At 44.6% G+C, this 576716-nt stretch overlaps 6 protein-coding genes and 5 long non-coding RNA genes across 45 annotated transcripts; 4 read left to right on the plus strand and 7 right to left on the minus strand.

Moving 5' to 3' along the window:
- The first annotated feature begins 19502 nt into the window (after positions 1-19502).
- Positions 19503-115040, plus strand: SHISAL1 (shisa like 1). Of its 13 annotated transcripts, none has more exons than XM_038173345.2 (8): positions 19503-20042; positions 23315-23386; positions 40373-40460; positions 40582-40668; positions 64404-64502; positions 71793-72006; positions 79091-79378; positions 103985-106219. In XM_038173345.2, exons 5-8 carry the CDS (start codon positions 64436-64438, stop codon positions 104190-104192), a joined length of 777 nt encoding a protein of 258 aa, XP_038029273.1. In that variant the 5' UTR covers positions 19503-20042; positions 23315-23386; positions 40373-40460; positions 40582-40668; positions 64404-64435; the 3' UTR covers positions 104193-106219. The 13 variants fall into 13 exon arrangements, 12 of the variants coding, with proteins under 12 accessions (XP_038029273.1, XP_038029275.1, XP_038029272.1 ...); XR_011810886.1 differs by lacking the exon at positions 103985-106219 and adding exons at positions 110515-110568; positions 111045-115040 and having other exon boundaries at positions 19565-20042; positions 40373-40668; XM_038173347.2 differs by lacking the exon at positions 23315-23386.
- LOC119715614 (uncharacterized) lies at positions 38774-199354 on the minus strand. Of its 10 annotated transcripts, none has more exons than XR_011810901.1 (9): positions 199071-199354; positions 186852-186933; positions 175249-183243; positions 174612-174681; positions 171310-171400; positions 171044-171096; positions 156558-156627; positions 86505-86629; positions 38774-39030 (listed from the first exon to the last, which is right to left on the minus strand). It is a non-coding gene; the product is annotated as an uncharacterized lncRNA (long non-coding RNA). The 10 variants fall into 10 exon arrangements; XR_011810899.1 differs by lacking the exon at positions 38774-39030 and adding an exon at positions 85414-85593; XR_011810896.1 differs by lacking the exons at positions 38774-39030; positions 171044-171096 and adding an exon at positions 170906-171006.
- On the minus strand, positions 188641-195285 carry LOC140003010 (uncharacterized). The gene is made up of 2 exons (XR_011810908.1): positions 194906-195285; positions 188641-192680 (listed from the first exon to the last, which is right to left on the minus strand). It is a non-coding gene; the product is annotated as an uncharacterized lncRNA (long non-coding RNA).
- A 6509-nt stretch (positions 199355-205863) lies between the features above and the next one.
- On the minus strand, positions 205864-239095 carry PARVG (parvin gamma). Of its 3 annotated transcripts, none has more exons than XM_005030078.6 (13): positions 238904-239095; positions 227651-227753; positions 227063-227127; positions 224334-224436; positions 223144-223284; positions 222622-222737; positions 220396-220451; positions 219470-219492; positions 217944-218005; positions 217761-217829; positions 216590-216691; positions 208232-208304; positions 205864-207046 (listed from the first exon to the last, which is right to left on the minus strand). In XM_005030078.6, exons 2-13 carry the CDS (start codon positions 227727-227729, stop codon positions 206967-206969), a joined length of 969 nt encoding a protein of 322 aa, XP_005030135.1. In that variant the 5' UTR covers positions 227730-227753; positions 238904-239095; the 3' UTR covers positions 205864-206966. The 3 variants fall into 3 exon arrangements, with proteins under 3 accessions (XP_005030135.1, XP_038029283.1, XP_038029284.1); XM_038173355.2 differs by lacking the exon at positions 238904-239095 and adding an exon at positions 230694-230808; XM_038173356.2 differs by lacking the exon at positions 238904-239095 and adding an exon at positions 228190-228208.
- LOC113841118 (uncharacterized) lies at positions 231030-236815 on the plus strand. The gene is made up of 2 exons (XR_011810887.1): positions 231030-231171; positions 234479-236815. It is a non-coding gene; the product is annotated as an uncharacterized lncRNA (long non-coding RNA).
- Positions 239096-240999: 1904 nt separating the features above from the next.
- PARVB (parvin beta) lies at positions 241000-323781 on the minus strand. 6 transcript variants are annotated; one of them, XR_011810871.1, is made up of 15 exons: positions 323312-323781; positions 304822-304880; positions 292583-292672; positions 289804-289874; positions 278150-278252; positions 272007-272097; positions 271561-271701; positions 270589-270704; positions 264135-264193; positions 261065-261084; positions 256455-256516; positions 254391-254459; positions 251964-252065; positions 248649-248721; positions 241000-244687 (listed from the first exon to the last, which is right to left on the minus strand). XR_011810871.1 is itself a non-coding variant. In XM_027450076.3 (14 exons), exons 1-14 carry the CDS (start codon positions 323779-323781, stop codon positions 244611-244613), a joined length of 1512 nt encoding a protein of 503 aa, XP_027305877.2. In that variant the 3' UTR covers positions 241000-244610. The 6 variants fall into 6 exon arrangements, 5 of the variants coding, with proteins under 5 accessions (XP_027305877.2, XP_005030136.1, XP_005030137.1 ...); XM_027450076.3 differs by lacking the exon at positions 272007-272097; XM_005030079.6 differs by lacking the exons at positions 272007-272097; positions 304822-304880 and having other exon boundaries at positions 323312-323446.
- On the plus strand, positions 322702-324488 carry LOC119715616 (uncharacterized). The gene is made up of 2 exons (XR_011810907.1): positions 322702-323066; positions 323340-324488. It is a non-coding gene; the product is annotated as an uncharacterized lncRNA (long non-coding RNA).
- Positions 324489-332708: 8220 nt separating this feature from the next.
- SAMM50 (SAMM50 sorting and assembly machinery component) lies at positions 332709-350353 on the minus strand. 2 transcript variants are annotated; one of them, XM_027450082.3, is made up of 15 exons: positions 350205-350353; positions 348490-348600; positions 346890-346991; positions 344617-344704; positions 343180-343286; positions 340864-340994; positions 340554-340641; positions 339940-340068; positions 339166-339237; positions 337912-337998; positions 336551-336621; positions 335698-335765; positions 335059-335205; positions 333743-333884; positions 332709-332917 (listed from the first exon to the last, which is right to left on the minus strand). In XM_027450082.3, the coding sequence occupies exons 1-15, from the start codon at positions 350223-350225 to the stop codon at positions 332872-332874; spliced, it is 1410 nt and encodes a 469-aa protein (XP_027305883.1). In that variant the 5' UTR covers positions 350226-350353; the 3' UTR covers positions 332709-332871. The 2 variants fall into 2 exon arrangements, with proteins under 2 accessions (XP_027305883.1, XP_027305884.1); XM_027450083.3 differs by lacking the exon at positions 350205-350353 and adding an exon at positions 349028-349237.
- A 1324-nt stretch (positions 350354-351677) lies between these two features.
- Positions 351678-397364, minus strand: LOC101802708 (patatin-like phospholipase domain-containing protein 2). Of its 4 annotated transcripts, XM_027450081.3 has the most exons (12): positions 397183-397364; positions 389680-389815; positions 376207-376286; positions 374023-374115; positions 366132-366364; positions 365119-365184; positions 362309-362518; positions 361091-361151; positions 358602-358817; positions 357490-357622; positions 356511-356627; positions 351678-353813 (listed from the first exon to the last, which is right to left on the minus strand). In XM_027450081.3, the coding sequence occupies exons 4-12, from the start codon at positions 374111-374113 to the stop codon at positions 353516-353518; spliced, it is 1425 nt and encodes a 474-aa protein (XP_027305882.1). In that variant the 5' UTR covers positions 374114-374115; positions 376207-376286; positions 389680-389815; positions 397183-397364; the 3' UTR covers positions 351678-353515. The 4 variants fall into 4 exon arrangements, with proteins under 4 accessions (XP_027305882.1, XP_027305881.1, XP_038029289.1 ...); XM_027450080.3 differs by lacking the exons at positions 374023-374115; positions 376207-376286; positions 389680-389815; positions 397183-397364 and adding an exon at positions 369746-370044; XM_038173361.2 differs by lacking the exons at positions 374023-374115; positions 376207-376286; positions 389680-389815; positions 397183-397364 and adding an exon at positions 366886-369731.
- A 54-nt stretch (positions 397365-397418) lies between these two features.
- On the plus strand, positions 397419-433582 carry SULT4A1 (sulfotransferase family 4A member 1). Of its 3 annotated transcripts, none has more exons than XR_003494991.3 (8): positions 397420-397742; positions 421250-421380; positions 422820-422900; positions 423010-423136; positions 425638-425732; positions 426763-426901; positions 430204-430333; positions 431912-433582. XR_003494991.3 is itself a non-coding variant. In XM_021278971.4 (8 exons), the coding sequence occupies exons 2-8, from the start codon at positions 397908-397910 to the stop codon at positions 432022-432024; spliced, it is 774 nt and encodes a 257-aa protein (XP_021134646.1). In that variant the 5' UTR covers positions 397612-397742; positions 397834-397907; the 3' UTR covers positions 432025-433582. The 3 variants fall into 3 exon arrangements, 2 of the variants coding, with proteins under 2 accessions (XP_021134648.2, XP_021134646.1); XM_021278971.4 differs by lacking the exon at positions 430204-430333 and adding an exon at positions 397834-397995 and having other exon boundaries at positions 397612-397742; XM_021278973.4 differs by lacking the exon at positions 430204-430333 and having other exon boundaries at positions 397419-397742.
- A 1742-nt stretch (positions 433583-435324) lies between these two features.
- LOC119715619 (uncharacterized) lies at positions 435325-454303 on the minus strand. Its single transcript, XR_005262877.2, has 4 exons — positions 454143-454303; positions 441326-441408; positions 439307-439370; positions 435325-437812 (listed from the first exon to the last, which is right to left on the minus strand). It is a non-coding gene; the product is annotated as an uncharacterized lncRNA (long non-coding RNA).
- Positions 454304-576716: the final 122413 nt, after the last annotated feature.

Raw genomic sequence — 576716 nt, forward strand, 5'->3', positions numbered from 1 at the left:
CCCGCGGGAATGGTGTCAAGCTGAGGCAGGGGAGGTTTAGGCTAGACATCTGGAAGAGGTTCTTCACTGAGAGGGTTGTTGCACACTGGAACAGGCTCCCCAGGGAAGTAGTCACTGCACCAAGCCTGTTGGAGTTTAAGAAGCATTTGGACTGTGCACTTAGTCACATGGTCTAAAATTTTGGGTAGACCTGTGTGGTGCCAGGAGTTGGACTTGATGATCCTTATGGGTCCCTTCCAACTCGGGATACTCTATGATTCTATGAAAAGTTCTTGAAAAAAACATGGACTCCCCTGCTTAGCATATAGATGAAAAGTCTCATCTCTCTTCCTTGTCTTTTGCCTAAATATTGAAAAATAGTTATCATATTACACACTTCCTTAACACAGTTTATGTTTTGTTTCCATTTGTTTTTGTTTTAATCACAGGCTCATAGGCTAGCTGCATTCTTTTTTTATTTTTTTTTTTCGTTAAGGAGAATTTGAAAAGTGTTCCAGTTGGTTCCTGAGGTTTAGTGTTCTATGTTGGTTTAGAAGCCTGTAAACTATCAAAATTAAACTTAATTTCATCCCTCTGGGTAAAAATCTCTTAAAGGGTTGGAGGGTGTAGTTTCAGAAACTGATATTCTCTGTCCCATCAGGAACTCCTATTGCAGAATAAACTCCTGTGAAGTTCTCCCATTTAGACTTGACATATCTTTGAATGTTTCTCTTCAGCTGACTTCAAAGATCTTGAACATAAATACAAGTGGCCATGCAATAATATTTATTTGGGAAGGCTGTGTTAGAGTCCACTCCAGTCCCTTCAAAATAAACTTTTCTAATGTATAGTAGAGACTTTTCATCCCAGAAGTAATTTCAGTCATGAAACGGGGTACAACTTCAGTTTAACAGTGGGCTCCAACGCAAGACTAATAAATCTCAACATTGACTGTTCATCACATAAGTTAATATACATATATACAGTAGTATAAAAAGATACCTGAATTAGATAGCTGTTTCTGTGCTACAAGCAATGCAGATTATTTAGCCTGGTACTTCACTTGGATGTTTTACCAGTTAATTTGGAGAGAACTGAGGCACATCTATATCGTGTTGTGTGGTACAGCTCCAACCTGTCAACAGAAACGTCCTCTCCTGGTAAGCCATAAAAAACAGGAACAGCTCTGATTCCCCCAGAGTTTCTTGTGGACTTTCCTTCCTGGCCGTCAGGGATCATGTATTTAGCATAGAGCTGGGACAGAAAGAGTGAACAGCCTTATTATTTATTAAACCACAAAGGGAGCTTAGGGAACAAGAAATGTTTGGCCAACTGTGAGTATGGCCAGGATATTCACATACCATCAAGCCACTATGGTGATATACTGAACAATAGTTGGAAGATACTGCAACTGTGATGCTCTGTCTCGTGCAAAAGACATCAGTTCTGTCATTTTCCAACTTTTCTACTGTTTCTCAGGAACTTGGTGTTCTCCAAAGGTCTTCTTTTTCAGCCTTACTGAGCTTTAATTGAAAGGCCTGACAACAGTTCATCCATGGCCTGGGAATAATGGTGATTGCTCTTAGCATGATATGGAATCTTGTGTGAACACCAAGAGAAACACACATTCTTATTCCCGGAAGGGAAAGACTGAAACAACAAAAATGGAACCTGCAAAAGACCTCAGGATATCATTTAGTTTATCACACTCTCCCAAGGAAAAATTAATTGTATCCACATAATTCAAAACAAATGGTAGTGCAACCTATTCTGAAAAAAATATATATAATAATAATCAGTGATGATTTTCAAACATTCAGCTTGTCTTCCTACATGAAAGAAACTTTCTTTGAAATCTCTTACCATTGCAAATATAGATTCAAACCTGGTGATTTTTGCAAGGTGGTAAATCAAGCAAGTTGCTGGTTCTCCTTTAAAAATCCTTAAAAAACTTTTTCTATAAAGTCAGACCACTGTCCTTTCAGACCACTGGGCTGAAAACTGCATTTTTCTTGGTAAGTATTTTTTATGTTTTACAATGATGAAAATCAGGGATTTTAACAGAAGCTGAAGAAGTTATTAAAAACTCTTCCAGTCCCTGGTTATTCCGATGCTCCTGTTTCACCCACTTTCCTCTCTTGAGAAACTTAACTGTTCTTTTGCAATCACACAGACACCTACCATGCAAAAGTAACCACTCTTTGCTAGACTAATGAGAAATGAAAGGTTTATTCCAGTCCATTTGCTTAAGATGATGTCAGCTTTTTAATAGTCTGTAAGAAACTTTCCACAGAGAATGTAAGAAAATTTTAAACAAAGTTGATCTATGATGTCAAACATTATTGACCATTAAAGGGATGTCTCCTGCTTCTTCCTGGAAAAAGACCCTTGTTCTACTGAGTCTTGTTTTGCCACTGAGGTACAATTGTTGCATAAGGAAGTTTTTGCATAAAGAGTGAAAAGCTATAACATAACAATATCTGCTTTCTTGAAACAGCTTTTCAACTTGAGTGGAACTCTTGCTGGGTGATTCTCTGTGATATGGTTCAGCTCATTATCATTATCTAATAATAATAACAAATAAGGATTTTAAAAGTTAGTTTGCTCAAGAAAGAGGTAAACATTCTAATTTAAATGTATTTATACCCAATCCATGCTACCAGCAACAATTTCAGAATTTCATCTTTTTGGTGTCCTTGGATTCAAAATCTAAAAAGCATTATCTTACCGGATTATTTCCTTCTTAATTAAAATGTAAGAATTTAGCTAGAATTAGGAAGGGTAAAAAAATAAAATAAAATAAAATAAAATAAAATAAAATAAAATAAAATAAAATAAAATAAAATAAAATAAAATAATAATAAAAAATCTTTCTTTCCTTTGTTTGATTTTTCTCATCTTTTTTTTTTTCTTTTCTTATAAATAGCTACACTACTTTTAGCAAATAAGCTTTCTTAAAGACAACTATATCTATTTCATTTGCATGCCAGTTAGAAGAAAAATAGCTATCTTTCCTCCTTTTCATATTTACTTGTAATTTCTCTATTAAAAAATCATCTTTTCTCCTTTTGTCTTTTTCTTCTGGAAATTTTATTTCAAATCAAGACTTGAAGTCTCCCAAAGAATAAAATGTTCCAACCAAGATAAAAGAAGAACTTTCTGTTATGATAAATGTCTTCCAAAGATACTTCATTTTATGAGAATATGAACACAGAACCTTTCACTGCATATTAAAACTCAGATCCTCATATGCCTCTCAGTCTGTCATTATTTATAAAAATAGTGAAGTCTTATATATGTCATGACTATACACTCCTAATTTCATTTGTGATCATAAGCACCTTGTGTACTGTAAGTACCAGCAGTGCTTAAACTATGAAATCTTTGAGAAAAGTGCTTTTTTGTTTGGTCCTTGACTGTACAGTACCTACCGCAATCTGATCTGGATCAATGGCTTAGAGTCAAAGACAATATACCAGTACACATAATGAATAATTATGAGAAAACCACTCAGTTCATGTGGGACTGAAGACTCTCACCCTACTCTGCTCCAGATCTGAGCAGTTAATGCCACGGTCATAGAGACATAGGTCTTGGCCTAGCAGCTTCACATTTGGGGTTCAGCAAATAAAGAACTAAAAAATGTGGTTTGTCTTTTCACTCCAAGAAGGATTGTCTTCTAGTAATGCACCATTGTATGGCTCAAGAAATGGTGGTTCCGTTTCTGATTTCTCTTACAGATCTTTTGCAAAACAATAAAATTTGTTTCTCTCTCTTTATCTCAGCACTAAACCAAAAATTTAGATTATGGAGCTTTCTTCTACCATGATCTTTTTTAAGCACTTTTATTATGAATGCTCTTAACAGAGGGATCACCCTTGTTTTCTCTGAGTTTAAGCCAATGGGAGTCCAATATCAGTGAGGCTGTGCTGTAGTAAAAATTTTGACAGTGTTAGTGATCATTCATCAGTAAGTTGCATGATTCAAGGTTAAATATACACTCAGTGCTTTACAAATGGATCACACTGAGACATATTTCTAAGCAAGGAATGATCTTAGAAAATTATGACACAGTGTCTAGAGTGGAGTGACTCAGACTCATAAATTTTACTAATGATTTATTTACCAAAAATGCATATGTTCAATAGTCACAATTCTTCACCGATTTGGCTGATAGCTTAAAAATGAAAAAAAAAATAAAAAATTGGAAGTATAAAAATGCTGCAGTTCAATATTTTCGAACAAGATGTTTCCATTTTTGCCTTCAAAATTAGTTTAAAGTTGCCAACGTGAAAATAAAAAGGGGGGGGGATTAAAAATGAAGGGTTACACTTCTGTTCTGGTCAGCCAAAATATTTAGTAATTTCAAATGACTTCTTTTATGATCTGTTACTGAAAAAAAAAATGGATTTAGCCCACTGAAAATGTAAGGTAGCAGACACTCAGCTGGTCTGGCTTAAAACAGGCAATTAGCAGTGAAGCTGGCATATGTTGTTGGTTGGACTATGTAGCTGGCTGGATATTCTTGGATTTTTTATAAACTAATCTATTAAGAAACTGCCTATACAGATTTCTAGAGCTTTATTATGAATATAAGAGCAACAGTATGCCTCAAAATCTATAAGGAGCTGTGCTATTGTCCATATTTATAATTCACCTTTATTATTATTATTATTATTATTATTGGTATTCATCTATTTGATAGGATATGACTAGAATCAAAAGTGAATTAGATTCTTATATAGTCCCTATAATGTCACGGTCCCTAAAAAGACAAGCTGGTAAAAATGTGATATCACAGGTTGTTTTAGTATTCCACTCTAGAGTATCAGTATTTCTCTTTCTGACTCTCTAATTATGTTTGACAGTGCCTAGTGTATCAAGTTGTACTGCCATTCAGTCAGAATTGAAAGGCTTGGTACACTTCAACCAAATAACAAGCTCCTTCTATTGCCAAAACATGGCCCCATTCATTTTAATAGGCTTTTATTGATCTTAATGGCAGAAGACATGGAATGCAAGTCAGCAGAAATTAGATAAATGTTACCTAAATGTCATGGCAGCATGGTCAGAGAGATGATTCTTCCAGTACATCTTTTTAGTGTCTTATTTCCTGGGCAAGCATGAAGGCTACATTGGTAGTGTCTTACAGTAACGTCCACCTCTGTGCTCTGTCAACAGCATAAGCAAAAACATCAAGGATACTCTCACACATATAATCCAGTTTCTGCCAGAGGTTGAGGTAATGTGCACATGCCCCTTACAGAAGTGAAAATGACTGAAATAAATTGCATTATTTTGTCTCTGTAAGTGAAAGAAAGCTTCAGTTCATTCAGACAAGCATCACCAACCTAGCCGAACTTCTTCTGTCTTCTCTCTAACTGGGCATACATGGCAGAATGAAAATGGAAAGTTGTTTCAAATACCACATGTTCTTCTTGTGGCCTCAACAAAAACTGCCTCTCTGCCTTCTGTCCTCTCTCTGCCTTCTGTCCTCTATGACTGACACTGAGGTTTATGTTCATCCACCAGTGCATAGCGATCATTCTTCTAGACTATAGTAAGCTGACATTTTGGCAAAGCAATTGTTTTCTTATGAAGGAAGGAATAAAGCATCTTAGCAATTTTTTGTCATAAATGAGGTGAGCTTGAATTTATAATGAACAATGTGTATGTTCTTCAGGGGAAGAAAGACCCAACACAAACCATAGTTGAATTTACTGCCCTTTATTCATTGAGATCCCAGCTGAAGCTGCCGCAGACGCTAGAAGAATGAAATCAGCAACTAGATTTACCTGTACAAGAAGTATATGGTCTAAATTGCTAAACCATTAGACTCACTGAGTTATGAGTATGACTTACTAAAAAAGATTTTGTATAGTCTGTCTCCCCACTGATTCTACATTAGCAATTATATTGTTCCAATCTCAAATCATATTTCAGTTGATAATGCTCTGAAACAACTTTATACATGTTCCTACTATGAAAAAGAAAGAAATTAACTTTAAAAATACATTTCTTAATAAACAATAGAAATTTATTTCTATCTGGTAGTGTTGAAAAGGTAGTCAAGAGACTATCTTGGAAGGGAAAATAGGGACATTATTTAGAGGAGGTAGAGAGGGAAAAAATCCACTAATGACACTGTACAATGCAGCTACCCTCAAATTAAAACATTTATCATCATTTAGACTGCAAATATCACTGAAAATATTGATTTGAGTTTATGAATGCAGTAAGACAGTAGGACAATAGGACATCATGCTGGTAAAATAACACTTGTCAGGAAACTGAAGACACTGGAATTTTATTTGCCCTCATGATCCAGGCACTGTCATGTCATTGTGCCAAGAACGGCCAAAGTTAATTATAAGTTGCAATGTGGCAATGTGCTTCATACATTGACTTTGTTGAAAGTAGCATATTCTGTTCACTTGAATCTCTAGCTTGTCTTTTGTGTATCACTGTGAACAATTTCAAAGATTTTTTTAACATAACTTGCTATTTAGTATATTTTTATTTATACTATTTTTTATAGTATTTTATACTATAATAGTGTTAATATAACTTGCTATTTAGCTTTCTGCTGTATTACACAGCAGTACCCTGCTATTTAATATATGGGACAGCCTACCATATGATGTAAAATATTGCACACTCTGAAAGACAGTACACATGAGCTGGATTGACAGCAACATGAATATTTCCTGTAGAACATAAGCTTGATGTTTTCACTCTTGTAGCCAGTTTGGGATAGCCATGAATGAGTGGAAACCTCTTTTCCACCACTGTGAATGACCCATGCAAAGCATTGGTGACCTGTTATTTTGGGACCAGCATTTTATTGTTTATCTTCCTCCATTTCAGCTGAGATCAATGGGAAAAGCTGGAGCCCAGAATTTTTGAAAATCAGATTATTCAAGGCCTATATCCTGCATTTATTCAAACCAGTGTCAGTGTTCTCATGAATTTCAGTGCAAGAAGCACATTCCTTTAGATCTGAAGCAGAAAGTCTTTCCTCAAAGACACTGTCTGAGAACAATGGATCTGTGCTGAGTTATATCAGTTGGAGATATGGCTCTAGACACATTAAAACAAAAATATGGATTCTTGATTCTCTTCCCTTTTAGGTGATTGTTTATGACTGATCAAGCATTAAGTGCCTAAGTTGACAACATTCTACCAACTTATTTAAGAAAAAAGATGGAAACTCATGGTTGCCAGTGGAAGTAGACAGAAAATACAGGAACGCAGAGAAATCAAGGGGCCTTCTTCTAATCTTATTTATGTTTATGAATGTCATGAGTCACTGAAACCAGAGAGATATATTGGCTATATCACAGGCAATGCCACTATAATCACCAGTCTTACAAAAATAGGAAAGGTCCTGACTTTATACCAGCTGTTATGTATCTACAACTGCTTTCCATGAAAGATAAGCCAGACCTTATGAACAGAGAAAAATTGCTAATGTATTGCTGTATTACCTTAATAACTGTTTCTGCTACCAAAGTCTAAAAAGTATAAACAGTTTCCCAAAAGAATTGGTATCCACTGAGCAGCAAATATAAGTTGTTTTGAAATGCTGGTTGTAATGCTGAGCAGAAAGCTAAGACTGTTAGAATCTTATTTTTATAACATCAGTGTTTAATTTCAGGGGACCATATTTCCCTCTCCCCCCCCCTTTTTCTTTTCTTTTTTCTTTTCTTTTCTTTTTTTTTCTTTTATTTTCTTTTATATCGTAACTGCAGAGCCACACAGAATTCTGAAACTTCAGCTCAAGGAAATTAAAATCCAGTGTGGCCTTTGATCCTTTTCAGAAAAAGTTAAAAGTCTCCCCACTAATGGGAAAATACTTCAAGTTCTCCCTGAAAGAAGCACTTGGGAAGAAGTTTTTGTCCTTCAGGGGACTTACCGGTTTTCTTTTATCAATGGCCTATGCTAATTTGTTCTGCATGTTAGGGAGTTTTTTTCAGGCCTCTCATACTGTTTCTAGGAGAGCAGTTGGCATATTGTAGGTGTTAGAAATGGCTCAATCTTCAAATAGGATTAAATAAAAAAATAGGATTTATTAAAGGAATAGAGGTAAGCAAACAGCTCTGGGTGCACCGGGAGTCTCTGCTCCACCAGGACACACACCAGCCACATCAAGTAGCTGATTTTTATGCTCCTAGACTAATACATATTCATTACTACTTCTAAAAAAAATAGGTTATTATAATTAGCTTCCAGGGTCCAGTCCCTCCTACTGGAGCATGCGCATCTGTCTCCAGTGGTCCCTCTGGGGGTCTCTAGGGGTCTTTCATGCTGAAGGCTCGTAGTCTTCCTCTCCAAGTTTTTTTGTCGTCCTTCCCCTTTGTACTCCTTGGCACCGTGTCAAGTTTATACAGCATCCTCTGCAGGTCTTGTCTCCTAGCCATCTTTCAGCTTCTTTTTTTTTCTTCTTCTTAATCTCTTGGCCACCTGGCCAGATATCAGAGGCCTGCATAGTATCCCATAACAGTCACTAGTTGTTATCAGTTGTTCTGAAACCCTCAGACATCAAAGACTTCTTACAAACACAAAAAGCTTTCTTATTGACACTTCACCAGTAATTTAAACATTCTTCACCAGCCATTCACAGGGACAGTCACACCTATAGCAGTGTTAAGTTAATCTCAAATAAGACAAAAAAAAAGACTGTAACTGTTAGAAATAGAAGTCCAGAATAACAAAAGCAAACAGGTTCATAAATTTGAGGAGTATTTTCTGAAGACTTGATAAATTGACTAGAATGAGGGGGAGACTGGGACACACTGCATCTGTGGTTCAAGAATTAAATTGCCAGTGCAGGGCCCAGAGGCAGACAGGACTGTTCTTTATGGACACGAATTGTTAAAACATTCCTAACATAGGAAATACATTGAATTCAGGGGTTCAGAGATTTGGATGACACCAGCACGGTGTTTGTGGACATGTGTTGACATGTTTTATATTTATGGTTCAGACACTTTCTACTTCTTTTTGGAGTACAACAGACCACAGCAAGCAAGCTCCTCATTTTAAGTAAAGCAAGTTGTGAGAGGGGGAAGCAGCTGGAAAAATAGATGAGGATGCAATTTAGGATCTTATTCTTGAATTCCTTTGATCATTTAAATTGCATGGGTGTCAGACAACGTGGTACTGAGTGTCTAGTCAAGGAGGCTTTTCTCTGAGTGTTTAAGTTCCTGCACTATACTCAAATGTTTCTTGCAAAAACTGTGATTGAATAGTTTTCTGAGAAAGTGCATTAAATGAACTGAAAACAATAAGAAGATATATATGCATACATACATAAAATTTGAAAGGAAATTACTGTCTTTAATAAATCTTTCAGTATTTGCAATTCAAATGTTATATTGATGTGTGGGTGCTAGAGAGATCTCAAATGAAAATGACTGGATAGTAACTATTTTTACTGCAAACAGAAATGTACAAGGTAATCAAGTAGCATAAACAAGGAAAGTAAACTAGATTTCTGAAACTCTCCCTGTTTTTAGTCACTCCCTTGTAGCATTTGAAACACAAGCAAGGAAACTTGTTTATTTATAAGTAGCACACCAAACCCCTACATCTTCCCCATTCCCCTCATGCAGTCTAATACCACAGGTGACGTTAAATTGATGTCTTCCCAGCTAGCTTATCAAAGGACATCATCACCCTTCAGCTGTGTCCAGTGTATAGAGTCAGCTAGAGGAAGAAAGAGAGTTGGTCATGGACATTACATTTTAATATATTGAGATAGGCAAGGGGCAAAATCAGGCACAGACAGCTACATTTGAAAGAGCATCATCTCCAGGCTGCTCTGAAATCTCAAGTGGAAGCTGAAATGATGTAAATTAAGAGAGTAGGGATCTAGTTTACCTGACAAGTTAAGACAATTCTCACATTTTAATCAAAATACCTGATAACATGTGAGAAATATTGTCAGAAAGTAGCACTTTTTACCTCAGTAGTGATACATAAGCAAACTGATTACACCAGACAGATTGCCTGGGAGCCACTCTAACTAATGGGTAGCATTTCTCAGTATTCTTCAGCATTTCTATGTGTTTTTGACTTCGTAACATCAAGAAAACTTGTCAGTGACTCATGTAATCTGAGTTCCCCTCCTCTTCCCTCTCCAAACATTTCACTGAGTGATCCTGAACAAGTTACTTCATTAATTTTAATTGGATGCTGTCATGAGAAAAGGCCTGTCAGGCTGGGTTGCAAGTCTGTGGTCATTCAAACCTGGTTCATACAAATTTCTATTAATTCTAGTGGGACTTTCCTCTTTGTCAGGACTGCAAGATTTACCACAACTACATGTGCTTAAAAGGCTGCAACAGTAGGATGTTGATTCTTGTCCCATGAAGATTTATTAGAATCTGCTATTAATATGTATCTTCTTGTCTGCCACTTGAACACCTTCAAAAAGGCCCTTCTTCAGTCCCTACTGGCTGATCCCAAGTTACAGCAGGCATTGTCAGCTGAATCTGTATTTCTTCTAGCAGCTCTTCCTAATCCACCCAGACTCTGGGCAAGTCTTGGCAATGAAGGAAAAAGCACAGAATATCGTGTGACTTTTTTTTCCTGCTGATGTGCAGCAAAAGTGAACAGGTAGACACGTTTTCCAGAAAATCTTATGTTCTTGTCCGCATCTCAAACTGAGTGGTGAATAGCCCAAGAGAAGAATGCCAAACTGGCTTCAATTCTCCTTCAGCAAAGGAGACCAGAGACAGTTTAGATAATTCCCACAAGATTCTTAAGAATATTGCAAATAAATGAAATATGGAAATATTACATTGAACTGTGAGACTGCTGGATTTACATAGCTTTGTAGAAAAAATATTGCTATTATAGCTAAAGCAGAAGCAGTTCATGATTAAACCATATCCTTTTAGATGCATACAAGAATACAAAATGAATATATGAAAATTCAGAAATAAATATTGGAATTATGTAAAATAAAGAAAAAAAAAAAGATATTATTTTGCTCTGGACTCTGCAGTTCCTCTAATACTCCGTTCTGGTCCTCAGTAGACTGGGACGAGCACTGGATACGTGGGAGGGATGAGGGGGATGTATTTGTGAATGTTTGCCTTCACAACTGAGAAATAGTTCTGAAAATATTTGTGACTTCTTTTAATTTACTTTGCGTACATTTTCCTTTTCAAGTGTATTTTGCCTCAAGAAAGTGTCAGGAATTTCAGTGGGCATGACCAGTCATGCTGGTAGCATTCCCTGGCTACCTTGAAAAGGCTTTAGTGTGAGAGTCAACACAACAGGATTCAGAAACCCTGACATGTAAATATCACCATGCATTTGCATAAGAAACAACCATGGTCACTTTCACCATGGTCGGTATTAAAGAACTCCAGCCCTCTAATTCTGCACATTTCATACAGGAGCCCTTTGGCCTCTATAGTGAGCTGGTTTTAGTTTTAGCCCTTATAGTTCCTTATATGTTTTCTCGAGTCACTTCTCTTCTGCCTTCTTGGATTCTCCCTATTATTTCTACATTTCTTCCCTTTTTCACCAGCAACCCCTTATCCACTTCTCTTTTGACACTCTGATACACCTTATCTTTCCAACCTCTGTTCTCCAATAGCTTCTGTTCTCCAGAAGCCTGACATTTCTCTCTTTCCTCAAGCCCCTCCTCTACCATGGACTGACCCAAAGTCTAGATTGCTCTCTCTGTTCATGCACAGTGGGCAGCTCAGTGCAGTGGACATTTCTTGGTGGGTTAGGCAACCTGAGTATGACTGAATACAAAGTGATATGCTTTCTGGCAACCTACAGAGTTTTTTCTATGAGAAGCAAAAACTATTTTAGCCAACATAAAGCAAAATTTCCCCAATAAAGCAGCAGGCAAAACAGTCCTCTATTTATATGACAATAATGGAAGAATAATCTTAATATTATGACATCAAGCGCCTAGTAGTTACTACTTCCAGACACTGATATTGCTTAATATATTTCATCCTGAAAATATTCCATCAGTCATGCAGAACACCATAGCTATGCAGCCATTGTTTAGAAAAGAACAGCAAAATCGCAACATCTTATTAAGGCTGTGTTGAACAGAAAATGACCTTAGTTTTTTGAAGTCTCACTCATAACCCCTTGATGCAAGAAGACGTACAGAGCAGCATTTATTTAGCTCAGACAGCTTTGAAGAATCAAAATACCAAGTAAACTATTTCAGTTTATTTTCACTAACAAAAAAAAAAGGTTTCTGTTATGAATAAGCAAGAAGGGAAGGAGCAGCATGAAGCAAGCAAATTTGTATTAAGTTGCGCTTCAAAGTGAAGATAACATTTTCTAATTAATCTGTGATGCAGATCATCTAGAATATGTAGTTTTACTCCGATGCCTAAATAATTTTAAGGATATGGGCAGAGATGACTTAGAAGAACACCTAAAAGTCTGTCCTCCAAACTGCCTGTGGTCAGTGTGTTCATTTTTGCAAAGAAGAAAGTACTGAAGAGAGCACAATACAGCAAATAACAGAAAAATTAAAGCATGGTACAAACTCTCGAGAATTTCCAGGAAATACCCAGGCACTGGTGAAAGTACTGGTGCAGTCTGCTTTACTGTCTCTTCACACCTATTTCTGTGAATGTAGGTTAACTGTAGAAGAGAGGATTCACCTTGAGGGAGAAGCAAGCCATTACAGGGAAGGTAATCATCCCAGTTTCCATTTCAGGCAGGAGAGAAATTGTTCTGTGGAGTTAAATGAACTTCTGAATCTTTTTCTAGTCCATCAGTAACAAATCCGAAACATGAGAATGGAATACTTTTCTGGATGTAATCACTTATTAATCCACAGGGGATTTAGCTTACAAACCACTCCCATTAACAGTAAAGACATATCTATTGTATGCAAATCCTAGACCAAGGCTGGCAACCAAAAACCTGTGACCATGGAGCATTGTGCAGGAGAACTCTATATACATGATGGTTTTATAATTTATTTTTTCTGAGTGTTTGCTCTGCACTGATAGATTCCATGGAAATTGAATATTAAACATAAGCAACTTTGCAAAGCTTACTTCAGTCTCTGCATTTGACTTACCCCTTAAAAGCCCCTTGAACCAGCTTTTGCAGTTGATTACCTTACAGCAGAAAAATCCCTTTGTTGTCATTGCTTTATTTTATACTACATGTATAGCATTTATTTATTTATTTATTTATTTTCACAGAGAATACCAACTTCAGGGAATACCTCCAGTGATATGCTAGCATATGAACAATGTAAATTTTTATTACAGAAGAAAGAGCAGGGAGATTCATCATCTTGGTCTATCTGTTAAGCAGTATATTTTGATGCTTTAAATGTTTTAGGTTCTCTGTGTAATAACAGGGATTAATATGATGTGCCTACAAAGAGATTACATGAATGAATTACACAGGAGATTAGGAAGAAATCTCATTTTGTGCACCCATCAAAATAAAACCTTTTCTGACTCAAAGAAAAGCCGTCCTTTTCTCCTTCTTTGGACCAGATTATTAAATGTACTACAGCTGTAGCAGGACTGAAGAAGACTGGTGAACACAAAACCAACCTATACTCCCAGCAAAAATCCTAAGCAATCCACCCTGGAAAGGTCATGTATGTCAGCTGAGAAATCGGGACATGCAGTCAGCGCCACGGGCTGCAGCCCCTCTCACTGGTGCCACCCATTTCCACCACCCTCCAAACCTCATAAAGCAAGCATGCAGGCCGGCGGTTAGCTGCAAGAGAACTCCTGGGGGCTTATAGTAAGCAAATTGCAACAAAGCCAATTCCTTCTCCTTTGGAGAATCTTAAAATACCTTACAAACAATGTGTCCCCCAACATATCTGAGACACCACATATTTTTATGTTATGTTAAGGATAGCTAGACTAAAATGGTGCTCAATTGTCAAGGGTAGCCACAGAATCAGGGGAAAAAAAATGATTCCCAAGATTGTGCTGTAACCACAAGAAAACCTATTCTATTTGCTGTTCTCCCTGCTTGGTTTAGTATTTCCCAGTAAAATTTAGTCATCACATATCTGTGTGGCTCTTCCATGTCACGGATTTCAGACTCCTTTAAAAATTGTAAAAGATACTGCTCAGCATTAACAATCCCACCCCTTAAGTGTAATCTTATTGGGAATTAAATGTAGCCACTGTTTAGCAATCCAGCTCTGTATGATCACTGACAGGAAGTGAACAGTGACTAGAAAACTATTAGGCACTGAACAGTAATTTAAACTGTCAATTGTGGAAAATACAATATTCATCGCAGCATTTACTGACTTTTCACACTTCCCCATTTGTTTTGCGTAACTCTACTTACAAGTGTTCTCCATCACTTTTTTTTTTTTCCCCTTATTAAGGATTCCACATCCAAGTCCTAATACTGCATCTAGCTTCATCTCTTTTTTTCAGAACTGGAATGTTTGGCTGGACCCTGTGGCCACAAATACCTACTGGGATTTTGTAGAGCCAAATCCTCTTTGTTTCTTTCCACTTTTTCCCTCCATTCTCCATCAACACAAAGATATATGATCCAATCCAGTTCTGACTCTTCTGGAAATAGTACCTTCTCTGCCATGTGCAGAATAATTCAGAAGGGTAGGTTATCTCTGGGGAAAGAAAAAAAAAAAAAAAAAGAGAGAGAGAGAGAGAAAAAAAATAAATAAAGAAAGAAAAAAAGTGTCCTTTCAGAAAACTAGAGAGACCCCTTTCTTTTTGCTTTGAATGTCGGACAGGAACACTGCTCCAGCTCTCCTCCTTCTGCTCTACAGTCAAAAAGCACAGATCTATTAACCTTTTGGGAACAATAGAAATTGCACATTTTCTCCTAGGCAATCAGTAGAAAGAGAAAGAGAGAAAAGTATCTAAGGGAAAAAAGAGATACAGCTAGGCTAGTGATGGCCTCACATGGCTACTGTGGGATAACCAACCCATTGCATATTTCTATGACAGTGCTAATAGGCTTTAAGCATCAGGTGTTGTAGCATAACCCACTGTGTACACAAAGGAATAGCCAATATTTTTTATTTTGTTCCACAAAAATAGTTATCCTCCTGTCTTTGCCTCCTGAACAGCAGCTGGCAGGGGTGCATGCGAGTGGGAGAGAGGTGCTGCAGTCTGACTTGCTTAGCAATCAAATGGAGAACGCATCCCGAATTCACAGTCGACTGCTCTGTGGGAGGAGGAGTGAATGTCCTTCCATCCTTGATAATAGGATTAATGCCAATTCCACACACTGGTATGTATTCTGAGGTGAGTTCTGAGGTGAATCAGTACAAGTCCTTACCACAAGCTAGCACAGCAGGGCCATTAGTGCTCCATGATGTTGCAAACCATTCTGCTTCCCTGGATAAGGGCTTGAAAGTACACATATATTTGTGTGAATGTGCACATAATGTGTCTGTGTGGTGTATGTTATTATCACTAAGTATTGTTTTACCTTTTTTTTTTTTTTTTTTTTTTAGCTCCTGGAAACCCGAGCAAATTAAAACAATAGCAAAATGTTCCTGCTGTAGCTAGGTCTTCCAAACTCTTGGCTCCAGTAAACCTACGGTATATGCCAGCGTTTTTGATTCTCATCCACTTTTTAAGTATCAGTTTTAAGTATCAGTTTCTTCCTGCAAATAACACATACATATATATATGTACATACACAGTTTGGACATCTAGCAAGGTCTCTCCCTGAGTCATTTCCTTGACGTTTGGTTTTGAAAAACATCTTTGTCAATCTTTCAGAACCATGTGGTAGTCAGAGCCACGTCCAAACCACCTGAGTTTGGACTTCCTTGCTGGCAGTCAGCACTCTGACTATTAATTCTCTACAGATGTCAACACTTCTCATCTGGTAGCACCTAGTGCCATGGGTGTACCTGGTTAGCATGCAAGTGCATCACAAAAAAATTCATGGAAACTCCCCCTAGATAATACTTAAAGATGAGTTATGAAAGATGGCTGAAGGAATACTTGACGACTCTCTCTTTTCCAAATACTACATGGAAACACTGTGTGTTCCGTGTCCTGACAGTCCAGTTAAAGCTATTTAAAGTACTAGGAAAAGTGAATCAGCCACTTCAAGAATGAGTCTGATACTGACATGTGCTATACCTCTGAACTCATAATGCATTATTAAGACTCCCTTGCGTGGCACAGGAAAAAAGCTGTGTCTATGTTAGCAGTTACACAGAGGGTGAAAATGTGTGGAATTCCAAGGATGGAACTATACATCCTTGTTGGATTTGACAAAGCATGATCTTCACTGATGAAACCCTGCGAAATCTGGGGTCAGTCCCACTAGAGCTTACATATAAGATTATCTTTATGCATAACTCATGCATGCAGATTGTTACATTTGGCCTCTGCCCTGTCTGCTTCTGTGCAAGGTTCTGTAATGTAAAGCCTTGGGTGCAAGCTTGCCATTCCCGGAGTCAATGGCACCTTCCCATATCTGGTCCGTAAGTGGCTAAAATAATAAAATAGCTGCTCAGATGTGGTGAGCTTTAACATAGTGCTTTCCTCTGATTTTTTTTGTTTTTTTTGGGGGGGGGAGGTGAGCCTGAGGAGAAAGGAGGAGGAATATATGAATAGTGGTGCTATGCTTTTTTGTGATTATACTATTTATGGTGACATCATCTCAAGGCCCAAATGAGGTTCCCATTCAAGGCTTCTTTAGACCACAAATACACAAGCAATTGCTGCCTGGATTGCAGCCATCTTTTGTATTTTCTTACAGAACTTCATATTTGAAAACTTAAAGTAGTACAAGCTTAAATGGGAGCTCTGTCACCAGACTTAGGAGCACTGATCCTAACATCAGTTCCAGCACTGGTTTAGGCAGGGTTGATAGATAAATCGCTCACTTCTCCTCTTTTCTATTTAGTGTCACTCTCCATACCAAAGCATGAACTTTAAGTCTACACAGCAGTAGAACCTGTGATTTTAAACAGTAAAAGTTGAGATTTTAAACAGATTTTATTGTATGAGAGTGCTAGAGCAGGAAGACCTGGGGCTATGTAAGGAAAAACAAACAAACAAAAAAGAAAGTCTCCTCCAGGTACCTAAAATGTAAGATTTGTTTTATTTTATACTTACTGCAAGAGAGCCATACAGCATGAAGCAGATGATGATGAGGCTATCAGGACACAAGCATTTGGTTGCTACATCTGGCATTAGCATGGGATGGCAGAACAACTGATCAGGATTTAATTTTCATTTCTTGTCCTAATTTGCATTTTCTACTACTGTTTGCTGCATTTCAGCTCTGTGGGTTTGAGATCTGACCAAAAAGCCAGCTGAAGGCTCATACCAGTAAAAGTCCAGAATTTCTTTCCTCAACAAAGTCACACAAAAATACACACCTTGCCTCCTGCTCTTTCCCCTCCTACTTGTACATGCTCTACCATGTCTGCTCCTCAGGAAATAGGCTTGAACAATACAAAACCATTTGTGTCTTATTTAAAGAGGACTCCAGCTTTTCCTTTGGTCACTTACAACAATGAAATGGATGAGAGTGAAAGAGCGTCACTCTAATAGAAAGAGAAGCCCAGAAAAAAATAAGAGTGTCTGAAGCCCAAGTCCCTCTCAAGCTTGGCTTCAAATTTCTGTGTCCATGCAGGGAGAGCTTCCTTCTTACGGAAGGGAAGGGAAGGGAAGGGAAGGGAAGGGAAGGGAAGGGAAGGGAAGGGAAGGGAAGGGAAGGGAAGGGAAGGGAAGGGAAGGGAAGGGAAGGGAAGGGAAGGGAAGGGAAGGGAAGGGAAGGGAAGGGAAGGGAAGGGAAGGGAAGGGAAGGGGAGGGGAGGGGAGGGGAGGGGAGGGGAGGGGAGGGGAGGGGAGGGGAGGGGAGGGGAGGGGAGGGGAGGGGAGGGGAGGGGAGGGGAGGGGAGGGGAGGGGAGGGGAGGGGAGGGGAGGGGAGGGGAGGGGAGGGGAGGGGAGGGGAGGGGAGGGGAGGGGAGGGGAGGGGAGGGGAGGGGAGGGGAGGGGAGGGGAGGGGAGGGGAGGGGAGGGGAGGGGAGGGGAGGGGAGGGGAGGGGAGGGGAGGGGAGGGGAGGGGAGGGGAGGGGAGGGGAGGGGAGGGGAGGGGAGGGGAGGGGAGGGGAGGGGAGGGGAGGGGAGGGGAGGGGAGGGGAGGGGAGGGAAAGGGAGGGGAGGGGAGGGGAGGGGAGGGGAGGGGAGGGGAGGGGAGGGGAGGGGAGGGGAGGGGAGGGGAGGGGAGGGGAGGGGAGGGGAGGGGAGGGGAGGGGAGGGGAGGGAAAGGGAGGGGAGGGGAGGGAAAGGGAAAGGGAGGGGAGGGGAGGGGAGGGAAAGGGAGGGAAAGGGAGGGGAGGGGAGGGGAGGGAAAGGGAGGGGAGGGGAGGGAAAGGGAGGGGAGGGGAGGGGAGGGGAGGGGAGGGGAGGGAAAGGGAGGGGAGGGGAGGGGAGGGAAAGGGAGGGGAGGGGAGGGAAAGGAAAGGAAAGGAAAGGAAAGGAAAGGAAAGGAAAGGAAAGGAAAGGAAAGGAAAGGAAAGGAAAGGAAAGGAAAGGAAAGGAAAGGAAAGGAAAGGAAAGGAAAGGAAAGGAAAGGAAAGGAAAGGAAAGGAAAGGAAAGGAAAGGAAAGGAAAGGAAAGGAAAGGAAAGGAAAGGAAAATTGAATGGCTTGTTGCTCTTGTCTTTTCAGGGTTGAGTTAAATTGAGGAATCAGCAATACTACAGAATATAGGGGGTAAAAAGAAAACAAATGGATTAACTGGTGGTCCACAATTCCTGTGCTCTAATTATTTTATGAAAAAATAACAGCAGCCCACCTAGTCATGAGTTTTATTTGGTGTCTGTAAAAGAATTAGTCCCAATGGGACAGTATAGCCTAGTTTTACGTGGCTGTGTAATGAGAGATACTACCATAAGAAACTAGCACAAGCTGACAGGGGACCTTGAGTTATGTTTGAAATCATTTAACTCAGATTTTAAACAAGTGGCTAAATTTGGTAAAGTTATATTCTCTCTTGATTTCAGAAGTACATCCATGATTGCTCCTTTCCATGTGCACCACCTGTGCAAAAAGTGTTGCTTGAATATTCAAAGCATACCTTCATGCTAGACCATTGCTTAAGACATGTCAAGGAGCAAGATCCCAGTGATGGGAGACAGTTTACAACATCCCCGTTGATTTACCGATTAGCTATTTAAATATATTAAATATATATTAATATATTATATTAAATGCATATTAATATATTAAAATATATTAAATATATATTTTACCGATTTTTTACCGATTAGCTATTTAAATATAGCTGCGTCCCCAGACAGTAAATAACATACATGCGGTGGGCATGAGTCATCACTCCTGCAACAGTGTCTGCGGAGCGCCCTGCTTTGCACGGCTTATGCATTAAAGTGTAAATGAAAAATAGTTTTTATTACAAATTCGCACGAGGGAGATCATTTATGGTCGCCGGCTTAAGGCAGCCTGCTTCTCCGCGACTGTAGGCAGAAGAGTGCGGGGGCGGGGGAGGATAAAGTTTTGACATTTTTAGGCAATTGAGCCTCAAAATCGGCGCACGTCTTCCTTCACTTCCTCGCTTGGAGCCGCGTTTACCTAGAGATCCCGGAGCAAAGGGCCGGCCGTTTAACCCCCAGGGCTGGCCGTTACCTGGGGCTCTGAGGGGAGCGGTCCTGCCCCGCAGCCCCCTCACGGCTCCCGTGAGGCGATGGTGGCAGCCCCGCGGGAGAGGAGGAGAAGGAGGGAGGAGGGCGGGGAAGTTTCCGTGCGGGACAGCGGGGCGGGCTGACGCGGGACAGCCGCTGCTGGGCTCCGGAGAGAGCCAGGAGGCACCTGAGAGCCATCGGCAGGTGGCGGGGGAGCGGTTGGCCGGGGCCGGGGCGGGGAGAGGAGAGAGGGAGGGAGGGGACACGGGCGGGGAGAGGAGGAGACGCGGCAGCCGCGGAGCAGTGAGATGGCGACGGAGGTGGCGGCTCCTCAGCGCCGGCGCCTCGTCCTCTGCCTCGAGCACTGACGCACCCGCCCGGCTCGACCCACAGCTGAGGGAAGCAGCTGTGCCCGGCAGCGACTTGGCGAGAGGTCAGCGGGCTGGGGTGGGTTTGGGGAGGGGAAGGGGCTGGAGGAACCGTGCCGAGCCGTGCCAGGTCGCCTGTGGGAAACTTGGCGTGCCTCCTGCCAGCCCGGCCGCGCGGCACCGGGACGGCTGCCTTGCTCGTCCAGGCTGCTGGGGTCGTGCCGTGTGTATGTGTTTGGGTTCTGAATCGATGGTTCGAATCGAAGCAGGGCTCGGGTATTAATCACGCCTGTCTTAGAAAGCTCGTTGGTGACTCGTTTCCATGACAACGAGACACCTCCGAGCCTTCGGCGTTATCTCTTTGCCCGCTTTTTATTATTTTTTTTTTTTTTTCCATTTCGTGAAATGTGTTCGTGCTAACGCCGTGTTTTGTCACCGAGGAGAAAAGCTAGCAAATAAAACCTGATCGATCCTGCATTCCTGGTGCAGCGGTCCGCTGCCACTCGGCTGCTTGCCTGCGCTCCTTAACGATGCGCGGATGGGACTTGTGTGGAGAGTTGGACGAGACTCCTCACCTTTTCCTTTACTGGTTTATCTCCTCTGGCCATAAAGCTGGGACCAAAATACAGTTTGAACTGTCTCTTACTCAAGCAAGAGCTCCTTAGCCATGTTAGTACTGCAAGTGTGATGCTTGTTATCTTTGCGTATCGTTTCTGAGCACAGAACCCTCTGGGAGGCTGGGTGTCGCCTTCTCTGTAGTTGTGGTAGAGCACAGGTAGAGCACTGTTTTACTTTGTCACCTTCTTGTGGTGTGACCTTGACAGGCCTCATAACTTCTTTATATCCTACTGTGTCTCAAAAAGGAAACGTTGCCCACTCATACCTGCAAAGTGTTCCGAGCTAATCAAGCAATTCTTCTGAGATGAAGTACTGTTAAATTTCAATGTGTTGTTTTCTGTTATGAGTAGTAAATGTGTGTTTTATGTTCCTCTTCTGTCATGATCCAAGTGAAAATTTCCTTCTTTAGCTTCAGTCTTAATCAACCTAGCACAGTCCTGCTTGGTCTTTGGGTAATGTGTAGTGTTATCCATCTGAAATCGATAATTCTAATCCTATTTATGCTAACAACCAGTCACTACTGTCTCAGGTTAACTCCATCAGATTCAGGTAAAAATGTGACTCTTTGGCAGATTTAAATTTGTAGGAATGCCTACTATGACAAAGAGTATACATCTGGCAAGGTTATACAATAGTAAAGAAAGAAAAGATTAAAATTGAATGACAGTCTTTATCACTTGCCTTAGTATTGCAACCAGAGACGGAATTAAAAGCTTTTTTGAGAGGGAGGCAGGGAGGGAGAGAGACAAAGAGAGAAAATGAGCAACACACTTTTAACTGTATGTCAAGTTAAACATCTGAAACAGTTCTACTAATTTTCATAGTTTTCCAAGAAACGTTTTAATATGTAGTGTTCTGTACAGAAGCGTTGGAAGAGAGCGTGTAAGAAATGTTTTAGAATATGCAGTTCAAAACACAAATACTGTCTAATTGATGTTCAATTATAAACACTTTGAGTAGAAAGTTATAGCAATAGGGGAACTTTAGTAAGAAGTGTACATTTTTATTCTTTGTTTAAACGCTCCTTTTAAGCAAACTGTATCTATTTTAAATTAAGTATCTCTTTCCTACTCTGAGGAAGAGTCTATCCCAAGCTGAGCTGAGCAAAGTGCTAAAACATATATGCCTCATTCCAAATGCATTAGTGTTCTCTCATATCCGTAGACAAATTGTGCTTCAAGCATTTATTTAAACATTCTAAGGAATCAAAACCTGTGACCTTGCCTTTTGTATTCTGGTCTTTTTAGCAGCTCAGTAGTGAAACATCTGCCTGACAACATTTCTTGGGAATTGAGGACCTTCTGACCATTACCAGCACTAGTGAAGCAAATATATGACAACCCTACGCAAAGAAAGAAAAAGAAATGATACTTTAATATCTTATCTCCTTTGGATGTCATTGAATTATGTTCTTATACTGAATTACTAAATTTGTAATACTTAGTGCTGCACAGTCAATATAGATAGACTGAAAGTGAACTGGGCTTTATTCTGTGCTTTATGTCCTCTGCAAAGTTCAGTCTGTTATTACTTGTGGTAGTAAGGACAACAGATACTCCAATTCAGTTCTCAGACCCTAGTTGCCGGGGGTGGGGGGATGGGGAGGAGGAGGGTGGTCTTCATTTCATTTTTTTAATATTGATAGCAGGGCTCTCTTATGAAAGATATTTCATAAAAAGTCTGTATTTAGAGTTGTTTTTCAGAACACTATTTGCTTAGGTTTGTAAACAGATTTTTATGTGTATGAGCTGCTACTGATAAAGATGTTATATTTGAGGGAGTGGAGAAAAAAGCAAACGTGAAGGCTAAATCCATAGGTACAGATGATATGGGTTTATGTTATATTTTACTCAGTAGTATACCAACATAACTTTGATATAATGTACACTTTTTTTCTAAAACAAAAATGCTTCTGGCAGTGTTTATATTCAAGAAGCTATGTGTTGCTGAAGCCACGTATTGCTTAAACTTTGGTGGCGTGTAGAAGTAGACTTAAGTGCTGTTTGTTTCTGTGGTGTTGGAAGTCCCTCGGGTGGTTTGGTGAATAATGTGCAAGACCAGTATTTAGTGGAGATGGCTGAGCTCCTTTCTCTAACAGATCTACTTTGGACAAGTTGCTTTACCTCTATATTTCATCATTCCCCCATTTGTCATCCTCCTATTATCTATCATTCAGTCTTGTTTTTTTGGAGTGTAGGATCTTCAGTGTAAAATCTGTTGTGCCCAGAGAGATCTCTGCTGTAGCAGCAAAACGCTACTGCGGTACAATAACAAGAAATGATAGGCAGCATTTTTTTCTGTATCAGTCACTGTGGTCTTAGCATGATCTCTAGCCACTTTCTGAGAGGCAGTAAGATTGTTACAGATCAGTGTGAAGAGGTACTGAAGGAGTTGCTTCTAATGCTAGTACCTTAAAATTTCTTTTGCTAAATATATTTATAGAAGACTCTCAGAGAAAGAGTTCACATATCTATCCTTCAAGGGCTAGAAAATAAATTATGTCTCATTCTTGCTTTTCTTGAACATGTATGTTTGCTGTCAGGGTGAATGTACTAATTTTCTGTATGTAAAAATAGAGTAATCATGAATTTAAAATGTGCATATTAGTGGGAAGGAGCTTGTCAGTGGCACAAACCAGCACTAAAGAAATGAAGTGGAATCTTTTTTTTTTTTTTTTTTAAATACTTATTTGTTCTTTCTCCTTTTCTTGTGTTTGTAGGTAGGAGAAAGGCAGAGGAGTTTCCAAGTACCGTTTTTGATCTTATAAAGCACACAGCTACATTTGACAGCAGTAAGTAATGACATTAGGAAGGTATGAGAGCTGTTTCTGTATTGTTCTAGCTGGGAGCTTAATTATGCTCTTGATAAACTACTATAAAGATGTTTACACTTCAAAATATGATGTACTTGGTGGTAAGTCCAGCTATGTTTTTTTGTTTGTCTTACTTTTCAAAGTCACCCTATAAATGGATAGTGGTGATTTCTGATAAACTAGGCTTTTAGATCGAGGTAAGGTTCTTTCCTAGGAAAGGTTACAGATGAAAAACAGACTTTTATTAAACTGCCCGCTTTTCTGCTTTATATGGTAGATTTGCATTTTTTGCTTTATCTGACTTTGACAGCTAAATTCTGATGAAAAAAGTATTTTTGCATATTATTGGAAGGTGAAATAAAGCTCTTGTGTTTGAGACATTTTATTCCTCTTAAAGATGAGATCTCTTACATGAGAAGATCTAGAAATCTCTTTTCGATCCTTTCATTTACTTGCCTTATTTTTAATCAACTCTGTACAATGATTTCAAAGTGACTTAGAATTTTAGGGCCCGAAATTGACACAACTCAAAGATTTATTTTTTTAAAATGTACCTGGAGGGGGAAAAGCCCAGGTCTCTAAAATGCCTGATGTTGTGCACCTGCAAGTTGACATGCACAAATTCACTGGTGAGTTTGGAAATTTTGGACCTGGATCTGTTTCCTACTTACAAAATAGAGAGATGAAAGGAGACACCAGCTCAAATTTGTTACTTTCAAATCATCTTACTGCTCAAACGAATAGTGGAGTCCTTACTGCTCGAACTAATAGTGGAGTCAGTAGTTGTAGGGCCCAGCTAGTGATCAGTTTGTGCATCTCTGCGATACAGACTATAGGAAGTCTGAAGAGCAAAGCAAATCTTTCTTCTCACAAAGTCCTGCTGAACATGGTATGGCCTCCTGAATGTGTGGAGGCTTATAAGGACTTAAAAATTTGGGAAGAAATATGGCACTCTGTGAAGACTGACATTTCAAAAGATTGATCTAGATAGTGGCAACTTGGGTAGAAACAATGGTGTTAATAGTCACCAGAAGCCCAGTAAAGGCAGAAGCTAAATCACAGAAGTTTGAATCAAATCTGAGAGGGAGCAGACCAGACTGCTTTACTGCTTCAGAAATATCGAACAAAAGGATTCCTTTCAAAGGCTCTGAAAACAAAGACAAAGCTATTTGCTGGCCTCTATGGGTTACCCAGTATGAAGTCTTCTGTGCCTTACTTAGCTTCAATTATAAAGAGTTCATCCTCTGGTGACTGGAAATGTCTGTGGTGTAATTTTAATTCAGAGGGACTGACTTCTCTAGACAGAGAGGCAAAAGACAAGAAAGAGACAAACTGTTTATCCTTGCCATATCATGTCTTTGCTTTGCCATCCAGGTAATATCCAACAGACTTCAAAAGCCTTTGCCATCTTGAAAATCTAATGGCAGCGTAGTGCTACCTTTGGAGCAGTTGATTTTTAATTCCAGTGCTTTAACTCTGATTTTTTTTCTTTTTCTTGGTTATGGTGGGGAAAAATATAGGCAAATTTCTATGTTAGCAGTTCCTGTGATAGAGGATTTCTGCTTTTATTGGTACTCTAGGTGCATATAACACTCCTCACCAAAATAGAAGCAAGGAAGATGAACTCCACACACCCCCACGAAACTGATACACAGCAAGCAAAACAGAGATCATTCCCTATTTTACGGTTCAATATCCCTTGCCTATATATAAAGCCTACAGAGAGGAGCCGTTAAGTACTTACATGAGTTCAGATAGCATCTAAACCTTTTGATGCTGATGCTACATCTAAACTGCCTTATCTTCACCTGACTAGTATTACACTGATTTGCTTTTTCACTAGCAAGCGATACAGCCTGGCAGACCCACCAAGTGGTGTGCTCAGAGTGTAAGCTAAGGTACTGTTCTGTGATGTTCTCTTGGGATAAGGCAGGGAGGGACTTAGCCTCTGCACGCGTAGCAGCCCCAGCAAGAATCTGCACGCTTCTCCCTTTGAGGCTCTTGATTTGTGGACTGACCTTTTCACACTAGTGAAGCTTAGCAGGCCCACACAATTTTGTCAGTTAATGCTGGGGTGCCTGATGTTGCAGACAGGGAGTCTGTTCCTGCTCTATTTGGAGAACAGCAAAATTCTTGCTGATTGCCACAGGAACAAATTGTGTTCCTAAACATACTTCAGTAGCTAGAAAGAAACTTCCTAAAAAAGAACTGGACTATAACACTACATCAAAGAATTGGGCATTGTTTTATGCCTCAAACCTCTCAACAGTAACATGCTTGCAGACAAAGGACTGCAAACAACAAACCTCAGGACATTCCTGGAAGGACTGTGGAGGATTGCCAGTTCTGCCTGCTCTGAGAAGCAATTGAGGCTTGATCATGTCACTGATTAAAATCTTACTTATTCTAATGGGCACTATTCAGTCCCTTAGAATTCCAGTCCTACTATGGTCTGGAAGTAGTGAAGTGTGACTTAGTAACTATTACAAAAAGGATTCACTGCCTCAAGCAGAAAAGGCAGAGGGATTTCAGTTCACCTGGAGAAACAAAAGGCCCTTTCCCACACTGATGAGGATACATTTGGAAGTTATCATGGAAAACTAAAGATTGCGTCCTGTTGCTGGGAATTGTGATAGTTTAGAAAGACTGATTCCTAACTAGAACAATTTGATTTTTCTATATATCCTGTGTATTATTTTTAGCTTTGCACTTTTTTCCCCCGCTTTGGTCTTAACCCTTTGTGATTACCGTGTAGATGTTCCTGTGGTTCCCTTAACAGAGGAACTTTTTCAATTACAGGCATTTTCTCTAAAAGGAGTTCAAGTGAAGTACCTAGAGCCTGTTGGAAGTAGGCTGTTCCAGGAATGTATTTTGTAGATCTCTGCAGCTCTGTGCTTGCTTTCCAAAATCCCTATATTTCACTATTTTTGCCCATAGAGAGCCACTGTTACATAGCTGTCGAGGTGCAAGGAGGGGGCAGGGAGGTAGTCACTTGAGCCATATACGTTGTGCATTTGTCATCTGTGTAGCATTCCCATATATGAGAGTGCCAGGGCTGATTTTCCACATGATTTTCAGCCTGTGGTAATTAGAACACCACTTCCTTTGATAACCATGCTTCACCTGGTAATCTCTCATCTTGTACTGTATTGCTTTTTGTGGTGAGAGTTTGGGAGATTGCATCCCTTTTTCTCTTTTTTTTTTTTTTTTCCTGTGGAATCCTAAAAGCATCTACCATCAACATGCTCCTCTGCCCAACAATTCTTGAACATAAAAAAAGAAAAGAAAAGAAAAAAAACTCTGTCTTGGAAAGTGTGTGGCTGACATTTTTTCCTATTATGTCACTTCCCAGGTAGGTCATCTTGCCATTCAAAAACATAGGAAAAATTCTACAGTGGTAAACTTTTCCAGGGAAATTTTGTTCTCTTCAGATGCTTTATTGTAAATAGCAAATATGAATCTTCAAAAAACATTAAAATCCAAAATACTGTCATTTTCTTACACAGTTGAGATTATTTTTTTTTGTTCCTGTCTTGTCTTTTCAGTATAACCATGGCATATAATGTGGACAGAAAGCTTCCAAAGTTGACCAAATGAGAAGTTACTCACATGAAATATCCCCAAATGCAGAAATTCAATACAAAGCTGTGTGATTTACTCAAAAGCCATAGAAGACAACATAAAACTAAAGGCAGAAGTATTGTCAGTGGAAGCAATGAAGCTTCATGAAGAACTTAAGCTATTCAAAATGATGAAAAAGTCAAGCATGTGTGAATGGAAGCAGAACAATGACATCTTTACAGGACAGTTTTCATTGCTGTTTTGTGAAAAATGTTAAGGCTCATTTTTCTGAGCCTTAACATCTGAGCCTCTGAAAATGCAATGTTTTCAGTTGCACCTGAAATAAATTCCCTTTATACAGATGGAGGTATAGAAGTTTTGACATGCATGTGTGGCTTTTTGCTCACTGACAGATTGGGCTAGAATTGAGAAGTCATGAGAGGAATTAGTCCATGGCTGTTCTCAATATTGTAAACGTGTTTGTGAAGTAAGTTCAGTATAATCATGCTTGTTATCTTTTTTGATTGTGTACAGTTTAAGAGTAATTCATTGCAATCGTGTTGTAAAGTATGGTGACACGGCAGCATTTCCCTGATCAACATACTGCTGAATTTTCATATTTAGAAATACTATTGTCAGGGATTTAGGAAGCTGGATTCTAGCCAGAGAACAAAGAATCACTGAATCCAACTATGCAAGGAGATTCTACACACGCAAGTCAGAGACTGTTAATTATCACTTTTAATTGCAGGCTTTCATCTCTGTTTGGGTAAATCTGTGAATTCCCATATGAAGCAACTCAGTAGCCATGTAAGCAGTGCAGGGGCATTTGCCAGTGCAATGGTTACTGGGTCACATCCTGTCCTGTCACCCTTCCAGGACTCATGGCAAATGGAGAGGTTCCTTTGGGCTTGGTGCTATTCTGTTTCTAATCTGTGATTTGTGACAGATTTCAAGTTGTTCTATCAATAGAAAAGTGGCAAAGTGTACAAATTGCTGTATAGTCAGCATCTTTAAAGAAGAAACCAAATGAAGTTCAGGAAGAAAACATATGAAATTTAACAAGAGCAAGTGCAGAGTCCTGCACCTGGGAAGGAACAACCAGATGTATCAGTACAGGCTGGGGGACGACCTGCTGGAGAGGAACTCTGAGGAGAAGGACCTAGGGGTCCTGGTGGACGACAGGTTGGCCATGAGCCAGCAGTGTACCCTGGTGGCCAAGAAGGCCAATGGAATCCTGGTGTGCATTAAAAGGAGCGTGGCCAGCAGGTCAAGGGAGGTGATCCTCCCCCTCTACTCTGCCTTGGTCAGGCCTCAACTGGAGTACTGTGTCCAGTTCTGGGCTCCCCAATACAAAAAAGACGGGGATCTCCTGGAAAGAGTCCAGCAGAGGGCCACAAAGCTGATATGGGGCCTGGAGCGTCTCCCCTACGAGGAAAGGCTGAGGAGACCTGGGTCTGTTCATCCTTGAGAAAAGGCTGAGACTGGATCTTATTAATGTTTACAAATATCTTAAGTGTGGGAGACAGAGGGATTTGGCCAACCTCTTTTCAGTGGTTTGTGGGAATAGGACAAGGGGCAATGGCCACAAAGTGGAACACAGGAAGTTCTGCACCAACATGCAAAAGAACTTCTTCACGGTGAGGGTGACTGGAACAGGCTGCTCCGGGAGGTTGTGGAGTCTCCTTTTCTGGAGATACTCAAGACCCATCTGAACACATACCTGGGCAACCAGCTCTAGGGAAACTGCTTTGGCAGGGCGGTTGGACCTGATGATCTCTTGAGGTCCCTTCCAACCCCTACAATTCTGTGATCTTTGCTGCACAAATCAGGTTCAGTCACTCTTCACTATTTCCCATTCCTGTTCCCTTCTTTTTTTGCTCTGGGTGGACTTTACCATTTGTCTCTTGACTCTAGAGGTGTATACTTTATGTTAGAAACCAGCCTACATCATGCGTTGCTAGTATTTACTTTTTAGGAGCTTCACAAATCATAGAATCATAGAATCATAGAATATCCTGAGTTGGAAGGGACCCTTAAGGATCATCAAGTCCAACTCTTGACACCGCACAGGTCTACCCAAAAGTTCAGACCATGTGACTAAGCGCACAGTCCAATCTCTTCTTAAATTCAGTCAGGCTCGGTGCAGTGACCACTTCCCTGGGGAGCCTGTTCCAGTGTGCAACCACTCTCTCTGTGAAGAACTTCCTCCTGATGTCAAGCCTAAACTTCCCCTGTCTCAGCTTAACCCCGTTCCCGCGGGTCCTGTCGCTAGTGTTAATGGAGAAAAGGTCTCCTGCCTCTCGACACCCCCTTACGAGGAAGTTGTAGACTGCGATGAGGTCTCCCCTCAGCCTCCTCTTCTCCAGGCTGAACAGGCCCAGTACCCTCAGCCGTTCCTCGTACGTCTTCCCCTCCAGGCCTTTCACCATCTTCGTAGCCCTCCTCTGGACACTCTCCAACAGTTTCATGTCCTTTTTATACTGTGGTGCCCAGAACTGCACACAGTACTCGAGGCGAGGCCGCACCAGCGCAGAGTAGAGCGGGACAATCACCTCCCTCGACCTACTAGCGATGCCGTGCTTGATGCACCCCAGGACACGGTTGGCCCTCCTGGCTGCCAGGGCACACTGCTGGCTCATATTGAACTTGCTGTCTACCACGACCCCCAGATCCCTCTCTTCTAGGCTGCTCTCCAGCGTCTCATCGCCCAGTCTGTATGTGCAGCCAGGGTTTCCCCGTCCCAGGTGCAGGACCCGGCACCTGACACAATACAAATAGAAATGTATTTAAAAATTAGAAGCCCATCTTGCAATTAAGAAACAATTCACCTTTTTTCAGGGTAGAAGAGCACACAAGGGGCTCAAACTTTTATTTAATTTGAAGTAACTGTTTCAAGACTTGTATTATAATTTTATAAGTCCATGGACACATTCCTATTTATTTGAATGGAAGCAGGGTCAAGCCCCATATCTGTGAGGGATGCAATTGTGAACACAAAGCAAACCCTTGTGAGTCCCCTATGCAGGAATCAGGATGCACTCCTGGCCAGTAATCTAAATATAACAATGTAAAATTTATGAGGAAGGGAACTGACAGTAATAATGCTTCTTTGCCTTTCTACTCTTTATCACTACACTCCCACGCTTTTGGGTCATTCTTGGCAGAGAGCTGTGCAGTTTATTAATTGTCTTTGTTAGAGAGTCTCTATCTTCTGTCTTCTTTCTCCGTGACACATTCATAGCAGGGAAAGTTCTATCCGTCATTAGTCACTTTAAGCCCTAAGGTTGTAGTTCGAAGCCTCCTTCCTTTTTTTTTCCTAGAATCTGTTACACATAAGAGAAATTAATATATATCCACATGGACACATATAGGCATACATGCATAGCTTTCATTAAAATGAATTTGCATAACATATTTTCATTTTGTAATTTTCTAATTGCTCTAACATCTCAGTGATAATATGAGGGGTACAACAAGGTTACTGCTTATGGCAAATTTTGATCCAGACTTTGTAACCCTTATAATAACTATTTATCAACTCCACCTACCCTCTCCCTACATCTTCTGACATCAGACTTCAGTGGAAGATTGGCAGTGTCATGAATGTGAATCCAAATGATTGAGATTGGTAGGAACAAAATGTATCGCTTTACCTATCAAACACAGGTAACAGCCTCCTAAACCTCCTGCAGTGATGGAATTGAAATACAGAGTAAACATATTCACAAGAGTTTAGTTTTAACATTTAACAGATTATTTTTCTCTTTCATTCTTCTCTGAAGTATGAAATTTAATCCAGTAGTCTTAAATCACTGATATTTATAGTCCGCCCTGAAAACATCAAGCAAGAACTACAAAAATACAGGCATGCTTTTCAGATGTGTTCTGTATTGCACCTGTCTCACATCTTAATGAAGACTCTTGGTGGTAGGTGCTTCTTAAGGAGAGATAAGAGGAGCAATATTCTCAGTGAAGTCGGCACCTTTCTTAAGCAGGCTGTGTTTATATCAGTGTCTCTTTTTTGATAATTAGGCATTAAAAGCAAGAGTTGTTTTTGCAACTTTATGCGTAATATATTTATCTACAACAAACAATTAAAAGCAGTGTATAACATTTAAATAATGTAAATGAAACTGTTGTGTTGTCACTTCTCACAATCAAAGCTGAGCTTTCTCTTTCTTTTCTGTTCCTTCTGCCTTCTAAGTTATCTCACCTATCCCTCTTTAGGTGGGTTTAGGCAGCCACATGGTGGAGAGTAATAGGAATCTTGCCATTTGTTTTAATGTCCAAAGTCAGTCATGACTGTTTTGCAGCAAACTGATGGCATGGGCTGGGCAAATGAAAGTTTTGGTGTCTCGCAGCTGCCTACAAGCTTCCAAAATTCACTCAACTTCTGTCTCAAAAATCATTCATTGTGCCTTCTTCCTCTTTGTATCTATCTCAGGTAATTGTATTAGGAACAGTGGCAGTGGTTTTGGTTTTATGCAACACTGGTTAGAACAAGGAAAATCCTTTCCCTGTTTTGTGAGCCAGATTTCTATTTCCTTTGCTTTTCCTTTCTGTCTGGTATGAAGTAAATGTTCTGGGTGTTTTAGTTTCAAGCACCAAAACTAAACAAATGTTTATCCCGTATCACCATGAATGTCTTCTCTAATTTTTTCCAACTTAGCTGCCAAAACAAACAAACAAACAAACAAACAAAAAAACCATAGTCGGTTGCATAGCCTTATATTGGAGAATTTATATGTGGCGCAGAATGCCTTCCTTCCCCCCTGCCCCCCCCCCCCAAAAAAAAAAAAAAAAAAAAAGTGTTTTCTTGTGAATTGAGATCCTGAGCACATGATACAATCAGATGGGTAAAAACATTTTTGATAGATACTAATTGGGTGCTATGGTGGCATTATCTCACATGTAGTTTATATATCCAATCTGAATGCAATCCGTAAGTATGAAGGTTTTTTTCCTTTTGAGGGGTAGTGGGCCTGGAATAGGATGTCACCTAAATTAATTTGCTAGTTATTAGTAACAAAGCAGACCCAATAAAGGAAGCCATCTGTTGCACAGCTCATTACTGCTAACAAATGTAGTGATAAAATAAATGCAGAGCCTGGATTTTGAAGGACTTATTGGTGATTCACCTCTGAAAGGAATCCAGACTTTGCAGCAAGACTGTCAGTGCATTAAAAGACATCAGTAAATAAGCAGCTAAGCAATGCTGAAGTTTGTTCTATGACAAGAGTGAAGGATCTCTGAAACTGTAATGGTATGAATAATTAGCTGTGGATCTTTCCCATTAGAAGGCTGAAATAATGTCTGAAGAATATGTTTCTTTAAGCTAGAAGTGAAGTCCCACTGTCATTAAATAAATAATGAAATAGAAAGTAGAACCCCCAAAACACACAGCTGATCAGTAAGATATATACATACATACATACATATATATATATATAAGGTTTACATTGGGAACAACAAAAGACCACGGAAAGATTCTCATTCCTGTCTCCTTATGATAACAAAAGGGATCAGCTGCTTTTTTAGAAGCAAGTTAAGGACTGAAGGACTGAACAAGTCCTTTTTTTTTTTTTTTTTCCTGCAGTGTCTAACAACTAAGCAATGTACAAGATGACCACTTCACAGGAGTCTTCTGAAGTTTTTGCCTGATGTGTACCCTGTGTAGGGTATAGGGCAATTTTAAGTTGATTATCTAGATAGTAGTTGCCTATACACACAGTAATAACTGCATCAGTGTAGGGACTTGTCCTTTAACAGGAATCTACTTTCTAGATGTAAAAGTCTGTTTGAAGAGTTCTCTTGCATGCTCTGACCTTGGGTTGCAACTTCATTGATACCAAGAGGTTACCAATTGGTATCAATAGGTTTCAGAAAACCAGCATTTTTGGGACCATTAAGGTGACTTTGAACTTTTATTCTATTCTTTTAGAGTTATTATTATTATTATTATTATTATTTTTTAGGCATTTTGTAAGGATGGCAAACAGGGTGAGGGGGACTGTACTTTTATGTATTTATTTATTTATTTTTGGATAGGGTAGATGACACAGAAAAGAAATGTAAGAACAGACGTTTTGGGTCAGATTAAACATCCATCTAGCCTGTTGTCATAGCTCTGATGCTGGCTGGAGTAGATATCATATGGTGTAAAGCAGACATTTCCACAAATAGATATGCTCTCCCAGCTTCTGGCCATCTGCATCACAGGTACCTTTTGCATCAGAGATCATAGCTTAGAGTTTAATAGCTATTGGTGGATGCTTTACCGATGACATTTGTTTAATAGTTTTTAGAATATAAGCTGTTGTCATCTACAAAATCCAGTTAAACTGCATTTTATGTGGGGGAAAAAAAGCAAACACCTCTTTTTGTTTATTTTAGAACTGCTTTCTGACAATGCTATTTGGCTTACATTTCTTGTATTATGAGAAGCAGTGCATGACTACTGCCTGTTCAGCTTGCCCATGGCAGTTGTAGGTTTTACGGACTTTTATGAGTTCCCTTCACAGCTGAATCTTCCTAGTCCATTTAATTACATGCGTACAGAAAGTCTTTTACACCTTTTACTGGCCTCATTCTCTCCTGTTCCCCTTCCAGCTCTACATACGTAGATGAGCTCTAAATTTATACTATGACATAATGAGCTTCTCTTTTTTTCATTTCCCAGCAGCTTCTAAAATTCTGTCTGCTGACTGCTATTGAGAACAGAATCACCATTTGTGTAGAATTATTTGACTTGCATAAGATTATTTATTTCTGATTTCATATTTCCCTTCTAAGATTCAGTAGCTATGCTGGAGGCCACCACTGTGTAAAGCTAGTGGTGGGAGGAGGTTTCAACCCTGCATTGCTTCGCATTTACTGACATGAAATTCATTTGCTATTTTATCCCTCAGTGACTTGGTATCTTGAATGGTGGACTCTATGTGAATGATTTCTGGGTGAAGGCAGGGAAGTGTTCTGCCAAGCCATGCATACTTAGAAGAAGCAATCAGCTCAGTATAAGGGAGTGTATGTCTAAGGGCTTGATACCATTTCATGGAGTTGGAACTCCTAAGTTCTATAAAACAAATCTGGTCAAGAAATTCTCATATTAAGCCTACATATTTGGTGCCCTTCTGCAACAGTCTTTGGAGGAGTTAATGGGCAAGACTTGACAGCCAAATGAAGTTGTGAAGGAGGAGTGACAACAGGATTGTGGAAAGCCTGCCTTACTAGTTTTGGGATCAAGGGCAACAGCTGGAGAACATGCAATTGCAAGAGATAAGTATGTGGTTGAAAGGGAGAAGAAAAAAGACCTGGAGTCACAAATAAAGGGACTAAGGGTGGTCTCTGTTATAAGTTGCCCCCTTAATTAATTTTCAGAGAGCATTGCATTAATAAGAGAAAGGAATTTATTGAGTAAGCAACAGCAAGCAAAACAGCGCTGGGCGGCCGGGGAGTCTCGGCTCTGCCAACGGCGCGCGCCTCACCCCCCCCAGGGTCCCTTTTTATACTTTTTATTCCCTTTAAATAAAGGGAACAAACCCACCTAGTGTTGTTGGCTGGGATTAACCACTCGGCTGATTGTTTTCCATTCTCCGTGATATTGCATAGGTGACACTTCCCACTAGGAACTGTGCCCACACACCTACCACCTCCAGTGACTTCTGTTAGTGTTACCCTTATGTCTTTTCCCAACTGTAATGTAGAGGGCTGTTCTCGTTTGTGCGGGAGGGCTCCCCAGGATTCCCGATAGCATCATAATATGAAGGCCTTATACTAAAGCATAATCAACAATGTTTTGTTACATTTGGGTTTGTTTTGTTTAATAATTGGTAGCTGGCATTCATGACCCCCCCATATGTTATTCTCAGCTATGTTATCATTCTCGGCTTTACCTGAGCTCGTAGGGCTGCCGAGGGTTGGCACTGTAGTATTTTCTGCAGGCTGGATTCCCTGGACATTTTCTGACAATACCTCATTTGGTCCTACTGCCTGGGGCCTATCAGCATCCTCCTTTTTATTAGTACGAGTCCTTCCCTATCTGTTCTGTGTTTGTAAAATCTGACGCCTCACATTTTTCCTAGTACCCAGCTAGTATCGTCCAAGTTTGTTATATTTATATATAGAACCTTGCAAATTTCTTTATTTCCATGGAAGGTTCCTGTATACCCTATACCATGCCCTCACCACCTGTAATGGGGACCTGCTTGTTGATTACAACCTTGCGGCCCATATCCCACTTGTAAGAATTTATTCCGACCAGCCCCGAGTGTCCAGTCCATAGCAATGGTTTCACACCCCCAGTATGCACAATAATACATGTTCGGGTAATTACAGTACCCCTTTCCTGTGTTAGAACTTGGGCAGAAATAAAATCCTGATCGGTTGAAGTATGGCTGCACTGACACCAGGTCACATAATGTGATGTAGAAACTGGGGGCACCTGCTGTCGTTGTTTGCTGGATGACGAATTGATCCTTCCATCTGATCAAGCTCCATTTAAAAGGCTGATGGGGATGCGCAGACCCATAGCTGACCAAAACGATGATACTGACTCCCATGTATCGTAGGAGGTGGTCAGAGCCCATCTAAATTGTCGGCCTCTCAGTCCCCCACCATTTCACTTCTCTGCCTCGCTTGTCAGTTCGGTTGCAGCGAACTACAAGATATCGGTTCTTCTTGGCAGCAGCAGTGTTCTTCAGGGGAACATACTAGGGAGCCTTTGAAACAGGGCCTCCTCCCCTTCCCACAATACACAGATAATACACAATACTTATCGAGTCCATCTTAGTGTCAGCTTCAAGTCGTCAGGGCCTGGAGCTGCCTCCCATTTACCTTCCCGGATTGGTCCTTTCACACGGCTGGCATGCGTCCATCCTTTCTCCGCAGTTCGAATAGCCGTTTCTGTGGTAAGCAAAACAACATAGGGGCCTTCCCCATCGTGGTGTTAAAGCAGTCTCTTTCCAAGTCTTAATTAGAATTGAGGGTGATCAAGTGGCAATTCCAAGTCATAGGGTATACCATATAGCATTTCAAAAGGAGAAATTCCTACATCAGTTCTGGGCTGTGTCCATATGTTTAACAGTGCAAGGGGTAAGCATTTTACCCAAGAAGCCTTAGTTTCCAGCACAAGTTTTGTTAGTTGTTTCTTAATTTCACCATTCATTCACTCTTCCTTTCCAGAAGAGGAGGGGTGCCAGGGGCTGTGAAAATCCCACTCAATCTCTAAGGCCTGCTTTGATCCTTGCAGTAAAGCTTTACACCCATTCAGTCACGTGGTCAATTAGGACAAACAAGTAACTCAGTAAAGTCTACCTGGATACTTTGGGAAGGTCAAAGCCCTGGCTCCCGTCCCCCTCTAGATAGGTTACAGAAGGCCTTTTTATTTACCTTTTGACATATAGTAGTACATCCTCTACATGTGTGCTTCCCTAAAGTATATATTCCTACATAGACATGCTTTCTTAGGACAACATCACACATTGCTTGCACCTCCCAATGACTCTTCTGATGTAAAACAGTTAATATTTGCCTCATTATCACTTTATTCAGCATTTCTCTCCCATCAGGGAGTATCGATTTTCCTTAAAATGATCCACATATTTGTAACATTAATACCTCCTTGGGAGGTTGTAATTGCTCCAAAATCTTTTTTAGAATTTACCCAAATAGATAGGTGGCCCTGTAAACCCCTGAGGTAAAATTGTCCACCTATATTGTTGCTTCCGCCCCCATTTCAGGGTCTTTCCAGTCAGAGGTGAATATCCATGTATGTTTGCTCTCAGGGCCAGAGAGCACTGCATTAATAACACTGTTATTCCAGTCTAACAATTTACTAATTGAATGCCCAATTTAATCATCAAATCCCTTCCCAACAAGTTAGTCTCTGCCTTGGATACATACAATAATTGCCCAGTGATCATTTTATCCCCTGGTCTCAGCTTGGTATCCCCCAAAAGTGGCACTGTTATCCCAGTCCCTTCTACCCCCATCACATTTAGGGCTTCATTAGTTAATTTAATCCCTGATACTTTACAAGTAACAGCAGTTGGGAGAGCGAGAAACCCCCCCGCAGACACCAAAGTCAGTGCAGAAGGAGGGGGAGGAGGCACTCCAGGCGCTGGAGCCGAAGCCCCCCTGCTGCCGCTGGAGAGGCCCCTGGTGGAGCAGGCTGTTCCCCCCTCCCCGATGCTTGGGAAACTGAACAAACACCACAGCAAATATGCAAATATACCAAAACTTCTAGACTGTTACTTAGATAATGCCTACATCCCCTTTCCCTGCTCATTCAACTTCGAATACCTTTAACACTTTCAACAAACCTTTTAACACGTCCTTTATCTTTCTCTAGCCTTTACTTTTCTAATGCCGACATCAAAGGCTCAGTCAGGGGCCAACTTAATTCCATACCTTTTCCCTCCAAGATGCTGAAACAACATCAATATACAACATTTCATCCTGTTTTCCTTCTTTCCACAAAAACAACATTGACTGTAATATGGTGTTATAATTAATACTTCCATTTAGGAGCCACTCCGCTCCATCCTCTAGTTTATAAAGTGGCCACCACTGATTACAATATTTAATAAGGGTTCTTTTACTCTCTGTACCCTCTTACCCCACTATATCCCTTCAATGTGTTAGTATACATCCTAGGGGGCTTTTCCTTGGGATTTCTTTGCTTTGAACTTTTCCTATTGTAATCTGCAGTGGTTAATATTCCACCGTTTTCCTAGAAGCTCTTTACTAGTCAATCCCAATCCCTCCAAAATCCACAATATATAGATACACAAGTAAAATCAGACCACTGTAAATTAACTGCCTCTTGACAATTACACTGGGAACATTTAAACCTGATGAGCCAATAATATGCCTGGGCAAATTTTGTTCCCTTAGACATACACCTCAATGGCAGTTCTTATATTTACATATTTACATATTAACATATGTATAAAAGAACACTTTAACAAAAATGCCCGGGCTTTTACATATACAATATGCAATGTACAGTTATTATTCCAGTTAGAATTATTCCTCAGCAGCTGGAAACATTATGCCAGTTGCCATTAAAGCTCGCTTACCCTCCTCCTGTCTTTCTTAAAATCTCGGATGTCCCCGGAGTTAATGGGGACGGCCACATATTCCTAGTCACTGGTCCCTGAGTGCTAGAGTCAGAGTCGCTATCAGAGTCTCCCTGGGGTTGCGGATTAGGAAGCCCAGGAGTCGGAGGGGCTGCAGGTGGTGGTGGTGAAATATAGGGAGACAGTGGGGCTGGGATCTCTAATTCTCGGTTTTTCTTCTGCCTCCCATCCCCTCCTTTTTCTTTTAGAGGATATAAATTGGCTCGAGTTTCCAAGCTGATCCACAAATGTGCATATTCACTTTCTTCCAAACTAAAAGGTTCCTTTGAGTTTACATAAATATTTAGGGCCTGGCAAACCCAATCTTCAAAGGACCCAAATACGGGCCAGTAAAGGTGGTCTCCTCGAATCTGTTTACCACCCCAAACTTCAACACAATAATGTATCATTTTTACTTTATTCCCTTTAAAAAGGGAATATTTTTTACTTTACTTTATTTATTCGTGCACAAAGATTACTAGGGGTTGCCGGCTTTATTTGCTTGCTGCCGAATTTAGGGTTCGTCGGTGAAGGATTTGAATGAAAGTAGTACTAGCGAAGGCCGCTGAAATCAGCGGGGCGCCCCCTCCGAAGGTCTTTCAATCAGATTGCCTTCATCCGAGTCACGGCACCAAATTTGTTATAAGTTGCCCCCTTAATTAATTTTCAGAGAGCATTGCATTAATAAGAGAAAGGAATTTATTGAGTAAGCAACAGCAAGCAAAACAGCGCTGGGCGGCCGGGGAGTCTCGGCTCCGCCAACGGCGCGCGCCTCACCCCCCCCAGGGTCCCTTTTTATATCTTGGTGATTTCAGGATTACGCAGCACATCTTGGTGTACTCTGCGACTGCGCGCACTGTTGCTAGGGGGTCGTCTCTGTCCCTCTGGTGGTCGTGAAGATGAAGGCTGTAGTCTTCCTCGGCGTTGTGGTTCAACTTCTTTCTTTATTTGGTCATGTTGGCCCAGCGTGAGACAGGAAGGCAAGATGTTGATACACTAGTTTAACAACTTATCAGGAGATGGTTACATGAACTTTGCAGCAGTGTTATTTTGAACAAAAGAGGCTACTGAGATGCAGAAGGAGAGAAGGGGAGAGGGTTCTCTTTTTTGTTACATTAAGCAAAGGAATTTTCATAGTGTCTAGCTAAGCATTATACAGCTCCTTACTTCAGCAGGGAGTTTTCACAACTCCCGTTCCTCAAACAGAACTCCTTGTTTTTACAAAAGACAATGAACAAACATTTATTGTGTATTACAGTCTCTACCAGAAATCTATTATATCAGAAAAACAGCATATCAACAGTCAGATGCTTGATTGGTTAGCAGCAGAAATATTCAAGCGGTCTTTGTGCTGTGGTCATGGTGGTGTGTTTTGTTTTTTTTCTCTGATCTAGCAACACAAAACATTCTCTCATGATGGTACCAAGAAGGCATAAAGGTTCTGTTTTTCTAAGAGCTTTAAGAAGAAGGCAGCTTGGACTGCTTAAGGCATAGGAAATACTTGAAATCATTTGTCTCCCCAGATCTCTCTCCTCTTTATTTTTTTATGTATTTGATTGGTTCTTCTGTATCAGAATTCTTATGCTTGTAGTAGCCTGAGTTCTTTGCAAATTGTATGTGGCTGTCCACCATGTGTTTAGATTTGCTTCACTTTATTTTCACTTGAAAATAAATCCTCATTTATTTTCAAATGGTCAAGCCTTCATCTTCCTGTGGTCTTTCTTGGTTTCCTGTTGTATATTGTAGTTACAGCCTGGTGTCAGTGCAGTATTCCTTACTTACCTGTTAGGATGTTCTATAGTTGGTCCCATCTGCTGGATTGAATTAAAAATACTTAGAAGACAATCAACTGCTTTCAGAAATGAGGTTTTCTAAACCCGTCATACACTTGTTGGTTCTTGGTGCTAGTAGGTAGGATGTGATTCATTAAACTGAATGTATTCATGCACAATGGAATTCTCTCCATCCACCATATGTTCCATATATTCCAAATAGAGATGTTCATATTGATTTGCATGCTGAAAGTGCTTTCTTCTTCAATAATTGAATATAGATCTAGATCTGCAGAACATTTTATAAAGACAGGTGAGATGCATCCCAGCAGTATAAACATCTACCAACGGATTTCTGCTTAGGAATCCCTAACTTACCTTTCTTCTACTAGAGGCATCAAATATACGGTAGAACAGATTTCTTGTCCTAGAGTCATTTTTTTGTTGCATATGTGTTTTTTGTTTTTATTTTTGTTTTCCTTCTCAGAATACTATTATGTACTTGATTTTAGAATTGAAGCATGGAGCACAGCAGTTCTTCCCACAAGAGCACCAGAAACAACTGGATCTAGAGATGGAGAGCAAGAGCAATGGTCACAGGTAGTCAGTCCATCATGATGAGACAGTAGATGGTCCCTACTTTAGATAATGGAAGCTTATCCAGAGGACTTACTCCCAGTATCCCTTTCTTCTTAATATCTAATACTGGATAAATACTCAGTCCATCTTTTGGAAGAAGTTGATCTTGACAAGCAAAGCAAGCTGAGACAACAGAGCTCTAGTGTGTAGAAAATCCAAGACTTCACAGGTATGTGCAGCATTGTGTAGTTAGTTAATTAATAAGTAAATAAGTATTTTGTTTATTCCTTTTAAGTGTCTTACATTCTGTGTCTTGTTCTATTTGGTTGGTCGTAGTTGTTAACAGTATTCTTTGCAGATGGGAGATTGGGGAAATGAGAGATGAGTCAGTGAAAATCACACAGGTGCCGGTTGCATGGTACTGATTAAAAAGATGTGTGCCAAAATGAAGCACATGTTAGCAGAGTCACTTGGATCTGAAGTATTGGATAACAAAACTCTGAAAGTGTTTCCAGTGCTATAGGAATGGTTCTGCTTAGATAGTCTGTAAAGTGACAATTTAAAACATGGCTAAATGTTGAAGTATATTATGGTGATGACTATGGAAATACAAAATACTATTGTTGATATTTTAAGTCTTTCAGATGCATTGATTTTTACAAGAATTGGAACAGGCTTTGAATTTTCATCCTGCACAACTGGTCCTGGTTTCAAAGTGTATTTAGGGCAGAAAATTATTTGAACCATTACAGTGTTCAAAAACAGTTTCCCTGTACCTCATAGTTCACTTATCAATAGTGAATAAGTGCTAACACTTTTAACTATACATTTTCCTAAACATCTTAAAGAAATGTGCTTTTATCACCTGAAGATGGATACTTGTTCAGTTGGAAACTAGCCTATGTTTTGTGTAAACTTGGTTTATATGTGCAGCATCATTTTCATTATGCATCATATTGCTAAGAGGCTTCCTTACTCATTGGTCCATCTTCTCACTACTCATTTTTATTGATAACCTATCTCATATTACTGTTTTGTTTTCTGTTATGTAGTGCACTATATTTCGACATAATTATTAGGTGATACTATTGAAAGATAGTAAAAAGGTTTTTGGAGTAAATTTTAAAATATTTTCAGTGGGTTTGAAAACTTGGCTTGTCATATCAAGCAGCTTGTGACAATGTACCATGATTTCAGCTTAGTTCATGCAGATTCCAAGTGATCAAGCTGGTAAGTGGACACATCTTCATAAACTCAGCAAAATTAAAAGTTTTTATTACACCAAATATCTAATATGCATTACAGTGATGTAATTCATTGCTTTGCTGATCAGTCAAGGTTCAGGACTACCCAGTATTCTGACTGCCTCCTGTTTTCTGAGCCTGTCTGGTGCTCTTCTCAGACTTCAGAAAAAGTCTGGGTAACAGAAGTTACTCTAGTGGAACATGACAAATCTTATGAGAATCTGCCGAAAAACAAGGCCCCATTGTATCAAATCATACAGGGTAGTATGTCTCCTACTTTGCATATTACAGGGAACAGCTGCAGTAGAGTGGGCACCTGTATGGCCTTTTTGGTACAGGTGTAGCACTGCTCAAAGGGGGAGTAGGAGTTCCTAGCATTATGGCTTGCTCCTAGCCATAATCATTTATGAAAATTAGGTAACTGATTTTGAATCACTTTAGTACAAACAACTAAGGATAAATGTTGAGGCAGAAAAGCCTGAAATGTAATTTCCATTGTGCTGTGAAGTACAAGTAACATTAAACTTCCAGTGACAAGTTTTTTTGTAATTTAATTAAAAACAAGAATGTTGCCAAGTCTTTGCAACCGATTTCTGCCCATGTGTTGCTTGTATTGAGCATTCTGACTTTCTCCAACACAAAATCCTTCTCTGTGACCAAAAGGTCTAGTGTAACAATAACTTTTCAAAATCCAGTGGGTGAAAATTGATCTACTACATGCAAATGGGGGCTTGCTTGCTAAGTCAGTATGAATATATACAGATTTTAAAAACCCAGAAATACTTCAGAAATACTTTGGTGGGAAAAAAAAAACAAAACACATTAATATCCAAGACCATTCCCTGTCACTTAAGATGAATTCTTGAAAATACATTGTCCCAAAATGGTAGAGGAATCTTTCAAAAGGGGAATGATGGGAAATCACTTTAACATAATGCACTCATTCTTCAGATGCAAAATCTTCTAGCATTTGAATAGAAGTTACACTGTTTTTAGTTAATAGAATAAACATTTTTTATCTTTAAAATAGCTGATTTTTGAAAGGTGACACGTCAAAGAGGTCCATGTCCATTGAGAAAAGTAGGATCTTTGATTTTTTTTTTCGAATATAGCTCTCACTTAGCAAACCCTGAATTAATCAGACTGAAATGGTACTTGATTACTGCAGTATTGTGGCAGAATTGTATTTACATAGGGGAAAGAAGGTGTTCTTACACTGACCTGTCAATACTGCTGTAATTATCATGTATTTCTGTAGTACTTGATTGTCAAGCTTGAGACCTAAGTTATCAATTGGTCATGGAGTGCTGAAGCAACTGGATAGATTTTTAGCCTGTGTGTAGCTGAAAAGGTAAAAAAGGGAGTACCACTTGAGGCTGTTAAGCAGTCTGTAGTCAGCACCTAAATATTTGGAAATAATCTTGATGCACACTTTCAGATTGAATCAGGTTTGCAACCGTGGAGAAAATATTAACGTATTTGCACCAGTACACATTTTGTATGGCAACACTGATGATTTTCCTGATGAAAAACAGCTTTTCTTAATTATCCAATTGCCTTTTTCCAGTAAGAAAGTTCTGAAGCATTGACTATTCACTTTTTTACTTATATTTTAGGTAGGTTTAGGTTGCATTAATTTCCTTTTAGCATTGAGTCAATGGAAGAATAAACATGTTTATTTTCATATGAATGAACAACATGAATTATGGATTTGCATAACAGAACAATATGAATTATACATAATATATGAAGAGTTTTTGTTTTCAAGAATAAATTTTATTGAAAGCCAAAAAGCCTGCAGTCTGGCTTTTTGTGGTAAGAATGTGTGACCTCAGTATGTTGTATGATATAAATACTTAAGGTTCATTATTTGTATTTTTTCTTTAGAGTACAGCAAACCATTCCGGAATGGTTTTCATGCTCCAACTACAGAGGCAAATTGAAATAGCATGGATGGTGGATAGAAAGTAGCAGGCTATTCTGGTGCCCTGGTGTAGTGTTGACAGGTTGATACATCCATTTTGGTGGAAATGCTTTTGTTGTAATGCCCACTATGAAACTTTCTGTAATAAAACCAAGTGGCTTTTAGACTTCTCACATTGCATTTTATTTCTTAAATACAAAGACATGCACATACATTTTCCTTTGTCTACCTCTTTGCAAGAAACTTCCTCCCATGCTGAAAGACCAGCCTATGTAGCCAGGAGATGTGCTGTAGGAGGCATACACATCTCATCTGGCTCCCCATTATGGTTTTATCTCTTCTTTTTGGAAATACTGGTTTCTTGTGAGCTAATAGCTTAATTGTGCAATAAGAGGCCTGACTCTGGAGAAAACATAGATAACTGGGATGCTATTCCCTTGTATTGAGACAAAGATGGAAGTTTTCATTTATGTTCCTGGTGGTACTGATGTTTGTGATCTGTAGTAGTTTCAGATACCCACTAACATGCTGGTAAGCTGTGTAAGGCCGAATTTAGTTGGCTGTTGCTTTCTGGCAACACCTTTGGTCCCTTATTGGCTTTGAAATCTTGCATACATACTTCTGTGGCAGAGCTGCCTTTTTAATTGCAATACCAGCTTTCAAAAAAAAAAAAGTCTGTTGGGTAGTCATACCATTCAACTATCAAAATTTTAAATGTATGACTTTAATTGCAAATGCTTTGTTAGCCATTCACATGGCTATTTTTCTGAACCGATGGTGTTATACGGCTGCAATTGAGACAGCACTTTATTATTAACTTGTTTCAAGTTCGTTGAGCTGATATCCCCACAGGTCTCCTCTTAAGTGCACCAGTTTGTTTTGTGTTGCAGACATTTAGCAGTTGGTCAGAGATCTTTAGAAATCTGTGTGTTGCCATCACATAAGCTGCTGTTTTGATTCTTCTCATAGCTTGTTGGGTTATAAACACTAACAGTCATATTTGTCTTCATTCCTATACAGTTTTCCTTTCTGCTTACTTAATAAACAATGCTCTCTGGATTTCTTTATGGCTTGCTTCATCCAATTGAAGATCACAGATATTTTTCTAGTAGATAAACAGATCCATTTACACTTTGATATATTGATTCAAAGATCGAAGCCGAAATTCCTTTAAGTGGTATATTCTTTATTGCAGCGCTGGATGCACGGGGGATCTCTCCACCTATCGTGCATACCCAAAGCGGAAAGCAGTCTTGAATTTATACAATCAATCTATCAATATTCTACAAGCGCCTATACATATGCATTACCTATCCCTGCCTTCCCTCGCTTCTCATGCTAATTAGCCTTTTGGCACCTTGCGCCTGCGTAGAGCCTCCCAAGAATTGTGGGCAGGGGTCTTTGGGACGTGGGCAGGGGTCTTTGGGAAGAAGACCCCGAGTCTTCCTCACAGTGTACTTTTCACCTTTGGTCAGGAATCTGCTGAATTGGCACGTTTCTTAATTGCGAGAGCTGGTTGTTGCCAATTCTTCCGTTTGTTGTATCTTTATAATGAATTCCAATGTCCAATTTTCAGATTTATAGTCCTTACATTTGTTTCTCTGTCCGTCTGCCGCTTCCTTATCATGAGTTCCAGTGTCTTGTTTCGAGATATACAGTCCATGTCTGGGGATTGTCCTTGCCTCCCCAATACCTCCCCAATACCTCCTTAATCAATCCCCCCTTTTCTTTTCCCATGCAAATTCTTTTCCATCAGATGCTTTCATTATTTACAGTAACACAACAAAGCAGGCATCTAAACAACATGCACACAAATATTCCTAACACTACTAATGTGATTAGAGCAATGAACACTTGTTCCAACCATTGGAAGTTGGGCAACCAGGCGGTTAACTTATTCCATATTTCACTAAAACTCCATGAAAGATCATCTTTACTGATCTCATGTAGGACCCTTGTCTGCTTCCATATTTCTTCCAGGTCGGTAGAGATCCTTCCACTCTGATCTACATACATACAACAACTTGTATTTATTACTGTACAGACTCCCCCTTGAGCGGCCAGTAACAAGTCTAGGGCCATCCGATTTTGTAATACTACCTGTGATAAACTAGATATCTCTTCTTGTTGAGCCTTTATAGCATCCAGAGTTTTGTTTTCTAACTTCTCTATAATTGCAGAAATATTAACTATCGCCTTTTCCAATTCATTCACTCCTAACCATGTGATAAACCATCGAACAAAACTATGAAAAGCGGTGTGTCTCTCTATCAATGGATTGTTAATTTTTCGTCTAATTCTCCGGATATGATTTCTCAAGTAACCTCGAGGCGCTACATCATGTACTGTCATACTGGGGACTACTGCTCCAAGAGTGCAAGTTCCCTTCCAGTTCTCGGGCAAGACCTTACGGGCTGTATCATTGCATAGCCAATACCACCCTTTTCCTTCTGGAACTGGCCAGCTGGTTGAATTTGCCCAACTGCTAGTTGTACTAATATCAATTGTTTGATTACAAGATGTCTGATTTCCCACATAAGTAGTACCCGTATTTATACAATCCTGTTTTCCCATACCCTTAGGCGGGTTACACCTTTGTACACATACATAGTAAGATTCCAATGGCACGAAGCTACCAACTTCTAGTTCCAAAACTTCTTCATATTTTTGACCCCAAGATGTGTTTTCCCACAAATTCATCCAAGGTAAGTTTGCAGGCAAGGGAATCCTGATTAACGATACACCCTTATTCCCATGCTGTGGCAGATGGGTGCATACTCAACAGTTTGTCTTATTAATTACTTGAGAAATTGTTTGTATCAGGGACAGGTGTAAGTTCTCATCCCAAACTGCCCACCCCGAATCTGACAACCACACCCCTGCAATCATTAGGATCTGGAAAACCATAATTTTGTTGGTCCAATTGGAGTGGTGGTCCATATCCTCGCCAGGGCCTTCTTCACCCTTGAATCGTGGATCCAAGCTGCTTGCTCCTTAATCTTAATGGCGGTGTGTGTTGTCAGTAATACCTGGTATGGTCCCGTCCACTTTACTTCCGTTTTTCCTCTAGGGGTTGTCCTGAAAAAGTCTTTATATATATAATCCCTGAGCTTAAAAGGGTGGATTGGTTGATCCAACCGTCTAGCCCAGGTCCTGAGAACAAATTTATGTACTTTATTTAATTATTTCTGAAGTTCAGTTATATATGCATATAAATATTCTAATCCTAGCTGCATTAGATCCTCTCCACTAAATAGAAATGGATACGACCTTCCATATAAGATTTCAAAGGGACTCAAATTCCCTTTTATTCTAGGTTTAACTCAAATTCTAAGTAATGCTAAAGGGAGGGATTGAGGTCATGACAAATTAGATTCTTGTCCGATTTTAGCTATTTGTTGTTTAATTAAATGTTTCATTTTTTCTACCTGTCCACTTGCCCGCGGTCTATAAAGAGTATGCAGTTGTCTTTAGAATATCTTTAGAATCTTACTTATCTGTTGTACCACTTGCACACAAAAATGTGAAACTCTATCAGAAGACATTGCTACTAGAATCCCAAAGCATGGTACTATTTCATTTAACAAGACTTTAACCACTTCTTCTTGCTTTGTTTGTTCGACAGGGAAAGGCTTCAGGCCTTCCTGAAATCATGTCAGCCAGAACCAGTAAATAACAATACCCCCCTTTTCTAGGGAGTTCTGAAAAATCAATTTGCCACAGTTGCCCCGAATAATTCCCTTTATCAATGACACCAAATGTCACCCTATTTCCTGTATTGGGATTATGACGCATACAGGTGTCACATTGTTGGGTTACCTGCCTTATTGTGGTATACAGATTTCTTGCTACCAAGACTCGATTTAATAGTTTATACAGGGCATCGGCTCCCCAGTGGGTTTTGTTGTGTTCCCCCAAAACCATAGGCCACACCAAATTAGAGGGCATAACAACCCTGTTGTCCTTCAAATGAGCCCACCCATCAACATTCAGCTTCCCTTTTAGATCCTCGATCAACTTTAAATCTTCTTTTGAATATTTAGGAGCCTGTCCTTTCTCTAATGTCTGAATTTTACCGTCTGGTATTAAAGCAAGCACTTCCACTTGACCTCTTTCCGGCTCCCTTCTTGCCTCTTTATCAGCCAATCTGTTCCCAATCTCGAAGTCGGTGGATCCTCTTTGATGCCCTCGGCAATGCATAATAGCCACTTTTTCTGGTTGTTTTACAGCCTCTAACAATTTTAAAATTTCTTCAGCATGTTTTATCTGTTTTCCCTGAGCAGTCAGTAATCCACGTTCTTTCCAAATCGCTCCATGAGCATGTACCACGCCGAATGCATATTTAGAATCTGTCCAAATATTTACCCTTTTTCCAGCTGCCAGTTCCAATGCTCTCGTGAGAGCAACTATCTCCGCCTTTTGAGCTGATGTTCCAGGGGGTAAAGGCTTAGACTCAATTACCTGCTGAGTAGTTGTTATAGCATATCCAGCTTTACGTTGTCCTTGTGTAACAAAACTGCTCCCATCCGTGAACCAAGTTTCTTCTGCATCTTCCATGGGCTCCTCCTTAAGGTCTGGTCGGCTGGAATACACAGTCTCCATAGTTTCTAAACAATCATGAATCACAGGTTCCGCCGGAGCATCACTAAGAAAAGAGGCTGGATTCACAATATTAGTTATCACAATTTCCACATCGTCCTGTTCTACCAATATTGCTTGATATTTCAAAAATCTCTGAGGAGATAACCAATGAGCCCCCTTTTGTTCTAAAACTGCTGACACAGTGTGTGAGACAAACACTGTTATCTTCTGCCCCATTGTAAATTTCCGGGCTTCTTGTATATTCATAATTACGGCTGCCACTGCTCGCAGGCAGCCTGGCCATCCTTTACTTACTTCATCCAATTGTTTAGAGAAATAAGCCACTGCCCTTTTGTAAGGTCCCAACTTTTGTGCTAGTACCCCTAAGGCCATACCCTGTCTTTCATAGGAGTATAACCAAAAGGGTTTAGACAAATCTGGTAAACCAAGAGCTGGGGCTCGCATCAACTCCATCTTAAGCTTCTTAAAGGCTGCTCGGGCTTCTCCTGTCCATATTAGTCTTATGCAGTTATCTTTAATTAAATCATACAAAGGCCTTACAATTAATCCATAATTGTTGATCCATAATCTGCACCAACCTGTCATTCTTAGGAAAGTTCGTAATTCTTTAACAGTCTGTGGTTCTGGGGTACGACAGATTGCTTCCTTGCGTTCCGTCCCCAGTTCACGTTGTCCTCCTGAGATCTCAAATCCTAGGTACGTCACGTGGGTTTGAACCAATTGTGCCTTCTGTTGTGAAACCCGGTATCCATTCATTCCTAGGAAATTAAGGAGGCTCACCGTCCACTGTATGCAGCTTCCCCTGTCTTCGGTAGCAATCAAGAGATCATCAACATATTGCAGCAGGACCCCTGCAGAATTGGGGGCTTCCCAGGATTCAAGTTCCTTTGCAAGTTGATTACCAAAAATCGTAGGGCTATTTTTAAACCCCTGAGGAAGCACTGTCCATGTCAACTGGACTTTTCGTCCTGAGTCAGGATTTTCCCATTCAAAGGCAAAGAGGTTTCGGCTTTCTGGGGCCAAGGTTAAACAAAAGAAGGCATCCTTTAAATCCAGTACGGTAAACCAAACCAACTTGTCCCTTAACTTGGTCAATAGCGTATAAGGGTTTGCTACCACAGGATGTATGTCTTCAGTGATTTTACTTATGGCCCTCAAATCCTGAACTAACCTATAGCTTTTTTCATCTGCCTTTTTAATTGGCAATATGGGTGTATTGTATTCTGATTCACATTCAATCAATAATCCATACTGTAAAAATTTATCAATTATCTCTTTAATTCCTTTCCTATCTTCTATCCTCAAAGGATATTACTTAACCTTAACGGGTTTCTCTCCTGGCTTTAATTTAGTAATTATTAAGGTCACATTTTTGCTCTTCCAGGGACTTCGGTAGCCCAAACTCCTGGACATATTGATCTGTGATCTCTAAAGGTATTTCACTTTTAGGGTCAGTTTGTATTAGTGCCAAGCTTAACACATTTATTAGTTGTTCTTCTCCTATTCTTAATTTCATTTTCCCTTTTTCAACGACAATTTCTGCTCCTAATTGCTCTAATAAATCTCTACCTAAGAGTGCCCATGAGGAGTTAGGCGTATATAAAAGTCTGTGTATGCCCCATTGTTTCCCTAACTTGTACTTCAAAGGTTCACAAAAATAAGCCTTTTCGGTTACACCTTGTCCTGGTTTCAGTTAGAATAGAGTTAATTTTCTTCCTAGTAGCTGGTATTATTATTATGTCTTATTAAACTGTCTTTATCTCAACTCACGGGCTTCACTTTCCATTTCTCTCCCCCGTCTCAGAGAGGGAGGGGGAGGGTGAGCGAACGGCTGCGTGGTGTTTAGCTGCCAGCCGGGTTAAACCACAACACACCTTTTACCCTAACATAATAATTCTGTGAAGGCATTAATGCTTGATTTAGAACTGAATACGTTGCCCCATATCAATAAGAAATTTCACTTCCATTCCTCCCCTAGCTTCATTATAATCAGTGGAGGATCCGCTAGGGTAGATTCCCCAGGTCCCCGTTATTCCTGTTGAAATCAGGGACCGATGATTACCCTAGAAAAAGGCTAGTCAATTTGTCCTCCGAAGCCAGGTCCAAACCGTTTTGTTTTATTTATTTATTTATTTATTTTCATTACATTTCAGAGTTGGTCCAAAAATTCCATAGGGGTTTCTTTTAGACCTTGTTGGAAGCATATTCTCAATTCCCAATTCATCCAGATTTTAGTATTTCCTTAGCCGTTCATAATTTTAGGGATGATTAGGGTCTCAGTGGGGTCGGTCAGGGGAATGCAGTTGTCCACAGTTCCCTGAGCGGTCCCATCGGTAATCTGAGCTCGCACATGAACTCAGGTTGTTTTAAGAGTTAACTGTTTTTCTGTTTCCATAACAACTCTCTCTCGGACCCATCATGATCCATTTGCCCCAAAGGGCTAACACCCATGATTTTAAGATCTCTGCCTAGAGCAGAGGCAGAACTATTAACATTCCTACATCCTCTTTCCCTGCTCATTCAACTTCAAACACCTTTAACACTTTCAACAACCCTTTTAACACTTCCTTTATCTTTCTCCAGCCTGTACTTCTCTAATGCCAACATCAAAGGCTCAGTCAGGGGCCAACTTAATTCCGTACCTTTTCCCACCAAGATGCTGAAACAACATCAGTATACAACATTTCATCCTATTCTCCTTCTCAAAACCAACATTAACTGTAGCAAAACATTAGAGTTTAAAGTTCCATTTAGGGGCCACTTTTCTCCACATTCCAGCTTATAAAGCGGCCACCATTGATTACAATATTTTATCAATGTTTTCCTGTTCACACTTTCACCGGCAGATCCTCCAATATCCTTCCAGTGATTCAAAACACATCCTAACGCACTTTTCTTAGGAATTTCACTGCTTACTCGCCCCCCCATTTTCCAGTTTACACTTTCAGAATACACGTGTTACTTACAAAAGCGTATCACAAAAATGTATCACTCACAAAATTACAGGCACGCAATATCTTTCAGTAGCGATGTCACAAAGCTACTATTACCAGCAATATTGCTAAAATCACAATAACAATAGTCAGAGTCAAATTCTACATGCGATAAGTCAGAAAACCGAACTGTGTAACACCATAACGATATCTTTCTTATAACAATGCCACGAACCTACTATTACCACCAGAAAAATAGCCAAAATCACAGTAACAATAACCAGAGTTAAATACCATACTCCATGAGTCAGAAAACCGAAATAAACAACACAATTCCAGATGGACCTTAAAGCGAGCTCTTTCCTTAAGGCCCCCAGATATACTTATGGTGCTTACCACAAAGTATATACCAAACACTGCCTCGCAGAAGATCACCTTCTGACTTACAGACAGTTCCAGATACAGATGGACCTCAAGGTCCCCAGATATACTTGTGGTACTAACCACAAAGTATATACCAAATACTGTCCTGCAGAAGTCACCTTCCGACTTACGGGACAGTCCCAGATGACCGGTCTACCAGAAAACCAAACCAGAATAAAGAATATACTCACTTACAATGATGGGGTCCTTGTCTGCCTCCGCAGTGATCCGGTGAGTCGAGGAGTCCCTCCGGAAAATCCCGGGGGTACCCTAGGGAGTCCTGTCCCCAGCGGGTCCTGCGGACCGGCAGAGAGGTAGTCCCATCTGGGGTGCCAGATTGATTCAAAGATCGAAGCCGAAATTCCTTTAAGTGGTATATTCTTTATTGCAGCGCTGGATGCACGGGGGATCTCTCCACCTATCGTGCATACCCAAAGCGGAAAGCAGTCTTGAATTTATACAATCAATCTATCAATATTCTACAAGCGCCTATACATATGCATTACCTATCCCTGCCTTCCCTCGCTTCTCATGCTAATTAGCCTTTTGGCACCTTGCGCCTGCGTAGAGCCTCCCAAGAATTGTGGGCAGGGGTCTTTGGGACGTGGGCAGGGGTCTTTGGGAGGAAGACCCCGAGTCTTCCTCACAGTGTACTTTTCACCTTTGGTCAGGAATCTGCTGAATTGGCACGTTTCTTAATTGCGAGAGCTGGTTGTTGCCAATTCTTCCGTTTGTTGTATCTTTATAATGAATTCCAATGTCCAATTTTGAGATGTATAGTCCTTACATTTGTTTCTCTGTCTGTCTGCCGCTTCCTTATCATGAGTTCCAGTGTCTTGTTTCGAGATATACAGTCCATGTCTGGGGATTGTCCTTGCCTCCCCAATACCTCCCCAATACCTCCTTAATCAATATATCAGTGATTCTTAGATGTGTGCTTTTTGCAACTTTTACCTTTATAAATTATCAAGTGACTGCCCTACAAAGAAGCAAACTGTGATGTTTAAATTCTGATTGCTGCCTCCTGACTTCCCTGAAAAAATTACTACTTCTTCAGGTGAACTTTGGTCTCATCTCTGTGCACAGTTGGATGTAGTTTTCATTTGAAGAGTTCCTTTGTGACAAGGTTTATGACATTAGAATGCAGTTCCAGTGCAGATGCTTAACTTGGTTATGTGAACCTTTCCACGAAGGATTAAGTAGAACTTGGTCATGGTGCAATATCAAGCTGGAAGCCTGATTAACTGGGAAATGTTTTCCAAAATGTTATTTTCTTAAGGCAAATTCTTCCTTAATCAGTGCTATACTATAAGATGAGTTTTCTTTTTAGACTGATAGAGATTTGTGATTCGTATAGGTTGGAATGGGCTTCCCAATTATTTTTAATTACCTTATGAGGAAGATAATGAATTGCATGACTGGCTTTGGAAATTCATCTGTTTAAAATCACCTTCAGAAGCTGCTATTCCTAGAGATTGTGTGAGAAACACTCCGTAGCCAATAACTTAGGCTCAGGCGAGGATCTCAATGGAGTAGTAATTTATTCGCGATTGCAATGGCGGGCACCCCACAAGCAGGAGAGAGCGCATCTACTAGTTCCAAAACACAGTTTATGTACCTTTTGATGGCAGGACCCTCCCCTGTTTCCCCACTGAGTGGGTAATCCAGGTTCACAATCCATCTGATGCTTCACAAACAATGCATAGTCTTCAGTTGCCGGCCTGCTAAATTTCAAATTTATTTTGACATTTTTACTGCTTGAAGTGGTAATGTTTCTTCATTTATCTGACTTGACTTGACACCGTGATTTTCACCTAATTGTCCTAAGGAGTCTGGTTGTCTGCATTTTACTAGGTCGCGTGCTAAACTTTCTTATCACTGTAAGCATATCTCAGTACCACATTCCCTCCTTCTAAACAATGTAACTCTGCAAAAACAACATTTCTATTCCCACAATTAGAAGCAAGGTGAAATTGCATTTAAACCATGCTAGTTTGGTATTTTCAGTATACAACTGGTATAAAGATAGGGGTGGGTTTTGGGATGGGAATACAGATCAAAAGTATCCAGAGAAAACAAATAGCTCCTAGCTAGGAATATATTAAGTTAAGAACAAGGCCTCCTTTTAACTGACTTTTTGATATTCCCTGGATGGTATTTCTAATTGATAGGGTTTCTGAACTGCTTATGATGTAACTTCTTGAAGAAAACAATTTTTAACCTATGTAAACATCAATCTAATTAAAAGATTTCAAAATCATTTCCTACTTCTTCAAATTAATTGATGTTTCAATACACTTTCATTTTCTAAGCATGTATTTGTAATAAGCATTATGATGCAAGTTTTATTAAAACAGTCCTAGTTTCATAATCAAGGACTCTTGAATTTCTCCCATATTCCTCACATGACACGTGACACTGAACTTGCTCCAGAAAGAATATGGAAAAGATTGAAACCGTTTATTGGGAAGTGGGATTCAAAAGGACATACAAAATTAGAGGTGATATAACAAATAGAATGTTAAACCAGTCAAACAGCATTTACTATTTATTTACAACTAATCAATAGAAGTCATTGAGCTAAAAGGTATCTGTGCCAACAAGAGCTCCAGAGAAGAGTAGGCACTTAACAGACACAATGAGATAACTGTAATAATTCACTGTTCTAGTAACTAAAGAATTTTCAGGTTTTTTTTGTTTTGTTTTATTTTTAATTCCAGACATTCCAGAGCCCTTAATCATAGGGATATAGAAGTTTACCACTAAGATAAACTTTTGATCATGTCCATTTTCAAATATCTAGCAGTCTGTTCTGGAAATGGAAAAATGAATTTGACCTGTGACTGGTATGACAGACAAGTTTTTAATAGGAATTTAACTGTAGCCTCTTTCTAACCTACAGGAATACTACTAAAAATCTATTGTTAAGAAACAAAACTTCCAGGCTTTGTTCTTTTATTGAAAATTCTGTCATTGATTTCAATGTAATGAAGTTGTCATTTAATTTAGGTTTCTGAGTGGCCATATGGAAAAAATAAAGTATACTGTGTGGGTAACAGAGTGACATTAAATAGGGTTAAACAGAAATGTTTTTGCTTTTTCAAGGAAGGAAGAAGAAACTGTCAAGTCACCAAAGAATGTTTCACTTGACCCAGGACAACGTATATTTCTCTTGCTCTACAAATTAAAGAGAAATTAAAAAAGCACTTAGACATTTCTAGAACAACATTTGTTGTTTTTTTTTTCCTGTTTTTATTCTTCAGTGTCTGCATTTAGAATGTGAAACATTTCACATTTTTAAAAAACAACCTTTTTACCTGACTTTGTGGATGCTTTGGTGCATGCCCTGCGTGGTGCCAGGAGTTGGACTTGATGATACTTATGGGTCCCTTCCAACTCAGGATATTCTATGATTCTATGATTCTACGCAGTGTAGACAAAATGACCTATTCTGGTTTATGCTACAGTCAAGTAGGAAACCAGGAAATAGGCTCTTTTGCTCAAAGAAGACTTCTTAAGAACAAGAACTTGTATAAACTTTTATGAGTTAAATTACACAGGAAAGAAATATAGAGAACTGGATTGAAAGGATAGAGGTGACCTTAACTAACTAGAATATAACCCTCTTATGGTGCTACCAGCCTGGCCAGTAAACAGAAAATTAGAATGTTATGTATAGTTATGACAGTCGTAGCAAGGTATAATACTGCCTGGAAGGAAGGAAGGCGGGGACAGGCTTCAACAGTTTGAAGTTCCAGTGATTAGGCTAATCTTTCACTTCTGCTATGTTTAAATGTGTCACAAATACACATAATTTTCAGAAAATGTGTTTATATCACATTTTTGGATGAGGCAACAAGATGGACAGTGTCTCAATGCAATAGAGAAGCATAAAAAAAAATTGTTGTGGGAAGGTTGGAATTCAGATTTGGAACTTCTAGCTGAAGTGAGTTAAGCCTAAACAAAAAGCTTCTCTGCACTTCAGAGACCTCATTAGGTTCAGTTCAACTATACTTGAGTTTTAAGGATTTCATAATTCAGCATATTTTGGATGTCATTTACTGTCCCAAGACACAATTGATTGTCTAGGGTATATGACTTCATCCATACTGACAAATACATTACACAGTGGGCATGAAAAGTCTTATGGTTAGTGAAAAGAAACTCACTCCATAATGAGTGTTTGTGGTAACTGCCAAAAGATTATATTTTTATTAGACAAGAGAGTCCAAAAAACTGTGACAATAGATAGGGCGTTTGCAAATAGACCTTGAAAGCCCATAGAGATATTAAGATTAAAGTAATATTCTGCTTATAAAATTTGCGTGCATAGTGTGCCCCCTTAGAAGCTGTAGCACCAGCTTTTTTTTGGTCATATGCTAAGTTTTACAACCAGTTTTCTCTGTTGCTCATTCAAATAAAACAGGTAACACTATCGGTATTACAGGACACTAAAATTATGACAATAAATTAACCAATTTCATTTTTCTTTAACACCCAAAAGAATGCATCATTGGGATTAGGCTATAAGAAACAGTTCCCTGTGCTGATAAGGGATTCTTCACTTAGACCGTGATGAAGTAATGTATATAATGTGGTGTTGCTGCAGATAGGAAACGTAGTTAATCAGCCACAATTTCCAGGAAAAAAAAAAAAATCAAATCATTCCAGTGATTTAAAACTCTACATTCTTATTTGGCTTCTTTAGCACATCTAAGTTGTGTCCTGTTCCTCACTGTCTCTAAATTTGAAGGTTGGTATGGCTATTCTAAGATATTTAACAGTGATTAAAAAAAAAATAATCTGCAAGGATCATTTAAAACATTATTGGTGTCCTTCATCAGAATCTTTCCATAAATTAAGGTGTATATTTAATTACACACTGGTTAAGTAATTCTCCTTTGAGTTCCTTGGGTTAGAGATTTTGCAGGAGTATCTCAGAGACAATGGCAGCCATCTAGTTCCTGTCCTAAGTTGGACTTCTGACTCTGCTTTCCAGCGTTACTAGGACCAAAGGCATCACTGAGGCTTATAATGACTTCAAATTTGATTATTAAGTAGGGTAAGCAAAATTACCTAGCCAGGCAGTCTTTCATATGTAAACTGAATGAAAATTACTTAAACATCAAATGAGTTTATATTCTCATAGAGAATGAGTCTGTTTTTTTCAGTTTTCCCTAACCTGGTCAGTTTTCACAGGAGCATGGCATTTTTAATCAGTGTTTCCTGTTTAAGTCATCATATCTAGAAACCTCATGTGCAGTTCCCAAATCTGGTATGTTCTTCGTTTATGACTGTAACTTCTCCATGCATCATTTTCTCTCTGGAAAATAGAAATACTACCCAATCTCCACTATTATTCTTTTCATTTGTTTGGACTCTGAAGTATCTAGGAGACTGCATGACTGCAGTACTGCTTGACTGCATGACTGCAGTACTGCTTGCTAGTAATCTTTGCTGTGTAACATGCATGATGAATGTTATACTTTGTGTGTGTTATTTACAGCTGGTATGTTCTGTCAATGATTTTCTGTATGATGGTATATAAGGTGAAGAGGAAGCAATTGTCACTATCGTTATAAATGAGGTCTCAACTCAATCTGAATTTTGTAATATTTATAAAACAAATATTTCTAAAAGGTACAAAAGGCAAGTAAACAGCGCTGGGTGTGCAGGGAGTCTACGCTCCACCAACATGCACACACAAACATCAAACATTCTAAATATACAGAACATTGCTTTACATACTAAACCCGAGTATGCCTATACATACGTACAATCAGTAAAGGTAACAAACAATCCTTTCAGTTCCATGACTTAACAGTCTCCATTTTCCATTCCTTTTGAACAATATGTCTCGCCTTAAGTTGTCAAGCAACTCGGTCTTCGGGCCTTATGTATCCCGTTCTTCCCAGATTGAAGAAAAGCATATCCATCTCGTTTTCAACGCCAATAGGCCTGGGTCAAAAGGCACGTTCAGGTCAACAGGGGGCGTAACAGCAAAGGCCTTCGATGGCTGTAGCAGCAGAGAGACCGATGGCATAGCAGTCGGATCAGTAAAGGAGCCCGCAGCTCCCTCACTATCTGGAAAACCACACGTTTCTGACTGTGGGTCCACATGGCTCTTTAAGGCCTCAGAGACTGCTCGCCAGGTGCCGAGCAATCCCACTGCAACCTTGTCGTTTTTAGTTGCAGAGTTCCACATCTTGACCTCAGTTTGGTCCCGTATTTCAGGATCATAAACTGTCTGATTGTTAATAAGGATAATTAGCTGTAAGGTTACCAGGACAGTCTTTGTTCCTAAGGACGTATGATTCCCCATAATGCGCAGCTGCTTACCAGCGAGAGGCAGTTGTGTGCGCAGGTCCGCTTGTCTCAGCTCGAGCTTCTATCCAGCTCCAGTGCGCCTATTTCCAGCGACTTTCTGTACAAGCTTCTCTGAGCAGTTTGCTGAGTTTGGCCGAACCTATCTTCATGAGGCAATCAAAGTGCCTGTTCCCATCCTGGTCTCCATTCTGCCAGCCTGTTCCCCCTCACTTCTTTTTCCTGCTTCTTTATTGATGACGTAACTTCATCGTGTTGCCCAGTTCTTTTCAAAACAGCTTTTCATTGGTCAAACAACTTTGAATGTAACAACAACAGCAAACATCCGGAAACATCCATGCCTTAACGGCTGGAGAACAAGAAACCATCTGGAGAACAAGAAACCTGAGACTGCATGGAGTCTCCTGAATCACCCTTCTTTGTTCCCTCTAAACTCTTTTATATTCCTGATGGCCTCGTCGTTAAGAGTCTAATGTTATCTCAGTCACGGGGTTTTCCAACCCCCATGGCCACATTCCCAAATCTCCCCCTTCTTTATTAATATCAACCATTTTCAGGCTGATCCAGCATGGGCTTCCCACAGGCAGCAGCTCTTCCAGAACTGCTCCAGATATGGGTCCGTACCACGGGGTCCATCCCTCAGGAGAAATCTGCTCCAACCTGGCTCCCCTACGGGCAGCAGCTCCTGCTAGGTCACCTGCTCCTGCGTGGTCTCCCCTCTCCACAGGCTACAGGTCCGGCCCGGAATCTACTCCGGCAGGGGTCTTCCACAGGCGGCAGCCTCTGTCGGTGCAGGGCCACCTGCTCCACCGTGGTCTCCATGGGCTGCAGCATGGAACCCTGCTCCACCGTGGTATTCCATGGGCTGCAGGGGGACATCCTGCTTCACCGTGGTCCTCACCACAGGCTGCAGGGGACTTCTGCTCCGGCACCTGGAGCACCTCTCCCCCTCCTTCTTCACTGACCTTGGCACCTGCAAGGCTGTCTCTTACTCCTCTCACACTCCCAGTGTGGCACAGCGTTTTTTTTTCCCTGTCTTAAATATGCTCTCACAGAGGCGCAAAACAACATCGCTTATTGGCTCGGCTCTGGTCAGCAGTGGGGCCCTTACCAAACATGGGGCAGCTTCTAGATCCTTCCCACAGAAACCACCCCTTTGGCCCCCTGCTACCAAAAACTTGCCATGTAAACCCACTACATCACTAAAATTGGAAGACCTGCTGGAGATTGGTGTGGAAAGGAGTCCTTCATTATGTCACATGTGGTGGCATGTTTTTATGTCTGTATGGCATATTGTTATGTCTGTATGTAGATGTTCCTATCTGATTATAACATATGGTCTCCATTAACACCAGCGACAGGACCCGCGGGAACAGGGTTAAGCTGAGGCAGGGGAAGTTTAGGCTTGACATCAGGAGGGGATTCTTCACAGAGAGAGTGGCTGCACACTGGAACAGGCTCCCCAGGGAAGTGGTCACTGCACCGAGCCTGACTGAATTTAAGAAGAGATTGGACTGTGCACTTAGTCACATGGTCTGAACTTTTGGGTAGACCTGTGCGGTGTCAAGAGTTGGACTTGATGATCCTTAAGGGTCCCTTCCAACTCAGGATATTCTTTGATTCTATGATTCTATGATTCTACATATCTTTTGACAAACTGTGAGATTTAGCAGAAGCCCTGTGGCTCTCCGCACATTTGCGATGTCCTAATTTTATCTAACTTGGAAGAGTTGGCAAGCACAGGGGTATTTAATAGGACCTTCTGAGCACTAACAAAGTATGAATTAAAGAACTGAAGCTGAAACAGTACTACAGGTACACCACAGAAGTGTGTGATATCCTTACCATAAACTGTAGAGCAAGATTTATGAAGAGGTGTAGAGAATGTGTTCTTAAAGGTAAGATTGCAAGAAGTAGAAGTTGTGAACCTAAGAGAAGACTGAGTAGGGGTATGATGGCTCTTTTTGTATACATTAATTGAAGGCTGACACAGAGAGAGGTGTAACTAATATATCTCTGAGCAAATTGTTCTCCAGGTCCATTGGACTCAAGAGGATGGGCTTGAATAAAAGCAAAGGAGCTGCAAGTTAGGTAGAGGAAAACTTTCTAGCCATGAGATTGGACAAACACTGGAAGGGAATCTCCCTCAGAGGCTGGAAAATGCCTCTGGTGGTGAAGATTCTGTGAACTTCTGCTAAGAATGTACTTGGTGTACTTAATCCTGTGACAGAAAGATGGGTTAGATGATCTCTTGGATTGCTACTAGCCTTATTTTCTGTTGTTCTGTGCACAGAGCTAACTTGTGAGACTGTGCTGATGTATTTAATAATCCTCTTGCTAGCACCTTTTGTTCTTTCTAATAACAACAAAAAAGGACAATATATCTCAAGCATCTCACCTAAACATAGCTTTACCCTTCCTTCAGAGTGAAGGGGAAAAAATATTTCTGCATAAAATCTTGCCATGTGAAATGGTTATTTTTCTTGGAAGCTTTTCTTTCCAATGATTCACTGATTCCTTTCAAGAAAACACTGCAAGATAAAAACATATGGATAACCAAAGCAGTGTACATAGCAGCAAAGAATGAGCTAGAATGTCACAGTGTGTGGCTGAAGAGTAGTCTGGTATAATGATCTGATAACATATCTAATCGCTTCATCAGGTGATCATATGGTGAGGGCGGCGGTTAAAAGCAAATGAGTTTGCTTTCTGTAGTGGTGGTGAGATTAGAAGGTGCAGTGCAACCACAGGCTCTGTCAGCTGGAACAAAAAGCTACCCACCCATTGTCTAATACTAATGTCTATTCTCCTTGATCATAACATCACAGCACCTTTCTTTTGAATTTGGTTCTCTTTGAATCATTCGTTGTTGCATATTCTGCAAGCAAAAGCAATATTCCTAACATAATCCTTGTTCTGTGAAAAGACAGTAAATCACTTATAAAAAAAAAAGAAAAAAAAAAGTAAGGACCATTACTTCTATCTCATAGTAGAAATGTTGAAATGCCGGGGGAGGATGGAGGGGAGAAAGGGAAACCACCACCCTCTAAAACTGTGATTCCCAAACTATTTCTTCAGCCTAATTTATGATGTAGTTGCAGTGACACTTGCAATTGCTTGCAGAAAAGAGGAGCTGGTGTGAGGCTAGGAATAGGTTGTTAAGGGAAAGGGAAAAGAATGGGTGTTCTCCTTTCCATCACACTGACCACAAATAAGCTTGAAATGGTGCATTGAAAATTAAAATTGATGCATTAGACCACACAGCTAATCACCAATGTACAGAAGAAGGAAGAAAACCTAATCTCTTAACTTCCAGGCCCTTTGCCTTTCCCACTGGGTTTGTTACATGCTGTTCAAATTTTATAAAAAGAAAACAACAACAACAACAAAATTTGTCTTTCTTCAAATGTTGTCTTTTAAAAAATAGAAATTAAAAAATTAAAATGGTGGAACAGGCTGCCCAAAGAAGTTGTGGAAGCCCCATCCCTGGAGGTGTTCAAGGTTGGATGGTGCTTTGGGCAACATGGTCTGATGGTAGGTATCCCTGCCCATGGCAGGGAGGTTGGAATTAGGTGGTCCTAAAGGTCCCTTTCAACTCAAACCATTCTGTGATTCTATATGTACATTTATATGTGTATGTGTATATACATATATATATATACATCCACTGACTGGTGTCATGATATGCCATATCACTGTAGGTGATATGATAATCCACACTGATTGGTGGACCAGATACCTCTCTCTCTCTTTCTCTCTCTCTCTGTCATTTTCCTGGCCTCTTTTATATATCTCTACCATTCAAGTCTCCTCACTCTGATCTTCTGAGCTGGCAAGCATAACAAGACTTGGATTAAAATGCCGTAATCATTGTTGCCACTTTTATTGATTGGATGTAATTGGGTAAATTTTCCCCTCCCTGAAAACCTTCTAGATTTCTGTAGATTTATTTCTTCTAGTAAAGTTGCACTCCATTGCCAGTAAGACTATACTTTTTAAAAAATGTGCATCTTATTTGCAGTCTGAGTTAGTCTTCCATAGCTGACAAACTATATTGTTATTTTGTATCGTTCTCATTTCCTGATCGAATTACATACTACTTCATAAACTATTTTACAGAAATCTATGATGTTATTACTCTCTTTATTAGGCAACCTTCATCAACATCAATACTGAAACATACAATTTACTTTCCATAAGCCTACTGTGATATGCATATATTCCTCTCTTTAACTAGTTATTAATTGGGATATTCTATATTAACCATTCTATTAACTTTCTCCTTATCATTCTCACAAGCTTAAAATTACCTGGATTATCCAATTTACTGCTTAAAATGTCATTAGGTTTCTTTATCTCCTCTGAAAGCCACCATAGTTTACCAACAAAAGTAACAAGAAAAGGATATATATGCTCCCCAGCCATCTCTTCTGAAATAACTGGATACAGATTACACAGAATTGCAGATTTAAAATTATGAACTTTGGTAATAACTCATTAATGTCATCCTAAATTATTCTTTGTATGGAATTATCTAGTAGTCTCAGCTATACCAAACATCTGTGTCTCCCCAGATACACAACATAAGTGCTTATTGATCTCTTTTTAATTAACTGTTACTAAAGCCAAGATTTTCTTCTTGTAATGAATCACTACTGGAATTCCTGCAGCTTTGGTTTACACAGGAAAAAAAATCTTATTCTCTTTATTCCTTACAATATAGGTAATAACTTGTTCTTTTAATCTGTTTTGCTTGATTAAACTTCCAGATTCTTAACCTTTGACTTATACTCTGTGTTACTCTTTTTTAATGAAATTCTACCTTTAAATCTGCTTGATATTTTAATTGATGTGATATTCCTTTGGAAAAAGGTGATGGCTTTTTCAAACAGAGTTGATGTATATAGAAGTATTCTTAATATGCTCCTAATTAGCATTCATAATTTTCTGTCCCATTTTTTCCCTTCATAGTGTTATGACCTCCAATAGTTTTCCCCTTTGACAAATTGATTTATTTTAAAGCTACAAGCATTATAGTGGTTTGGACTTTAGTCACACTTGCAGATTACAGTGTAATCTATCATGACTTCTTGAACAGAAGTTAGCACTGATTTTTAGATTTGTAATTTGTTCTCTTCATCTGCTTTTTTACAGAATTTACTTGTGCTTAACATGTATTTTTTTATTACTGAGAAATCTATTGTCCCTAAACACTTTGCAAATAGCACTGTCTCCCTCCCCGTGCCAAAAAATATTACTCAGAATGCAGTTATTTATGATAATAGTGCTAATATTTTCTCCCTTTTTTAAAATGTGGGTGCAGTTGCCTCAGTATTTAATTTGCTACCATAGCCTATAGTAGGCATCAATTAGTAAACTACATTGTATTTATCTGTTATACAGTACTGATTTCGTAAGCATTTGGTGTCATATTTCTCTTGAGATGTCAAAAACAATTTAATTTTTGACAGAAATTGCCATTTTCCTCTAATTTTTCCAAGCTGTGCCTTTATAAACACCTTAATTTTTTTTTATTTTTTTTTTTTGGGGGGGGGGGAGTACAAACACCCAAGTATTTGATGTGTCCCACCAACCTTCATAAGTATTACCTCATCTCTCTGGTTTATAGCCTGAGCTCCTAGTGTTGTACAGATCAACAAATTATTTCTTCATTATTCTCCAATGTCCATGTGAGTTCAGGATGCTGAAGACCAGCGTTAGTCTGCATTAGCAGTGATAAGAGGATAGGGTACCAGATGTTCCTACTGGTGTTGATGATGATGTTTGCACTGGGACACAACCTCCACCATAGCTACATGATCTGGAGCTGGTGATGTTTAATCAAGGTGGATGTAAGATGTGTGGATTCCACCAGTTGTGGGGCTGTTTTACAAAAGGACTAGGAGAGCCTTTTTATGAACAACTGCCAGCCAAATTGCATCACATCTCGCTCTCATTTCCAGGAAAACAAGAAATAAGAATAATCCCATGAAATGCTTTGATTTTAATGAAAAGACATTTTTTGAAATGTTTCCAACCATCTTAGTTGCTTAACCCACTTTCTGAATGACTGCACCCTCTAATGGGGTAAAACAGATTGACTTTCAAAGCAGACAATTTACTTTTATACTGTTCATATCCTTCTAGTTCTTATAGGCAAAATACAACAGCCCATTCATGAAACAATAAAATAAGCACAATCGTGCTGAACTTAGATTACAAGGGAAGTGTGAATATCCAATAAAGAATTAATTTAAATTAAATTTATCTTTACTCTGGGTTAATGAAAAGTATATAAATAGCTGTATACATTCAGGGTGAAATGAGAAAGGAATCATAGTAACAATAATTTATTTCTCTTCTAAAACCCGGTCCAGAAAGACATATGATTTTTTTTTTCTTATTGTATGAAACAATCTCAGTTAACCAAAGCTTTGTGGGGAAGCACATGTTTGAACAAATGAAAATGAGATGAAACAGACATTTAACCATATTGTTGCATCTTGTCAAACAGGTGATTCTGTAATGGACCAATGAAAGCCAACGATGACAAGTTGTGGCCAACAGTCCTTGAATGTGCTAATGGTTCTGCTTTCATTGCTCTTGTCAGCAGGTAACCTTTGAACCTTGAATTTTTCTTTCACTGATATATGTCAAAGGGAAAAATTAATTTCAGTTTAATACTGAATTCCTACAAAAAAAAAAAAAGATCAAATGAATTGTTAATTGAATAGCATAAAGCCATCTTTGCATTTAATAACTAAAGCTGAAATTTGAAATGTAACTGAAAATTTAGTTCAAGAAATCAAAGGTGGTGGGCACAGACATGGTAAAGCAGACTGGACTGAAAATTTAAAAGAAACAAAACTACTGTTTAGATATGCTAGTTTTTCAGCTCATCTAAAAGAAAAAAAGCAAGCTCTGCACCAGGATAATATCCAACCATTTTGCTAAATGACCATTTCTTAGAAAAAGAGTAAGTTGGGTTACAGATTTTTATAAGTGTACACAAAACTATATGAGCATGTGAAGCATCGAATATGGAATGTAAGCTATTTTTGAGATCAGTGTAAATTAGATATGATGTTATTTATTTTAAATACATACATTCTTAAATAAAAGTGCATGGCATTGCAGTATGCAAGTATTGTGTTATTTTTCTGAATCTGAAGAATTGACTGTTCCAGGGAGTATGCATGTGTTTTTTTCTCTAGGTGTTTGTTAGATCTGCCCTAGGTGTTTGCTACTAGCACACAGAGATGTTTTGTGCAGAAATCTGTCAACTGTTAGACTGAGAATTAGAGTGCTATGATTACTAGTTGTATTTGTTCTTCAGGAGTTATCTATAGCATTAAAGCTTTTTGTAGTGAAGGATGATTTACAAAAAAGAGGGGGAAGGGGGGAGAAGGATATTTACAGTCCAAATATATTTGATTCTAGGTATTTCAAACTCTGAGTACATACAACCTCTTTTACCCTCCATTCTTGAACTGCTTTTTAATTCAAAAGGAGATTTTCATCATAATTGATTCATACTCCCTTGTAGTACACATCCATAATCACCATACTTAAAACTTCACCGGGTATTATATATCTTAAAGTATCTTTGTGCTCCAGTAAGAGTTGTTACAGTACTGTATCTGTGTAATGCCTATAATATCCAGTGTAATGTCCTCATCAATAAGTTGAATCATGCATTTTCTTTCCTACAGTCTCAATGCTTGTTTGCAAGTGTTCAAGCTGATTCTTACTAATGAGAGTTTATTCTCTAGCCATTTCCTGCAAAGTCCTCTCACTGATATCCCTATGTATGGCACTGCATCTCTAGTTATTTAAGTAACCTATTCCTATGTGCTAGAATCAGGCATAGGGGGTTATAGCAACCTCTTAGTCATTTTCTAGTTTAAAGTCATTTCAGAAAGCTATTTCGCTGATATATAAAGGAAGCCAGTTATTCAAGAAGACTTCAGTGATTGTATACCACTGATCAAACATCACAAAACTGTTCTAGGTGCTCCAGTCTCTTCTGCTGCTTTTTATTATGTTTCCATACTTTTACCACTCATTTTAGGGAACTTCTACTGGGACCTCCTCAAATCCCACTTCTCCAATCATTTTCCTCAATATTATATAAATGGCTGTGTTCCAGCTGACTGGGAATCACATTAAGAGTGCAAATAGTACCAGTCAGCCACTGATGTATGTACACTTACTCCCTCAAACCCAAACATAAAGCCAGGGTTTTGACATGTTTTTCTTTTAGGAAAAGAAATGTACTGCCTCTGAAGTAAAACGTTTTATTTGAAACTAATTGTGAATAGCTTTTACTTCTTATGTAATTTATCTACTAACATCATAAACTATTGTATTTGTAAATGTACCTTATCTTTTTGCTTCTTGGTTATTAGTATTTTATTACCTAACACTGATTATTAGCAAGTAGAGTACAGGCTTCATTTGGAATCATCATAAGCCTTTGGTGCCAGCCTAACTTTACTTCTTGTGGAGTTTTGCTACTGAAATCTGTAGGAGTGCACTTAGGCTGTTGCTAACTGGCATTTTACAGGGCATAGATGAAATTTATTATTTATTGAATGTACATTTTTGTCCATAATAGATCAGCTTCCACAAAGGACAACTATTGGCTTCATGCAGTGACAATGACAGGAAAAATAGGCTACTACTCTCACTGGAATGTTATGTACATCATTCTTAAACTGAGCTGAAATCAAAATCTAAATGCAAAAGCCCTTTGAAGTTCCCTAGATTTACAAACTTCTGTCTGTAAGATCATTCTTTACTTCCAAGTCTGATATACTAAGTTGTGCAATCTTAATACTGAAGTTCTCTGCATGGCTAAAAACTGCAGTTAAGAATTGGAAATGTAACTGTCAATGGAAGGAAAATATAGGCACAAGTGACAGGCAAGCTCTCAGACGAGCTGTTCTCAGCACCCAGTCTTTTTGTCAGAAAAGGAGAGAAGCAATGGCAGTGGAACAAACTTAGGTTAGGTATTAAGGTGGTGACTCAGAATGAGGATAAAGTTTGGCAGCTTTAGCTATGTGGCTAGGAAGGAGATGCAGTTGCCCAATGTGGGCAAAAAGCTCTCAGAGCAAGGAGAAATAACTCTGAAAAGGAAGGGTTTAGTTTGGAGTAGGCAGGCTGCGGCTTTGTGCAGGGAGGAAGGGAGTATAAAATCAAATTGGGAATACCGAAACTTCAGACTAATGTTTTTTCAATGTTATCAAGATCACAATGCACACAATTTTAGGATTTGTGGACACATTAATTGTACTAACCTGATAGGGACTGCGTAATAAAGCGAGGACTGGCATGCAGTCATACCATAAGAATATTCTTTCAGGCTACTTTAACTCCTAGATTTATTTTGCAGGAATGTTGATGCTTAAACTCATGTAATAGATTGAAACACATTTATAAAATCAGGGATGGCAGCAAAGCAAAAGGTGAGGGATTATTTGCACATTACAGTAATTATCCTTTCAAGTAAAAAATTAACGTCTGTATATCAAAATTGTCCGAGGCTTTCAAATGATTGTCATTGTGCTAAATAATATATATATATATATGAATATTTGTATAGATTCATACAGAAAGCTTATAAAGATCAACCATTCTCAAAACCTGATACTTTACAAATCTGGTAGATAAATTAAAAAATTAATCAACATTACACAGATTAACTGTTAACAAGTAGTGAAGTAGTAACTTGATGTACACTGGTTGTTTACTTTTTATGGTAGATACATTTTAAGATGAGCTCAAATCAGTCGTTTGAAGCGTGACCATTATCCATAAATTAGTAGGAACAGAGATAAGAGCATCTATATCACTAACCTGTTCAATAATACATTTCAGAAATAGGACGAGAATTTGCACAAGCAATTCCACTTCAGTAACAGCTGCAATCTTTGCAACAGACAGCTTAAAACCTTTCAGTTGTCCCAGTTTTATCCTAATTTCAGCAGAGTTAAGGCTCTTTCTTGCTCAGGATTTAAATTACATGTATTTTCCAGAAGAATACTTTGTAAAACATTGTACTTTGTTTTCTCAGGAAATCGGAGATCCAATAAAGACAGCAACTGAAATTATACAGATAGTAATAAATTGATAAAGGTTTTTCACTGTGTACTGGATTTGGCTGGCATGGGATTAATTTTCTTCACAACAGCCCTGTGATGACCTGCAAAAGACTGGTGACCAAATAGCATCAGTAACACACCAGCGTCATAGCTGTTTCTGGGCGCCATCAAGGCCTTCTCTGATTCTCACTGCTCCCATCCCTCTCACCAGCAAGGAGGCTGCAGGGGCACATGGCTGATGCCCCTGAACCCAAGTGACCAAAGTGATACTCCAGAGCAGATAATGTTGTGCCCAGCCATAAAACTGGGACGAGAGTTTTTTTGAAAATTACCATTGCCTGGGGACTGCTTAGGCATCGGTCTGCTAGTGGTTAGTGATTGCTTTCACGTCACCTATTTTTTTCTTCCTTCTTCACTTATTAAACTTCCTTTATCTTGAACTACAAGTTGTTTTGCTTTGCCCTTCAGATCCTCTCCAGCATTTCCCTGGGGGAAGGAGTGACTGAGTGGCTTTGTGGTGATTAGCTACATACTGGGTTTAACACAGTGACTGAATTAATACATAACTTTATGCTTTTTCTTGTCTATTTATTTTAATCGTTGATACACATTTTACTATTAGGGGTTTGTTTTGGAATACATTTTATTAGAGGCATAACTCATGATCTGACTTGATGTTATTTTCCATTCTCCTCCCTTTCTATAGTCACCCTTCCCCAAGTTTTGATCCCCAAAGAAGTTTGGGTTTAATTTTCCTTTTAAAATGTACTAAAAACCTCTCTAGGGATCAGGGAATATTTCACATATGTGGATAAATAAACTACTTTTCAGTGAGGAGTAATTTAAGCCTCTCAAAGTTCTATAGTCTTCTAATGCATTGTCACTATTCAGTTTCTGTCACAGCACTGAATAATTTCAGAAGCATGGAAGTATTCAATTGCTTGTGAAACATAAAGAACAAGTTTCAATTCTAACAACATAAAACATATGAAAAATTGTATTTTTAATATCCTTTTATTTTCAAAGCCAGTTCTGGCATTTTTCTTTAAAATGTCCAAAACTTGAAACAACGATCTATACTAAACACTTCAAAAATTACTAACATGTAATTAGTTGTAACAATACAACATTTTAAAAAGAGAAATAAGTTAATATATCTTAAGCCTTAAAAGGCATTATACCAAAAATAATTATACCTGCATTTTTTATTATATATATATATTACAATTTAGATATCTATAAATAAAATATACAAGTGAAAAGCAAGTATAATGAGATAAGTGTATGTGTCTTACTACATTTTTTTTGCATAGCTTTTTAAATAAGGCACATGTATCTTCCTTTGAAGCATCTGAAGCTAGCCATTTATCAGAGAAGGATTAGATAGGTGCTGTCCTGTTCAATACTGAAAATAAAAATGCTGTGAGTAAAGGTCACTTCTGAAGTGTAATGCTACGTTACGAAGGCTACCACTTCACTCAAATTTATTAGGCACAATAATAATGATTAGAACCTGATTTTGAAGAGACTTACAGTAAAACACTAGTCAGGCATTACCTTGACATGCCACTTTGTATGACTACTAGAAATGGGTCAACTTCCTTTCTTTTTTTTTTTTTTTTTTTTACTAGGAATAATGACTAATATTACTATACGCAATGTATATATGCAATGTGCATGTAATGCACCCTTGCAAGCTGGTACCAAACACCTAGGGCCCTTTACAAATGCTTAACCATGTGCATTTAATACCATTTGGCCTGCCCTAAGTCATCCATGTGTGCACTGGACCTATGAGAGACATCTACCTCCTCCACTGAAAGCTGGAGACAGGCTAGGGAAATTTTAGCTGGCACTGGAGTCCTATATTTAAGGAATTGTATCAAGCTCCCATTCTTTTTAGGAAACAAATAATTAGCTAAAAGCTCTGTTTGGTTTATGGATTTCTTTCCTGCCACGTCTCATGTTTTCAAATAAATAAATAAATAGATAAAACTAATGTGATGATGGAACAGAGTGCACCCTTACCAAGTTCATTGATAATATAGATGTGGAAGGAGTGGCTGATAGGCCAGAGATCATGTTGCTGCCATCCAGAGGGACCTGGACAGGCTGGAGAAATGGGCTGACAGGAACCTCATACAGTTTGCAAAGTCTTGTCCCTAAGGAGGGACAACCCCATGTACATGTACATGCTGGGGCTGCCCAGCTGGAGAGCATCTTGGCAGAAAAGGACCTGGGTGTCCTGGTAGATACCAAGTTGGATGTGAGCCAGCAGTGTGCATTTGCCACAAAGAAGGTAATGGTATCTGGCATTAGGTAAAGTATTGCCAGTGGGTCAAGGGAGGAGATCCTTCCCCTCTCCTCAGCACTGGTGAGACCACACTGTGTCCAGCTCTGGCCTCCCCGGTAGAAGAGAATTAGACATGCTGGAAAGAATCCAACAAAAGATCATTAAGATGAAATGACTGGAGCCTCTCTTACATGAGGAAAGGATGCGAAAGCTGGGGTTGTTTAGTACAGAGAACTGAAGGCTCAGATGGGAATTTTAATGTCTGTAAATACCTGAATGGGAAATGCAAAGAAGACAAAGCATATATATATATACTGTGCTTACCTTATATTAGAGCTTAGGTTCATCTCAACTAATTTTAGGAATGAAGCTGAGGTATGAGAAAGGAGGATAGCTTCTGCAGGGTCTACAATCCATAGAGATAGAGGCAAGTAGAGAGAGGAACTTACAGAGGGTGATTCATATGCCACAGGGCCTACCACAACAAAAAAACTATAAATCAGTTAAAATATTGGCAGTGTGTGGAGCCATGTGGCCATGGGCTTTTCTTCTGCAAGCCTTTACAGATGAACAGGAAGTCACGTGCAGGTGGTTAAGGCCCATGCTGGAAGGGATTGCTGTGCTGCTCCTCTGCATGCTTGATTAGCTCTGGCAAACTGAGATGCTTGCAAAGCTTCTAGTTCAGAGCTGTTTATAACCATTAGGTCTCCAGCAATCTTACCACAAAGATGTAACTGTGCTGTGCCAGGCACCACGCAGCAAGCAGCCTTGAATCTGCATTCTAAGGATATGTATGGGAGAGCATTTCTATTTATTTGTTTATTTATTTTCAGGGAAAATGATGGTGAAATCATTGTGACATTCTTCAGAAAAAAATGTTCTCAGAGATGTAATAAACACTTCACATGAAAATTTAATAAAGAAGACCTGTAAGAACTTCCAGGAGTAGCAATATTTCTATTAGTTCTATATCATTGCAAATTCAGAGTTGTTCAGATCTGTTATACTGTTTTGTACTTACTATTTATGGCAAAATAATCCTTATCAAAGAATTACCTTTACAGTGGAAAAGCAATTTTTTGTCAGTAACTGTGACTGTAAATCAAGTGTCATCAAACTTTTATTGCAGTTTTTATATAGGCTTTTTGTTTTTATGAAGTCATCACAGGAAAATCAAACATGAACATTGTTAAGTCTTTGTGGTTATCTGTATATTTAGTGTGTGCAGTATGAAAATGTTTCCCTGAATAATTTTGGGTTTCTTGCATGAAGGGTATTTCTTCTCATCACTTAAAAGAAATAATAATCAGAACCACAGCAATAATAACAGTCAAAAACCATGCTAAATGTTTTAGTATTAAATGTTACGAAATTGAAAGTTCTGAAATGTTAACATTTTTCAGAAATCAAAGAAAAATATTTAAGCTTAACCAATGAAAAATTACAGTTTATTGCATACATAAAACACAAGTAACTTACAAAGCCAATATTTTTCTTTGTTTTACAGTATTGTCTGCACATTTTCGGGTCTGCGAGCCATATACAGACTACAAAGGTCGCTACCACTTCGGTTTTCACTGCCCCCGTCTTTCTGACAATAAATCTTACATCTTTTGCTGTCACCATAACAACACAGTATTTAAATACTGCTGCAATGAGACAGAATTTCAGACTGTTATGCAGATGAACTTAACAGGGAATGCAGATGGATATATGCATAAGTAAGTATGAGTACATGAGTTTTTAAAGTGCTCTTCACTAAACTGTTCATGGTCTAGTAACATAGTCTGAGGTGTACTTAATGATGGAAGCAATTAGAATAATTACATACACACAGAAACTTGCTTACAGAACGCCTAAAAGAAAAGGATATTTAGCTTTGCTATTGTTGTTTTGACACTTCCCATAAACATTGCTAGGACAGTATGTATGTAAAAGTTGCATTTAAATGTAAGAAATAGAGAGTTACATATAAAAGTTACAAATGAAGTGTCTCTCCCCAACCTCAGTCTTATCCAAACTGTATTTAAAGGAATATCAGTAAAAGAAAAAAAAAACAAAAACTCAAAACTAAATGCAGAAAAGTATTTGCTTATATGCCAACACCATGTGGTCTTCCTGCCTGTTACCTGAGATACTTCCATGTTGTTCTGAGACCTATCCTCCAAGTTAAGTATCACCGATTTTTGTCCTAAGGAACTAATATGTAGCAAGCAGATGTTTGTTACTGATTACCTATTTATAATGGCTAAATATTCACTTGTGATCTGTATCCTATTTCTTATTTGATATTCAGGCCACACTAATCCACTGTTATTTCTTTTGATTCAGAGGGCAAATTCCAGCTGATGGAATTCCCTGTAAAACCCCAGGGTCAAGTTCTGATCTTTCTGCCTTCCCCTGCCAGTTTATTCTTGTATCCAGCCCCCCCAGGGCAAGAAAGGGGTGGATTAAAAACAACTGGAATTCCAGTCTATTGATTTTTTGATTACTACAGGGATTTCAGTGTTTTCTTCTGTGGAGCCAAACTTGGTCAGTGTGTTTCATTCATATGAAACAAGGTGCAAGTCTGCTAGGAGATTATGGTGCTGGAATACTGATGTTGGCTCTTCAGCTCACTGTGTACAACTGCAGCCAGCAGCAGCCAGCTCAGTGTCAGCAAACTGTTGTCTTCCTTAACAACCACCTCTCATACAGTTCTGCCTAGCAAAGTTTGAATCTTGTATAGATGTAAAAATCGCATACTCTAATTTCACAGGTGTTAGTGGCAATCACGTAGTATAAAGAAACCTGTATCATGTGTAGTATAAAAGAGTTAGGACTGCAAAATATCCCCTGGCATGTACTACCTTTCTCTGCTACCTGCCTTCTCTGTTTGTGTGCCTACTCACTTGTGTACATGTACAGACATGCACCTGCACCCACAAAAGTAAACAAGTAGAGCTGTTCATATTATAGGGCTATTGTGTGTGAGCAGTTCATCAATGGGAAAGAAGGCTATTTGGTATTCTATGGATTACAGTATCTAATTTTAATTTAAGTACTTAGAGCCTAATGTGTGTGTTATTTTAGTTATAATCAAGCTATCATTTTTTGTAAGTCATCTCAAGTGAAAGAGAAAACTACCTATGTATATGTCTTTATTGTCAAAAGTCATTGTTGTGAGCCACCTTCAGATTTATTCCCACATATGTCTTCAGTCCAGAATTTCCTGTGGACGTTAGCTACATGCTGATCTTTTGTGAAGATAGGTGAAAACATGTTAAATACAATAAAAAGCTTTTGGAGATGTAATTTAGAGAAGTGCCAGAGTGGAACCAGTATTCCCCTTGTGTAAGTTCCTGAAATATTACCTCTGATAATTCCATCAGGGCCAGGAAAATGAAGGGAAGCTAACTTTCTATTTAAAACTCCTCCAGTGTAGTGAGAGGGAGAGAGAGATCATCATCCTGAGCTCACTGAGATTGGTAGAAGACTTCCTAATAATGTTAACATGCTGTGGAGGGGCCAAAAAATGTGAAGCCTAGATGCCTACATTAAGACCATTGTAATGAGCATCTTAATACACTCTGACTTTATTTAACATGTAAAATAATTTAACTTCATCTGGATTCTAATACATCTAGGATTCACTTTACTGTTAGAAAGTCAGCTATTTATTTAGATCTAATTTCACACACCACTGAAAAAAGCTTCTAGTGGAACTGTGGCTGTGGTTGCACTGTGGCTGGGGAGAATAATTTAGGATATGGGAATAGCAATGAACTGAAAAAATGTATATAGTTGTAAGGGAAGAGTGATTCGATATCATTATTTGATTTATTTTTCTCCATAGCCAGTCTTGTGATCATCAAGACATACCTCTTGTTTTATCATACATTTGATGGGGGGAAAAAAATGAAGTCACAGGTAACTTCTTTGTCACAGTGCAGATGAAAAAACACATTCGTCTTCTACAGTCATACAGTGTAACTGTAGCCAGATTTATTTACATTATTTCCATTACCATAACTAAAGATTCCCCTGTTTTGGTAACTGCAGAATACTGGGCTATTATATCTTTGCAATCATGCAAACTAATCAGTTTATAATATTTTTGAATGTGAACAATTCATTTAGTATTAAATACAGAAATACCAATGATGTCTAACAGACTAAAAAAAAAGTTCTGCCATCGAAAGTATTTTTCCATAAAACTATCTAATAAATTACTTAATCGGTCTTAAAAATAGTATTTACTTAAATCTTGTATTCATATTCTCTCTGTTTTTCTATTATGCAAGTTCTGATGGGTATCAGCAGATACGATGGGTATTAGCAGGGATCCTTAATCTGATCCTTAATCTGATACATTATGGCAGTCTGTAATACATCCATGTTTTTCCTTATCTCTCATTCCTGTTTTCACAGAATCACAGAATCATTTAGGTTGGAAGAGACCTCCAAGATCACCTAGTCCAATGTCTGACCTAACACTAACAAGTCCTCCACTAAACCATATCACTGAGCTATCACTAAGTTTTCCAGGGTTGACTGTCTTTTGCACATCACATTACAACATTGCACCAAAACCAATGTAAGGACGATCTTTCTCCGTATACAGCATGTCCTCTGCAGAGCCTATGTTTGCTTAAGTATCGCCCAGAAAATCATCTTTACAAGAAAGCAAAGCTAAATAAATAAATGTATATTTTTTTTTCGATTCCACTACCAATTGTTCCAAAAAGATATAATTTAGTTGGGAAGACTTCTTAGGTGCTACAGTAGTGGATTATACAGGAAAATGTAAGATGGAACAAAGATCTTTAGGTATTTTCTTTTTTAATAAAAATAAAAGAGAGAAAAATTCTAATTAAAGTGTACATGTAAAAAATATAAAGGTTTCCTCAGTGATAGAAGTACCAATGCATTTCCAAGGATGTAAGCTCATATTTGCTTGGGGCAACACTTAAAATGTATTACTACATTTTAACTATGTATTACTACATAGTAACAGCCCCATTTGAGAATAGGGAAAGAAGCAGTTTCCATGGCCATCTGCCCACATTTAAACTGCAGCTGTAAGAATGCTACTCACAATTGTTTTGACTTGTTGTTGTTTCTTTGTGTTTTGTTTTGTGTTGTTTTTTTTTAAGCCTGAATTCCCAAATGAATTATTTTCTGTTCATATACAGCATATAAAAAACTAGCAAACTCTTCCAAAACAAAGCTTAGTCCTAACCAGCTTGTCATCTCTATCAAAAAGTCAATGAATTAGATGGAAGGAGTCATATAGGTAAAAATAATAATAAAATAATCTATCCATTTTCATTTGTCTGTAGAGGTGTCAGAGAAATCTGAGTAGGATTCTATATATGGAATAGGATGAGATGGGTAGAAAATGTATTTATTTTTCTCCAAGAGCCCAATTCAAGGTTTCCTAAAGTCAGAGCAAATCTTGATGTTTACACAAGTAGGCTCTGTATCAAGTGTCTACCATACACACATTGTATTTTTGTAAAAGCTGAAGTATCTTGAAATAATGAGCCACTAAGCTTTTCTGACATACCTATGAATTATCCTCTCTCACTAAGCTAGAAAAAAATTATCATGCAACTCTACTCCAGATATTGCTTTTGTATTGTTGGTCATGCAACAGCAGAGGACTGGGCAACATGGCTGTGGAAGTAGTTTTCAGTGTTACATTGCAAAGCATTGTGTTGAACCTAAAGAGAAGCTCCAAAGTGACTGACTGAGAGGGCAGGAGAACTGGGAGGCAAGGCCAACCAAACTTTTCAGCTGGGGAAGGGGAGGAGGATACACAACCACACCAAAAAAATCTTACTATATTTGATTGTCCGAGCAAAGGAGCAAACCCCAGTAATTTGAATCCCGACAGATTTGGAATCCACTCACACTTCATTTTTTAATTGAAATGAAACTTCTGCACAGATGTACAGAAAAAATCGTCTGTAAGATGAAATTTTTACTGTTAAATTATTCAGTTCAATGAAATCACAGAATCACAGAATTTCTAGGTTGGAAGAGACCTCAAGATCATCGAGTCCAACCTCTGACCTAATGCTAACAGTCCCCACTAAACCATATCCCTAAGCTCTACATCTAAACATCTTTTAAAGACTTCCAGGGATGGTGACTCCACCACTTCCCTAGGCAGCCTGTTCCAATGTCTAACAAGAGATGAGAGCATGTCTAGGTGCTTTGATTCCCAGTTCTTTGCTGTGTCTCTGGCCCTACTTTTATTCAGTGATACAGAAGAAAGGTTGTTTATTTTCTAATTAAGGCATCTTCATAATTTGTAGGGAAGTTTTAATTTTTAATGTGATTAGTAAGTATCAGCAAAATTAGTACTTTCTACCATGTTAATACTTTGAGAAACAAAATATATCAAAGTATGGCATTTCCCTTTGTATACAAAACATACTACTTATTAATTTTGCTTGTGATTTTTCACAAGGCACCTTTGACAGTGCTGTAGTGCCACTGTCTGTTATTTTCAATAAAGAAGTCTTTCATTTTTGTACTTGTGAGAAACAGATGTTATTTAGAAGGAACAGATTTAAATTGGAACTCTCAAAATAGCTTAAATTTTCACTAGCCAATGTTTGTTGGGTAAAAGTAGATGCCTAAAATACAAAAGAATTCTTCTGAGGTAACTGAAAGAAATGTTTCTGCCTCTCAAATTGCTGCCAAAACAAAAAATAACGTTTTTTCCAATATTTACTATGGATCAAATACAGCACACCTATTCCTAACATGCATTGGTATTAGTAATGAATAGGAACAGGATTTGTCACAGCAGATTTCTTCCTGACTTCTCTGGCTTTCACTTTTATTTATATTAGCAGAAGATAGAGAATTTTACTCCAGTAGGAGTAAACCCACTGAAAATGAAGAGTACCACTATTGAGAAGCCTAGCTTAACCAAACCCACTTACAGTTCCAAGTGCTTTGGACTGAAAGGATTTCAATGCATGTCAAAAGCCTACCCACTGTTGTTTGAATTTAGGCATGCAGGTACAGGTCTTTAGCAGAGGCAAAGACTCTTGAATTAAGAGTTTTCAGAATCACTACATTTTGTCTACTTCTAATCCTCCTAGAAACTTACTGAAAAGTTTGAAAATCCTAGGCTAGAATGAATGATCATAAAGTGAGACAGAAAGGGCCCATTAACAGCTCTCATTACTCACAGTTGTTTGCTATGGAACCACATTTAATCTAAGCATTTTATATCAGTGTAGTGGAAGAATCATTCACTGGAGAGGAAAATCAGTTTCATTAATTGCTGACAGGCAGCAACACAAATTAAAATTCTGTTTTCTTATCTGATCTCTTGCTTCAAATGCTGATTATATTTATAAAATGGAAGATCTGTATAAAAGTTTAAATGGAAGTGAAAGTTCGAAGCAGAGACTTGAAAAGTTTTAGGTTTTAAAAGGTTTGGAACATATTTTGAAATCGTCAATATATCTTTCTGGCTTATATCTATAATGTGTGTTCTCAGGCTTTTTTCCTCTTGGAGCACTTTAGTTTTCATCAATGTTCTGATAAAACAGTTCCCTCAAAGTCTGTGAAAGAGCAGTGTTGAACATGTGTTCAGTCGTATTCAGGTTCAAATAGATGGGGGCTGCCTGTTGATATGCTTAGATGTCATTTTCCCCCAAGATTGTCTTCCTAATGATACTTTTTATTAGTATCCCTTCTGCTTGCTCTTGTTTTTATAGTCTCTACTACACATTATTTCCACATAAGCTCTTAGGTCTAGATCGGCCTTCTTTCTCTGCACACGTAACAATTTCATTCTTACTTGTTTCTTCGCATCTCTGTTCTGGTCTCCTCTTCCCCACTCACAGAATTTCCAATTCAAACTACGTTTATAACTAGTAATCTTTTTTTTTTTCTTTTAAGAATATTGCATCAGTAGCTTTAGCGTTTTTCCCTTTTTTGATCTCTGTACTGTTGATCCCTTATACCTTTTCTTCTTTTCTTTACCCTCTAGTAACTTTACTCACCTGTCTTAGCTACAAAGCTCTATGCACCATGCCGGCAGCTGATAATTTTCACTGCCTTTACCCATATGTACCTTATAGCTACACCAACATGAATGTACAAACATAGTACGCATTTTCTTTCTTATTGAATGCATTATATAATACAGTTTTGTCCATATTCTTCCTTCCTAAACTGAGCATGAGCTAACCAATGGATCTTTAGCAGTTGCTCTTGAAAGTCTCTTCTGCAACCAGCAATTATTAGTCATAAAATTCAGAGCAAATCCAAACATGGTAAACAGCTTTTAAGACAAGGGGTTTATAATGCTTGTCAGCAGTGAATGTTTCAATAGTAGAAGCACCCTTAGGTTCAATGATTACAGCATATTTTCATATTGTTAATCCTCACTCATATAAATGCCCTGTTGCTTCAAGAAGGGTGGCTCTCTGAGAGAGAATTTGCAGAATAAAACATAGAATAAGACCCATCAAACATTTGTTTATCAATGGGCTCACTTAAAGCATCAAAGTTAATCACATACCACGTTTATATATATGTACACAGATGAGAGAGAAATAAAAATGTTTGCAGGGTGGGGGCCTTCATTTTTAAAAGCCTCCCATATCATGCATACAGCAGTATTTAGACAGATTAAAATAATAGATAATATTTTACGACATTCGTTAAAACAAAATTTTGGTATCATTCATCTGTATATTATTTTTACATAATTAGTGGAACAAAGAACCTTTACTATAATGACCACTATACATATTACATTACTTTTTTGTTTTGCCTTTGTTATTTTCACAGCAACTACAGTGCACTGTTAGGGGTGTGGATCTATGGCTTTTTTGTGGTGATATTGCTGGTACTGGACCTTTTATATTACTCTTCAATGAACTATGATATTTGCAAACTTTACCTGGCACGGTGGGGAATCCAGGGAAAGTGGATGACACAAGGACAGAGCCAATGGATTAACCCTGCTCAGGATCCAAGCCAAGTACAGACACAGCCTCAAACGTCACAGACAGTACATACTTTAAAAGGAGATGCTTTAAGCCCACCTCTGGTATCTTTTCAGAGTACATCTGCCTGGTAAGTATGTTAAGCCATTCTGTGATGTATTTTTTGACTCTCTTGTTTTGTAGTTTAACCAATCATCTCCATTTGGAAGTTTCTACAAATTCAGGCTGAGTTACACCATTTGAGAACCTAGCAGATAGTTCTTTATATTGTGAATTGTCTTACATAATTACTGCTTAGGAGTGATTTCTTATTCTGGGGTATTTTAAATTATCTTTTAATGTTGTTGTCTCAGAGAAATAGGTGCTGCCATTTTTCAGTGGTAAAGAGTTTTACTACACTTAGACAACATCCTTGTCTCCAAATTGAAGAGAAGTGATTTGAAGGGTGGACAGTTCAGTGGATAAGAATTGGCTGGATAGCCACACCCAGAGAGTGGTGGTGAAGGTCTCTTTGTCCAGGTGGATGCCGGTGACAACTGGTGTCCCTCAGGAGTCCATCTTGGGACTGGTAGTGTTTGACATCTTCGTAAATGACGTAGACAATGGAACTGAGCACACTCCTAGCACATTCGCAGATGACACCAAGCTGAGTGGTGCAGTTGGCACTATATGGGTAAGGGATGCCATCTAGGACCTGGATAGACTTGAGAAGTGAGCACACATGAACCTCATGAAGTTCATCAAGGCCAATTGGAAGGTGCTGCATCTGGGTTGGAACAATCCCTAAGTACAGACTGAGGGATGAATTAATTGAGAGCAGCCCTATGGAGAGGGACCTGGGGGTACTGTTGGATGAAACACTGGACATAAGCTGGCAATGTGCACTTGTAGTCCTGAAGGCCAACTGTATCCTGGGCTGCAACAGCAGAGGAGTGGCCAGCAGGTGAAGGGAGGTGATTCTGCCCTTCTACTCTGCCTTCATGAGGTCCCATCTAGAAATACTGCATCCAGCTTTGTGGCCCCCAGCACAAGAAGGACATAGACCCATTAGAGGAGGTCCAGAGGAGGGCAACAAGGATCACCAGAGGACTAGATCACCACTCCTATGAAGAAGGCTGAGAGAGTTGGGGATGTTCAGCCTGGAGAAAAGAAGGTTCTTGCCCCATTAAAGGGAGCTTATAAGACAGACTATTTACAAGGGCATGTACTGATAGGACAAGGGGTATTGGTTTTAAACTAAAAGACGGGAGGTTTAATGTTGTGGTTTAACCCAGCTGGCAGCTAAGCACCACACAGCCATTCGCTCACCCTCCCCACTCCCTCTCTGGGATGGGGGACAGAATCAGGAAAATGAAGCCTGTGGGTTGAGATAGAGACAGTTTATTAGGACAGAAAATAAAGGAAAATAATAATAATAGTGATAATAGTAATACTACTAATAATGAGTACAAAGAAGTGATGCACAGTGCAATTGCTCACCACCCACTGACCGATGCCCAGCATATTCCCAAGCAGCTGGTCCCCCCACCCCAGCTAGCCATCCCTATATATTGTTCAGCATGATACCAGATGGTATGGAATACCCCTTTGGCCAGTTTGGGTCAGCTCTCCTGGGTCTGTCCCCTCCCAGCTCCCGCTGCACTCCCAGCCTGCCCGCTGGCAGGACAGTGTGAGAAGCTGAAGTCCTTGGCTTAGTGTAAGCACTGCTCTGCAACAATTAAAGCATCAGTGTGTTATCAACATTATTCTCATCCTAAATCTAAAACACAGCACCATGCCAGCTACCAGCAGGAAAAATAACTCTATCCTACCTGAAACCAGGACATTTAGTTTAAGGAAGAAATTCTCCACTCAGAGAGTGGCAAGGCACCGGCAGAGACTTCCCAGAGAATCTGTGGATGCCCCATTCCTGGTGGTGTTGAAGGCAAGGTTGGATGGGGCTTTGGGCAACCTAGTCTGGTGGGAGGTGTCCCTGCCCATGGCAGGGAGGTTGGAATTAAGTGGTTCTAAAGGTCCCTTTCAACTCAAGCCATTCTGTGATTCTGCTCTATGGTAAAAATAAATTACAAATCTTTGTTTCTGCATCAACCATCATAAAGTTAATTTTCATTTGGTACCAAAGACAATTTGCTGTGTGTATCTACGTGTCTGTTGGTCTGGTTTTAAAAGACTGTATAAATATCAACAGTGCAATAACTTCAATGTGAGAAGTCACCAATACACACCATTTGTGGCATGAGTCACAGAAGCAATATGAAAACCAGGTTAGTTTTTTATATGCATAGCTGAAAAAGCATACCTGAATCTCAATTGACAGAATGACACAAGTAAGCTACTGTAAAGTTAAATGCAACCAAAACAAAACAAAAGAAAAAAAAAAAAAAACATGCCTAATGGGAGACAGATTCAGGAGTAGCAAGAACATAAATAGAAGAAATTGAGGACTGATAACCATGGGACAAAATGTCATTGAATGATTTTTGCCTGTTTTTTACCAAAGAAAACAGAATCAAAGGAAGACAGACAAATAAACCAATATTCTGAATGAGGCGTCAAAAGAGGCAGGTGATTTTTTTCATGGTAAGAAGAGTTTTCTAGACTTGTCCTGAAGGGAAAGGGTGAAAAGTCACCAGTGCAATTTAGAAGTGTTCCAGAGGGCTAGACACCGAGATTTGGCAAAATTAAGTGATCCAAGAATGAGCAGAGTGAAAAAGATGACAGCAGTTCCTGAAGCTATAGAGCATATAAAGACAGTGTTGGTCTTGATCTGAAACCTTTGGATAGCACTCTTTTGTAAAAAAGGATATTAGCAGTAGTCCTTTTATTTCATAACTTGCTCTTTAGTTTTAACAGAAAATCTAGAGCAAAAAAGTTTTTTTGTGATAGAAAAGGTAATGATAGTATGACCAAGGAAAAGGATCAGTGAGAGAGGAACTCATTTGATGTAGCAGTCAGTACTGACTGAATATATTCAGTGCAGCTCAGACTTAAAGGACCATTATATTACAGCAGATGGTGTCCAAATGGAAGAGTCCCAATAACGCTCCATAAGGTAGATACTTGCTTGTACTTAGTTATAAGCATTCTTCTTTTCCTCTTCTTCCTCTTCCCTTCTTTTTTCCTTCTTCCAGTCCCTGCAGCTTTTTGCACATGGAATTCCCAGTCTTTAGTTGGAATTGCCGTATAGCTTAAAACCAACATTTGTAATACAGTATTGGTGGTTTAGCTTCATACTTATGTGTGTATACAAAAATGTGATACCTTTATTTTATATTTGTGTTTATATATTTAAAATATTAGGCATGGCTATATGGCTTGTTCTGCCATACTATTACAAATCAAAGGAAACTCTCCAGTAATTTTTGAAGGATTCTTAATCAATTTCCATTCCTGACTTTTGCTGTTCTTTTTCTGTGCTTCTTTTTGAAACATTAAGTGGGGATTGTATGTTAGGATCAGGTGAGCATGCTCCTTTTCCTGTGTTTGCAGGAGATGAGCATTGATAAATCGCTGTTATAACTTTCACCACTTCCCCACCGCACTGTGTGCCTATGTTCCCAACAGCTCCCATAATATTATTTTTTTTTCTTAATTCCTTTCATTGCTCAATGAAAGAAATAAGTAGATGTCTCCTTAGCAAATCCATGTTTACCCCTTGTATTCTGGCACATAAGATACTACAGGAAATGCCATATTTTGAAGTTTATAACCTGCTACTTTTGAAACTTACAACCTTTCAACTAAGTGCATAGATGTTGTGGTGGCTTTATGCTGCTGGGCAGCTGAGCTCCACCACAAGTGCCCTCTCACTCCCCCTTCTCAGGAGAAGAAAGGAAGAAAAAAACATGTGGGACAGAAAAAAAATAAAAGGCTTATGGATTGAGATAAGGGTAATTTAATTAAAGGGAAAAGAAAGAGGGGGAAAAAAAGCCACACGGAAGCACAGAGAAGAAAAAAAAAACACTTCCTATCAACAAGCAACATTCGGCTATGTCCCAGGAAGCAGGGCCTCTATACACGTAGTGGTTGTTTGGGAGGAGAGACATCTTCATAACAAGAGCACCCCCTCTCCTTCCCCTTCCCCAGCTTTTATTGCTGTGTGGCACCACTTGGTATGGCATATCCCTTTGGTTGGTTTAGGTGAGCTGCCCTGGTATGTCCCCTCCCCACCCCTTGCCCATCCCCAGCCTGCTGGCTTTGGGGGCTGGAGGGAGTCTTGGTGCTGTAGGGCACAGCACAGCACAGCAATAGACAAAACACTGGTGCAATATCAGGGTTGTTTGTGGTTTGATACCAATGCTGTTCTACCTACAGGTGCAGAACACTGCACTTGTATATGGGCTGCTGTGGGGGAAATTAATTCCATCCCAGCCAGACCCAGCACAGGTGTCTCAAAAACGCAGTAGGCAGTGGTGATCGTAGGCAAGGTGATTAGCATGTGGAAGAGGCTTTTGAGTAAAGAGGTCTTTCAGAAAAATAGACTTGTGTACTACAGCAAGTGCTAAGACAGTAGGGAGTAAGAGTAGGTTCCCTGGCTATTTATTTCTCCATTAGATAATCTGCAGGTTATATACATGGAAAATATGGTAATTTTGCAATATACATGTATATATATAAATTAAGTTTAACTTTCATTTAGAGTCTGTTTCTGCTGCAGTCTATATTTGATGAATGACCTTAGTAGCGTCTTCTCAAAATTCAATCATGCTGTTAGTGAAGAAGTGCAGTGGAGTTAAAGGATTTATCATTTTCACCACTGTCTTTAAGATTGCTCAATTATTCGCATTTTGTTGTTTTCCATTTTATACTTGAACTTCCATTATTGCAGATAATGCAATAATGGAAGCCTCTTGAACTGCTTTGGTAACAGCAAGACTCCAGTTATAAAATCAACTTTTCAGTTTGTGTTCACATTTTTGAAGTGTCTTAAACCTATCCCTGCTTTTCCAGTCACAGAGAAAATGTGTGTTTTTCTTTAGCATCTCACAAACACGCTTACATATATATGGGTGGTGTCATGCCATAAGAGCAGCTCCAGATTACAGATGGGCTTTCTTTCAATTCAAAAAAAACAGGAAAATAGAAAATAGATTTTTTAATCCTGTGAGATATGAATATATCCCAGGGCATAAAAACTTAAATACTGTTTAAAACATTTTGCAAAAAAGTTCACAAGTTTTCATGATAACAAAAGTTGTCAGTTACTAGCTTCCTGTACTACATTTATCATAATACAGTTAGAAAAAAAAATCTAGAAGACAGTACATTGTGATAATGGGGAAGTGATTCTTGTATATCAAGAATCAAAGCAGCACTCTATTGCAGTCTCCTATTGCAGAGGACTGAAAGTGTAAGAAAGCATCTCAGAACAAAGTCAGGATTAACCTATGATTTGTAAAGTAGTTTGGGATCTTCCTGGATTAAAAAAACGATGTAAGTGCTTAATATTTCATCATTTTCTTTCTTGTTCTAGTTTAAATGCTGTGGCGGCTAGCAAATGTGACGTCCATCTACAAGAAGGGCTGGAAGGTAGACCCGGGAAACTATAGGCCTGTTAGTTTGACCTCAGTGCCAGGGAAGCTCATGGAGCAGATTATCTTGAGTGTCATCATGTGGCACTTGCAGGGCAACCAGGCGATCAGGCCCAGTCAGCATGGGTTTATGAAAGGCAGGTCCTGCTTGATGAACCTGATCTCCTTCTATGACAAAGTGACGTGCTTAGTGGATGAGGGAAAGGCTGTGGATGTAGTCTACCTTGACTTTAGTAAGGCTTTGGACACCGTTTCCCTTAACATTCTCCTCAAGAAACTGGCTCTTGGCTTGGACTGGTGTACGCTTCGTTGGGTTTCAAACTGGCTGGATAGCTGGGCCCAAAGAGTTTTGGTGAATGGAGCTAAATCCAGTTGAAGGCTAGGACCAACATAACTGTAAAAACATAAGAAGCTTAAAAACTAAAACAAAACTAGGGAAATCGCTTTCTGCTCCTGGAAGAGCCAGATCATGAAACTGGCTTTGCACTGTGTATCCCTTTTCCTGCCTGGACTCTTACGTGATGTCGGGGCAGGAGACCAGCAAAACGGATGGGAGACTTGGAAGCAAGCACCTCAAATTCCTTAATGCTCCAATTTTTGTTTACTTGCCACTACACTATAATTATGGAAATAAATGGAAAGGTTTAATTTTGAATTTCACAATTTTAATTTAAACAATTCAAGATACATAAATAAGTGCTTTCTTTGTTGTTTTTAGAAATTCACTACTGATGTGAAGACAATATGCAAAGCTTCTGCCCACTTCAGTCTGAATCCCAGCAAACCTTCTAAATGTTGATAGGCACTGCTTCTTCTGTTGATACATAAATAACATATGTGGTTCATTTCATGCCTATTCTCTTTTTCCTTTTGTTCTGTAATAGACCCAATAATGCAACATTTATTTCTTCACATTCATGTAAACTGCAGATTCATTGGATATGAGATGATCGATATTCCCTATGTAGTTATTTCTCAGCCTGTCCATCAACCTGGGACTGTCATATTCATCAACTTTATGAAAGTCTTTCCTTTAAATGAACTGTACAGTTAAAGTGATTTAACTATCTTAAATGTGGTAATGAATTGTCAGAAAACATCAATTAGTAGAAAAGTGAGTAGTTAAATGGAAAGCTGAAAGTTATTGATAAATGAACTCTTCGTGCTGAGAAATGAAAGCTAGTCAAAATACTGGAAACCAATTCTGAACAACTTCCATATTTAAATTTTCTCTTATATTTTGAGTAGATTTTCTTGCAGCCAGATCCTTAGCTTATCTAGATAATAACAGATCGGGAGTGTAGCACTGCTGAAGTAGCAGATAGCATTTAATTCATGTGAAATTAGAAGAAATCAGTTAAGACTGCAATTTTACTGTATAATGTAACAACACTATAGTGTCATATACAGGAATGAGTATGACATCGCAAGTTTTATCAACAAAACCCATCATTTCTCTCGCAGCAAACGCCACTTAATTTTAAAGACGGTTAGAGCTATTTGGATAGTTCTTTCGCCTACCCCTTACCTTCACCTTGGAGTCAGATGCGCAACAGCACATACACTTTTCATACATTTTATATATGCACTGAGAAATAAAATGACAAGGTTATTCTGAAGCTTCTTGCATAGATTCTGAAGTATCACAGAGAAACTTTAAAGCATCCCCAAGCACTTTTCAAATAAGCTGAGTACAACTTCTGAGCTTCAAGGAAAAGTACTCACATATATATATTCATGCCTCAGTCTGTCCGTTTCACACTTCAAAGGTGTCCAGGCTGGGTGATTTGAACTTCATATCTGCATTCAAAAATCCAGTTCAGGTGCTCAGAGTCACCCTTGATTTAGATCTGTAAATACAAATGTAGCTGAAAATCAGCTTAGCTGCATTTGACATATTGTTAAGAGCAGCTGTATCTGGGAAATGCAAGAAGGAGAGAGTTGCTCCCATACTTGTATTGAATTATGCAACCTCAGCTGAGTTAAACTTTGACTGGCAGAGAGCAAAACTTATTGCTAATAAAATGCAATTAATTGCTTTTAGTTTTCTAGAGTCTAAATAAGGCAGATGGACAAGAAAGTGAGAGGGATAATCAACAGCTTCAGCTAATGACTTTGCAGGTGGCAGAAGAGATGAAAGGGAAAGTGGCAAGGACCTGGCGTTACTGATCCAGACAGGAAAGCCTTCCTGCATTCATAGAAAGTTGCAGCAGGATTTCTGAGTAGGAAATTTGGCATAACTTACCAGATTTCAGAAATGAAAGAAAATATATCTTGAAAAATTAAAGGAGGGGGGAGGTGGAAGGAAATGATGGACAGAATATTATCAATCTTAAATAGGCTACACCCCAGAAAACTACTAAAAACCTGCAAAATTACTATATATGTACACTATGTGTTTTTAACAGAAGTGAGAATGAAGAAGAAGAAAGCAAAAATCCAGTGGAAATAAGAGCCTATGAATTAAAATCCCATTGCTGTTAGTGTCTGGGAAAGTCAACTCCAGCATATATTTTAGTTATGAAGAAACAGATAACTTACCTCCTAACTCAATGAGGAACAAGCAAGTAGTACAGCTGAAGGTCATGTACTGACCAGTTCATATCTCAGAATTATTACTAAACAACACCTGTATGTAATAATTCTTTTATAGAGTTGCAGAAGATCTGTTCTAGTATGCTAACATGTCTGCATGAAATAATGGCACACTGTAGAATTCCAAACAATAATCATAAAAAGCTGATGTGATGATGCTGAATCTATGACCGTACATGGTAACAATGTCAGACAATTATTTGCAGTGACAGCTGAGTTCACAGATCTCCCACATCATTACTTTAATTGCTACTGTTCCCCGATTAGATCATGATGCAGCAAGCAATTAGGCATTTCATCAGAAAAGCGATAAAGCATGTTTATATGACCTTGGTTTTATAATGATCTTTCACTGCACAGTTTAAGAAAAGGCCAGCAATTAGACACAGTCAGTTTGTTCATCATTAGGAAAGTATCAGATAAATGGTTGTTTAAGTCTCAAAAGCAAAATAGATCAAAAAGCATTGAAATTTGGGGAACATTAGAGTCATTTTACTGTCCATTAGGTCAGGAGAGAACACACCAATCAGGAAACCATTTTCAAGAACTGAAAATGTTATGGAGAAGTTACATGACCAACATTGTCATAAATATATGTACACAGGTATCTGTAACCATAATTGTAAAGAAAATCTATTCACTGAAAAAAAAAAAAAAAGAAAGAAAGAAAAAAAAAAAGCCTCTGAAAAGACTTTGAAGTCAACTGTAAAATGTTTCTTGGAAATCCCAAATGCTAGGGAGGTGAACACAAATTTAAGACATTAAACAGAAGGATGACAAATGCAGCTCAAACAATTAAAAATGCCACTAATGGCAATGTCCAATGGCAGGCGTTGACATGGTCCCAAAACAGAACAAGTAGGCAAGCCTGAGACGTAGTACTTTAAACATCAGAGAAGACAGGCTAGTCAGCACAATTACATAGCCTACACAGAGCAGCAACACAGGAATAATTGGTTGAAAGTGGGCACACAGCTTAAACTACAGGAACCTATGTAAAAAGTAGCTATGTGTGAAATAAATAGACCAGCTCACTTTACATCCTGGTAGGGTAATCTGTTTCCTGCTGTTTGTGAGTGCTGGTAACCTGTACTTACGCTCCAAAGAGCCTGAAAGATGGAATAGTGGTGGAGACATGGCCATTTACAGCAAATGTTAAAAGCAGCGATGGAAAGGTGTTTGCTCAGAGGTTCATGCAATCACTTTGCAGAACAGTGATTGATGGGCTTAAATCTAAAATGGTGCAAGGTCTGCCTGCAGTTTTCCTGAAGGATGGATGCTCTAGCACATAGCTGAGTAGTTTATGCACAAAGGAGTCTTCATAGTTAAGGGAGCTTTGTCTGTGATAATAGTGGTGAGTCATACCACTGAGGTGGATTTGCATTAGAGCAATTCTTTGCAGTCATTAAAGTGATGCTGCTCTGAGAGCTGAAACACAGTGAACAGCCTGCCTCCTTCCTGTTGAAAAACATTACTAGCACATAGCAGCATGTGGAAAAGTAGTTGCAGTGAGTTTCATCAGAAATTATAGTAAATTAGTTAAAGTCATTAAGTATATTCTAGGATGATTAGTGATACAGATTTTAATCAGTCATGCAGACAAGGGCGGCAAGATATTTTCCATTGCATTCCCAACTTCTCAGCTCTTAGAAGTGATACATCATTGGGAGCTGATGATCACAGTACCTTTCATCAGTATTATACTAGCAGGTCATCACAATCACAGTTCCACCTAAAATATTCTAAAGAAATTCTGATTGGAAAGCAGCCAGAATTCACCCTTTCTGATCACCAAAAAACTCTCACTGACTGAAGCTAATATAACTGATACCATCTACAAAAAATGCTTGCTTAATTTAATTTTTTAGACATTTTGAAGAAAATTGTATGGGGGGCTGTGGGTTGACTTTTTCTTTTTTACTATTCAGTGAAGCCTCTCAAAGCTCAGAGTAAGAATGGTGTTCCAGCTAAAAAGAGCCCCACTGTTTGCTTGCACTACTAAAAGAAGATAAAAATGTGGATGAATTTTTGTAAATGTTTTAAGAATACAAACAAATTGTGATGCTATTGAAACCAAAAATAAATTTGGTTCATCATTTGCCAGCTGTCGCTCAGGTTGACTCTTCTCTTTTCCTTGGAAATACGTAAAGTAAAAGGAACTCACAGTGAAAATACCTGAAGCAGTCCAACAACTATTCCAAATACTTAACTTGAGTATATCCACAAGATGATGCTAGCAGAAATGGGGCAGGTTTTGGAGGGGTTACAGACAAGTAAAGTAACAGAAAAAGGGCTTGCACAGCATTAGGATAGTGACAAAAGTAATCCACATCTTCCCATTTTAAGTCCCAATCTTCCAGTGCTTGTTGCATGGGAAATCTCTGTCTCATTTTCTTAGTTCCTTTATTCCATTTAGATTAGTGCAAACATGGTCTGGAAAGCTTTAGAAAACAAAAATAATGAAAAACTAAGGAACTGTCTGGCATTTATCCTATCTTTCTTAAAGTCAGTTCTCATGACTACTGGCTATAGCTGGAGTTACATTCTGCTCCTATATGTTAGAGAAGTAAATAAATACTTGATAGTCTGAGATGTATTTATCTTCATAGTGCTTATGTACATTTTGTTATTTCAGTTTGAGAGATGAGGCAGAAAAGCTTACCTGTTGCAGAGGGCCCTGCTGGAAGTATTTGACAAGAGCAGGAAACTGGCCCAGCCCTCTCCCCCCAGGCTGCAGTTTCCAGGGGATCAGACCTCCTTGAAAACTGGGAGGCAGTAAGCCTGGGATAGTGGAGGTGAGCAGAAGGCTTTAGATTAGGGCTCCAACAGTCCAAGTGCAATGTGCTCTACACACAAACATAAGCGAACACTGATTTCTCCAACTGGGCTTTGTTCCTCACCTGACATGATGTGAGGAAATGCCATGGCAGCACACTGAGTAGGTTTGCTTGCGCAGTGCAGTACATGATCTAGTGCTTTGGCAAGGTTCTAAGAGACTGCCAGAGAGGAGACAAAGGGGTCATGAAAGGATTTACAAACTGCTGCCACTCCATGCAGTTTCTACATGTCACTCCCTTAGTTCCATAAAGTGTTACAAAGATTAGCCATATGACAAACTATAATATGGCTCTTAAAGACAGAGCATACTGCTCTTTGCTTTGGTGTCTGAAATTTAGAACACCTTACCTGGGCAGCAATGCTCCTGCCTCACAGCTCCGAGGTCACACATTTTGTATTATGTAGTAGAAACAGCGGAGATAAGGTACACGGTAAAAGCACATCACCTGCCTGACTGTTCAGTTGTAGGTACTGCTGGTAGAGTATCCTGGAACCATCTAAGATACTGGAATACATTAGGCAACTACACACCATGTATTTCCTATGCTGTGTGATAGCTAAGCAAGCTAATTATATTATTGAGTATATAAAGATGGAGATGCTAATTATAAGAGATGCTAATTAGTGAGTTGTTATCTCACTAGCAGTGGTGAGAATGCTGGAGGGAAACATCAGCTTCACTAGTGCCCATGGCAGAAAACACTGTAATGGCAGATGCAAAGGCATTCAGAAAAGAGCTGCAGAGCTTGTTTGACTTTTGGAAAGTCTGATAAACTGTGAGAAGTTTAAACTCAAGGATAAAAGAACATTAAAAAGCAAATTGATCCCAGTCTCTAAATTCTCTGTGAGGAGATTTCAGATAATGGAGGGCTGTAGCAAACAAAGAAAAGAAAAAAAAACCAATACCTGGTACATCAATTTATACATGTACAAATCTAGACTGGCGATAAAGAGCAGGATTAACCTCCGTCAATTTAGCCATCTGAAATTCGGGCATCTACTCCAAGCAAGTTATTTAGGCGTCCCCACTAACACACTGAGAGAGGTGTTTCCACAGGGCTATTCAAACCACCTCTGTTAGGATGGATTGAATCACTTGGATGCCTCGCTGTCTTGGTTTTGTTGTTGGTCAGTATGTTGAAGATGACCTTATACACATCACTGACATTGAACCAGCTGAAGTTTGCATGTGTGTGTGTTCATTGCACTGAAGATTTTTTTCAAGGTTGGTCATAGTCCAAGGAAATGTCTTGAGATGCACCAGAATACTCTTTATGTGTCATTGTAAAGCTAGGCCTGATGGCTTCTGGAATATAAGCAAGAACCACAGCCTAGGAATGTAGGACTGCACAGGAGGCTAAGCAGAGGACCCTAAGCTGAACTGTTCTTTGAAATCTGGGTTAGCTGGGGAATATGTGAGGCTGGGTTCCCAGAAGACTCGTACCAACATCAGTTTTTCTAGCATTGCATTTTCATCAGACTTACAGAGTAGTCAGAAAACAGGGGGCCACAGCTGCACATCAAAATCACACAATGTTTTTTCCAATGGTTCCCTCCACTATTTGGGAACATGGGGGACAAACATGTCCTTCCTTCTCTCCGCCTCTTCCAATAAATGCTTGATAATGCAGCTGCCGCATAATAGCTGCTGATGCCAGTGGGACTACATGGTGGTTGCATAATCAGACCAAAGAATGGAAATCTCTGGGCAAATTCTCATCTCACCTGCGAAATCCTCATCTCTACTGCTCTGTGGGAACAGAAAGCTGATGGTCATAGGAGGGCTGAGAAGGTGAGGATTATTTTTGTGTGTAGCTGGCTTCTGATTTTTTATTTACAAGTGTTGTAAGATTGTAGTGGACACAAGAACATTGACACAGTGCATCAGGATTCTCCGTTGCAGTGTGTGCATATGATACTTGTTGAATTATTCATTGTGAATTATTACTTCCTTTCCGCCTATAATATTAGAGTGCACAGCTGAAAACCACAGTCATCACTGGTCAACTGCAAAACATAAATATCTGTCATGAAAAAATGAGCATGCATTGGATCCACAATACAAACATGTGCATCCACAAACAAGTGAATAAATAATGAATAACATGGAACTAACAGAGAATAACCACCAGCTGGCCTTAATAAATGCTCAAAACAAAAATCTCCATGATTCATAAATTATCATTCAAACCAAACGATACCAAGTAGAATACCTCCTCCAGATGACGCCAAGCACACACTGTTCTTTTTTCTCTGCACTCAAGAAATGCTCTTCAGTAGGGCTCACACACTGCCACTAACCCATGCACAAGGCGCCTGTTGCAGCTAAAGGAAATTTTGCAGCCCAGTGTCTAGATGCAGCCCTGGGACAACACAAAAATAATAAACCAGTCACAGTTCTAGCACTGAAGCTGAAGCATGTTTCTTTGTGAAGCTGGCAGTACATCTCAGGTAACCAGAAAAGAGAAATTGCTTTCTTCCCTCCTTCACTCTGCTAAAATTAGCCAGGGTCCTTGGCTTCTTCTCCTTCCAAACCTCCACTTCTCCCATGGCTTTTTATGTAGGAAGAGACATTCTGCACAGAACTCTCTAACATTCCTTCCAGCATGTGGTACTGCTCAGGTGTGGGCCTTGCAGGTGTTACTAACTGCTCCTAACTACAAATAAAGATAAAAATTATTTATTGCTAAGGTCATTATGTGCAGAGAAATATGAACTGCAACAGGAGGCCAAACACATAACCATGTTACACTGCAACAGCTTTGCTTTTTTTTTTTTTTTTTTAATTGTTGCCACAATTGTTCCATTAATGTTAAAAAGCTGTTCTGTGTTCTTAGTTTGAAGCGTCTTCAGACATTTATTAAAACAAAATAGTTTTAGGTTTCATACTGCTGGAAAAGCCACACAAATGGCTGAAGAAAAGAAAAATCCTACAGAAAAAGAACAGTTACAGGCAACATGATGACACCATATTTCATCCTACATTGAAATCCGTCTCTCAACACAGAAATTACTATGTATTTTTTCTTGAGCTCTGAATCAGAAAGCTAGCCTTCTTGGTACTGAAAAGTGAAAGCAGAAAACAAGGCTTTTGGGTAAAAGAAATAACTATTTCAAGAAATACAATTTTTCCATATGCCATTAATAAGCCTTTTTTTTCAAGAAATGAAAGAATATCCTGCATGGTGCTGAGAGAATTAAAAAATCTGATTTAACTGAGAGTAAATGTAAGACCCTGGGTTAAACCACAGGTTTGGGGATTGAAATTCAAGTGCAGAAATAGACTTTTCCCCCTAAATCGACTATTCGGCAGCTGGAACAAGTTCAGCCTCTGGCAAGCCTACAGGAAGTAGCATAGGCGTATTGTTTCAGCTCTGCTGGAGGAAGAAGCAGCTATTCTAGAATGCCTTTAATATAGAGGAGAAAAAAAAAAAAAAAAAGGAAAGGAAAGTGGAAAGGGAAAGGGAAGAGGAAAGGGAAGGGAAAGGGGGAGGGGAAGAGGAAGGGAAAGGGGGAGGGGAAGGGGAAGGGGAAGGGGAAGGAGAAGAGGGAGGGGGAAGAGGGAGGGGGAAGGAGAGGAATGTAGGTGGCGTTATCCTCTGTTGGCCTTCAGGACGTGCTAGGCGGCAATTTTAAAAGGAGAGATTTGCCTGATGTCAAGGTGGCAAAGAGCACTGAGGCAAAAAGAGCTGTAATATAAGGAGCAGGCTATTCACCTGACAAAGGTTAGCTCACTTTGGTATAGCTCAGTCCATCTTTCTTGAATTTTAGAAAAAAAAATAAGCTACATCTATCTTGCCTGTGTACAGTTATGTGTAGAATCTGGTAGAGTACATGTATATACAGAAACCGAGGGCCCAACAAATATGAATTATAAATAATAGGTAAAAATATTACGTGATACACAGCTGTATATACAAATACATGCGTGCACTTGCACCCCTATGCACATACCTACACTCTTCCACATGACCACATTTTTCCTTCACATGGTATGTTTTCTGCACAGCTCAATTTACTTCAAGTTGAAAACCATACACTTCGTCCTGTATTTTAAAGCTAGCATTTGGCTTCAGCTCTAAGTGGCAAAGACCAATTATAACACTTAGTATTGACCATCCACCTGAGTAAAGATACACTGAGTATAGCCTTCATAAATCACAGAATCACAGAATCACAGAATTTCTAGGTTGGAAGAGACCTCAAGATCATCGAGTCCAACCTCTGACCTAACGCTAATAGTCCCCACTAAACCATATCCCTAAGCTCTACATCTAAACATCTTTTAAAGACTTCCAGGGATGGTGACTCCACCACTTCCCTGGGCAGCCTGTTCCAGTGTCTAACAACCCTTTCAGTAAAGAAGTTCTTCCTAACATCTAACCGAAAACTCCCCTGGCACAACTTAAGCCCATTCCCCCTCGTCCTGTCACAAGGCACGTGGGAGAACAGGCCAACCCCCACCTCACTACAGCCTCCTTTAAGGAGAGCAATAAGGTCTCCCCTGAGCCTCCTCTTCTCCAGGCTGAACAAGCCCAGCTCCTTCAGCCGCTCCTCGTAGGACTTGTTCTCCAGGCCCTTCACCAGCTTCGTCGCCCTTCTCTAGACCCGCTCAAGCACCTCGATGTCCTTCTTGTAGCGAGGGGCCCAAAACTGAACACAGTACTCAAGGTGCAGTCTCACCAGAGCCAGGTACAGGGGGACAATCACCTCCCTAGCCCTGCTGGTCACACTGGTTCTGATACAAGCCAGGATGCCTTTGGCCTTCTTGGCCACCTGAGCACACTGCTGGCTCATATTCAGCTGACTGTCCACCATCACTCCCAGGTCCTTCTCTGCCTGGCAGCTTTACAACCATTCATCTCCCAGCCTGTAGCTCTGCTTGGGGTTATTGCACCCCAGGTGCAGGACCCGGCACTTGGCCTTGTTGAACTTCATGCAGTTGACCTCAGCCCATCGGTGCAGCCTATCCAGATCCTCCTGCAGAGCTTTCCTACCCTCGAGCAGATCGACACACGCGCATAGCTTGGTGTCATCTGCGAACTTACTGAGGGTGCACTCAATGCCCTCGTCCAGATCATTGATGAAGATATTAATGTCTTTTTAAAGATTGTTTTTTAAAAATTTAAAAATTGTCTTTTTTTAAAAATGTCTTTTTAAATTTTGTCCTTCATTTATAAATAAATTATTGGCCACTGTGTGGCAAAAGAATTACAGAAAAGAAAAAAAAAGTTACTATACTTAATGAAATAACACACTCCATAACTGCTCATCTTTCTAAATCAAACACTAATGTCATAAGCAAGTTTGATTTGTTTTTTTCTTCTGTGACCTTTTTGTTTTTAAAGTATCCATCATATTGTTCTGGGGTATGTTAAAAGGTTGTACAAGCAGAGAATGGCTGTGTAGTAGCAAGCAACATCATATATCACACAGCGAGTTCTACTGTCTGCTTTTTCAACCTGGCTTTGCATTTACAGCAAGTAGTATCTTATAAATAATGTGGATCTGTAAATTCAAATTGTCAGCCAGCAAGGAAGGAGCCTTTTCCTCATATCATGCACTTGAATTTTACATAGAAGGGCATGCTCTTGTAAAGACTCTTGTACTTTTATTTGTGCTCTTGGATTTTAGATGTATGGGTTGACACTGCTGTGAGCTCAGCAAATGTGAAGGATACTTGAATATCTTAGGTACGTCAGAGTCCCTTTGTGGAAACAGATCTTGAAAGCCTGCAACATCAGCTTCTGGGAAACTGGGATGAGCTGAAATTGGAGACATTCAGATAATCAGTCCTTACCATTAATGTAGAAATATTCAAAGGTTTACAGATTTTTTATTTTTAAAGGTTTGACAGCAATATCACAGAATCACAGAATTTCTAGGTTGGAAGAGACCTCAAGATCATCGAGTCCAACCTCTGACCTAACGCTAACAGTCCCCACTAAACCGTATCCCTAAGCTCTACATCTAAACGTCTTTTGAAGACTTCCAGGGATGGTGACTCCACCACCTCCCTGGGCAGCCTGTTCCAATGCCTCACAACCCTTTCAGTAAAGAAGCTCTTCCTAACATCTAACCTAAAACTCCCCTGGCGCAACTTTAGCCCGTTCCCCCTCGTCCTGTCACCAGGCGCATGGGAGAACAGGCCAACCCCCACCTCTCTACAGCCTCCTTTAAGGTATCTGTAGAGAGCGATAAGGTCTCCCCTGAGCCTCCTCTTCTCCAGGCTGAACAAGCCCAGCTCCCTCAGCCGCTCCTCGTAGGACTTGTTCTCCAGGCCCCTCACCAGTTTCGTCGCCCTTCTTTGGACCCGCTCAAGCACCTCGATGTCCTTCTTGTAGCGAGGGGCCCAAAACTGAACACAGTACTCGAGGTGCGGCCTCACCAGAGCCGAGTACAGGGGGCCAATCACCTCCCTAGCCCTGCTGGTCACGCTGTTTCTGATACAAGCCAGGATGCCATTGGCCTTCTTGGCCACCTGAGCACACTGCTGGCTCATATTCAGCCGACTGTCCACCATCACTCCCAGGTCCTTCTCTGCCTGGCAGCTCTCCAACCACTCATCTCCCAGCCTGTAGCTCTGCTTGGGGTTATTGCGCCCCAGGTGCAGGACCCGGCACTTGGCCTTGTTAAACTTCATGCAGTTGACCTCAGCCCATCGGTGCAGCCTATTCAGATCCTCCTGCAGAGCCTTCCTACCCTCGAGCAGATCGACACACGCACCTAACTTGGTGTCATCTGCAAACTTACTGAGGGTGCACTCAATGCCCTCGTCCAGATCATTGATGAAGATGTTGAAGAGGACCGATTTCAAGAGCATAGGCTGCAAAGCCACACATACACACACACACACACAAAATACATGTTGATCCCTGCCCCAGAGAATGCCCATCTATTGCCCCATCCACAGGAGCATGCAGGACTGCAGCATGACTGTCACCAGGCTGCTAGTCACAAGCCTCAGGGCTGCACTTGAACCACTGGAAGTTCAAGAGGGAGGGGGGAAAATGTTTGGGGCTGCACATGCACATCTGGTGTAAGAAGCTGCTTTTCTTTACCAGGTGCAGCTATACGTGAGGAAATAGCCACATGGCCTGGCTTTTCCATCAGAATCTTTTAGTATGTTGTAGCTCTTAAACACATGCATCAGATCTGCTTGTGAATAAACCTGAGGCAAAAACGTTTCTAACCAGAACATGGAGACTACAGAACAGCTTCCAATACTGGATTGTAAATAGCACAGTTGGGTATATTTACTTAGAAAATTCTATATTTGCCTGTAAGAATAAGAGATTGAACATGATGGTAACAGAAATCCACCCTGGCATTATAAATTTTAATAATTCAGTTTTCAGCAGAGTGGGGCTTCTAATGCCCTAGGTTAGACATCCTGCTTCTGGATACCTGCACCTGAACTAATCACCCAGCAATTTACTGTAGAGCTGGTGGGGACAAAGGGAATCTCCACAGCACCACTTGCCCAACTTGATGCCCTTCACAGGAGGAGAACCGCTCTGCAGAGGTGCCTGTTGATTTCCAATAATAGTAAAGGGGCCCAAGGTGACTCCCTCGAAATGAAGGCATCTAGCCATTTTCTGAAGCAGTATGCCCACCCCGGAGCTCAAAGAAGCAGGAAAAAAAAAAAAAAAAAAAAAAAAGGGAAAAAAAAAAAAAAGGAAGAAGAAGGTTCATTATATGATACCCATACTGAGTTTATCATCAGAATTCCTAGAAGTCTTAAAAAAAATTGACAGTAGTTCAAACTATATATAATAAAACCAGTTCTTCTTAATGAATCATGAAAATTAATCGGCTTTCAAGTGTATCAGTAACTTAACAGCTGCCACACAATAGCCTGCAGGAAAATTTGGCAGCAATCAGCCAGATGAATTTCAACCTCAATTCATGCAGCTGATTCGGACACTGTGGGAAAGACCTGAGTGTTTCATAGATGTCTGGCAAATTAGAGAGTCCAGCCCACTTTCAGTTTTACTTATAGTTGGCTAGCCACTTTTTTAAGATGGTTTGGGAGTCCCAGGGTGTTTTGACTATTTATTTTAAATAACCTTAGCAGAAAGAAGAAAACATATTAAGTTACTAAAAAATCAGCCTCAGTGAGGGAAGACACATACAGCTTTTCAGTGATCATCTTCCAATTTATGTCCTCAAACCTTAATCTGTTTCTCTGTTCAACGAATAAATCAGAAGTTTGAATGTTTCATATTTCCTTTAAAAATACTCAACATTTCTCCAAGAGAACCAGATGGTTTCAGTCTCAAGAACTGTGTTCAGGAGTATCTATCATTTCAGGAGCTATCAAATGAAAAACATTGCTACTAATTGAAAAATACTTGCCTTTAGAAACGTAGGATTACTTCCGAGACATTACTCACAATTAGTTATTTATGTTAGCCACCCTATTGATTTCAGTAGTGCACTGTGCTTTGTGAGAATCGTAAAATATGGCTTTCAGTAAAATATAGAGAAGATTGTATCCTGTGTGGTTTCACTCCTCTACCACCCAACCCAGATGATGGGACAAAAGATGTATTTAATTTGTACAATTACAGATAACACAGAACCTCTGCAGGAAACCCATCTTCTCCTTTAGTTTTGGTGTGTTAGCCAGGCACCACATTAATAACAGAAGCAAAGCCAGCTGCTGTTCCAGCACCTGCCATGCTGGGGGAGGCAGCAGGGGAGGCAGGTCTCTGCCCCTGCAGCTCCAGCTGTGCCCCAAAAGCCTCATCTCTGTCCCAAGCAGATCCTGAGCTCCACATACCAAGGATACCAAGGAAGCAACCAGGTTGTCTGCAGCCCCACTCCTCCCCTGACCCCAAGGCCTTTCCTCTGCAGGGCGGGAGCACAGCCAAGGCTTGGCTGGCAGGGTTGGCTGTCCACCAATAGCTCCTTCTCCCATGCAAGGGCCCAAGCCCCAGGAGCACATCTTCCCTAAAATGCCTTTAAAGGCAAGGAACAGCTCCCAGCTGTTTACAGCTTGTAAACTCTCAATCTAGGCTAAAACAGACAAGATTCTTAAGAAGTGGAAAGAGCAATTTATAATCCAGGTTTACCAACACGTATAACCTAAATTACTAAAAAGGAAATTTCTTTAAAATTGCACTTTCATAACTCATGCACTTGAATTTTTTGAGTAACCTTTTCTCAAGTATTGTAAATGGTCATTGCTGCTCTTGAATGTATTGTTACAATGCTCCAATCTCTAAGACAGCTGACACAGCATTCACTTTTACAACATATTAAGCCTATATATGAGAATTATCTTACATAATACAGACAGGCAATTCTGCCCTGAAAGTGCATAGCTAACTTATATGTAAAATAAAGATATTTAAAGCCAAATAACAAGTACATTCTAAACATTCCTCCTGCTTGATCAGTTTAATTTATGAAAATATCTGTTAAGTGATTATCACAGAATCACAGAATTTCTAGGTTGGAAGAGACCTCAAGATCATCGAGTCCAACCTCTAACCTAACACTAACAGTCCCCACTAAACCATATCCCTAAGCTCTACATCTAAACGTCTTTTGAAGACTTCCGGGGATGGTGACTCCACCACCTCCCTGGGCAGCCCGTTCCAGTGCCTAACAACCCTTTCAGTAAAGAAATTCTTCCTAACATCTAACCTAAAGCTCCCCTGGCGTAACTTTAGCCCATTCCCCCTCGTCCTGTCACCAGGCACATGGGAGAACAGGCCAACCCCCACCTCTCTACAGCCTCCTTTAAGGTACTTATACAGAGCAATAAGGTCACCCCTGAGCCTCCTCTTCTCTAGGCTGAACAAGCCCAGCTCCTTCAGCCGCTCCTCATAGGACTTGCTCTCCAGGCCCCTCACCAGCTTCGTCACCCTTCTTTGGACCCGCTCAAGCACCTCGATGTCCTTCTTGTAGCGAGGGGCCCAAAACTGAACACAGTACTCGAGGTGCGGCCTCACCAGAGCCGAGTACAGGGGGACGATCACCTCCCTAGCCCTGCTGGTCACAGTGTTTCTGATACAAGCCAGGATGCCGTTGGCCTTCTTGGCCACCTGAGCACACTGCTGGCTCATATTCAGCCAACTGTCCACCATCACTCCCAGGTCCTTCTCTGCCTGGCAGCTCTCCAACCATTCCTCTCCCAGCCTGTAGTTCTGCTTGGGGTTATTGCGCCCCAGGTGCAGGACCCGGCACTTGGCCTTGTTAAACTTCATACAGTTGACCTCAGCCCATCGGTGCAGCCTATTCAGATCCTCCTGCAGAGCCTTCCTACCCTCGAGCAGATCGACACACGCACCTAGCTTGGTGTCATCTGCAAACTTACTGAGGGTGCACTCAATGCCCTCGTCCAGATCATTGATGAAGATGTTAAAGAGGACCGGCCCCAGCACCGAGCCCTGGGGGACGCCACTAGTGACTGGCCTCCAACTGGACTTGGCTCCATTCACCACAACTCTTTGGGCCCGGCTATCCAGCCAGTTTCTAACCCAACGAAGCGTGCGCCAGTCCAAGCCAAGAGCAGCCAGTTTCTTGAGGAGAATGCTGTGGGAGACGGTGTCAAAAGCCTTGCTGAAGTCAAGGTAGACCACATCCACAGCCTTTCCCTCATCCACCCAGCGCGTCACTTTGTCGTAGAAGGAGATCAGGTTCGTCAAGCAGGACCTGCCTTCCATAAACCCATGCTGGCTGGGCCTGATCGCCTGCTTGCCCTTCAAGTGCCGCATGATGACTCCCAAGAGGATCTGCTCCATGAGCTTCCCTGGTACTGAGGTCAAACTGACCGGCCTGTAGTTCCCCGGGTCTGCCCTCCGGCCCTTCTTGTAGATGGGCGTCACATTCGCTAGCCACCAGTCAGCTGGGACCTCCCCCGATAGCCAGGACTGCTGATAAATGATGGATAGGGGCTTGGCCAGCTCCTCTGCCCGTTCTCTCAGTACCCTTGGGTGGATCCCATCCGGCCCCATCGATTTGTGCACATCCAAGTGCCGTAGCAGGTCACCAACCAGTTCTTCGTGGATGGTGAGGGCCACATCCTGCTCCCCGTCCCCTTCCACCAGTTCTGGGTACTGGGTATCCAGAGAGCAACCGGTTTTGCCACTAAAGACTGAGGCAAAGAAGGCATTAAGCACCTCTGCCTTTTCCTCATCTCTTGTAACTAAGTTTCCCCCTGCATCCAGTAAAGGATGGAGATTCTCCCTAGTCCTCCTTTTTGTGTTGATGTATTTATAAAAGCGTTTTTTGTTATCTTTAACAGCAGTAGCCAGATTGAGCTCCAGATGAGCTTTGGCCTTCCTAATCTTGTCCCTGCACAGCCTCGCTACATCCTTATAGTCCTCCTTAGTGGCCTGCCCAATTTTCCAAAGATTATAAACCCTCTTTTTCCTCCTAAGCTCAAGCCACAATTCTCTGTTGAGCCAGGCTGGTCTTCTTCCCCGCTGGCTCATCTTTGGGCACATGGGGACAGACCGCTCCTGCGCCATTAGGATTTCCCTCTTAAAGAGTGCCCAGGCTTTCTGGACCCCTCTGCCCTTCAGAACCGCCTCCCATGGGACTCCACCAACTAGCGTCCTGAGCAGCCCAAAGTCAGCCCTCCGAAAGTCCAATACAGTGGTTTTACTGGTTCCCTTCCTGGCCCCGCCAAGAATAGTGAACTTCACCATTTCGTGGTCACTCTGCCCAAGACAGCTCCCGACAATCACATCCTCCACCAGTCCTTCTCTGTTTGTGAAGAGAAGGTCTAGCAGGGCACCACCCCTGGTAGGTTCACTAATCAGCTGCGTCAGGAAGCTATCTTCCACACTCTCCAGAAACCTCCTAGACTGCTTCCTCTGGGCTGTGTTGTGCTTCCAGGATATGTCAGGGAAGTTGAAGTCCCCCACGAGTACAAGCGCTGAAGATTTTGCAACTTCTGTCAGCTGCCTGTAGAACTCCTCATCCGTCTCCTCATCCTGTTTCGGCGGTCTATAGCAGACCCCGACCAGGACACTAGCCTTGTTGTCCCTGCCGATCCTAACCCAAAGGGACTCGATCTTGTCATTCCTAGCCTCGAGTTCTACAACATCGAAAGACTCTCTAATATAGAGAGCCACACCGCCACCCCTTCTGTGCTGCCTGTCCCTTCTGAAGAGCCTATAGCCAGGCATCGCAGCACTCCAGTCATGAGACTGGTCCCACTACGTTTCCGTGATGGCAACCAATTATCTTATTTAATGTTTCCCATAGCTACAGATAATGAAAAACTCCAAGCTCTAACACTTTCCTGAGTAGAAACTGAGAATTTCTTGTAGCTATATTTAAATATATATATACACATACATAAAGTATCATCAATTCAGCTCAATATATTTTCTCTTCCCAGTACTCAGCAAAAAAGTCTTGAATTTTAAGCCACCATCTCTTAGGAAATATTCTGTGCAAATATAATAAAATAAAATTTCATGAGACCAGTATTCCCAGGATATAAAAGAATACTGTTCTTAAATACTCTAAATAAATTGGTGAGTTTATGTTAGATACAAAAAGAAATCTTGTTACCAGATTTGAGTTTTTACATACTGATATTCTACAGTTCCTTTGTACTAATCCTCCTTATTTTATCTGTGGAGCCTCTGAAAACAACATCATTATTTCTTAAATCCTGCCTATGACAACATTGTGGCACTTGAAAATCAGATTGACCCAATGGCTGGATCTGCTTTCAAAAGGTAGATACTCTACCACCACCACCTTCTCCCCACAGGAGAATATCACAGGCACATACATGTATATGCTTTCCACACAACATCAAATTCTGCTTCTTTATGTGCTGTCTCTCACTTCTTTTGCACGTTAGAGAAGATCCAGTTCTGATTGAAGGTGCTGAGTACCTTTCAGTGTCTGTGTCCATCTGCTTTTCCAGCTGTTTCCTCTGTCCATACAGGGACCAGTGTGTACACTCAAATTCACACACATGATTGTGCAAAACCAGCATTTCCCATGAGCGGCGCCTAGCACTTGGGGTAGTGCTTCAACAGATTTCAGCCAACACCTCATCAGCTCCTTGCTCTCGCATCTCAACCAAACTTCTGCCCTGCAATTTGATTTCAGAGCATAGGGTTGTGCTGGGTAAATTTCTGAAATCAGGTGGGCTTATGTTTGGGACAAGGCCATAGGGAGCACCAGACTGGGAAAAAACTCCAGTGTCCAGGATCAACAGAAGAATATGCGCCTTGAGCAAAAGTGGTGGACAGCCTCAATGCTCAGTTCAGTGACTGGTTCAAAAGAGGGTCTTGAGGGGCAAAGGAGCCTCAGAGCTGCTGCTGGTGAAGGATTCCTGCCATCTCTATTATCAGGTCATGAAACAGTTTAACCAATTACTGATCTATCCATTTATTATCATGGCTTATATTTTAGAGATGAATGGCTTCAACTGAGGGTGAAAATTTTGCCTTTTCCTTGACTATTTCCATGCTAGCTCCAGATCAAAGTCACCAAAATGGATTCATGCACAGGGAAAAGATGGCTATCAGTGATTTGCTTAGGTGTGCATAGTTTGCACTTTCATATTACAGCATGAAGTTATCAAAATGTGAAATGAGAATTTGTGTATGCATTTTAAGTTGATGCACAGCAGTGTTTCTCTTCACACGAGCGTTTTAATTCAAATACTGCTCAGTGCTGATTATCATATTCCATTGTATTAGTTGAAAAGTATTTCATAAAGATTGTTAGGTTAGCAGCTCAGTCTCTCAGAAGATGGCACTAAATGAAGGTTTGCTGCTGTATCTCAGGTCACCATCCCTTTTGTCTCTACACCTTGGTGATGGAAACACCCCATTCAAGAGAAACTCAAGGTACTTCCTCAGATTTAAAGTCAATTTCCTGTGCACCTTAATCCCAAACATATTATTTGCCTTCCCCACATGTAGATTTAATGCTAATTATTGGCAAATAAATAATTGCTTGACATGTATAGATATTTTTCTAGCTGAGGTTTGAACGATTATTCCTTGCACTCTCAATTCTTTGAGACCAATATTTTCCAAAAAAATTGCACCTAAACTGTCACTTGCTTCCATTCTTCTACCTTTTTCCCTTACACAGACCATTACCTCTGATGAATTTTTAAAATAAATTATATGTTGTGGTCTCAAAAGGTGCAATTTGAACTCAAAATGACCTGGGGGGTAAGTAAAGTGAAATGGTATGAAAGCAGTCATACAAGAAATAAAGTTGCAGCTTGTGGTAGTACTCTGACCCAAAACATAAGGAGAAGAAATCTTCCTTTCCTACCTCTGAATGAAGAAAGAAAAAAAAAAAAAAAGTAAAAAAAAAAAAAGTGTACTTTTAAATAGTCTTTGCCAAACAATTCCAGTTTGAACCTCTGTGAAGAGGATTCTGAAAAATAAGCTAAGCAACAGAAGAATTGGGCATAATTGGCTGCAGAACATGTACCGGAGCAGTCTAGAGTAAAGTGCTACAGAGTATGGTGGCAGAGTCCCTCAAGTAGAACAAGACACTGACCATAAATGAGCTCTCCGCATGGAGCTCTCCGCATTTTTACCATCTCCTGCATCAGACACTGGACAATTCAGGGCTGAGAAATAAGCCCAGCATCATGACCCATGATTGAAGTAAGCACAGGCCTATTTCCCCACCTACCTGCTTTCCAGGTAGAAGGGAGGAGAAGAGATTGTCAGAGGTGACATGCAGCCCCATTTCCAGTGAGTGATACGTGTAGGTACGGCCTATTCCACCTGCACTCTTGAGTTAGTCCCATTCATGCCCTCTGTCTGACTTGTTCATTATCAAGTACTTCACTGTATTGATGGTAGGGCACTGCAGCATGAGTAAATAAATACACACAGCTGCACGAACAATTGAAAGGATTTTTTTTTCCCCACCAGCAAAGAAACGTTATGAGCAGAAAGCCTCTATCATATGATCATGATTCATGAGCTATTGTGATTTCCTGACCACTTTGATGCTACGCCTCAGAACTGTGGCACACAAGCTGGAGATCACATTTCTCCATTGGTGCTTAATTCAGAGCATGCAATAATATTTCTAGTTGCCATTCACACATGCATTGAGTAACCAATAGGCCACTAGCTTAATACATTTGGTAGCTGCCCACAAATAGGACCACCCCCCCCAAAATACTCCTGCAGAATATGAGCAAAATTCAACATATCCATTAGTCCCATGCCTGCCCTGGGCATAAGACCCTTGGTGTTTCTTAAGAACTGATAGAAATGTCTCAGACATTTCTGACTACCTAGCAAAGGGGTCTCTCAGTTGGCCCCATTTATGTGTCCCCCCACGTGCCAAGAACACACCTATCAGAACAGAAACTCCTGGGTTTGTTCTTCATATACCCTGATATTTCTGCCTCCTTTTCTTAGGTCTGCAGCTAAGGAATAAACTTAAATCTGATCAATCTGACATGCACTACACATTCATTCAGTTTAATCCCTAACACCTTCTTGAGGTATTTGCTTTCAAACACATTTAGACATTTCTCTCCACCTTTGCAGAATTGTCAGCTAAAGTGGAAATTAAATGAGTTGAAAATTCAGAGTCTGTTTATCAGGTTGAAAATTTCCAGAGCCTGTTTTTTGTTTAAACTCTTAAGCACCAGACATCTATCTTCCCCAAGCCAATGAATATATTAGAAACATTAGCAATGGCTACCAGTGATGATGGTAATTTTACACGACGATTGCAACAAAACTGATTTGCCACAAGTTAAGGCAGTCCTTTCATCTGACCTCCTGCATGTGTCATGACCCATTTCACTAGAACAGAGGGGAAATTGCGTGGCACCAGAGGAGAACGATCACTCAGCCTAGGGGCCATGCTGCTGCTTCTTTTTGGCAAGATAGCAACATCCCACACCACTGCTTAGTGTTGAAATGTTCATAATCAATTCAAAAGAACAAGATTTGCAACCTCTTCAAGTTACTGAGCCAAACTGAAGCAAATTTTAGTTGTGTCTGAAGTGTTTCCCTTGCATTGGAAAAACCTGAGTCATTCAGCTATTCTGATGTTCTCTCAATGAAAGAAAAGTTTTCTCGAGAAGCGAAGCGAAGAGAAGCGAAGAGAAGAGGAAAAGAAAAGAAAAGAAAAGAAAAGAAAAGAAAAGAAAAGAAAAGAAAAGAAAAGAAAAGAAAAGAAAAGAAAAGAAAAGAAAAGAAAAGAAAAGAAAAGAAAAGAAAAGAAAAGAAAAGAAAAGAAAAGAAAAGAAAAGAAAAGAAAAGAAAAGAAAAGAAAAGAGAAGAGAAGAAAAGAAAAGAGAAGAAAAGAAAAGAAGAAAAGAAAAGAAAAGAAAAGAAAAGAAAAGAAAAGAAAAGAAAAGAAAAGAAAAGAAAAGAAAAGAAAAGAAAAGAAAAGAAAAGAAAAGAAAAGAAAAGAAAAGAAAAGAAAAGAAAAGAAAAGAAAAGAAAAAAGAAAAAAACTGTCTAAAGACTAAAACTTTCTGCTTTCTTTCACACAAACTAGATGGACAAATTAAGATCACACAGGCAGCATTCATTCCTGTATTTCATAGTTTTTACGATTTAGTAACCTGAGCAGTCTTTCAGCATACATTTTAGATACAATCTTATATGCTATATATAATACTACTATTGCACTGTACAGATGCCAAGCTATGCAAATTATTTCCCTGCTCTTTGTCTGCCTCCACAGAGGCAGAGGTGTTAGATTATGTTCTATTTCTTTCTGGTTGCAATATATTTAGACAACTGAATGGCTTTTCATTTGGTACTTGTCCTGCAATTCATTTCTCGCATCCTTTCCTTTTAAACTCATGAACTTGTGAGGCTTTTTTTTTTTTTTTTTTTTTTTTTAAAATCTAGTGCATTGTGCATTGTCCTCCCTTGTCCTTCCATGTATGAGAAAGGAGGACTTTTCCTATTGCCTATAGTAATCAGCGTGTCTGCCAAGGGCTACTTGCTGCAGAAAGCTGCCTATTAGGCTGGTAGCTGAGCTCTTCCTGTGACAAGAGAGAGCAAAAGCCTTTCTTCCACTCCCAGTATGAACAGAGTTGAAGGCATTGCAGACTCTCAGCAGTCATAGATTAGGGTTGGTCTGTTAGATCAGCGTAATACAATTTTATACCAGAGAGAGTATCTGGACATTTTCAGAGACCACTTACTTTGTTATCTCATGTCTGAAGGGGCTTTGGTGATTGATAGCGCTTTTATGTGAACATTAACTTAGCAAGATTCCCTGGAACTGTGAGTGTGGCAACAGTTTACTTCATTTGTCAGAAAATGATTAAAGTTCCTGAAAAAAATAATAAATAAATGTCTGCAGAGGCTTTGAATCATTCTTTTTTTATTAATGGATGTCATTTTTTTTTTCAGTGGAACTAAGGCACCTAGCAGTCATTGATGTGATAAAAGAGGCAATCTTTTAGTTAGCTACTTCCTCGCCAGACAATGAAAATCGATGCAGTCTGAGGTGCCACATTGGTGGTAACCCTTGCCAGTGAGTAGGAGCAAGCTGAGCCATCTCCATCTTGATACGTAAAAGAGCACTCTCTTGATATATAAAAGTCCAGAAGTGACCAAAAGTGACAAAAGTTTCAGTACTCTGGCTGACCACATGTGGAAATCAGCATTTCTTTTTCTTAGGAAATGCAAGTATTTTCAATGATCCACTGTTGCAGAGCAATCAATCTAAAGCAGAATCTCCCAGTTTTACTGATCCATCATCAGTCAATCTGTTGTTCACCACCCATGCTTACTCCTCACTATAAGAAGTGGATCACGCTGAGAGGAAGGAGAACACCTGAAGAAAGCGGGCTCTGTTGGGCCATTTTTTTATTCAACAGCTTGTCATCCATTTAGTGAGCACTGCTTGGCAGCTTTTACCTGGCACCTGTGCTGCCAAGGTTTGGTTTCAGCCCGAAGAAACTGATTTGGCACCAGCCTTAGACAAGAGCTGAGAGAATAGAGGGTGAATACTTTGAGAAAGGAAAAAGGAAAAAGAAAAAGGAAAGGGGAAGGGGAAGGGGAAGGGGAAGGGGAAGGGGAAGGGGAAGGGGAAGGGGAAGGGGAAGGGGAAGGGGAAGGGAAAGGGAAAGGGAAAGAAGGGAAAGGGAAAGGGAAAGGGAAAGGGAAAGGGAAAGGGAAAGGGAAAGGGAAAGGGAAAGGGAAAGGGAAAGGGAAAGGGAAAGGGAAAGGGAAAGGGAAAGGGGAAAGGGAAAGGGAAAGGGAAAGGGAAAGGGAAAGGGAAAGGGAAAGGGAAAGGGAAAGGGAAAGGGAAAGGGAAAGAGAAAGGGAAAGGGAAAGGGAAAGGGAAAGAAGGGAAAGGGAAAGAAGGGAAAGGGGAAAGAAGGGAAAGGGAAAGGGAAAGGGAAAGGGAAAGGGAAAGGGAAAGGAAAAGGGAAAGGGAAAGGGAAAGGGAAAGGGAAAGGGAAAGGGAAAGGGAAAGGGAAAGGGAAAGGGGAAAGGGAAAGGGAAAGGGAAAGGGAAAGGGAAAGGGAAAGAAGGGAAAGGGAAAGAAGGGAAAGGGAAAGGGAAAGGGAAAGAAGGGAAAGGGAAAGGGAAAGAAGGGAAAGGGAAAGGGAAAGGGAAAGGGAAAGGGAAAGGGAAAGGGAAAGGGAAAGGGAAAGGGAAAGGGAAAGGGAAAGGGAAAGGGAAAGGGAAAGGGAAAGGGAAAGGGAAAGGGAAAGGGAAAGGGAAAGGGGAAAACAAAGAGGAAGTGGTTGGGAGGGGAGGGGAGGGGAGGGAAGGGGAGGGGAGGGGAGGGGAGGGGAGGAAAGAGAAAGGACTTTAAGTTAAGTAGACTACAGATTTGTAAAACACTTCATCTGAGCTAGAGCTAGAGTGAAAAGAAACAACTGAAGGTGCTGCAAAGAACATGTGTGTCTCCAAGCCATGACGTGCTATTGCTCTTCTGTTTCCCCTCTCTCAAGGTTTTTTTGTTATTGTTTGTTTTGTTTGTTTTGGTTTGGTTTGGTTTTGTTATTGATATTTAATTACTTATAGCAAGGTATCAGGAGGTTCTCTTCTAGATACAAACAAACTTCTGTTAAACTCATTCTGTCTGCAGACCTTACAAGAGGCACATCTGCATGTTTCTTCAGTGCCCATTTCTACCAAGGTCAAAAAAGGACAGTGAAAGAACAAAATCCAAAGTAATTTTGCCGTATTTCTGAGGCAAACAAGGCTGACTAGGATATTTAATTATTAGAAAGCAATTATTAATAAAACCTTGACATAAGTTCGCTTTGAGTATTGGATAAAGGTTTAGATCCTCAGCATGATCTAGAGGGAGGACTGCGTATTTCTGCAGCAGTTCTTCCTGACAAGCAGCACTGCAAGGAAGACATGAACCTGGACAAAGGCAGCATACTTCAGCTGCATCAGAGGCAGTTGCCCGGTGGACTTGCACATCCCAGCAAGCCCACCCCTGCCATTTCAGTGGTGTGACACTGAGGCAAAGGTTAGAGGTCGAGGCTCATGTACTCAACAGGTTTGATGGGAAACGCTAGATAACCTCAGACACGCTGATTCCCACAGATATCCTGGTGTTTGAACCAGGTGTTTCTTTATATTTTATACATTAGTGAAATGCAATATGTATAATGTAGTGCACAGACTTGGGAATACCCAACATATAAAGAACGCTGCTTGGAAAAGTTAATTAAAGTTAATTAAATGTCGCTGCTACTAGGATACCAAATTGTGCCTCCAGCAGCTTGTGTTTATACCACTATGCTTTCCTACTCCAGGAAACAGATGAATCACTTTAATTTATTATTATGATTAATAATCATGGTCTACCTCAAAAACAAAAGGATCAACATAGCCAGGTACACACGCCCTCTCTGCACAAGGTGAAGATGGGCAGATTTAACACATTTGTTATGTTCCAGACGAGTTGCAATAAATAAATAAATAAATAAAACACTTCTGTGAGGAAAGCACATGAATATAATTACTCATTGACATACGTGCAAACAGAAATGCATTTTCTCATCATGTGAAAGGAATCAGGGTTAGAGTAAGCAGTCCATGTTTGGTCCGATGCACACCTTAGTAACCAGTACAACAGGAAGACTCCATGACATTTGATAAAGGCTTTACCATATGGCCATGAGAATACACTTCACTCAGGAAAACCAGCCCGGTGAGACTGTATAAGCAAATAAAATTTGCTTCAAAGTAAATTTATGGTTGCAGAAGGAAGCCCTCTGCACTCTGCACTTTCAAAATAGACTTCATGCAGTAGAAATGAAGAGTTTAGCAGTTGTTTGCATTTCCTCTTTTACCTTTTCAGGCAAATATTTGATCATTTTATCTCACAGGTAGTAGACAGCTCGGCAACATGGAACAGTATGCTGGTATACGCACAGAAAAAGGTATTTGGAATAAAATCTGATTTTTATCTCTGTCTCAGATTCCAGACATATCTGTAGGCTTGATTGTTATCCACATCTCTGTGGGCCAAGGGTGCTCAGTAGCCTACACCTGAGCCCTGCTCAGATGAGCACATGCAACTTGCACACCTAATATGTGGTTGATGTCCAGGACCAGGACCAATTTATAATGAATAAGGAGAAACAGGGTTAACCTCCCACTCTGACTGTAAAAACAAAACAAAACAAAAAACAAAGAAGGGAGATGCAACCTCCATAGCACATAAGCTCACACTATGCTAAATAAAGCTAATGAAGGAAGGTAAAGGCCTCCCAACACCTCTTCTTTCTTTCTCACCTGTTTTCTCCACAGATCAAATCCACATATGAGAAAACAACACATTTATCTTTAGAGAAAATGCTTTGATGTTGAATGCTTATGAAACATTACAGGAACATGTGTGTTTTATGTCTTCCAGAAAAATACATTGATGTGCCTCAAGATGGGAGAGGTAAGATCAGACTCCACGGAGCAGCTTTCAAGAAAACCAGTTAAATGACAAAGACTTTAAAATGGTTGATAAGCAACAGAGAGAGAGAAACTACAGCATGGAGATTGATCAAGTCACCTGAAAAGAAACACCTTTCAGACAACTTCTATAGACAAATGATAAGAAAGAGTTTCCAGAAGAAAGTAGTCAGTAAGCAATATTTTAATTTTTGACTGATAATGTTATCTTTCAAAGGAATCATCATGTTTTAGAAAATGCTCAGTAGGAAGAAAATTAAGTTGCTCTGGCAAATCCACACAAAGGTGGAAAAAGATCATAAGACAAACCTTTGGTAGATAACTTTTCTTTGCCTCCCCATCCATCTATTGCCATTTGAGCCTAATCTAAGTGTCAGAATACTGAATGTGAGTTTTTGCAAAGTTCTCTGGTGAATATTTTGTCACGATGGGGTAGATGCTGGCAACCCCTGTCACTGCTACCCGTGTTGTCATGAACTACAAGATGAGTAAAACCTTCACACCCAATCAAACTGCAGGGTAGCAATGGTTCAGCCTTAGTACACATTTTAGTACACACTGGCAATGATTCTGATAAGACATAAAACATCTGAGCACAGCTCAGCTTCAGTTTGACATGCTTTCCTGAAGAGGGGAGCTTTCATTAAGAAGCAAAAGAGATACCCCATTCCTCCCCCATACCCCTTGAAGCTGAAAGAAAAATAGAAGAAAAACAACAAACTGTGTATTACAAAAGCAATAATACCATTGTCCCTCTGCTTTACAAGGCAATAATCCAATTCCCTCATCCACTGACTGGCGTCAGAATTTATCCCTCACAAATCTAAAGATTTGTAAATCTAATCTAATTTGGCTTACAAATCTAAGATTTGTAAGCCAAAAGGGCAATGATGCTACCATGGAAGTATGTGGAGTACTTAGTCACTAAGTTGTGATAGCTTGACTTAACTTTCCACAGGACAGGTTCATTTTAAAATCATACAGTATCAATTATATGAGCAGACCCTGTGAAATTTAATCATTTATTAAGAGAGAGAAAGGGAAATGGAGAACCTGGCAATGACAACTAAACAGAGTAGTTCATCTAGAAGTTGTAGCATAGTGCCATGCTAATGCCAAATTAATTCTTCATGCCTCATATTTTGAGGCATGGCACAAATCAGTAATTTTATAATAATGTTATATTTTATTGTACAACCAGTGTGAGGAACACCTTGCCAATGAGTATTAAAAAACACCTTGTTAGTGAACAATCAAGTTGGGGTGGGTTTTTGTACCTCTTTGATTTGAGTGCATGTTAGCTTTCCATTGAACTCAACAGGAATAGACTACTGAGTGTGATATGAGCTAATTTAAAGTTATTGGAGTGTATAATGGTACATGACCAAACCTATCCAGGAATAAAAAATGTTGGGGGAGCCAAGACTGGAGGGCATAGGAGTATCCAGCCTCCAAAGAAAACCCAATAAATAAGTAAAAGCAGAGTATCACTGTGTAAGGGCAGGTAACAGCTAATCAGCAAGAATTCAAATGCTACAGATAAGTGTGTCACCCTCCAGGCATTAGGCTCCAACCTGTTCTAGGTAAGCATACGCCTGGCCCACTCTTGCTCTTCACAGAAGCTCCTGTGCATGCTCCTCTGAAAGCAACCCTGCTTGCAGTGCTGTCGTAGTACAAATGGCTTGTTTGACATTGAAAGAAATGCAGCATTTCAAATAAAAAGCAGACAGTATTTTTTAAACTTTGTTTCACTCTAAACATAAGAGACTTTAGTTTTCTAACATGAACATTTAATTAGAGCATTGCAGAAGCATTTAAAGCACTTTGAGTGGTCACAAAAAGGACCTCCAGCAAACAAGCACTGTAAGGAGCTTGCAGATAGTGGCAGACAGTCCTGGCTGCTCTCTCTTCGGAGATTAGCACTTCAGCAGTAAAAAGGTTGGAGCTCCTGGTGCTGGGAGACCTATCCCAATGAGGATGTAAAGTGGTGCCAACTTGTAAGAAAAGCAAAGGAAACCAAGTAGCTGAGAACAGTGCCATCAATGCCTCTACAGGCATCATGTCTTCTCCCCACTCCCACTTTGACTCCACGATCCGTACCCCTTGTTGACAGCCACCAAAATACATATCTCCAGTAATCAGTTGGAGCTTTACTCCTTTTACCTTCAGCACCTACTTTCATTGTGAGGTGATAACCACCACAGAGAGCTTTGTAAAAAGCTTATGTTCATGAAGGGATTTGTATTACATACTGGTTTGTGTTACTTACTGTATTTTGTAAGGGTTTTTTTTTCCCTTTGGGAACTGTGCGTTATTAATGAGCAGTTTTATGCTTTACTTCTAGTACATGTATACTTTGTAATCGATGTGCTTTTTGTTTGTTTGTTTGTTTTCCTTTGATTTTCTAAACAGAGCCAGCTAATATAAGGTGGATACTCTCTGGCTGAAATTCTGATTTTGCCTACCAATTAACTTATGGATAAATCCACATCGTAGCTGATGACGTTCATCAATTGTGTTGTTATAATCATCTGATATCCCACTTAATTTGGCAGAATATAAGATCTTGAATAAGGCTAATGCTTGCCAGGCCTCAAACTAAACGGAAACACTGCACCACATGTACTTCCCTACCACCATTGCTATCCACCCTTCTCTCTTATTGATGAGACATTGCAGAAGAGTGCTGGCTGAACATCCCAACCACCCATATAGCAGTGCTCTGATATCCTTGTGCATTCACCTGATCAAAAGTAATTATTGTGAACCAGATAACTGCAATTAATCACTATACTATTTCTGCAGATAGAGCCTGGTTCAAATGCAATCTCTCTCTAAAATAAAAGACTTGGACTAAAACAGATATATTTCTCTATGTCCGTCCTGATATAGTTGGAAAAATAAGGGATATAAAATTAATATTAATGAAAGCACATAATTTCATTGTTCATCCCATTCACCAATAGCAACTATTTCAGTGGCTATTAATGACATTTGTGCTCCAGAAGCCTCCTTCCCTTTCCAACTAATTTTCTCGTCCATATTTTACTAAGAACTGAGTGTCCAACTTCTTAATAATTGCTGTGTATAACATAGAACATAAGTTCTAAAAGTTATAAGTTCATAAGTTATAAAGCTTGTGCAGGACTTGGTGTTGTAATTAACCATCTGTTGTGCCTGGTTATCGATCTTACAAGAACACAAAGAGAAAACAACCTGGCCTCTAAATGTATACATCAGCGTATTGTAGCAGCTATTTTAGATAACTGTTTTTAATAGTTTTATTATGGCTGTAATTTCTATATGAGGACTGTCCACTTGCAGAAGCGTTGAAGTAATACATCAAAGCGATTTTTAAACTCAGTTCTATTTAACTACCAGTGATGGTGTATGAAAATTAGGGCAACAAAAAAAAACAACTCTAACAACTTGCCGGGAAGAAACATCTTTTCTCACCCTTGAAAATCCTCTTGTAAAAGAGGGATTTCTTCTAGTCCTTTTTTACATAAATAGTAAATAACTAAGAAGCTAGGATATGCAGTACGATAGTCTATTTTAATAGTCTGCAATCAAATTTTAGGCTAATTAAGCTAACTAGAAATTCTAGGGTTACAGTGATTACTCACTCTTTATTGATGCATTGACAATAATACTGTTTACATAATACTCAATGTTTTAAATTAATACGTGCCAGTGTCCAGTGATTTGCTAATCTAGTTTTTGATCTAATCCTGTCCTATTTTTTGCAGCATACTCTAACTTCATATTATGAATCATGTTGTCTTTCTAAAGTGATTGCCAAGTAAACCAAAAATGTGTTTTACACTGCTATTGCACTGCTCTTGTCTTTATATACAGTAGTTTTTATAAAGATGTCCTTAGGTTTTAATAAATGAGTGTAACATAAACTAATCTCTGTAATAAAACTTCCTTTAATGTTTCAAGACCTTCTGGAATAGCTTTATAGATCCGAGTTTCCAACTTCCTTCAGTAGCTTCAGACTTTTTGTCTTCCTTTTCCATCTGCAGGGAAATCCCTAGATACCGATACTCTATAGTTTATACAGGTGGAAAGAAAGAAAGCATATTCAGTGCAAAGAATGATGTTTGGACCTGAAGAACCAGAAAAAGAAGAGAGAGGAAAGGGGAGAGGAGGGGAGGGGAGGGGAGGGGAGGGGAGGGGAGGCTAAGGCCATTGAATTGGTGTCACAGGTATTATTTGCCGAAAAACATGTTGTCCATTTAGTCTGCATCACATTTCCACCAGCTGCTAATACCAGATACTTAAGAGGGAAATGTGGGATGCAGATCGAAGACTGCTAGAAATAAACATCACCTTTACACTTCTCAGGATAAGCTGAAAAGACCAAATGTGCAACAAAGGAGAAAGAAAGAATACAACATTTTTCTTTCCATACATGATGCAGTGTCACACATGCATGTGATGGCAGCTCCACCTACCCAGATGAGGTAGGGTCAAACATATTTCAGCTTGCTTTGTAAAAAGGTAGGATCAACAGCTCACAAAGGCAGAACTTACATGTACATTTTTCTTCCTCTGATGGGCTGAAGGCAACAGAGTTTTCCAGAAAGGCTTAGACCTACTAAACACACTGTGCTCTCAAGTCCCTTTGTAACAGACCATTTAAGAAGCATCACTCACAATATTCCAAAAAATCTTCCACATGCCTAGCTGAAATTTCAGCTTTTGAACTAGTAAAATGAGATATTTTTGATACCTGGATTCCACAAACACAAAAAGAAATGCAACAGCTGTTTTATGTTGGTAGCATTGTTTACACTTAAAGTTTCTCCTTCATCCACCCAATCCTCAAGAAAATTTCACTGGTATCTGCAGTAACATACACAGTGAGCCTAGGTCCTAGCACAACACATGGACAGGAGGGAGAGTCATGGGGGGCTTCTTGCCTCTGGTTCCCTAGGCAGAAGCTGTTCTTTCTCTTCTCTGTCCTACAGTTCCCAAGTGTAGGTTTTCCTAAGCTGCCGTCCTCTGTCTAGCCTTGTTGACTCATCCAGCATTATTCATGTCTCAATGAAACACAAGAATTTATAAACACAAAATGTACCTTTTCAAATTAAAAATAATGGCTATAGTATCAGGTAGCTAGCCCCAGACTAGAGACTAAGTTGCAGGAATATATGTGGGAATAGAAATGTTGTTTTTGCAGAGTTACATTGTTTAGAAGGAGGGAATGTGGTACTGAGATATGCTTACAGTGATAAGAAAGTTTAGCAGGCGACCTAGTAAAATGCAGACAACCAGTCTCCTTAGGACAATTAGGTGAAAATCACGGTGTCAAGTCAAGTCAGACAAGTGAAGAAACATTACCACTTCAAGCAGTAAAAATGTCAAAAGAAATTTGAAATTTAACAGGCCGGCAACTGAAGACTATGCATTGTTTGTGAAGCATCAGATAGATTGTGAACCTGGATTACCCACTCAGTGGGGAAACAGGGGAGGGTCCTGCCATCAAAAGGTATATAAACTGTGTTTTGGAACTAGTAGATGCGCTCTCTCCTGCTTGTGGGGCGCCCGCCATTGCAATCGTGAATAAATTACTACTTCACTGAGATCCTCGCCTGAGCCTAAGTTATTGGCTATGGAGTGTTTCTCACAATTTGGGGGCTCGTCCGGGATCCAGTCACCTACTGGGGAGCCCCACCGCCGCAGCAGCAGGAAGGCATGCCCCGCTGATTTCAGCGGTCCTGTGCATCGACGGTGGCGGTTCTGCGGAAAGCTGACAGAGGGCCCGAGACTGGTTAAAGAGGCAGGATCCGTGAAGTAGTGGGGAAAGGAAGAAGGTAGGCACTCCGGGTTTTTAAGAATCGATCCGGTAACTCTGTGCACAGACCAAGGTAAGAAATATTAAGTATTGCCTTGGGGGTCGGGTATCTGGTGTATGGTAAGCCCTTGCACGGGGAAGTGCTGGCACTACACCAGGGGAATCTGGTGTACGGTAATCCTTGCACGGGGAAGTGCTTGGAAGTACACCAGGGAATCTGGTAAACTCAGGTGTGCGGTAACGCTGGCACGGGGAAGTGCTTGGCGGTACACCCCCATCTTTCAGTACGTTGGTGTGTGGTACACTGCAGAAGGGAAATTTCTGTAGCACATACTGGCGAGGGTTAGGAAAGATGGGAAGTACGAGTTCCAGGGAATCTGGTAAACTCATAGGTGTGCGGTAACGCTTGCACGGGGAAGTGCTTGGCGGTACACCCACATTTTTCAGTACGTTGGTGTGTGGTACACTGCAGAAGGGAAATTTCTGTAGCACATACTGGCGAGGGTTAGGAAAAATGGGAAAATATGAGTTCCAGGGGACAGGGAGATATCCCTGGGGGAGTGCCTACTAATAGTTCTTCCTGAAGAATGATAAGAAATTGGAAACATAATCCCAAAATTAGAGGGATTGTAAAAGAAAAATAATTTTAAAAAAGGTTAAATATTGTGTATCAGTCTGGACAAAAGAACCAATTAAGGAAACAGCAGTATTTTGGCCAAAATACGGGTCTGATGAAAATTCAGGCTTTAAATTTATGTGTAAACAAGAAGATTCCTTTTTTTTAGAGAAGGAGCCAAGTCATGCTCCCTATAATCTTAATATTGAACTGGTGACAGCAGCAGTCACTCCAGGAAGGGAGACAGGGGCTGTAATTAACACTGTCCCTAAAGAAGGATCGTACTCTAGGTTCTGGCAAGAATTAGAACAAGGTAGAAGAGATATTGAGAATTTTGCCTTCCCTGATACTAACAGTACTAACAATAACTGTGTATCCTCTTAGGTGAACTACCCCCCCCCCTCCTTACCAGCAGAGAGGTTAGAACTTTTAAGAAGGAGAGGAAGTCTTTATTCAAGGACCCCAACAGCCTAGTTGAACAATTAGACCAGTTCCTACGACCTGACTTATACTCTTGGGGGAGGGAATTATGTCTATAAGTATGTTGTTTACAGGGAAAGAAATGGGAATGATCAGGAGGAGAGCTGCTATACAAGAATGGGAAAGAGCTCATCCTCCAGGACCAGGGGTAATACCGGCAGGGCAGAAGTACCCACTTGCCAATCCTGGCTGGAATAATAATAGTGTGCAACACAGAAATCATATGAGACACTTGGGGTCAGAATGAGAAAGTACTCAGGGATGAGACCTGAGGACCCAGTATCCCAAGGGCTCTTGAAAGTTCATTGTGTGATTAAAGCCTGGCAAAATACGCAGAAAATGCTTTAGAAGGTGGGGGGATGTAGTGAATGGTCACTGGGGGACCCTCCTGCGGGAGGCCCGGGAGGCGTGTGTCTGGAGGGGAGATAAGAAGGAAAAAAAAAAAAAAAAAAAAAAAAAGTGAAACTAATGGTATTGACAGTGCAGCGGGTAGTGAAGCAGAGGGTTGGAGAAAGAGGAAAAAATCTTCAGGGGGAGTCAGGGCCAGGATGGAAAGGAGAGGAAGAGAGATGAAGGAATGGCAGGCAAAGAAGGCTGCCTGTGTTGTGGCCTGAGTCCTAGCAGAGACAGGCTTTGATAAGATGTTTTAAGTGTGGCCAGGCTGGCCACTTCGAATAGGAATATCTGGAGTGGAAGAAGGAGGAAAGAAGGAAAATGGCATGAAATCTACTATATTGATATGTTGTTTCAGTATCTTGGAGGGAAAAGGTATGGAATTAAGTTGGACCCTGACTGAGCCTTTGGTGCTGGTATTAGAAAAGTACAGGCTGGAGAAAGATAAAGGAAGTGTTAAAAGGGTTGCTGAAGGTGTTAAAGGTGTGGCATGTAGTATTTAACAGAGCTGTTTGAAATTGAATGAGCAGGGAAAGGTGATGTAGGCATTATCTAAGTTTTGGTATATTTGCATATTTGCTGTGGTGTTTGGTCAGTTTCCCAAGCATCGGGGAGGGGGGAACAGCCTGCTCCACCAGGGGCCTCTCCAGCGGCCGCAGGGGGGCTTCGGCTCCAGCGCCTGGAGCGCCTCCTCCCCCCTCCTTCTGCACTGACTTTGGTGTCTGCGGGGGGGTTTCTCGCTCTCCCAACTGCTGTTGAGCAGCAGGTTTTTGTTTGTTTCTTTGTTTGTTTGTTTTCGTGGATGTGCTCTCACAGAGGCACGGACTGTATTGCTCATGGCTTGGCTCTGGGCAGCAGTGGGCCCCTTAGGGGCCAGATGAAATTGTCCCTTACCTGCCACGGGGAGGCTTCTGGGTTTTTCTCACGGGGGCTGCCACTGCAGTTTCCCACCCCCACACCTCTCACACCCCCCGAACCTTGCCATCAAAACCAATACACTGGGGAACAGCTAGGTCATTACTGACTTGTAAAGTATCAGGGATTAAATTAACTAATGAAACCCTAAAAAGTGATGGGGGCAGAAGGGGCTGGGATAACAGTGCCACTTTTGGGGGATACCAACCTGAGACCAGAGGATAAAATGATCACTGGGTAATTATTGTATGTACCCAAGGCAGGGACTAACTTGTTGAAAAGGGACTTGATGATTAAATTGGGCATTCAAATAGTAAATTGTTAGACTGGAATAACAGTGTTATTAATGGAGTGCTCTCAGGCCCTGAGAGCAAACATACATGTATATTCACCTCTGACTGGAAAGACCCTGAAATGGGGGCGGAAGCAACAATATAGGTGGACAATTTTACCCCAAGGGTTTACTGGGCCACCTATCTATTTGGTTAAGTTCTAAAAAAAAAAGATTTTGGAGCAATTAAACCTCCCAAGGGGGTATTAATGTTAACAAATATATGGATCGTTTTCTATTGTCAGGACAGGAGAAAAGAGTTGTGAAGAAAGCTACTAACAAGCTATTCAACTTTCTGGGAAAGCAGGGCTTGGGAGTATTAAAAAATAAATAAATAAATTACAATATGGAGAAAGAGAAGTCAGGTATTTAAGGCATCTAACGTCTGAAGGAAAACAAAGAATAAATGCAGAGAGGATTCAGGGAATTGTTGAAAATTAAGAAAGAACTAAAAAGTTTTAAAAGAAAGATTTTTTTTTTTAAGGAATCAGGAGCCATGAAGTCTGAAGGAAAATGGATACTCCCTGATGGGAGAGAAATGCTGAATAAAGTGATAATGAGGCAAATATTAACTGTTTTACATCAAAAGAGTCATTGGGAGGTGCAAGCAACGTGTGATGTTGTGCTAAAAAAGTATGTCTGTATACGAATATACACTTTAGCGAAGCACATATGCAGAGGATGTACTATATGTCAAAAGGTAAATAAAAAGGTCTTCTGTAACCCATCTAGAAGAGGATGGGAGCCAGGGATTTGACCTTTCCAAAGTATACAGGTAGATTTTACTGAGTTACTTGTTTGTCCTAATTGACCACGTGACTGAATGGGTGTAAAGCTTTACTGCAAGGGTTAAAGCAGGCCTTAGCGATTGAGTGGGATTTTCACAGCCCCTGGCACCCCTCCTCTTCTGGGAAGGTGGAGTGAATGAATCAGACATTAAAGAAGCAATTAACTAAACTAGTGTTAGAAACCCAGCTTCCTTGGGTAAAATGCTTACTCCTACAGGTTTAAACAGCACCAAGAAAGGATATAGGAATTTCACCATATGAGATGCAGATTACCCTATCTGGGCAGAAGGGATGAGATACCACAATTCAAAACAAGAGAGTTTTCTTAAGAACTGTATTCTGGGGTTGTCCTCTTTGTCATTTCTCAGGACCTGTGGGTTGTTGGCTCAAACCCCACCTTTGGAATTTCCCATTCACCACCATCACCCAGGAAACCGGGTCCTGATTTGGACCTGGAAAGAGTCAACTCCGGCCTGAATGGGAAGGACAATTACTAACCACTGAAACAGCCGTAAGAACTGCGGAAAAAGGTTGGACTCACTATACTCGAGTGAAGGCATCCGTCGACGCTAGTACCTGGGATGCTGTTCCTACAAAAGACTTGTTGGAAGTTGAAATTGAAGAGAAAAATCTCATAGTGGACTCTGAGCAGGATAAGAGCTTACAATTGTAAACTAACCTTTTATTTTCACAGGTAACTAACGTCTGTGACTTGTGATTGAGAGAAAGAACAGACCTATAGCGAATTGCAGTGCTCCCAAGGGGGGGTTGTTATAGTAGTAGTGTACATCTTATTTTTTTTTTGTATCGATAATTATTTGGAAACCTAAGGTTTAAAAATAATGACAGGGAAAAATCGATTACTAATTTTGTTTTTAGTGATTCTAGGCCTCAGAGAAGGCCTCGGTCAATTGGCAACTTGGAAAAGGCATGACCAGATAATAGCAAAAACGGGATACCCCGTCAAAATATGGGTGACTGTGACAGAGGGTTATGTACCACATTCTGTCACGTTTGATGTTTGTGAAGTGTTAGCTTGTGGAGATTTAAATGCCCAACGACAATTGAGCAGAGAGAACAAATAACTGGGAGAGACCCAACAGCCAGATTGAGAATAGCTGTATGGAAACAATCCTCTATTGCCATCAGAGAAAGGGAGAAACTCAAGGACAAAACAGGAGAGAAAACAGGAAGCCCTCTGAAATGTGTCAGTTCAAACAAGGTATGGGGATGTGAATGCCTGGATAGAATGGGTCAAATATACCGTCCAGAGTCTCAACTGTAGCTACTGCTATGCTTGTGCCTCGGGATGACCGATTGCCCAGATAGTGCCCTTCCCATGGGGGTGGACCAAAGACTCCCAAGAGATGCGATGTATGATTGCATTGTACCAAGAAAAGACTGCCTGGGGAAATGAGGCCTGTAAGTCACTCTTTGCTGTTTCTTGCATGATAACAATATCACGGTTCCCCCTGCATTCTCTACAGCTATAGGTAACCATACAGCTTGCCTCTCACGGCAGGGTGTGAGTGCTACCTGGCATCTGGGAGAATTTGCCTTGTGCTACCAAGGACTTGATGGGAAACTGCTCAAGACTAGAGATCCCCAGGGCAGATCTCTGGTGGTACGGTGGAGGGAAGATCTGACGGTCCACCCTACCATCTAATTGGGAAGGCACTTGCACACTTGTTCAATTAGCTATACCCTTCACCCTGGCATTTGAAAGAGAAACATCACAAATACCCAGAAGTAAAAGAGGCTTAGGAATATCATTTGATGATAGAGTATATATAGATTCTATTGGGGTACCTAGAGGAGTTCCAGATGAACATAAAGCCAGAAATCAAATTGCTGCAGGGTTTGAGTCACTGTTCTGGTGGGTAACAATCAATAAAAATGTGGATTGGATTAATTATTTCTATTATAATCAGCAGAGATTCATCAATTATACCAAGGATGCGATGAGAGGAATCACTGAACAACTAGATGCCATCAGCAAAATGGCTTGGGAAAACAGGATAGCATTAGATATGATGCTCGCAGAAGAAGTAGGTGTGTTTGTGTGTGTAATACTGAGCAACCATTGTTGCACTCTTATACCCAACAATAGTGTCCCAGATGGCTTGGTAACAAGAGCATTGCAAGAGCTTACCACCCTTGCCAGTGAATTGGCAGAAAAAATAAATAAAATAAAATAAAAAAATAGGCATATTTGCAACATTGATCGTAGTTGTAGGAGTTTTGACAGCCATTGGTTGCTGCATTATCCCCTGTGTAAGAGGACTAGTACAGTGGTTAACTGAAACCGCACTATTGAAACAAATGACCATGGAGCCACCACCTTACTCAGATAAGGTGATAATGAGGAGATGGAAAGCAAAGAAAGCAAAGAAGAAGAAGTCTATCAAATTGCACCTTAGAGAAAGGTTTTGCAAAAATCAACAGTTTATAAAAAAAGAAAAGGGGGGAATTGTGGGAATAGAAATGTTGTTTTTGCAGAGTTACATTGTTTAGAAGGAGGGAATGTGGTACTGAGATATGCTTACAGTGATAAGAAAGTTTAGCAGGCGACCTAGTAAAATGCAGACAACCAGTCTCCTTAGGACAATTAGGTGAAAATCACGGTGTCAAGTCAAGTCAGACAAGTGAAGAAACATTACCACTTCAAGCAGTAAAAATGTCAAAAGAAATTTGAAATTTAACAGGCCGGCAACTGAAGACTATGCATTGTTTGTGAAGCATCAGATAGATTGTGAACCTGGATTACCCACTCAGTGGGGAAACAGGGGAGGGTCCTGCCATCAAAAGGTATATAAACTGTGTTTTGGAACTAGTAGATGCGCTCTCTCCTGCTTGTGGGGCGCCCACCATTGCAATCGCGAATAAATTACTACTTCACTGAGATCCTCGCCTGAGCCTAAGTTATTGGCTACGGAGTGTTTCTCACATATACCTAAATGATCAAAAAAGTAGAGGAATTTTAAAGCAAAATTAAAGTATGTGTATATATGAGAAATCCATTGTAATGCCAGTTACTTCATGCAATGCAGATCATTCCTGCAGCTTCAGTAACTACACACATCAGCTCAGAAATGGAGAAAGATAATTTTCTTTAAAGCAACACTTTGATCATTCTTAGTTTACTTGCAACTGTAAGAGACTACCATTACCTCCCACTGTGCTAATAGTTATGGAGACATATTGCAGAAAGAAAGAGAGGACAAAAGACAATTTTAAAAATAGCTACAAACAATGACAACCTACTTCCATTCTCAAACTGTATTTACAATTCTGAAAATAAATACATTCACAATGCCAGACAAATGAGAAGAAAAAAATAAATTGATGCATTGAGTATGTTACAGTATGCTTACCAAATTTCAACATTTTTTACAGCACATTTCTGGTAATTGAGTAAGCATTATACTCAACACATTATGCTCAGCAGGAACAGCTTTTAAATACCAAGCAAGCAAATTAAGTATCTCTGAAAATTCCACAAAAGGTGTTAGGATGTTGATAGTGACAGAGACTGACATTACCAAGCCATTATCACTGACACATAAACAAACAGGAGCTTCAGTTCCTTTAAATTAAGAGATCACTCCTACTGGAAAGCAAAGATGGTGTTGAGCTGCTTGTCATTCACACATACTGAAGGACGAGGAGAGAAAGCCTATCTCAGTGTTGATATTTACTTCCAAGAACACAAACCCCTGTCCATCTCACTCAAGATGTTCTCAACATTTAATACAATCTGTGCATAAAAGGGAGATGGTGGGGGAGACACTAATATTTTAGGCATGTGTGGGCATTCATGTGTAAGCATATAATACCTTGAATTTCTGAATCAGAATTCTGACCGTTCTTTGCTGGACTGTACAGAGCCTCAAGCTTTTCTAAATTTTCTGTTCATCAACCCATCCTTAAGTGCAATCCCATCACTGGTTTTTAGTTGTGAGGATAATGAGAAATCAAAATGATTTTATGAAGAACTGAAAGGTCACCTAAAGAGAGGGAAACTCTTGTGGCTCTCTTCAATATATTTTCATCAGCTAGTCTTTGCACCTTTCTTTTTATGTACGTTTCCAACAAAAATATAAAGTGACTTGCTCTGCTACAGACAAAGCCTCCCATTAGAGATGCCTGCACTTTCCTTTTGCATCCCCACTTTGCAGGACACCACTCTTAGGAATAAATCTTTCCTGAAGCACATGGTCTCCAAGCTTTCCAGCAGGAATGCAGTTCACATCTCCCCAGTGACTTATGCTCATCACTGTGAGAAACACTCCGTAGCCAATAACTTAGGCTCAGGCGAGGATCTCAGTGAAGTAGTAATTTATTCGCGATTGCAATGGCGGGCGCCCCACAAGCAGGAGAGAGCGCATCTACTAGTTCCAAAACACAGTTTATATACCTTTTGATGGCAGGACCCTCCCCTGTTTCCCCACTGAGTGGGTAATCCAGGTTCACAATCTATCTGATGCTTCACAAACAATGCATGGCCTTCAGTTGCCGGCCTGCTAAATTTCAAATTTCTTTTGACATTTTTACTGCTTGAAGTGGTAATGTTTCTTCACTTATCTGACTTGACTTGACACCGTGATTTTCACCTAATTGTCCTAAGGAGTCTGGTTGTCTGCATTTTACTAGGTTGCCTGCTAAACTTTCTTATCACTGTAAGCATATCTCAGTACCACATTCCCTCCTTCTAAACAATGTAACTCTGCAAAAACAACATTTCTATTCCCAGAATCACAAAAACTAAAACAACACACTTTAATGTGAGGCGTGTGCCTGCATACTTGCCTCTACTATTGTGCAAGCAACTTTTTTTTCCTATTTATTTATTTATTAAGCTAGGGATATGAACATAATACCCCTTGACCATCTCTCTGCTTCTTTATCTTAGCAACTAAAAAGCTATGTTTCATTTGACATCTGCTGGAGATTAAAAAAAAAAAAAAAAAAAAAAAGATCTACTAGCTTCTTTCTCCAGTATTTGCTGGCCTAGAAATTAGATATATTATGTCACTGATAATATTGTGAACTCAGCTTCCTCTAGCATTACCAATTTTGTTAGGAAATTCTATGCTGCAGAGTGCTGCTTGGGTAGGTGGCAGCCTGGCAGGAAGTACCACCTGTGGTAAATATGTGATAGCTAGGAGTTGCTATACAAGGTCCCTCATCACTGTAACCACATAGTAGACCTCCCCTTCCCTGAATGAACCTCACCAGAAAAAGTCAATTGGGAATTTATCTGGCAAAGAGACACAGCATCCCTGTACTATATCTGCTATTATTATGCTGATATAGGAGCTCCAAGACGTTTCACATCCTTTCCCTTTTCTATGTTTGCTAACCACGTGGATGGTTCTAAAAGCAACTTATCTCTAGCTAATAAAAATAAATAAATAAATAAGAGGAAAAATTTAAACAGAGTAACTAAAAAGCCCCAAGCCCTAGGAGAAGGAAGCATGCAACACTGTCAGTCTTATAGACTTCATATTTTGTAACTCTACTTGTACAAACAACAGATGAATAAAAAGCTCCATGTAGGCCCACAGTCAAGTTTTTATTGAGTCCCCAGGCTGCAGCCAAGCTACACGGCAGGTGACTCTGGTTGTTCATGCTGTGCAGTCATTATTCCTCTATTCCACATCTTTTTTCCAGCACTGCCTGTATACAATGAGCTCCTGCTCTAACTGTAGCAGTAAGTGCTTTTATTTTTTTATTTTTATTTTTTTTTTGGGGGGGGCGGGGGTGAAAACCTACCTGATTATGCTGCCATCCTCTTCACCAGGCAGAGCCGTGCCTCCTAGTGCTGAGCAACTACACACATAGCTGCAAGTACCAACCACCCTGTCTGCTAAAACATTTTCCCTCCTCAGCTGCAGGTGAACCCTTTCCAGCCAGGACATCACCTACCATGAACTTGTTTGCAGTCCTGTTCCTTTTCCCAAAGAGTTTCAGCCTCACAGTGAGGGAACAGGTACCACAGACACTCAGAAGTGGAACTGATTCAGGGCTGAAATAAAATAGGAATACTTGGACTACTTGAACACTGCAACTTCTTCTTAACTCCTCCTCATATTTCCCAGTGCTTAGACAACAGGAAATCAGGTCATAGTATTGCAGGGCAGAATAACCAGTATTAAGAAATCTCCTTTTCTTATCACCTCTTCTCTCTAGCCCCACAGATGAAGTATGCATTAAATCTTCCATCATCATTAAGCACACACATTCCTTCTCAGTAGGAATGGACAAACTGGGCAAATTAATTTTCTACTCCATTTCTCCTCCCTAACAGTTAAATGAAGGATACATTGGCTGGATCATGGTCTGCACTCAACATCTCTCTCCAGCTGGTGCTAAAAGACTGCTTTCCTCTGCATTCTTTGCAAGCCCACATCTGCAGTCATTGGACGCAGAGACCTCCTGCATGAGCCTGCAGCACAGGACCAGTGCTGCAGGTCTAGCATGCTTCTGGACCAAGCATTTCCCAAAAGAGACTGACAGAACTGTGATGAGCTCTTGCAGCCGTATTTCTGCACTGCATGTTGTGGTTTGATCCAGGGTCCCCTAGTGCTGTCCTCTCCCCCAAGGCCATACTCCTGAAACACTACAGTTGCCTTGGCCAGGACCCTGCCTTGTTGCAGGTTGTTTTTTCCAGCCCTCACTCACCCCACCATGGCTTGTGGACCTTGCTGTATCAGCTGGCAGCAATGTAATTCCCTTGTTTATTCTTTAGGACAGAAACATGTGCATATACAAAGGAAGCAAGCAGTTGTTCAAACTGAAAACACTTTTAAGTGCATGTCTTGCGTCTGCAGTTTAAAACCAGGCTCTGCTACCCAAATTCTACCCCATTTATACCAAAGTTGTGGGTTTGTTACTGTCCAGGCTCAGCATGGATGAATCGAGGAGACAAATCTCAGTGAGCTGGCAACTGGCAAATAAACTTTGGAGAAGAGCAGAGTAAAAATAGTGGAGTCTGAAGGAAGGCCAAACTGCATATCTACTCACTTTGAACTGATACCCTTTAAGCTAGAGGGAACCCAAATGCCTCCTATTAGCATGGCTATTTACACATATCTAAGTAACAGTGGCATACCTCAGCCATGCTCCTTTTCCCACTGCAAAGTCAAACATTCAGAGGATACCTCAGATCAAAAGGCATAGCCACTCACTTGATACGTGTCAGCACATACCAAGGATGCATATGAAAGCATTAAGAGTGATCTGACCCAAGCCAGTAGAGGACAAAGAGTTTCAGCCTGCTTGGCCTGGGTGTGCAAGGCTTGGACTCACCACCTCTGTGCCAGCTTTAAGTGTGAGCCACCCCCTCTGCCCTGTTGTTCCAGCCTGCGTACCAGAAATACCTCCTGAATTGCTAAATGTCAGAAGTCACAGGAATACATGGATGGCATTGGTGGGACTTCTGCAAAAACAAGAGGCTTTTGCCAAAGCAGCTGCAAGGTTTGCCATTTCAGGGAAGTAGCCAGGTTTCTCAGCCAAAAAAAAAACATACCCTGGTTTACCCCAAACCATTGGCTTTAGCAGAACCATACATGGGTTTCTATGTGCTGTCTGGTCCCAAAAAGCCAAGGCAGGGTGTGACAATAATGCAGACAGCTTGGGTGTACCACATTGGTGTCAACCAGACACAACGGGTCAGCATGGTGCTGCAGTTCATGGGATTTTCACAGAAGAGAGTAAAAAGAAAAAGGTTAAGCTACTTCTTGCCATCAGCTGTATCAGAGGGAGGAAACAAAGAAAATATCTGAAAATATTGCATTGTCTTCCTCTCAGGTCATCCTAGAAGGGTCTTACTGAATGTAAATATAAGGGTTTTCTTCTAACACCATGATGCAGAAAATGTTTTGGTCAAGTTGTGTGCACAACAAAATGGACAATTCAAGTCAGAGTTCTATGAAAACCATTGTAGTTTAAGTACCCTCAGTGTCTACTGCTTGAATGCTCCCTTGTTGAAAAGGGAAGGAATTTAGTAAAAGGGTGGTAATTAATTCTTCAACAATAGACAATAAAGAAGAGCTTCATTTTAATAAACACAATAGAACTACTGATTTAATGCAAACATATTCAGAAGATTGGGACACCTTACACAAATTTATACCATAAGCAAGAACAAAACAATAATAACCACCTTCTATAGAAAGTATTGCTTGCTTTCTGGTCATTAATAAACCCCAGGAAATAATAAAATAGATTGTCTGAGGTTTTTCTCCATTTTTTTCACCCAAATTTAAATGCACAAAGGAGATAAATGCCTACTGTGAAACCAAAGCCAAAATTTCATTATGAGCTTACACTATTATAGAAGCGTACTAAGGTCCACCTCCCCACAGAGCTTGAGTTATCCCTTATAATGTTGATAAATGAACAAGAGGGAAGGCTTCTTTCTTTGCCAGGCATTCAGTAAGGACTTTGCAGTCCCTGTGCCTCCAGCCCCAGGCACTGACACAGCCAGCTGAGGTACCTGGTGTGCTCTGCCTAGAAGGCAGGAGCCGTGGCAATGGGAGAATGCTGCAGGGATGCCCACAGTGCTGCTGCCATCAGTCTTTCTCATAATTTTTCAGCCCGAGAATAGCAAATTCTTGGGCTGAAATTGTCAGAAACAGATGAACTTTTCCTCCCCTCTGAGCTGAAGGGGCTGCAGCTCTGTTAGAAAGCAGAGAGTTCAAGCACATGCATCCTCAGCCAGCAACAGTGGTAAACCCCTACCAAAATGACGCTAAATAATCAGATAAAATGTAATTGCAATATTTTCTCATCAAAACCCTTAGCTTAACAGGAAATTTGATGCCATATGGGCACTGAAAATTTTAGAGGTTTGGATTATCCTGTGGTTTCTTTATCGTTGTTTTTTGTTTGTTTGTTTTACCCAAATGAAAAGTAGAAAAAAAAAATGAAGGTTAATAAACAATTTGTCAAAAGTCACCACTGGATGTTTGCCTCAGAATACTCCTTAATACCATCTAAATTACCATCTCCAAATCCACCCTGCAATATTTTCTCAGGATTCTCAGGATTCAATCTGCTCTTTGCCTACACAGCAGCAGTTAGAGTCCAGCTTCATTAGCTGACACTTGAAACCTACCCTTTCCAGACAAACTGAATTGTTTCTTTGTGATGAGCTTCTTTTTGTTGTTGTTGTTTTGAAAGCCAACAGAAGCCACTTTTGTGTAAAGGGGAGGTAGAAAAATTCAGGATCAAAGCAACATGGCAGTCTCTGCAAGGTTGCATGTTCATGGATTTTTCTACAACAATTCATCACCTGTCCCACCACAGTTAGCACTCTGCACACTGTGAGCTTTGATACCAGAGAGCTGGTGATATGAAAGGGCCAAAGGAAGCATTGCTGTGCCCCCGCCTTGCAGGAGGAGAGCTGAGCACAGAAAAAGGGATCATCTGTCCATAAGCACAGTACAAACAAGAGCCAAAACTTGCCAAATTCAACCAACCAACGAACCAACCAAAAAGGTAGTTTGGGGTTGAGTGAATCTGGGTTTAGTTTCTGGTCCAATTTACCAGCGTAAAGCCAACATGAAACCAAGATCTTCCCCAGCCCCGTGGAGGCAGGGTATTGGGTAGATGCTGTGTGGCAGACGAATCAGACCCTTCTCATCTCAAGTGCCTGGGTGGAATAGTACATCTGCACATGCATATCGTGACACCTGCAGAGCAAACGATTTTGTTCAAAGATTAAAGTTTTGTTGTTGTTGTTTTACTCCCTCACACTATTCTTCTCTATTTTCAGTTTCTGCCTCCAAGATTAAATTCTGACATCTTACTTCTGACTCTTTTTTGGTGGTAGATGGTTAGTAACTAAAGCTCGTACCTCAGGGAGGATTCTGGCTGCCCTTCAGGCATAAACACTTAAAGATGCACTTTTTAGGAAACTAGATTACTAACACATTAGTGTGACACAAGCACCAAGCTATGCGTATGCTTGGTGATATGGATTTTAGTCTTACAGCTCATGGATTAACAGAAAATTTACCATAAACAGATAAAAATCCCTAAGAAATTGTAGCTAGCACTGATAGTGTGGAAGAGGGGTTGGAAGAATTCTGGGAAAGTATTTCAACAACTCAAGAAAAATAAATGTATATAGTATGTCAGTCCTGGGACACTTCTAAAGGGAAGTCTGAAGAAAGGCAAAGAGAGATAATTTTGTAATACCATGAGACCCCAAAATAAAGAGCTTTATGGATATTCCTTTGAAATAAAAAACAATCATTCAGTCCAGCTGTGTTCACATCCTTTCTGCCTTCCAGGGTTAATCTGCTGACAAGCTTTTATCTAAGTTTAATGTATATCCAGCTCTCTCTGGACTTTTCCTTTTTATCCGAAAATTAAAACACACTGAGCAAAAAACTAGTGGCAAAAACATATTAGCAGAAAAGCACAATTTCAGTCCTAACACAATTCCCATGGCATTGCCTTTCATTTGAGAAAAATAAAGTGAATTGAATTTTTTTGCCAAAGGAAAATGAGATGAGAGAAAAAAAAACAACCAACCAACCACACAAAAAAAAAAAAAATGCTAATTTGTACCATTGCTTAAAATGCATAAATCCAAGCTGAAAAGTTAAGGAAGAACATCCTTAACCAGAACAAAGGGCATAAAAAACATCAAGATGGCACCAAAAACATACTTTGATCTGGCCTCAACTTTCATTTTTTAATCTGTCTTTCTAAGCCTTCCTGGATTCCTTGATGCACTGTCAAACATAATTTAAGTGTATTTAACTTAATATTTTTTTTTTACTTATAACCTTTCACTTATAGTTTAATTACACTTTTTTTTTCTTTTTACTTATAACCTTTTATTTATGTATTCATTATATAGATTTTTTTTTCTGTGCAAATTAATTTCATAATACATAGCTAGGCAATGGTAACTACAAGTATCCCTCTTCTTCATGAAAAAGAAATATACTTGAGCAGAGTTACTGTCCTTCCACATTTGATTAACCACCAACAACAACTTTTTCATTGGCAGTAGTCACAACATCCACAAATGCCCCACGAGAAAAGGTATTTCACATTTTGAGATTACAAGGAACCTGCTTCCATCTTTATGGAAAACATACAGAGGTGAGGCTAGTTGTCCAGAGGAGCACCAAGAACAGAGAAGGTTTGTGCATGGTTCAAGGAAGGCTATGAAGGAATGCTGCCTGAAGACAAGGCTGAGTCCACCAAGTAAAGAGCACCTCTTCCACAACTCCCAGGAGGTCCACAGGAAGGGGTACACACAGGAAGTGGCCAGAAACATTATGGTTTCTTTACTGACAGCTTTTCAGTGGGAAATGCCACTTTGATTCTACCAAAATTGGAAGAAAGTATAGAGAAATAATCTCATGAAAATGAAGCTGAACCCTATTCTGATACAAATGTTTCAGAAAAAAATATTCCAAGATGAATTTAAATAAACCATACAGTTTCAGTTTCAAGCTGTATGTATCATATCACATTTTCTTCTAAAGTCTAAAATGGAAATAAAATGCATTGTCACATGTCAGTCATTGTCACTTGCATAGTCTCTGGAAATGCTTAATTTTTAGTGAGGAGGGGGAGCTCCCTCAAAATTTTAATGCTTTTTTCAGGATCAGATGATCTGTTCTCTGATCAGAGCTACTAGCACAGATATACCCTTAGGTTTTCAGGTCCTTCTCTGCCCTGATCCATGGAAAATAAACATCCATCAGAGGTAAAGGGAATTTTGACTCAAGCTGAAGAAATTCATACTCTCATGTTGGGAGTTCCCTCTGTTAGTAACTAGCACATGAACCAATATGGAGTGCCATTTTCCATTTCCTTGCTTTTGTGGAGTTGGAAAAAGATTAGCCTTCAATGTGATGCTTTTGTTTATTAATGCATTTTTCTTTAAAATAATGAGGGAAAGATTTTCCAACATCAGCTTACTAGGAAAATTGCTCAGGAGGATGAAAAACCTCTGAAGAGGCTGAAGTGCTGACAAGGAATGGGAAATTCAAATTTCACAGAAGTTATGGAATTAATTCCCCTAACATCTGTAAGAACAATAATCAGAGAAACCTTAAAACATTAATTTGTTTGCTGGACTTTGGGCCTGATCAAATTTCCCTGTAGGATAACTATGAGAGCATAAATCCAACCACATTCAAACTAGCCTCTCCTAAGGAACTATTCAAAAAGCTGTATAAAGAGGTAAATACCTTCTCAGATGTGCCAGAGCACTGCAGTATCCAAGCACCTCATTGGCAAATAGACTGCTAACTGCAGTCTATCTTAACAAACCTGTTTTAGAATGTAACAAAAAAGGTCCAATAAAAAAAAAAAAAATCACACAGAGTGCAAGAACTTAAAATGGGAATGTCTTGGACAAAATAAGAAGTCGGCAAAGCCAAAACTAGGAATGACATGATATGAGGGGGTTGAAAATAGGCTTGGCTATTAGTGCTGTTCCTGGATCCCTGGTACCATACCAACTTTACCTCCTCCCTGTCTGCTTGTTGCGAAGCACGGACGAAAGCATGACAGACACCAGCAGAGTCAGATCATGCTTCACCATTTTATTGCCCGAATAGCCCAACTTTTATAGTGAACTTTACAGGGGTGGACAGTGTTTCACACAAGATTATTCGTCAAAAGCACTCAGACAAACCGTTAAGAAAATAACATCACTTGCAAGAAAAGAACCCCCCTTTTGATTAGAAGTTAAGAAAACAACCCCCTTTGTGCTTAACGGTCATGTAGACCTAGTCCTTGAGGCCAGCTGCTGACAACAGTATTTTCTGAGTTCCTTAATTGGGTGATGTGGGAGTCATTGCCGTGGGAGCTTCTCACAGTTACTCTGGCAGCTTGGTTTGCTCAGCTACAGCAGGCCCTGAGATTTCTAAGGCCTACCCCTGGTTGCTTATGTCCACGTCCTGTATGCCAATTCCCAACATCTGCTCATTAATAGTCCCTGCTCCATCCTTCAGGTAAAGCAGTAATTCAGCCACATAGGCATAAAACTGGCAGGTTTAATATGCACTAAATCATTTGCTGTCTTCTCAACAACACTGATGTCTGGCTTGTGTCAGTAGACCACTGAGCAAAGGAGGATTACTTCTCTTCTTAACTTCCCTTGAGAAAACGTTCCCAAGTCTGTGGAGGCACTTCTACTCTTTCCTCTGAACTACTGTAACATTCATCCTCAGAAAGTATCACAGGCTGATGCTGTCCTCATCCTTTCTTATTTCCAGAGAGCTGAGGCTGCCCCAAAGCAGAGGAGTTTCCACTTCAGCATCTCCCCAGCCTCCTTCTCTTCAAATAACAAATAAGTTTTAAAAAAATAATAGTTGGGGTCTCCTGAGTTCAAACTATATAATGCCTCAACTATTTTTCTTTGCATGTAAAATTGGATAGACATCTCCTCTAAAAAGTCAGAGCATGCACTCCGCCAAAGTTGAGGTATCATTGAAAAACTCAGGTGCTGCATTTTCAAAGCGTGGGGTCCACAGCCCTCCCCAGCATGGCAGCAGCAAGCACATGACTGGGGCTTCAGTAACCCTACCTCAAGCAGGTCAAAATTACCAAAATAAAACCTAGCAAATACAATGTATGCTGCATGAAATGTTTTCCTTTTCTTCAGGGGCAGCTCTATTTATCAGGCTTTCCTTCTGCTTTATTTTTATTGACAGCATCTGTTTATTTTGTCAGGCTATTTTCCAGCAACACAGAGAACCTTCTGCAATGTTTGCCTCAGAGGCTGGTGTGGTGCTAACTTGCACAGCAAAAGTCTCATATCATGAAAATAAGATGCTGCCAAACAAGCAAGCTGTTGAGAAGCTTGTGGCACTCAGAAACGCCTGAGTGGTGGCCTGGCCACCACCACGTTTGTTGCCTTCAAGTAGTGCACAAGTTTGGCCATCAGCCCAGCTGCAGCAGCAGCGGTGGAAGCTGTCCTCCTCCTCAGTTCACAGAATCATTGAATCATCTAAGTTGGAAAAGACCTTCAAGATCACCAAGCCCAACCATCAACCTGACCTACCAATTCCCATCTCTAAACCATGTTCTTTAGTGCCACATCCACATCTCTTGAATACCTCCAGGGATGGAGACTCCACCACTCCCCTGGGTTGCCTGTTCCAAAGCTGAACCACCTTCTCCATGAAGAAATTCTTCCTAATGTCCAATCTAAACCTCTCCTGTCACAACTTGAGACTGTTTCCTCACATCCTATCAGTTGTCAGCTGAGAAAAGACAATGAAGAGAATTCACCCATGTCCTCTTAGGGTTTGCCAGTGGCACCTACATCACTTGGGATGGAAGCAATACCCCAGCTCCTGAAGGTTTTTCAGACCTGGGAGGGGTGCAAAGGTGCCCACAGGTATGGGTTTCCATTTGCCAAGGAGCTGTGGCCATCTCTGACTTTCCATACTATGTTGCTGACAGAATTAAGAAATAGTCATCTCCTTCGCTTTCCTATTGACTTGATTTCACCTTTACTAATTTTTCTTCGTTTTTTCCCCTTTATTACCTTCTTTCCTCAATTATATAGCTGCATCAAAGCTTTTAAAGGATTATATTACATTTTAAAGGAAAAATAAGGCATCAGGCTAAAGACACATAAATTACTATTGCCCCAGAATAACAATAAAAAATACATTACAGATCAGCTGCAGCTTCTAAACTGCTTACACAAAAGGAATGTATTTGTCCCCTCTCAGCATTAAAAGAGAGTTACATGCACCCTGTTGTGGTCTGTTTCCACAGGTTCCAGCAGACTTACATGCAGGCAGATCTGCAAAGAAACTCTATTTGCCTCTCTGTCTCAATGACTGTGGATGCCCAGATTACCCAGAACATTTATAAACTATCAAATCACAAGAAGCAGTGCTAGCAGAAATATCATTGGTTGCCTCATCCTTTTCCAGGGCACAAAGCAGGACGAAGCGGCTGCTGAGCTCCCTTAACCTGTGCTTACAAACTTCCAACTGTGGAGCTGCCTCTCAGGTTTGTTATTGTCATGCCAACCCACCCCAGCAAAAATAGCCTAAGGACTTTCTTTTGTGCCTGTGGGGTTGTTCAGAAAGTTCCCTGATTCCAAATAGATATATATTGCAATTGAACTTTTCTATTTGCATTTTTATATTTTGCTGTTTAGCAACCTGCAGAGCTCTACCTGGGACTAGAGACAGCAGTTCTTTTTTGTAATCATCACTAATCAGAAAACCTCACAGCCTTCACAGGAATGCTACAGCCCCACTGCCTGCCACTTTACCGCTGTGTTAAGGGACATGCTTTTGCTTAGGACAACCACAGAAGTGTTACAAAAACAGAAGAGTGATGGTCTTCACACGTTAACTTTGGCTCTTTTAAGTATTCGCATTTAAGTCTGCTGAAGTGCTACTGAGCAGCCATCAGCCAGGGCTCTCTTTTCAAAAAGCAAAACCCTGCCAAGTGTGAGCTTCACAAGCCACTCACACTTTAATCCCACTGGCCAGGCAAGGTGAGCAGAGATGTCTGCTGGTGTTCATCAACCTGTCTTCAAACACAAATGAGAAGTCCAGTGTGCCCAAAAGGTTTCCGCAAACAGACACTGAGTGGTAACACTTGTGAGAGCTCAGCTAAATCAAACAGCTGGCAAATGTAGTCTAGGGATGTTTTTTCTTTTGCTGTTGTTGTTTTCTTCTTTTTTTTTTTTTTCCAGAAGTCTAGATTCACAGCAGACAGGAGGCTCAATTCAAATGTCATGCAATTTTCATTCAACCCCATCTCTGTCTGCAGATGACTAGCACTCTTCATGCTAACCTGTGAGGCCCCAATCCCTGCTTTTCTTACTGTGGTGTAAATGCCTGAAGTAACTAGGAAAATAAAACTAACATTCACACTTTTAAGGAAAAGGTACAGCATTGAAGAGGCTTTCAGGGTAGGGCATAACTGCATTATCTGAGCATTCCCTAGGCTCCCAACCTTAGATGCTATCGTGCTGGGGAAACTTGGTGTGCTAGCTCTAAGGAACACCACGGAGCGTAGAGTGGAGTGGAGACACCACGGCTAGGCTCTGTAATCAGGTGGGGCCTTGATTGTTCTTGTGCACAAAGCTGCACTTTTTGCCACCCTAAGCCAAAGACCTGTCATGTTTTGACAAATGCTGTACCCTAGTGTACTTTTTGCTCATTATAATATCATTATAATACCAAAACACACCTCCATCCCAAAAGCTACCCGCCTCCAAGGTGCGACCACCCCTCACTGAGCATGCGCTCTGAATTTCTCGGAGCCTATTACTTTAAACGGAGACGGGAAAACTTTACACCAATCATAACTAAGATATGCTTGACTAGAGCCACTCAAGCTCCACCTAGAAGACAGAAAATAATATAAATTGGCCCATGATAGAGGGGATGGCAGGGAAGATACCATCGTCAGGGGAGATACCATCCCGAGGACATACAACATCCTTAGGATCTCCTGACTCCTGGGATCAGTCGACGGGCTGAGCCTCTCTTCCCCCCCCATTGGGACGCCTTTGGGTGAGATCTGAATATTTGCTTATAAATCTCTATAGAGTCTTTGATCCTTTTAACGTGTTTATTTCTAGGCTGCGCACCTGTAACACCTATAACATCTGTAACACTTATAACATCTATAACATCTATAACATCTGTAACATCTGTAACACCTACAACACCTGTATAATATCTGTAACACCTATAACACCTGTGTATTTCATGCATACTAGCTTGCTTTTGCAGATAGTCACTATCACCGGCAATCCAAAAGAACCTGATTATCTGTTGCTGTAATAAACCGTACTTGATTGCATTGTGATAGCTCTCGTTAATGCAAGTAGGGTGAGGGTGGTTATCCGTGATAGTTCAGTGTTCTGAATCTAACCAGACCCCCAGACGGTTAATACGTTTTTGGTGAATGTCTGAGTGGACCCCCAGGCGGTTATTACGTTTTTGGTGAATGTCCGAACGGACCCCCAGTTTTGGTGAATGTCCGACTGGTTCAGTAGTCTGAATCCAACCGGGCCCGTAACGGTTAATCAGCTACACCCCTTTAACGCAACACTTACCCATCCCACATTAGTCATATCCGTATTGCTCTGCAGAAACCTGGTGTGATCCATATTAATAATCATTATGGGGCAAAGGACAACTTTTCCAAATTATTGTCCCAGCAAAGAGACAGCTGTGAAGCTAAAATACCTATCAGAAATGGCAGGTTTATGCCTCACCTTTCCTAAAAATATCAAATCTGGGATAAGTTATTGAGCAGCAAAGCCCAACATATACTTTGAAGACCAAAAATGTCACCAAGTACCAAATGCCAGTGAGAAAAGCTTATCCAAGATTTTCCACAAGAGTCCTGGGACAAGCGTGATGGGCAGTGAACATCTTTGGAGAAACCCAGGGAACCAGGCTGGTCACACACTGCTGTTGGCCGGTGCCTCCCACAGCTGCAAAGGCCATCAGTAAAATGTTTTTTGAACACTTAGCTACAACCAACGTTACAAGAGATTTCCACCACTGCCAGGGGAGTAATGCACAGCTGTGAAGAAGACAAGTGCAGCATGGAGATGCTCACTCCAGACACTTCAAAGGATGACTACTGCATTTGAATGAGCCAGGCAAAAGAGTCCCTTTTGGTACAATGCAAATTCACAGTTATCACCAACAGATCGTGACACTCCACAAGCAGGAGAGAAAATAAGTCTGTTTAAAGATGTTAAGCCCCTGCCTTCTAAAAACAAACAGAAAACAAACAAAACTACTCTTTAAAGATGAAGCAAAAAAGTTCATGCTTCCCTCTGTCAAACCTTCCTTTCAGCCCCTGCCACACTTCTCCATTACTCATTCCTGAAGGTTTGGGCCCTATGGTGACTCACAGCCTCACACAGAGGAAGTCACCATGCGTTAGCTATATGCTATGCTGCCAGAGGCTTAAAATTTCTGCCTGCATGCAGCACCCAGTTCAAGCTGCATGGCATGCAGCTGAGACAGGGAACAGGATAAAGGATGTTGATTCTGTAGGTCTTAGCTAGCACAATTGTATTTTAACAACCCCAAAGATAAGGGAGTAAAAGTCTATATACATAGATAATGGAACCAGAAAGAACTGGCTTAACTGATGAAGTCTGTCAAAGAAAGGAAGGGTCAGGAATTTAGAAGACTCCTGGCCTTCATCCAAAGACCACCAGAGTACACCAGATGACCACCCAAGGACTCCACTAGGCATGCGAATAGGTGCAGAAAACTATGTTAATGATTCTTCAGAGACTTGATGAATATGCAAGAGACTTATGGGAAATGAAATGAACATATATTTGTCCCACTAATATAAGCACACTGCTAGTAACCCTTGGTGTATGTGTTAGGCGGAGCGATTTCCCCCACACCAGGCACCGTAATAAAGAATACCTGCTTAATAATTTTGGTTATTGAGTTTTCACTGCATCACAGCAGCCAAGCAAAGTCCCTCAGAAACCTGGGCCAGCTGGGGTCAAACACCATTTGATGGGAAGTAAAGAAATCCACTCCAGCCAGGATTTTTGGTGGTTTTGGGGCTAAAAAAAAAAAAGAACTGCAAAAATGGTGTCCATGTATCATCAAGTCTCATCATCACACTGGCTTGAAAGAGTAAAAGAAATCAGCAGGGCACTTCAGCCACCACAGACTAGAGGCCAGACCTGAACCAGAATTGTAAAGACAGAAGGCACAGCAGCCTTTTACGTACACCCCAGTCACTGCGAACCCCATGCAATATACAAGTATCTGGGCCCTCCTGTCTGCACTGAGCAACTCTTAACACATGAAGGGGAAAATGCAACAACTGCAGCTTACTAGTAGAATAATGTGGAACACATCTTGTTATCTTGCATAAACAAGGGCAAAATGAATTGAAAACTAGGTTAGCATAAGACTGATTAGGCTTAAAAATGACAGCAATCAAAATTGCTTGTATTAGGAAAAGTTTGTCAGTAGAGACAGGTATTGACAGCCTGTGGCACTCTGAAACCTAAAAAAGCTAAATCCAGCTAGTCAGGAGATTACTTTTGAAACTAATTACTTGTAAGCAAACAATGTTCAATTCTTCTTAAGCTTCTACTCTTCCTGGATCCTTTAGGAGACTTTTCTCTAAACATCTACCTATGATTATGAGAGCTGAAAACTTCTTCTTAATAAATGAAAGCTGAAGTTCTCAAGCAGTCACTTGTCTGTAGAGGATGGGACTTCAAAAGGGAAGTGAAGAAGGAAAACCTACTGTTGAATTGATTAAGTTATATGATAAAAGTTTCAGTAGTTCATGGTAGATTTACATCCAGATAGATTTGCAAATATCACAGAATCACAGATTAGCCCAGTTCATGTACCTGTACCTGGTATATGATAATATAGTGAGTGCTGAGTGCTGGATACTTAACTGATTATGGCCAAAAGCACACACACACACACACACACACACACACAAAATAAAAAATTCCAGGATAAAGAGACATAAATGAACAGGGTAAGCTATCCATATGTAAATGCATGTGTTACCAAAATATCTATATCAAAGAAAAAATAACTTGTAGGGCTACGGGAAAAGATTCTGAGATGAATGCAAATGAAAGCATCCCAATTATCACAGAATCACAGAATCATCTAGGTTGGAAGAGACCTCAAAGATCACCTAGTCTGACCTCTGACCTAACACTATCAAGTCCTCCACTAAACCATATCACTAAGTTAAACATCCAAACACCTTTGAAGACCTCCAGGGATGGTGACTCAACCACTTCCCTGGGCAGCCTGTTCCAATGCCTCACAACCCTCTCAGTAAAGAAGTTCTTCCTAATATCCAACCTGAAACACCCCTGGCACAACTTTAGCCCGTTCCCCCTCATCCTGTCACCAGGCACGTGGGAGAGTAGACTAACCCTCACCTCGCTACAGCCTCCTTTAATGTACTTATAAAGAGCGATAAGGTCACCCCTGAGCCTCCTTTTCTCCAGCCTGAACAAACCCAGCTCCCTCAGCCGCTCCTCATAGGACTTGTTCTCCAGGCCCCTCACCAGCTTCGTCGCCCTTCTCTGGACTCGCTCAAGTCTTTCCTGTAGCGAGGGGCCCAAAACTGAACACAGTACTTGAAGTACAACCTCACCAGAGCTGAGTAGAGGGGGACAATCACTTGCCTAGACCTGCTGGCCACACTGCTTCTTATGCAAGCCAGGATGCTGTTGGCCTTCTTGGCCACCTGAGCACACTGCTGGCTCATTTTCAGCCAACTATCAACCAATACTCCTAGGTCCTTCTCCACCTGGCAGCCTTCCAACCACTCATCTTCCAACCTGTAGCACTGCTTGGGATTATTGTGCCCTAGGTGCAGGACCCAACACTTGGCCTTGTTGAACTTCATACAGTTGACCTCAGCCCATCGGTCCAGCCTATCCAAATCCTCCTGCAGAGCTTTCCTACCCTCGAGCAGATCAACACACGCACCTAACTTGGTGTCATCTGCGAACTTACTGAGGGTGCACTTGATCCCCTCATCCAGATCATCCATAAAGATATTAAAGAGGACCAGCCCTTGTACTGAGCCCTGGGGGACTCCACTAGTGACCGGCCTCCAACTGGATTTGACTCCATTCCCCACGACTCTTTCGGCCTGGCTATCCAGCCAGTTTTTAACCCAACGAAGCGTACGCCAGTCCAAGCCAAGAGCAGCCAGTTTCTTAAAGAGAATGCTGTGGAAAACGGTGTCAAAAGCCTTGCTGAAGTCAAGGTAGACCAAATCCACAGCCTTTCCCTCATCCACCAAGCATGTCACTTTGTCATAGAAAGAGGTCAGGCTCGTCAAGCAGGACAATATATGTCATTGCTTCATACAATATGTTACCAACAGACATCTGGAAATTCCTCTGAATGCATATCAATACACCTAAGTACTGCAGTGGCTCTGAAATGCACAGAAATGCTTCTGTTCCTTCCCAGTCTGTAATCTGAATGGGGAGAAGGGAGCACAAATAGAGATGAGAGATTTAAAAATTAAAGAAAAATTAAAAAGACTGAAAAGGAAAAAGCACCAGCTAGTCTAGGTGGTAATGGCCCTTAAGCCTCTTTAAAGTCAGACAAGTCAAATGCCATCCTGTGTTTAGGGTTTTTGTGTTTCTAATGGTTGCTGAGCCACATGGCTTTTGGGACCATGCTCTATACATGTGGCCCCCTGTCACAGGACCAGAGGGCAGGACAGGCATTATCAGTGCTAGTGCTGGCTTGGAGAAATGGGATAGGGCTCACCCTGAAAGGATATGCTTCCAGACACACTGCAGCCAGTGAAGGGAGAGCTTGGAAAAGCTTCTGAAAGATGTCTTTCTGACTTCCAGGTTTCAGAGAAACATTTAACTTGTTTTCTCTAACCTCTACGCTAGAAGCATCTATACCTTCAGACTTCCAGAGTCTTCCCTGGGGTTAGTTCCTGAGAGCTCAGGTTTTGTGTATGTGTGTGCTTGATCCACACTGCAGCACACCAGACAAAACCAAGCCAAGTGCACCAGGAATGCTCCACAGATGATGCCAGACAAACATTTCATTTTGCCATCCAGCACAACTGCTAAGTTTTTGCACCCCAGTAAAACTTCCAAGGTGTCCAACACAAGTAATTTACTAGCTAGAGAGATGTGCGTTTCAGCACTAGCTCAGACCTCAAGTTTATTTATTCTCCTCACATAGCACAACTGGCAGAAGTAACAGAGCAAGATCAAAAGGAGAAGAAACTACATGAGAAAAGATAAAGTATGAAATAATACTGGTAACAGACAGGCTGCAATTCATGATCAAAGGAATGAATCTGGACACAACTTAAAAAATACATATAAGTACCTTCTCCCATTTCTGAAAGGAAAACTTTGCTATTTGCTCTTATGTCATGCAAGCCTTTCAAGTGCAGTTAAACTTAGCAAAAAGGAAGAGGGAAAGTGACAGAGTACCTCAAATTTTGTTTATTTGCTTCAAGCATCAAAAAAGTGGGTTCTCTTGAGGTTTAACTGCTTTCCCACCCATGTTACATATAGTCCACAGAACTAAAATAATCAAATCCCAGGGCATCTTCCATTCCAGCTAAGCTAAAAGGATGCCAAAACCAGGTTTCATGATCACTGCCAGCTCAAAGCAAAGGTCCTCAGCAGCCAGAGCATCATCAGCTGTTTAGAAAGGGCTGGACAACCAAGCAGTAATAGCTCATGAAAAGAAGTGGTTTTCCACCCACACAAACAGTCCTCAAAGCCTGAAGGGGGAGAAATATCCAAAGCCTCTCACTCACTGACACCAGTGGCCATGTGATGAGATCTCTGCCAGCAGGTCTGGTACTGATGCTCAGGTCAGCAAAGGAGATCTCCCCACTGGTGTTACCACTGTTCCCACAGCATCCATCATGCTGGGGAAGATCCATCCTAGGAAATGGACATTAGGACCTCAGGAGAAAAAAATAGTAATTGCATTTTACAATTTTAAAATATGTATTTTACAGTTCAGACAAAAGCAAATCAAAACAAAAATAGCTAGAAATTTCAAGAGGCGTTCTATGGTGAAATCCTTTCCTTGGCCTTAAAAAGTCACCAACATCATTCATCTTGCACCTTGTTTCTTCAGGGTGATGTTGCACAGCCCCTCTTACCACAGGACAGTGGGGAACCTAGAGGCACCAGATGAAATCTAAACTGGGAAATGCTCAGTGGGAGCCCCAGCTCATCAAGGGCCAGGACGCAGCAGCATTTCTGTGACATATCCCTGATCCGGGTGGGTTGTTCACCCACCATCCCACACCAGAAGGGGATTCAGACACATCTACCCACTTCAGGGGCAGTTAGTGTCAGCAGCAACACTGGCTCTGCCTTTCTCACCACGCACATTTCTTGTGCTGTGGCTTTTTATATCAGAGTCAGAAAATCAAGACAGGGTTTTCTACCGAAGTGGTTGGTCTCATAGCATGCCTCCACACAATGTTTTTGACTTAAAAGTGTATCTGTCTGACATCAGCAATAAAAAATGGGCACTCAGCAAAGCTAAGGATTAAAAAGGTTTTTGTTCCCATGGGAAGGGCTGTGTTTTGCAGAACTTGGGCTCATACTTATGTGATTTACCAACAACCTGATGAAAAAAAAGCATGGTTCACCCAAGGGAGAAAGCTGCAGATTTTAGATTCTACTTTGTTTTCTAGTGTCATCTTTGAAATACACAAAATGCCCTTGTAAAACACAAATTTTCAAGTAATTTGATGTTTGCATGCCAAACTTTTTCAGTACAATCATTCCTGAACAGGTGAACATAGCAAACACACAGCTATCACTGGGTTTAATTCCTCTGCTCCTGATGACAAAGGCTGGCATAACCCCATGAAAATCTGAACCTCACAAAACTGCATGTTCTGAGAGAAAACAGTTCCTTTGATAGTCTCTGCTGTGACACCAGGTCAAACAGCCAATTTTCTCTCTTTCCATTCCCTCTTCTCTGATTTATATAAATTAACCATGGAGGCATCCTTCTTGCCTCATTACAATCCTGGGTTGCACTTGACTTTGGGGAGTTCTCACCACAGTTGAAGTCCCTTGGCAACTATTGTAACAAAGATCATTTGGGTATAGATTTGTACTGGACACATTTACAAAAACACCTTGTTTATGTATACTAGTCACCTAATAAATAATGGGCAGACAATGAATGTCTCCTGGCTCTGTGAATGGGCATGATGCTGCTAGGAGTAATGAAAGCATTATCCATCAGCACATGCCATTTCACTGAAGAGCTGTGTGGATTTATGGCAGCACGTTACAAAAAGTGACAACAGCCAAAAGCATGGAAGCTGGGCAGCAGCTGCAGAAACTGGGAGAGTTTTTTGGCTCTGGATGTAAACCGGGGCCAATCTCAGCTTTGACATTTTCAGCAGACTTGGCTGCAAAGTATTTCAAGGGTATCTTGTTAAAGCAGAATTGTGGGGCTGCCTCCCTAGGCTGCTGCACTGTCTGTGTGACCCAGAGCCGTGCTGTCATCCCATAATTTGCCAATCTGGGCTTAATTCACTTCTGAGATGCAGAGACACATCAGCTCTGCAGCGGGGGGAATGGGAGAGCCTTTCTGTGCAAAGATAAGCTGTGTCACTGGCTCTGAAATCTCCATGCCATTCAACTTGCCTTGAATTACAGCGTGTCCTCTAGGCATGCAGACTGAGTCAGTGCCTCCTCTATGGCTTCATCCCTCTTCCTTCCCCTCTACCCTCCTCACCATTCTCCCCAGTACCTTAGGTGCTGAAGCATGCGGTCATGGAAGCCTGCTGGGGTCATCCCTGATAGGGATAGGAAAGCAGAGGACACCAGACAACAAAGACCACAACTTTCAACCAAAAAAGCTTCGTAAATGTTATTTATCAGCTCCTGCCTCCTGAAGTTCCACATTGTGCTGAAAGGTCCAGGGGCTGCCCCCTACATGAGGCAGATCCAAAGAGACCACATAGGCACACACAAGTTCAAACAATTCTTGGGACCAGCAGAAACACCACTCCTTCCCTGAACGGTCCTACTTTCTTGCAGGACAAGAAAGATACAGAAAAATTTTTGTTTGTTTGTTTGTTTTGTTGTTGTTGTTGTTTGCTTTGTTTTGTTTTTCTTAAGTATATTCTTCATTGTCAGACATTTTTTCTTTATACATGGAAGCACCACAAAAAATAAGTTTCTAGGGGAAAAAGCCCATCAGTGCTTGATTACTGCTGCCTTCGGTTACAATAATGTTTGCACACTTCAATAATTCCCTCCCATCTAAATGTGTAAAACAGCAACACTACACATTATTTTTTAAAATTATCCTGGAGACAGCATTATTTTTCATTCTGTTCAACACTAGCTTAATATGCCTTCTCTATGAAGCAACAAAAGAGAATCATTTGTATTCGTGCTCTCGTTTCTATACCCACCTCTGTTAAAAGCCCATGAGAGCATCAATATTACAATATAAACTGGTTTTAAGACAATAAATAAGCAAATAAATAAGTAAAACAGAAAACACCTACAGCCAACCCTGACAAAAACTGAGCCTCTTTCTGTTGCTGACAAAACCCAGGGCAAAGGTGCAGCCCTGGCCAGGGCTTCCACCTGTGCACCAGGCCCTCAGGGACCCAAGGTACATGTCCTTCTGAACCGGCACCTTTTCCTTTAGCTCAGAGTTTGGCAGCATTAGTAAAAAAATATTTATAATTAATCTTTTTATGTCTACTTGCTTGCACTAAGAGCTTGGAGATAAAAGATTAAAACTCTTGTTGCAAAACTGAACTCATCAGAACTTCCTGCCCCCAAAAAGCCCAGCCTCAATTAATAATTCATCCACACAAGGAAAGAACAATATTTGCTTGACAGTGTGAGTTTGGAGGCTTACTTTTATGGCCTGGAATGTCCAAAGGAGTATTCATAACAAAATGAAATTTAAGGCATATTCTGGCATCCTATTTAAAAAAAAAAAAAAAAAAAAAAAAAAAAAAACCTAAATTATCAAGCTCAAACATTAAAGTTCAAGCCAGAGCACTTCAGGACCGAGTGGAAAGAAACATAATAATGTCACCAATTTTGATTTTATTAAATATTTGTTCTTTTAGGTAAAATTGTACTTCTGTAATCTCTCCATCTAAAGAAGAGTTTGGGGAAATCTTTGTGTGCACGATCTAAGAGGTGGATCACCACCATTTGCTGTGCATCCCATTTGCTTTTTCTATATTATTCACTACCACAGAGACACAGTGATTTAACATTAATTTGCATATATTAAATGTGCTCAGAGTATTTGAACAGCCTGAGTAGAACTCGCTTTCCAAATTCAGCTAACTTTGTGGCAAAACCCGCATGATGCAGTTATTTTGCTAAGCAGGCTGTGGAACTCAGTCACCTCCTAGCTCCCCAAATTTAACTATTCATGAAGAGTGAATTACTTCCGTTCAGGATATCTGCAACAGCTTGACAAGCCTTAGGCATTAGCATCTTTATCCCTTCTCAGACCCTTGATATGCATCTGTGTCTGCCTCAAAGCTTTTCAGACAGCCTCTGTGTTCATCAATACTGTTTTCCTTTTGTAAATCATAAAATGAGCCGAGTACAAAAAAGACTGCTGTCACTTTGAGTGCAGAGGGAATCTGGACCTTCACAGTTATCCTGCTGTTCCTTGCATCATTCTAAGTCTTGGTCTGCAGTGCTAACTATTCCAGATCATGGGTTAAATTATCCTCATCTAGCCATTATTTGGGAGGATTTTTATTAAACTCAGAAACCCATCCACAGCTGCATGCATTCCACAACTAGTACAACAGCAAAAAAGCAGTCACTGTGCTAGCTAATGTAAATGCTGGGAATATAATTTGTTGCTTTTAAACCTAGAAGAAAAATTAAGGATGGCCTAAGTTTTCACACACAGATCAAACCTTGAATTCTCAATAGGTCTGTGGACCAGGAGTTTATCCCAGACATAACAGAGAATGAGCATCTACATGACTGGGTCATAGCTGCACTGGTATCCCAGATTTGGGGCTCATCACCTTTCCAACAGGATTTTGTTTCAGTCATAGAGAAAGACCTGTATCTGAGATCAGCCACTGAGATCAACAGGAACCCAGCAGACACACTGCAACAGACATGGCAAAGCACAGCTCAGGGGCCTGTACACAAGCTGACTGTCAAAAGGCTGTATGCAACAATATTCCTGGTACAAAATCACAAAACCCAAAGAGATGAAGGCATCCAAGTTTACACATTGCCAAATCTCAGCTTCAGCCTTCTCTGTTGCCTTAAGACAAAGGCCCTATAAAATGTTGTGTGCAGCAGCCTAGAAAGCCACAGGTGCTTACAAAACCCATTGTAAATTATCAGACCATTATGATGTTTCAACAGAAACATCATCCCCATTTTGAAGTTTTAATCAGCTTACGTTTGAAGCATGGCATTTCTTCCCCCAGGTGAATAGCAAGAGGCTTTAAGTACAATAAGAAATAAAACATTAAGGTGGCTCCAGAGTCAACAGCTCCTGTAATAACACAGTACAGTAATACTAGTAGTATTCCTATTAACATCACGAAAATCCTCCTATACAAAAGTCTCTGTTCTCCCACATACAAAACCCAGTGTAGGTCTCATGAAGGGAAACCCAAAGATAGTTATATGACTGAAAGATAGTAAAGGGTGATGTAGGCTCACCTATGGGAGCACAGAGCCAAGAAAAACATAGCATGAGAGCACCCGAACACTTGGGTGGAATAAACAGCAGTGCCTGGCAATAAATAAGCTTAAGGCTTGTAGCAAAGGATTGAAAGCACCCATTTACTGTGAGCAGATATGAGAGAGAATAGGGAATCTCAATGATGTTACCAATATCCTAAGTCTCTGTAATAAGAGAAGAACAACACAGAACAAGCAAGATGAACCACACTCTGTTTTAGAAATGAAAGCCAAAAAGCAATCTGTGTAGTCTTTGACAGTCTCACCTGAGGAAACTAGCCTTTCAGTTTCTGAAGGCACTGATGTATTTCACTCTGGCTCACAGAGCAAGATGTACAAGCACCACCATCTCCTGCATTTAGTTATAGCCAAATAAGAAAAATTCCTTTTTAATTTTGGCAAGCAGCCATTTGAAGCCCTAAGGCACAAGATCAGTACCATATCAACATGATGCAACCAGCAACCCAGTCTCCTTCTAAAGACCCTTAGAAATACCTATATGTGAATCACAAGCTCTATTTGCTGCTTGCATTAATTCCGCTGTTGAGTTAAAAATCCCTTCCATAAGGTTGTGATGCTCTAGCTTGGGTCATTCATCTCAGAGATCTACAGTATGGGTTCTTTTGCCCAGAAGTCCATCTCTCTGAGTGCTGGAAACTACCTTTCTTACTAATGCAGACAATAAAGAAAATCAGAGCAAGGAGCAGAATCCCTAATAGGCTGCTGCAGCCATTCCCTAAAGCAGAGCACACCTGAAACAGTCAGTCAGGAGGATCCAGACAAAGTGGTCCAAGTGCAACAAAGAGCAAACATGATTGTTCACTTGTGAATGACCTGTTGACTGATGGCTGAAAATAACAGAAATTTCAGTAGGAACCCAAACAGTCCAAAATTGTTAATAGCCAGCTACAGATATTTCTAAAAGTGATGAAATTCACATAACATGCTAGAGAACACATGGCATGTAAAACTGCTGAACATGTGTGCTGTCTCTGACATAAGCTTTGTGCACGAGACAAGTTTAAGCTGAAGAAGCACAAGTCAGAGCCTCTGAGGCTGAAAGTGATCTTGCCCATCCACTCATGTCCTTTTCCAAGAGACAATCTAGGAAATCTTGCTAAATCTGCTTTACCAAGGCTCTAGTCTCAGGTAACTGGTCCAACCACCTCATTGTCTATAGCCTCTGACCAAAATTATACTCAATAACATTCATTTAAAATTTACCTTCGCTTTTCAAGTTTGCTGCTTGTCTGTAACATCTTAAAGAGCTCTTTGTCACTTTTGATGCTCACAGTGTATTTGAATGTCTTAGTAGTATGTATCACAACCTTCTGCTGCATTTCTTTGCCCAAGCTAAATGTGCAACAGCTTTTGTTACCTAGGATCTTGCTCCCTATTCATTTTTTCTTTGCACTTTGTCTCAGTTCAAGTGCATCTTTCTGTAACATGAGGAACCAGGACTAAACACAATATTTCAAATGTCTTCAATGGCCTTGAAGGAGAATACTGGTATTTCTGTGTTCTTTGGATTGTTTTTAGCACAGTCAGCTACAACCACTTCTGGTTAACCAATTGTCGTGGTTCCGCTCGAGTGGGCAGCCGAGCTCCACCACAGCCGCTCTCTCACTCCCCCTCCTCAAAGAGGAATGGGGAGAAAAGGGCTCAAGGGTTGAGATAAGGACAAGAAAATCACGCAATAATTATTGTAACGGGCAAAACAGACTCAGCATAAGAAGATAGATAGTAAGATTTATTGCTCATTACTAACAAGCTAGAGAAGTGAGAAACAAAGGAAAGAAACCAAAAGCACCTTCCCCCCCCCATTCACCCTCTTCCACCTCCTCCCCCCGAGCGGCACAGGGGAACGGGGGAATGGGGGTTATGGTCAGTCTACAGCACTTCTTCTCTGCCGCTCCTTCTCAGTCACTCTCGTCCCCTGTGCTGTGGGGTCCCACCCACGGGATACAGTCCTTGATGAACTGATCCGGCGTGGGCTTCCCACAGGCAGCAGCTCTTCCAGAACTGCTCCAGATATGGGTCTGTACCACGGGGTCCATCCCTCAGGAGAAAACTGCTCCAACCTGGCTCCTCTACGGGCAGCAGCTCCTGCCTGGTCACCTGCTCCTGCGTGGGCTCCTCTACACGGGCTACAGGTCCGACCCGGAATCTGCTCAGGCAGGGGTCTTCCACAGGCGGCAGCCTCCATCGGTGCAGGGCCACCTGCTCCACCGTGGTCTCCTCCACGGGCTGCAGCGTGGAACCCTGCTCCACCGTGGTACTCCATGGGCTGCAGGGGGACAGCCTGCTTCACCATGGTCCTCACCACAGGCCGCAGGGGACTTCTGCTCTGGCGCCTGGAGCACCTCTCCCCCTCCTTCTACACTGACCTTGGCACCTGCAAGGCTGTTTCTCACTCCCTTGACTCTCCCGGCTGCTGTGTCGCGCAGCATTTTTTTCCCTGTCTTAAATATGCTCTCACAGAGGCGCAAAACAATATCGCTTATTGGCTCAGATCTGGAAAACAATGGGCCCTTCCCAAACATGGGGCGGCTTCTAGATCTTTCTCACAGAAACCACCCCTATGGCTCCCTGCTACCAAAACCTTGCCACGTAAACCCACTACACCAATACATCCAGATCCACTTCTCACCTCCCATTAACTTGTTGTCCCCTGCTTTTAGGAAAAAAAAAAAAAAAAAAGAAAAAAAGAAAAAAAAAAAAGAAAGAAAAAAAAAGTTATTAATTCCTAATTGCTTTTGATCTTACCTCTCTTACTTCATTAAAAACATAATTCATCTCACCTGAAAAATTAAGATTCATCCATAATCGCTAAGAAATATGTTGAAATGGACCTAATATCTCTCTATCAAAATAATCATCTTTTAAAATGAGACAAGAAATTCACTAAGCAAGCAAGAAACTGTCCTCTTCTGTGCTATATGAGTGTCAGAGATACTTACGATACTTGAAGTTTTATAATCATCCTCTTTTGGCTATCTTTAGGAAGCAAATGTTTTTAAGAGGTGACCATCTCTCCTACAGAGCAAGGTATACACATAGGGGTATATGCACAGCATTGCTGTGCACTGTTCCTACCCCTGCAGAGAAGCTGTACAAAGGGAGACAAGCAGATGAGTTCATTTCTTCTATTTTAGGATGGGGATATGCACAACAAGATATGAAGGATGGCATATATTAAAAGAAAATTATGAGTGTAAGAAAGCCAGGAAAGTTAGTAGACAAACCACAGATAGGATTTGCTAATTAACCATCAGCAGCAATGAAGGTAAGTGGAGAGGAAGTGCGCTGTACTGCAGTGGCAAGCTGTCACTGTTGCCCCATCAGAACTCACTTCCCAAAATACCTTTTCCTCTTGTCCTTTCCATAGGAAGGCAGAGTCCCTGGGGACAAGTTGAGCAGGAGCAGCAAAGCACGAAGACCAGCAGCCAGGCAAGCTTGGCACTGAAGCAGTCAGCTTGGAGCAAATGTATCCATGTGAACTTTCAATGCTTTTGCATTCCAGCATGGAGATGAGCAAGTTCTGTCCTAGCTCCACTAGCACCGTCCTTCAGTTGAGACAGACTGAAACCTGGCAGAGCAAGGATTGTTGGAGCTGTGCCAGGGGAAACAATAGCAAGGCGGGGGGATGAGGTAATGGCCCAGCTGAAGTGCATCTACACCAATGCACGCAGCATGGGTAACAAACAGGAGGAGCTGGAAGCCATCGTGCAGCGGGCAGGCTATGACTTGGTTGCCATCACAGAAATGTGGTGGGACCAGTCTCATGACTGGAGTGCTGCAATGCCTGGCTATAGGCTCTTCAGAAGGGACAGGCAGCACAGAAGGGGTGGCGGTGTGGCTCTCTATATTAGAGAGTCTTTCGATGTTGTAGAACTCGAGGCTAGGAATGACAAGGTCGAGTCCCTTTGGGTTAGGATCGGCAGGGACAACAAGGCTAGTGTCCTGGTCGGGGTCTGCTATAGACCACCGAAACAGGATGAGGAGACGGATGAGGAGTTCTACAGGCAGCTGACAGAAGTTGCAAAATCTTCAGCGCTTGTACTCGTGGGGGACTTCAACTTCCCTGACATATCCTGGAAGCACAACACAGCCCAGAGGAAGCAGTCTAGGAGGTTTCTGGAGAGCGTGGAAGATAGCTTCCTGACGCAGCTGGTTAGTGAACCTACCAGGGGTGGTGCCCCGCTAGACCTTCTCTTCACAAACAGAGAAGGACTGGTGGAGGATGTGATTGTCGGGAGCTGTCTAGGGCAGAGTGACCATGAAATGGTGGAGTTCACTATTCTTGGCGAGGCCAGGAAGGGAACCAGTAAAACCACTGTATTGGACTTTCGGAGGGCTGACTTTGGGCTGCTCAGGACACTAGTTGGTGGAATCCCTTGGGAGGCGGTTCTGAAGGGCAGAGGGGTCCAGGAAGGCTGGGCGCTCTTCAAGAGGCAAATCCTAATGGCGCAGGAGTGGTCTGTTCCCATGTGCCCAAAGATGAGCCAGCGGGGAAGAAGACCAGCCTGGCTCAACAGAGAATTGTGGCTTGAGCTTAGGAGAAAAAAGAGGGTTTATAATCTTTGGAAAAGTGGGCAGGCCACTAGGGAGGACTATAAGGATGTAGCGAGGCTGTGCAGGGACAAGATTAGGAAGGCCAAAGCTCATCTGGAGCTCAATCTGGCTACTGCCGTTAAAGATAACAAAAAACGCTTTTATAAATACATCAACACAAAAAGGAGGACTAAGGAGAATCTCCATCCTTTACTGGATGCAGGGGGAAACTTAGTTACAAGAGATGAGGAAAAGGCGGAGGTGCTCAATGCCTTCTTTGCCTCAGTCTTTAGCGGCAATACCGGTTGTTCTCTGGATACCCAGTACCCTGAGCTGGTGGAAGGGGATGGGGAGCAGGATGTGGCCCTCACCATCCACGAAGAACTGGTTGGTGACCTGCTACGGCACTTGGATGTGCACAAGTCGATGGGGCCGGATGGGATCCACCCAAGGGTAATGAGAGAACTGGCAGAGGAGCTGGCCAAGCCACTATCCATCATTTATCAGCAGTCCTGGCTATCGGGGGAGGTCCCAGCTGACTGGCGGCTAGCGAATGTGACGCCCATCTACAAGAAGGGCCGGAGGGCTGACCCGGGAAACTACAGGCCTCTCAGTTTGACCTCAGTACCAGGGAAGCTCATGGAGCAGATCCTCTTGGAAGTCATCATGCGGCACTTGAAGGGCAAGCAGGCGATCAGGCCCAGTCAGCATGGGTTTATGAAAGGCAGATCCTGCTTGACGAACCTGATCTCCTTCTATGACAAAGTGACGCGCTGGGTGGACGAGGGAAAGGCTGTGGATGTGGTCTACCTTGACTTTAGCAAGGCTTTTGACACCGTCTCCCACAGCATTCTCCTCAAGAAACTGGCTGCTCTTGGCGTGGACTGGCGCACGCTTCGTTGGGTTAGAAACTGGATGGATAGCCGGGCCCAAAGAGTCGTGGTAAATGGAGTCAAGTCCAGTTGGAGGCCGGTCACTAGTGGCGTCCCCCAGGGCTCGGTGCTGGGGCCGGTCCTCTTTAATATCTTCATCGATGATCTGGACGAGGGCATTGAGTGCACCCTCAGTAAGTTTGCAGATGACACCAAGTTAGGTGCGTGTGTCGATCTGCTCGAGGGTAGGAAAGCTCTGCAGGAGGATCTGGATAGGCTGCACCAATGGGCTGAGGTCAACTGTATGAAGTTCAACAAGGCCAAGTGCCGGGTCCTGCACCTGGGGCACAATAACCCCAAGCAGAGCTACAGGCTGGGAGATGAGTGGTTGGAGAGCTGCCAGGCGGAGAAGGACCTGGGAGTGATGGTGGACAGTCGGCTGAATATGAGCCAGCAGTGTGCTCAGGTGGCCAAGAAGGCCAACGGCATCCTGGCTTGTATCAGAAACAGTGTGACCAGCAGGGCTAGGGAGGTGATCGTCCCCCTGTACTCGGCTCTGGTGAGGCCGCACCTCGAGTACTGTGTTCAGTTTTGGGCCCCTCGCTACAAGAAGGACATCGAGGTGCTTGAGCGGGTCCAGAGAAGGGCGACGAAGCTGGTGAGGGGCCTGGAGAACAAGTCCTACGAGGAGCGGCTGAAGGAGCTGGGCTTGTTCAGCCTGGAGAAGAGGAGGCTCAGGGGAGACCTTATCGCTCTCTACAGATACCTTAAAGGAGGCTGTAGTGAGGTGGGGGTTGGCCTGTTCTCCCATGTGCCTGGTGACAGGACGAGGGGGAATGGGCTAAAGTTGCGCCAGGGGAGTTTTAGGTTAGATGTTAGGAAGAACTTCTTTACCGAAAGGGTTGTTAGGCATTGGAACAGGCTGCCCAGGGAGGTGGTGGAGTCACCATCCCTGGAAGTCTTCAAAAGACGTTTAGATGTAGAGCTTAGGGATATGGTTTAGTGGGGACTGTTAGTGTTAGGTCAGAGGTTGGACTCAATGATCTTGAGGTCTCTTCCAACCTAGAAATTCTGTGATTCTGTGATTCTGTGATTCACATTCACTGAGGTTTTGCCATTCAGCCTTTGTCTTCTTTTGTGTGAGCTCAAGGTGGATGTGCAGGAGAAAGCACAAAAACAAAAGAAGTCTTCTGTTTATTAAAATGTATATAAAGTTATTATGTCATATGGGTGCCATCTGTGTTAGCAGCAGTGGGTATTAAAAGCAAACGGTGGAAGAATGAAATTCATATTGTTCCATAATGACAGTTTGTGCTAAATAAGTCTCCATGGTAAAGGTGTTACTTGAAAAGGGATTTGAAAATCTGGTGCTGAGGCTGTTGGCAAAGTTTTATTTAAATACCAATTAAAAATTGGGAAACAGAATTCTGATTTAAGAATACTTAAAATAATTTTTCATCCGTATTTCCCTTTTAGCCTGTACCTGGGATGAAGAGCAGTCCTGTAAATTGAAATTACTATCTAAAAGCAATGCACTTAGAGTTTTCTATAGCCATCTTTTCAAGATTGAGATAATGTGCTTTTTTACTTTTTTTTTTTTTTTAAAAAAAAAGCAAAATAGAATTAATTTCCCATTCTCTGAGTCTAGTTTCTGCTTGATTTGCCGTCCAGATTTTGTAGTGCTGTGCTAATTCTTCAGAATTAGAGAGAAACCAGATAGAAACAAAAGGAAAAGGATTCCATGTCATTGTGTAAAGAGAAGGTAATACAAGACATAAACAAACAGGGAGGGCAAGAGAGGGGGACAAAAACAAATCTCCCCCCAAGCTTTTAAATGGATGGGAACAGCTTTTTATGCAAAACCACTGCTTCACTGAGAAGAGCCCTGTACCCTGAGTCCCACAGGATCTGAACCATACAACCACAGAACGTTAGCACACATGAAGTCACTGCCTCCATCTCCATCTGTATTGATCCAAACAGTGTCCATGTCCCTGGCCTGCCCCAGGCTGTGGGACTGCACCTATTCATTGCAGACCCCCAGACCTGAGCTCAGGGCTTCCTGGTACCCCTGTTCTTCACCTTGCCCTGTCACTTGAGTGGGTGGATTCATAGCAGAGCTCTCTGCATTGCCTCTCAGTCCCTTTCAGAAACAGAGACTTAGCACAATAAATTTGATAACCACCACCACTTTTACAGCTGAAAGCAGCAGAGCACTGTGGGTTGTGTTTGTTTGTTTGTTTAAATAAAATAATTTATTGATTCAATTCTGAGGAGGGGAGGGGAGGGGATTATGCAAAAGAGCACATCACCCTGATTGCCTAAACTGCCTTTTCCAACTGGTAACAGAAAACCAGGCGTACTAGATCCCCACTGCAGAAATATGGTTTAAATCAACAGGAAGGCTGAAATACCAAAGAACAATCACCAGATAGTATGAATAATCCTGAAATTCAGAGGGTTTCAGCGATCAAAATGGAATTCAGTTTGGCACTGACAGATCCAAAATCTGTTGCAGGAGTAACTGAAGAATGCAGAAGTGAGGAAAATGACTTTTGGAATTTATTATTCTTTACTTGGACATGTTTTAAATTTAAAATGTAAGGGGCATATTATTATAACAAGGATGGGTAATATACATTGTTTTTTATAAGAGCAGGCAGAAATTACATCAGCATTAACACAGCATTCATAAGCTGAAAGCCCAGAAATTCAATAAACCTTACATGAAGCAACCTGGTCAGAGCACCTTTTTTTCAGAATTTCCTCTTGGACCTTTTACCTTAAGCCAAATAATCAGTTTTGCAAACAACAAACACTTTCACTGCCTCTTTGAAGTAAACATTTTTCAAATTCAATCTTGGGTGGGTGGCAGCAGAGGAGGACAGTCCATCTGTGTTGTGTTTTTTTTTTTAATTAAAGTTAGCATTTTGTTTGGTGTTTTAGTCTTAGTGACAGAACTGGAGCACAAGTGTCCACGGGGAGTCCCAGTAACAGCTGAAATTCAACCTGAATAGTTAATCTTCAGGAAGTGGTTCATAACAGCCACGATGCTTTCTTGTCCCATCTTTCCAGATAGCCAACCTTCAGTACAACACCACTGCCTGCTCTGCCAGAAAAAAACATGTCTGTTTATGCACCAGGAGGCTGAGCAGAAAATACACACCCTCGGATGACCAAGCTAGGGTATCACCTGACCTTTTTTCAGCTGTATCCTTCCTTGCACACCTAGCCCAGAAAAGCGAGTAAAGTTCTCTGCTTTCACAAAATATGCTGTCTTAGAAGATGAACAAACTCCTGTTTGGCAGAGCTTGGGCTAGAAACATGGTCTTTAAAAAGGCAGCTTTAGGTATTCACTCACAATCTGCCCAACTTCATGTGCCAAATCTCTGGTATTCACTGGGGGAAAAAAAAAAAAAATCTAGATTGGTACTACCAACCAGGAGCACACATCATCATGGGTGCCTGGTGCCACTCACCTTTATGTTGCTGTCTCATTTTCTCTCAGAGAAACTCAAAATGTTGCAGCAGGGTTTGGAACACTCAGACCTAGAGGAGCAGAATTTCAAGACTTAACAGAGAACGTCTGCAACTCAGATAAAATAAGGGTATTCTTTAACATTGGATGTTCAGAGAGAGAGCACATAAGCCACAGTAAAAGAGCAGAAATGAAGGAAGGGGTAGAAGCATATTTTTAAAGCAAAAAATAAATAGTGTTAACTGTGGAAGAACTGTCACCTTGTTACATAGTCTAAATTACACAAAGATTCCTGTTGCCTTCTTAAAAAGAGATCCATTCCTTACTGCCAAAGTCACTGGGAGAGAAGAATTTGAAAGGCTGCGCTGCTTCGGCAGATGGCAGAAAGCTAGATTGCAGTCTACAACTGAAGCTACAGAGAAGTTGCCTACAGGTAGCTGTAATGAAGCTTGTGCAGAAAGGAAACTTGGATTTTACTTCAATCATTGTTACACCATCATTCACCAAGGGAGAAAGAAAAAAATTAGCAAACATTTGCATCCCCTACTTGATAGCAGTCCATTCAGCCCACACACCCTCCCTGAAGGCCAGCAGGCTATGATATCCATTTTCAGTTGTACAGACACGCTGGATTGCAGCTAGTCTAATCACATTCAAACACACCCAAGCAGAGAATTCAAGAGCACTCGCTTCTGCCAGTACTGTGGTGGCATTTAGGAATCCACATATAGGGAGAGGAGGACTTGGGAAACATCTCCTGCATTCATCTCTCTGGAGATAGTACATGGAGCATCCCTCTGGAAAAAGGAGTCAGGGGAATGGCTGTCATACACCTCCTGTAAGACATCAGAGAATTTACACTATATTTGTGCAAGTCTATGTGAAGCCGGGTGTCCCAGAATTCCATGAATTTAAATCTGAGAGGCCAATCAGATTTAAAAGATATCCCTGTGCTTAGCATTGGAGACAACCCACATTTCCTTTTGTGCTTTCCCAGGGTGCTTGAATTCCCTAAGGAAGCTAAGTGTCCAAGTGCTACGCTAAGGTACCAGTTTCCACGCACTGCTAATTCCACCTTTTTGCCCATAAAAAGTGGAATTCAGTTACCAAACCATCTTGCATCATTTTAAATGCCATGGGGTACTCTGCCTAATCTCCAGCTGCCGTCATTTCAGAAAGAGCATGCATTCCTTAAATCCCATCATCTTTCTAATATTCTCCATTGGAGCCCAAACACCTCAGACTACTAAAAATATGTCTAGTGGCCCCAGGTCTGGGCAATCAAATCTCACATAACATACCCAAGTTATCACATGCGTAGTTTGTGGCACGACTAATACTTTGACCACAACATTTTTCCTCCACTTTTTCCTAATTGTCTTGCTATCATTCATGGTTCACTGGGCTCATGGATGCACTTTAGTTTTTGTTTGTTTGGTTGGTTGGTTGTTGTTGTTTTTGAACAGAAGCAAGAGCTAAACCACTTTGATGCTCAGGAAGAATAAAGGTCAACAAGATGCTGCTCTTTCCTGGATACATTTATATAAATATTCGGTGTATAAATTCTGAAATTTAAACCACAGTTAAACCACACAAGTGGTTTTAACTGGAGGCAGTTAGGAAAACTCACAATAAGCCTTCAAGGCCAATGCCCATCTACAAGAAGGGCCGGAGGGCAGACCCGGGAAACTACAGGCCTCTCAGTTTGACCTCAGTACCAGGGAAGCTCATGGAGCAGATCCTCTTGGAAGTCATCATGCGGCACTTGAAGGGCAAGCAGGCGATCAGGCCCAGTCAGCATGGGTTTATGAAAGGCAGATCCTGCTTGACGAACCTGATCTCCTTCTATGACAAAGTGACGCGCTGGGTGGACGAGGGAAAGGCTGTGGATGTGGTCTACCTTGACTTTAGCAAGGCTTTTGACACCGTCTCCCACAGCATTCTCCTCAAGAAACTGGCTGCTCTTGGCGTGGACTGGCGCACGCTTCGTTGGGTTAGAAACTGGATGGATAGCCGGGCCCAAAGAGTCGTGGTAAATGGAGTCAAGTCCAGTTGGAGGCCGGTCACTAGTGGCGTCCCCCAGGGCTCGGTGCTGGGGCCGGTCCTCTTTGATATCTTCATCGATGATCTGGACGAGGGCATTGAGTGCACCCTCAGTAAGTTTGCAGATGACACCAAGTTAGGTGCGTGTGTCGATCTGCTCGAGGGTAGGAAAGCTCTGCAGGAGGATCTGGATAGGCTGCACCAATGGGCTGAGGTCAACTGTATGAAGTTCAACAAGGCCAAGTGCCGGGTCCTGCACCTGGGGCACAATAACCCCAAGCAGAGCTACAGGCTGGGAGATGAGTGGTTGGAGAGCTGCCAGGCGGAGAAGGACCTGGGAGTGATGGTGGACAGTCGGCTGAATATGAGCCAGCAGTGTGCTCAGGTGGCCAAGAAGGCCAACGGCATCCTGGCTTGTATCAGAAACAGCGTGACCAGCAGGGCTAGGGAGGTGATCGTCCCCCTGTACTCGGCTCTGGTGAGGCCGCACCTCGAGTACTGTGTTCAGTTTTGGGCCCCTCGCTACAAGAAGGACATCGAGGTGCTTGAGAGGGTCCAAAGAAGGGTGACGAAGCTGGTGAGGGGCCTGGAGAACAAGTCCTACGAGGAGCGGCTGAGGGAGCTGGGCTTGTTCAGCCTGGAGAAAAGGAGGCTTAGGGGAGACCTTATTGCTCTCTACAGATATCTTAAAGGAGGCTGTAGTGAGGTGGGGGTTGGCCTGTTCTCCCACGTGACTTGTGACAGGACGAGGGGGAATGGGCTAAAGTTGCGCCAGGGGAGTTTTAGGTTAGATGTTAGGAAGAACTTCTTTACTGAAAGGATTGTTAGACACTGGAACAGGCTGCCCAGGGAAGTGGTGGAGTCACCATCCCTGGAAGTCTTTAAAAGACGTTTAGATGTAGAGCTTAGGGATATGGTTTAGTGGGGACTGTTAGTGTTAGGTCAGAGATTGGACTCGATGATCTTGAGGTCTCTTCCAACTTAGAAATTCTGTGATTCTGTGATTCTGTGATTCTTTCAAAGCAGAAGATGTGTATTACAGCTCAGTTATTGCTACTCAGCATGTTCTGCCTGGCTTGTGGCCTTGCAGTAATCATAACCAGATTGAATTTCCCCAGGTACATTCTTGATACCCTCTTGAGCATCCTTTTCTTCCACAGACTAAAGGAAATCTGAGGTTTCATAGTCTTGATGGATCAATATCAAGAAATTTCCCTAAAATCTTTCAGGCCTCAGATAATATTTCGAAGTGTTTCTGATTGCTCAGAATTGGTCACATCAGGCCATGGAAAAAAGGTGGTATGTAACGTATGACAACATTTTAAAGCTCACCTGGAAAAACAGCAGCTGAAGGTTTTTCACAGTATGGGAGAGAAATATGAAATCCTTTTGAAGGGCTTTACAGTCTCAGAAGTTAGACAGAATGTTTTCTGTCCTATCCTGGGATCTATTCCTTAAAAGGCTTTTGCAGAGTTTGTCTACTTTCAAATACAACTGCAATCACAAAACTTAAATACTAGAGATATGTATGATCCAAAGACCCTTACAGGAAAAACAAACAAATAAGCAAATAAAATCAGTATTAGGTAGTTTCACCTAACTAATTTAGTTAATTTAAAAAAAAAAAAAAAAAAAAAAAAAAAAAAAAAAAAAAAAGCACTATCAGAGAACTATATCTCATTTCATTTTCAAAAAGGTTAGATAAAGTTATTTTCCAGGAATATTTTGTCCTAGTCTAGCCAATCTTCAGACAGAAAAGGTCACTAATGTACCAGCTCAGTGCAGCTCTAGCTACAGCAGTTAGATCAGGGACTGTATGCACAAACAAGTTGTACCTTGTTCAGTGTAAAATTAATCTGTTGGAAGTTTGAGCACTAACACTCAGGAAATTATTACACAGCTAAGAACCACTCAACAAGCCCTTTTGTTCCCTGTAACACCACTCAACATCATCAGCCAAGCATGAGAGGCTGAGGCCAAGCAGCTAAACACTGAAACATCTTTCCCTGCAGAACACTTGGTGGAGGGACTGTCAGGAGCAAAGCATAGCAACACATTTCCCAGAACAGGCAAGAGACTGGAGACAGTAGCTTTACAGCTTCAAAATTACAACAACCTGCATGTATTGTCTGGTGGGCAGGAGACACTAAGTGGCAGACAGGGGTCCAAGAGTTATGTTCCTGAGCTTGCTTTCTTAAGCCTTCAGGAACTGCCATGCCTTGTGAACAGCAGCAAAACATTTTGTCTCGCTTTCAGAATTAGAGCTTCCCTTTTAGAATTAGAGAGTCTGGATTTTATCACAGCACCCCACATTGCCATCTTGAAAGTGGCCAGCTCTTCAGATCTCCCACCTGGACTGAGCACTTCACTCCTGTCTAGCCAGAGTGGTCCTCTCAGTGCTCCTCTGTGCCGAAGAGCAGTATTTTTTAGCATCTATGTGGTGAAGCTTGAGAAAATCATTTTCTTTCTAGATCACAAAATAATTTTGTGAAGAGAAGCAGCACTAGGGCTGTCCCTCAGCCGCAGACAAACAAATAGAAAACAGTCTCTCCTGAGGGCCATGGAGGCCCTCCCAACACCAAGCAGAAGAAGAGAAGTGTACTTTGAAGTTGCTATAGACCCTTTTTTCCAGGGAGTATATGCAAAGCTTACTGCAAAGGCACCAGTCAAAAAGTTGGCCCACAATACTAGATTATGACCAGTTTTCTCTTTTGAATATGTATTCACATATGAAATACATATGGCCTTGAAAATCTGTTCATAGTCACCCAATTTTCTTTTTCTTATATGTTCTATATTTGAAAAAATCACTTCCCTCATTTCCTAATGTATCTCACACCACGTTTTTTTCAAGCAATACAAGCCATCATATGCTTTAACCTTGTCAGGTCATGTAAGCTAAGCAGGGGTGGAACAGAATCATGTGGATGGGATACCTACAGCACATCTTTAGAAAGTACAAAAACAGAGGTGCTTATGAATAAATATGTGCCATCTTTCCCCTAGGGGGACATAAACCAAAGCTCCCAAGAAAAATGGGACTGGAATCTTGAATGGCCCATGTTTTGAAACCTGCAGTAATTAGTCTGGCTTAAAGCCCAAATTAGACCCAGGCTCATTTCAGCAACAACAAAAAAGGATCTGTTTGTTGTATTGCTTTGATATTGAAGAACACATTTTTCAAAGAGCATCTAAATTTATGCCTGATAATTATAAGCACGATTATTTTGTACCAATGGGATAGTTCGACAGCCAGCTAAATGGTTGGCACACAGAGTTGCTTATGGATGCAGAGTTCACATAGGGAAAATGTATTCACAGCACTGATACCTCCTTGAAAATGTCACAGTACTGCCCTAAAGCTCTAGAGAAAAAGGCTGAGCCAGTGTACTGCGTCAGCTCTAAAAAGGAGGCTGAGGACCTTTTTTGTTTTCACAACTTAGTTGTGAAATATATTAGATTTAAAACCACAAGTCACAAAATAAAGACAAGGCTTTAAAATGCAATGTTTTCAGTTCAAAACAACCTAATAATAAACAGGCAAAGAGGTTGCCTTCCCACTCATGCCCTTTAAAAAAATCAATATAAAATCAACAAAAGCTTGAAAAATTATGGTATCCCTTGCTCTGCTCTTCCTCTATAGAGCATAATTTCCTGTATTCCTATTCATTCTGCTCCTGAATTGTTCAGGCAGTTTCTTCTATCAGAATTGATAATATTTCATTGTCTTTTATTGTCTCAAAAGTCTGTCAATTTATAAAGCAGAAAACTTAGCCAATCATAAGGGCAGAATTAGAAAAAGAATTATTAGAAATCCCTTTAAGTCCAAATTCTAGTGTCATATTTGTACAACAAAATACTATATGAAGGCAATTCTCTTTCTTTGCCATCTCATAAATTTCCATGTCATCCTATAAAATAACTCGACAACAAAATCATTGTGGTGAGCAAGCCAACAATTATAATTATAGAAAGTAGATGGAATTCAGTCAGCCATGAAACCCTGAAATTATCTAGGTGTATGAAAATGTGGCTAATCAGAACAGCATGGTTAGATGCAGTTACTCCAGCCAGAAGGAGTTTGAAATGCCATAAAATATCAAAGACCTTGAGTGCCACTAACAAACCAGAAATCAAGAATGGCTCCCTCATATAGCTAGAATCTACTCTCGTAATTATTCACCAGGTAAATTGTGACCAGTCAGCTGTACGTACTTCAGCCCAAACTACAACGTGTGCAGCCACTGTAATCCAGTGTCTGAGGCAGTTCCAGTTGTCTCACACATGAGAATTGCCAGCAGCAATATAGAAGGGTATACACTGCTAAAACCAAGGGTTTCAGCATTTACGTAAGTATGGGAGCTATGAAGTGTTGGTTATACAGAAACAACATACTGAAAGATATATATATATATATATATATATATATATATGTATATATTTAATAGTTGTGTAAAGGTAGTGCCAATTAAAAAACATATCTAGTGGAAGATTTTTTGGAGGAATAATCACTGTTCAGTGATTGGTGAGAGAGAAAAAAAAAATCATGGAATCCAATCAAAATGGATTTTAGAAATGTAAATGCTATTTGATTAAAACAAAGTTTGGGGAGTGTTCTGTGCTCCATTTAGAATGAACCGTGCAGGCTTCTTCCTACCAAATAATTAGCTTAACTGGAGTGAGTCTGTGCGTATGTCCAGTCTTTGAAGAACAATTTTATACTAGGAGCAACAAAAATCTTTTTATTTTTCTTTCATTTTGAAGAATAAGCCAGGTAACAAGTGTATTGAAAACCATTTTGACTGTGAACAACACAAAACTCTAAGTGTCCCATCTAATGACCCGCTCCCCCTCCACAAGAGACATCTTTGCTCTGATCCACGTTTCAGATACTGCTGTCTGTCCCAGCCTCAGTAAAAGGCCATCCACAGACTCAAAAGATGCAAATTAAAATTTAATTGAGCTCTGAAAATAACTTTTCATCTCTAATGATGTGTTATAATCTCCCTGCAAAATACTAATAATTTATAAGCCTTGTTGAGGTAATTGTGTTTACCCAAATCCCTAAGTCTGAAATATTGACATGCTGCATTTTAGAGGCTGGTAACAAAGACCCAATTCAAGAACATTCATTTTAATTTAACTTACTGATTTTTATCCCTCCACACATCTTCCTGAGTCTTTTAGAGCCAAGGAAAGAAGAAAAATAGAAGATACTTCTCCCAGCCTTCCGCACTCTTCTAGCCTTATTCCCCTCTTTTTTCTTTCAGAAAGGTCTCCTGTGAAAGACTGCATCAGCTCAGCGTGGCAGAAAGCAGTAGTTGCAGTCCAATTCAAATAGCAGGAATACTTATGATAGTGTCAGCACATTTAAAGGGTCATACTATTACTGAGAACCCACTACACTGATTACAAATATCTTTACAAACTGATAATTAAGACATTGAGGATATATGTTTTTCATGAAAATGGTTGCAGCTCCTGGCAACTCAGATGGTGATGAGCACCTCAGAAGAAATTAATGCAACAGAGCTATAAGAAAAAGGTCCCAGAAAGGTGCTGTGCAATGGGGTGGGCCTACACCCTGATGTTGCTCTCTCAGTAACATTGCATGCTTTCTTTAAATGCCACCTCTTACATATTCATTATTTTTCTTTCATTATTTCAAGAGAATCTTGAGAGGGGAAAAAAAATAAGATTTTTTCCCAAGACAAAAACTTTGGATAACCCAAATGCTCAAAAGCTCAGAGGAAAAATTGAGAGTCCCTAGTATTTATTTTTAATCTCCCATTTTTTAAACATCCAGCATTTTCTACATGCTTAAAGTTGAAAATTGAATTTATTCCACCCTTTTCTGCTTCACATTTAGATAAGCAGCAGTTATCTAGAAACACACTGACCAGAACAGTTAATTTTTATGTAAAGTAATAGATTATGGAAGGTTACAGAGAGCGTGGAAAGAGTGCATCAGAGTCACATCACCAAGAACTGAAATAACATGGCATGTACAAGCACAAATGAGCAACCAGGACCTTTGCTACTATTTCTGTAGTGTTTTGCCATCACAGATAAGATTAGAAAATTATGGTGACAATGGGAAGAGAGAGAGGAGAAATCTTTGAGTTAAACTCTTCTGTAAAATGGCACCTAGGTTAAAGCAGGAATTCAATAATTTCCTTTTTCATTTCCAGGGAGACAAGGGACAGGCAGAGGACCCCCACTTTGGTGAGCAAGGAGGTAAGGTGGGATTCTTGTCTGCCATTACCATCCATTCCTCCTTTTACATTTAACACAAAGAAATCTGTGTTTGCAGGCTAGGGCACACTGGTGGCTCTTTTAGATGCTGAGATAGGGGTACATTCACAGCAGAAGTCCCTTTTTTTTCCCCAACTGTGAGGGGAGTCTTAGCAGTTCAAAAAGGTACAAATATGAGGAGCACCAACATAACTGAGATCCCACACACAGCCTGTGGAGTTTTCCAGGGTCTGGAGACTAGTCAGCCAGTATCTGGAAGGTAAAACTATGTATTTGCAAGAAAGGGAAGACAAACACATATGAAAAACTAGGATCCTCAACACATGAGATATTCCATCAACACATTATCCCCTTCACAGAAAATAAGCAATATGTGACCTAAATTATTTCTGATAAGATTTTTTTCTCCAAGCATCCCATAAGAGGTATTGATATGCTTCAGGATCAATAGTCACCATCAAGATTTCCTTTGTTCATGATTTTTATGAGCTCTCAGAAGCTGCAATGTAAAGAAGCTTAGATTTGGGGGATATTTGGGAATATGATTACCAACCCTGACCTTAATTGACAGAGATCACTTTACTTCACTGTAAAGGATTTGTCCACTCCACATCTTCAATCACTTGCTCTTTAAATAAGATCTGCAATATTTTTCTAAAATTTTCCAGCGGGCCATATCAGTTTAGGACTGTAGAAATAATAAATAAATTAATAATAATGATAATAATAAACACCTGCAGCTCAAAGTAAGGCAGATGTTCCTTGCAGAATTTTCCACCCCTTTTTCTTAAGTTACTGCATAAAATCTAATCACACTGTGTAGTATCTGCAGTATGCACAACATTTATCACTGAAGTTTTCATTAGTTAAAATTCATTCTTATCAGTAAAAACACAGATGGCTCCTAAAAAGCTGCTTTTTCTATACCACGCGGTCTTACACATCTTCATCCCATGCTTTGCAGGCACTTAATAGAATTCTTTAAAAAACTGTGTTTCTTTGTGGTGCAACATTTTAGAGCATATGTTGCTATTTGATTAACCGTAGGACTACTGCACATTTGATTCAAGGAGTGGTGTCAATATGTTGTCTTTTTTTTTTTTTTTTTTTTTTAAAGATCTTTGACATTAGAGTGACATATCTAAAAGCTGTTAGTAATTTCTATAAATCAACTCACCAATTTTAACTGTATCTGTCAGTGTGTAATGAACAGTGTTTAGCTGACTTAGGCTGCTTCCAAATGGGAAATACTATGAAATCTCATAAAACGCCTTCTAAATTTTTAGTTGTGGTGGACTGAGATTGTTAGCTTGCACAATTCTGCATGCTGCCACCACTGCTTCCTCTGCAAGCTGCATTTGACAGGATTCTGGTGGGAGAGAGAGTTTTTCTCACCTGCCCAAGTGGAAAGACTGCTCTCAGGGGCTGGTGCAGAGGGCTGTGAATGAAGCAGAAATGCACAGGCTCCATGATTTCCCCATCATGGTCCCTACATGCTCCCTGCTTTTCTGCAGACACCTGGCAATGCACTCATAACACCAGAAGCTGGGTGACTGGTTGCAGAGTGACCGACTACTAATGAAACACTTGAAACACCCATTACTCTTACAGAACTGAGAATTAGAGTGGAAAACTGAGACCAAATATTTATACAAACAAGCCACACAGCTGCAGATATCCAGTCTGCTTCTATCAGCTGCTTTGTTAAAGAACACTTGGGAACCAAGCTGAAAGATTGTCTTAGAGTGAGAAATTATGCACAGAATAATTAATCCTTTTTTCGTTACTTGCTTACAAAATATGTTCATGTAAACAACCACTCTCTTTTCCTTATATACATACACACTCCCATTCTTGTTTCCCATCTAAAATAATAATTTCCTCAAGAAATTCTGCTATAAAATATTAGACTACCATCCATAAAAGTTATCAAAATAGCTACTGATCAGCCAAAATTATTTATGCTAGCATCCAAATTAGCATCAGACTGATAAATACATGTCAGTCTGAAACTGCTGACCCTACAAAACAGAAATAGCTAGAAGGTCTTAATTTGACATCACCCAGATTGCCACCATACCTTTAGGTATATCAATAACAGTAAGGATGCCATCCACTGCCCAGAACTGGATGTTTAATAGGATCAAGGGAGCAAAAGACTGGACCTGAGAAGTAGCCTTTCTTTTCCATCAAAAAAGATTTATTTGTCACTTCTGTGGTTTATACGAAAGAAAGAAAAAAAAAAAGTGCTCTTTCCAATATTTAATTATTTAATTTAGGGCAGAAGTATCTCAGCAAAATTTCCACATTGCAAAGAAAGGGATAAAGGAGAATTTAGTTAATGAACCTGTTACTGAAAATGTGATAGCATTTCCCCCACCTTCTCTTGTATTTATCTATTAAACATAATGAAAAAGCTTGTGGACGAGGTACTCTAATGCAAATGGCAGTTTATGAATATAATATAGGCTACTGAACACACTGCAAGCAGCAAAACTCTAAAAAAAAAAATAATCTCTCTTTGTCTCCATGACAAATTATTTCTGCCATTTGCACTAATTGATTAAATATGAGGCTGATGAGCACAGTATGTGGCATATAGAGCATCACAACTTAATCTTTGGGTCTGGTTTAAAACAATATATCCTCATGGTTTCAAAGGAATTATTTCCAATTTGTCTTTCAACTTATACCCTTGCAACAAAATTAAATAGCAAACTGGTTCTAAAAAATGAGGTCATTCAAGACTAAATCTGTGTTAAGCAAGACAAAAGCACAGTTATTGGCATACTGAGATTATCAGAAGCACTAGGAAATCCCACAGCAGCACATAAGCCTTTAAAAGTTTGGCCAAAATTGTACTGGGACATCTGAATGGGAATGGAACTGGCAGCTCCCAAATTTTCGGTTCTGTGAAGACACCTAAGAGCAAGTCCCACTGACTCCTATAAAACTACTGGTGCACTGCAAGTACAGTGTGTACTAGGCCATAACAGCATGTTGTCCTGCTATCATTGAGAATGCCAGCATGAGAGTAAATACCTACTGAAATAATGAATTGATTCAGCCCTTCCTCCTCTTCATGCTTTGTCCTAGAAATGGCCATCAAACTTTTAGAAATATCTTTACTATGCAAAGGAACAGGAGGTTGGATGTTTCTATATGCTGGATGTCACCACTGTTATGGTGTAGCATGACCTGTATCAGTTATTTGCAATTCATGTTGTATGGCTGATTACTGAAGTCACTGAGAAATATTTCTCCCCTCCCCAAGAGGCTTCCAAATGGCTGATTAGCATGTACAGAAGAAATATTTGGTGAAAGCACTCTTTTGCCTGGGTACATGCTGATAAATATATTTATTTATATTCAGAAACAAGTGTTTTCTACAAACACTAGATGTTAAAAGAATGAAAAAGATAAGGAAATGGTTTGAAATCTAACATGTCAGAATGTCATCTTCATTTGACTTCAAGTAATAATAATAACAATAACATCAGCATGAAAAAAAAAAAAAAGTAAGAATCGGAAATTAATATAGTACTTGTGAGACAATGTGAGTCAAAAATAGAGAGGGTGCACCACAAAAATTACCACTCTACAAAAATCTAGTTTAATAAATTATTTTACACCTATTTAAAAATAAATAAATAAAAATCCTCTCTATTCTGCCTTGCTTTCCTTTTCCTCTGTGAGTCCAAAAAATTACCACCTTAGTTTGAACACTAATTTCATCCAAAGGGATGCTGTGCATTAACCAAAGATGATAAAAAGGATTAAGGTGCTATGGGCTTTATGAAGTCAGATAGGAGACTCATTAAATTCTGCTAGCAATCTGCTGCCTTACAGGCAATTTTGAATTGAGGTATTAGACTTAGGAACCATGTCTTTCTACCCAATTCACATAGCATCATCTGTAGCTCCTGTTTATCCAATGTCTTTTCTGCCTCTAAGGGTGGGAAGACGACTGTCTCAGGTACCAGGGTACAACCACTGAGACCCATCTTCCTTGTTGAGGCTCTAACCAGTGCGTGACCTTCAACATGTCTCCCTGATTACAAAAGGAACCGTGTGCCTTGACACTTTATGAAACGCTTCCCAATGCATGGTGGATGAAATTGCATTAAAGGCCACAGCATCGGTTGTCTCAGTGCTTCAGCAGTCTCACTGCAAAGTGGAACTGACTGCATGATGTTCAGGAGTGTATCTAAACAGATTCAAAAAAGCAAGCAGAAAAATGATAATATCAGAAACCCAGCCAAAAAAGCAGAATGTGTAATTTGCCTCAGTTCAGAAAGAATGAATAGCAGAGCTGGGAACTGAAAGCAGATCTTCTCGTCTTAACTTTAAAAATATCCATTGACAGTACTACCTTTCCCAAGTGAGATTTGATAGAAAAGAAGCTGTTTTATTTATTCTTCCTCTGAAGGAAAATTTCACTGTAAACAAGATGATATAGTGAGGCAGGATCTAATCAGAACTGGGACAGCATCTGGCAGGGCTATCAGTATTGATGTTCTAAGAGCCTAAGTCCTTCTTAAAGGACTCAAGGGAAAGTGTTTGCTCCCCAGTTCATGAGTCTGTCTCAAAGGCTAGCTTTACCCTATAATTGGGGTAATTGGATTAAATAAATTCATAAGGTAGCTGGGAAGGGGTGTTTGAGCGTGGGTGTTAGGCAACAATTTAGCTTCAGTAATGACGGATGTAGCTTGGTTTCAAAAGCCATGCTAATCTTCACAGAACAGATGAAAAAAACTTTGATCAAAATGCAACTAAGTTAGGAAAAAAAAGAAAAAAAGACAACATAAAGAAAAAAAGTGGAGGATGTCCACGACCAGTTCAAGACAATCTGACTTTTTATGAGATAAGAGTCATCCTATTGTTTATAAGAGCATAGAGGCTAGCCTCGTGACAACAAAGTCCTTAACTCCTTTTATGTTTCAGAACAATTGCAAAATCAGTAATGTTACAATCTTATTATAACAAAAATGCATCTGCCCGTTTTTATAGAACTATTTAAAAGTGGAATAAATCGAGGTATAGTCTGGAACAATTAAACTGAAAACATTTCATAACACAGAGACTCTCTCATACACAACTACCTATTACAGCTCTAACAAGCAGCATGTACAGCCACATTGCTTCAGCATCCAGACTAGTTTTTAAATGCTTGTGGTCTTTCCACATGAGCCTGTTTTTTTCTTTTTTTTTTTTTTCCCAGAAGGATCTCAAAATCAGAATCTATTTTCAAGACATTCTGTGTTTTAAAATTACTTGGGTTTTTTTTCCTTTATGTATTTAGAATCATTTGCAAATGTGACAACAGCTGGTTTTTCTTTCCCATGTCACTATCTTTTGTGATATTTGCTGGACATGTGCATCTCCTTTTCAGAAATCTAATGAACTTTACAGGCTATTGATAAGCTGTGCTTTAGATCTAAAAGAGCTGAATTCTCTTACTGTGTTCCAAATTAATCACAGTACAACAGAAACACTTCACTATGGAGAGGCAGGCAACAAAGATGGCAAAGATTGCACTGGCAACAAGTTATTATGATGTATTACAAAAACAGACACAGTTATTTAGGGATGATAGATACAGCACCCAGCCTTCACAAACAATTTCTTCTTTTCTAAAAATTTCAGACCTATAACAAAACACGATCTACTGCCTATGGCATTAAACTCCTTCCCTGTGTTATGGGTTTTATTATGAATAAGAAAAAGAGGAAAAATGTACTAAGTGCTAGATATACATTGAGAGAACCTTTTCTAGGTATTGCCTGAGGAGTGGCAGTGCAAACCATTGTAAAAGGGTAGCATGGCTCTTTTCAGAAGCACAGCTGGTGCTGTCAGGTTTGAACCTGAGGACAGGCCAAGAAGCAGCAGGCGCTTTCTAACTAGATTTGCAACAAGCAGCTCTTCAGCACAGAGAAGTCTTTGTTTGGGAAAGACATTGAAGCTCAAGGCACATTTTGAAGAATAAGGCAAGTGATGGAAAACACTCAGTAAAAGATACAAAAAACCAAAGCATTCAAAAAGATACAGCACAGTGTTGTCTCTGCCATTTAGTTCTCCACTGCTAAATGGTGATGAATGTGGGATGGAGGTAGACCACAGCCAACTTGGACGAACAAAGTGCAAAAAGTAATCTGAAACAAGGAAAAAATAAAGAAAAAATAAAATCACCTTAGAGCTGAGTAACATGTCAGATCACCCAAAGGAGGCGGATGGCAGCTTTCCTAGAAAAGCAGAGATAAAAGTGTTACAGTTAAAAATGAAGCAAGGAGCAGAATGAAGATTGCACTGCCACCATTGAGAGATAATGAGATGTCATTTCCAGCAAATAAGATAAAAGAGGTCAACTGAAAGAGTCAGTAGAAACTCAAGGAATGTAGAAGGAAGATTATGATAGCAGAGACAGTGTTAACAGAGTATGTAAATTAATTGCTTACCTTCCTGATCACATGGTGAGATGTGAACTGGTGTCAAGGAAACTGAATTTTATTTTTCAGGAGGAGATGGTAGGAACTAGGACAAACCAAGCTGGTAACAACAAATTAGGAAAATTATTGGGTCTCCTCAAGCTTCACCACAGATTTAGAGACTGCTAAAACTGTAAAATCTGATCACTAGCTGCAGAGAGAATATCAATTAGAGCAGCCAGACCCAAATACCCGAATACTTAGCCTGAAAAAAACTTCTACATGGACTTATGAAAGAAAAAAACACCAAAACTAAATGTGGTAATGTTTAAGAGGCAAGTATTAATAAAGGACACTGGAGCACTTGATTTAGTATTCTGGGCTAGCAGTCAGGAAACAGCTTGGCCTGAGACCTTGAGGGATCACACACGCAACAAATCTCTGCCCTTTGTTTTGTTTTTACACAGTAAAAACAAAACAAACTGGGTCCAGTGCTGCTCCTCAAACTCCAGACAGTCCGCCTCCATTAAGGATCCACAGCATAATGCACTGAGTTGTGTTACATAAAAGCAATCAAATAGGACCAGGAATAAAGCAAAGATTAGAGGAAAAGTCTAGAAATACCTTTTATTTAAGAGCAAGAACAAAAATCAGCATTCCAGAAGGAGAAACATGGGAGAAAGTAACAAAACGTTGTAGATGTTATCACAGCTGTCTCAACAGTGAGCTACAGTAAATGACTGGAACAGCACAGAAAACAGAAGAGAGAAATCAAATTCAGAAGAGCATGGAAAGTTGAGGAACATTGGCAGATATAGGCTGTGTAATGTACAGCCTTATGCACATGAATATTCACAGGTCCTTGCTGGGGACAATGCCAGACATGCTTTAGGCTATCTATTTGCTTTCATTTACTTTCAGTGGAAAGTCTCCAAATCTTTTTTGTCCTGGATAAGCATAAGCATTCCATGTACACATCTCATGTGGTTGTACCAGTGGATGCAAAGCTTTCATACAGTGTTTCTTTTTTCCAGACAGATAAGCATAGCTGTTAACCAGGTTTCCACTATCAGCAGGTGCTTTCCTTTTTTTTTTTTTTATTTTTTTATTTCATTTTTTCCCAGTTATTTTTCTCATAGGATCCTCCATAGAGGAGAAAATGAACAGGGCATGAGAAAAGAGAAAAAAAAAAAAAAAAGAAAGAAAGAAAGAAAAGTAAAGGAGACACACTCTAAAACATGCAAGTATTACTAAAACAATGTTCAAATAGGTAGGGAAAAAAGGAAGATAGATGACATCTTATATGTTTGTCCTCTCAGCTGCAGCAATTCACAGAGATCCAAGCCTGCTTTAAAGGAGTGGTTTAAATGAGTTCCCTTAGGTAGTGCAAGCCCTCTGTCAGCCTGGTGCCCCCTGCTGGCAGTAGCCGTTGAACTAGACTGCTCTGAGAGCCCAGTCATCTTGTTCAGTCTGTGAGGAGGGAAACAGGGCTGAGCTGACACCAGGTTTGCCCCAGCAGTCACCAGATTTTTTCTTTTAAGTGTGAACAGTGGTATGTAGTTGAGCAAGTGATGAGACCTCTCAGTCACTGGAAGCAAGAGTTTGGTAACTTCCTCTTGTGTTAGGAGGAATTTCCTTGCTTTTTAGGAGCAGTGGGAAAGGTTTTAAAATTTTCCATTTCTGAACTACTGCAGTTTTGTTTTCCTCACAGAAAATTCATGAAAATGTTTTCTTCTCCCAGTACGTTTAAAAGCTCTGTATTCCTTAGCAGGGCTGAAGGCATATTCAGTCAACTCTGGCATACTTTAACTGGTACATTAAAATACACATTAAAATAATGCCCTATTTAAATTTAAAAAAAAATAATACAAAATGGATATAGCCCAAAAATACAGCTCAGAAAAGGAAGGAGGGAAGGAAGGAAGGGAGGGAGGAAGACAGTGCTAAGAACCATTGTTACAGGATAACATGTTGACTAATGATACAAAACTGTTGGCACATTTTGAAGCGTTTGCTTATCCCCAACACTATTAAGAGTGAGAAATTAAGAAGTCAGAGGAAAACTAGTGAAAGCTTCTGATTTAGAAAGCTGAACCATACAGAACCACAGAGAAAGCCTTGACTGCTCTAGTCCTGTATCATCTGCTTGTGACAGAGCAAAATGGGACCTTGTATCGACATGCAGTGTGCTTGAAAACACTTAAGGAGGACCTGCATACAAGAAATTGTGTCCTGACTAGAGACAAAATACTGAAAGGGTCAGGTTTAAAGGAGCATAAGTAAAATACCATTTTGCAGACATCAGTTAATCTCTTCTGTGAGTAAATTCTGAAAGACACTGTTAGGTAATTTTGGTGAGTAAGGATGAAGTAGATACTCCAGAGGTCTTAACCTGATTAGTGTTTGCATCTTTTCTACCTTCTCTAGTTCATGTTTCTAGTTCAGAGAAACTAAGGAATTAAATTTCTGTCTCTCCCTCATTTTCTACTGAGTTGCAACCACTTTTAATACCATGGCTAGATGCTAAGTCCTTCAGGGGGAGGTTCCACAAGCCAGTCTAATACTATCATGAACAAACAGAGAAGTAATCTGAGGAGCCACGTGTAAGAGGCTTGACAGACTGCAGTTTGGGTTATTAACTCTACCTGACCATTCAACAAGATGTCTTTATTAAAAAAAATAAATATCACACAGCCTTCTACAGCTTTCATATTTCAGAATTTTTCTATCAAAAATGGTTTCGTTTCCACACTGACCATGTCCGAATTCCTCCTCATTGCTCCCATAGAGCTCTGAAATTATGAAAATATTGTAGTACAACTGCATGTAGAAAACACAGTTTCAGCTAAGGCCTCATTGCAACAAGCCCTGCTTATTCACAAGATTAAAAATATTCCCTGTGATAGCCTAAATATAGAAATGAAGAAAAAAAGGAGAAATAAATCCTCACGCTTTGTAGCTAAGAAACCAAAGCTCCAAGACATGCAGAAACAGCTCCCTGCAGCTAGTTAACATTTCTAAGTCTTCTTTCAACATTCAGCCTTGTGTGACAAAATATCCAAAGACTGAAGCACAGTTTTTAGATGTTTCTGACACACCTAAACCAAAGCCACTCAGAGTCACTGAGCCAAACACCACAATATAACCTTTTTCCCTGCCCCAACTCTTCCCAACATGTTATCTTCCCAGTGACTTCTCAGTATTTGACATAAAACTAATTCACCTTCACCCAGTGAAAAATAAATTCCACACGGCATCCAGCTCTGCCATGAGAAACTATAGAAGACTATAGAAGTACAAAAAAAAATAAAAAAAATAAAAAAAGTCTCTACCTTAAATTGTTTTCCATCTTCTTTTCCTTTCTCATTTTCAACAACTCCGTTAACACATTGGTCTTTTTATCTTTAAATCAGAAAAATATCCAAGTTTATATCTATCCCTATTGAACCAATCACAGAGACATGCATTTCACATCAATGTTCCACTTAAATCCCATAGATTTACTTAGTACTTTCAGAATGTGGCAGACAAGCAGTAGCAGCTTAACTTTTTTCCTTATTAATGACAGATAGATGACTAGTAAATGAATATACACCATTCATCATCTTTTTATTGATAGTGGAGGTGGTGATAACCTGACTCTCTTATTAAAAAACTCTTCCCTGATATACAGATTCATTGAACTTAAAGCACTGAAGAGGAAGCTCCGAGGCTGCTTTTTGAAAGCAACAAGAAAAATATTGCTTCTTAGCATAAAGCTGGGGGAAAATGTTGCTATTAAAAATTTTTGGAAAAGTGTTTTATTGAGAAATTATTGAGATGATATCTCCCACAATTTGAAGGATTATATGACAAATTTGCAGAGACTTTTCCAGTATTTGGCTGTGCCTTTGCCACTCTGGCTATAGGTACATAGAGAGAGAGTTTGGAAGTTTCATTCCCCAAGTGTATTATCTGCTCTTAGCTTACTCTTTATAGGTCTGCAGAGGCAAATCCAGCTTCCTCGCCTGTGTCCCTCAAGCACAAGGTGTTGTGTGGCCAGAGGGGAGCTGAGGTGGTATGGCTAGAAAAGCAGACACATTGAACTAGAACTGTCTCCTGCATCAAGGTTGTTGCGATCAGGCAGCTATATGAATACTTTTATAGCTGACCAACCTCCACCTCAAGAACAGTTTTTCCTCCACTACTGCTGCAGTAAGGTTACTGAAAAACCTTATTGTCCTGGCAGCTGAAAACCTTCTAATTGTCAGCCAAAATACATGCATACCCAGCAAGCACCTGTTAGTTATTTACTCTTCCATTACAAGCAGCATTTTTTTTTCCATCCAGCTGCCTGCTACTCCTCTGTCCTCAGATAGATAAATATATGCTCCCAGCTTTGTGTCAGCAGCAAATTCCATTAATGTATTCTTACTTTTTCTGCCTGTGTCATTAAATAAACTAAATAAAAATAATCACAAAAGCAAGTGATGAAGTCCAACTGGCACATTTTCTTACAAAACACCCTGTTAACTGCCCACCTCTATTCACTCCAGGACAACAGCATAAGAATATACCAGACTACCTTCCCCCTCACATCTGTGCACCAGTCTTTAATACTCATTTGCATCCTGGGTTTTTCTCCCCAGCAGTGAAATTATGTAACATTGCTCAGTGTTGTGCAAGTATTTTGAGCAACCACTGACTCCCTCACATGTTTTTTTCTGATAAACTGCAATGGCTTTGGAAAGGAATGTATCTTTTGCATTGCAAAATGTCCTTTCTCAAGTCCAGAGCACTCCTTAGAAATGAATAGTTGTGTGTGCCTGCATACATTCCTTCCACAGACTAAGACAACAGAGACCCCTATCACTGATTACATACACATCTGTTGGTCAGAGATTTATTCATCGTATCATGCTGCAGTTTCAAGATTGTCGTTAACTAGCTACCTAGCAACCATGAAAATCACAAGGTCAGATAATTTGTACTGATCAGACACCCAATCAGTTGATTAACTCCAATTAATTTGGAGTTCGGTTTCTTAATTTTTCAGCCACCTGTTCCCAGGGAGATTTCAATCCTTCTCAGTGTTTCTCAATGAACAATAGCTCAGATAGTATCACTGAATTTTGAATAAATATCTTCCTCTCAAGAATTAAGGTGCATGCTACTTGTTACATATGCAGGAGGAACAGCAATAGAGTGAACACTGCAGCAGCACAAAATGTTCCTGTGCACATTGAGTAGAAATTGTTCAATAGTGTATTTTTTACACCTGCAAGTTTTCATTCCCTGCACATGACCAATTAGAAGAAGCAAAGCCTCCTATTTACAGTTTGCCAAAATCCTGTTTTCCCAAATGTCTGCATTTGGAAACAGACTCCTTTAGTTTGGATTGAACCTTCCTTATTCTTGCCTCTTCCCAGTGGAGGCAATACTTGATTTCTGCAGGCAAATTTTCAAAGTCATAGAAGAGAGAACTGATAGAAGGTTCAGTCTTTGTCCTCTTCCTAAAACACTTGAAAATAAGTGTAATTAACTCAAATTGCATACTCCAATAAATTGCCAACAATTGAATGGTCACAAATCTCCACAGTTACAATTTGAAGTGTTGGGCAATTCCCTCTCTAATATTCCATGGTCCTGTACTAAAAAGAGATCATACAGGAGAGATTCACATTTGGCTCATATCTATACAGGCTTCTGTCATTATGCTTAAAGAAATAAAGATGCATGTATACAGATGCCATAAGTCAATTCTAGGCAGCATTGCTCATTCTTGGGGTGAGGGGGGACAGGGTACACAAAACACTGTGTACAGTCCTTTTAAAGATCCGGCAAGTTTTTAACGCTCTTTCATAGAGAAAGCTGCAACAATTCATAGGTTGTTATAGAGAAAGGAACCGCATCCTGCATTCAGCTGGGCCATGTGTCATAAGGGTTATGCACAAACTGTCCTCTGCAACCAATATTGTTCTAATTAGCACGTAAACCTTATAATCACTTTGAATAACATTCTAATGTAATATTTGTGATTTTTAAAATATGTTAATGCTTTTTATCTCCAAGTTCTGACTTCTGCCAATATATAGTGAACACACACAAAGAAGTCCACATTTATGACACCTCTAGGACAAAAGTGCACCAGACCTTGAAACAGCTGTGATATTTGCACAGGAAGTAACAAAAGGAAATACAGTTTTAAAAGGGCCTGTCTTGTGACCCAGAAAGAAATAATGCACTTTGAGAGAAGCATACACTAAGAGCTTCCAACTCTAAGAGCTTCTGTATGGAAAAATAATGAAGCAACAATTCTTTCTTCAAATACCCAGTCAAGCTGTAGGACTGCTCAGTGACAGGGGCTGCTCTTGTACCATAGATACAGGCAGCTGCTGTGTGCAAATGGGAGGCCAAGAGAATCATACAATCATAGGATCATTAAGGTTGGAAAAGACCTCCAAGATCATCTGGCCCAACCTTCACCATACTACCAGTGTCACCCACTAAGCACCAGGTCCCGTTCCAGTGCCTGACTACTCTTTCTGAGAAGGAATGTCTCCTAATTTCCAACCTGAACTTCCCCTGGCACAACTTGAGGCAATTCCCTCTTGTCACATGCATCAATCTCCCTGATTATTAAAACACACAGCTTTTCTTTCAGTTAAGTAGCTAAAATTAGGTTTTAAGTGCCTGTAAGTGTATTCATTCACCGGCCAAACTTTCAGACTTGAAGAAATACCCTTTCTTTCTTTCCCTTCCCCCTCTAACAGCACATAGACCCTCCAGACACGAACTGAAGCTTGTGAGGGACAGGGGCCCTCCTGGAAACACTCACCTTTAGCTCTCCAAAGATGCAAACCAACACTGTCGAAGAGGCAGGCTGGGACAGCGTAAAATTAAGCATTACTGCTTTTGAAGTGCTGTTAGGGAGTACTGGGCTGCAGCTTAACAAAGGACAAGCATGGCCAATTCAGACGGAGCTGAACTCACTTTGTCCTTAGTAAAACATGTATCTTCTCACCTTGTCTTGCAATGTGAGGTACAGACTGCTTTTGCTTGATATTAACATCTCCACTGTTGGAAAGCTGCAGCATGAATTGTCTCCTGCTTTGCCACAGCAAGCTGCAGTGAAGATGCAAATCCTGTCTGGCTTGCCAGCTCCATTCAGCACAGGAAGGCGCCACAGAAGATCACAGGATGGCTTATGCTGGAAAGGATGCCTGGCAATCACCAAGCCAAGCCTGTTCCTCCAAGCAGAGCCAGCTCCCAAAATAAGGTGCCTGAGGGCATTGTCTGGCCAGCATTCGACTCCCTCTAAAATGTAGGCACCACCACCCCTCTGGGCAACTTCCTGCCTATTTGTGTTTTCATTGGAAAGGAAGTTCAGAAAGGAATATATCAATGTAAATATTTTCTGACTTCCTGCTAGTTAAGTGCATGAGAACATTTCAGGTCAATTTTTTGAAGAGAATTCCTGCAATATGATGGACAACTTGAAGCAAGATGACTGCTACCCTTGATTTCATTTCAGGAAAACATATGTTTGATTGTAGGAATTAATTTTTCCAGCTAATATTTTGAAATTTCTACAATACGACCAAATTAAAATGATAATAACTGTGTTTGGCTTGTTCATCCTGCACAATGGCTGAATGTACATTAGGGAGGAGCATGTTAATTAGTGCTAATTTGCATGAGATGAAAGCATTGGTTGTACAGAAGCTACGAGATACAACTTAGATACTTTTTACCAGGCTGATTTTTAATTCATTCAGATTAACTGAATGGTTGTACATGTTACTAAGGCTCTGGCCGAAAATACAATTCCAGCTGCATCCAGAGTTACATGAATTCACTTTGCTGGAGATGCACACAAATGTGTATCTGATAAGGAAACAGTCTGACAGTACCTACAGCTCTTTATAGGGAGTTAATCCTAAAAGAGAGGTTCTACTCCAAAGATGTTGTCCTTTCACCCACTTGTGCAGCAACATCCACATCATTTCACAAAGGCAAGTATAGTTTCTTCTAATTACCAGCTTTGCACATTCAGACCTGGGTATGAAAATCAGACAGTATTCCCTCCTTTTCAGGTTTATTTATACAGTAGCCTATGTGGTAAATTAGAGGCTTGTAAATGCATGCATACAACCTCCAGACTAAATCGCCAGGCCATGACCCAAGTGTGGCATTGCAACTGCTACAGGCCAGTACGCTGGCTGGTAACAATGCTAATGTTTCCTATAGGATCGCTCAACTAATTGCTTTGGTTATTTTTCCCTTCTTGATTTACTGATTCAGAAAACATCCTCTCTGCTACGAATATACTCTGTCATCTTTAGTCATGCAAATAATGCACGATTCCAGTGGTTTAATTAAAAATAAGATCACAAATTAGAAGAGAAAAGTCATAACACATCAAAGTAACTGCAACACTACCTCCATAAGCACTGATTCTGTTCCTTTTGAAGCCAGCACAAATGCTGGCATGTATACTCAAAGTTAATTCAGACATTAGAGAAAAACAGTACTTCCATTACATACCTTAGCTCCCTCTGATATACTTACCTTCTCCAGAAGGTTGCTGAAGTGGCCTGATTTCAATTTTAGAATCTGGCATTAGGAGCTATTGGTTGTCTCCCACTCAGAAGTCCATACATGAAGGAAGAGATTATCATCTTTCTTAGGAAACTGGCCTGTTTAAATCCAAATTTCCTTTGGATTTTTATTTCTTGGACATATTTCAAAATTTATTAAAAAAAAATACATAAATGAGCTCTACCCCAACAGTTTCTGTCTTCCAAAACAACCACCCTACCCCTGACCATCACAGTGTTTTCTATCTAGTCTCACCCAATAATCAAGATTAGCACTACTGGATAAAGGCTATAATCTGTTGCCCACTGAGTTTGCTTTTAAAGATTATACCACTTATAATACTAATTCTAAGAGGGAAGGGGAAGAATTAACAATTAAATTAAAGAGAAAGACTGTTCCTTTACCATGGACAATGCATTCAGGGGAGAGAGAAGAAGGCAAGTGCTGCCACTTCGTAGCTGCATCACAAGGTAAAAAATGCCTAGCAGCTAACAATCTGTTGTGGCAGTCAAAGCAATAATTTTCTTTATCTATCCCTCAAGAAAAAAATCTGTTTGACCTAAGGAATTCAACAAACATGGAAAATGATGATATGATGACGATAAGGTGAGAATTATTGAGAAGAAAGAACAACCTGCAGACAGAACTAATGCTTTGCCTCTAATTGAAAAGCTCAGGAAAACCAGGTAGTCACAAATCCTTGTAAATCAAATAAAGTTGTACATTGTGAATGTTATCTGATACAAATTGTTGAGAAAAGGGCAGCAGAGGTTCCTGGAAGCAAAAACTTTCTCCATACTAGATGCATTTCATGACAGAGAATTAGATGAGTCAATACCTAATTCGGTATTTAATATACCATTGAACATTATAAATGTAAGCAAATGTTGGCATTCAGGGATAACAGTGGCAAATGAAAGCAAAAATCACTTGTAGCAGAATGCTGCTAATTTGCACATCGTTAATCTTCATGTCCCATAATTCATATGCATAATGACAGTAGTCTCTCTCTTTGTCTCAGCAACAGCTGAAAAACGGTGCTGTACTGTAATCTCAAATTATGCATTCAACAGTTGGAGGTGGGGCTGATAATACCATTTATTATTAATATTGCCTAGCATCACCCACACAGAGCCACGCTTGCAGTTGCTTATAGAGCCGTGCCTTCCTTTTTTTATTATTATTTTTTTTTTTTTTTAAAGCTTGAAACAAGATAATTTAATTGCTCCTGAAAAAGTGGGCTTGTGAATGGGATGTGTTTTTCTCTGGTGATCTTTTTGGCAAACTGATGCTTTCTGCGTTTGGTCAGCACCTTGGCTGGGGCAGTAGGTACCTCTTCATCATCCCATGTTGTCCTGGCAATCAGTACAACAGCTAAGATATAAGAACTAACAAACAACCAAACACTCTGCCTCATCACATCTCATAAGGTTTCTATGGCTGAGCATCCCACACATGCACAATCAGCTTGGTGCCACCAAGCATTTACATTTCTTGACAGAGGACACACAGTCTGTCTCTGACACAGCCTCCTGGCACCACAGCCAGGCAGGAGGGAAGGCAACCTACATTTGCTGAGCAAGGAAACCCACATGGGAAGTTTGAAAGCCTGGAGTGGGCTAGAGAAGAACAAGATCATGCTAAGTAAAGAAAGGCAGAGAGGAGCCAAAAATGGAACAAGAGGGTGGGAAGAGCAGAGGAGAGCTGAGCAGTGGGAAAGCCAAAGCACTTGTGCACGTTAGACCATTTCCCTCCAGTGCAAGGCATGGAACTGTAAACGCCAGGCTCTGCTGGTGAGCATTATATCATCCCTTGCTGGTCTTGCTTCACAGAGTGTAACCACCCACCACTATTACTGGCCCACCCCTAGCCTTCTGGCTCCTGGTGGAGGACCTTCAGTCCTGCTGATGACCCACGTCAGCATCACACCAATATTTCCACTTCATCTTCCACGGCTGCAGAAAACACACACAAAAAGTTTAAAAAATATATTCTGAATCAAAGGAGCTGGCAGTCAAAAGTTGGAGTGTATGAAGTTGGAGGCAAAGAGGGGAATCTGAATTTGTCTCCCTCATGCATGCACAGGCAGCACAATCTTTAAATATCTGATCCTGGGCAGTTTTTCCACAAATCACCTTTAAAGATCTGTGTACACAGGCTGCCCTGCATGGGCAGTCATTCTGCTTCTCTAATGTCTCCAGGCTCTATGCACCACCCGCTGTTCACAGCTTGGGCTGAAACTGCAGCAATTAGCTCTTCTATGGTCTCTCTTCGACATTGCCGCCAATGGTACTGTATCCGTTTTTAAATAAATAGCCTCCACTTGGTGAATGAATATAAAAATCAATATACACACAGAGTAGCTTGACTCCAGCTGTGCTCAGCATATCTGTAATTCCAGATACCAAGGCCTCAAATAAGGAGACAGTGACCATCTCTGAAAATTTGGCATGTTTGATGAGTAGCAGTAGTAGTAGTAGTAGTAGTAGTAGTAGTAGTAGTAGTAGTAGTAGTAGTAGTATATTTTAGTGAACAGAGGTAGGAGTTATACATATAAAATCAATATTACTTGGTATATCTGAAAAGATATACCAGATGCAAACGTTTTCAACATGAAAAAAAAAATAATCATTTTTAGTCAACCTACACAGTATCTTTCAGGTAGAAACGATCAGTTTAATTTTCTTTCAGGATAACTATGTTGAAGACCTTTTAATTTCATTTAGTGTATGTCAATTTTCAACAAAAATGACATTTCATACTAAGAAGCCAGTAAGTTTCATCACAAAATTGCAGAAAACAAGCTCTTTCAGTGTTTTCCGTGGGAAAGGACAGAATCCACAGCTCCAGGACAGAAATAAACTGTCACGATTAGATAATCATCTGCTTCAACAAGTATCCAACAAATGTGCAAGGGTCAAACACATGATAACTTATTTTGCTGAAGTACTACGGCAAGGGAAAATACGTTTATGTGATTATGTTAGGCTTTCTGTAGTTTGTACACATAAAACAGCATGATAATTGAACAAGCTTTCTATATGATGGCAATCCCTGACCTTGGAACTTTAAGAGGTTTTGTTCTGAAACCCACTGTTGTGCTTATATTTCTATAATAAGTTGCAGCTTTTTTATAAATTCTGATATTTCTCAAAAAGAGTCTTGACAAGTCCGATGTTGAAGCAATTCTTGATTTTATGTGTAAAACTTAAATGTGAAACTCTCAGGATGGAAGGAAAACAAAAGATAATCACAGATCCCAACAAAACCACAGCACAAGAAAGCTGCATATCATCCTGTCTCCATCAAAGAATGCTCCACATCCTTCAGCACAGGTTTCTGATACTCAGACCCTCCTCTAGGCTTTTGCTGACCACAGAGTCACTGTGAAAGCAAATGGGAAAAAGAACAATCAGATGCAGCTACAAGAACTGAAGATCAAACCTACTTACATTCCAATCAACCTGCCTCTCTTTGAACCTCTGGAATCTAATTCACTGTGCCCATTCCAAAACTCCAATATTTCACAGGGAAAAAATCACAGAAAAAAATAGAGAGATTTTATATATAAAATATTTATTTTACATATATACATATAAAGTATATATGTGTGCATAAATATATGTATATGCATGTATATATTTGGCTATATACAAATTGTAAAAAGAGTGTGTCATGAGTGAAGCATCATATTCACTCCCTAACCTGCAGATTAGGAATGTGGTCACACAAAGACTGTCAGGATTCTCCAAACAGACTGTCACACTGACCACCAGTACCCAAGATTTCTACTGATCACTGCAGTGGTGAGAAAAGACTAAGAATTAAGGTGAACAAAACATCCTGAAGCCATCATCTGATGCCTCGAGGCTCTCAATTTAGAGTTTCTGTTGTTGTAATGGTATCTGTCAGTATCCAAAAATTTAATTCCTCCTTCCAAGCCATTTCTACATAAAACTGAGAGCTAAGTCAACATACTATTTCTGCAGCACGCTTATAAATACTTAATTCCATAAGACAGCAGATACAGAAAGCACAGCAAAGAAAGCACACCTCATTGAGACAGAAGGCATAATCATGGAAATACGCTTTTTGCTGTTGAAGTGATTTCCCTGGATTACAACAAGTTGGAAGGGTTCCCATAGCATGGGAGTAAAGCATTTGAGATATGCAAAGTTATGCTTTAGCACATATTCCTACTTAAATATATTAAAAAGGGAGTCCTAGAGATGGAGAGAGATTGTTATTGATAGTACTGCAGTGATAGTAAGTTGTCATTATTTGTTGAATACCAGCAATACTTTTCACTCTTATCCACGTTATTGGAAACTTAGAAACCTACAATCAGACAAACGTGAACTGAATGTAAATAGTTTGTAGTGTTATCCAAAAAAATCTCAAAAAAGATTAGAAGTAGCAACTCAAACTACTAGCACAATTCTGAAGGCTTATTAGTTTACCCACTTTACAAGATATGCAAACTGAAGTACCTAGGTGCTTTTTCCGTGAATTTACTGCAAATTAGTAAAAGAAACTGGATAGAACTCACTCCATAAACCCTTGAAAGTGAACAGGCTTTGAGGAGGGTTTTTCATTATATCTTTCAAACTACAGAAGCTGAGCACCAGAGAAAAAAGAACCAGACAGATGGAGTCCTCAGATAATCAGCTTTGACTATGTTTGGATCCTTTCTACTTTCACCTCTGCTAATACAGTACTGAATGAGCGCAGAAGTCTGTTTTAAACTGATACTAGAGAAAATACTTATTTACATGATAAACTTCATGAAGTAACATGATTAACTCAGTTACGGGAAGTGACTGTGATTCCAGGTGCATTTCTGCCTCACTCCCAGGGTGATTTTTCTCTATGGAACAGATTTATTCTCCTGTTGCATTAAAAACAACAACAAAAAAAATGTCTATAAATGAGTAAAGAGCTAAGCCACTGCAAGGCCTTAGGGTACCTTGTAGCAATCCACCTGAAAATCCCATTTGCAGCTAAACCATCTGTAATTTCATGATTAAATACTCAATCTCAAAATTTCATCCTTCGTGAAAACGTTCCCCTAAAACATTTTTCCTCTTTCATTTTAAAACTCCCAGTTGTTTTCCTGTCATGTATGGGTTCTTTTCAATGGTTTGGCAGGTGACAGTAACACATGCAGAATTTTAATTTCTCTCCTGCTGTGCAAAGTCTCTACCACACCTGTTTGCAGATCCTACTCACCCAAACACCTTGTGTACCACGAGGGGCTATTTGTCTCCCATTACACAACCCCAAATCCTCTCACGGGTATCGATATGGTGTAGCACATGAATATTCAACAAGATACTTGCAGATCCCTTGGATCTGTATAGCAACAAGCAGCAAATGACCTATCAGGTGTTCAGAGCAACTCTTGCCCAATTATGTAATTTAATATGTCCAGTTACCTTTCATTATTCTTTATTATTCATATTTTGTATCTCCTCCCCTCTTAGAGTCTCATTTGAAGTATGAAGTCTCCCATGAAGCAGGAATGAAATTACAGTGACCAAGTTTTGGAGCAATTGAGAAGACTGAACTTGTTTCTTAAGAAAAAATAAGCTAGCTAAATATGTTAGGCCCAAGAAAAACTAAAAAGCATGTAAAGTAACAGTGAAGACAGACAGTGAAAAACTGCAAAGAGTAGTGTGTGTGTAAATTTATTATATTGTGAAGTCCTCTATGCAGGCCACTTTCAGCAGAGAAAAGCCCTGTGAGAAGCTCAGTGAGTGGAAGGTAGGTGTTTGGGGCATCTCTAGTTAAAATAAATAAATAAATAAATAAGATAAGTAGGGTACAAAATCAGCATAACTTGGATGTAGGTACAATAATATTCTGTCTTCAACGGGTTGCTAGTAAATATCATGGGCATAATATTCATAGACTATGTTATGGAAAAATTGTGCAGACCAGTTAACTGACATTAAAGAAGCACTTTATGGCTTCAGAAAAAATGGAATTTGTTATGTAAGGTGTTTGTGTGGGGGAATTACTATGCAAACATAAATAATGAAACAGAGCTGGGCAGTGGTTAGCCACTAGCTAGGGTGTCCTCCACACTTGCCATTTGGATACTGAGAAAAAGGACAGTAAATGGGTCACATGAACACACTTGTAACAGAAGAGGAAAATGCATGTGGCAATGAGCCATCAAAACCTCTGCAGAGCCAATGGGAGCAGTGATGTTCATCTCAGTGACTGTCACAGTCTGGCAGGGACTCACTGAAAAAAATGACCTCATACTATGCCAGGAGAAACCTACTTTCCATAGCTGCCACAGGCCCCAAGGAAAGGAGAGCATCACTGACGTCATTCTAATTCCATGTGGAGGATTTGAACTGGTGGGGGGAGTTCTTTGAGGCCCCAGAACTCTTCTGGCAGCAAAATATGCCAAAAGAACTGATTCTGTAATTCCTTGCTGGAGGTAACTCGTTCTGATTTTGTTTCCCCCTCTATCCAGCAAGTTAATAAGCCATATTCCATGTTTTGTTCACATGCCCTTGGGAACCTGACTCTGAAATAGGCATTGATAGTGAAATTGCTTTTTCTGCTGCTCTTTAATAAGGTAACTCAAGCAAACATCATAAAGGCTAATTCAAATAATTCCATCACCATCAGTCTGGCCCTGTCTAGCTGTGATGCACTGCTTTGTTTTGACTCACAAGGGGATTTTGTCTTCACTAACCACCCTACTCCAGTGGGGATGCATTACAGATCATTCTGATAATTCACCTGTTGATAAAAAAACAATTTCAGTCATTAATGTGCTGCCTTTTAAGTATGGCTTTAGCAAGCAGACAGGAGCTATGAGCAGAAACTGTTTGCTAACTACAATCATTTGCTTCCCAGCACAGCAGTCCTTGGGCCAACAGCACACCACTAACCAAGTAATAGATGCTCATCTCCTGCGTGTCTACCACTTGATTCCACTCTGTGCTACATAAGTATATCTGCATTAAGCTTACCTGTGTTCATGAAGAGTGGCATAGGTGCAGCTGACATGGCTCAAGTTCACTGTGTGGCATAATCAGCTCTTGTACCTCAGTCCTATGTGGAAATGAGAAAATAAGGCATAAAAGGCACATAGCATTATTCATCACTGCTTTCTAAAGGAGCTCAGGGAGAGGTTTTTAGGCTTTGGCCAGCCTGAAAAAAACCCTGAGGGCACATCTGAGGAGGGCTGCTAGATCAGTGTCTGCTATGCTGCTTTTAATGTGGTTGAAGTTCATCTGTTTCTTTCCTGTGCAGAGACCCTGGCACTTTCCTGTCATTAAACATGAAGCCCATACTGATCTGTCTCTTGCACTATTTCTATTCTTCAGGGCAATGGCGCAATCCAAGCACCTCCCAGAAAGAAATCAGTGGCAATCAGCAAGACCCCTAGTGGGTTCTATGGAGGGTCAGGTGTTGCCCTCAAATCAGTGCAGGGCCAGGACTGGAGTGAAGGAAATCACTTTAACATCCATTTCCTTCTCAAAAGTGCAGCATCATTTTAAGAGGATTCTGCCTATTTTAGCTGATTAGAGTTTTGCAGAGGAAAGCCATATCAATGCTGATGCCATTTGGACCTCATGGCAAAAAGGCCAGGGAGCACAGTCAGCTAGTTCCTATACAGTTAATGTAGTGGCAACATTCTTGCAGGATGTGGACCACACCAGATAAACATGCTTTGGACATCCCTGGCTGACATGGTTAAACTATTTCTTAATGAGATAGCTGGTTACTGTCAAGAACTACTAAAAGCAGAATGCACCTCAAGGTAGTACCACCGGGAGTCTTTAAATAACACAATCTCCATTAAACTACAAGTGCCTCTGTCCTTCCTGGGTAAAAAAGTGCAAAACATTCTCCAGCAGAATTGTCTATCTCCTTTAAATCCAGAGAAGAAAAGTCAGAAGAGCATCTTCCAGCAGTCTGAAAAATATATATTTGGGGAAAATAATAACAACACACACACCACCCAAAAACTAGGGATAAGTCTTAAAACTAACCAATTCTATTCAAACCACCTACTGCTGATCCAAGGCACAAATTGACAGGTAGAAGAATGTTAGGTCTAGGTACCAAGACACAATCAGCCTGTACAGAACAGCAGTGCCATATATGTAATGAATGTACTTGTGAATACACTCAGCTTAAACTGTATGATGTCTCATGCCTCACTTCATGTACACAGCACCACAAGCCAGGATGAATTTCACTTGGTGGCCTTGCACAGAGTTATGTATGCACAGCTCCAGGGCTATGCTCAATCACCTAAGACTGGATCCTATGCCTCATACTGGCATGAGCAAAAAAATTAGGTACCCCTAAATCCTTCCATCATAGCATTTTATGTCTCTACCTGAGGACTGTCATTTAAAAATGGACAAAGAAATTCTCAGGTGGTCTTCACAACATCTCATCATGTTCTAGCACCTACAGTACACAGTGGATTCCAGTACTGGGAAGCTTGAATTATCATACTGAGATTAAATCTAGCATCCTTAGCTTGCACTAAGCATATCAAGCTGGGTTGTTGGTCTACAAAAAACTAAGCATTCACCAACACTCTCCTTGATTTATGGAGTATTTCCCTGTTAATTCACTTCCCAATGAGAGTGCTACAAAAACACGGAGTTTTCTTTCAGTGTTTAAAATCTTAGCTGTACAATACCAACAAGAAACTACCTTTAATCTGTCAAACTTTCATCTGTAAAAACTTCCTTACAAAAGTCACAAGCTACTATTATCTGCCTTAACCATTCTCTTGCACAATTAACTGTCTTCAGGTATTTAAAAAGCTGGTTCATTTACCAAGCCCATTTTACCAAGCCCACCATGCTCACCACCTTCAGAGACCTTGCCTCCACCCCTGGAGTTGGGCAGGGGGACCACACCTCATCTGGAGACATCAGTTGCCTTCTCCAGTATGTCACTCGCTACAAAATCAATCCACCTTGCAAAGCACTTTCCTTAAAAAAAATAAAATCCCTCATTAGAGGGCAGCAACCACTAAAAGCATCCATTAAAATCCATCCTCACTGACAGGCAGGTATAAAATTAGACTAGCAGCAATTGGCTTACTAGAGCTGTCAAATCACAGAAAGAAAACTTTTGGAGAGGAACATACCTCCAGCTATCAGTTAATTTTCCAGTACACTAAGAAAGGTTATTTGCTGCAGGATTTTGCCATGTTTGATTACGAATCAGTTAAAAACCCACCCCCTTCCTTTGGAAGTACTGGTTGTCTACAGCCATTTCTCCAAAAATAATGCAAACAGGATTTCTATAAACTTCTTCAGCTGCCTGATAGACAATTAATTCTTAAACCACTAATACTGGTTTTGCTTCTGCACTCAGATGAGAGTAAATCTGAGATATCAGAAAGTAATAAGCAAATATCCTTGTTCATGCCCAAATACCTTTGCTACATGCAAATGTGGCTACGTATGTGAATAGGCTGCAGCAGCAAAGTCAGCACAAATGCCTGCAGTTAATCAAAAATAGCTTATGAGTAAAATTGAAGTGAACAGTTCATGCTGCTACTATTATTGCAAAGGAGTGTTTCTTGATTTGACTGGCTCCAAGCCAGCTACAAATGGATTTTCTAGAGCCACAAAGTTTATAACAGATTTTGTTCCAGAGGAAAGTTGTGAGTAGGAGGTGGAATCACCTTCAGCACCCACGCTAGTAGCTCCCCTCATAACAGGTAAGTAAGCACCCAGGTTTCCACACTCATCCTACGTTTGCTACATTTGCATTTAACGGATGGTGTCTGTCACTCTCACAAGCACTCAGTGACAGTCCTGTTTGGCCTGGGAGCTGCTCTGGAAGACATCCAGACAACATCCCTATGAATGGCAGACTGCATATTTCAAAAAAGATTTTCCAAAGTCTTCTAAATTTGGCTCTACTCCCACTGAACTTAAAATTAAGTAAAGGGTGGGTGTCTTGGAAAAAAGCATCCAAAGGACCCAGAAAGTACAAGTTTTGGACAATATCAATTCTTCCCTAGGGTAGAGGGAGGAGAACAGAAAGCATAGCATGCTCCAGTGTATACTCCATCTCTTCTTGCACATGGTCTTATCTGAGAGACTTTCTTCTCTTCTGCCTTGAATATTGCAAGGTCACTTAACTTCTGTGCAAAGTTGATTGTGAATTACTTCTCTTATGTGCTGGCACCGTTTCATACCCAGTTTCTATAGGAAAAAACTCACACAGAGCAAGATTGTGAGAAGTCAGAGAATAGAGAATTTTCTAGCACACTAAATAAATTCATTTGCTGATGGATTTTGCCATATGTGATTATAAATCAGTTTAAAACTTCCTTTGGAAGTACTGGTTGTCTGCGATCATTTCTGCAAATGATGTGGTCACAACCACATTATTGAAAAGTCAGCTTATATAAGGTAGGACCGTGGCAAAGATTCAGACCTGAGACACATTTCTCAGGCTCTGGCCAGCAGGAGCAGGACAAGATGAGACCCTTAGTAGCAGGTATAAGTTGACATTAAAGCAGACTGCGTTTGGCCTGCCATTACTGTGACCTGGTCTTTGGGATGTTCAGTATATTAGCTCAGCTCCAGGACAAACAGGTAACTTGACAGCAGCTACATATTGTCACTCATCTGACAAAGCTAAAAGATTACAAGATCCAGAACAGCGGAGCGTGCTTTCTGGACATATATAAGACCAGTCCAGGTGATGGCCAACTCAACTAAGTACTTTTGTTTGGATTACATTATGGTGTTTTCAAGAAACACTTTCAGAGAAGGGAAAAACATTCAATGACACACAGAGAAGGACCTGAAGAAACTAGTTTTTCCTAAGATCCCTTAGAAATGTGATCATTCATGCTCAGTATGATCAAGCTGTACACAAAGATTTCTTTAATATTCGTTTAAGATCCATGCCTGCTTAGCTCTTAATACAGTTTACTGAATGTGTCTGATCATACCTGGTACTGAATCTAATACACCATCCTGCACAGACATGAGGAGTTTGTAGAAAATGTATTTTTTGCAATAAATTCTGAGATGTTTTATGTTGCTCCCATTCCAAAATAGAAGGGAGGAATTATTTCAAAAAGTATAAAAAAAGGTAATGAAAATACAATTTTGTACCAACTGGAAAGAGACTGAGGCTTTGGAACGTGAATCATTTTCATGGATTTCAGATTGCTTTTTCTACTCACATACTCAAGAGTCCTTCCTCTACCTCCATTCAAGAGCACAACTTCTAGCATTTTCATTATTTAAGAAACGTTGGTTATAGCAGATGACATAAAATGCATTAGCTGCCTACTTTCGCAGAGGTGCAAAATGAACTTCAGTAACATACTATGAGCTGAATTAAATTGTCTGCCAAAAGCAAGCAAACTTTTTTAGACAATCTGTTATTTGACACTCTGCAACCAGTAGAGCCTGTTGTACCATCTGCTCTATATAACGTGCATGGTACATGTTTTACATGGTTTCTAAACTTAGCAATGAACCAGAGTCAATACTTTCACAGTGGGGATCCCCTGTAAGAAATTTTATCAACAATTCTTGCCCTTTTGGCTTCATGTCCAAGATCCTAGAAAATCCCTTTCCATTTAGACTTGTTGCCCTTCCTTACAGACTCTATACCCTCAGGGAGACCAAAATACGGTTCAAAGCATACATGTATCTCTGCTGGTGATCTCATGAGTAACTCTAAGGGTTAAGAAAGCACTAAGACAAAACTTGTGGCTCTTGAAACGCTGTAAGGACACAAGCTTTACACATGGTTGGGTGTAGAAATTACATGCTTAGATTTCTCTTACCTAAGACACTCTAATTGGGAGGAGTCTTAGTGTGAGAGCTATATTCTTCTTGTCTGTGCTGTAGTTGTCCCAGTAACAACCTGAAAGCTTTGCCTTGGAGATACCCATCCTGGCATTACTGTTTGATATTGATAAAGTCCTTTGTCATTACAAGATTTCTTGCACAGTAAACATGCAAAAAAATCTGCAGAGTGTACAGTAAACAAGAGGTGTCAGCTGTTGAGCTACATTCTACACATACCTAACTCTACTTGCACACTGCAAACCTGACTCTTCTAGAAGTTACACTACTACACATAACAATACAGCAGAAGGTACATTCCCATCAGTGGGAGACCAGCTGACTTGCAGAAAACAGACTCCACAACCTATAAAATTGTAAAGTAAGTATGTTTATTCGGCACTGCACACACACACTGAGCACAAGGGGGTAGCTCCACCTAACTTGTTCACCAATGGGTACTGGCAGTGTGCTTATATTAGTGGGACAAATGCATATTCATTTAATTTCCTGTAAGTCTCTTGTATATTCATCAGGTCTCCGAAGAATCATTAACATAGTTTCTGTCTCTATTTGTATGCGTACTAGCATCCTTGGGTGGTCGGTTGTCTGGCATACTCTGGTGGTCTTCTGTTGAAGGCCAGAAGTCTTCCTCTCTGCTTATCTTCTGGCCTTTCCTGTCTTTGACAGACCTATCAGTCAAGCCAATTCTTGCTGGTTCCATTATCTACTCATACAGTCTTCTGTTCCCTCATCTTTGGGTCGTTAACATATAATTGTGTTAGCTAAGACCTAGGAATCGCCATCTTTTATCTTGTTCCGTCTCACAGCATCCAGAAATCCTACACAGAAAAAGTCCTGGTGTACAACAAACTGCATAAGAGGAGTCCAATCTGCTGGGGTTCTCAAAAATTCAGAATTTTTCAACACCTCCTTATTCAACGTCTTCCTGCCACAAAGAGAGCACATCCTGGGAAAGTACACACATGCACACATGCTCGCTACCTTGAATAAGAAGGTAAAATGGGGATGGAAAATTAGCTCATTAGTGTGATCTGGACATGTGATCTGCATCCCTAACATACTGCTTCAGTCAAAACGCTATGACATTTTTTATTTTTTTTTATGTTGGAGGAAGGACAAAGGTATTATTCTTGCATACCACTGAGAAACATTTTAAATTCTTATACACAGCAGGTAGCTGGTGTTTCCAGAAATTTTTCACAGCTTTTTTGCATTGCAAATGTGACTTTTCTAGAAGACAGCTTCCCAATGACACGTTGGAAGCAATGAACATGGAGAGGGGAAGGAATAAGCACTGCAAAAAGGCAGCTGCTTGACCATCCAGGCAAGCAGCACAGGGGGGCCACTAGATGGAAGGAAATTTGGGGGGTAAGGAGTCAGAATGCCCCAATATTGAAATACGAAGGAGAAAGAACACACAGAAAAGTTAGATGCTTGAAGGAGTCTGTGATTTGAGGTTTATTCATGTTTTTGCATGTCTTTAGTTGGTATGTCTGCAGAAAGAGCTGACAGAATATATACATCTGGTTTTGCTAAGACTTCTTGATATTCTTACAACTGCATTGTAACTTAACATGGTCCAAATTATCTAAACTCTTTCCTATGACATAACAGAGGTGAAATTGCACTAGAAACACATTTCTTTAGATCACTTTAGATTTTAGTTAAGGTCATATGATATATTTGCAACACTGTTTCTAGTAAAAACATCCATGCTAAGAACTTGTGGTCTTTTGACTCTACACATTTTATATTTTTCCTGGCTTTTGTCTCAAAAAGCTAGGCTAGTGCTGTGTGTACAGATTCTAAAATATTTGTCATGTTCTCCAGCCTAGAGCTGGCAATTGGCTATGCAACAAGTGTTTCAGAAAGGTAACCACACCAAGGGACAACCTTGCACCCATCAATGCCCTGGACTGTCCTGGAAGGAGGGGGATGATTGAATGTGATGGTTGATATTCATCATTAAAATAAAAATACTTCTCCTATGGGAAAAATGGTCTTTACACAGAAAAAGGAGGGGAGGGAGTCAGGGGAAAGATGAACAATGGAGAAGGGAATGTATTTGCAGTACACCACAGACATCTGAGTTCTTATATTTCATGTTTCCATCTTTCCATCATGGGCACAACCCTGTAGTTGGGCTCCATTTCACAAGAAAAACTTAACCATACAGCTGCTGTGGAGCCCTTCCTCCCCACAACATGAGGAAGAGCCCAGTGTGGGCTGTAGCTCCCCAGAAGAAGTAAAGCCTGATGGGTGCTTGGGATATAAATGAAGGGGAGATCATAAAACACCTCAACTGCAATTCCCCAGAATTATATGACAGGAGGATTTTAGAACCCCAAACCTGACAGTTCTCACCCTAGCAGCCGGCTGCTGTTCTCCAGATAAAATTCATCAGCTTTTGACCAAACTCCTCCCTTCACCTCTAACATTTATCTGTTATTTCATATTATTACATTGACTTCCTGTCAAGGTGTGTGAAACTAGTACACCCTGAGAAAGAACATCAGTGGATAATGCCCTTAAAATTTTTAATTTTAGGTGGTGGGTGGAACAGAATGGCTTAGGGGACTCCAGATGTCATGGCATGGCACAGGAAAAGGTTTAGATATCTGGAGGCACTTAGATATCGGGGCAAAAGGTGCCCCGATATGCCTTTTTCAAATTCAAAGTGCCAATGAAATAGAAGTGTGGGGGTTTTATTTTAAAATTACAGAAAGTACCACCAGCTGACAGAGAAGATGGGGAGAGAGGATGTTCCAGCCTACAGAACTGTTCTCTTGATTTGATTATCTCTAGGCTCTAAACTCATCTCTCCATATTTTACTCTGTGTCCTGTTCACCTTGTCATAATCCTAGAAAATATAGAATAATGCAAGAAACACATCTATCTCCATGGCAAGTAGATGGATACTATTTTGCTTGCGAAGCCTGCAAAGTAAAAATTTGATCTATTCTTTACCGTAATATTAATCAAGTAAGGAAAAAGAAGTGTGTAAAAACTGTCAATTTCATCTATTCTTTATCATAATATTAATCAAGTAGGAAAAAAAAAAAGGAAAAAAAAGTGGGTAAAAACTGACAATGGCTGTTATTCTTTAGGGAGATTTTAGAAGCCTGAGACAGAGCAGCAAGATCTTTTTACACGCATGTACACGCACCCTTCAAAGACATAGGAAGAATTTGAATTAGCTGCTTACATGGTTTGAAAGCCTAATTGTTGAGGAGACTTTTAGAAGCAACTGTGGGGATGTCTTCCTGAAAGAAGCAACACAATAGATATCATAGGAAAAGAACAAGAGTTAAAAAAGAATAAGGGAAGGACAGACACAAAGAATAGGCATCCCCTCCGAGGAGCACAGGTGCTTCTCCTTCTTGCCAAAAGCATTTATGATCTCCAGAGCTTGCCCTCCAAAGTTCTGCTGGTCAGATCCCAGCAAGGCACACCAGCGAGGTCCTCATGGGAGAGCTTTAGCCAGCCCAGTGTATTAAGAAATGGCCATGTGACCCTGCAGGAGGCAGCTCCCAAGGAGGAGGACAGGTCCCGATCTCAGGCCTGTAGGAGCATCACCATCCCTAAACTTACCCTGGTGTTCATGTGGTTATTTCACCACAAATGGTGCTTGAACAGGGACTCCCTAAATGAACAGGGACAAAAAAAATGAATGAACAGGGACCAGCTAACAGAACAGGGACAAAACCAAAAATGAACGAACAGGGACAGGCTAACAGAATAGGGACAGGGACACTGATCACCTCAAGAAGATAGGTTCAGCTGAACCCAGCAAGCTGAAAGGAAACATACCCAACTGAAAGGAAGCTCAAGCTGAAAAAAGCGACTTCTAGTTGCCGCTGAGAGAAGCAGACTGTGCTGAAAGGAAGTGCACTCAAGCTGAAAGAAACATTGTTGAAAGAAGCGTGCTGAGAGAAGTGTACCCGTGCACACAACTGCCTCTCACCAGGCCAAGGCAAGCCACGGGGAACATGGCCTTAGTAACAAGGAATGTCCTGGGAACTTTCCAGCTTATTCCCAAAAAAACAGGGAAAACCAGTGCCCTCTGCAGCCTTTAAGCAAATTCTTGTATGGGCTACCACGAATGACCCCTTATTTCAAATCAGACAGTTTACAATCCTGAAACATGGGACCAAACTGGGGTCAAGCTTTGGGACTCTGCTACTAAAAAAATAAGGTTGTGGCTGGATTGCTCGGCACCTGGCAAGCAATCTCTGAGGCCTTAATGAGCCATGTGGGATCACAATCAGAAACATCTGGTTTGCCAGATAGTGAGGGAGCTGCAGGCTCATCCACTGATCCACCTGCTACACTATTGCCCCCCCTGCCACTACCACCATTGCAGCAGGCCTTTGCTGTTATGCCCCCTGATGACCTGGATGTTCCTTTTGATCCAGGCCATATAAACCCTGAAAAGGAGCCAGATCTGTTTCCCTTCGATCCAGGGAGAATAGCAAATGTAGGGCCTGAAGGCTGAGTTGCTTAACAATTCAAAGTGAGACATATTGTTTCCATGACTAGCCCCTGAAACTTGTCAGTGTCTGTAATCAAGAAAAAAAATGGAAAGCGGAGACTGTTACATGATTTGAAAAAAATTAACGAAGTCAAGGAAGATATGGGAGCACTTCAACCAGGATTGCCATCTCCAACTATGTTCCCCCAGTCATGGACATGAATAATAATAAACTTAAAGGGTTATTTTTCAACATTACACATTTGCCAGAATTCAGAAAACTTCACTATGTTTATGTTTCAATTGATACCTTTTTGCCTGCATGTTTGCATCTGTCCATGCAGAAGAAAGGGCAAAGGATGTGTGTAAACATCTTCTGTTAGTTTTTGCGACATTAGGAATCCCCAAAACAATTAAAACAGATAATGGGCCAGGATATGTGTCCCACGCAACCCACTTTTTTTCAAGAGTGGGGCATTCAACATCTGACAGGTATACCCCATTCTCCCATGGGTCAAGTACGGGTCAAGCCAAAGAAAAAAAAAAAAAAGGGTCCACAGTACCCTAAAAGCTATTGTCCTGGTTCCAGCCAGGATAGAGTTAATTAATTTTCCTCCTAGTAGCTAGTAGGGTGCTGTTTCAGATTTAGGATGAGAATAATGTTGATAACACGCTAATGTTTTAATTGTTGCAGAGCAGTACTTACACTAAGCCAAGGACTTTACAGATTCTCGCTCTGTCCTGCCAACAGGCAGGCTGGAGGTGCACTGGGAGCTGGGAGGGGACAGACCCAGGACATCTGACCCAAACTGGCCAAAGGGGTATTCCATACCATCTGACATCATACTGAACAATATAAAGAGGTGGCTAGCTGGGGTACGGGGACTGGCTGCTTGGGGATAGGCTGGGCATCGGTCAGCAGGTGGTAAGCAACTGCATTGTGCATCACTTGTTTGTACATTATTAGTAGTAGTAGTACTATTATCATTATTATTTTTCTTTTCTGTCCTAATAAACTGTCTCTACCTCAGCCCACAGGCTTCATTTTCCTGATTCTCTCCCCCATCCCAGAGAGGCAGGAGGAGAAAATGACTGTGTGGTGCTTAGCTGCCAGCCAGGTTAAACCACAACAGCTATGCTTCAAAAACAAAAAAGGGGAAGTATGGGTATGACCCCCCAGGAAAGGATAGCTAAAGCATGCTATGTTCTTAATTTTTTTAATCAATGGACAGAGGAAGGTCCTCCAATTCACAGACATTTTAATCATACTATGTTAAAGTCAGTTAAAGAAAGGGCATAAGTCATGATAAAAAAAATAAGCACCAATCAATGGAAAAGGCCCTACTCTCTAATCACTTGGGGCTGAGGTTATGCCTGGTTTTCAACAGGAGCCAGTCCAAGATGGGTGTCATCAGTCTCATCTGCCTCAACATGGTCACAGCACTCTCCTCCGTGATTTGGACTCCAGCTCAACCAAAAAACAACATATGGGAGTGTCCCGCTGGCTCATGCAGGATCAACAAACAGGGGCTCCAGGAGCTGAAGGGGCAGCCAGAACCCCCCAGCTGGGCAGCACTCAGTGCCTGCCTCTCCCAGGGAAGTGGTTACAAAGATTGTTAAATACAGGATTAGTATGCCTGATAGTTTTTCTCTGTGTCTTGATTTGTGTTAATTGTGCTTTCTTTGTTTCTTTGTTAATAAAGAAGGGGGAGATGTGGGAGTGTTGCCATGGGGGTCGACAAGCTCTGTGGTTGGCGATAACATCAGACTGGTGATGATGAGGCCAGGAGGAATGTAAATAAGTTAGAAGGAACAAAGAAGAGTGTTTCAGGAGATGCTTTGCTGTCTCAAACTGCACGTTCTCCAGCCATTAAATCATAGAATCAAATCATAGAATATCTTGAGTTGGAAGGGACCCACAAGGATCACTGAATCCAAATCATGGTTCCACACAAGACCACCCTAAAATAAAGCCATGTCTGAGGGCGTTGTCCAAATGCTTCTTGAACTCCATCAGGCTTGGTGCTGTGACCACTTCCCTGGGGAGCCTGTTCCAGTGCCTGACAACCCATTGGAAAGAACCTTCTCCTAATATCCACACTGAACCTAATCTGTCACAGATTCATGCCATTTGCTTGGAGCCCTGTAGAACCCCACTACTGACCGTCCACCAGCCTGATGTAACCCTATTTAAACTCTTGTTGAGGGATTTTTGAAACAGCAAAGATCCCATGGCTTGCTGCAGCTGAGCAAACCTAGCTACCAGGACGACTATGAGAAGTTCCCATGACAGTGTTTCCACATTGCCCAATTGAGGAATTTAGAAAAATATTGTTGCCAGTAGTTGGCTTCAAGGACAAGGTCTACATGACTGCTAAACACAAGGGGGTTGTTTTCTTGCAGGTGGGGTTGTTTTCTTGTAGTTGTTTGTCTGAGTGCTTTTGACCAATAATCTTATGTGAGACACTATCCGCCCCTGTTAAGTTCACTATAAAAGTCAGGCTATTCGGGTAATAAAATGGAGCATGATCTGACCTGTGTCTGTCGTGTTTTCAGCCGTTCTTCCTGCAACACATGGTGCCCGAACAGGCTGAGAGACCTGACAGACGCTGAGAGAAGCTGAGAGACTTCAGAGACCCGGAGAAGCCCTGTGAGACGCTTAGAGACACAGAGAGACTTTAGAGGCATGGAGAGCCCTGAGAGACGCGTCAGAGACATGGACAGCCCTGAGAGACACGGAGAGACCTGACAGAAGCCAAAACACCTGAGAGACATTGAGAAACTCCAAGCACCGACCCGCACACAGAAATCGCGGTGAGACGCAGGGAAAAATCGCGGTAAGATATGGAGATTGATTGATAGAGATCGCGGTGAGACGCGGAGATTAATTGATTGATACCGAGATCGTGGTGAGACTCGGGAAAGTGACGTAATCGCGGTGAGACGCGGGACATCCGGGATCGAGTTGCTACGGGACATCGGAGGCGTCAGTAAACAACGGCAGACGACCCCCCGCCCCGTGTGGCGAGTCGGCACATAGCAGAGGGGTGGAGATCACGACCCTGCAGCCTGTCTGACGTAACCATGGAGGAAGCGGCTATGCAGCTTCCCTCTAGCATTCTCTCTAAGAGAGGCGTATCTTGCAATGCAAAAAAGACCAAATCCTTGGTACACTGGGCCCAGGCGGAGGGCTTTCTAAAGGAAATCCTTCTAATTTTTAGCCCAGATGAGTGGCGGCTCGTAGGAGATCATTTACGGGATACAACCATCACAAGCGGAAAGTTTGATAAAGATCTATGTATGACCTGGCTTGCAGTGCTTAACGCGCTGTGTGGTATAAAAGCCGAACAGCAGCCGGCTATGGCAGCAGCGCAAGCTTTCTCAGTACTGTGGGACTGACAGACCGCCGAGTATGAAACCTGAGACCTCGGAAATGCGGCTGACACGATCTTTATCATTGGTTCCTACCCCAGATCGGGGTATGACCTCTCCAATAAATCAATCAGCAGCAGAAATAACTAAGGGACTATCGGAGAGGAGTGCTGATGGGGAGTGGGGGCTGCCCTCCCCACCCCCTGTGCTGGAAAATCTTGATAAAGCTGTGCTGCCAGCATCAGTGCCGCTGCCAGGCAGCAATAAATCCACTCGGGATGCTTTGCCAATGAGAGGCTGCTGCTGAGCTTGCGAAAATTGACCTTCACTGAAAGAGCTGATGGGTACACTGCAAAGAAAACAAGACCTGATTAACAGACTGGAGTGGAGACTCAGCTAGCAAAACAGAAACAGCTGAGGACTGAGGAACTCAAAATTATTCAAGAGGAAGCTGCCAAGATCAAAGAGTGGGTAACATTTAAGCTGAGAGAGCTTGAGCTAGAAAACTACCACCTGAAAAACTGTAATCAGAGGCTGACAGAGCAAATTAAAGCCCTTCAGGATACATTGCAAGGTATGACCAGCATTTCTCCCTTTAAATCTCTTTGGAGCTGTAATTCTCTGAAGTCCAGAGCAACACAGACTTCTTTACCTGAGAAGATAGACCAGAAATCTATGCTTCTTGCACCTGCTTTCAGGCAGCTATGTCAAACAAGACCTACCAAACGTGTCTTCTCTACAAGAAGCATCGTCCTTGCCAATGACACCTTCACAGAGGATGGAGCGGACAAATCTCTGCTTTCTCAAAACACACTGAAGCTCATGTCTGACCCATCAAGCTGGAATCTCTCTGCAGAAAAAGACATATTTTCAACCATAAGCTCTGAACACAAGTTAGGGTGCTCTGATCCTGTGTCTCTGGACCTTCCAGCTGAGCCCACAAAAGTCCTTGGGGCTTTGACTTTCTGGTCTTCACTAGAGGGAAACCATTGCACGGTGAGCACCTTGCAACAAGTGTCTTTGGACGGAGCCGGCTTCTCTGATGATCTGAGTGCCAGGTTCCGTTCCCACCTGGATTCCACTTCCTCAGGAGAAATAATGACCATGCTTGAGGGCACGCTCCAGACTGCTGGGCCACCCCTGGCCGTGTCAACGTCAGCTGTTACAGCAGGTTCCATCTGTCCAAGGAGGGACAGGTGCTCCGACGTCATACGTGATGCTTTCATAGAGGGGCATAGGCATGCTACATCCTTGACCTGCCCTATTATTATCAACCCTGTGCAAGGCACTGGGTTGTGGCAGCCGCATGACTGCAAGCTTGTACAACAAGCTTGAAAAATGGTTTTGGACTACAATGGATTACAATCCCAGGTGGCTCGACAGATAATTCAATGCATTTTTCAGGCAAAACCAATGTGTCCACTTGACTGTTGAAACTTGGCGTGCTTATTGTTAACTCCTTCCCCATTGTCATTGTTTGAAAGGGAATGGTTGCAGTTACCACAGGGGTAAGAGGGTCAACTGTGTCATCTGGGGGACCCCTTGTATGGGATTACTGCAGAGATGGTAAAGGGAACGGGTCCTTATCTCAATACCCAGATTCAGTTGCAGTTCCCTGTGATTATTCACCAAACAGTTGTGCAGCTTGCACTGAGGGCTCCTCCTGGTCTCCTAGAGGAAAAGAAAGCACCTCCATTTGCATCTGTAGAACAGGCCCCTGGGGAACCATATGCTAAATTTATCAATCAGTCCAGGCAACCAGATGTGGTGGCACAGAACTGTCAGAGATTTGCTTTTATGGTACCCTCCATTAACAAACAGGCCCCAGCAAAGCACTATGAATGGCTAGTGCTTCTACAGGGGATGAGGGATTCCCCTACATTATGTCAATTATATGTGGCCTGGGCATTACAACCAATTCAGACAGCATGGTGTGATGTAATTATTTACCACTATATGGATAACATTCGGTTTGGTAGGCCAGAATGCTTCCATGATTCAGATTTAAAGTTTATTTGGGATACTTTGGAACCAAAAGGGTTGAAGATAGCCCTAGAGAAGGTTCAACAGAAACAGCCATGGCTATACTTGAGATGGAAAATATCAGACTCTACTATTCATCCCCAGATAGGTGATATAACTATGGTATTACATAACTTGATAAATGTACGAATGTTCCTGGATAATATTCAGTGGGGTTGCCACATTGTATGGATTACTAATGACGACTTAGCTATATTACTACCTTTACTGCAGTGCAGGACTGCGGAGATGCAGATTACACTTACAAATGACCACCAGCAGGCTCTTTCACAAATAGCTTCTAAGGTTGCAGCCGGCATTGCTTGCAGACGTATAGTAGCTGTTGCACTCTCTTTCATAATTAGCAATCATGTGTCTCTTCAATTTGCGGTGATTGGTCAGTGGCAAAAAGAGAAGGGGGAGAGTAAGGGGCGACAAAGACAGAAATGGTATCAGGAGGATGCCACTGACACTAACAGCATGGGTAATAGGAGTAGTATAAGTGACACAGGTGATGGCAAGGGTGGAATGATAGGGCAGCATTTTCGAGTTCTGGAATTGATTTTCCTACAGATTCAGCCAAAAATGAGTGTTCCATATTCTCCCATGGGCCAAGCGATGGTTGAACGATCACATCAGGTTTTAAAGGAACAATTAGTGAAACTAAAAGAGATCAAGAACATTGATGAGCGATTGTCCGAGGCATTGGTTGTCTTGAATCACTTGTTTGACTAGTGACTGAGAAGACCCTCCTGCGAGTATTCATTTTCAGACAATAAATATAGCAGCACCAAATGTGTTACCACAAATAAGAATGAATTACCGAGATCCTGCTACAGGAACTTGGAAAGGGCCATACAGGTACAGAAATACAATTAACACCTGTGATTACAATGACACTGCTAGGCAGGTTTTAGGGGCTGATGGCATGGAGACAAAGGGCAACAACTATAGCATTTGGAACAATCTTACAGCTATGGCCTTACCTCCTGATGTTTTTCTGATTTGCGGGGGTAGGGCCTGGCAAGGTATCCCTGTAAATGCTATCGGAGGTCCATGTTACTTAGATAAACTCACTATATTTGCTCCTAGCTTGTCACTGTTGTGTGAGATCACCAGACATAAATGGGCATTGCTCGCACCGGATTGCAATGATAATGTTGAATTACTTGGTGTTGCAGCTAGGGCAGCATTGGCAATTTTAGTGCCAGGAGTGGCATCTGCAGCCACACTTAACAACTTAGAAAAATTGGTATGCTGGGCCGAGAAGCAAGCCCATACCACCATAGAGATACTTGAGGAGATGTTGCCAGATCAAAATCGCCTGCAACATGTGTTCTTACAGGATCGAGCTGCTATTGACTTCTTGCTTTTGGCTCAAAGGCATGGGTGTGAGGACCTTGAGGGAATGTGCTGTTTAAACCATTTTGATCATAATGAGTCAATTCACAAATCCATTTCTTTCCTGAAAGAGCACATGAGAAAGATTCAATATGATATCAATCCTTTCAATCAATGGCTCACTGATTTGTTTGAAACAATGCATAGATGTTTACTGGGATTAGTCAAAGAGGGATTAAGGATTCTGTTTGTTGTGGTGTTAACCATCATTGCATGTTGTATTGTAATAAATGTGGTTAAAGGGTTACTTGCAAAACTGTTACATCGGGCTTGGTTTGCTCAAAAAGAAAAAGGGGGAATTGTTGAGGGATTTTTGAAACAGCAAAGATCCCATGGCTTGCTGCAGCTGAGCAAACCTAGCTACCAGGATGACTATGAGAAGTTCCCATGACAGTGTTTCCACATTGCCCAATTGAGGAATTTAGAAAAATATTGTTGCCAGTAGTTGGCTTCAAGGACAAGGTCTACATGACTGCTAAACACAAGGGGGTTGTTTTCTTGCAGGTGGGGTTGTTTTCTTGTAGTTGTTTGTCTGAGTGCTTTTGACCAATAATCTTATGTGAGACACTATCCGCCCCTGTTAAGTTCACTGTAAAAGTCAGGCTATTCGGGTAATAAAATGGAGCATGATCTGACCTGTGTCTGTCGTGTTTTCAGCTGTTCTTCCTGCAACATACTCTAACTCTTTGAGATTGACCCGTCAGCAAGTTGTTCACCACTCATACTATGTATTTACCTAGCTGTATGCTAGACATTTTGCCCAGAAGGATATTGTGAGAAGCTTTACTGAAATCCAAGAATATCAACTGGCTTCCATTGGTCAACTACGTGTAATTAACTAGCTGTAATTGGTCAACTAGCTGTAATTAAAGCTGTTGTGCATCTTCCACTTCACTTCATCACGGTAGCTCTGCCCCCTGCACCTGCTCTTCTTTCCATAGACCTTTACCACTTCACCTCTGCAAAGACACCTTTATATTTACAAGGCAGAGTGTTTTGGAAAGGCAGGACAACTGAAAAATGAAATTAAGCAGGAGTCAGAAACATTTCGGATCTCTTCCAATTCTTGGCCTTGCTACACGGCCACAAGTCACTTACCTTTGAGACAAGGACAACAACAGAAGCTGCTGTAGGGCTCTTTTCTGGCTCCAAAATTCCTGGACAACATACTGGCCATTTAAGAGTGAAACAGGCTGTATTTTCTTTCTCAGCAAAACTTTGACACAGTCAGTCAATGAGCTCACTGTAAAAATGAACAGTCACTGCAGGTAAACTTCCTAACCTAGCTACAGACACAATAAATTAAAACCTCAACACCTTAATAGTCCACCCCCATTTTCCATCAGAGATGGTTTACTGTCTGGTACTTAAACATGAATATTGCAAACTTTATATGTTAATGAAAAAGCTTGCTCAAAACTTAGTTCATCCAAATACAGTTAATTTGCAAGCTTAAACAGTAAGCAGCTTTGCTTTTCATTAATACATGTATACACTTCAAACAGGAAATGGAAACACAGTATCTTGATGTAAGACAAAAGTAATATCTGAAAACAATAACATATATTTCCATTTTCCCCAGTTTCATACTGTTGGAGTATTCTTTTTACCTCTGTCAGTTTATATTTACTATTCAAACCATGCCAAATCTGTGTATCTCAAATGTAATGTACTAGTATATTCTGCACTGGTTTATGAAGTAGGTGCCTATACAATGGATTAGTAAAATTCCGTAGCATGACTTAGGAATCAAACACAGGCTCCTTATCAAAATGTTCAGAGACATCAAGTGTGTTATAAATTGGCTCATAGAATAGAAAAACGGATTAAAACATTCTTATTTGGTCTTGCTGTATTTTTTATTCAAGCACATTAGCTGTTTTCTAAAGAATGAGTTGTTTATAACAGGGTTAGACAAAATGATGTTGGGAAGTGAATACAACCCTTTCTTTTACTAAATATCAAGAATCAGACTTGGTTCCCCTGACAACAATCTGCAGAAGTGCAAGCACCATATTTACTTACACCAGAGGTGTGGGCCACAAAACTCAGAGCACACAGAGAAAAATCAACTATTCCCTGAGCAGTGATAACCTCCCAACCAGGCAGCACCAGCTAATCCTCCCCCCCATGCCACCTTTACCCAAGGCATAGCCCAGAGGCTATAAAAAAGCCACACACTGGAAATGACTTCTGGTCACAAGCAACAGGGACGAAATTCAGGTTAACAGACTTGGTGGAAAAGGCTGCACTGCTACCATATCTCTGCAAATTGCTCTTCTGCTCCCTCACCCCTACCCTCCACCAGAGATAGCCCAATTTTACCTGCTCAGTAATGACATATTGCACAACCTACTTAAGATATTACAGCAATGGCAGCAGGGATCTGTGAAGCCAGAACAAACTTTAAAAGTTTCCCGGTAAACTGTTTGAGCCCATTAAGGAATAAAGCAAGATACCTATGGAGACTTGACTTGCACATGAAAGATTTAAGTCTTTCAAAATGTCACATACAACTAATTTGTGTTAGGGAAGCAATTTGATCTTGCAGTTTATTTACACCACACATTGTTTTTTTCTCTGTAAAAATGTAACAAGGTAGTTATTGGTGCAAAAAGGAGTACGCTCACAGTAGTTTGCAGAATGCTTTCCTTTAGCAGCTGTGCATTATTACCATTTTCAAAGGCAGGACTTGAAGATTTATCATCATTGCTATCTAAGGATCTTTCTTTGGCTAGGTGATGAAGAACTAGACATAACAAATTCTCATCTGTTAATGTCACCACTTGCAGTGTGCTTTGGTGTCCTGTTAATACACAGATGGAGGATCAAATCAGAGACCAATTGTCAGAGCCACTGACTGCAGGAAACTAAATCAGTTTAGATAGAAGCCAAAATAATATCAAGATTTTTTGTTTTTTAATCACATCCCAAGCTTTATGTAACACAAACATGACATAATTTTAAGGTCAAGGGAACAGATAAAGGTTTTGAAGGTGCTCAGATTTAAAACCTTAGAGAAAGAGCAAGGGTGACAATTGACATGAACTGTGGTTAGCTAGCTGCATCCAGGGGGGCCTGCTGAGTTGTGTGAGGGTGTTTGCTGGACAAATGCAGCTAGGAAAGTCCCACAAGAGTCTGAGAGCTCCCACATCATGAGTATGCTGTTAGAAGTGACACAAACTGAGTTTTGTTACTTCCAGCAATGCTTCCCTCTTCTGCCAGCTGCAGAGTAAGCCAAACCAAGGGCTGTCCACCTCTGTCCGGAAGGAAATGCAGTAACATGCTTGACATCAACATTTGTGCTAGCCGCATGTTACACTAGTGCTGCAACAGGCTGAAGCTGGCCAGTTTGGCATTAGCTTAGCAAGAAAATCAGGGCATCCTTCCATAGCTGTGCAGGTGATCCTTCTGTAACTACTGTCTCACATCAGCATGTGATCCTAGGTCCCTTTTCCAGATTCAAGTGAGCAAGCGATGAAACTTTTATCAATGACTGTGGTAAGTTCCAATTTCATTTTGGCTAGCTATTCATCTGGTGTCCAATATACAGTCTCCTGTCTGAGAACAGCTGGCCACCTGTGTAAATAAGTTTTTGAACATGAACTTTCATACTATATGCAGTCTTCCTGGAGATGCCATGGTTGGTTTTCCCCTTCTCCTGTTTCCAGAGCAAACCAGAAGCAGAAACACAGGGGGGTTGTAATAACATCTTCCATATTCATTTCCAGAAGCAAAGATTCCAGAATCTTTTACAAGCATGTGTTACGCTTTGCAGCATTAGGGAGTCTCAGAACAAACAAGAGAGAGCGAGACAAGGAGCTACAGACACAGAACTACACAATTTACTGGCCCTGGACATGCACTAACTTTCAGGTACTCAGGGTGTGTGAAACCTTGCACAAATACATATTTGAACATACAATATCAATACAGCAAGTGTCAAACACAAGTGCATACACAGTGGCAAACAGAGTATCCAAGTTCTTGGTCTTGCTCTTCATGTTTCTTTAGTCTTGTATTTGGAATACAAGCAATACAGAATCCGCATTGTAGACTTCATATCTCCTTTCACAATATCTGTGGATGCACAAGAAACAAACAAACATCAACAACAACAAAACAAAAAAAGATGAGAAGTATTAGCAATCCCTGGAAGAAGGGGAAGAATCCAAGCCAAATCCAAGCCAAAGAATCTTCCACATTTGCCTAGTTGTAACACAAACGTAGACTGTCCAATTGCAACAAAAAGCAAAACAGGAACCACAGAGTTAGCAATTTATTTATGTATTAAATGAACATAAGGAAAAGGGACCTTTCGCTGCACTATCTTGCTGGAAGACAAGATAAATAATGCATAGTAATAAATAATTCTTAGCTAGCTCAGAACAAGAGGAAAGAGTAGATAATTTAATAGGACTTTACACCTTTTTTTTTTTTTTTTTTTATGATTCTCCTGTGGCATGACTCATGTTGGAAATTACCTTACACTATTTTTTGCTTGTAATGTTTCTATGACATTTTGCTGCTGTAGTTTGTTTTCTGTGTTGTTGTTGGGTTTTTTTCTTTTAGTTTTCAGCTTCCATGTTCTTGCTAGGCAACCTGCTCTTGTGTTTAATAATTACAAAGGAAGATGATAACTGATTTAGAAAGTTTACTGTTCTTCTTACATTGTTGTAAATCACCAGAAGAAACACTAACAATGAAACACCAGCAGATGAAATCCTTTAACAGTAAATAGCATAGCTGTAATAAGTACTTCTAAATCATACTAAATTCAGTCACTAGCTGAGAATTTTCCCTATGACCTACCAGCTATTCTAGCTTTAGGTAGAGCAGTCAGTCTTTCTGATCCTCAGGACATCTTCTGAAATGTCTTCCCATATGAAACAAGTTTGTTTTTAAATCACTAAAACATTTTGTGAGATAGGAAAACAGCTTTCCCTCCAGTTCAGCTGCTGCACATTCACTAAAAATTGCCACTGTTCTAAATCTGTAAAAAATACTAACTTATTAAACGGTTGAAATTTAGTGTAAAGTTACTAAAGTTATAGCAATGCAACATTTTTAGCATAGGAATAAAAATTGTTCAAAAACAATTTTCAGCTTTATTATTATTCATTCTGAATGAGGAGCTATCAGGCAGTCATATAATAAAATGCACAAGAGCCACACTGCAGAACCTACTTTCTTCAATTACTTTAACTTCTGCAAGCCAGGATATTAGCAAGTCTATTCCAGACAAGTCTGTGTGTCATGACTCACCTTCAGAGTTCACAGAAAAATTTAGAAGACCTCCATCTGTCAGCAAATCCAATGCAAGGTTAACATTGTGAAGCTGTGGATGAGAGAGGGACAGATCAACATAACAGAAAGTACTTTCCATCTAGCAGCACAGGGGCCAGGATGTTTTCAAAAGCATTTCTCTAATAGCTGGAGTAAGATACTGATTCATAAATATGTACTCACTTCATTAGTTTTGGTGGAGGTGCTCTTCAGAACTTCTATCAATTATCACATAAAATCAGATGTAAAATCCATCTCCAACAAAATGTATCCCATGAGGTGGGAAGAACAATCCATTTATTTAAAAATAGACCTTGCATGTGAAAGCCTTGTGCTAATTGATGTTTCCATGGGGAAAAGAGGCTAGATTCATAACTGGATCTAATAGATGCATGGCATTTATGTCTACTTATTTTTAAAATTAAAATAATTTTTAAAATATCCATATGCTTACTGCATTTGGAACTATATATATATTTATATATAAATGAAGTAAAAAGATGTCTATATTTCATTAAGAATTATAAAGATTAGAAATCTTCTGATTAGCTACATTTGTGAGGTAGAAGTTTCTGCTTTAATGTATGAAGATGTATATGCATGGTAACAGCAGTGATGATATCTACTTAATATTACTCAAGAGAAATCAAGCACACCTCTATGAATAACGGTTGGGGATCTTTTCCTGATTATTTTTTCTCTCCTGTTTTTCTTTCACTTCCCCACATAAAAGTAGCAACAAAGGCATATGCAGTAATTATGAATGATATTTTAAAATAATATAATATCCCACTTACTAGCTTCTTACTAGTTTAAGGGCAGCTGTTTATCTGGATGGTAATTAGAAGGCTCCCTTGCTCTAATGAAATACCTGTAAGAACTTCAAATTGTTTCTTCATACATTCCGTAGGCTACCGAGCAATTTATCCTTCAGGAGGTACATCATAAAACGCTGCCATGCTGTTCCCTATTATCTTCTGACAACAAGTACTGGGGTCCCACTAGCATAAGCCAAGAAAAAAACTGTGCTCTCAAGTGAAGTAACAGATTTCTGTTTTACCAGCTTCTGTGATATACAAGTAACTAACTGACAGTTTGAACTCAAGCTTGTTTTCTTCCTTTCATAGTCAGCACATGGGAGACCTTAGGCTCATACACATCTAAACAATTTTCTGATCAGAATGAATAAATAAAATGTTTTCTTATTTAACTGGCACAGGTAAAAGGGTCACATTTTTCCCTTTGTAAGCATATGAGATTTACAAGGAAAGAAAACATGCAGATTCCAAAATAAACCTTCAGACAGAAATACTGATAACCCAAGAAAGGCAACCTAGAAAAATAAGCTGTTCCATCCAGCTGCATTTCCAGACTCTAAAGAGCTGGCAAATTCTCTAGGATTTACGATCTGACAGAGATTGGGATGTTTGGGGTACTTCAACTCCAGGACTCTTTTGACAAAATAAACCAAGTCTGCAGTTTTAATATATATATAGGCGCCCTCCCAGGTTTCATCTCCTTACCAATGTTCACCCTTGTTTCCAGCCTGACATATTTCATAATTATATCCTTTGTATCAGGACATATGCTTTTCTATCAACATGAGAATATAGGTCTAGACCTTATTTACAATTTCTTATAATTCTCATTGTTTGTAACAAACACCCAGAAAACCTGCACCAAATCTACCCACTCACAACATGGACTTCTTGCACCTGCAGGCCAGTCACCTCCAGGATTTTGGCTCCTTCTTTCCTCAGCTCTCCGGCCCCTCTAATGTCCTCCTTGCCCTTTTCATTTTTTGTTTTTGTTTTCCTCTTCAGTACCATTGCTTTCATCCCAGTACCCTCTCCTTATGATTCACAAGGTGTATGTATCAGCTTCAAGCTTCCAGCTTGAGTAAAAGTTGATGCACCGCACTGATCTCAATTGCGTGCATGGTTGTCACCATTTTTATAACACAAATGAGATATTTTAAATCTTAGCAAAGGTTATATTTTCACACTTTACTGTACCAATTAACATCAAAAATGTTTGGGAGGAAGACGCCGCATGGCATATGAAAGACATATTTTATGTACAAATGACAGCTGAACAATGGCAGTTCAATATTTTTAGCTATATTAGCTATATTGTCATCCCGCCTTTTTCTTTTTTTTTTTTTTTAAAACAAATAGAGAAGAAATAAACGGTAAGTATCACTTTGGCGAAGTGTTCAACTGCAAGTCCAATACTTTAAAGAAACATTGCTAGAATGTGTATTATTGTATCAAACCAGTACACAATCTCATTGTATCCCCTTCTCTGGGGCCAGTGAACAGCACATGCAACAACGTAAGAATTACTAGAAGGTCTGAGCTCTGGTTTGTACCTAACATTTTAGGACATCTCATTTCTTGAAAGAGATCTGTAAGGCCTGAATAGGACTAATCCAAAAAGAAAAAGATTACCTACAAAATATTAAATGAAAAAAAAAAAAAAAAAAAAAAAAAAACAGTAATCAACTTCCTCTGAATGAAGTTACTAGAAATGTTAAAAGTTTACTTCTAATTCAATGAACCAGAGCACACAATTTTGGAAACAGGGCAGAGGAAGAGAAAGGGAAAGAAAACCAATGCAAATAAGTGCTTTGATTTTATTTGACTCAACCCTTCAAAATACGTTTTCCTGTTCTGAATCATCTTAGATATAAAACCTAAATTTTCTTAATACCTTTAACAATCATCAGCTTACAACAGTGACTTTTTGATAAAATCTGAACCTAGGTCTCAGATAGTTATGCTTTTAAATGTTTTAATAAAAAGCCCCACAGAAGTATTTATTATTTAGTAAGGGACCCCTGAGAATGTTCATCACAGATAAATAGTGCCCAAGGTGATTAACTGTGGTTAGACTGGGAATCAAGAGAAAGATTAATTTGTGTGGGAAACCCCAAATGAAAATCATATCAGAGGAGAGATTCTCATCTCAGCCAGCTCTCAAGCAGAAAGGATTTGACACATTTCACCTTCAGAGATCTAAATTCACACAATCCAGAAAAAACAGCCAGGGTTTGATATTTTTCTGAGCTGTCCAGTGACTCATGGGAAAAAAGTTCCACAGCTTTCACTGATTTTACGGTGCGCAGGCATACAAAATCATCAACATAACTAACGGTCATCATTGGTCAGCTTCCTAGAAGTGCCAGTGATCCAACATGGTCAGCAACTGAGCTTTTGTCTCCTCTGTGATCCTAGCCACACAACAGACAACTTGAAAAGATCAGAGAATCACAGAATTTCTAGGTTGGAAGAGACCTCAAGATCATCGAGTCCAACCTCTGACCTAATGCTAACAGTCCTCCACTAAACCATATCCCTAAGCTCTACATCTAAACATCTTTTAAAGACTTCCAGGAATGGTGACTCCACCACTTCCCTGGGCAGCCTGTACCAATGTCTAACAACCCTTTCGGTAAAGAAGTTCTTCCTAACATCCAACCTAAAACTCCCCTGGCGCAACTTTAGCCCATTCCCCCTCGTCCTGTCACAAGTCACGTGGGAGAACAGGCCAACCCGCACCTCACTACAGCCTCCTTTAAGATATCTGTAGAGAGCAATAAGGTCTCCCCTAAGCCTCCTTTTCTCCAGGCTGAACAAGCCCAGCTCCCTCAGCCGCTCCTCGTAGGACTTGTTCTCCAGGCCCCTCACCAGCTTCGTCACCCTTCTTTGGACCCTCTCAAGCACCTCGATGTCCTTCTTGTAGCGAGGGGCCCAAAACTGAACACAGTACTCGAGGTGCGGCCTCACCAGAGCCAGGTACAGGGGGACGATCACCTCCCTAGCCCTGCTGGCCACACTGTGTCTTATGCAAGCCAGGATGCTGTTGGCCTTCTTGGCCACCTGAGCACACTGCTGGCTCATATTCAGCTGACTATCAACCATCACTCCCAGGTCCTTCTCTGCCTGGCAGCTCTCCAACCACTCATCTCCCAGCCTGTAGCTCTGCTTGGGGTTATTGCGCCCCAGATGCAGGACCCGGCACTTGGCCTTGTTGAACTTCATGCAGTTGACCTCAGCCCATCGGTCCAGCCTATCCAGATCCTCCTGCAGAGCTTTCCTACCCACAAACAGATCGAAATACGCACCTAGCTTGGTGTAATCTGCAAACTTACTGAGGGTGCACTCAATGCCCTCGTCCAGATCATCGATGAAGATATTAAAGAGAACCGGCCCCAGCACCGAGCCCTGGGGGATGCCACTAGTGACCGGCCTCCAACTGGACTTGACTCCATTTACCACGACTCTTTGGGCCCAGCCATTCAGCCAGTTTCCAACCCAACTAAGTGTGCACCAGTCCAAGCCTAGGGCAGCCAGTTTCTTGAGGAGAATGCTGTGGGAGACGGTGTCAAAAGCCTTGCTGAAGTCAAGGTAGACCACATCCACAGCCTTTCCCTCATCCACCCAGCGCGTCACTTTGTCATAGAAGGAGATCAGGTTCGTCAAACAGGATCTGCCTTTCATAAACCCATGCTGACTGGGCCTGATTGCCTGCTTGCCCTGCAAGTGCCGCATGATGACTCTCAAGAGGATCTGCTCCATGAGCTTCTCTGGCACTGAGGTCAAACTGAGAGGCCTGTAGTTTCCCGGGTCTGCCCTCCGGCCCTTCTTGTAGATGGGCGTCACGTTTTCTAGCCGCCAGTCAACTGGGACCTCCCCCGATAGCCAGGACTGCTGATAAATGATGGATAGTGGCTTGGCCAGCTCCTCTGCCAGTTCTCTCAGTACCCTTGGGTGGATCCCATCCAGCCCCATCGACTTGTACACATCCAAGTGCCGTAGCAGGTCACCAACCAGTTTTTCGTGGATAGTGAGGGCCACATCCTGCTCCCCATCCCCTTCCACCAGCTCAGGGTACTGGGTATCCAGAGAACACCTGGTATTGCTGCTAAAGACTGAAGCAAAGAAGGCATTAAGCACCTCTGCCTTTTCTTCATCTCTTGTAACTTTCTCCCCGCATCCAGTAAAGGATGGAGATTCTCCTCAGTCCTCCTTTTTGTGTTGATGTATTTATAAAAACGTTTTTTGTTATCTTTAACAGCAGTAGCCAGATTGAGTTCCAGATGAGCTTTGGCCTTCCTAATTTTGTCCCTGCACAGCCTCGCTACATCCTTATAGTCCTCCCTAGTGGCCTGCCCACTTTTCCAAAGATTATAAACCCTCTTTTTTCTCCTAAGCTCAAGCCACAATTCTCTGTTCTCAGTCTTCTTCCCCGCCAGCTCGTCTTTGGGCACATGGGGACAGACCGTTCCTGCACCATTAAGATTTCCCTCTTGAAGAGTGCCCAGCCTTCCTGGACCCCTCCACCCTTTAGAACTGCCTCCCAAGGGACTCTACCAACTAGTGTCCTGAGCAGCTCAAAGTCAGCCCTCCGGAAGTCCAATACAGCAGTTTTACTGATCCCCTTCCTGGCCTCGCCAAGAATAGTGAACTCCACCATTTCGTGGTCACTCTGCCCAAGACAGCTCCCGACAATCACATCCTCCACCAGTCCTTCTCTGTTTGTGAAGAGAAGGTCTAGCGGGGCACCACCCCTGGTAGGCTCACTAACCAGCTGCGTCAGGAAGCTATCTTCCACGCTCTCCAGAAACCTCCTAGACTGCTTTCTCTGGGCTGTGTTGTGCTTCCAGGATATGTCAGGGAAGTTGAAGTCCCCCACAAGTACAAGCACTGACAATTTCACAACTTCTGTCAGTTGCCTGTAGAACTCCTCATCCGTCTCCTCATCCTGGTTCGGCGGTCTATAGCAGACCCCGACCAGGACACTAGCCTTGTTGTCCCTGCCGATCCTAACCCAAAGGGACTCGACCTTGTCATTCCCAGCCTCGAGTTCTACAACATCGAAAGACAATCTAATATAGAGAGCCACACCACCACCCCTGTGCTGCCTATCCCTTCTGAAGAGCTTATAGCCAGGCATTGCAGCACTCCAGTCATGAGACTGGTCCCACCATGTCTCCGTGATGGCAACCAAGTCGTAGCCTGCCTGCTGCACGATGGCTTCCAGCTCCTCCTGTTTGTTACCCATGCTGCATGCATTGGTGTAGATGCACTTCAGCTGGGCCATTACCTCATCCCCCGGCCTTGCTATTGTTTCCCCTGGCACAGCTCCAACAATCCTTGCTTCAGTCCCATCCCCCTTCTTACCTAGTTTAAAGCCCTGTCAATGAGCCCTGCCAGCTCCTGGCCCAGGATCCTTTTTCCCCTAAAAGATAGGGACCCATCTGCGGCCATCAGGCCAGGTGCTGAGTAAAGCGCCCCATGGTTGAAAAACCCAAGATTTCTGCATTGGCACCAGCCCCTGAGCCACGTCTTTAACAGGTGGGCTTGCCATGTCCTCTCTGTACCCCTCCCTGCCACAGTAGGGATGGATGAAAACACCACCTGCACTCCCGCTCCATCCACTAACCGTCCCAGTCCCCTGATGTCTCTTTTGATAGCCTTCAGGCTTCTCTCTTCAATGTCGTCACTACCTGCCTGGACTATCAAAAGAGGATAATAATCAGAGGGGCGTACCAGGTTGGGAAGCTTCCTGGCAACGTCCCTGACCCTGGCCCCAGGGAGGCAGCAGACTTCCCTATGGGTAGGGGTCAGGCCGACAAATAGGGCCCTCTGTTCCCCTAAGAAGAGAGTCTCCAACAACAATAACCCTCCTGTCTTTCTTGATGGAGGCAGTCCTGAGGCGTGGAGTCGACCTCCTCGCCCTAGGCATCCTCCTGGGAACACTTGCTACCTCTTCCTCACCCACCGGTCTGTCGAGCTCCAGGGCCTCAAACCTGTTGCGTAAGGGCACCTGGGAAGGTGGGGCCGGAAGGGGAGGGCATCGCCTGCGATGTCGAGCAGGGACCTGTTTCCATTCCTCCTCAACTTCCAGGTCCCCTCCCTCTGCCCGACGGAGGCAGGGCAGGGGCTCCACCCCCATTTGGGGTGTCTCACCTCGATACCTCTCCTTGAAGCCCTGCAGGGAGTTACTCCACCAGTCTATCTTCCGCTCACACTCCCTGATATCCCTCAACCTCTCCACCTCCTCCTTGAGCTCCGCCACCATGCGGATCAGGTCATCCACCTGCTCGCACCTCACGCACGCAGTTTCTCTGCCTCCCGCCGACAGCAGCAACAGGCTCAGACACTCCCTGCATCCGGTGACCTGAACGGGTAGTTTTTTAACGGGTAGTCAGTCTGGGTGTGTACCGACTTCCTGGAGAGCGCACCGTGCCTGGTGGAGACCATTATCGCCTAGCGAACAGCTGTTGTTAAGGAGGTGTTCGTATGGGCGGGGGGAGCGCTCCGCCCTTCCTGCTCGCCCTGCCTGCGCGAACTGCCGCGCTAACTGCCGCGCCACTCCCTTCTGACGCGCCACGCCCTGTTTGCCCGCCCTGTTCGCCGCACTCCTAGTCGCTCGCGCTCCCTAGGGGCAGCTTTTGAACGGCTGGGGAGGGGGCGCTGCTGGCTCCGCCTGCGCCTCGTCAGCCTCCCTCACGAGGGCTGCCGGGTCCTGGCGGCTCCCTCAAGTAGGCTCGATGCCGGAAAAATTAGCCCTGCCTGGCCCGATCCCCCGCTCCGCTGCAGAACGCGTCTGCCCCGGAGCCGATCGCCTCGGCAAATATCTCAAATATCCAAAAATATTTCAATATCATGGATCTGTGGATGAGGCTTTCACAGCAGCATCCCAACATCCACTACCTTCTGGTTGATCCTTTTTTTTTCTTTGGAAGCACTGATAAAATATGCCTGTTGGAGGTTGAGAATGGAGCCAGGCAAAGCTGGCTGGGTAGATTACAGCTCCCAGCCTTGGGAGAGGAAAAGATTCTCAAAAGCTTCTGAAGCACAGAGGGGACTTTCAAAATGTTCTGGTCATGTCTCAGTTAAGGTATGGCATAAGGAAAGCTATATGGATCCAGTTCTGTTTTGCACAGTATGTCATCTGGTTAAAGATGTCAATTGTAGGACAGACTTGTAGGAGGATAGCACATCAGTTCCCTGCCACAGAGAGCCTCTGATTTGCACTGGAAGGCTTCAGAAGCATGTATCTACCTAAATAAACGCAAGTAATAATAGTTTGCCTCACATGAGACAATATTTAGTTTTTGAAGGAGAAACAACCTGTCCCAAAGTACTTCAACAGTACCTAAAGCCTGCTTTTGGATTGTCCCAAAGAACTATCAGCAAATACCATGCACATATGACTCTAAGTGGCAGGAGTAACAGTAAGACATAGGGCTCTTCACTGGCATATGGAAGCAATAAATACACAAGATGTTTGAAGCTTCAAGCTCTAAATGATTAAATAACAAGTTACCATCTCTGTGGTGCTGGCTGGAATCAGGAAGAAATCCCTTAAATTCAGAAAGTAACCCTCCAGTTGTCCAATTAACAAAAGTAAGAGAACTCCATCTGCAAACTGAAAAAAGGAACAATCTGAATATTATTTATTATGTGGGCTTTTAGTACATTCTTCAGATAAATGCCATTCTAGTGATAAAAGAATTGCAATGGTACTCTAGCAACCAGATGGTCCAATGACTCAGCTTTCTTGACCTCTTAAACAGTGAGCTTTGTATGTACTTATGTAATGTTGCTAAGCTCATATTAGTAAAAATATGACCTTGCAAAAGGACAGCTATTAAAACAAATTGTTCCAGATGTGAAAAGACTTCAGACGACCACAACCAGCAAACACGTGACTACACTTATGCCTAGGGGCTGAGATTTATGACAAAACCCTCTCAGAATTTCCTTCCTCACAGCTGTCCACCAGGAAAACCCAGAAGAGCGATGGAGCATGGCCCCACTCCTCATCTATGCAGCGTAAATCACAGGGACTGACACTGCATCCAGGGGCTGAGTGACTGAAGCAAAGCAGGACTTGATGGCTGATTTCTTCTGTCATTACTATGCACATGTCTGCAGAAGCAGAGAAAGAAAATGCCACTGGGGATGTCCCCGAGTTCATGTTTGCTCACTCCCCAAAGACAGCATAGGTGTGTTTATGGGACCTGGGAAGGTGATCCTCAGGTGTGCAATGAGCACTTCTGCAACTTCATGGACTCTAAAGAAGCTTGATGTTCAGAGGATGGGGCTTTGAAATTTAATGGAAGTCAGGCCTTCCTACCCTAAAGCAAATCCAGCATTAAGGATTACTAAACACCAGCAACCAACCTGGCTTTCAGTGTAATTGTCATTTCCATCCTGACAGAAAGAATATTCAGGAGTTCTCTGAAAACTGGACTCTGAAAATGACTCCCTGTAGCATTACAAGGACCATGCACTCTTCAATACAACGTTATATTTTACCACTACTTAATAGCTTCAGAAACTTCAGAGACTAAAGCCTCACATCCTAACCCAAAGCTAGATATAATTGTGATGTTGCCAAGAAAAAACTGCTACAACAAAAAGGAGGAAACCTAATGGCAAGAGGAAACACTCGAATGACAAAACATGTTGACATACAGCTCAGAGCAGGCTACCTGAGATTCCATGTCTTTCACATTTAATCCTAATTTTCCAACATGCTGGTTGACAAATTGCAAAAATACCTAAAGAAAAAAATAAGGGGAGTAGAGAGGGGAAGGAAGGAGAATTTTATTCAGTGAAGTTATGAATTATGTTTTACCCTACAGATTTTGTCTGTTAAAGAATAAATAAATTACCTTTTTTACATCATCCAGCCTATCTGGAGCACGGCTAAATAATTCATCAAAGGCATCATCTGCTGCATCAAAACAACATTAATTGGTATTATTTGGAACAACTGTCATATCAAAGGTTTAAGAAGGCTTGAGGAAAAAAGTGATCACACCTTATAAGCCAGGGAAGAACAAAAACTGTAGGGAGAAGGGGAAAAAATCCTACTTTTGAATTTAACATGGGGCAGTAGTAGAGGCTTCCTTTTGGCCTGATTACATCAGTAAAAAACAATTTGTTTCATTCAGCTCTCCCATTCTCACCTGCAGAGATTCTCAAGATCTGTGCTGCACCAGTTCTAGCAGCAAAACTAATTGGAGAATGGGTTTCTACAGTGCAGGAAAGCAAGTACAGCTTTGCTTAAGGAAGATTCCTCCTAAAAGCCAGAAACAGAGAAGCCCCTGCTGTGAAGAAGCTTCATTGGGTTTGCCCTCCTTCCCTGTTAGGGTGTTGCTGCAGGAGCACTGTTAAGAAACAGGTGGATCCGTCACAGTTCTGAGCCACAGTCTGCAGCCCGCAATAGTCTCACCAACTAGAGAGTCCTCTTCTGGAGCCATGCTCTGGGACTTTGTTCTTTATTAAGCAAGCTGCTTTAAAAATAGAGACAGCATTCCAAAGAGTGAATTTCAGATTTCTCTTTCCAGCAGAATAAGCCTACTGGAAGAAATACCTAATTATAGGTTTTTTTTTTTCACTATTTCAGCCCACACTAGAGGCCACTCAGCAGAATAAGTGATAAATACATATGATACATTTGCACCTCTGCGAAGGATTAAAATGTTAACATAAAGGGCACAGCAGAGAATTAAACAGTTGCTCTAATTCATTGGTGATGAAATGTGCTCCTTTCCAGAAAGGAGGAACAGCTCATGGTATACAAACCAAAAGCCTCACACCGAAGCTTAAGCAGTGCCCATACCTCCTGCATGCTTTGCACACATGGCCATTTTTCACCTCAGGTGTTTCATGCCCCTCGAAAGCCCTAAGGGTAAAATCTCTGTGGAAGCTGCTTGTTCTACTGAGGTGCCTCCCACCAGCAGATTCCAGAATCTCATCTGCAAGCTGCAGAAAGGAAATGACATTGGAACTATTTACAGGCAATGAGAAGCACAATCCTCATGGCACTGTACTCATAAGTAGTTCCAACAGAGAGAATGTGATCAGTGCACACTGATTATTTCTTTTAATTCAAGGCATACTTTGTCCCTTACTCGGGGCTTCTCTGCTGGATCATCAACCCACTGTATCATTCTCTGTCTCACAACCCATCCATATTTTGCCCACAATCTGTGAGCAAAGCAACCACCCCATCTCCAAACTATATTGTGCTGATCTCAACATACTCTAACAGGAGTCATTTGGAAAAAAAGTGCTAGGAGAAATCCATGAATCTTCACTAAATGTAGTGGGAACACACTGATTTTTTCATGAGGTAAAAATGGATCAGAATCTCAGACAGAGCAACACTGAATTTGGCTATGCCAATACTTACTTGACTGCTCTTCTAAATTCTCTCTAGAGGTGCAATAAAAAGAAAGAGTTAGAAAAAGCATTCAGCAGAACTAATCTTATTCATAAACAAAGCTTATCTGTACCATCAGGCATCTTGTAAAGCAGGAGATACAGTACAAAGTGCCATTAACTTTATGTTAGAGTAACTTTCCAACAGACATTTTTAAACACACTATGTATCTGTGTAGGCATCTGGAAGCATATGAGTTTTTAACTCGCCTAACGAACATCTATTTTATAAGCACAATCTATAATAACCTCTTTCAATAAGCTGCTCATGATATTAGAATTTGAAGATGTTCTAACGTATAAAAGACGACAGTAGAAAAATCTGTTTCTAGTTCTTGGAATGATCTCTGTATTATCTCAGTGTATAAACGGTATCCTACTATTCAACTCCTTTAATAATGATAGCACCTCACAAACTCAACAAGCTCAAACCTTATTTCTTCAACAGTAAAATAAGGAAAAAACTGACTAATTTATCTTAAATTATGGGCACAATAGCAATGAATTAATAGTAGATTTAAACTACTGTGGCTTTATAAAATTTCCTGTTTAATTGGGGACTTTTTTTTGTACAAATTTATAGTACTAGATGTCTATTACTATATGTTACTATAGTCCTTGACAATATCAACCTCAGAAATACTTATATACATTTTCTTACAGAAGTTTAAATAAAGAGTAGAACAGGAGGGTATTATAACCTAATACCCAATCTGAAGAGAAAAAAAAAAAAAAAAAAAAAGGAAACAAACCAGAAACAGTTCACATGCATATATACATGTCTAGTTTCACGATTTTTGTCATCATTGTGATGCCAGCTTTTTTTTCTAAGGGGAAAATACCCACAGTATTTCCTTTCTGATTGACAGTGTACAAACCAGATACATTTCTTCTTACTTGCTTCCTGTGATATACTCCACTGCACTTGTCGTCTTTAATCCTTTGGAGGTGTTCTGTTAAGCAAAAAAGTATTTTTGGTTTAGTTACACACAAAAATCTGAAAGCATTAATCACACTTTCACAAACTGTTTGCTGTCTTAAATGATTACCAGAGAGCATTTATTTAAGAAGTCCGGTACAATTAGTATAGGCACTTTCAGAGATTACTGCTCCCTTCTGCTCTCTTCACTCTTCAACCACAAATGACCTGTTTCCCCAGCAGAGGAAGCCAAAGCAAAAGCATGAGGCCCCTCAGCTGGTGAAGTTCAGACACTGACCCATTCACTTGGAGCCTTGATGAATGTAATAAGCTGTTCAGGGCAGACACTGATTTATTTTGTGAGCCTCCCTGCATTAAGTGTTCAGTTTTACAGCACCACAGATGCTCACCTCTCTCTTGTGACGACCTTGCTCCATAGCCTACAACCCATCAACAAATCCTCTTGCACAGGACTTAGGTTTGGTGGGTTGCTTAGATTTAAGATGGTGATTCTCACTGTTTCTGAAGGTACTTTGGGCCTTTGTTTACAGAATCACAGAATCATAGTAGCATTCAGGTTGGAAAAGACCTCCAAGATCATCTAGTGCAACCCTTAACCTAGTACTAAAGTCTACCACAAAACTATGCTGCTAAGTTCTACATCTAAGTGTTTCTTGACGACCTCCAGGGATGGTGACTCAACCACTTCCCTGTTCCAGTGCCACACAACCCTTTCAGTAAAGAAATTTCTCTTAATACCCAACTAAACCACCCCTGGTACAACTTGAGACCATTTCCCCTCATCACTTGGTGCTTGAGAGAAGAGCCCCATCTCCCCCTTGCTACAACCTCCTTTAAGGTAAAGCAGAATAAGGTCAACCCCGAGCCTTCTTTTCTCCAAACTAATCAACCCGGGTTCCCCCAGCCACTCCTCATAAGACTTGTTTTCTAGAGCCTTCACCAGCTTCATTGCCTTTCTTTGGGCACAATGTGTTTATGTCCTTATACCTTTTTCCCTCTGCATCTATCACCTTCCTCAACAATTTTCCCTTCCTGCCCTAAGACACTCTCAATCCCCTCTTCCAAGCCTATGCCTCATGGGCTTTCCTCACTTTTCACCTAACAATTACTGTTCCATTGGGTCCATTAATTTCTCCTATGAAGAACCAGCTCATAACCATAACCCCATCATTTCCATAGCTACTCCTCTCTCTCTCTCTGTTTATCTCTCAGGGCTAATATCCATTGCTGATGCTGTGGTTTCATAGATAATCCCACCTGATTTCTGCGCAGCTGAGGCACTTGCAGCCACACAGGGCACTAGAGGAAGTGCTCCTTTACAAAGAGTCTGACTTTTCACTGATGGAATGGATCCACATGACAAGAGCATCTGACTGTGGCACAGCAGCATGCAATTAGACTCCAATTAGAAATCTGAGGGTCTATTTGTGCTTAAGTGGTAGGCTGGGATGGGGTCCCAGACAAGGCTGTCCCTGCTGGACACTTTGAAACCTCCTAAAGTGAAATACACAGCTTAAGTGCATACATGGTCCCAGTTCCAATTATGATCCTCCAAAGAGGCAATGTGTTAGGTAATGCCATACAGTGTGCAGAACTTCCAACATGAATGAATTGCAACCGTACTGTTAAAACTGTGACACAGTGGTGCTAATTTTTGCAATTGTATCCCAAATTGTGGGCTATGTGATGTTCTCTTGAAGTCCCAGAGCTGACTTTAAGAAACACAACAGAGGAAGAAAGAATGTAGATTTCAGCTTGTAGAGAAAAATATCAAAATGTGACCCTAATGGACAGTAAAGACACCCTTTCACTATAGAAACAAATCCTCATAATTAAACTAATGTCATGATCAAAGAGTGCAGGCTTCTACTTTAAAACACTTAGAGATAGCACAAGCAAAATTTCCTCCTCTTTTTTTTTTTTTTCTTTACAGAGATCAACAGCTGTTTTCAGTTTGAACCATCCATTTTTGGATCAAGGAGAAAAAATGGCATAGTGTTTCCATCCTTTTAAAGTTACAGTATCTGAACTGAGTATAAAATGATGGTCTTGTCATTAAATTAAAGGGCATAGTTCACAGAAAATAAAAATCTCTCTTTTACAGCTGCACACACAATTCTCCCTAATTCTAAACAAACTAAGTCTCTAGGATCTTCAGTGACAAATATTAAAACTATAATTACCTCAACAGTGATTGTTTCCACTTGAACATTTGGAGGAATAGCCAGACTAGGTTGGAAGTGCTTTGCTATTGCGACCAGAAGATGCAGGGTGCTCAGTAAGTCCTTTGTTAAGATAGCTATTCCATGTAAAGAAAATAAACAACATTTAGTGTGCAAAACAACTAAACCTCATCATAATATCCTAAATAATATCCCTGTGCAGAGCATCCCACAGTCATCAAGGGCTATAGCACAGGCAGGACACTGAGTTGGAGTTTATATCATGACGATTCAGCAATAACACAAATTAAAAGTCCTTTCTGTGAGACATACACAAGGATGTTGAGGGCTGTTAAGCCACAATCTCAGAGGATGGAGTTGCACCCAGTCAGCATCAGATATTCCTGTCTCACTTGTGATTCAAATAGTAATTGCAAACAGATCATTAAATTACTGGTCTGGCACCCCTTTGCCTCACAGCAGTCTTATAACCAGGGAAGCCCTGGGGTGAATAATTTTGTCCCATTTCACTTCGGAACCTACATTCCACACTCCATTTCAGCTGACTTTCATCCAGTTGCAAACACTTATCCATAGCTTCCAGAATCACGGAGAGTTTCTGCCGCTGTTTTTTTTCTGTTAATGCAATCTTGTCAACATCCAGCTTGAGAGATCCTAGTTTTTCTTTGACAGAGAGCCCATATCAATAAGGTTGCATTTAACACCACCAAAGAGGGAAAAAAAAAAATAAGAAAAAAAAATAATATATATATATATATATATATATATATGAAGTCATAATAAAGCACACAAAGTCTTGTATTAAATACCAGTACCATTTAATAGCTTCCATGGCACAGACCCATGACCCACAGGCATATGCCTTGTTAAACTCCTGAACTCTCTGAAAGCCTCAGTAAAATCAGTGAAGCTCTACTCACGGGGAAGTACTCAGCCCATTCCTTACAGCAGCATCCCCCATCCACACAATGCACTCCACATTGCTCCATTTCCTAGTGGAAGCTACAGGAATCTGACAAGTGAATCCTTCCTGGGGATACTGCACAAAGGCCATACCAACTCACATATATAGAAGAAATCCAGCTCAGGCAAGAAAACTGTGAAAATAAGCCAATCCAATTCACACTGCTCTCTTCAGCCTTGGGAAAAAGGAGATATGACTTGAAAGGCATCCCCAAAGAGAGTGAAAGGAGAAAGAAAAATAAAGCAGAAACAGGAGAGACAGAGAAACAGAAATGGTTCAAGAGGCCGTTCCAAGAGGGCACATATAAAAAGCACATATAAAAGCACGTTGTAGTATACACACAGAGCCTCTTAGATTTTCACCAGTTCCAGCTCAGTGTATTAGACCTGGAAACTTTTACTTCCTTCTTTTTATTTTTTTTCCTTTTTATTTTTTTTTCCAAGCTGGAAAACATGAATTATAGTGTTGATCCCCTGATCCCATCCAATGCTTCTGGCAGCATCACAAGTCACCTTCAGAAGGACTGTAATTTCACACTTCCAACTTTTTTATGATATTAACTAGCAGACAAAAAGACTTTCTGAGAAGAAAAATAATTGTATAAAACAATAGTGGATCATCAGGCATTTGTTCAGAATTACCATTATCACAATGTTCATAGCTTTTTCCATTCAAGAGGATGTTTATTCTTTCTTCAAAAAGTTCCTCCAAGATTTATTTGCAAGCTCAAGTCAAAGAGGCAGCTTACCCAAGAGATGATGAAGTACCAGTCCATCGTACAGATCTTCTTCCAGACTTTTAACTACTATGTGCTCCTGTTTCAGAGTTGTGTTAATCCAGTCAATCAATAACTGTGGAGGAAAACAAAGCAGCTGAGAATTAGACTCTTGTTGTTTGGACAACTCCTCAGTGCTATGCTGTGTTTCACCTCTTTCTTTCATCCCTTATCTCACATCTCATTTTGCCTTCAACCTCTACTTCCTTTGTGCTTCTTGGTTCTTTTATAAAGAAAAGGAAAGTTAAGTGGCAGTTAGTTCTCCCTAGTAACACAAGGCTCGCTGGCCAATTTGAGGCAAATTTTTAAGCGTGGTATACACCTCAAGTTATATTCCTATGAATTTTGTAGAAATAAATATACAGATAGAGAAGCAGACCCTATTCCCAATTCTATTAGGGAAAAGGCTTCAGGGAAGGAGGATTTGGGGGAAAGGTAAGGGGAAAGGGAAGAGGATTTGCTGAAGCAGAACTGAAAAGCAGCAGCACCAGCTGGCTGTAAATAAGAACTACTTTCAAAGGGATGGATATTGCTCATACTGATATTGTTATCACTGTAAATGAATATTTGGAGTTTGTTGTATGGACAACACCCTCCTCACTTGATGTAAACAGAAGACAATTCATAGCAAACCCCTGTAAGTTAGCCAACAGTAACAAAAATATAAGAAATTGTTTGTAAAAATAAAATATAAATCTCTGAGATGCTTGAAACTGCTTGAGGAGAAAAAAAAAAAAAAAAAAAAGCCTAGCTCAGGCACTTCCCTGAACTGAGGATCTGACAAAGCATGTGTAGCATACTTCCTCAACTAATAAGTATACACCGTCTTCTAAAGCAGAAAGCTGTGCTCCTCAGCTTGCAGGTTAAGATCTGGTGATGCTGTAGATGTGCAAGGGATAAACCTGTACCCCAGGTGTCACAGTACAGGCAGGTGGAAGTCAGAAAAGCAGAAAGTACTGCTAGACATGGATATCTGAGATTCCTTGTTGCTACCTCAGCTCTTCACAGCCATGGCCACAGCCTACAGCTCAGACAATTCTTTCAAGCCCAGTTATTGGGGCTCTACTCAGCTGTAGAGCAGAGTTGTGTCTAAAATGAGTAAATCAGAAAAGGAATATTTAAAGACATTTGCTACTGGCTTCTAAATGTAACCATATTCTCTTTTACATGCTGGTCAATATTTATAGTCACTACAGCAAGCCATTTCACATTTCCTAGTTCCCAAAAACCTTTCAAAACAAAAATGCAATGCAAAACGGTTATTTTCCCAAATGAGTTTCTTTGCTTCCCTTTTTCTTCCCTCAAAGGTAAGTAACTCCATGTCCCCCCACACTCCAACCTCTTCTCTGAAGGAGCCACAAACTCTTCAGATCAAGAAGGCTAGTGGTGGCACTGGTGGGCACCCATAGGATTCCCTCCTTTGGGTCCCAATTTCTACCTCCCCATCTTCCATAGAGAGGAAATTAGACAATGAAAAACAGTCTTTCAGGAGTCTCTAAGAGAAAATGGATTAAGCACTGAAGCTAACAGAAATCTTCATATAGCATGGAAATCTCTTCATTTTTGTCAGTCTGAAAAGAACAAATTCAGTGACGACGTAGACAACATAATTGCATTTTGCAGCACTACCTTTCAGATGTTCTCCTAAATATAAAAACATTGTGAAAGCCTGACACAAAAATTAAATCTTTTTGATCAAATGTGCATGAATGTTTAAGAAAATGTAATATAGAAGCACACATATTTATGGATTTATGAATGCCATATAACACACACATCAACACAAAGCTTAAGCTTGTTTTTGCAACATTAATAACATTTTAGGATCTCCATAATGCAAGAAGTGCCAGTTTCAAAAGAGACATGCCACTTTTCTTCCAGGAAATTTCAGTATGCTAGCCTTCCCCCGGGCTATGGCATTAGAAAAACGCAGTGATTGAATGCACGGGGGAATTTTCAAAATTGCTCAGAAATAAAGCACTTTCCTGTGAAATAGGATTCCTTCACAGCTACCTCAAGAAGACAATGAACTGCACAGCTGCTTGAAGGCTTTACTCCTGAATTCCAGTGGTGACTTGCATACCCTCACCCCTTCTTACTCTGCTGTCTTATCCCCTTCAGGCTGCACCACAGCTTGCCCCAAGCTGGTGGTCACTGGTAGCCAGCAGACAGGAGGCAGAGGACAAAAGAGAAGACTGCTGCCAATCAGCACTGCAATCCCACAGCCTGTTATCATGGGATCAGGAAAGCCAACCTGAATGTTTTCAAACATCTCCCATTAGTCACAGCAAGTGCTGACATGGATTTGCTTTCAAATCCATCTGTCTCAGTTGGATTCCTGTTGCCATTACGCTACTGATACAGTGAAGTCACAACCAGGTACTTCAGGTGCAACTCATCCATATGTCCCAGGTTACAAGAGAGATTATGCAAAGAACTCAGATTTTAAACCTACCCTCCATTTCACACACAGCAGTGACCACTCTGGTGCACTATCAGCACTCAAAAGCTTGGAGTTGCACTTGGCAAAAGCCCTGGCTCCCTTTTGCACAGATCAAGTGCCAGCACCAGGACATGTCCACGTCCTGAGAGTGGGTGGGACGGGGGCCAAGGAGCCAGGTAATTTACATGGCTGAACAACCATGCAGTAGGTGATAGCAACACAAAGTGAGGGTTAAGTGCTATAGCAAAAGAAACGGTACCAGTTTTAACTCCTCCAATTTCGGATTGTTGCTTGCAGTGGGTTTTATGAGTTTCTTCTTCTCTCCTATGAAAGGAAGTAAACAAGATCCATTAAAATTATCAGACATGACTCAAGTTTTCTGTAAAATCTGCTGTTGGTTTTACATTATCCAGTATCACTAACTGACATACGTAGAAACTGTCATTTTTTTTTATTTTAACTGATTCTCTGTGAGGAAGAAAATGGCTAAGCAGACTATTATGACTGCTGTCAGAAATTATGTTTCAATTTAATTCAAATCAATAAAATCTACAGGGACAATTCTGGAAACAAATTAAAAAAAAATAAACCTTGGGCATGTATAAAATTTAAATCTCAGTTAAAGGATCAGCTAGAAGTTGTGAGTTGTGTCATTTCTTAATGACCTGCCTCGAGAGAGTAGAGAGTGAGAGGCTAAATTAACCACACACACAGAGTTTACTTGTTGCTGATAAAGCCATGGGAATGCTGCTGAAAAATAAACAATTCATTTGTACTGCAAGTTTTCTGCTTAGCAATTCAGGTCATTCCTTGGACCTTTTTCTGTCCTGGCTCACAAAGTATGTACCTGGAGTGAAGACATTCTCAACAAGGAACTGATTAAGGGCAGCAGGCTGTGTAAACACATTTAAGATGTCTGGATCCATTGTATATTTTTCACTCCTGGTAAACTGGTAAAAGATAAAGAGAAAAGGAAACATGAGTAAAGAATACATGAAAAGATCAAAGTGAGTGCTAGGAAGAAAACAAACTGAAGGGCTGTGGTTTTTTTTAAGTTACTATTTATTTTTAGAAGTAATCCATAGGTCATCAATCTGAAAATACCTTTTATTTTTTCTGCTAATAATCAGACAATAGGAGGAAAAGAACTCTTTAGTACTAAATCTCGCCTTAATTCCAACCATTTCATTTGAATTAGATTAGTAAAATCCTATTTCAACCGAAAAGAAAAATCTGTTTTCTTGTTATCAATACACATATGCTATAAAAATGACCAATAGTTAAGAATTATTAAATCAAGAATGTGGTAGTTAAATTAGAGACAAGCTTATAAACAGTTTTTGCTACTAGACCATCTGGCATATTTGTGGAAAAAGAATGGCATACTTCTGTGTATAAAACTCCAACTTCATGTTAGAAGTACAAGCTGTTGCACAGCCTCTCCAGGATTTGTACTTCATACACAGATTGGAAAACAACTTTCCTACCCAATCCAGTTGTCCTGAAATGAAAGCAGAACAGCACTACATAACACAGAGATGAAAATTCCTCATCAACAAACCCCAAACTATGGGTGAGGTTTTCCAAGATGGCTAGGAGTAATTCAGAAGGACAGCAGAAGCCAGAGAATTGGGCTGCGGGAGCAGGGCAGAAGCCACATAACCCTCCAAATAAGTCCCATCAAACAGAAGTTCACAAATAAGAGGTTGGCAAGATTATCTCCTACTTTTCTCAGTCTCAAATCCAACCACAGTGCAAGCAATGACAAGTCTGAATTTTTAACCACATGTATAAATTTCCATGCATAAGGCTGTGCCATGCTGCCTACACAGCACAAAAGTTAGAGCCAGGCTCTACAGGCATCTTACAGAGTAAGAAATGTTCACTTGTAAGTGCTTGCTTTTGTAGTCTTCATGTTCACGTAAAGGTTATTCGTTCAAGCCTACAGGACTAAGAAAACTAGGATGCTTCAGCTTGGCAAAGTGTAAAAGTTAGGGACAGTAGTACCTGAGTAGTCTCTTTTAAAAATAGATTCAAAAAAGTGGGATGACTCTTCATTAAACCAAAGGTAGGTTAACTTCGGTGCAGAAGAAAGCAGAGTTATATACTCCAACTGTATGTATAAATGATTGCCTGCAGAGGTGTGAGGACTACAGACGGATTGTGTCTCTGAATCCCGGACTATCATGGCAGCATATGCACTAGCACAGGCCAGAGGTCTCATCCCTCCTTACAGTCCTAATGAAAACCAGAGCAGAGAGCAATACGAGCACCAAAGGCTTTTTACACTCCTCTGAACCACGCGTTCCTAGCTGCTGGTGGAAGTGGAGCTCCAAGCAGGATGGACTGCTCTCTAACCAATGCTGCTCTCTAACCAATAGTGCCACCTCCTTGTGGAAGAGAAACACTCTCTTCTTGCTGAGGTTCAGTGCTGCAGGGCCTCTGAAAGACAGAGGAGGCAGGTTTAGTTCCTTTCTAAAAGAAAGCAAGATGCCTCATGTGGCAGGGTCACACAGGAGAGAATTTCTACTGTCTACCTCAGACACCTAAATTAGGAGCTGCGTCTCTCAAGGCTCCCTATGTAGTCAGTAGCCATGGATAGGCACCTTTAAAGAGCAATCCAGAGCATTTAAATGAGGGTCTTGGCCCAGCTTGCATTTTTCAACTACTCCTTCATGCTGTTACCAGACAGTCTGAGCTGCTAAGGCAGGTGCTTGCAGTTAGACACGAGGACTACCCAGCCCTATACACACAGTAGAGCAAGAGAGTTGCTATTCACACTGCCCACAGATGGTCCCCAAAGTGGCATTTCTCTGATAGCTTCATACTCCAAAAAGCACAGTGCCACTCTGCAGGCTGAGTATTCATTAAAGGCTCCAGTCAAAGTGCATTATGAACATGTATTTTATCACAGATTTTGCAAAGTCAAGACTATTGGGACTAATGGCAAGACTAATGCAAAAGCATTTAATTGCCATATCAGTCTTGCAAAACAAACCAATATAAAACAAATACCCACCAAACCACTAGAGTAGAAGGGTCACAAGAGAATCTTTCACTATAGCGGCTGCAAAACTGAATGCTGTGTCTAGAAACATGGTTGGTAATGTAAAATAGTTAGGACAAATTGAGTCATTAAGTGCCTGAGAAGCAGCTGAACAATCTGAGACAAGACTGTCCAGCTGGAATAAACTGGGAGGGAAAAAGTAATTAATACAGAGAAACTTAAGTCCAACTTACTTTTAAATTAGGTTTCTGACACCTGTTATGTCTTGGGAAGTCATGCTGATAAGCCTTATGTAATAGTCCATGTAAACCACAGCTTATACCAACTCAGCTTTGCTGCAATACTAAGCTTGTGTCTCTCTTACACTTTCTTTGAATATTTACACATAAAAATAATGCATACTGCCTGCCACATCCTTGGTCTCTTTGGGCTAAGGAACCCAAACATCAGAAAGCTAGTCTTTTAACATTTGCAAACCTGTAGAAAATGGTCTGAAATTGAGAATTTGCAGCAACAAAAGCTAACGTACTCCAGGGCCTCAGTCCCATGTGTCCTACTTGGTCAGAATAGTCAAATGGCCATACTGAGGGAGACAAAATATCTCATACCCAGACCCTTACAGCACCCAAAGTCAGATGCTTAGGAAAAAACAAACAAACAAACAAACAAAAAAAAACAACAACACAAAGTGTGATAAATTAGTAGGGGTTTGTTCATTGTCCTTGAGAATTTAAAGAATCTACTGAGGAGATAAGGTTTCACAACTCACGGCATTGTAACATGGGGACAAATGGGGAAGGGGGGTTGGGTAAACATCCTTGTTAAAACAAGGATTTTGTAAGATACCACCCACCCACCGCAAGACATCCTGTTTTGCCCCCACCTGAACACAAGCACAGCGCATGATCACCGGAGGAAGAATAACGACCCCCAACAACAGACTGCGCAGCCTCAGAACAAGTCTCGACAAGTCGACAGGTCAAGTCTCGACAAGCCAGAACTTGAATGCTATAAAACAGCGACACTGGAAAGGGGAAGTTGCGTGCTGTGGTGGAGCGGAGACTCCCCAGCCGCACAGCGCTGTTTTGCTTGTGTCTGCTTACTTGATTAATAAAATAATTTCAATAGACCAGAAAACTGTGTGGTCTAACTTATAACAATTTGGTGCCGTGACTCGGATAAAGGCATCAGACTGAGGCGCATTTCAGGGGAGGCACCCCGCCGAGTTCGGCGGCCTCTGAGAACGCAGGCCTCACTCGGGACCTTTTACCGACGAACCCTAAATTGGATACAAGCAAATAAAACCGGTAAACCTCAGGCAACCTTTGTGCACGAAAACCGAACGAAGACTCAGAGGAGGAGTGAGTAAAAAAACGATAGGCCGGTGTTCCGTTCGGTTGGGGTTAGGTTTCCCGGAGTGTGACAACTGAGACGTCCAATTGCGGACGAAGCGAGAGCGGACCCCCCGGTAGTGTGGTTCCCACATCCCGCGAGGGACTGGGCCACGAAAAGGGGGAGTGTGTGTGTGTGTGTGTGTGAGGGCACTCTGGAAGATGGGCCAGAAAAAGAGTAAGCTTTCTGGTTCCATGGGTGGGGGAAATAGTGGTAAGGATATGTCCTCCATTCCCCCCGATAGTCCTCTAGGAATAATGATTAAAAATTGGAATGATTCCCCTTTTAGGCGGGGAAGGAATAAAGTAAAAATGATACATTATTGTGTTGAAGTTTGGGATGGTAAACAGATTCGAGGAGACCACCTTTACTGGCCTGTATTTGGGTCTTTTGAAGATTGGGTTTGTCAGGCCTAAATATTTATGTAAACTCAAAGGAACCCTTTAGTCTGGAAGAAAGTGAGTATGCGCACCTCTGGATAAATTCAGATATGAGGACGCATCTACATCTCTAAAAGAAAAAGGAGGGCAGGATAAAAAGAGAAAGGACTTAGAAGTCCTAACACCGCCCCCACCCTATATTCCACCGCCCGCACTAGCAGCTCCCGTCCTTAACGGACTCCCCAAATTAGCTAATCCAGGAGAATCGGAATCGGATCATGAAACATAGGGGCCGGTAACCAGAAGCAGGGCAAGAAATCAGAAATCTGCTTTAAGGGAGGGATTATATCCCCACGAGAAATAGTGATGGGGGGACCCCAGCCAGGAATGGAATATGTGGCCATCCCCATTAACTCTGGGGATGTCTGAGATTTTAAGAAAAGGACAGGAGGAGGGTAAGCGAGCTTTAATGGCAACTGGCATGTTTGCAGCTGCTGAGGAATAATTCTAACTGGAATAATAGCTGTACATTGTGTATTGTATATATAAAAGCCCGGGCATTTTTGTTAAAGTACACTTTTATACATATGTTAATATGTAAATATGTAAATATAAGGACTGCCATTGAGGTGTATGTCTAAAGGAACAAAATTTGCCCAGGCATATTATCGGCTCATCAGGTTTAAATGTCCTCAGTGTAATTGTCAAGAGGCAGTTAATTTACAGTGGTCTGATTTTACTTGTGTATCTATATATTGTGGATTTTGGAGGGATTGGGATTGACTAGTAAAGAGCTTCTAGGAAAACAGTGGAACATTGACCACTGTAGATTACAATAGGAAAAGTTCAAAGCAAAGAAATCCCGAGGAAAAGCCCTCTGGGATGTATACTAACACATTGGAGGGATATAGTGGGGTGAGAGGGTACAGAAAGTAAAAGAACTCTTATCAAATATTGTAATCAATGGTGGCCACTTTATAAACTAGAGGATGGATCAGAGTGGCCCCTAAATGGAACTATTAATTATAACACCATATTACAGTCAATGTTGTTTTTGTGGAAAGAAGAAAAATGGGATGAAATATGGTATATTGATTGATATGTTGTTTCAGTATCTTGGAGGGAAAAGGTATGGAATTAAGTTGGACTCTGACTGAGCCTTTGGTGCTGGTATTAGAAAAGTACAGGCTGGAGAAAGATAAAAGAAGTGTTAAAAGGGTTGTTGAAGGTGTTAAAGGTGTGGTATGCAGTATTTAACAGAGCTGTTTGAAATTGAATGAGCAGGGAAAGGTGATGTAGGCATTCTAGAAGTTTTGGCATATTTGCATATTTGCTGTGGTGTTTGTTCAGTTTCCCAAGCATCGGGGAGGGGGGAACAGCCTGCTCCACCAGGGGCCTCTCCAGTGGCCGCAGGGGGGCTTCGGCTCCAGCGCCTGGAGCGCCTCCTCCCCCTCCTTCTGCACTGACTTAAGTGTCTGCGGGAGGGTTTCTCGCTCTCCCAACTGCTGTTGAGTAGCAGGTTTTTGTTTGTTTCTTTGTTTGTTTTTGTGGATGTGCTCTCACAGAGGCACGGACTGTGTTGCTTATGGCTTGGCTCTGGGCAGCAGTGGGCCCCTTTGGGGCCAGATGAAATTGTCCCTTATCACGGGGAGGTTTCTGGATTTTTCTCACGGGGGCTGCCACTGCAGTTTCCCACCCCTACACCCCTCACACCCCTCCCCCCCCGGAACCTTGCCATCAAACCCAATACACTGGAGCAGCTAAGTGATTACTGACTTGGAAAGTATCAGGGATTAAATTAACTAATGTGATGGGGGTAGAAGGGTCTGGGATAACAGTGCCACTTTTGGGGGATACTAAGCTGAGACCAGGGGATAAAATGATCACTGGACAATTATTGTATGTATCCAAGGCAGGGACTAACTTGATGGGAAGGGATTTGATGATTAAATTGGGCATTCAATTAGTAAATTGTTAGACTGGAATAACAGTGTTATTAATGGAGTGCTCTCTGGCCCTGAGAGCAAACATACATGGATATTCACCTCTGACTGGAAAGACCCTGAAATGGGGGCGGAAGCAACAATATAGGTGGACAATTTTACCTCAGGGGTTTACAGGGCCACCTATCTATTTGGGTAAATTCTAAAAAAAGATTTTGGAGCAATTACAACCTCCCAAGGAGGTATTAATGTTACAAATATGTGGATCATTTTAAGGAAAATCGATACTCCCTGATGGGAGAGAAATGCTGAATAAAGTGATAATGAGGCAAATATTAACTGTTTTACATCAGAAGAGTCATTGGGAGGTGCAAGCAATGTGTGATGTTGTCCTAAGAAAGCATGTCTGTGTAGGAATATATACTTTAGGGAAACACACATGCAGAGGATGTACTATATGTCAAAAGGTAAATAAAAAGGTCTTCTTAAACCCATCTAGAGGGGGACAGGAGCCAGGGCTTTGACCTTTCCAAAGTATACAGGTAGACTTTACTGAGTTACTTGGTTGTCCTAATTGACCACGTGACTGAATGGGTGTAAAGCTTTACTGCAAGGATTAAAGCAGGCCTAAGAGATTGAGTGGGATTTTCACAGCCCCTGGCACCCCTCCTCTTCTGGAAAGGTAGAGTGAATGAATGGTGAAATTAAGAAACAACTAACAAAACTTATGCTGGAAACTAAGTCTTCTTGGGTAAAATGTTTACCCCTTGCACTGTTAAACATATGGACACAGCCCAGAACTGATGTAGGAATTTCTCCTTTTGAAATGCTATATGGTATGCCCTATGACTTGGAATTGCCACTTGATCACCCTCAATTCTAATTAAGACTTGGAAAGAGACTTTTTTAACACCACGATGGGGAAGGCCCCTATGTTGTTTTGCTTACTACAGAAACAGTCGTCCGGACTGCGGAGAAAGGATGGACACATGCCATCCGTGTTAAAGGACCCATCTGTGACAAGAAGTGGGAGATCGCTCCAGGAAACAAAGACCTGAAGCTCACATTGCGATGAACTCGATAGGTACCGTGGGTTAAGGTAGAGGCTCTCCCCTGAATAACACTACTGCTGCCGAGAAGAACTAAAACCTCGTAGTTGGCTGCAACCCAACTGACGAGTGAGGCAGAGGAGTGAATAAGTGGGGAAAGAAATGGGCCTCAGCCATTCCTATCGGTATTTGGGGGTTCTCGCAGTGATTTCATCCTGCATAGTGACTCAACACCACCCCCACCAACCTTTTAAATGGACTTTAAGTCGATTTGAAGATCAACAGGTTATTGCAACCCAGGTAACATCGGGGGGGGGGGGCAAGCTTTACTTCTACACTATGTCAGCTGATCTCGAGGCCCTGATGCTGGGAATATATGGGATTTTATTTCTGCCCAAGTTCTAACCTGGGAAAGGGGTACTGTAAATGCCTGAATGTGTATTGTTGTGCATACCGGGGATGTGAAACCATTGCTACAGACTGGACACTCGGGGCTGGTCAGGATAAATTCTTACAAGTGGGATATGGGCTGCAAGGTTGTAACCGACAATTGGATCCTTGTTACAGGTGGTGAGGGCATGGTATAGGGTATACAGGAACCTTCCACGGAAATAAAGAAATTTGCAAGGTTCTATATATAAATATAACAAACTCAGACGATACTAGCTGGGTACTAGGAAAAAATGTCAGATTTTACTAACATGGAACAGATAGGGGAGGACTCATACCAATAAAGAAGGAAAAACCCGAGACTTCCAAGGTAGTCGGGCCTAATAAAGAATTATTAGGGGAAGGTTTGGTTGTCCAGACTGTAAAGATACCTGGGACTGCCCAACCTACTACAGTGTTTTCTAATAAGTCGACAGAGTTATCCTTACCCACACTGCTTCCAAGCATTGTGAAAAAAAAAAAAAAAGAAAGGGGTTGTACCCGAGAGTAGTATGTGGAAAGTTATAAATGCTAGTTTCCAGGTACTAAATCAAACTAATCCTGAGATAACTGAAGGGTGCTGGCTATGTGTAAGTGTTAAGCCCCCATATTATTAAGCTATAGGAGATATGGGGAGGTCTGAATATTCAAACGAGTCAAATCCTTCCAAGTGCAGTTGGGGTCAGGAAATTGGGATAACTTTGACTCAAGTTATGGGAAAAGGTAGATGTATCGGCACAGTTCCAAGAGATAAAAATGATCTGTGCCATGCCACTGAAAAAAAAAAAAAAAGTACCAAACACACAAATGGTTAATTCCTGCAAGTAACACTAGGTGGGTATGTTCATTGTTGAGAGTCACTCCTTGCCTATCTTTAAAATTGTTTAACACATCTCATGATTTTTGTGTACAGGTGGTCATTATACCAAGGATTCCATAACACACTGAAGAGTATATGTAGACCCATCACACAGTGGCTGAATACCATCTGGTAAAGATCATACTGGGGTGGTAAGAGATACAATGACTAAATTGCGGGAAGGATTAGAAAAACGCAAAAGGGAAAATGAGGCTCGTCAGAATTGGTATGAATCCTGGTTTAATTACTCACCTTAGCTTACTACACTGCTAACAACAATAGCGGGGCCCTTGTTGTTACTTATATTAACACTGACTTTTGGACCATGTATATTCAATCGAGTAATCGCAATTGTGAAAAGACAATTGGAAGCTGCTCATCTTATGCTTGTGCATGCTAGTATGAATCTCTTGAGCAGGAGGAGGACGATGCAGAAACTTTGATGCTCAGCAAGAAAATATTGCAAAAATTCAATGAACAAAATATGTTAGAAAAAGAAAAAGGAGGGATTGTGATAAATTAGTAGGGGTTTGTTCATTGTCCTTGAGAATTTAAAGAATCTACTGAGGAGATAAGATTTCACAACTCACTGTAACATGGGGACAAATGGGGAAGGGGCGTTGGGTAAACATCCTTGTTAAAACAAGGATTTTGTAAGATACCACCCACCCACCGCAAGACATCCTGTTTTGCCCCCACCTGAACACAAGCACAGCGCATGATCACCGGAGGAAGAATAACGACCCCCAACAACAGACTGCGCAGCCTCAGAACAAGTCTCGACAAGTCGACAGGTCAAGTCTCGACAAGCCAGAACTTGAATGCTATAAAACAGCGACACTGGAAAGGGGAAGTCGCGTGCTGTGGTGGAGCAGAGACTCCCCAGCCGCCCAGCGCTGTTTTGCTTGTGTCTGCTTACTTGATTAATAAAATAATTTCAATAGACCAGAAAATTGTGTGGTCTAACTTATAACACAGAGCATACACAAGATACTTCCCTAAAACACTCTCATGAGTTTCAACAGCCTGCAGTTCAGCCTTCCTAAAGCAGAAGTGGGGTCCTAGCAGATGCTGCCAATAAGTTTACTTTGCACAAACTTCCCAGCCAGCCCTTGAAGGCGTTTATCTCTCACCATTGCAAGGAGTTGGAGCATGGCTTCACATGGCATGGGGAACCACCCCCTCCTGCTCACTCTGAATGAGGGCTAGCTCCCCCTGAAACTTCCCCCTATGCATGTGAAAAGGAGACCCATTGATTCACCTTCTTCGCATCACTGTTACTGTACTACTACCCTACACCCTCAACAGTCATCCCTTTCCAAAGCTGAGGAAGAAACACAGCCTATGTCTTAGTCATCCTTTGCAGTCTGACCCGTTGGTCATCCCACGTGCCCTTTTCTGAACCCTTTCCAGTGCTACCACACGCTTTTTGTACTGCTGGGAAGGAGAACCGTGCAGATTTAGGAAGATGCTCTGTAATGTTCACTGCACTATTCTGCACTCCTTTCCTCCCAATTCGTTATGTCATTTGCTGTTTTGATCGCTGCTGAGCTGACACTTTAATGGAAGTCTCCATTATATCCCCAAGATCTTATTCCTAAATAGCAACACTACACTCTGAGCTTATAGTTTGTCTGTAGAGCTTGTATTGTTCCTTTCCCCCTCCTCACATTTATCCACACTGATTTTCAACAGCCATTTCAGGGCCTGAGAACTGCAGCTCCTTAGCATTTAATAGACTCATTACTTATTCCTAATAATTAGTGTTCTCAAGCAGTCCCTCATGTGGCAAGACTCATTGCTGTGAGGCTTGATCCAAGGCAGTAATCTTTCAAAAGATAACCTGCTGCAGAAAGAGCATGAAATTGAACATGACGGGGTTTGGACTCCTCCCTGAATTTAGCTGCTTAATGAGAAATAGGAAGGGATGGGAGATTTGGTTCTTAACTACAAGCCTCTGTTCGCTGCAACTAACCTTTGCAGATCATCACTTAAATTCACTGTCCATGCCTGTTACTGATGTGCTATTTTCTCCAGCCTCCTGCATGAATTATTTACGGCTACTTGTGTCAAGAGTTGGACTTGATGATCCTTAAGGGTCCCTTCCAACTCAGGATATTCTATGATTCTACTTGGAGAAGTGATCATTGTAGTAGACAACTGCTTGAATATTGATTGTAGTGGCATTTCACAATGGAATTTTAAAGTAACATTCAGCTTTAACTATTCAAATTAAATTATTATTTAATTATTTAATTGTTTAATTGTTCAAATGAAATGGCTTAATTTGGTCCTTCATTGTCTTTTACTCAAACATCACAGGTACACATGCTTGTCCATTTTAAAGGCAACAGGTGTTGTCTTTCTCCTGTGCCACCTGCTGAGGTACAAACAAGTGAGTTTTATTTAGCCAAGAACTAGGCTATTGCATAATGTTGCAATGCAACAATGACAGATAAAACAATTAATTCTCTAAGTGGGCCAGATCAATTCACTTCTCCTTGAGCCTTCACACAGTCCGGCTCCCAGATACCCCTTACATATGATATAAAGCATTAACAAGTGAACAGCAGACTCTGACATCCAAACTGACCATCGAATATATGCAAGACACTTAGTGACGTTACCAAGTTGTTTCAACTGTTGAATTTCCTGTTTGAAAAACACGAAAGCCCTACTCTGCATTAGCACAAACACATTTCCTAGGAACAGTTTTCTAAGTAGATCAGACAAAACAGGGAATAAAAAACAATTCTGAATGCCAATGATAATATTTCTGCCTTCAGAAAACCTGAATTAAAAAAAAAAAAAAAAAAGAAAGAAAAAAAAGAAAAAAAAGGAGAACATGCATTGTCCATCCAGTTTAAAACTTACTTTTACTTCCTCATTCAGTACCAGACTATTCAAGAGCTATTTTTGCTCACTAGCATCAGAAGAGACATTGTCTCAGCAAGAACAATCCACATGGATGCAGGAAGTTTTACAGATTAAAAAAAAAATAAACAAAACCACACCCACAAGAGTCCCTTGCCCAGACTTACTATTCTCTCCTTCAGTAATTTTCTGGCAGTTCTTTGCAGATCTTCTCAAAGGAAGTGGGATGCAATTTGCCAGGAGCTGAGGCTGCCCCTGAGGCTCGGCTCTGTGCTGAAGCTGCAGCTCCTGTGCAAGGCAGCAGGAAGCACATACACTGTGCGCAAGGGAAGTTGCACCGCGCAATACTGACTGCGCTCAAAAATGAAACCAGATTTGCATCCGGAACTTCGTTGTCTGTGTGCTTGGTCCCTGCTGGAGACTGGAATAAACAGAAATACAAATGCAGGAAACATGCATCCCTGCAACTCCTGAGATACTGTCATTCTTCCACAGTACCACACTGTTTACTAGTCTGCCTCTTGGGGGTGACTCACAGAGCAAATTTTCTTTGCATTTAATAATTGAACAACCAACAGCAGATAAAATCATCATGCTACATTACACCTTTAACTCTTGGTCCTTGGAGCACTTTCTAACGCAGATTGTCATTTTTCTTCCTACCTGGCAGAGGGAGCCCAGGCAGAAGGAAATGAACTCATTTGTCCTTGATCAGCTAGTTAGCCACACCAGGGTCCAAAATACTCATCTGCTTCAACAGTTACCTTTACTAGGTAGTGCAGATGCTCTGCACTCCCTGTTTTATCACAGATTAAAGAGGGAAAGCTCCCCACAGCCATCACTTTCCCTGGACATCTCCTTCGGGTATCATTTACAGTTGTTAACTCTTTCGGAAAGAAAACACGATTCTGCAGTCCTCCATGAAATCCCAGAATGAAACAGACAATCACACTAAGCTGGTCTGGTTTAATGCTATTAAGAAACTGACTCCTGTGTTTAGCTCCACACCATAGATGAAAACTGATAGTTCTGCATGAGCTAAATGGAATAAAGGAAAGTGGGCTGAAAACAGATTTCCAGCTGCCATGAATTCCTAGTGACTGAGAATTTAATCCCAAATCTTTCATCTAAAGGTTGAAGTGAAAACTTAACTGTATTTTCTAAGCAGATAAGCACAACATTACAGCAAATCAGAAAAGACCTAGAGTACCTTCTTATTTATGCAGGAGTGCCTGCCACAGCCTAGAAATGTAGAGAGCAAAACCAAAAAGAAGGTACCGTTGGAGATGCTGTTGCCACCTTTAGACAAATCCAGTTTCATACCAGCAGGCAGAGGAAATATGAAGAATTAAAAATTGGGAAATTGATCTCTAATTACTAGATCTCTCAGTGCTTCAACATTTATCTTGTTTCTTTCTTCATTCACAGTACAATGTGACAATACTAAAAGAACAGCAGTCTCAAGCACACGTGGTAGACAGGCACTTTTTTCCTCTAAAATATTGTCAGAAGTGCATGAAGTGGCCAGTCTTCTGTAGTACAACACTACTAAATTCCGTAACAGAGCTGCATTTGGTTTTATGCCCATCTCCCCCCACAAAACTCTGTATGTTCCCAAAGCACACCTCACATGCACATGCCCCCATACACCTGGCCCTCATATAAAAATAGCAACTGAAGAACAATTCAAGGAATCAGCAGTACTCCCACTAATAACAAGTTCTGATAATGCATTTTCCTGTTCTCCCACATGGCCTTGCTTTATAAGTGAGCCACTCTCTGTTCCCTTCGTACCAGAGCAAGCATACAGGCATTTTCAATGTCATGCCACTCTTGGTTGTGCTTCTGGCTTCCCAAGTGCTCTGCAGACACATGCAGGACTTCAGCTCTGTAAGGCCAGGCCTCCCTCCTGTGTGGCTGCAGAACTTGGCCCTGAGCCTTCTAAAGGTATTAGAGGGTGTATTCATTTTTCTCCCTTGGAAGGGAGAAGGTGAACAACTTGATCACCTGCCACGTCCAGTGGCAGGGAAATACCAAAAAAACAGTTGATGAAACCTACATAAGAGTCGGACAGATTTGGTTTGCCTGCGCTTCACCTGTACCAAAGCCAGAAACCTGAGAGCACTGCTTTGCTAGGTCTACGTGGATCACCATGTATCTAGGACCCCCCCCCCCCCCCGATGAAGAAGACAGCTACAGCCCACCTTTCAAAAGTTCTTCCCACTGATTTGCCCACTCAGACAAAAAAAAAAAATGTAGAAAACCAAGTGATCATCATTTATTTATTTGAATAAATAGTACAATTATCATAAACCATGCAGAACACTCCTACTGTGATCTCTAACAAACATAGCATTGCATTGTAATTTGCTTACAGTACACAACTCTTGTCACAAAGCTGGATGTGTCCAACATATGACAAGTCCAGAATTTTATCTGCAAGGCTAGTTTTAAGTATGAAATCCAGAGTAAACACTGTTAAAAACAGTAGAAAAGATTCTTTAAAAATACATTAATACTGAAAGCACAAGGGTTGGGGGAGGAGATGTAAGAAGCCCTTTAAGGTTTAAGCTGATCAAAGAAAATCTGCCATTGCTGCTTTTTCAGCCTGAGAAACGGGATGCAGCTGAAGAATATCTGGGCTTCTTCTGTGGTAATACAGCTTACTGGAACTGAGTATGTCAAGCAGATACACCTAACAGGCAAAGCTGTATGGGCTTGAAAAGACAGACATTCATTAAGTACTTAGAAATATGGAAGCTTTAACACTGCAAAGCATTCAGCAATCCAGATGAACTCAACCAGATTCAGATCTATCCACTGGTACCTCGGGAAACATATCTAAAATTTCAGTAGAAATGCAGAGTTCATGAATAACATTCTTACCATTCAGTTACCTTTTGAGAGTAAGTATCACAGCTATGTAACAAAGTCGTGCCAAAAACAGGTGTTCAGAGATGGCTCTACCTTTATTGCTTTTCCTGTAAACTGAACTGCCTGGGATGAAGCTCCAGTTCAGTTAAATCCACTCCCTTCCCAGACCAGTTAGCAATAAAGACAGCATCTAAGAGTGACCTGGCTAGACAGCAAGGAGCTAGGGAATGAACAATGCATTTTCCACGTGCAACATTTACCAATAGACTTAAAAACATAACACAACCCATAAGATGACACCTGCCCCCAGCCTGTCCAATGCATCAAGCCCGCAGTCTTGACTGACTGGAATGTTAATGTAAGGAATGCTAGCAGGGGCCCATGCCTCAGGTTGCAGAGGAGGGATTTGGGTTTCTGCATAGTGACCAGAAACACCTAACTGAACAAAATACAGATTCTTAAAATGTGTTATGTTCACATCTGCTCATAGGCAATTAAATATCGGCTATAAATTTCCATCTCAGAAATAGCCATTCCTTCTCCCAAAGGGAAACTGCTCTAATCAATCTCCTCGTGTTACTTTGTTTGCTTTTGATATTAATACTGCCAGCAATTTTAAAACTAGATTCTCTGAGTCTTTGCCAACATCTCAGAGAATATAAATAGCACTGGCACTTCCACATCAGCTGAAGGGAAGTAGGAGGAATAAGAGCTCTTTAACAGACTTGTTTCCCACAAGTACATTTCATTAAACAAAAAAAAAGTTTGAGAGAACCTTTGGTTCAATCATTTCCCAGCCTCATGATACACCTATTTCACAGCACAAAAGTTAGACCGATCTCATTAACTAGCCAGCAGAGCTGACCCACCTGGCCTTAGTGCCTCTGCAAGTCTCTGTAATAATTGCCAGCACCATGGTAGAGTCTAAAGGCCCCATCTGAAATTCAAGTCATATTGTACTAGGCATTGTATAAACAGCAAGAGGTCAGCTTCCTCCTAAAGTACAAACAACCACTGATTCCCACAAAGCCTTACAGGAGAGATGGGCCTGAATTTTTTCATGAGAAAAAAAAAAAAAAAGGGGGGGGAAAAACTTCCCTTCACCTTTGGTTTGGAGGCATAAGGGGAGGTGGCATAAATAATTCATCACCAGAACTCAGAACCCCAAAATATGAAACAAAGAAGCAGAAGCTCATTTCCCATCTTCCTAAACTTAAAAAATGTTTAAGGAGGAAAGGAAAAAAATCCTGATGTAAAATTCTACAATTCAAATAGCACATTTCCTCTTGTATTCGAAAGGTAAATGATTTTTAGCCAAAGAAATCAATTTTGGGGGGGAAAAATGGCAACCTACAAGACTCAAGTGATCCCAAAGAGCAGAGCAATGCCATCTGCTTCCTCTTTGGGGTACTCTGCCTTATGTTTCACACAAAATCATGGCTGCCCATAGAAGAAAAGTTGCTGCTGTGATTCTAATCATAGGATCTATGATTCTGTGATGCATAAAAGCAGGAGTCAAATCCTTCCCCTAGGCACTCCAAGGAAAGGAGTGCTATTATATACATATAATTTACTCTGGAAATTACAATTCCATTTCTTTGGCACAGTTCTTCTCCAAAATCTACTCAGACAGCTCATGTGCCAGCACAGCCTCCTTGCACACACAGCTATAACGAGTACACCACCAGCCAGGAACAGATCTGCAGATGAAACCTGTTAAGTACTAAGAGGTAACTTCAGTCTATCAGATAAAACTAACAATCCTTTTGTTTTTAAAAGGCATTCCCACTAAAATCTGTAACAGCTTAGAGACTAGAGTGCTAGAGCAGGGTATAGCAGAGTATTTCTTGGGATGACACAGGGCAACTCAATGAAATTAGTTTAAAGCACAACTGAACATCACCGAAGAGCTTCAAATTTGAAGCACTAACCATTGGCTTGCACTGGATACACCTTGTCTAGCACAACCCAGCGCAATGCTCAAGTAAAGGCAATCTCTCATTTATATAGAAATAGTTTTTCACTCTTTAGGAAAGAAAATACATAAAAACTGTTTATAAATGCATGATCACAAAAATTGTACAGCTGCCAGTAACTTCAAGAGGAATCTGACCCATCATCTTAGCTACACAAAACAAAGAGCCAGTCTTTAAACTGCCAAACTCATTATTCCCCATGTACATTTCAAAAAGGGCTGGGGGCAAAATGCATTAATCCAACCTGGGCATATCTGACCAGCTCCTGACTGACTGACTGACTGGATAGAAGCTGCATGCTTAAAGGATGGTAGTGGTTCTATCAACCAAACTTCTCCTAGAATGGAGAAGAAATAAAAATAGACATGAAAAGATTAGATGGTTATCCTACTGCAAGACTTATTCTGTGTAAACACTGAATGGAAATAACACTGGTTATTATGAGGTGAACACAAAAACTGAAGGTTTTATCATGTAGCTTCAGATAGTGCCTGTAATTTGACCCCACCCACCCAACAGAACATACAAAACCTTATTTAAAAGAAGGGGCTCAGCTTCTAAATAAATTCCAATGCCGATTTTGTATCACTAATGCTTAAGCCTGGAAAATCTCCAAATGGTAATGGTAACCAAGAAGTTTGCTAAAGAAAGGTTATAAAATCAGAGTCTACAGACAGACATTAATAAGTTCTCATGTTGTCCCTGCTTATTTAAGTAGTTAGTGGTATATTTCTTTTATCAAAAGAACACTTGTTGATCATAACAAATCAGACCCAACAGTATCTTCTGGTAAAAGTGTGAAATATCTACACATTTTCAAGTGACCTAGAGAGTACATGCGCATTATTTTTAGTGGGATTGTCATATAAACAGCTATAGAGAGACCACATCAACTGTAGAAAGAATGCACGAAGTATAGCATAAGGCACAAAGGGAGCGTGCAGAGGGCATTTTTATTGTGTTTTTTTTTTTTTTTTTTTGTCTAAGGAGGCTGGTATGATGAAGACCTCAGCAGATTCCAAGATCATTCCACATTCTTGTATTTTGTGAACAGATTGTATAGAACTCTGAGGGTAGACTTCAGATCCAAATTGACAACATCTGTGGAAGAAAAGGAGAAATTCTTAATTTGCTTTTTGTTCTCCACCATTTACCCTCAAAGGAGCAAAAGTCCCCACATCTCTGAGCCTGCAGGAACAGCTACAAAAATGTCCTGATCTCCCTAAGCCAAGCTTTTTACATGTTATGCATGATGCACTTCAAAACACCCTCATGATATTACAGTCCCAGCTAACTTCTCTGGGAAATGTAAGAAAGAGAATTCCCTTCCTCATCTGATACTGGTTACAGAGAAGGCCTGCTTCTGCCTGAAACCTGGGATAAAGCCTCTGGGAAATGCTACCTTCTGGCAACATCATAGGTAGAGTACCTTCTGAGTTTTCACCAATGACTTTGCTAGCCAGAGAAGAAGCAAAGTAGCCACACACATCTTAGTAGATCCTGAACCTCATATACCCACAATCGATGCCAGGACATCCCCACCCGTCCCCCCACCCCACACTGGATAACCGTATATAACTCCACACTTCATCTGGTATTTTCAGTAACCTCTCAAACTTTTTCCATGTATTGTTTCACCTAACTTATTTGTGATTCTGTATTTTGCATTTGCAAAAGAATCTTTTGCTGTCCTAAAGAAAGGTAAGATCCTAACTGCTGTGAAGTAATACATCCTGAAAAAAAAAAGAGATCTTACCTGGATGTATGAAATATGTTTCTAAGTTTTCCAGGTATCACAGAAAGCTGCTTACTACTATAGCATTCCCAGTGAGACATGAGCCAGAATCAATCATTGCTTCCTCTGCATCAAAACCCAGTTCCCTCTGAATGGATTTTAAATGTATACATAAATTTAACCATTCCCAAATGAGAAACAACACCTTGCAACAGCCATGCACTTATAAAGCTGGCAAATCAAGGCAAGTATCTGCAGTCACCACCCCTGTGGTTGTTTAAGGAAAGGCTGGATGTGGTGCTTACGGACATGGTTTATTGGGTGATGGTGGTGGTAGGGGAACGGCTCAACCAGATGATCTTGGAGGTCTTTTACAACCTTAATGGTTCTATGATTATAAGGGACATCTATCAGCAGATTTGACCAAGGATGCTGACAGCCTCTTTTGTTTGCAAAACAATTAAATCAAACACTCCTGGCACTATGAATATATATAATACACACACATATATATTATATATATATATATATATATATATATATATATATATATATATATATATATATATATATAAAAATATATAAAGGCCTCAATAGTCAGCCTTAAGTGAGAATGTAGTGGTCAGAGATGTTTAGGGAATCTGTCCCCCTCCTTCTAATTGTTTTTCTTCTCCCCATGCCACACATCTTCAGTCTTCCACTGAAAGCAAGGTGGGTCTTTTCCCTCAGCCACTGTTAACCCCAGCTCAGCTGCCATAGCATGAAGAGGTATGATCAAGCCTGGTGGGGTTCAGTTCTTGCCTCTGGCTGACATCCAGCTTCAGAGGCAGGAACAACTGCCTATGATATAAACCAAGATCAAGATGCTAATGATGAGAAATAAAAATCTAAAGGGTAGAACAGAAACATAGCTAGAAGCACAGAAACCAGGGCACATGCTAAGATGTGATGGGATTAAGTGGCAGCAAAGAGCTGCTGCAAAAGCTATGGATTCAGCTGGGGCACAAGCAGGAGCTGGAAGGGGGCCCAGACCAGTGGCACTGTGCTGGGCAGACACTGTCCGTCCACCCTCACAATGCTGCAGGAGGCATATACAGCTGACTCCTACTAATCTCCAGCAGTCATGTACGACATGACTGTACTGTCAAGATCCTGATGCTACAGAGGATTTGATAAAAAACTAGTGACAAGCAGAGCCCAATACATTATTGTCTCACCCAGTGGAGGAGCTCTTCAAACAGTCAGTTCTACAAGAAATTCCAGCCACACACACAAGCATACTCACTAACAGACGTGAAACACTGCTAATGGGAAGGGGTATACAGACAGATGAGAAAGGAATACACACAAACCCTGAAGCAGCAAAAGAGGCATGTTCATTGAGCTAATTTGGCTCTGACTTCTATTAGTAATTACATTTTCAGCCAGAAAAAACACAAATATATTCTGCTGCCTACTGAATCTACACACCTTGTCTGGAGCAAACAAAAAGTCTGCTCTGGTAGAATACCAGTCATGATAGGGTAAGGATATAAAACAGACCTACAAGAAGGTAATTTCCTCTGTAGAACAACTGATGAGAATATAATTAAAAAAAAAAAAGGGGGGGGGGGGGGGCAAGTTTTCAGTTAGACAAGTTATCTTCTAGGTTTTTAACAAAATCTGTATCTGGAGACAGGCTTGTCTAGCTTACCCGGTTTCTTTTTGTCGTCTTTTTAACCCTTCCACTCAAAAACCTTACTTTCCCAATCCTGTGTGAGGAATGTTTTAACAATTCGTGTCCATAAAGAACAATTCTGTTTGAATCCTGTCTGCCTCTGGGCCCTGCACTGGCAATTTAATTCTTGAACCACAGATGCAGTGTGTCCCAGTCTGCCCCTCATTCTAGTCAATATATCACGTCTTCAGAAAACACTCCTTAAATTTATGAACCTGTTTGCTTTTGTTATTCCGGACTTCTATTTCTAACAGTTACAGCCTTTTTTCCTGTCTTCTTCGAGATTAACTTAACACTGCTATAGATGTGTCTGTGAATGGCTGGGGAAGAATGTTTTAATTACTCGTGAAGCGTCAAATAAGAAAGCTGTTTGTGTTTGATGTCTGGGAGTTTCAGAACAACTGATAACAACTAGTGACTGTTATGGGATACTATGCGGATCTTTGGTATCTGGCTAGGAGGCCAAGAGATTAAGAGGAAGGAAAAAGAAGCTGAAGGACGGCTGGGAGACAAGACTTGCAGAAAATGTTCTATAAACTTGGTATGGTGCCGAGTGAGTACAAAGGGGAGAGGAAGACTACGAGCCTTCAGCATGAAAGACCCCTAGAGACCCCCAGAGGAGACTGATGCGCATGCTCCAGTAGGAGGGACTGGACCCCGGAAGCTAATTATAATAATCTATTTTTTTAGAAGTAGTAATGAATATGTATTAGTCTAGGAGCATAAAAATCAGCTGCTTGATGTAACTGGTGTGTGTCCTGGTGGAGCAGAGACTCCCGGTGCACCCAGCGCTGTTTGCTTACCTCTATTCCTTTATATTCTTTTAATAAATCCTATTTTTTTATTTAATCCTAATTTGAATCCTGAGCCATTTATAACACCTGCATTCATATTTTTCCATTTTCCCTGTTTTTCTCAAACAGCTATTGACTCAACTCCAAGTTAATGTCTTGCTTCACAGAATTCTTTTTCAGGAGCACTTTTCATTCCCAAATGTAAAAGAACAGCACTCTGACAGGATATGTACTCACTTAATATTGTTTTTTGTCTTTTTTTAACCACTACGACCTCCACTATTGTCCACTATTTGTCCACTAATCTATTTGCTATCACCAATTTGTCTTATTTTAAGTCAGTCTGAACATCTCCTGGGGACTCCTCATTTTTCACTTTGTTCTGTAGAAGCCTCTAATACATATAATAGTTTGTAACTCTAGGAATAAAAATTAGCAGTCAGAAAGTTTTAATTCCTCTTTTTAGCATACACAATAGTTAAGAGAATCAGAGCAACAATTATTAGAATTAGACTATGCAAAGCTTCCTGCTTGGACTGTGATTGAGAATACCAGATAAATGTATAATATAGCACTGAACAGCTTCTGAATCATTCACTAAAACTAGATGTGCACACCTCAGTAAACCTATTCCAGACAAGAAACAGAGGTAAATATATACCCCAGATGCAGACGATGAATCCTTTGGAAAATTGTCAAGGTTCACATTTACTCTCCACCAATTAATACTCCCATTATCTTGAATGCAGTTGCACTTTAAATGCATCTGCTATTATGTATTTATATATGGTTTAAAGCCACATGTCACAACCATACCTTCAGGACGAGCTTTTGGTTTTTTGAGTCCTCCATCTTGCATCAGCTCAAAAGCAAAGGAAACATTGTGGACCTGAAAAAGGAAAACTGCTTAGAACCCTGAAGTTATACAGGCATTATAAAACCTTTTATGAAATTTAAAAAAATGCTTTGCTCTTTCTACACTGGAATATGAAATGACAATTCCATTTAAATCAATAAAAGACATCTACATGTTCATGCATGACTGAAAGTACTTTTGAGGGACTAAGAAATTAAAGCTTGTATCATTAGAGGGCAAATATTGATTTTTTGATACACAGGAAGTAATTTCAAATTTCCAAGTGTAAAAAAATACCAAAAAAAAAAAAAAGCCCAGTAATCCTTGATCTCAGCACAGGCCTGAGAGCTCCCAGTAACAAAAGGATGCATTTTCAGAGATCTTTCTGCTTGTACCCAAAGCTCAGCATTTCCAACTACAAAGCAGGAGTTCTGTTGCAATCCTGGCAACAAGCAATATTAACAGAAGTGACACAACTGAACAGAGATGACAAAATACACATGGGTATGTCAGAAATAAGAAGACTAAACTAAGTATTTTCAATTAATATTACTCTTCTGCATTATCAGCTGTATACTAAGCAACATAAACATCACATCATCAGGGAGTGAGGCATCTTGGTAATTTAGCTTCCTCTGCTTGAAAAGAGACAAAATTCAAATCAGATTTCTCAAATGAAGGTAAGTGAAACGGTTTGTGGTGACAGTTGCTAGGCAGACTATGCAGTGAACTTGCAAAAACAATCTAGGCACAACTGTGCAGAAAAGGAGACAGCACCCTGAGCAAGCCTCCAAGGACCACACATGAACATAAAGTCAAAGAAAATAAAACAGACAAAAAGGAAAAAGGAAAAAAAGAGGTGAGACTAAAAGAAAATATTCATGAGGAGGTAACTGTATAGCTTAGAGAGATCTGCACAGAAGCTTTCTGAGTCATGCTTAATGAAATTTAAGCACGGTAATTTGGATTATGAGTTCTGTGCAGTTTTGTCTCTGCAAATGACAGTTCTGGAAATACATAGTAAGAGGAAGGGATTTAATTAAAGCTACTCGTCTTGGAAACCAGGGACTTTAGCATACAAAGGCTCCCTGCAACAAGGAAGGCAGGCCCCCTTCACTGGCACTTATTGCTCAGGACTTTATTAATCTCTTTTTACCTGCTTCAGTTTCCCCTCATTCACTGGAACAAAAACAATAATTCTGCAGGTGAAGATATTTTTTCCCCTCCCAAAACACAGTAAATGAACTCTTTGATTTACAAACTCCCTTTCCGCAAGGCAAAGTCTCCACTCAAAACCACATTACTTCAGGAATACTGGATAATTATTATGAATTTAAACTATTAACAACAAAATCTTGACTGAACCAGTACTGGCTATGACTCAGCATCCTGCATTTCTAAAAGGCAGAAAACTCAAGCTATTGGGATAAAAAAGCAAGAGAAAGCTATCAAGGCGAGCTTGTTTAGCAGACAGTAGACAAACATGTTCCCACTGCTCTATCAAGTTCATGTACAGTATACAACATTCTAAATGAACTAATCCCCATTCTTTCCACAATCTTAACACCTAAAGAAGCTCTCTTGCCAGAGTCTGCCTTCAGAGAACCTCTTTAAGCTCCCAAATAGCAACTTGTCACCTAACAATGAATTAAAAAATGCTACATAACCCATAGAATCAGCAGGCTCAACGCAATAGGCTAGGTCTGTAACAGCTCTCATTTGGCACACCTCAATTTCCTCCTGCAACGCTGAGATGATCCACATTGTCAAATATGGGTTATTGTACCAATGGTAAACCCTGTCCCTCAGGGAGCATTACTGGCACTGAGGGGCACGCTGAAGTTGTACAAAATACCCACCATTGTAAGCAGCCCTTACCATACAAAGCCTTTTCAATCTTCTCACTTACTGCAGTGCTTCCACTCCTGACCTAAGCACATCCTGGCTCCAGTTCAGCCAACACTAGACTTGTATCATCCTCCCTACAGAACCTAGCAGAATGAAAAGCAAGGGGCCAAAGCATTACTCCAGCACAATCAGGCTCAGACTATTCCAGTATCAGGTACTGAATATACCCAGATATGTGTGCGTGTCCAGGAACAACTGCAGAAAGAGGCAAACTTGCATATGATAATAAAGCACACATGCTGTGTTAAGCCTCTCATCACTAATGCTAGGAATGACACAGGATAGTGCAATGAGTGCATGGATAAAAGCAAGACACTTGTTTTGTCCCCTTCCATTTCTAATACCCTGATTAAGACTAAGACCATCCAAGACTTCAAATAACCCATTCTTTTTCCACAAAGCTCATTATTTCTAAGGTACTGTTAGACAGAAAGTCATTCACTCCTGACCAAAGAGAAGAAGACAACAACAAAAAGACAAGCTAGTACATTCTCTCAAAAATTTAAGACAGCGATGTTGGCAATGAGCCTGCTAGGAACTGGACACAAAAACATGTCTGTGTTCACAGACTGGCTTCAGACAGGCAACTCCCTCCCTAGCAGGATTAGGGCCTCCATCTTGGCTTTAGATCAGCTACAAAACACATGGGCACTCAACATACAATTTCTAATCCCAGTTCAACCAAAGATCATGGCCCATGTACCACTTCTTATACTACCGCATATCAAGCCTATCAAGTACGTATCAACCAGTGATATTTAGTTTCTAAGAACATTAAATAAACTATAGAAAAAAAACATTGGGTGTTAGGCAACTGACACTACTGATATCAGGGGTTAGTTTTTAGGGCTGGCACTTTGTGACCTTAGGAAGAAGCTCTATCTTTACATCAATCCCAGTGTACAAAATGCAGATGAAGCGGAGCTTCACAGCTCTCACCTTTTGTCTTTCTTCTCTATTTACATGGTAAACACTAGGCAATGCCAGGCATCATCTCTACTGTCTAGCATAGTAAAGCATCCCTGAGCACAAAAAGACTTTAGGCAGTACTGCAATTTAATAAATCACTTTGATTATGAAAAGTACTATACAGTACAAAGCACTTATTACTGATTTATTCCTTTTGGAAGTTCACGAGTCTTGTATGGCATATGATGTTATTTTTGGTTAACTATGGGGAATTTACCAATTTATTTCACAATCAACTTTTTGTAGTATTAATTATCAAGTGTCACAACCAGTGCACCTTTGCTACAGCTCCTGAAGAGAAGAGTATATCTACTGGGCACAAAGAGAAAGCAAACAATGATTGAAAAATATCATGTGGTAATAAAGCAAAAGGAATACAACCTAGAATTTCTACCCACCTTTTGATCAAAACTTTCAGGCGTTAAGTAGAAGTTGTGAAGTGGAACAAAATAGTCTTCAAGAAGACCCATGAGCAAAACCAAATAAACACCATCTGCAAACTAAATAGAAACACTAGTGACATTTCTAGGTTGAAGCATCTGCTTTCTAATAAGCATTCATAAACATACAGAACAATGAATACTTGGACCAAATTATGCACATTGATTTCTAGCACTGTTGTTTGCTAGCACAGAGGCGTAAGACAGTTCAGAAGTCACTGCCTGCACCTTTCAGGCATAGCAAGAAACTGACAGCAAGTGTAACAAGCATTTAAGACTTTAATTCATCTGCTCCCTGGATTCACCAATACCCTTGTAATCATCACTGCAGCTGCGCAAGCTGGATCAGACTTGTTTTAGGAGCCTGTTCCTATAGCTGGTTTCTTATCAGTTCTTAAACAATAACAAAACGAGATACAAGGCTTTCTCCCTACATACGATAGCATTATTTCCTCTACCCTCAATTCCTGAATAAAACAAGCCCACTAGCTATAACACTAACCCATTCAAGAGCATGTGCCAACAAATATTTAAATTACTTATACGTAGTAAATAACTCCAGGCAGTAGAAATTAGAAGCAATTCACCTGGGAGTTATATACAATTTGCACTCCATAGGGGTGTTGAATATTCAGTCTGAACAGGCATAGACCGAAGCAAAAATCTTCTGCATCTCCAGCCAGTTTTCCATATATTAGGTTACTGAATACGTTGGGGTGAGGTAAAAGTACATATACCCGTTCTTGCTTTTGCTCAATTTTTTTAAAAAGTTCATTTTAAAAATAAGTTTTTGCTCATTTTATTTTATTGAGGAATCTTGCCAACTTCACTGCAGTATTTAACAAAGGTTTTTTCATTAAAAAAAAAAAAAGAAAAAAAATACTTCCTGGGAAACCCTGTTCCATATTATATACTTCCAGTCCTACTACTATAGTACATGACAGTTTCAATCACAATCTATCTTCTCAAATTGTGAGTGTTGAAGATTCTATACACTGCCCTTAATCTGAACTTGAAATTAAATCTCCCCTGTCACAGGTAGAAAGGTTAACTTCACAAAATAAATTCTTTCAAGTCAAAATAAAATGTTCACAGTTTCTGTAAATACTAAATACCATACCAAATACTCTCAGCAATACTGTTCAGTATCCCTACCAGACAGGAAGACTATTTACTGGCTGGAGGAGGGGGCTGATGCTGTGTATTTAAACAGAATTCTCACTTGTGATCCTGATATGGTGTATGTGACATTCTCTAACCTTTTCAAAAGTAAGTTGCTGGGTACTTCCAAGGCATTAAGCAACAATTTCTTGTGACAAATCAGATCCAGTCACCCATTTACTTCAGCAAAGCTATAAAATAGCAGTGGATGACTGGTACTAAACCAAGTAAGACTCAAAATCAATTACCAATACTCCAGGAATAATTCTCTAGATTTATTTATTTTTTTTTTTTTTTGGCCAGGACAATAAGGTAACCTTCTTTCCACAGCTCACTGAACTCTGGAAAGAATATTTGTTTCTGTTTGTAAAACTCAGCCAAAGAACCAGTCTGAAAACTGCATAACTTGACCTGCAAAGTGAGAACTAACCCCACTGACACTTCACTGAGAACTATCCCCACTTCACACCTGCTTAAAGTTTCTAAGCATATTCCATGCCTGGTTATGTGCTAGAGGGAGGGAACTCCTACAGAGCTGACTGTGGTGGTAGAGAGTTACCTCAGCTAGCTTTAAATAAACTAACTTGGATACCAATGACAGTCAAGCGATGGCAGTACATGAGTTCAGTTGCTAATCCACACTGCTGAGAAGCAAGCACAGTTCACATGCTCACAAGATAGCAGGATAAAGAGGAGGACATGAAGGCCTTCGCTGCAACATCAAAATATTTTCCAGTCCCTCTTTGATGCAATTAAAGCTAGCACTGGTATTTCTATGATGAACTGCACACTGCAGTGCCAACTCCTCCTGAGAGCCCCAGGCATTTATTAAGAGCTCACACCAGTTCATTATGAACCCTCACTGCCAGAAACACAAACCCACTATCCACTCATAACTATAGCAACTGCTTTATACCACACCACTTTGATCCAGGAGACAAGCTGCCTGGAGATCCAGCCATATTCTATGGTCATTAATATAGACATAATAAATATCCAATAATTTTACCTTACAATGCAAATTAACAACAATATGAAGCATATGTAAACATGAGTAAAGGAAGCAAACATCAGTCAATGTCATTACTACTTAAAAGACAGAGCCCTGATCCTATAAATTAACATGCCCAAACATAAACAATCCTATAACACAGTTTTATGGGGAAAGGACCTACATTTGTAATTTACACAGTTAGATTACAAACAAAAGACCAAGTCTCCTACCTGGGTTTCTAACTCAGTTACTTCCAAATTCAGTTTATTCAAGTGTTTGTTCACAAAGGTGATCAGAGACTACAAAAAGAGAACACCAGAACCAGCAATGTTGAAATTACAGACGATGCTTATGTGAAAGGGTTAACATACTCTTATAAGGCATTTTTAAGCTTAATAAATATGACTGTGTGTTATTTGCTTTGGCATGAATAAGTACTTTAAACTGAAAACCGCTTAGCAGTCGTTTTTGTTGCAACATAAGCCAGAAGCCACCAGGTGGTGCTATTACATACTTATAACTTGTTATTTTTCTAGTACAGAAAGCATACTTCTGTCTTGTGGGGAAAAAAAACTTGACGACATTGGTTCTTTTGCAAGTTCTTTGTGAAGATGCAGCCAGCAGTAGGTGCAGTTACTGTCCACACTAATCTCTTGAGGTTGTTGGAGAAGATCCACTGCCTGGAAGCAAGGCATCAGCAACACTGACCTAAGACTCCCAACAGAAAATACCAACAGCGCACAGTTCTGCACTCACCTCTCTTCTTGGAGTGATGTGCACTTATAAATTTCCAAATGACAGTCACAATATAACCCAAATCTGTACTACACATTTCAATTCCTGAAGGAAACAGACATGCAAGATCCTGCTTAGCCAGACAGGTGATAACATATCAAAGCAGAGATCTGTCAGCCTGCTTAAAACACTTCCAAGGGGACAGACACACAGTTGGAAGTTAACATTTCTATCACACGGATACAGTTAAGTTAATTTTCTATCAGCTTTGGCAACACTCTTCTAGAAGACTTTCTGACACCATCAGATATTTGTCACCCTGCAGCCCAACCCTTCCTTGATGGAGGACAGAATCTGGGATATAAAAGCCCGTAAAACTGTCCAGCCAGAATGATCTGGATAACTGCAAATACTGTGCAGAGTATCTCTTCTAAACTGCACCATTTTGACTGAATCTGATAAAGGAGCAGTTGCTGAGGCAGTTATACAGTTGCGTGAAGCACTGATCTCTGGCAGGAGGGGGATAAAAGGACAAGTAGCTGGCTGGGGATGGTAACCTTTCCACAGAATCACAGAATTTCTAGGTTGGAAGAGACCTCAAGATCATTGAGTCCAACCTCTGACCTAACACTAACAGTCCTCCACTAAACCATATCCCTAAGCTCTACATCTAAACGTCTTTTAAAGACTTCCAGGGATGGTGACTCCACCACTTCCCTGGGCAGCCCGTTCCAATGCCTAACAACCCTTTCGGTAAAAAAGTTCTTCCTAACATCCAACCTAAAACTCCCCTGGCGCAACTTTAGCCCATTCCCCCTCGTCCTGTCACCGGGCATGTGGGAGAACAGACCAACCCCCACCTCACTACAGCCTCCTTTGAGGTACCTGTAGAGAGCGATAAGGTCGCCCCTGAGCCTCCTTTTCTCCAGGCTGAACAAGCCCAGCTCCCTCAGCTGCTCCTCATAGGACTTGTTCTCCAGACCCCTCACCAGTTTTGTCACCCTTCTCTGGACCCGCTCAAGCACCTCAATGTCCTTCTTGTAGCGAGGGGCCCAAAACTGAACACAGTACTCGAGATGCGGCCTCACCAGAGCCAAGTACAGGGGGACGATCACCTCCCTAGCCCTGCTGGCCACGCTGCTTCTTATACAAGCCAGGATGCCATTGGCCTTCTTGGCCGCCTGAGCACACTGCTGGCTCATATTCAGCCGACTATCAACCAATACTCCCAGGTCCTTCACAGCCTGGCAGCTTTCCAACCATTCCTCTCCCAGTCTGTAGCTCTGCTTGGGGTTGTTGCGCCCCAGGGGCAGCCAAAATAACCTGTGGCTGCAATCTAAGAGTCAATGTATCTATCGGTGCTGCACAGAAGAGCCTGTATCAATTAACAAGAGCAATCAAAGAAGAGCCTGACTGAAGCCAATAAATCCAGGTATCACCTGGCTCCGAAACAGCGACCCTTTTTATTACTTCACAATCATTTTCTGCCATTTCCAGATCTTTCTGGATATTCTACTAAAAGAAAAAAAATGTAGAAAATCTTACTTTATTTTTCTTACCTTTTTGACTACGCTGAGTTTGTCTGGCGCATGATCAAAAAGTGTATCAAAGGCATCACGCTCTGGTTTTACAAAATTAAAAATAAAAAAATATTTAAAAAAATCAATACACCGCTAATAGCCAAGAATGAGAAGCAGGTTACTCGTCACAAGCTTAAGTGCCAGTTTCAGAAAGCCAGAGACTCAAGCTAAAAGTTCTCACCCCATTTTGGTGTCTAAACACCAAAGCAAACTGCACTGGGAATTTTAGGAGTAACTGCAAATAAACATATAGTTCTTTGATTGCCATTTCCTGTTATTCATAATTGTTACACAAAATAACGTAGGTGGAAGAAAACTTAAAAACAAATTTTGACTCAATCATAACCTAATCACTGAGCCACTGAAACATCATCTGGTTTTGTTGCACTACAGAAACAATCATGGCTACATTTGTGCACACTGGTCAGCATCAAAATCAGATGCTCCTATGGTTAATTTTAAGCCTACCTTTAGTACCACTAACTTCATCAAAGCTTAAAACTGACCACATAAGTAAAACCTGATTCAGCACTCTCTAAGGAGCAAAGCTTACATACAGTATAAAGATTTAAATTACTGTAGAACAGTTAAGCCTTACCATTGCACAACATCTAATCCAATCTTAAAATCTACTAAAGTGAAAAGAACTGTGCAATGTGTCACATAGTGGCATTTCAAGGCTGACTGAAATTTTCCAAATACTGAGTTGTTTGGATGATATTTAAAATTGAACTGTCATCGTCAGGTGAAACAAGAAAAAAAAATATATATATAACCACTTATGACCAATTACATTTATGTTTTAAAAAGATATAAAAAACACTGTTGAAGTGTGCTGGTTTTAAGCTGTTATATTTTTCAACATAGCTTTAACAGTTTTTCTGCACTTAAATTATTTTTATTTACAGAACAGAACACATTTACAGAATCACAGAATCATCTAGGTTGGAAGAGACCTCCAAGATCACCTAGTACAATCTCTGACCTAACACAGACAAGTCCTCCACTAAACCATATTGCTAAGCTCTAAATCTAAATGTCTTTTGAAGACCTCCAGGAATGGTGACTCAACCACTTCCCTGGGCAGCCCATTCCAATGCCTAACAACCCTTTCCATAAATAAGTTCTTCCTAATATCCAACCTAAACCTCCCCTGGTGCAACTTTAACCCATTCCCCCTCGTCCTGTCACCATGCGCTTGGGAGAATAGACCAATGCCCACCTTGCTACAGACTCCTCTAACGTATCTATAGAGTGTGATAAGGTCACCCCAGAGCCTCCTCTTCTCCAGACCATCTTCTCGCAGACAATCCCAGCTCCCCCAGCTGCTCCTTGTAAGACCTGTTCTCCAGGCCCCTCACTAGCTTCGTTGCTCTTCTCTGGACTTGCTTGAGCACCTCAATGTTCCTCTTATAGTGAGGGGCTCAAAGCTGAACACAGTACTCGAGGTGCAGCCTCACCAAAGCACAGCACAGGGGGACAATCACGTCTGTGGTCCTGCTGGCTACATGATTCCTGATACAAGCCAGGATGCTGTTGGCCTTCTTGGCCACCTGGGCACACTGCTGGCTCATTTTCAGCCGACTATCAACCAATACTCCCAGGTCCTTCTCTGCCAGGCAGCTTTCTAACCACTCATCTCCCAGCCTGTAGTGCTGCTTGGGGTTGTTGTGCCCCAGGTGCAGGACCCGACACTTGGCCTTGTTGAACTTCATACAGTTGACCTCAGCCCATCGGTCCAGCCTATCCAGATCCTCCTGCAGAGCCTTCCTACCCTCGAGCAGATCGACACACGCACCTAGCTTGGTATCATCTGCAAACTTACTGGGGGTGCACTTGATCCCCTCATCCAGATCATCGATAAAGATATTAAAGAGGACTGGCCCTTGTACTGAGCCCTGGGGGACTCCACTAGTGACCGGCCTCCAACTGGATTTAACTCCATTCACCATGAAGGAGATCAGGTTTGTCAAGCAGGACCTGTCTTTCATAAACCCATGCTGACTGGGCCTGATCGTCTGGTTGCCCTGTAAGTGCCACATGATGACACTCAAGATAATCTGCTCCATGAGCTTCCCTGGTACTGAGGTCAAACTGACAGGCCTATAGTTTCCTGGGTCTACTTTCTGGCCCTTCTTGTAGATGGGCGTCACATTTGCTAGCCGCCAGTTGACTGGGACCTCCCCTGATAGCCAGGACTGCTGATAAATGATGGATAGTGGCTTGGCCAGCTCCTCTGCCAGTTCTCTCAGCACCCGCGGGTGGATCCCACCTGGCCCCACTGACTTGCATACATCTAAGTGCTGTAGCAGGTCGCCACCCATTTCCTTGTGGATTGTGAGGGCCATGTTGTGCTCCCCATCTCCTTCCACCAGCTCAGGGTACTTTGTATCTAGAGAACAGCTGGTCTTGCCACTAAAGACTAAGGCAAAAGAGGCATTAAGCACTTCAGCGTTTTCCTCATCTCTCGTCACAAAGGTTCCGCCTGCATCCAATAAAGGATGGAGATTCTCCGTAGTCCTCCTTTTGGTGTTAATTAAAACATTTATAATGCTTTTTATAGATACATTATTTAACATAATAAATACAAAAAAAGAAACATTATAAATAAAAACATTTATATTATTATAAAATAAAAAAACATTTTATAATGTATTTATAAAAAAATTTTCTGTTATCTTTAACAGCAGTAGCCAGATTGAGCTCCAGATGAGCTTTGGCCTTTCTAATTTTGTCCCTGCACTGCCTCGCAACATCCTTATAGTCCTCCCTAGTGGCCTGCCCTCTTTTCCAAAGATCATAAACCCTCTTTTTTTTTTTTTCTCCTAAGCTCTAGCCACAACTCTCTGTTCAGCCAGGCTGGTCTTCTGTGTCGGCTCGTCTTTGGGCACGTGGGAACAGATAGCTCCTCAGCCATTAAGATTTCCTTCTTGAGAAGTGCCCAGCCTTCCTGGACTCCTCTGCCCTTCAGGACTACCTCCCAAGGGACTCTGCTAACCAGTGTCCTGAACTGCTCAAAGTCTGCCTTCCGGGAGTCCAAGACAGCAATTTTACTCATCCCCTTCCTGACTTCACCAAGAATAGAGAACTCCACCATTTCGTGGTCACTCTGCCCAAGACAGCTCCCGACCACCACATCTCCCACCAGTCCTTCTCTGTCAACAGAAGGTCCAGAGGGGCACCTCCCCTGGTAGACTCACTAACCAGCTGCATCAGGAAGCTATCTTCCACACTCTCCAGAAACCTTCTAGACTGTTTCCTCTGAGCTGTATTGCATTTCCAAGGAAGTTGAATTCCCCCATGAGGACAAGAATCAATGGTTTTGCAACTTCTGCCAGGTGTCTGTAGAACTCCTCATCTATCTCCTCATCCTGGTTTGGTAGTCTATTACAGTCCTCCACCAGGATGCTTGCCTTGTTGGCCTTCCTGCCAATCCTAACCCATAGGAACTCAACCTTATCATTCCCAGTCTCAGTCTTGAATTCCACAACATCAAAGCACTCTCTAAAAGAGCCATAACACCACCCCTTCTGTGTTGCCCGTCCCTTCTGAAGAGCCTATAGCCAGACATTGCAGCTCTCCAGTCATGGGAGTGTCCCACCACATTTCAGTGATGGCAACCAAGTCACACCCTAGCCTGATGCACGATGGCTTCCATCTCCTCCTGTTTGTTGCCCATGCTGCGTGCATTAGCATAGATTTTGATGATTCTCTGCTGCTAAATAAACATATTTCTTATCCACATTCCTTTTGTATCCAAGGATATGTTTTTTAGCCCCCTTCCATTACTTATATTTCAGGTACCTAATTACATATTAATGTAGATATTCTACAAGGCAGGTACTGTTCACAGATTCTGACTGGGAAACTGAGAAACTAAATGACCTATTCATCATCACATGCAGTCCCTCAGAGAAATCCAGATCTCTCCAGTGAATAGTAAGTGATTTACTGCTGCTAACAAAACTAAATGGAAAAAGAAAGAGAAGTCTCTCGGAAGCACCGCTAAACACTTAATTTTTGTTTAGAAGACCAGATGTATGGCGGGTAACGTCTCTAAAGTCTGGTGAACATGGAGGAGAGAAGACAGTACTCCTTGCAAAGCAATTAGTACCAGTTGTTGAAAGTAGACAGACAGATAAAAAGAGCTTTCTTAGACCTCATAGCATGTACCTTTGCTTAACTAATTTTCACATGTTCACTTATATATAAATTAGACGGTCACATTCTAAAGAAGGTGTCACTTACTGCTGGGGATTGCAAAGATTTTTGCTTGAAAGCCATTAACAATGGTACTAGGAAATATCGCCCTGTGTAGCATTTTTGCTGTTTGTTACATATGAATGAAAACAGACCAACATAGATGAGTCTAAAGAGCAAAAGCAGCACACTGAATGATCTGGTTCTGCCCATTATGCTCCACATTTGTGTGGAGTAAGAAAACCTGCCCCCACAATACATTCCAACCCTGTGCAATTGCTTAATTCATTGTCTTGATCTGCTGAAGGAAAGCAGACAAGATTTCTGTGCCTGACTTAAATTTAAAAAAAAAAAAAAAAAAAAAAAAAGCAGTCAACTTTGTTACTTACCAAATCTTCCCATCATCATCCTGCAAGCCAAAGCATTCAAAGATATTGGGTTAGTTCATGAATAATCACTTTGAAAAGACCAGACCATGGGCTTAATGGGCTATTCCCTGCAAGATGCTGAGGGCTAACCACTCCTCCCATGTCAGGAAGCTGAGTATTTGCAGACCGGACCCAAAGTGCTGCAGGAATGTCCTCAGCAGACCACCAGTGATGTCAAGGAGATGCATTTGAAATGAATGGAAATGCATACTTATGTTTTATACAGAATTGTTATTTTTTTTTTTTATGTTTAACTATTTTTATGATGAAGAGTGAATGAATATATATGTTTCTGTGGACAGTTTCCACATACAGGGCCAGCAGAAACCACACCAGCTAAACCACACAGCTCAGAAAGAGCAAGGCTACCTTATCTCACTTTAGTCTGTTTTATCTGAAGAAATAAAATGTCTATTGTATATGAATATAATGTAAACAGTACCGCCACATATGAATTATATACAGTCCAGTGACATCACCAGGCATATGCAGATATTTATCAGCTAGGAATCAGGCCCCAGTTTGCACAGAGGAATTTTTAAAGTATTCAATGAATGTTGCTTTCTGCTGATTACTGCATTTTCTGTACCTATGTGGGTATGCAACACATTAAACAGTAACCTCCTTTTCTATAATATTAACACATTCAGAATAAAACACATGCATAAACACACAGGAGTATCTGTAAACATCTTTCTTGCTAAGAAATGTCCAAGCCCCACTCCACAGATCACATCTCACAAACCACATCAGAAGGAGAGGATGTGCTGACTATACTGTTCAAGAGCATGGGAGAGAAGGGAAGAATTTTGGCCCACAGTACAGAGGCAGAACTTAGATCCTACAAAAAACACTATGGAACTTTAATGTCCACACATACATACTATGATCTCATTTTTGAATGTTTCCATCTGAAAGATCTTCCCCACTGAGCAACCCACATGGTACTTCATTCATCTTCAAAGTCAGAGAAAGCTGAGCCAACTCCACAGGAAGCCAAAGCACTGATACACTGAAGGAGGGCTCATGTAAGCCCCTGTGACATAAGTTGCCTTCAGGCCATGTGAAGGAGAATCTCAGCTTTTATTTGCAGCCAAAGTGTATGTCTTGCCTTCTCCTTATAAAAAGGATTGTAAAAATATAAAGCAAAGTAAACCCACTGCAAAATCTGGAGAGTGAAGAGTTTTGTTTATTTTTACTCTAGTCCTCAGGTACTACATGAAAATAGCAATCTCATCTCTCCTTATAACTTTATTAGAGTATCATTTCAATTTTGAGAGTTACTGCCTTTTGTCAAACTAATCTGCCCTCAAATTATCTACAATAGCCCTTTATTTAGGTGAGGCAACAGCACCAGGCAGAAATGAGTTTAAAATGGTGACCTGCAGAAGGCAGGAAAAAAGGCCCACAAGGATGTTTCATTGACAGTAATCCAGTTAAAAGCTTTTGTGATGCAAGAACGTCAAGAAGATGCTTCTGTCATTTGGAACGCATTTCCAGAGACAAAGTGATTTTTATATAGTTAAAAAGTGTTTTATATGGAGTGGTAATTCATGTCAAGAAAATGGTTGATATTAATAAAGAAGAGGGAGATTTGGGAATGTGGCCATGGGGGTTGGAAAGTCCCATGGTTGAGATAACATTAAACTCTTAACGACGAGGCCATCGGGAATGTAAAAGAGTTTAGAGGGAACAAAGAAGGGTGATTCAGGAGACTCCATGCAGTCTCAGGGTTTCTTGTCCTCCAGATGTTCCCTTGTTCTCCAGCCGTTAAGGCATGGATGTTTCCAGATGTTTGCTGTTACATTCAAAATTGTTTGACCAATGAAAAGTTGTTTTGAAAAGAACTGATGTGGAGAGAAGGATATAAGAGGGGAGCCTGCCCTCAAGATAAAAAAAAAAGGCAGCACCATGAAGTTACATCAATAAAGAAGCAGGAAAAATAAGTGAAGAGGAACAGGCTGGCAGAATGGAGACCAGGACAGGAACAGGCACTTTGATTGCCTCATGAAGATAGGTTCGGCCAGACTCAGGAAACTGCTCAGAGAAGCTTGTACAGAAAGTCGCTGGAAATAGGCGCACTGGAGCTGGAGAGAAGCTCGAGCTGAGACAAGCGGACCTGCGCACACAACTGCCTCTTGCTGGTAAGCAGTTGCGCGTTATGGGGAATCATACGTCCTTAGGAACAAAGACTGTCCTGGTAACCTTACAGCTTATTCTACAATCAGACAGTTTATGATCCTGAAACAAGGGACCAAACTGAGGTCAAGGTGTGGGACTCTGCAACTAAAAATGACAAGGTTGCAGTGGGATTGCTCGGCACCTGGCGAGCAATCTCTGAGGCCTTAAAGAGCCATGTGGGGCCACAGTCAGAAACATGTTGTTTTCCAGACAGTGAGGGAGCTGAGGGCTCCTTCACTGATCCGACTGCTATGCCATCAGCCCCTCTGCTGCTATAGCCATCGAAGGCCTTTGCTGTTACGCCCCCTGTTGACCTGAACGTGCCTTTTGACCCAGGCCTCTTGGCCTTCACAAGGAGATGGATATGCTTTTCTTCGGTCTGGGAAGAACAGGATACATAAGGCCTGAAGACCGAGTTGCTTGACAACTTAAAGCGAGACATATTGTTCAAAAGGAATGGAAAATGGAGACTGTTAAGTCATGGAACCTAAAGGATTGTTTGTTACCTTTCCTGATTGTACGTATGTATAGGCTTACATGTACTTGTGTTTAGTATGTAAAGCAATGTTTTGCATATTTAGAATGTTTGATGTGTGTGTGCATGTTGGTGGAGCATAGACTCCCCGCACACCCAGCACTGTTTACTTGCCTTTTATACCTTTTAGAAATATATATTTTTTTTATAAATATTAAAAAATTCAGATTGAATTCAGACCTCGTTTATAACAAAAGCAACACATTAAGGGATTTTGTTACTTTAGCAGGATTATGCCTCCATTTTGTTTTTGTGAGGAAATTCACAACACGCACCACAGAAACACAGTTTGAAACTAAAGCATTTTGTGCTTACTCTGTCGTAGTCGTCAGCTCCTCTGTAACATGAGTTGTCTGAAGAAGGCCTTCACGTTTCTGGAAGTGATAATAGAAACAGAGACTGAATTAGTATAGGAGAAGATAAACAAGGGCTCTGCAGCATTCATCATCTTTCAGAGTCCTGGGGGAGAAAACTGAGTAAAATATGTTTACTAAGATGAACATTTGTAGGGACAGAGGTGAAACACCTGACTTGGGAGGGTTCACTTCTACAACAGTGGCATTTATCAGACTTAACAGCCAGATGAATATTTGGTAGATGTGTATATATTTGCAGCCAATAAACTCGTTAACAATTCTCCTCCTGAGACTAGAGGCAACATCATACCTGGAACACAAATTAGAAAGAGTATGTGAGCCCCATCTTAAAGTCCCCAAGGATATTTGTTTGTGTCAATGTCAACCAACAATTTGACACAACCAGCAGCCTGGCTCTCAGGACAGGTCTGGGGCTGAAGTAACACAGACTCCTGCCCCCGTGCCAGGGCCTTCATGTGCTGGCAAAGCTCTCTATGCACAAAGCGGTCTCTCCTAGAGCAGGCCATCAGTCACTGAGCAGGCCACCAGTCACACTCCTGTCAGGAGCCATCATGGAAACACAAAGAACACAAAAAGACTGACCTGACCAGTGATTTCATGATAGATAGCATCCCCCTGTTACTGGATTTTGTTTCCTTGGGATAGATAGCTTTCTGCATAAGTAGGATTTCTACAACCCAGAGTTAGCATGTACTGAGACCCAGTTTCAAAGCAGCTTCCTCCATGGTAAGACACAGCCCCACGATATGAGGGGACTCAAATGGTTTTGAGTCTCCCCAAAGTTTTGGACACATGGGACACACCTCTTGGAGGCTGGAAATGTTAACCTAACTCAAAAAAACTTCTCAGCATCTCTTTCCACTGAGTCAGTAGAACTCTTTTAAAATTACAGGACACAGCCTGATGCCTGAAAGGGGGAATTTCTCCCTACCTTCTTTACGCTGAAAAAGCTTGCAACAAGAGCTCAAATCTCAGCAGGCATCTTAGAACCGGGTCCTGTCAGAGTAACTGGCAACACAATTAATAAAGAAAGCTGCTAGCTCTGGTAAGCAGGGTAATGACCACCCCCAGGCACAGCTCTTTACACATATGCCATCTCAATCATTTTCACCAGCTGAACCCCAAACAAGAACTTATTATGGAGAACAGCTTTGAAGAGAAGCACATCCTTCCCCACAAGCAATCTAAGAAATACAAATTGAAATCAAAAAAACAGTAAGAAGAATTTCTTCCCTTCCACTCCCCATTCAACAGAAGAACACAGCGCTGCTTTCTCAAACCACCCAGGGAGCCTGGCTGAAAGCAGGGTGGGAGCTGCTGTCTCCAACCGCTGTGCTGTGGCAGCTTCCCACTTGAGCCAGGCCCCACGCTGAATCCAGCCCGCTGGCCGTGTCTTTTCAATGTCTTACTTCCATATCACAAATGCATCTTACTCTGCTCCCCTGAGGGAGCCAGGGGAACAGCATCAGAAAGTTTGGTAAAACAAGCCAGGATGACAATATAGATGGGAAAATTAGGAAGTGTCTGACAGGGCAATATTTTCTTGCAAATGGAACAGTATTGTCTTTATTGCATTCCACCGAGACTCTGTTGTACTTGCACCAGTTTCTGGACCTTCCCTTCACTGTGTACCTCAGGGAGAATATGCTATGCCCTGTGAAAAAAAACCTCAGTGAGTGGTGACCAGTGAGTAATGCCTCCAAGCATCTGACAAGAAAGAGAAAGGGATGCCCACTCTGATTTCCAGTGGGTGAAAATGACAGCACTTCTATGCAACTCTCTCAGAGGCAGCTGAGCATGCTGCTCGTATGAGCATAGCTCCCCTGGCCTTGCAATACAAAAACAAATGTCATCCTTCAATACAAGTTGGATTCTTTACATAAGCGCCACCAGACACATTTATTCTTCATGCTGCCTTGCCTCGGACCTTTCAGTCTGCAACTCAAACTACAAGGGAATTACTGCAAAAATACCTCAGATCTCCCAGCAGCACCAAGGTGGGACATGCTGCAACTTTTAAAATGGGAGAGAGGAAAGCTAAGTGCAAAAGAAAGCAATTACTGAGCCTTGCAAAAATAACCAACAAGCAGAGAGCCTTAAAAACAATTTTTACCCTTACTCCTGAGAACATTATTGCTTTCCTGAATTACAGCATTCTATCATCATACAAGTTCATGTTTCAGTTATCAGAAGGTGAAGTCAGCTGGAAGAAAAATCACAGCATTTTCAGTTCTCACTGGAGCCGCTCACTGAAATCATAAAGTTTCAACCCCTCCTGCCCTCACTGAGGAGGGCTGGAACAGGAAAATGCTCATTGAAACCAGTATTAAAACACGTACCATCTTAGATTCATAACTTAGCACTTGAAGTAGCTGTCAACAGGATCTTAAGTAAAAGACCCACTTAAACCCTTGCTCTGCTAGGACACTTCAGATATAACTCTGACTTCTATTGCCATTCTCACATTTTCTATTTCACTCAAAAAAGAACAGCCAACACCAAACAAAATAAAAAATAAAATAAAAAAATAAAAAATAAAAAAAAAAACACAAATCTGGGGGTTGATTTCAAAACAGGTTTGAAAGTAACTCGGTTTCAGAAGCTTCACTCTTGAGAGGGGCTACCTCATGGTGCCCATTATAAAACAATGTAGTGTTTTTATGCTGGGCTAGTCTTGTTACTGTTCTGGGTAATACAGTAGGTAGACAGATACATAGATAAAAGTTCTTCCAGCCAGGGAAAGTAAAACGGAAAGTCCTCTCCAAAACAATTGTGGATTTTCTAAGCAAACTACACTGTGCAGGACCAAAAGAAGACAGTGTATTATTTGACCTGCAGGAACACTGCAGAAGAAATATGTTTCAGTATACGTTGTGTTTTGCTTTCCACTTAAATAAACAAGCTGAAGCCTAGCAATGAAACAAGTCTCCTCTTACACAGGCCCAGCTAAGGTAAGCTCAGAACCAGCAGTTGCCATAACCATCTCCAGGACTCAAGGCTCTAGGTCCAAGAGTGAGAGTTTACAGCTCTCAAGCTTAAATTAACCCTCCTTGTAAATAGCATGGGAGTTTTCTTCCTCACTCCTTCCCTCCCTTCTTCCCTCCCTTTCCTTCCTTCCTTCTCTTCCTCCCTCCCTTTCCTTCCTTCTCTTCCTCCCTTCCTCTTTCCCTTCCTTCTCTTCTTCTCTTCCTCTTTCCCTAGCTCCTGTCAGCATTCATTGCATTCCATCTTCATCTCAGCCCTGTCTAATCTTGAGGCTCAGAGGCCCCAGGGAACAAGATCCTCCATTTAGGTGTCCACTTTATAGCCAATTGTGTTGGGTCTGTCTGAGCTGGAGTCACCTTTTCCCTGCAGCAGCCCGCACAGTGCTGTACTCTGCAATTGTAGCTGGAACAGCACTGATATCACTCCAGTGTTGTGTCTATTGCTGTGTAGTGCTGGCACAGCATCAGGACTCCTTCCAAGCCCCCAAGAGCCAGCAGGCTGGGGGTGGGCAAGTGATGGGGAGGGGACATTGCCAGGGCAGCTGACCTAAACCAACCAAAGGGATATTCCATAACACCTGATGTCACACTCAGCAATAAAAGGGGGGGCTCTTGTGGGGGAGGTGGCTGTTCCTCCTGAACAACCACTATGCGTTTGAGGCCTTGCTTTTCAGGACGTGGCCGAACACCGCTCATTGATGGGAAGTAGAGAATAATTTTTTTCTCTCTCTCTCTCTGTGCTTCCGCGCAGACTGATTGTTTCTTTTGTTTCTGTTTTTCCTCCCCATTCCCTTTCCCTTTCATTAAACCTTTCTCATCTCAAACCTTGAGTTCTCTGTGTTGTATTTTCTCCCCCTTCTTCTCTGAGGAGAGGGGGAGCGAGAGAGCAGTTGTGGTGGAGCTCAGCTGCCCACCTGAGTAAAACCACCACACCCATAAATATACATAACATATACACACATAACATTATATATAACAGGAAAGGATGTGAAAATATGTTCTCCACAGACTTGCCAACACTACAGAGATGGAGAGTCCTGAAGATGTGAAATACGGATGAGGAAAGAGAAGCTTTCCCTCTTTACTTAAGTGTTTTTTGTTTGTTTGTTTTTTCCCCTCACAAATCGCAGCTACAGAAGACACTTTACTGTACTGGGCAGAAGGAAATTTTAGGCATCAGGGTGACAGAAGACTGTAGACCACTTTATATTTGTATTTCCTCCTTACCTTTCTAAGGTAGTCAAGAAAAAAAAACAAACTAGTCTTCTATTTACATTCATGTTACTTTATACTTAATTCACCTTTCTTAAAATGAGAGAACTATAGGAGCTTGAAAGCAGCTCAAAATCCTCTCTTAAAGAGAATGCATAATATTTACTGTGAGCTAAGGAACATCTGTCAATTACCCACTTACATCATACCCTGTACCTCTAGAGCATTCAGGCATGCAGCCTAGAAAATGCCATTATTTAAACTTAAAGCAAAATGGGGCTTGCGTAACCAACCACAATGCAATTGCATCTTGTAAGGGGATCTACATTTGCAAAATAGAGACCAATATCACTTTATCTTCTTGATTTTTTAAAGGAATCCTACTACAGCTTGACAGCTCTAACAGTAACTGGCACGTACAGGAGCATTTCCTCAGCCTTTTGCCAGAAGCTGAGCCTGCCTTGTGACAACAGTGCTGAGCACCACAGCAAACAGTCATGGCATGATCAGAAAGAGTAGCCAGCTGCAACAAATCTGTCTAGAGTTCCAACAGCTGTTCAGAAAAGCTGGGTTCACATGCTGCAGATGGAACCACCCAGCTTCATCTGGGATAGAAGGCAAAATAAAAAGCAATAGTAAGTATACTCCGAAAGCAGAGTCTTTGTACACTGAAAGGAAATGGTCAACACCACGCAGGGAAAGGAAGAACTATAGCAATATCTAGGGCAGGAGGGAAGAAGTCAAGGTTCCTAAGGTCAGATCTATTCTCCATATTTAAGGAAAGCTAACAAAAACACAAGGCTGCGCAAAAAATGATGAAACTCCATTAGTAAACCAAGGAAAACAACATGTCTGAATAATAAGCCACTGGGGAAAAACAACACCAGTAACAGGCTTCCCAGAATGAGGAGATTCTATGTGCTGAAAATCCTTTCTGTGTTACCTGTGTCAATGGTTTCTCTAAACAAAAAAAAAAAAAAAAAAAAAAAACCACACACACGGTAAAAACAATTTTCTGAAGTGCCAAAAGTTAGAGACACAATTATTTTACACAAAATCCCACCACATGATTTTGGCTTCATATTGCATTAGAAAAATCACATAATCATTTAGGTCGGGAAAGACCTCCAAAATCAAGTCCAACCATCACCTAACACTACCAAGTCCATCTCTAAACCATTTCGCCAAGCACCACAATCACATCTTTTAAATACCTCCAGCGATGAGGACTCCACCACTTCCCTGGGCAGCCTGTTCTAATGCTCCTTCTATGAAGAAATCCTTCCTGATATCCAGTCTAAACCTGCCCTGGCACAACCTGAGGCCATTTCCTCACATCCTAAAAAAAGGCATCCTAAGCATATGAGAGATATGTTCTTGGAATCATGTTTAAGTACACAAAATGCATCCCAGGACTGGGACTCACTGAACAGTTAGTTGGCTGACTATGAGCCAGCAGTGTGCTCAGGCGGCCAAGAAGGCCAATGGCATCCTGGCTTGCATAAGAAACAGTGTGACCAGCAGGGCTAGGGAGGTGATCGTCCCCCTGTACTCGGCTCTGGTGAGGCCGCACCTCGAGTACTGTGTTCAGTTTTGGGCCCCTTGCTACAAGAAGGACATTAAGGTGCTTGAGCGAGTCCAGAGAAGGGTGACAAAGCTGGTGAGGGGTCTGGAGAACAAGTCCTACGAGGAGCAGCTGAGGGAGCTGGGCTTGTTCAGCCTGGAGAAAAGGAGGCTCAGGGGTGACCTTATTGCTCTCTACAGGTACCTCAAAGGAGGCTGTAGCGAGGTGGGGGTTGGTCTGTTCTCCCACATGCCTGGTGACAGGACGAGGGGGAATGGGCTTAAGTTGTGCCAGGGGAGTTTTAGGTTGGATGTTAGGAAGAACTTCTTTACCGAAAGGGTTGTTAGGCATTGGAACGGGCTGCCCAGGGAAGTGGTGGAGTCACCATCCCTGGAAGTCTTTAAAAGACGTTTAGATGTAGAGCTTAGGGATATGGTTTAGTGGGGACTGTTAGTGTTAGGTCAGAGGTTGGACTCGATGATCTTGAGGTCTCTTCCAACCTAGAAATTCTGTGATTCTGTAACAACTAGGACAATAATTTTCTAAATAAGTCAGAAGCAGATAGGAGCAGCCTGGTAGTGTAAAATTAGAGTGATTATTTTGATCAAATTTTCATATGACTTTATACTCACCCGTACAACCACCACTTGTACAGACACATGTTCAGGCAGTCGAGTGGGAGCCTGGAAATGCATTGCCAAAGCTACCAGAAGGTGAAGAATGGAAATCAGATTCTTGCCATGGATTGCTGCGGGGAACAAGGAAAAGGAAGCAAATAAAAGAACACTGATGCCTTATTTTAAACTAATACCTCTGGGAAAAAGGTAGAAGAACTAAAAAAATGTTTTTGATGAAGACAGTCTTCTTGTTTCCTTCTTCCTTTTCCTAAATTAACGAAGTTTAGGAAATAATTTTACAGGTAGCAGAGCCTAGATTTAATTCCCTTCAAGCTACATAACAAATTTAGGATTCCAGACACTTCAGCTCCCTCCCTAGTCAGTGAAATAAAAACAAATGGACTTAATCACTTTCCTTCCATTGTACTGGAGAATACTAGATAATTCTGCTTTTAGAAAATGTTCAAGGTGTTAACAAAAGATTACCTAGCTGTAAGAGACAAAAAACACCCACAACCTATGTGAACCAACTTCCCAAACTTCATTCTCACTTTTGGATCATAACAGGCCAAGCTGGAACACAGGGCACTTTCTGCTTAGCCTGTCAGAAACAATATCCTTACACAGGATGAAGCATCTTTTTGACTCTCACTGTGGTGGCCTGAAGGCTTAAATCATCCTCTTGTAATTGAATGACTAAAAAAATTCTCATGTCTGTAGGATTCAAATTCAGGAAGCAAACAAAAAAATGCCTAACGAAAGCATATGCCTAAAGAAACAGCACTTCAATTATCCCACATCCATGTTTGTCTGTCCTTAAACAAAGATCACAGAAGAAGGTACCAGTTACAATCCATACATGGATTTGGCAATACATGCAAATAAATAAAAAAACATGGTAAATCATAAAGAGTATGATCAAGCTATTGATTATCACGCCCTCCTCTGCCTGTGAAGCTGAGACAGAAAGCATAGCTATGTCCTTACAGTCAACGTTCCACTTGATTGTCCAGCCATGGGGTCGAAGTAAATCATGGACAGCTTCCAGAACAGTCTGCAACTTTTGTTTCTGACCAATTTCAGATTGCGTCACTTCTGCTACATTCAGTTTACGGTCAGCCAATTTTTCTGTATTTGAGGAAAGCAACAAAAAAAGAAACAGGCAGTATCAGATTAAACAAGGAGCTGGGTGGGAATAACAACCACAGAATGGTGGGAATCAAAGCTGCGCTCTGATAGAATATTTTCAGCAGAGTAATTTTCCACTGAAAGCAAACCTTTCAAAGTGTGTCAGTTCCAATAAACCCTGTGATAGAAAACTGGTAAGGTCTGGCAGAACATGCTCACCAATCAGGTGTCAAAATATATAAAAAAAAATATATTAAAAAAATATAAAATTTTCAGACAGGCAACAAGTTCGTAATAATACTTACTGTGCCTCCTCTTTTCCTTCCCTGCTGAAAAACATGTGGCACAAGGTAGCCTTCTCTACACAAGGGACTTCCACTAGTTCAATGGACTTTTCTAATAAGCGAAGTTAATTTAGGGAAAAAAAGAAAAAAAAAAGTGCTTGGGTGGACATTTACTTCAGCTTAGTGAGATCTATTTCAGGTTAGCTGAAGGTCTAAAGGAATCTAAACGAAAGCATGCCTTCTCAACTCATGAAGAGTCACAGATTTATAGTGACTTACTGGAACTGATTTAGAGAAATACGTTGGTACAATACGGTCATGTTGTCATGACATTGTCACATCATAGTTGATTAATTCCACAAATGAACTAAAGAAGCAAATTTTGTAAAAGGCCATTACTAAGATTTGAACTTTGTTTCTGTAATATAATTATTAGTTGTTAAATTCATAGACAAGCCAATTCTTCTCTTCCTCTCCACTGTGGCCCTCCTGCCAAAGACATAGGAGCTGAATGTCCCTCTCACAAAAAAAGAAAGCTGAGGAAGGTGCAGAGAGTTCTCCAGCTGCCAGAGTGATGTAGACCACTTATCTGTTTTCTTCTTCCACTCTAGAGAGTCAAACTCACTACGCTCCTGGGACTAGGAAATCAGGACTGGATCAATATATTCCAACTATGTATTCAAGTATTTAAAAAAAAAAAAAGAAAATAACATACTTAATCAAAGCAGTTTTCACAAAATGGTATGGGCTTCAGAAACATTCCTAAGTTGTCAATACACATTATTCCAATAGTGAAAATATTTCTGGTCTCAAGTTCAAGAGTGTGTCCTCTAAACATTTTTCATAGCTGTGTATATTTTAAAACAACAGAAAAACAGAAGCATTCTAATAACCCAAACAGAAGAGATTTGTAGTTTATCAATTCATGAGTACTTTTAACATTTTGAATGTTTCTATCAATCTACATTAAGAAATTTTTATCATTACCAAAATAATCTTAATGGGAAAAAAGTTCTTTAGACAAGGTATCTCTGAGTCTTTCTTAAGCTGACTGCCAAAACACTTAAGTATTATTTTAAACAATCTTGGATTTTATTTTTTTATTTTTTAATAATCTGCCCTAGAAGATTCATTTGTTATGTTATTGTTCCTATCTACTCTCAGCCCAGGTGAACTTCCAGTCAGCAGGAAGAAATTTATTTCTCTTTACCCTGACACCATGTGCACCAAGCCACTCTAGCCTCTCTCGGTAGCACAACTTGTACCTGTTGAGTTAAGGGGTGTAGCCGATTAACCATTTCGGGTCTGGTAGGATTCAGGGTACTGAACTATCACAATCACAGATTCACCAATAACGCATTAACCATCATGGGTCTGGTCAGATTCAGAACACTGAACTACCAGAGTCACAGATTCACCAATAACATATAACCGCCCTTACTCTAGTTGCATTCAATGAGAACTACCACAGCTAGGAACAATGCACGAATTATTACAGCAACAGGTACACAGGTTCTTTGTATTGCTAGTGATAGTTACTGTCTGCAAAAGCAAGCTAGCATGCATGAAATACACAAGTACACAGCTTGGAAATTAACACGTTAAAAGGCACAAAGACTCTGTAGGAATTTCTAAGTTTCTGCGGAGGCACACAATATAACCAAGTGTTCAAATCTCACCCAAAGGCATTCCAATGTGTGTGGGGGGGGAGTGGGGAAGAGAGGCTGAGCCCATTGACTGATCCCAGGAGTCAGGAGGTCCTCAGGATGGTGTATTTCCTCAAAATGGTGTATTCCCTAACATCCTCTCTCTCTTAGGCCAATTTATACTATTCTCTATCTTTTAGGTGGAGCCTGAGTGACTAGTCAAGCATATCTTACTTACGATTGGTGAAAATTTTTCCTGTCTCTGTTTAAAGGTATAGGCTCCAAGAAATTCAGAGTGCGTGCTCAGTGAGGGGTGGTCGCACTGTGGAGGCAGGTAGCTTTTGAGATGGAGGTGTGTTTTGGTATTATAATTATATTATAATGAGCAAAAGGAAACTAGGATACAGCATTTGTCAAAACACAACAGGTCACTGGTTTAGGGTAGCAAAAAGTGCAGCTTATTGGTCTCGGTGCGCACAAGAACAATCAAGGCTCCACCTGGTCACAGAGCCTAGCTGTGGTGTCTCCACTCCATGCTCCATACTGCTCCTTAGAGTTCCACCAGGTTCCCCCAGTGCAATAGCATCTAAGGTTGGAAGCCTAGGGAATACTCAGGTAATGCAGCTATGACCTACCCTGAAAGCCTTTTCAATACTGTACATTTTCTTTAAAATGTGAATGTTAGTTTTATTTTCATAGTTACTTTAGGCAATTGCACCACAGTACCTTGATAAAATTAACTAAGAAAGGAGCCCCACCTGAATCAATCTAACAGTCACTTGCAAACCTCATACTCCAAATAGCTTCAGAGTAAACCCACTAACAAACTGTTGTCTTTCATCTGCCCATCAAGACAAATCTTCTTGGAAACATCTCTCACATACAAGAAGTAGTAACTATTACTTGAGGTTTAATGATCTTGGTTTGTCAGCCCTTCCTGTAGGTATAAAGGACTTATTACAAAACAGTGGGGTGACTTAATTGTGAGGCCTTAATCACCAGGAGCACCACTAGCATGACATGCTTTGCTGCCTCTTGCATCACTGAGGAAGTATGAAGATAGATAAATTCAGGAATATAAGTCTTGCTGAAGAAATCAAGGCACCACTGAAAAAATCATGTTGAGAGACTGGGGCTGAGTTGTGATGGATTCAGGCTAGGGGAAAAATTATTTGGTCTCCTGTCAGATGCCCAACAGTAAGAAAATAAAGAAAAGTCAGTCCAGTCAAAAGTCTCAGGCCTGCAAGATGTATATGATCACCTCTCCTCCTGTAGGATAAGCTAAGTCCAACTGTATGGCCATATATGTACAGACAACTAAGCTCTTTCTACACATATGCAAGCCAGAGGGTGGAAATCAAGGCCTCCACAGACACGTTCCCAACAGCAAATGGCTTTTATGAAATAAATTACCACCTGCCCAAACACCGGCATGTAAGCACAGGAAGTACAGTTTTGCCCTGTTCTTATCCTCTAATGTCAGACTGATGTCACACACCAGTGTCTATCTTTAGCACTGAGACCAATTTGCAAATCCATTTGCAATACTTCACCCTGCATCCCAGAAAGGACTCAGAGCAATGCCAGCTCACCTCAATTATTTCAAAGAGCTTCCAGAGAAGCAGCAGTAAGAAGGCACACACCTGTGGTGATTTTACTCAGGTGGGCAGCCGAGCTTCACCACAGCTGTTCTCTCACTTCCCCTCCTCAAAGGGAAAGGGGGAGAAAATACAATGCAAAGGGCCCAAGAGTTGAGATAAAGACAGGGAAATCACTCAACAATTATCGTCATGGGCAAAACAGATTCATCACAGGGAGATTAATAAAATTTATTGCCTATTACTAACAAGCTAGAGAAGTGAGAAACAAAGAAAACAAACTAGAACACCTTCCCCCCCATTCACCCTCTTCTACCTCCACTCCCCAAAAGTGGAATAGGCGAATGGGGGCTGCGGTCAGTCCCTGATGCTTCATCTCCACCACTCCTTCATGGTCACTCTCTGTCCCTGCTACGGGAGCTGCTGCCCGTAGGGGAGCCAGGTTGGAGCAGTTTTCTCCTGAGGGATGGACCCCGTGGTACAGACCCATATCTGGAGCAGTTCTGGAAGAGCTGCTGCCTGTGGGAAGCCCACGCCGGATCAGTTCGTCAAGGACTGCATCCCGTGGGTGGGACCCCACAGCACAGGGGACGAGAGTGACTGAGAAGGAGCGGCAGAGAAGAAGTGCTGTAGACTGACCATAACCCCCATTCCCCCGTTCCCCTGCGCAGCTCGGGGGGAGGAGGTGGAAGAGGGTGGATGGGGGGGGAGGTGCTTTTGGTTTCTTTCCTTTGTTTCTCACTTCTCTAGCTTGTTAGTAATGAGCAATAAATCTTACTATCTGTCTTCTTATGCTGAGTCTGGTTTGCCCGTTACACTAATTATTGCATGATTTTCTCGTCCTTATCTCAATCCTTGAGCCCCTTTCACATATTTTCTCCCCATTCCTCTTTGAGGAGGGGGAGTGAGAGAGTGGCTGTGGTGGAGCTCGGCTGCCCACTCAAGCGGAACCACGACACTGCTCCATGTGGGGTCCCTCCCACAGGATGCTGTCCTTCCCGAACTGGTCCTGCGTGGGCTGCCCACAAACAACAGCTCTTCAAGAACTGTTCCCACATAGGTCGGTACCACAGGCTCTATCCATCATGACCATACTGCTCCAATCTCGGTCCCCCATGGGCAGCAGCTACCCCCAGACCCCCTGCTCCTTTGTGGGTTCCTCTCCACGGGCTGCAGCTCTGGCCTGGGGCCTGCTCCTGCAGGGGGCTCTCCGTGGGCCACAGCCTCCTTCAGTGCAGGTCTACCTGCTTCACTGGGGGCTCCTCCACAGGCATGGAGATCTGCTCCACCATGGGACCCATGGACTGCAGGGGGACAGCCTGCTCCATCAGGGGCTTCTCCACAGGCAGCAGGGGAACTTGTGCATGCCTGGAGCACCTCCTGCACTCACCTTGGTGGCTGCAGGGCTAGTTCTCACTCCTTGCTCTCCCAGTTGCTGTTGTGTAGCAGGGTTTTTTTTGTTTTGTTTTGTTTTGTTTTTCCCCTTTTTTCTTAAATCTGCTCTCACAGAGGTGCAAACAACATCACATATCGGCTCAGCTCTCGGCAGCAGTGGGTCCTTTTGGAGCTGGCTGAAATTGGCACTTATTTAACATGGGGCAGCTGCTGGATTCTTCTCACAGAAGCCATCCCTGCAGTCCCCCTGTTACCAAAAGCTTGTCGTGTAAATCCACAACACCTCAATGTTAGGACTGGCAAGGTAATTTACTGAGAGATTTAAGTAACATGGTAAGACTTCAGCTCCTTTTTCTGAATGCCTTTATGTAAGAGTACCAGAGCAATGTTCAACTGGAAATTCTCTGTGAGAGACAAAAACTACCAGATGCTATCCCAGACCTGGAACTAATTTGCATTCACACAAATACTCCTCAGCTAAACTAACAATACTCTACCTCACCACACTATGGCTGGAAGGTCCCAGTTACAGTCTAACCAAAAAGTATTAGAAGTACTGTCATTTCATTCCTCAAGCTACTTTTAATGGCACATAAATTGTTATTAACCAATTGTAAAAGCTTATGTTCACCAAAACACTGCAAACCTTATTTAAGGAGCATATGCAGAAAATTCAGTAAGAAGCATCAGTTAGCACCAAAGCAACACCAAGTCCTCTTGCTCCACTCTGACACACGTATCCATAACCCAGCCCACTCTTGAAAACATGTCATAGGCAGATGGCTTTCAGCTTACTTAGCTGTTTCCAAGAAACTGTGTGGATCTACATTGGCACTTGAAGCTTCAAGTCTCTTTGTTTGCTAAAAATACCCCTATAAATCAATGCAACTTCATTAAAGTTCTTCTCCATTGTGCTTCTTGCATAAGCACACATACCAACTGCAGAGATGTAAGGGGGTTGCAAAATCACAGCTGCTTAACTGAGTATATCCCCTCATGTATTATTTGCATAGAAGAGCACATTGTAAATATGTGCCTGGTGTCATGCATTCTCTTTTTTCCTTGTTTTGTTGTTGTTGTTTTTGTTGTTGTTGTTGTTTTTGTTTATTTTGTTTTGTTTTTTTCCTCCCTTAAAAGTAATTCAGTTATGGCCTCAAGAATAGCTTTCGGTCCAAAAAGCTTTCAGGATCAAACTGCAGAAAAAATTTTGGGCCACATGTCTCCTGCTTGGTCTCCCACTGTAAACACAAATTTCTTCACCTTTCTTCTGCCACATTTCAGATCTCTGGATTATTCTTAGTCCACAAATCAGGTAAATGAGACTCATCCCAATTTCCACCCCTTTTAGCAGACTGCCTGAGAAGAACAGATGGAAAAGCTGACAGTGTAGCTATCACTGAAACAAACAGTATCCCTGGTGAGATGCTAAGTTACTGCACAGACTCCCTACTGTCTGCAGCTTTGGAAGAGATCAATTTTGGACTCCTTCCAGTCTTTGGGTCCACCTTCTCTTCTGTGAACTCACCTAGCAGCTTCTGCAGCACCTGCCCATCATAAAGGTCCTCTTCAAGATGTTTGACAATGATTCTCTCCTCCACCAGCACATCATTAATCCAGTCAATTAGAACCTGCAAGTACAGAAAGAGGAGACAAATGTGTAAAAAAAAATACTGAAATATGTTCCTTTGAGCAGTGATCAGGAACAGAAATATATTCCATGCAATAAACAGGAATAGTAAACAGAAGGAGTAACTGTATTTATGTATTTCCAAGTTACAGAGAAAAAACAAAGAGATATTTTTGCTTTTTCTGTTTTTAATTCAGGTCTGGCAACATGGCAACTGTAGTGCCCTCTGTTTTTCCTCTTTAAAATTTCTCCTCATTCCACCAATGCTAAAGCAAATAGCAACTAGCAGCTCTAAAGCAATCATCTTTGCTAGTATCTAACAAACCTGCTCTCCAAGTCCAAAAACTCCTGTCATCTGTTTTACACAATCAGCAGACCTGCCAGTAGAGAACAAGAGTCCCACAAACCCAAAGGCTCCCGGCACTCCCACTGTCATCCCTATCCTGAACAGACATGAGTAGTAGACCAGGAAGAAGAGCTTCAGAGAGGAAACAGTGAATGCTCCCACTAATAGGAGCTAAACAGACCCACTAGATAGATCCTTGCTATTAAGCAAATGGACTACGCATTTTATCTTCAGCTATTACAGAAGACTGTAATTAAAACTTTGGTTAACTGGGTCTGATAACAATTCAAAAATGTATGTATGTAATAGTTCTCTTATGCTGACCACCATAACTATAAAAATCATTGTCACCTGCAAAACAGGAATGAATGTAAAGAACCTTTAAAAAGAAAAGGAACAGAGTTAAGTCTTCCAGGTGCCAAAGATAATATTTTCCAAACAGTTACAGGAATCACAGAATCACAGAATCACAGAATTTCTAGGTTGGAAGAGACCTCAAGATCATCGAGTCCAACCTCTGACCTAACACTAACAGTCCCCACTAAACCATATCCCTAAGCTCTACATCTAAATGTCTTTTAAAGACTTCCAGGGATGGTGATTCCACCACTTCCCTGGGCAGCCCTTTCCAATGCCTAACAACCCTTTCGGTAAAAAAGTTCTTCCTAACATCCAACCTAAAACTTCCCTGGCGCAACTTTAGCCCATTCCCCCTCGTCCTGTCACCAGGCACATGGGAGAATAGACCAACCCCCACCTCACTACAGCCTCCTTTAAGGTATCTGTAGAGAGCAATAAGGTCACCTCTGAGCCTCCTTTTCTCCAGGCTGAACAACTCCAGCTCCCTCAGCTGCTCCTCGTAGGACTTGTTCTCCAGACCCCTCACCAGCTTTGTCACCCTTCTCTGGACCCGCTCAAGCACCTCAATGTCCTTCTTGTAGCGAGGGGCCCAAAACTGAACACAGTACTCGAGGTGCGGCCTCACCAGAGCCAGGTACAGGGGGACGATCACCTCCCTAGCCCTGCTGGTCACACTGGTTCTGATACAAGCCTGTTGGCCTTCTTGGCCACCTGAGCACACTGCTGGCTCATATTCAGCTGACTGTCAACCATCACTCCCAGGTCCTTCTCTGCCTGGCAGCTCTCCAACCACTCATCTCCCAGCCTGTAGCTCTGCTTGGGGTTATTGCGCCCCAGGTGCAGGACCCGGCACTTGGCCTTGTTGAACTTCATGCAGTTGACCTCAGCCCACCGGTGCAGCCTATCCAGATCCTCCTGCAGAGCTTTCCTACCCTCGAGCAGATCGACACACGCACCTAACTTGGTGTCATCTGCAAACTTACTGAGGGTGCACTCAATGCCCTCGTCCAGATCATTGATGAAGATATTAAAGAGAACCGGCCCCAGCACCGAGCCCTGGGGGATGCCACTAGTGACCGGCCTCCAACTGGACTTGACTCCATTTACCACGACTCTTTGGGCCCAGCCATTCAGCCAGTTTCCAACCCAACTAAGCGTGCACCAGTCCAAGCCTAGGGCAGCCAGTTTCTTGAGGAGAATGCTGTGGGAGACGGTGTCAAAAGTCTTGCTGAAGTCAAGGTAGACCACATCCACAGCCTTTCCCTCGTCCACCCAGCGCGTCACTTTGTCATAGAAGGAGATCAGGTTCGTCAAACAGGATCTGCCTTTCATAAACCCATGCTGACTGGGCCTGATTGCCTGCTTGCCCTGCAAGTGCCGCATGATGACTCTCAAGAGGATCTGCTCCATGAGCTTCTCTGGCACTGAGGTCAAACTGAGAGGCCTGTAGTTTCCCGGGTCTGCCCTCCGGCCCTTCTTGTAGATGGGCGTCACGTTTTCTAGCCGCCAGTCAACTGGGACCTCCCCCGATAGCCAGGACTGCTGATAAATGATGGATAGTGGCTTGGCCAGCTCCTCTGCCAGTTCTCTCAGTACCCTTGGGTGGATCCCATCCGGCCCCATCGACTTGTGTGCATCCAAGTGCTGTAGCAGGTCACCAACCAGTTCTTCGTGGATAGTGAGGGCCACATCCTGCTCCCCATCCCTTTCCACCAGCTCAGGGTACTGGGTATCCAGAGGACAACTGGTATTGCCGCTAAAGACTGAGGCAAAGAAGGCATTAAGCACCTCCGCCTTTTCCTCATCTCTTGTAACTAAGTTTCCCCCCGCATCCAGTAAAGGATGGAGATTCTCCTTAGTCCTCCTTTTTGTGTTGATGTATTTATAAAAACGTTTTTTGTTATCTTTAACAGCAGTAGCCAGATTGAGCTCCAGATGAGCTTTGGCCTTCCTAATTTTGTCCCTGCACAGCCTCGCTACGTCCTTATAGTCCTCCCTAGTGGCCTGCCCACTTTTCCAAAGATTATAAACCCTCTTTTTTCTCCTAAGCTTAAGCCGCAATTCTCTGTTGAGCCAGGCCGGTCTTCTTCCCCGCCAGCTCGTCTTTGGGCATATGGGGACAGACCGTTCCTGCGCGATTAAGATTTCCTTCTTGAAGAGCACCCAGCCTTCCTGGACTCCTCTGCCCTTCAGAACCGCCTCCCAAGGGACTCTATCAAACAGTGTCCTCAGCAGCACAAAGTCAGGAAAAAACGCATTGACTGTTTTAAGTTGGCAGGAATGTTTTCCTCCAATCAATTATTTGGAAAATCAAATTACTTGCAAAATAATATAGTTCTGTGGGAAGAGATGTAAAGTTGCTGCTAAATTCTTGATTCATAAGGGGAGAAGAGTATTGCCAACCACAAATGTTTAAAATACATTAAGGGAAGCTACGTAAAAAAAAATGAGCATCAACTAAAAAGTCTACAGTTTTTAATTTGCTTCACATACAATTTGTGGATGCTTTACATTCACTTTCTGACTAGGCCCCATAATTCTGCATCTTTTTGACAGTCAGGATAGCTAAGAACTTTTTGTTTTGTTTTGTTTAATATTCAAGACATTATGAAAAAAAGGTAAATAAAACACAGATAGGATTGCATTGAAACACACATGCGTTGGCAATCCTACAAACACGAATATTTGAGTATATTGGTCACATGGATATTTAAGTAATTCAGCCTACTTACTGAGGTTCACTGAGTCTACCGACTTCAAGGAAGCTTTGTTAGGCTTAATGTTCAAAAGTAAGTTCACAATCCAAATATGAAATTCTTATGCTTCATCTCTAACCTGTATCTTCAGCACTTACAAAGCAAGCTGAAAAGTACAGGGTTGAAACTCATCTCTAAATAGCATAAGCAGCAAATTTTAGCTGGGTCATATGGCAACCAGTCCATCCACAGAAAGCAAGGACCATCATCAATGCACATAGAGGTAACTCAAATCCTTTTTGCCCCCTACAGTGCACAGAAGGAGGAAAACTCCTTTATTGAAATAAAAGTAACTCTAAGTATCAAAAGTGGTCCTCTCTACTGCAGGTAAAAGAAAGATAAAGTGACATCAAAAAATAGATGTGGATATAAAAGGATAAGCTCCACACCAGTTTAGTTGCTCTACTGCTGCCCTGTAACGTTGCAGGAGCCTTATCTATTATGGGTCATTCCCTCCATCAGACGGCCTCCTCTGTGTGGTTATAACTAACACTGTTGTTTCAACACGTGCATCCAAGACCCATGCTCCCACACCCACCTAATACCATTTGTTGGGCAGGGGGATCATCCAATTTATACCGAATCACAGAATCATCTAGGTTGGAAGAGACCTCGAAGATCACCTAGTCCAACCTCTGACCTAACACTAACAAGTCCTCCACTAAACCATATGACTAAGCACTACATCTAAAAAAAAAATCTCTTTTAAAAAATCTCTTTTAAAGACCTTCAGGGATGGTGACTCAACCACTTCTCTGGGCAGCCCAAATTAGTTCATTAGCCTGAAAATTAGTTCACTGGAGATTATAGCCAGCAAAAGTTAAATGCAAGAAGATGCAGTCTAAACAAAGCAGCAGAGTTCTGCTCTGCAGGTGGGAAAATACAACCACATTTGAAGAGAAAACTCCAATTAGCTATTCTTGTCTCTTTCAATCTTTTTCAGAAGACGGACATTTATGGTAAATGGTTGGAGAGAGACATGAGACAAGTTAGTAAAGGACTGTGCCTTATCTGAAAAACAATGAGAAGAGGAATACTATTGTTGGCCTTGAAAACTATTCACCAGTGATACAGAAAAGCAACTCATAAGTAATGAGGTATTTTCTTGTCGCAGATCATCTCAGAAGAGATTTTTGAAGTCTTTCAATAAAGTGACCACCCAATTCCAAAATTATGAAAGTTTTACATTCGTAGACACCAAAAGAAAATCACCTGAAGTCACAGAAGATTTGGGTCAATCCATGGGACTACAGAGATTTACAGAGCAGACTTTCAAAAAATCACCTGAAATTAAGCTGAAACTATCATATGACAATCAAATCCCCTTACAGTCCTAATATGAAGATGCTTCATTTCCCTAAGCCCTCAAAAGCATTGTTAAATATGACTTAGGATGCTAAACTATTTGAAACCTGTACTTAGCATGTTATTTTCTCCTGTGCTGAATAGTATTGAAGTCAAAATCCAGAAAATGCCAAGGAATTAAAAACAAAAGTCTAGAAGTACCTTCTAATATAGGAGCCAACATCTTATTTCCAAAAGTTTAGGTACAGAAGAATTATGAAGCAGCTCTGGAAATATTCTCATATGGGTATAGATTGTTTAAAAAGGGAAATATTTACACTATGTAGTACTTAAATGTTTCAGAGAAATCTCGTACTGAAAAAATTTTGGGAAAAAAGTACATAAAAGGATACAAACGATACGAGGTCTAGCCATAATTATTTTTTTTTAATAGAGTAGCACCTGAATGAAAGAAAAATACCCTAAAGACTGTTCTAACTTCTTTAGTATTCAGACTACAACTCCAGCTCTGGTGGGAAAACAAATTTGTAATTTATATTTAAACAAAAAAAAAAAAGTTTTTATACCGTCCTTGAAGAGTGACAAATGTTGCAACTTAAAACAAACGAACTCCACACACCCCCAGTTTTCCTGCTGTAATTCTTAATTTCTTGCGTGTGTCTTAATCACGAGCCTGGAAAATCTTTCTGCACCGATTTTTATTTTTAATTTTTAATTTTTGCAAGGGATGTAAAGCACCATTTTGCTTATTGAAATGACTAACACACAGAAATACATTATGACTCTTTTTACATGGAGAGTCAATGCTCCAGCTCTTTACAATTGCTCCTTCATGCAAAGACAGAAGCAGAAAATATTCAATAACCTGAATTTCTAAAAATTTAAACCATTTCATACAGGCACAGAGTGGGAAGCAGACATAAGGTGAAGCCAGAGCTTTTCCTGTGTGTGAAAATATGCTTAATTTGGATCTCTCTGGCCTCAAACTCCTCTACCCTTTCCTTCACATCTGTGTATCTGTACTTTACGTATCTTCACTTCAGTATTAACTTCTAAGGTAGGGCTATATTTGCTCCCTTTAAAATGTGTGTAAGAGATGCATTGCTGGACTGAGGAATTGCTTGACTGCAAAGCCTGTTGTCCCAGTGTCAGCCCTAGCACCATGCTTCTCCTTACATGCACTGGCTGGTGAAACCACCACCAGATCCCACATACAGCTAACGATCTTGAGTTTACCTCAGCCTCACCTTGTTCAGTACTTGCAGGCTCACAAAGTAGCACACTGGTACATGGAAATGTTCGTTATGTCTCTTAACTAGAGCACACTTTCATGAAAAGCTGTTTTTCTATGAATTTTTCATAGAATCATAGAACGGCCTGGGTTGAAAAAAACCCTTAAAGATCATCTAGTTTCAACTCCCCTGCTCTGGGAAGGGTTGCAAATCACTAGAGCAGGCAGCATAGTATTTGGGATTAGCAGTGATTTTAAAACTTTTATATATCCCTGTGTCCTCAAAATCATGCCTGTCCTTTCACACATATTCACACTCATAGAAAACATCTCTGAATTGCATCAAATGCTCAGACACGTGTTTGTAGTTGTAAAATTTCCAGTGATGCTTTAAATTCTGACACATCCACTTATTACATCATTTTTTGGCCAAATGCATATGCCTGATTTAATGAGCCATGCTGCATTACTAAACACTGTGTTTAAAACTGAAATTTTCCATGAGGCAGAAAGCTCTGAGAAAAGAGTGGTAGAAATCCAGAAGGAAAAATAAGTCATCTGCCTGGCCTATTTAGTTTTTAATCCTCAGGATATGGGTTTTTATATCAAACTTCACCAGCTCCGTGAAGTATTTTATTCTGCAGGTTTGCTACTGCCATAGTGGCGAGGCACATTCAGAGTTAATCTGCAGAGTTCAAGGGTATAAGGACCCCACAGCCACTCTACAGATTAATGAACAAAATTAATAACAAGACAAACAGCATGAATGTATCTGGCACAATGAGAAAATGGGAACCCCAGTCACAAAAACAGCAAAGAAAGGAAGCCCTGATTTTAATGACCCAGGGAGAATTAGGAAGCACAAATCAAAAGTATAAAGGTTTAAGTGACTTCAGGGTTGAACATATAAATTAATATTAGAAATTCTTACTCAGGTCCGGAAACTGTTGAGTAAGTACAAAGTACTGGCCAGCTGCAAACAGAGAGAAGGCTTCTTGTTTTTAAAGGCAGGCCTTTGAAAGAGCATACAGGAAACAAGATTTCATTTGATCACACATGAAACCTTACCAAAAAGAAACAGCTTCATTTTGGTTTTCTCTTCACCATAGTGAATTTTAAAAAGCCGTAAGTGTTGACATTGAAAAGGTGGTAATTTTTTGGAAAATAACTTATTTACTACAAATTCAGAATGCTTACACATTTCAGATAGTACCTAGAGCAGCAGTGTTTGATCCATGCAAAGTTTAGACATTGAAGTTTAGCTTTAAGGGCCAAAGGTTGTTGCAGCATCAGTTGATCTTACCAAGTCTCTGATCTTACCAAGTCACCTTGCAACTCTTAACTTGCTGTCTTTGGTCAAGGTAAGGCATTTACTAACAGAACCCAATTTTTGTAAGCTCCAATTGTATACTTTTGGATTCAAATGGTAAAAGCATATTGTATCTATCAAAATACATGAGAAAAGCCTAGGGAATCTGCCACTTATGTTGGTGGCATAATTGTCAGATCAGAAATGTGTGAGTATATTTCTAAGATTCTGATTCAATTCCTACAGCCTATTAAGTACAACTATGTTTCAGATCTTCTACCTCAGTCACATCTGAGCCAGAAGGGGATAAAAAAGATTCCTTCTACCTTTGCATCCCATACACAAAGAAAAATCCATGAACAACAAGGAAAGCACACAAAGATCAGCCTCCTAAGTTTTGAACACATTTAAAAAGAGAGCTAGAAGAGCCCACCAACACTCTTCAGAATTAGTGACATGGATCAGCTAAGGGAATTATATTCCCTTATTATGGTATTATTATATATGGTATTAATGGAAACTGAACTGTAAACAGATTTGCAATAACATAATAGCAAACTAGACTTGATTCTAAGTATCACAGACATTGTTTCTTCTTGTTTGCTCCAGATACATCACAGGATACACTTCAGGATCCAGTCACAAAACAGCCCAAATGCAAAACTCAAACTCTTTCATTTAGTTGTTCTCTTGCCACTTAGCAAATGTTGGATGATATGTAAAAGAAGCTCACGTATTTCAGACACTAGAAACAGAGTATTTTGTGAGTAAATTATTTATACTATACATATAAATAACAATACATCTTTTCCTGATCTGAATTTTCAGCTTTGGGTCTGTCTAGCCACATCCCAAACTGCATTTGCATGCAGAGCAAACAAGGCCATGCAAGGAACTTATCTAAACACATATGAACATATCACTTCATAGTGACAAATTGTGGTTAACTATTTTTAGAATACTGTCAATGATGATAACAAACAACACTTTAATGTGTAATTTTAGTTCCTAGTGATTTTAATATGAGCAATAGGATTTAAGGAGTATATTTTTGCGTCCCCAACAAAGCAGCCTTCAGTGAGGGGATTTACTCTATATTTGCTTTAATAAGAACGAGTTTTTGTTTTTTTTTTCCTTTTGGATTCTTCATCACCACAGTGTTACACAGTTTGAATCCCAGCAGCTCTGTCAAAATCGCTTCCAAATGCTCACAAAAGCTTACACGAAACAATTCACTATGCTTATAATTCCTATGACACTAGGCTAGTAGAAATTAAAACAACATTTTGCAGAGACAAAGAGGTATTAAATCAGTGTCAGCAACAGATATCTCTGCTTCCTTTCTGCACTGAGTTCTATCTACCCCAACTGCATGTGATTGACGGGAACAGAAACACTCAAAATCAGTGATGGCAAACCATTGGCATGTCTTACTCTGGTGTTGAAAGAGCACCAATGAAACTATGTTATACTGCCAAATTTGAAGAGGCATCAGGCTCTGTTGCTGCTATTGACACATATTTCCCTCTTTGAGGGAAAAAGAGAGAACTACTTTGAAATACAACAACCTCAATCTATTCAATTCCCTGCTCCTTGCGAGGCCATGGAGATCTTTGATTTCAAGTTCTGTGGGGCAGACAGTCTCTTCTCCTGGCTGCTGCTGTAGAGTATTAACATGGCTAATTCTCATCCAGCACTGGGGCTGCCAGAAAATTTCATTAACCACTGAGGAACACAAAATTAGGAATAAATTGCTCATTTGCTTGTATTACCCTCATTCTGTGGCATAAAACAGGTTTTGCCAACATGATTCAAACCTCTCCTTGCTTTATAGATTCACAACAACATAGTGTTAAATGTTTTTCTAACTACATCCTTGTAAAAACTCAACTGCAGAGAGGTATGCAAATGTTCAACAATTACCTAAATTACATAATTTTTCAAGTAGGCACTCTGCAGGACACATCTCTCTCCTTGGAAGATGATCCCAAGGAAACATTGTGAAGTTACATGCTGTTCCCTGCACCAGCTGCTGCAGTTTAATTGGTAATAAGGTACCCTCACTTCCTGCAAGTGCAAACTGGTGTACTGAACCAGAGCCTAGTCCTGCAATGCACTTCAGGCACTCAGACACAATCTCTAGTCCTGCTCTAAGTTTGATTTTCATTCCTTCTGAAGGTTTTCAGCCTTTCAAAAAGAAAAGCATAACCTTGCTAGACTGTGACATCCAGGAAAGACTCACCACTTTATATTAAATTCAAAAGCAACATTTCCAATTTAAAAGCAATTATGATTTCAATATCAAGTCTCCTGTATCACAGAGTACATTTGGTTTCTTCACTGCAGCAAATCTGGTTCAACTGAATTATTCATGGTAATATTACCACTCCACTAGCAAAGAAACCACAGTGTACTTTGAAAGCGTGGTGCAAGACCACTGTACATTTTGAAAGAATTAATGGATCTAGGTATTAACAAAGACAGAATGTGCAAAAAAATTAAAAACACACTGTATTCCAGGTAAATTAGAATAACAAAGAAATTTGAACACAGCTCCTTGCTAAACCCTATTTGATGTGGTTTTGTAATCCTAAACATGTTATTGCACTGTTAATAACAGATCATTGGGCTTGTTTTAAAGATGTAGCAGGTGAACAGTTTGCTGAGGCATTCTGCGAAGCGTATGCTTGTAGACAGAGGACATGACAGTATCCTAACAGGAATGTGCCACAGCTCACTCCCCTGTCTGGAGTGGGTAAACACTAGCCAAAGTTTTCAGACCCACCTAGCCACAGCTGAACTGCTGTTTCTAAAACATACATATATATATAATTTTAATTATTAAAAAAAATAAAGAGGAAGTGTACCGGGAATTATGACATAAGCACAAACACTTTTGGGGAAGAGATCGTATCTGTTCAGAATTGCCAGCACTTCTGTTTCTGCCCAAGCTTTCACTATGCTAATTTCAACAACCTACCAGATAGAAAAGGTTCTCCAAAATAGCAGTCCTTCAAGATCAAACCCTCCATCATAGCTGGTGGAAACTACAAGCACTGCCAGGAGGGAAGAAGCCACACCTCATGTCAGCACAGCTGGGGACACATTATCACCAGCACCTTGGGCAAGTGTCTCCAGCAACAATACCGACTCAGGATGCTCTGGTCCCTGCCCAAGACTACAAGTAAACTAGGGACTTTCTACCTCCCTGCCACATAAACACAGACACAGCGATAACCAGGGAAGAAGAATCATGAGAGGCAGAACCACACAAAACAAAACAAAGTCACTGTGCAGTGCTGTTGCTCAGAATGTAGAGTAGATATAATTCTCTGTTCCAAGAAGCCACTGAAAAAAACCATAACTGAAGTTCTAGAAGAGAGTAGGCTCTTTTTCACAAATCTTGAGTTATCCATTGTTAAAGTAAGAACAGTAGGAATTGCACAAAAGATAATCAAAACAAATTCATGTTTAATAATTTTTGAGAAACTGAATTATCAAGTTGTGAGTTAGCAAGTTCTCATGAAATTCAAAATCATTGTTTTGCTGAATGCCTTATTCTTTACATACACAATGGGCAGAAAGTAGGCATTATTAGCTAAGGTGTCCATCAGTTCACTCACCTGTTGGTCTCCATCCATGCTCTGGAGATCAGTATGCTATTCAGTATGAAAACTGAAAAATTCTAATGGCTTTAACTAATAATATATGGGAGCATCCTTCTTTACCCTTTTTCTACTTTTTTTTTTTTTTAAAAAAAGAAAACATCAGTGTATGAAGGAAGAAGAATCTCATTTCCAACCTTCCTATAACATCATAGGTCTCCTTAGTCTACCCTACCATGTGCTTGCTCATTTTACATGTAGTCCTACTCTTTCCTTCCCAGAAAATTCTCTAAATCTTTCCAAGGCTCCTTTCATGTCTTTGTAGAGAGGAAGAACCTACGTTTATGTGCAATGACTACAGTAGATCAAAGCTAAGTATTGATCTTCCCTTTAATAACCACAAGGATGTAAATGGATAGCGGAGCTCTATTTCATGGGCGCTCTGACATTCAGGGTTTCTTGTTTCTCTCATTGTTGCTTTTAGCCTTACCAACAGCATCCTTGTTTGTCTCCTCAGTTTTCACAGATGTACTTCAGTAATGAGTTGTTCCTCCTCAATTGTATCCATGGTAACCAGCTTGTAAATGGCTCTGGCTCAGTGGTTAAAGATCTGAAAAAAGACCAAGTACTGATATCCTACCTTGATCAGTTCTTTGAACTTGGGGTCTTCTTTGGAGTTAGGATCAATCATAGTGCGCTCCTCATTCTCCTCTGTCCAAGTGAAATGGGAAACAAGTTAGATCATATATACATTGCTGAAATACTGCAACAATTACTATTCATGAAGTGACCTGTCGGCTGATTAAGAAATAACAGTGCCCAGTCATCACCCTGGCAAGAGAATATTCAATGATCAAGTATTAGGGATTTTTTTTAATAGTCAAACAAAGATAATACGACTTCCTAAAATAAATTGTTTCCACTGACCTCCTCCAAATCAGATCCTGCTCTGTGTATGCAGAATACATCAGAAAAATCACCATCCTCTATACTGCAGGGCATACTAATACTAACAAACCAAAAAGGGCAGCCAATTACTTTCCTCTTTCTCCTCAATGTGTATGTCATTTGTATTTGAAAATATAAGGATATTTTCCAAACTACTCTACCTTGAAAAGTAAAGCAAACTTATGGCACTGCACTTAGTGCAGCTGCTGAGACCCAGACTAACAGTCTGTGCTTCCCTAAAACTTGACACGTAGCAAGGGACACACAAATGTGGCCCTGGGTGCAGGAACTGCTTAATCTCTGTGTAACACAGAAAATGAAAATTACCCCAATTTACATCAGTTCTGCTTATGTGTGCTGGAAGGACATAAAATACATCTCTCAGGTATATAGTCTTCTATTTCTTCTGTTACTGTGGGATGGCAAGATGTGGAAAATGCTCTCCAATGGCCAACCATTCAACTACAAGAGGTAGGAATGTAAAGATTAACTTTTAGAATGGATGATTTCATACTAAAAAATAGGTAGAAAAATCAACTTTAAATCTGTAAAGCTAACAACCAAACAGCTTTTGGCAGCTTTTTTTATCTTCCCAATAGCATGTGTGAATATATGCATCGCATTCAATATTTACATGCTCTTGTAGTTATGTAGTTATGTATATCAGTATTTAAGAAACAGTTGGAACAAGTCTTGTATTTTAAATTCTGTTGCTTGCTTTCAAGTAGTAGACCTCTCTCCCTGCAACCTTCATTTTAGCTCCTTAAGTAGTCAAGTGACAGCTGTGACCAAGGTTAGATTTGTTCAAGTGGAGAGCAAACCTTGGCTACTACACAACAGGAACACAAGAACAGGTGGTAGTGTCACAACCGAATGAGGAGATCCACATGCTTTCAGCTAAAACAGTAATTTATAGACCCTGTAGATTTATCTTTTGATGAGTCTAGAGAGGCAATTTGAAATCCTATATTCCATTTGATTTCCCAATTCCTTCCAACACGATGACAAGGGAGGGTCTTGGGTATGACCACAGATTGGGCCTTTGCTACTTTTCATAGAGGAACTCTTTAAAATCTGACAATGACCAACATACCATGACTTGCTAATACAGTGCTAGACCTCAGTGCTCTCAGGTGGGAAACATGACCCTCGCAAATCATAGCTACAAGGCAAACTATACTATCCTACTGGGTTACCTTAGGCTTTTCCCAGATGTTTGGGTTTGGTATTTTGCAGTGCCTTTAATATTAATAAAAAATAAGACCCTTTTATCTGAACACTCTTGACAAATTTCCACAAATCTAGGAAGACACATGATTTCTTCAGCTGTTTTGTTTTTTGGTCTTTTTTTTTTCCTCCCTTGTTCCTTTATTTCCTCATTACCCCCTGGGATGAGTCAGGCACTCTAGCTATAAGGAAGTGACACCCAGTACACATCCAAAAAGCTGCAAACTGAAATCCTGAACAAGACCCGTAAGGGTATACAATTCATCATGAAGTTTTGCTTAAGGTTCACCAGTGGTCATGGCTTTGCATGACAGGTCTTCAAAACTGATTTTATTATTTGCCACCATGACAGCTTGCTTCAGCTTGCTTCAATTAATTCTGTAGGTTAAGGAAGTTATGTCCAGGAAAGAAAAAAAAATACATTTTTTTCCAACAAGCTTTAAACACTTACTGCTATTACATTATGTTGCTGCTCTTTGATGGACTTGGCAGGGAGGGGAACTGGAACTTGAATACTTGCCTTCTTTCTATAAAGTATTCCTCGTTTTACATATTCCCATATTATTGTTTTCAACAAAATAAATGTTGATTTGTTCGTTATCAGGTCCCATTGTGCTGCAACATCACTTGCAAAGTGCCAGCAGTAACCAAAGTCAGAACCTGGCATCCAGCTGTTAACAAAAGTGTAGCACCTATATTGAGTTGAGGCAGTTTAATGGTTCCATAGGAACCGCAACACACACTTCTGCTGCAGACTTTCTGTCAGTTGATCCTTCAGTTTTGCATCTATATGTGGAAAGATACCACTTCCTTACCAAAGAAGGATGTCGAAATAAAGGACAAATAAAGACTGAGATACAACTAGACAATGGATTAATGACACTGAAGCAACTCTTAAGTAGACAAACTCAGCAGTATTTTCCATCTAATTCTTTGCAAATCCCAATTTTCTATGTTTTCAGTATGGCCATAGAAAAATTCAAGTCCTCTGCCAATTCCTTGAGCAAGACTATTTTCTTCTACGCTTACTTTAAGTGTAGCTGCATAGGTGGCATTGCTCTTTAAATCCCATTTTAGCATCTCTATTTCCTATTTCCTAGTCTATGTCTGACATACAATGATTCTCAATTCTGTCAATTTCAACTTAGCCATCTATATTCAACAAATAAGAAGTGGATATGGAGTCATAGTGGCAGCCTTCATTAATAATAACATAGTTGAGTTCTGTAGCAGAAATACTATACCTAAGAAAGTATCTTCTGGATGCATGTCCACAGTGCTTGGATTCATTGGTGCATTGATTGCATTTTTACCCTCTTCTTGCAAGTCACTCACTGAGGAGAAGGAAAAAACAGACAGAAAGATTGTAATAAATGCAAAGTTTCTGGATATGTAGGGGTAGAAGACATAGTAAGAACAAACATCTGGTAGATCCATTTCAAAATGTGCCCAAAGTTTATAGAATGAAGAACTGCAGCTAGAGTTGAAAAGAAATTCAACAGAACATCCTTCTATAGCTAATTAAACTGAGCCACCAGACTACCAGCTGAAAATATTTTGCAAGAAACTCGATCCTATGGTAAAAGCAATGTCAGAGTGCTTGTTTTTCTAGAATGGAGGCACCTAAGCTTTGTCTGCAGAATGGCCCAGATCTACAGCAGACAGCAAACTGTAAAACCAAACTCACTTTCTGGTAGCACCACCATCACTCATTACCACCTTTTACAACTGCAGAACACCAAGAACTATTTGCCACTGGCCTCATTAAAAGCCTCAGAGAATCCCAGGGAGACCTGCCAAATGATGAAAATGTATTTAATTTTAGCATTGCAACGGGCTAAAGATAGATATTGCATGGTCTGGTGAACACAAATTTGGAATCTTTCAAACTCCCAAATGTACCACTCAGTAACAGTTGGGCAAGTCAGCAGAGTATGCTGCATCAATGAAATGGATATTAAAATACTTCCCTACATGTTGCTACATGGGAGAAACTGAATTTGAGTAAAAAATAAATAAATAAAAATTGTTTAGTATTATAGAGCTCAACAGTAAGAAAATCAGTAACAGTACTATAACATTTCTATACTCTCCACGGTCTATCTGCCCCTAAACTCGGATAGCAACTACTTATTATAAGGCAACCTATTAAAATACATGCATCTGAAGCAGGAGATAAAAGGAGACTGCAGTAACCCCATCTATTCAGTCACAGGTCTGTGTTAGCACAGACTAAAATCATATGCGGCAGCACTGTTGTATTTCAGTCTCCTTTGGGAGAGGGGTCCAAGTCCCATATTCTTTCATGGGTAAAGCAAGGATTTCCAGACACATAATTATAAGATCTACAAGGGAAGCTTCTGTGGGGAGGGGGGGGGGAGGGAAGCAAATGAGGGCAATTAACTAATACTCACAGTGTACTACTAATAAGCACTTTTGTCAAGAATAGTCAGCATTCCCCTTTCCTGTTGGAAAATCAAATCACTGACTAATCATACGAATGCATTCTGCAAAGGTTACAAAATCCTGCATAAGTACTCACTTTTTTCCAGCTCAATATTAGTGGAAAAGATAGCAATCCTACTGTCCCAGAAGAGGCCAGGAACAACAGCATACTGCAGTCCCCACTCCTCCTCTCACAGATACTTGAAATGAAGGCACTTAAGATGAGTTAGTACATCTCTTAACTGCATTTTGAAGCTAGCTCTGTTTCACAGCATGATACTGAGCATGACTAAAATCCTCAATTACGAAAAGCTGTTCCTATGCTCTGCAAGCTGCAAACACCAGTCTTGCATTTTGAGACCTTACAGCTTGCGAACTGTGCTGAAGAGGCCAGTCAGAGCTGAGGTGGCACAAAGCATGGGGGCAGGGGGCCTGCCAGCCACCAGCACAGCTGCTTTCTGTATTGTACTCCTTTTGAAAAGGGAAAGGAGCAGAACAGGGTCCGCAGGCTGAGATTTAGCCTCCTGAATAAACGTCAGTATTAGCAAAGCTATAATTGTCCCTTTTCTGCATTCGTTCATATTTTTGGAAAGTTCTCCAACCAAAGGTCAGGGAGCTAAGAGACATCACACATCAGACCAAACAGCTTTCACAGCATGCCTCACCCTGCCCTGCTTGCACTTGCCAAGTCAGAGCTTCTTCCCTCAAGCAGCTCCTGCACTGTGATGCCAACAGGAATACAGCCACAAGGAGGCATAAGGAAAGTTGTGTGGGAAACAGACATTAAAGGGGAAGATTTTTGAAGTACTCTTAGGTCTATAAATGCCGAAGTTCCACTTAAATTATAATTCCTTATAGATGTAACTTCCTTTTCATTATTAAAGCACTTCTGTCATTCTGGGAATGCCTAGTGTTTGGTAAGGTCAGAGCACTGGTGTACCTAATGTTTTGCAAATGCAGAAGAGAGCTGCCTCAGGGCAGTGAATGCATGGTATTGTCTTCAGTGTATGCTATATAAATAAAATACTGCATACATTTCAAGCCAGACTAATTTTAAATGCAGTTAAACTGTTTTTATTCCCAAATGTTCATTTAAGATGATACATTTTCCCCCCCTTTTTTTTTTAATATCAGAATGATCTCCACACTCTTCCTAACACAAACACCTTGTTTCTGAGCAATTTACTAAACCAAAAGAAAACATCAAGACGGATGTGTGCCCTAAGCCCCCTCCCTCCAGAAACTCACGACATGAAGAGCCACGTAAAACCCTTATACTTGCCCTCAGATCCAGCGAGACTTGTCTAGAACAAGAGCAGAGCATCCTGCCCTACTGCTAACAGCAAAGCAAAGCCGCTTTGGTAGAAAGCCTTCCAGTGCTTGCTGCCCAGAAAGCCCTAGTCACAGGGAGCCCATACGCCATGTCCTAAGCTTATGAAGAGGTTCTTGCTGGAAACATGATCTGTCATACCTCCTTTTTTGCGACGTTTACACAGGAGCCCTGTCATTTCAGCCCCCCAGCACCTGGAGGTCCATCACACACATCTGCAGATGAATCACGTGGGCAGTCTGCGTGCTGAAGGGGCAACAGCAACTGGATGAGGGGCTGACACCTCGATGCTGCCAGCCCCAGCTTAACTCAGGCAGGGTGACACTGACACGGGAGGAGACACTCAGATGGCCTCCCAGCTGTCAGGCTGGGGCAACAGCCACAGAGGAGGGAGCAAGCAGAGCACTGCTGCCAGCCAGGATCCTTCCTATCCCCGTCACTTCTGCAGATGACCATGTGCTTGGCTTGGCCTGCTGCTGCCTGCCTCAGGGCAAGGACAGAGACAAGTCCTTCCAAGACGGCATTTTGTGAGGATAGTGAAAGCCCTCTTCATCCTCTGGCCAAAGCATGGCTGGGTTCCCCACCCTGACAGCCTGCCCCAAGGACACGTTGGTTCACACAGCAACAGTCAGCATGCAGAAAAGCAGTCATGCTTAGGAGTATAAATCTGCCCAGGTATTCTCAGTACCTGTCAAACTCCAGAACCTTTCCATAATGCATTTGATGAAATGCTAAGGACCTTTTCCCTGCTCACTGCCCCCAGTACTCACTTATCTCTGTCAAACAGACAAAGAAACAAGAGCAGTAAAAGGAAAGTGCCCCACATCACTGGGAGAAAAAAACAGAGAATCCAAATATAAGCAAATGGAAACAGATAAAAAACAAACAAACAAACAAACAAACAAACAAAAACTTAGCCAGGATGGAGCAAGAGGTACATTTCTGAAAAGAATCTGAATGATGCTTTAATGCAACACACCAAAGAATGTGTTTCAGCCCATGCTTCACAAACCCAAATGATGTACTCCAAATGATTAGACTGATGCCAATACGCCTAGTTTGGCAAACACCAACTTCTCCTACTTCGTAACAGCCACAGTGGTTTCAGCTGTAAGGCTTACACTGGACGCTTACAGGGAATGATCCATCTATGCAAAACGGCATTTTACTGCGAGATCAGAGCTCGGCTTGCATACCAGGTTTCAGCCATGTTAAGTCCCCCATGACACATTGCTGCTCCTTGCCTGCTCTTCACCTGCCTGTTTGCAGGAATTCTTCTTTTCCTCTGCCCTTTCCTGCAAGAAACATTTTCTCCTGTTGTTCTGGAGCAATTCTTTGTATGCTCTCTAAATGAGATCTGAGTAAAACATCTTTCCACAATGCCCCATAATTCTATTTCATAGGTCAGTCACGGAATCTGCAGCAGGGGAAGACAGCAGAGGTAGTTTGAGTACAGGCTGGGACAGCAATCACTTAGACCAGACTGGTTCCAGCCGATGCGGATCTGTTGCTCCAGGCTGGTTTGATCACTCCACCAGCAGATGTCTCAGTGCCAGCACATTTCCTGCGAGCAGCCCCAGCAACCCAGGAGAGCTCTCCTGCCTGCAGATGGACCTCACCCCACCATGACCCACAAGGCTCTGCTGAATGGTCACAGCTTTAACATAACACTTGCAGACAGTCTAATGACTCTGCCATGAACCTGCACAGGGTGGGCCAGGTGTAACCACGGGCACAGGAAGACGATGCCTTGGAAAGACCTCTGGCAGAAATAACAGGGACTTCTCCCAGACATCTGTTACAGCCTGCCTCATTTCTGGCTTGGGATCCCCTCTCTGAGCTTGTCCTCAATTAGGAGGCAGCGCCAGTCCTCTGAACCACCTCAGGACTGTGGCAGCCAGCACTAGCAACATCCAAGTGCAAGGAGGGATGGGCAAGTGGCCAAGGTATTCAGCAACAGCCTTGATCATCTCCCTAAACCAGAAATTTAAATTCACACCTAAAAGGTCACTTCTTGACTAGTCCCCTGGAAAGCAGCAACGGTTCCTGGAAGCTCTCCAATGTTTTAACAGGCTCCTGGCAGTATCGGCAATCAACATGGTTTAGTCACAGTGGCAGCTATTGTGGCCTTTCCAAAAAATTAATATAATGAGCAGATCGTATACACACATGCTACACAGTATGACATCTTTAAACCAGGAAGGCTACCTCAGTGCATGGAGTACAGGCAAACTTCAGCAATTAGCTGCAGAAAGCTGGAAGCACCACCAAGGCTGTTGAGTATTTCTCACAAGTAGGGAAATAAATGATCTTTAAAGTCAGCAGGAGCACTGTGACAAGAAGAAAAGTCCCTGCTTTCTCCTTTTTATAAGAAAGAGCAAGCCATTGTCAAATTATTTGATCCTTTCTACCTTCACTCTTAATAATATAAGTATGATTTAAAAAAAAAAAATAAGTACATAGCACAGCTCACCTCTTAAATCTTTACTGTTCGCTGCTTTGTTATTAAAAAGTTGACCACAAGCTTCTGCCTCTTACAAAACCAAATGCTACTTAATTTTAGCTCTAGTTATTTCTGACTGCAGGGCTGAATCTCACCCCACAGAAAGCAGTAGCTGCTGTAGTGCTCATCATGGGACTGTGGATATGGTGCTTTCCTTTGTTATATATGGAGTGGTAATTCGTGTCGAGAAAATGGTTGATATTAATAAAGAAGGGGGAGATTTGGGAATGTGGCCATGGGGGTTGGAAAACCCCGTGGTTGAGATAACATTAGACTCTTAACGATGAGGCCATCGGGAATATAAAAGAGTTTAGAGGGAACAAAGAAGGTTGATTCAGGAGACCTCATGCAGTCTCAGGGTTTCTTGTTCTCCAGATGGTTTCTTGTTCTCCAGCCGTTAAGGCATGGATGTTTCTGGGTGTTTGCTGTTGTTGTTATATGCAAAGTTGTTTGACCAATGAAAAGCTGTTTTGAAAAGAACTGCTGTGGAGAGAAGGGTGTAAGAGGGGAGCCTGCCCTCAAGATAAAAAGAAGAAAAAGGCAACACGATGAAGTTACATCAATAAAGAAGCAGGAAAAAGAAGTGAGGGGGAACAGGCTGGCAGAATGGAGACCAGGACGGGAACAGGCACTTTGATTGCCTCATGAACATAGGTTCGGACAAATTCAGCAAACTGCTCAGAGAAGCTCGTACTGAAAATCGCTGGAAACAGGCACACTGGAGCTGGAGATGTGGGAATATAAATGTTGTTTTTACAGAGTTACATTGTTTAGAAGGAAGGAATGTGGTGCTGAGATATGCTTACAGTGATAAGAAAGGCGACCTTGTAAAATGCAGACAACCAGACTCCTTAGGACAATTGACTTAACGGTGTTAAGTCAGATAAGTGAAGAAACATTACCACTTCAAACAGTAAAAATGTCAAAAGAAAATTGAAATTTAACAGGCCGGCAACTGAAGGCCATGCATTGTTTGTGAAGCATCAGATAGATTGTGAACCTGGATTACCCACTCAACTCAGTGGGGAAACAGGGTAGGGTCCCGTCATCAAAAAGTATATAAACTGTGTTTTGGAACTAGTAGATGTGCTCTCTCCTGCTTGTGGGGTGCCCACCATTGCAATCGTGAATAAATTACTACTTCACCTGAGCCTAAGTTATTGGCTACGGAGTGTTTCTCACAGAGAGAAGCTCGAGCTGAAAGAAGCGGACCTGTGCACACAACTGCCTCTCGCTGGTAAGCAGTTGCGCGTTATGGGGAATCATAAGTCCTTAGGAACAAAGACTGTCCTGGTAACCTTACAGCTTATTCTCCTTATTAACAATTGGACAGTTTATGAGCCCGAAATATGGGACCAAACAGGTCAAGGTGTGGGACTCTGCAACTAAAAATGACAAGGTTGCAGTGGGATTGCTCGGCACCTGGCGAGCAATCTCTGAGGCCTTAAAGAGCCATGTGGGGCCACAATCACAAACATGTTGTTTTCCAGACAGTGAGGGAGCTGCGGGCTCCTTCACTGATCCGACTGCTATGCCATCAGCCCCTCTGCTGCTACAGCCATCGAAGGCCTTTGCTGTTACGCCCCCTGTTGACCTGGATGTGCCTTTTGACCCAGGCCTCTTGGCCTTCACAAGGATATGGATATGCTTTTCTTCAATCTGGGAAGAACGGGATACATAAGGCCCGAAGACTGAGTTGCTTGACAACTTAAAGCGAGACATATTGTTCAAAAGGAATGGAAAATTGAGACTTGTTTGTACAAGAAAAGGAATGGAAAATGGAGAAACTTAAAGAATTGTTTGTTACCTTTTCTGATTGTACATATGTTTAGGTGTACTCGAGTTAGTAAATCATGGAACTTAAAGGATTGTTTGTTACCTTTCCTGATTGTAGGTATGTATAGGTGTACTCGGGTTTAATATGTAAAAGCGATATTCTATATGTTTAGAATGTTTGATGTTCGTGTGTGCGTGTTGGTGGAGCGTAGACTCCCTGCATACTGAGCGCTGTTTACTTGCCTTTTATACTTTTTATGAATATTTCTTTTATAAATATTACTAAATTCAGATTGAGTTGAGACTTCATTTATAACAATGTCAAACTCCATTTCTACCCAGCTCAGGTCAGTGGCATGACCCCCCATCTGTATGCACCTCAGGTGAGAGGCAGACATCAGACAATTCCTCCTGAGGAAGCTGACCAACCTTACACAAAAGATCAAACATCTCCTGGAGCTGCCACTTCCCATGGGAGGTCTGAGACAAGAGGGCAATAGTGCCCTGGGGGGCAAGGGCCTGCTCCTCCCCTTGCTCATCACATACCAACACATGCAGCCACAAGCACAAAATTCTACCTGACACCTGAATACCCTTCTTAAAAAGAAGTCTTCAAAACTGTAAGCTTTCTAGGAATGCTTAAAAAAAAAAAAAAAAGTTTTGCAAAAACTGGCATTTTCCAATAAAAACGGTTGTACTGGCACACGTCAAACCAGCCCCAAACATGGTGTGCGTTGACACACTTTAGACCGTCTCTTTTCTAGGGGCAAACCGCACACGCAATTCACCAGTCTGCTGCTGCATTAATAATTGCTTAACATTTACAAAAGGCTCTGAGATGTTTTGGTGGAGAATGCAGGAGAAAGACAAAGCCTCCATTAATTACAATAGAGAATTAACAATCCCTGTGCAGATCAAAGGCAAATATTTGATCTCATTCACATAATGGCACTGTATCAAGGGACTGCACTCAAACCAGAACAGTAATAAAGGAAATTATTGATATGCCTCAGCAAGCACAGAAAGCACTCACAATGGCCAGGATCTGTCACTTAAAGAAATTTACAGCTAAAGACAGTTTTCAGAAAAGAGCTGTAGTAATCTTTTTGTTTTAGTTGCAAAGAGCAAGCCACACTTGCCTATATGGACATGTTAAACTTACAAAGATGAGTGGCCTATTTTGTGACTGACAGAACAAAGATCACCCCTGTATTTTTGTCAGTGGGAAAATACATATCTACGGTGTCAGCAGCACATGTAACATTTGAGCTAGCCAGAAACTTTTATGAAAAAATGGGCCTTTGTGTTGATTTGGAGGATGAAATATTGTTTTCAGTTTTTTACCATCAAAATCCTTACCTATGAGTGCTGCTGTTTTTAATTGTGGTGAAAAAAGAAAATCTGCATTTTTGATGGGTGACACCTGTGCTGAGTCAAATAATATTAACACTGCTGCAGCTGTCCTGGGTAAGCCCTTCACGTGTATGAGCTCTCCTCAAAAGAAAAAGGGTGTGCTAAAGCAGAAGGGGGAGAGAAGAAATAGCCTGGGAGAAAAGAGACCAAAGCAGACCGCAGCAACTATGAGGAACTTTCAGCATCACCAGTGCTGGCAACTAAACACCAAACCAAACAAAATAAGAATCTGTTATTACTAAGTAGAAAGATTTTTAGCCCTAATTGCACAGCACACTTCAACACAGCAGGAAAGCAGAATCCTACAAAAAGCGAGCTGCTGCCTGCTGAACCAACTCTGCTTCAGTTCACTGCCCTACCTGGCTGAATGGAAGCTCTGACCTTCTGTGGGCAACAGAACAGAACAGAACAGAACAGAAAAAGCAGAGCTGGCCACCACTGCTACTGCTGCTGAGGTATCTCAGAAGGGCCCCCTGACCCACTATTAATCTGGCTCTGATAACAATTTACAAAGCTAGAGCCAGACCACAGCTGCATGGGCAAAAATCAGCAGGGCTACGAGCCAAGGTGAGCCCATTGCATCGGTACAGTGCTGGGGTTTTCAAAGCAGTCAAATCGATCCTCCCAAGCTTCACAGCTGCCACAGGACAAGGCCAGAGCTCATCTCATCTATTTCAGTGCCCTTCTGCTCAGCTCATGCAACAGGTCTAACACCCACACAGTAAGAACTTAACCAGGAATCCTCAGAAATCAGTTCTGCAAGGCAGAAAAGCAAGACACAGACTCTGACAGAAGCATATAGAAAGCTGTGGAGCTAAACCTAAAAGTCTAAGTCAGGATCCACTATTTTGCAGTAAGCCCCTGCTTCCTGTTTCCTTAATTACTGCCCTGAGCCATCGCTATGCAACTGTTTTCTTTGGTAGGCATCCAACCGGCACTCCAGACTTCCCCTCCATCCCTAGCTGCCACTCACCCCTTCCTCTTTGTTTGCGGAAGCCATGCCATGACACAGTGTGGAGGCACAGCATGGCTGAAAACCAACCAGCTAAGACAGAAAAAAATAGTAATTTAATTTTCACTGTACAGATGCGCAAACACTAGTGGCTGAGAAAAAAAAAATGTTGCAGAAGTAAGACTGTAGAAAGGAATGGTGTTTTAAAGTGTTTACAGAGTTACAGCTCCAGAGGTCAGGTTTTCAAGAATGAAAAAAGCCACCCAGTAGCACATTGAACAGATATGCCGACCTGGTCAGCTCTGCTTCACCCTCCCTGCATTGGCCATGCAGCAGCATCCCAGAACTCTGAAAATAGCACAAGGTTTTAATACCTTTCTTTTTGCCCGATAATAGTATATTTTCAAGGACAGGAGTGTATTTTCAATTATATTTATGTATTTTCAAGTATATTTTCAAGCAGGTCACAGCAAACAGTTCTGACATTTTGTCTTCCCTGCCCAAAATGAAACAATGCTCCCCTTCATGCAGTTGAGCAAGGAAAGGACAACAAACTGAATTTTTATTTGTAGCATCTTTCGGTATTCTCAGGATGCATATTGACTGCTACAATTCAATATTGTGATCACATGTGCACTTCTGAAGTCTGGAACTAACATTTGGGTAGGAGCAGATCTCCTTTAGTTAAACATCATCTATCCACTCATTACATGAGATTTCCTTCCTGTTTCCTGCCTCTTGCACTAGTATTTTGCAGTCTTGCTAACAAATGAAAATATCTTTCCAGTAAAGAGATGGTCTCAAGCCCTCAAGTGTGTATTTTATTTCTAAAGCAACTGCATGGCTCTCTTAAGCACTAACAGAATATAAACCAAAACTAGACAGCTTCTACACTCCAGGACATAAACTGGATGTACCTTTGACATTTGTGTTGTGCTGAGATTGTAAAAAGATTGCTTTGATGCCCAGCGTTCTTTGACATGGCTGCGTCCTCAAATATCACAGGTAGTAACTGCACCTTAAAAGTGGCTAGGGAAAGCTACACTCCCTTTGCACACAAATTCTACTTGAAAATGTAGGAAATGCACTTCCTCAGTCCCCCTAGTTAAAACTCCATCACAACATACAAGTGGTCATTTCTTCCCAAGAAGCAATGTTGGAGGATTTTGTTCTCCCACACACGCTGTACGAGCGCCTAGACAACTTCCACCTGAAAGAAAGATGCAGAATCAAATCTGTCAGATGAGAATACAAGTAACGAAGTCTGACGAGAAGAGGAAAGAACCAAAGGGGACTTCTGGCTTTAATATGCCCCCACTGGAAAACCTGCAAGGCATTTTAAATTTCCTGCTATCGATTCTCCATGAAATAGTGTATTCCACTATTCAGCACTTAGTACTTCAAGGTTTCTGTGTACTCCTATAGCCAAAGGTAACAGGCACAAGTAGGCAGGAAAACACACATTCAATCTAGAACTTGGTCTGAGATCCCTACCTAAGCAGACTGATTTCAATGAGCATCAAGCATCAAAAATCTTCCTTAACCAAAAGCAACCCGAAGAAAACAGAATCAACTCATTACGTAAGGTATCCAAGTCTGATGGGTCCAGCCAAAGCCAATTGACAAGAGAAAGGCAGCAGAGCTGAAAGCATTACTCTGGCATAAAGATGCCTAGTCCACTCATTCAGTTCTTGATTTCTCTAGCATAACAAAATCAGGGAGAAAATAGCACTGAAGTTTACCACTACGCACAGTCTTTTCTCTGATCCCCCACACATATCAAACCGTCCAAACTTTACGAAGCAAACACTTGGTATCAAAAAAGTCACTACTACTGCACATGGTAATATGTTTTACACCTGAGCTCATTTCCATCCCTCCACTGCCTTCCTTCCACCTTCTCCTCACAATTTGAGGCTTCATTTGCAGGTACCTGAATGAAACCAATTCAGTCAACTAATGACCTGAGCAGTTTTACATGCTTCAGCTTACTGCTTTCCCCACATCCATCACCCTACTTTCCAAAGGCACCAAAAGATTGACAACCACCAATAGCAGTTCACTGTACAAACACAACATTTGCTGTCGCCTTTTCTTCTGAGCATGTCAAGAGCAGTAAAGAGGAACAGACTCACTTCTGAAGGCAGTGATGGCAGGTGAACACGAGAAGCAACAGAAAGGCAGTCTTCTCCAGCTGATGGTACAGAGCTCAACAAGCAGCCTTCTCACAAATGGAAAGGAGGATACATCTGTGACTTGCAATTCAAAAAAAAGTATTTTTTTTTTTTGCTTGTGCAACATGATTCTACAGGAAGAATAAGCTGAGATAAATGCAAACCACAAAAAGCGCATGTGCCTAATTAATGGAGTTGCCCAAACATCACCCAGAAAGACAAGGAAAACGACAGCCATATGTGGAAAATTATTTTACACATTGCTTAGAGCACCAAGGGAGCCTGCAAAGACAAACGCTTCAGTGAAAAGAGCTACAAACCTCACAGTAAAATAAAGTTTGCATCTCAGAGCCAAGACAGATAAAAGCCAGTCCATGAGGGAAAAGCACAGTGAAAATAATGTCTCCCATGGAAGTAGTCAAATGCTTAACTCTGCCTGGGTTAAGTAAGAAATACTTAAAGAAATACACTACCACATTCTAACCAAGATGCTGAAGACCACACAGAAAGAGAAGCCCAGGCCTCTGACTGCTATTTCAGTCCAGTCTCCCAAACACAGCCCATAAGGAATAACAAAACGAAATCGTGAAACAACAGCCAGCCCAAGAATCACATCAAAACAAGTCCAAGGCACAAGATAATGTCACATTTTGCCAAGAATCAAAGGACCTATAGCTATATTATCTGTTTATTTAAACAGCATGCAAACATTTCACACAGTCTGCAGTTCTAGCTTTCTGTGGTATCATTTAAAGACTGCACAGCCAGTATCAGGTCCTATGACGTAGAAAACATGGTCTGCCAGTGGGGCTAAACATCTTAAAGACCTTCAAGTTCATCTACTTGTCAGTCCTAAAGAGCATTATAACAACACAGCCTCTCTGACTCACCTTTCACATAAAGAAGCAGCCACAGCAGCAGTCCAGTAGAACCCGTGCTTTCCTTCCCACTAAAAGAGTAGGCAGTGAAAAAAGAAAAAAACAAATATAGTCTTACTAGTATGCTAATGCAAAAAATCAACAGTCCTTGATGAGAAAACAGGTCCTTGCGCATCCTTGTATTCACACGCTCAGAAATCACTATGCCACAGGCTCTTCACTGTCATGCTGTTCAAGAAATGTACTTACTCCAGCCTTAGAAGGATCTAATTTCCCAGAGAGCCACGTAAGTTCATAGGGAAAAATTCAGGGTGGAAGGGACCTCAGGAGGTTTCAGTCGGACCCTACTCCTCAAAGCGGAGTCAGCTCTGAGATCAAACTCAGCTGCTCAGAGCTTTATCATGTAACATCTTAAAGCCTCCAAGAACAGAGACCACACAAACTCTGAGCATCCTGTCCCATTGCTTCATAGGCCCCATATCAAGACAAAGTTTCTCCCTTTATCCAGTCTGAACCTCACCTGCAGTAGTTTATTCCTGTTGTCTCTTTCCTTCACTATGAACAGCTGGCTTCATCTTCCCAGTGATCTCCTCAGAGGTACTAGCAGACTGCTTACAGAAGATCTCCCCAAATCCCTTCCTCTCCCAGGTTGAACAAGCCCAGCTCCCTCAGCCTCTCCTCACAGGAGGAGTGCTCCAGCCACCATACATCCTGGCAGCTCGCTGATGAATGTATTCCAGTTTAGTCATGTCTTCCCAGCACTGAGGAGCCCAAAACTGGCAGTACATGTATGTCAACTTTTGCAGACGACACCAAGTTAGGGGGTAGTGTCGATCTGCCAGAGGGTAGGAAGGCTGTGCAGAGGGACCTGGACAGGTTGGATTGATGGACAGAGGCCAATGTTCAACACGGCCAAGTGCCAGGTCCTGCACTTTGGTCACAACAACCCCATCAGCGCTACAGGCTTGGGGCAGAGCGACTCGAAAGCTGTGCAAAGGAAAAGGATCTGGAGGTGTTGGTCGATGCTCGGCTGAACATGAGCTGGCAGTGTGCCCAGGTGGCCAAGAAGGCCAACAGCATCCTGGCTTGTATCAGGAATCATGTAGCCAGCAGGACCACAGACGTGATCATCTCCCTGTGCTGTGCTCTGGTGAGGCTGCACCTCGAGTACTGTGTTCAGCTTTGGGCCCCTCACTATAATAAGGACATCAAGGCCCTGGAGAGTGTCCAGAGAAGGACTACAAAGCTGGTGAAGGTCCTGGAACACAACTCCTATGAAGATCAGCTGAGGGAACTGGGGTTGTTTAGTCTGGAGAAGAGGAGGTTCAGGGGAGACCTTACTGCTCTCTACAACTACCTGAAAAGAAGGTGTGGGGAGCTGGGGGTAGGCCTTTTCTCACAGGTAACTAGTGGAATTATTAGTGAACTAAAGGGAATGGCCTCAAGTTGTGCCAGGGGAGGTTTAGGTTGGCAATTAGGAGACATTTCTTTTCAGAAATAGTAGTCAGGCATTGGAACAGGTTGCCTAGGGAGGTGGTGGCGTCACCATCCCTGGGGTTGTTTAAGAAAAGGTTGGATCTGGTGCTCAGGGACGTGGTTTAGTGGGTGACATTGGTAGTAGGGGGATGGTTGGACCAGATGATCTTGGAGGTCTTTTCCAACCTTAATGATTCTGTAATTCTGTGAACTGGAATCTAATGAGTGCTGCGTAGAGGGAGGTAACCACCCTACTCAAACTACTGGCTGTGCTTCTGTTTAATAGGAATCTTTGTTGCAATGGCACACTGCTGGCCTGTGGTCATCTTGCTGCCCACCAAGACCCCCAAGGCCTGTCAGCAGAGCTGCTCCCCAGACAGACACCTTTATGCCCATTCTCTTGCACAGCAATCAGTTGTTCTGCTTTTATTCTTCCGATATAATAGATACGAAATCTTTCCCACTCCCAGTACCACCCCATCTCGCTAGCTATGCTGTGACACAGCAAATTGGTCAGCCTCCCTGGGACAGCGATGCTCATCTCCTGTGCATTCAGCATAAAACTGGAATTCCTCAGCTCAGACAGCTTCAAAGGAGTTGCACTTTCATTCTCAGACAATCCTCTTACCAACCACTGGATCAACTTCACCTTTGCTGAGTAAATAATGGAGATGAGCGAGGATGCTTCTGCCAGGATTCTGGCATGTGACACCATTAATGGGAAGAAAAGTCTCTCACTAAAAATTACAGTTACAGAAAAGAAATACATGCTCATTCTCCCTTGGTTAAAGAGCAGATGGATTAAGGCTCCTTGCCAGGTCCTGAACTGTATCAGCAAATGTTGGTGCCTGTGAGCTCTCTGGTAATGTGTAAATGTCAGGAATTAAGGAAACAGAAATATACAGCTGGAAAGAGAGTATAAAACAAACACCTTATATGTCAGAATCATGGCTTGGTCAAACATTGCTCCCTAGCCTTCTTACCACTCATAATACTAATGTCAGCACAGAACAGCCCCCACAGGTAATTTTTTTATATTAAACAATATTAAGCTGAATGATACCTAGGATCCGAGGTGATGATTTAAACTTTGGCCCCTCACTACATTAATACAACTGCATCTGCAGTACTGCAGTAAAAATGGGCATTTTCAAGAGAGTGGCCTAATCTCAGCACAATCTTGTAAATAAATGGTCAAGAGGGAAACTATTAACCTGAATCTGTGTGAGCAGTAAGAGGAAAACCTCACAAGTACCCAGTTATCCCAGACACTTCATGGAAACAAATATATATACCTTTCTCCTTCAAAGTATACTCAAGGCCAGTCTCCACTTTCATATGCCAAAAAACAGTATCAGTTTGTAAAACAGACAATGTCAGACCTGCTGTAGAGGAAGCAGCCTGGTTTTCTCCCAGGTGTTGTCACCTGTTCTGAACACAACATCCTGCACCCAATTAACATACAATTTCCTAATGATGGGTCTCCATTATACGTGCCTGTTTGGTCACCTAATTAGAGTGAAAATACCTGATACACCAAATTCAGTACAGATCCAAGACATATCTACAGTGTTAGCATTCTTGTGTCCTGACTGATTTTCCAGTGGAACCAATTCACTGCAACAATACTGGGAGCAATACACAGGGAATAAGGCCAACCATAGCTATGAGGAACAAATTTTCAACCCTGTACCTGAAAGAAGAACATTAAGCAGCACAAGCAAACCTGGATGCCCTGGTACTGTCTCCTATTCTACCATTTCTGATCAATACATTGCCAACCTTGCGAAGCCTCGCTGTCCACGTGCTGGACTAGGCAAGCCTGAGACCACATAACACCACTCTATTTTAAAAGTGACAGGAGTCTGCATCTGTTTAGTAACACACATGCATACATCTGCCAAACAGACCTAGTGGAAAGACACTTTCTGAGGATTACACATTTTTCTATTTAACGACAGTGAAAAAGACACCACGCTCCATGTAGCCATGTAGCCATCAGAATCACTCTCCTCATCCAGCTCTCACTGACTGTGTATGCAACCACCTCAGCTAAAAAAAAAAAAAAAAAAAAAAGTAGCAGGGCTACATGGCAGCTATAATAGAAAATATACTATTTCTTTGTATATATATATAGCATAATCATATATTCTATGATTATGGTTCAGCTACTCAGAGAAAGAAGGACTAAAGAAGGAACTGGAATTCCAGGAGCCAGAACAGTTCGCTTATTTTACAACCAAAATACAAGCTATATTTGATCACCAGACACGTCTCAGGGATTATAAAGAAGCCTTTTAACTTGGAGAAACAATCACTGAGAGGCAAACCTGAATTCCCAAACATCCTGTTGATTGCCACTGGCAATGCCACATACAGAATGACGTTCTGCGCCGCTGAGTCTAAAGGCTCCGGAGAGAAGTCCACAGCTGGTGTACGGAAACAAATGTCCAGCATTTATAATTAGAAGCTTCTTTGTGGATGTATGTTCCCCACAAGGAAGTGACAGTGATTTAAGAGCCCAGAGCTCCAGGCCAGCACACTCTGCCAGGTGTGCATGTTCTCTCCACATCTGGTTTTCAGAGCAAGACTTACATGGATTCAAACTACAAAACCCTAAAACCACATATATTAGCCACAATACTTCTCCAGTTAAACTATATCTATATCTATATATATATACATGCACCTAAAACAGAAATTATGAATTTTGGCTTGCAGCATTCTACTTGGCCAATGAAAGAGTCCAAATCAGGAAGCTGACACCTGAGTAGGCTGAATACACCCCAGAGCTATCACTTGACCACTGACCTGCAAGTTCTGCAATACAGAGGTTCCTGTTCCCACTTCCCCTCCACTCTCAGCCTGCTCCCAAAGATAAACTGGGGTCACCATCACCCCCAAGAGACGTGCTGGTTTAGTTCCCCAGCCCACAGCCCTGCCTGCAATGGTGGGGTCAGTGTGCGCTGTCACCGGGTGGCCTGTCCTGCAGCAGAGCTCCCAGGAAGCCAGCGCTCCTGAGAACAGCCCAGAAGGGCCCCTGGCAAACAGCAGCACTACAGCACATGCCACACTTCCCTCCACCTCCTGTCCCTCAGCCAAGGCTGAGAAGTGCTAACATCACCTCTGGTCATTGCCTGAGACAGGTATGCCGCAGCCACACAAGCGGTACATAAAGCAAGGGCCATTCCCTGTATGTGTCATACACTGAGGAGAGCACCTGCCACCGAGATGCATACTTTACCAGATACATTCAACAGCTCTGATGACTGCATCAGTTGATTTTGCAGTGTCCCCGAGGGTCAAACTAAGCTTCATCAGTGACAATGCGCATGTACAGCACATTTCAATTTCACAGAGCAAACAGAATGTACAAGAAAGAGGATGAGCAACTACTGAAGCCACCATACCAAAGAGCTCAAGTGAAGGGCAGTGGAGAGTAAGGCATCTTTCAGTGGACACCGTTGCAGATGACCAGTACCATCAGCCACATCCAGGTACTGGCACAGGTTGACAGCAGATCAGATCTTTCTCTGGAGCCATGTGGTTGTCTTTTAAGTCACTGCCTTCTACATTAAAGTACCCATTTGTTCAAGGAACATGGACATTTGCTACAATGAACAGAGGTCAGCATAAGAAAAAGCCTTTGGCAAGACAAGCCTCCCCTTCCTTCTTTCTTGCTGGTCTTCAGGTCTCCAGAAATAACTGAACAGAGCTTGAAGACTGGCCCTTGGCATGCTGCTTCAGTAAAGACTTAAGCTCAATGGCCTAAGAGCACAGAAAGGCTGAAAATGCTGGAAATGGAGCAAGACTGCAGGGTTATAAGGAAAGTACAGAGCCTTCTGCATTACCAGCAGCAGCAAGGGCAACAACAAATCATTATGCTATGTGAAAGGTGGAAAACTCCCCCTCCTTATATGTTAGTGTCTTATGTCTGTATGTCAGTACTCCCTTATGTCTCCATTGAGACATCATGTCCCAGGAACACTGACAGAAACCACACCTCAGAGGTACCTGTTGGCAGGCCAGTACTTCCAGTGGTACCCAAGAAATCTGAACACAATTTCCTTTGAAAACTAAGCCACTTGGTAAGCACTTTTGAAGTACTAGCAACAACTGCTGCTTCTGCAACTACAAACTAGAGTCTCCTCAGCTCTGATGATAACACCTGTACACATAAGGAACACACAAAAATTTCTCATCTCAGTTGAACAGCAAAGCTGTAACTGTTGAAACACCAATTCCTGTAAACAGAAGACTCTGCCTTACCCTGGTCTCACTGCAGGCCACATAACCTTGCATCCCTTAGCAACAAGTTGTTCTGACATGCTTCTGCAATGGAAAGAGCTTGCCAGATAATCTCCCAAATCTTCTAACATCAAGGTTTAATCCAAAACCCATGCATTGCATTGAAAAACTCCACCAGCTTCATCTGTTTTTTTGATTTGCTGACCTGTAGCAGTTCTTAAAGTACACAAAAAGACATTTAGCACTGTTATGCCTAAGAATAGTAAGACTTCTGGGCTATTGCCAGCATGCAAATCAGTAGGATGCATTTGTATTTATACAGAGCTCTGACGTATCACAACTCTTAAAAACACTTAAGATAGTATGATGCCATGCACTGCAGCACACAGCCTAATCTCCCCACACAGATTCACCAACAGGACCAGGAATGGCACATTCACACTGTCCAGCAAAGAGCATCTGCATGGACTTTGCATGAGGTCACAACTTCGCAGCTGCCTCACTTCCTATCACGTCTGCATGTAGTCCTCCACACATCTAAGTCTCACAAGACTCACACACACGCTCCTCGAAACAGAAACAGCCAGATGTCTGTGTCTAGAAGCCTCTCCCAAGATATGAACATTCACAAATCCTTTAGAAGAAATGAAAAGAAACAGATATCACTGGAACATTGCCTTTAAGTGTGAATTAGTTTTTAAGGAAAAGAGAACTACCTGTCCAGTTCCCTGAATTAGTACTTTTAAGAAATTCTGGAATCTGGCTTCGTAAAACTAGAAGTCTTTATAAGCACCTTGCTAAGGCTTTATGATAAAGCATACCCATATTCTTACAATTATGCTCATTTTAATGATTTCAACATTGAAAATTAACAATTTTAGAATGTTTAATTGTATTAAATAAAAGCAAGTCACTTTTTTCAATTGAGACTGAACAGCTACAGAGCTATTTTATATACACTTGCTGCATCCTGTCTGGGAGAAAAATTTTCAACTGTAATTAAAAACTCTACCGTCTCACTGCGAGACTACGCCTAGAGCTGTGTTGGGCAAATGATCCCAGCCTTGATGCAGTTACAGGAACAAAACGTGTTTTTATGACACTGTAAAAAAGACTATTTTTGTGCACATTAAGCTTATTTTGGTGGAGACATTGACATAAACTATCTACAGTAAAACTTTTGCCAGAACAGAACTCAGTATTAGAACCCAATCTGGCACTGCTTCAGCAAGACAAAACTGAAGACAGACCTGGTCAGAGGAACAAATGAGCCCTTCAGGAAAAAATCAGCAATTGGGCTGCACAGGTTCTGACTGGAAATTTAAGTCTCTGTTTAAATTAATAGCAGAAAGGATAATAAGTTCAACTTGAATTTGCTTATGTCTGCGCACAGTCTTCCTATGGTTATATAGACATATCTAGAAAGGTATATAATTTAATTAACATATATATATATATATAAATTTATAATTATTTAAAATAATTATATGCAAATTCCTCTCTTAAAAAGCAAGTAGTTTTGCTTAGCTGGCATTCATCTCACCTTCAGCAGCAAGCACATTATGATGCACAAATACACTTCCCCAGCCAAGTAACCTCTCCGGCTACAACAAAATTACCTGTGTGAACCAGAACCACAGAACCAGACGCCACATACTCTGTCTCTCCAGCCAACATGGGATTCACTGCCCCATACTATGGACACTGAGAGTAAGTTCAGGAGGGGGTGAGCTCTAACACACGTCTATTGAAGGGAACAGCCTGAACATATATTGAGTATCAGGTCAGGAGATAGTAGGAAGAAGCCAGTTGAAGCTTTTATCACATTGTACCCCAAGGATCTGCAAGAGGCTGATTTGCTCCCAAAGCTTCCTGGTAGGTGAGAAGCACCATGAGACTAGCCAACATCCTGCAAGTTACTTGGCACTTTACTGCTATTAAGAAATGTGGACATGCTTCATGACAAAAGCTCAGGCACCACATCAGTAGCACACTCCATCCTGACCTTTCTGGGCACCAGATGAATGACAAAGTCCAGTCAGAGTTTGGAGCAATTACTCCGCCAGCACCCATTCATAAAGAACACCTGGGCACAGCCAGCACAAAATGCCATCTGAAATGGTGAAAAACACTTGTGACTAGGTCAAATCCTAGGCAAAAATAATACAACCACAAACAGAGAAGGACTGGTGCGAGATGTGGTGGTCAGGAGCTGTCTTGGGCAGAGTGACCACGAAATGGTGGAGTTCTCTATTCTTGGTGAAGTCAGGAAGGGGATGAGTAAAATTGCTATCTTGGACTCCCGGAAGGCAGACTTTGAGCAGTTCAGGACACTGGTTAGCAGAGTCCCTTGGGAGGTAGTCCTGAAGGGCAGAGGAGTCCAGGAAGGCTGGGCACTTCTCAAGAAGGAAATCTTAATGGCTGAGGAGCTATCTGTTCCCACGTGCCCAAAGACGAGCTGACACAGAAGAAGACCAGCCTGGCTGAACAGAGAGTTGTGGCTAGAGCTTAGGAGAAAAAAAAAAAAAGAGGGTTTATGATCTTTGGAAAAGAGGGCAGGCCACTAGGGAGGACTATAAGGATGTTGCGAGGCAGTGCAGGGACAAAATTAGAAAGGCCAAAGCTCATCTGGAGCTCAATCTGGCTACTGCTGTTAAAGATAACAGAAAATTTTTTTATAAATACATTATAAAATGTTTTTTTATTTTATAATAATATAAATGTTTTTATTTATAATGTTTCTTTTTTTGTATTTATTATGTTAAATAATGTATCTATAAAAAGCATTATAAATGTTTTAATTAACACCAAAAGGAGGACTACGGAGAATCTCCATCCTTTATTGGATGCAGGCGGAACCTTTGTGACGAGAGATGAGGAAAACGCTGAAGTGCTTAATGCCTCCTTTGCCTTAGTCTTTAGTGGCAAGACCAGCTGTTCTCTAGATACAAAGTACCCTGAGCTGGTGGAAGGAGATGGGGAGCACAACATGGCCCTCACAATCCACAAGGAAATGGGTGGCGACCTGCTACAGCACTTAGATGTATGCAAGTCAGTGGGGCCAGGTGGGATCCACCCGCGGGTGCTGAGAGAACTGGCAGAGGAGCTGGCCAAGCCACTATCCATCATTTATCAGCAGTCCTGGCTATCAGGGGAGGTCCCAGTCAACTGGCGGCTAGCAAATGTGACGCCCATCTACAAGAAGGGCCAGAAAGTAGACCCAGGAAACTATAGGCCTGTCAGTTTGACCTCAGTACCAGGGAAGCTCATGGAGCAGATTATCTTGAGTGTCATCATGTGGCACTTACAGGGCAACCAGACGATCAGGCCCAGTCAGCATGGGTTTATGAAAGACAGGTCCTGCTTGACAAACCTGATCTCCTTCATGGTGAATGGAGTTAAATCCAGTTGGAGGCCAGTCACTAGTGGAGTCCCCCAGGGCTCAGTACAAGGGCCAGTCCTCTTTAATATCTTTATCGATGATCTGGATGAGGGGATCAAGTGCACCCCCAGTAAGTTTGCAGATGATACCAAGCTAGGTGCGTGTGTCGATCTGCTCGAGGGTAGGAAGGCTCTGCAGGAGGATCTGGATAGGCTGCACCGATGGGCTGAGGTCAACTGTATGAAGTTCAACAAGGCCAAGTGTCGGGTCCTGCACCTGGGGCACAACAACCCCAAGCAGCACTACAGGCTGGGAGATGAGTGGTTAGAAAGCTGCCTGGCAGAGAAGGACCTGGGAGTATTGGTTGATAGTCGGCTGAAAATGAGCCAGCAGTGTGCCCAGGTGGCCAAGAAGGCCAACAGCATCCTGGCTTGTATCAGGAATCATGTAGCCAGCAGGACCACAGACGTGATTGTCCCCCTGTGCTGTGCTTTGGTGAGGCTGCACCTCGAGTACTGTGTTCAGCTTTGAGCCCCTCACTATAAGAGGAACATTGAGGTGCTCAAGCAAGTCCAGAGAAGAGCAACGAAGCTAGTGAGGGGCCTGGAGAACAGGTCTTACAAGGAACAGCTGGGGGAGCTGGGATTGTCTGCGAGAAGACGGTCTGGAGAAGAGGAGGCTCTGGGGTGACCTTATCACACTCTATAGATACGTTAGAGGAGTCTGTAGCAAGGTGGGCATTGGTCTATTCTCCCAAGCGCATGGTGACAGGACGAGGGGGAATGGGTTAAAGTTGCACCAGGGGAGGTTTAGGTTGGATATTAGGAAGAACTTATTTATGGAAAGGGTTGTTAGGCATTGGAATGGGCTGCCCAGGGAAGTGGTTGAGTCACCATTCCTGGAGGTCTTCAAAAGACATTTAGATTTAGAGCTTAGCAATATGGTTTAGTGGAGGACTTGTCCGTGTTAGGTCAGAGGACGTGGTGATCTTGGAGGTCTCTTCCAACCTAGGTGATTAAGTGATTTTCAAGCAAAGTACTTCTGTGAGAAGTCTCAAGCAGTCGCTAAGCAGTCACAGCATGTTGAAACAGAGAAGTTTAATTTTTTGCAGAGCATTCACACTGATGTATCTCTAGAGACTACACAGCAGATAGCATTAAAAAGAGAGCTTTTAATGATTTTCAGTATACCCTCTTCCAGTGAGAGATCTGTTTTCCAAGCTAAGTCTGATTCTCCTATCCTGTTGTGTTCAAGGGGATGCCTTTGAGTTGAGATGCGCTTATCACATACAAAGGCAATTAAGTAGATCTGAGGAACCTATTTCTGAACCTCTTTTCCCTCCAGAGAACAATTACATACAGAATCAGCTCCATCAATTACATAGGAATGATTAAAAAAAAAAAAAAGCATTTGCTCCAATTTAATTCTGTTGTAGAGCCTATTTCCTCATGTTCTTCCCTCAAGAAAGCCAAAATTGAGTGGACAACAGTTCCATCTGAACAATTTGAAGATGGGCTTTAACCTGTGTAGAGCTGTGGAAAGCGCAGATGCAGATGATGCAGCACCTCTACCTAACTACCATGGCACCAGAGAGGACTCACAAAGTTTCTTTCCCCAGCTTTGTCACTGTCTCGCCAGCTGACCGTGAGCTGGCTCAACAAACCCAACAAACAGTTACTCACCCTCCAGCTTTTCTTGCTGCAAGGCAGAGGGAAGGACTGCTGCCTTTCTGTGGGAGAAAGGAACTTGCCCTCTAGTGAAACACCTACCAACCTACGTACCAAGCTGGCATGCCTGCAGGCAAACACAGGAGGAAACTGCAGTACCACACCATCTGACTGTTACACTGAGGCACAGACCCTAACTACAGTGCTTTAACCTGCTTTGATATGCATAAAATCTGTGTATCATCCTGCAGCTGCCGCCTTCTGTAGTGGTCAGTTTGGGCTCCTTTCCCTCCTTTCCCCCACCACCACTGATTTAATCAGGCAGCACAACAAACTGCTCTCTTCTGGAGCACTTTGCAAATCTTTGTGCTCATCCTCCATCATTCCACTGGGAAACAACTGAGCAATCGAGTCTCTTGTATTTCTCTGGATGACTCCTCCATATAGACTATATATAAATATACACACAGACACACGTGCACAGATAATAATAGAAGGTTTATTTAGCCAAACAGCTGCTGCTCAAATCTTTCCTACGGTGTGTTACGAGGAAAAAAAAAAAAAAAAAAAAAAGCACTGCAAGTAACCCAGAAGGGACACTTACATCTAAACACCTCCTTTATTTCAGTTCAAGGACATCACTCTTTGACTGACAGGAAAGGGGAAGTTTTTTAAAGTTCCTTTTATAGATCAGGATAAAATAGAGCATTATCCAAAACAGCATCTTGTACAGGGTCTGAAAAGAAGTTTAAAAACTGTACCTTGCTATGAGCTCTGCCAGGACCCCAACAGTTTCCTAAGGTATTTAAAGCAGATTTTGGAGCATCAGAACAGCTGTGCTGAAGTTTTATTAATCACAATGCAGATCTGGCACGTCTTGAAAGCCCAAGATCATAGAATCATAGAATATCCTGAGTTGGAAGGGACCCTTAAGGATCATCAAGTCCAACTCTTGACACCGCACAGGTCTACCCAAAAGTTCAGACCATGTGACTAAGTGCACAGTCCAATCTCTTCTTAAATTCAGACAGGCTCGGTGCAGTGACCACTTCCCTGGGGAGCCTGTTCCAGTGTGCAACCACCCTCTCTGTGAAGAACCCCCTCCTGATGTCAAGCCTAAATTTCCCCTGCCTCAGCTTAACCCCGTTCCCGCGGGTCCTGTCGCTGGTGTTAATGGAGAAAAGGTCTCCTGCCTCTCGACACCCCCTTACGAGGAAGTTGTAGACTGCGATGAGGTCTCCCCTCAGCCTCCTCTTCTCCAGGCTGAACAGGCCCAGTGCCCTCAGCCGTTCCTCGTACGTCTTCCCCTCCAGGCCTTTCACCATCTTCGTAGCCCTCCTCTGGACACTCTCCAACAGTTTCATGTCCTTTTTATACTGTGGTGCCCAGAACTGCACACAGTACTCGAGGTGGGGCCGCACCAGCGCAGAGTAAAGCGGGACAATCACCTCCCTTGACCTACTAGCGATGCCGTGCTTGATGCACCCCAGGACACGGTTGGCCCTCCTGGCTGCCAGGGCACACTGCTGGCTCATATTCAACTTGCTGTCTACCACGACCCCCAGATCCCTCTCTTCTAGGCTGCTCTCCAGCGTCTCATCGCCCAGTCTGTATGTGCAGCCAGGGTTTCCCCGTCCCAGGTGCAGGACCCGGCACTTGCTCTTATTGAACTTCATGCGGTTGGTGATCGCCCAGCTCTCCAACCTATCCAAATCCCTCTGCAAGGCCTTTCCACCCTCAACAGAGTCCACAACTCCTCCAAGTTTGGTGTCATCAGCAAACTTGCTCAAAATACTTTCTATTCCTACATCCAGATCATTTATAAAAATATTGAAAAGTACCGGCCCTAAAATGGAGCCTTGAGGGACCCCACTGGTGACCGCCTGCCAGCCTGACGCAGCCCCATTTACCATAACCCTTTGGGCCCTGCCCGTTAGCCAATTGCTCACCCATCGTATGATGTTTTTATTTAGCTGTATGGTAGACATTTTGTCCAGTAGGATCCTATGGGAAACCGTGTCAAAAGCCTTGCTGAAGTCCAAAAAAATCACATCAGCTGGTTTCCCTTGGTCCACCATACAGGTGATCTTATCATAAAAGGAAATCAGGTTAGTTAGGCAGAACCTACCCTTCACAAACCCATGCTGGCTGGGACCAATGACTGCTTTGTCCCCCAAGTGCGCCTCAATAAGTTCAAGAACCATCTTCTCCATGATTTTACCAGGCACTGACGTGAGACTGACAGGCCTGTAATTGCTAGGGTCTTCTTTCTGACCCTTCTTGAAAATCAGCACAACATTTGCCAGCTTCCAGTCTACCGGGACCTCTCCAGATTCCCAGGATCGTTGAAAAATAATTGAGAGAGGTTCCGCGATGACATCCGCCAGCTCTTTCAGCACCCGGGGATGAATCCCATCCGGACCCATGGACTTGTAGGGATCCAGGTGGAGTAGCAAATCCCGCACACGTTCAGGGTCGGTTGGGAGTTTGTCATCCCCACCGTCCCGGTCCTCCATCTCAGGGCACCCTGGGTCCCGAAGCCCATCATCGGCATTGAAGACAGAGGCAAAGAAGGCGTTAAGCGTCTCTGCTTTGCCTATGTCATTGTCTGTGAGGAGACCTTCCCTATCAAGGAGCGGCCCTATGTATTCTTTAGTTCTCCTTTTTCCATTCACATATCTAAAAAAAACCTTTTTATTTTCTCTCACAGACACAGCCAGCTTCAACTCTAGGTGTGCTTTAGCCACACGAATTTTCTCCCTACAAACACGAACAGCATCCCTGTATTCTTTCCATGACACCCGGCCCTCCTTCCAGTAGCGAAACACTCTCTGTTTCCGCCTAATCTCCATCAGAATGTTCCTGGTCAGCCACGCCGGCCTCCTGCCCCGCCTGCCTGACTTGCGATATTTAGGAATTGCCTGATCTTGTGCTTCTAGGAGGCATCGCTTAAAGAATGACCAGCACTGATGGACATCGAGGCCTTCAAGAGCAGCTTCCCAGGGGGCCTTGCTGACTAGTTCCCCGAGCAGCCTGAAGTCCGCTTTCCCCATATCTAGGGATGAGGTTTTGGTGGCACTTTTCCTTCTGTCACCGTAAATTTTGAACTCAACCACTTCATGGTCGCTATGACCGAGGCGGCCACCAATCACCGCATCTCCCACCAGACCCTCTCTGTTTTCTAGCAACAGGTCTAGGAGGGCACCTTTCCTAGTTGGCTCCGTTAGCACCTGCACCAAGAAGTTATCATCTAGGTGCTTCATGAACCTCCTGGACTTGCTCGTGTCAGCCGTGTGGCACTCCCAGTTAACGTCTGGCAGGTTGAAGTCCCCCATAAAGACAAGGGGAGTTAATCTCGAGGCCTCTCTTAGTTCTGTAAAGAATAATTTATCGGTGCTATCGTCCTGGCCAGGCGGTCTGTAATAGACTCCCACAACGACATCCCCTTTATTCGTTCGTCCCTTGATCCTTACCCAGAGGCTCTCAACTTTGCCATCGCCGACCTGAAGTTCCACACAGTCCAGCCCCTGCTTCACATACATCGCCACCCCACCACCTCGCCTACCCTGCCTGTCCCTCCTGAAGAGCCTGTAACCATCTATCGCAACACCCCAATCACAGGACTCATCCCACCAGGTTTCGCTTATGCCGATGATGTCGTAGTTGCGGGACTGGGCCAGGACTTCTAGCTCATCCATTTTATTCCTCATACTGCGTGCGTTCATGTAGAAGCATTTCAGGTGCGTCTCCTTACACTCAGCACCTTGTGGATCTAACCGAAGGACCTCACTGGCACACAGCCCCTCTGATTCTAGCGTACCATCCCTTAGGTCTTCACCGGCGTGCCTGGTTTTAGCCCCTTCCCCCTTCGACTCTAGTTTAAAGCCCTATCTATCAGCCCTGCCAACTCCTGACCAAAGATCCTTACCCCTCTCCGAGAGAGGCCCTTCCCATCCGGTGCCATCAGGCCCGGTGTAGCATAGACCTTCCCGAGATCAAACAGAACAGCTGTGCTGAAGTTTTATTAATCACAATGCAGATCTGGCACGTCTTGAAAGCCCAAGATATACCAAGACAGAACCATTTCACAGTCACACCAGGCAAACTTAGACTTCATACGCATTTCCATATAACCTAATATGGGAGGACTGGGGGGAAATAAACCACATGGTCACATGAGCACTGGAACTAATGCATCCCGCTTTCCCCAGGATGTGTGCCATGACTGATTGTAACATACAGAAATGCTCACTGTCACAGTCTCCCCATAGACTTAATTTTTCTGATCACTTCACTCCCACATAAACTCTCATATCTTACACAGGTCAAGTTGGTCAAGTTCATTTGCAGTTTTTCCTGCAATGGTGATCCACTAAGGTCTTTCTGTTCTAACCGCGTTGCTCATTTTGACAAAACCTGTAGTCACTTAATAATCCTCATGCTAGTTCTCTCTCAGGGCCATTTTTAGCCAAATGATGGGTGAAAAACATTCCTGGAAAAGAAGAGGAAGGAAGGAGTCAGACAGTGAGATCACATATACCATGGCCATAGGAAATCAGACTAAAAATGTTTTTTCCCAACAAACATCTGTGGTTGTTATTTCTTTTAAGTCAGGTTTGAACAATAAGTCAGTTCCATCCATAAAAATTCAGAAACAGGAATATAACATTCAACAGCATAAAGCAAAAGTTCAAGGTACAAATTCAAAGACTTCCTTGGACAATTAAATAACGTATAGACTTTGAATCTTAAAATGCTTTAGAATTTGAAATCTTAACCACACTTGATCTCCAGGCACCTGCTTACAAAGCATCATATCATGCCATACTGTTAAAGCAGGAGTAACAGCAAAGTTGCTTACATGTCACAGTAAATACTTTGAATACCACCATAGTTACTATCTCCACGATAACTAGGAATTGTATTTATTGTCCCATCATAAAGCAAGGTTATGAGCTTACAGTGGTAGTTTTAATAAGCCTAATGAACATTCCTCTCTAAATACAACCTCTCTAAAAATAGATCACAGCATGTAAGGTTGCCAAAAAATATTTACACTTAGTTGCTTATAGGTCAGCAGCCACATATTATGGTTATTTATGACATGGCTGCCACCTATGATAAAAAAAAAAAAAGACACACTCATAGAAGTAAAAAAAAAAAATCAGTATTATTCTACAGATCTCTAAGCTATGTAGCTCACAGGTGAGTTGTACACAAAGACTAAAAGGATTAATTTAACTGCATTGCAACTGCTGCATGGACCAAGTTAAAGGTCTTGTATATACACACAGTCAAGATGGTGATAACAGGCTTGTATTTACACTATGATAAAAAAGACAGGCCAGCAAAAGCAAAAATTATTAAGAGCTCTCTGGCTTGCTTACTTCTCATGCTATTAGGGGAAGAGGAGGCAAAGATAGTTTGGTTGTGGCAAGTCAGCAAACAACATTCCATTTACTGTGGAGATTAGCTGGTGTAAAAGGCAGTCTACAGTATTGGAAGATCGCTCTGACCTCTGCTGGTCCACTCAGAGAAGCTGAGCAGAAACTGCCTGAAGGGAGGCAGAAGTCCCCAAGGGTGAAGTGGTTCCCAAGCACAGAAAAGGTTGACCATATTGTTTTTATGTGGTCTATCAACTCATTGTCACTTAGGTGAACTTCCAATTTGCTTCTGTTTCACAGTCTCATACCAAGATTTAGCTTCTAGCCCTGTACTTTGTTCTGGTGGCCCGTCAAGTCCTAGCACAAGGCTTGAAGAGCCTCTCTCCCTTGACACTGATTCCCACCTCAGCACCTCTTCACAGCTTAGCCCTGGGTCCCCTCCAGTTTCAGGGCTGCGGTCTTAATGACCTGCATGAGAGCCACCAATGCACAAGACACAATGCACAAGACAGCTCAAAGAACACCTTCCGTGGGCCTTAAATCTGCCAAATGAGGAAAAAGTAGAAGGGTAGTAAGCGATTTTCCTCTAAAATGAAGGGCTTCAATGGCCCACAGCACCATAGTGCTGTGCATAAGCACATCATGACCAAAAGACAGCTCCCGGGGTGGGGACTGTTTTCTCTGTTCCCCTTGTCAAACTGGAAGGAATACTCAGATTAAAAGCTGAGTCACACGTTTCCATTTCCTTCATATCATGCTGGCAAAAGCATAGCCATGCTTTCTATATCACCACAGCCTTAGTTCCCCAGTGAACACGAAAGCAGCAACTACAACAGGCCATCCTACAGCAAGGGAAGCTGTGGCCACAGGATCTGACAAAAAAATAATACACAAACTCAGCAAAATGGCCCCAGCTGAGTGACTGCAGCACTCTGACCACGTGACTGGTCTCCTTAAAAACACGGTCTCACAACAATGACAATTCTTGTTGAAGAGGCGCCTCCAACCTGTTTAGGTTTAAAAGTCACCTTCGAATGAACTACTCTTCCCAAGCACGCAGTTGCCATCCCCTGCTAGAAATGTGTTTTCTCCACCATCTTCCTTCAGAAGTAAATGAATCATGGTAAAGGCACGACTGCTTCTGCTGCTCCTCAGCAGAACCATAATACAGAAACTTGATTTAAAATACATAATGGAGGAAATACCAGTAAGCCACACCAGAACAGCCAGGAGAAGGAAAGGGAAGCAATTTCCTTGAGATGAGTTTTGAGGCCAAATATTTTAAGTATTAAAATCTGCCTTCTAAACATCACAGGCAATTAATAGACTCAACATGGGCAAAGCACGCTCACTCAACAGCCAGTCAAAAGGAGACTGAAATTAGAATTGCTTCCTACCCTACACACCTCTAGCACCACAACAGAGCCAAGGCCAATTTTAACCAGCCAGAAACCCAAAGACAACTTTTTTGTGTAGATAGGGAGGCATGTTGTTTCAGTACAAGTAGTACTATCTCAGCACAGCCTTTGGTGTAAACAGACAGCTATGAAAACACATTGTGGGAGTATCTAGATGAGAAGGCCAGCTGTGGGCAGCTAGCAGCATGCACCCCATGCCCCTAAGATGGGTGCAGCATCAGCTGGTACTGTGGCTGACAGAGCTTCTTCCAGGTGCCCCATGCCAAAGGGGAAGGTGAACGCCTTCATTCTGACGTGTGTGGGGGAGACACCTTTTTGCTTAAGTTAGTCAGTCAGTTATGGAAATCCCCTGTGCAAAATATCTGTGCCAACATAAAAGTCATGGATAAACCAGGCACAAAACACAGGTGGATTTAATCATTCCCTCGCAGCTTTTACAATCCTCACACTTCAACTAAATTAAAAAAAAAAAAAAGACCCCCACATCGTCATCAGAAGTTTATTTTACAGAAGTAAAGCGGGTTCCCCTCCCAACAGCGAGCGGCCGAGTCAGGCAGCGGCCGAGTGCGCCCCTCTAACTGACTGACTGACCAACCGCCAACGGCGACCAACCGCCCCCAGCAACCGCCCGCGGCGGTCGGGGCCGCTCCTCCTCCGCGCCTCGCGCCGACCCCAGCCCCAGGTCAGGTCCGGCTGAGGCTCCACGCCCCGCCGGGGCAGCGCCCGCTCACAGGCCTGAGGGCGGGTGGGTGAGCAGGCAGGCGGGCACGCCGCGAACTCAGCTGCTCCTTCGCCCTCCTCTCCACTGCCCCGGGCGGCGCTGCCCGGTCGGAGAACAAAGAGGGTGTCTGCCCTGCTCGGGGGCTGCTGAGGGGGCTCCGGTGGGATGCACTTTTTGCCCCCCCCCGCCTGCTCGGGCAAACTCACCCTCCTTGGCTTTCTTCTTCCTCGCCAGGGTGCCACCGATCTTGCCCAGGAACGACTCGTCTTTTTTCATCCTGTGGGGCCGCAGCGTCGGCGAGCGGATGGGAGCAGAGGACATGGGTTTCGACTTGGGAAAGGGAGTACCGAGGCAGCCGGCCCGAGCCCCGCCGTGCCCTGTGCGGGAGTGTGGAGCGTCCCGCGAAGCCGAACAAAGCTCTGCGAGAGGCGAGGAAGGGGAAAGCTCCCGTCTGGCCGCGGTGGGGAGCAGGGGGCGTGCGAGCCTCGGAGGCGCGGAGGACAGGGGGCGGGGTGGGAGCCGCTGCCGCCGGACACAGCGTTCTTCCACGGCGGCGAAGGCCGCGGGCGGCGGGGGCGGGACGACATGGCCATGCGACGCGGGTGGCGCCCGCTCCGGTGGATTGTACCGGGCACCCGGAGAGCCTCGAGGATAAAAAATGAATAAATAAAAACATTTGAGGTTTCAAATGTTCAAATTTGAGGAGGAGAGCTGTTCTGATAGGGGTTAGAAAAGGGGGGGGTGAACGGACTGCAGCTGTAGCTTCCCCTCCCGGTGCAGGGTGTGAGGGGCTCCCTGGGCTCCTCGGAGAGGCAGCACCGCCACCGTAAGCAAAGCGTATAGGCAGAGAAACAGCCAAAACCAGATAGTTGTCATCCCAAAGAAGTTTTCATTACGGCACCAGATGGCGTGATGAGGGCTCTGTAGAATACACATTAGAAACATCCTAAAAGAGTTCCTAGTGTTAGGCTCTGATCCTGCAAAGTCTGATGCGCATACTTAACTTTAAGCTCCTGAAGCGATCCCATTGACTTTAATGAGACTACTGGGTACCCAAAGTTATGCACATGCCCGTGGCCATGCTCCTGCCACAGCTCCCCATCAACAGCCCTTACCCCAGCACAGAACTTGTCAAGTCAAGGCGACTTGACACAGGGTCCACACACCCAGCCTAGGGCAGCTTGCAGGACACATTTTCCTGCCTGATCGGCCCAGGAGCAGCACTACACAACGCATCCTTGACTTTGCCTCGTGTTTTCAAGAAAGGAGACTGAGTGTTTTGCATTTCTGTTGTAACTACTGTTACTTGGAACAGTTTTCTACACACAGAGACACCATTAATTACCTATATTGCATTTGTATAAAAATATTTGTTGTTGTTTTTGTTTTGTGTGTGGAAAGTATTATTTAATACAATAGCTAATGACATTGAAGAACACAATGCTTTCTCACATCATTGTGTCTCTAATTGGTTTTCTATCTGCATTTGAACCATGGGTTCGCCTTAGGGTCTCCACTCCTGCTGTTGCATTTTGCAAATCAACAGGAGCATGAAAAACAAAGACTGGCAACGCACAAAATCAAAGGGTAGTCACAGGTTTGGAGCAGGACCTGCTTTGAATGTTAGCCTTTAATGGATTAGGTTTCCAGGCTATAATGTCCCTCTGCTCAAGCCAGCTACTGCTCCAGCACGAGAGACAAAGTCACCCACAGCACTGCTGTGCATCGCTGGCAAAAGCAACTGGGAGTTGGGAGCGCTGGCCACGTGTCGCCAATGTCCTGTGTTGCAGATAGCTTGAGCCAGGGCTTCTCCTCAGATTAATAACGTTCTCTGAGCAATACTGCCACATCTCTAATTTTCCCACACTAACATTACATTCTGTGTTTCCACACACACTAAATATCTCACAAAATAATATGCTTTGCGGATTTTAACAGCAGTAGCTGTTCCTGCAAGCAATGCTTCTTGCATTCAGCTTCTCTGGCCAGGCTGCTGAGCTTCTCCATTCAGGAGCCCTGGAGACTCTGAGCTTAAAAATGGGTTGTTGACAAACAAAATTCTCAGGAAATCCTGAACAAAGTCTCTCTGAAGAAAGTACAACTCCTCCAAAAACAAATGAGGCAAAACAAAGTTGTTAACACCCCATGCTTGAGACCTTCAAGGAGCACAGCGAGTCCCACTGTACATTAGGGCAACCCCTCACCAAACATGAGTACAATGTGTTGAATCATTGGGATTAGAAATTAGAGAGCGATTGATTACGAATGAATAAATGCTATATTGCGATGTACTGTGCCTGTGCTGGGCTTAGGCCTCCAGGTAACAGGAGCCCCTCATGGTTCAGACTTTAACTAAGGGGTCAGAGATAAGGAGACTGCTTACAAAGGGACAAGATAAGGAATGTTAAATATACAAGGCCTCAAGATAACAGGAGCCCCTCAGACCCCAAGAACCAGATCAAACCAACCTTATGGCCCAGATTGTGACCAAGGCCTCAGAGAGCATGCGCAAAGAGATGAGGTGAAAAGTTCAACCCTGATGAAGACATCTTACTTCATCCCCATGACCCTCAATGCCCACCACCACAAGGCACTGAGCAAACACAGACGAGGAATTTATGGAAATGACTTCTTGTAGCTAATTTTAATACTAAGTGGGGAACGGTTATGCATATGTATATGCATATTGGGAAACTTCATGCATATGTAACTCTTTACTGCATATAACCATGGCAAGTTGCCACGTTAGGTGCGCACGACTTTGGTGGGACTACCCCCCGTGCTGCCCAGCACTGAATAAACATACCTACTTTACAATCTTACTGATTGTGGAGTCAGCTTTCTGTGAGTCAGTATAGATTCACTCTGATTGATCACAGACTCCATCACAAAAACTGTCATAAAACATTTTTGTTTTATGTTTTTGTTTGGGTAAAGAGAAGCAATGGTCGTTACAAAGAGCACAGAAATGAGGCCTACTTGGCCCTCTTGGTGTTCAGCGGCCCTGCTCCCTCCCAGGTCCTCAGGGAGCATTGTGGGGTGTCCCCTGATGTACCAGTGCACCACCAGTATGCTCTGCACAATTTCCAGCTTCCAGCAGGTCTAGCCCCCAGGGTGGACCAGTGGTGCCCGCCTCCTCTTCCCCAGGCTCTGCACACAGCAAATTCCCGAGGCACCCATCACTGGCACAACTCACTCAGCCTGCGAGCTGCCTTGGAAGGGTACGAAGTGGTTTAACAGTTGTGAGGAGCCACGTGCAGCCCTGGGATATGAGTTGCACTGCCTGGCATTAAAAACAAAACAAAACAAAAACCAACAACAACAAAAAAACACTTTGCCAAGTTGAAGAGCTGCACAAGCTAGGAACAGCAACCAGAAGGTGATTCTAGTGACATGATAAATTGGTGTCCAAACAGAGCACAAACACAGGGCATGTTGAAATTGTTTCTTTAAGCAATGGTCAGTCCTGAAACTTACACAGATTTTTTTTTTCTTATTCCTGTCAAAAGTGTGTTTTTTTTTCCTCTTGATTTCAGAAAGTAATTTCAATAAGTGGAAATCCTGCTTAAGACATTGGTTATAACCTCAGCTTCTCTTCCAGTTTCCTTGGCATGTCCCAGACCTTCCAGCGGCTTTCAATCTGATTTTTTTTTTATTGCAAGATATGAGGAAGCATCGTGTGATCAATGTTGCATGGAGCATACAAAAGGGATTTTATAAGGATCTGCCTGCAGTCAATGTTTAACACGTAGCTGATACAAATTGCAGTGACCACACGATCATCTCCACAACATCCTGGCTCCATGTACCTGTCTACCAATACTCCTCTCCCCTAATCTGCTCAGATTTTCTTTCAAGGTTACTGCTTCACTCGTGTCATGCTTTGTTACAAAAGTGTTTGTCTTAATTCATGGGTAACCCTACCCTGCCTTTAAGAATCTGTGAACTTTATGCTATGCTACTCTGATTTTGTAATGTATGGTAAATCTAAACTAAAAACTGAGGAAGTTGTTCTTGATTAGACAGCCCACTGCTCCAGCCTTAATCAAACATCCTCTTTCCAGCAAACACTTGATCTTTATACCTCACAGCAAGAAAAACCTGTCTTGTGTTTGCCTGTGAAGGATCTTTTCATGAATGCTATTTATTGATATGGCTTCTTGGGAAGGACAAATGTTTGTTTTCCTGAAACAACAGTGTATTGCCCATAGCAGAGGAGTTTTAACCTGTTCAGTTGTTAGTGGAAAAAATGGATTAACATTCCAAAAACTTCAGGTATTTTACTGTGTAGAATACTACAACCAATTCAGTTAATACACATTTTTCCAGTGAATATTTCAACACTTAGAGTCATTAACAAGATGCGTTTTTGCCAGTCAGTTACGGTATGAATAGATGCATCTTTCACACAGTTCTGAGTGTACTTATCCAAAACCGCAGCTGCCTAAATCCCTCAGTACCAAGTTGGCCAGTCAAGTGTTTTTGCATCATTTAGCAATGGTAGTGCCAGTACTGTGGGTGTTGAAGAGCTGCATAATTTATTAAACACAGCTCCTCCAGCTTTTTTGGGGAACGCTCTCAAAATCTTCACAGAGTGAAAGATCTATGATCTATAAGACTTGTGTTACAATACAAGCACTGGCAGTAAAATTAACTCCTGTGCAGCAGATGGCTCAGGACAAAGACCAGGCATACACTGCATCCACAGAGAAGAGTCCATGCAGTTCTTTCCACTTTTTAAGTTCATGTTAAAATAAGTATTTTGGGTAAACAGAAGGGAAAACAAACCAAACAAAAAAAGACAGTGGTGGGAGGGAAATAGAGTGGTAGCCTTACTTATGCCAAAGAGGTACACAAAGTTATTCATTGATTAAGTTGCCCATTTCATTTAAGGATATTACATATTTTTGCAAAATTATGTAATTAGCAAGGAATTTACCTGCATTCAACAGGCATAGGCCAAGTGAGATAGCTTACAAATGCAATTTTCAGTGCATAGAAAATAACCTGAATCCATAAAACAAACACTAGTATCACTGCAGCACATACAGATGTTAAATTAACAGCAGGACTACCACAGTGGTTGTTTCATTTCATAAAATTAACACTGAAGTCTTAGATTACACTTAGCTTTACTGCATTGTGGAAAAAACTTTTTATCCAACCTTTAGAGAAAAAAAAAAAAAAAAAAAATCAATCACTTCACATACCAGAATGTTTTTATGAAATTGTAATCTGAAAATCTGTAAGTACAAATTCCAACCAAGAAAGCACACAAATTGGTTCACAAGCTATACACACAGTCTAAACAGCATATAAAACTTAACCAACCTAAGTACAGCACTTGAAATTTAAAGACTTATATGCAAATATCTTTCAATAATTCAAAGAAAACCATACAAATACATCCATTCACCTCACTTTGATATCCTATATGTTTATAACAGAAATGTTTAAATTTACAGCCTAAGTAGGAAAAGTATGTCAACCTATTGTAAAATAAAAGGACACTGGATTGTTTGAGACAAGAAGAGAGTGTCTATGGCAAAAGAAAGCAATATTACACTTCAAAAAAAGAAAACAAAACAAAGTTCAAACAAACAGTGCTCTTCTAAATAGGATATGAAGAGCTTATGTGAAGACTTTCATCACGTGTTTGTTAGTCTTTAATAATTTAACTGGCTGATAGCCATTCAAAGTGGCACAGCTGCTGCTGCATGAATTGAATGGCCTTCCATTTGAAGTCTGTGTTCTGTGTAAAGAGGAGTACTGAGGCAGCCAGTTACATTATTTATTGAAACCTTCCACACAGAATGAGATACCAGCAGTTTATGACCCAGAAAATTCTCTCTGGTACCCTCTTCTGTCAGGAGATTTCTGTGAGAGTATAGTCACTAAGAATACACGTCTTTCAAAAAAAATTACACTGGAAAAAACAAATCTAGTTCAAAAATCTATTTTAATTTAATCCCAAAATTGTTAAGTTTAACGTTTTGCTGAACACTTAGAAGTCTGGATTGACATTTGCTCATTTTAACATTGATAGTCTTTTTTATAGGTTTTTGTTGTTGTTGTTGCTTCCTCTACTTTAGCATTTGATACTCCATTCAAAATGAGATTACTGTAATTAGGTGTGTCACAAAGTAATGGTGACCTGGGATATATGGGGCAATGGTCTCTCATAGTTCTTCACATAATGAATTAAAGCAGAACCACATGGCTTTTCAAAACAGAAAATCATTCCATACAGTCTTCCTCTATTATAATAATATGCATACTGATTTTTCTCAGATGATAGATAATTTAGACATGAGATGCTATTATTTTTTCTCTCTGGTCTACCAAATGATTGAAAATGCTTTTTTTGTTGTTGTCATTTTGGTTTTATTTTTAAATAATGGTACTTATTCACTACTGAGGTAGAAATGTGCCTCTTAACTGATGCTACTGATATGCTTCAGAATAATTTATATTACGTATTCTAGTTGAAAATTTTTTACAAAGACCATTTATTCCATGCAGACATTAGCTCTATAGCTGCAGACCAGTTTGTATTTTCTAACAATGGAAGGAAGCTGAGTGCTCTGACTTGCACAGACCACATTCTGCATAAAGTCTTGTCCCAATTAACTTAATATCACCAAGAGCACTGCAGCTGCTAACAGCAATTTAGCACTGATGGCATAAATCATGCAGTAAACTCCACAATTTCAAAAACCTTTTCATGGCAGAGAAATTGTGTAAAAATTCTTCTCAAATCTATCGCTAGCACTGGGGCTGCCAGGTTCTAGGCTTTTTAAGCAGATGAGAATGCCAGAAAAATACTGCTATCCTGCACACTGAAATTCTGTAATTTTAGGTGATTTTCTTAAGTTATCCCATACAAAATTCAAGATAATATACCAGGCATATGACCAACTTCACTATTCCCATTAAGGAATGAGGCTTTTTTCCCCTGCAACATCAGTACAAATTACTATTTTCTCATTCAAGTAACTGCTCATGCATACCAGGGAAGGGAGACCCAGTCTGACCCATACTCACTTTTCCATCTGTCTGTATATTTTATTGTACATGGGCAAGTACAGTTCTGCACATTTCCCTCCAAGGACATGACAGGGACAACACTTTCTACAAAATTCAATAGGTATTTTGGAAAGGCACTGAGTATCAGACATTAGTTGCTACATCTCTGCTGAGATTTTCACTAACAACAGGTACAGACCTGTATTAAGAAAAGCACAGGCCAATAGCAAACATACTTTTGTTTGAAGCACATTACCATATTATAAGTTGGCATCCTATTTTATTTTTAAAGCTTGTATTTTTCAAATCAAATGCAGTTTTGCTCTCAATATCACAACAAACCTGCCCCCTACACTCGAACAACCTCCCTGTTTCCTCATCTACCTTCGCCCAAAGTCCCCCTAACAGCTTACTCATTAGCATTGCCTCATGCCACCAGCTCTCCCAAACATAAAGAATGTTCTCAGCTTTGATTTATGCAGGTGGAACAGCTCCAATAAATCACTGCCTTAGAACTGCTGATAGAAACATTAGCCCTGTTACTGATGCATTTCTCTGCTCTCACTGGCTCAGAGGTGCCCTCAATACAGCAGCAGTAAGACTGCACAGTCCTTGTCCCCAGAAGCTCCTGCTACTTCTTGACTATAAGGAAGGTGCTCTTCTCCCCTCTCCAGATCTTTTTTAGCCTGTAGAAAGAACTGTAGGCATTGAAAAAACACCACAGCCAATGAAGCTCTGCTTCAGACGGCATCTGAATTTCCCCATTCATCCTTTAATTTATTGTATAGATCAGTTTTCTCAAAACTTAATTGTAAGCTAGATTCTTAGTGCACAGTTTAAGATTATTTCTACTCAGGAAGGCTACCTTGCCCTCTAGAATGAAAAACTGATAATAGTTTAGGACTCTCACGCAATATTAAAAGACTAAATGTGAGAAGACTTCAATGAACAATGCACACAAAATAGAGTTCCTAGGGTATCAGAATGCATCTAATTTTATCAACATTACCAAAATAAACTTGGAACTCCTGGGAGAAAATCCTAACAATATTTTAGTATCTAAACATTCCCATTATTCCCACTAAAAATATTTTTGTATGTCAAAATGTAGATGGTGCTGGAGAAAAAAACAGTTATATTTGTTGACATTCTTAACATAGTGTCATATTTTATCTTGTAACAACAAAAAATCATCGGAAATGCTTTGTTAAATATGTATCTGCTACACAACCTGTTAGATACACACACACACACAAAAATCTTTATATTAAATGTTGGTATTTGAAGTAGGTCCGACTTCTGTAATTCACACTTTGTTTTTCAACATCTGTGATCCTGTTGATAAACTTTATAAAAAGGGGAAGGATGTTCAGTCAAGTGGAGCTCCGCAAAGCTACACAGACCAGTTTCTAGGCTTTGTATTTTAGAAAGTGAGTTATCAACATGAACAGATTTAGTCACTGTATTAGTACAATAGCAATATATACCACTGCTAAAGCAGTGCATAAAGCTGTAGCCTCTTTAAAGAACAGCGTGCCTGCCAACACTAACTTGACTGGGAACAAGATTTCATGAATCCTGACATCATTCAGCAAAGTCACACAGCTTCTCAGTATGTGCAAAGCCATGCCTTTAGTTGGATAGAAGAAAGTGGGAGTATAATAGTTTGTCTAGCACTGGTTCTTGAGCAGAAGTATACAATTACATTAGGAGATTTAGAGTCAAGGACAGACTGGACAAAGCTGGGAAGTTCTACTCTCCCAGAATATTATTTGTATTGTAATTCTATGTTTTCCAATGCCTAAAACAACAACAGAAAAGTAAATTTAGATGCAGGAAAAGTAGATTACAGGTTCACTCTCTTATAACAACTGAAGACTGATGTAGGTCTATCAACCTATCTAAACTATCTTCAAAGTTGAGTCATTAGGACTGAACTAGTGAATTACTCCAGTCTCAGAGGCCACTTTTATGATTAGCATCTAAAAAAGTTAGTAGTGAGGCATGCCTCTGACACAAAAGCAAACAAGGTAGCAATGTGATCACTTCCAGATGTCTGTTTTTGCAACTGCTACAGAAGATCTAACCAGCAAGACCCAAAATCAATGGCTTGACTAAGATCACTAAAGACTCAAAACTGCCTCAGAATTGAGAATCTTTCAAAGTTATTCTTGAATTCTAGCATTCACAATGCTAGGCAAAGAACACATTTACATATGGATGATTTTACAGTAGTGAAACATACCTGAATCAGAACATTCTGCTTCACTAAATACCATTAATTTTTGTACCAAATCATTTTTGATGCATTTTGAAGATGGAGAAAAACTGTTACCCCTTAATTTCCACTCTGACCATACATGCACTGGATCATCCCAGCACTTGAGAGACTTCCAGTTGGAAGACTGAAGGCTATGCAGGCCAATGACAATTACAGTCATGTTGAATGTATTCAAGAACCAATTTCCAACACAACTGTCTCACTTTTTATGAAACTACTACTAAGTAAAAACTAAAATAGCTAGAATCTTACAAGCATTCTCCCATCTTTGTTAAGAATCAGAGGTACAATGAACCTTTAGAGCATAATTCTTTTAATATAGTTTCTTGTGGAGTCTGAGGTAAATCATTCAAATGTGTATCAGTATTTCAAGAAAAAAAATAGACCATATCAAGCTGTATAGTCTTGATTTCAATTACAGAGCTCAACTTCGTAGTACTGATGTAAATAATTTCCGTATTATAGAAATCTGATTCCTGCTCCAAACTGAACACCATCACATATCCTGAAAAGACACAAATAACAAACAACATAAGTGATTTATAGCATACTGATGAAATTAAAATTAATTCGCCTTACCCCCAGGCTTCCAAGGCTTTCAGTCTCTGGAAAGTTACAGTTCAAACTTCAGCTGACAAAGGCTCTTTCAAATAAATGCTTTGCCAATCTGTCATCTATATGGAGTGCTTACATTTATAAAATAAAGCCCATCATTTTCAAATTGCTGTTATTCATTCACATTTCACATGAACGACACATAGAAACATAATCTGATTCCTGTACAAAATAGAGTTTCTCCTACACTATTCATGGTACTTCACAGGCAAGAGCCCCAATTAAGCTTTTCTATTACATATTTTAATATTTGCTTGGTGTAGGGTAATTGGTTGCTAACAAATTAGATTAAGTTGTTCTCCCTTTCTTGTTATCTATACAGTTACACTTGTGTTCATTTTTCAAGGAAAGACATTGAGCTTGCTATTTATCCAATCATTTGTTTTTGGAAGGCTTAGGAAAATCCTATGAGCTGTCTGAGTGATCATTTCCCCTAAAGAAATGAAATCTGCTACATAGCTATTTATACTTTTCAACACCTGATGTCAAGTTAAATGAACTCTGAAACCTGATATAAACAGGTTTAAGCTAAGAAGTATTGTGAAACCAACATAAATATAACCAGCTGAAAGAAAAGAGCATCAAGTATTGAAAAAAAATCTCTGAACTGTCACTGAATAAATAAAAGACAGCAGTTCTCTCTGCCAAAACCAGACAGAAGTGCAGTCACTTTAAAAACTAGTTACTGTTAAAGAAATTGGTGTAAAAAACAAACCTGTCACCAGACTGTACTCCCATGGGGAAACAGTAATTAAGTTCCAATCTAGCAATGTTTCCAAGTCGGAGAACTATTCCGGCACCATAAGACCATCGGATATACTCTGCCAGCTTCTGCAGGTGAGCTCTGGGACCATCACCTAAAAGCAAAAGACCAGGAGAACAAGAATCGAAGTAGATGGCCAAGATGTTCAAAGACAAGCTGGAATGCCAGAGCTAGAAGACTGACTACTTGGGAGCACCTTCTGAAGATTAAAAATTTATTACCCACAAATCTTGTAAATGCCAAGTAGTTTGGACTCAAACTACCCACTTCTAAGATTCTGTTTGAGCTTCCTTTCTCATCACAGGGCACCTACTTGCATGAATCCAGAAATGAGTACTAAAACTGAACTAAAAGTCTTTAGCTAGTTCTGCTAGTTTTAAAGCTGATTCATCTGGTTTTTTTGCACTGCATAGAGTACAACCCTCCCACATGGATGCCATCTCTCTTCATCAAGCAAGGGAGACTATATCAAATATCACAATATCCCTGTACTGTTTTTGTCTGAGATAGAATTAACTTTCTTCATAGCTGCCCATATGGGTGCTATGGTGCTTTGTTTTGGATTTGTAAACAGTACAGTGTTGATAACACATTGACGTTTCAGCTATTACTGAACATTACTTATGCAGCACCAAAGCTTTCTCCATATCTCTGTCATTCCACCCCCCAGCAAATAGGTGGGCAATGGATGAGAATCAGAGGGAAAGCACCTGGGACAGCTGACCAAAACCAACCGAAGGGATATTCTGTACCATATAACATCACTCTCAGTAATAAAACCAGGCTGAAGTTTGCCCGGTGTTACTGTTGTTTGGGGCCTAGCTGGGCATCAAAGAAAAATCCCTTCAACTACCACACCTTCTTCTATCCTCTAGTGCCACCACTTTTTATTTAGTCCATCCCCAAAAACGTGAGAGTATCACTGTAACATCACTTTCCAGTCTCCTTTTAGAATGTTATAAAACAGCAGGCATGATTCAACTACCCCACACTAGTTTATGAACACCAGCAATTCACAGATTTTGATGTTGCCATCCTAGCTCTCTTTCCTATAAGTTGTGCTATGATTTATGCAAGGAGTAAAAAAAACCAAAACCAAAAACAAACAAACAAACAGAAAAAACCACAAACCACTGGCAATCCACCAAACATGCAAGTTAACAGCAACAGCTTTTTGACAGCCTCCAAAATATGGGTAGTAAACAAATTGCTTTTGAATAAATACTCATAACAGTTCTCTTCTACTTTACAAGGCTACTGAGTCTTACCATAGTTAAGATTGCAGAGATTTCCAGCATTGAGGAAGAAATGTGTTCGGAAAAGGTCTCCAAAACCTCCTCGACCTGGCCGGAAAGGTAGAGGAGTGTACAGATGCAAGCCTCCAGCCCAATAGGCATCTCCTCCCAAGTAATCACCTATTTATGGAAATGCAGAAATCAAAGCATTTACTGTGAAATACACGAAAAGACCCAGCTCTTAAAGGTACATCCCCAAGTTGTTCTTAAAGGAAGGGGGAGGAGGGAAAGGGGAGAAGGGAACTCTGGCACCTACTTACTTATTTTAGGAAAAAATATACACTGGTGAAATTCCCTTTAAGAAATGTTAGAAAATGGTGTGTATTTTTATGCACAAAAAGTCTAAAGTCAGTACAAAGAGAACAAATGTAACATTAACCTACGCAAGTACAAACACAGGATTGTTTTATAGATGTAACTATGTCTTAACTAAGAGCAACTGGGCTTTTTTCCATTGAAAACGAATATATAATGACAGATCAAAGACCTAACAAGTCCTAAAAGGGAGCAATTATTCTAAAGCTATGAAAAGCTAAAGGATAGAATGTGAGTCTTTGTTACACACTAATACTTCCAGCATTGTTGGAAGAGTGGGATTTGAATGTTTCAGACCTTCATTCTGGGGTCCAATGCTGTACATACTGAATCCTCGCACGCTTGTTGGTCCACCAAGGTAAAACCTAGTGAATACAGTCAAATTTAGGTTAATGCTTTACTTGTAAGGGTGTATTTGAAACTATCTACTCATACTTTTAACACTGCTTTTCAGAGTTATGGGTGACCTTATAAAAAGCATTGTACAGTACATTTAAAGCAATAAATTACATAAAAATCAAAATCCTGACACATTTAGCAAAAATTTCAAACTAAATCAAGTATTAAACATCAAAACTAGTTTTCCATCATTTACAAAGATGAAAATAGAAAGTACCCCAATACTGAAGAATCAGAACCCTGAATCTCAATCTGTTGTAAGAATTTTGATAGAAATACTCTAGTTAAGATCCATTATATGCAAAGTTAACACAACTGACATTTAGCACTTCTTGTAAATAAATTTAAATCTAAATGCTTTCTGCTAGTGATCTTTAAAAGGAGGTGTTGGAAGGCAAAATTAGAAATAAAGCTATTATTCTAACTTGACTTTATTGGTAAAGCTAACTACAGTGCTAACTATGCCCAATATGAAATTTTGGAGACGGTAAATACTCGTTTGCGATTGCAAACATTAGCAGGCAGAGCTACTACTTAGCAATAACAAATTTATCCCTCCCCAATACGAAAATGAAAAACATAAGACTTGTTTTGATTATTAACATGCAACTAAAGCAAATTTTATTTTATTATCCTCAAAATCAGAGCTACTTCTGCTTCTCTCTTCTGCTATACCATTTTTTTCATATATTACCTGGGTTGACTGCAAGAAATTAAGAAACATTTAGAATGAACAAACAAACAAACTTGCCTATCAGCTATACTGGATGGCTTGTCTCCAATAGGTACTAGCATTCCACCCCAAAGGGATGCCGAAAACACCTTTGGAGGAAAAAAATAAATAAAATATATATTTTTTTATTTTTTAACAAATACATATTATTTAGTTTCCCTAAAAACGGTGTTAGTAAATTTCCATTGCTTAGTGAAGGCAGAGCTCCCATTAATCTGACAGAAAGTTGCAAATGTGCATGCATGGATATCACACCTTCAGTAATTGTATTTTCAGGAAACTCATTGCTGCCCTCTTTCTACACTATGCAGTGCTACATCTCGAAGTAGGACTTTAAACCAAGAGCTACTTTCACAATAGCTAAGGGAACACTCATGCAGCTCCTACTTACTTACAAATTTTCGCGCCTTGAAGTAAGACAACACCTGTTGACATAAATTACTTCTGGCAATGTTAAACCTGTAGAAGGCTAAGTCCAGCAAATAGCTACCAGTAAAGTACAATTATTACCTGCCTGTAAATTAGCCTTGTAAGTAAATCAAACTACATCTATCTTCTATAACTCACTATGTTGACATACATTCCATATCACATTATCACAGAATTGCCTAGGTTGGAGGAGACCTCAAGATCATCAAGTCCAACCTCTGACCTAACACTAACAAGTCCTCCACTAAACCATGCCGCTAAGTTCAACATCTTAACGTCTTTTAAAGACAGCCAGGGATGGTGACTCCGTAATAACTGCTTATTTATCTATTTCTTGGGAGACAGATACTCTAACAAACATATTTATTCATTTGCCTCTTGTCTGTGTACAAAGCAGAAGTACTACTACCAAATGGTGAGATCTATTGCTAATACCAAGGCTACGAGTGTTGGATAATTCCCCTGGTCTACACACCACTCCTGCTATGTTCTGTCCTGAGAGTCCCAGACACCTCCCCTGTCATAAGCACATGTGAACTCATCATGAGGTACAAGCACATCTCGTTACACAGCACATGCAAAGGCCAGTTGTACCCAAGTCCACACTCATGGACAAGGGATCACATAAAATTATGTACACCTTATGATGAGATTTGCTTCACTTTCATTCGCTTTCATTTCATATTAGTAGCCATGGGAAGAACAAAATCCTTTTTATCTAGCCAAGAAGTCATTGAATTACTTCATAGTAGGATATCCTGTCTTGGTCAACTGAAGGTCAGCAAATATATATTTCATTTCTAAAAACATAAATCAAAGTATCTACACCATCAATCTTTCACTTTCATCATATTTTTCTAATCCATGGTGAAAAATCATCATAAGACACTGATTGATTCAGTAACCTCATTTGTTAATTCAATTAATAAGATATCTTTTAAAAAAATTACCAAATCCCAGAGAAGCTGCTTATTCAACTGAAATTCAAAATCCTCTTTCAGAAATCTCACGTCTCCACCTGTATAGCCAGCCAGCTCCTGCAAAGACAGAAATTTAAAGTTGTAAAGCGTATTATGTGTTTCTTTCAACACAAAATCACCATGCCTGCATCATCATAAGCAGTGTTTTCTGAATAAGAAACACAGACATTGGATATTGAGACACCTGAGTTTTGGAGCAATGAAAAAACAAACATAACCGTTTTCTTTCCATTTTCTAATCATTTTCTTTCCCCCATTTACTGTATAAGGCTATTAGAAAATTTACTGTATAAGGCATTAAAAAAAATTCAATTTTCTAACCATTTTCTTTCTCCCAAATACTGTATAAGGCTATTGCTTTCTAAACCATTTCCATAAATGAGGATACAAGAGAATGGAGCTTGAAAATTCAGCACCTGAAATCAAACCTCATTTTATTTACCTAGGACCTGAGATTTCATATGCACTAAAACAGGGCTGAAAAGACAAAGACAAATGACTGTATTACACCAACACTAGCTGAATAGAATAAGTGACTGAAGCAGCGTTACAGGCAGCGTGTAACAATATGCTAACTAAATTCTGAATTATAACCACCTTCCTTAATCAGAATAGTTCACTGCTGCTTACAGAACAGTAGCACTTCTATTTCCAACGGCGTTTCAAAGCAGTCTGCTTCTGGAACACTCCAGAAGTTAATGCTTCTGAAGCATTAACCCATACAGCAGCAAAGCTAGCTTTTCTAAAAGTTCTAAACATAACAAGAGTAAAAACCATTTTCTGTGTTAAAATAATACATGTGTATGTGCCTTTGAGAGTTATTTTTACCCTATCTTTCAATTTTAATTCTAAGATTTGCAAATTTTTTAAGTAGCAATATGACCACAGTCTGGTAGCTTTACCATGCAGTGACAGTAAACAGGAGACTAGTATCTGCCATCTAGTGTAGAAACTGTCAGGGATAATGCATCTCAGCTAATAAATTATTTAGTGCTAATGGCACAAAATGAGCTGCATTGTTTTACTAATGGTATACAAATGAAAATTTGCTTCTGTTAAAAAATCACAATTTTTAAAAAGTAACTACTAGTCTTCATTGTATCTTAGTCAATTTACAATTAATTTAATTTCAGGCATTTTTTAATATGAATGGTAGTTAAATAAAACAAGAGTTACTCAAACACACATATAATATCCAGTTATGTATAAATGATTTAATACTACCTGATTAATTTTCAGCAAAGCACCTCGTTTTGGCAAGATTGTAGAGTTCCGGGAATCAATTACCATGGCATGCTGAAAAGAATCAACTGATTATTTTTCAGTTCACTTATCTATTGAATACCACAGAGTGACACTATTATTTTCAATCAAAACCTGTGCACACAGTGGAAGACAGCCACAGTTCCAGCTAAGGCTTGTGTAGCTCCATGGATTTGGAAACAATATTCCGACAGAGTAACTTCGTTTTGACTTTAGAGGCCACATCATATATATTTGTAATTTTTGGTCATGGTACACATCAGAAATATGGCAACAATGCCTCAGCGTGTATCAGAAACTATTTGCAGTTACTGTCACAAAATTCATCTCCTACAATGTGACCTACAGATCAAAGATGACAAGCAATCAAAAATTGCTTGTATTTAGAAACAGCAGAACAATCATAGGATGAAGAACATGACTGATACTGTCTTCTGCAAAGTAAGATAATACTGCGAAGATAGATGGCAGATGACAAGGAGGTTCTTTTACACAGCCTTGAAGAAAGAATGGGCCAGCCTATGTAACAGTCAAAATGCAACAGTCAATTTTTCAAAGTGTCTTCTCTTTGGACCTCCTGGGTGAGTGCATGAATGACCAAGCATGGCAAAAGACATCCGAAATAAAACATACTACCTACTAGGAAATAAGACAAAAAGCTCCTTTGCAATCATTCAAAAATATGAGATTACTCACAATAACACATGCCACATTTAAAATGAGTAAAAGCCTTACAGAGAGGGAAGATTTCAGAGAGTGTCCGCTTTCTTCTCGAACGGAGAAGGACGCTGTTCTAGCAAGGCAGCCAAGCTCTCTCCACACACCCTCCCACTTCAGTGTGTGATTGGTCTTCCAGATTGGAAACTACAAAAAAAAAGGGCAATTTTGCTACAAATTAAAATAAACAAGGCTCTCTCAAATCTTATTTATACACGAGTCTATGCTTTTTCTTTCCAAACTTTTTGCCTCAGGGAGAAATAATTCATGTGGGAATAATTCTGCTCCAACCAAGAGAGTTTGAAAAAAAAAAATATCTTGAACTAGATTGAGTGAGGCAACCACGTGTCTTTCTAAAATGCTGCTTTAAACATTAAAAATGTGAAGAAAAACACATTGAGCATTTTTATGTGGCGAAAATAAAATGACATTCTAGAAAAGACTTACAATGTATTACCTCTGTCATTTTAAAATTGACATCTTTTAAATAGTAACAAATTTGCCCTGTGCACAAGTGTTTCAGTCACTTTTCACACAGTAAAGCAAATATTTGCAATATATTTGCAAATATTTGTGAGTTGAATTAAATGTAAATGAAGCATGTATTCCACAAACACCTCTGCTACACTTACATTAAGTTCTGTTGATATTCCTCTATCAGTTTCACGAAGAGAGCTCCAAGGGAACTGTCCAGTTACTTTATACAGGTTAACTGAAAAACTGAAACAACATTACTGGTAGATTTGCAAGTGAAGCTATTTAAGTAGATGGAATTTTACACTATCACAAAAAAAAAAAAAAAAAAAAAAAAAAAAAAAAAAAAAAAACACAGATCTACTACGTTACTTCAGGACCCTCAACAAAGGAATAATTTTAGTTATTACTCAATGAAATATCTTAAAATTTCATTAAAAAAGAAATACTTAGAAATGCATTCCCTACTTTCTTTCAAAGTTTCCAGGCTGTGGTTTGAAGAACGACAGGCCATATGAAGTTTCCTTTGTTCCATATGAGAACTGGAAGGTTACCTTTTCTGCACGTCCAAAGAGATTGGGGAACTTGAGCCCAAGTACCTAAATAAATTAAAAAAAAAAAAAAAATACAGTTATCAGTTTGCTAAATTGCGTCTTAATCATATGGTGAAGATATGCACATCTACCCTAAGAATGCGAAATAAAGGCATTAAAAAATACTTGTAACTGAATGTGTTGTTCTTGTAAATTAGGTTTCTCTTTGCAATGGCAGCAGCCATTGCAGTAGCACAAGTTACGTTTAGTATCATCATCCAATCTTTAGTGCTGTCCAATACCTGCTGACATAATCTGCATTCTCTGTATCATCAGTACTGCTATTATTTCAAGCAAAATTTCCCAGCCAGTCTGGGATAACAAATATTTGGCAACTGCAGAGTTTCCAGCTGATCATCAGGAAAACTATCTGCCAGGTAGGGTTCACTGGTACCACAGCAGTAAGCCAATAGAAAATCATCAATACAGAGCCACTTACAAATTTTTGTTTTGAGGAACAAAATATTTTTGCAATCAGTCCTGACAGCAGCACAATGTACCATCACAATTTTCCAGAAACTGTAATTAAATGTTTTCCCGTTCACACAAAAATTCCCTGTATCCTATTCACAGTACTTGGTCCTTTGGCAGAAATGATGGAACGAGTTTCCCCCAGTCGCAGATACATCCAGGATTGTTCTGTTGTGTGTACTATTTTAAAATACCATTAAAAAGACAAAGTTGATCAGGTTTTTAAAGCTAACAGCTATTGGAAGGAAATCAGTCATCTGAACTTTGTGATGGTGGCTACTATGCAATTATCCAACTAGAAACCACTAATCCAAAGGGCTATTAGTACAAAATATTATATCAACAGGCTTCAGATGAATTTAAGGGATTAGAATAGATGTCAAATCAATTTAACTCTTAAAGAAACAATCTCTGCTGCCACAATTAGTTGTATAAATGAACATGCTTTTATATTGTTCGAGTGTTTTACTTCTCTGTAACAAATGAAAATTAAATTGATAGGGAAGCTGTGTAAAAAAAAAAAAAAAAAAAAAAAGAGAGAAACCAAGGTAGTTTTCAGATTGTTTTCAAATTGCACTAGACCTGAGCATTGGGTTTATGTGTCAAGGTTGTCATAGCAAGGGGGGCTGCAGGGATGGTCTCACCAAGAGGAGACCAGGAACTGCCCCAAGTCAGGTAAGAGCCAGTTGCAAAATTCTGTACCAATTTCATTCAGACCATGATATCCTGGGCATTGATCTCAGTAGCAGAGCTGCATAACCATTTCTCAGTTCACTAGGTTACTATTTGCCCTGCACTCACAAAAGACCAGTACCTGACTTGTGCAGTATCTTATCCAGTATCTTATACTTGTGCAGTATCTTATCCAGTTAAAAATACCCCTAGGAAGAAAAAGATGAGTCCCTTGATCTGGCTTATCTAGCAGGCCCAAGACGAGCTAAACTGTGCACATGAGAAGACACAACAGGTACAGGAATGAGCACATGAAAGCAGGATCTATTTAAACTAGCACCACTGTTAAAGCCATGTTAACAGAACAACAGTATGTCTGTTAGTTTTTGTGTTAGTCGGTATATATTTCTCACACCATATTTTAATCTGATGCATTCTTAAGTGAATAAAATGGAAATAAGTCCCATGGTTTATAATGGTCATGGAAAAACCTAGCATTCTGCTACCCAGATATATATATATATATATATATATATATATATATGTATGTATGTATGTATGTATGTATGTATGTATAACTACTAGTGAGCTAAAATAAGTGAAAAATTAGAACAATTTTTAAGTCAAACCTCAAGTATTCTGATTGAGAAGAAAAAACATTTAAATAATTCTCAAAGAAGCTAGATGCCAAACTGCTTAATGGTTTCTCTAGTAAATAAAGCATCTTAAATACTATCAATAAATAACTGAATTCATTTTAAGAATTAAAAAAAAAAACAAAAAACATACTGAGGTGGAACAACTAATTTGTGTTTATACGAAGTTCTTCTCTCATGTGAAACAGGCTTTTGCTGAGTGAAAGCCTGACTAATACAAAGGCTCTTCATAGACAAAAGTCTGACAAAGCCTTAGTAAAGCTGGATCAAGAAAATAATTTGGATTGGATCAAGTCCTCACTTATCTAATCATCAAATTCCTTGCTAGGTTTGAAACATGAAAGCAAGAGGAATATCAACAGGAATCAATTAATATTTGAAATGATCCGTACCATACTGCCTTCATTGTTGCCAACCATAGTGTTATAGCTTCCAGTTAGTCTTCTTAATTCTGTTACCTCAAAGGTTACATCTAAACCATTTGGAAGGGCATCATCTCCTAAATAAATAAGAAGCATCATCTCTAGATGGTTACGTAAATAAATAAATAAATAAATAAATAAATAAATCCAAACCCACAGACATAAGATTACTTGATTTTTTTTTTTTTTAAAACTGGTTGAATTGAACAATAATAAAACCCCAACATTACAAAGATAAACAGCTCGAGGAAAAGATCATGAAGGGTCTAGAAGGCAAGATGTATGAGGAAGAGAAGCAGTCACAGCACCAAGCCTGACAGAGTTCAACTCTCTCAGACATGGGGTCTGATTTGATTTTTGGGTGGTCCTGTGTGGAGCCAGGAGTTGGACTCAGTGATCCTTGTGGGTCCCTTCCAACCGAGGATATTCTATGATATTGAGATATTGTTTGGATGTGCATTCAGAATTTTTTTCAATCAAAGTGCATCTGGCTTTAATCATCAACATGCTAGCTTAATAATGAATTAGCAATATTTATTACCCACCTACTAAAAACAAAGCCATACACAAATTCTTACGTTACATGAAATATAAATTAAAGTGGTCCAGACATGTCAAGAATAATGCTGTCAACTAGAGCAGAGCTCCCAGCACTTTGTGGCTAAGTGCTGGACAACAAAAACCATCCGGTTCCCTCAGGGCGCTGGCTGAGGCAGCTGTTCAAAAAACACAGCTGTCAGGGGTACCTAATTCTGCTTGAAGCAACTGGGACAGCAGCCCATCACTAACAGCCTGTGCAACTGCACTGCATTTCCTTCTCAATAATGCCACCTTCTTCTGCTGAAAAGAACACTGAGGTTGCAAAGCGATCACAAGACTGGAGATGCCAAATGAGCCTTATTGAGCAACCTGCATACACACAGCTGCCCCATATGTGTAAGACCGTTTTTAATTACAAGCATTGATACAATTACTAGTATTTCCATTAAGCACAACAAATATGTTGATATAATATCACTTAAGTGAGTTTAATACATGGAAGTACAGGAAGTACTTTCAAACTCTTCCTCAAGCGTTTATCCTTCCTCTAAAAATTTGCATTAAGGGATGTGTACTGTAATTATTTCAATGCTTGAAATTCACTCATTTTTTCAAATATACAAGTAATAATTATACACATATGTGCAGCCACAGGCAAATACGTCTTTTTCATCTGGATATCAGATGTAGGCACATACATTCTTATACATAGCACACCTACACGTATACCTAAAATATACAAAGCTCTCTCATATACCTTTATAAGTTATATACACAAAAAATGCCTGACCTATAGCACAGGGAAAAGTACATTATGTGTGTCTGTGTGTATGAAAAAAAGGCGAGAATTAATGAGGCAATACATACCTTGACAGGTATCAATCAGAACCTCTACCTGTCTAAAGATTCCTAGACGAAGCAACTTTTCACGAGCTTCATGTGATTTTCTCATTACCTACAGGATGAGATAAATAGCTCAGTCTTTCAGCTTACTAAAATAACTAGCATAAAACAAGATGCTGCTAAATCATGCAATATTCACAGATTTTGTATACACAGATATATACATATATGTATGTGCCTTCAAAATAATCACAACCCACTTCTATCAAGAAATCTATCCAAATCTATCAAGAAATTAAACCCAGAGCATCTGGCTTAATTTCCTACCTAGCTTGCATCCTAGTTGTTAGAATGCTTAAACCTATTATTCAAATTCGTTTCAGTACTTAAATCTTACACATCTATTTACTGGACCCATGCTTTTCACAAAAAAATAAAAAAAACACATTATCCTAATCTATTAAAATCTAGACCAGTCTACACGTAAAGACTTAATGACTCCTTTGCACTTTTTTACAGTGCTAAAAGGAAAGATGCCTAAATTAAAAAGTTGGCACGCACACTTCATCCAATTTCAAACACACACTCCTTTTCTGCCCCAACTGGAGATAAAACCCAGTGAATCTCATTATGAATTCAGATGCATAATCAAGCACTACAGAGGGACATCTAGTCAGAAAATACACACAAAACAAGAATTTTGTCTTCATTGTGTACTTGACCTTCACAGCCAGAGCAAGATAATTTACTGCCAGCTGTACTCCAGAAGGAATCACCACCTGGAAGTGCAAGGACACACAGCCTAACTTACGCTTTCATCCATTGTAGAGACTGCCACTGGTCATTTTTGCTGAGCTCCAGTAACTTTTCTTAAGCAAATTACTTGAAATTAATTGATGTGATTTTTTTGGACTTCAGCAAGGCTTTTGACACGGTTTCCCATAGGATCCTACTGGACAAAATGTCCAGCATACAGCTAAACAAAAACATCATACGATGGGCGAGCAATTGACTGATGGGCAGGGCTCTAAGGGTTGTGGTAAATGGGGCCACATCTGGCTGGCGGATGGTCACCAGTGGGATCCCTCAAGGCTTAATTTTAGGGCCAGTCCTCTTCAATGATTTATAAATGATTTGGATGTAGGACTAGAAGGTGTTTTGAGCAAATTTGTCAACGACACCAAACTTGGAGGAGTTGTGGACTCTGTTGAGGGTGGAAAGACCTTGCAGAGAGATCTAGACAGATTGGAGAGCTGGGCGATCACCAACCACATGAAGTTTAACAAAGGCAAATGCCGGGTCCTGCACCTGGGACGGGGCAACCATGGCTATATGTACAGACTGCGTGACGACACACTAGAGAGAAGTACCACAGAGAGGGATCTGGGGGTTGTGGTTGACAGCAAGTTGAATATGAGCCAGCAGCGTGCCCTGGCAGCCAGGAGGGCCAACTGTATTCTGGGGTGCATCAAGCACGGCATTACTAGTTGGTCGAAGGAAGAGATTGTCCTGCTCTGCTCTGGTGCAGCCTCACCTCGAGTACTGTCTGCAGTTCTGGGCACCACAGTACAAAAAGGACATTAAGCTGTTGGAGAGTGTCCAGAGGGGAAGACATATGAGGAGTGGCTGAGGTCACTGGGCCTGTTCAGCCTGGAGAACAGGAGGCTGAGGGGGGACCTCATAATGGTCTACAACTTCCTCATGATGGGGAGTGGAGAAACAGGTGACCTATTCTCCGTAAATACCAGTTGTATGACTTGCGGGAACGGTGTTAAGCTGAGGCAGGGGAAGTTTAGGCTGGACTTCAGGAAGAGGCTCTTCACCAAGAGGGTGGCTGCACACTGGAACAGGCTCCCCAGGTAAACAGTCACTTCACCAAGCCTGTCTGAATTTAAGAAGTGATTGGACTGTGCACTTAGTCACATGGTCTAAACTTTTGGGTATACCTGTGGGGTGCCTTGGAGTTGGACTTGATAATCCTTATGGGTCCCTTCCAACTCGGGATATTCTATGATTCTATGAAAACCTCCCCTATACTGTTAGCAATTCTCAAACAGGAATGGTGAAGCTGAAAATACGCGATTACTGTTTGCCATCTCTCAATGCCTTTGAGCTAAACACATCAGAAAATACAGTATTCCAGTATTGCACATTTAAGTTTGTCTTCCATATGACAAGCTTAGAATCATCACAAAACTAGGCAACGTTGCATCACATCTGAGAAAAGCCCAATGCAGGAAGATAGAAAACCATAACATGAATTTTTAAATCGAGGTTTCATTCACTATAGTACTTACATCAATGAGATTTTTAGCCTTGAAAACATCAGAGATTTCATACATGATAATGTCATCTTTGGTCCTTCCAAGTCCATCGAAGTGTACATGCTGAACGACCACCTAAACGTAACAGATGTTGAAACACAAATACTGAGCTTGCATCTAACAATGAGCATCAAAACCAGCTATACATAAAAAAGTGTTTTTTTTGTTTTGTTTTTTGTTTTTTTAATTATTATTACTTTTTTAAGTGAAAAAAAAATCCTGAATATTCCTAGATCAATTACTGCTAGCCTAGATCAGGAGAAATCAGTGCCATCTACGTTTCTGGAAAACTGTTCCTTTAACAAGAAAAGTAAAGAGAAAAAACTCGAATAACCAAATCTAATACTGTTTAGAGCAGAAGAGACAGTAGTGGAGTATTGCTGCTGGGGTTTCCTAAGTGTTAGATGGTGAAATAAGACACCACAGAAATAATATTAACATATTGAGACACTTAAAGCAAAGCATGTTTTTAGCTGTAGTTTAGCCATTTCTTGCATCAGCTACACATAAGGAAAAAAAAAAAAAAAAAAAACACCTCAAATCATATATATTTAAACTATTAAAATTCTTACTACCACTGGAGCTTTGTAGTTTAAAGTGCATATTAATATCACAGCATTATCTCTTTTCTTAAATATATTAATCTTTTTGTATCATCAACTGAGACCATTTTATGTTAAAAATCACAACAGATTCCAGGTTAGCTGATGCAGTAACTGTAGTGTATTTGAATTTCCCTTATTTTTCCAAACTTTTCAGTGTATTATAATTTTAGGGATAACTACCAAAAAATCCTGCAAATGCTTCATGTATTTGTAATGAATAAGATAGCAGAATAAGAACAATCTACCATTAATGCAAATTGCATAATAAAAAAAAAAATCAGAATAAATATGAAATAAACAAAATAAAATAATAATTAAAAATATATATATTACCAAGCTTCTAGGGCAATAACTCTGAATTGAATAAGGAAAAGGAAAATTATACAGAAACTATGATGATGCATGATATCTCTTCCCACTAGTATGGTTAAAACTATTATGAGCCAAAGCAGACATATGAAATAAAAAGCAAAATAGAACAGAAAAACATCTTTTGCTGAAGTTTACCATAGTGACATAATTCATGCAGTGGCCGTTTACCCAAAACATGGCTAAACATATAATCATAGAATGATTAAGATTGGAAAAGAACTCCAAGAACTGGTCCCAGCCACTGCTCTACCACCAATATCCCCCACTAAACTATGCCCCTAATACTGCACTCAAGCAGATTAAGGACTTTTACATAGTTTGCTGCTAAACAGTATTGCAGGGCAGAAATCTCTTATGAAAGAAGGAAGAAAACAGCATCTAGAAACAGGTCTATTAGCTCAAACTTTAATAATAACCCCTGTGGCAAGTTAAAAAAGGACAGAAACTAGGCAATAACAGATTAAATTTACGGTACTATATTTAATTCTTTCACATCTCACACCATAGTTTAAAAAATTCCTTCAGGAAAAACATGAAAGTGCCCTAAGACATTTATGTTAAGAAAAAAAACATAAGGATGTTGACGTGGTACTTACATCTTTGTTTTCAAGAATTTCCTGCTTGGTTTCTGGTTCAACTTCAACCAGCTCAGCTTCCTCTCCCAAGGCACCAAAGTCTGGCCCACTCATTGGAAGGGGCTCCAAACTCTGAAAGTATACAAAAAAGCTCCATTTAATATAGTCCATGATTTGCAAGTTGTCTTCTTTAAAGAAAAATGATGGTTCCTGACCCTGTGCTCATCAGGTCACAGGGGAGCAAAAAAGCTAAACAGAACAACTAAAGTGAGGGGAATTACCAGCATACTTGTTAACTATGTGCTTACTGACAGTTTTAGTGAAAGAAAAATAGCTTCCATGATTTATCAAAATAATACTGCCCTCTTCCAAGAATAACCTTATTTGTAAAGCATGCATCCTGTGTTAAGTATGAACTGTACCTTTTTTTTTGTTGTTTTGTTATTATTTTAAAATAAGTGAGCCAACACTTAGCTTGGGTTTCTGGGAGTAAGAGGAGTGCAAAGGATGAACAATGAAGAAAAGAGGTGTGTTCAGTGCACTACTTTGCTTTACGTACATTTTTACATACTTTTGTATTTTAATGTCTTTTAAAAGCATCCTTCTCCATCTAAGTAATGTTCAAGAACCTCAGTCCCCATCCATCAGAGCTCTTCAGGTGAGTGTCGTAATCAAAATGTTTTGCAGTACATTATGGCTTTGTCTTGAAAGAGCCCTACAGTAATAAGACTCTTAACAGAAGACAATGGAATCAAGCAAGAGTGAATATAGGTTTACCTGCAAAATCAGAAGTCAGGATTGGATAACTCTGTAAACACACTTTTAGTCTTAAATCACTAATTCAGTACTTGCTGCATTATTTAAGAATTACTGGAATAGCAAATTCCTGTTACACATCAGAAACAAGTTAAAACAGTCCTTCCTTGCTCTCAATAGCTCTAAGGCAAATACAGAATGCACTCCCTCCACATGATATTGAATAGCAATTCACAGATGAATGTGAAACCAAAAATAGGAGAAAAATATCAAAACATAACTTAAGTCATGGTAATGAGGTTCAGCAAGGCCAAGTGCAAGGTGCTGCGCCTAGGTCGGGGTAATCCCACACATGAGCACAGACTGGGAGAACAACTCATTGAGACCAGCTCTGCAGAGAGGACTTGGGGTTCTGGTGGACCAAAAGCTTGGCCTGAGTCAGCAATGCATACTTGCAACCCAGAAGGCCAACTGCATCCTGGGCTGTAGCAAGAGGGGTGGCCAGAAGCAGGTCGACGGAGGGGATTATCCCCCTCCCTGCCTTATAAGGCCCCACTTGGAGTGCCGCAGCCAGCTCTGGGGCCCCCAGCAACAGAAGCATGTAGACTTCTTAGAGCGGGTCCAGACGAGAGCCACAAAGATGCACAGAAGGCTGAAGCACTTCTGCTTTGGGACTACAACCACAGTTAACCCACGTCGCGATTGCAGGCATCTCCAGGTCGGCTCCCCTGGGTCGCGTTAAGGGAAAGACAGCTGGGCCGCTCCGCGGGGCCACTGATTGCCCCAAGGTCAGCGCAGGGAGCCGCCGGCCGGGACAGGCCGCTCCCATGTCCCCGTGCCCCCCCAGAGGGAACCCGCTCGGCCACCCGGTGACGCAACCCGGACCCGCCCGAAGGTCGCCGAAGGGAGAGCTTGGTGGAGGCAGCGAGGCCACCCTCTCGCGGTCCCTGCCCTCCCGCTGCCCGCGGCGCGGCCCCTACCCGGGCGTACACGGTGCCCATGGCGGCGGCGGGATCGACAGAGGCCTCTGGTGCTCAAGGCCGCAGCGCGGGGGTGGCCATGACAGGTGGCACCGCCCCGGCTCTCATTGGGTGGCGGGGGGGAAGCGGTGGGGCGGAGCCAGCGGCGCACGGATGTCGCAAAATGGCGGCGCTCGGGACACGGGCGGGGTCGTGGGGCTTGATGGAGGGGTAGAGGGGAAGGGGCCAAGGGAGACGTCGAGGCTGTCTCCGTCGTGTTTAGAAAGTCGTGGCGGTCAGGTGGAGTCACCGATGACTGGAAAAAGGGAAACATTGCTCCCGTTTTTAATAAAGGGTAGAAAGGAGGACCCAGGGAACTGCAGACCAGGAGCCTCCCCTTTGTGCCTGAGAAGTTCATGGAACAGATCCTCCTAGAAGCAACGTTAAGGTACATGCAAGACAAAGCTTCACCAAGGACAGATTCTGCCTGACCAATCTGGGCCTTCAGTGGTAGAGTGACTGTATCAGGTGACAAGACTGACCTGTCACCTAGGTGGACTTCTGCAAGGCCTTTGACAGTCCCACATGACAACCAGATCTCTCAAAATTGGATGTGAAGGGCAGACCTTTCAGTGGGCAAGGACTTGGCTTAAAAAAAAAAAAAAAAAAAAAGGCAGGGGATCATCCCTCTTGCCCTTGTGAGGCCCCACTTGGAGTATTGCGTCCAGCTTTTAGATCCCCAACACCAGAAGGATGCAAGGATATTAGAGTGAGTCCAGAGAAGGGCCGCAAAGATTCTCAAAGAACTGGAGACCTCTCCCATGAAGAAAAGGTGAGAGGGATGGGGCTGTTCAGCCTGAAAGAGAGGATTCCAGGCTGATCTCACTGCAGCTTTTCAATACTTACAGGGGGGCTCATAAGAAAGATGGAGAGCATATTTTTGCTCAGGCAAATGACAGGAAAATAGTGATTGGTTTTAAACTAAAAGAGGGTGTATTAAGATTAGATTTTGTGAGAAAATTGTTCAGTCAGAGGGCGGTGAGGCACTGGAGCCCAAAGAATGGAGGCCCTATCCCTGGAGATGTTCAGGACCAGGTCAGATGAAGCCCCGGACAATCAGATTTAATGGGTGGCATCCCTGCCCCTGGAGCAGGGGCATTGAAACTGGATGATCTTGCAACCCAAGCCATTCTATGATTCTATGAAATTAATGCATTCTGACTTAAGTTGCAGTCAGTCAGTTATACTGCAGAAAGCTTAGTAACAAGAAAATGTGGTAACAAAAGACTGTCTTTTTATTTTAGAAGAATTAGACAAAATTGGAGCTATGCAGAATGGAAGAAGGGGATAAGATTGCTTTAAATCTATTTAGTAGAACTACCTCAGTACATAGAAAGCAGAACTTGGCAATCACACTTAAATTCTAAAAGATACTGTTAAAACTAATTGTATGATGCTCTGTTAAATGTTACAGAAAACTTGAGACAATAAAACTCAGAAGTTCTATCTTTTAGTTGTGGTTACAATAACAAATGTTGTTACAATTACAATTCTTGCAAATTTAAAAATACATACAATAAGTGAATAAAGCAGTTGAAGTAAAATAGCACCAGTCTTCTGTAACATAAAATTGATAGCTTGACAGTTTCTTCCCTGTCCCCCACCATTCTGAAATCATTTTAATGTTGTAAAATTTAGCACTTCGAGCGTAGCGAAATCTGAGAAACACAGAAACCATTTAAAGGCTGGTCTGATTGAGAAACACTAGATTTTGCTATCTGAAAGATTTCTACATAGCATAGTTGACACTACAGCAAGAGACAGACATGCCCTTTTCTTCCCTCCTGAGCATCACATTCCTAAACCCTGCTACTCCTTTTACAGGATGCTTTCAGTAAGCATGCAGAGTCTCTTCCCTGGACTGCACCTGGATTGCCCAGAATTCATATTCTTGAAAGCGAAGCCTTCAAACATCATAGACCTGCCCCATCCCACATGCGTAACCTGATCTCTGAAGACACAGTTGTTGCCTTCTTCTGTAAAAACAACTGTGTCAAAGACATGATACCAAAACATCAAGAGGGGAGTTAATCTCAGCAGTTACTTATTTTTCCTGAAGTATTCATACACTGATATGTTGTCTTTATTAAAATTATACATAATGTTTGTAGTGGGGTATTTAAAATCCTCATCACTCAACACAGATAAGAGTTGGCTGGTTTTCAAATCATTATTTGAGGCCTTTGCACATGGCCCTGGATATTGCTACTTTGATAAGTCTTTTTTGCTTCTTCCAACAATTGTTCTTAGAAAGCTTCCTTTGTGCTATCATACCTCACTGAGAGAAAAGACCTTTTTTTCTTCACCCCTCTAGCAAGAGGGAAGTGAAAGGAGAGAAAAAGAATATCTCAAGCAAGGCAGGGGAAATTATCAAGAATGATTGGGTAGCAATTAGAAGACCAAAACAACATCCACCACTTTCTATACATTGATGTATGTTAATATTTGCCATAAAGTTAAACACTAATTTGAGAATTACTTTGTGCTACTAATCACAGCCACTATTTTGCCTACTTTTCAATACTTAGTCAAGTATTAAGCTCTTATTAAGTACACAAAAGTCCTGTGAAGTCACTGAAACTGCACCTGTTTACACTTTATGTGGAAATATCCCAGTTCTTACAACTTTTTCCACTGAAGTATTTAAAACAAGAAAGAGCCATAGAGGAACTTGAGCAGTAATACGAATTGTGTAGTAAATAGAATAACCTAGAATAATACTATTCCTACAGCATCTCATACAGACAACTTTTCCATAAATAGACCAGTATGTTCAAACTGAAGGCAAACAGACATAGGAAGCCACTAAAAAGCTCAAAATGTGTAACTACCTTTATGTAGTACACATCCAATTTCATTTCAATGTTATAAAAGTAATCCCAAAACATACTATTAGGAATTGTATTTTTAAAAAACTTTTGTTTTCAGTGTTTGTTTGTCTAACAAGCTGCTTACAGAACTGATTTTTTATTTTGAAAGTAGACTTTAAAAAGCTAATTTCCAGAGAGACTTTTTTTACTGCAATCCTTGTTATAGTTCACTGAGCTGGTGCTTTGACAGACATGCAGTCTGTTACTTCGTAATAGCAACCACATTTATTTATTTTTTTTTTATAATCCATAATATGTAAGAATTTTTAAAGGCAGATTTTTTAGGAAACTGTAAACAATACTCCAAGACTTATTGGCAATAAATAAAATGACCTTTAGCCTTTTAGGATTTAAATTTCTCTGCCAAATTGGAATTTTGGAAGTTTGGAATCAATTTCCACGTTAATTTTCTGGAATTAATTCTGGACAAGTTTGGAAACTTGTCTCTGAGGAAGAGTCAAAATCTATTTCCAGTCCAGACTCATCAGAATTTGGGAGAAAATTAGCATAGGAGTCTGACTGCTCTTTTGGATTACCAGAAACATGTTTCAAAACTGAGTCCATGTATTGTGAAGATTCCCAGAGCCAGGTTTCAATGTCCGCAGAAGAGTGAGGCATTTTAAGATGACAGTATGAGGAATGAAATTCCACAGCAGATGGGGCAGTTTGACATTTCCTTAATGATGCATATTTGTCTTTCCTGTTTAAGAAGAAAAAAAAAGATTAATAATGTTTCAGTGACAATTCTATTACTATTCAGATATTTTACAGGGAATCTCCAAGAGGAAGAACGCTACAGGAAAAAGGTTAATACTAAATGCATTTATTGAGTTAGGACATAGGACAACAGGAAAATAATCTTAAAGCAATCTTACCTAGAATAAGGTAACCTACCATTATGTATTTTCCATAGATGTAGGTACAAAATTGTTATATTAAAAATCATCATACTGTTCTGATACCACTTAAGTTACCACTTAAGGAGTTCTGATCTCCCCCAGCTATCCACCTGGAGTATTTGGTCACTTACCAATCACAGCGGTTAGCTGACATTAAATAGCATGGTCTCAACATTCACAAGCAAAGATAGTTGTTTGACTTTATGAACACCATCTCTGTATTACACTTCACAACCAGCTATGTATCACCAACTTAAATAGCTGGAACAGAACTTTAAGCTTTACAACAGCACCTGAACCACCAGGTTAGTCCTTTGTAATTTGAGAAATAGGAAACTGAAGTTGTCACCAAGAATGCACTTTTTTTTTTCCTAAAAAGTTATGTCTTTTCTCTTTCAGTGTCTTTGCAAATAGACAAAAAAAAAAACACCTACAAATACATATCAAACCACCTCTCTTCTCCCCCCCCAAACAAACTCTCTCCCTATCACACTTTTCAACTTCAGTTTCCATACTTGAATTTCACATGCACTAGGAGATACCATCCAGAAGGTTAGGTTTCCTAAGAGGATGTCCAAACTATAAACAGCTCAAATTTTCACAAGATTTAGGTCTGACTGCAAGAGAATCTAGATCTGATGACATAAGAAGAGAGTTAAAAAACAGCATGGGTATTACTTTCTGCAAAAGCAGCCATAAGTTCTTGATGGATGCTGAAACACAGCACATGCCCGGTTGCCTGTAGAATACAGTGCAGGATTCTACATACAGAGCCTTGGGACCTAGCTACCTGAAGATGAAATCCACTTAAAGAAAGGCTTCAGAAAACTTTGAGAGTTTTTTACAATGTAAACAGTTCTGTGGGAGTTGATCACTATTATGGTTTAACCCCAGTAGGCAGCCAAGTACCATGCAACTGCTTGCTCACTCTCCCCATGTGGGATGGGAGAGAGAAGTCAGAGGTATAAGCACAAGAACTTGTGGGTTGAGATTAAGACACTTTACTAGGTAAAGCAAAAGCTGCTTTAAAAGCAGCTTAAAAAGGAAATTATTCACTGTCTCCCATCGGCAAGGAGAAGTTCAGCTATTTGTTACTAAAACAAGGTCCATTAAACATAAGTTTATTGGGAAGATAAATGGCATCACTCCAAATATCCACTCCCTCTTGCCTCCTTTCTTCCCCCCAGCTTTTATCGCTGAGTGTCGTGGTTCCGCTCGAGTGGGCAAACGAGCTCCACCACAGCCGCTCTATCACTCCCCCTCCTCAAAGAGGAACAGGGAGAAAATATGATGAAAAGGGCTCAAAGGTTGAGATAAGGACAAGGAGATCACGCAGTAATTATTGTAATGGGCAAAACAGACTCTGCATAGGGAGATAGGGAGATAGTAAGATTTATTGCTTATTACTAACAAGCTAGAGAAGTGAGAAACTAAGGAAAGAAACCAAAAGCACCTTCCCCCCCCCATCCACCCTCTTCCACCTCCTTGGCGCCTGCAAGGCTGTTCCTCACTCCTCTCACTCTCCCAGCTACTGTCACACAGCGGTTTTTTTCCCCCTGTCTTAAATATGCTCTCACAGAGGCGCAAAACAACATTGCTTATTGGCTCAGCTCTGGTCAGCAGTGGGGCCTTTACCAAACATGGGGTAGCTTCTAGATCCTTCTCACAGAAACCACCCTTATGGCCCCCTGCTACCAAAACCTTGCCACGTAAACCCACTACACTGAGCACAACATTATATGGTACGGAATGTGCCTTTGGTCAGCCTGGGTCAGCTGTTCTGGCTGTGTCCCCTCCCAACCTCTGGTGCACCCCCAGCCTCATCACTGGCACGACAGTGAGAGAAACAGAAAAGCTCTTGGCTTACTGTAAGCACTGCTCTCCAACAACTGAAACACAGGTGTTATCAACAATATTCTCATCCTAAGTCCAAGACACAACACTGTACTAGATACTAGGAAGAAAATTAATTAACTCTATCCCAGCCAAAACCAGGACAATCAATCAGTCATCATTAAAATAACCATAAAAGCACAAAGGAAAAGCCATGTGACCACCATGCCCTGTTTTATGACCAAGAGCTTGCTCTTTCCCAACATTTTCCAGTTCCAAACTCCCACATCTGATTCAGAATTTCTTGAGCAATCTTATTCTCTTTTCTTACTGATTGTTCCAGCTGCTATGGAGCAGAGCAGAAACAAGGTCTTTTTCAGTCCAATGCCTGCTCTGTAACACCCCCAAAAGCATAAGCCTATCAACAGGCAACACCTCTGCATCTCAGGTATGTAGCAGTCATTGATCAGTTATAAACAACAAACTCCACCCAATGTTATTAAAAAACAAAGATGAGGGTTAGAAGCAGCGAGAACCATTTTGTGCTACCCTTGAGAAGATTATTAAATCCTGTTTAAAGGGGGAAACTTAGTAGTTCTTGAAGCTCTGATAAGAGAGAATTCCAAAAAAATACATCGTCCACATGCAGCAGCACACCAGTTTACCTGTATGTACAGAGAAGCCTCCTTTTGGCCTGGGAATAAACTGTACCAGCAATCTGACAAAACTGTTCTTGCATCCATCGAACATCAGCCGGCATGTCAGGAAACCAGTTCACTAACCTACAATCAAAATCAAAATACACAGGGTACTTTGAATGCAGTAAAACTGAAGTACATCATATTTCCACACACCGAGTCCCGCATCCAACAAAGTAACTCGGGGAGAATGAAAGCTGTGTTAACTCCCATACCAGTATCTCCAGGTCTTCTCAACCTCTCTAAATTTTCATTTATCTCACTCATCTCTTTTCTACAAGCTAAGAAAAAAAGTGCAACACACAACACTATGTCTCTGATCTATGCTTAGTGTCTGACTAGTGTGTATTCTATACAACGTTACCAACTTTTAGGAAAAATGAAGGAACCTCCCGGTCTCTGAGACCTTTCTGCATAGTAGGAACTTGGTGGTCAGTTTAATGTTACGTGGGAAAAGAAGAACAAGAGTAAGGCAGAAATAGAACAAAGTCACAAATACATTCTTTTTCCTTACAGTGCTCTTAACCTCAGTCAGTTACACTGGGGGAGGGGGGAACACCACGTAATTCTGTTGATTGCTTGTCATCTGTCAAATACAATGCAGAAGGGCCATGTTAAGTGGCAGAGAAAAAATATTTTACTGCATAATATAGCAGTAGTAGTAAAGAATCTGCTCCTGGCAAACACAATAAATTGCTCAAAAAAAGTCCCCTTAAAATACAGCTTTTAGTAGTTTGTTGTTTTTAGAAATCTTAATGCATGTATGTTTATCTATCCTTAGACTATGCAGGTTTTAAGAGGATGTATTATGTAGGTAGATATTATGGTCTTTAGACAGTTAACACTTGAATAATAGAGTACCAGAGTGCCTACAAAAAAAAAATGTATCGGCATTCATTTATACTCAAGTATAATAAATATAAAATTGTTCATGAAAAAGTTTTACCGTATAGCAGCAGAATAAGCAGACTCCACAGGCAGTGTATATGGTAGCATCAGATAGGATATCACTCGTATTGGGAAGAGTTTAGAGAACTGAGCATAGAATCCATTTGGTTCTTTACATGCTTCCTGCAGTGCTTAAGAATAATTGTTTTGAAAAAAAAAAAAGATTATTTGAAAACTGTTTAAATAATTTGCTCAAGGTTTGGTAATCTTCAGTCAATATTGTGAACTCTTACTGAACAATGCTCAGACAGAAACTAAAAAAGGTAATCTCAAGGCACTCTTATAACTCTTCTCTATGCTACTTCAAAATACGTGAGGCACTGACTAATTCCACAGGGACAAAAAGGCATTACCCTGAAATTTTAAGCAATAAATATAAGCATTAATTTATGATGAAAGGATATAAGGTTCCCCTCTCCAAAAAATATTTATGTATTTTATACAGCATCCTTGTCTTATCTGAGACTGTGTAACTTCAAGGAGTTTAAATTCTGGAGTTCCACACATTCCAGTTGTTATACATGTATATATAGTTTCAGAAGTTTCACACTTTGGATTTTGTTCTCCTAGGTCACTGGAACTAGAAATTTCAGATCTTGATAATACTGTTCAGCATCTACAACAAACCTTGGTAAAAATTATAGATTAAGAAATATTAGAAGTGTTCCTGGTCTATTAACATCTTATTAAAAAGTCAAGAGAAACAGACAATTAGAAATCTACTGAAGTATGGTTTAAAAATAAGATGGTGGTAACTGGTATTTGGATTTGAGGTTCAACTTTGTTGTGAAATATATACTTATAAAGATACTGTGGATGTGCAAAATATATCCAAATCCAAATAAGAATCCTGTTCCTGACTCCACAGTGTTAAAAGTAGCTCCTTCTAAGCTCAATCTTATTTTTGTAGCTAAATCAAAATGTACACATTCACATTTTGTGAGCATTTAAACAACATTTTTGGCTTGAGCTAGTCTCTAGTTTCATAGGGAATTATAAGATTAAATAAAAAACACCTAATGCAAATTATAAGATAACAGTAAGGCAGGGGGGCAAGTTGGAAAATCAAAGTTTGTCATTTAAAGTTACAGAACAGTCTGAAGAACATACCTTTACGAAGCCTAGGAGGTAGACTCTCAAATATGCTCTTCTCCAAAGGCCATGAATTTTGCTTTTTCTGGTTACTGAGTACTTCCAGTTTTGAAGTTTCCACCCTGTTGTTTTCAGAACTATTTTTTTTCTTCATATAGCCAACATGTTGCATAGCCTCATGAGGATTTCTTTTAGTGAAGGACAAGCTGACATAAATTGAGTCATTCAGAATACCTGAAAGAGTCAAGAACTTCCACTTAGGCTCACTCCACAGATTTTCAGAGTACCTATACTCTGTATCTTTACAGAAGTCCTTATCCTGAGGGAACATTATCTACCCAACGTCCAATACACTTGCTCTTATAAGTCTTCAAACATTTATTAATATTGATGAACACTCTTTTGCAGGTTTAGGTCTTACTTTAAAACAAGTTCTAAAGAAAATGATAAAGTGAGCAATTAACTGAAACTGCATTGGAAACACACAGTCATTTGCCAAAGTTGTTCTCCAGCAACAAAGGAAATAGCTAACAGGAGGAAAACGGATTTTGTTTTTCCTTGAAAGAAAACATCCTCAATACATGAGACCAATTTGAGAAATTTGACATGGCAGTTTTCACAAGAGTACTCTGAGCTACTGTCACAATAAGGCAAAAAAGGAAAGCAAGTAGGGTGCAATATTGTTTAAACATTTATTCAAAGTATAGATCTAAATCAATATCTGTTGCCTTGCAAAAGCAGTGGATTCCAATTAACAGATAGCACTTCTAATTGCCTTAGAATTGAGCATCAGAAAATAAGTAGAAAGTGAACTATAACAAAAAGAGTATTTACATTCAGTCTCCAGAAAAACAACATGAAGTTACTATACATGTATATAAAGACTACCAAGTTTAACTAGGACCCACACCTACATGCAATTGAATCTATATCCTACTTACAAGTACTCCTAAAAGATAAATGTCAGTCAAAAGAACATACAATGAATATAGCAGAAAGTTATCTAAATCAACATTTTTTTTTTGGGGGGGGGGGGGGCGGGAGGCGGGGGGGAGTGGAGGAAATCACAGATTTGAAGGGGCTGGAAGGGACCACGAAAGATCATCAGGTCCAACCCCCCTGCCAAAGCAGGGAATACCTCCTACGGCTGAAATAGCTCAACAAGAAAGGATGAATAATGAACGAGTTTGGAGAGGCTACAATTATCACTGATTCACACACCTGTGACAGAATAAGAACAAAGGTATCAGTAGTGCAAGAAGGAGGACAATAGTGCAATACAGAGAAGATGTGTGGGAAAGACAGCATGGAAGACCTGCAAGTAATCTCAGACAGTGTCAGATGGAAATGTGCACACAAGAAGCTTGTGAAACAGTACAGCAACACAGCCCATCTTAGCACGAGCAACTTCAAATGATAGGCTGGGTTCTTTTTGTAAAAGTTGTGCTTTTAATAATTTCATAAAGGATCTAAAGTGGGACTCTCTCAGTAAATATATAATAATATTACTAGAAATGAGACTCTTAATCTGAACAGTGTTGTTCTTTAACATTGATGAAATTGTTTCAAGGAAACTTGAATATTTAATACATAGTTTTAACAGAGAATGAGTAATGAGCACATTAAGCTATGACTACATTACAGCACTGCAGATAGTACTAGCTCTAACAGTACAAGTATCACAATTCAATTTACATTTCTCTAATCTGACCAAGTACTATCTCCAATTTGCTTCTGCTTCCAACAAATACAGGGAGTAGGCATACCTTACATATGGTTAATTTCATGCTAATATTAAGTTGTTGTTTTTAATATTATATGGTTAATTTCATGCTAATATTAAGTTGTTGTCTGTCCCCAAGTTGATCAAAGAATAGCATTTATCAATATAAACCATGTTACTGGAATTGAAGAGCAAGATAAAGCAGCTGTTAATTCTTATTCATAAACTTATCCAGATCCCAGTAAATGCTGCAGTACAATTCCTCTTCTTTTAAAGTCTTTCATAATACAAAGTATTGGTCCGTTACTGATTTTATATTGTTAGGCAGCTCTCAGTTCTGGACTAAAGAGTTCACCTACAAATTTATTTGGATGATACAGAAGAGGAAGCTATGAGAAGCAGGTTACACAGGAATGGGTAACAATAGACTATTCCTATCCTTTAAGGATAACACAGAAGAAACTAGTAATATATTTTTCCTGGAATTAGAATTTCTTCGTAATTTCACTCAACAATACCATAATATTCACTTCATACAAGTTTGACAAAACCCCTAAAGTGCAACTTTTACATGACAGCACAACTGCCTCAGATGACTAGTGACTACGATAATTTCTATCAACTGAAATTCAGAATGAAAATATAACTTACCATGATGCCTTCAAAAAGCCTCTATGACTTAGCCCCTCTTAGCTACTTACAACCGCTTCACCCATTTTTTTTTTTTATTTTTAAACCCAGGTTAAGACCATATCATCACTAACTGTCCACAAGTGTAACATACCATTCTCTTTCAAGAATTTAAAAGCATCTGAATATCCTTGCTCACAAATCTCTCCTAGTACCTGCAAACAGAGGGTAAATTAGTCAGCCAAATAAAAGGAGATTTAAGATCAACAGTTCACAGAATGGAAAGCCACCTACATCTACCTTTCGTCTTTATAATTGTAGAAGTTTCTTACAATCGCTCTAATTCAACATAGTCACATCAATAAACGTACTGTGTGACACACATGCAATCATGCATATGTAAGCTTATTCTTCAATTATCACAGATGTACTGAATTACTCAGCTAAAAGGACAAGATTCTAACTGTTCGCAAGAGTTTCTTCCTTTGGCTAGTCTATGTTAGAAGCAATGTAACAGGGTGGCTTAGTAGAATATGCCAATTCCCCTCTTCCCTTCCTGTGCTTCCCAATTCCCAAAACAGTGAGAAGCCAGCTATGCAATTCTCTTGTTCAAGTTCAAACTTAACCTTCCACATGAAAGCATCTTTCACCAGATGTAACACCAGCTCAGCTAATAACGTACACAGTCCTAGACAAAAGAAAAAAGTTAACACATACATAAGTTAAATTAATTTTTTTTCCAAGTTGTCAAAACCCTCCTAATTGAAAAAAAAATAATAAAAAAAAAAAATCTATAGTAGTCAAACATTTCTCCTCTGTAGTATATCCTAAACCAGTTGGCAAAGTCTGTTTTCTTTTTTTCAGCTTCAGCAACTGCAATTCAAGCTATTTCCCTCATCAGATCCGCAATTACAAGTGCTTAGTAGAATTTAAAGGCAAGCTGCCTGCATCAGGTATTAATAAGTTTACAAAGACCTGTTGCTTCAGAACTGCAAAGTTCTGAAGAAACTGATTAGCATGTAAACATGAAAGGACTCTAAACTGCCTGTTATTAATTTACCAGTGTAGATTTTATGATAGAATCCTGTGTTAATTCCTAAATAAACAGAGAAAGCCAATACCATTTTTAGGCAGAGAGACTAAAAATAAGGAGAATGAGGTCCCTTCCAACCCAAGCCATTCTATGATTCAAAGATCATCTAGTTCCAACTTCATTCTTCTAGAATAAAGACAGGCTACGAATAAAATAGAAACAAGAGAAGCGTCAACAGAAAACTTTATATGACTAGATGAAGTGCTAAGATTACCGTAGCTTTCTGCAAAAACAAAGCCTATATATTGGAAAAATGTTTTAGTAACTACATTAAGTTACCTTGGGTTCTGGTGGAAAGAGTGCTTGTGTTAAACGATAAAGGTTCCCCAAACTGAGCTGAATGCTGGTGTTGGTCAAGTTCATTTCATGAAAATTGGCTGAGTTCCCCTTTGGGCAGATATCACACTCCCCAGCAAAAGGTGAAACTGTGATTGTATTCTTAGATTCATACTGAGGCAAGTTGTCACTGATTCCTCCATCCACATAGCGCTACAAAGATTAAAAGAAGTAAAAAGAACATTGAAATTTTCCAACTAGCAGATTTCCCATTAAAGAACTAAATATCACTTAAAAATAATAGTACAGTCTCTGTTTACGTTCCCAGACTAAACATTTTGAGTAGTATGTTTTGTCCTCTTACGTCACTTAAACATTTGTACCTATAGCTCCATAGATAGTCTAAGAGCATTCTATTTGTGACTTTTCTGGACACTTAAGAAAGAAAAAGTCCTTCTTTCCAGTAGGATGAATTTTAGCCAGTTTGTTCTGACAACGTCAAAAGCCCATTCCTCATTACCAACTTTGCTGTTCTACTGGCTCCATTTTCCTCCCTCCTAACTAGGCATCAGAGAGAACTGAAGGTCCTTCATAAAATGTAAAGGTTAGGTAATGTTTTGAGCAGGAGAAACCTGGATTATCAATTTAACCTGTCTTGACACTCACTCCCTGAGTATTCTGAGAAACACATTAGGAATGAGGAAGAGGACAGCTCCAGAGCAATTTATCCAACATACTGTTTTAGAGCAGCTTGTTCCTACCTACCAGCTTTCTCAAACACTTTTTAGACTCAGCAACATGCAGCTGCTGACAAACTTCCTCCAGGTGTATAATGCAATCACCAAGGTACTCAGGCAATCACCATGTCCTTTGTGGAATTATTAAGCGAGCTGTTTGGTCAAGAAGCAAGGGTGAAACCATAGCATGCAGTCTTCTCATTAAATTATTCAAGGATGGAAGCAGACATCTGATTTACTGTTCTACATAAATACTTGTTGGTTGTGGTTTTGTTATTTTTTGCCTTTTTTTCCTTCTTCAGTTTCTGTCCATTTATTCCCCCACAAAATGTTTAATCCCAAACACTGTGTTTGAAAAGTGTAAAACAAACACATCACCCAAACACTTCACAAAAAAGGAAAAAAAGTTCATCTTGGAGAAGCACCTCAAATCCAACAGAAACTAGCCTTTGGTATTTCTACTGCTTACAGAATAGCTAGCCCAGATCTGAAGTTGTGTTATATAATAAACTTCATCAAACCTGTTTCTTTTGCTGACCGTTACCATGCTATTGAATGCAATGTGGTCTGCAAAGTAATATTCTATAAACACTCTGAGCTTCAGTTGTTGCAGTAGATGCACTTGCATATGCTGTTGCATATTACTAGTACTGTACATCTAATGGAAGTTATCCTCAAGTCTTTGGAAGACAGGGTATAAAGACACAAAGCATCAAGCCAATAAACAGCAAGATGCTACAAAGTTTAAATACTAGACATTCCACTGTGTTTATACCCTACAGGTCTCACACCAAGCATAGGGAAGTGTAGTACTATTACCATGTTACAACATAACTTCTATGCATTAAAATCATATCAAAATAATCACAAAGAACAAAAAGATACGATTCCTTCTTTCCCCTTGCCTCAAAACAGAACCAAACCAAACGTCTCTTCTATGTTTTTGTACTCTGGACTAAGCCTTTTAAAATAACATTGTTGTCTGGTGACAAGGACTGAATAGCCAGATTATCCTGGATCCACCTAAACCTTGGCTTCAGTCCAACGTCCTGTTTTCATAACACCTTTAATCTGGAGGATTTTAAGAAGACATACAAGGTTTAGAAATACAGATAAAGATAAATCCCTATACAGGTCTAATCACTTTTGCTTTAATTTCAGCAGCAGCAGAAGATGCATTTAATGGCTATCCTTGACCTTTTAGCACTTCCAGATAGCCTTCAGAACAGTCTGTAATCAAACACTGTTAAGGAAGTTTTGAGTTTTCTTTCAACATACTTGCCCTCTCCTTATGTAAGGAACATCAAATTTGGAAGGAAAGAAATTGCAAGTTAGTGCAACACCATAAAAAAAAATATGATGAAGTGCATGCCCACTTTCAGACTTGTTAATCAAAACATCTGCAAACTATACTGTTTTTTTTTTTTTTTGCAGTTGTTGCCCCTTTAACGTGGGATTTTAGAAAACCCAGTATAGCCATGAAATATTAAGAGGTTTTGTAACCAAGAGTTCCTGTGAAGTAATGGGAACAGACTGATGATCAATCTCTTTCATATTTAACACCAATGACAAGACATTAAAAAGTCTTTGGTTATATCTAATTGAATTGAACTTCAATTCAGTTTTAAGGCAGATTTATCTATACAAAGAACATGCAGATAAACAATATAACCTCTCAGATTTTTTTTCCCCAAAATAAACAAGTGACCCTTCCTATCAATTTATGCAGGTTAGTGATCATCACTGTCTTCATTAAATATTCATCCTAAAATGTTCACTTTTGCTAGCTTAGAATACTCTATTTTAATTACTACATCAGCAAATGAGACATTTCAGGGGGGGATTTTTTTTTTCCAGGATGGAGAAGACATACATCTTCCACTTCCAACACATCTACTGTTCCCTTGCTCTTTTCACAAGCGTATACATATATACATCTACAGTACTAAAAGCTCTGATGAGAGCTTATTTATTTTATTGTAGGGTAACAACAACAACCAAAAAAGTATATACATTATCTTTTATTATTTTCTGAATAGCTACAAGTGTTTTTAAAAATCAAAAACTAGGACTTACCACACCTCTAAACGATGGTGGAATTAGGCCACAATAAATGGGAACAAATGAACTACAGATCAAAGCCTGTGGAAAAATGAGATTACATAAATTAAATGGTAATTTTTATATTATTATATTTATCATTTATCTTTATCTCTTTAGCTGTTGGCAAGAACAACTGAACCAAAAAAAAAACAAACAACAGCAAGTATTCTTCAATAAAAAGAAAAAAAATATTATTAACAAGCATTATTTTACATAGACAATTGAGGGTGTTCAAACTTCTTTCTGGCATGCAACCCCAATCCATTAAAAAAAGATAAGACTCACTAAAAGACCATTTGTAGAAATGCTAATTAGCAAGAAAAAGTTTATGATCATTCCCTCAAGCTACACATTTTCACAGAACCACAGAATCATTTAGGTTGGAAGAGACCTCCAAGATCACCTAGTCCAACCTATGACCTAGCACTAACAAGTCCTCCACTAAACCGTATGTATCACTAAGCTCTATATCTAAACTTCTTTTAAATACCTCCAGGGATAGTGACTCAGCTGCTTCCCTGGGCAAGGAAGTAGAAGTACTTTTCTGAGCAACCAAAATAACTAATGGGGGACACTAGTATTATCCCAGAGTAATAATATAGAACTAGGTTATTCATGGATATTAAGAAATAAAAAAAAAAAAAAAGTATTTTTGACTGTTTCCTGATGACTGCTTTTATAAGAATAACCTTAAAAAAATTTCTTCATGAAAGACATTGTCATTAGATACATAGCATTTCATCCTTTTGTCCAGTCTTAAAATGGCCTTTGTCCATTTTAAGATTGATCTCACATACCTACTCCCTCAGTTCACAGATACATTAACTGGGAAAACAGAATAAATTTGGCATAATGAAGGTTGAATTATTTTTTAAAATACTTTCAAAGTAACAATATCTTTAAATTTTTAAAAGGAAACCCAATGGAAGATATGAAATGGACTTGAGATTACAAAAATGTCAAAAAGTTGCCAAAAATAAACATACCTGGACAACTTCTTCTTTAGAGTTAAAATTAGATATCAGTGTATTTTTACCATCTGATACTCTGGTTAGTGAAATACACAGTCTGCCTGAAGACAACTGGTGAGTGTTTTCTGGAAGATTTCTCATCAGTCCATCTCGTATTATCTTTATCACATTGAAGGAAGGATGAAGAGGTCCAAGATTTCGCTTTCTAGCTTCTTTTGCTAATGCCAGAACATCTGCACAAGCTTCAGCTGCAAACAAAATGCATTTCATTTAAGAATAGAAAATATGCCAACAAAAATAAAAAAAAAATAAAGAAAAAGATACCCCTCCAAACCAAACTTTTATATAACTAAACTTTTTATATAACTAAATCATCTCTAGAGCTCCAACTTTTCTTTCTGATTGCCAATACGAAAATTCAAGAGCTTTTTAATACATGAAATAACTGTCCACTAGCATTTAATTGCAAGTTGAGAAGTATTCTGAGAAGGAAAAAAGTAGTCACCTAAGACTTTCAAATAGTTAGAACTTGTTCTCATGAAGACTCTGCCACTAAGTTATTTATATCTGTTATTTCTGAGTATAGGTATAGAATAGCCATGTAATATGCTTCTGTTTGTAATTATTAATTCTAGAAACACATTCTTTAAGAAGGAAGGAAGCAAGCAAGCAAGAAAGCAAGATGAGTAACCTTCCATAAGCATGTATGCATAGAAGTATTCCACATGCAACATCCATAAAAGAAATCCATAAAAACTATACAACGCACAGATCTTAGTTCCGCAGTATCTCTGCTGAAGAAGTTCATCACAGCCTGGGTTCACCACCACTAGTAATACCTGCTGGACTTTAACCCAACTTAAAATTTCAGGGCATCATTTATCTTCTTTTATACATAAAAGCAATAAAGGAGACATTACATGGGAACTTCCAGTAGGGAACTTCAAGAGGGAAATTTTTAAAGCAGTGGATAAGGAACGTGGGGGAGATCTGCAACACCTCTCACACAGGTCTCCATTTCAATAGGTGTTTTTACCAATATGTAACAGACATATAATCGAATTTTCTTCAGTTAAATCAGCATTTAGGAACTAGATCAAACCACTACAGAGGACATGATTGTTCCTGAAGAACAGCTAAACCATTCTATCAGCCAGAAACCTAGTCATGCTTAATGAGAATAACAGCTCATCCTCCCGTCAAGGTTTTGTTTAAATACTTAGTATCATGCTTCTCCAGGGCATACTTTGTGGGTATTGCCTGATAAGCAAGTCAGCTTGGGAGAAGAGGAGGAGGAAGGTCAAAGTAACAGGTTTAACCTGAGTGATACACTACAAGGTCATTCAAAAAACTGTTCAGAACTTGCATATTTTAACTCACATAGCTTCTTTCTGGAATAGATAGGATTCAACTTATCAAGCTAACCACAAACACTTCACTGAAAAGAACTTCACTTTTGAGTTCAGATTTATTTTTGAAAATACTATCTTTCTACAAAGCTTTTTTTTTTTCCTCTCAAGTAGGAACACCTCAGCCTTTCTTAGCATACTAAAACAAAAACCTATGCTTAAACGAGTACACCCAAAAAAACCTGAGCCAATAGATTTATAACTGATTACCACCTCACCACAAAAATACTGCATGTCCAAAGACATCTATGGAGAAGATCTAAGATGAATACACCTCAACAGTTCCAATTTGGATCAACCCAAAATGTGTATCATCCTCAAAAGAACAGCCGCCTCTGAGCTTCTACCTTCATCTTCCTCCAAATGCAATGAAGGAAACTTTTCCCTCAGTCTAGAGCAGTACAATTCTGTTTTCTCTATTTAATGTCTGTTCACAGTAAGTCAAGCTTGAAAACCTACAGACTCTAAGTTTGTCTTTCCAACAGGTAACAAAAAGAAATCCCTTTAGTCAAAACATCTGGCTACAAACCTCGAAGAGGTAAAATATGTGAACCAGGTTTAGTCAAAAACCCTGTTCAGAGCTACACATCCACACTTGTGGTTTTATGTGTGAGGACAAGCATAGTAATTCAAGCCTGGGTCCAGTCAAGTCTTGAACACCTCCAAGGATAGAGATACCACAATTTCTCTGTGCATCTACTGCAGTATTTTGTCACTGCTGTGGCATTTTCCTTTTCCTCTGATCTAATCAGAATTTCCCATTTTCCCCACTGTGGCTGCTGCCTCCCATTTCAGATGGAAACCAGGCATCTCCAAGAAGAGCCTGGGGTTCTGTCTTCCCACTGGGAAATGCAACTGTGAAAATAGGTGGGCCTTGGAACAATAAGTGCAGAAATTAATACTGCGTGTTATATCAGTTAACGCAAAATTAACAACTAAAAAGATGCAGAGTTAACATCTGAATTCCTGCTAATAACTTAAAGATTTTAGAATATGGCTGTTTTTGAATTGTCTTGTAACATTCCTAAGTGACTTAAAAAAATGTTTCCAGAAGAAATACACTTGTACATAAAATATAATACCTTGGGCAGTGGTGACAAATGTACTAGTTAATCTAGTGTTTATAGAAAAGCAAAAATTCCACTTGGCATATAAGAAAGATGTTGGAATAATTTTAAGTTTACAACTCTTAATTATTAAAATACTAAAAATGTTTAAAGCTGTTAATATCACATATTGTCAGGTAAACAATATTTTTTGTGTGCTTCAGAACACTTCTTATATTTATAGCAGCTTTCAAGTCTTCTTGAATCACTTACAATATCTAAAAACCTAGCACTGGATACATACTAAAAACAAATAGCTACTGTGGATAAACATGGCTTGTTTTAAAAGCTGGTACGAGGCTCATAACAATTTATGCATGCTGTGCTAGTACCTTCAAGTAAATTTAAAATAAAGTGTTTAAGTAATTCAAGTTTATTGCTAAAGCTTTGAAGACGTTACGCGTGACAGATAAGTGGCCAAGCTGCAGGGACAAGCATTTCATAGCACAAGCCCTTCACAGTTACAGAGAACTTTTTTACATTTTAGTGATGAGCTCAGAAGTTTAAAAACACCACCAAACCCTCTCCAAATTCAACATAAGTGGTTTTCCTCCTCTATCTCTGAGCAAGATGAAACGTGAACTTAAGAAATCTCCTAGTTCTAAACCTCTTATGGCTCCTGTGAACAAAAACTATCAGTTTTGCATCCCAAGCCTTTATTCCGTGGATCTCTGGTTTAAAAGGAAAATAATTTTCAGATGTTTCATACACATTTAAAAATGCACTTCAGTCACTACCCAACAACCCGGATATTTTTCACGCATCAGGCTGCTTTAACTTCTAATTTTTTTATTATTAGCACATCTAATTTATTAGATAAACATTTATTTGGGTTATAGTCAGTCCCAAATAAGTCGAAGTAAAGTACACGGTTTTGCTTCCCGCCAGGTAATGAGCGCTTATTTCCCGAGAGAGACTACAGCTGCAAACTGGCATTTGTTACCACGGAATATCTGCTATCACACACCACCAACAACTCAGCCACTTCAGTCACAATTAAAATCAGTTAAAATCAGCCGGTCCGTCTCCTCCTCCCCGCACTACACGGTTCGCACAGACCGCAGGAAGGGGAACCCCTCCCCCCCCATAGCCCCATAGCCCTGCCGCCCCGCACCCAGCGAACCGCCTCCGACCAGCACGGCGCCGGCCAGTGCTCCGGCCGAGGCGCCGTAGATGTGCCGTGCGTCGCGAATGATATGCGGGGCATGCTCCTGCAGGCAGGTGGCCGCGCCGATGTGGTAGACGCCCAGGAAGCCGCAGCCGGCGAACGACACGCTCCAGCCGCGCTCGCGGTCCAGCATGGCCACCAGCAGCTGGCCGTTACAGCCGCTCGCGGTGCTGCTGCTCCAACTACCGCGGCGGCCGTTGCCCGGCGCGATACCCGAGTGCGGGGCTATCCTGCGGCTTTCCGCCGCTGCCCCGCCCAACCCCGCTGGACAGCCAATGGCGAACTGCCGCCCGCCACCTCGCCATGGCCCAGCGGCGGCCCAGCCAACCCCGAGGCGGATGCAAATAAAGCCCCGCCCCCTCCAGGTGTCCCCGTCCCCCCTCCGGCTGTGAGGCGGGGCCTGGCTGAGGGGATGACGGGCTAAATAATAAAAGCGAGGATGGACCTACAGCTTGCTTTCGGCACCGAGTGCGTTAGGTGGCACGCCCCAACGGCGTTTTAGGGACAGAAGCACGGGCAGAGGAGGTAAATATCACTCCCAGCCCAAACAACCAGCGTCGTCTGATGGAGCTTGTGAGGTCCCTGGCAGACTGAGCGACCGACCGCAGGAGCCAGGCACAGAGGGGCCTCCGGAGGTTTCACATCGGCATCTTGAGGTGGCTGAGTTCTGCCAGAAAGCCTGGAACGTCCTGACAGCTTGACGGGCCATCAGTGATTAACAGAGAACCATAGCAGCATCTAGGCTGGATACATCCAACTATCCACACATCCAACCACATCCCATCACCAGCCCACCTCCCTCCCCGTAGGGTCATCTGCAACTGCCTGAACAGAATTGCTTAATGCCCCACCACGTCACCACATCTAGCCCAGCAGCAAACAGGCCTGTTCACCAACACATGCTACGGAAGAGCTGTCTCATAGCCACATAACACCCCTATGAAGAGGTGTCGGCCAGCCCTGACTCTGGTCTACACCAGTGTAGTAATGCCACTGTGTCAGCTCTGTAGACCACCTTCCCTGCTAGCCCAGACACTTCTGTGGAGTAGGCCATTGCAGGCCAGAGAGGTGCACAGAAACATTTAGAAAACAAATACTCTGGAAGTCTCAAATGCACCTGACTGCTTCCAGGCATGATTTATCTCCCTGGAGAAAGGTGCTGGTATCCTCTCATAGTTTAAGAGGAACTGGTAGTTTTATGTGACAACCCTCCACAAATCCCAGAGTTCTCCAGGGCTGGACTATGAGAAAAACAGAACAACATATGTGAAATCTTTCAGGATTTAATTGCTTTGGTCAGGGCTAATGAAACCCTCTTTAGCTATCTGCATGCATCACCCTATCCTAACAACAGAATTCAAAAACATCTTGAAAGAGACACAAAGGAGCTCACACCTCCAAAATACACCTAGGAGAGAGGTTGTGTTGTGCAATTTTTTATTTGCAGGGCACGCTGCCAGAAAGAGAGAGAACAGAGAATCAAGCTCTTTTTCAGTCTGGGTGGGCCTGAAGCCAATTCTGAAAAATTACTAGGTAGTTCTACCAGCAAGATCTTGAATAATCCTTGGACAAAACACGCACTATCAGGAGAAACTCTGGATTTTGTCTGAATGAACACCACAAGCACTGGGTCACACCTTCAGTTTTCCTGTCTCTACCTCAGCTCTCCAGCCACCTACATCTATTTGCGGCATGTATCTTCATCCATTCGTCATCTCACCATTTCAACAGGCAGAGCAGAGTGTCTTAAACCCAAACATGTCCGTCACTGAGGCATTTCTCTTCATTTAGGGAAGAAGGCGTAAGACTGAACCTATTTCAGCTCAGAGGGAAGGAGAGAGCTGTAAATAATGAGGGAGCCACATCCCACAGTTCCTGAGTCCTATTTCAATTAAAATACAGTGACCACTTTTTTCTTCTTCTTCTTCTTCCATTTTCTTCTAAAAGGCCAGCTCTCCTGTATTTTGTATTCTATCCATGTGTGTGTATTTATTCAGAACTTATGTACAAGAGAGTACCATTTCTTAATCCATACTTTTTGAAACGAGGCACAGATGCTCAGAGAGGAACACTTCTGTCTGACTGCAGAAATGCATAGAATCACAGAATGGCTCAGGTTGGAAGTGACCTTAAATATCATCTAGTTCCAAACCCCCTGCCATTAGTTGACGTACCACCCACTAGACCAGGCTGCCCAGGGCCTCATTCAACCTGGTCTTGAACACTTCCAGGAATGGGACATCCACAACCTCTCTGGGCAACCTGTTTCATTAATTAGATATGGAGAACCAGTGAAACGGTAGAGGATTTTCAAAGGATTATCACATCATTATTTTTTTTGTGACTAATCTGTTTTGCAGGCTGAGATCAACTCCATTTAAAAAGTAATTTTAGTCCTAACCTGTCACTAGAAAGCTGTTCCTGAACCTCATTTCTTTAATAGGTGGGAGGAGTCTTTGCATTTTTACCATAAAATGATACACAGCCAGTTCATAACTATCTACTTTTTCACTGTCTTTTGACTTTAGTAACTCCTTTCTTTCACTGGCAATGCTTGGAGCAATGAACCTTATTCTCAGCCAGTCCTCACGTGTAACACTTGGGTAGCTGGGCTCCTCCGTCCCTTTGTCACCAGAAAGGCACTACAAATGTGCCATGACCAGTCCAGTAACCAGTCCTTCAGATGAGGTATCACTAGAGCCTTACAGCCTTTGCTAAGGAAACTGAATCACTAGCTCTGATTAGTTATAGTCATATTGTGATCAGCTGATAAATTCAGGTCCTTCCTCATCTCTGCTTATTTTTTTTAAATTCAATTCTCCTGTACACAACACCAAGATTTCTCTCTACATGGTACACCCCTTCCTGCATGTGCTTATTCTTTTTCAGTACCAGTTTTTATCTCCTCTGGTTGTTCCATAACAGATCTTACAATTTCTCCACTACATCATCTCCTGCTTAGTGCATAGTTTTTCATGCAAAATATCACCAGAAGTACACAGACAAGATGGCTGCTAGCTCCCTTGCCTGGAAAATGAGCTGTTTCATCAAAAGCATAGATTAGTATGACACACTGAACCTTTGTCTAATCACTTGGCTATCTCACCTCCCTTTTATCTCCAGGCCTATAAAGATAATTGTTCTTCCTCTCAAAACCTATTCTAATTCTTTTTTGTTGTTGTTGTTTTTCACATTTTTAGTTTACTCATTTAATTCCAAGTACAAATTTATCCGTCCTGCACCACTAAGATGTTTAGGATAAAAATCCTCAAGCTAGCTCTAAAAACTCGGCCATCTGAGAAAGATGATGCAACCCATCACAAGCACTACCAACTAACCCTACTGTGGTTGTACAATACGTGGTTTCAAAATTGTCTCATTTATCTCACATATCACTACATACACTGTGCTGCAATCAGTGTTGCAGACATCCTAAATCCTTTACTGAATCTACTCCGTAATAATTTCCCAGTAAATACAGGGAAATGAAGTAAAGCCTCAAGCAAGTTAACAGAAATTTAGTGAATTACAATCTACCAGGAAACTTGCATGCAGCTTAAACATCTGTAACAGATGTCAACCCAGCCCAGTCAAGGGGCTGGGCATATAAATTCAACAGGTGTGCCATCTGTCCATAATTTAGCTGCTGAAAGCTTCTCCCTTAATCCTTTCCATGTAGCTACAATACTTATTATGATTTAGGTGTGTCATTTTCCTAAGGTACTGATTAAATATATTGGAAAAGAAGAGAGAAAAGCAATAGTGCATTTGTAAAGTGCTTTTAAACTCCTTAGAAGAAAGATACCATTTAAATATTAAGTTTAATGAAGGCATATAATTTATAGGTAAAGGAACCACAAAGGACTGAGCACAAATAGGAGGCAACAAAGAAGCATTACTGGACAGATGACAAGTGATCAGGTCTGAGACCTTGGGGGAGAAAGAGTATGAGCCCTGGTGTCTTTGTTATTCAGGTGACTCCTTTTTATGCATCCTGAATATACTAATTTACCAGAGGAATAATTTAAATATTTTACAGATTAATTTTAATTCTTTCTTATAGTCATCCTGTGTTATTTGGGCACACCCTAAGGGAATACCACCATTGGTGGCCAGAGGACTGAAACCTTGACTGTTAAAAATGCATGAGAAACCACAGGGTAAGGACAGGAGAGTGTTGAATTACAGAGGGAGGTGCACTGAGGACAAATACTAATCATCACCTGGACCAGGAATCCCTTTACGTTCCTTGTGCCAAGGCTCCACATGCACACTGTGCTGCTCTCTTCCCTGACTTCTGCCACAGGGCTGCATTTCTGGGGAGCAAGGACAGAGAACATTATTTAAACTTTCCTGAATATAGCTTTTTACAGTTTATCATCAGTTTGCAGCATCACCTGAAATATCCTCTACTCTATATTAGCCTTTGCAGAGAATTTGCTCTTGGCAAAAATATCATTCTTGGTCCATAACTGGCTTCCAGTTCTTTCTAAAACAGTGGTATCAATGAGCAAAGACATGAGTAGTTCGTGTGGTTATTTTTTTCTGTTCACATGTCATAGCATGGCTCATTAAGCTTGCAGACATCTCAGGTTAACTACTCTCAGGTTTCATTGGCAAGCAATGGAAAGTAGGTCATTTTTAGTGAAAGATACTGACCTGCTTTTCCCTTGGGCCTGATCCTGCTACCCTTTGGGAAAGACTTTGGGACTGAGTTAATGTTTTGGTAATTATGTTCCTAAGTTATTATGGCAGGGAGAAATAAAACTATACAAATTATGGAGTATGTTCTCAAAAACTGTGCTGTACACAACTAACACAGATGCTGGTAGTTTAAGCAATTTCAGTGCAGCTTCTAAACTTCACAGGATAATCCTTATGCATGCTTTGAACTAAAGCTAAGAGGCCTGTTCTGATTTTCAGTTGATGGTGGACTGAACTTCAAAACAGACAGGAGATTCTTAGATCTGGGTGCATCCCATGGTTTAAAAATGCTACCTGTTCAAATGCTGAATTCTACTGCCAACCTTCACTTAAAGCAATGGGGGATGGGGAAATGTAGCAAACCAAATTCTGAAAAGATAATATACAGTATATTCTAAGTAACAAAACATTCAGCACGTTTGGCTTTGACCATCTTGTTAACAGGTCTCTGTGAAGAACAGAACAGGTTTTAAGTGGGGTGCAAGGGACATGCACTCCATCACACACACTGCATCACTGTGCTGCTAGCAGGAGTCTAGTTAATCCACAGCACATGCAGCCCACTCACTGATAGTCACGAGGTGGCTATAATCAAAGGTAGAACTGTACACCGCATGCTAAAGAAAACAGTGACTGAACTGTGTTACTATCGAGTCTTGCTTTGTCAATTTATTTCTAAAAGTCAATAGAAATTCTGCACATAGCATATTTTCATATTTAGAGGCTGTCTGGAAACCAGTGTAACTGGTTCTGGTAGAAGAAAATGACATTTCCTATTTTGAATTCCTTGGTGCAACATGTGGTTTTCATTCTCAAAGTTAAATCTTGAGGGTAACAATTTGCTTCTCAGGTCTGATACCACAGCTGTTGCCTTTAGTCTTCAATACTATTGCACAGAACAAATAGCTTAAACTATTTCACATTAACAAGGTCAAATTTTAAGTCAGCTATATTTTCACAGCATTTTTGTTTCACAACTTTGTGGCCTGATTTGTATGTGGCAATAGTTTATTGCCAAAGACCCCTTGGTGCTTTATATATCCTACAAATGAGATACAGCAATGACCATGCCCATTGCTAATTTGCAACCTTAGCTCTTCTGATTAGTTATTTTTAAAGTACTTGGAATTGTTTAAAGACAGGATGCTAGGAAAAAAAAAAAAAAGAAAAAAAAAAAAAGAGAATGGCTAACAAACTCTGAAAAAAATTCAGACAGCCACCAGAGTTAGATTTTTCAAATCTTGTCTTGTAGAGAAAAAGTTCCTTTTCCTGTTTGTGGTGGGGCTATTAGAATGTATTGTTTCCTCTTCAGCTGTTTCTACATTAACTATATTTATTATTTAATGGCAATTCTGGATATAACTATATATGGTAACTGCTTTGTGGCAAATAATGTGCTTTAAAGACCTAACATCTTAATAATCAGCACCTTACAACAACTGAGAGATAATCAAAGCCTCCCTCTGTGGTCTTGACCTAAGAGAAGACTTTAAACTTGCTATTGCTCTGAAGACTAGATATTTGTCTTCCCAACACCGAGACCAGTAACACTCGGAGAATTGTTCTAAAGATAGATACATAGATAATGAACTGTTTCTCTAGCAGAAAACTTCCCCAGAGTTATGATACATTTTGAATATTTACTGGCTGGTTTGTTGTGCTGCAAGACAAGATTGAAGATTATTTTATATTCACCTACTTACCAGGTTTCCATTCTATATAAAATAGGTCACAGAAACAGTTGGTCCTTCATTCAGCACCACTGAGAGGTGGAAAGAGAAAACTGTGGAATTAAAATTTGTAATAAAAGGAAATTATTGCTTGTGTAAATTGTAACTAGTAAGCTGCTTAGCATGCATTAGCCCTATTCTTTACATTTGAAGATACGGTAAGAAATTACGGTGAAAGGATTAAGGAGATGAACACAGGTAAAGATGCTGTCAGCAGAGTATGTCAGCAGGATTCAAACATATACAAGGTGCATGAACATAGGTCTCTGTTATAGTAGTAGTTGTGGCTCCCTTGATTCTTTAAATACCAGAGATTTGAAAAGTTCTGTATTTCTTGCAGTTAGAGAAAGGACGAAGCTGATACCAAATAGTTGTACCTTGCAGATGGCTAAACCAAACCACAGCCTGGTTAAGAGCTATGTAATGCCAGCACAGCAGGAGCAGGGACTTCAGGTGCCACAAAGGAGTTCAGATGGTCTTAGTCTGTCAAAGCAAAGACTCCTAGTGAGCTCTTGGGTAGTAATACCAACATGATCAGTCACTGCCTTTTCCTGTGCTCATACGAGCATCTATGCACAGTGGAGTGACTGGAAGAATTAATCTTCCAAGAAAAAACTCTTTCCTATGGGGTGTTTCTCAACCTAAACAATTCTGCTTCTCAACTGCTAAACCCATGGCCTCACTGTGGACAAGCTTCCTTGCTGTTTTTGTAAAATGGGTTACCTGGAGAAAAGGGGCCATGCCAAGAACCCCAAAAGGAAGGAGCATTCACCACACAACGGGGGAAGCAAGTTGAGGCTGGGGGTAGCCTAGGTGGATGTGATGTATGCTATGCTGCACAGTGTTTAGGGACCCTTCTGTTCAAAACAACAACATTGTAGGCTCAGGGTCTTAACTTATCTTTGTGTTATGGAGAAGTTGGACAACTACTCTGTGTGCATCATGACCACTCACGCTAATTTAATACTGCAGCTTGGAGGCTTCTAGTTCTCCTAAAAACGAGAATGAAAAAGCAAAGACAACTCAGTGGGTCTGCCTTTTCCCAAAAGGTCTCAGAGGACTCTGTTACTGACATAAGCTGCAGAGCTAGAAGTTTGGACCAAATAGTGGAGAATACTGCTAGAGGAAAGTGGCTGAAACCATCACAGTTGGCTACAGCTTCATCTGTGTGTCAACAAGCTGTTACAGGAGTAATCTTCAGTGACCTTCCTCTGCCTGCACCTCTGTTTTAATCTCTGAATTAGTGTGAGGAGGATGATGGGGAAGGCTCACCTCCCTGCAGCTATGCTTTAACAGGAACAGAGACCTTTTTGTTTACAGAGGAAAGATGTTGTGTAAGTTCATCAAGGAAGGCATCTAAGCTATGCATGTCTCATTGGCTTAAAGTAAACATCCGCCCTCATCATTCTCCTGTCAGATATTTCAGGCAGTTAACTGTGCAGGGGTCTGGCTATTATAAATCGCATTTTGAAGAATTCGCAATTCCTCAAAATTCTTGCTGCATAGGAAATTTAGGCTTAGCTTTAACTCGGTGCTGTAAATTTTAGCCCCACGCATCAAGCATTTCAAGTTAGATGTTGAAACAGCAAATAGAACACCCATCTCTCTATGCAGGTCTAATTGTTTCATTTTCATCTAGCTGTCACTAGATAACAGCTAATTGTTTAGTTGTTCAACAGGCAAGTGATATGCACAGCAGAAAGTGGGAACCTATTCTGCTCCCAGCTTCCCAGGAATCCTATGGAAGTTCACTACCAGCAAAAATTTTACTCTAGATTTCCAATGTCACTGGTTATTTGAGTGCCATTCTAAATCAACAACTCCTTATCTGTTTGTATTGCCAGGTCCAGATCTTCCATTGCTGCAAATCAACACACTCACACTTCAGATCTACTGGTAAATTTGCATTTAGTTTTAGAAATTGGCCAACTACTCTGCTAGAGCACCTTTACTTTCCGTAAGTTTTCAGTTTCTTCAGTAAACTTAAGTAAAGGTAAAAACAAAAAAAAAGTTAAAAAAAAAAAAAAAAGTAAACTTCAGTAAAGGTCACTAAAGGTCACCCAAAGTAACCTTTACTTTTCAGTAACTTTTTATACCTTTACTTTCAGTGCTTCCCCCTCACTTCAGTGATGCTTTTTGCTGAGAAAAAATAGTATAAAATTTGTGCCAGAAAGACAAAATGTACCATACCCATAAAATAGAATGGCAGAGATGAACTGAAAAGAGACTTATCACCTACATGGTATGTCTGCTACAACTTCAGCTGAGGATCAGGGGTAACTAGAAAAAAAAAAAAAAAGGCTGCATGTAGTTCTGCTATAGTTTGAGGTGAGGAGGGAGCTGTGATGCTGAGCAAACATGCTGTCCTGGGTGGTGAATGACAGCATGGGGACTACTGCCATTGAAATATGTCCAGTGAAAGGGACCCTAGGTCCACTTTCCCTCAAAGAAAACAGCAAAAAGGAACAAAGGAGAGAGAGAAAAAACATACGTAGTCACATCAGTTCTCTCCTACATGTACAAGGCTGAAGAGCTGCCCAATGTCCCTAGTCCATGATAAGTGTGCTTGACCAATGTAACACTTTACAATTTTGAAACAATTTTGAAGGAATTTCTAATGGTACTCAAGCTCATAATAAATCAAGTCAGTGAAAGTCTTTCCTTTTACTAGAGACCCTGGAACACATCCATAAAGTAGAGGCATAGGGCTTTGGAGGATTAAAGCCTGGCTTTCACATGACAAAAATGTAGGATGTGATGGTAAAGAAGCAGTTAAACAACTAATCTCTAGACAAAGCGAGCATTTGTCAGGATTTGCCACTTCTCCCACTGTTGTGCAACAGTCTTGTAAGTAACACAGCTGAACAAATTAATGAAGGATTTCAGAACATGTATGATGTCAACTGAAAAATGGACTTTTTCTAGCTTTTTAGTGTTTATAATCAAAATGTAAGTAGGGTTACATTTTTGGCTAAAGACAATTTGCATAAGCAATGGTAAGGGCCTGTATCATTAAGGAAACTTCTATCCGTCTCCACAGGAACAGACTGAAGGCCTCATTTAACACACCAGGGAGGCCAAAACTATCTAGATTAGAGCCCATCTCAAGATACTTCAGCTAAAATACAAACATCTGATTTAACTGCTAACTGAATAATTTTGAAAATAATTCCTGTAACTGATCCAGGAGCTTGACTTTGTATATTCAGAGAGTTCAGTTTAGAGATTTTTTTTTTAAATGGTAAGTAAAATTAAATGGTAACATCTGTCTGCTACAGATGTTATTGTTGCTGTTGCTCAAGAAAAAATTGCATACACATTCCCATTGTACATTTGCTATTTTTGTATTTCTAATACAGTTATTTCAGTCCTAAATTCATACTGCACAGTTCATTGACTAGTGTTAAGTGAATCTCCCATAGTAATACACCTTTTATAGTATGGATTTTCAGGTTTTACTTTGGTAAGCATATATGTTCAGAATTTGTCACCAGAGAAATAGATTCACACATCAAAGTTTTGGCTAAATTCTTGAAAACTAATACAGAAGATTTTCCAAGCAAGCAGTGTCAATTCATACACTGATGCTCTGTTTTTTTTTTTTTTGTTTTTTTTTTATAGCTGATGTTCTAAATTTATTTAAATGAAGATCAGATGCTACACTGAAGTATTTGCTGCAGTTCAATATAAAACTTTCCCTACCATGTTTTTCCTCTTGACTTGATACTCATATCTGATAAAACCTATTTTTGTATCACCAAAAGAAAAGCTGAAGAATAACAACAGAATGAATGCATACCCTCATGGTTGTTTAACACTCCCTTTTTAATGATTTTACAGCTTCCTTTTTCTGAGAAAGTCTAGTATTGTTACCTGTGTTTGCATTCTGATTCAGAATATAAACCCAGATTATTTTTTTCTTAACAATGCAGAAAAAATGGCTATTTGGAAATACTTCAGTGTGAAAATGCAAGTGTTTCCTTTGAATAAGCAGTTTTGGTAATGTTAAACTGTATGAAGTGTAATATACAACTAAAACCAAATGAGTTTAAATGAAATATTTTACCCTACTGGAAATGAATTGGTTGTTAAAGTTAAATGTAAGTGTAGAAACAATTATTTTGTTCTTTTTCCATTGAATATTGCTGAATTTGTCACATTCCTGTGATTTACTATTATTTCTATGAAGTTGGGTTTCTGAAAGATACTATGTTGTGTGTTATTTAGTTGAAACTGATATAAATTGATAATGTTTAACTACTTGTACTTTTGCTTTTGATCTTCACTTGTGCTGGTAGACAAGAACAGTGGCAATTAGCTCAGAGCCACATTCAGCAAGTCATGGCCTTTATTCAACTTCATCTGTTCTTTCCTCACTAGAACAGGCCATTGGCATCTTTGGACAACAATAGTTTTTGTAATAGAAATATGTGAATGTATTGCAGAAATTACAGGTGGTTATCACTACTTCACTGACAATTTTATTGTTCATTTTATTGTTCATTGTCCATTTTCTCAGATTTGCACAAGCTCCTCACGTAGAAGGACACCCCATGCTCATGGACTTCCCTCACCTTTTCATCCTTGTAAGATTTCTTATTCTGAAACAAGTTATTATGTAGCTTATGGCAGCTTTTCCTTTGGACCAGGAGTACTGACATCTTTCCCAGCTCTGCTCTACTGCAAGACCAAGGACTCTCAGATTCCTGGTGCGTCCATATTTTGTCCCTTTGCCCCTCATCCTTCCAGTTTGTGTTCCTTCCTCTTCTGCTTCCATGTTTACATGCTCCCCAGTCTCCTTTCCTCCTCCTGTCACTGCTCTGCCACTTCTCTGATCTTATGCTTACCCAGCTCAGCCATGTAAGCTCAGAACAACAGGAGTGAATAGCTTGCTGGTTTAAAAAGATGAATTGGCTTAGCAAGAACCAGACAAACAGCGACAGTCTTTTCCCCTTCTTGTCAGGAGCCAACTGGTTGATTGGCTTGGTCTAACACAACTTCAGCTTAAGACTGGGGCCAGTGCAGTGAGGCTAGGGATGCTGATGCACTTACAGTGATCTCATCTTGTGAACTTTGAACAGCCCCTCCTTCCCTCCATCGGCTGTGAGGGGCAAAAGGCACAGCACAGTGCCAGCCAAAGCTGGTCAGTGGGCGAGTCAGCTGCGTCTGGTATGAGAAGTGACTGACATTTACCTCCGCTGCCCTCTTTAACTCCCAAAAAACATGCCATTGAAAACAGACTGCTGTTGTATCTGACTTCAATTCTTTCAGAAGCCTTTTGTTGTTGTTGTTTGCTTCTATTTCTGCCATGACAAAAGAGTTGTGAAAAAAATTAAAAAATCCATAAATCTTATTTGTTTGTTTTGGTCTATCCCTCCCTTGCACCTCCAAATCCGTTGTTTAACCCAGGCACATGCAGGTGCAGCCCTATGCACTTCTGATGGCTGTAATACTGCAGTGGACCACCCCCTGTAAAATGTAAGACTTAAGTTATATATAACACAGTAATTTTCATTGTCTTCTCAGTATGTGGAAAAGAATCTAAGGCATGAGAATGCACAGTATTTCTTCCCTCCCATAATCCATTCGTGTTTACTAATCTAGGTCACTGTTTCTCCCCCACCCCTCCCCAGCTTCCCATCTGCCAAATGTTGATTTACTAAAGGGAATTTGACTGTGGAGTGATAGATGTGTCAGTTAGGTTGTGAAATAGCCAGAATTTATCTCAGTTCTTAGCTGGTAGATTCAGAGAAACTCCTATTTTAAACTTTACTCCATTAAAAGGACTGGTCCTGACTTGTCACATGGAATGGATTATATTACTCCAGAAACAGAAGTAAAGACAACAACCTCTCTCTAACCAAATAATGCTACAGCATTGATTTGGTCAACACGAGAACAAGGTATTTGGTTCAGTTAATTTCAAAAGCAAATGGAGATTAGTCTCACTAAAGTGAAGCTCTGAATAAGAAAATTCACTGTTTCTATCCACACTTTGAGGCAGGGCTGTATATGTCTGCTACCCATTGATTTCCCACTCAGCCCTCCAGATGTACACACAGCCAGGCACAGTGCAGTCCTCAATCCCTAAAACCCAGAGGTGGACTGTGCTTCTCTTTTCAACCACAGGTAAACACAGAGTAATACAGTCCTGCTAAATTAACGCCTTCTTTGCTGCCTCTAAAAGGGGCAACATATCTCATTGTACACTAAATGAAGATAATACTGATTATTCCCAAGAAAAAACACAAGGTCACAGGAAGCTTGTAAACACAACAACACATGCCAGGAAGAGGATTCACTCTCCTACAGCCAATCCTTAGATTTCCACCTCCCACCCCCACTACTGCAGCTTTTTTTTTTTTTTTTTTTTTTCCTGCCACAGCAAAAACGCTTCAACATTTCTGGATTTTCCATGGAAAGGGGAACCCAATTCTAGACTAGGGCAGAAGAAACACCACTACTTTTCTTTCCCCTATACACACAGCAATATAAGTGAAGATTAACTGGGAGACTAGGGGGAAGAAAGAATACAGTTAGTTAAGTTAGTTAGTTAGTTAGTTAATCTTGCCTTAAATTTGCCAAGCAGAACTAGAAGCTTTGCATGACTTCACGGGTTCATTTCAAAGTTCAGTTAGAAAATTATGATTATGTGCATAAAGTTTCAGTCTAATGTCAGGGTAAGCTGTTCCTCTTTACTCAGAGAAGACTTCCATGTGACTTTCCACCTCCATTGTACCATAGAAAAGTATACTTGTACAGAACTAACAGCATAAGTACTGAAGTACAACTTTAGGTCTTTCCCTGCCCCATTTTTATAAGCTAAGGTGTTACCCAACCACAAATTAATTCCTTCTGGACATTCAAATACCTGTGTAAACTTTGTGTGACAAGCTGTGTGATCTGAGTTTATTAGCATAAATGCTTTAACAACGTATGTGCCTGCGTACTTATAGACAAATGCTTCAACCTTGATGGCTGCTTACATTTTATTCAGCTCTTTCTGAGTACTGAGAATGCTGCTCTGTGTTCCAAGCATAGAAACCTGGTCCCAAACAGCAAGATGCAGCATACAAAAACACCAAGATTCAGTTGGGATTAGCTGCCACACAGATTAATACAATTCATCTCACACCAAGCCTGTTGGCTCTTACTGGGCAGCTAATTCAGTGTTGGCAAATCTCCCTGACCACAGCCATACAGGCACACAAGAGACCACAATGCACCCTACAGCAAGTGTTTTCATATCCAGAGCTGTATAAACATCTGTCTAATGGTTGCATTTCCCATCAAGTAGTTACTGAGGTTGAGGTATATTTGGTAACACAACTGACATTCTAAGAAGCAATAGCTGAAGTTGACGTTTCAGTTTCTAGTTGCTATCCCAACATGAGAGGTTATTTCTTGAAGAGGCACTTGACACCTGTGTGCTCCAAAGTCAGAAAGTTAAGGCACACTGCTGCATGTAAAAAGGCTAGCTTAGGGGCATATTTATCTAGGCAAAGCTACACAATGGACAAGATGAAGGTCAGAGAGCAAGGCAGAGAAGGTCAGATTGGAAACAAATATGGGTCTTGGGTGCCCTATGTTTTGTAGACACTTGGCTCTGCCCTCTAGGCTCATGAAGTCTGCTGTAGCCAGCCAGGCTGACTCCTCATGACTTCAGACAGCTGAACAAACTGCAGCACCTGCTCAAGGCTCCTCAGCTGCTCTTCTGGTGACTCATTACAGTGACTGCTGGCAGAGAACGTGACACCAGCTGGGCTTTTGTTACCAGGTCTGCATTCTTACAGGCATTAGGACTGCTAATACTTGTACTTCTGCCTGTCCTCGAACACCCCTTTTTCCTTGTCTTTTTAGGGAGCAGACTCCTTGCTCTGTTGCCGTAACACAAGGCAGCCCTCCAGCCTTCCTCTAGCACACACTACAGTTCTGTCCTCATTAATCTAGCCAAAAGGCTTTTCAAAGAGAAAATGTTGATAAAGATAGGACTTTCTCCTGTTGTCAGGTGCAAGCAATGTATTCTCTTCATATGAAATACCTATCAGCAATGTGTGAACTGTGAAAGCTACCCCTAGCATCAATACTCCAGGAACTGTCTAACACATGGAAAACAAAATCCAGGAAAAAAAAAAATTACATGGAGTTTCTTTGTTTGTTTTTAAGCCTTAAGAGGTTTACTCAGTCTCCAGCTAAAAATATTTTTCATGGAGGTCACCAGTGATGGGTCAACTCAGATTAGTTATAATTCTATAATTCTTTCAAGAAGCTTGTGGAGACAAGCCACATTTCCTTTTCCATTTCTAAAACGTGCACATACATGTGTATTTAAATCAGGATGATGGGGGATGCAAGTAGTTTGAAAGTCTTTAGACAAGTCTGAAGTTACCATCTACTTCAAAAAACACAATTTCATGTAATCTACATTCCACATGCAATGTCCAACAGAAAGAGTTCATGGAATGGTTTTTCCCTACAGTTTGATGTGAAGGCCCTAGTGAAGCTCTCAGTTGTCCAGCTGTTATTAACTCACTGATGAATCTTAAAAGTATAAGAGGTCCAACGTCAGATGAAGGAAACCTATTGCACACATCTTGCCTAGTGTATATCCCAAGCTGCCCAAGCAGTTTGTTGATTCTCAGTTGTAGAGAACTCAGCCAGCTCTCAGTCCTGGATCTCAAACCTTTCAAAATCCAATCAACACCAATATATAGATATATTCCTACAGCTCCTAATCTTGTGAGCTGGCTGTGATGTGTCCCCTAAGGGACACATCCTTTCCTTGGTATCTGTTTTTAGCTTTAGTAACCCCAGAACTTTAAGTTCCACTCTCCTGCTTGATGCCAACTCCATTATACTTTTTTCTGTCCTGAGGAATCAAATCAAAGCTGTCTGTCCTCAGAATATAGTAAATCTCCTGACTGAAGCAAGTACTTCAAAGCTAGAAACATATTACTTCCTAGTTCTGAAGAAAGTGTGAACACTTCAGGTTCAACACCTACAAAAACACCTATGAAAAAGGTGAAAGAAGGAAGTGAAAACTAGATCGCACTGTGATTTCAAGTTGCAGCTAAATGACTAATTCCTCAGATCCCATCACCTTTAAAAATGCCAAGAAACAACTGAATGACTACTTAGCTGTTTTCAAAATAAACCCAAGGAAATTTGTTCAGTATGGCCATCATACTCACCAGGCAGTGCCAAGTAAATGTTAGACTACAAAATCTTTATTTTCCGGAACAGAATTAATGCGAGATTGTTTACATTTATGCCAAGGTTTTGTCCATTCAGTTTCATGTGCTGTGGACTGTCAGTAGCACACAGGCTCTAGGTTAAAGAAACAGAGCCCTGCAGCAGCAACAGGAACCACTTCTATGTTGCATTGTTCCTAATACATATATTGTTTTTCTTATAAATAAATATCTCTTATATCATATAATTAACTTACATACTGTTATTCTGACATCAAGCCTGATTCCCTAATTTAAAATAATTCTCATTGAAGCACTTACTATCAACATCTTTGAGCCTTTTATTTCCTCCTCCCAATAAACTCTGAATTTACAGAAGACTGCAGCTTATCCTCTCATTTTTTTGCTTTGTAAGGCAAAAGAGCAGCTACAGAAGCAATCAGAATAACCAAGAAGCTGATACAGAAGCAAATAAGCAAGAATGAACAGCTGATGTTGGGTAAAGGAAGGAGATGGGGAAGTAGCTGCTGAAGAGAAAGTATGGTGGAATGGCAGTCTGGAACGGCTTCAGAACAAAAATGGTTAAGTGTAATGCACACAAAGCAGCTGCTTCAAGTTTAAGAAACCATCCTAGCTCTATTTGAAAATTTATCTTTTGTTTAAAAAATCCCAATGTCAACTTTAATTAATCTGTAGTTTCCTGAAATGAACGAGTTAGATTCTCAAAACACTGCACATCTTGACAATGCAACTGTGTCCGTCAAATGTCCATTTCATAATTAGAAGAGTACAGGATAAAGAAGGACCAAAGCAGAGTGACCTTTATATCTTGAATCAACTCTTAAAAATAACAGAAAACACGATAGAGCAGAGAACACTGCACTGAGAACACTGCATTGCAGTAGTCATTTTCGCAAGTTGAGGCATACATCTGCAGCATATATGTATTTGCAAGTACAACCTACAGAATAATAGAAAAAAAAAACTTGCTGCAGATCATAAGAACCAGATACAATTTCTAAATGTTTTGTCATACATGTAGCCCATTTTCTGAAATTTCAGCAGTTTGATTTCTAGGTTTCTAAATGCAGATTCAAAGAGCCACTGAATGTTTCCTCTGCATTTGTTATTAATACATGCATGGAAAAGTAACTATTTTTCTCATTCTAACCCTTTTACCTTCCTTTACAGAGAATGAACAAAAAAGCACATCTATGACCTAAACAGTCAATCACTTCTTGCAAGGTACAAGGAATCACACAAATAGACCTTTGTTGCTTTAGGCTTTAAGCTTGAATCAAAGATTTGGTATGATCTAATGGGCTATCACTACACTTTTACACCAGGGAAAACATAGTGCTCAAGTATTTAGAGGAGCTAAATTGGTATATACACGTGAATGGTGTTACAGTATTTACCAGTAAATGTGTGACATGTATTCCAGTAACCACCATTGTTTAATTCTATAGCTTTATAGCTTTTCCCTTTTAAGGATAACAACAGTAATCTAGAAAGTAGTTATAACACAGATAAGCACAGCCTTGCTCTGAAAGCAGAGTTTACAGACTCAGCAGCTAAAGGCCCATACATGTTTCTTCCGGTTTCTCAGTTCCAGAAACAGATCTATTAAGACAAATTTTTACTTCCTTTTTTTTTTTTTTTCTGGCTTCATTTGCATGTAACATTATGGAAAGTAATGCGGGTTTAAGCATGTGAGAAAAAAACAGGTGCAAGAGAACTAAGAAATGGATTTAGCTTGTTGTGAAAGAAAAAACTCCATTTAGGTTAGATTTTCAAAAAGGCCCATTTGACAGGTGACTGGCTTTTGGAAGTGCAACAATATAATTAAAGAATACATGTAGTTCGAACAAGAGTTACATGGTCATACAATACCTAGAACTAGTGAGGAAAACAGACTCCGTGTTACAGCTAAAGCTCCATTCTTTCATTTGCTTTCTCCTTCCACATATTGCTTACTTTATGAGGAATCTTTTTTTTTTTTTTTTTTTTTTTAAAGAAAAAACAATTAAAACCATATTTAAATCCAAGACCTGTTCATCCCTGTGACAGGAGAGGTAAAAAGCAATGCAGTTTATGCCCAATATGCATCCCTACTGTTAAGGCATCTGATAGTCACATCTGTACCCTTCAATAGGAAACCACCCCACTGAAAAAGAAAGCATCTGAAGTTTCATCAGGCACTACAATTTCAGTCTGTGAATGCAGATTGAATTGTCTGAAATTGCAAAACATCTTTTAAATTGCATGGAGCTATACTACTATTAAGTGAATTCTCTAGCATTGGAAATGATTGCCAGATTAAATAAGAGTACTGGGTACATCCTGATTATTTTTGCAATCTTAAAATTAATCATTTTGAAACATGCAAGTCTGACTCTGGTAATGACTTTCAATGCAAACCAAAAAATGAAGAACAAGGACCTGGTACTTAATTTGTAAAATAGCCTGGCCACAAGTTCATGTGATAAATCTACAGAGCAGGTCTCTCTGTTATCCTCTTCTGAAGGCCAATGCTCCCACAGCACAGTCGTTGAGAGGAGTAGAAGCATACCTTATTTGCTTCAGTGCAAAGTCACTCATTTTAATTTATTTGCTACACAGGCACAAGAGTGACTGAACTAGCCTGGATGACCTAGTAGTAAAATAGATCAGAGGAGAGTTCACACAGTGAACATACACTGCTACAATAGAAATGTCTTGCTGGGGGGAACAGGAACACTCATCCAAAACATGGCAACTTCCCATCATTTGAAAGATGGCTCTTTCTTCAGGTGGTGGTCACATCAGGAATGAATAAAGAAGGACTGGTCAAAGATACAGTTCAATTTGAAAAAAATAATTTTGACAAGAATAATGCAGGCTACTTGTTCAGCACCGCCTGTAATGAAGGTACAGTGGTGCTCCAGAAATTCTGTACAGGCTATCTACAGTTTTCACTGTTTCATGCTGTAAATACTAAAAAGTTTAAGAAACATGAATGCTTTTTGAACATACAGCTCTCCATTATGAATAATAATGAATTTGGGCCTATGTGTGAAAGGCAGATCAGACCTACCCAAAGAGCATCTCCTGCCCAATGATGTACCACCACAGCTGAAGCCCTTATCCTTGTTTCAAAAGAAGGCCTTATGTTCAGCTGCAGTCCAGGACATTAACCTGAGCTTGAGCTTCTGGAGAGGGGAGAGCTGTACTTTGGAAAACTACAGCTGAGCAAAGAAACAGTAAGGACTTGGGCAAATTCTCTGTTGTTAAAGCTTCCCTTTTCCTAATGACTGTTACAAAAAAAAAAAAAAAAAAAAAAAAAAGCAAACAAGAACAGCTGTAAAGCATAAAACGATGTGCATGTCAATGCCAATTGCAGCTCTTAACTTCATAGTAATATGAACTTCACAGCTGCAATATGAAAAATTAAGGCACTTTGCCTTGGTATTTAGAGACTTACAGAACAAATTTCTCCATAGAATGCTAGCTTGATTAACCAGGGTTAAGAAGCTTATGTCATTCTATTTCTGACTCAAAGATTCAGAAGAGAAGACCCTTGGATTTGGTTTTGCAATTAGAGAAAACCTCTCTCCAAATCACCCATCACAGCCTCCTTGGTTAACTCCTCCTGCCACTGCCTGCCAGAATGCTTGTTATTGATTTAGTATTACTGCCTTAGAGCTATGTTGTCCAGGAGATTTATCTGTACTAACAGCAATTGAAAGCCCTTTGTATTCATCTGCACATAGTTCCTTCAAGGCTGTCTTACTTCATGTTGATTTTTCATGCATATCCAAAGAAATCTCTTTTACTACTTATCTCAAAGCAGTGAGAAAGATTCAGTGACAGCTTATTTGATTTCTATCTGCTATTTAATACTTTGAGTAGAGCACTTTCGATTACATATAGAATGTCTACAGTTTGATCTGAGCTGTATTTGTTAGGACTCTAGTGTAATTCAAGACATTCAGCTTGAGGAACTCTCTATCATGATTTTTAATCGAAGTAAAAAAAATAAAATAATTAAAATTATAAAAAGCATTACCTGTAGAGCCCTAGAGCTGTGTATTAAGTCCTGACTTGCTCAGAATCAGGTCACTAAAACAGACAAGGATCCCCAGCATTCTGTTTGCCCAGTACCAGGGGAAAGAAGTCAGACTCCTGGGATACACTTCTAAAGTTTTTCTTGCTCCTAGCCCAAAGAATTTTCTAGTTCACAGCATCCACAGGAAGCATGGGAGTCCATTCTTACCTAGTGTATAATCTGATGACTAGGCCACATTCCAAGGAGGTGGATGATGGGATTTGAACGTCTCACAAATGTTTTGCATTTTGTTTACCAAGACCCTCATTCAGATTTCTTCAGTGTAAGCACAAGAGAGGCTCACCTGCAAGAAAATCAGATACTTCTTAGACTTAATGTAGTAGCTTTAGATGGCATCAGAACACAGGCAGACTCACAGAACAAAGTATGAGGTCAGACTCCCATACTTGTTAATACAGAACTTCTTGGGCAACAGCTTCTTTACCAGCCTCTTTCCCTAGCAATTGTCCTCTGTGGCAGTCTTTGATACAAACAAGTTTAAATTCCATTTTGTCCAGCCACATAGCTGAAGGTTGAACAACCATGAAACACTGCAAGTTAGTTTGTGCTGGAAAGAACTTTGCACTGAACATATTCTGGTAAACATACTGTTACGTTTAGCTCTGAAGAGGCTGCTGTAAGTGAGGAGGCTTTGGCAAATCCATCATAAATACTCCTGAGACAAAAGCATTCTGTGTATTTCATAAGTAGGGAAAGAAGAGGTTGAAGAGCTTGAGTTGAAAGTCAAGTAAATCAGAGCAAAACTGGGGTTAGAAATTAAGAGTTCCTTTTACCAGCCATGTGCTTAAAATTCAGGACAATACTATGTCTCCTAGAATATAACTGATTAGTATTGTTTCTCTTTCAAGAAATTAAGTCTACATCCCTAATTCATATGATAGAGTTCCACAGAAACTAGTGAGAAAAGAGTTTATGCATTTAAATTGAATATATATATATATACATCACCCGTTTTTGAATATATATATATTATATATAATATAATATATATATATATATAATTGAATATATATATATATAGCACCCAGCACCTGTGCTTTATTAGTCCTCAGCACCTAAACAATGATAATAAAGGTAGGAATAATACCAGGTTGCTATATTCCAAAGGCTCTAAATTATACCTAACAGCTAGGCTTGCTACTGACAGTAATGCACAGTGTTCAGAAAAACATAGATCTACTTGTCAGTAAAATTAAGTAAAATTAATAAATACTGTTGAGTCATATTACATCTGAACAGATGACATTCTTGAAACACTGTGACCTCTGTCTTCACTAAAGGTCCACCCACCAGAGATGACTGTAGCCATTTGTGGAAGACATTACATCTGAACTGTTTACAGGTGATTTCATGACACAGCTGATGATACATCCAGTGTTGTTATGATACCACCAACATGCCAGCAGATACTGTTCTGTAGTCCTTGTGACTCTTTGAACTAAAGAACCATATTGCTAGCTGTATTAGGATGAGGTTGTAGCCGAAAATGGTTTACAAACAAAATCTCTGAACTTTGCAATAGTCAACATGTGGATTTAGAAGCTGAAAGATGAGCTATTTCATTTCTAAATGCTGCCTGTGATCTAAACAGTGCCATTGGAAAAAAAAATATATATATATATCAGCCTGCTCATCCATTCACATATCACTTCAGAATTTGTGGGGCAGAGTGGCTTTGAATCCTGGTATATAGCAATCAATGTACAGTGGTAACAGTTTGTTAGTCTCCATTACATACACCTGGTCAAAATCAGGCCACCATGAATTAATGCTGCTAGTGTTAGAGAACCAGTCATGGCATTTCTTACATACGGAAGGTTGCTAGTTTTGTGTAGTTATTCATAGGAACCTGTGGGTTCTTCCCCCTGTGTCTTACACAGTCCGTGCAGGCACTGCTCACAGCTTGTCCTGCTCCCTGAGGAACAGATTCTTTGTGGCAGGAAGAAAGGAAGAGCCTAGCTTCTGCTTCCTGCTCCACAAAGGCCCTCAGGGAGTACACTTTTCATGAGATGCAACAGAGGATCAGAAAGGAGATGTCATGAAATGGCTATTGCTACTCACACAAGATGCCTTAGCAAAGCACAGGGGAAGTCCAGCATACAGTTTCTCGTGTGCTAACAGCTGTTCTGTCTGTTGTTATTTACATAAGTGTAGTTCAAACAATTGCATGAGAAAATATTTTCCTCCTTTCATCAGCTGCTGCACCAATGCCTGAACAAATGTGAGGAAGATTTACTTTGCCCTGTGTTCACTATGCAGCAAGGTAACAGTCCACACCTGCAACTTGTACTCTCTAATGTGAACTCTAGTATGAACATTTTTGAGTAACTATCTTTCCTCAAGGCACCTGTAACATTTCTTTCTGCCTTTTCAAGTTCTTTCCAAATACCATTTCCCTGCTGTTGAGCTTCCTACTAGAATCTACCAGCCCCCTTTCCTCAAATTAACTGCAGAAGCAGCAATTTGATAGGTCTCCAGGATATTTAGCCCTGTAGGGGTTATCATTGCAGACTGCCCAGAATTACAGAAGAGGAAATAAAAATAGTCCCTTACAATTCATCTTTCTCTACTATGCACCTATGAACCAAATGAGTGACTAGAAAACAGCACAGGAGACAAAATTTGGCCTCAGGCAACGAAAAGCAGCACTGCCTCTGAGGATGTGAAAGTAGTACTCTAGGTGTATGATTAAATCATATATGGTACTACCTGTTGTTTTTTGTTTTTTTTTTTCCTGAGAATTTGAGATGTTCAGCTAAGAACAGTGCTGCATGGAGGCACTGTTGTGTCTAAAGTTTGCAGGTAATACGTATCAGGCCTCACCTGCCCCAAAGATGCTGATCAAAGAGAAGGAACGAGGATTTTTCATCAATTCTAGTCTGTAAGAGCTACGTTCAGTTTTCTAGTACACCACAAACAGGCTGTCTATATGATAGATGTGTTTTGTTTCTATTTAGTAAATCCACACAGTTGCTTAGCTGTAAGCAGAAAGCTGAGCTGTTGCCTTAGAGCACTGAAACTTCTCTGGATCACTACACAAACCTGACTATGCCACTGCCTGGCTTGTGTGGAGTCAGCTCAGATTTGTCTTTTAATTTACACATGCTCCCAGTTAACTGCACTTGACATTCTGCAGCTGTTTGAATAGCAGAAAACTGATATGAAAGCACACACTATGAAGTCCATTCAGAAACTCATAGGGTCTTATGTGTTTAAGTTCCGGGATTTGAAGATTATCATATCTCTAAGCCAATGTCTAGATATGAAAAAAAAATAATCTAATATACTTTTAGAAACATAAAATATATGAAAATGTTCTCATTAATTCTCATCAGGGACAACAGCAACTGCCATTTCTAGAACAGATTGCTTTGAGAAATAGCTTCTCTAGCTAAATTCAGAAGCATTCAGAAAGGAAAGTAAAGCTGAGACCCTAGCTCTAAAGCAGCCATGGCCAGTTTACTGCTTATTTGGCTACTGTTTCTGTGGGGTTACAACCGTAAATACAATAAATCCTGTAGATCTGTAGGGCTGGATCACTGGAGATGTTCAAATCTAGTCCTTCAAAAGTAAAGCAATTTTATAAGATACACTACCCTTACTATGCCACGATAGTGAAACTAGTATACCCAAAGGCTACTCAGTTTTCTGCCTCTCCTAATACACTGAGAATTAAGAAATAGTTACCATAAGAATACAGTGAAAGCCACATTAATTGCTGTCTTGAAATGATCATCCACCTCCAGTGCCCTCATCTTGCTAAAGAGATTATTTATCCCCAAACTATGTCTTCAGCTTTAATAATGGCATAAGTAGCAAGCATAATAATAATTAAGCATCAATGATAGCCTTGTTATATATTGATATCAAATTATACTTTCTCCTACAAACAAATATGACCAACTGTTGCTGCGCCCCTTTTTAAGGGAGGCTGATGGAAGCTAAAGGTGGTGAAGCTACACATCCATGTTCATCTATGGAAATACCAAGAGCTTACAACAGAGTTTAGATTCCTATGTCCCAGGCCAGCGCTGTGACTACAAGGCCATTTGGCTTCCAAGAAGATTTCCAGTGAAAGACAGAGCATGTTAAGTTAGAAATCTGCTTTTCCTTATGGCTAAGTTCCAGACAAACATTTGTGCCTCAAAAATTATTCCTAATGGTCATTTTTTGAATAAAAATCATGTTAAAAACAGCTCCAAGCTCAAAATTCTGGGATGATAGACTAGCTGGAAATATGCTGATAGCTAAAGTGATCTACAGCCCACTAGGGAAATATTTACAGTGTGGCTAGTTGAGGTATGCTAGATATCCCATACTGTCTTGCCTGGTGGAATTATCATTGTGTAATTTATGTGATGTGATGATGCTGGTTTACAAAATTCCCATTCTGACCTTTCAGGAAAGGAAAGACATTAATCTGTAGTGTTGACTTGTTTCCTGCTCATCATCTTCTCATGTGATCTTTGCTTTGACTCATCCAAAATACTGGTGCACCTCTTCCATTTGTACTTTTGAAGTGATCCCACAGTATGCTGATTGGTTTTAGTCACTTGCCTTTTGTCTCCCTCTCCTCATTTCAAGCTTAATGCACCAGCAAAGTGATTACATGCTTTCTTACACTGTTTAAACTGGCAGTAAGACAGGCTCCTATTGTATATACATCTTCCTACATGGCCTTCTGGGAAGTGTAGTGCTAAGAATAAATATTATGCATGAAGTCTACCAGTATTCATGATACAAGTCTGCTAACTTTGAAACTCTCCATATTATAATTTTAGAAGCATTTTAAATTTGTAAAAAGTATAAAAATAAAAATTGCTATGTTGCATGTTGCAAGGACCCGTCTCAGTGAAACACCAGAAGGTGACTTGCAATACTTCTGAATTTAATGCTGAGTGGTCTTCCACAACCTGGGACATTGAGCAATGGTCTCTTTCAAGTATCAGCTATGAACACTTTACAAATACAATCCCTCGCATTCTGACTCTATTGAACAGGATTACATCAGGGAAATGTATGCTTTGCATCAATATTGTCTCCTAGAAAGACCTTGAATCTTGCACTTGGATAATAATAAGAGATCCCTTCAGAAAACACTTGAGTACTTGCACTGTTTTAGAAGTGGGAATTTAAACACAGGGAGACTTTGTTAATGTTATGCAGAAAAGAGATACAATTCCTTACTGTCCTGGCTGAGGCCAGAGTGTTCACTCTTTATGGGGTACCAGAGACAAAACCCAAGACAGTGAGTGATGATCAATGGCTTATTTCTCAGCCCCATTCACTAAATAACTAGGACTAGGACTGTGTGCTTGAAGGTCACATTGCTCTCACTCATATATGGGCTGGGACTGTAAGAAAGATTACTGGAAGTTCATGTGTATTCCCTGAACAAGCAAGCATCTTTCAGAAAGCAAGGTATTATAAACATCACATGCTTGTGATAGCATTTATAGGTTTCAGGTCTAAAACTAAACAGTAGTTGGCACCTCAACATGTGGGAGTGGTCTAGCTTCCTCTGAACCCTTTCCTTCTGAATAAGCTTGTCTCTCCAACCCTGATGCAGGTTGCTATTACAATGCTTTAATAAAAAGGTAAGGCAGAACATTGCCAAGTTTATCTTTTCATCAGACAGATTTTTGAAAGAACTATTTGTGTCTGCAACAGTACACATACACATCTCAAGACAGGAATGTTCTTTACTATAGCTTCATCTGATAAGTAGGCAAATCTGATAGCAAAGACAAGGACATCTAACTCTTCAGGAGCACAAAGGTTATAGAAGTGCTTTTTGTAGTGACAGAATACAAAAATACAGACATACCTAAACAGCATAGGAACAGTTAATCTGTTTCCAGGCTTGAATCCTGCTTCCACTGATCTTAAAATGAAAACTTTTCCCCAAAGTCAGTATTTCATTTTTCTTCTAGGATCTCCTTTTCCAAGTCTTATCCAAGTTTTATACAGAGGGTGGTCCAGTGACTTCTAGTAACAGTCTTTCAAACATCCTGTAGTCCAGCAGTCTGAATTCCCAGCAAGTATGGTGCACATCTCATACATCAGACCTTGGTAAGTGCTGGGCAGGTGATCTGTATACCTGCAGCAAATCCAGTATGTTGAATATTCACATGCATACATCAGCTGTGCAATTGGTGCACTATAGGTCCAATGTGCTTATATTAGGATTCACCATACCAGATCTTTCCAAGGACAGTTAATCCATGACAGCCAATTTCTCATCCCCATTGGGCTCCAACTGCTCTTTCATTCAAAACAGAAGGTAAATGAAAGCATTCACTGCTAGAAGGATGCTCCAATTATTACTGTACACCTTGTGCTAATGTCTGCCTGGCTTTTTTCCCTATATAAAGGAATTCCACCCCAAGACACATTTGGACAACTCCTATTAACTGAAAAGGAAAATAGAAATAGAGTTTTCCTACTGTCAGGATGGCTCCCTCCTCGTGATATACGCAGAAAGGTCTGTGTGCACACCTGAGGGCTAAGTTAGGAATTCTAGAAGCAAAATTAAATCAATAAATAGCAGCAGAGACTAGAATTCAAGTCTTTGTCTATTTTGTTGGGGTTTGAAGTTATCACTGATACAATTTAATGATTTTAAGCATCAGAAAACATTAACAAATCTTGTCTTGATGGTTATCTAGAAAACCCCACAATTCAGCTTCCCATAGAAAATCGCAGCTTTGAACTATTTTTTAATTTTTTTTTTTAAGCAATGGAAGAATAAAAAGAAAACAGACCTCTTGAAACACCAATGGGAAGAAAATTAGAAGCCCCAGCCCCAGAATACCAGTCATTTCTAAGTTCACAATATTATCTTGAAATATAGAATGCCAACCACCCAGATCCTTGGATTCTCCAATCTTGTTAACCCACCTTTCACAAATATGTATTTCTTTATTTAAGCTGCAAAAGTTCTTCTAGATTTCTAGAGAGAATTTTGACTTTGGTATCTTGAAGGAACAGGTTCAAAACTAACCCTGGCATCACAGGGATTTAAACATATATTCTCAACTTCTACAGCAGTTCTTACTAGTCAAAACACTCCAGGGTGAATTGCTCTAAGTGTATATGTGTGTGTATACATATACATATTAAGCTGACCCACTTCTACAAATTATTTTCATTCAAGGGATATATATATATATTAATAGTAGCTTTTGGTGAACTCTTCCTACCTGTTCCAACTACAGTTTTAATGCCTGTAGTTTAGTAGTGGACCAAGAACAAGTAAACTACAGTAAAGATACTGATTTCTACTAAATAACAGATGGAACTGTAAAGGCTCAAAGTTGTTACTGCTCTGAGCTGTTTGTATTGTTTTCCTTGAGGTTGCTGAGGTTGTAGTAGGGACAGTTTGACAACTTCCATCTGGTTGTTCTTCACAATTTAATACATTAACCTGAAGTTAGCTATATTTTACTCCCTCAGAACTGCATTTGTTTATGCAATTGCCCCCTCCTCCCCAAATTTCCTGTTTATGTGTTGTTGTTTTTTGAAGTTTATATTTATTGTAGACACCTTGTATTTGAAACTTTCAAAGAATGTTATACTTTAATATCACTTTAGAAGCATACACACAGCCAAACAACCATTAAAAGAAGCAAATAAAAATTCTTTACTAACCTTCCTGGAACTAACAGAGGCCTAAGTGTATTGAACTGCTGGCTTTTAATCTATAACAGACAAAACAGCTAAAATTCTCCTGATTTCTTTAATGTAGTTTAACTGATGGCTAGACCTTTCATACTTTCCTGTCAGGTGCCAGCAGGCCTTAAATACCCTGAACAGCAGCGCCTGGGTGCTAACCCACAGGCGTTTGGCGGCTGTTGGCGGCGCCGCGCATGACATCACCGCGCGCGCTCCCCCTTCGCCGTGCGGGCGCGCGGACGGGCGGAGGCGTGTTGGGGGTCCGAGGCTGATCCTCGCTTCACCCGCCGCAACCGGGCGCTCCCGCACATCACCCCTCCCCCCCCCCCACCTCCGGTCTCTTCCCTCTCCGTCGGCCAGGCCGAGGATGGCGGAGAGTGAAGCCGAGACCCCCAGCACGCCGGGGGAGTTCGAGAGCAAGTACTTCGAGTACAATGGGGTGCGGCTGCCGCCCTTCTGCCGGGGGAAGATGGAGGAGATCGCTAACTTCCCGGTGAGGGACAGCGACGTCTGGATCGTCACCTATCCTAAGTCAGGTAGGCGGGCGGCAGTCCCCCGGGGACGTGTGCCCGGGCACTCTGCGCTGCCGCCGGCACGGCCTTACGCCGCCGGGGTGTCTGCTGCCAGCTCCTGGATTCCTGTGCAGAAACGACTAAAAGTGGTGCGGGGGGATGCGGTGCTGACCGCACGGAGGCGGCAGTATGGTAGCTCGGCGAGGCGGCCAAGCAAACCAGCAGCAAACACAAAGGATTCTTGCGGAAGCCCTTTCTGGAGTGAGGTTCTTTCCAGGTAACAGGATGATCGCTTTCTAGAAAATTCAAAGTCCAGTGGAGATCACAGATATTAGCTCTGTAATTGCCCTTGTGAAATGTTTCAGTATCACAGCTTACTGACTAGCTATTATTTCGCTGTATTAAGGGTTCTTTGCTCTTTCTCCTCAGTCTGCACAAATGCATTTTCAAAAAAGCAGCATCTGTTGCGACGCCATTTCTCAAGCAGTTTTAAATATTTTTTTTTTTAACATTTAGCTAAAAATTATGCTATTAAAGACAACCTAGAGCTTGACAAATGCATGTATTAGAGAGGATAGGGCTAGTTTGTAGGCTGGCAAATGGCCCCGAGAATGCTAGGATTAGGACCAGGCAGCTGCATCCTTATTGTTCTTGTAAAGACTTATATAGCATACAGGAAGCACACAATTTAATTATTTCAGTTTTAAGGTTTTATTTTTGTGAATCTGGGCACGTCTGTTAATACAGCACCCCAACCTTGCACTGACAGATTGCTAAATATCCTCACCTAACCTGTTTCTAGCAGCCAGGCACAAAATAGCTGTTAATACGTCACCTGGGAATAGTTTAGTTTTGGTGGCTATACAGTTGGCCATGGAAAGCCAACTTGCATAATCATATGTAATTTGCTATTATTTTGTGAATATAGAAGGTCTCACATAGCCCCAGCTAAGGTCAGTGACAAGTAACTGCTCACTTAACAAAGCTAGTGGCAGTGCCTTACTATAGGAGGGTTTACTAACAGTGTGAAAGCTGACGAAAAGGGAGATGCAGAACTGGACCACCGAAGCTGGAGGTACAGGGTTGTGTGGAGGAACTGGAGGGGCAGCCTCACCTCACAATAAAATAGGTGCCGTAGTATTTTACTTGCTAGGACAGATAATATTTAGGATCGGTCTTGAGTCTGTTCATGTCACAGCAATAGACTTTAAAACACAGTCATAATGTCTGCAAGCTCCAGGAGACAACAGACCACCTTTGGGTGGTCTGAGGTCTTCTGAAACCCTTGGAACGTGCTTTGTCCATTGATCCTACATGGCTTACGGCTTGGTGCCTTATTTAGGGTTTCTGAATCAACTGTGAAAGAATCAACTGTGAAAGGGTCTGCTAACTAGGGACAGTCCTTTCACTAGAAATTAGACAACCTGAATATGGTTTCCATTGATTTACCCAAGGTCACAGAGGAAGTCTACATCAAAGCCAGAAACTGAATCCAGAACCGCATGCTCTTCTCCATTACCTTAACTACAGCTTCATCCTCCTGTCTCTCAGCAGCATTGACAGATTTTTCTGTTAACTGGAGCTGATCAGAATTCTCATAATGGAAAAAATAGTTTTACAAAACATGTTTTGTGCACAAAATGTAGTTAACAGGGATGAAATACCTTGGCATTCTTGGGGAATCTTCAGATGTAAAACATGCTTGGGACCTAGTTTCTGTTAATAAATTACATTTGAACAAAATTTCAAGAGTATTTTTGACAACAAATTTAGGAAGAGAAAAATACACTAATTTCAGATAGGTCTAATGGAATACTTTTATGAAAGGAAATCATGTTCATTGTTTCACCACCTTTCCATCTGTACGAATTGTGGAAGAAATATACAAACGAGCCCTTCTGCTAGATGTGAGAGGCAAGTGTTTCTAGCTCCTACTGAGCCCTGTCCCGTAATTTAATACCAAAAGGCTCCATCAGTAGCTTTTGACCATGTGTTGGTTTATCTGGCAAAGAAAATACACAAGTGGCTTACGGTCTGTGTTTCCGGGAGGTGGGGGTATCACGACTGCTTCAGTATTTCTAGTGACTGATGTAGAAGTATGTATGCTATTTTGAAGACATGCTGTGCACTAGGTGATGCTTCTGCTCTAAACATGAGATGGAGACATTGCTTGGAAATAGTTATGGATATTGACAAATTGGGAGCGATCCAGGAAAAAGCTGCTCCAATAATGGTTGAAAACTGAATGTACCAGTGGCCTTACTGGGAGTAATGCAATAAGCCTAATGGAAGATGACTCTGCTTTAATGTGATTTCCACTGAGAGATGCTTAAATAATGATACTCCTTACATCTTTGATCCTAACACCTGCATCCAATCAATGGTAACAACTTTGGTAGCTGCTGGACTAGGATGAGTTTGTGCCTAAAACCCAGAGACTCATTTAAACAGATGTGTAAATATGTCAGTGTGCGTGTATGCTTTTTACATATGTATATTAGTAGGACTAATTACAGAAACCCTTTTTGTCATGGTACATAATTTAAAATCAGGTGGGCTTCTGCTCTGTTGAAAAGATCAAGTCATTGATCAAGTCAAAGATAAAGATCATTTCATCTTTCATGCAAGTTTGTAGTGTAAAATGGGCAGGCTGAGCAGAATCACAGAATTGTCTAGGTTGGAAGAGACCTCAAGATCATCAAGTACAACCTCTGACTTAATACTAACAAGTCCTCCACTAAACCATATCGTTAAGTTCAACATCTAAATGTCTTTTAAAGACCTCCAGGGATAGTGACTCCACCATTTCCCCGGGCAGCCCATTCCAATGCCTCACAACCCTCTCAGTAAAGTTCTTCCTAATATCCAAACTTTAGCCTCTTCCCCCTCATCCTGTTGCCAGGCATGTGGGAGAATAGACCAACCCCCACCTCACTACAGCCTCCTTTAAGGTATCTGTAAAGAGCGATAAGGTTACCCCTGAGCCTCCTTTTCTCCAGGCTGAACAACTCCAGCTCCCTCAGCCATTACTCATAAGACTTGTTCTCCAGACCCCTCACTAGCTTCTCGCCCTTCTCTGGACTCGCTCGAGCACCTCGATGTCCTTCTTGTAGTGAGGGGTCCAAAACTGAACACAGTACTCGAGGTGCGGCCTCACCAGAACAGAGTACAGAGGGACGATCACCTCCCTAGCCCTGCTGGCCACCCTGCTTCTTATACAAGCCAGGATGCTGTTGGCCTTCTTGGCCACCTGAGCACACTGCTGGCTCATATTCAGCTGACTGTCCACCATTACTCCTAGGTCCTTCTCTGCCTGGCAGCTCTCCAACCACTCATCTCCCAGCCTGTAGCTCTGCTTGGGGTTATTGCGCCCCAGGTGCAGGACCCGGCACTTGGCCTTGTTGAACTTCATACAGTTGACCTCAGCCCATCGGTGCAGCCTATCCAGATCCTCCTGCAGAGCCTTCCTACCCTCGAGCAGATTGACACACGCACCTAACTTGGTGTCATCTGCAAACTTACTGGGGGTGCACTTGATCCCCTCATCCAGATCATCGATAAAGATATTAAAGAGGACTGAGCCCTGGGGGACCCCACTAGTGACCGGCCTCCAACTGGATTTGACTCCATTCACCATGACTCTTTGGGCCTGGCTACCCAGCCAGTTTTTAACCCAATGAAGCATACGCCAGTATGCTTAAGCCCCCTCAATGAGCCCCACCAGCTCTTGGCCTAGGATGCGTTTTTCCCTTAGAGATAGGGACCCATCTGTGGCCATCAGGCCAGGTGCTGAGTAAAGCGCCCCATGGTCAAAATAACCTAAATTTCTGTGTTGGCACCAGCCTCTGAGCCACGTGTTTATCAGGTGGACTTTCCGTGTCCTCTCTGTACCCCTCCCTGCCACCGTAGGGATGGACTAAAACACCACCTGTACTCCCGCTCCATCCACTAGCCGTCCCAGTCCCCTAAAGTCCCGTTTGATGGTCTTCAGGCTTCTCTCTTCAATGTCATCACTGCTAGCCTGGACTATTAAAAGAGGATAATAGCCAGAGGGGCAAACCGGGTTGGGAAGCTTTCTGGCAATGTCCTTGACCCTGGCCCCAGGGAGGCAGCAGACTTCCCTATGGGTAAGGTCAGGCTGACAAATAGGTTCCTCTGTTCCCCTGAGAAGGGAGTCTCCCACAACAATAACCCTCCTGTCTTTCTTGGTGGAGGCAGTCCTGAGGCATGGAGTCGACTTCCTCACCCTAGGCATCCTCCTGGGTAGACTTTGTACCTCTTCCTCAGCTACTGGTCTCTCAAGATCCAGGGCCTCAAACCTGTTGTGTAAGGGCACCTGGTAAGGTAGGGCTGGTGGGGGGGGGGGGGGGGCATTGCCTGCGATGTCGAGCAGGGACCTCTTTCCATTCCTCCTCAACTCCTAGGTCCTCTCCCTCTGCCCAACAGCAACAGGGCACGGGGTCCACCCCATTTGGGGTGTCTCAGCCCAGCACCTGTCCTTCAGGCCCTGCAGGGAGTTGCTCCACCAGTCTATCTTCCGCTCACACTCCCTGATATCCCTCAACCTCTTGACCTCCTCCTTGAGTTCTGCCACGAGGCAAACCAGGTCATCCACCTGCTCGCACCTCACGCACACAGTCTCTGTGCCCCCCGCAGGTGGTAGCAACAGGGTCAGGCACTCCCTGCACCGGGAGACCTGAACTGCCGCATTTTTTAGTGGGCAGTCAAGTCTGGGTGTGTACAGACTTGAAGAGAGCGCTGTGCCTGGTGTACACCATTGCAGCTGAGCTAGCGGTAAGCCGCCGTTAGAGGAGGTGTTCGTATGGGCGGGGGGAACGCTCTGCCCTTCCTGCGCGAACTGCCGCGCTAACTGCTGCGCCACTCCCTTCTGACGTGCCACGCACTGTTTGCCCGTCCTGTTCCCAGCACTCCCTAGGGGCAGCTTTTGAACGGCCGGGGAGGGGGCGCTGCTGGCTCCGCCTACGCCCGATTCTCGCCTCATTCACCTCTCTCGCGAGGGCTGCCGCGTCCTGGTGGCTGTCTCGAGCGGGCTCGGTGCCGGATAAATTAGCCCTGCCTGTCCGATCTCCCGCTCTACTGCAGAACGCTTCTGCCCCGGAGCCTCGGCAAGCAGGGTGCAATGAGATTTATGGTAACTACAAGTGTATAGTAATACTATTCTATATAGCATTAAATAATTGGAGCCCACACAACAGTTTGGTTCACAGGTAAGTTAGGGAAGAAGCACGTTCTACCTCTGTCATAACTTTCCTGGAACCCTCTCATACTGCGGGGGTTTTGTACCCTAGGTGGAAATTGGAATTATTCTCTATGAACGTAATAAACTACAGAATTAATGAACAAGCAAATTCTTCCATGCTATTTCCCCAGTCACCATGCCAAGAGTTAGACTATCTGTCTGCTAAGGTCAACGATTTCAGTGGAATTAATTCAGCACCTAAAGTATAGTACTGACTCCAGGTTCACTTGGTATTGTGCTGTGGCTTATGATGCTAACCCTTGACTGTAGATCTTTCTGTTTGCTTTAATCATAACTGATGTGCAGTGGCAAGCTTTCTTAATACCCTCTTGTACCTGTTCTGCATCAGTGTGCATTTAATGTTCCTGGGTCAAAGCCCACAAATTAATACCTTTTTGCAAAACTGTTAATTTGTTAAAGTGAGCTATTTACATTAATAGCAGAGCTGTCTCTCCAATTTCAATTATTTTGCCAAATAATGTTCTGGAGTTCTGTGTGGGAAAATGTCAGTTGCTGGGCAAATATCAGCTTTAAGTCCAGTCAGTTTATGAGAACTCTTGCTCTCTGATCTGTTGTCCGCTGTGAAATGGAGTGCTGGATATGGCCTTCAGCTGTCTGTAGGCCTGTCTTTTTATAGAAGACATTTTGGATTTTTCTTGCAGCATTGGATTTCAGTAACTACCCAATAGCTTGTAGGGAATATGATGGCTGACTTTAGGCCTTAGGCTTAATGAAGTACCAACAGTAAATTTGCACATCAGCTCAAGGACAGCTTTCCTGTGTGTTCATTCATTGAGTTCTCATTTTTCAAATTCTTTCTTAACACTTACCTTCAGTCTTGTATGAAATGAACTGGAGAAGGTTTGTTTGAGCTTGCCATTATTTTATTTGCATAAAAGATTCTGTACGTACAGAAGAAAGTCTTGCTTCTTGTTGTGCCTGCTGATAAAAGTGCATTGCATGCATCATGGGTTTTGTGCCTCCTCCTGTTGTGTATACCTCTCCCACTGCAGGCATGCCAGTCTCCTATCCTCTTCTATTTCCAGTGCTCCTGAATCTAACACCTCTTGCTGGGACAGTGGTATCCCTCCCATCCTCCCTCCCTGGCTGGAAGGAGCTTTGTTTATTGTTCTGTCCGTCCCCTTTCCCTGCCATGTCCTGGGGCTCTGTCTACATTCTTCCATTTCCCTTGTACTGTAATCTGTTATTCCTTCCATGTGCCTCATGTTTTTTCTTTTGTTGTAGGGAAAACAGTTCTTTGATCCTTAGACAGTTAGAGCAGTGGAAGAAGCTTCTGGGTTGTGAACCAGACATGGAAGTTTCAGTGTAATCCTCACTTTCCTTTGCTTGTCTGATTTTCCTTTTAAAATCAACAGGCTTCTGTTCATCAACATCTAGAATATTATTTGTATCAGACTCAGCACTCATGCAAAGGGAGTGCTTCAGGCAAAAGGAGGCTTGAACCATTGGGGATTGAGATGCATGTGCTTTTCTTTGGCTGTGAAATTCATTCAAGGACTTCTTATTTCTAGGCAGTTGTTTCTTCCCCTTCACCTTCTGACCAGTTTCAATTGTCTGTGGGACTGTATTATAAAATACAGGGGAAAAATGTCTTTAGTAAATATACTGTAGAAGTTATACCAAATGACTGTGGAAATTGTGCTTCGTCTTCTCCAATCCCATCCTTCTTGTTGTCCTCAGATTATGTGATTTCTTGGCAGGGATGTTATACCCTTCAATATAAAGAGCATTATCGCTTGGCTAGGTTTACATAGCTGCATGTGAGCTGTGCTTGTAGGGGTGTCCTGCACTCTGGATATCTAACTCACTAGCTAATGTATCTGCACTGACCTGACATAGCAATCAGTGAGTAGGTGGCAGGTCTGCACAAAGCTGCAGTGATTGTATTATGTCAGGGAATCAGAGTGTTTGTGTCCTCTTACCTGCCCATTAGCATATCCCAGATGTGGCTTGGTAAGTTGTACTTTTTTGAGGTACCTCTGTTGCTGCCTTGCTGGCAAACGCATTCCAGTTGCCCCTGCATGGTGTGGCAGACTGATAAGCATGGGCACAAGGAATCAGATTCTTCACACTGACCCAGACATACACAGGGCCAACACTGCTGACAGTCCTGATTTGTGCAGACAAAAACAAGATGAGAATCAGGCTGAAAGGTTGCCCAAGGATATGTCCAGTCTGTGGGAGTTTCTGGGCTGGGAGCTGTCAGACAGCGATGTGTCAGCTGCAGTGGGTAGCAGAGGTTTACCCTGGTTAATAGCAGGTTTAAGAAAGCCTTATGCTGTTGAAGTAGGGCTCCTCAGGGAACAAGGCCATCCACATGGATGTTTTGTGTGTTAAGTTGATTGATTTGGCTTAATTTCCAGTCTTCTCATAAGGAACTCTTGGGAAGAGTTTTGTTGTTACATTTTTTTGACAACAGTTTCTTATCTTGCAGAATAGCCATATTCTGCTATTCTGGATTTATAGTCCTATTCTCTATGCAGGATTTTGGTCACTTGAGTTTAATCAATTTGTTTTTAATTGGTTTATCTTTTAAGAGTGAATTCAAGTGTTACTGGCCCAGAGACATGCCTTGAGAAATCATGAGGTTGGCTTAAAAATTGAGAGATTTTTTACACAAAATACATTTGGGATTTTTTTCCTTTGTCCTCTGTTTTGTAAGGCAATATTATGCATGCTTACAAGCTCTTCCCTGTGACTTACAACGATACCATGCCTGTTAGTTTCATGAACAAGTTAATATTTTGGAAGTAAGAATGGTGGTACTTAACTTTTTCTCTTTTCTAATCCTGTCATTTTTTCAGTTTCTCCTTATTTTTAGTAATTTGTAAAACTCAGATATCCAACCTCTTTTATGTGGTATGAGTGTGCTTCAGTTCTACTTCAGCTAGTCAGAAAGAATGGACTTCTAGCACAAACAAAAAGGAGTCAGCAAACTGCACTAGGTGATGGCGAAGTGTTCTGTGAGCTGTCATAGGGACTGATATATAGGGTACATTTGAATTTGATTTCATGCTCTTGGTTTTTGGTGACTGAAGCCTTATTCTTTCCAACAATTAAAAGAGTAAATACACTGCTTCTTAAGTGCACTCCATTGAGGACCACCCAGGTACAGGAAAGCAAGACCTATAAACAATTATTTGTAGGGGTCAGGGCCATTGGGTTCCTGTGCTTTGAAAACCCTTTTGAAATGGGATTATCTTTTGTTTTATTTATGTATAGCTCAAAATATCATCTGGTATTGACTCAATCCTAACTATTACTAGGCAAAGAAATGATAAATAAAAATGTCAAATAACAAGGAATTGAAGACAATGAGATGTTTGCCACTGATGCGTTTGGCTTGATTTCAGTGGGAGTAAAATTGAATATGTCCTTACATGCATAAAGCAGGAACTAAAGGTGGTGAGGAAAGATCTGTCATTAGGAAAACTTGTTTTTGTTATCTAGCTAGCAGTGTTTTTCTCATTTTTCTTTTATGAGTCATTTATCAAGACAGTGAAGAGGTCTTACTAGAGAAAGAACCAGTGGTTCAGAAGAGGAAGAATTCTCTAGTTACCTAATACCTATTAGGTATTGCTGGGTCTCTAGCATAATTGCTTCCCTACTGTGAAGTAGTGCAAAACTCAAGTGACTTGCTTTGTGAAAGAAGACTCAGGGAAGAGGACAAAAACTTGCATGCATCCAGCTGGAGCAGCAGATCCTGCACAAGTCTGGGGCTTGTTGGGAGTTTATCATTCCTGCAATCATGGTCCTACCATCATTGGTACCGGAGACAGAAGTGAAGAAGGCATTAAATGTCTCTGCCTTGTCTATGTCCCTGTTTGTGAGGTGACCATTCTTATCAAGTAATAGACAAATGTTATCTCTGGTTCTCCTTTTACTGTTAACATATTTTAAAAGGCTCTTTTTATTGTCCTCCACGATACTGGCCAACTTCAACTCTGAGCTTTGGCTGTGTAAATTTTTTCTCTACAATGCAAGCAGCATCCCTGTAGTCCTCCCATGTCGCCTGACCTTGTTTCCAGTGGCCATACACTTTCTTTTTCTGCCTAAGCTCTAGGAGAAGATCCAGCTAGGCCAAGCCAGTCTTGTGCCCCACCTGCTTGACTTTGATATTTTGGGATTGTCTGTTCCTGTGCTCTCAAGGAGTTGTACTTAGAAAGTGACCGTCATTGGTGGATCTCAATAGTTTCAAAAGCAGTTGCCTGTGGGATGTTACTAACTAGTTCCATGCAGAGCCTGAAGTCTGCTCTTCCCATGTCCACGGTTCAAGTTTTCATGGCAGTTTTCTTCCTATCACCAAAGATTTTAAACTCAACTACTTCATGGTTACTACAGCCAAGACAGCCACCAACTGCCTCTTCACCCATGAGACCCTCTCTTTTTATAAGCAACAAATCAAGGAGGACACCTTTCCTGGTTGGCTCCCTTAGTACCTGTGCCAAGAAGTTATCATCAGGGTGTTTTAGGAATCTCCTGGATGTTTGTATCAGCTGTGTAGTATTCCCAGCTAATATCTGCCAAGTTAAAGTCACTCATAAGGACAAGGGTGGCTGATCTAGAGGTGTCATTAAAGAATAATTCATCAGTGTTGTCATCCTGGCAGGGTGGTCTGGGACAGGGACATCTGCTTTACTATTTTGTCCCTTAATTCTTACCCTGAGGCTCTCAACTATGTTGTCATCACCAACGGCAAGCTCTGTACAGCCCAGCCCTCCATTACATATAGTGCCAGCCCCCTGCCTCTTCTGCCCTGCCTGTCCTGTCTGAAGAGCCTGTAACTGTCTGTTGTAACACACCAGTCACATGACTTCCCACCATGTTTGGGACAGAGCCAAGGCTTCTAGCTCCTCTTGCTTGTCCCTCAGGCTGCGTGCATTTGTGTAGAATTATTTCAAATTTGCTTCACTGTACCCCACACTTTGTTTTGTTTAAGCTGTACTTTAGCTTATCACCAGAAGCCTGTTTTTGTCCATTTCCCCTTTCAAAACTAGTTTAAACTCAGCCCTGCTGACTGTTGAGTAAACATCCTTTTCACCCTCTTAGAAGGGTGTGGTCTGTCAGGCACCAGCAGGCCTGGTGTTATGCAGACTATCACATGATCAAAAACTCCCCAAATTCTGATGGTTACACCAGCCGTGGATCTACATATTAGGTCTGCCTAATCCTTTTAGTGTTGCTCTCTGGTACTGGAGGGATAGAAGAAAACACTAGCTGTGTGCCTGATCCTTTAACTAATTGCCTCAAAGCCCTAAGTCCCTTGTGATTGTCCTTGGACTTCTTTTTGCTACATTGCTACATGAAAAAACTTCTCGTTGCTGACATGAAAAAAACTATAATGGATAGTAATCAGAGGGCCATACCGGGCTAGTGTTTTCTAGTAATGACTCTTACGCAGGCCCTGGGGAGACAGCAGACTTCCCTATGGGTCGGGTCCAGTTGGCATATGGGGCCGTCTGTTCCCCTCATAAAGGGGTTGTTGTCACCTATGACAACAACCTTTCTTTTTCTTGTGACAGAGGTGGTCATGATACTGGGGGTAGGCTGACTTGCCCTAGGTGATCCCTCTAACCTGGACTGACCTTCATCCACATCATCATTTGCCTGTCCTAATACCTAGTAGAGTAAAAACACCTGGGAAGGTGAGGTAGCGGAGAGGGATTCACCAGCCACCCAGAACAGAAACCTGCTTCCATTTCCCCATCTCTTAAGTCCCCTTCTACTGCGTGGTGGTGAGAGAGTAGGAGATCCTTAATTTCTTGTGCTGTCGCTTCTGTCTCAGGGATGGTAAGAGAGTGATCCCACCAGCTGACCTCCTTCTTTGAATCCCTAATGCTCCTCAGCCTGCTCACCTTCTCCCCATATGTGAAATCAGTATTGACTGGGTTAGATAGATGATAATGACCTTAAAGACTAAAGAATTAGAAAATAATGTAAATCAGCTAAACCCAACTCATTCTCATTTCATGTTAATGTTCATCTTTCATAGTGAATATGTTAATGAAGTAAAGCAAAATGCTTGAACATTAGACTGAATTAGATTAAGCACAAGTGATTCTTCATTCTTATTATGCAGTCTTTTATTAAACGACTTATTTCTTCTTTAAATTCCTACTAAACTGAACACCCTATATCGGAGAGAAGAAACTACTGCCTGCATTGTCCCATCAGTGCTGCTTCAGAAGTGATGCAAGTTTTTGTATGCTGGACATTTGGTATGATTTCTTTGCTACAGATTCTCTGATCTTGGACAAGTTATTTAAGCATTTTGTCTGCATTTTCCATTGAAGGCATATGGATGTATTTCATCTCTGACAGAATTTGTTTCATGTAAAATGACTAGAAATTCTCTTAGAGAAAAGGTATCATCTACCATCTATATTTTTGTAGATAAACTAGCAAATTATAGCTCTAAATTTGAATCAAGTGTCTAGGTATTAGAGCTGAGCACATAATAATACCTTTATATGGGAATGTTTTTGTTTTTTAGCTTGGTGGAAGGGAGCAACAAACAAAGGATTAATAACATGAAGCACCCAGCATCTAATCACTTTCAGCCCATGCAAAATTTCAGTAACACTTTGGAGAATCTGGAGAGATGTGGCTTAAGAGCTGAAATAATTAGGGTTCTCTATACCAAAGTCCTTTACAAACTGATACAGACCAAACAAACCATTTATGTTATATGTTAATCCTGTAACATATTGCAGATTCAGTAGCAAGAAGAATGTTTTGCTCTATATGTGCATAGACACACATGGCATGTCAGAGGAAACATTCATTTATAACATTTTGGTCAAATGAGACTATAGGCTTATGAGACCCATTGTGAGGAAAATGCATGGTACTGAGAAATGGCAGAAAGGAAGCATACCAGAGGCAGAAAGTGTGTAAGAAATGTTTAGCTAGCTAAGTCTGAGGCAGTGGCTGAGATAGCAGAGGATATAAAGTGAAAGGAGGAGCAGCGGAGAACCAACTATCGAGAGGTTTTTATTACTAAATGCCAAAGTACATCTATAATTTAAAAAAACGCAAGCTAATTTCATGTGCTTTTACCCACCCACCATTTATAGTGCAGGATGTGAAGGCCATCATCCTTTATAAGGCTGCAAGTTCCGTATGATGTATAATAACATTAGATCACCATATGGGGTACAGACAAGGGTGCAGAATTAGCCCTTCACTGTGTCCAAATATGTGAGTAATAAATTCATCCAAGCCAACAAAATGAGACAAATGTGAAGCAGGTGAGATGAGACACATGTTCAGAAGATACACACAGCAGTCCAGATTTGCTAGTACAGTGGCTGCTTTTGCAATGTCCTGCTGATGCAAGGCAATCATAAACCCAGGTTAACTATCCAGTTAAAAGCCTGTTTACTGCTGATCAGGGTTGCCAGAGTAGCACAGAACTGCTACAGGCATTGCTAAAATTGGATTGCTTTATGCATATGTAGTTGAAGTGCACATTAATAATGATCAATGTGAGTGCTTCTGTTGGATCAGCAGCACTTCCTATCAGAAATAGTGTGCTCTCTTCAAGGATTTTGCAGCAATACTGATAAAACCCATGGTGATAGATTGGCAGATCCCCTTTTGTACTCCCGATTAGATCTTTATCCTTCTTGTGATTTAACCACCTAATATATGCAAATATACATTAATGTGTAGGCAAGCTTTGTCCAACAATTTTCCTGGAAGGGATTGAAACCGAGGCATAGAATTGCATTTCTGTTCACAACTGTCCTGGTTTCAGTTAAGACAGAGTTAATTTTCTTCCTAGTAGCTGGTAGAATGCTATGTTTTGGCTGAAGATGAGAAGAGTGCTGATAACACCCCGATGTTTTAATTGTTGCAGAGCAGTGTTTACACCAAGCCAAGGACGTCTCAGCTTCTTGCTCTGTCCTGCCAACGGACAGGCTGGAGGTGCAGCAGGATCTGGGAGGGGACAGACCAAGGACAGCTGACCCAAACTAGCCAAAGGGGTATTCCATACCATCTGACATCATGCTAAACAATATATAGGGGTGGCTAGCTGGGGGAGGGGGCCGGACTGCTCGGGGTTGGGCTGGGCATCGGTCAGCAAGTGGTGAGCAATTGCATTGTGCATCACTTGTTTGTACACATTATTATTAGTAGTACTATTATCATAATCATTATTATTATTATTGTTATTATTATTTTCCTCTTAATAAACTATCTTTATCTCAACTCACGGGCTTTGCTTTCCTGTTTCTCTCCCCCATCCCAGAGAGGGAGGGGGGAGAGTGAGCAAACAGCTGTGTGGTGTTTAGCTGCCGGCCGGGTTAAACCACAACAACACAAGTCTGAATGCCAACCAAAGCACTTCAAGTGGTGACAGGCATCCTCCAAGATATGTTTACCATAGGGGAAGTGAAACAGATTCACCACTAATGGTATGAGAACAACCTCAACACAAGTTTCTTATACAGAAGCCCTGTTGTCTCCTGCCTTCACTGTATTTAGCTGCAGTCTGTATTACAACATTGTAGTACAAGACAAAGTGATATAGTTGACCTAGAAAACAGTGGCGCTAAGGGTAATTAAGGACTTCCCATTAACATGAGGAAGTCCTTCAGGGTGATTTAAAAAACAAACAAACAGTGACTTGTCGTTACAGCAGTGTTCTTTTCTGCCTTATCCTTGGTACAGTGTTGTGTCACCTGTGTAAAAATGGAGGTGAATTTGATGCCATGGGGGAACTTTTTGCTGGAGATTACGTTGAGCGCTTGCTGGGGTAATGAGTGCTGCAGTTTGGTCATCTTTTTCATGTAGGCCTTAAAAGACTGTGGGAGTGGGACTGCAGAGAAAGCAGGGGTTGGGATACAGTTGAGGTTAGATTGAGGTAACTGCATGTATCTTATGTATGCTCCAGGGATAAAGTAGGATTTGAAAGTCTAGTAGTACACCATTGGCACATCATTGTGAAGAATTATCATTGCTAGTTTATATGGACAAAGTTTGCCAGATAATTTCCATATGTTTGAGACAGAATCTGCCCAGTAGCATAAAATTAAAGCAATAAAAGCAGTCTTTCCTCCATGAATTACTGGTGGCCTACCCTTTGGCATGACTGCATGATCCTGTGCTCACATTGCAGTTACAAAAGGGCTCTTTTCTCTGAATTGTGTCATGAGGATGCCCAAAGTAGGATGTTCAGAGAGAAGTCCAGGGAAAGAAGGTGACAACTGAATGGACTAGGTTTACTTCAGGCCTAGTCAACCTTGAATAAGTGTGGAAAGGGCAAAGAGGAATGTAATTCTGTCTGTCAGATAGTAAGGCACCAAGCAAGACCGCAGCTTTAATTGATCTAGATGTTATTTCCATATTCCCAACATGTAATATTCCTTCCAGAGATGTTATACCATAATTTTTTTTTTCTTTTTGTTTTAACGAGGTGTGTGTTGTGCTATCTTATGCCATGGCAGCATATTTTATTTGGTGAGTGGAAACAGGAAGAGAGGATTAATCTAAGGATATGCGTAGACAACCTCTTTTAAAAGCATCTGCAGTAGTGCAGGGTTTTAGTGTCCTTAGGCTGCTGTTTGTCTTAAAGATATGTCTGCAGAGCATTTTGTGTGAATGCATTCTCATTTATCTCAAGGAGAATTAGGTTGGTGAGTTTATGCCAAAAAGATAAACTCCTTAAGTTAATTTAGCTGATGTGGTTTCACGTGAATTGGAACAACTTCACACAAGCTACTCCATTGGTGATGTCATCTGGTACTGACATCAGGAGCATCTATGGACAGGGACATATTTTACCAGACCAGCTAAGGCCTAAAGAGAACGGCCATGAGTAAAGTCCTTCACCCCTCTCAGCTACCAACCAGTATCAGCTATCAGTAAAGAACCTGTAACAAATTCTGGAACACCTAGGTACGATAAAATCATGGATGTGGGAACAAGCTAGAGAGCATAAATCCTGACTCATCATTCAAAAGGCAAAGAGACAAACCAGTGTTGTCTTGTTACTCAAAATCTAGGGATAAAAAACAATCTGTGGACCTGGACCTGTCTCTTGGTTTGTAGTGCTGGTAGTATGCACCTACTCTGTGCTGTAGTTCAGAGGCTGTGAGGATGTTATGGCTTATTTGAGAGGGATAGAGAAATATTTTTTTGCCCCAGCTGTCCCCAGCAAGAAACCTTTGCCTTGTGGTCTGCAGCCTGTTGGAGTGGATTGGCATAACCATGGTTTGTGTTACATATGGAGTGGTAATTCGTGTTGAGAAAATGGTTGATATTAATAAAGAAGAGGGAGATTTGGGAATGTGGCCATGGGGGTTGGAAAACCCCGTGGTTGAGATAACATTAGACTCTTAACGATGAGGCCATCAGGAATGTAAAAGAGTTTAGAGTGAACAAAGGGTGATTCAGGAGACTCCATGCAGTCTTGGGTTGCTTGTTCTCCAGCCGTTAAGGCATGGAAGTTTCTGGGTGTTTGCTGTTGCTGTTATTTGCAAAGTTGTTTGACCAATGAAAAGTTGTTTTTTGAAAAGGACTGCTGTGGGGAGAAGGGTATAAGAGGGGAGCCTGCCCTCAAGATTAAAAAAAAATAATAATAAAAAAAAAAAGGAAACACGATGAAGTTATGTCATCAATTATGAAGTAGAAAGAAGGAATGAAAATGAACAGGCAAGCAGGACAGAGACCAGGATGGGAACAGGCACAGTGATCATCTCATGAAGATGGGTTCGGCCAGTCAGCAAACAGCTCAAAGAAGCTTGTACTGAAAGTCGCTGGAAATTAGGTGCACCGGAGCTGGAAAGAAGCTCAAGTTGAGAGAAGCGGACCTGCGCACACAACTGACCCTCGCTGGTAAGCAGTTGCGCATTATGGGGAAATACATCCTTAGGAACAAAGACTGTCCTGGTAACCTTTCAGCTTATTCTCTTTATTAACAATCAGACAGTTTATGATCCTGAAATATGGGACCAAACTGTGGTCAAGGTGTGGGACTCTGCAACTAAAAAAGACAAGGTTGCAGTGGGATTGCACGGCACCTGGCGAGCAATCTCTGAGGCCTTGAAGAGCCATGTGGGGCCACAATCATAAACGTGTGGTTTACCAGACAGTGAAGTAGCTGGGGGCTCCTTTACTGAACCGATTACTAAGCCATCGGCCCCTCTGCTGCTACAGCCATCGAAGGCTTTTGCTGTTATGCCCCCTAGTGACCTGAACGTGCCTTTTGACCCAGGCCCTATTGGCCTTGAAAAGGAAACTGATATGTTTTTTGTCGATACAGGAAGAATAGGATACATAAGGCCCGAAGGCCGAGTTGCTTGACAACTTAAAGCGAGACTTATTGTTCAAAAGGAATGGAAAATGGAGACTGTTAAGTCATGGAATTTAAAGGATTGTTTGTTACCTTTTCTTACTGTATAGGCATATTCGGGTTTAGTAAGTAAAATCAATGTTCTATATATTTAGAATGTTTGATGCTCCTGCGTGTGTGTTGGTGGAGCGTAGACTCCCCGCACACCCAGCGCTGTTTACTTGCCTTTTATACCTTTTATAAATATTTCTTTTATAAATATTACTAAATTCAGATTAGTTGAGACTTCATTTATAACAGTTTGGATAGAGATTTTAGGGAGCTTGTGACCCAAGCTGTTTATCTTCTGGTTTTATGAAGTCTAAAGTAGTGAACATAGACAATCTAGTTTTCTGCTCTCCATGTCTACATTGGTAAACTGAAGACAGGGTCCACCAGGGGCAGGCTGTCATCAACATAGCTTTGTTGCTAGCCTGTTCCCTGGCACAGTTAGCCCTTTCCCACACTGCAGGCTCCCTAGCATGGGGTGGGAAGTAGCTGGAGCCGGGGAACGATTCCAGGAAGCTACAGATGGGGCTCTCTTGTTTTGGGAAATTCATCTCTATGAATGCGAGTTTGGCTGCCCAACATGTCCTCCCAGAGAACAGGCCCTGGCATGTTTCAGTTACTAGTGTAAGGAGGCCTTTTTCTGACCTGCTCCTGTTGCTGTTGTTAGGAGTGGAACACACTGCATCATCTGCCTTGCTTTTGGCAATGGTGAAGCCTTTACAGTCGGTGCCTGGTCTGGGATGCACCTTGGCTCATTCTGCATTTCTCATCCCACACTTGCTTGAGTAGTTAGTGCCCTAACGTAAGGGAGAATTAGGACTTGGGCCATCTTTTAAAAATAGTACTACTGCATGAACTGAAAATAACACTGTTTTGTAACCATTTATTTTTATTTTAGGATATGGTCTTATACATGGTAGTAATGCTTCTAAGGATAATAGATGTGTGTAAACAGTTCAGCAATAGCTTTTTTTTTTTAACCAAATAAAAGTACCTCTTAGCTCCAAATAGAATACACTTTATAGAATACGGTTTACAGCCTCTGGTGCTGTATATTCAAAACACAGCTCAGACCTAATGGACCCAGTTCTGTATTTTCTGATATAAGTCTAGCGAAAGACAAGTAGAGTTTAGCTTATTAGTTCTGTTTTTAAAAGCCATTAGCTTAAATGAAAACTAAACTGATTAATAAGTCCAAAAAACTAAGACCCTACTTACTGAATGTTATTGGAAATCATACAGTTAACATTTGTTTTAAATCCAAATATGTTTAAGCTGTTGCTATCAGTTTCAGGATCTGGATTCAGTTTCCTCATGTTCCACAGATTCCTTGGACAAGTGAATACTGAATTTAGAGTCATTTAGGCCAAGTAAAGGGGACATTAATCTCAGCATAAGTATTCAGTTCCTTCTGAAAATCAGCACCATAATGAGGCAGTCAAAAATATTGGCAATATAAACATAATAATTTCAGCCTTCATTCTGAATCATGAGTCTCATCTAGGAACAGAAGAATTGGAATATCAAGGTCTACATATAATTTTTATTATTAAAACATTAAGTGATAAAAATAAAAATCCATGTTCTTAGGACAGTTGGAATTCCAAGGTATAGGAGAACAAGGACATATGGACTTGAAGAAGAGAGATTTTTATGGTTGGTTTTTATGGTTTTTATTCATTTTCCTCTAATGGAAAAATCTGATTTTCCCTCCCCTGCTATAGGACAAAGATGAATTTGCCATATTTACCTGCAGATGTACACTGAAATTAGTGAAAGGGGAATGAGCTTGCAGGCAATTATAATTGTGTGTGAGAATTGTTTTACAGCACTTGCTAGACCAATCTGTAACAGCTTTGCAGCCCTCATTTTTAATGAGCACTCTACGTCTACCAATGCTATAAAAAATCCACATATCAGTCATAATGGGTCTGTTACATTGTATTAGTTGAAACTTGATCAAGCACTGGTAGATCAAATGAGGTGCAACCAATTGGGAGTACTACAAAATTGTTAATATTAACATTAGTATTTATTATGTTTTTCAGTATGACTTTCCTTACAAGGGATGAATAGAAAGAATATACAAAAGACCTTGACATCTTTGAGTTGCAGGCTTGTCCCATGTTAGTAGGGGGGAGAAAACTGAAATAAACTACAATAGAAACAATGGAGGGAAGGAAAATTTCACTGGAGGCATCCATCTTTGTATCTGCCACTTCACTTGGAAGAAATCTGTGAGGTGCAAAAGCTGCATGTGAGTGTGCCAGTGACCAGAAGGTACTTAGAGGAGCCAGAGAACATCTGCCCAAAACAAATAATGCTCTCTCTTACAGAGGCTGTATTTCATGTTGAAAATAACGTATAGAAACAGAAAGGAATAACTGGGAGGTGTTTCAAAGTTCTGGTTATCTTGCTATGCTGTCTGGTTGCTGCTGGAGCAGTTAGACTTACTGATAAGCAGGGACATTACGACTGTGAACTAACATTGCTAGTGTTGCTGAGGCACTGGCCTTGCAAGAGGGTTCCCATTCATTGCAGGGGTTTCTGTAGGGGTGTTTGTGGGGTGGAAGGATTCTTAGTGAGTCTTGATTCTGTATGTCATTAGGCTGCAAAGGACAGCACAGCCCAACTAGCACAGTTTCAAACTGCTGTGATGTACAGTTTCTTTTGTACATGCCCTTATACAGAGTAGAAATATAGGTTCATGGGTAACTTAAAAGGATCTCTTAAAAACCTGCAGGTTCTGGCAGTAGCTTATTATTGCTGTTTTCCCATCCCATCTCTTTCCAGATATTATATGATAAATTGGAACAGTGCTTCTCCCGTGGCATTGTATAGACATAACAGAAAAGCTTGTCAGGGAAGAGTGTTTCTTGGGTACAGCACTTGCACTTTGAAGTTCCTCTGCTGACTAGGTTCATTTTAGTTGAAATTGGATAGGCATTAATGAGTTTCACATCTGTTTTGGCAATATGACCTTGGAGTTAGCAGGGACAGTAGTCTTCTAGGATGAAATGTGGATTTGCAGCAGTTAGAAGAAGGCAGAATAGAATCACTGGGTACTTACGAATGTTGCATCTGGTGCCTCATGCCCAAAGGCTGACAGATTTATCCTGTTTGTCTGTGACTGTTCACTCTTTCTGTACCATGCCAGGTGAGGCATGCAAGTACAAGTGCATGCATTCATAAACACAAGGAGAAGGTGATGAAATATACTAGAGAATTCACAAGATCCCCTGATTGGCTCCAAGAAAAAACTTTGGCTTTATATACATCAATGATAGCTTTTCCACTTAGTGACCTGCTTCTTTAATTTCACTTAAAAAGTGAGGAGCCCTCAAGTGACAATGCATCATGGTTGGCAGCCAGGCTAGAAATCTAGGGAGTATAAAGGTAAGCTCTGCACTTTTTTTTTTTCTCTTTAGCTTCCTTTATTTTATTTTCTTTGATTTTCTTTAGCTTTCCTCTTCTCTCCAACAAGTGTCATTATTGCCCCTTTTACTAAGAAATTTTCTGTAACATTTCAATCTGCCCAGGTTTTGCGATAAACAGGGATTATCAGAGGGATTAAATCAGCTTTAATACCCAATTCACATAATTTCTTTTGAAAACCTAATTTTCAGCAATTTACTCTAGGTCCAACCCCATAAAATGGCAGTTCTCATACTTCACGGACATCAGTTTATGTCAGTTGGTTTAAATAGACCATTTCTATATGCTTTATACCCAGATGGGAAGTCAGGGGCAACAACAGAAGACTCACATTCACCTTCCACAGTGGCAAATTTAATAAACTTTGTTAGCCCCAGTGTAGGCTCGGGCATCTAGAAAACAGAGTAGAAAATCCTGCCCTAGGATTTAGGTCTGGAATTTGGGCTGCCATTTGTCTCTTGCTAGGCTAAGCCAACATTTCTAAAGCAAACAAATGTTCAGCTTTGTTGATATCTGTAATTTCGATCTGAGTTGTTCTTAATCCTAATGGAGATGTGAAAAGGTTGTATATATATAATTTTATATAAATGTTTTTAGTTATTTTTTCTTTTTAAACAAGTTTTTTTTTTTTACATGGAGGAAATCAGGTTGATAACTTTGTACCTGAGGCTTGTGTTTGTGGTGAGGATAAATGAAAAGGATGACAAGTACAACAAAATCAGAGTTCTCAAAAGTTAAATCACTGCTTTTGATTGGCATTAAGACATGATATAAAATGATTTTTATGGTATAAAAATCATAAGCAGGATAAATTGAGTACTAATGTAGAAGAAAATCAGGCTAATATATTTGGTGTCAAAAGCGAAAACTAGCACAGAGTTCATGGGTGGGAGAATTCAGGATCAGAGATCCTAATGCATCTGTAGGGAGGAGAAACTAACCTGCTGGCTGGCCAGAAGCCAAGTAGCTATGCTATCAGTTTACAGTCCTCCCTGTTGTAGAAGAGTTTGCAGAAATATTGATGACTATATGAATTAGAATAGGATACTAGAGTATGTGCAGCATCCTACTGAATCATAGAATCATGCGTAGCTATAGTAGTTTATGTATATGTGTGTATGGATACTTATTATTAGCACTGAGGTTCATAGATTCAAAGTACTGTCTTAAGATCAAGATTTTTTTGTCTGCCATGTGCCCAGCATTACTCTTAATGAATAATTATTTTTGATGGAAGCACATTTAGATGAAAACAGTGAAGACTTCTGAACTTCCAGAGGCTCATATTCCTCCAAATCAGAAACCTTCTTCCCCATTCCTCCTGCAAACTATGTGGATTATAAGACATTTAGTAGGTCTTTTCCTATCTCTCCAGTGCTTCATGGATCTTGCTGGCAAACAAGGCAAGTCTAGTACATGGCCACAGATCTGAGCAGAACTAGGTAAGGCCATGGGGAATGTTCTTCTCAGCCTTTACCTCCTTCTAGTTACCTGGTTGACTTGGTGAAGAGCTGTGAGGGAACATGCTGCTTTCCTGAATTTTTCAGCATAGTCCTGCCTCAACCATCCTGTATTCAGAGGCATAGTGGAAATGGTGTCTTTTTGTCTAGAGAGCAGCTAAGAGGAGATAGATTGAGACTTAGAAAGTCCTGGTGTTGGTATTTATCCCTACACAGTTATTCCTTTTCCTTTCATGGAACAAGGTTGCTGTAATAGCTTTTTTTCTTTTTTTTTTCTTTTTTTTTTTTTTTTCAAGCAGAATTGGAAATACAGAAATAAATTACAGAGAACCAGGATGTCTTCTGTCAGAATAAATATTTAATGAGAACAAGGGTTGTGCTTATTCAGAGTCACAAGGACTGATACTGAAGTACCCTATGTATCTTAATTTTAATACATGAAATATATGCTTGGACTTAAAAATGCAGAGTGAACAGCCTCAAAGGCAAGTGTGTATTAAGTCTGTGACAGCTGTCTCTGAGTGATGATAATGTAAAAGTTTATTTTTTTCAAGCAATTTTAATTTACTCACCAATCAGTCAGGAAACAGAAGTGTTAAAGTACTTATTTTCCAAAGCAATTTTTAGAGAGGTGTGTTCTTTCATATTTCATCCAGACTGTGTTCACTGTAACCAGCCTCTACAGTATGCAAATCTTTTTTTTCTTACTCCTAGCATAGATTTAAAAAAAATAATAATATGAATAATGATACAACAATTTTCTTTTTGTTGGAAGAACATACAGGAATTTGTGCTTTGTTCATGTATCTTTTTTCATGTGTACAGTCATAATATCTAACATGAATTACTTAATGAATTTACGAATTACTTGCAACTTGCAAATTATTTTCAACATAAATGGGACCAAAAGGCATGATTTCTAAATTTGCAGCTAGTTTTTCCAAGGTCATGAAGCAGATAGGTTTGGGTTATTTGGTCCTTTAGGTAACAAGAGAATAAATCCTGGTTTAGTTTTCCTTACTACTCATAATTGTTAAAGAATTGGTAAGTCTGTCGCAGTATCCAGGATTTCCCATGTCCACATGACTTGTCTTTTAAACCATGGGGTCCCTTGACTGTTAGATCAACTTGATCTCGTCTCATTCTGTTTCTCCATCTCACCAAAAGCCCATGCTTTTCTCTTTTTAAGGCCCTGGTGAATATCTCTGAATTTTGTTAGTCTGTTTAGAGTGTTTCCTGCTTTCCAGTCCTACCCACCTGAAGGTGAAATCAGTTGAAATAGTTTCCCTGTTCAAACTTATGTTTGGAATACCTTTTAACTTTCCAATGTGCAGTCATTAAGGCTATATTATTTATTGGTTGCTTTTTAAGTGTCTTCAGACTGGAGAAAGGTACATAATTAGGGCTTCTAAAGCTTATGACTAACTCACTACACATTGATGTGGTCGGTGGTTTATCCAATCCATAAAATGGAAGTATAAATAGACTCAAATAAGTATATAACAGTAGAACTGCCTACAGTTTAGAATAGAGGACACTGTGGCTGTTTCCTGGTATGGTCACTATAATGCAACTTGGTCACTATAATGAACTTGGATGACCTCTGTCAGCTTCATTTTTTTTTTAATATCTAAAAGTGAGATAGTAGTATTTGCCTAACTAACATTCATAGGGTAAGACTCAGTATATATAAAATGCTTTCCAGTTCAGGAAAAATACTTTTCCAAGTCAGGTAAAAGGACCGGGAAACAAAAACATAGTTATATTTAAGTTACCACCAAAGATAAACCTCAGATATTCTATGTGAAAGGAGATATTCACGTATTAAAAGAACAAAGCAAAGGGAGCAGACATACTACATGAAAACAGTAGCTATACACTGAGTTCAGAGCAGACTTGTAAGGACAAAAGTTATCATTATTTGTATGTCTAGGTCTCCCTTCATATGCTTCTGTTTAGATAAGAACTGTAATACAATCTGTTCTCTTTCATTGTTTGGTTTATGCAGGCACAGGCTTGCTACAGGAAGTGGTTTATCTAGTGAGTCAGGGAGCTGATCCAGATGAGATTGGACTAATGAATATAGATGAACAACTTCCAGTCCTAGAGTATCCTCAGCCTGGTCTGGACATCATCAAGGTACAATGTATTGCAAAGAAAGTCTTTCAGCATTTGGATATCTTTTTTTGTAGACTCCATATTTGTCACTTCATCTCATCCTGTGTCCTTGTCCTTTTCATCACTGGACTTGCTCAGTTTGTAGAAATGATTCAGAATATTACTGGGTTATTTTGAAGTTGCTTTTATTAAGCTTGTTTATACTCTATGTAAAGTCTTAAAACATGTTTCTCAACATCCTAAATATCTTGAGAATGGATTTCTTGAATAAGAGAGTTCTAAGCCTCCTTTCCTTGGAAGCTCCCCAAATAAGACTGATTTGCTTTGATCCCTTTCTTGAATTTGCAAAAGAACTATACAGAGATCTGTGGATCTATAGACCCTGTACTTTGGATTTGCATGTCTAGATCCTTAGAGACCTAGGGTCTGTGAATCTGTAGACTCTGTAGTGTACCTAGAGGAGTTTGGAATATTCTACCTGTAATGATTTCCGTGTTATTAAGAATCACTCACACTAGTGGCATGGCATGTGTGATTTTATTATTGCTGTAACTACTTTAAATACAGTCATACCTTGGAATGATTAGCCAAAATACTAGGCTCCATTCTAGAACTTCTACAGTGCTTAATGAATTGCGCTAGCTAAGGCTGGCATGGATAGATCTAAGCTAGTTCTGGTCACTGACAACTGCAGCATCAGCCTGCTTTTAAGCTGAGAGCATTTAGAGGTCAGAGGTTGCTTTTCTTTTTCACTGTGTGACCCTATTCCAGTGAAACCTCAGTGCTACTTCAGTGCAAATATGTGGTGGCAGTAGTGAGAGGTTTAGTTTGAGGCTACACATTATGAATACTATGTGCTACCAACTTGATCTAATACTAGTTTATGCAGCTTTTAACTCCTGAGAGATTGTGTCATAAGACATTTTTTTCTGAAATTATGATAGAAAAATGCTTTCTGTTTTGAAAAGTGTTAATATACTCAAGATAAACCTCTCGATTGTCTAGGCCTATTTTTGAGGAAAAAATAAATTGCAGGGTTATAATTTATAAGTTAAGAAGTTAAGGATTTTCTGAAGCTCCTCATTTAGAGCTGCTTTTTTTTCCCCCCCCCCCCCCCCCACAGAATTTTAGTGGAAGTATTGGAGGAAACAAAGTTAGTGTTACACCGATAACACTTTTCTTGAGAAGGTCCTACAAGTGGAAGTAGTTTCAAAACAAAACAAAAACCCCACACAACAGTTTCTACAATTTCTGCATATACACATTATCTGTCCTCTTGATTTAAAAAACAGATGCAATTCCCTTACCTAATATCTAGTCGCAGACCCCTATTAATTTAATAAGTGACTTAGCAAATGTAACTCAGGACAGTAAAGGACATCAAGTGTGACGGCTCAGGACAGCTCAGGATGTACCAAAAAATAATACACAATAAGAAATGTTTCTTTGCTTTATTTTAGGAACTAACATCTCCTCGCCTCATAAAAAGCCACCTACCATATCGTTTTTTGCCTTCAGACCTCCATAATGGCAATTCAAAGGTAAAAATTAATTCATGTTTATTTAACTGAACTAGTAGCAGTTGTTTACATGCTTTGGGAAACGGGGGGAGGGAACTTTCATTAAGATGATTTTCCCTCACTGTTGTAGGTAATATACATGGCTCGCAACCCCAAAGACCTGGTGGTGTCCTATTACCAGTTTCACCGCTCCCTAAGAACCATGAGCTACAGAGGAACATTTCAGGAGTTCTGCAGAAGGTTTATGAATGACAAGTGTAAGGAGCATGTGCACATGCTGTTACACATGTATTTTCATCTCTGCATTCCCTCTGCAAGTACAGAAATGAAGTGGATAAAGGTGCAGTTGTTTTGTTTATAGAGCAGGGAGGTTGCTACAGATAAAGCACTGCATGGACTTAAATGGATGGAGTTCACACATGGACTGTGTGAACTGTGGCTATGCCTTCTTAATAATTGCCTTACAATTACTCACACCATGGGTTCGATACCATTCTACTTCACTCAGGCAAATTCTGGTCTACTCTATTTTTTAAAATTCAGTTTGCAAGGCAGTGGGTACCCTGTAAAAAGTGGTGAATGTGCCTGGCACCTGTTGCTTTCAGTTCTCTATGCTTACCTACTTCTGAGTAGTCTTTCTGCTCCTGAAGAAACATTTGCTATGGTAATTCCTTTAGTATTCTTATTTAATTCTGAAACTTGAAATTTGTGGCTAGCAAGATATCTGTTAATGCACAAATATTTCTAGTTTGCATGAGACTGAGCTCATGGAGTACATCTGTAGAAATATATCAGTAAGTTGAAGTGAGCCCCTGTAAGAAAGCAGCTGTAGGCTGCTACTGTCTGAATATATACTACTTAAATGAGAATACATTACAGCAGCTCAGTAGATGGATACCAAGTAACTACTTTGAGCAAGGGCTATATTGCGACACACCCACCAACTGTTCCCATTCCAACTGCACTACCCTAAGTAGTTCTGTTGCACCAAATCAGTAAACTTAGGGGAGAGGGCAAGCCCTATGTTCTCATGTAACTGGCTATCATTGGGCTTTTTGCTAACGGATTGCTACATGTTGTAGCTAGTGAGATTAAAAAATAAATTATTAGCAATTTTTTTACTGCTTTATTTTTCTACAAAATCTTCTCTATGATACCCTAATGTGATGCTAAGAAGCCACCAGACACCTTGTGATCTGCTCTGAGACCAGGATCTCTTCTAGATCCAAACTTCCTTAAAGTTAGTGTATGGAGGGCTTGATGCTAAAGAAGCAATATAATACTAAAGGGAATTAAAAATTAAAAGCCTGCCAGTGGAGGTTAGTTAGGCTTTATAACCTTTGTCATTTTCTTTTGTGCAGGCAGGGTGAATGATCTCCTTCTGTTCTAGTTCTGTTCTGTTCAGTTTTTTCTTCTACATTCCCCAGGAATGGGAATCTTGTCTGTAGCCTGTGAGCATGAACTACTGGACTGGAAACGTATGAAAGATATATTAAAAGACCTAATATAGAACGGAAGTTCTGTATTCTTTTTCATATGAAACTGACTTCTGTGCATTGAAAACTTTTCATATACTGAAATGATATTGTTCTTTTTCAAAGGGAAAAGGCAGCTTCAAAATACAAAGCTAAAATGTTAAATGTTTTCTAGTGCTGTTTACTATAAACATGACTAAAAATACTGAGAAAATGTGTAAAACTGCTCACCATATTTGCTTGCCTCCTGCCTTGATTATATGACATACTTTTGGGGAATTTATCACTGGTAAGAAAGTAATATCCAGAATGCATTTCTCCTCCAGTTTTCATTTTGGTAATAATAGCAGCAAAAGATACTCTCTGGGTAATAAATGCTAGTGTCTGTAGCTCTGCTGCACACATGTAGACGGACTGAAATCAGCACAAATATGGACTGTATCAGAGAACTGGAAAATAAAGAAAGAAAGTTTGGGGTTGTGTGTGTGTGTGTGTGTGTGTGTGTTTTTGAATTTCTAGTAACCGCTGCTGGAGCAGAACTGGGAACTTAGGCCTTCCCAGTGTAGCACCTTGGCTACAGTATTCCTGAGACCATGTTCTGGCGTAACTGTGTCAGTTGCATGGAAGTACTAAGAAAGTTACAACAGAAGAGAATAGGCCTTAAATTTTAGAGTGTACAAAAGATGTAACGATAAATAGAATACTCTGTCAGTATATCTTCAGTTTTCTGAGAATGACAGTGGAGAAAACATATAGGTCTCTTTCCTCAATACTTAGCTAATTAAGAAAAGATTATTGCTGTTAGCAGGTTTTTTGTCCATCATAAAAGATGCTCTATGGAACTTTCCACTAGTGAATATCTAGCTTCAAAATGATGGAAGGTGCAGTGTGATAATGCTAATTGCAGAAATTCACACAGGTTAAAGCCACTAAAAATTTGCCTTCTGCAAAACTATCTATATAATTTATGTTTATGTTGGCTCCACTTCTGTGCAGTAGTCAGGCATTACTAATACTGAGCTCTAGAGTGGTTCATAGTGAAATATAGTTACATTTTCAGTTGAACATTTTTTCTTTGACAGGCTAGCTCTTTTGAATATTCCAAACTGATAGAAACAGTCTTTTTTAATTAAATTCATTGATGTGCATGGAAGTGGGTCAAAACTAGGTGGTTCTCTTGTGAGCTATGAACCTCTCCAATTATTTTATTTCTTTCCTTTTTTTGAAAAGGAATTAATAACTTTTTTTTTTATATGCCTATCATAATATCTTCTTACCTGTAGTAGGATATGGTTCTTGGTTTGAACATGTCCAAGAGTTTTGGGAACATCACATGGATGCCAACGTGCTTTTCCTCAAATATGAAGATATGCACAAGGTAGGTTACATGTAGCAAAGAGGTATTTTAATTGCTTTTAGCATTGCAGAATTTGAAACATATGAAGGGAAAAAAATGGTTCATGTTTCCATAGTTGGGCTTCCTAATGTCTGATAGCATTTTTAAACTGCTGGCATTCAATTCATTCCATGGACTGTCAGCACTTTTGTAAAAGCAGTAATTTACTCAGGAATACACCTGCATGTCTAGGTGCTCCATTGCTCACACAGAAGGCAGAGAGGTGTAACTGCTCAATGCTTGCTACCCTCAACATTTGGTGTTCACTTAAAATAAATGTCTTACAGTGTGTGTTGTATCAATGAGAACAGAGGTATCACTCTCTCATCAGGGGGTTTATCCTATGTATTCAGCGTTTATTCGCATTTATTCTGATTATTTAGTTGTTCTTACTATCATATGGTGAGCTATCTGAATAACGATTGGGGATGATCATGTAGCATAAGGTGAACATAATTCTAACGTCCTTACAGTGTGTTGGATAACAAATCCACTGTATTTTAAATCAGAATTGTAATGGAAATACTACATAGAACATCAATTTCCATTTCCTATTGCAATAATATATTTTTGAGAATTAGTGAAAATATTTCAAAATGCACATCTATATAATTTGAGCTTGTATTTTTTCTTAAACCTTGTCATGGAGTTGGATGCTAGAAGTTGTAATATAATCATAATAATGTTAATAATTCAGTAATGATGATTTCAAACCCATTATTTTGAATAACAGTATATTCCTAACCCCTCATTGAGGGATGCTGCTGAAAGCTGGTAGCATCACAGCATCACTCCGTTTCCTATCTCTTCTCCCCTAATTTACTTGGATTATGTGGGTTTACTTTCAGCAAATAGGAAGATGGGAAAATTTTTATGGTAATGTTTCTGCAACTTTTTCATTGATATTTTTTGCACTCATCAGAATGTAATTCACTTTGAAGTATTTACACTCATACAAAAAAATCATTTAAAATACTGTAAAATAAACTCATCTTTAAATGCTCTCTTACAGGACCTAGCAACAATGGTTGAACAACTCGTGAGGTTCTTGGGAGTTTCTTATGACAAAGCACAGCTGGAATCCATGGTGGAACACTGCCATCAACTCATCGATCAGTGCTGTAATGCAGAAGCCCTTCCTGTTGGCAGGGGTATGTTTAAAACCCACAGTAAAACTTAAGCGTGGAAGTTGAAAGAAGCATCTGACAGCTTAGTAACATCCAAGATATACTAAGATGTTTGCAAAATATTGCTCTATAAATGATGCGAGGAAACTGGTACAATTTTGAGGTTTGTTTCGGAACAAAGTCAGGTGGAAGTGATTAAAAGAATGGAAACATTTAAGATCAACAGTGCATATTGAGCATCATCCAAACTGCTCTGTTGGAGAAGACAAGATGTCTTTGGCTTACTTCAGCTGATTGAGCTGTTGATGCTGGGAAGATTGCTTGGCTCCTTCTGACATTTGGCACTCCAAAGCCCATACAATTCCATTTGTCCTGGCCTAAACCCTTGTGTTTTGTTTTATCAGATCTTCTAGAATAGCAAATCATTCTAGTTTCAAGGCATCAAATGACAAGAACTTCTAGTTTTCCTTATGTCCTTTTTTCATTGTCTGTCTCAGCTGTTTAAAATGTGTGTAGCTTATAGACGTTTATTCTTTTGAGGTCTTTCTCTAGGAACCTGAAGTGTCCTTTGATCTGTTTATACATCTGTATTTCAACAATGCCAAGAAATCAAGTCCTTTCTCAGTCTTCTTTCTTATAAGCATAGGAAAGTGGACTCAAGAAATCTCCCTCTACATATTTTCTGTGGGCTGCTGTACAACACTTAAAAACAAGAGCATAAAGAATGAGACAGATTTCCTATGTCATTGTCACAAGTGCCTTGTTCAGGATAAAAATCACTTTATGCACTAATTTAATTCATTTTTAAGTTTAACTTTGTTTCCCTCTCCCTTTTTTGTCTATCTGTGGCCACGTTAGCACGTTTTGCTACAGCATCAAACATGAAGCTCATGCTTATCGTGACCACACAGTCTTTTCAGAGGAACTGATTAAAAGGTTATTGTCCCTTATTCAGGGAGCATGACCTGAATGCTTTGTTCTTAAGTTTCTGTGTAGGAGTCCCTTCCATACTACTTCTCTCAGCCAATCTTCTTGTTATGTGCAAATTTTATTAGCTGTAATTTTTATAATTCTAAAATCTCTGATAATCTCTATCAAATATCATTTGACTGCTGATTTTGAGTAAGCCAATTGTTTACTCATTTATCATGCATTTTACTGACTGGGGGGGGGGGGGGCAGTGTTAACCTTGGCTGGCTGCCAGATACCTGCCAAGCTGCTCTCTCACTCCCCTTTCTCAGTGATACAGGAGGAGAAAAAAGGATGAAAAAACTGAGTCAAGATAAAGTTGGGGAGTTTGCTCACCAGTTACCATCATGGGCAAAACAGACTTGGCCTGGAGAAGATACAGTCCTTCACAAATTGGTCCAACATGGTTCCTTCCAGTGGGCTGCAGTTCTTCAAGAACTGCTCAAGCATGGGTCCTATCCATTAGGTACAGTCCTTTAGGAAGAGCCTGGGTGCCAGTGGGCTGCAGCGTGGATTTCTGTTCCGACATGGTCCTCCCATGGCTGTGGGGGAACAACCTGTCTCACCACAGTATTCTACATGGACTGCAAGGGAATCTCTGCTCTGGCATGTGGAGCATCTCCACCCCCTTCTTTTTCACTGACTTTGTTGTGTGCAGGGTTGGTTCTCTCGCATTTTTTTTCTAACTTTTTTCACAGCTGCTTCACAGCAGTTTTTTGTCCCTTTTTAAATATGTTATCACAGAGGTACCACCAGCTAATGGTGCTCAGCTTTGGCCAACAGTGCTTTGGAAACAGCTGGAACTGATTCTGTCCAACATGGGCAGCTCCTTATCTTTTCTCACAGAGGCCAGCCTTGCAGTTCCCCTTCACCCTCCCCAAACCTTTCCACGTAAATCCAATACAACATTATGTAATTGCATTAAAAAACACTAACATCACGTGCCTTACAGAAGTCCATTGTATCTTTGCATTTACCTTTACTCAGTCAGACTGTAATCTTATGAACATGCAGTCAGGTTTGTTTGAGAGGATGTTTCCCATGGAAGCAGCTCACTGCTATTCTATATGACCTTTATTGTCTTGGCAGGCCTTATGCCAGTTTTCATTTCCCCACACAGACTGTGGTCAGGGTAACTGCCCCTCAGTAACTTATGCTGTTTGTATGTTGGCACAAACATTTCAGAGTGTCACACTTTACAAAAGCTATTGCTCAGACTTCCTTGCTTTTATCTGTGACTTTGTAAAAATCTATCTAAAGTTTGCTGGCTTGAGGTAAAATTTTGGTAAAGACAAAGAAGTTTGTAGTTTCGCTGGAAAATGTAATCTCTATAGTCTTTGGTAGTCTCCAGTGCATAGTGTGTTTTTCTGCTCTTAGATATCTTACTTTCAACTCTCATCCTGCCCTCCTCCTGCTTGTTCAAACTGAAAAATTCAACATGTAATACAGGTTGTATCTTGTGTAAAAAACAGAGACCATCTAATTTGCCATAGAATTTTACAGCAGATAACCAAACTCATATTATCAGCTCACTTCTCTACTGTGAAGGCAAGATCAAAAAATGAGTCTGGTAAGACATCTTGAATGCCTCAGAGAAAGTGTTGGATATAAGTTTAAGATCTTACAAACAACGGAGCCATGTTTTCTTCAGTTCAGTTGTATGAAGTAACACAAATACCTAGATTTGTATCTAACCTCTGCTACCTGGAGATCTGTGGAGCAGCAGCACAGCCAGAATCCCTCCTTTTTGCCCAGTGAAAGTCAGCAAGGCAGTTGTGAGAGAGAAGTGAAGCTGCAATATCAGAGAAACCAGAGAGAAGGGAACACAGCTGCTGTTGAGTCCTTCAACAGGCAGAAAGGTCAACAACTGCCCCTGCTGCCCAGGTCATCTCCATTCAGATAAACAGGGTGATGCCCACTTTTGCATGTACCATTCTGTGCATGGTGTTAGTATTCATTATTCTGTAGTGGAGCCTGCAAGCCCCAGTCAAGGGTCAGAGCCTCTTACTGCTCTCTTCTAACAAACCTTTCAAAAAGATGCTTCTGTTTTGTAATAAAGAAGGAAGGGAGCTACAACAGCTGATTTAATATTTTGTCATTTGTTCACTATGTGCTTTTTAGAAAATAAATCCTTATTCTGAATTTATTTTGTTCACTTGTGTCTGGCTTTTACAATATTTTGTTGCTTTAGAATGTAGCTTCATTGACAGTGCTTTGTTCTTCTGTTCATTTCTGTGACAGAATTGTGGCAGTTACATGACAGCTTATTGTAATTTGTTTCAAATATTTTTAATTTGTCATTAGTTACGTTTACATTATTTTGCTTTATTTTAGTTCTTCATTTTTTTTTCTTTTAGCACATTCATCTATATTCTGAAGATAACCCTGAGCTGCTGTGAAAGCAGAGCAATGATTAGATATATTATTTACATTTGACTCATATCACATCATAACTTACACAGTTGCATGATTCAAATCATAAACCAGGTGGGTGACTTTTTTTTGACAACCTATAAATTCATGTGGTTAAAAAAATATATTGCAAATAATCCACTGCATATGTGTTTTGTAAAAGTTGTTATTTGTTCATATGTGCGGTTAGGGAGATTCAGAAAAAAAATATTTATCTTTCTGAAGTAGAGGAAGAAAATACTTCTTAACATTATTGAAAGATAAATACAGGCTTTTATGTTTTATACTGCACTTTATGCAATTAGAGTTACCAGAATAAAACTGACTATCAGATGTTTCTGATTGCAAGAAATTTCTTCATGTTTGATACAGGACAAACTTGGCAAAAACAAAATGATACATTTTTAGTCAGTTTCAGGTTCTTTTGACTCTTTGATCCTGAAGCAAACCGCAACACTATCATACCTTCAAGAGTTATAGGAAAATCCTGATTTCATTAAATGGCCCTTGTCACACATACTGTATCATCATGTTAATGCGTAATTTATAGAAGTTTCAAACAGTTTTATCTTTGGATTCAATTATAGAGTTGTCGCATAAAAACAATGGTAATTAAATACATACTCTTCATATGCATCAGATGCTTAATTAAGTTCCCTGCACGTAGTTTTGTTCTTGCTGTTATGATTAAACTCTGTGGTAGCATAGTCTTAGTTTTCCTTTCATTTATTCCAGCTGAACTAGCCTTGTCTTTATTTACACCCAGTATAAGTGAGAAGATAATTGTTTATCTCATTCTGGTTATTCCATGGGGCTTATTCATCAATAAGTAACCCAACAAGAATACAAGTTAAAATTTGTTGCAGAGTAACTGTTGATAAGGGGACTGTAGCCTTTTACTGGTGACTTCAGCAGTGTCATCAGGTTGTATCACTAGCTGGGTTCAGTAAAATAGAAGAATACTCCATACAAGGTAAAAGTGTTCAGTGTTCATACTGTATCCACCAAAAGATTCGTCTTCCTCGTGTACAAAATTAAACTTAAATGTCATAAACTGATTGCATGGCACACGTTCTTGTCAATATCTTGTCAATAGATACAATCTGGGCATTCACTGGTATTTTACAAATCGTTTCTTTCCATTCTAAGAAACATAAATTCATCTGTTGAACTTACCTTTAAATGTAAAATACTAGAAATCAGCTATGCTAAAATCTCAGTGATCAAAATTCAATAATCAGCTTAATGCTCTGTGTTTCGTGTTTCTGAATTGTTTTCCAATGAGTATATGGTGAAGGCACGGTCATTTTGAAATGTATTGTTGTTATCTGATGGCATTATTAAGCATCCGTACTTTGAACTGACACCAGAAATTAACTTGTAAGTTAATATCCAAAACAAAATCTGTATTTATAGTTAATTAAAGCTGGAGCAGTATCTCATAAAAATCTGAATTTTTCTTTTATAGTACTCTTCCAGTGCAGATGACAAGGCAGTTGGGGAAGATAATGAATACTATCAGGTCTCATTGGGGTTTCAGTGAAAGTTAAGATTGATCAGCTTCTTACAAATTATTCTTGGTGCTCTGTACAATTAGATTGTAAAAATTTGGTGTTCTCTCCACTGTCTGACTGTTCCCTCTCTGTGTTTCAGGTCGAGTTGGGCTATGGAAAGACATCTTCACTGTTTCTATGAATGAGAAATTTGATTTAGTTTATAAACAGAAGATGGGAAAATGTGACCTCACATTTGATTTTTATTTATAAAAATGCATGCATGTTATATCCAAATATAGAAGTGCTTTATGCATTCATTTATTACCTGCTGGACAAACTACTGTAGTTATTATGTGTAACCAGATTTAAAGAAAGAAAAGCAATCGAAGTAAACCATAGATCAAGTAAGCAATCTAAGAAAACCTTAAACAATTTAAGTGTAAACCAGATACGATTATCTTTGATCCTAAACACCTGTTCATCTTCTGGTATTTTGATTATTTGTCCACATGCAAGAACTTCCTAGACAATACTAGAACATTCAGTTGTTAAGGAATTGTATTATATACATATAAGGTATGTATCAAATGTGCAACTAGAATGTACACCTTTTCAGGCCCATCTTGCTTATTTAATGTTTTATAAATGTCAATGAACCAAATAAATTATTTCAGAGGGGAACAAGTAACAGGCCAAAACTGTATGCTAGAATGATCTCAGGGGTTAATCATCACATTTATTTTTATAGCTGGTAAATCAAGTATAAATCAATCCTATTCCAAAATAAATTATCAAAGTGGGGTTCACATTAAGTTCTGCACACCCTTATCTCTGTAATTTCTGAGTAGATTCTGTGTACTGGCACACTCTGCAAGACAGGCCTTGTTATGAAATATAGCTGTGATTGTCACTAATCCCCAAACCCATGCATGCTTTCATGGATGACTGCACACAGCAGTCTTCTTGACGGAAGAAGTTCAGCTCCGTGCAGAAGGTCAGCAAACAAGCTTTCAGCCTGCAGCTCTAGCTTAGTCCCTCAAAATGGGGACCAAGGCATCTGGTGCAGAGGTCTTTCTTCAGGAATCAGTCTGTAACTCATGTTGGTTTACTGTGCAGATCTGAATTTCACCTATTAGAAACAATCAGAGAAGATAGGGTGCTGGATATCCTCCTGTTCCACCGAAATTTAAGGACACTCAGCACTGTTCTCTGTGGTGCTGGACTCCCTCAGACCTAAGATAAAGTGGATATGTGTGACAGTGTTAGCAGGCAGAGGAAATGGCAGCAGTGAGGGAAGAGAGTTTAAAAATACACCACCAGCTGAGAGTATTGTACAAATATTCATGCAGAATGGTTTCAGTAATTGTTAGTCATCGCTAGTTGGTCTGGATTATGATCAGGATGCAAGTTGATTTCTTTTTTATTTTCTGTGACAGGTACACAAACAGCCTGAAGCAGGCTCCTATCACTGTAAAACTCTCCAGAATTATTTTATTCTGTTAGGTAATTACATCAATGCCTTTTAGGTTCTCAGCTGCAGGAGGGCCATTTTTGCTAGTTAAATATTCAGTCTCACCAAAAGCCATGAGGAAAGACTAGCAGATTTTGGGTGTTTCAGTTCTGTTGGAAAACAAACTGCCAGTTTAACTGGCAAATGGTGTAGCATGATGTGGCTTGACAGCACTTTTCCTTGTATATTTGTGGGTGAAAATGCTTTCAGTGAAATTTTATTTCTATTTTTATATTTTTAGTAATGTATGAATATTAAGCACTACACATTATACTTCTGTGCTTGCTTGCTTATTGAATAAAAGATGTGTTCCATGCATTATGGTTTGCTCATTTTGGAGACCTCCAATTCAAGCCTTGTAGTCTTCAGATACAGATCTGCTTCACTACCCACACCTCCTAATTTAGGACAGAACTGCAGATTAAATCAAACCACTGTCTGACCCAGTGAGCTGTTTCTGACAGCAGCCTATAACAAATCACAGATTCACACAGAATCACAGAATTGTAGGGGTTGGAAAGGACCTCAAGAGATCATCGGGTCCAACCCCCCCTGCCAAATCAGCTTCCTTAAAGCAGGCTGTCCAGGTAGGCATCCAGACAGGCCTTGAATATCTCCAGAGAAGGAGACTCAACAAACACACTGGCCAGCCTGTTCCAGGCGTTTTCTCACCATGAAGAAGTTCTTTTGCCTGTAGGTGCAGAACTTCCTGTGCTTCATTTTGGGGCCATTACCCCTTGTCCTGTCCCCACAAACCACTGAAAAGAGGTTGGCCAAATCCTTCTGTCTCCCACACCTCAGGTATTTATAAGCATTGATAAGATCTCCTCTCAGTCTTCTTTTCTCCAGGGTGAACAGATCCAGGTCTCACTCTTCCGTCATAGGGAAGATGCTCCAGGCCCTGTATCATCTTTGTTGCCCTCCACTGGACTCTTTCCAGGAGATCCCTGTCTTTTTTGTACCAGGGAGCCCAGAACTGGACCCAGTACTCCAGGTGAGGCCTGACCAGGGCAGAGTAGAGGGGGAATAGTTTGTGCAAGAATACAATTGAGAGTACAGGACTATGTATCTTGTTGTTTAGTAGTACTTAATTTTTTTTTTATTCCCTTGTGCTGGTATTGACACCATCCTATGACCGTAAGTTCATCATCTAAATACACACTGTGTGACAAAGGACTCCTTTTGTCTTCTTAGAGACTGCCAACAGATAGTGTAATGTGATGTTCCTTTGTTCTCGCATTGTAACAGATGATACAGTCACTATTCCATCCACTGTTCACTTGGAATTTTGTAGACTTCTATCTTACAGGTCTCAGCAGCTCCATGCTGAGGAGTCCTAGTCTCATACAGAAAACTACAACCTACAAAATGTGATGAGCCACAAGAAGACACAACTAAAGAGAGTAGACATCTGCAGTGGAAGTTTTGCAGAGGAAGACAAAATTTTCCCACCATTCCTGTGAATGTGAGTCAGAAGAAAACATCATTGGCACCAAAAATCTACTGAAGTTGTTTAATCCTGAGGGCATAAGAGCAATACATCCTTACCACCTGCTCAAAAGGCTTCTAAAGTTTCAAAAGACAGCAGTGAATCCTACTCGCATTCCTAGACACAGTCTGTCTCCTTTGCTGCATGAGAAAACAATTGCCAGCCCCCAAAGGCAAACCTGTTGGGTTCTAAGGCCATGTTTTTAACATCCAAGTGTCTATACGTGCCAATGCTGAATCTAGCTAAATGAGAGCCACCAGCTACCAACCTGGAGGAGGAGCAGCTAGTACAAACCAAAAAACTTTACTTAATATAACAGGAATAACCTCTGTGATAATCTATTGTGTATCTACAGCTATGCTGGAGCTCCTTATTTTGGACTTGTTGCTGTGTGCTAGGAATCTGCTTTCTAGACCTGGAAGGATTGCCTTCACCTAGAGTTAATCTTTCCTATCCCTTGATCACATTGCTTTTGGCTGTTATGTGGAGGAGTCAAATGCCTGGTCAAAGCCCATTCCTACAGACACCGTGCTGAAATTCTGACTTTGGCTATCTGATCTTTGCAAGCATTTCAGTCCAATACAACATGACACCAATAGTTCTGGCAATAATAATGATTCATAGGCTTGAGTCACCATTATGATGCTATTTAGTCTTTCCTTGGTTATACACAATGCCACTGAGCAGTTATAAGCACAGGTTTAGAGGGAGCATGAAATAACAGAGACTTAGCTAAATCAAATAATATTAACAAAACATCCCAAACCCAAGAACCACACCCATGGAAAGGACACAGTACAGAAATTATTATGTGTAATCTCAATACATCCTGTCACATCCTGTCAGTATGATCACTAAATAACGCATTCTTCTTTACCACAGGATCTGCAGACTCGTGTTCCCTAGTGTCTGAATTACGAAACACGCAGATGAGTATTTCTGCTACATGTGGTGTTGTATATGTGTATCAAACAGATAAGACAAATAATTGCAACCAATTATGTGCTTTATTGTGATGATGGGAAGAGCATCTGCAAAAATGAATGCCTTCATTGAAAAACAGAACTTGGACAGATATCAGCGTAATGTGGTTTAGACCTCAAATGCTGAGTCCTACTCCAGTGAAAATTGCTGTTCTCTCTTCAGGGAGTGGCTAGGAAGTCAACAACACCAATTCCACTCTGTTCTAGTTTATCTGTGTATAAATTATCCTTTGCAAAGATGGAAGAATGATGGCAGATTCTGTAGGCAGACTGGAACAAAGCCTCTTTTCAGATATCAGGCTCAACTTATACACAGGTGCGTATAATAGCCAGTGTCTTGATAACATCTGAGCTGTGTGGACTTGCAAGAGTACATGAACGCAAGAAAAGTGTATGAAAATACAGGGTGATTCTGTGTAGTTTATGACTCCAGTGTGTGGGAATTACTGTTTTTTAATAGCTTAGGACTCCATACTATAAACTGACTTCAGAAACAGTGAAGCTGTTTAAACCAGTGGAGTAGAGAAAAGGGAGGAGAAGCCTCTGTACTCCCTGCTAATGGAGGGACCTAGATGAGATTCCTGTAACAAACTGCCAGTTGTTTTTCTGGATTTTGCCACTTGATCGGTGAGTAAAATTGTTATGCCATGCAACAACTTTTGCTGGAGTTCTCCCTGTGCGCAGATGACAAACCCTGGCAATGCACATTAGAGCAATTTTAGAAGCCACAACCTCCAACTGCCCTCTGCCTCCCTGCTAGAAATGGCCACCATACAGGAGTGACAGCAGACACAAATGTGTGCTGCCTCCTCAGCTGCTATGATGTACAGGTTGACATATTAACAGAGACTGATAAGGATGGTGGTTTTGACTTGTGGAAAACACACTCCACAAACAGTAAGATTGTAAAGTAGGTTTGCTTATTCAGTGCTGGGCAACATGGGGGGAAGTCCCACCAAAGTCATGCACACCTGATGTGGCAACTTACCATGGTTATATGCAGTAAAGTGTTACATATGTATGAAGTTTCACAATGTGCCTATGCATAGGCATAACCTGTCCCCAATTCATGTTAAAATTAGTTTAAGAAGTCATTTCCATAAGCTTCTCCCCTCTGCACTTGCACATTGTCTCCTGGTGGTGGTTGCCAGGGCTCATGGGGATGAAGGTTGGTGACTCTTCCTCGTCACCGCTAGTTGACCTCATGTCCTTGCGCTGACTCAGTTGCTTCTTGGCTCTTGTCCATCCGTAGGACCAGTTTCTGCCAGTTTCTTAAGATAGGCTCACACTCTTATCAAGATACTAACCTTGGTAAGGGGCCCAAGGCTTCTTTAATTAATTTGCAGAATGCACAATAGTTAGACGTTAAGCAGCATCCACTACTTTGATACTGTCAGTGGTCTATCTCTATTTGCTAAGATTCTCCTAACTCCTTTTCTCAGTCCCCCCTTTTCTAAAAAGTTAGTAATTTTTTTTACTATTTCTAGGTTCAGTACAGTGTTTCCCCATCTAATTCTCTTTCAAAATATTTGTTAGACTTCAGTTTCCGTCTGAGTTGGTTCTTTTTCCACTTGCTGTAAGAGTTTCCTGTAATCTCAAAATACCATAAGGTACATCAGTTCACCACGCAAAGAACCATGGATAAAACTATGACCATGATTATTGTGATAAACAATTGCTTCATCCATGTTAATTTTGGCAACCAGGAAGTCAATTTTTCTACCAAATCTGTAAATCCCCAGGGTGTATCATCCTGAGCTACTGCAGCCTCAGCCTGTTTTTGTTTATTAACATATACACAGGAAGTTAGCATCTGGTGTATATGTTAACATTTTCAAGTGTATATGTTAACATTTTCAAGTTCATATCTCTGCCCTAGATGTTCACAATTGACCTTGCCAAATGGACATGCTCCACTTCTTAGGTATTGTGCTCCCACTGTTCAGCTTCCTTGACCAATGATAAGACCGTGGAAAACGTAACCTTCCAGGTTGCACCTGAGTAACCTTCCATGGAGTCTAGGGTGTCTTTTTCACTCTGGTGTGATCCAGGCATTCTGCTCCTTGATTCTGATCACTGTGAAAGAGGTAAGGAGTATCTGTAATGGTCCTTCCTACTGTGGTTCCAAAGTCTTCTCTGCAAGAGACTTTACATACACACAATCTCCAAGTTGTATATTGTGCACTGGTCCATCTAATCCTCTACCCCAAGTCCCACTCACATGCTTTCCAATTTATTTGAGCTGTTAACCTAAGGCTATATAGGAGGTCATAATTTCATCCCCAGCTTGCAAGGACGTTCCTCTTTGTATTCCATAGGGTTGTCCATGTAAGATTTCAAAGGAGCTTAGCCCTTCCTTTGCCTTGGTATATGCAAAAGGGCTAAAGGGAGAGGCTGAGGCCAGACCAAATTTGCTTCTTGTCCCAGTTTCACAATTTGTTTTATGATTAAGTGGTTCATTTTTTCTACTTGGCCACTCGACTGAGGGCGATATGGGGTATGAATTTGCCAGTCTATACCCAAATGGTGGCTAATTTGTTGAACCACTTTTGTGATAAAGTATATAGTTGCTGGAACTCCAAAACGAGGTATTATTTCTTGTAGTAATATCTTAGTTACCTCCAGAGACTTGGCTGTTCTGGTCGGGAATGCTTTTGGCCATCCTGAAAAGGACCAGTTTCTGCCAGTTTCTTAAGATAGGCTCACACTCTTAGCAGGAGACTAACCTTGGTAAGGGGCCCAAGGCTTCTTGCTTTAATTAATTTGCAGAATGCACACTAGTTGGCAAAGACACTAAGTAGCATCCACTAGTCTGATACCATCAGCGCTCTATCTCTATTTGCTAAGATTCTCCTAACTCCCTCTCTCAGTCAGACATGATATGTGACATCAGGTTACAGGTTAATTTGAAAATGTCCAAATATAATAAGATCATGACACTGATGGACAGGTTTTTGTGGCTCAGTTTGTGGAATAAATAAGTCTAGGTTTTCCATAGTCATACCTCCACGTCTTCCCCAATTAAAAAAAGTATTTTGATGCTGTTCCACCCTGTCTGAGATTTAAGTAGCCTGAGCTCTCAGGTGGATGGATAATTTTAAGAGTACAAAATAGTTAAAATACTATGCTTGTGATGTGACTGAATGTTTTGTACCAGTCTTGCAAAGAGCTAAATGATTTCAGGAATTGTACTGGTGTGGAGAATCTAGTTTCTTATATAAAACAAGCATTGTTACTCGAGCCACAAGCATCTAGTAATGAAGAAATAGAATCACAGTAGGACTATGCCAGTCCTAAGCCAGAGATTTGTTACGAGACTGCTTGAAAGAGAAGAGTACTTAGCTTTTTGATGCTAAAAAGGGATTCATAGCATAGATTAGGAGAGGAGAGTTAAAATACTTCGTACTTTAGCATGATAATAACAAAAACAACACTTTAAGCATACAACAGGGCAACATCCATTTATGCATGTTACTAAATTGATAGCAGTAGATCAAGAGCACCATCTACTTATCTGAAGTGACCTATGATACCAGCACATGGTTTGTGCTATCACCCTGGTCAACATACTTTCTCCTTGAGCAGTAATTCCAGCTGCCTTAATGTCATTGTCTGGCAACCTTGGCTGTTTGATCTGAAAACACAGAAAAAGTATAGATGAACATGAACCACAATAGTACTGTTGAAGACCACTGTAGGGACACGAATGGGGGAGCTTTGGCTTGGCATGCAAAGAACTACAAATGCAAGAAAGTGGCTTGATCCTACCTTCGTTCTAGCTGTTCCTCACAGCTTTGCACTGCTCGTAAACAAAATCACTAATTTGGATCCCTGAGCAGAACAGAGATGTGGCAGCTGTCCCTCTTTCACCAGTGTGATGACTTAGTGTAGAATATTTTTTGTTCAAGGATATATCTATACGTATATGCTGCTGTATTTGGCCCTTGGAATGATACAAGAGTCCCAAGGTCAAGAAAGCTATAGTGCTAGTTCTCCCTTCTAGTTATAGTGCTAATTCTCTCTCATCAAGTGTCTCTCAGAACTATAAACATGCCTCTTCCCCTTCTCTCCAAGCACAAATGAAATCTATTTGTACCTATTGTTCACCAGTAACTTCGAAATTTTGAAAAATCCTTTTGAAATTAAAAAAAAAAAAAAAAGATGAAAAAGATGTATTACCTTGCTTTAATTCCATTTCCTCGTCCCATTGACTTGCAACAGGCCAGCCAAGTCTACTTTCTACAGCTGGCTCTACATGTGCAAAATTCTAGTCTCCGCATATTTGTCTTTGCTTTCAGCCTTAAGTAACTGGTTCTGAAAAGCTTTGCACAATGTTATTCATATCTGGTTTTGTGGCATGGAGTCCTCAAAGCTAACTTTTGCCATATTTTCAGCCTCTGAATTCAGTGGAATTTCTCGAGTTTTAAACAGGAAAAGTAAGTATCTCATAATTCATCCCATCAGAACTTCTGGAAAACAGCACCTGTACTGCCCTCCAGTGGTGGAAGTATAGATATCTGTTTCTGATAGCTTTCACAATCCTACCGTTATGTTTACTTCTTTACAGTGCACACAGTTTCAGAAAAGATCTCTAACAAAAGATCTCTAGGTGGCCAAAAAACAAATTTTTAATGATCTGTTCCAAATGTTAGTGAGTTTAAAAGGAAATCAAGAGTAACATCTTATTCTCCTTGAATGTTAGAGGAAAATCCAACCCTAAGTGTATAAAAAGATTTACCAATTTATTATGTCTCATGTAATAAAGAAAAGATTAACCTTTTATTCCAGAAAAGACCCTCCGTTTGTTATTTAATTAGTTTCCACTAATTAATTAGGATTTTTAAGCTCCTCTGTCTCTCTAGGAAAAAGTCCCTCCTTTTTTTTTCTACTTTTCTTTTGCAGCTCATCTTCTTCCTCCTGCCTCCTTTCAAAGTCTTAATCCTATTTTTGTATCCCTGGTATTACACGCCTTCGTTCTTTCTTTGTCTGAGAGTTTTCTTAGCTTTGCACTTGCTGGGAATAAAGTTGGACTGGAATTTACAAAAATTTTTTTTTAGGAAGAACAATTTCCTTGCAGATCCCTTTTCAAAATTACATTCTTTATATTTCACTGGGGGGAGTAGCAAGGGGTAGTGGTGAAAAAATATTAGTGCTCCACTAATAAAGCTGCTGTGAGAGCACCTTTCTTATTTATAATATTTTTATTATTATTTTTATGTAGAATATGGATCTACCTTTCATTTTTGAATCCTTATGAAACTGCATTGGCTATGATTTCTTTAATACACAATAATTTACAATGTTAATTTAGTTAACAGGCTGATTAGTGCCAAAGACTCATATTTTCCCAGTAGCAGATCAGTGGCTTAGCAGACCATTCCTTTCCCTTTAACAATTAGTCAACATTCCTATGGCAACTATGGCAATTACATATACAAGAAAAACATTTCTAGAAAAAAACGAATTGTATGTCTACCTTACTAGATGCTCACATCAGCAGCTAGACCCTGCTTTGAGAGCTAGAAAACTCACAAGTGATTTGTGACTAGAAGTCAGGTGCAATTTAACTGCATAATATGGAACACTTACCTTTTTAGCACGCTGCTACTTTCTGCAACTTTAGTGAACAGGAAGTCAACATAGGGCGCAGTATCTTTGCCAATACTTGGAATCTATATTTCAAAATACATAGATCAGTACATGCGTAAATACATGAGTAAGTGTTATAGTGATATCAGATATTTTTAAATACTTCATTTGCATTACTAATTTATTCTTTGATTCAAAGATCGAAGCCGAAATTCCTTTAAGTGGTATATTCTTTATTGCAGCGCTGGATGCACGGGGGATCTCTCCACCTATCGTGCATACCCAAAGCGGAAAGCAGTCTTGAATTTATATAATCAATCTATCAATATTCTACAAGCACCTATACATATTCATTACCTATCCCCGCCTTCCCTCGCTTCTCATGCTAATTAGCCTTTTGGCACCTTGCGCCTGCATAGAGCCTTCCAAGAATTGTGGGCAGGGGTCTTTGGGACGTGGGCAGGGGTCTCTGGGAGGAAGACCCCAAGTCTTCCTCACAGTGTACTTTTCACCTTTGGTCAGGAATCTGCTGAATTGGCACGTTTCTTAATTGCGAGAGCTGGTTGTTGCCGATTCTTCCGTTTGTTGTATCTTTATAATGAATTCCAATGTCCAGTTTTGAGATTTATAGTCCTTACATTTGTTTCTCTGTCCGTCTGCCGCTTCCTTATCATGAGTTCCAGTGTCTTGTTTCGAGATATACAGTCCATGTCTGGGGATTGTCCTTGCCTCCCCAATGCCTCCTTAATCATCTTTTCCTTAAGAAAAATAAGTATCTTATAATTGTGCTTTTGTTCTGTATATTTTGTATGACTGCTTCTCAGCAAGTTGTCTACAATTAAGCAGAACTTGGTAACCCTCTTCCCCCAACATGAAAGTCTGCAAGTTTTTTCATAGTATGAAATAGAGATTTCTCAAGTCTCTAGCTCTTATCTTTCATGTGCATATATGAAAGCATATTCATTCTCATCAGCATCTTCTCTTGATCCAAAATAGTATTTAAAGTGTTTCAGGTGCATATGTCATCCTAATGACTATTTAGGGACTATATCATCAAAGAATTTAACATCAAGCTTAGCTGAAATGTGCTTAGCCTTTTACAGACTGGTTTAATGTGGGTGAGGTGAGCTGTTATGTTTACATTTTAAACTACAAAAAACAAAGCAGATAGACTGGGGGTGGGGAAGATTACAGTTTCCTACATTTTCAGTACAAAAATTTAGGTGTGCAATAACACTGGTGTAGATTGTGCATGAGAATCCTCCTCATTTTTCAATGTGTCAGTTACATTACCATATAAATGCCCAACACTCCTTCAAGTCCTATCTCTGCCTATGGCTTATAAACTCACAAGTGTGAGAAGTGTGCTGAGAACCCCTCCCCCCACCACCATTGAGACAAAAAGCAGCTGGTACATCTCAGCGTTCACAACCTAATCTATGCACACTCATAACACTGCATGTTTGTGACTAAGCTTTGAGTAGTGTCCTTGTTTTTAATTGCAAAATCTGGTAGTAAATGGCAACTTTTTCAACTCGAGTGACAAGCCACAGGTAAAATACTCTTAGAACAAAATTTTAGAATTTAGTTCATATTACTTTTGCAAGTTCTCTATTACTTTCACTTCAGCTACTCATATAAGATTTCAACCATATCTAACATCTTTTAAATAATATTTGTCTTGAATCTGCTCCCATTGAAACATGGGGAAATGTTGCACCTAAGAAGTAGGAAGTGTCCCTAAATTATTATAAGCATCAATGACTTAGCATACCTCTGCCAGCTCAGCATCAAATTGAGCTTCTGTTAGACAGATTAGAAAGATTTCAATCACACTCCTGAATTCATCCTTTCTGACTGTTAGGGTCTGAGCAACATCAAGCATTTAAAATGCTTTTTTTCAGTTCATCTTCTTTTACAGTTGTCTTTTGAAGTAAGATCTGCCCAAAGTCCCAGGAGAATAATGTAGGATCTGGGACAGAACTCACAGACATAGCTGTAAAATATATTAGGTAATATGATGAATCATCATATTCTAAGAAAATCATCAGATTCCATGGTCTGTCTTTCTGCAGCTACAACCAAAATAGTAAGGGTTTAAAACTTAAGTTTTAAAAGTTAAAAATCTATAAAGTACAACACATAGGTGTGTCCTGCCACCTCAGACATGATCTCTTTGCCCTGTATTTTATTTGGTTACTGAGATTTGGGTACACCTATCACATACTAGTGGGTTTAGCATTTGTTGTTCATATGTGGAGCCTACAGTCGACATGTATATTAGTGCACATCAGCCTCTTTCCTTCAAAAAACAGGCCGAGCAACAGAATGAGTAGATGTACAGTGCAGCACAGCTTACAGAGATACCTTGTGTTACACCTCCCATTCTTGCTGGGCCTGAATGAGAACTACACAAGGCCCAGAAGGTTTTTCCTGTTTCTTTTGGATTCACGAGCCAAGTTCAGCCACAGCTGTGAGCATTTAATTACTTACCACTTGAATCAATGGAGGTTCTGTGCACAAATCTAAACCTAGAGGCCAGTTCATATGCATTTATGTTTTTTTCCACAGTTTAATCTAGGATCTGCTGTTAAACAAAACATAACTGCCTTCAAAAGAAGATTTGTTTACAAGAAGCAAGATGGCAAAATACAGCTTCTTGTTATTTACAGCTTTGATGCAGTTTTATGGGATTTTTTTTTAATGCTCATCCCTTTCTTGCACAGAAAGGATACAGTCTTGTACATTTCATTTTGACTCCAAGACTTTTTGACACAAGAAGGTATTCAAATGCACAGCTGGATACAGCTTTGGTGAATTCAACAGAGCTGTCACAGCTTACTCCTGCTGTGACTAACCCTAAATCTTAAGCTATATGGCAAGGAGAAGAAGAAAAGTGACATGAGCCATGATGGAGGAAGCCTTGAATGATAATAATTAAAAATTACTTGCAAGAGGAATGTCCACTTTGGGATTAACAGCAAATTCATACTTGATTGGCACAAACTATAAATCTTAGTACTCCAGAAAATGAATTTTCAGTGGTAAGTGTACAGTCATTAGAAATGAGTTCCCAAACAACAAGACATGTATCGAGTTTGGTAATATGATTTAACTGGCAACAGCAAACTTGCAGTGATTTCAGAATATAAATGAGACAATAGTCCAAGGAACCAATGAGCTTCAGAGAAGGGAATAAAATTAAGACCCTCTTTCCCTACAAACAGGTGGAATAAGTGTGGGGTGGGGTGAGAAGAGACAATGCTTCCTCTTCCACCCTCTTTCCATCAGTTAAAAAATAAAAAAAAAAATAAAAAAATCTGGATCTAATGTCTACAGGATCCAGCAAATATGGTATACTTGTGTGGGATGACTTCTTTCAAAGTGCTGAAGGAACTGCGTCCCAAATTCCAAATGGCACAAGTGTTCCTTGGCTATTGCAGCTTGCTACACTAAAATGCACCACTGACTCTGATGCAAATATGGCAGAAAGCACTGAGTGAACAAGGCTACCTATGAGTTACAAAGATCTTGTCCTCTAAATCAAAATCCTTTTATTGTTCGGAGTCCCAGGACTATGAAAATTTAGATTTCAGTAGAAATCTGCAGCTGATTTAATTGAATGCTGCTTGCTGCCACACACCAATGCTCTGTTTTGCGTAGACTGAGGTCCTGAGGTAAATGTGATTCCTTGACAGGAAGAGCGTAAGTTACTGAAGTCTTCTGCATTTGTCACTCTGGCCATGACTTGGTTTAAAACAGAATCATCAGAATAAAACAGAATATAGGACATGAAAGGAAGCAGCGGGGCTGGCAACAACAATGATAGGAAAACAGATATATATATATATACACACACATTACGTACATATAAATATATTCTTGACACAAGACCTAATTCACTAATGTTTTGACTGAGGCAGTATCTGGTACCACTGCAGAGGTTTGGGACTCTTTTCATCTGGTTGCTACTAGTCAGCAAGATCTCTCTCCTACACTACCACTTACAAATATGCAGTTTAGTCTACCACTCTAGTGACCTACTCTAGTGCCCTTTACCAAATAACAGAGAATTTTATCAGTAAGTCTTTTTAGCCCTCATCTTGAAGTGCATATTAATGCATATTACAGCATTCTCAAAGTCTTAAAAAGCAAACAAAAAACAATAACCTTTCAGTTAAAGCCTGCTATTCTATTAAACAGTTGAGTTGCTTAGATGTTTAGACTTCTACGCTTTTGCATGTCAAAAATGCATGTACCAGACACCAGTTCATTACACAAATTACTCTGTTTTATGAAAAGCTATTATGAATTTTCCACACCAGAAAATCTGAGGCAAACTATACTGTAAGTATAAACAGAAAAGCTAACCAGGAAGATAACAATCAGAGAGTGCAGCCTAGCGTATTCAACAGTTTCATAAGCGTGGCTCACTGGTGACCTGCTAGGCAATGTTAAGTAGTCTGTATCTGCTCTGTGCAACCACACAGCTCAAACAGTATTTGCAGTTACAACAGTATTTGCAGTTGCAAGCTCTGCTATGTGAGCTCCTGTCAGAAGTTCTGAGAACTGACAATGTTCTAATGCTCAAAGTTTTGAGAGCTGTTGCTCGGTGGCACATTCAGACATGAAGAATCTGTCTTTGCCTGTTTCTGATGTATTTTACATGCTACTGTGTCCAGTTTTGGCATCTACAGCGGCTAGTTACAGGCCCCACTGTACAAGACAGGTAGTGAAAAGAGTCCAACACAGAGCCACAAAGATGACTGAGGAACTGAAACATCTCTCCTATGAAGAAAGCCTTATAAGAGCTAGGACTGTTCAGCCTAGAAGAGAGAAGGCTCGGCGGAATCTCAGTGTGTACAAATACCTGAAGGAAGGTTGCAAAGAGGACAGAGCCAGACTCTTTTCTGTGGTGCCCAGTGCCAGGACAAGAGGCAGTGGGCACAAACTGGAAGACAGGAGGGTCCCTCTGAACATCAGCAACCCTTCTGTGCTGTGTGGGTGACAGAGCACTGGTGCAGGTTGCCCAGAGAAGTCATGCAGTCTCCTCCTTGAAGATCTTCAGAAGCCACCACGTGGTCCTGGGCAGCCTGTTCTGGGTGGCCCTGCTGGAGCAGGGGGTTGGGCCAGGTGATCTCCAGAGGTCCCTTCCACCCTCAGCTGTTCAGTGGTTCGTCTGCTTAACAGTCTTTAAATCACACATACTATCAAGTACAGCCTGTCTCATGCAGCAGACCACAGGGTGATTCTACTTACATAGTTATCCCAATTCGACACTTCAAAGGAAGTGTTTTAGAAGTCTGAGGTCACGTTTTCCTTTTGGCACATATAATTAGAAGTTAGAAGCGTGCTTTCTTCCCCAAAAGAATGACAGAGTACAATGTATTTCTTCCTCTTTCTGTCATGCACCAATCAATCAATTGCACCTTGCTCCTGCCATTCAGTTAACACAGTATAGAAATCAAATATTAGCAATGGGAATTCCGTGACTTCTGTAGCTAATCAAAAACTTAGCATACTATGTACAAAGTAAGACACAATGTACATCAGTGGATTCTCCGTAGAAATTAAAAAAAAAAAAAATGGAGCAGACATTACAAGGCAAAGTGGAAATGCACTTGGTTTTCCTCTTGTCCTGCTAAGTCCTCTAGCAAAAATGCAGAGCTAAACAGCATTTATTTCACACAGGTATAAGAGCCCTTAGCACCCCCCCCTCCACAGAAAGAAAAAAAAAATAAACAAACAAAACCACTGCAGTCCCAAAGCATGATTCTATTTCTAAATTTTTCCATTATGTAGCTCAGTGTTTCAGAAAATTAGGGAGAATGGTAAAGGAGACAGGCAAGGAGACAGACAGTGAAGGACAGACGAAAAGGAAAGAAAAAAAGATGTGAGAAGAGATAAAAGAGAAGATCAGGGAGGAGAACAGAAGGTTGGAGAAAAGTCAGAAAACACAAGGAAAAAGGTCAAAAGAGAAGTCAGAGAAGCCCAGTGGAAGTGAAAGATGAAAAAACAAGTTAGAGACAAAGTTTGAGGAGACAGAGGCGAAGGGCAATGAAGGTCAACATTAAAGGAAAAAGGTCTTAGAAAAGGATCAAAATAGAAGGGAAAGGAAGATGAGAGAGGAGGAATACAGGAATGGAGTAGGTCACAGAAAATAAGGTTAAAAAAAAAAAAGTAAGTAAGCAAAGGGAAATAAAAGAAGTTAGACAACCTGTGGAAAAAAGCTCACACAAGATTAGAGGGAAGATGGTCTGAGAAAAGGTCGGGCAACTGAGGTGATATGGGTGACCCATTCGGCGATAAACTAGAGCTGATTGATACGGCAGTGCACTAAAGGTAACCAGGGTAGAATAAGAGGAAGTGGGAACCAATCAGAAGAAGTTGTTAGGCTCGATCAGGCCTATAGAGAGCTACACGTGATCAACAGGAATGCAGCAATCGGAAGCCTGTAACTATGCCCTCTAGCCACATGCAGCGTGTGTAGCTGGCTCAGAAGCTATATAATGTCTTGCATTGGAAAAATAAAGGGTCTCCATTCTTGACAATCCTGGAATTCGTGTCGTCATGCCCTTCAAATGATGGCCCCGGTGTGAAAAGTGGTAGAGCAACGCTGCACGAGCGTCCAGAGGGAACCTAGCTGAACGAATCAAGCTTGCAGCTGGACCGCAGGACATCACCTGAAGGACAGGTGAGCAGCTGGGCATTAACAATGGGAGCAAATCTTTCAGCAGCAGCAGAAGCTATACTAAAATTATTAACACAGCTATTAATGAAAAGGGATGTAGAATATGATCCACTTAAGATAAAGCTACTATTGAAGTTTTTGCAAAAACCAGGGGTCCCTTGGACAGCCTCAGTGGTATTCGATGCAAAGACTTTGGGAACAAGTGGAGAAAGTGTGGGAGGCAGCATCAAGTGGGGATACAACTGCTGCTGAAGTTATGACTACCTGCCGTGTGGTAACAGAGACTTTAAGGGCATGGCAGGTGGAAAAGAAGGTACAGAGTGTTGTCGCCTGGTCGATCCTGACAGCAGCTCCAGGATTGGAGTCTGATAAGCCACCACAGCAGGACAATTTAATAGATTTGGGGGACAATAAAGAGGAAGGTTGCGACCCCACACTGCTAAGCCCTATTCTGCAAGCCCCCTCAGCTCCCACATCACCTCCCCTTAAAAACGCCTCCTTGGGAGTTTGTGTTTTTGATCCATAGGAAAGATGGGAGCAGGTGCGCCGGGAAGCATTAAGAGACGGTGACCCAATAGGTATGGTTTTCCCGGTTCATTGACACGCACTCGTGTGCGTGCCAATGGTCCAAATAAATATAGTGTCTTTCAATAGGATCTAATTAAAGAATTAAGAAAGACGGTGACTGCGTACGGTGAAGGGATGCAAGACACAGACTCCTGAAAGCTCTTGAACAGGAGACCTTTATTGCACTCTTTCACTACTGCATATACTTTCCCCATAGCCCCAAGCGCTGTCCACGCACCCGAATCTGCCATACAATTGGTTAGAGACCCTCAGACATGTGCCTCGAGCCAGCCAGCAAGAAAGATTGTGACTACGTATGGATTACACGCACCGTTTATTCAGTCATTGCTAGAAAATGTTATGAGTGGTCAATTGTTGGTGCCATATGATTGCCGCCAGATAGCTGTGCTAATTTTAACGCCAACACAAAAATTACTCTGGGAGCAAAAATGTAAAGAAGGGTGCGAATTAGCTGCCCTGGGTAACACAGAATGGCAGCCTGGCGACCCCCTCCGGGTAGCCGGGACGCCACAGTTGATGGGGACTGAGCCATTACTTGAACGCAGGGTCCAGTGCCACCTGCACCCCCCGCTGTCACCTCCAAGAACCCGTCCTCCCACCCGCCCCGCCACTGGCTGCTGCGTTTCTGCGTTTCTCAGGTTTGAGCGCCCGCACGCACGCCCCAGGCGCTGCCATGTTCCGCCTGCTGCTGCGCCCAGGCTCACCCCCCCCCACCTCCGGGCCCCCACTCGCCGCCGACTGCCGCCGCTCCTCCCCGCCTTCTCCTCCCCCCCGGCGGTCCTCTGAAAAGGGCAGCCACAGATCTCAGCAGTGCAAACAAGAAACTCAATAAATCCCAGCAGCTGAAAAACAATTTATCAAAGGATGTGGTGCTGTAGGGGTTTCATTCCACATTGGAATTTCATCAGTATCTCTAGCAATCTACCTGTCTGTGTCAAGTGGTGAGGATATGACTGCGGTTCTCTGCAAACTTGGTTTCAGTGAATCATCACTGCAATCTAAAAGGGCTGCTGGTACACGAACATTTCTGTTGGCATATGCTATTCACAAATTGTTTGCTCCAGTACGAATAATTTGTGTGCCAGCGATACAGATGGCAATGTTTAACAACGGGGAAACATTACATTGTTCCTTACCCAGCTAAATTAGACAGCTAAGTACCTAAACATGCTTTCTCACAAACCATGTCCCCTTCTCACCACCTTTGGGTTTTTCCAACTAAAACAAAAGTTTCTGTTGTAACATCACAATTTGAGTGAATAACAATATGTGTAGCTCAAAAGATTATACTGTTTCTCTCTCGGTGTAGAATATTTGCATTGTGCCAAATGCTAGTAGATATTTTCATATATTTTCTATGCTCTGTGATAGCTTAATATATGCAGATTTTCCAGACCTGTGTCCTCTTGTGTTAGAGATCAAAACCATAAATGATGGAGAAATTGCATTGTGAATGTGTCTTAAGCTGCTAAATATTTGTTTTTCATTTTTTTTTGTTTTAATGTAAGTATTTAAGTACATTTGTTAGCATATTTTTAACAATTGTAATTAAATACATACATATTTTCTCCCCCTTCCTCTTTGAGGAGAGGGGGATTGAGAGAGCAGTTGTGGTGGAGTTTGGCTGCCCACCCGAGTAAAACTGGATGGTCAAGCGCCACCCTAAGTTTTTGTACTGCCTGGAGTTATTGATGCTGATTATGAAGGGATCATACAAGCCATGGCATGAACACCCTTGCCACTGGTGCTCATGCCAAAGGGTACCAGAATCACCCAGCTGATATTTAAAGCAACGGTTCCCCAAGCAGAACAGTGCGAGGTGACGTGATGGGGGCTTTGGGTCAACAGGACCCCCCCATCAGCCTTCTGGGCCTTGACCATTGCCACCAAAAGACCTATATTGACTGTGACGCTACACCATCCGACCGCTGACCCACCCCCCACCCCCCAATGCCCCAGTCACGGTGTTAATGGACACAGGGGTGGATGTAACAGTAATAGCCTTAAAGGAATGGCCCAGCGGATGGCCGTTAGATTCAATTGCAAAACACCTTATGGGAGTAGGTGGAGTTTCCAATACTTTTTTTCCAGAGTAAATATATGCTTACCACTAAGAGTCACGAAGGTTCACCATACCACGTTTTGCCATATGCTGCCCCAATACCTGTCAAGGTAGAGACGTGATGGAGCAGGGCAATTTCACCCTGAGCTCGCGGGAAAATTTTCCGTAGCAGCCACTGATGAGTGACCGCTCATGAAACTCACCTGGAAAACTGAGAAGCCAGTGTGGGTGGATCAATGGCCGCTTCCAGCAGAAAAGGGCGCTGTACTCCAAGAACTTATTAAAGAGCAATTGAAATTAGGACTTATTACCCTCACAACTAGTCCCTGGAGCTCACCAATATGTGTGATCAAAAAGAAAGTGGGAAATGGTGACTGCTATGATCTATGTCAGATAAACAGTGTCACAGAAGACATGGGAGCTCTCCAGCCCAGATTGCCTTCCCCTGCTATGCTCCCTTGAAATTGGAATAGACTAATTATTGACTTGAAAGATTATTTTTTTACTATACCACCTCACGCTGAAGATGCTCCCCGATTTGCCGTCTCATTCCCGAAAATCAACAGGAGTGAACCTATGGACAGATATCATTGGACTTTATTACCCCAAAGGATGAAAAATGCCCCAACTATAATGCCAGATATACGTTGAAGAAGCTTTGCACCCTGTGCGAAGGCAATTCCCTCATGTGTACATTTATCACTATATGGACGACATATTGCTGTCCAGCTCATCAGAGAGCTTAGCGCAAGTGCTGTCTCTTCTACAGCAGGAGTTGCAAAACAGAGGCTTACAAATCGCTCTAGAAAAAAAATCCAGATAGAGGCACTTTGGAAATATTGAGGCTGGAAGATATTGCAACAGAGTATTCAACCCCAAAATGTAGCCATCACAATGGAAATCTGCACACTGAATGATGTTGAGAAGCTTTTAGGAAATATAAATTGGATACAAATGTTCTTCGGCATTGATAATCAAACCTTAGCACCATTGTTTGAAGGGGGACGTGGACATTATTGTGCCCCAAAAGATGACTAATGCTGCCACAATGGCTTTAAGCAATGTTGAGGAAAAAAATTCAGCCCAACAATGCCAACAACATATGGAATACTTACCATTCAACGCTATATATGCAACCAGGACCACCAACACTTAGCGATCATCGCACAATGGGATCCCACTGCAGCAGATCCACTATCGTTACTAGAATGGGTGTTCTTGCCTTATCAACCTACTAAGACATTTGCGACCCACATGTGGTGTAATTGCCTGAGGTAACTAGGGAAATAAATCTCACATTCACATTTTAAAGAAAATGTACAGCATTGAAGAGGCTTTCAGGGTAGGGCATAGCTGCATTACCTGAGCGTTCCCTAGGCTTCCAACCTTAGATGCTATCGTGCTGGGGAAACCTGGTGCGCCAGCTCTAAGGAACAGTACGGAGCGTAGAGTGGAGTGGAGACACCACGGCGGGGCTCTGTAACCAGGTGGGGACTCAATTGTTCTTGTGCACACCGAGAATGGTATGCTGCATTTTTTGCTACCCTGAGCCAAGGACCTGTCATGTTTTAACAAATGCTGTACCCTAGTGTACTTTTTGCTCATTATAATATCATTATAATACCAAAACAGACCTCTATCCCAAAAGCTACCTGCCTCCAAGGTGCGACCACCCCTCACTGAGCATGTGCTCTGAAGTTCTCAGAGCCTATTACTTTAAACGGAGACAGGAGAACTTTTCACCAATCACAACTAAGATATGCTTGACTAGAGCCACTCAAGCTCCACCTAAAAGATAGAAAATAATATAAATTGGTCTAAGAGAGAGGAGATGTTAGGGAAGATACCACCGTCAGGGGAGATACCATCCCGAGAGAATACATCCTTAGGACCTCCTGACTCCTGGGACCAGTCGACGGGCTGAATCTCTCTTGTCCCCCATTGGGACGCCTTTGGGTGAGATTTGAACATTTGGTTACAAATCTTTCTAGAGTCTTTGATCCTTTTAACGCGTTAATTTCTAGGCTGCGCACCTGTAACACCTGTGTATTTCATCCATGCTAGCTTGCTTTTGCAGACAGTCACTTTCGTCGGCAACCCAAAGAACCTATGTACCTGTTGCTGTAATAAATCACACTTGTTATAGCTCTCATTAAGTGCAACTAGGGTAAGTGTGGTTATACGTTATTGGTGAATCCGTGACCCTGATAGTTCAGTGTTCTGAATCCAACCAGACCCCTAATGGTTAATGCGTTATTGGTGAATATCCGACTGGACCCCTAACGATTGATGCGTTATTGGTGAAAGCTGTGATTGTGATAGTTCAGTACTCTGAATCCGACCGGGCCCAAAAAGATTAATCAGCTACACCCCTTAACGTGACACAACATTGAAATGTTTGCGGCCTTAAGTAAGAAAGGCAGAGAACGTACCGTAGAGATAGCTGGAGAGGAACCAAAAAGAATTGTTATTCCGATAGTTAAGGACTACCTTGACTGATGCCACCAGAATAGCCTTGAGCTACAGACAGCCCTGTTGGGCTTTGATGGTCAACTAGATATACGCCTCCCATCTCATAAAATGTTCACCTTTTATAATAATGTGCAACTCGAGATTAATCCCTTATACAGATGCCACCCTGTCCAAGGACAAACTGTATTCACTGATTGTTCAGGGCAAACAAGGTAAGCTATTGTTACATGGGAACAAGAAGGCCAGTGGCATCATACTAGGCTCCCCCAGATAGTGGAGCCATTACATGCCATAATAATGGCATTTAAATAATGGCATTAGGTCCCAGTTAATTTTGTGTTAGATTCACTTTATGCTGTAGGATTGGTACAACGAATTGAACGATCTCAAATCAGGCACATTCAGAATGAGACACTACTTGCAAAATTCAAGCATCGAGCAATGTAGCCATCCATACTGCATAATTCATATGAGGACTCATATCACCTTACAGGGTTCTTTTATGGAAGGGAGTGCCCGAGCTGGCCAGCTAGCTAACATAACATTGCAAGTCCCGGTAACAAATACACTATCTCAGGCTCGTTTGTCACACCAATTCTTTCACCAGGAAGCGAACCTATTATCCAGACAATTTGTCATCCCTATAACAGAGGCAAAACTTATATTTCAAACCTGTCCTGATTGTCAACAGCAGTCAGGCCCACTGACTACCATCAATCCCAGGGGCCTCTCCTCCCTCCGGATTTTGCAAATCGACATTACTAACATTCCCGAATTCGGAAGGTTAAAATATATTCACGAATCCTTTTCACATGCAATCTGGGCCACGGCAATGGCAGGCGAGACTAGCCACCATGTCCAAGCACACTTTCATGCAGCTGTTGCAACCCCTGATATCCCAAAAGAAAGAAAAACACATAACGGCCCTGCATATGTCAGCCACTCTACAACATCATTTTTTCATCCTCTGGGTATCACGCACAAGACAGGCATGCCACACTCACCCACAGTACAAGCCGCAGTAGAACAAGTCCATCGCACAGCAAAGAACCTGCTAGCAAAAAAAAAAAGGGAGACTCAAGAGACACCACAGAATAGATTAGCTAAGCTATGTTAGGAATCATATAACACTACCTTTTCAACGCAAAGATGTACCACCCATTATTAAGCATCTTATGACAATGGAGTCAGGACTAACGTCAGTTAAAACAGGAAAAGCAATGGTGATGCTGCGAAACTTGGATACTGGGGGATGGGGTCGGGTACAGGCTGTGTGGCGGGAAGGACCATACCAGCTGCTAACATGAGGGAAAGGGCATGCTTGTATTTCCACTGAACAAGGACCATGATGAGCAGCGGCCTGTGGTGTGCAGCTTTGGTTGGGACCACCACCCTCCTCCACCTCTGCACTTCAAGCGCCGCATGGGTCGCAATAGAGCCCAGACGAAACGTTTCGGTCACCCTCGCAAGGGTGAGGGGACAGGACCACATGTCTCTCGACGGCCAGTGCAGACAATCCATTCACAACCTGCTTGGTCGGGATTCCACTATCACATAAGGAGCTTACAGCTTAGGTCAACAGTACAGGATTAGGGGCAGTCCTCACGGCAAGGTGGAATAATAATAATAATTCCTCTAATATGGGAAACAACTCTAGGGAGGCAACAATAAGTGGGATGGTTGGATTGCCTACTTACTGATAGTCATGTTAAGTCGCAGGAACAATGTGACCGTCCCCGGGCAGCGTGGGTCCAGCTTTTCCGAGCCGCTTCAGGGTCCAAAGAAGCTCTCATGTAGTTCTTGAGAGGTCCATCACTGGGTTCCGAAGTTTTCTTCTGAAAAATCCAGGGTCCGAATCCATGGTCGGTAGGCTCGGGGACAGCGATCCCACGACACTGCTGTCCGGCTACAAGCTCCGTTGGTGCCAGAAGTGCCGTGAAGCCGGAGGCTGCCGTCGGCCGGTTTCGGAAATGGTTGTCCCGGAGAATGGAGTTTCATTCCCGTGCTGTGCGGAGACCGGCCGTCCCGAGCCCCTGGGCTCCGGTCCGGGCGAGGTGTTTGCTAGCCGCACTGCGGTCAGGGTCGATCCTCAGGCGGCTCTGGTATTGCGATCACTGGACCCGTGTGTCCGTCCACTTGTACCGTGGATCCGGCTGTCCCGAGCCCCTTGATTCAGGTCCTGGTTTCCGTGTGTGCTAGCCGCGCCGGGGTCCGGCTCGGATCTCGGGCGTCTCTGCATGAGCGTTGGCAGGAGCCGTGTGTCCGTCCACTGGCGGTGTGGATCCGGCCGGACCGAGCCCCTTGGCTTAAGTCATGGTTATCACGTGTGCTCGACGTACCGGGGTCCGGGTCAGACCACGGGCGTCTCTGGTATGGCGATCGCAGGACCCGTGTGTCCGTCCACGGGCAGCGTGGGTCCGGCTGTCCCCAGCCCCTTGGCTCTGGTCCTGGCTGACGTGCGTGCTAGCCGTGCCGTGTTCGGGGTCCTGTTTCGGGCTGCTCGGGGAAGGCGCCCCCACGACACGGTTGTCCGGCCGTGAGCGGCATGGGTGCATGCCGTGCCGTGATGCCGGAGGCTTTCGTCCTCTGGTTCGGGAAACGGACTTCCCGGATGTCGTGGTTTAACCCGGCCGGCAGCTAAACACCACGCAGCCGTTCGCTCCCCCTCCCCCCTCCCTCTCTGGGACGGGGGAGAGAAATGGAAAGTGAAGCCCGTGAGCTGAGATAAAGACAGTTTAATAAGACAGGAAAATAATAATAACAAAAATAATAATAATGATACAATAGTGATAATACGAAAGTAATAATAGTATGTACAAACAAGTGATGCACAATGCAATTGCTCACCACTCGCTGACCGATGCCCAGCCTAACCCCGAGCAGTCCGGCCCCCTCCCCCCGGCTAGCCACCCCTATATATTGTTTAGCATGACGTCAGATGGTATGGAATACCCCTTTGGCTAGTTTGGGTCACCTGTCCTGGGTCTGTCCCCTCCCAGCTCTTACTGCACCCCCAGCCTGCCCATTGGCAGGACAGAGCAAAAGGATGAAATGTCCTTGGCTTAGTATAAGCACTGCCCTGCAACAATTAAAGCATTGGGGTGTTATCAGCACTCTTCTCATCCTAAGCCAAAACACAGCATTCCACCAGCTACTAGGAAGAAAATTAATTCTGTTCTAACTGAAACCAAGACACCGGAGAATAAAATTGCGTTCCCGTGCTGTGCGGAGCCCGGCCGTCCCGAGTCCCTGGGCTCCGGTCCGGGCCGAAGTGTTTGCTAGCCGCACTGCGGTCAGGGTGGGATCTCGGGAGTCTCTGGTATGGCGATCGCAGGACCGTAGTGTCCGTCCACGGGCAGCGTGGGTCGGGCTGTTCCGAGCCGCTTCTGGGTGACGTGTGTTCTAGCCGCGCCGAGGTCCGGGTCGGACCTCGGGCGTTTCTGCAAAGGCGATCCCAGGACACTGTTGTCCAGCCGGTGATGCCGGGGTCAGAAGAAGTCCTTCGGTAGGTAGGAGTCGGCGATCCTGGGGTGAGAAGATGGTTTACTCTGGATTTGAACCTGTCGATCCCGTGTTCCTAACATTGTGTCGGGTGTGTCAGTAGGCGGAGAGCCCAGGTTCCTAAGATGTCTACTGTGGGTTAGGACCCGTCGATCCTGAACGCAAGAAAATCATCTCTGGACCAAACATGATGCGGAACAGAACGCAACCCGGGGTCCAAAGAAGCTCTCATGTAGTTCTTGAGAGGTCCATCACTGGGTTCCGAAGTTTTCTTCTGAAAAATCCAGGGTCCGAATCCATGGTCGGTAGGCTCGGGGACAGCGATCCCACGACACTGCTGTCCGGCTACAAGCTCCGTTGGTGCCAGAAGTGCCGTGAAGCCGGAGGCTGCCGTCGGCCGGTTTCGGAAATGGTTGTCCCGGAGAATGGAGTTTCATTCCCGTGCTGTGCGGAGACCGGCCGTCCCGAGCCCCTGGGCTCCGGTCCGGGCGAGGTGTTTGCTAGCCGCACTGCGGTCAGGGTCGATCCTCAGGCGGCTCTGGTATTGCGATCACTGGACCCGTGTGTCCGTCCACTTGTACCGTGGATCCGGCTGTCCCGAGCCCCTTGATTCAGGTCCTGGTTTCCGTGTGTGCTAGCCGCGCCGGGGTCCGGCTCGGATCTCGGGCGTCTCTGCATGAGCGTTGGCAGGAGCCGTGTGTCCGTCCACTGGCGGTGTGGATCCGGCCGGACCGAGCCCCTTGGCTTAAGTCATGGTTATCACGTGTGCTCGACGTACCGGGGTCCGGGTCAGACCACGGGCGTCTCTGGTATGGCGATCGCAGGACCCGTGTGTCCGTCCACGGGCAGCGTGGGTCCGGCTGTCCCCAGCCCCTTGGCTCTGGTCCTGGCTGACGTGCGTGCTAGCCGTGCCGTGTTCGGGGTCCTGTTTCGGGCTGCTCGGGGAAGGCGCCCCCACGACACGGTTGTCCGGCCGTGAGCGGCATGGGTGCATGCCGTGCCGTGATGCCGGAGGCTTTCGTCCTCTGGTTCGGGAAACGGACTTCCCGGATGTCGTGGTTTAACCCGGCCGGCAGCTAAACACCACGCAGCCGTTCGCTCCCCCTCCCCCCTCCCTCTCTGGGACGGGGGAGAGAAATGGAAAGTGAAGCCCGTGAGCTGAGATAAAGACAGTTTAATAAGACAGGAAAATAATAATAACAAAAATAATAATAATGATACAATAGTGATAATACGAAAGTAATAATAGTATGTACAAACAAGTGATGCACAATGCAATTGCTCACCACTCGCTGACCGATGCCCAGCCTAACCCCGAGCAGTCCGGCCCCCTCCCCCCGGCTAGCCACCCCTATATATTGTTTAGCATGACGTCAGATGGTATGGAATACCCCTTTGGCTAGTTTGGGTCACCTGTCCTGGGTCTGTCCCCTCCCAGCTCTTACTGCACCCCCAGCCTGCCCATTGGCAGGACAGAGCAAAAGGATGAAATGTCCTTGGCTTAGTATAAGCACTGCCCTGCAACAATTAAAGCATTGGGGTGTTATCAGCACTCTTCTCATCCTAAGCCAAAACACAGCATTCCACCAGCTACTAGGAAGAAAATTAATTCTGTTCTAACTGAAACCAGGACACCGGAGAATAAAATTGCGTTCCCGTGCTGTGCGGAGCCCGGCCGTCCCGAGTCCCTGGGCTCCGGTCCGGGCCGAAGTGTTTGCTAGCCGCACTGCGGTCAGGGTGGGATCTCGGGAGTCTCTGGTATGGCGATCGCAGGACCGTAGTGTCCGTCCACGGGCAGCGTGGGTCGGGCTGTTCCGAGCCGCTTCTGGGTGACGTGTGTTCTAGCCGCGCCGGGGTCCGGGTCGGACCTCGGGCGTTTCTGCAAAGGCGATCCCAGGACACTGTTGTCCAGCCGGTGATGCCGGGGTCAGAAGAAGTCCTTCGGTAGGTAGGAGTCGGCGATCCTGGGGTGAGAAGATGGTTTACTCTGGATTTGAACCTGTCGATCCCGTGTTCCTAACATTGTGTCGGGTGTGTCAGTAGGCGGAGAGCCCAGGTTCCTAAGATGTCTACTGTGGGTTAGGACCCGTCGATCCTGAACGCAAGAAAATCATCTCTGGACCAAACATGATGCGGAACAGAACGCAACCCGGGGTCCAAAGAAGCTCTCATGTAGTTCTTGAGAGGTCCATCACTGGGTTCCGAAGTTTTCTTCTGAAAAATCCAGGGTCCGAATCCATGGTCGGTAGGCTCGGGGACAGCGATCCCACGACACTGCTGTCCGGCTACAAGCTCCGTTGGTGCCAGAAGTGCCGTGAAGCCGGAGGCTGCCGTCGGCCGGTTTCGGAAATGGTTGTCCCGGAGAATGGAGTTTCATTCCCGTGCTGTGCGGAGACCGGCCGTCCCGAGCCCCTGGGCTCCGGTCCGGGCGAGGTGTTTGCTAGCCGCACTGCGGTCAGGGTCGATCCTCAGACGGCTCTGGTATTGCGATCACTGGACCCGTGTGTCCGTCCACTTGTACCGTGGATCCGGCTGTCCCGAGCCCCTTGATTCAGGTCCTGGTTTCCGTGTGTGCTAGCCGCGCCGGGGTCCGGCTCGGATCTCGGGCGTCTCTGCATGAGCGTTGGCAGGAGCCGTGTGTCCGTCCACTGGCGGTGTGGATCCGGCCGGACCGAGCCCCTTGGCTTAAGTCATGGTTATCACGTGTGCTCGACGTACCGGGGTCCGGGTCAGACCACGGGCGTCTCTGGTATGGCGATCGCAGGACCCGTGTGTCCGTCCACGGGCAGCGTGGGTCCGGCTGTCCCCAGCCCCTTGGCTCTGGTCCTGGCTGACGTGCGTGCTAGCCGTGCCGTGTTCGGGGTCCTGTTTCGGGCTGCTCGGGGAAGGCGCCCCCACGACACGGTTGTCCGGCCGTGAGCGGCATGGGTGCATGCCGTGCCGTGATGCCGGAGGCTTTCGTCCTCTGGTTCGGGAAACGGACTTCCCGGATGTCGTGGTTTAACCCGGCCGGCAGCTAAACACCACGCAGCCGTTCGCTCCCCCTCCCCCCTCCCTCTCTGGGACGGGGGAGAGAAATGGAAAGTGAAGCCCGTGAGCTGAGATAAAGACAGTTTAATAAGACAGGAAAATAATAATAACAAAAATAATAATAATGATACAATAGTGATAATACGAAAGTAATAATAGTATGTACAAACAAGTGATGCACAATGCAATTGCTCACCACTCGCTGACCGATGCCCAGCCTAACCCCGAGCAGTCCGGCCCCCTCCCCCCGGCTAGCCACCCCTATATATTGTTTAGCATGACGTCAGATGGTATGGAATACCCCTTTGGCTAGTTTGGGTCACCTGTCCTGGGTCTGTCCCCTCCCAGCTCTTACTGCACCCCCAGCCTGCCCATTGGCAGGACAGAGCAAAAGGATGAAATGTCCTTGGCTTAGTATAAGCACTGCCCTGCAACAATTAAAGCATTGGGGTGTTATCAGCACTCTTCTCATCCTAAGCCAAAACACAGCATTCCACCAGCTACTAGGAAGAAAATTAATTCTGTTCTAACTGAAACCAGGACACCGGAGAATAAAATTGCGTTCCCGTGCTGTGCGGAGCCCGGCCGTCCCGAGTCCCTGGGCTCCGGTCCGGGCCGAAGTGTTTGCTAGCCGCACTGCGGTCAGGGTGGGATCTCGGGAGTCTCTGGTATGGCGATCGCAGGACCGTAGTGTCCGTCCACGGGCAGCGTGGGTCGGGCTGTTCCGAGCCGCTTCTGGGTGACGTGTGTTCTAGCCGCGCCGGGGTCCGGGTCGGACCTCGGGCGTTTCTGCAAAGGCGATCCCAGGACACTGTTGTCCAGCCGGTGATGCCGGGGTCAGAAGAAGTCCTTCGGTAGGTAGGAGTCGGCGATCCTGGGGTGAGAAGATGGTTTACTCTGGATTTGAACCTGTCGATCCCGTGTTCCTAACATTGTGTCGGGTGTGTCAGTAGGCGGAGAGCCCAGGTTCCTAAGATGTCTACTGTGGGTTAGGACCCGTCGATCCTGAACGCAAGAAAATCATCTCTGGACCAAACATGATGCGGAACAGAACGCAACCCGGGGTCCAAAGAAGCTCTCATGTAGTTCTTGAGAGGTCCATCACTGGGTTCCGAAGTTTTCTTCTGAAAAATCCAGGGTCCGAATCCATGGTCGGTAGGCTCGGGGACAGCGATCCCACGACACTGCTGTCCGGCTACAAGCTCCGTTGGTGCCAGAAGTGCCGTGAAGCCGGAGGCTGCCGTCGGCCGGTTTCGGAAATGGTTGTCCCGGAGAATGGAGTTTCATTCCCGTGCTGTGCGGAGACCGGCCGTCCCGAGCCCCTGGGCTCCGGTCCGGGCGAGGTGTTTGCTAGCCGCACTGCGGTCAGGGTCGATCCTCAGACGGCTCTGGTATTGCGATCACTGGACCCGTGTGTCCGTCCACTTGTACCGTGGATCCGGCTGTCCCGAGCCCCTTGATTCAGGTCCTGGTTTCCGTGTGTGCTAGCCGCGCCGGGGTCCGGCTCGGATCTCGGGCGTCTCTGCATGAGCGTTGGCAGGAGCCGTGTGTCCGTCCACTGGCGGTGTGGATCCGGCCGGACCGAGCCCCTTGGCTTAAGTCATGGTTATCACGTGTGCTCGACGTACCGGGGTCCGGGTCAGACCACGGGCGTCTCTGGTATGGCGATCGCAGGACCCGTGTGTCCGTCCACGGGCAGCGTGGGTCCGGCTGTCCCCAGCCCCTTGGCTCTGGTCCTGGCTGACGTGCGTGCTAGCCGTGCCGTGTTCGGGGTCCTGTTTCGGGCTGCTCGGGGAAGGCGCCCCCACGACACGGTTGTCCGGCCGTGAGCGGCATGGGTGCATGCCGTGCCGTGATGCCGGAGGCTTTCGTCCTCTGGTTCGGGAAACGGACTTCCCGGATGTCGTGGTTTAACCCGGCCGGCAGCTAAACACCACGCAGCCGTTCGCTCCCCCTCCCCCCTCCCTCTCTGGGACGGGGGAGAGAAATGGAAAGTGAAGCCCGTGAGCTGAGATAAAGACAGTTTAATAAGACAGGAAAATAATAATAACAAAAATAATAATAATGATACAATAGTGATAATACGAAAGTAATAATAGTATGTACAAACAAGTGATGCACAATGCAATTGCTCACCACTCGCTGACCGATGCCCAGCCTAACCCCGAGCAGTCCGGCCCCCTCCCCCCGGCTAGCCACCCCTATATATTGTTTAGCATGACGTCAGATGGTATGGAATACCCCTTTGGCTAGTTTGGGTCACCTGTCCTGGGTCTGTCCCCTCCCAGCTCTTACTGCACCCCCAGCCTGCCCATTGGCAGGACAGAGCAAAAGGATGAAATGTCCTTGGCTTAGTATAAGCACTGCCCTGCAACAATTAAAGCATTGGGGTGTTATCAGCACTCTTCTCATCCTAAGCCAAAACACAGCATTCCACCAGCTACTAGGAAGAAAATTAATTCTGTTCTAACTGAAACCAGGACACCGGAGAATAAAATTGCGTTCCCGTGCTGTGCGGAGCCCGGCCGTCCCGAGTCCCTGGGCTCCGGTCCGGGCCGAAGTGTTTGCTAGCCGCACTGCGGTCAGGGTGGGATCTCGGGAGTCTCTGGTATGGCGATCGCAGGACCGTAGTGTCCGTCCACGGGCAGCGTGGGTCGGGCTGTTCCGAGCCGCTTCTGGGTGACGTGTGTTCTAGCCGCGCCGGGGTCCGGGTCGGACCTCGGGCGTTTCTGCAAAGGCGATCCCAGGACACTGTTGTCCAGCCGGTGATGCCGGGGTCAGAAGAAGTCCTTCGGTAGGTAGGAGTCGGCGATCCTGGGGTGAGAAGATGGTTTACTCTGGATTTGAACCTGTCGATCCCGTGTTCCTAACATTGTGTCGGGTGTGTCAGTAGGCGGAGAGCCCAGGTTCCTAAGATGTCTACTGTGGGTTAGGACCCGTCGATCCTGAACGCAAGAAAATCATCTCTGGACCAAACATGATGCGGAACAGAACGCAACCCGGGGTCCAAAGAAGCTCTCATGTAGTTCTTGAGAGGTCCATCACTGGGTTCCGAAGTTTTCTTCTGAAAAATCCAGGGTCCGAATCCATGGTCGGTAGGCTCGGGGACAGCGATCCCACGACACTGCTGTCCGGCTACAAGCTCCGTTGGTGCCAGAAGTGCCGTGAAGCCGGAGGCTGCCGTCGGCCGGTTTCGGAAATGGTTGTCCCGGAGAATGGAGTTTCATTCCCGTGCTGTGCGGAGACCGGCCGTCCCGAGCCCCTGGGCTCCGGTCCGGGCGAGGTGTTTGCTAGCCGCACTGCGGTCAGGGTCGATCCTCAGACGGCTCTGGTATTGCGATCACTGGACCCGTGTGTCCGTCCACTTGTACCGTGGATCCGGCTGTCCCGAGCCCCTTGATTCAGGTCCTGGTTTCCGTGTGTGCTAGCCGCGCCGGGGTCCGGCTCGGATCTCGGGCGTCTCTGCATGAGCGTTGGCAGGAGCCGTGTGTCCGTCCACTGGCGGTGTGGATCCGGCCGGACCGAGCCCCTTGGCTTAAGTCATGGTTATCACGTGTGCTCGACGTACCGGGGTCCGGGTCAGACCACGGGCGTCTCTGGTATGGCGATCGCAGGACCCGTGTGTCCGTCCACGGGCAGCGTGGGTCCGGCTGTCCCCAGCCCCTTGGCTCTGGTCCTGGCTGACGTGCGTGCTAGCCGTGCCGTGTTCGGGGTCCTGTTTCGGGCTGCTCGGGGAAGGCGCCCCCACGACACGGTTGTCCGGCCGTGAGCGGCATGGGTGCATGCCGTGCCGTGATGCCGGAGGCTTTCGTCCTCTGGTTCGGGAAACGGACTTCCCGGATGTCGTGGTTTAACCCGGCCGGCAGCTAAACACCACGCAGCCGTTCGCTCCCCCTCCCCCCTCCCTCTCTGGGACGGGGGAGAGAAATGGAAAGTGAAGCCCGTGAGCTGAGATAAAGACAGTTTAATAAGACAGGAAAATAATAATAACAAAAATAATAATAATGATACAATAGTGATAATACGAAAGTAATAATAGTATGTACAAACAAGTGATGCACAATGCAATTGCTCACCACTCGCTGACCGATGCCCAGCCTAACCCCGAGCAGTCCGGCCCCCTCCCCCCGGCTAGCCACCCCTATATATTGTTTAGCATGACGTCAGATGGTATGGAATACCCCTTTGGCTAGTTTGGGTCACCTGTCCTGGGTCTGTCCCCTCCCAGCTCTTACTGCACCCCCAGCCTGCCCATTGGCAGGACAGAGCAAAAGGATGAAATGTCCTTGGCTTAGTATAAGCACTGCCCTGCAACAATTAAAGCATTGGGGTGTTATCAGCACTCTTCTCATCCTAAGCCAAAACACAGCATTCCACCAGCTACTAGGAAGAAAATTAATTCTGTTCTAACTGAAACCAAGACACCGGAGAATAAAATTGCGTTCCCGTGCTGTGCGGAGCCCGGCCGTCCCGAGTCCCTGGGCTCCGGTCCGGGCCGAAGTGTTTGCTAGCCGCACTGCGGTCAGGGTGGGATCTCGGGAGTCTCTGGTATGGCGATCGCAGGACCGTAGTGTCCGTCCACGGGCAGCGTGGGTCGGGCTGTTCCGAGCCGCTTCTGGGTGACGTGTGTTCTAGCCGCGCCGAGGTCCGGGTCGGACCTCGGGCGTTTCTGCAAAGGCGATCCCAGGACACTGTTGTCCAGCCGGTGATGCCGGGGTCAGAAGAAGTCCTTCGGTAGGTAGGAGTCGGCGATCCTGGGGTGAGAAGATGGTTTACTCTGGATTTGAACCTGTCGATCCCGTGTTCCTAACATTGTGTCGGGTGTGTCAGTAGGCGGAGAGCCCAGGTTCCTAAGATGTCTACTGTGGGTTAGGACCCGTCGATCCTGAACGCAAGAAAATCATCTCTGGACCAAACATGATGCGGAACAGAACGCAACCCGGGGTCCAAAGAAGCTCTCATGTAGTTCTTGAGAGGTCCATCACTGGGTTCCGAAGTTTTCTTCTGAAAAATCCAGGGTCCGAATCCATGGTCGGTAGGCTCGGGGACAGCGATCCCACGACACTGCTGTCCGGCTACAAGCTCCGTTGGTGCCAGAAGTGCCGTGAAGCCGGAGGCTGCCGTCGGCCGGTTTCGGAAATGGTTGTCCCGGAGAATGGAGTTTCATTCCCGTGCTGTGCGGAGACCGGCCGTCCCGAGCCCCTGGGCTCCGGTCCGGGCGAGGTGTTTGCTAGCCGCACTGCGGTCAGGGTCGATCCTCAGGCGGCTCTGGTATTGCGATCACTGGACCCGTGTGTCCGTCCACTTGTACCGTGGATCCGGCTGTCCCGAGCCCCTTGATTCAGGTCCTGGTTTCCGTGTGTGCTAGCCGCGCCGGGGTCCGGCTCGGATCTCGGGCGTCTCTGCATGAGCGTTGGCAGGAGCCGTGTGTCCGTCCACTGGCGGTGTGGATCCGGCCGGACCGAGCCCCTTGGCTTAAGTCATGGTTATCACGTGTGCTCGACGTACCGGGGTCCGGGTCAGACCACGGGCGTCTCTGGTATGGCGATCGCAGGACCCGTGTGTCCGTCCACGGGCAGCGTGGGTCCGGCTGTCCCCAGCCCCTTGGCTCTGGTCCTGGCTGACGTGCGTGCTAGCCGTGCCGTGTTCGGGGTCCTGTTTCGGGCTGCTCGGGGAAGGCGCCCCCACGACACGGTTGTCCGGCCGTGAGCGGCATGGGTGCATGCCGTGCCGTGATGCCGGAGGCTTTCGTCCTCTGGTTCGGGAAACGGACTTCCCGGATGTCGTGGTTTAACCCGGCCGGCAGCTAAACACCACGCAGCCGTTCGCTCCCCCTCCCCCCTCCCTCTCTGGGACGGGGGAGAGAAATGGAAAGTGAAGCCCGTGAGCTGAGATAAAGACAGTTTAATAAGACAGGAAAATAATAATAACAAAAATAATAATAATGATACAATAGTGATAATACGAAAGTAATAATAGTATGTACAAACAAGTGATGCACAATGCAATTGCTCACCACTCGCTGACCGATGCCCAGCCTAACCCCGAGCAGTCCGGCCCCCTCCCCCCGGCTAGCCACCCCTATATATTGTTTAGCATGACGTCAGATGGTATGGAATACCCCTTTGGCTAGTTTGGGTCACCTGTCCTGGGTCTGTCCCCTCCCAGCTCTTACTGCACCCCCAGCCTGCCCATTGGCAGGACAGAGCAAAAGGATGAAATGTCCTTGGCTTAGTATAAGCACTGCCCTGCAACAATTAAAGCATTGGGGTGTTATCAGCACTCTTCTCATCCTAAGCCAAAACACAGCATTCCACCAGCTACTAGGAAGAAAATTAATTCTGTTCTAACTGAAACCAGGACACCGGAGAATAAAATTGCGTTCCCGTGCTGTGCGGAGCCCGGCCGTCCCGAGTCCCTGGGCTCCGGTCCGGGCCGAAGTGTTTGCTAGCCGCACTGCGGTCAGGGTGGGATCTCGGGAGTCTCTGGTATGGCGATCGCAGGACCGTAGTGTCCGTCCACGGGCAGCGTGGGTCGGGCTGTTCCGAGCCGCTTCTGGGTGACGTGTGTTCTAGCCGCGCCGGGGTCCGGGTCGGACCTCGGGCGTTTCTGCAAAGGCGATCCCAGGACACTGTTGTCCAGCCGGTGATGCCGGGGTCAGAAGAAGTCCTTCGGTAGGTAGGAGTCGGCGATCCTGGGGTGAGAAGATGGTTTACTCTGGATTTGAACCTGTCGATCCCGTGTTCCTAACATTGTGTCGGGTGTGTCAGTAGGCGGAGAGCCCAGGTTCCTAAGATGTCTACTGTGGGTTAGGACCCGTCGATCCTGAACGCAAGAAAATCATCTCTGGACCAAACATGATGCGGAACAGAACGCAACCCGGGGTCCAAAGAAGCTCTCATGTAGTTCTTGAGAGGTCCATCACTGGGTTCCGAAGTTTTCTTCTGAAAAATCCAGGGTCCGAATCCATGGTCGGTAGGCTCGGGGACAGCGATCCCACGACACTGCTGTCCGGCTACAAGCTCCGTTGGTGCCAGAAGTGCCGTGAAGCCGGAGGCTGCCGTCGGCCGGTTTCGGAAATGGTTGTCCCGGAGAATGGAGTTTCATTCCCGTGCTGTGCGGAGACCGGCCGTCCCGAGCCCCTGGGCTCCGGTCCGGGCGAGGTGTTTGCTAGCCGCACTGCGGTCAGGGTCGATCCTCAGACGGCTCTGGTATTGCGATCACTGGACCCGTGTGTCCGTCCACTTGTACCGTGGATCCGGCTGTCCCGAGCCCCTTGATTCAGGTCCTGGTTTCCGTGTGTGCTAGCCGCGCCGGGGTCCGGCTCGGATCTCGGGCGTCTCTGCATGAGCGTTGGCAGGAGCCGTGTGTCCGTCCACTGGCGGTGTGGATCCGGCCGGACCGAGCCCCTTGGCTTAAGTCATGGTTATCACGTGTGCTCGACGTACCGGGGTCCGGGTCAGACCACGGGCGTCTCTGGTATGGCGATCGCAGGACCCGTGTGTCCGTCCACGGGCAGCGTGGGTCCGGCTGTCCCCAGCCCCTTGGCTCTGGTCCTGGCTGACGTGCGTGCTAGCCGTGCCGTGTTCGGGGTCCTGTTTCGGGCTGCTCGGGGAAGGCGCCCCCACGACACGGTTGTCCGGCCGTGAGCGGCATGGGTGCATGCCGTGCCGTGATGCCGGAGGCTTTCGTCCTCTGGTTCGGGAAACGGACTTCCCGGATGTCGTGGTTTAACCCGGCCGGCAGCTAAACACCACGCAGCCGTTCGCTCCCCCTCCCCCCTCCCTCTCTGGGACGGGGGAGAGAAATGGAAAGTGAAGCCCGTGAGCTGAGATAAAGACAGTTTAATAAGACAGGAAAATAATAATAACAAAAATAATAATAATGATACAATAGTGATAATACGAAAGTAATAATAGTATGTACAAACAAGTGATGCACAATGCAATTGCTCACCACTCGCTGACCGATGCCCAGCCTAACCCCGAGCAGTCCGGCCCCCTCCCCCCGGCTAGCCACCCCTATATATTGTTTAGCATGACGTCAGATGGTATGGAATACCCCTTTGGCTAGTTTGGGTCACCTGTCCTGGGTCTGTCCCCTCCCAGCTCTTACTGCACCCCCAGCCTGCCCATTGGCAGGACAGAGCAAAAGGATGAAATGTCCTTGGCTTAGTATAAGCACTGCCCTGCAACAATTAAAGCATTGGGGTGTTATCAGCACTCTTCTCATCCTAAGCCAAAACACAGCATTCCACCAGCTACTAGGAAGAAAATTAATTCTGTTCTAACTGAAACCAGGACACCGGAGAATAAAATTGCGTTCCCGTGCTGTGCGGAGCCCGGCCGTCCCGAGTCCCTGGGCTCCGGTCCGGGCCGAAGTGTTTGCTAGCCGCACTGCGGTCAGGGTGGGATCTCGGGAGTCTCTGGTATGGCGATCGCAGGACCGTAGTGTCCGTCCACGGGCAGCGTGGGTCGGGCTGTTCCGAGCCGCTTCTGGGTGACGTGTGTTCTAGCCGCGCCGGGGTCCGGGTCGGACCTCGGGCGTTTCTGCAAAGGCGATCCCAGGACACTGTTGTCCAGCCGGTGATGCCGGGGTCAGAAGAAGTCCTTCGGTAGGTAGGAGTCGGCGATCCTGGGGTGAGAAGATGGTTTACTCTGGATTTGAACCTGTCGATCCCGTGTTCCTAACATTGTGTCGGGTGTGTCAGTAGGCGGAGAGCCCAGGTTCCTAAGATGTCTACTGTGGGTTAGGACCCGTCGATCCTGAACGCAAGAAAATCATCTCTGGACCAAACATGATGCGGAACAGAACGCAACCAGGGGTCCAAAGAAGCTCTCATGTAGTTCTTGAGAGGTCCATCACTGGGTTCCGAAGTTTTCTTCTGAAAAATCCAGGGTCCGAATCCATGGTCGGTAGGCTCGGGGACAGCGATCCCACGACACTGCTGTCCGGCTACAAGCTCCGTTGGTGCCAGAAGTGCCGTGAAGCCGGAGGCTGCCGTCGGCCGGTTTCGGAAATGGTTGTCCCGGAGAATGGAGTTTCATTCCCGTGCTGTGCGGAGACCGGCCGTCCCGAGCCCCTGGGCTCCGGTCCGGGCGAGGTGTTTGCTAGCCGCGCTGCGGTCAGGGTCGATCCTCAGACGGCTCTGGTATTGCGATCACTGGACCCGTGTGTCCGTCCACTTGTACCGTGGATCCGGCTGTCCCGAGCCCCTTGATTCAGGTCCTGGTTTCCGTGTGTGCTAGCCGCGCCGGGGTCCGGCTCGGATCTCGGGCGTCTCTGCATGAGCGTTGGCAGGAGCCGTGTGTCCGTCCACTGGCGGTGTGGATCCGGCCGGACCGAGCCCCTTGGCTTAAGTCATGGTTATCACGTGTGCTCGACGTACCGGGGTCCGGGTCAGACCACGGGCGTCTCTGGTATGGCGATCGCAGGACCCGTGTGTCCGTCCACGGGCAGCGTGGGTCCGGCTGTCCCCAGCCCCTTGGCTCTGGTCCTGGCTGACGTGCGTGCTAGCCGTGCCGTGTTCGGGGTCCTGTTTCGGGCTGCTCGGGGAAGGCGCCCCCACGACACGGTTGTCCGGCCGTGAGCGGCATGGGTGCATGCCGTGCCGTGATGCCGGAGGCTTTCGTCCTCTGGTTCGGGAAACGGACTTCCCGGATGTCGTGGTTTAACCCGGCCGGCAGCTAAACACCACGCAGCCGTTCGCTCCCCCTCCCCCCTCCCTCTCTGGGACGGGGGAGAGAAATGGAAAGTGAAGCCCGTGAGCTGAGATAAAGACAGTTTAATAAGACAGGAAAATAATAATAACAAAAATAATAATAATGATACAATAGTGATAATACGAAAGTAATAATAGTATGTACAAACAAGTGATGCACAATGCAATTGCTCACCACTCGCTGACCGATGCCCAGCCTAACCCCGAGCAGTCCGGCCCCCTCCCCCCGGCTAGCCACCCCTATATATTGTTTAGCATGACGTCAGATGGTATGGAATACCCCTTTGGCTAGTTTGGGTCACCTGTCCTGGGTCTGTCCCCTCCCAGCTCTTACTGCACCCCCAGCCTGCCCATTGGCAGGACAGAGCAAAAGGATGAAATGTCCTTGGCTTAGTATAAGCACTGCCCTGCAACAATTAAAGCATTGGGGTGTTATCAGCACTCTTCTCATCCTAAGCCAAAACACAGCATTCCACCAGCTACTAGGAAGAAAATTAATTCTGTTCTAACTGAAACCAGGACACCGGAGAATAAAATTGCGTTCCCGTGCTGTGCGGAGCCCGGCCGTCCCGAGTCCCTGGGCTCCGGTCCGGGCCGAAGTGTTTGCTAGCCGCACTGCGGTCAGGGTGGGATCTCGGGAGTCTCTGGTATGGCGATCGCAGGACCGTAGTGTCCGTCCACGGGCAGCGTGGGTCGGGCTGTTCCGAGCCGCTTCTGGGTGACGTGTGTTCTAGCCGCGCCGGGGTCCGGGTCGGACCTCGGGCGTTTCTGCAAAGGCGATCCCAGGACACTGTTGTCCAGCCGGTGATGCCGGGGTCAGAAGAAGTCCTTCGGTAGGTAGGAGTCGGCGATCCTGGGGTGAGAAGATGGTTTACTCTGGATTTGAACCTGTCGATCCCGTGTTCCTAACATTGTGTCGGGTGTGTCAGTAGGCGGAGAGCCCAGGTTCCTAAGATGTCTACTGTGGGTTAGGACCCGTCGATCCTGAACGCAAGAAAATCATCTCTGGACCAAACATGATGCGGAACAGAACGCAACCCGGGGTCCAAAGAAGCTCTCATGTAGTTCTTGAGAGGTCCATCACTGGGTTCCGAAGTTTTCTTCTGAAAAATCCAGGGTCCGAATCCATGGTCGGTAGGCTCGGGGACAGCGATCCCACGACACTGCTGTCCGGCTACAAGCTCCGTTGGTGCCAGAAGTGCCGTGAAGCCGGAGGCTGCCGTCGGCCGGTTTCGGAAATGGTTGTCCCGGAGAATGGAGTTTCATTCCCGTGCTGTGCGGAGACCGGCCGTCCCGAGCCCCTGGGCTCCGGTCCGGGCGAGGTGTTTGCTAGCCGCACTGCGGTCAGGGTCGGTCCTCAGGCGGCTCTGGTATTGCGATCACTGGACCCGTGTGTCCGTCCACTTGTACCGTGGATCCGGCTGTCCCGAGCCCCTTGATTCAGGTCCTGGTTTCCGTGTGTGCTAGCCGCGCCGGGGTCCGGCTCGGATCTCGGGCGTCTCTGCATGAGCGTTGGCAGGAGCCGTGTGTCCGTCCACTGGCGGTGTGGATCCGGCCGGACCGAGCCCCTTGGCTTAAGTCATGGTTATCACGTGTGCTCGACGTACCGGGGTCCGGGTCAGACCACGGGCGTCTCTGGTATGGCGATCGCAGGACCCGTGTGTCCGTCCACGGGCAGCGTGGGTCCGGCTGTCCCCAGCCCCTTGGCTCTGGTCCTGGCTGACGTGCGTGCTAGCCGTGCCGTGTTCGGGGTCCTGTTTCGGGCTGCTCGGGGAAGGCGCCCCCACGACACGGTTGTCCGGCCGTGAGCGGCATGGGTGCATGCCGTGCCGTGATGCCGGAGGCTTTCGTCCTCTGGTTCGGGAAACGGACTTCCCGGATGTCGTGGTTTAACCCGGCCGGCAGCTAAACACCACGCAGCCGTTCGCTCCCCCTCCCCCCTCCCTCTCTGGGACGGGGGAGAGAAATGGAAAGTGAAGCCCGTGAGCTGAGATAAAGACAGTTTAATAAGACAGGAAAATAATAATAACAAAAATAATAATAATGATACAATAGTGATAATACGAAAGTAATAATAGTATGTACAAACAAGTGATGCACAATGCAATTGCTCACCACTCGCTGACCGATGCCCAGCCTAACCCCGAGCAGTCCGGCCCCCTCCCCCCGGCTAGCCACCCCTATATATTGTTTAGCATGACGTCAGATGGTATGGAATACCCCTTTGGCTAGTTTGGGTCACCTGTCCTGGGTCTGTCCCCTCCCAGCTCTTACTGCACCCCCAGCCTGCCCATTGGCAGGACAGAGCAAAAGGATGAAATGTCCTTGGCTTAGTATAAGCACTGCCCTGCAACAATTAAAGCATTGGGGTGTTATCAGCACTCTTCTCATCCTAAGCCAAAACACAGCATTCCACCAGCTACTAGGAAGAAAATTAATTCTGTTCTAACTGAAACCAGGACACCGGAGAATAAAGTTGCGTTCCCGTGCTGTGCGGAGCCCGGCCGTCCCGAGTCCCTGGGCTCCGGTCCGGGCCGAAGTGTTTGCTAGCCGCACTGCGGTCAGGGTGGGATCTCGGGAGTCTCTGGTATGGCGATCGCAGGACCGTAGTGTCCGTCCACGGGCAGCGTGGGTCGGGCTGTTCCGAGCCGCTTCTGGGTGACGTGTGTTCTAGCCGCGCCGAGGTCCGGGTCGGACCTCGGGCGTTTCTGCAAAGGCGATCCCAGGACACTGTTGTCCAGCCGGTGATGCCGGGGTCAGAAGAAGTCCTTCGGTAGGTAGGAGTCGGCGATCCTGGGGTGAGAAGATGGTTTACTCTGGATTTGAACCTGTCGATCCCGTGTTCCTAACATTGTGTCGGGTGTGTCAGTAGGCGGAGAGCCCAGGTTCCTAAGATGTCTACTGTGGGTTAGGACCCGTCGATCCTGAACGCAAGAAAATCATCTCTGGACCAAACATGATGCGGAACAGAACGCAACCCGGGGTCCAAAGAAGCTCTCATGTAGTTCTTGAGAGGTCCATCACTGGGTTCCGAAGTTTTCTTCTGAAAAATCCAGGGTCCGAATCCATGGTCGGTAGGCTCGGGGACAGCGATCCCACGACACTGCTGTCCGGCTACAAGCTCCGTTGGTGCCAGAAGTGCCGTGAAGCCGGAGGCTGCCGTCGGCCGGTTTCGGAAATGGTTGTCCCGGAGAATGGAGTTTCATTCCCGTGCTGTGCGGAGACCGGCCGTCCCGAGCCCCTGGGCTCCGGTCCGGGCGAGGTGTTTGCTAGCCGCACTGCGGTCAGGGTCGATCCTCAGGCGGCTCTGGTATTGCGATCACTGGACCCGTGTGTCCGTCCACTTGTACCGTGGATCCGGCTGTCCCGAGCCCCTTGATTCAGGTCCTGGTTTCCGTGTGTGCTAGCCGCGCCGGGGTCCGGCTCGGATCTCGGGCGTCTCTGCATGAGCGTTGGCAGGAGCCGTGTGTCCGTCCACTGGCGGTGTGGATCCGGCCGGACCGAGCCCCTTGGCTTAAGTCATGGTTATCACGTGTGCTCGACGTACCGGGGTCCGGGTCAGACCACGGGCGTCTCTGGTATGGCGATCGCAGGACCCGTGTGTCCGTCCACGGGCAGCGTGGGTCCGGCTGTCCCCAGCCCCTTGGCTCTGGTCCTGGCTGACGTGCGTGCTAGCCGTGCCGTGTTCGGGGTCCTGTTTCGGGCTGCTCGGGGAAGGCGCCCCCACGACACGGTTGTCCGGCCGTGAGCGGCATGGGTGCATGCCGTGCCGTGATGCCGGAGGCTTTCGTCCTCTGGTTCGGGAAACGGACTTCCCGGATGTCGTGGTTTAACCCGGCCGGCAGCTAAACACCACGCAGCCGTTCGCTCCCCCTCCCCCCTCCCTCTCTGGGACGGGGGAGAGAAATGGAAAGTGAAGCCCGTGAGCTGAGATAAAGACAGTTTAATAAGACAGGAAAATAATAATAACAAAAATAATAATAATGATACAATAGAGATAATACGAAAGTAATAATAGTATGTACAAACAAGTGATGCACAATGCAATTGCTCACCACTCGCTGACCGATGCCCAGCCTAACCCCGAGCAGTCCGGCCCCCTCCCCCCGGCTAGCCACCCCTATATATTGTTTAGCATGACGTCAGATGGTATGGAATACCCCTTTGGCTAGTTTGGGTCACCTGTCCTGGGTCTGTCCCCTCCCAGCTCTTACTGCACCCCCAGCCTGCCCATTGGCAGGACAGAGCAAAAGGATGAAATGTCCTTGGCTTAGTATAAGCACTGCCCTGCAACAATTAAAGCATTGGGGTGTTATCAGCACTCTTCTCATCCTAAGCCAAAACACAGCATTCCACCAGCTACTAGGAAGAAAATTAATTCTGTTCTAACTGAAACCAGGACACCGGAGAATAAAATTGCGTTCCCGTGCTGTGCGGAGCCCGGCCGTCCCGAGTCCCTGGGCTCCGGTCCGGGCCGAAGTGTTTGCTAGCCGCACTGCGGTCAGGGTGGGATCTCGGGAGTCTCTGGTATGGCGATCGCAGGACCGTAGTGTCCGTCCACGGGCAGCGTGGGTCGGGCTGTTCCGAGCCGCTTCTGGGTGACGTGTGTTCTAGCCGCGCCGAGGTCCGGGTCGGACCTCGGGCGTTTCTGCAAAGGCGATCCCAGGACACTGTTGTCCAGCCGGTGATGCCGGGGTCAGAAGAAGTCCTTCGGTAGGTAGGAGTCGGCGATCCTGGGGTGAGAAGATGGTTTACTCTGGATTTGAACCTGTCGATCCCGTGTTCCTAACATTGTGTCGGGTGTGTCAGTAGGCGGAGAGCCCAGGTTCCTAAGATGTCTACTGTGGGTTAGGACCCGTCGATCCTGAACGCAAGAAAATCATCTCTGGACCAAACATGATGCGGAACAGAACGCAACCCGGGGTCCAAAGAAGCTCTCATGTAGTTCTTGAGAGGTCCATCACTGGGTTCCGAAGTTTTCTTCTGAAAAATCCAGGGTCCGAATCCATGGTCGGTAGGCTCGGGGACAGCGATCCCACGACACTGCTGTCCGGCTACAAGCTCCGTTGGTGCCAGAAGTGCCGTGAAGCCGGAGGCTGCCGTCGGCCGGTTTCGGAAATGGTTGTCCCGGAGAATGGAGTTTCATTCCCGTGCTGTGCGGAGACCGGCCGTCCCGAGCCCCTGGGCTCCGGTCCGGGCGAGGTGTTTGCTAGCCGCACTGCGGTCAGGGTCGGTCCTCAGGCGGCTCTGGTATTGCGATCACTGGACCCGTGTGTCCGTCCACTTGTACCGTGGATCCGGCTGTCCCGAGCCCCTTGATTCAGGTCCTGGTTTCCGTGTGTGCTAGCCGCGCCGGGGTCCGGCTCGGATCTCGGGCGTCTCTGCATGAGCGTTGGCAGGAGCCGTGTGTCCGTCCACTGGCGGTGTGGATCCGGCCGGACCGAGCCCCTTGGCTTAAGTCATGGTTATCACGTGTGCTCGACGTACCGGGGTCCGGGTCAGACCACGGGCGTCTCTGGTATGGCGATCGCAGGACCCGTGTGTCCGTCCACGGGCAGCGTGGGTCCGGCTGTCCCCAGCCCCTTGGCTCTGGTCCTGGCTGACGTGCGTGCTAGCCGTGCCGTGTTCGGGGTCCTGTTTCGGGCTGCTCGGGGAAGGCGCCCCCACGACACGGTTGTCCGGCCGTGAGCGGCATGGGTGCATGCCGTGCCGTGATGCCGGAGGCTTTCGTCCTCTGGTTCGGGAAACGGACTTCCCGGATGTCGTGGTTTAACCCGGCCGGCAGCTAAACACCACGCAGCCGTTCGCTCCCCCTCCCCCCTCCCTCTCTGGGACGGGGGAGAGAAATGGAAAGTGAAGCCCGTGAGCTGAGATAAAGACAGTTTAATAAGACAGGAAAATAATAATAACAAAAATAATAATAATGATACAATAGTGATAATACGAAAGTAATAATAGTATGTACAAACAAGTGATGCACAATGCAATTGCTCACCACTCGCTGACCGATGCCCAGCCTAACCCCGAGCAGTCCGGCCCCCTCCCCCCGGCTAGCCACCCCTATATATTGTTTAGCATGACGTCAGATGGTATGGAATACCCCTTTGGCTAGTTTGGGTCACCTGTCCTGGGTCTGTCCCCTCCCAGCTCTTACTGCACCCCCAGCCTGCCCATTGGCAGGACAGAGCAAAAGGATGAAATGTCCTTGGCTTAGTATAAGCACTGCCCTGCAACAATTAAAGCATTGGGGTGTTATCAGCACTCTTCTCATCCTAAGCCAAAACACAGCATTCCACCAGCTACTAGGAAGAAAATTAATTCTGTTCTAACTGAAACCAGGACACCGGAGAATAAAATTGCGTTCCCGTGCTGTGCGGAGCCCGGCCGTCCCGAGTCCCTGGGCTCCGGTCCGGGCCGAAGTGTTTGCTAGCCGCACTGCGGTCAGGGTGGGATCTCGGGAGTCTCTGGTATGGCGATCGCAGGACCGTAGTGTCCGTCCACGGGCAGCGTGGGTCGGGCTGTTCCGAGCCGCTTCTGGGTGACGTGTGTTCTAGCCGCGCCGAGGTCCGGGTCGGACCTCGGGCGTTTCTGCAAAGGCGATCCCAGGACACTGTTGTCCAGCCGGTGATGCCGGGGTCAGAAGAAGTCCTTCGGTAGGTAGGAGTCGGCGATCCTGGGGTGAGAAGATGGTTTACTCTGGATTTGAACCTGTCGATCCCGTGTTCCTAACATTGTGTCGGGTGTGTCAGTAGGCGGAGAGCCCAGGTTCCTAAGATGTCTACTGTGGGTTAGGACCCGTCGATCCTGAACGCAAGAAAATCATCTCTGGACCAAACATGATGCGGAACAGAACGCAACCCGGGGTCCAAAGAAGCTCTCATGTAGTTCTTGAGAGGTCCATCACTGGGTTCCGAAGTTTTCTTCTGAAAAATCCAGGGTCCGAATCCATGGTCGGTAGGCTCGGGGACAGCGATCCCACGACACTGCTGTCCGGCTACAAGCTCCGTTGGTGCCAGAAGTGCCGTGAAGCCGGAGGCTGCCGTCGGCCGGTTTCGGAAATGGTTGTCCCGGAGAATGGAGTTTCATTCCCGTGCTGTGCGGAGACCGGCCGTCCCGAGCCCCTGGGCTCCGGTCCGGGCGAGGTGTTTGCTAGCCGCACTGCGGTCAGGGTCGATCCTCAGGCGGCTCTGGTATTGCGATCACTGGACCCGTGTGTCCGTCCACTTGTACCGTGGATCCGGCTGTCCCGAGCCCCTTGATTCAGGTCCTGGTTTCCGTGTGTGCTAGCCGCGCCGGGGTCCGGCTCGGATCTCGGGCGTCTCTGCATGAGCGTTGGCAGGAGCCGTGTGTCCGTCCACTGGCGGTGTGGATCCGGCCGGACCGAGCCCCTTGGCTTAAGTCATGGTTATCACGTGTGCTCGACGTACCGGGGTCCGGGTCAGACCACGGGCGTCTCTGGTATGGCGATCGCAGGACCCGTGTGTCCGTCCACGGGCAGCGTGGGTCCGGCTGTCCCCAGCCCCTTGGCTCTGGTCCTGGCTGACGTGCGTGCTAGCCGTGCCGTGTTCGGGGTCCTGTTTCGGGCTGCTCGGGGAAGGCGCCCCCACGACACGGTTGTCCGGCCGTGAGCGGCATGGGTGCATGCCGTGCCGTGATGCCGGAGGCTTTCGTCCTCTGGTTCGGGAAACGGACTTCCCGGATGTCGTGGTTTAACCCGGCCGGCAGCTAAACACCACGCAGCCGTTCGCTCCCCCTCCCCCCTCCCTCTCTGGGACGGGGGAGAGAAATGGAAAGTGAAGCCCGTGAGCTGAGATAAAGACAGTTTAATAAGACAGGAAAATAATAATAACAAAAATAATAATAATGATACAATAGTGATAATACGAAAGTAATAATAGTATGTACAAACAAGTGATGCACAATGCAATTGCTCACCACTCGCTGACCGATGCCCAGCCTAACCCCGAGCAGTCCGGCCCCCTCCCCCCGGCTAGCCACCCCTATATATTGTTTAGCATGACGTCAGATGGTATGGAATACCCCTTTGGCTAGTTTGGGTCACCTGTCCTGGGTCTGTCCCCTCCCAGCTCTTACTGCACCCCCAGCCTGCCCATTGGCAGGACAGAGCAAAAGGATGAAATGTCCTTGGCTTAGTATAAGCACTGCCCTGCAACAATTAAAGCATTGGGGTGTTATCAGCACTCTTCTCATCCTAAGCCAAAACACAGCATTCCACCAGCTACTAGGAAGAAAATTAATTCTGTTCTAACTGAAACCAGGACACCGGAGAATAAAGTTGCGTTCCCGTGCTGTGCGGAGCCCGGCCGTCCCGAGTCCCTGGGCTCCGGTCCGGGCCGAAGTGTTTGCTAGCCGCACTGCGGTCAGGGTGGGATCTCGGGAGTCTCTGGTATGGCGATCGCAGGACCGTAGTGTCCGTCCACGGGCAGCGTGGGTCGGGCTGTTCCGAGCCGCTTCTGGGTGACGTGTGTTCTAGCCGCGCCGAGGTCCGGGTCGGACCTCGGGCGTTTCTGCAAAGGCGATCCCAGGACACTGTTGTCCAGCCGGTGATGCCGGGGTCAGAAGAAGTCCTTCGGTAGGTAGGAGTCGGCGATCCTGGGGTGAGAAGATGGTTTACTCTGGATTTGAACCTGTCGATCCCGTGTTCCTAACATTGTGTCGGGTGTGTCAGTAGGCGGAGAGCCCAGGTTCCTAAGATGTCTACTGTGGGTTAGGACCCGTCGATCCTGAACGCAAGAAAATCATCTCTGGACCAAACATGATGCGGAACAGAACGCAACCCGGGGTCCAAAGAAGCTCTCATGTAGTTCTTGAGAGGTCCATCACTGGGTTCCGAAGTTTTCTTCTGAAAAATCCAGGGTCCGAATCCATGGTCGGTAGGCTCGGGGACAGCGATCCCACGACACTGCTGTCCGGCTACAAGCTCCGTTGGTGCCAGAAGTGCCGTGAAGCCGGAGGCTGCCGTCGGCCGGTTTCGGAAATGGTTGTCCCGGAGAATGGAGTTTCATTCCCGTGCTGTGCGGAGACCGGCCGTCCCGAGCCCCTGGGCTCCGGTCCGGGCGAGGTGTTTGCTAGCCGCACTGCGGTCAGGGTCGGTCCTCAGGCGGCTCTGGTATTGCGATCACTGGACCCGTGTGTCCGTCCACTTGTACCGTGGATCCGGCTGTCCCGAGCCCCTTGATTCAGGTCCTGGTTTCCGTGTGTGCTAGCCGCGCCGGGGTCCGGCTCGGATCTCGGGCGTCTCTGCATGAGCGTTGGCAGGAGCCGTGTGTCCGTCCACTGGCGGTGTGGATCCGGCCGGACCGAGCCCCTTGGCTTAAGTCATGGTTATCACGTGTGCTCGACGTACCGGGGTCCGGGTCAGACCACGGGCGTCTCTGGTATGGCGATCGCAGGACCCGTGTGTCCGTCCACGGGCAGCGTGGGTCCGGCTGTCCCCAGCCCCTTGGCTCTGGTCCTGGCTGACGTGCGTGCTAGCCGTGCCGTGTTCGGGGTCCTGTTTCGGGCTGCTCGGGGAAGGCGCCCCCACGACACGGTTGTCCGGCCGTGAGCGGCATGGGTGCATGCCGTGCCGTGATGCCGGAGGCTTTCGTCCTCTGGTTCGGGAAACGGACTTCCCGGATGTCGTGGTTTAACCCGGCCGGCAGCTAAACACCACGCAGCCGTTCGCTCCCCCTCCCCCCTCCCTCTCTGGGACGGGGGAGAGAAATGGAAAGTGAAGCCCGTGAGCTGAGATAAAGACAGTTTAATAAGACAGGAAAATAATAATAACAAAAATAATAATAATGATACAATAGTGATAATACGAAAGTAATAATAGTATGTACAAACAAGTGATGCACAATGCAATTGCTCACCACTCGCTGACCGATGCCCAGCCTAACCCCGAGCAGTCCGGCCCCCTCCCCCCGGCTAGCCACCCCTATATATTGTTTAGCATGACGTCAGATGGTATGGAATACCCCTTTGGCTAGTTTGGGTCACCTGTCCTGGGTCTGTCCCCTCCCAGCTCTTACTGCACCCCCAGCCTGCCCATTGGCAGGACAGAGCAAAAGGATGAAATGTCCTTGGCTTAGTATAAGCACTGCCCTGCAACAATTAAAGCATTGGGGTGTTATCAGCACTCTTCTCATCCTAAGCCAAAACACAGCATTCCACCAGCTACTAGGAAGAAAATTAATTCTGTTCTAACTGAAACCAGGACACCGGAGAATAAAGTTGCGTTCCCGTGCTGTGCGGAGCCCGGCCGTCCCGAGTCCCTGGGCTCCGGTCCGGGCCGAAGTGTTTGCTAGCCGCACTGCGGTCAGGGTGGGATCTCGGGAGTCTCTGGTATGGCGATCGCAGGACCGTAGTGTCCGTCCACGGGCAGCGTGGGTCGGGCTGTTCCGAGCCGCTTCTGGGTGACGTGTGTTCTAGCCGCGCCGAGGTCCGGGTCGGACCTCGGGCGTTTCTGCAAAGGCGATCCCAGGACACTGTTGTCCAGCCGGTGATGCCGGGGTCAGAAGAAGTCCTTCGGTAGGTAGGAGTCGGCGATCCTGGGGTGAGAAGATGGTTTACTCTGGATTTGAACCTGTCGATCCCGTGTTCCTAACATTGTGTCGGGTGTGTCAGTAGGCGGAGAGCCCAGGTTCCTAAGATGTCTACTGTGGGTTAGGACCCGTCGATCCTGAACGCAAGAAAATCATCTCTGGACCAAACATGATGCGGAACAGAACGCAACCCGGGGTCCAAAGAAGCTCTCATGTAGTTCTTGAGAGGTCCATCACTGGGTTCCGAAGTTTTCTTCTGAAAAATCCAGGGTCCGAATCCATGGTCGGTAGGCTCGGGGACAGCGATCCCACGACACTGCTGTCCGGCTACAAGCTCCGTTGGTGCCAGAAGTGCCGTGAAGCCGGAGGCTGCCGTCGGCCGGTTTCGGAAATGGTTGTCCCGGAGAATGGAGTTTCATTCCCGTGCTGTGCGGAGACCGGCCGTCCCGAGCCCCTGGGCTCCGGTCCGGGCGAGGTGTTTGCTAGCCGCACTGCGGTCAGGGTCGATCCTCAGGCGGCTCTGGTATTGCGATCACTGGACCCGTGTGTCCGTCCACTTGTACCGTGGATCCGGCTGTCCCGAGCCCCTTGATTCAGGTCCTGGTTTCCGTGTGTGCTAGCCGCGCCGGGGTCCGGCTCGGATCTCGGGCGTCTCTGCATGAGCGTTGGCAGGAGCCGTGTGTCCGTCCACTGGCGGTGTGGATCCGGCCGGACCGAGCCCCTTGGCTTAAGTCATGGTTATCACGTGTGCTCGACGTACCGGGGTCCGGGTCAGACCACGGGCGTCTCTGGTATGGCGATCGCAGGACCCGTGTGTCCGTCCACGGGCAGCGTGGGTCCGGCTGTCCCCAGCCCCTTGGCTCTGGTCCTGGCTGACGTGCGTGCTAGCCGTGCCGTGTTCGGGGTCCTGTTTCGGGCTGCTCGGGGAAGGCGCCCCCACGACACGGTTGTCCGGCCGTGAGCGGCATGGGTGCATGCCGTGCCGTGATGCCGGAGGCTTTCGTCCTCTGGTTCGGGAAACGGACTTCCCGGATGTCGTGGTTTAACCCGGCCGGCAGCTAAACACCACGCAGCCGTTCGCTCCCCCTCCCCCCTCCCTCTCTGGGACGGGGGAGAGAAATGGAAAGTGAAGCCCGTGAGCTGAGATAAAGACAGTTTAATAAGACAGGAAAATAATAATAACAAAAATAATAATAATGATACAATAGTGATAATACGAAAGTAATAATAGTATGTACAAACAAGTGATGCACAATGCAATTGCTCACCACTCGCTGACCGATGCCCAGCCTAACCCCGAGCAGTCCGGCCCCCTCCCCCCGGCTAGCCACCCCTATATATTGTTTAGCATGACGTCAGATGGTATGGAATACCCCTTTGGCTAGTTTGGGTCACCTGTCCTGGGTCTGTCCCCTCCCAGCTCTTACTGCACCCCCAGCCTGCCCATTGGCAGGACAGAGCAAAAGGATGAAATGTCCTTGGCTTAGTATAAGCACTGCCCTGCAACAATTAAAGCATTGGGGTGTTATCAGCACTCTTCTCATCCTAAGCCAAAACACAGCATTCCACCAGCTACTAGGAAGAAAATTAATTCTGTTCTAACTGAAACCAGGACACCGGAGAATAAAGTTGCGTTCCCGTGCTGTGCGGAGCCCGGCCGTCCCGAGTCCCTGGGCTCCGGTCCGGGCCGAAGTGTTTGCTAGCCGCACTGCGGTCAGGGTGGGATCTCGGGAGTCTCTGGTATGGCGATCGCAGGACCGTAGTGTCCGTCCACGGGCAGCGTGGGTCGGGCTGTTCCGAGCCGCTTCTGGGTGACGTGTGTTCTAGCCGCGCCGGGGTCCGGGTCGGACCTCGGGCGTTTCTGCAAAGGCGATCCCAGGACACTGTTGTCCAGCCGGTGATGCCGGGGTCAGAAGAAGTCCTTCGGTAGGTAGGAGTCGGCGATCCTGGGGTGAGAAGATGGTTTACTCTGGATTTGAACCTGTCGATCCCGTGTTCCTAACATTGTGTCGGGTGTGTCAGTAGGCGGAGAGCCCAGGTTCCTAAGATGTCTACTGTGGGTTAGGACCCGTCGATCCTGAACGCAAGAAAATCATCTCTGGACCAAACATGATGCGGAACAGAACGCAACCCGGGGTCCAAAGAAGCTCTCATGTAGTTCTTGAGAGGTCCATCACTGGGTTCCGAAGTTTTCTTCTGAAAAATCCAGGGTCCGAATCCATGGTCGGTAGGCTCGGGGACAGCGATCCCACGACACTGCTGTCCGGCTACAAGCTCCGTTGGTGCCAGAAGTGCCGTGAAGCCGGAGGCTGCCGTCGGCCGGTTTCGGAAATGGTTGTCCCGGAGAATGGAGTTTCATTCCCGTGCTGTGCGGAGACCGGCCGTCCCGAGCCCCTGGGCTCCGGTCCGGGCGAGGTGTTTGCTAGCCGCACTGCGGTCAGGGTCGATCCTCAGACGGCTCTGGTATTGCGATCACTGGACCCGTGTGTCCGTCCACTTGTACCGTGGATCCGGCTGTCCCGAGCCCCTTGATTCAGGTCCTGGTTTCCGTGTGTGCTAGCCGCGCCGGGGTCCGGCTCGGATCTCGGGCGTCTCTGCATGAGCGTTGGCAGGAGCCGTGTGTCCGTCCACTGGCGGTGTGGATCCGGCCGGACCGAGCCCCTTGGCTTAAGTCATGGTTATCACGTGTGCTCGACGTACCGGGGTCCGGGTCAGACCACGGGCGTCTCTGGTATGGCGATCGCAGGACCCGTGTGTCCGTCCACGGGCAGCGTGGGTCCGGCTGTCCCCAGCCCCTTGGCTCTGGTCCTGGCTGACGTGCGTGCTAGCCGTGCCGTGTTCGGGGTCCTGTTTCGGGCTGCTCGGGGAAGGCGCCCCCACGACACGGTTGTCCGGCCGTGAGCGGCATGGGTGCATGCCGTGCCGTGATGCCGGAGGCTTTCGTCCTCTGGTTCGGGAAACGGACTTCCCGGATGTCGTGGTTTAACCCGGCCGGCAGCTAAACACCACGCAGCCGTTCGCTCCCCCTCCCCCCTCCCTCTCTGGGACGGGGGAGAGAAATGGAAAGTGAAGCCCGTGAGCTGAGATAAAGACAGTTTAATAAGACAGGAAAATAATAATAACAAAAATAATAATAATGATACAATAGTGATAATACGAAAGTAATAATAGTATGTACAAACAAGTGATGCACAATGCAATTGCTCACCACTCGCTGACCGATGCCCAGCCTAACCCCGAGCAGTCCGGCCCCCTCCCCCCGGCTAGCCACCCCTATATATTGTTTAGCATGACGTCAGATGGTATGGAATACCCCTTTGGCTAGTTTGGGTCACCTGTCCTGGGTCTGTCCCCTCCCAGCTCTTACTGCACCCCCAGCCTGCCCATTGGCAGGACAGAGCAAAAGGATGAAATGTCCTTGGCTTAGTATAAGCACTGCCCTGCAACAATTAAAGCATTGGGGTGTTATCAGCACTCTTCTCATCCTAAGCCAAAACACAGCATTCCACCAGCTACTAGGAAGAAAATTAATTCTGTTCTAACTGAAACCAGGACACCGGAGAATAAAATTGCGTTCCCGTGCTGTGCGGAGCCCGGCCGTCCCGAGTCCCTGGGCTCCGGTCCGGGCCGAAGTGTTTGCTAGCCGCACTGCGGTCAGGGTGGGATCTCGGGAGTCTCTGGTATGGCGATCGCAGGACCGTAGTGTCCGTCCACGGGCAGCGTGGGTCGGGCTGTTCCGAGCCGCTTCTGGGTGACGTGTGTTCTAGCCGCGCCGGGGTCCGGGTCGGACCTCGGGCGTTTCTGCAAAGGCGATCCCAGGACACTGTTGTCCAGCCGGTGATGCCGGGGTCAGAAGAAGTCCTTCGGTAGGTAGGAGTCGGCGATCCTGGGGTGAGAAGATGGTTTACTCTGGATTTGAACCTGTCGATCCCGTGTTCCTAACATTGTGTCGGGTGTGTCAGTAGGCGGAGAGCCCAGGTTCCTAAGATGTCTACTGTGGGTTAGGACCCGTCGATCCTGAACGCAAGAAAATCATCTCTGGACCAAACATGATGCGGAACAGAACGCAACCCGGGGTCCAAAGAAGCTCTCATGTAGTTCTTGAGAGGTCCATCACTGGGTTCCGAAGTTTTCTTCTGAAAAATCCAGGGTCCGAATCCATGGTCGGTAGGCTCGGGGACAGCGATCCCACGACACTGCTGTCCGGCTACAAGCTCCGTTGGTGCCAGAAGTGCCGTGAAGCCGGAGGCTGCCGTCGGCCGGTTTCGGAAATGGTTGTCCCGGAGAATGGAGTTTCATTCCCGTGCTGTGCGGAGACCGGCCGTCCCGAGCCCCTGGGCTCCGGTCCGGGCGAGGTGTTTGCTAGCCGCACTGCGGTCAGGGTCGGTCCTCAGGCGGCTCTGGTATTGCGATCACTGGACCCGTGTGTCCGTCCACTTGTACCGTGGATCCGGCTGTCCCGAGCCCCTTGATTCAGGTCCTGGTTTCCGTGTGTGCTAGCCGCGCCGGGGTCCGGCTCGGATCTCGGGCGTCTCTGCATGAGCGTTGGCAGGAGCCGTGTGTCCGTCCACTGGCGGTGTGGATCCGGCCGGACCGAGCCCCTTGGCTTAAGTCATGGTTATCACGTGTGCTCGACGTACCGGGGTCCGGGTCAGACCACGGGCGTCTCTGGTATGGCGATCGCAGGACCCGTGTGTCCGTCCACGGGCAGCGTGGGTCCGGCTGTCCCCAGCCCCTTGGCTCTGGTCCTGGCTGACGTGCGTGCTAGCCGTGCCGTGTTCGGGGTCCTGTTTCGGGCTGCTCGGGGAAGGCGCCCCCACGACACGGTTGTCCGGCCGTGAGCGGCATGGGTGCATGCCGTGCCGTGATGCCGGAGGCTTTCGTCCTCTGGTTCGGGAAACGGACTTCCCGGATGTCGTGGTTTAACCCGGCCGGCAGCTAAACACCACGCAGCCGTTCGCTCCCCCTCCCCCCTCCCTCTCTGGGACGGGGGAGAGAAATGGAAAGTGAAGCCCGTGAGCTGAGATAAAGACAGTTTAATAAGACAGGAAAATAATAATAACAAAAATAATAATAATGATACAATAGTGATAATACGAAAGTAATAATAGTATGTACAAACAAGTGATGCACAATGCAATTGCTCACCACTCGCTGACCGATGCCCAGCCTAACCCCGAGCAGTCCGGCCCCCTCCCCCCGGCTAGCCACCCCTATATATTGTTTAGCATGACGTCAGATGGTATGGAATACCCCTTTGGCTAGTTTGGGTCACCTGTCCTGGGTCTGTCCCCTCCCAGCTCTTACTGCACCCCCAGCCTGCCCATTGGCAGGACAGAGCAAAAGGATGAAATGTCCTTGGCTTAGTATAAGCACTGCCCTGCAACAATTAAAGCATTGGGGTGTTATCAGCACTCTTCTCATCCTAAGCCAAAACACAGCATTCCACCAGCTACTAGGAAGAAAATTAATTCTGTTCTAACTGAAACCAGGACACCGGAGAATAAAGTTGCGTTCCCGTGCTGTGCGGAGCCCGGCCGTCCCGAGTCCCTGGGCTCCGGTCCGGGCCGAAGTGTTTGCTAGCCGCACTGCGGTCAGGGTGGGATCTCGGGAGTCTCTGGTATGGCGATCGCAGGACCGTAGTGTCCGTCCACGGGCAGCGTGGGTCGGGCTGTTCCGAGCCGCTTCTGGGTGACGTGTGTTCTAGCCGCGCCGGGGTCCGGGTCGGACCTCGGGCGTTTCTGCAAAGGCGATCCCAGGACACTGTTGTCCAGCCGGTGATGCCGGGGTCAGAAGAAGTCCTTCGGTAGGTAGGAGTCGGCGATCCTGGGGTGAGAAGATGGTTTACTCTGGATTTGAACCTGTCGATCCCGTGTTCCTAACATTGTGTCGGGTGTGTCAGTAGGCGGAGAGCCCAGGTTCCTAAGATGTCTACTGTGGGTTAGGACCCGTCGATCCTGAACGCAAGAAAATCATCTCTGGACCAAACATGATGCGGAACAGAACGCAACCCGGGGTCCAAAGAAGCTCTCATGTAGTTCTTGAGAGGTCCATCACTGGGTTCCGAAGTTTTCTTCTGAAAAATCCAGGGTCCGAATCCATGGTCGGTAGGCTCGGGGACAGCGATCCCACGACACTGCTGTCCGGCTACAAGCTCCGTTGGTGCCAGAAGTGCCGTGAAGCCGGAGGCTGCCGTCGGCCGGTTTCGGAAATGGTTGTCCCGGAGAATGGAGTTTCATTCCCGTGCTGTGCGGAGACCGGCCGTCCCGAGCCCCTGGGCTCCGGTCCGGGCGAGGTGTTTGCTAGCCGCACTGCGGTCAGGGTCGATCCTCAGGCGGCTCTGGTATTGCGATCACTGGACCCGTGTGTCCGTCCACTTGTACCGTGGATCCGGCTGTCCCGAGCCCCTTGATTCAGGTCCTGGTTTCCGTGTGTGCTAGCCGCGCCGGGGTCCGGCTCGGATCTCGGGCGTCTCTGCATGAGCGTTGGCAGGAGCCGTGTGTCCGTCCACTGGCGGTGTGGATCCGGCCGGACCGAGCCCCTTGGCTTAAGTCATGGTTATCACGTGTGCTCGACGTACCGGGGTCCGGGTCAGACCACGGGCGTCTCTGGTATGGCGATCGCAGGACCCGTGTGTCCGTCCACGGGCAGCGTGGGTCCGGCTGTCCCCAGCCCCTTGGCTCTGGTCCTGGCTGACGTGCGTGCTAGCCGTGCCGTGTTCGGGGTCCTGTTTCGGGCTGCTCGGGGAAGGCGCCCCCACGACACGGTTGTCCGGCCGTGAGCGGCATGGGTGCATGCCGTGCCGTGATGCCGGAGGCTTTCGTCCTCTGGTTCGGGAAACGGACTTCCCGGATGTCGTGGTTTAACCCGGCCGGCAGCTAAACACCACGCAGCCGTTCGCTCCCCCTCCCCCCTCCCTCTCTGGGACGGGGGAGAGAAATGGAAAGTGAAGCCCGTGAGCTGAGATAAAGACAGTTTAATAAGACAGGAAAATAATAATAACAAAAATAATAATAATGATACAATAGTGATAATACGAAAGTAATAATAGTATGTACAAACAAGTGATGCACAATGCAATTGCTCACCACTCGCTGACCGATGCCCAGCCTAACCCCGAGCAGTCCGGCCCCCTCCCCCCGGCTAGCCACCCCTATATATTGTTTAGCATGACGTCAGATGGTATGGAATACCCCTTTGGCTAGTTTGGGTCACCTGTCCTGGGTCTGTCCCCTCCCAGCTCTTACTGCACCCCCAGCCTGCCCATTGGCAGGACAGAGCAAAAGGATGAAATGTCCTTGGCTTAGTATAAGCACTGCCCTGCAACAATTAAAGCATTGGGGTGTTATCAGCACTCTTCTCATCCTAAGCCAAAACACAGCATTCCACCAGCTACTAGGAAGAAAATTAATTCTGTTCTAACTGAAACCAGGACACCGGAGAATAAAATTGCGTTCCCGTGCTGTGCGGAGCCCGGCCGTCCCGAGTCCCTGGGCTCCGGTCCGGGCCGAAGTGTTTGCTAGCTGCACTGCGGTCAGGGTGGGATCTCGGGAGTCTCTGGTATGGCGATCGCAGGACCGTAGTGTCCGTCCACGGGCAGCGTGGGTCGGGCTGTTCCGAGCCGCTTCTGGGTGACGTGTGTTCTAGCCGCGCCGGGGTCCGGGTCGGACCTCGGGCGTTTCTGCAAAGGCGATCCCAGGACACTGTTGTCCAGCCGGTGATGCCGGGGTCTGAAGAAGTCCTTCGGTAGGTAGGAGTCGGCGATCCTGGGGTGAGAAGATGGTTTACTCTGGATTTGAACCTGTCGATCCCGTGTTCCTAACATTGTGTCGGGTGTGTCAGTAGGCGGAGAGCCCAGGTTCCTAAGATGTCTACTGTGGGTTAGGACCCGTCGATCCTGAACGCAAGAAAATCATCTCTGGACCAAACATGATGCGGAACAGAACGCAACCCGGGGTCCAAAGAAGCTCTCATGTAGTTCTTGAGAGGTCCATCACTGGGTTCCGAAGTTTTCTTCTGAAAAATCCAGGGTCCGAATCCATGGTCGGTAGGCTCGGGGACAGCGATCCCACGACACTGCTGTCCGGCTACAAGCTCCGTTGGTGCCAGAAGTGCCGTGAAGCCGGAGGCTGCCGTCGGCCGGTTTCGGAAATGGTTGTCCCGGAGAATGGAGTTTCATTCCCGTGCTGTGCGGAGACCGGCCGTCCCGAGCCCCTGGGCTCCGGTCCGGGCGAGGTGTTTGCTAGCCGCACTGCGGTCAGGGTCGATCCTCAGGCGGCTCTGGTATTGCGATCACTGGACCCGTGTGTCCGTCCACTTGTACCGTGGATCCGGCTGTCCCGAGCCCCTTGATTCAGGTCCTGGTTTCCGTGTGTGCTAGCCGCGCCGGGGTCCGGCTCGGATCTCGGGCGTCTCTGCATGAGCGTTGGCAGGAGCCGTGTGTCCGTCCACTGGCGGTGTGGATCCGGCCGGACCGAGCCCCTTGGCTTAAGTCATGGTTATCACGTGTGCTCGACGTACCGGGGTCCGGGTCAGACCACGGGCGTCTCTGGTATGGCGATCGCAGGACCCGTGTGTCCGTCCACGGGCAGCGTGGGTCCGGCTGTCCCCAGCCCCTTGGCTCTGGTCCTGGCTGACGTGCGTGCTAGCCGTGCCGTGTTCGGGGTCCTGTTTCGGGCTGCTCGGGGAAGGCGCCCCCACGACACGGTTGTCCGGCCGTGAGCGGCATGGGTGCATGCCGTGCCGTGATGCCGGAGGCTTTCGTCCTCTGGTTCGGGAAACGGACTTCCCGGATGTCGTGGTTTAACCCGGCCGGCAGCTAAACACCACGCAGCCGTTCGCTCCCCCTCCCCCCTCCCTCTCTGGGACGGGGGAGAGAAATGGAAAGTGAAGCCCGTGAGCTGAGATAAAGACAGTTTAATAAGACAGGAAAATAATAATAACAAAAATAATAATAATGATACAATAGTGATAATACGAAAGTAATAATAGTATGTACAAACAAGTGATGCACAATGCAATTGCTCACCACTCGCTGACCGATGCCCAGCCTAACCCCGAGCAGTCCGGCCCCCTCCCCCCGGCTAGCCACCCCTATATATTGTTTAGCATGACGTCAGATGGTATGGAATACCCCTTTGGCTAGTTTGGGTCACCTGTCCTGGGTCTGTCCCCTCCCAGCTCTTACTGCACCCCCAGCCTGCCCATTGGCAGGACAGAGCAAAAGGATGAAATGTCCTTGGCTTAGTATAAGCACTGCCCTGCAACAATTAAAGCATTGGGGTGTTATCAGCACTCTTCTCATCCTAAGCCAAAACACAGCATTCCACCAGCTACTAGGAAGAAAATTAATTCTGTTCTAACTGAAACCAGGACACCGGAGAATAAAATTGCGTTCCCGTGCTGTGCGGAGCCCGGCCGTCCCGAGTCCCTGGGCTCCGGTCCGGGCCGAAGTGTTTGCTAGCCGCACTGCGGTCAGGGTGGGATCTCGGGAGTCTCTGGTATGGCGATCGCAGGACCGTAGTGTCCGTCCACGGGCAGCGTGGGTCGGGCTGTTCCGAGCCGCTTCTGGGTGACGTGTGTTCTAGCCGCGCCGGGGTCCGGGTCGGACCTCGGGCGTTTCTGCAAAGGCGATCCCAGGACACTGTTGTCCAGCCGGTGATGCCGGGGTCAGAAGAAGTCCTTCGGTAGGTAGGAGTCGGCGATCCTGGGGTGAGAAGATGGTTTACTCTGGATTTGAACCTGTCGATCCCGTGTTCCTAACATTGTGTCGGGTGTGTCAGTAGGCGGAGAGCCCAGGTTCCTAAGATGTCTACTGTGGGTTAGGACCCGTCGATCCTGAACGCAAGAAAATCATCTCTGGACCAAACATGATGCGGAACAGAACGCAACCCGGGGTCCAAAGAAGCTCTCATGTAGTTCTTGAGAGGTCCATCACTGGGTTCCGAAGTTTTCTTCTGAAAAATCCAGGGTCCGAATCCATGGTCGGTAGGCTCGGGGACAGCGATCCCACGACACTGCTGTCCGGCTACAAGCTCCGTTGGTGCCAGAAGTGCCGTGAAGCCGGAGGCTGCCGTCGGCCGGTTTCGGAAATGGTTGTCCCGGAGAATGGAGTTTCATTCCCGTGCTGTGCGGAGACCGGCCGTCCCGAGCCCCTGGGCTCCGGTCCGGGCGAGGTGTTTGCTAGCCGCACTGCGGTCAGGGTCGGTCCTCAGGCGGCTCTGGTATTGCGATCACTGGACCCGTGTGTCCGTCCACTTGTACCGTGGATCCGGCTGTCCCGAGCCCCTTGATTCAGGTCCTGGTTTCCGTGTGTGCTAGCCGCGCCGGGGTCCGGCTCGGATCTCGGGCGTCTCTGCATGAGCGTTGGCAGGAGCCGTGTGTCCGTCCACTGGCGGTGTGGATCCGGCCGGACCGAGCCCCTTGGCTTAAGTCATGGTTATCACGTGTGCTCGACGTACCGGGGTCCGGGTCAGACCACGGGCGTCTCTGGTATGGCGATCGCAGGACCCGTGTGTCCGTCCACGGGCAGCGTGGGTCCGGCTGTCCCCAGCCCCTTGGCTCTGGTCCTGGCTGACGTGCGTGCTAGCCGTGCCGTGTTCGGGGTCCTGTTTCGGGCTGCTCGGGGAAGGCGCCCCCACGACACGGTTGTCCGGCCGTGAGCGGCATGGGTGCATGCCGTGCCGTGATGCCGGAGGCTTTCGTCCTCTGGTTCGGGAAACGGACTTCCCGGATGTCGTGGTTTAACCCGGCCGGCAGCTAAACACCACGCAGCCGTTCGCTCCCCCTCCCCCCTCCCTCTCTGGGACGGGGGAGAGAAATGGAAAGTGAAGCCCGTGAGCTGAGATAAAGACAGTTTAATAAGACAGGAAAATAATAATAACAAAAATAATAATAATGATACAATAGTGATAATACGAAAGTAATAATAGTATGTACAAACAAGTGATGCACAATGCAATTGCTCACCACTCGCTGACCGATGCCCAGCCTAACCCCGAGCAGTCCGGCCCCCTCCCCCCGGCTAGCCACCCCTATATATTGTTTAGCATGACGTCAGATGGTATGGAATACCCCTTTGGCTAGTTTGGGTCACCTGTCCTGGGTCTGTCCCCTCCCAGCTCTTACTGCACCCCCAGCCTGCCCATTGGCAGGACAGAGCAAAAGGATGAAATGTCCTTGGCTTAGTATAAGCACTGCCCTGCAACAATTAAAGCATTGGGGTGTTATCAGCACTCTTCTCATCCTAAGCCAAAACACAGCATTCCACCAGCTACTAGGAAGAAAATTAATTCTGTTCTAACTGAAACCAGGACACCGGAGAATAAAGTTGCGTTCCCGTGCTGTGCGGAGCCCGGCCGTCCCGAGTCCCTGGGCTCCGGTCCGGGCCGAAGTGTTTGCTAGCCGCACTGCGGTCAGGGTGGGATCTCGGGAGTCTCTGGTATGGCGATCGCAGGACCGTAGTGTCCGTCCACGGGCAGCGTGGGTCGGGCTGTTCCGAGCCGCTTCTGGGTGACGTGTGTTCTAGCCGCGCCGGGGTCCGGGTCGGACCTCGGGCGTTTCTGCAAAGGCGATCCCAGGACACTGTTGTCCAGCCGGTGATGCCGGGGTCAGAAGAAGTCCTTCGGTAGGTAGGAGTCGGCGATCCTGGGGTGAGAAGATGGTTTACTCTGGATTTGAACCTGTCGATCCCGTGTTCCTAACATTGTGTCGGGTGTGTCAGTAGGCGGAGAGCCCAGGTTCCTAAGATGTCTACTGTGGGTTAGGACCCGTCGATCCTGAACGCAAGAAAATCATCTCTGGACCAAACATGATGCGGAACAGAACGCAACCCGGGGTCCAAAGAAGCTCTCATGTAGTTCTTGAGAGGTCCATCACTGGGTTCCGAAGTTTTCTTCTGAAAAATCCAGGGTCCGAATCCATGGTCGGTAGGCTCGGGGACAGCGATCCCACGACACTGCTGTCCGGCTACAAGCTCCGTTGGTGCCAGAAGTGCCGTGAAGCCGGAGGCTGCCGTCGGCCGGTTTCGGAAATGGTTGTCCCGGAGAATGGAGTTTCATTCCCGTGCTGTGCGGAGACCGGCCGTCCCGAGCCCCTGGGCTCCGGTCCGGGCGAGGTGTTTGCTAGCCGCACTGCGGTCAGGGTCGATCCTCAGGCGGCTCTGGTATTGCGATCACTGGACCCGTGTGTCCGTCCACTTGTACCGTGGATCCGGCTGTCCCGAGCCCCTTGATTCAGGTCCTGGTTTCCGTGTGTGCTAGCCGCGCCGGGGTCCGGCTCGGATCTCGGGCGTCTCTGCATGAGCGTTGGCAGGAGCCGTGTGTCCGTCCACTGGCGGTGTGGATCCGGCCGGACCGAGCCCCTTGGCTTAAGTCATGGTTATCACGTGTGCTCGACGTACCGGGGTCCGGGTCAGACCACGGGCGTCTCTGGTATGGCGATCGCAGGACCCGTGTGTCCGTCCACGGGCAGCGTGGGTCCGGCTGTCCCCAGCCCCTTGGCTCTGGTCCTGGCTGACGTGCGTGCTAGCCGTGCCGTGTTCGGGGTCCTGTTTCGGGCTGCTCGGGGAAGGCGCCCCCACGACACGGTTGTCCGGCCGTGAGCGGCATGGGTGCATGCCGTGCCGTGATGCCGGAGGCTTTCGTCCTCTGGTTCGGGAAACGGACTTCCCGGATGTCGTGGTTTAACCCGGCCGGCAGCTAAACACCACGCAGCCGTTCGCTCCCCCTCCCCCCTCCCTCTCTGGGACGGGGGAGAGAAATGGAAAGTGAAGCCCGTGAGCTGAGATAAAGACAGTTTAATAAGACAGGAAAATAATAATAACAAAAATAATAATAATGATACAATAGTGATAATACGAAAGTAATAATAGTATGTACAAACAAGTGATGCACAATGCAATTGCTCACCACTCGCTGACCGATGCCCAGCCTAACCCCGAGCAGTCCGGCCCCCTCCCCCCGGCTAGCCACCCCTATATATTGTTTAGCATGACGTCAGATGGTATGGAATACCCCTTTGGCTAGTTTGGGTCACCTGTCCTGGGTCTGTCCCCTCCCAGCTCTTACTGCACCCCCAGCCTGCCCATTGGCAGGACAGAGCAAAAGGATGAAATGTCCTTGGCTTAGTATAAGCACTGCCCTGCAACAATTAAAGCATTGGGGTGTTATCAGCACTCTTCTCATCCTAAGCCAAAACACAGCATTCCACCAGCTACTAGGAAGAAAATTAATTCTGTTCTAACTGAAACCAGGACACCGGAGAATAAAATTGCGTTCCCGTGCTGTGCGGAGCCCGGCCGTCCCGAGTCCCTGGGCTCCGGTCCGGGCCGAAGTGTTTGCTAGCTGCACTGCGGTCAGGGTGGGATCTCGGGAGTCTCTGGTATGGCGATCGCAGGACCGTAGTGTCCGTCCACGGGCAGCGTGGGTCGGGCTGTTCCGAGCCGCTTCTGGGTGACGTGTGTTCTAGCCGCGCCGGGGTCCGGGTCGGACCTCGGGCGTTTCTGCAAAGGCGATCCCAGGACACTGTTGTCCAGCCGGTGATGCCGGGGTCTGAAGAAGTCCTTCGGTAGGTAGGAGTCGGCGATCCTGGGGTGAGAAGATGGTTTACTCTGGATTTGAACCTGTCGATCCCGTGTTCCTAACATTGTGTCGGGTGTGTCAGTAGGCGGAGAGCCCAGGTTCCTAAGATGTCTACTGTGGGTTAGGACCCGTCGATCCTGAACGCAAGAAAATCATCTCTGGACCAAACATGATGCGGAACAGAACGCAACCCGGGGTCCAAAGAAGCTCTCATGTAGTTCTTGAGAGGTCCATCACTGGGTTCCGAAGTTTTCTTCTGAAAAATCCAGGGTCCGAATCCATGGTCGGTAGGCTCGGGGACAGCGATCCCACGACACTGCTGTCCGGCTACAAGCTCCGTTGGTGCCAGAAGTGCCGTGAAGCCGGAGGCTGCCGTCGGCCGGTTTCGGAAATGGTTGTCCCGGAGAATGGAGTTTCATTCCCGTGCTGTGCGGAGACCGGCCGTCCCGAGCCCCTGGGCTCCGGTCCGGGCGAGGTGTTTGCTAGCCGCACTGCGGTCAGGGTCGATCCTCAGGCGGCTCTGGTATTGCGATCACTGGACCCGTGTGTCCGTCCACTTGTACCGTGGATCCGGCTGTCCCGAGCCCCTTGATTCAGGTCCTGGTTTCCGTGTGTGCTAGCCGCGCCGGGGTCCGGCTCGGATCTCGGGCGTCTCTGCATGAGCGTTGGCAGGAGCCGTGTGTCCGTCCACTGGCGGTGTGGATCCGGCCGGACCGAGCCCCTTGGCTTAAGTCATGGTTATCACGTGTGCTCGACGTACCGGGGTCCGGGTCAGACCACGGGCGTCTCTGGTATGGCGATCGCAGGACCCGTGTGTCCGTCCACGGGCAGCGTGGGTCCGGCTGTCCCCAGCCCCTTGGCTCTGGTCCTGGCTGACGTGCGTGCTAGCCGTGCCGTGTTCGGGGTCCTGTTTCGGGCTGCTCGGGGAAGGCGCCCCCACGACACGGTTGTCCGGCCGTGAGCGGCATGGGTGCATGCCGTGCCGTGATGCCGGAGGCTTTCGTCCTCTGGTTCGGGAAACGGACTTCCCGGATGTCGTGGTTTAACCCGGCCGGCAGCTAAACACCACGCAGCCGTTCGCTCCCCCTCCCCCCTCCCTCTCTGGGACGGGGGAGAGAAATGGAAAGTGAAGCCCGTGAGCTGAGATAAAGACAGTTTAATAAGACAGGAAAATAATAATAACAAAAATAATAATAATGATACAATAGTGATAATACGAAAGTAATAATAGTATGTACAAACAAGTGATGCACAATGCAATTGCTCACCACTCGCTGACCGATGCCCAGCCTAACCCCGAGCAGTCCGGCCCCCTCCCCCCGGCTAGCCACCCCTATATATTGTTTAGCATGACGTCAGATGGTATGGAATACCCCTTTGGCTAGTTTGGGTCACCTGTCCTGGGTCTGTCCCCTCCCAGCTCTTACTGCACCCCCAGCCTGCCCATTGGCAGGACAGAGCAAAAGGATGAAATGTCCTTGGCTTAGTATAAGCACTGCCCTGCAACAATTAAAGCATTGGGGTGTTATCAGCACTCTTCTCATCCTAAGCCAAAACACAGCATTCCACCAGCTACTAGGAAGAAAATTAATTCTGTTCTAACTGAAACCAGGACACCGGAGAATAAAATTGCGTTCCCGTGCTGTGCGGAGCCCGGCCGTCCCGAGTCCCTGGGCTCCGGTCCGGGCCGAAGTGTTTGCTAGCTGCACTGCGGTCAGGGTGGGATCTCGGGAGTCTCTGGTATGGCGATCGCAGGACCGTAGTGTCCGTCCACGGGCAGCGTGGGTCGGGCTGTTCCGAGCCGCTTCTGGGTGACGTGTGTTCTAGCCGCGCCGGGGTCCGGGTCGGACCTCGGGCGTTTCTGCAAAGGCGATCCCAGGACACTGTTGTCCAGCCGGTGATGCCGGGGTCTGAAGAAGTCCTTCGGTAGGTAGGAGTCGGCGATCCTGGGGTGAGAAGATGGTTTACTCTGGATTTGAACCTGTCGATCCCGTGTTCCTAACATTGTGTCGGGTGTGTCAGTAGGCGGAGAGCCCAGGTTCCTAAGATGTCTACTGTGGGTTAGGACCCGTCGATCCTGAACGCAAGAAAATCATCTCTGGACCAAACATGATGCGGAACAGAACGCAACCCGGGGTCCAAAGAAGCTCTCATGTAGTTCTTGAGAGGTCCATCACTGGGTTCCGAAGTTTTCTTCTGAAAAATCCAGGGTCCGAATCCATGGTCGGTAGGCTCGGGGACAGCGATCCCACGACACTGCTGTCCGGCTACAAGCTCCGTTGGTGCCAGAAGTGCCGTGAAGCCGGAGGCTGCCGTCGGCCGGTTTCGGAAATGGTTGTCCCGGAGAATGGAGTTTCATTCCCGTGCTGTGCGGAGACCGGCCGTCCCGAGCCCCTGGGCTCCGGTCCGGGCGAGGTGTTTGCTAGCCGCACTGCGGTCAGGGTCGATCCTCAGGCGGCTCTGGTATTGCGATCACTGGACCCGTGTGTCCGTCCACTTGTACCGTGGATCCGGCTGTCCCGAGCCCCTTGATTCAGGTCCTGGTTTCCGTGTGTGCTAGCCGCGCCGGGGTCCGGCTCGGATCTCGGGCGTCTCTGCATGAGCGTTGGCAGGAGCCGTGTGTCCGTCCACTGGCGGTGTGGATCCGGCCGGACCGAGCCCCTTGGCTTAAGTCATGGTTATCACGTGTGCTCGACGTACCGGGGTCCGGGTCAGACCACGGGCGTCTCTGGTATGGCGATCGCAGGACCCGTGTGTCCGTCCACGGGCAGCGTGGGTCCGGCTGTCCCCAGCCCCTTGGCTCTGGTCCTGGCTGACGTGCGTGCTAGCCGTGCCGTGTTCGGGGTCCTGTTTCGGGCTGCTCGGGGAAGGCGCCCCCACGACACGGTTGTCCGGCCGTGAGCGGCATGGGTGCATGCCGTGCCGTGATGCCGGAGGCTTTCGTCCTCTGGTTCGGGAAACGGACTTCCCGGATGTCGTGGTTTAACCCGGCCGGCAGCTAAACACCACGCAGCCGTTCGCTCCCCCTCCCCCCTCCCTCTCTGGGACGGGGGAGAGAAATGGAAAGTGAAGCCCGTGAGCTGAGATAAAGACAGTTTAATAAGACAGGAAAATAATAATAACAAAAATAATAATAATGATACAATAGTGATAATACGAAAGTAATAATAGTATGTACAAACAAGTGATGCACAATGCAATTGCTCACCACTCGCTGACCGATGCCCAGCCTAACCCCGAGCAGTCCGGCCCCCTCCCCCCGGCTAGCCACCCCTATATATTGTTTAGCATGACGTCAGATGGTATGGAATACCCCTTTGGCTAGTTTGGGTCACCTGTCCTGGGTCTGTCCCCTCCCAGCTCTTACTGCACCCCCAGCCTGCCCATTGGCAGGACAGAGCAAAAGGATGAAATGTCCTTGGCTTAGTATAAGCACTGCCCTGCAACAATTAAAGCATTGGGGTGTTATCAGCACTCTTCTCATCCTAAGCCAAAACACAGCATTCCACCAGCTACTAGGAAGAAAATTAATTCTGTTCTAACTGAAACCAGGACACCGGAGAATAAAATTGCGTTCCCGTGCTGTGCGGAGCCCGGCCGTCCCGAGTCCCTGGGCTCCGGTCCGGGCCGAAGTGTTTGCTAGCCGCACTGCGGTCAGGGTGGGATCTCGGGAGTCTCTGGTATGGCGATCGCAGGACCGTAGTGTCCGTCCACGGGCAGCGTGGGTCGGGCTGTTCCGAGCCGCTTCTGGGTGACGTGTGTTCTAGCCGCGCCGGGGTCCGGGTCGGACCTCGGGCGTTTCTGCAAAGGCGATCCCAGGACACTGTTGTCCAGCCGGTGATGCCGGGGTCAGAAGAAGTCCTTCGGTAGGTAGGAGTCGGCGATCCTGGGGTGAGAAGATGGTTTACTCTGGATTTGAACCTGTCGATCCCGTGTTCCTAACATTGTGTCGGGTGTGTCAGTAGGCGGAGAGCCCAGGTTCCTAAGATGTCTACTGTGGGTTAGGACCCGTCGATCCTGAACGCAAGAAAATCATCTCTGGACCAAACATGATGCGGAACAGAACGCAACCCGGGGTCCAAAGAAGCTCTCATGTAGTTCTTGAGAGGTCCATCACTGGGTTCCGAAGTTTTCTTCTGAAAAATCCAGGGTCCGAATCCATGGTCGGTAGGCTCGGGGACAGCGATCCCACGACACTGCTGTCCGGCTACAAGCTCCGTTGGTGCCAGAAGTGCCGTGAAGCCGGAGGCTGCCGTCGGCCGGTTTCGGAAATGGTTGTCCCGGAGAATGGAGTTTCATTCCCGTGCTGTGCGGAGACCGGCCGTCCCGAGCCCCTGGGCTCCGGTCCGGGCGAGGTGTTTGCTAGCCGCACTGCGGTCAGGGTCGGTCCTCAGGCGGCTCTGGTATTGCGATCACTGGACCCGTGTGTCCGTCCACTTGTACCGTGGATCCGGCTGTCCCGAGCCCCTTGATTCAGGTCCTGGTTTCCGTGTGTGCTAGCCGCGCCGGGGTCCGGCTCGGATCTCGGGCGTCTCTGCATGAGCGTTGGCAGGAGCCGTGTGTCCGTCCACTGGCGGTGTGGATCCGGCCGGACCGAGCCCCTTGGCTTAAGTCATGGTTATCACGTGTGCTCGACGTACCGGGGTCCGGGTCAGACCACGGGCGTCTCTGGTATGGCGATCGCAGGACCCGTGTGTCCGTCCACGGGCAGCGTGGGTCCGGCTGTCCCCAGCCCCTTGGCTCTGGTCCTGGCTGACGTGCGTGCTAGCCGTGCCGTGTTCGGGGTCCTGTTTCGGGCTGCTCGGGGAAGGCGCCCCCACGACACGGTTGTCCGGCCGTGAGCGGCATGGGTGCATGCCGTGCCGTGATGCCGGAGGCTTTCGTCCTCTGGTTCGGGAAACGGACTTCCCGGATGTCGTGGTTTAACCCGGCCGGCAGCTAAACACCACGCAGCCGTTCGCTCCCCCTCCCCCCTCCCTCTCTGGGACGGGGGAGAGAAATGGAAAGTGAAGCCCGTGAGTTGAGATAAAGACAGTTTAATAAGACAGGAAAATAATAATAACAAAAATAATAATAATGATACAATAGTGATAATACGAAAGTAATAATAGTATGTACAAACAAGTGATGCACAATGCAATTGCTCACCACTCGCTGACCGATGCCCAGCCTAACCCCGAGCAGTCCGGCCCCCTCCCCCCGGCTAGCCACCCCTATATATTGTTTAGCATGACGTCAGATGGTATGGAATACCCCTTTGGCTAGTTTGGGTCACCTGTCCTGGGTCTGTCCCCTCCCAGCTCTTACTGCACCCCCAGCCTGCCCATTGGCAGGACAGAGCAAAAGGATGAAATGTCCTTGGCTTAGTATAAGCACTGCCCTGCAACAATTAAAGCATTGGGGTGTTATCAGCACTCTTCTCATCCTAAGCCAAAACACAGCATTCCACCAGCTACTAGGAAGAAAATTAATTCTGTTCTAACTGAAACCAGGACACCGGAGAATAAAATTGCGTTCCCGTGCTGTGCGGAGCCCGGCCGTCCCGAGTCCCTGGGCTCCGGTCCGGGCCGAAGTGTTTGCTAGCCGCACTGCGGTCAGGGTGGGATCTCGGGAGTCTCTGGTATGGCGATCGCAGGACCGTAGTGTCCGTCCACGGGCAGCGTGGGTCGGGCTGTTCCGAGCCGCTTCTGGGTGACGTGTGTTCTAGCCGCGCCGGGGTCCGGGTCGGACCTCGGGCGTTTCTGCAAAGGCGATCCCAGGACACTGTTGTCCAGCCGGTGATGCCGGGGTCAGAAGAAGTCCTTCGGTAGGTAGGAGTCGGCGATCCTGGGGTGAGAAGATGGTTTACTCTGGATTTGAACCTGTCGATCCCGTGTTCCTAACATTGTGTCGGGTGTGTCAGTAGGCGGAGAGCCCAGGTTCCTAAGATGTCTACTGTGGGTTAGGACCCGTCGATCCTGAACGCAAGAAAATCATCTCTGGACCAAACATGATGCGGAACAGAACGCAACCCGGGGTCCAAAGAAGCTCTCATGTAGTTCTTGAGAGGTCCATCACTGGGTTCCGAAGTTTTCTTCTGAAAAATCCAGGGTCCGAATCCATGGTCGGTAGGCTCGGGGACAGCGATCCCACGACACTGCTGTCCGGCTACAAGCTCCGTTGGTGCCAGAAGTGCCGTGAAGCCGGAGGCTGCCGTCGGCCGGTTTCGGAAATGGTTGTCCCGGAGAATGGAGTTTCATTCCCGTGCTGTGCGGAGACCGGCCGTCCCGAGCCCCTGGGCTCCGGTCCGGGCGAGGTGTTTGCTAGCCGCACTGCGGTCAGGGTCGGTCCTCAGGCGGCTCTGGTATTGCGATCACTGGACCCGTGTGTCCGTCCACTTGTACCGTGGATCCGGCTGTCCCGAGCCCCTTGATTCAGGTCCTGGTTTCCGTGTGTGCTAGCCGCGCCGGGGTCCGGCTCGGATCTCGGGCGTCTCTGCATGAGCGTTGGCAGGAGCCGTGTGTCCGTCCACTGGCGGTGTGGATCCGGCCGGACCGAGCCCCTTGGCTTAAGTCATGGTTATCACGTGTGCTCGACGTACCGGGGTCCGGGTCAGACCACGGGCGTCTCTGGTATGGCGATCGCAGGACCCGTGTGTCCGTCCACGGGCAGCGTGGGTCCGGCTGTCCCCAGCCCCTTGGCTCTGGTCCTGGCTGACGTGCGTGCTAGCCGTGCCGCGTTCGGGGTCCTGTTTCGGGCTGCTCGGGGAAGGCGCCCCCACGACACGGTTGTCCGGCCGTGAGCGGCATGGGTGCATGCCGTGCCGTGATGCCGGAGGCTTTCGTCCTCTGGTTCGGGAAACGGACTTCCCGGATGTCGTGGTTTAACCCGGCCGGCAGCTAAACACCACGCAGCCGTTCGCTCCCCCTCCCCCCTCCCTCTCTGGGACGGGGGAGAGAAATGGAAAGTGAAGCCCGTGAGCTGAGATAAAGACAGTTTAATAAGACAGGAAAATAATAATAACAAAAATAATAATAATGATACAATAGTGATAATACGAAAGTAATAATAGTATGTACAAACAAGTGATGCACAATGCAATTGCTCACCACTCGCTGACCGATGCCCAGCCTAACCCCGAGCAGTCCGGCCCCCTCCCCCCGGCTAGCCACCCCTATATATTGTTTAGCATGACGTCAGATGGTATGGAATACCCCTTTGGCTAGTTTGGGTCACCTGTCCTGGGTCTGTCCCCTCCCAGCTCTTACTGCACCCCCAGCCTGCCCATTGGCAGGACAGAGCAAAAGGATGAAATGTCCTTGGCTTAGTATAAGCACTGCCCTGCAACAATTAAAGCATTGGGGTGTTATCAGCACTCTTCTCATCCTAAGCCAAAACACAGCATTCCACCAGCTACTAGGAAGAAAATTAATTCTGTTCTAACTGAAACCAGGACACCGGAGAATAAAATTGCGTTCCCGTGCTGTGCGGAGCCCGGCCGTCCCGAGTCCCTGGGCTCCGGTCCGGGCCGAAGTGTTTGCTAGCCGCACTGCGGTCAGGGTGGGATCTCGGGAGTCTCTGGTATGGCGATCGCAGGACCGTAGTGTCCGTCCACGGGCAGCGTGGGTCGGGCTGTTCCGAGCCGCTTCTGGGTGACGTGTGTTCTAGCCGCGCCGGGGTCCGGGTCGGACCTCGGGCGTTTCTGCAAAGGCGATCCCAGGACACTGTTGTCCAGCCGGTGATGCCGGGGTCAGAAGAAGTCCTTCGGTAGGTAGGAGTCGGCGATCCTGGGGTGAGAAGATGGTTTACTCTGGATTTGAACCTGTCGATCCCGTGTTCCTAACATTGTGTCGGGTGTGTCAGTAGGCGGAGAGCCCAGGTTCCTAAGATGTCTACTGTGGGTTAGGACCCGTCGATCCTGAACGCAAGAAAATCATCTCTGGACCAAACATGATGCGGAACAGAACGCAACCCGGGGTCCAAAGAAGCTCTCATGTAGTTCTTGAGAGGTCCATCACTGGGTTCCGAAGTTTTCTTCTGAAAAATCCAGGGTCCGAATCCATGGTCGGTAGGCTCGGGGACAGCGATCCCACGACACTGCTGTCCGGCTACAAGCTCCGTTGGTGCCAGAAGTGCCGTGAAGCCGGAGGCTGCCGTCGGCCGGTTTCGGAAATGGTTGTCCCGGAGAATGGAGTTTCATTCCCGTGCTGTGCGGAGACCGGCCGTCCCGAGCCCCTGGGCTCCGGTCCGGGCGAGGTGTTTGCTAGCCGCACTGCGGTCAGGGTCGGTCCTCAGGCGGCTCTGGTATTGCGATCACTGGACCCGTGTGTCCGTCCACTTGTACCGTGGATCCGGCTGTCCCGAGCCCCTTGATTCAGGTCCTGGTTTCCGTGTGTGCTAGCCGCGCCGGGGTCCGGCTCGGATCTCGGGCGTCTCTGCATGAGCGTTGGCAGGAGCCGTGTGTCCGTCCACTGGCGGTGTGGATCCGGCCGGACCGAGCCCCTTGGCTTAAGTCATGGTTATCACGTGTGCTCGACGTACCGGGGTCCGGGTCAGACCACGGGCGTCTCTGGTATGGCGATCGCAGGACCCGTGTGTCCGTCCACGGGCAGCGTGGGTCCGGCTGTCCCCAGCCCCTTGGCTCTGGTCCTGGCTGACGTGCGTGCTAGCCGTGCCGTGTTCGGGGTCCTGTTTCGGGCTGCTCGGGGAAGGCGCCCCCACGACACGGTTGTCCGGCCGTGAGCGGCATGGGTGCATGCCGTGCCGTGATGCCGGAGGCTTTCGTCCTCTGGTTCGGGAAACGGACTTCCCGGACGTCGTGGTTTAACCCGGCCGGCAGCTAAACACCACGCAGCCGTTCGCTCCCCCTCCCCCCTCCCTCTCTGGGACGGGGGAGAGAAATTGAAAGTGAAGCCCGTGAGTTGAGATAAAGACAGTTTAATAAGACAGGAAAATAATAATAACAAAAATAATAATAATGATACAATAGTGATAATACGAAAGTAATAATAGTATGTACAAACAAGTGATGCACAATGCAATTGCTCACCACTCGCTGACCGATGCCCAGCCTAACCCCGAGCAGTCCGGCCCCCTCCCCCCGGCTAGCCACCCCTATATATTGTTTAGCATGACGTCAGATGGTATGGAATACCCCTTTGGCTAGTTTGGGTCACCTGTCCTGGGTCTGTCCCCTCCCAGCTCTTACTGCACCCCCAGCCTGCCCATTGGCAGGACAGAGCAAAAGGATGAAATGTCCTTGGCTTAGTATAAGCACTGCCCTGCAACAATTAAAGCATTGGGGTGTTATCAGCACTCTTCTCATCCTAAGCCAAAACACAGCATTCCACCAGCTACTAGGAAGAAAATTAATTCTGTTCTAACTGAAACCAGGACACCGGAGAATAAAATTGCGTTCCCGTGCTGTGCGGAGCCCGGCCGTCCCGAGTCCCTGGGCTCCGGTCCGGGCCGAAGTGTTTGCTAGCCGCACTGCGGTCAGGGTGGGATCTCGGGAGTCTCTGGTATGGCGATCGCAGGACCGTAGTGTCCGTCCACGGGCAGCGTGGGTCGGGCTGTTCCGAGCCGCTTCTGGGTGACGTGTGTTCTAGCCGCGCCGGGGTCCGGGTCGGACCTCGGGCGTTTCTGCAAAGGCGATCCCAGGACACTGTTGTCCAGCCGGTGATGCCGGGGTCAGAAGAAGTCCTTCGGTAGGTAGGAGTCGGCGATCCTGGGGTGAGAAGATGGTTTACTCTGGATTTGAACCTGTCGATCCCGTGTTCCTAACATTGTGTCGGGTGTGTCAGTAGGCGGAGAGCCCAGGTTCCTAAGATGTCTACTGTGGGTTAGGACCCGTCGATCCTGAACGCAAGAAAATCATCTCTGGACCAAACATGATGCGGAACAGAACGCAACCCGGGGTCCAAAGAAGCTCTCATGTAGTTCTTGAGAGGTCCATCACTGGGTTCCGAAGTTTTCTTCTGAAAAATCCAGGGTCCGAATCCATGGTCGGTAGGCTCGGGGACAGCGATCCCACGACACTGCTGTCCGGCTACAAGCTCCGTTGGTGCCAGAAGTGCCGTGAAGCCGGAGGCTGCCGTCGGCCGGTTTCGGAAATGGTTGTCCCGGAGAATGGAGTTTCATTCCCGTGCTGTGCGGAGACCGGCCGTCCCGAGCCCCTGGGCTCCGGTCCGGGCGAGGTGTTTGCTAGCCGCACTGCGGTCAGGGTCGGTCCTCAGGCGGCTCTGGTATTGCGATCACTGGACCCGTGTGTCCGTCCACTTGTACCGTGGATCCGGCTGTCCCGAGCCCCTTGATTCAGGTCCTGGTTTCCGTGTGTGCTAGCCGCGCCGGGGTCCGGCTCGGATCTCGGGCGTCTCTGCATGAGCGTTGGCAGGAGCCGTGTGTCCGTCCACTGGCGGTGTGGATCCGGCCGGACCGAGCCCCTTGGCTTAAGTCATGGTTATCACGTGTGCTCGACGTACCGGGGTCCGGGTCAGACCACGGGCGTCTCTGGTATGGCGATCGCAGGACCCGTGTGTCCGTCCACGGGCAGCGTGGGTCCGGCTGTCCCCAGCCCCTTGGCTCTGGTCCTGGCTGACGTGCGTGCTAGCCGTGCCGCGTTCGGGGTCCTGTTTCGGGCTGCTCGGGGAAGGCGCCCCCACGACACGGTTGTCCGGCCGTGAGCGGCATGGGTGCATGCCGTGCCGTGATGCCGGAGGCTTTCGTCCTCTGGTTCGGGAAACGGACTTCCCGGATGTCGTGGTTTAACCCGGCCGGCAGCTAAACACCACGCAGCCGTTCGCTCCCCCTCCCCCCTCCCTCTCTGGGACGGGGGAGAGAAATGGAAAGTGAAGCCCGTGAGCTGAGATAAAGACAGTTTAATAAGACAGGAAAATAATAATAACAAAAATAATAATAATGATACAATAGTGATAATACGAAAGTAATAATAGTATGTACAAACAAGTGATGCACAATGCAATTGCTCACCACTCGCTGACCGATGCCCAGCCTAACCCCGAGCAGTCCGGCCCCCTCCCCCCGGCTAGCCACCCCTATATATTGTTTAGCATGACGTCAGATGGTATGGAATACCCCTTTGGCTAGTTTGGGTCACCTGTCCTGGGTCTGTCCCCTCCCAGCTCTTACTGCACCCCCAGCCTGCCCATTGGCAGGACAGAGCAAAAGGATGAAATGTCCTTGGCTTAGTATAAGCACTGCCCTGCAACAATTAAAGCATTGGGGTGTTATCAGCACTCTTCTCATCCTAAGCCAAAACACAGCATTCCACCAGCTACTAGGAAGAAAATTAATTCTGTTCTAACTGAAACCAGGACACCGGAGAATAAAATTGCGTTCCCGTGCTGTGCGGAGCCCGGCCGTCCCGAGTCCCTGGGCTCCGGTCCGGGCCGAAGTGTTTGCTAGCCGCACTGCGGTCAGGGTGGGATCTCGGGAGTCTCTGGTATGGCGATCGCAGGACCGTAGTGTCCGTCCACGGGCAGCGTGGGTCGGGCTGTTCCGAGCCGCTTCTGGGTGACGTGTGTTCTAGCCGCGCCGGGGTCCGGGTCGGACCTCGGGCGTTTCTGCAAAGGCGATCCCAGGACACTGTTGTCCAGCCGGTGATGCCGGGGTCAGAAGAAGTCCTTCGGTAGGTAGGAGTCGGCGATCCTGGGGTGAGAAGATGGTTTACTCTGGATTTGAACCTGTCGATCCCGTGTTCCTAACATTGTGTCGGGTGTGTCAGTAGGCGGAGAGCCCAGGTTCCTAAGATGTCTACTGTGGGTTAGGACCCGTCGATCCTGAACGCAAGAAAATCATCTCTGGACCAAACATGATGCGGAACAGAACGCAACCCGGGGTCCAAAGAAGCTCTCATGTAGTTCTTGAGAGGTCCATCACTGGGTTCCGAAGTTTTCTTCTGAAAAATCCAGGGTCCGAATCCATGGTCGGTAGGCTCGGGGACAGCGATCCCACGACACTGCTGTCCGGCTACAAGCTCCGTTGGTGCCAGAAGTGCCGTGAAGCCGGAGGCTGCCGTCGGCCGGTTTCGGAAATGGTTGTCCCGGAGAATGGAGTTTCATTCCCGTGCTGTGCGGAGACCGGCCGTCCCGAGCCCCTGGGCTCCGGTCCGGGCGAGGTGTTTGCTAGCCGCACTGCGGTCAGGGTCGGTCCTCAGGCGGCTCTGGTATTGCGATCACTGGACCCGTGTGTCCGTCCACTTGTACCGTGGATCCGGCTGTCCCGAGCCCCTTGATTCAGGTCCTGGTTTCCGTGTGTGCTAGCCGCGCCGGGGTCCGGCTCGGATCTCGGGCGTCTCTGCATGAGCGTTGGCAGGAGCCGTGTGTCCGTCCACTGGCGGTGTGGATCCGGCCGGACCGAGCCCCTTGGCTTAAGTCATGGTTATCACGTGTGCTCGACGTACCGGGGTCCGGGTCAGACCACGGGCGTCTCTGGTATGGCGATCGCAGGACCCGTGTGTCCGTCCACGGGCAGCGTGGGTCCGGCTGTCCCCAGCCCCTTGGCTCTGGTCCTGGCTGACGTGCGTGCTAGCCGTGCCGTGTTCGGGGTCCTGTTTCGGGCTGCTCGGGGAAGGCGCCCCCACGACACGGTTGTCCGGCCGTGAGCGGCATGGGTGCATGCCGTGCCGTGATGCCGGAGGCTTTCGTCCTCTGGTTCGGGAAACGGACTTCCCGGATGTCGTGGTTTAACCCGGCCGGCAGCTAAACACCACGCAGCCGTTCGCTCCCCCTCCCCCCTCCCTCTCTGGGACGGGGGAGAGAAATGGAAAGTGAAGCCCGTGAGCTGAGATAAAGACAGTTTAATAAGACAGGAAAATAATAATAACAAAAATAATAATAATGATACAATAGTGATAATACGAAAGTAATAATAGTATGTACAAACAAGTGATGCACAATGCAATTGCTCACCACTCGCTGACCGATGCCCAGCCTAACCCCGAGCAGTCCGGCCCCCTCCCCCCGGCTAGCCACCCCTATATATTGTTTAGCATGACGTCAGATGGTATGGAATACCCCTTTGGCTAGTTTGGGTCACCTGTCCTGGGTCTGTCCCCTCCCAGCTCTTACTGCACCCCCAGCCTGCCCATTGGCAGGACAGAGCAAAAGGATGAAATGTCCTTGGCTTAGTATAAGCACTGCCCTGCAACAATTAAAGCATTGGGGTGTTATCAGCACTCTTCTCATCCTAAGCCAAAACACAGCATTCCACCAGCTACTAGGAAGAAAATTAATTCTGTTCTAACTGAAACCAGGACACCGGAGAATAAAATTGCGTTCCCGTGCTGTGCGGAGCCCGGCCGTCCCGAGTCCCTGGGCTCCGGTCCGGGCCGAAGTGTTTGCTAGCCGCACTGCGGTCAGGGTGGGATCTCGGGAGTCTCTGGTATGGCGATCGCAGGACCGTAGTGTCCGTCCACGGGCAGCGTGGGTCGGGCTGTTCCGAGCCGCTTCTGGGTGACGTGTGTTCTAGCCGCGCCGGGGTCCGGGTCGGACCTCGGGCGTTTCTGCAAAGGCGATCCCAGGACACTGTTGTCCAGCCGGTGATGCCGGGGTCAGAAGAAGTCCTTCGGTAGGTAGGAGTCGGCGATCCTGGGGTGAGAAGATGGTTTACTCTGGATTTGAACCTGTCGATCCCGTGTTCCTAACATTGTGTCGGGTGTGTCAGTAGGCGGAGAGCCCAGGTTCCTAAGATGTCTACTGTGGGTTAGGACCCGTCGATCCTGAACGCAAGAAAATCATCTCTGGACCAAACATGATGCGGAACAGAACGCAACCCGGGGTCCAAAGAAGCTCTCATGTAGTTCTTGAGAGGTCCATCACTGGGTTCCGAAGTTTTCTTCTGAAAAATCCAGGGTCCGAATCCATGGTCGGTAGGCTCGGGGACAGCGATCCCACGACACTGCTGTCCGGCTACAAGCTCCGTTGGTGCCAGAAGTGCCGTGAAGCCGGAGGCTGCCGTCGGCCGGTTTCGGAAATGGTTGTCCCGGAGAATGGAGTTTCATTCCCGTGCTGTGCGGAGACCGGCCGTCCCGAGCCCCTGGGCTCCGGTCCGGGCGAGGTGTTTGCTAGCCGCACTGCGGTCAGGGTCGGTCCTCAGGCGGCTCTGGTATTGCGATCACTGGACCCGTGTGTCCGTCCACTTGTACCGTGGATCCGGCTGTCCCGAGCCCCTTGATTCAGGTCCTGGTTTCCGTGTGTGCTAGCCGCGCCGGGGTCCGGCTCGGATCTCGGGCGTCTCTGCATGAGCGTTGGCAGGAGCCGTGTGTCCGTCCACTGGCGGTGTGGATCCGGCCGGACCGAGCCCCTTGGCTTAAGTCATGGTTATCACGTGTGCTCGACGTACCGGGGTCCGGGTCAGACCACGGGCGTCTCTGGTATGGCGATCGCAGGACCCGTGTGTCCGTCCACGGGCAGCGTGGGTCCGGCTGTCCCCAGCCCCTTGGCTCTGGTCCTGGCTGACGTGCGTGCTAGCCGTGCCGCGTTCGGGGTCCTGTTTCGGGCTGCTCGGGGAAGGCGCCCCCACGACACGGTTGTCCGGCCGTGAGCGGCATGGGTGCATGCCGTGCCGTGATGCCGGAGGCTTTCGTCCTCTGGTTCGGGAAACGGACTTCCCGGATGTCGTGGTTTAACCCGGCCGGCAGCTAAACACCACGCAGCCGTTCGCTCCCCCTCCCCCCTCCCTCTCTGGGACGGGGGAGAGAAATGGAAAGTGAAGCCCGTGAGCTGAGATAAAGACAGTTTAATAAGACAGGAAAATAATAATAACAAAAATAATAATAATGATACAATAGTGATAATACGAAAGTAATAATAGTATGTACAAACAAGTGATGCACAATGCAATTGCTCACCACTCGCTGACCGATGCCCAGCCTAACCCCGAGCAGTCCGGCCCCCTCCCCCCGGCTAGCCACCCCTATATATTGTTTAGCATGACGTCAGATGGTATGGAATACCCCTTTGGCTAGTTTGGGTCACCTGTCCTGGGTCTGTCCCCTCCCAGCTCTTACTGCACCCCCAGCCTGCCCATTGGCAGGACAGAGCAAAAGGATGAAATGTCCTTGGCTTAGTATAAGCACTGCCCTGCAACAATTAAAGCATTGGGGTGTTATCAGCACTCTTCTCATCCTAAGCCAAAACACAGCATTCCACCAGCTACTAGGAAGAAAATTAATTCTGTTCTAACTGAAACCAGGACACCGGAGAATAAAATTGCGTTCCCGTGCTGTGCGGAGCCCGGCCGTCCCGAGTCCCTGGGCTCCGGTCCGGGCCGAAGTGTTTGCTAGCCGCACTGCGGTCAGGGTGGGATCTCGGGAGTCTCTGGTATGGCGATCGCAGGACCGTAGTGTCCGTCCACGGGCAGCGTGGGTCGGGCTGTTCCGAGCCGCTTCTGGGTGACGTGTGTTCTAGCCGCGCCGGGGTCCGGGTCGGACCTCGGGCGTTTCTGCAAAGGCGATCCCAGGACACTGTTGTCCAGCCGGTGATGCCGGGGTCAGAAGAAGTCCTTCGGTAGGTAGGAGTCGGCGATCCTGGGGTGAGAAGATGGTTTACTCTGGATTTGAACCTGTCGATCCCGTGTTCCTAACATTGTGTCGGGTGTGTCAGTAGGCGGAGAGCCCAGGTTCCTAAGATGTCTACTGTGGGTTAGGACCCGTCGATCCTGAACGCAAGAAAATCATCTCTGGACCAAACATGATGCGGAACAGAACGCAACCCGGGGTCCAAAGAAGCTCTCATGTAGTTCTTGAGAGGTCCATCACTGGGTTCCGAAGTTTTCTTCTGAAAAATCCAGGGTCCGAATCCATGGTCGGTAGGCTCGGGGACAGCGATCCCACGACACTGCTGTCCGGCTACAAGCTCCGTTGGTGCCAGAAGTGCCGTGAAGCCGGAGGCTGCCGTCGGCCGGTTTCGGAAATGGTTGTCCCGGAGAATGGAGTTTCATTCCCGTGCTGTGCGGAGACCGGCCGTCCCGAGCCCCTGGGCTCCGGTCCGGGCGAGGTGTTTGCTAGCCGCACTGCGGTCAGGGTCGGTCCTCAGGCGGCTCTGGTATTGCGATCACTGGACCCGTGTGTCCGTCCACTTGTACCGTGGATCCGGCTGTCCCGAGCCCCTTGATTCAGGTCCTGGTTTCCGTGTGTGCTAGCCGCGCCGGGGTCCGGCTCGGATCTCGGGCGTCTCTGCATGAGCGTTGGCAGGAGCCGTGTGTCCGTCCACTGGCGGTGTGGATCCGGCCGGACCGAGCCCCTTGGCTTAAGTCATGGTTATCACGTGTGCTCGACGTACCGGGGTCCGGGTCAGACCACGGGCGTCTCTGGTATGGCGATCGCAGGACCCGTGTGTCCGTCCACGGGCAGCGTGGGTCCGGCTGTCCCCAGCCCCTTGGCTCTGGTCCTGGCTGACGTGCGTGCTAGCCGTGCCGTGTTCGGGGTCCTGTTTCGGGCTGCTCGGGGAAGGCGCCCCCACGACACGGTTGTCCGGCCGTGAGCGGCATGGGTGCATGCCGTGCCGTGATGCCGGAGGCTTTCGTCCTCTGGTTCGGGAAACGGACTTCCCGGACGTCGTGGTTTAACCCGGCCGGCAGCTAAACACCACGCAGCCGTTCGCTCCCCCTCCCCCCTCCCTCTCTGGGACGGGGGAGAGAAATTGAAAGTGAAGCCCGTGAGTTGAGATAAAGACAGTTTAATAAGACAGGAAAATAATAATAACAAAAATAATAATAATGATACAATAGTGATAATACGAAAGTAATAATAGTATGTACAAACAAGTGATGCACAATGCAATTGCTCACCACTCGCTGACCGATGCCCAGCCTAACCCCGAGCAGTCCGGCCCCCTCCCCCCGGCTAGCCACCCCTATATATTGTTTAGCATGACGTCAGATGGTATGGAATACCCCTTTGGCTAGTTTGGGTCACCTGTCCTGGGTCTGTCCCCTCCCAGCTCTTACTGCACCCCCAGCCTGCCCATTGGCAGGACAGAGCAAAAGGATGAAATGTCCTTGGCTTAGTATAAGCACTGCCCTGCAACAATTAAAGCATTGGGGTGTTATCAGCACTCTTCTCATCCTAAGCCAAAACACAGCATTCCACCAGCTACTAGGAAGAAAATTAATTCTGTTCTAACTGAAACCAGGACACCGGAGAATAAAATTGCGTTCCCGTGCTGTGCGGAGCCCGGCCGTCCCGAGTCCCTGGGCTCCGGTCCGGGCCGAAGTGTTTGCTAGCCGCACTGCGGTCAGGGTGGGATCTCGGGAGTCTCTGGTATGGCGATCGCAGGACCGTAGTGTCCGTCCACGGGCAGCGTGGGTCGGGCTGTTCCGAGCCGCTTCTGGGTGACGTGTGTTCTAGCCGCGCCGGGGTCCGGGTCGGACCTCGGGCGTTTCTGCAAAGGCGATCCCAGGACACTGTTGTCCAGCCGGTGATGCCGGGGTCAGAAGAAGTCCTTCGGTAGGTAGGAGTCGGCGATCCTGGGGTGAGAAGATGGTTTACTCTGGATTTGAACCTGTCGATCCCGTGTTCCTAACATTGTGTCGGGTGTGTCAGTAGGCGGAGAGCCCAGGTTCCTAAGATGTCTACTGTGGGTTAGGACCCGTCGATCCTGAACGCAAGAAAATCATCTCTGGACCAAACATGATGCGGAACAGAACGCAACCCGGGGTCCAAAGAAGCTCTCATGTAGTTCTTGAGAGGTCCATCACTGGGTTCCGAAGTTTTCTTCTGAAAAATCCAGGGTCCGAATCCATGGTCGGTAGGCTCGGGGACAGCGATCCCACGACACTGCTGTCCGGCTACAAGCTCCGTTGGTGCCAGAAGTGCCGTGAAGCCGGAGGCTGCCGTCGGCCGGTTTCGGAAATGGTTGTCCCGGAGAATGGAGTTTCATTCCCGTGCTGTGCGGAGACCGGCCGTCCCGAGCCCCTGGGCTCCGGTCCGGGCGAGGTGTTTGCTAGCCGCACTGCGGTCAGGGTCGGTCCTCAGGCGGCTCTGGTATTGCGATCACTGGACCCGTGTGTCCGTCCACTTGTACCGTGGATCCGGCTGTCCCGAGCCCCTTGATTCAGGTCCTGGTTTCCGTGTGTGCTAGCCGCGCCGGGGTCCGGCTCGGATCTCGGGCGTCTCTGCATGAGCGTTGGCAGGAGCCGTGTGTCCGTCCACTGGCGGTGTGGATCCGGCCGGACCGAGCCCCTTGGCTTAAGTCATGGTTATCACGTGTGCTCGACGTACCGGGGTCCGGGTCAGACCACGGGCGTCTCTGGTATGGCGATCGCAGGACCCGTGTGTCCGTCCACGGGCAGCGTGGGTCCGGCTGTCCCCAGCCCCTTGGCTCTGGTCCTGGCTGACGTGCGTGCTAGCCGTGCCGCGTTCGGGGTCCTGTTTCGGGCTGCTCGGGGAAGGCGCCCCCACGACACGGTTGTCCGGCCGTGAGCGGCATGGGTGCATGCCGTGCCGTGATGCCGGAGGCTTTCGTCCTCTGGTTCGGGAAACGGACTTCCCGGATGTCGTGGTTTAACCCGGCCGGCAGCTAAACACCACGCAGCCGTTCGCTCCCCCTCCCCCCTCCCTCTCTGGGACGGGGGAGAGAAATGGAAAGTGAAGCCCGTGAGCTGAGATAAAGACAGTTTAATAAGACAGGAAAATAATAATAACAAAAATAATAATAATGATACAATAGTGATAATACGAAAGTAATAATAGTATGTACAAACAAGTGATGCACAATGCAATTGCTCACCACTCGCTGACCGATGCCCAGCCTAACCCCGAGCAGTCCGGCCCCCTCCCCCCGGCTAGCCACCCCTATATATTGTTTAGCATGACGTCAGATGGTATGGAATACCCCTTTGGCTAGTTTGGGTCACCTGTCCTGGGTCTGTCCCCTCCCAGCTCTTACTGCACCCCCAGCCTGCCCATTGGCAGGACAGAGCAAAAGGATGAAATGTCCTTGGCTTAGTATAAGCACTGCCCTGCAACAATTAAAGCATTGGGGTGTTATCAGCACTCTTCTCATCCTAAGCCAAAACACAGCATTCCACCAGCTACTAGGAAGAAAATTAATTCTGTTCTAACTGAAACCAGGACACCGGAGAATAAAATTGCGTTCCCGTGCTGTGCGGAGCCCGGCCGTCCCGAGTCCCTGGGCTCCGGTCCGGGCCGAAGTGTTTGCTAGCCGCACTGCGGTCAGGGTGGGATCTCGGGAGTCTCTGGTATGGCGATCGCAGGACCGTAGTGTCCGTCCACGGGCAGCGTGGGTCGGGCTGTTCCGAGCCGCTTCTGGGTGACGTGTGTTCTAGCCGCGCCGGGGTCCGGGTCGGACCTCGGGCGTTTCTGCAAAGGCGATCCCAGGACACTGTTGTCCAGCCGGTGATGCCGGGGTCAGAAGAAGTCCTTCGGTAGGTAGGAGTCGGCGATCCTGGGGTGAGAAGATGGTTTACTCTGGATTTGAACCTGTCGATCCCGTGTTCCTAACATTGTGTCGGGTGTGTCAGTAGGCGGAGAGCCCAGGTTCCTAAGATGTCTACTGTGGGTTAGGACCCGTCGATCCTGAACGCAAGAAAATCATCTCTGGACCAAACATGATGCGGAACAGAACGCAACCCGGGGTCCAAAGAAGCTCTCATGTAGTTCTTGAGAGGTCCATCACTGGGTTCCGAAGTTTTCTTCTGAAAAATCCAGGGTCCGAATCCATGGTCGGTAGGCTCGGGGACAGCGATCCCACGACACTGCTGTCCGGCTACAAGCTCCGTTGGTGCCAGAAGTGCCGTGAAGCCGGAGGCTGCCGTCGGCCGGTTTCGGAAATGGTTGTCCCGGAGAATGGAGTTTCATTCCCGTGCTGTGCGGAGACCGGCCGTCCCGAGCCCCTGGGCTCCGGTCCGGGCGAGGTGTTTGCTAGCCGCACTGCGGTCAGGGTCGGTCCTCAGGCGGCTCTGGTATTGCGATCACTGGACCCGTGTGTCCGTCCACTTGTACCGTGGATCCGGCTGTCCCGAGCCCCTTGATTCAGGTCCTGGTTTCCGTGTGTGCTAGCCGCGCCGGGGTCCGGCTCGGATCTCGGGCGTCTCTGCATGAGCGTTGGCAGGAGCCGTGTGTCCGTCCACTGGCGGTGTGGATCCGGCCGGACCGAGCCCCTTGGCTTAAGTCATGGTTATCACGTGTGCTCGACGTACCGGGGTCCGGGTCAGACCACGGGCGTCTCTGGTATGGCGATCGCAGGACCCGTGTGTCCGTCCACGGGCAGCGTGGGTCCGGCTGTCCCCAGCCCCTTGGCTCTGGTCCTGGCTGACGTGCGTGCTAGCCGTGCCGCGTTCGGGGTCCTGTTTCGGGCTGCTCGGGGAAGGCGCCCCCACGACACGGTTGTCCGGCCGTGAGCGGCATGGGTGCATGCCGTGCCGTGATGCCGGAGGCTTTCGTCCTCTGGTTCGGGAAACGGACTTCCCGGATGTCGTGGTTTAACCCGGCCGGCAGCTAAACACCACGCAGCCGTTCGCTCCCCCTCCCCCCTCCCTCTCTGGGACGGGGGAGAGAAATGGAAAGTGAAGCCCGTGAGCTGAGATAAAGACAGTTTAATAAGACAGGAAAATAATAATAACAAAAATAATAATAATGATACAATAGTGATAATACGAAAGTAATAATAGTATGTACAAACAAGTGATGCACAATGCAATTGCTCACCACTCGCTGACCGATGCCCAGCCTAACCCCGAGCAGTCCGGCCCCCTCCCCCCGGCTAGCCACCCCTATATATTGTTTAGCATGACGTCAGATGGTATGGAATACCCCTTTGGCTAGTTTGGGTCACCTGTCCTGGGTCTGTCCCCTCCCAGCTCTTACTGCACCCCCAGCCTGCCCATTGGCAGGACAGAGCAAAAGGATGAAATGTCCTTGGCTTAGTATAAGCACTGCCCTGCAACAATTAAAGCATTGGGGTGTTATCAGCACTCTTCTCATCCTAAGCCAAAACACAGCATTCCACCAGCTACTAGGAAGAAAATTAATTCTGTTCTAACTGAAACCAGGACACCGGAGAATAAAATTGCGTTCCCGTGCTGTGCGGAGCCCGGCCGTCCCGAGTCCCTGGGCTCCGGTCCGGGCCGAAGTGTTTGCTAGCCGCACTGCGGTCAGGGTGGGATCTCGGGAGTCTCTGGTATGGCGATCGCAGGACCGTAGTGTCCGTCCACGGGCAGCGTGGGTCGGGCTGTTCCGAGCCGCTTCTGGGTGACGTGTGTTCTAGCCGCGCCGGGGTCCGGGTCGGACCTCGGGCGTTTCTGCAAAGGCGATCCCAGGACACTGTTGTCCAGCCGGTGATGCCGGGGTCAGAAGAAGTCCTTCGGTAGGTAGGAGTCGGCGATCCTGGGGTGAGAAGATGGTTTACTCTGGATTTGAACCTGTCGATCCCGTGTTCCTAACATTGTGTCGGGTGTGTCAGTAGGCGGAGAGCCCAGGTTCCTAAGATGTCTACTGTGGGTTAGGACCCGTCGATCCTGAACGCAAGAAAATCATCTCTGGACCAAACATGATGCGGAACAGAACGCAACCCGGGGTCCAAAGAAGCTCTCATGTAGTTCTTGAGAGGTCCATCACTGGGTTCCGAAGTTTTCTTCTGAAAAATCCAGGGTCCGAATCCATGGTCGGTAGGCTCGGGGACAGCGATCCCACGACACTGCTGTCCGGCTACAAGCTCCGTTGGTGCCAGAAGTGCCGTGAAGCCGGAGGCTGCCGTCGGCCGGTTTCGGAAATGGTTGTCCCGGAGAATGGAGTTTCATTCCCGTGCTGTGCGGAGACCGGCCGTCCCGAGCCCCTGGGCTCCGGTCCGGGCGAGGTGTTTGCTAGCCGCACTGCGGTCAGGGTCGGTCCTCAGGCGGCTCTGGTATTGCGATCACTGGACCCGTGTGTCCGTCCACTTGTACCGTGGATCCGGCTGTCCCGAGCCCCTTGATTCAGGTCCTGGTTTCCGTGTGTGCTAGCCGCGCCGGGGTCCGGCTCGGATCTCGGGCGTCTCTGCATGAGCGTTGGCAGGAGCCGTGTGTCCGTCCACTGGCGGTGTGGATCCGGCCGGACCGAGCCCCTTGGCTTAAGTCATGGTTATCACGTGTGCTCGACGTACCGGGGTCCGGGTCAGACCACGGGCGTCTCTGGTATGGCGATCGCAGGACCCGTGTGTCCGTCCACGGGCAGCGTGGGTCCGGCTGTCCCCAGCCCCTTGGCTCTGGTCCTGGCTGACGTGCGTGCTAGCCGTGCCGCGTTCGGGGTCCTGTTTCGGGCTGCTCGGGGAAGGCGCCCCCACGACACGGTTGTCCGGCCGTGAGCGGCATGGGTGCATGCCGTGCCGTGATGCCGGAGGCTTTCGTCCTCTGGTTCGGGAAACGGACTTCCCGGATGTCGTGGTTTAACCCGGCCGGCAGCTAAACACCACGCAGCCGTTCGCTCCCCCTCCCCCCTCCCTCTCTGGGACGGGGGAGAGAAATGGAAAGTGAAGCCCGTGAGCTGAGATAAAGACAGTTTAATAAGACAGGAAAATAATAATAACAAAAATAATAATAATGATACAATAGTGATAATACGAAAGTAATAATAGTATGTACAAACAAGTGATGCACAATGCAATTGCTCACCACTCGCTGACCGATGCCCAGCCTAACCCCGAGCAGTCCGGCCCCCTCCCCCCGGCTAGCCACCCCTATATATTGTTTAGCATGACGTCAGATGGTATGGAATACCCCTTTGGCTAGTTTGGGTCACCTGTCCTGGGTCTGTCCCCTCCCAGCTCTTACTGCACCCCCAGCCTGCCCATTGGCAGGACAGAGCAAAAGGATGAAATGTCCTTGGCTTAGTATAAGCACTGCCCTGCAACAATTAAAGCATTGGGGTGTTATCAGCACTCTTCTCATCCTAAGCCAAAACACAGCATTCCACCAGCTACTAGGAAGAAAATTAATTCTGTTCTAACTGAAACCAGGACACCGGAGAATAAAATTGCGTTCCCGTGCTGTGCGGAGCCCGGCCGTCCCGAGTCCCTGGGCTCCGGTCCGGGCCGAAGTGTTTGCTAGCCGCACTGCGGTCAGGGTGGGATCTCGGGAGTCTCTGGTATGGCGATCGCAGGACCGTAGTGTCCGTCCACGGGCAGCGTGGGTCGGGCTGTTCCGAGCCGCTTCTGGGTGACGTGTGTTCTAGCCGCGCCGGGGTCCGGGTCGGACCTCGGGCGTTTCTGCAAAGGCGATCCCAGGACACTGTTGTCCAGCCGGTGATGCCGGGGTCAGAAGAAGTCCTTCGGTAGGTAGGAGTCGGCGATCCTGGGGTGAGAAGATGGTTTACTCTGGATTTGAACCTGTCGATCCCGTGTTCCTAACATTGTGTCGGGTGTGTCAGTAGGCGGAGAGCCCAGGTTCCTAAGATGTCTACTGTGGGTTAGGACCCGTCGATCCTGAACGCAAGAAAATCATCTCTGGACCAAACATGATGCGGAACAGAACGCAACCCGGGGTCCAAAGAAGCTCTCATGTAGTTCTTGAGAGGTCCATCACTGGGTTCCGAAGTTTTCTTCTGAAAAATCCAGGGTCCGAATCCATGGTCGGTAGGCTCGGGGACAGCGATCCCACGACACTGCTGTCCGGCTACAAGCTCCGTTGGTGCCAGAAGTGCCGTGAAGCCGGAGGCTGCCGTCGGCCGGTTTCGGAAATGGTTGTCCCGGAGAATGGAGTTTCATTCCCGTGCTGTGCGGAGACCGGCCGTCCCGAGCCCCTGGGCTCCGGTCCGGGCGAGGTGTTTGCTAGCCGCGCTGCGGTCAGGGTCGATCCTCAGGCGGCTCTGGTATTGCGATCACTGGACCCGTGTGTCCGTCCACTTGTACCGTGGATCCGGCTGTCCCGAGCCCCTTGATTCAGGTCCTGGTTTCCGTGTGTGCTAGCCGCGCCGGGGTCCGGCTCGGATCTCGGGCGTCTCTGCATGAGCGTTGGCAGGAGCCGTGTGTCCGTCCACTGGCGGTGTGGATCCGGCCGGACCGAGCCCCTTGGCTTAAGTCATGGTTATCACGTGTGCTCGACGTACCGGGGTCCGGGTCAGACCACGGGCGTCTCTGGTATGGCGATCGCAGGACCCGTGTGTCCGTCCACGGGCAGCGTGGGTCCGGCTGTCCCCAGCCCCTTGGCTCTGGTCCTGGCTGACGTGCGTGCTAGCCGTGCCGCGTTCGGGGTCCTGTTTCGGGCTGCTCGGGGAAGGCGCCCCCACGACACGGTTGTCCGGCCGTGAGCGGCATGGGTGCATGCCGTGCCGTGATGCCGGAGGCTTTCGTCCTCTGGTTCGGGAAACGGACTTCCCGGACGTCGTGGTTTAACCCGGCCGGCAGCTAAACACCACGCAGCCGTTCGCTCCCCCTCCCCCCTCCCTCTCTGGGACGGGGGAGAGAAATGGAAAGTGAAGCCCGTGAGTTGAGATAAAGACAGTTTAATAAGACAGGAAAATAATAATAACAAAAATAATAATAATGATACAATAGTGATAATACGAAAGTAATAATAGTATGTACAAACAAGTGATGCACAATGCAATTGCTCACCACTCGCTGACCGATGCCCAGCCTAACCCCGAGCAGTCCGGCCCCCTCCCCCCGGCTAGCCACCCCTATATATTGTTTAGCGTGACGTCAGATGGTATGGAATACCCCTTTGGCTAGTTTGGGTCACCTGTCCTGGGTCTGTCCCCTCCCAGCTCTTACTGCACCCCCAGCCTGCCCATTGGCAGGACAGAGCAAAAGGATGAAATGTCCTTGGCTTAGTATAAGCACTGCCCTGCAACAATTAAAGCATTGGGGTGTTATCAGCACTCTTCTCATCCTAAGCCAAAACACAGCATTCCACCAGCTACTAGGAAGAAAATTAATTCTGTTCTAACTGAAACCAGGACACCGGAGAATAAAATTGCGTTCCCGTGCTGTGCGGAGCCCGGCCGTCCCGAGTCCCTGGGCTCCGGTCCGGGCCGAAGTGTTTGCTAGCCGCACTGCGGTCAGGGTGGGATCTCGGGAGTCTCTGGTATGGCGATCGCAGGACCGTAGTGTCCGTCCACGGGCAGCGTGGGTCGGGCTGTTCCGAGCCGCTTCTGGGTGACGTGTGTTCTAGCCGCGCCGGGGTCCGGGTCGGACCTCGGGCGTTTCTGCAAAGGCGATCCCAGGACACTGTTGTCCAGCCGGTGATGCCGGGGTCAGAAGAAGTCCTTCGGTAGGTAGGAGTCGGCGATCCTGGGGTGAGAAGATGGTTTACTCTGGATTTGAACCTGTCGATCCCGTGTTCCTAACATTGTGTCGGGTGTGTCAGTAGGCGGAGAGCCCAGGTTCCTAAGATGTCTACTGTGGGTTAGGACCCGTCGATCCTGAACGCAAGAAAATCATCTCTGGACCAAACATGATGCGGAACAGAACGCAACCCGGGGTCCAAAGAAGCTCTCATGTAGTTCTTGAGAGGTCCATCACTGGGTTCCGAAGTTTTCTTCTGAAAAATCCAGGGTCCGAATCCATGGTCGGTAGGCTCGGGGACAGCGATCCCACGACACTGCTGTCCGGCTACAAGCTCCGTTGGTGCCAGAAGTGCCGTGAAGCCGGAGGCTGCCGTCGGCCGGTTTCGGAAATGGTTGTCCCGGAGAATGGAGTTTCATTCCCGTGCTGTGCGGAGACCGGCCGTCCCGAGCCCCTGGGCTCCGGTCCGGGCGAGGTGTTTGCTAGCCGCACTGCGGTCAGGGTCGGTCCTCAGGCGGCTCTGGTATTGCGATCACTGGACCCGTGTGTCCGTCCACTTGTACCGTGGATCCGGCTGTCCCGAGCCCCTTGATTCAGGTCCTGGTTTCCGTGTGTGCTAGCCGCGCCGGGGTCCGGCTCGGATCTCGGGCGTCTCTGCATGAGCGTTGGCAGGAGCCGTGTGTCCGTCCACTGGCGGTGTGGATCCGGCCGGACCGAGCCCCTTGGCTTAAGTCATGGTTATCACGTGTGCTCGACGTACCGGGGTCCGGGTCAGACCACGGGCGTCTCTGGTATGGCGATCGCAGGACCCGTGTGTCCGTCCACGGGCAGCGTGGGTCCGGCTGTCCCCAGCCCCTTGGCTCTGGTCCTGGCTGACGTGCGTGCTAGCCGTGCCGCGTTCGGGGTCCTGTTTCGGGCTGCTCGGGGAAGGCGCCCCCACGACACGGTTGTCCGGCCGTGAGCGGCATGGGTGCATGCCGTGCCGTGATGCCGGAGGCTTTCGTCCTCTGGTTCGGGAAACGGACTTCCCGGACGTCGTGGTTTAACCCGGCCGGCAGCTAAACACCACGCAGCCGTTCGCTCCCCCTCCCCCCTCCCTCTCTGGGACGGGGGAGAGAAATGGAAAGTGAAGCCCGTGAGTTGAGATAAAGACAGTTTAATAAGACAGGAAAATAATAATAACAAAAATAATAATAATGATACAATAGTGATAATACGAAAGTAATAATAGTATGTACAAACAAGTGATGCACAATGCAATTGCTCACCACTCGCTGACCGATGCCCAGCCTAACCCCGAGCAGTCCGGCCCCCTCCCCCCGGCTAGCCACCCCTATATATTGTTTAGCATGACGTCAGATGGTATGGAATACCCCTTTGGCTAGTTTGGGTCACCTGTCCTGGGTCTGTCCCCTCCCAGCTCTTACTGCACCCCCAGCCTGCCCATTGGCAGGACAGAGCAAAAGGATGAAATGTCCTTGGCTTAGTATAAGCACTGCCCTGCAACAATTAAAGCATTGGGGTGTTATCAGCACTCTTCTCATCCTAAGCCAAAACACAGCATTCCACCAGCTACTAGGAAGAAAATTAATTCTGTTCTAACTGAAACCAGGACACCGGAGAATAAAATTGCGTTCCCGTGCTGTGCGGAGCCCGGCCGTCCCGAGTCCCTGGGCTCCGGTCCGGGCCGAAGTGTTTGCTAGCCGCACTGCGGTCAGGGTGGGATCTCGGGAGTCTCTGGTATGGCGATCGCAGGACCGTAGTGTCCGTCCACGGGCAGCGTGGGTCGGGCTGTTCCGAGCCGCTTCTGGGTGACGTGTGTTCTAGCCGCGCCGGGGTCCGGGTCGGACCTCGGGCGTTTCTGCAAAGGCGATCCCAGGACACTGTTGTCCAGCCGGTGATGCCGGGGTCAGAAGAAGTCCTTCGGTAGGTAGGAGTCGGCGATCCTGGGGTGAGAAGATGGTTTACTCTGGATTTGAACCTGTCGATCCCGTGTTCCTAACATTGTGTCGGGTGTGTCAGTAGGCGGAGAGCCCAGGTTCCTAAGATGTCTACTGTGGGTTAGGACCCGTCGATCCTGAACGCAAGAAAATCATCTCTGGACCAAACATGATGCGGAACAGAACGCAACCCGGGGTCCAAAGAAGCTCTCATGTAGTTCTTGAGAGGTCCATCACTGGGTTCCGAAGTTTTCTTCTGAAAAATCCAGGGTCCGAATCCATGGTCGGTAGGCTCGGGGACAGCGATCCCACGACACTGCTGTCCGGCTACAAGCTCCGTTGGTGCCAGAAGTGCCGTGAAGCCGGAGGCTGCCGTCGGCCGGTTTCGGAAATGGTTGTCCCGGAGAATGGAGTTTCATTCCCGTGCTGTGCGGAGACCGGCCGTCCCGAGCCCCTGGGCTCCGGTCCGGGCGAGGTGTTTGCTAGCCGCACTGCGGTCAGGGTCGGTCCTCAGGCGGCTCTGGTATTGCGATCACTGGACCCGTGTGTCCGTCCACTTGTACCGTGGATCCGGCTGTCCCGAGCCCCTTGATTCAGGTCCTGGTTTCCGTGTGTGCTAGCCGCGCCGGGGTCCGGCTCGGATCTCGGGCGTCTCTGCATGAGCGTTGGCAGGAGCCGTGTGTCCGTCCACTGGCGGTGTGGATCCGGCCGGACCGAGCCCCTTGGCTTAAGTCATGGTTATCACGTGTGCTCGACGTACCGGGGTCCGGGTCAGACCACGGGCGTCTCTGGTATGGCGATCGCAGGACCCGTGTGTCCGTCCACGGGCAGCGTGGGTCCGGCTGTCCCCAGCCCCTTGGCTCTGGTCCTGGCTGACGTGCGTGCTAGCCGTGCCGCGTTCGGGGTCCTGTTTCGGGCTGCTCGGGGAAGGCGCCCCCACGACACGGTTGTCCGGCCGTGAGCGGCATGGGTGCATGCCGTGCCGTGATGCCGGAGGCTTTCGTCCTCTGGTTCGGGAAACGGACTTCCCGGACGTCGTGGTTTAACCCGGCCGGCAGCCAAACACCACGCAGCCGTTCGCTCCCCCTCCCCCCTCCCTCTCTGGGACGGGGGAGAGAAATGGAAAGTGAAGCCCGTGAGTTGAGATAAAGACAGTTTAATAAGACAGGAAAATAATAATAACAAAAATAATAATAATGATACAATAGTGATAATACGAAAGTAATAATAGTATGTACAAACAAGTGATGCACAATGCAATTGCTCACCACTCGCTGACCGATGCCCAGCCTAACCCCGAGCAGTCCGGCCCCCTCCCCCCGGCTAGCCACCCCTATATATTGTTTAGCATGACGTCAGATGGTATGGAATACCCCTTTGGCTAGTTTGGGTCACCTGTCCTGGGTCTGTCCCCTCCCAGCTCTTACTGCACCCCCAGCCTGCCCATTGGCAGGACAGAGCAAAAGGATGAAATGTCCTTGGCTTAGTATAAGCACTGCCCTGCAACAATTAAAGCATTGGGGTGTTATCAGCACTCTTCTCATCCTAAGCCAAAACACAGCATTCCACCAGCTACTAGGAAGAAAATTAATTCTGTTCTAACTGAAACCAGGACACCGGAGAATAAAATTGCGTTCCCGTGCTGTGCGGAGCCCGGCCGTCCCGAGTCCCTGGGCTCCGGTCCGGGCCGAAGTGTTTGCTAGCCGCACTGCGGTCAGGGTGGGATCTCGGGAGTCTCTGGTATGGCGATCGCAGGACCGTAGTGTCCGTCCACGGGCAGCGTGGGTCGGGCTGTTCCGAGCCGCTTCTGGGTGACGTGTGTTCTAGCCGCGCCGGGGTCCGGGTCGGACCTCGGGCGTTTCTGCAAAGGCGATCCCAGGACACTGTTGTCCAGCCGGTGATGCCGGGGTCAGAAGAAGTCCTTCGGTAGGTAGGAGTCGGCGATCCTGGGGTGAGAAGATGGTTTACTCTGGATTTGAACCTGTCGATCCCGTGTTCCTAACATTGTGTCGGGTGTGTCAGTAGGCGGAGAGCCCAGGTTCCTAAGATGTCTACTGTGGGTTAGGACCCGTCGATCCTGAACGCAAGAAAATCATCTCTGGACCAAACATGATGCGGAACAGAACGCAACCCGGGGTCCAAAGAAGCTCTCATGTAGTTCTTGAGAGGTCCATCACTGGGTTCCGAAGTTTTCTTCTGAAAAATCCAGGGTCCGAATCCATGGTCGGTAGGCTCGGGGACAGCGATCCCACGACACTGCTGTCCGGCTACAAGCTCCGTTGGTGCCAGAAGTGCCGTGAAGCCGGAGGCTGCCGTCGGCCGGTTTCGGAAATGGTTGTCCCGGAGAATGGAGTTTCATTCCCGTGCTGTGCGGAGACCGGCCGTCCCGAGCCCCTGGGCTCCGGTCCGGGCGAGGTGTTTGCTAGCCGCACTGCGGTCAGGGTCGGTCCTCAGGCGGCTCTGGTATTGCGATCACTGGACCCGTGTGTCCGTCCACTTGTACCGTGGATCCGGCTGTCCCGAGCCCCTTGATTCAGGTCCTGGTTTCCGTGTGTGCTAGCCGCGCCGGGGTCCGGCTCGGATCTCGGGCGTCTCTGCATGAGCGTTGGCAGGAGCCGTGTGTCCGTCCACTGGCGGTGTGGATCCGGCCGGACCGAGCCCCTTGGCTTAAGTCATGGTTATCACGTGTGCTCGACGTACCGGGGTCCGGGTCAGACCACGGGCGTCTCTGGTATGGCGATCGCAGGACCCGTGTGTCCGTCCACGGGCAGCGTGGGTCCGGCTGTCCCCAGCCCCTTGGCTCTGGTCCTGGCTGACGTGCGTGCTAGCCGTGCCGCGTTCGGGGTCCTGTTTCGGGCTGCTCGGGGAAGGCGCCCCCACGACACGGTTGTCCGGCCGTGAGCGGCATGGGTGCATGCCGTGCCGTGATGCCGGAGGCTTTCGTCCTCTGGTTCGGGAAACGGACTTCCCGGACGTCGTGGTTTAACCCGGCCGGCAGCTAAACACCACGCAGCCGTTCGCTCCCCCTCCCCCCTCCCTCTCTGGGACGGGGGAGAGAAATGGAAAGTGAAGCCCGTGAGTTGAGATAAAGACAGTTTAATAAGACAGGAAAATAATAATAACAAAAATAATAATAATGATACAATAGTGATAATACGAAAGTAATAATAGTATGTACAAACAAGTGATGCACAATGCAATTGCTCACCACTCGCTGACCGATGCCCAGCCTAACCCCGAGCAGTCCGGCCCCCTCCCCCCGGCTAGCCACCCCTATATATTGTTTAGCATGACGTCAGATGGTATGGAATACCCCTTTGGCTAGTTTGGGTCACCTGTCCTGGGTCTGTCCCCTCCCAGCTCTTACTGCACCCCCAGCCTGCCCATTGGCAGGACAGAGCAAAAGGATGAAATGTCCTTGGCTTAGTATAAGCACTGCCCTGCAACAATTAAAGCATTGGGGTGTTATCAGCACTCTTCTCATCCTAAGCCAAAACACAGCATTCCACCAGCTACTAGGAAGAAAATTAATTCTGTTCTAACTGAAACCAGGACACCGGAGAATAAAATTGCGTTCCCGTGCTGTGCGGAGCCCGGCCGTCCCGAGTCCCTGGGCTCCGGTCCGGGCCGAAGTGTTTGCTAGCCGCACTGCGGTCAGGGTGGGATCTCGGGAGTCTCTGGTATGGCGATCGCAGGACCGTAGTGTCCGTCCACGGGCAGCGTGGGTCGGGCTGTTCCGAGCCGCTTCTGGGTGACGTGTGTTCTAGCCGCGCCGGGGTCCGGGTCGGACCTCGGGCGTTTCTGCAAAGGCGATCCCAGGACACTGTTGTCCAGCCGGTGATGCCGGGGTCAGAAGAAGTCCTTCGGTAGGTAGGAGTCGGCGATCCTGGGGTGAGAAGATGGTTTACTCTGGATTTGAACCTGTCGATCCCGTGTTCCTAACATTGTGTCGGGTGTGTCAGTAGGCGGAGAGCCCAGGTTCCTAAGATGTCTACTGTGGGTTAGGACCCGTCGATCCTGAACGCAAGAAAATCATCTCTGGACCAAACATGATGCGGAACAGAACGCAACCCGGGGTCCAAAGAAGCTCTCATGTAGTTCTTGAGAGGTCCATCACTGGGTTCCGAAGTTTTCTTCTGAAAAATCCAGGGTCCGAATCCATGGTCGGTAGGCTCGGGGACAGCGATCCCACGACACTGCTGTCCGGCTACAAGCTCCGTTGGTGCCAGAAGTGCCGTGAAGCCGGAGGCTGCCGTCGGCCGGTTTCGGAAATGGTTGTCCCGGAGAATGGAGTTTCATTCCCGTGCTGTGCGGAGACCGGCCGTCCCGAGCCCCTGGGCTCCGGTCCGGGCGAGGTGTTTGCTAGCCGCACTGCGGTCAGGGTCGGTCCTCAGGCGGCTCTGGTATTGCGATCACTGGACCCGTGTGTCCGTCCACTTGTACCGTGGATCCGGCTGTCCCGAGCCCCTTGATTCAGGTCCTGGTTTCCGTGTGTGCTAGCCGCGCCGGGGTCCGGCTCGGATCTCGGGCGTCTCTGCATGAGCGTTGGCAGGAGCCGTGTGTCCGTCCACTGGCGGTGTGGATCCGGCCGGACCGAGCCCCTTGGCTTAAGTCATGGTTATCACGTGTGCTCGACGTACCGGGGTCCGGGTCAGACCACGGGCGTCTCTGGTATGGCGATCGCAGGACCCGTGTGTCCGTCCACGGGCAGCGTGGGTCCGGCTGTCCCCAGCCCCTTGGCTCTGGTCCTGGCTGACGTGCGTGCTAGCCGTGCCGCGTTCGGGGTCCTGTTTCGGGCTGCTCGGGGAAGGCGCCCCCACGACACGGTTGTCCGGCCGTGAGCGGCATGGGTGCATGCCGTGCCGTGATGCCGGAGGCTTTCGTCCTCTGGTTCGGGAAACGGACTTCCCGGATGTCGTGGTTTAACCCGGCCGGCAGCTAAACACCACGCAGCCGTTCGCTCCCCCTCCCCCCTCCCTCTCTGGGACGGGGGAGAGAAATGGAAAGTGAAGCCCGTGAGCTGAGATAAAGACAGTTTAATAAGACAGGAAAATAATAATAACAAAAATAATAATAATGATACAATAGTGATAATACGAAAGTAATAATAGTATGTACAAACAAGTGATGCACAATGCAATTGCTCACCACTCGCTGACCGATGCCCAGCCTAACCCCGAGCAGTCCGGCCCCCTCCCCCCGGCTAGCCACCCCTATATATTGTTTAGCATGACGTCAGATGGTATGGAATACCCCTTTGGCTAGTTTGGGTCACCTGTCCTGGGTCTGTCCCCTCCCAGCTCTTACTGCACCCCCAGCCTGCCCATTGGCAGGACAGAGCAAAAGGATGAAATGTCCTTGGCTTAGTATAAGCACTGCCCTGCAACAATTAAAGCATTGGGGTGTTATCAGCACTCTTCTCATCCTAAGCCAAAACACAGCATTCCACCAGCTACTAGGAAGAAAATTAATTCTGTTCTAACTGAAACCAGGACACCGGAGAATAAAATTGCGTTCCCGTGCTGTGCGGAGCCCGGCCGTCCCGAGTCCCTGGGCTCCGGTCCGGGCCGAAGTGTTTGCTAGCCGCACTGCGGTCAGGGTGGGATCTCGGGAGTCTCTGGTATGGCGATCGCAGGACCGTAGTGTCCGTCCACGGGCAGCGTGGGTCGGGCTGTTCCGAGCCGCTTCTGGGTGACGTGTGTTCTAGCCGCGCCGGGGTCCGGGTCGGACCTCGGGCGTTTCTGCAAAGGCGATCCCAGGACACTGTTGTCCAGCCGGTGATGCCGGGGTCAGAAGAAGTCCTTCGGTAGGTAGGAGTCGGCGATCCTGGGGTGAGAAGATGGTTTACTCTGGATTTGAACCTGTCGATCCCGTGTTCCTAACATTGTGTCGGGTGTGTCAGTAGGCGGAGAGCCCAGGTTCCTAAGATGTCTACTGTGGGTTAGGACCCGTCGATCCTGAACGCAAGAAAATCATCTCTGGACCAAACATGATGCGGAACAGAACGCAACCCGGGGTCCAAAGAAGCTCTCATGTAGTTCTTGAGAGGTCCATCACTGGGTTCCGAAGTTTTCTTCTGAAAAATCCAGGGTCCGAATCCATGGTCGGTAGGCTCGGGGACAGCGATCCCACGACACTGCTGTCCGGCTACAAGCTCCGTTGGTGCCAGAAGTGCCGTGAAGCCGGAGGCTGCCGTCGGCCGGTTTCGGAAATGGTTGTCCCGGAGAATGGAGTTTCATTCCCGTGCTGTGCGGAGACCGGCCGTCCCGAGCCCCTGGGCTCCGGTCCGGGCGAGGTGTTTGCTAGCCGCGCTGCGGTCAGGGTCGATCCTCAGGCGGCTCTGGTATTGCGATCACTGGACCCGTGTGTCCGTCCACTTGTACCGTGGATCCGGCTGTCCCGAGCCCCTTGATTCAGGTCCTGGTTTCCGTGTGTGCTAGCCGCGCCGGGGTCCGGCTCGGATCTCGGGCGTCTCTGCATGAGCGTTGGCAGGAGCCGTGTGTCCGTCCACTGGCGGTGTGGATCCGGCCGGACCGAGCCCCTTGGCTTAAGTCATGGTTATCACGTGTGCTCGACGTACCGGGGTCCGGGTCAGACCACGGGCGTCTCTGGTATGGCGATCGCAGGACCCGTGTGTCCGTCCACGGGCAGCGTGGGTCCGGCTGTCCCCAGCCCCTTGGCTCTGGTCCTGGCTGACGTGCGTGCTAGCCGTGCCGCGTTCGGGGTCCTGTTTCGGGCTGCTCGGGGAAGGCGCCCCCACGACACGGTTGTCCGGCCGTGAGCGGCATGGGTGCATGCCGTGCCGTGATGCCGGAGGCTTTCGTCCTCTGGTTCGGGAAACGGACTTCCCGGACGTCGTGGTTTAACCCGGCCGGCAGCTAAACACCACGCAGCCGTTCGCTCCCCCTCCCCCCTCCCTCTCTGGGACGGGGGAGAGAAATGGAAAGTGAAGCCCGTGAGTTGAGATAAAGACAGTTTAATAAGACAGGAAAATAATAATAACAAAAATAATAATAATGATACAATAGTGATAATACGAAAGTAATAATAGTATGTACAAACAAGTGATGCACAATGCAATTGCTCACCACTCGCTGACCGATGCCCAGCCTAACCCCGAGCAGTCCGGCCCCCTCCCCCCGGCTAGCCACCCCTATATATTGTTTAGCGTGACGTCAGATGGTATGGAATACCCCTTTGGCTAGTTTGGGTCACCTGTCCTGGGTCTGTCCCCTCCCAGCTCTTACTGCACCCCCAGCCTGCCCATTGGCAGGACAGAGCAAAAGGATGAAATGTCCTTGGCTTAGTATAAGCACTGCCCTGCAACAATTAAAGCATTGGGGTGTTATCAGCACTCTTCTCATCCTAAGCCAAAACACAGCATTCCACCAGCTACTAGGAAGAAAATTAATTCTGTTCTAACTGAAACCAGGACACCGGAGAATAAAATTGCGTTCCCGTGCTGTGCGGAGCCCGGCCGTCCCGAGTCCCTGGGCTCCGGTCCGGGCCGAAGTGTTTGCTAGCCGCACTGCGGTCAGGGTGGGATCTCGGGAGTCTCTGGTATGGCGATCGCAGGACCGTAGTGTCCGTCCACGGGCAGCGTGGGTCGGGCTGTTCCGAGCCGCTTCTGGGTGACGTGTGTTCTAGCCGCGCCGGGGTCCGGGTCGGACCTCGGGCGTTTCTGCAAAGGCGATCCCAGGACACTGTTGTCCAGCCGGTGATGCCGGGGTCAGAAGAAGTCCTTCGGTAGGTAGGAGTCGGCGATCCTGGGGTGAGAAGATGGTTTACTCTGGATTTGAACCTGTCGATCCCGTGTTCCTAACATTGTGTCGGGTGTGTCAGTAGGCGGAGAGCCCAGGTTCCTAAGATGTCTACTGTGGGTTAGGACCCGTCGATCCTGAACGCAAGAAAATCATCTCTGGACCAAACATGATGCGGAACAGAACGCAACCCGGGGTCCAAAGAAGCTCTCATGTAGTTCTTGAGAGGTCCATCACTGGGTTCCGAAGTTTTCTTCTGAAAAATCCAGGGTCCGAATCCATGGTCGGTAGGCTCGGGGACAGCGATCCCACGACACTGCTGTCCGGCTACAAGCTCCGTTGGTGCCAGAAGTGCCGTGAAGCCGGAGGCTGCCGTCGGCCGGTTTCGGAAATGGTTGTCCCGGAGAATGGAGTTTCATTCCCGTGCTGTGCGGAGACCGGCCGTCCCGAGCCCCTGGGCTCCGGTCCGGGCGAGGTGTTTGCTAGCCGCACTGCGGTCAGGGTCGGTCCTCAGGCGGCTCTGGTATTGCGATCACTGGACCCGTGTGTCCGTCCACTTGTACCGTGGATCCGGCTGTCCCGAGCCCCTTGATTCAGGTCCTGGTTTCCGTGTGTGCTAGCCGCGCCGGGGTCCGGCTCGGATCTCGGGCGTCTCTGCATGAGCGTTGGCAGGAGCCGTGTGTCCGTCCACTGGCGGTGTGGATCCGGCCGGACCGAGCCCCTTGGCTTAAGTCATGGTTATCACGTGTGCTCGACGTACCGGGGTCCGGGTCAGACCACGGGCGTCTCTGGTATGGCGATCGCAGGACCCGTGTGTCCGTCCACGGGCAGCGTGGGTCCGGCTGTCCCCAGCCCCTTGGCTCTGGTCCTGGCTGACGTGCGTGCTAGCCGTGCCGCGTTCGGGGTCCTGTTTCGGGCTGCTCGGGGAAGGCGCCCCCACGACACGGTTGTCCGGCCGTGAGCGGCATGGGTGCATGCCGTGCCGTGATGCCGGAGGCTTTCGTCCTCTGGTTCGGGAAACGGACTTCCCGGATGTCGTGGTTTAACCCGGCCGGCAGCTAAACACCACGCAGCCGTTCGCTCCCCCTCCCCCCTCCCTCTCTGGGACGGGGGAGAGAAATGGAAAGTGAAGCCCGTGAGCTGAGATAAAGACAGTTTAATAAGACAGGAAAATAATAATAACAAAAATAATAATAATGATACAATAGTGATAATACGAAAGTAATAATAGTATGTACAAACAAGTGATGCACAATGCAATTGCTCACCACTCGCTGACCGATGCCCAGCCTAACCCCGAGCAGTCCGGCCCCCTCCCCCCGGCTAGCCACCCCTATATATTGTTTAGCATGACGTCAGATGGTATGGAATACCCCTTTGGCTAGTTTGGGTCACCTGTCCTGGGTCTGTCCCCTCCCAGCTCTTACTGCACCCCCAGCCTGCCCATTGGCAGGACAGAGCAAAAGGATGAAATGTCCTTGGCTTAGTATAAGCACTGCCCTGCAACAATTAAAGCATTGGGGTGTTATCAGCACTCTTCTCATCCTAAGCCAAAACACAGCATTCCACCAGCTACTAGGAAGAAAATTAATTCTGTTCTAACTGAAACCAGGACACCGGAGAATAAAATTGCGTTCCCGTGCTGTGCGGAGCCCGGCCGTCCCGAGTCCCTGGGCTCCGGTCCGGGCCGAAGTGTTTGCTAGCCGCACTGCGGTCAGGGTGGGATCTCGGGAGTCTCTGGTATGGCGATCGCAGGACCGTAGTGTCCGTCCACGGGCAGCGTGGGTCGGGCTGTTCCGAGCCGCTTCTGGGTGACGTGTGTTCTAGCCGCGCCGGGGTCCGGGTCGGACCTCGGGCGTTTCTGCAAAGGCGATCCCAGGACACTGTTGTCCAGCCGGTGATGCCGGGGTCAGAAGAAGTCCTTCGGTAGGTAGGAGTCGGCGATCCTGGGGTGAGAAGATGGTTTACTCTGGATTTGAACCTGTCGATCCCGTGTTCCTAACATTGTGTCGGGTGTGTCAGTAGGCGGAGAGCCCAGGTTCCTAAGATGTCTACTGTGGGTTAGGACCCGTCGATCCTGAACGCAAGAAAATCATCTCTGGACCAAACATGATGCGGAACAGAACGCAACCCGGGGTCCAAAGAAGCTCTCATGTAGTTCTTGAGAGGTCCATCACTGGGTTCCGAAGTTTTCTTCTGAAAAATCCAGGGTCCGAATCCATGGTCGGTAGGCTCGGGGACAGCGATCCCACGACACTGCTGTCCGGCTACAAGCTCCGTTGGTGCCAGAAGTGCCGTGAAGCCGGAGGCTGCCGTCGGCCGGTTTCGGAAATGGTTGTCCCGGAGAATGGAGTTTCATTCCCGTGCTGTGCGGAGACCGGCCGTCCCGAGCCCCTGGGCTCCGGTCCGGGCGAGGTGTTTGCTAGCCGCACTGCGGTCAGGGTCGGTCCTCAGGCGGCTCTGGTATTGCGATCACTGGACCCGTGTGTCCGTCCACTTGTACCGTGGATCCGGCTGTCCCGAGCCCCTTGATTCAGGTCCTGGTTTCCGTGTGTGCTAGCCGCGCCGGGGTCCGGCTCGGATCTCGGGCGTCTCTGCATGAGCGTTGGCAGGAGCCGTGTGTCCGTCCACTGGCGGTGTGGATCCGGCCGGACCGAGCCCCTTGGCTTAAGTCATGGTTATCACGTGTGCTCGACGTACCGGGGTCCGGGTCAGACCACGGGCGTCTCTGGTATGGCGATCGCAGGACCCGTGTGTCCGTCCACGGGCAGCGTGGGTCCGGCTGTCCCCAGCCCCTTGGCTCTGGTCCTGGCTGACGTGCGTGCTAGCCGTGCCGCGTTCGGGGTCCTGTTTCGGGCTGCTCGGGGAAGGCGCCCCCACGACACGGTTGTCCGGCCGTGAGCGGCATGGGTGCATGCCGTGCCGTGATGCCGGAGGCTTTCGTCCTCTGGTTCGGGAAACGGACTTCCCGGACGTCGTGGTTTAACCCGGCCGGCAGCCAAACACCACGCAGCCGTTCGCTCCCCCTCCCCCCTCCCTCTCTGGGACGGGGGAGAGAAATGGAAAGTGAAGCCCGTGAGTTGAGATAAAGACAGTTTAATAAGACAGGAAAATAATAATAACAAAAATAATAATAATGATACAATAGTGATAATACGAAAGTAATAATAGTATGTACAAACAAGTGATGCACAATGCAATTGCTCACCACTCGCTGACCGATGCCCAGCCTAACCCCGAGCAGTCCGGCCCCCTCCCCCCGGCTAGCCACCCCTATATATTGTTTAGCATGACGTCAGATGGTATGGAATACCCCTTTGGCTAGTTTGGGTCACCTGTCCTGGGTCTGTCCCCTCCCAGCTCTTACTGCACCCCCAGCCTGCCCATTGGCAGGACAGAGCAAAAGGATGAAATGTCCTTGGCTTAGTATAAGCACTGCCCTGCAACAATTAAAGCATTGGGGTGTTATCAGCACTCTTCTCATCCTAAGCCAAAACACAGCATTCCACCAGCTACTAGGAAGAAAATTAATTCTGTTCTAACTGAAACCAGGACACCGGAGAATAAAATTGCGTTCCCGTGCTGTGCGGAGCCCGGCCGTCCCGAGTCCCTGGGCTCCGGTCCGGGCCGAAGTGTTTGCTAGCCGCACTGCGGTCAGGGTGGGATCTCGGGAGTCTCTGGTATGGCGATCGCAGGACCGTAGTGTCCGTCCACGGGCAGCGTGGGTCGGGCTGTTCCGAGCCGCTTCTGGGTGACGTGTGTTCTAGCCGCGCCGGGGTCCGGGTCGGACCTCGGGCGTTTCTGCAAAGGCGATCCCAGGACACTGTTGTCCAGCCGGTGATGCCGGGGTCAGAAGAAGTCCTTCGGTAGGTAGGAGTCGGCGATCCTGGGGTGAGAAGATGGTTTACTCTGGATTTGAACCTGTCGATCCCGTGTTCCTAACATTGTGTCGGGTGTGTCAGTAGGCGGAGAGCCCAGGTTCCTAAGATGTCTACTGTGGGTTAGGACCCGTCGATCCTGAACGCAAGAAAATCATCTCTGGACCAAACATGATGCGGAACAGAACGCAACCCGGGGTCCAAAGAAGCTCTCATGTAGTTCTTGAGAGGTCCATCACTGGGTTCCGAAGTTTTCTTCTGAAAAATCCAGGGTCCGAATCCATGGTCGGTAGGCTCGGGGACAGCGATCCCACGACACTGCTGTCCGGCTACAAGCTCCGTTGGTGCCAGAAGTGCCGTGAAGCCGGAGGCTGCCGTCGGCCGGTTTCGGAAATGGTTGTCCCGGAGAATGGAGTTTCATTCCCGTGCTGTGCGGAGACCGGCCGTCCCGAGCCCCTGGGCTCCGGTCCGGGCGAGGTGTTTGCTAGCCGCACTGCGGTCAGGGTCGGTCCTCAGGCGGCTCTGGTATTGCGATCACTGGACCCGTGTGTCCGTCCACTTGTACCGTGGATCCGGCTGTCCCGAGCCCCTTGATTCAGGTCCTGGTTTCCGTGTGTGCTAGCCGCGCCGGGGTCCGGCTCGGATCTCGGGCGTCTCTGCATGAGCGTTGGCAGGAGCCGTGTGTCCGTCCACTGGCGGTGTGGATCCGGCCGGACCGAGCCCCTTGGCTTAAGTCATGGTTATCACGTGTGCTCGACGTACCGGGGTCCGGGTCAGACCACGGGCGTCTCTGGTATGGCGATCGCAGGACCCGTGTGTCCGTCCACGGGCAGCGTGGGTCCGGCTGTCCCCAGCCCCTTGGCTCTGGTCCTGGCTGACGTGCGTGCTAGCCGTGCCGCGTTCGGGGTCCTGTTTCGGGCTGCTCGGGGAAGGCGCCCCCACGACACGGTTGTCCGGCCGTGAGCGGCATGGGTGCATGCCGTGCCGTGATGCCGGAGGCTTTCGTCCTCTGGTTCGGGAAACGGACTTCCCGGATGTCGTGGTTTAACCCGGCCGGCAGCCAAACACCACGCAGCCGTTCGCTCCCCCTCCCCCCTCCCTCTCTGGGACGGGGGAGAGAAATGGAAAGTGAAGCCCGTGAGTTGAGATAAAGACAGTTTAATAAGACAGGAAAATAATAATAACAAAAATAATAATAATGATACAATAGTGATAATACGAAAGTAATAATAGTATGTACAAACAAGTGATGCACAATGCAATTGCTCACCACTCGCTGACCGATGCCCAGCCTAACCCCGAGCAGTCCGGCCCCCTCCCCCCGGCTAGCCACCCCTATATATTGTTTAGCATGACGTCAGATGGTATGGAATACCCCTTTGGCTAGTTTGGGTCACCTGTCCTGGGTCTGTCCCCTCCCAGCTCTTACTGCACCCCCAGCCTGCCCATTGGCAGGACAGAGCAAAAGGATGAAATGTCCTTGGCTTAGTATAAGCACTGCCCTGCAACAATTAAAGCATTGGGGTGTTATCAGCACTCTTCTCATCCTAAGCCAAAACACAGCATTCCACCAGCTACTAGGAAGAAAATTAATTCTGTTCTAACTGAAACCAGGACACCGGAGAATAAAATTGCGTTCCCGTGCTGTGCGGAGCCCGGCCGTCCCGAGTCCCTGGGCTCCGGTCCGGGCCGAAGTGTTTGCTAGCCGCACTGCGGTCAGGGTGGGATCTCGGGAGTCTCTGGTATGGCGATCGCAGGACCGTAGTGTCCGTCCACGGGCAGCGTGGGTCGGGCTGTTCCGAGCCGCTTCTGGGTGACGTGTGTTCTAGCCGCGCCGGGGTCCGGGTCGGACCTCGGGCGTTTCTGCAAAGGCGATCCCAGGACACTGTTGTCCAGCCGGTGATGCCGGGGTCAGAAGAAGTCCTTCGGTAGGTAGGAGTCGGCGATCCTGGGGTGAGAAGATGGTTTACTCTGGATTTGAACCTGTCGATCCCGTGTTCCTAACATTGTGTCGGGTGTGTCAGTAGGCGGAGAGCCCAGGTTCCTAAGATGTCTACTGTGGGTTAGGACCCGTCGATCCTGAACGCAAGAAAATCATCTCTGGACCAAACATGATGCGGAACAGAACGCAACCCGGGGTCCAAAGAAGCTCTCATGTAGTTCTTGAGAGGTCCATCACTGGGTTCCGAAGTTTTCTTCTGAAAAATCCAGGGTCCGAATCCATGGTCGGTAGGCTCGGGGACAGCGATCCCACGACACTGCTGTCCGGCTACAAGCTCCGTTGGTGCCAGAAGTGCCGTGAAGCCGGAGGCTGCCGTCGGCCGGTTTCGGAAATGGTTGTCCCGGAGAATGGAGTTTCATTCCCGTGCTGTGCGGAGACCGGCCGTCCCGAGCCCCTGGGCTCCGGTCCGGGCGAGGTGTTTGCTAGCCGCACTGCGGTCAGGGTCGGTCCTCAGGCGGCTCTGGTATTGCGATCACTGGACCCGTGTGTCCGTCCACTTGTACCGTGGATCCGGCTGTCCCGAGCCCCTTGATTCAGGTCCTGGTTTCCGTGTGTGCTAGCCGCGCCGGGGTCCGGCTCGGATCTCGGGCGTCTCTGCATGAGCGTTGGCAGGAGCCGTGTGTCCGTCCACTGGCGGTGTGGATCCGGCCGGACCGAGCCCCTTGGCTTAAGTCATGGTTATCACGTGTGCTCGACGTACCGGGGTCCGGGTCAGACCACGGGCGTCTCTGGTATGGCGATCGCAGGACCCGTGTGTCCGTCCACGGGCAGCGTGGGTCCGGCTGTCCCCAGCCCCTTGGCTCTGGTCCTGGCTGACGTGCGTGCTAGCCGTGCCGCGTTCGGGGTCCTGTTTCGGGCTGCTCGGGGAAGGCGCCCCCACGACACGGTTGTCCGGCCGTGAGCGGCATGGGTGCATGCCGTGCCGTGATGCCGGAGGCTTTCGTCCTCTGGTTCGGGAAACGGACTTCCCGGATGTCGTGGTTTAACCCGGCCGGCAGCTAAACACCACGCAGCCGTTCGCTCCCCCTCCCCCCTCCCTCTCTGGGACGGGGGAGAGAAATGGAAAGTGAAGCCCGTGAGCTGAGATAAAGACAGTTTAATAAGACAGGAAAATAATAATAACAAAAATAATAATAATGATACAATAGTGATAATACGAAAGTAATAATAGTATGTACAAACAAGTGATGCACAATGCAATTGCTCACCACTCGCTGACCGATGCCCAGCCTAACCCCGAGCAGTCCGGCCCCCTCCCCCCGGCTAGCCACCCCTATATATTGTTTAGCATGACGTCAGATGGTATGGAATACCCCTTTGGCTAGTTTGGGTCACCTGTCCTGGGTCTGTCCCCTCCCAGCTCTTACTGCACCCCCAGCCTGCCCATTGGCAGGACAGAGCAAAAGGATGAAATGTCCTTGGCTTAGTATAAGCACTGCCCTGCAACAATTAAAGCATTGGGGTGTTATCAGCACTCTTCTCATCCTAAGCCAAAACACAGCATTCCACCAGCTACTAGGAAGAAAATTAATTCTGTTCTAACTGAAACCAGGACACCGGAGAATAAAATTGCGTTCCCGTGCTGTGCGGAGCCCGGCCGTCCCGAGTCCCTGGGCTCCGGTCCGGGCCGAAGTGTTTGCTAGCCGCACTGCGGTCAGGGTGGGATCTCGGGAGTCTCTGGTATGGCGATCGCAGGACCGTAGTGTCCGTCCACGGGCAGCGTGGGTCGGGCTGTTCCGAGCCGCTTCTGGGTGACGTGTGTTCTAGCCGCGCCGGGGTCCGGGTCGGACCTCGGGCGTTTCTGCAAAGGCGATCCCAGGACACTGTTGTCCAGCCGGTGATGCCGGGGTCAGAAGAAGTCCTTCGGTAGGTAGGAGTCGGCGATCCTGGGGTGAGAAGATGGTTTACTCTGGATTTGAACCTGTCGATCCCGTGTTCCTAACATTGTGTCGGGTGTGTCAGTAGGCGGAGAGCCCAGGTTCCTAAGATGTCTACTGTGGGTTAGGACCCGTCGATCCTGAACGCAAGAAAATCATCTCTGGACCAAACATGATGCGGAACAGAACGCAACCCGGGGTCCAAAGAAGCTCTCATGTAGTTCTTGAGAGGTCCATCACTGGGTTCCGAAGTTTTCTTCTGAAAAATCCAGGGTCCGAATCCATGGTCGGTAGGCTCGGGGACAGCGATCCCACGACACTGCTGTCCGGCTACAAGCTCCGTTGGTGCCAGAAGTGCCGTGAAGCCGGAGGCTGCCGTCGGCCGGTTTCGGAAATGGTTGTCCCGGAGAATGGAGTTTCATTCCCGTGCTGTGCGGAGACCGGCCGTCCCGAGCCCCTGGGCTCCGGTCCGGGCGAGGTGTTTGCTAGCCGCACTGCGGTCAGGGTCGGTCCTCAGGCGGCTCTGGTATTGCGATCACTGGACCCGTGTGTCCGTCCACTTGTACCGTGGATCCGGCTGTCCCGAGCCCCTTGATTCAGGTCCTGGTTTCCGTGTGTGCTAGCCGCGCCGGGGTCCGGCTCGGATCTCGGGCGTCTCTGCATGAGCGTTGGCAGGAGCCGTGTGTCCGTCCACTGGCGGTGTGGATCCGGCCGGACCGAGCCCCTTGGCTTAAGTCATGGTTATCACGTGTGCTCGACGTACCGGGGTCCGGGTCAGACCACGGGCGTCTCTGGTATGGCGATCGCAGGACCCGTGTGTCCGTCCACGGGCAGCGTGGGTCCGGCTGTCCCCAGCCCCTTGGCTCTGGTCCTGGCTGACGTGCGTGCTAGCCGTGCCGCGTTCGGGGTCCTGTTTCGGGCTGCTCGGGGAAGGCGCCCCCACGACACGGTTGTCCGGCCGTGAGCGGCATGGGTGCATGCCGTGCCGTGATGCCGGAGGCTTTCGTCCTCTGGTTCGGGAAACGGACTTCCCGGATGTCGTGGTTTAACCCGGCCGGCAGCTAAACACCACGCAGCCGTTCGCTCCCCCTCCCCCCTCCCTCTCTGGGACGGGGGAGAGAAATGGAAAGTGAAGCCCGTGAGCTGAGATAAAGACAGTTTAATAAGACAGGAAAATAATAATAACAAAAATAATAATAATGATACAATAGTGATAATACGAAAGTAATAATAGTATGTACAAACAAGTGATGCACAATGCAATTGCTCACCACTCGCTGACCGATGCCCAGCCTAACCCCGAGCAGTCCGGCCCCCTCCCCCCGGCTAGCCACCCCTATATATTGTTTAGCATGACGTCAGATGGTATGGAATACCCCTTTGGCTAGTTTGGGTCACCTGTCCTGGGTCTGTCCCCTCCCAGCTCTTACTGCACCCCCAGCCTGCCCATTGGCAGGACAGAGCAAAAGGATGAAATGTCCTTGGCTTAGTATAAGCACTGCCCTGCAACAATTAAAGCATTGGGGTGTTATCAGCACTCTTCTCATCCTAAGCCAAAACACAGCATTCCACCAGCTACTAGGAAGAAAATTAATTCTGTTCTAACTGAAACCAGGACACCGGAGAATAAAATTGCGTTCCCGTGCTGTGCGGAGCCCGGCCGTCCCGAGTCCCTGGGCTCCGGTCCGGGCCGAAGTGTTTGCTAGCCGCACTGCGGTCAGGGTGGGATCTCGGGAGTCTCTGGTATGGCGATCGCAGGACCGTAGTGTCCGTCCACGGGCAGCGTGGGTCGGGCTGTTCCGAGCCGCTTCTGGGTGACGTGTGTTCTAGCCGCGCCGGGGTCCGGGTCAGACCTCGGGCGTTTCTGCAAAGGCGATCCCAGGACACTGTTGTCCAGCCGGTGATGCCGGGGTCAGAAGAAGTCCTTCGGTAGGTAGGAGTCGGCGATCCTGGGGTGAGAAGATGGTTTACTCTGGATTTGAACCTGTCGATCCCGTGTTCCTAACATTGTGTCGGGTGTGTCAGTAGGCGGAGAGCCCAGGTTCCTAAGATGTCTACTGTGGGTTAGGACCCGTCGATCCTGAACGCAAGAAAATCATCTCTGGACCAAACATGATGCGGAACAGAACGCAACCCGGGGTCCAAAGAAGCTCTCATGTAGTTCTTGAGAGGTCCATCACTGGGTTCCGAAGTTTTCTTCTGAAAAATCCAGGGTCCGAATCCATGGTCGGTAGGCTCGGGGACAGCGATCCCACGACACTGCTGTCCGGCTACAAGCTCCGTTGGTGCCAGAAGTGCCGTGAAGCCGGAGGCTGCCGTCGGCCGGTTTCGGAAATGGTTGTCCCGGAGAATGGAGTTTCATTCCCGTGCTGTGCGGAGACCGGCCGTCCCGAGCCCCTGGGCTCCGGTCCGGGCGAGGTGTTTGCTAGCCGCACTGCGGTCAGGGTCGGTCCTCAGGCGGCTCTGGTATTGCGATCACTGGACCCGTGTGTCCGTCCACTTGTACCGTGGATCCGGCTGTCCCGAGCCCCTTGATTCAGGTCCTGGTTTCCGTGTGTGCTAGCCGCGCCGGGGTCCGGCTCGGATCTCGGGCGTCTCTGCATGAGCGTTGGCAGGAGCCGTGTGTCCGTCCACTGGCGGTGTGGATCCGGCCGGACCGAGCCCCTTGGCTTAAGTCATGGTTATCACGTGTGCTCGACGTACCGGGGTCCGGGTCAGACCACGGGCGTCTCTGGTATGGCGATCGCAGGACCCGTGTGTCCGTCCACGGGCAGCGTGGGTCCGGCTGTCCCCAGCCCCTTGGCTCTGGTCCTGGCTGACGTGCGTGCTAGCCGTGCCGCGTTCGGGGTCCTGTTTCGGGCTGCTCGGGGAAGGCGCCCCCACGACACGGTTGTCCGGCCGTGAGCGGCATGGGTGCATGCCGTGCCGTGATGCCGGAGGCTTTCGTCCTCTGGTTCGGGAAACGGACTTCCCGGATGTCGTGGTTTAACCCGGCCGGCAGCTAAACACCACGCAGCCGTTCGCTCCCCCTCCCCCCTCCCTCTCTGGGACGGGGGAGAGAAATGGAAAGTGAAGCCCGTGAGCTGAGATAAAGACAGTTTAATAAGACAGGAAAATAATAATAACAAAAATAATAATAATGATACAATAGTGATAATACGAAAGTAATAATAGTATGTACAAACAAGTGATGCACAATGCAATTGCTCACCACTCGCTGACCGATGCCCAGCCTAACCCCGAGCAGTCCGGCCCCCTCCCCCCGGCTAGCCACCCCTATATATTGTTTAGCATGACGTCAGATGGTATGGAATACCCCTTTGGCTAGTTTGGGTCACCTGTCCTGGGTCTGTCCCCTCCCAGCTCTTACTGCACCCCCAGCCTGCCCATTGGCAGGACAGAGCAAAAGGATGAAATGTCCTTGGCTTAGTATAAGCACTGCCCTGCAACAATTAAAGCATTGGGGTGTTATCAGCACTCTTCTCATCCTAAGCCAAAACACAGCATTCCACCAGCTACTAGGAAGAAAATTAATTCTGTTCTAACTGAAACCAGGACACCGGAGAATAAAATTGCGTTCCCGTGCTGTGCGGAGCCCGGCCGTCCCGAGTCCCTGGGCTCCGGTCCGGGCCGAAGTGTTTGCTAGCCGCACTGCGGTCAGGGTGGGATCTCGGGAGTCTCTGGTATGGCGATCGCAGGACCGTAGTGTCCGTCCACGGGCAGCGTGGGTCGGGCTGTTCCGAGCCGCTTCTGGGTGACGTGTGTTCTAGCCGCGCCGGGGTCCGGGTCGGACCTCGGGCGTTTCTGCAAAGGCGATCCCAGGACACTGTTGTCCAGCCGGTGATGCCGGGGTCAGAAGAAGTCCTTCGGTAGGTAGGAGTCGGCGATCCTGGGGTGAGAAGATGGTTTACTCTGGATTTGAACCTGTCGATCCCGTGTTCCTAACATTGTGTCGGGTGTGTCAGTAGGCGGAGAGCCCAGGTTCCTAAGATGTCTACTGTGGGTTAGGACCCGTCGATCCTGAACGCAAGAAAATCATCTCTGGACCAAACATGATGCGGAACAGAACGCAACCCGGGGTCCAAAGAAGCTCTCATGTAGTTCTTGAGAGGTCCATCACTGGGTTCCGAAGTTTTCTTCTGAAAAATCCAGGGTCCGAATCCATGGTCGGTAGGCTCGGGGACAGCGATCCCACGACACTGCTGTCCGGCTACAAGCTCCGTTGGTGCCAGAAGTGCCGTGAAGCCGGAGGCTGCCGTCGGCCGGTTTCGGAAATGGTTGTCCCGGAGAATGGAGTTTCATTCCCGTGCTGTGCGGAGACCGGCCGTCCCGAGCCCCTGGGCTCCGGTCCGGGCGAGGTGTTTGCTAGCCGCACTGCGGTCAGGGTCGGTCCTCAGGCGGCTCTGGTATTGCGATCACTGGACCCGTGTGTCCGTCCACTTGTACCGTGGATCCGGCTGTCCCGAGCCCCTTGATTCAGGTCCTGGTTTCCGTGTGTGCTAGCCGCGCCGGGGTCCGGCTCGGATCTCGGGCGTCTCTGCATGAGCGTTGGCAGGAGCCGTGTGTCCGTCCACTGGCGGTGTGGATCCGGCCGGACCGAGCCCCTTGGCTTAAGTCATGGTTATCACGTGTGCTCGACGTACCGGGGTCCGGGTCAGACCACGGGCGTCTCTGGTATGGCGATCGCAGGACCCGTGTGTCCGTCCACGGGCAGCGTGGGTCCGGCTGTCCCCAGCCCCTTGGCTCTGGTCCTGGCTGACGTGCGTGCTAGCCGTGCCGCGTTCGGGGTCCTGTTTCGGGCTGCTCGGGGAAGGCGCCCCCACGACACGGTTGTCCGGCCGTGAGCGGCATGGGTGCATGCCGTGCCGTGATGCCGGAGGCTTTCGTCCTCTGGTTCGGGAAACGGACTTCCCGGACGTCGTGGTTTAACCCGGCCGGCAGCTAAACACCACGCAGCCGTTCGCTCCCCCTCCCCCCTCCCTCTCTGGGACGGGGGAGAGAAATGGAAAGTGAAGCCCGTGAGTTGAGATAAAGACAGTTTAATAAGACAGGAAAATAATAATAACAAAAATAATAATAATGATACAATAGTGATAATACGAAAGTAATAATAGTATGTACAAACAAGTGATGCACAATGCAATTGCTCACCACTCGCTGACCGATGCCCAGCCTAACCCCGAGCAGTCCGGCCCCCTCCCCCCGGCTAGCCACCCCTATATATTGTTTAGCATGACGTCAGATGGTATGGAATACCCCTTTGGCTAGTTTGGGTCACCTGTCCTGGGTCTGTCCCCTCCCAGCTCTTACTGCACCCCCAGCCTGCCCATTGGCAGGACAGAGCAAAAGGATGAAATGTCCTTGGCTTAGTATAAGCACTGCCCTGCAACAATTAAAGCATTGGGGTGTTATCAGCACTCTTCTCATCCTAAGCCAAAACACAGCATTCCACCAGCTACTAGGAAGAAAATTAATTCTGTTCTAACTGAAACCAGGACACCGGAGAATAAAATTGCGTTCCCGTGCTGTGCGGAGCCCGGCCGTCCCGAGTCCCTGGGCTCCGGTCCGGGCCGAAGTGTTTGCTAGCCGCACTGCGGTCAGGGTGGGATCTCGGGAGTCTCTGGTATGGCGATCGCAGGACCGTAGTGTCCGTCCACGGGCAGCGTGGGTCGGGCTGTTCCGAGCCGCTTCTGGGTGACGTGTGTTCTAGCCGCGCCGGGGTCCGGGTCGGACCTCGGGCGTTTCTGCAAAGGCGATCCCAGGACACTGTTGTCCAGCCGGTGATGCCGGGGTCAGAAGAAGTCCTTCGGTAGGTAGGAGTCGGCGATCCTGGGGTGAGAAGATGGTTTACTCTGGATTTGAACCTGTCGATCCCGTGTTCCTAACATTGTGTCGGGTGTGTCAGTAGGCGGAGAGCCCAGGTTCCTAAGATGTCTACTGTGGGTTAGGACCCGTCGATCCTGAACGCAAGAAAATCATCTCTGGACCAAACATGATGCGGAACAGAACGCAACCCGGGGTCCAAAGAAGCTCTCATGTAGTTCTTGAGAGGTCCATCACTGGGTTCCGAAGTTTTCTTCTGAAAAATCCAGGGTCCGAATCCATGGTCGGTAGGCTCGGGGACAGCGATCCCACGACACTGCTGTCCGGCTACAAGCTCCGTTGGTGCCAGAAGTGCCGTGAAGCCGGAGGCTGCCGTCGGCCGGTTTCGGAAATGGTTGTCCCGGAGAATGGAGTTTCATTCCCGTGCTGTGCGGAGACCGGCCGTCCCGAGCCCCTGGGCTCCGGTCCGGGCGAGGTGTTTGCTAGCCGCACTGCGGTCAGGGTCGGTCCTCAGGCGGCTCTGGTATTGCGATCACTGGACCCGTGTGTCCGTCCACTTGTACCGTGGATCCGGCTGTCCCGAGCCCCTTGATTCAGGTCCTGGTTTCCGTGTGTGCTAGCCGCGCCGGGGTCCGGCTCGGATCTCGGGCGTCTCTGCATGAGCGTTGGCAGGAGCCGTGTGTCCGTCCACTGGCGGTGTGGATCCGGCCGGACCGAGCCCCTTGGCTTAAGTCATGGTTATCACGTGTGCTCGACGTACCGGGGTCCGGGTCAGACCACGGGCGTCTCTGGTATGGCGATCGCAGGACCCGTGTGTCCGTCCACGGGCAGCGTGGGTCCGGCTGTCCCCAGCCCCTTGGCTCTGGTCCTGGCTGACGTGCGTGCTAGCCGTGCCGCGTTCGGGGTCCTGTTTCGGGCTGCTCGGGGAAGGCGCCCCCACGACACGGTTGTCCGGCCGTGAGCGGCATGGGTGCATGCCGTGCCGTGATGCCGGAGGCTTTCGTCCTCTGGTTCGGGAAACGGACTTCCCGGATGTCGTGGTTTAACCCGGCCGGCAGCTAAACACCACGCAGCCGTTCGCTCCCCCTCCCCCCTCCCTCTCTGGGACGGGGGAGAGAAATGGAAAGTGAAGCCCGTGAGCTGAGATAAAGACAGTTTAATAAGACAGGAAAATAATAATAACAAAAATAATAATAATGATACAATAGTGATAATACGAAAGTAATAATAGTATGTACAAACAAGTGATGCACAATGCAATTGCTCACCACTCGCTGACCGATGCCCAGCCTAACCCCGAGCAGTCCGGCCCCCTCCCCCCGGCTAGCCACCCCTATATATTGTTTAGCATGACGTCAGATGGTATGGAATACCCCTTTGGCTAGTTTGGGTCACCTGTCCTGGGTCTGTCCCCTCCCAGCTCTTACTGCACCCCCAGCCTGCCCATTGGCAGGACAGAGCAAAAGGATGAAATGTCCTTGGCTTAGTATAAGCACTGCCCTGCAACAATTAAAGCATTGGGGTGTTATCAGCACTCTTCTCATCCTAAGCCAAAACACAGCATTCCACCAGCTACTAGGAAGAAAATTAATTCTGTTCTAACTGAAACCAGGACACCGGAGAATAAAATTGCGTTCCCGTGCTGTGCGGAGCCCGGCCGTCCCGAGTCCCTGGGCTCCGGTCCGGGCCGAAGTGTTTGCTAGCCGCACTGCGGTCAGGGTGGGATCTCGGGAGTCTCTGGTATGGCGATCGCAGGACCGTAGTGTCCGTCCACGGGCAGCGTGGGTCGGGCTGTTCCGAGCCGCTTCTGGGTGACGTGTGTTCTAGCCGCGCCGGGGTCCGGGTCGGACCTCGGGCGTTTCTGCAAAGGCGATCCCAGGACACTGTTGTCCAGCCGGTGATGCCGGGGTCAGAAGAAATCCTTCGGTAGGTAGGAGTCGGCGATCCTGGGGTGAGAAGATGGTTTACTCTGGATTTGAACCTGTCGATCCCGTGTTCCTAACATTGTGTCGGGTGTGTCAGTAGGCGGAGAGCCCAGGTTCCTAAGATGTCTACTGTGGGTTAGGACCCGTCGATCCTGAACGCAAGAAAATCATCTCTGGACCAAACATGATGCGGAACAGAACGCAACCCGGGGTCCAAAGAAGCTCTCATGTAGTTCTTGAGAGGTCCATCACTGGGTTCCGAAGTTTTCTTCTGAAAAATCCAGGGTCCGAATCCATGGTCGGTAGGCTCGGGGACAGCGATCCCACGACACTGCTGTCCGGCTACAAGCTCCGTTGGTGCCAGAAGTGCCGTGAAGCCGGAGGCTGCCGTCGGCCGGTTTCGGAAATGGTTGTCCCGGAGAATGGAGTTTCATTCCCGTGCTGTGCGGAGACCGGCCGTCCCGAGCCCCTGGGCTCCGGTCCGGGCGAGGTGTTTGCTAGCCGCGCTGCGGTCAGGGTCGGTCCTCAGGCGGCTCTGGTATTGCGATCACTGGACCCGTGTGTCCGTCCACTTGTACCGTGGATCCGGCTGTCCCGAGCCCCTTGATTCAGGTCCTGGTTTCCGTGTGTGCTAGCCGCGCCGGGGTCCGGCTCGGATCTCGGGCGTCTCTGCATGAGCGTTGGCAGGAGCCGTGTGTCCGTCCACTGGCGGTGTGGATCCGGCCGGACCGAGCCCCTTGGCTTAAGTCATGGTTATCACGTGTGCTCGACGTACCGGGGTCCGGGTCAGACCACGGGCGTCTCTGGTATGGCGATCGCAGGACCCGTGTGTCCGTCCACGGGCAGCGTGGGTCCGGCTGTCCCCAGCCCCTTGGCTCTGGTCCTGGCTGACGTGCGTGCTAGCCGTGCCGTGTTCGGGGTCCTGTTTCGGGCTGCTCGGGGAAGGCGCCCCCACGACACGGTTGTCCGGCCGTGAGCGGCATGGGTGCATGCCGTGCCGTGATGCCGGAGGCTTTCGTCCTCTGGTTCGGGAAACGGACTTCCCGGATGTCGTGGTTTAACCCGGCCGGCAGCTAAACACCACGCAGCCGTTCGCTCCCCCTCCCCCCTCCCTCTCTGGGACGGGGGAGAGAAATGGAAAGTGAAGCCCGTGAGCTGAGATAAAGACAGTTTAATAAGACAGGAAAATAATAATAACAAAAATAATAATAATGATACAATAGTGATAATACGAAAGTAATAATAGTATGTACAAACAAGTGATGCACAATGCAATTGCTCACCACTCGCTGACCGATGCCCAGCCTAACCCCGAGCAGTCCGGCCCCCTCCCCCCGGCTAGCCACCCCTATATATTGTTTAGCATGACGTCAGATGGTATGGAATACCCCTTTGGCTAGTTTGGGTCACCTGTCCTGGGTCTGTCCCCTCCCAGCTCTTACTGCACCCCCAGCCTGCCCATTGGCAGGACAGAGCAAAAGGATGAAATGTCCTTGGCTTAGTATAAGCACTGCCCTGCAACAATTAAAGCATTGGGGTGTTATCAGCACTCTTCTCATCCTAAGCCAAAACACAGCATTCCACCAGCTACTAGGAAGAAAATTAATTCTGTTCTAACTGAAACCAGGACACCGGAGAATAAAATTGCGTTCCCGTGCTGTGCGGAGCCCGGCCGTCCCGAGTCCCTGGGCTCCGGTCCGGGCCGAAGTGTTTGCTAGCCGCACTGCGGTCAGGGTGGGATCTCGGGAGTCTCTGGTATGGCGATCGCAGGACCGTAGTGTCCGTCCACGGGCAGCGTGGGTCGGGCTGTTCCGAGCCGCTTCTGGGTGACGTGTGTTCTAGCCGCGCCGGGGTCCGGGTCGGACCTCGGGCGTTTCTGCAAAGGCGATCCCAGGACACTGTTGTCCAGCCGGTGATGCCGGGGTCAGAAGAAGTCCTTCGGTAGGTAGGAGTCGGCGATCCTGGGGTGAGAAGATGGTTTACTCTGGATTTGAACCTGTCGATCCCGTGTTCCTAACATTGTGTCGGGTGTGTCAGTAGGCGGAGAGCCCAGGTTCCTAAGATGTCTACTGTGGGTTAGGACCCGTCGATCCTGAACGCAAGAAAATCATCTCTGGACCAAACATGATGCGGAACAGAACGCAACCCGGGGTCCAAAGAAGCTCTCATGTAGTTCTTGAGAGGTCCATCACTGGGTTCCGAAGTTTTCTTCTGAAAAATCCAGGGTCCGAATCCATGGTCGGTAGGCTCGGGGACAGCGATCCCACGACACTGCTGTCCGGCTACAAGCTCCGTTGGTGCCAGAAGTGCCGTGAAGCCGGAGGCTGCCGTCGGCCGGTTTCGGAAATGGTTGTCCCGGAGAATGGAGTTTCATTCCCGTGCTGTGCGGAGACCGGCCGTCCCGAGCCCCTGGGCTCCGGTCCGGGCGAGGTGTTTGCTAGCCGCGCTGCGGTCAGGGTCGGTCCTCAGGCGGCTCTGGTATTGCGATCACTGGACCCGTGTGTCCGTCCACTTGTACCGTGGATCCGGCTGTCCCGAGCCCCTTGATTCAGGTCCTGGTTTCCGTGTGTGCTAGCCGCGCCGGGGTCCGGCTCGGATCTCGGGCGTCTCTGCATGAGCGTTGGCAGGAGCCGTGTGTCCGTCCACTGGCGGTGTGGATCCGGCCGGACCGAGCCCCTTGGCTTAAGTCATGGTTATCACGTGTGCTCGACGTACCGGGGTCCGGGTCAGACCACGGGCGTCTCTGGTATGGCGATCGCAGGACCCGTGTGTCCGTCCACGGGCAGCGTGGGTCCGGCTGTCCCCAGCCCCTTGGCTCTGGTCCTGGCTGACGTGCGTGCTAGCCGTGCCGTGTTCGGGGTCCTGTTTCGGGCTGCTCGGGGAAGGCGCCCCCACGACACGGTTGTCCGGCCGTGAGCGGCATGGGTGCATGCCGTGCCGTGATGCCGGAGGCTTTCGTCCTCTGGTTCGGGAAACGGACTTCCCGGATGTCGTGGTTTAACCCGGCCGGCAGCTAAACACCACGCAGCCGTTCGCTCCCCCTCCCCCCTCCCTCTCTGGGACGGGGGAGAGAAATGGAAAGTGAAGCCCGTGAGTTGAGATAAAGACAGTTTAATAAGACAGGAAAATAATAATAACAAAAATAATAATAATGATACAATAGTGATAATACGAAAGTAATAATAGTATGTACAAACAAGTGATGCACAATGCAATTGCTCACCACTCGCTGACCGATGCCCAGCCTAACCCCGAGCAGTCCGGCCCCCTCCCCCCGGCTAGCCACCCCTATATATTGTTTAGCATGACGTCAGATGGTATGGAATACCCCTTTGGCTAGTTTGGGTCACCTGTCCTGGGTCTGTCCCCTCCCAGCTCTTACTGCACCCCCAGCCTGCCCATTGGCAGGACAGAGCAAAAGGATGAAATGTCCTTGGCTTAGTATAAGCACTGCCCTGCAACAATTAAAGCATTGGGGTGTTATCAGCACTCTTCTCATCCTAAGCCAAAACACAGCATTCCACCAGCTACTAGGAAGAAAATTAATTCTGTTCTAACTGAAACCAGGACACCGGAGAATAAAATTGCGTTCCCGTGCTGTGCGGAGCCCGGCCGTCCCGAGTCCCTGGGCTCCGGTCCGGGCCGAAGTGTTTGCTAGCCGCACTGCGGTCAGGGTGGGATCTCGGGAGTCTCTGGTATGGCGATCGCAGGACCGTAGTGTCCGTCCACGGGCAGCGTGGGTCGGGCTGTTCCGAGCCGCTTCTGGGTGACGTGTGTTCTAGCCGCGCCGGGGTCCGGGTCGGACCTCGGGCGTTTCTGCAAAGGCGATCCCAGGACACTGTTGTCCAGCCGGTGATGCCGGGGTCAGAAGAAGTCCTTCGGTAGGTAGGAGTCGGCGATCCTGGGGTGAGAAGATGGTTTACTCTGGATTTGAACCTGTCGATCCCGTGTTCCTAACATTGTGTCGGGTGTGTCAGTAGGCGGAGAGCCCAGGTTCCTAAAATGTCTACTGTGGGTTAGGACCCGTCGATCCTGAACGCAAGAAAATCATCTCTGGACCAAACATGATGCGGAACAGAACGCAACCCGGGGTCCAAAGAAGCTCTCATGTAGTTCTTGAGAGGTCCATCACTGGGTTCCGAAGTTTTCTTCTGAAAAATCCAGGGTCCGAATCCATGGTCGGTAGGCTCGGGGACAGCGATCCCACGACACTGCTGTCCGGCTACAAGCTCCGTTGGTGCCAGAAGTGCCGTGAAGCCGGAGGCTGCCGTCGGCCGGTTTCGGAAATGGTTGTCCCGGAGAATGGAGTTTCATTCCCGTGCTGTGCGGAGACCGGCCGTCCCGAGCCCCTGGGCTCCGGTCCGGGCGAGGTGTTTGCTAGCCGCGCTGCGGTCAGGGTCGATCCTCAGGCGGCTCTGGTATTGCGATCACTGGACCCGTGTGTCCGTCCACTTGTACCGTGGATCCGGCTGTCCCGAGCCCCTTGATTCAGGTCCTGGTTTCCGTGTGTGCTAGCCGCGCCGGGGTCCGGCTCGGATCTCGGGCGTCTCTGCATGAGCGTTGGCAGGAGCCGTGTGTCCGTCCACTGGCGGTGTGGATCCGGCCGGACCGAGCCCCTTGGCTTAAGTCATGGTTATCACGTGTGCTCGACGTACCGGGGTCCGGGTCAGACCACGGGCGTCTCTGGTATGGCGATCGCAGGACCCGTGTGTCCGTCCACGGGCAGCGTGGGTCCGGCTGTCCCCAGCCCCTTGGCTCTGGTCCTGGCTGACGTGCGTGCTAGCCGTGCCGTGTTCGGGGTCCTGTTTCGGGCTGCTCGGGGAAGGCGCCCCCACGACACGGTTGTCCGGCCGTGAGCGGCATGGGTGCATGCCGTGCCGTGATGCCGGAGGCTTTCGTCCTCTGGTTCGGGAAACGGACTTCCCGGATGTCGTGGTTTAACCCGGCCGGCAGCTAAATACCACGCAGCCGTTCGCTCCCCCTCCCCCCTCCCTCTCTGGGACGGGGGAGAGAAATGGAAAGTGAAGCCCGTGAGTTGAGATAAAGACAGTTTAATAAGACAGGAAAATAATAATAACAAAAATAATAATAATGATACAATAGTGATAATACGAAAGTAATAATAGTATGTACAAACAAGTGATGCACAATGCAATTGCTCACCACTCGCTGACCGATGCCCAGCCTAACCCCGAGCAGTCCGGCCCCCTCCCCCCGGCTAGCCACCCCTATATATTGTTTAGCGTGACGTCAGATGGTATGGAATACCCCTTTGGCTAGTTTGGGTCACCTGTCCTGGGTCTGTCCCCTCCCAGCTCTTACTGCACCCCCAGCCTGCCCATTGGCAGGACAGAGCAAAAGGATGAAATGTCCTTGGCTTAGTATAAGCACTGCCCTGCAACAATTAAAGCATTGGGGTGTTATCAGCACTCTTCTCATCCTAAGCCAAAACACAGCATTCCACCAGCTACTAGGAAGAAAATTAATTCTGTTCTAACTGAAACCAGGACACCGGAGAATAAAATTGCGTTCCCGTGCTGTGCGGAGCCCGGCCGTCCCGAGTCCCTGGGCTCCGGTCCGGGCCGAAGTGTTTGCTAGCCGCACTGCGGTCAGGGTGGGATCTCGGGAGTCTCTGGTATGGCGATCGCAGGACCGTAGTGTCCGTCCACGGGCAGCGTGGGTCGGGCTGTTCCGAGCCGCTTCTGGGTGACGTGTGTTCTAGCCGCGCCGGGGTCCGGGTCGGACCTCGGGCGTTTCTGCAAAGGCGATCCCAGGACACTGTTGTCCAGCCGGTGATGCCGGGGTCAGAAGAAGTCCTTCGGTAGGTAGGAGTCGGCGATCCTGGGGTGAGAAGATGGTTTACTCTGGATTTGAACCTGTCGATCCCGTGTTCCTAACATTGTGTCGGGTGTGTCAGTAGGCGGAGAGCCCAGGTTCCTAAGATGTCTACTGTGGGTTAGGACCCGTCGATCCTGAACGCAAGAAAATCATCTCTGGACCAAACATGATGCGGAACAGAACGCAACCCGGGGTCCAAAGAAGCTCTCATGTAGTTCTTGAGAGGTCCATCACTGGGTTCCGAAGTTTTCTTCTGAAAAATCCAGGGTCCGAATCCATGGTCGGTAGGCTCGGGGACAGCGATCCCACGACACTGCTGTCCGGCTACAAGCTCCGTTGGTGCCAGAAGTGCCGTGAAGCCGGAGGCTGCCGTCGGCCGGTTTCGGAAATGGTTGTCCCGGAGAATGGAGTTTCATTCCCGTGCTGTGCGGAGACCGGCCGTCCCGAGCCCCTGGGCTCCGGTCCGGGCGAGGTGTTTGCTAGCCGCACTGCGGTCAGGGTCGGTCCTCAGGCGGCTCTGGTATTGCGATCACTGGACCCGTGTGTCCGTCCACTTGTACCGTGGATCCGGCTGTCCCGAGCCCCTTGATTCAGGTCCTGGTTTCCGTGTGTGCTAGCCGCGCCGGGGTCCGGCTCGGATCTCGGGCGTCTCTGCATGAGCGTTGGCAGGAGCCGTGTGTCCGTCCACTGGCGGTGTGGATCCGGCCGGACCGAGCCCCTTGGCTTAAGTCATGGTTATCACGTGTGCTCGACGTACCGGGGTCCGGGTCAGACCACGGGCGTCTCTGGTATGGCGATCGCAGGACCCGTGTGTCCGTCCACGGGCAGCGTGGGTCCGGCTGTCCCCAGCCCCTTGGCTCTGGTCCTGGCTGACGTGCGTGCTAGCCGTGCCGTGTTCGGGGTCCTGTTTCGGGCTGCTCGGGGAAGGCGCCCCCACGACACGGTTGTCCGGCCGTGAGCGGCATGGGTGCATGCCGTGCCGTGATGCCGGAGGCTTTCGTCCTCTGGTTCGGGAAACGGACTTCCCGGACGTCGTGGTTTAACCCGGCCGGCAGCTAAACACCACGCAGCCGTTCGCTCCCCCTCCCCCCTCCCTCTCTGGGACGGGGGAGAGAAATGGAAAGTGAAGCCCGTGAGTTGAGATAAAGACAGTTTAATAAGACAGGAAAATAATAATAACAAAAATAATAATAATGATACAATAGTGATAATACGAAAGTAATAATAGTATGTACAAACAAGTGATGCACAATGCAATTGCTCACCACTCGCTGACCGATGCCCAGCCTAACCCCGAGCAGTCCGGCCCCCTCCCCCCGGCTAGCCACCCCTATATATTGTTTAGCATGACGTCAGATGGTATGGAATACCCCTTTGGCTAGTTTGGGTCACCTGTCCTGGGTCTGTCCCCTCCCAGCTCTTACTGCACCCCCAGCCTGCCCATTGGCAGGACAGAGCAAAAGGATGAAATGTCCTTGGCTTAGTATAAGCACTGCCCTGCAACAATTAAAGCATTGGGGTGTTATCAGCACTCTTCTCATCCTAAGCCAAAACACAGCATTCCACCAGCTACTAGGAAGAAAATTAATTCTGTTCTAACTGAAACCAGGACACCGGAGAATAAAATTGCGTTCCCGTGCTGTGCGGAGCCCGGCCGTCCCGAGTCCCTGGGCTCCGGTCCGGGCCGAAGTGTTTGCTAGCCGCACTGCGGTCAGGGTGGGATCTCGGGAGTCTCTGGTATGGCGATCGCAGGACCGTAGTGTCCGTCCACGGGCAGCGTGGGTCGGGCTGTTCCGAGCCGCTTCTGGGTGACGTGTGTTCTAGCCGCGCCGGGGTCCGGGTCGGACCTCGGGCGTTTCTGCAAAGGCGATCCCAGGACACTGTTGTCCAGCCGGTGATGCCGGGGTCAGAAGAAGTCCTTCGGTAGGTAGGAGTCGGCGATCCTGGGGTGAGAAGATGGTTTACTCTGGATTTGAACCTGTCGATCCCGTGTTCCTAACATTGTGTCGGGTGTGTCAGTAGGCGGAGAGCCCAGGTTCCTAAGATGTCTACTGTGGGTTAGGACCCGTCGATCCTGAACGCAAGAAAATCATCTCTGGACCAAACATGATGCGGAACAGAACGCAACCCGGGGTCCAAAGAAGCTCTCATGTAGTTCTTGAGAGGTCCATCACTGGGTTCCGAAGTTTTCTTCTGAAAAATCCAGGGTCCGAATCCATGGTCGGTAGGCTCGGGGACAGCGATCCCACGACACTGCTGTCCGGCTACAAGCTCCGTTGGTGCCAGAAGTGCCGTGAAGCCGGAGGCTGCCGTCGGCCGGTTTCGGAAATGGTTGTCCCGGAGAATGGAGTTTCATTCCCGTGCTGTGCGGAGACCGGCCGTCCCGAGCCCCTGGGCTCCGGTCCGGGCGAGGTGTTTGCTAGCCGCGCTGCGGTCAGGGTCGGTCCTCAGGCGGCTCTGGTATTGCGATCACTGGACCCGTGTGTCCGTCCACTTGTACCGTGGATCCGGCTGTCCCGAGCCCCTTGATTCAGGTCCTGGTTTCCGTGTGTGCTAGCCGCGCCGGGGTCCGGCTCGGATCTCGGGCGTCTCTGCATGAGCGTTGGCAGGAGCCGTGTGTCCGTCCACTGGCGGTGTGGATCCGGCCGGACCGAGCCCCTTGGCTTAAGTCATGGTTATCACGTGTGCTCGACGTACCGGGGTCCGGGTCAGACCACGGGCGTCTCTGGTATGGCGATCGCAGGACCCGTGTGTCCGTCCACGGGCAGCGTGGGTCCGGCTGTCCCCAGCCCCTTGGCTCTGGTCCTGGCTGACGTGCGTGCTAGCCGTGCCGTGTTCGGGGTCCTGTTTCGGGCTGCTCGGGGAAGGCGCCCCCACGACACGGTTGTCCGGCCGTGAGCGGCATGGGTGCATGCCGTGCCGTGATGCCGGAGGCTTTCGTCCTCTGGTTCGGGAAACGGACTTCCCGGATGTCGTGGTTTAACCCGGCCGGCAGCTAAACACCACGCAGCCGTTCGCTCCCCCTCCCCCCTCCCTCTCTGGGACGGGGGAGAGAAATGGAAAGTGAAGCCCGTGAGTTGAGATAAAGACAGTTTAATAAGACAGGAAAATAATAATAACAAAAATAATAATAATGATACAATAGTGATAATACGAAAGTAATAATAGTATGTACAAACAAGTGATGCACAATGCAATTGCTCACCACTCGCTGACCGATGCCCAGCCTAACCCCGAGCAGTCCGGCCCCCTCCCCCCGGCTAGCCACCCCTATATATTGTTTAGCATGACGTCAGATGGTATGGAATACCCCTTTGGCTAGTTTGGGTCACCTGTCCTGGGTCTGTCCCCTCCCAGCTCTTACTGCACCCCCAGCCTGCCCATTGGCAGGACAGAGCAAAAGGATGAAATGTCCTTGGCTTAGTATAAGCACTGCCCTGCAACAATTAAAGCATCGGGGTGTTATCAGCACTCTTCTCATCCTAAGCCAAAACACAGCATTCCACCAGCTACTAGGAAGAAAATTAATTCTGTTCTAACTGAAACCAGGACACCGGAGAATAAAATTGCGTTCCCGTGCTGTGCGGAGCCCGGCCGTCCCGAGTCCCTGGGCTCCGGTCCGGGCCGAAGTGTTTGCTAGCCGCACTGCGGTCAGGGTGGGATCTCGGGAGTCTCTGGTATGGCGATCGCAGGACCGTAGTGTCCGTCCACGGGCAGCGTGGGTCGGGCTGTTCCGAGCCGCTTCTGGGTGACGTGTGTTCTAGCCGCGCCGGGGTCCGGGTCGGACCTCGGGCGTTTCTGCAAAGGCGATCCCAGGACACTGTTGTCCAGCCGGTGATGCCGGGGTCAGAAGAAGTCCTTCGGTAGGTAGGAGTCGGCGATCCTGGGGTGAGAAGATGGTTTACTCTGGATTTGAACCTGTCGATCCCGTGTTCCTAACATTGTGTCGGGTGTGTCAGTAGGCGGAGAGCCCAGGTTCCTAAGATGTCTACTGTGGGTTAGGACCCGTCGATCCTGAACGCAAGAAAATCATCTCTGGACCAAACATGATGCGGAACAGAACGCAACCCGGGGTCCAAAGAAGCTCTCATGTAGTTCTTGAGAGGTCCATCACTGGGTTCCGAAGTTTTCTTCTGAAAAATCCAGGGTCCGAATCCATGGTCGGTAGGCTCGGGGACAGCGATCCCACGACACTGCTGTCCGGCTACAAGCTCCGTTGGTGCCAGAAGTGCCGTGAAGCCGGAGGCTGCCGTCGGCCGGTTTCGGAAATGGTTGTCCCGGAGAATGGAGTTTCATTCCCGTGCTGTGCGGAGACCGGCCGTCCCGAGCCCCTGGGCTCCGGTCCGGGCGAGGTGTTTGCTAGCCGCGCTGCGGTCAGGGTCGGTCCTCAGGCGGCTCTGGTATTGCGATCACTGGACCCGTGTGTCCGTCCACTTGTACCGTGGATCCGGCTGTCCCGAGCCCCTTGATTCAGGTCCTGGTTTCCGTGTGTGCTAGCCGCGCCGGGGTCCGGCTCGGATCTCGGGCGTCTCTGCATGAGCGTTGGCAGGAGCCGTGTGTCCGTCCACTGGCGGTGTGGATCCGGCCGGACCGAGCCCCTTGGCTTAAGTCATGGTTATCACGTGTGCTCGACGTACCGGGGTCCGGGTCAGACCACGGGCGTCTCTGGTATGGCGATCGCAGGACCCGTGTGTCCGTCCACGGGCAGCGTGGGTCCGGCTGTCCCCAGCCCCTTGGCTCTGGTCCTGGCTGACGTGCGTGCTAGCCGTGCCGTGTTCGGGGTCCTGTTTCGGGCTGCTCGGGGAAGGCGCCCCCACGACACGGTTGTCCGGCCGTGAGCGGCATGGGTGCATGCCGTGCCGTGATGCCGGAGGCTTTCGTCCTCTGGTTCGGGAAACGGACTTCCCGGACGTCGTGGTTTAACCCGGCCGGCAGCTAAACACCACGCAGCCGTTCGCTCCCCCTCCCCCCTCCCTCTCTGGGACGGGGGAGAGAAATGGAAAGTGAAGCCCGTGAGTTGAGATAAAGACAGTTTAATAAGACAGGAAAATAATAATAACAAAAATAATAATAATGATACAATAGTGATAATACGAAAGTAATAATAGTATGTACAAACAAGTGATGCACAATGCAATTGCTCACCACTCGCTGACCGATGCCCAGCCTAACCCCGAGCAGTCCGGCCCCCTCCCCCCGGCTAGCCACCCCTATATATTGTTTAGCATGACGTCAGATGGTATGGAATACCCCTTTGGCTAGTTTGGGTCACCTGTCCTGGGTCTGTCCCCTCCCAGCTCTTACTGCACCCCCAGCCTGCCCATTGGCAGGACAGAGCAAAAGGATGAAATGTCCTTGGCTTAGTATAAGCACTGCCCTGCAACAATTAAAGCATTGGGGTGTTATCAGCACTCTTCTCATCCTAAGCCAAAACACAGCATTCCACCAGCTACTAGGAAGAAAATTAATTCTGTTCTAACTGAAACCAGGACACCGGAGAATAAAATTGCGTTCCCGTGCTGTGCGGAGCCCGGCCGTCCCGAGTCCCTGGGCTCCGGTCCGGGCCGAAGTGTTTGCTAGCCGCACTGCGGTCAGGGTGGGATCTCGGGAGTCTCTGGTATGGCGATCGCAGGACCGTAGTGTCCGTCCACGGGCAGCGTGGGTCGGGCTGTTCCGAGCCGCTTCTGGGTGACGTGTGTTCTAGCCGCGCCGGGGTCCGGGTCGGACCTCGGGCGTTTCTGCAAAGGCGATCCCAGGACACTGTTGTCCAGCCGGTGATGCCGGGGTCAGAAGAAGTCCTTCGGTAGGTAGGAGTCGGCGATCCTGGGGTGAGAAGATGGTTTACTCTGGATTTGAACCTGTCGATCCCGTGTTCCTAACATTGTGTCGGGTGTGTCAGTAGGCGGAGAGCCCAGGTTCCTAAGATGTCTACTGTGGGTTAGGACCCGTCGATCCTGAACGCAAGAAAATCATCTCTGGACCAAACATGATGCGGAACAGAACGCAACCCGGGGTCCAAAGAAGCTCTCATGTAGTTCTTGAGAGGTCCATCACTGGGTTCCGAAGTTTTCTTCTGAAAAATCCAGGGTCCGAATCCATGGTCGGTAGGCTCGGGGACAGCGATCCCACGACACTGCTGTCCGGCTACAAGCTCCGTTGGTGCCAGAAGTGCCGTGAAGCCGGAGGCTGCCGTCGGCCGGTTTCGGAAATAGTTGTCCCGGAGAATGGAGTTTCATTCCCGTGCTGTGCGGAGACCGGCCGTCCCGAGCCCCTGGGCTCCGGTCCGGGCGAGGTGTTTGCTAGCCGCGCTGCGGTCAGGGTCGATCCTCAGGCGGCTCTGGTATTGCGATCACTGGACCCGTGTGTCCGTCCACTTGTACCGTGGATCCGGCTGTCCCGAGCCCCTTGATTCAGGTCCTGGTTTCCGTGTGTGCTAGCCGCGCCGGGGTCCGGCTCGGATCTCGGGCGTCTCTGCATGAGCGTTGGCAGGAGCCGTGTGTCCGTCCACTGGCGGTGTGGATCCGGCCGGACCGAGCCCCTTGGCTTAAGTCATGGTTATCACGTGTGCTCGACGTACCGGGGTCCGGGTCAGACCACGGGCGTCTCTGGTATGGCGATCGCAGGACCCGTGTGTCCGTCCACGGGCAGCGTGGGTCCGGCTGTCCCCAGCCCCTTGGCTCTGGTCCTGGCTGACGTGCGTGCTAGCCGTGCCGTGTTCGGGGTCCTGTTTCGGGCTGCTCGGGGAAGGCGCCCCCACGACACGGTTGTCCGGCCGTGAGCGGCATGGGTGCATGCCGTGCCGTGATGCCGGAGGCTTTCGTCCTCTGGTTCGGGAAACGGACTTCCCGGATGTCGTGGTTTAACCCGGCCGGCAGCTAAACACCACGCAGCCGTTCGCTCCCCCTCCCCCCTCCCTCTCTGGGACGGGGGAGAGAAATGGAAAGTGAAGCCCGTGAGTTGAGATAAAGACAGTTTAATAAGACAGGAAAATAATAATAACAAAAATAATAATAATGATACAATAGTGATAATACGAAAGTAATAATAGTATGTACAAACAAGTGATGCACAATGCAATTGCTCACCACTCGCTGACCGATGCCCAGCCTAACCCCGAGCAGTCCGGCCCCCTCCCCCCGGCTAGCCACCCCTATATATTGTTTAGCATGACGTCAGATGGTATGGAATACCCCTTTGGCTAGTTTGGGTCACCTGTCCTGGGTCTGTCCCCTCCCAGCTCTTACTGCACCCCCAGCCTGCCCATTGGCAGGACAGAGCAAAAGGATGAAATGTCCTTGGCTTAGTATAAGCACTGCCCTGCAACAATTAAAGCATTGGGGTGTTATCAGCACTCTTCTCATCCTAAGCCAAAACACAGCATTCCACCAGCTACTAGGAAGAAAATTAATTCTGTTCTAACTGAAACCAGGACACCGGAGAATAAAATTGCGTTCCCGTGCTGTGCGGAGCCCGGCCGTCCCGAGTCCCTGGGCTCCGGTCCGGGCCGAAGTGTTTGCTAGCCGCACTGCGGTCAGGGTGGGATCTCGGGAGTCTCTGGTATGGCGATCGCAGGACCGTAGTGTCCGTCCACGGGCAGCGTGGGTCGGGCTGTTCCGAGCCGCTTCTGGGTGACGTGTGTTCTAGCCGCGCCGGGGTCCGGGTCGGACCTCGGGCGTTTCTGCAAAGGCGATCCCAGGACACTGTTGTCCAGCCGGTGATGCCGGGGTCAGAAGAAGTCCTTCGGTAGGTAGGAGTCGGCGATCCTGGGGTGAGAAGATGGTTTACTCTGGATTTGAACCTGTCGATCCCGTGTTCCTAACATTGTGTCGGGTGTGTCAGTAGGCGGAGAGCCCAGGTTCCTAAGATGTCTACTGTGGGTTAGGACCCGTCGATCCTGAACGCAAGAAAATCATCTCTGGACCAAACATGATGCGGAACAGAACGCAACCCGGGGTCCAAAGAAGCTCTCATGTAGTTCTTGAGAGGTCCATCACTGGGTTCCGAAGTTTTCTTCTGAAAAATCCAGGGTCCGAATCCATGGTCGGTAGGCTCGGGGACAGCGATCCCACGACACTGCTGTCCGGCTACAAGCTCCGTTGGTGCCAGAAGTGCCGTGAAGCCGGAGGCTGCCGTCGGCCGGTTTCGGAAATGGTTGTCCCGGAGAATGGAGTTTCATTCCCGTGCTGTGCGGAGACCGGCCGTCCCGAGCCCCTGGGCTCCGGTCCGGGCGAGGTGTTTGCTAGCCGCGCTGCGGTCAGGGTCGATCCTCAGGCGGCTCTGGTATTGCGATCACTGGACCCGTGTGTCCGTCCACTTGTACCGTGGATCCGGCTGTCCCGAGCCCCTTGATTCAGGTCCTGGTTTCCGTGTGTGCTAGCCGCGCCGGGGTCCGGCTCGGATCTCGGGCGTCTCTGCATGAGCGTTGGCAGGAGCCGTGTGTCCGTCCACTGGCGGTGTGGATCCGGCCGGACCGAGCCCCTTGGCTTAAGTCATGGTTATCACGTGTGCTCGACGTACCGGGGTCCGGGTCAGACCACGGGCGTCTCTGGTATGGCGATCGCAGGACCCGTGTGTCCGTCCACGGGCAGCGTGGGTCCGGCTGTCCCCAGCCCCTTGGCTCTGGTCCTGGCTGACGTGCGTGCTAGCCGTGCCGTGTTCGGGGTCCTGTTTCGGGCTGCTCGGGGAAGGCGCCCCCACGACACGGTTGTCCGGCCGTGAGCGGCATGGGTGCATGCCGTGCCGTGATGCCGGAGGCTTTCGTCCTCTGGTTCGGGAAACGGACTTCCCGGATGTCGTGGTTTAACCCGGCCGGCAGCTAAACACCACGCAGCCGTTCGCTCCCCCTCCCCCCTCCCTCTCTGGGACGGGGGAGAGAAATGGAAAGTGAAGCCCGTGAGTTGAGATAAAGACAGTTTAATAAGACAGGAAAATAATAATAACAAAAATAATAATAATGATACAATAGTGATAATACGAAAGTAATAATAGTATGTACAAACAAGTGATGCACAATGCAATTGCTCACCACTCGCTGACCGATGCCCAGCCTAACCCCGAGCAGTCCGGCCCCCTCCCCCCGGCTAGCCACCCCTATATATTGTTTAGCATGACGTCAGATGGTATGGAATACCCCTTTGGCTAGTTTGGGTCACCTGTCCTGGGTCTGTCCCCTCCCAGCTCTTACTGCACCCCCAGCCTGCCCATTGGCAGGACAGAGCAAAAGGATGAAATGTCCTTGGCTTAGTATAAGCACTGCCCTGCAACAATTAAAGCATTGGGGTGTTATCAGCACTCTTCTCATCCTAAGCCAAAACACAGCATTCCACCAGCTACTAGGAAGAAAATTAATTCTGTTCTAACTGAAACCAGGACACCGGAGAATAAAATTGCGTTCCCGTGCTGTGCGGAGCCCGGCCGTCCCGAGTCCCTGGGCTCCGGTCCGGGCCGAAGTGTTTGCTAGCCGCACTGCGGTCAGGGTGGGATCTCGGGAGTCTCTGGTATGGCGATCGCAGGACCGTAGTGTCCGTCCACGGGCAGCGTGGGTCGGGCTGTTCCGAGCCGCTTCTGGGTGACGTGTGTTCTAGCCGCGCCGGGGTCCGGGTCGGACCTCGGGCGTTTCTGCAAAGGCGATCCCAGGACACTGTTGTCCAGCCGGTGATGCCGGGGTCAGAAGAAGTCCTTCGGTAGGTAGGAGTCGGCGATCCTGGGGTGAGAAGATGGTTTACTCTGGATTTGAACCTGTCGATCCCGTGTTCCTAACATTGTGTCGGGTGTGTCAGTAGGCGGAGAGCCCAGGTTCCTAAGATGTCTACTGTGGGTTAGGACCCGTCGATCCTGAACGCAAGAAAATCATCTCTGGACCAAACATGATGCGGAACAGAACGCAACCCGGGGTCCAAAGAAGCTCTCATGTAGTTCTTGAGAGGTCCATCACTGGGTTCCGAAGTTTTCTTCTGAAAAATCCAGGGTCCGAATCCATGGTCGGTAGGCTCGGGGACAGCGATCCCACGACACTGCTGTCCGGCTACAAGCTCCGTTGGTGCCAGAAGTGCCGTGAAGCCGGAGGCTGCCGTCGGCCGGTTTCGGAAATGGTTGTCCCGGAGAATGGAGTTTCATTCCCGTGCTGTGCGGAGACCGGCCGTCCCGAGCCCCTGGGCTCCGGTCCGGGCGAGGTGTTTGCTAGCCGCGCTGCGGTCAGGGTCGGTCCTCAGGCGGCTCTGGTATTGCGATCACTGGACCCGTGTGTCCGTCCACTTGTACCGTGGATCCGGCTGTCCCGAGCCCCTTGATTCAGGTCCTGGTTTCCGTGTGTGCTAGCCGCGCCGGGGTCCGGCTCGGATCTCGGGCGTCTCTGCATGAGCGTTGGCAGGAGCCGTGTGTCCGTCCACTGGCGGTGTGGATCCGGCCGGACCGAGCCCCTTGGCTTAAGTCATGGTTATCACGTGTGCTCGACGTACCGGGGTCCGGGTCAGACCACGGGCGTCTCTGGTATGGCGATCGCAGGACCCGTGTGTCCGTCCACGGGCAGCGTGGGTCCGGCTGTCCCCAGCCCCTTGGCTCTGGTCCTGGCTGACGTGCGTGCTAGCCGTGCCGCGTTCGGGGTCCTGTTTCGGGCTGCTCGGGGAAGGCGCCCCCACGACACGGTTGTCCGGCCGTGAGCGGCATGGGTGCATGCCGTGCCGTGATGCCGGAGGCTTTCGTCCTCTGGTTCGGGAAACGGACTTCCCGGACGTCGTGGTTTAACCCGGCCGGCAGCTAAACACCACGCAGCCGTTCGCTCCCCCTCCCCCCTCCCTCTCTGGGACGGGGGAGAGAAATGGAAAGTGAAGCCCGTGAGCTGAGATACAGTTTAATAAGACAGGAAAATAATAATAACAAAAATAATAATAATGATACAATAGTGATAATACGAAAGTAATAATAGTATGTACAAACAAGTGATGCACAATGCAATTGCTCACCACTCGCTGACCGATGCCCAGCCTAACCCCGAGCAGTCCGGCCCCCTCCCCCCGGCTAGCCACCCCTATATATTGTTTAGCATGACGTCAGATGGTATGGAATACCCCTTTGGCTAGTTTGGGTCACCTGTCCTGGGTCTGTCCCCTCCCAGCTCTTACTGCACCCCCAGCCTGCCCATTGGCAGGACAGAGCAAAAGGATGAAATGTCCTTGGCTTAGTATAAGCACTGCCCTGCAACAATTAAAGCATTGGGGTGTTATCAGCACTCTTCTCATCCTAAGCCAAAACACAGCATTCCACCAGCTACTAGGAAGAAAATTAATTCTGTTCTAACTGAAACCAGGACACCGGAGAATAAAATTGCGTTCCCGTGCTGTGCGGAGCCCGGCCGTCCCGAGTCCCTGGGCTCCGGTCCGGGCCGAAGTGTTTGCTAGCCGCACTGCGGTCAGGGTGGGATCTCGGGAGTCTCTGGTATGGCGATCGCAGGACCGTAGTGTCCGTCCACGGGCAGCGTGGGTCGGGCTGTTCCGAGCCGCTTCTGGGTGACGTGTGTTCTAGCCGCGCCGGGGTCCGGGTCGGACCTCGGGCGTTTCTGCAAAGGCGATCCCAGGACACTGTTGTCCAGCCGGTGATGCCGGGGTCAGAAGAAGTCCTTCGGTAGGTAGGAGTCGGCGATCCTGGGGTGAGAAGATGGTTTACTCTGGATTTGAACCTGTCGATCCCGTGTTCCTAACATTGTGTCGGGTGTGTCAGTAGGCGGAGAGCCCAGGTTCCTAAGATGTCTACTGTGGGTTAGGACCCGTCGATCCTGAACGCAAGAAAATCATCTCTGGACCAAACATGATGCGGAACAGAACGCAACCCGGGGTCCAAAGAAGCTCTCATGTAGTTCTTGAGAGGTCCATCACTGGGTTCCGAAGTTTTCTTCTGAAAAATCCAGGGTCCGAATCCATGGTCGGTAGGCTCGGGGACAGCGATCCCACGACACTGCTGTCCGGCTACAAGCTCCGTTGGTGCCAGAAGTGCCGTGAAGCCGGAGGCTGCCGTCGGCCGGTTTCGGAAATGGTTGTCCCGGAGAATGGAGTTTCATTCCCGTGCTGTGCGGAGACCGGCCGTCCCGAGCCCCTGGGCTCCGGTCCGGGCGAGGTGTTTGCTAGCCGCGCTGCGGTCAGGGTCGATCCTCAGGCGGCTCTGGTATTGCGATCACTGGACCCGTGTGTCCGTCCACTTGTACCGTGGATCCGGCTGTCCCGAGCCCCTTGATTCAGGTCCTGGTTTCCGTGTGTGCTAGCCGCGCCGGGGTCCGGCTCGGATCTCGGGCGTCTCTGCATGAGCGTTGGCAGGAGCCGTGTGTCCGTCCACTGGCGGTGTGGATCCGGCCGGACCGAGCCCCTTGGCTTAAGTCATGGTTATCACGTGTGCTCGACGTACCGGGGTCCGGGTCAGACCACGGGCGTCTCTGGTATGGCGATCGCAGGACCCGTGTGTCCGTCCACGGGCAGCGTGGGTCCGGCTGTCCCCAGCCCCTTGGCTCTGGTCCTGGCTGACGTGCGTGCTAGCCGTGCCGTGTTCGGGGTCCTGTTTCGGGCTGCTCGGGGAAGGCGCCCCCACGACACGGTTGTCCGGCCGTGAGCGGCATGGGTGCATGCCGTGCCGTGATGCCGGAGGCTTTCGTCCTCTGGTTCGGGAAACGGACTTCCCGGATGTCGTGGTTTAACCCGGCCGGCAGCTAAACACCACGCAGCCGTTCGCTCCCCCTCCCCCCTCCCTCTCTGGGACGGGGGAGAGAAATGGAAAGTGAAGCCCGTGAGTTGAGATAAAGACAGTTTAATAAGACAGGAAAATAATAATAACAAAAATAATAATAATGATACAATAGTGATAATACGAAAGTAATAATAGTATGTACAAACAAGTGATGCACAATGCAATTGCTCACCACTCGCTGACCGATGCCCAGCCTAACCCCGAGCAGTCCGGCCCCCTCCCCCCGGCTAGCCACCCCTATATATTGTTTAGCATGACGTCAGATGGTATGGAATACCCCTTTGGCTAGTTTGGGTCACCTGTCCTGGGTCTGTCCCCTCCCAGCTCTTACTGCACCCCCAGCCTGCCCATTGGCAGGACAGAGCAAAAGGATGAAATGTCCTTGGCTTAGTATAAGCACTGCCCTGCAACAATTAAAGCATTGGGGTGTTATCAGCACTCTTCTCATCCTAAGCCAAAACACAGCATTCCACCAGCTACTAGGAAGAAAATTAATTCTGTTCTAACTGAAACCAGGACACCGGAGAATAAAATTGCGTTCCCGTGCTGTGCGGAGCCCGGCCGTCCCGAGTCCCTGGGCTCCGGTCCGGGCCGAAGTGTTTGCTAGCCGCACTGCGGTCAGGGTGGGATCTCGGGAGTCTCTGGTATGGCGATCGCAGGACCGTAGTGTCCGTCCACGGGCAGCGTGGGTCGGGCTGTTCCGAGCCGCTTCTGGGTGACGTGTGTTCTAGCCGCGCCGGGGTCCGGGTCGGACCTCGGGCGTTTCTGCAAAGGCGATCCCAGGACACTGTTGTCCAGCCGGTGATGCCGGGGTCAGAAGAAGTCCTTCGGTAGGTAGGAGTCGGCGATCCTGGGGTGAGAAGATGGTTTACTCTGGATTTGAACCTGTCGATCCCGTGTTCCTAACATTGTGTCGGGTGTGTCAGTAGGCGGAGAGCCCAGGTTCCTAAGATGTCTACTGTGGGTTAGGACCCGTCGATCCTGAACGCAAGAAAATCATCTCTGGACCAAACATGATGCGGAACAGAACGCAACCCGGGGTCCAAAGAAGCTCTCATGTAGTTCTTGAGAGGTCCATCACTGGGTTCCGAAGTTTTCTTCTGAAAAATCCAGGGTCCGAATCCATGGTCGGTAGGCTCGGGGACAGCGATCCCACGACACTGCTGTCCGGCTACAAGCTCCGTTGGTGCCAGAAGTGCCGTGAAGCCGGAGGCTGCCGTCGGCCGGTTTCGGAAATGGTTGTCCCGGAGAATGGAGTTTCATTCCCGTGCTGTGCGGAGACCGGCCGTCCCGAGCCCCTGGGCTCCGGTCCGGGCGAGGTGTTTGCTAGCCGCACTGCGGTCAGGGTCGGTCCTCAGGCGGCTCTGGTATTGCGATCACTGGACCCGTGTGTCCGTCCACTTGTACCGTGGATCCGGCTGTCCCGAGCCCCTTGATTCAGGTCCTGGTTTCCGTGTGTGCTAGCCGCGCCGGGGTCCGGCTCGGATCTCGGGCGTCTCTGCATGAGCGTTGGCAGGAGCCGTGTGTCCGTCCACTGGCGGTGTGGATCCGGCCGGACCGAGCCCCTTGGCTTAAGTCATGGTTATCACGTGTGCTCGACGTACCGGGGTCCGGGTCAGACCACGGGCGTCTCTGGTATGGCGATCGCAGGACCCGTGTGTCCGTCCACGGGCAGCGTGGGTCCGGCTGTCCCCAGCCCCTTGGCTCTGGTCCTGGCTGACGTGCGTGCTAGCCGTGCCGTGTTCGGGGTCCTGTTTCGGGCTGCTCGGGGAAGGCGCCCCCACGACACGGTTGTCCGGCCGTGAGCGGCATGGGTGCATGCCGTGCCGTGATGCCGGAGGCTTTCGTCCTCTGGTTCGGGAAACGGACTTCCCGGATGTCGTGGTTTAACCCGGCCGGCAGCTAAACACCACGCAGCCGTTCGCTCCCCCTCCCCCCTCCCTCTCTGGGACGGGGGAGAGAAATGGAAAGTGAAGCCCGTGAGTTGAGATAAAGACAGTTTAATAAGACAGGAAAATAATAATAACAAAAATAATAATAATGATACAATAGTGATAATACGAAAGTAATAATAGTATGTACAAACAAGTGATGCACAATGCAATTGCTCACCACTCGCTGACCGATGCCCAGCCTAACCCCGAGCAGTCCGGCCCCCTCCCCCCGGCTAGCCACCCCTATATATTGTTTAGCATGACGTCAGATGGTATGGAATACCCCTTTGGCTAGTTTGGGTCACCTGTCCTGGGTCTGTCCCCTCCCAGCTCTTACTGCACCCCCAGCCTGCCCATTGGCAGGACAGAGCAAAAGGATGAAATGTCCTTGGCTTAGTATAAGCACTGCCCTGCAACAATTAAAGCATTGGGGTGTTATCAGCACTCTTCTCATCCTAAGCCAAAACACAGCATTCCACCAGCTACTAGGAAGAAAATTAATTCTGTTCTAACTGAAACCAGGACACCGGAGAATAAAATTGCGTTCCCGTGCTGTGCGGAGCCCGGCCGTCCCGAGTCCCTGGGCTCCGGTCCGGGCCGAAGTGTTTGCTAGCCGCACTGCGGTCAGGGTGGGATCTCGGGAGTCTCTGGTATGGCGATCGCAGGACCGTAGTGTCCGTCCACGGGCAGCGTGGGTCGGGCTGTTCCGAGCCGCTTCTGGGTGACGTGTGTTCTAGCCGCGCCGGGGTCCGGGTCGGACCTCGGGCGTTTCTGCAAAGGCGATCCCAGGACACTGTTGTCCAGCCGGTGATGCCGGGGTCAGAAGAAGTCCTTCGGTAGGTAGGAGTCGGCGATCCTGGGGTGAGAAGATGGTTTACTCTGGATTTGAACCTGTCGATCCCGTGTTCCTAACATTGTGTCGGGTGTGTCAGTAGGCGGAGAGCCCAGGTTCCTAAGATGTCTACTGTGGGTTAGGACCCGTCGATCCTGAACGCAAGAAAATCATCTCTGGACCAAACATGATGCGGAACAGAACGCAACCCGGGGTCCAAAGAAGCTCTCATGTAGTTCTTGAGAGGTCCATCACTGGGTTCCGAAGTTTTCTTCTGAAAAATCCAGGGTCCGAATCCATGGTCGGTAGGCTCGGGGACAGCGATCCCACGACACTGCTGTCCGGCTACAAGCTCCGTTGGTGCCAGAAGTGCCGTGAAGCCGGAGGCTGCCGTCGGCCGGTTTCGGAAATGGTTGTCCCGGAGAATGGAGTTTCATTCCCGTGCTGTGCGGAGACCGGCCGTCCCGAGCCCCTGGGCTCCGGTCCGGGCGAGGTGTTTGCTAGCCGCGCTGCGGTCAGGGTCGATCCTCAGGCGGCTCTGGTATTGCGATCACTGGACCCGTGTGTCCGTCCACTTGTACCGTGGATCCGGCTGTCCCGAGCCCCTTGATTCAGGTCCTGGTTTCCGTGTGTGCTAGCCGCGCCGGGGTCCGGCTCGGATCTCGGGCGTCTCTGCATGAGCGTTGGCAGGAGCCGTGTGTCCGTCCACTGGCGGTGTGGATCCGGCCGGACCGAGCCCCTTGGCTTAAGTCATGGTTATCACGTGTGCTCGACGTACCGGGGTCCGGGTCAGACCACGGGCGTCTCTGGTATGGCGATCGCAGGACCCGTGTGTCCGTCCACGGGCAGCGTGGGTCCGGCTGTCCCCAGCCCCTTGGCTCTGGTCCTGGCTGACGTGCGTGCTAGCCGTGCCGTGTTCGGGGTCCTGTTTCGGGCTGCTCGGGGAAGGCGCCCCCACGACACGGTTGTCCGGCCGTGAGCGGCATGGGTGCATGCCGTGCCGTGATGCCGGAGGCTTTCGTCCTCTGGTTCGGGAAACGGACTTCCCGGATGTCGTGGTTTAACCCGGCCGGCAGCTAAACACCACGCAGCCGTTCGCTCCCCCTCCCCCCTCCCTCTCTGGGACGGGGGAGAGAAATGGAAAGTGAAGCCCGTGAGTTGAGATAAAGACAGTTTAATAAGACAGGAAAATAATAATAACAAAAATAATAATAATGATACAATAGTGATAATACGAAAGTAATAATAGTATGTACAAACAAGTGATGCACAATGCAATTGCTCACCACTCGCTGACCGATGCCCAGCCTAACCCCGAGCAGTCCGGCCCCCTCCCCCCGGCTAGCCACCCCTATATATTGTTTAGCATGACGTCAGATGGTATGGAATACCCCTTTGGCTAGTTTGGGTCACCTGTCCTGGGTCTGTCCCCTCCCAGCTCTTACTGCACCCCCAGCCTGCCCATTGGCAGGACAGAGCAAAAGGATGAAATGTCCTTGGCTTAGTATAAGCACTGCCCTGCAACAATTAAAGCATTGGGGTGTTATCAGCACTCTTCTCATCCTAAGCCAAAACACAGCATTCCACCAGCTACTAGGAAGAAAATTAATTCTGTTCTAACTGAAACCAGGACACCGGAGAATAAAATTGCGTTCCCGTGCTGTGCGGAGCCCGGCCGTCCCGAGTCCCTGGGCTCCGGTCCGGGCCGAAGTGTTTGCTAGCCGCACTGCGGTCAGGGTGGGATCTCGGGAGTCTCTGGTATGGCGATCGCAGGACCGTAGTGTCCGTCCACGGGCAGCGTGGGTCGGGCTGTTCCGAGCCGCTTCTGGGTGACGTGTGTTCTAGCCGCGCCGGGGTCCGGGTCGGACCTCGGGCGTTTCTGCAAAGGCGATCCCAGGACACTGTTGTCCAGCCGGTGATGCCGGGGTCAGAAGAAGTCCTTCGGTAGGTAGGAGTCGGCGATCCTGGGGTGAGAAGATGGTTTACTCTGGATTTGAACCTGTCGATCCCGTGTTCCTAACATTGTGTCGGGTGTGTCAGTAGGCGGAGAGCCCAGGTTCCTAAGATGTCTACTGTGGGTTAGGACCCGTCGATCCTGAACGCAAGAAAATCATCTCTGGACCAAACATGATGCGGAACAGAACGCAACCCGGGGTCCAAAGAAGCTCTCATGTAGTTCTTGAGAGGTCCATCACTGGGTTCCGAAGTTTTCTTCTGAAAAATCCAGGGTCCGAATCCATGGTCGGTAGGCTCGGGGACAGCGATCCCACGACACTGCTGTCCGGCTACAAGCTCCGTTGGTGCCAGAAGTGCCGTGAAGCCGGAGGCTGCCGTCGGCCGGTTTCGGAAATGGTTGTCCCGGAGAATGGAGTTTCATTCCCGTGCTGTGCGGAGACCGGCCGTCCCGAGCCCCTGGGCTCCGGTCCGGGCGAGGTGTTTGCTAGCCGCGCTGCGGTCAGGGTCGGTCCTCAGGCGGCTCTGGTATTGCGATCACTGGACCCGTGTGTCCGTCCACTTGTACCGTGGATCCGGCTGTCCCGAGCCCCTTGATTCAGGTCCTGGTTTCCGTGTGTGCTAGCCGCGCCGGGGTCCGGCTCGGATCTCGGGCGTCTCTGCATGAGCGTTGGCAGGAGCCGTGTGTCCGTCCACTGGCGGTGTGGATCCGGCCGGACCGAGCCCCTTGGCTTAAGTCATGGTTATCACGTGTGCTCGACGTACCGGGGTCCGGGTCAGACCACGGGCGTCTCTGGTATGGCGATCGCAGGACCCGTGTGTCCGTCCACGGGCAGCGTGGGTCCGGCTGTCCCCAGCCCCTTGGCTCTGGTCCTGGCTGACGTGCGTGCTAGCCGTGCCGTGTTCGGGGTCCTGTTTCGGGCTGCTCGGGGAAGGCGCCCCCACGACACGGTTGTCCGGCCGTGAGCGGCATGGGTGCATGCCGTGCCGTGATGCCGGAGGCTTTCGTCCTCTGGTTCGGGAAACGGACTTCCCGGATGTCGTGGTTTAACCCGGCCGGCAGCTAAACACCACGCAGCCGTTCGCTCCCCCTCCCCCCTCCCTCTCTGGGACGGGGGAGAGAAATGGAAAGTGAAGCCCGTGAGTTGAGATAAAGACAGTTTAATAAGACAGGAAAATAATAATAACAAAAATAATAATAATGATACAATAGTGATAATACGAAAGTAATAATAGTATGTACAAACAAGTGATGCACAATGCAATTGCTCACCACTCGCTGACCGATGCCCAGCCTAACCCCGAGCAGTCCGGCCCCCTCCCCCCGGCTAGCCACCCCTATATATTGTTTAGCATGACGTCAGATGGTATGGAATACCCCTTTGGCTAGTTTGGGTCACCTGTCCTGGGTCTGTCCCCTCCCAGCTCTTACTGCACCCCCAGCCTGCCCATTGGCAGGACAGAGCAAAAGGATGAAATGTCCTTGGCTTAGTATAAGCACTGCCCTGCAACAATTAAAGCATTGGGGTGTTATCAGCACTCTTCTCATCCTAAGCCAAAACACAGCATTCCACCAGCTACTAGGAAGAAAATTAATTCTGTTCTAACTGAAACCAGGACACCGGAGAATAAAATTGCGTTCCCGTGCTGTGCGGAGCCCGGCCGTCCCGAGTCCCTGGGCTCCGGTCCGGGCCGAAGTGTTTGCTAGCCGCACTGCGGTCAGGGTGGGATCTCGGGAGTCTCTGGTATGGCGATCGCAGGACCGTAGTGTCCGTCCACGGGCAGCGTGGGTCGGGCTGTTCCGAGCCGCTTCTGGGTGACGTGTGTTCTAGCCGCGCCGGGGTCCGGGTCGGACCTCGGGCGTTTCTGCAAAGGCGATCCCAGGACACTGTTGTCCAGCCGGTGATGCCGGGGTCAGAAGAAGTCCTTCGGTAGGTAGGAGTCGGCGATCCTGGGGTGAGAAGATGGTTTACTCTGGATTTGAACCTGTCGATCCCGTGTTCCTAACATTGTGTCGGGTGTGTCAGTAGGCGGAGAGCCCAGGTTCCTAAGATGTCTACTGTGGGTTAGGACCCGTCGATCCTGAACGCAAGAAAATCATCTCTGGACCAAACATGATGCGGAACAGAACGCAACCCGGGGTCCAAAGAAGCTCTCATGTAGTTCTTGAGAGGTCCATCACTGGGTTCCGAAGTTTTCTTCTGAAAAATCCAGGGTCCGAATCCATGGTCGGTAGGCTCGGGGACAGCGATCCCACGACACTGCTGTCCGGCTACAAGCTCCGTTGGTGCCAGAAGTGCCGTGAAGCCGGAGGCTGCCGTCGGCCGGTTTCGGAAATGGTTGTCCCGGAGAATGGAGTTTCATTCCCGTGCTGTGCGGAGACCGGCCGTCCCGAGCCCCTGGGCTCCGGTCCGGGCGAGGTGTTTGCTAGCCGCGCTGCGGTCAGGGTCGGTCCTCAGGCGGCTCTGGTATTGCGATCACTGGACCCGTGTGTCCGTCCACTTGTACCGTGGATCCGGCTGTCCCGAGCCCCTTGATTCAGGTCCTGGTTTCCGTGTGTGCTAGCCGCGCCGGGGTCCGGCTCGGATCTCGGGCGTCTCTGCATGAGCGTTGGCAGGAGCCGTGTGTCCGTCCACTGGCGGTGTGGATCCGGCCGGACCGAGCCCCTTGGCTTAAGTCATGGTTATCACGTGTGCTCGACGTACCGGGGTCCGGGTCAGACCACGGGCGTCTCTGGTATGGCGATCGCAGGACCCGTGTGTCCGTCCACGGGCAGCGTGGGTCCGGCTGTCCCCAGCCCCTTGGCTCTGGTCCTGGCTGACGTGCGTGCTAGCCGTGCCGTGTTCGGGGTCCTGTTTCGGGCTGCTCGGGGAAGGCGCCCCCACGACACGGTTGTCCGGCCGTGAGCGGCATGGGTGCATGCCGTGCCGTGATGCCGGAGGCTTTCGTCCTCTGGTTCGGGAAACGGACTTCCCGGATGTCGTGGTTTAACCCGGCCGGCAGCTAAACACCACGCAGCCGTTCGCTCCCCCTCCCCCCTCCCTCTCTGGGACGGGGGAGAGAAATGGAAAGTGAAGCCCGTGAGCTGAGATAAAGACAGTTTAATAAGACAGGAAAATAATAATAACAAAAATAATAATAATGATACAATAGTGATAATACGAAAGTAATAATAGTATGTACAAACAAGTGATGCACAATGCAATTGCTCACCACTCGCTGACCGATGCCCAGCCTAACCCCGAGCAGTCCGGCCCCCTCCCCCCGGCTAGCCACCCCTATATATTGTTTAGCATGACGTCAGATGGTATGGAATACCCCTTTGGCTAGTTTGGGTCACCTGTCCTGGGTCTGTCCCCTCCCAGCTCTTACTGCACCCCCAGCCTGCCCATTGGCAGGACAGAGCAAAAGGATGAAATGTCCTTGGCTTAGTATAAGCACTGCCCTGCAACAATTAAAGCATTGGGGTGTTATCAGCACTCTTCTCATCCTAAGCCAAAACACAGCATTCCACCAGCTACTAGGAAGAAAATTAATTCTGTTCTAACTGAAACCAGGACACCGGAGAATAAAATTGCGTTCCCGTGCTGTGCGGAGCCCGGCCGTCCCGAGTCCCTGGGCTCCGGTCCGGGCCGAAGTGTTTGCTAGCCGCACTGCGGTCAGGGTGGGATCTCGGGAGTCTCTGGTATGGCGATCGCAGGACCGTAGTGTCCGTCCACGGGCAGCGTGGGTCGGGCTGTTCCGAGCCGCTTCTGGGTGACGTGTGTTCTAGCCGCGCCGGGGTCCGGGTCGGACCTCGGGCGTTTCTGCAAAGGCGATCCCAGGACACTGTTGTCCAGCCGGTGATGCCGGGGTCAGAAGAAGTCCTTCGGTAGGTAGGAGTCGGCGATCCTGGGGTGAGAAGATGGTTTACTCTGGATTTGAACCTGTCGATCCCGTGTTCCTAACATTGTGTCGGGTGTGTCAGTAGGCGGAGAGCCCAGGTTCCTAAGATGTCTACTGTGGGTTAGGACCCGTCGATCCTGAACGCAAGAAAATCATCTCTGGACCAAACATGATGCGGAACAGAACGCAACCCGGGGTCCAAAGAAGCTCTCATGTAGTTCTTGAGAGGTCCATCACTGGGTTCCGAAGTTTTCTTCTGAAAAATCCAGGGTCCGAATCCATGGTCGGTAGGCTCGGGGACAGCGATCCCACGACACTGCTGTCCGGCTACAAGCTCCGTTGGTGCCAGAAGTGCCGTGAAGCCGGAGGCTGCCGTCGGCCGGTTTCGGAAATGGTTGTCCCGGAGAATGGAGTTTCATTCCCGTGCTGTGCGGAGACCGGCCGTCCCGAGCCCCTGGGCTCCGGTCCGGGCGAGGTGTTTGCTAGCCGCGCTGCGGTCAGGGTCGGTCCTCAGGCGGCTCTGGTATTGCGATCACTGGACCCGTGTGTCCGTCCACTTGTACCGTGGATCCGGCTGTCCCGAGCCCCTTGATTCAGGTCCTGGTTTCCGTGTGTGCTAGCCGCGCCGGGGTCCGGCTCGGATCTCGGGCGTCTCTGCATGAGCGTTGGCAGGAGCCGTGTGTCCGTCCACTGGCGGTGTGGATCCGGCCGGACCGAGCCCCTTGGCTTAAGTCATGGTTATCACGTGTGCTCGACGTACCGGGGTCCGGGTCAGACCACGGGCGTCTCTGGTATGGCGATCGCAGGACCCGTGTGTCCGTCCACGGGCAGCGTGGGTCCGGCTGTCCCCAGCCCCTTGGCTCTGGTCCTGGCTGACGTGCGTGCTAGCCGTGCCGTGTTCGGGGTCCTGTTTCGGGCTGCTCGGGGAAGGCGCCCCCACGACACGGTTGTCCGGCCGTGAGCGGCATGGGTGCATGCCGTGCCGTGATGCCGGAGGCTTTCGTCCTCTGGTTCGGGAAACGGACTTCCCGGATGTCGTGGTTTAACCCGGCCGGCAGCTAAACACCACGCAGCCGTTCGCTCCCCCTCCCCCCTCCCTCTCTGGGACGGGGGAGAGAAATGGAAAGTGAAGCCCGTGAGTTGAGATAAAGACAGTTTAATAAGACAGGAAAATAATAATAACAAAAATAATAATAATGATACAATAGTGATAATACGAAAGTAATAATAGTATGTACAAACAAGTGATGCACAATGCAATTGCTCACCACTCGCTGACCGATGCCCAGCCTAACCCCGAGCAGTCCGGCCCCCTCCCCCCGGCTAGCCACCCCTATATATTGTTTAGCATGACGTCAGATGGTATGGAATACCCCTTTGGCTAGTTTGGGTCACCTGTCCTGGGTCTGTCCCCTCCCAGCTCTTACTGCACCCCCAGCCTGCCCATTGGCAGGACAGAGCAAAAGGATGAAATGTCCTTGGCTTAGTATAAGCACTGCCCTGCAACAATTAAAGCATTGGGGTGTTATCAGCACTCTTCTCATCCTAAGCCAAAACACAGCATTCCACCAGCTACTAGGAAGAAAATTAATTCTGTTCTAACTGAAACCAGGACACCGGAGAATAAAATTGCGTTCCCGTGCTGTGCGGAGCCCGGCCGTCCCGAGTCCCTGGGCTCCGGTCCGGGCCGAAGTGTTTGCTAGCCGCACTGCGGTCAGGGTGGGATCTCGGGAGTCTCTGGTATGGCGATCGCAGGACCGTAGTGTCCGTCCACGGGCAGCGTGGGTCCGGCTGTCCCCAGCCCCTTGGCTCTGGTCCTGGCTGACGTGCGTGCTAGCCGTGCCGTGTTCGGGGTCCTGTTTCGGGCTGCTCGGGGAAGGCGCCCCCACGACACGGTTGTCCGGCCGTGAGCGGCATGGGTGCATGCCGTGCCGTGATGCCGGAGGCTTTCGTCCTCTGGTTCGGGAAACGGACTTCCCGGATGTCGTGGTTTAACCCGGCCGGCAGCTAAACACCACGCAGCCGTTCGCTCCCCCTCCCCCCTCCCTCTCTGGGACGGGGGAGAGAAATGGAAAGTGAAGCCCGTGAGTTGAGATAAAGACAGTTTAATAAGACAGGAAAATAATAATAACAAAAATAATAATAATGATACAATAGTGATAATACGAAAGTAATAATAGTATGTACAAACAAGTGATGCACAATGCAATTGCTCACCACTCGCTGACCGATGCCCAGCCTAACCCCGAGCAGTCCGGCCCCCTCCCCCCGGCTAGCCACCCCTATATATTGTTTAGCATGACGTCAGATGGTATGGAATACCCCTTTGGCTAGTTTGGGTCACCTGTCCTGGGTCTGTCCCCTCCCAGCTCTTACTGCACCCCCAGCCTGCCCATTGGCAGGACAGAGCAAAAGGATGAAATGTCCTTGGCTTAGTATAAGCACTGCCCTGCAACAATTAAAGCATTGGGGTGTTATCAGCACTCTTCTCATCCTAAGCCAAAACACAGCATTCCACCAGCTACTAGGAAGAAAATTAATTCTGTTCTAACTGAAACCAGGACACCGGAGAATAAAATTGCGTTCCCGTGCTGTGCGGAGCCCGGCCGTCCCGAGTCCCTGGGCTCCGGTCCGGGCCGAAGTGTTTGCTAGCCGCACTGCGGTCAGGGTGGGATCTCGGGAGTCTCTGGTATGGCGATCGCAGGACCGTAGTGTCCGTCCACGGGCAGCGTGGGTCGGGCTGTTCCGAGCCGCTTCTGGGTGACGTGTGTTCTAGCCGCGCCGGGGTCCGGGTCGGACCTCGGGCGTTTCTGCAAAGGCGATCCCAGGACACTGTTGTCCAGCCGGTGATGCCGGGGTCAGAAGAAGTCCTTCGGTAGGTAGGAGTCGGCGATCCTGGGGTGAGAAGATGGTTTACTCTGGATTTGAACCTGTCGATCCCGTGTTCCTAACATTGTGTCGGGTGTGTCAGTAGGCGGAGAGCCCAGGTTCCTAAGATGTCTACTGTGGGTTAGGACCCGTCGATCCTGAACGCAAGAAAATCATCTCTGGACCAAACATGATGCGGAACAGAACGCAACCCGGGGTCCAAAGAAGCTCTCATGTAGTTCTTGAGAGGTCCATCACTGGGTTCCGAAGTTTTCTTCTGAAAAATCCAGGGTCCGAATCCATGGTCGGTAGGCTCGGGGACAGCGATCCCACGACACTGCTGTCCGGCTACAAGCTCCGTTGGTGCCAGAAGTGCCGTGAAGCCGGAGGCTGCCGTCGGCCGGTTTCGGAAATGGTTGTCCCGGAGAATGGAGTTTCATTCCCGTGCTGTGCGGAGACCGGCCGTCCCGAGCCCCTGGGCTCCGGTCCGGGCGAGGTGTTTGCTAGCCGCGCTGCGGTCAGGGTCGATCCTCAGGCGGCTCTGGTATTGCGATCACTGGACCCGTGTGTCCGTCCACTTGTACCGTGGATCCGGCTGTCCCGAGCCCCTTGATTCAGGTCCTGGTTTCCGTGTGTGCTAGCCGCGCCGGGGTCCGGCTCGGATCTCGGGCGTCTCTGCATGAGCGTTGGCAGGAGCCGTGTGTCCGTCCACTGGCGGTGTGGATCCGGCCGGACCGAGCCCCTTGGCTTAAGTCATGGTTATCACGTGTGCTCGACGTACCGGGGTCCGGGTCAGACCACGGGCGTCTCTGGTATGGCGATCGCAGGACCCGTGTGTCCGTCCACGGGCAGCGTGGGTCCGGCTGTCCCCAGCCCCTTGGCTCTGGTCCTGGCTGACGTGCGTGCTAGCCGTGCCGTGTTCGGGGTCCTGTTTCGGGCTGCTCGGGGAAGGCGCCCCCACGACACGGTTGTCCGGCCGTGAGCGGCATGGGTGCATGCCGTGCCGTGATGCCGGAGGCTTTCGTCCTCTGGTTCGGGAAACGGACTTCCCGGATGTCGTGGTTTAACCCGGCCGGCAGCTAAACACCACGCAGCCGTTCGCTCCCCCTCCCCCCTCCCTCTCTGGGACGGGGGAGAGAAATGGAAAGTGAAGCCCGTGAGTTGAGATAAAGACAGTTTAATAAGACAGGAAAATAATAATAACAAAAATAATAATAATGATACAATAGTGATAATACGAAAGTAATAATAGTATGTACAAACAAGTGATGCACAATGCAATTGCTCACCACTCGCTGACCGATGCCCAGCCTAACCCCGAGCAGTCCGGCCCCCTCCCCCCGGCTAGCCACCCCTATATATTGTTTAGCATGACGTCAGATGGTATGGAATACCCCTTTGGCTAGTTTGGGTCACCTGTCCTGGGTCTGTCCCCTCCCAGCTCTTACTGCACCCCCAGCCTGCCCATTGGCAGGACAGAGCAAAAGGATGAAATGTCCTTGGCTTAGTATAAGCACTGCCCTGCAACAATTAAAGCATTGGGGTGTTATCAGCACTCTTCTCATCCTAAGCCAAAACACAGCATTCCACCAGCTACTAGGAAGAAAATTAATTCTGTTCTAACTGAAACCAGGACACCGGAGAATAAAATTGCGTTCCCGTGCTGTGCGGAGCCCGGCCGTCCCGAGTCCCTGGGCTCCGGTCCGGGCCGAAGTGTTTGCTAGCCGCACTGCGGTCAGGGTGGGATCTCGGGAGTCTCTGGTATGGCGATCGCAGGACCGTAGTGTCCGTCCACGGGCAGCGTGGGTCGGGCTGTTCCGAGCCGCTTCTGGGTGACGTGTGTTCTAGCCGCGCCGGGGTCCGGGTCGGACCTCGGGCGTTTCTGCAAAGGCGATCCCAGGACACTGTTGTCCAGCCGGTGATGCCGGGGTCAGAAGAAGTCCTTCGGTAGGTAGGAGTCGGCGATCCTGGGGTGAGAAGATGGTTTACTCTGGATTTGAACCTGTCGATCCCGTGTTCCTAACATTGTGTCGGGTGTGTCAGTAGGCGGAGAGCCCAGGTTCCTAAGATGTCTACTGTGGGTTAGGACCCGTCGATCCTGAACGCAAGAAAATCATCTCTGGACCAAACATGATGCGGAACAGAACGCAACCCGGGGTCCAAAGAAGCTCTCATGTAGTTCTTGAGAGGTCCATCACTGGGTTCCGAAGTTTTCTTCTGAAAAATCCAGGGTCCGAATCCATGGTCGGTAGGCTCGGGGACAGCGATCCCACGACACTGCTGTCCGGCTACAAGCTCCGTTGGTGCCAGAAGTGCCGTGAAGCCGGAGGCTGCCGTCGGCCGGTTTCGGAAATGGTTGTCCCGGAGAATGGAGTTTCATTCCCGTGCTGTGCGGAGACCGGCCGTCCCGAGCCCCTGGGCTCCGGTCCGGGCGAGGTGTTTGCTAGCCGCGCTGCGGTCAGGGTCGGTCCTCAGGCGGCTCTGGTATTGCGATCACTGGACCCGTGTGTCCGTCCACTTGTACCGTGGATCCGGCTGTCCCGAGCCCCTTGATTCAGGTCCTGGTTTCCGTGTGTGCTAGCCGCGCCGGGGTCCGGCTCGGATCTCGGGCGTCTCTGCATGAGCGTTGGCAGGAGCCGTGTGTCCGTCCACTGGCGGTGTGGATCCGGCCGGACCGAGCCCCTTGGCTTAAGTCATGGTTATCACGTGTGCTCGACGTACCGGGGTCCGGGTCA

This window comes from Anas platyrhynchos, chromosome 1 (assembly GCF_047663525.1).
Source record: "Anas platyrhynchos isolate ZD024472 breed Pekin duck chromosome 1, IASCAAS_PekinDuck_T2T, whole genome shotgun sequence".
Classification (NCBI taxonomy): Eukaryota; Metazoa; Chordata; class Aves; order Anseriformes; family Anatidae; genus Anas; species Anas platyrhynchos.

Bases quoted from the DNA above. Each gene is read 5' to 3' on its own strand.
- SAMM50 (XM_027450082.3), bottom strand. From the start codon at position 350,225: ATGGGCACCGTGTACGCCCGG. The intron at 340,995-343,179 runs GTACGGATCATT...TAATTTATTTAG, and splicing joins GCAACAATGAAGGCAGTATG to GTACTTGGGCTCAAGTTCCC. The intron at 340,642-340,863 runs GTAGGGAATGCA...ATGTTGTTTCAG, and splicing joins CCTGGAAACTTTGAAAGAAA to TTTTTCAGTTAACCTGTATA.
- SULT4A1 (XM_021278973.4), top strand. From the start codon at position 397,574: ATGGCGGAGAGTGAAGCCGAGACCCCCAGCACGCCGGGGGAGTTCGAG. The intron at 422,901-423,009 runs GTAAAAATTAAT...TCACTGTTGTAG, and splicing joins TCCATAATGGCAATTCAAAG to GTAATATACATGGCTCGCAA. The intron at 425,733-426,762 runs GTAGGTTACATG...GCTCTCTTACAG, and splicing joins AATATGAAGATATGCACAAG to GACCTAGCAACAATGGTTGA.
- LOC101802708 (XM_027450080.3), bottom strand. From the start codon at position 369,932: ATGCTGGACCGCGAGCGCGGCTGGAGCGTGTCGTTCGCCGGCTGCGGC. The intron at 357,623-358,601 runs GTATGTTCTTCA...ATTATTCTTAAG, and splicing joins ACCTCCTAGGCTTCGTAAAG to CACTGCAGGAAGCATGTAAA. The intron at 353,814-356,510 runs GTAAACTGGTGT...CTTCTTAAACAG, and splicing joins AGGCTTCTCTGTACATACAG to GAAAGACAAATATGCATCAT.
- PARVG (XM_038173355.2), bottom strand. From the start codon at position 230,714: ATGCGCTGTGCTTGTGTTCAG. The intron at 227,128-227,650 runs GTACATACTTTG...TTCCTTTCATAG, and splicing joins TGAGAATGTCTTCACTCCAG to GAGAGAAGAAGAAACTCATA. The intron at 223,285-224,333 runs GTAAGCTGCCTC...TCTCTGTCAAAG, and splicing joins GGTACTTCATCATCTCTTGG to AAAAACTAGGATCTCTCAAG.
- SHISAL1 (XM_038173345.2), top strand. From the start codon at position 64,436: ATGACAAGTTGTGGCCAACAGTCCTTGAATGTGCTAATGGTTCTGCTT. The intron at 64,503-71,792 runs GTAACCTTTGAA...TTTGTTTTACAG, and splicing joins TTCATTGCTCTTGTCAGCAG to TATTGTCTGCACATTTTCGG. The intron at 79,379-103,984 runs GTAAGTATGTTA...GCTGTATCTCAG, and splicing joins TTTCAGAGTACATCTGCCTG to GTCACCATCCCTTTTGTCTC.
- PARVB (XM_072041516.1), bottom strand. From the start codon at position 319,307: ATGAACGCACGCAGTATGAGGAATAAAATGGATGAGCTAGAAGTCCTG.